At 39.5% G+C, this 576716-nt stretch overlaps 4 protein-coding genes across 11 annotated transcripts; 2 read left to right on the top strand and 2 right to left on the bottom strand.

Annotated features, from left to right (window-relative positions):
- Window positions 1-121371: 121371 nt before the first annotated feature.
- On the top strand, window positions 121372-392553 carry TRPM3 (transient receptor potential cation channel subfamily M member 3). 8 transcript variants are annotated; one of them, XM_069880804.1, is made up of 27 exons: window positions 121372-121493; window positions 251433-251512; window positions 252044-252248; window positions 263820-264033; window positions 265852-265976; window positions 274809-274980; window positions 292483-292657; window positions 303161-303284; window positions 320686-320758; window positions 329092-329192; window positions 330834-330968; window positions 333597-333647; window positions 340203-340238; window positions 340371-340511; window positions 341801-341830; window positions 342970-343259; window positions 344112-344340; window positions 347626-347793; window positions 348739-348864; window positions 355482-355622; window positions 360217-360345; window positions 362424-362675; window positions 367892-368102; window positions 376216-376366; window positions 376914-377113; window positions 378260-378392; window positions 385399-392553. In XM_069880804.1, exons 1-27 carry the CDS (start codon window positions 121404-121406, stop codon window positions 386846-386848), a joined length of 5232 nt encoding a protein of 1743 aa, XP_069736905.1. In that variant the 5' UTR covers window positions 121372-121403; the 3' UTR covers window positions 386849-392553. The 8 variants fall into 8 exon arrangements, with proteins under 8 accessions (XP_069736905.1, XP_069736906.1, XP_069736908.1 ...); XM_069880806.1 differs by having other exon boundaries at window positions 121373-121493; window positions 367892-368066; XM_069880805.1 differs by lacking the exon at window positions 340203-340238.
- A 40747-nt stretch (window positions 392554-433300) lies between these two features.
- On the top strand, window positions 433301-447315 carry KLF9 (KLF transcription factor 9). The gene is made up of 2 exons (XM_069879818.1): window positions 433301-433829; window positions 445004-447315. Exons 1-2 carry the CDS (start codon window positions 433349-433351, stop codon window positions 445234-445236), a joined length of 714 nt encoding a protein of 237 aa, XP_069735919.1. The 5' UTR covers window positions 433301-433348; the 3' UTR covers window positions 445237-447315.
- A 10574-nt stretch (window positions 447316-457889) lies between these two features.
- Window positions 457890-506201, bottom strand: SMC5 (structural maintenance of chromosomes 5). The gene is made up of 24 exons (XM_069880816.1): window positions 506062-506201; window positions 504049-504190; window positions 502839-502891; window positions 500786-500948; window positions 498872-499006; window positions 497629-497769; window positions 494068-494229; window positions 488260-488331; window positions 487155-487410; window positions 485912-486066; window positions 484621-484734; window positions 483431-483525; window positions 483092-483224; window positions 480953-481126; window positions 480651-480820; window positions 475929-476052; window positions 472876-472998; window positions 466076-466201; window positions 465306-465401; window positions 464805-464909; window positions 464499-464618; window positions 461986-462165; window positions 461782-461877; window positions 457890-458968 (listed from the first exon to the last, which is right to left on the bottom strand). The coding sequence occupies exons 1-24, from the start codon at window positions 506187-506189 to the stop codon at window positions 458828-458830; spliced, it is 3204 nt and encodes a 1067-aa protein (XP_069736917.1). The 5' UTR covers window positions 506190-506201; the 3' UTR covers window positions 457890-458827.
- A 6075-nt stretch (window positions 506202-512276) lies between these two features.
- On the bottom strand, window positions 512277-571014 carry MAMDC2 (MAM domain containing 2). The gene is made up of 14 exons (XM_069880823.1): window positions 570966-571014; window positions 570780-570887; window positions 539528-539790; window positions 538679-538763; window positions 537586-537723; window positions 535093-535349; window positions 534204-534297; window positions 531421-531567; window positions 530295-530560; window positions 520485-520578; window positions 518657-518809; window positions 515239-515498; window positions 513579-513663; window positions 512277-513256 (listed from the first exon to the last, which is right to left on the bottom strand). The coding sequence occupies exons 1-14, from the start codon at window positions 570994-570996 to the stop codon at window positions 513195-513197; spliced, it is 2043 nt and encodes a 680-aa protein (XP_069736924.1). The 5' UTR covers window positions 570997-571014; the 3' UTR covers window positions 512277-513194.
- Between the last annotated feature and the right edge of the window lie 5702 nt (window positions 571015-576716).

The following is a 576716-nucleotide window of genomic DNA, read 5'->3' as shown; positions in this document are numbered from 1 at the left end:
CAAAGAGTGTTTTTCTTCACCCAATAGTATGGCACTAGAAAGCTATATCTAATTGTGCCTCCTGTGCTAATGACCTTGTGGGTATGATAGGCCACTAAAGAGATCACAGTTTATTGCTAGCAGCTGGGGTATGTGTTTCACTAACAGCTGCATATCTCATTGCAGAATGTGTTTTAATGGAGCTTTCATTCAAAATGGAGCTTTGAAGTCTAATTAAGAAAGTTGAGGATATTTCACTGTTACAGTAACCTGACTAGGTGAAATGCCCATACCTTTATAGTCAGATCTAGTACACTGAGAATAGGGTCTCACATTCATTGTGTAAAAATCCATGCATATTTTCTTAATTCAATTTATTAATATCAGAACTTCAGCTGCTCTAATTCCCAAGCCTCTGGATCATGATGTTTCTCTTAGCTGTTTTGCTGTCACTCAGGGAAGAAGGCCATAAATCTTATATTTTATGAGGGAAATTGGCTGTTAAAATGTTGATTTTGCTGGAGTCAACTGTTGTATTGTTAGTGTGGTACATGTGTATTTGTGCATGCAAAACTCAACATTGGCAGTAAATACACAGCTGATGTGGAAGGTGTAGCTAATATGTCTGGGTGTTGTAGATAAGACCTCCACCTGCCCTTGTTCAATGGGCTTTGTTGATTTTTCTGATCTTTTCTAGATATGCTACAGCTATAGTTTTAAATGTACTGCTGAGTGTTTAGAAATCCTGGTTTAGCTAGTCTATAGGTGCAGGTCAGAAGTCCAGTTTATGCACAGTAGATATGGTGTCTAGAAAACAAGAGTTTGCAAAACTGCTGTGTGCACTTGTGGTATATCTGGCATCAGATGCACCTGAACTGCTTTGGGCTTTAACAGGTGGTGCGTAGCAAGTTGACTGTTTTCTTCTTGAAAAACTCACAGTGAGAACAGGACATTGTCACAAAAGCTGTTACTGAACTAATTAATTCACTAATGAACTAATCCACCTACAGTCACCTATATTAAGTGAGTTTTTAAAGTAGTTGAGGTGTGGCATTGGCAAAGCCTTACTGATTTAGGAAATGGAATGTGGTCTTTATAGATTTTTCCAGAGTAACTTGTCTGTATGGATTGAATGTTTTTCAAAAGAAACTTCAGAGATAAAAGAACAAGACTTCATTTTGGAATGAGCTTGTATATAAACACAATTATTTTCCAAGTTGTGTGTTAGATAACTGTATAAGACTTCCGCATTTGATAAAATATGAGTATTGCTATGAGAATGCTGCTATGAAGTAATATATTTTCAGAGGTGCACCACAGGACCTTGCAAATTTCTAAGCATATTCAGGACGAGATGGTAGTATATTTATGTGGTATCAAAGAAAAAAGGAAGAAAAATATCTGAACTTTTAAGAGTTTGTGTTGTGTTTGCTGCTTGACTTTTTCACCTTTGATGGATGCAATTGCTTTTCACTGTGCAGCTATCAGCGTTCTTTCAGACACTGGTATTTCCCGTCTTCTTACATAGAGAGAGCTAAGTTTATACACTTCCTAGGATACTGGAGGAATATTCAAACCACCAAATACAGATAAATTGCAGTGCCACAAAGGTTAGGTATTTGAAACAGTTTTAAGACTGTATGCTAAGTAACCCGACATGGCACCAATTTGCAAATAATTAAGAAATATATGGATAGTGAAATTGTGTTCTGGAAGTAAGAAATTCTTTCTCCACACAGTCTTTCAAAATTCAACATTGTTCAAATCAGAACATGCCACTAAGAAACCTCTCTTGTGGCTGATTAAATTTAAGGATAAACGGTGCTGAAGTCTGGAAAGATATAGTTCTTACTGAAGAAGGTACCTTTTTTTCTTTCCCAAACAGAATTTTAAGCAGTGACTTAGTATATTATGAAATACATTCTATTGTTTACTCTAAAACTCCTGGACAGCTGATGGTGATATGGAAAAAATAGGGCATTTTAGAAGTCTTTCAAAGAAAAGAGTTTTTTGAGGCCCTGTTGCAATAATGCAGGCAACCCAAGCCAACTCTTTTGCTTTCTTAAGACTTGCTGTGAGAGGTAAGGATTATAGTCATAATTTCAGGTAATTTAAAGATCAAGAGAAGGACCATTCACTGGTTTTGAGTTGCTTTTAGAAATGTTTTTGTGCAGATGATCACTTGCTTTCTCTTTGTCTGCTTCAACCTGGTGCCAGGAATGTGAGAGTTCAGAGATTCTGGCCTAATCATTTGCTTTGTTTCAGTGTAAGAGAAGTCAGAATTGAATTGATAAATGGCTACCTCCACAGAGGTAAGATAAAATTGGGCAAGGAAATAATAATTGGAATATATTTTAAAACATAAAAATCCAAAGACGATTTTTGTGGCGTTCTTAAGCAGTCAGGACATTTGAAGTGTGTAGAAGTTACAGAAGAATACAGGACACAAGTGCTTAAATAAAGTCACTCTTGGTGTATACTGAAGCTAGTACTTCAATTGTAGCCTTAAAAGTATTTATTACAGAATTCTCCATCAGATGTAGAACCTGTCAGCAAATACCAAAAACAGAAGGAAAAAAAATTCAATAAATCTGTTCTCAACACATAGTTAGGTCTGCCCTTTAAGAAAAAAAGTACTATGGCTTTTGGGAGAGAAAAGAAACATAAAAAATTAATCTTTTTGAAGGGCATGTCTCCTCATCATTCTTTTTTCTCTGAACAAAGAGGACTGAAAGTTTTGTTTAACAGAATCATCCACTTGCCAGACTTATTGTGGGATGTATCTGCTGAATGTTAGCAATAAAATTGAGAACTTTTAGTACTACTGTAGAGAAACATACAGTTTAGATATGTATAAATATGTACAGGCTACTGTCTACCTATTGCAGCAAATGGACTTAGAACTGAAAGCTTTATCATAAAAAAAAGAACTCAGTGCACCAATATTTAGACTCTTAATTTCTGAATTGGAGTTGTTTACATTGGAATGAATCTTACTTGAGCGTGTGCGTTGCAGAAGTGTATATCTTAAGACTTTTATCTATCACATAGAAATTTCCATTCAAATGTAATTCCATTTAACAGTATCATATGAGAACTCGTTAACAAGCATAGACGTACAAGGTTAGGTTACAGACTAGTAGTGAGCTGATTTGTTTCAGCCTTGTTGGAGAACACGTCCTGCCTTGTAAATAAGTCTTGAACAGACTCAGAAAAAAGGCAGGTGCTGTAGATGGTCTGGCTAAGCGGTGTGGAGGAACAAGTGTTAGTCTTCCTCGTCTAAAGGGATCTAAACACTCAAAAGACAGATACCCCAAAATTACTTGCAATTTCTGCATTTGGCTATACTTTATGTGCTAATATAGTTATACTAGGTTACTATAAAGTCTACATTGTACAAAACTTGCCCCTGACACAAAAAAATGATACTGTGCCTGCAACTCTTTTTATTTAACAAAAAAACCCCAACTATGACCACCTTCAAAATGGCACACATCTGCAATTAAACAAATAATTTCTGAAAGGTTGTTGAGGATCTTGTTTTTGCTTTCACATCTTCTGCCAATAAAAAAATGGGTTCCTTTAAGCACTGACTTTTGGGAAGAGGTAGTTATTAGCTAAAACAGCTTCACAAACAAAGCGTTGAGGGCTGATGTGTTGTCTTGATGTTAACTTGCTGTTCACTCTTGAACACCAACATTTTCTGAGCAAGGGTAAGAAAATATCTGGATTTGAACACATCCATTTGTACTGAGTGAAGAGATTGTGTTGGGTCTTGTTTCACTGTGACAGGTTAGAATGTGTTCTATAGACATTTCTGTCTCGCTCCTCTCCTCGTGGTTCCCAAGTCACACTTTTGTGTTTGACCTTGTATATACAAAGCCTGGCATTGTGTTAGGCATGTGTATCCTTGAACACTTGGAGCTGTTCTGGATATCCCGAGAGAACGAGGGTTGGTGCGCAGGAGTATGAGAGATGTAATCTAGTCTTCTCGCTTGGTCTTTGATGCATCCAGTAACAATCTACAGGTGACTTAAAAAATTCATTTTCCAGTTCACATATAGCTCTGTAATTAAGCTTCAGAAATTCATAGCTGTCTGTCATTTTAACTGATGCCCTATGATTCAGGTTGGGCTCAAGAGCTCCTACGCACAGGCATGTTTGAACGCTCAATTTAAGTGAGCACCTGTTACAGTTAGAGATGTCCCTCAGCTGCCTGCTAGAAGAGATAAGCAGGTGAGAGCTTGTTTAATGTGGACAAACCCCCAAACAATTCCAGTGTTGACTGTATGAGATAAAAACAGTAGTTTATGAAAGTATTAATAAAAATGTTGCTGACTTGATTTCAGTTCCTGTAAGAAGAAAAATTTTAAGCAATGTGGGTTTATTTTTCTGGGTTTTTTTTTAACATTTCGAGACTAACATTGCCTCTTTTCTTGTCAAAACTTAAGTTCCACAGTTCAAAAATGAAACCAAAAGGGGCCAACTTTCATTCTGACAGCTGTTTATGCCCTTATATTGGCCCTGAAACCAACAGGGGACCAGCATGCATTGAGAGCATGGAAGGTTTCTTCTGCATTGCTCTATCTACTTCCCCATTATTTGGAGTACTGTATTATGACCCTTCCTTAAGTGTATTGATAATCACTTTAGAAGCAGCTGGGTATTCTGCATGAAGTTGTTATCAATCATTCTCTTTAGTTCCAGTCTAAATTTATTCATGGCCTTGTTGACTTATTTGTTCTTTCCTTGCCAGTCCTTAGATGAGATGAAGTTTATCATGTTGGTGTTATTAGTGACAGGTAGAAGTTGATCTAGCTATCCAAACATCTTTTTCCCCGGAACAGTCCTTCTCTGTGTTTACTCTAGAAGAAGCACATTTTTTTCTTCTTCTTTTTTTTTTTTTTTTATTTTTAACATAAATGGTTAAAGACTACAGGTTACTGCTATGGAATTTCAAAATTACTTTCTCTTACAGCAGTATATGTCCTGATGCATCCTAGTACATTGTAGCATACAGTCTTTGTCATCTAACTCTCATTGTCACTTAATAGCTGTTGAGTGTATGATCTTGCCTTTTGTACTGTGAAATTATTTCTCTTCTGTTGGCTGACACGCATAAGTCATCTATGTGTTTCTGTGTGTGACTGGTGCTTTTCAAAATCCTGCCATTTACAAATGTGACTGCTGTAACTGGAACAGCTTTTTTATATTAAAGTGAGTAATGAAGCTGTGGAATAAAACTGGCCTCCAGAATGACACATGAGGAATCTGTTGGTAACCTCCCTTTTGTCTGATGCATTTTTTTTCCTAACTACTCTTTCATGTGATAATTTTGAATCTCTTTAACAATTTAGTTCTCCTGCAGCTTATCTCTTTCTTTGTGGCAGTGTATTAAATATTTTATTTCAGTCAAAAGAGATAAAATTTACTGCACTTCTCCATAGTTCAGAAATTGAGCTCTTTTTATCTAAGGAGACTCTTTGGTCCATCAGACATGCTTTTTTTTTGCCAGATTTCCTCAAATTTTTAGTCTAAAAACATAATGGAAATAACTAGCTGTTTTCTGTGTGCCGCTGTATTAAAAAGACAGTTTGGTGGGGTTTTGCTTTTCTTGGTTTTGGGGATATGGGTTTGGGAGGGTCAGGAAAAGAAATGTGTAGACAGCTAACAGCACTACTAGTGGAGGTTAGTCCTGCACTTAAGTGGATAAGAGATATACCTTTAATAAAGAAAAGCACCAGGAAGGCCAAAACAAGAATGTGGCATGGCATTTATGTTCTTCAAGCAGCCTTTTGGTAGCCATTTGCACTAAAGCGTCAACAGACTCCCAAATACATGTATCTTTCCTCTTAAGTCTTCTGCTTCCACTGAATCAGTTTATGATTTAAAAAAGTCTTGAAACCTGACATATATTTGGCTTAAATAAACACTGCCATTACATAAAATACCAGACTTTTTGTAAAGGCAGGCACTGTCATTTCTGACACGTTTGACAACTTAGTTGAATCTTCATAAGATTCAACAAAAGAAGCAAGTACTGAATACATTTGACAAATTCTGCTAACAGAGGATGGCTCCCATCCTGTCTTTCATGGAGAACTTAGTTTTTATTCTCCTTTCTGCATATATGAAAGCTCCTGGAAAGATACAAGTGTCCTTTTGGTCAGGGAGAAAGAGAAAGAAGTTTGTAATAGTGACAGATGAAAGAGCACAAACAGGAAGAGCTGAACTTTGTGTGGCAAAGGAGGTCTATGTAGCATTTTCTCAGATCAGTCACTCACACTTGACAGTAATTTTTTTAAAGTTTTAGTGCTAACCAGGAACTGTAGACTTTCTAGAGGGTGTAATTTGTTTCTAATTCTGTGTCCTGATAGGAAGCTTGGGCACATCAGGATTCTGTAGCCAGATGCAATCTTTTTTAGCTGTAGTGCCTCTTCCTTACTGAAGAGTGATAAACATTTGAAGGTACCTTATATTTTATTTTTATGCAGAGTTTCAAGGTTTCCATAAAAAGGCAAGGAATGTCCTAATGACAAATAGAAAAATCAGTTAGTCTTTTTGTATTGCATGTATATGTCAAACAGTATAATTTGCAGGTTTTGTGCTCTTTGAAACTACCTTGTTTTGCCACAGGGGAGAAAGAAAAGGGACCACTTCACTGTGGTTGACTGGGCAGGACATTGCACATAGCCATGCAGCTGCTGGTAGCAGAACCTTGCCTTTCAGGAAGGTGCTTATTTTAGAGCTTGCTGAAGTTAAAACCAAACTACTTTTCCAGGTTCTGTTCCCTAGGTGGAATACAGTCTAGATCTTTGCTTCCTCATTGTCACTGCAACCACACCAGTAATGACCATAGATACAAACTACACTTTGTAAGATTGCATTATTTTCTCAATTCTGTGTAAATGTTTGCAATTATGCTGCTCACTGTCATAAATTTCTTCATTAGGGCTCAAGTTCTCTCATTTTAACCGACAGCGCAGTGACAATTTTTACCACTATGTAGAAATACTTCTACATAAATTCTACATAAGGATTTTTAAATTAAGCAGGCTTTAAAAGCTAGCTGTTGTCAGAGGTTATTCTCTGAAGGTATCTTCACTGTGTTATCATCACTGTATCATTTGTAGAAAGTTGAGTGAGCAAAATTCTCTCAGGAAAAATCCAAATGAAACTATTTGTCTTACAACCTTTCTTTCTCACACATCATCTCCCTAGCCTAGCACTTTGTTCCTCTGAAGGACATTTCATACTTTTAACAATTCAGTAAATATTGAAGAATTGAACTGGTTTAATGGATAGGATGGGCAAAGGGCTGAGCCAGTATGAATTAGTGTGTGGAAGTCTTCTTTCTAAACTTCTATAATTACTAAAGGCGTTCTTACTGTAGAGGAGCTTTAAAAAATTATGTAATGGTTTTAATTATGATACATGTACATTCTGTTTTGTTATACACTTCAAACTAGAGTGTAATTTGGAGTAAAGATTTTAAAGGTGAGGGCACTCCTAATGTTTCCTAAGCTTCCTCTCTCTATCTAGTTAGTTATAAAACATATTCAATAAAAAATTACTATACAATTAAGTATTGTTGCATATTTAGCTTTAAAATTTGTGCTGGAAAGTAAATCTGTTGCACAGTGTTTTGTGCAAGAGTGTTTAGAAGCAGTGTTGGCTAAATTGCTTATAAACAGTAATAGAGTAGCTGTGTTCTACAGAGCAGAAGGTCCCCAAGGAGGGCTAGTCACAAGGAAATAGCTCATCAGTGCATTATGTGTTTAACTTTAAGCATCTATTTTACTTTGGCATTACAAGACATAATTATCTGACTTTACAGCTGATTTGAGGAAGCTTACCTGCCAAGATGCAAAGTTTAAAGTAATCAGATAGTAGAAAGACAAAATGTTCCTCTAGATAAGGAATGATGAGCAAAGACTGGGAAAGCATTCTTTCAGGTCTGTCACTAAATAAAATTTATATTCAAACACTGGAAAATACCAAAGGCAACTCCACTATTGTTTTTTAAAAATGGTGCAGTTACTCATACTACACAATCTGTTGAAAATAACCTCTGAAAACTTGTTGCACGTGTGTATTTACAGAAAAAAAATCCAAACCAAAACAAAGAAAAAACATAGCTGAAGGTTTAAGCTATAATGTAGAAAGAAGTATAAACTAGATCACCTTACGTGGGCAGTTTCTTCAGGCAGCAAAATGCTGTAGTTTTAACAGTGTGGTGGTAACATTGCAGCTATTTTGAAGAATATGGAGGAGGAGTTGGGGTTTTACAATGTTTTCTTGTCTCACTCCTAATTATTAAACACCAACTTTTGTTTTCTGGAGTATGAACGTATGCATCATTTAACAGAGTAGGCAAAAATTCAAAAGAAGACTTTAAATACTGGCACCCTTCCAGGAGAAGAGGAGAATCCTGACGTGGAGCAGATGCCATGATTAATTTTTTTCCTATAAAACTGAAGACTTCATTGTTTGTTGCTTTTAGACGTTCTGCAGTTTGACAATAGTGGTGATTTGGCACACATTTTACAGGTCTGTGGGTTTGTTTTTCTTTCCCGGGCTTAATTTCTATATCATAGAATCATAGAATAACCCGGTTGGAAGAGACCCACCGGATCATCGAGTCCAACCATTCCTATCAATTGCTACACCATGCCCCTTAGCACCTTGTCCACTCGTGCCTTAAACACCTCCAGGGAAGGTGAATCAACCGCCTCCCTGGGTAGCTTGTTCCAGTGCCCAATGACCCTTTCTGTGAAAAATTTTTTCCTAATGTCCAGCCTAAATCTCCCCTGGTGGAGCTTGAGGCCATACCGATAAAGGGATATCAGTAGCGCACACATATATCCACTCATTCTGAAAGAAATATTTTAACACGTTTGTAATTTGCGTATTTGATATGGATTACTTAACCGTATCAAAACCAAGAGGAAGAGATATAGTTATTCACATTTTCTGCATTGTGTGTTCTTCCTTATGATTTTCTCATCTGGAATTGGCTCTGCTGGAGTCGTTGGGACTATTAGACCTCCACTCAGCACATGGCAAGAGGGAAGTGACATAATCACAGATGTGTTTAGGCAGTCCTGTCTGTTACTCATTCTGTATGTGAACAGATTGGGCCCCTAAAAAAGTTTCTGCACTTTATTCTGCAAGCTGACACTCCAGAAGCCAAACCCCTCTTCATAATTTGATGTGCTTTTTCCCCTATGAAGAACTTGTGGGAGGTTTGCTCTGAGTTGTTCCGTGGTCGTGAGTGCTCAAGCATGGGCTTCCTCTGCTGGTGACTCAGGGAGCTCTGAAGGTATTAAGAGATTTAACAGGCTTGTGCATTTTTCATTAACTAGTTCTACTGACTGCATAGTGAGTTTCTGTGCCTTGTCTTTTCTGCTGTGTCACCTCTTAAGCCACAGGACTCTCAATAAAGGCAGGGATGACAGACATTGTTTTAGGCTGATGCAACTGTACTGGAGCTGTTTACTTGCCTGAAAAAGATGTACTCTGTTCAATTATTTTTTATAGCTTCTAAATAGTGGGAATTGGATTTTAAAAGCATTCCCTAGAGAAACTGTATGATTTTAAATAGGGTGGCTTTGATCTTGTGGGGTCTAGATAAATTTGAATAACTTGGGCTGCTCTTGAGGCCCCAATCAACTTCACTGTGACCTAATCTTTCACAATACTAAACTTCTAATATTCTCTGTAATTAAGATTTTGCAAAAGGACCCTCAGAAGATTTATCAGGAAACACTATAACAATATATACCAGGTTAGCCTTTCTTACACTGTATATGGGTGCAAAATGGAGGAATCTCTTTCTACCCTTATATAAAGTATAAAATGAAAGGTGTCATGAAACAATGTTTGGGTACCATCTTGCACTTATTGTAGCTTTTCAATTTTTATATTCTTACTGAATACTATGAAGCCAGTTTGCTGTCACAAGTCAGTATTTTGCTGGGCCAAAGTTTCATTATATTCTAGAACTTTTTGACCAAACACAGCCCTTGGCTTAGTTTGTGGAAGTTGATTTGGTGAAATAGCTAAGGAAAGAATTCTGATTCATCAATAATTAAATGGCGGCAAAGTCATTATGAGAGATCCCACAGCTATGGTGATGTTGAGGTTGGCAGGCCGCACTGGGATAGTTCAGTCCAGCTGTTGGCTTAGGGCAGGGTCAGCTGCAGCAGGTTGTTTGTAACCATGGCCGTTTGATTCTGAGTGTCTCCAACAATGGACACACCACAGGACTCCTCTAGGCAAGTTGTGCTAGTGCATAAATACAATTATGACTGAAAAGACTTCTTCTGTTGAAGTGGAATTTACTCTCTTTCACTGTGTGCCCATTGCCCTTTTTTCTGTCACTGGGAATCACTGAGAAGAGCCTCTGTATTTTTTTCAGTCCCAATCAGTTGTTTATATACGTGGATGAGGTCTCCCTGGGCTTTTTCTCCAGTCCTAATTCTCTCAGCCTCTCCTCACATGGCAGATGCTGCAAGCCCTTCACCATCTTCATGGTCCTTCACTGGACTCTATCCAGTGGCTCCACATCTCTCTTATAGTGGGGAGCTCAGAACTGGACACAGGTCTCCAGATGCAGTTGCACCAGTGCTGAGCAGAGGCAAAGGATCACCTCCCTCCACTTGCTGGCAATGGTCTTCTAAAGTGCTCAGGATGCCCTTGATCTTCGCTGAAACAGCAGTTTGCTGGCTCTTGGTCAGCTTTGTTGTCCACCAGGACCCCAGGGCCTTTTCTGACAAGATGCATTCCCATTACTCAAGGCTCTGGCCTTGACGGGAGCCTGGAGTTATTCCTCCTCAGGGACAAGATTGGGCTTTTTTTTTTTTTAATTAAGTGAGGTTCCTATTAGCCCATTTCTCCAGACTGTTATAGTCCCTCTGAATCTATCAGCCACTCCTCACATATTTGTAGGTTTGTGCAGAAATTACTGTATGAAGGCAACTTTATTGCCTTTCTCAAGATGCTTTAAAAGTTTTCTATTTATGATCTAATCTGATCTTGCATGTTGGTTTTTTGTCAATATCTTCATTGCATTCCACATTGAAAAGGACAAGTCCTCCTTCCTCTGTCAGCTCAGAAATCTTTAAATATGTAATTGAAACAGTCAATTAACATCTGAAGTTCTTAAGGGTATGCAGAGGAACCAGGAGACTGATCATTTGATCAGATTCAGTGATATTAGATGTACCTGATAACAGAGCTCTCGGGTCCTGTGGATTGCAGGCCAGGAAGGTCTGATCTCTGTGGTCAGTAGCATGCCAGCGCATTGCCACCTTCCTGGGATTTGATTGCTTGTTAAACTTTATCAAAATGTATGAAAAAGCTAGGCTTTTTCTTTTTTTCTTGGAGCAGTTGAAGGCCTGTATAACTACTGGCTGGATAACAGCTGCCCTCCTTCCCCATGACCCCCAAGGGAGCACCAAAACCTCCACCCTTTCCCTTTGTTCTCTTTCTTTTTGGTTATCTTTGAGGAAGTGTCTTGACTCTGTAGGGAGCTTCTCTGTGCAACTCCTGGGAAATCTGGAACTTACTTATGTTTACTGGCTAAGGACTGAGCCCCCTCCTCCCGCAATATATAGATTATAGCTGTTGCATTGTTCATGTATAAAGCTGACTCGAGATAAGTTAGAATTGCAAATGTGATAAAAAAAATCGTTGCACTTCCCTTTTTCTGTAGTAAAAGGGTTAAGATATTTGTATTATAATCCCCCAAAGGAACATTATTGTCATGAAGTTAGTAATAAAATTACATCCCTGGCTTTAGAAGGATTACTCAGGATTGCAACCAGTTCACTGGGATCTGCAGGGAATGACTTTCAAATCTATTGCTGTTTTGTACAGCATGTTTTTCATAAAGGTAAACACAAATATTTTTATAGTAACACTTCAGTTGCATTATGATGTTTGAGATTTTATACTTTATAAACCAGATATACTTACCTTTAGAAAATATCTGTTTTATTCAGAGAGTAGTGCAAGGCAAAATTACAATGTTAAATGAAGATTTTATACATTTTGATGAAATACTGCAGAACATGTAAATCAATACAAAGTGGAGGTAAATTAAAAGAACAATTTGCAGCCACCCTCATTTTCTCTCAAAATTAAGCAAATGGTCAGGTAAGATGATGGATAGGCTTTGTGTGTATATTACTGTAGTGGAAGAAGTAAAAAGTGGCAAATATGTTTTTCTGTAAAATAACAAAGGTGTCTAGTGCCATCTTCTGGAAGTGGCCATGATGATTCAGAGCACTCATGAGGTTTTAAACATGAGGTTTAAAATGCATTTTAGTATGTTTCATACAAACAAAAAATATAGTAGCTATAAAGCATAAAGAGAAGATATTGTGCAGCTCAGTAGCTCTTGCTGTGTATGGGGTACCTACGGTCCTTTTCCAGTGCTGGTTTTCAGTTTTTGGTAGCCCGAGATAGCTGGGAACATTTATCTCCTTTTCCCAGGAAATGATCTCATGTGAGGTATCTTAACATTTTACACTAAATGCTTCTTAAATGGTTTTTAATTGGGGATGTATTGATGTTGTGGTGCCACAGCAAAGGTCTAGGTTAGTTTTCCCAGGAGCAGCCAAGCCATTGAGCCATCAGTGTATAGAACAGTTGAGTGCATGGCTGTGTAGGACTATGGCCCTGTCTGCTCTGTGAGATCACTGGCAGGTTTTGCCATTCCTGGCAAGTTCTGTTTTCACTGCCATTAAACAACTGTATGTTTTCGCAAGTGTTTCCTTGCTCATTTCTTCAAGTGGAAACATGCCACATTTTACTTTAAAAAAGAACATGTCCAGGTCCATGGTTAAGTGATGAAATTAATTCCTCTTTTTGATATTCCCTTATTTCTTTGACAGTGGAGAGGGAGTTTGTCTTCACAGTGCGGTTCTGAAACTTTTGTACCACGATCATGTAATTTTTGTAATTCAGGCCTGCTACTTGCATGAAAGGGCTTAGAAAATAACAGAATAAAAGAAACACCACAAAGCAGGATTGTAAGATTGTAGATGTTCTAAAAGCTTTCCTGCCCTACTATATGTTGTAACCAATGTTCTACTGGAAGAATTATGCACTTACTTGGCTGCTGGATGAGGGAAAGGCTGTGGATGTATCTTCCTGGATGTCGGTAAGGCCTTTGACGCAGTTTTTCACAGCATTCTGCTTGAGAAACTGTCAGCCTCTGGCCTGGACAGGCGCACACTCTCCTGGGTGGAAAACTGGTTGGATGGCCGGGCCCAGAGAGTGGTGGGAAATGGTGTGAAATCCAGCTGGAGGCCAGTGACAAGTGGGGTTCCCCAGGGCTCAGTGCTGGGTCCAGCCCTGTTCAATGTCTTTATCAATGACCTGGATGAAGGCATCGAGTGCACCCTTAGTAAGTCTGCAGATGACACTAAGCTGTGTGGAAGTGTCGATCTGCTGGAGGGGAGGGAGGCTCTGCAAAGGGATCTGAACAGGCTGGACCGCTGAGCTGAGTTCAATGGGATGAGGTTTAACAAGGCCAAGTGCTGGGTCCTGCACTTGGGGTGCAACAACCCTGTGCAGGGCTACAGACTAGGAGAAGTCTGTCTAGAAAGCTGCCTGGAGGAGAGGGACCTGGGGGTGTTGGTTGACAGTGACTGAACATGAGCCAGCAGTGTGCCCAGGGGGCCAAGAAGGCCAATGGCATCTTGGCTTGTATCAGAAACGGTGTGACCAGCAGGTCCAGGGAGGTTATTCTCCCTCTGTACTCAGCACTGGTGAGACCACTCCTCGAATCCTGTGTTCAGTTCTGGGCCCCTCACCACAAGAAGGATGTTGAGGCTCTGGAGCGAGTTCAGAGAAGGGCAACAAAGCTGGTGAGGGGGCTGGAGAATAGGCCTTATGAGGACTGGCTGAGAGAGCTGGGGTTGTTTAGCCTGGAGAAGAGGAGGCTGAGGGGAGACCTTATTGCTCTCTATAACTACCTGAAAGGAGGTTGTAGAGAGGAGGGTGCTGGCCTCTTCTCCCAAGTGACAGGGGACAGGACAAGAGGGAATGGCCTCAAGCTCCACCAGAGGAGGTTTAGGCTGGACATTAGGAAAAAATTCTTCACAGAAAGGGTCATTGGGTACTGGAACAGGCTGCCCAGGGAGGTGGTTGATTCACCTTCCCTGGAGGTGTTTAAGGCACGGGTGGACGAGATGCTAAGGGGCATGGTTTAGTGTTTGATAGGAATGGTTGGACTCGATGATCCGGTGGGTCTCTTCCAACGTAGTTATTCTATGATTCTATGATTCTATGTTGTTGCTCTGAGTCTTGTTTTTTTTACAATCTGACAAGTAGGCTAGTAATTTTCTGTTCTTACTGCAGGCTTTACTTTCTTAAAATTTAGTGATTCTCCCATTCTCACAGTGGTTTTGAGACAGACCTCAGGGTCTTGATGGGGAAGCTATTGTGCTTGGCTTTTACAGGAGGTACAGAATGACTGAGGACAATACAACTGCAGATCATGGTAATGGGCAGAAAATCTTTATTTTTTGTGCAAGTGCTGCACAGGAATGCACTCAGCAGTTAATACTGAAATAAACTAATAGACACATGCTTTCCTTTTTTTTTCCTAGAGAGCATAGCTTCCTAAATGCTGGGATGGGGGCAGGTTGGGGACTTTGGGGCTTTTGTTTGTTTGTTTTCTACTTCAGATTAATTTGTAGCAGAGAAAATAAATTGTCTGCTTGCTGTCTTCCCTCAAGTGTGGCTGTAATAGGATGCTGCTATGCTATGTTGGTTGCTGGAAAGCTGCTGGCCAATGTATCTTAAACAAGTTGCAGCAGGGATCCCATAATTACTCATATTTTTGTAATGTACTAGTATCTGACTGGTAATGTGAGGAAAGTTCTTGCTAATCACCTTTCTGTACACAGTAGCATATCATTTTTTCCCCTAAAATACTGTTTGTGTTCCATGTCCTTAATCTCATCTCAACATATATTAATGGTTGCACAGAGCAATGTAGTTTTTTTAGTTTTTTAGTTGTCAATTAAAGCGTACATGTCCCAGTAACACAGCGTAGCCATATGATGACACTGTATCCTCTACAGTGTAGCCTGAGTTGGCTACACAGTGCCAAATGAGAGTTAAATGCTCCTAATATTATTTAATTTTAAACCGAGTCCTAATGTGTTGTCACTGGCTCAAAAGGCTGTTTTTTCTTTGAGTGTCGCTGTTATTCTTCAAAGATTATATTATGCAATGATGTAGAAATTAAATAAGGCATGGGTAGAAACACTTCTGGTTTAAATACATGAGGAAAAATATCGCTTTTCTAATTAAAAAAAAATGGAGAAGTAGGAAAGAAAACTTATTACCAACACATTGAATTTTGAGATGAAAAGTCAGATGGCATCTATAGTTAAGCAAAATTAATTGAAACTAGTAATTAAAAAAATCCTCAACCAACCCTCAGTTATAATTCAGTATTCTCATGAGAACACCAGGATGGTTCACTTTGCAGAAGTAAAATTACTGTATAAATGACTCAGTCTTGTAACTTGCTGAGTACCTCCTGGTGTTTGCTTAGCATCAGCTTCAGTAAGAGGTGATGGGGTGTGGGGGTGTGTGTGTATACATATATATTAATTTTTTGCAGTGTGAAGTCCATATAAAAAACAGTTTGTAAGTGTCATGAAATACACAGGGCTGGAGAGTGTAGAAGTAATACCCTCTTGAGAAGTGATGAGGTTGTTCCATCTCCAGTAGGTAGATTTTGTAAAGCTGGATTGCACTTTAATGTTTACTGCTGCAGGTGAATATTGAGGTGATTGAAAACAGCATATCCTTTTGGAAATTAGAAGGGGAGGTGTTCTTTGAGGGAGTGGTGGGATCCCAGAGTCCCCACTGACTGTAATGTTGATGTGTGCTCAAATAGTAATGACTCTGTAAATTAATTTGTGTGAGATTATGGTAGAAATATGCTTGTATATGATTAAATGACTACAGTATAATTGAAAGCTCCTGTAAACACAGCAGTGTATGATCTCTATATGCAAGGTAATTTAGAATCATAGAATCACCAAGTTGGAAGAGACCCACCGGATCATTGAGTCCAACCATTCCTATCAAACACTAAACCATGCCCCTTAGCACCTCGTCCACCCGTGCCTTAAACACCTCCAGGGAAGGTGACTCAACCACCTCCCTGGGCAGCCTGTTCCAGTGCCCAATGACCCTTTCTGTGAAGAATTTTTTCCTAATGTCCAGCCTAAATCTCCCCTGGTGGAGCTTGAGGCCATTCCCTCTTGTCCTGTCCCCTGTCACTTGGGAGAAGAAGCCAGCACCCTCCTCTCTATAACCTCCTTTTAGGTAGTTGTAGAGAGCAATGAGGTCTCCCCTCAGCCTCCTCTTCTCCAGGCTAAACAACCCCAGCTCTCTCAGCCGTTCCTCATAAGGCCTGTTCTCCAGGCCCTTCACCAGCTTCGTTGCTCTTCTCTGGACTCGCTCCAGAGCCTCAACATCCTTCTTGTGGTGAGGGGCCCAGAACTGAACACACATGATCATGTCAAATGATAAGCCAAGTTGCTTCATTGTCTGTTGATAAGTATATTGATGTATGTAGGAGTGTCTTCTCTGTGCAGCCACGCAAAGAAATTATTCTAATTGCTCTCTAATAATTTTCTGTTTAGTCAGAATATACTGAAATATTTTTCTGGTAAATAGTGCACGTGCAATACAGAGCAATTATGTAAAATATGCACATGCAATATATACATTTATCAAAAGCACACATTTCCTACACATTTAAATTGCTTAAGCTAGTTTTTTTCTTTTTATTTGCAGCTTCAGAGAAAAATGTCACATTCTTCTGAAAATGTGTTCAGTTTAATTATAAATGTAGTTATTATAATGTTTAGTTCTCAGCAGCATTTGGTGGTTTATTTAGGAATACTTCTAACTGGGAAATTGTTCCTACTGCTTATCACTGAAAACTGTTCATTCTGTCTCTTTGTCTCAGTGCAGTCTGCTTCACTTAAAACATCAGGTTAATTCTTTATTGTGGCAATATTACAGTCTTGGGAGGCTTTGTGCATGATGTCCTGAGTTTGTTTCTCAGGTCTGTAATATGGGAAGTTTCTCTTATTGCACTTACTAATCCTGGTGTTTTCCTCAGAAATATTACCATAATTTTTCCCTCTTTGTTGCTCTCAGCAGTTCATATTCTGTCTTTCATTATCCTCGCACTTTCTGACTTGCTCAGATTACACATCATTCCTGGTTTTCTGTTCAAATGTAGTTTAACTGCTTAAGTAGTTTAGTTTGACGTATTTGTCACTACTCCTTTTTAATTAAATGAAACACTGTCAACATTGGGCACAATTTTTTCTAGCTTACTATCTCATCTGTTTACGTTTTATCATCCTTGCCCAGGCCTTTTTACATCTTTAATGAGGGCTTGATAAACTGTTTCTATTTTCCCCCTATATGTTCCCCTGCCTCTGTCTACGAGCTCAATACCTTGAAATGTTCTCTGGAGGTTAGTTTAGCAGGATAGTCTACAAGCTTTCAGAGTGAACCATAGTGTTTTCTCCATATGTGTCTTCATTACAAAGACAGATCAATGCCTACTTTTATTTATTTAACGAAACAGTCTCTTCTATTTTACCATTTCTAAAATATTTTTCTGAGCATAAGTTCTGATGGGAAGGACAAATTAGCCTCTTGTATTTCTACAATATTTTGTAATATTTGGGGATCTTAAAGCTTGGCAACACCAGCACATGAGAGATATCTGATGCCAGTCACCTATGGTTTAATGAAATATATTTTGTATTTTTACTGACTTATGCAGGGACATAAGGGACAAAAATGGAAGTGATACAGTCCTCAAAGTAATGCTGTCCTCAAAGAAGTGTTACAACGTGTGTTTAAAAATCGTACTTGTACAAAGACAGTTTCTTGTCAAATCCATTAAAACAATGAGAATAATCCATAGAATTGTTATAGCTAACAGAGATCACTGTTGAATCAAAAAGGCTGAAATGGAATAATTTGCATTTTAGCTTCCCTGATTTCACTTTCAAATTGTAATATTTTGGGCATGTAGGAGTAGCTGTTGTAATGTGAAAGCCATATGTAGAGCATTTTATTGAATTCTAATTCAGTTCCTCCTTTGGATAAGGTATTTAGGTCTGAGAAAAAGAAGCAATACTGAGGGTTGGCCTAAGTTCATCAAGTGTGTTATCAACTCCTGCAAATGATGGGCCAGGGTCAGAAAAGCTAAGATCAATTGGCCTTTATGTACGGACGAGGAAATTTAATATTTCAAAGGTGGCACTCTTGAGTGTTTAAAAATTAATTACTTCTCACAGATTACATAATATAATTTCAGATTTCTTTTAATGTGCTTTGCTTTTTAGCATGAGCAGTGTATCTGAATTCCCTAATAAATCTTCATTCGTGTGAAATATCCCATTTCAGTTGGAGATATTTACACAGCAAATATTCACAACTCAAACAGTGGGAGTGAAAATCTCATATTAACTGTCTTGAGAGTTGGCAGCAGTTTTCATTCCTATTTAATACAAATTGCCACATCTCAATGAAAGCAGCAGAAAGAGAACTTCTTGTTGTTCTGTTATTAGCTTGTAGCAATTTATGCTCCAACAGCCAACGGTAGGTATAATAATAACTGGAGAAAAAGGAAACAAATCCTCAGTAGAACAAATGTGAGAGAAAAGAGCTAATACAAAGGAGAAAAAGAAAAATAATTTTACTACAGACGCTATGCATGTGTAGGTGATTAAGCAAGTGAAAGGAAAGCACCTTTTCCGCCTTTTTTTTTTCCCTTCAAAAATATGACATTGTTGAGAATGGGCCACCTATTACTAGAAGGAATACCAGTGAAAACAAGTAGCTTTTTCCAATAAAGAAAAAATAACAGTTTTCGGTTTGACCTTTTACCCCTAAAATATGAACAGATAAGTTGCAATCAAAAACATGTTGAGATTTTGTACTGCCTATCAACACCCTTGTCAAAATCAGTTGTGACACTAATAAATACATTCAGGTGATGTGCCTATTCTTAGATTAAAAAAGTGTTCAGTACTTAACGAGCTTTTTGAAAGCTAATGAGAAAGTTGATAGTAGGATGAAGATCAGAGTAAAAAATCATTTTTTGTCCCATCTAGCTAGGAAATATACTAGGAACAGTTCTCTTAGGCACTGATGGATATTTAATATACTGTTTAAATGTCCCTACTTGGGTGATGTTCTTGTTGCTTCCCAACCTTAAAGGCAGGAGCAGTGTTTGTTCTTAGTTCTTTAAGATCTATAATTAACATTAATTGGTGAGTCATATGACATTCTGCCTTAAGAAATGAGAGACTTAACTCTTCTGCCACTTCAATTGCTCACTGTCTTAAGTATTTCCAAAGGTAATCTTTCTAATAACTCAGTGGAAGCATCACTCCTGTGTTCATGCAAGCTCTAGATAAATTTTGTGAATCTTCAAGAGGCCTCTGTTACTGTAAAGAAACACCTTTCCTGTTCTCACTCCTTTAGCATATCGATTGTATCTTTTGCATATCCAAGTTTTCAATCAACGTCTAGGTAATAACTGAATTTTGTTATTTGCTTACTTCTCAGAGGATACCGTATTTTAACTGCAATCAGAAGCATCTGCTTAGAAACTACTATCTCTGCTTCTAAAAAATTATTTATGTTCCTACCATCTTTTTGTTGTGTTTCTGATATGTCCAGTCTTAGTGACAAAAAAATTTCTATAAAGTTTTAAAAGTTGAAGATAGTTATAATTTGATTGCAGTTTCTTCTCAAATATATTGTTTTTTATGAACTTGTTACTTTGATATAGTGAAGTGTTAAAATAGTCTTGCATCACAGGCAGAAAGGAGCAAAATTGAGGATTTATGTAAATAAAGAATATATCTAGGCTGCAGATTAGACTAGAACACTCGTAATTAGCTTTATTAAAATCTGTTACAAAGCCCTTCTGAGACAAAATGCTGCCCTATGGAGGCTGAGATAACATATGTAGTTGATCAGATGGGCTAAGGCCCAGCTAGAGATTAGATTGGCCAAGTCTGTGAAAGGCAACAAAAAATCTTTCTATAAATACATTAACAATAAAAGTCCCTATTGGATGCAAATGGGACAACCATGATAAGGGATGAGGACAAGGCTGAGGTACTTAATGCCTTCTTTGCCTCAGTCTCTAATAGTAAGGAAAGTTGTTCCTTGTATGTACACACCCAGGAGTTAGAGGAGCAGAATGAGGCTCCCGTGATCCAAGAGGAGGCGGTTAGAGACTTGCTTGCCCAGATAGACACTCACAAGTATATGGGGCCAGATGGGATCCACCGAAGAGTATTGAAGGAGCTGGCGGATGTGCAGCCCAAACCCCTTTCCATCATCTTCCAGCAGTCCTGGCTGATTGGGAAGTTCCACTTGACTGGAGGCTGGCTGATGTTATACCCATCTACAAGAAGAGGTGGAGGGAGGATCCAGGGAACTACAGGTCTGTCAGTCTGACCTCAGTGCCAGGGAAAGTCATGGAACAGGTGATCTTGAGTGCTACCATGAAGCACATGCAAGAGAACCAGGTGATCGGGCCCAGTCAACACCAGTTCATGAAAGGCAGGTCTTGCCAAACTAACCTGATCGCCTTCTATGATACAGTGACTCGACTACTGGATGATGGAAAGGCTGTGGATGTATCTTCTTGGACTTCAGTAAAGCCTTTGACACAGTTTCTCACAACATTCTGCTTAGGAAACTGTCAGCCTCTGGCCTGGACAGGCGCACACTCTCCTGGGTGGAAAACTGGTTGGATGGCTGAGCCCAGAGAGTGGTGGTAAATGGAGGTAACTGCAGCTGGAGGCCAGTGACAAGTGGGGTTCCCCAGGTCTCAGTGCTGGGTCCAGCCCTGTTCAATGTCTTTATCAATGACCTGGATGAGGGCATTGAGTGCACACTTAGCAAGTTTGCAGACGACACTAAGCTGGGTGGAAGTGTCGATCTGCTGGAGGGTAGGGAGGCTCTGCAAAGGGATCTGAACAGGCTGGACCGCTGGGCTGAGACCAATGGCATGAGGTTTAACAAGGCCAAATGCCGGGTCCTGCACTTGGGGCACAACAACCTTACACAGTTCTACAGACTAGGAGAAGTCTGTCTAGAAAGCTGCCTGGAGGAGAGGGACCTGGGTGTGTTGGTTGACAGCCGACTGAACATGAGCCAGCAGTGTGCCCAGGTGGCCAAGAAGGCCAATGGCATCTTGGCTTCTGTCAGAAATGGTGTGACCAGCAGGTCCACGGAGGTTATTCTCCCTCTGTACTCAGCACTGGTGAGACCGCTCCTTGAATAGTGTGTTCAGTTCTGGGCCCCTCACCACAAGAAGGATGTTGAGGCTCTGGATTGTGTCCAGAGAAGAGCAGCAAAGCTGGTGAAGGGGCATGGTTTAGTGGTTTATAGGAATGTTTGGACTCAATGATCTTGGAGGTCTTTTCCAACCTAACGATTCTGTGATTCTGTGTTTTTTCCTCTCCTAAATGACACGTGCTTACATGACAGCAGAAATTTGTGGAGACATTGCTTTTCTTAAAAAAGATCTTCCAGTATTCAAAACTTGTTGGATGTTTGTTGCTTCAGATATGTGTAACACAGATGGGATATGTGATTCCTTGCTTAATTGGAGCTGGATGGCTGTGGAGATTCCTGAATTCTTCACCCTTCTTTGTACTTCCTCCTGTAATCTGACATCCGTCTCCAGCTTCATTTGGCAGTGGTGACCAGCCAATATTTCTCTCCTTTTGTTGAAAATTTGTCAAAAGTAGGTGTCATTACTGTAAGGAAATATAGCAACTGTGCTGAAGTTAGACTTTCTGAGGGAAGATATTTTGCGTGCTAATCTTATTAGTAGCAACAAAAAGAGCTGTACTAATTGCTTTGGTCAAGATTAAAAGGGCAAAGGGAGCTATATCATTCAAGATGGATTTTGACGACATAAGAATTTGATCCCTTTCCCTGTCTTCCCCTAGTTTCTTTGGTGAATAACTATGTGAAGACTTCTGACTATGGTAATCTTGTGTATGAGCAAAGCCTGGACACTGAGAAATAATGTGTTCCTGATATACGGTTTATCACAATTTTTGATTCCCCAGAAAAATTTTCAGTTAGCAGAATTCTTCATTATTTGTGTATCTCCATTTTTTTTTTGCATGAACAAACATGCATAATTACACACATATCTAGAAGATAAATTGTAAAAATGAAATATCATAATATTTAGTTTGTGAGTTCATATCCTTGCTATAATAAGAAACACTTTTCATGGGTCAAAGCAGTGGTTCCTCTGCCTTAGTAATCTCTCTCATCACTGGCAGTAGAAAAGGCTGGTTAGAGAGAAACCTCAAGCATAGCTATACTGTGCAGTATTATCAAGCGCATCTTTTTCATCCACAGCTATCACAATTTTGTAATGCCCAAGTGTGGTCTCTTCAGTTTTCTCCTTTCTCAAGAGAACAATCCTACCCTATTTAATACCTCCTGGCAGCGTAGCAATTCTGTCCTCTTGATCAGACCCTCTATTCTGGATCTCTTCTGACTCTGCTGTCACTCTTCTTGAGGCTTGATGACTGGAATTGGATAAGGTACTTGGGACATGAGTAAACCATGTTTTTTAATAGGGACAAAATAATGGGATTCTTCTGTTCTTATGCACTGTTCTGGACAGATGAAGGTTGTGTCTGTTGCAAAAGTAACTAATGATACTTTTATAATACTAAGAATCAAAGATTTATCCCACCTCCACCTGAGACTGGCTGATAAGTATCCCTTCTTTTTGTGGGACGCGTGCTGCTATTTTTTTAAAGCTTCTGAAAGAAGAATGAAATTATTAGCTCAATGAGGGATGCGTATCTCCATAGGGAAAAAAAACCTGTTCTATTTCATCAGGCCTAATGTTGCTCAGAAGAAATGAAATGAGAACTAGAAAATAACCTGCTGCTTCAGTTGTCTCAGTAAGAGTGTGTCTCAGCTAGCAGAGCAATTTTTGTACTTGCTCAGGAGAGTGGGAGAAATCTCTAGCTTTGCTAAAACCTGTCATTCATTGCCTGAATATCTGTACTTTAAAATCTGTGTTTTACAAAAAAAGTGCAGAATGCTCTTTCCTTGGTCTTTAAATATCTTCCTTTATGTCTTAATCAGCATGATGGGGCTCCAGAAGGTGAGAACTGACTTTAGGGCACAAAGCCCACAGTTGAATACAGTTGTTTACTAAAAACTATTGTATACAACATACTTAAGTGTAGTTTTAAAAAGGCCTAGAAGTGTCTTTGCTTTTTCTACATTGCAAGTAGAATTGATGAAAGTTGGTTTGTTTTTTTTTTCTAGGGAAGAAATGTATAAAATTGCATTTCTATAGTCTGATTTCTGAAAATAGGCTCATAATGCAATATATGTTATTATAAGAATTTTGACAAAAACGAGCTTAAAAGGAATGTTGGTAATGTTTTAATCATGGTATTGTTTTTCTTATCAGAATTTTTTTTTAAAAAAAAACTAAACTCCGAACTTAGATTTTTCTGAGAGAAATTTCTTACGTCACAGAAGTGTGAACTAAGAAATCTTCATTTCCTCACTTGTACAGTCTCCTTATAACAGAGTTGAGCTTTACTCTAAAACATGCAACTCATTTAAAAGAACTACGCAGGTCCCAGACAACCTGATCTAGCCTGTAAACTAGCATTGCTTTGACTGGGTGACCAGTGTCTTCAAACCAAAATGAAATAGAGGTTATATAATTTCTTAAGCTGTATGATGAAGTAATTTGAAGAAGGTCAAGCTGTCTAAAATTTTCTTTTGTACAGGAAGAAGCAAGAGCTTGTATCATAATACCATTTTAGAATTTGTGTCTGAAATCACCAGAAGAAAGTGAGATCCTCTCATTGATATAAAGCTGCAAAGGAATTTAGTAAATGCCCATAGATAGAGAAGCTGTTATGCAAAACAAGCCAGCAAGTGTGTCTGCTTGTGTATATGTGTGTTTTCAATTTCTAGCTCAAGAGCTCCTTTCAGCATGTTCTTCTATTATACGTATACAATAATGAATTCCTGGTATTTTAGCGTGCTAGTTTTACTTATATTGCCTTATGGAGTGTCCAGAGAGGACACTCCTGCTAATCACAGAATGATAGGAGTTGGGAAGAAGGTCATCTAGTCCAACCCTCCTGCTAAAGCAGGTTCACTTAGAGTAGGTTGCACAGAGACGTATCCAAGTGGGTTTTTAATAGCTCCAGAGAAGGAGATATTCCACAGCCTCTCTGGTCAGTCTGTTCCAGTGCTCTGTTATCTTCACAGTAAAGGAGTTTTTCCTTGTGTTCAGATGGTACTTCCTGTGTTCCAGTTTATACCCGTTGGCCCTTCTCCTGTCACTGGGCACTGCTGAGAAGAGTCTGGCCCCATCTTCCTGACTCCTGCCCCTTAGATAAGCATCAATAAGGTCCCATCTCAGTCTTCTCCGGGCTAAGCAGATTAAGCTCCCTTGGCCTCTCATTGTAAGAGAGATGCTTCAGTCACCTAATCACCTTTGTGGCCCTCTGGTGGCCTCCTTCCAGTAGTTCCTTGCCTTTCTTGAGCTGGGGAGCCCAGAACTGGACACAGTATTCCAGATGGGGCCCACACGTAGCAGAGTAGAGGGGGAGGAGGAAGAAGTGCTTGAATATTGCCCAGCTCTCTTGGACACCACCCCACCCCTACATTCTAGAACCCTATCCCACAGGATTCCTCTAAGTCTTCGAAGAGGCTAAAGTTAGCTCTCCTGAAGTTCAGTTTTGTAATCCTACTTTTTCCATGCAGGATCCTGAACTTCATCACCAACCAGACCTTTGTTTGTTAGTACAAGGTCCGGCAGCACTCCTCTTCTTGTCAGCTCCTCCACCAGTTGTTCCACAAAGTAATCATCAGTGCTCTGCAGGGATCTGTTGGACTCACATGTCTAGCTGTCTTAACTCTTCAGCAAATATCTTATGTATATATATGAAATATTTGCCTGTGTTACAGTGACTTGGAGCAGTCATTTTTTATTTAAGTGTGTATTAATACTTTGATAGCTATCTTTAATAGAATTTGGCTTATAGAAAAGTTGTTTGTTTGGACTAAATGAGAGCTAGACTGTTAACTCTTTGTAAATTTATGAATAAGTGCTTGATTAGTATTATATGTTAAACATTGATAGATGTATTTTGCATATCATATTCTGTGAAGGACCTTAGTTATTGTCTATTCCTCTAAATATCAGTGTCCTACCTACAGACTGACTGTTCTGGAAATTCGTGTAGTCAAATAGGTGCATACATACAATCTAGTATCATCTGAAGAATCAAATTTGGATGGTTTTGGACTCTATATACATCAAATTATTCTATTAGCAACAATTGCTGCAGCTAAATGTTCGCATCATTCTGGAATGTGTCTGTGCATATGCTATATAATCTCCTGTTGTGTGTGTTATAAGTTATCATATAAAAAGCAGTAAAGACTGATATAAACTCGTTCAGATCTGAACAGTAAGATGAAGTCCAGTTGCTTTCAATGATGCAAATCAGCAAGTGAGTGAAACATGTAAGTCTCCAAAGCTTTTCTAAATAGAGACTGACACTTCATGGAGTCAAGCTTCTGTCAAACTACTGTCTCTAGACTGGAGCTCTTCCCTGGTGAAGGCCCCTTGGGCATGATACTGGGGTAGAGCAGTTATGTGGAAGCACCGAATTATTATTACTAGGAGAAGTCTGTCTAGAAAGCTGCCTGGGAGAGAGGGACCTGGGGGTGTTGGTTGACAGCCGACTTAATATGAGCCAGCAGTGTGCCCAGGTGGCCAAGAAGGCCAATGGCATCTTGGCTTGTATCAGAAATGGTGTGACCAGCAGATCCAGGGAGGTTATTCTCCCTCTGTACTCGGCACTGGTGAGACCGCTCCTTGAATAGTGTGTTCAGTTCTGGCCCCCTCACCACAAGAAGGATGTTGAGGCTCTGGAGCAAGTCCAGAGAAGAGCAACAAAGCTGGTGAGGGGGCTGGAGAACAGGTCTTACGAGGAGCGGCTGAGAGAGCTGGGGTTGTTTAGCCTGGAGAAGAGGCTGAGGGGAGACCTCATTGCTCTCTACAACTACCTAAAAGGAGGTTGTAGAGAGGAGGGTGCTGGCCTCTTCTCCCAAGTGACAGGGGACAGGACAAGAGGGAATGGCCTCAAGCTCCACCAGGGGAGGTTCAGGCTGGACATTAGGAAAAAATTTTTCACAGAAAGTGTGAAAATGTGAAAATGTGTTGGGCATTGGAACAGGCTGCCCAGGGAGGTGGTTGATTCACCTTCCCTGGAGGTGTTTAAGGCAAGGGTGGATGAGGTGCTAAGGGGCATGGTTTAGTGTTTGATAGGAATGGTTGGACTCGATGATCCGCTGGGTCTCTTCCAACCTGGTTATTCTATGATTATGAAAAAAACCAAACCGTAATACTTGCTGGATAAATATGTCTTGTTCTTTTGCTATCACAAAAGCTATTTGCATGTTAGCAAGATACTGCCACAACGAGTTTCCTTATCCTGTCTTTTACAGATGCTTTTTTGTGCTCGAGTGAAGGAAGGAGTTGATACTCAGGTGGAAGAGTGTGATATATTAGGAGCAAGAGAAAGGGATAGAGGGATGCCCTGTGTGAAACTTTGAACCATCCGTGTTCTCCCATCTTAACGCAAGACAAAGGAATATGGATCTAATGCCAAGTTCTCACAGAGTTTTGGGGAGAGGCCTTGTGTAAGGGATTTGGAGCAATTTACCTTCTGTTCTTCTCAGGTCTCATTTTAATTTTGTTATCTTTTTCTTCACATTCCTGTCTTGTACCTCTTTCTGACCTTCTTCCCAGCCACTCCTACGCACAGCCAATGGCTCTTAGAGTCAGAAGCTTTTGAAGTAATTAACATTTATAGCCCTGCCCCTTACTACTACCTACTCTCCTTGTCCAGTTTTATGGTATCTCAGTCCTGCGTATTCTGCCAGTCTTTCAGGCAAGTCAGATGTTAGGTAGGTGTACAAGAAGCTCACCATATGCACTTTCTTTTGGCTCACCCACAGATCCATTGCCCTGTCTAATTTTCATGAGTCTGATGAAATACTCACCTTTTGTTTCTCTGCCTCTTTGTGCTATTAGTCAAAGGCTCCTGCTACCCTTGTTCTCTCTTGATAATGCTATTTTATCTTTTCTTCTGTGCCTTTGATTGACATCTGTACCCACCAACTTCTCTACTGTTGTCTGAGAAGCAACCTCCACAAGAGTGTAAGTGGAAACATTTAGCCATCTTGACTATTCATTTCTTCTGCTATTTTTTCTCCCCTTCCCTCCTCCTTCTTAGACAGCTGGTGATATGTCTCAATATGTAGTGGGTATACCTGGCATTCTGTTTAGATGTGCTTGTTATTCCCTTAAAACATATGTAAACAAAATACTAAAAAGCATAGCTCTGATTCATCAGTTCAACAGTCCATTTAGGCAGATAAATAGCTGAATTCCCACAATGTTTCAAAAAAGCTGTTTTGTAGATAGCTACTTAAATGCCTTGGGATGTTAGAGATTCTCTGTATATTGACACTGTGAGTGCACTTGAAATGTGGCATGTATATGAATATGTCACCCCGCCCAGTATTTATCATGGAATCGTAGGATGGTTTGGCTTGGAAGGGACCTTAAAGATCATCCATTTCCAACACCCCTGTCATGGGCAGGTACACCTCCCACTAGGCCAGGCTACTCAAAGTGCCATCCAATCTGGCCTTGAACGCTTCCAGGGATGGGGCATCCACAACTTCTCTGGGTAACCTGTTTCAGTGTCTCACCACCCTCATCATGGAGGATTTCTTCCTTATGTCTAATCTGAATCTCCCACACCCTCCAATTTAAAGCCGTTCTGCCTTGTCCTATCATTACATGCCTTTGTAAAAAGTCCCTCCCCAGCTTTCTTGTAGGCCCTCTTCAAGTACTGGAAGACTGTTTTAAGGTCTCCCCAGAGCCTTCTCTTCTCCAGGCTGAACAACCCCACTCTCTCAGCCTGTCCTCCTTGCAGAGGTGCTCCAGCCCTCTGATCATCTTCCTAGCCCTCCTCTGGATTTGTTGCAATAGTTCCATGTTCTTCTTATGTTGGGGTTTCCGGAACTGAACACAGTACTCCAAGTGGGGTCTCATGAGAATGGAGTAGGGAGGAAAATCACATCCCTTGACCTGCTGGCCATGCTTCTTTTGATGCAGCCCAGGCTACGATTTGACTTCTGGGCTGTGAGCACAGCACACATTGCTGGCTCGTATGGAACTTCTCCAGGACTTCTGTCAATCATGTCATCCTCTGTCCTGTACTGAAACCACAGATTGCCTCGACCCCAGTGTAGGACTGTACACTTGGCCTTGTTAAACCTCACAAGGTTCACACAGACCCACTTGTCCAGTTTGTCCAGGTCTTTCTGGATGACATACTGTTGTAGTGTGACAGCTGCACCTCTCAGCTTGGTGTCATCTGCAGATGTGCTGAGAGTGCACTCAATCTCACTGTCTATATCATCAATGAAAATATTAAGCAGCACTGGTCCCAGTATGGACCCCTGCAGGACACCACTTGTCACAGTTCTCCATCTGGACATCGAGCCACTGACCACTTCTCTCGGAATGTGACCATCCAACCAATTCCTTGTCTACTAAACAGTCTGCAATGGAAATCCATCTCTCTCCAATTTAGAAAGAAAAGCCGTGTCAAAGGCTTTACAGAAGTCCAGATAGATTACTTCCATTGCTTTTTCAATATCTTTATCAATGACCTGGATGAAGGGATTGAATGTACCCTTAGTAAGTTTGCGGATGACACTGAGCTGGGAAGAAGTGTTGATCTGCTTGAGGGTAGGGAGGTTCTACAGAGGGATCTGAACAGGCTGGACTGATGGGCTGACACCAACGGGATGAGGTTTAATAAGGCCAAGTGCAGAGTCATGCACTTGGTGCACAACAACCCTATGCAGTGCAGCGCTACAGGCTTAGGGAAGAGTGGCTTGAAAGCTACCTGGCAGAGGAGGACCTGGGGTGTTAGTTGACAGCCAGTTGAACATGAGCCAGCAGTGTGCCCAGGTGGCCAAGAAGGCCAGTAGCATCTTGGCTTCTATCAGAAACATTGTGCTCAGCAGGTCGAGGGAGGTTATTCTGCCCCTGTACTCACTACTGGTGAGGCCACATCTCAAATACTGTGTTCCATTTTGGGCCCCTTAATACAAGAAAGACATTGGTGTCCTGGAGCACGTCCACAGAAGGGCAACAAAGCTGGTGAAGGTGCTGAAGATCAAGTCTTGTGAAGAGCGGCTGAGGGAACTGGGGTTGTTCAGCTTAGAGAAGAGGAGTCTGAGGAGGAATCTTGTCACTGTCTCTGACCTCTGAAAGGAGGTTTTAGAGAAGTGGGTGTTAGTCTCTTCGCCCAACTGATAAGTAATTGGATGAGAGGGAGTGGCCTCTAGTTGCACCAAGGGAGGTTCAGATTGGACCTTAGGAAAAATTTCTTCACCAAAAGCATTTTCAAGCACTGGAACAGGCTGCCCAGGGAGATGGATGAATTGCCATCCCTGGAGGTATTTAAAAGACAGGTAGAACAAGTGCTTGGGGATATGTTTTATTAGTGGACAGGCACAGTTGGATTTGATTATCTCGAAGTTCTTCAATCTAGTTATTGTACAATTTTATGATTCTATTATTTAGCCTTACTACATGACTGAATTCACGTCCTGCTAAATTCGCTTCCTTTTCATTTTTTAAAAAGAAATTATGTAGTCCAATGTTGTACAAGTTATGTCGAAGAGTAACGTAGAATTTCTTCATTTGAGGTCAATATCAGATTATAGAATTAGTATCTTATGAGAAGTCAGCTGAGGAAGAGGTACATGCTCATCTAAGCAGTGTTTCGAATTACTTCTCCAGAATCTGTGTTTTGAGATACAGGGTTAATTAGAACTGTATGAAAAGCATGTAATGGGACATCTTGAGATCAATTAGTATTTCAGTAGTGGATTTTGAAGCAGTAAATGTTAAAAATTGACGGGTCTTGATACCTGTGAAGCACTGCTGAGTGTAGAATACTGAGGACTAATAATTAAAAAATGGGCTGAAGAGTTGTGAGAATTCATCGGCCCACATACTATATGCTCACAGCATAGAGGTAAACCTTTAGGATATTTATTGTTGTGATGATAAGCATTCTGAAGCACACAAAACCCCAGTATTTGAATAGGTTTGGGTTTTTTAAAAGAAAAAAACCTGATTTAACTCCCTGAATTGAAATTGGCATGCTCATATTCACAGTGAACTCATATTGTTCAAAGCCTGTGGCTGGTGAAGGGGTGATGCCTAGCTGTGAAGACTAAATCAAGGAACCTGAGAACTATTTCAATAAAACGAGCCTCTAACTTCACTTCAAGTGCACCAAATTACTTTTTGCTACCTTAGAGTCACGAAGTTCTCTAAAGTTGTTTTAAAAGTGAATTCCTCGTAAAGTTTCATATAGGTGCATAACATTCAAACAAAGGACTTCCTGATGGTGATTAATACTGAATTACAAAACATAAACAATCCCAGAGGAACATTAACTCCAGGGTGATCATTTGCTATAATTTGAGTCTCCAGTCTTTGTAAATAAGTATATTGATCTTTCTTGAGAAACCTCATTTCTTTATCATCCACATAAACTTTATATGCTAATATCTGCAAGCTAAAAGCAGCTGGAAGATTACCTTTTTAATCTCATACATAAATGCTTGGTGTTATACTACAGATGGTGCGTGTGTTGTCTGGTAAACAAATGCGAGTATAATTATGGTCTTACAAACTTCAGAAAACTTTTGTTTTGTGGTGAATATGCTGATAATGCTGCTAATGTTCTTTCTAGCTGCATTTAGAATTAGATCTGGGGTAGATTCCACTATACTGCTATTTTCTGCAAGACTGGTAGAGTGAGGTAAGTGCCCCTTGGCCACGGTGCCATTACACACTGTATGTCTAATCTTATAGCTGGAAAGAAGGGAACTTGTACTACACTTCATGCAGTGCTTAGGGGTGGCAATAGATTAGTAATTGAGAAATTAGTTTCTGGGTGTTGTTGGACTCTCACTCACAGGCTGGGAGGGGGATTGATGTCCTTTCAAATAACTGTTTTACTTATATTTTACTGTAACTAGTGGGCCAGTCCCAAGATGGGAGTAGTATATTTTAAGGTGGCTTCAAGTTCTTTCTTCTCTAGTGTTTGCTCTCATGATTGTTTTAGGGAATTCAGTATTTTCAAAGGAGGAGGAGGAGACTGATTTTCTAAGTATGATTTTAAAACCTCCCTTGACTCCAAATTGCATAGTTCATATCATTCCAAAGAAAGCAAAATCCATGCCTTAGGAGAGTATAACCCAAAATGTAAATTTCTGGTGTTTAAGAAATTCTGTGATACAAATTTGAAACTAATGATTACATTATGAAATGTGCACATGTGTACATGTCTTTATCAAAGTGCTATAAGATTTTAATTTGTAGAATCTGAATTTCTACTAACATTACTGAGGTTTGCCTTCATTACATTTGTTGCTATTATTGTGTATTGATATCCTTATGATGTACTCAATAATTAAGCTTTGAATCACAAATTACCAGTATTAGAGAACAGTTTGCAGTAGTATTTTTTAGTAGTTTTAGCTGAAAACTTGCAGCAGCAGGTCCTGTTGATACGGTATTTTCCCTGCAAAACTTCTTTTAGATAAAGATTTTCCCTCATTGTCATTTTGGTGGTGTATTCCTTAGTCAGTCTCTTGTAGAATGCTTTGACAACATGGATCTGCTCCATGACTATCTGCCCTAGGGATGTAAGTTCTTACAGTCCATTAAAAAGTGACACTTGGGCATGGGTGGAAAAAAATGCAACCCTCCTCCCACCAAACCAACGTTTTCTGGTAAGCAGATTAGCCATTCACAGATTGACTCAATTAATTATTCTGTGTAATATATACTATTAAAGGCATGGTTCTATACACGTAACCCATGTTCTAAGAAAATCCAAATTACTGAAATTATTTTGCACTGAAAGTTCAATTATCTGATCTTGTAATTATAACTTAGTTAGAAGATTCCTGGGTGTAAATATGGCTCTGCATTTCGGGATTGTGTTTTACTGGTTTCTGGTATGGATTCATGTTTAATCTCTATTTTTGTTTATTTACACATTTACAACTGAGACACAATCTTAAGCGACTTGAATAGAAAGTAGTTTATTCCTCTGTATCATGCATGGTACAGTTAGGCATACTGGGCCTCTGGCTTATCATCCTGTTAGATTTCTCAGAGTCTCTGTGCTAATGTTTTACTTTCTTCGTTAAGTTTTTTTGTCTTCTTTACATGTTGTGTACTGCTTTAAAATGAGAAGTTAGTCAACTTTTTTTTTTTTCCTGACTGTAACGCAGTTTATAGGTCTTTGGAAAGAAAAGTTTTCAATTTCAAGATGTTTGCAATGAAATCCTCTTAAAAATCTTGTAGTCAACTTACCAATGTTCACCTATTATTCTTACCAATTAATCTTCTATTATTATTATTTTTCTATTATTGCTTACCCTTACCTATTATTCTGCAGGTGGTAAAAACTGAAATGATTTGGTGCTAATGGTTTGGTAGGAATAATGTATACAGTCAGTCAGCCGGTTGATTCATATGTGTATGAATCTTTTATGATAAAGTTGCTATTTCTCTTGATAAACTAATATCATCTTAGGGGAAAAACTGTGTTATATATTTAAATGGATAAACTATAAGACTACTGGAAGAAAAATGTATCTTTGGCTTTGTGCTGGAACACACCCACCTAGAAAATACAGACTTGATTAATATTTTCACTTTTATATTAAGAAGTCATTGAATGAGGGCCTTAAATTCAAGTGTGTGCATTTCCCTGTGAGCCACAACACCTGTTTGACACTTACCTACTGCTAACAGGGTACAACAGCTTCAGTCGGTTTTCACAGTACCCACACCAGAGGTCTGTAGACAGAAAAGGTTCTTCTGACACAAGCTCAGGTCCCACTGATTTTACTTCCTCCTTCTGCTGTTACATAGCAGTACATTTTCAGCTCCGCTGGGATGAGCACTTTTCTCCTCTGTGATTTAGAGCACAAGAGTTCATGGCCAGCTCCAGGCTGGCATTGAGGGTAGGTAGGTTTGTATGCCACTTTGTGATCATAGCACACACACTTCAAACTTGGTTTTGCCAATGGTGTTTCTTTCTGATGCTGATGCATTGACTAGGTTTGTAGTTCATGCAGTTAGGCCCCAGGAGGATTTTAACTGCTCCGCAGTGTGTTGTGGCTGAGGAAGCTGGATTTGTAGGGCACATAGCTGTTTATTTTTGTGTTGAGTTGAAATCTTATCTGAGTGGCTCATCCCTACTGAGTCAATCAGCATTGGCCTGCTGCCAGATGCACAGAGTGCGCAATAAACTGCAATAAAGCTAATTTTTGTTGAAGTTAGTAATTGAAGACCAAAAATGCATCCAGAGAATGTAGACTTGCTCTCCCTTAATCCTGCATCATAAACATATGAGAGTTCACAAGCACGTCAGAATGGAAATGGGAGTTTTAAATAATTTCTGTTTAGAATTGCTTAGCATCTTTGAGAACTTGTAAAGTTTCCATACCAGGAAAACAATTTAGGTGGTTGCAATACAAATTTTGATTTTGTAAGGTAGAATGTACTTGTTTACTAAATAATTTGGTAAGGAAATATGTTGTGTCCCAGTAAGTTTTACCCTTATCAGGAATAAAAGAGAAGACTAATCTTGTACTTCTAGCCAAAGGGAGGATATTATTTAGCTGATATATTGTGATTACTTTTTATGCATTTGATACTTCTGATGTGCTATAAGTGGTTTCTTGTAGGACATTATCTCATAAGTATCTATGCCTCAGGCAATAATAACTGTTCATGCTGAGAAATGCAGTTATTTTTAGAAGTGTAATACACTTCCCTCTCATCTCTTTTCAGCTAATAAATTTAAAACTTTTAGCTTAAGCCAGAATTGCATGGGTTTTGTTTGAGGTGTCAGATTAAGTTCTGCATTGATGACAACTAGATATTATTGTCTGAAGAGAAGGCAAAAATTGCCTGAAGGGTTAGGCAATGCAAGTTGTACAAAGGCAGGAGAAACACTGAATAAGCAGAAAAGTGCCTTGTTTCAATGGGCTCACACGACCTACTGGATGGAATTTGCTCGTTTTAAGTATCATTCATGAAGTCTGAAGCTAGTGGAGCTGTGGTGTTACGGATACATTAAAACTGCTTGATTGCTAAATGAAGATAAAATCCAAACGTTTTTATCAATATATCATAGAAGTAAACATCCTAAAGTGTATGTTCTGGCATGATTTTTCTCCAATTATGTTACAAGACGTGTATAAATCTTTCATGATAGATCAAAAAATCAGCTCAGTTTTGAGCTGATATCTGTCTAGCATTAAAGAGCTGAAGGAAACAAAGCATGGAGATAGTTTGTAAAATCAGAAGAATGTTATTTCCTTAACATAGATTCTTGTGGATATATCACTATAGCAAGAGCTATTATCTTGTGTATAGGGGTGGGATCTATACATCAGTTAAGTTTTCACTTGGGACTACCAAAGCTAGACCAATAAACCTTGGTCTCAAGATAAATAACTAAACCCTATTTGAAGCGGAAGATTCATTAGCTTCACATGGATTAATAATTTACTGGGAGGAAAGTGATATCTAGAAACAAACACAAAAAGCTCTACAGTATTCCTAGCTGTAAAATATCATGCTTTAATTATTAATGAACCAAATACTATCTTTGTGAGCTTACAAACAGCTTAAGAGAATAGGTATGAGAAGTAACCTCATTGATTTAGCTCTTGAAGAATAGATATCATTATTTAGGAGTTTTACAGGTAGAGAGAATCTTTTTGCAAGCAAACTAAACTGCTTAAATATTAAAAACAAGAAAGTCTGAGCGACTATCGTATAGTCACCCTGGAGACAGGTATGATTTCCCACCTCTGCTTGGCATAATTCAAAGAACTGAGGATTTGTTGGTCAAAATAGTAAAGTACATGCAAACATATTTGGGAAGAAGTAGCAGAATCCTTGCTGCCCAGATCAGAACAACTGTACTCATTCCTGCTGTCTTCAAATAAAGTAGTTCTCTGTATATAGGCAAAAGTAAGAGCCTGTGGGTCAAAAGAGGTCTTGTCATGCTTGGCACCCACATTGGGTGCCAATTAACTGTCAGCTGGGCTAAATTTCAGCAGCTAAAACCATGCACCTGACCTCCCTCCCACCCTCCTCAAGGAAATGGGAAGGAAACTGAGAGGAGGAAGAAGACTCGTGGGTTGGCAATTAAAACTACAGCTTTAATGAAATTGTGTTAATAATAATCATGATGAAAATAATTAGTAATAAAATATATAGAATACATGAGATTACATCCCCCCTCCCCTTGATGACTATACGTCACCACAAATACTGTAGAGCAGATACAAGGGAATGGGTCCACAGCTAGGACGGAGCCAAACTCAGGAACTGGATTCAGGAATGCACAGATCAGGCATCAGGAGTGATTGGATAGACGAGATCCTCACTGAACATCAGCCATCGCAGAAGAGAGATGGGACCCTTGTGATCTCTCAATTTTATACTGAGTATGACATATATGGGATGGAATATTCTGTAGGTCACTTTAGGGTCACTTGCCCTATTCACTTCTCCTCTCAAGTGCAGCCCCTTGTCCACCAGCTTGAGGATGGCCTTGGTTAAGTATAAGCATTGGACTTTTTATATACCAATGGCCTGTGTTATCACTTTTAGAGAAGAAAAACATTTCAAAAACATGCCGTTAGCTTTCAGAAAATGAGATTACTTAGAACGACTGAGTTGAGTTAGAAGCTGATCCTTTAACTCAAACCACAACAGATGTTCATATTCCTAGTTACCTCTGTTATCATTCTTCTTTTCTTTTTTTATGTGTGATGAATTCTGCAGTGCTGTCAATGTAATCCACTTTGAGGATTTTTGCAGGTTTAATCTGATTTAGGAAATCTTTTGGCAGATTGATTGGTTTAAGCTAGTAAATTTGAACTAACCACAATATGGCAGCTTTTACAATATGACTATATTTGATGGATTTTAATTATAATTGCATCTTGAGAGCTAAATCTGCTGTATTTCATATATTGGTAGAAATTATGAGAAAATAATTAAAAGTAGTACACACACACAGGTGGAAAACTATGGATTAACCGAAAAGCTTTCTGAGGTGTAACACTTCCTATTGCAAGAACAGCATTCCACAAACATTTTTAATGATGAGCCAAATTTTCTGAAATCTTATGCAGATGATAAATAATTTAATTTTTGTATTCTCCAGGGTATGTAGTTTGGAAATATGAGTGCTAAACTTTTCCAGAGGAGGAATTTTTCTTATGTAATGCATAGGACTGCCTGGGTTAAGATAGTCTGAAGAGAAATAACAAGAAAGAATAATTTTACTGAATAACTGTAATTTTTATTATTTGAAAGGGAAAATAGAGGTGTTACTGTAATATTTATATCCAAGAACTGAATTCGCTAGTTAAAATTGCCAAACATCAAGATACAAGTAAGTAAATTGAAGATGCAGCTTTACTATGTTTTTGTCTGATGACATGCTAGAGTCTGATGTGACTCCCAGCTATTCACTTTGACCCAGACACTTACACGGCCACATGCACCATCTATTCCACTTAGTGAAGCATCTGTCGCTCCCTGAGCTGCCATGTAAACTCTATTGAAAGTAGGATTTGTTGTGTTTCAGTATTAGGGAATGTGCAGTCGCTGTCTATACCAACCAGCAGAAACAGCAAAAATGTGTTTAATAGAACTCTCAAGTGTTTTACTTTGAAACCTGCACACATGTATATCATACTATATTCATGCCATGCTGTTATTTCAGAGTTTCAAATGATCTTACTTAGTATTCCCATGACCCCAGTGGTGTTTTCCTCACAATGTTTGCGTTCTGGTTTTGAAACAATGTAGTAGCATTCCAGTGTTAAGGCTGTCTGTCACAGTAATAGCCATATATGAGTAAAAAGAGTCTTAATGAAACAATTTCCACTCTTAATATCATAAATTGAAACTGTGCAAGGTTGAGACTGCGTCCACAGGATAATTGTGGGATTGAGTTGTCTGGATGAATTTGCATGAAGAAGATGAAGATTGATGTAACTGATCAGCTTGGAGTCTACTGGCTGTTAAATAGGACAGCATTTCCTGCCACTGTTGTCAGATGAACATTCTGTTTTAACATGACCTTCACCTATGGGCAGGTCTTGCCAAACAAACCTGATCGCCTTCTATGACAAAGTGACTTGGCTACTGGATGAGGAAAAGGCTGTGGATGTGGTCTTCCTGGACTTCAGTAAGGCCTTTGACACAGTTTCTCACAGCATTCTGCTTGAGAAACTGTCAGCCTCTGGCCTGGACAGGCGCACACTCTCCTGGGTGGAAAACTGGTTGGATGGCCGGGCCCAGAGAGTGGTGGGAAATGGAGTTAACTGCAGCTGGAGGCCAGTGACAAGTGGTGTTCCCCAGGTCTCAGTGCTGGGTCCAGCTCTGTTCAATGTCTTTATCAATGACCTGGATGAGGGCATTGAGTGTACACTTAGCAAGTTTGCTGATGACACTAAGCTGGGGGGAACCGTGGACCTGCTGGAGTGTAGGGAGGCTCTGCAAAGGGATCTGAACAGGCTGGACCGCTGGGCTGAGACCAATGGCATGAGGTTTAACAAGGCCAAATGCCAGCTCCTGCACTTGGGGCACAGCAACCCTGTGCAGTGCTACAGACTAGGAGAAGTCTGTCTAGAAAGCTGCCTGGAGGAGAGGGACCTGGGGGTGTTGGTTGACAGCCGACTGAACATGAGCCAGCAGTGTGCCCAGGTGGCCAAGAAGGCCAATGGCATCTTGGCTTGTATCAGAAACGGTGCGACCAGCAGGTCCAGGGAGGTTATTCTCCCTCTGTACTCGGCACTGGTGAGACCGCTCCTCGAATACTGTGTTCATTTCTGGGCCCCTCACCACAAGAAGGATGTTGAGGCTCTGGAGCGAGTCCAGAGAAGAGCAACAAAGCTGGTGAAGGGGCTGGAGAACAGGCCTTATGAGGAACGGCTGAGAGAGCTGGGGTTGTTTAGCCTGGAGAAGAGGAGGCTGAGGGGAGACCTCATTGCTCTCTACAACTACCTGAAAGGAGGTTGTAGAGAGGAGGGTGATGGCCTCTTCTCCCAAGTGACAGGGGACAGGATGAGAGGGAATGGCCTCAAGCTCCACCAGGGGAGGTTCAGGCTGGACATTAGGAAAAAATTTTTCACAGAAAGGGTCACTGGGCACTGGAACAGGCTGCCCAGGGAGGTGGTTGATTCACCTTCCCTGGAGGTGTTTAAGGGACGGGTGGATGAGGTGCTGAGCGACATGGTTTAGTGTTTGATAGGAATGGTTGGACTCGATGATCCGATGGGTCTTTTCCAACCTAGAGATTCTATGATTCTGTGATTCACTGTAATGTGTTTGAGTTCAAAACCCTGGATATCTGCATCAAAATGATTTTTCCACCCTGAACCACTCTGGTCAAACTCAGAGCAAGAGTGAGGGGACTGATGGCTCTTACCTAGGAGGGAAACCGGCTTCGGTAGTTGGGTGCAATTCTTGGAAGAAAAATTGATGCTTTTCAAACTTACGATCTTACACTGGAAGTATTAAGATGACATCTTGCTTAGGAAGAATATTTGAATTGGTTCAAAGGCTGTAGTAATAGTTTTCATAAACTGAGAAGCAAATTAATATGATTTTATTTTGTCTATGCTCTACTTTTTCCTTCCATACTAGACTATGGTAAAAGCAGCAGATAAATAAAGTGGGAAAATGCAAACCTTCAAATTTGAATATGTGGATAAGGTGGTGTTTTGAAATTGAATTTTATCTCAAAAGTGAAGTATATATTGCAAGTTGTAGGCAAAATACATGTTATCACAAATGATATTTACTGACATCTTATAGCTTTATTAAGGTTTTGTGCAACTGATGTAACAATTAACTTCTGACAGATGCTGATTTGCCTTAAATCCCAATAGGCTGTATAATCCCTTAGTAATTGCACTAGTAGTAAACAGTAAAAGAACATCTTGCGTGCACTGAAACTATTTGGATTTCTAGAATGGGTTGTTATCATCTGCCCATCTTGAAGTCTAAGAACAGTTGCTTAGCACAGTGGTCCTTGAAGGTCTATGAAATAAAATGCAATTTTTTTTTCCATTTCATATTCAGGCATAAGGACCCTGGTCATATAACTTAGGATCCAAAAGTTAATTGTATATACATATCTTTCATCGCGTCCCGGCAAGTCTCTCTCTGGTACTTGCACTTCTGGCTCTGCTGCTTTTTACAGGCAAGTGTAATGCACTGTCATAGCTATGTGGGTCATAGAGGTATTAGGTTGCTTAGCGAGTGATGAATGCACATTAACTTAATGTTATTCTGCCTGTTGGTACTGGGGGCATTGGTATTTCATTTGTTGCCTGGATTTGGAAAGTTGATGACCCATGTCCTCAAAATTCTGCATATTCAGATAGTAAAGCAGAACTGGTCTATAATCTGTTGTTTATGGGCCTTATCTGCAGAAATGCTCTAAGCGCGCATGCATTGGCAAAATGAACTTCATAAAGCTATAGGTGTTCTGATTTTGTTGTAACTGATAATGTTAGTTTTTTGGGAAAGTTTCAGAGTGAATTGATACACTTTTCTATGGGACTGTGTCCTTGAAGAGTGAAAAATTGAGAAAGCATACTGTCTAATGACTCCTTAGACAGCTGCCTGACAGTACATGGATGCATTTCCCTTTGACAATTTTGTATTTAGTATGTGCATAAGTAATTACTGTTGCTGTGACTGAAAGACAACATTTGTTTCCCTGTTTTTCCAGTTTATTTATTCATGCATTGTAGAGAACAGCGCAGCGTAACAGCAGCCACACATCTTAATTTAATTTCCAATTGTTCAAGACAATCTACTCTAAAAAGCAGAAGTAAAGTTGAGACAGGCACTGATGCATACTGCAGGGGGAAAAATGGAGGGAAAGCAGGCAATTGCTTTATGCTGCCTGCCTCTTCTAAAAATCTTGCAACTATAGTCAGGGATAACCTAAGCATTGTGAATGTGTGTCCTCTTAGCTTTACTCTTTATCCTTATCTATAGGCAATTCTATTGGAAGTACACTTAAGATAGCAGTTTTCAAAGTGACTTATTTAAAATGACCAAGGTCTGTGGGTTTGGGTACATTTGAGCAAATTAGCAGTACAACATGATTGACTTGTTTTGGCTGAGTGGCTTGTTTGGTGTTTACAGCACAAAGTAAGACTTGGAATTTAATCATAGATATCAGGGCAAAGAATTTATCTTCATCCATTTCTCATGGACTCATTGTAATGGAAATTAGGAGAAACTCTGTCCTGGGGATATCTCAAGATAAACAAAAACAGCTGGCTAGGCTTCGGATCCCAAGGAGTCAATTATCTCACCACAATGTGAAAGCCTGTTGACCCTTCCTAATTAGTCTCAGTGGATTTTTTTCTATTGAAATTTTGCTGTACTGGGTTTGGCCATTTTTATGCCTCACTTGTCACTTGTTAGTTCCATTTGCAGAGCACAGCAATACCATTACTGTCAAAGCACTCCATTCTTTTGGATGATGAAGTAAATTAGTTTACAGTCAAAGATAGAGTATGACACCTAACCTCAGTTAAAGCCATAGCTGAAATAAAGAGGAATTTTAGTTAAATGTTTAGATTAGAGCATACAGATAGCACAAAACCTATTTAATCTACAGCCATCAAATGAAGGATTTTGTTTTTAATGACACGACAGATTAATGCACTGTGATATTTGCACTGTGGTGTGTAAGAGGTGCTTATTGCCTAGAACCTTGTTGCTTATTAGTAAATATTTTCATTATCAATTGAATTTAAATGATATGTTATTAAGAGCTTAATCAAGCTCCTTGTGTTTTATCTGCATTTTGAGTGCGGAAATGCTGCATGCTTTTCTTAACAGAATATGTGTTTCCAGGTGTTAGAGATCTGTCAACAGATGTCGCTGTAGCAGGTATTTCTACTTACCTACAACAGCGTTTTATTAGGATAGGAATAAAAGAGCTTTCATTTTTCTCTGTTATATATCTAAAGGTAATAGTGTTTTTTAGAAGGATGGTAGAATATTGTGTAATCACTGACACTAAGCTGCTTTTTCTCCCACTATGTGCGAAGTCAGAATTGTCGATTTGCATTAGCCCTGTGGGGTAATTAGAATCATAGAATTGTAGAATTGTATGAGTGGGAAGCTACCTTTAAAGATAATTTAGTCCAGCCCTGACGCCATGGGCAAGGAAATCTTTCCCTATGTTGCTCAAAGCCCCATCCAACCTGACCCTGAACACTTCCAGGGGTGGGGCAGTCACAGCTTAGCTGGGCAACCTGTTCCAGTGTCTCATCACTCTTATTCCAAAAAATTCTTCCTAATCTCCAGTCTATATCTGCCCTCCTTCAGTTTAAAGCCACTGCCCTTTACCCTGTCACTACAGACTTTGGTAAATGTCTTTCCTGGTCTTTCTTTTAAGCCCTCTTTATATACTGCAAGGCCACACCAATGTCTCCCCAGATCTTTCTGTTCTCAAGCTGAACTTTTTCAGTTTTTCTTCATGGGAGAAATGTTTCAGCTCTCTGATCATTTTTGTGGCCCTGCTCTGGACCTGCCCTAACAGGTCCATTTCTTTCTTGAACTAAGGATCCCAGAACTAGTACTCCAGATAAGGATCTCAATGACAGCAGAGTAGAGGTGGAGGATCTTTGCTCTCAATCTGGTGGCCATGACCTTTTTTTTTTCCTTTTTTTCCCCACTTTTTTCCCCCCTTTTTTTGTGCAGTCTGGGATATGAGTGGCTTTCTGAGCTGCAAGCACATGTTGCTGTCTCAAATCTAATTTTCTTTTTTTTTCATCTACGAGTATCCCCAAGTCCTTTTCTGCTGGGCTGCTCCAAATCCTCTCATTCCCCAGTGCATGTTTGTACTGGTGGTTACCTTGACTGAGGCGCAGGACCTTGCACCTTGACCTCTCTTCAAACCTGTCAAGGTCCCTCTAATGATACCCCATTCCTCAAGTTTATACCACTGAGCTGTCATCATGAGTGTCATCTGCAGACTTGCTGAAGGTGCACTCAGTCCCACTATCTATATAATTGATGATGATATTAAAAAGTATTTGTCCTAGTATGGACACTTGAGGTACACCACTCATTATTGGTTTCTGTTTGGATATTGAGCCATTGACTGTAACTCTGGATATGAGCACCTAGCCAGTTCCTTATGTATCTGTTAGTCCATCCATCAAATCTGTCTCTCCAATTTAGCAGTAAGACTGTTGTGTATGACCACATCAGAGGCTTTACAGAAATCCACATGAATTATAGCAGTTGTTCTTCCCTTGTCCGCTGATGCAGTCACTCCACTGTAGAAGACCTTTGGATTAGTCAGGCACAATTGCCCTTGGTGAAGCCTTGCTGACTTTCTTTGATCAACTCCTTGTCTTCTATGTGTTTTGATTTATCTTCCAGGGTGATCTGTTACATTATCGTTTTGGGGGATAGGATATTATTTTGTTAACACTGTTATGCTTTTCAAAGTTCTTATTTGTTATGTGCTAAATTTTATCTTGCATTGCTCCCTGGATGTGATCACTTGGTTGTGCTATAATTAAAAGGGTTATGATTGAAAAGACTTCTGTTGTGAAGGCTTTTGCATTGGTTTTGGGTTGTGCAGTCTTAAATAAAGATAAAGATGATACCCAAGCGGAATTTGATTCCTTTTATTTTTTCTCTAATTAATGAAAATCTTTGTTGTAATATTTGTGCAGTTCAATATTTAATATTTTTGTACTAACAGTAACTAATTATTAGTTATGGACAAATGAAGAGCATAGAAAAATACAAGTCATTTGTTAGCAAGCTAATACTCTGAATTATCCACTACTGCACTGGAACAATTCCCTTGATTTATCTAGTCAGACAGTAAGTGTTGATGCCACTTAATTTAAGAAATATTCCTCTAATTATTACTAAAACAGAACTTTCAAATCCAGAAGAAATTATCCACTTTCTTCTGCACAGACACATGATCTTACTTTATTATCTGGGAATCAAAATAAAATCTGACTTTATTATAGAAAAATTAAGTTCCTTTGTAATACGTTGTTGTTTCCATCCAGTATGAAGCTGGTTTTAACTCAAGAAAAGATAAAGATGTTTCATAGAGACTTATAAAATTTTGTGTTGTTTTTCTGTGTATTGCATAACTATTCTATTGCACATAATTGTGTGTTGCTTCTTCAGTTCAGAGAACATCTGACCTTCGTATTAAAGACTGAGGCAAAGAAGGCATTAAGTACCTCAGCCTTATTCTCATCCTTTGACACTATTGTTCCTCCTGTGTCCAGTAAAGGGTGGAAATTCTCCCTGGTCATCCTTTTGTTGCTGATATATTTGTAGAAACATTTTTTTTATTATCTTTCACAGAATTGGACAATCTTAAGTTCTGATTGGGCTTTAGCCCTTCTGATTTTTCTCTCTGCATGATCTCACTTCATCCTAGTTGTCTTCCTGAGATGCCTGCCCCTTCTTCCAAAGCTCACAGACTTTCCTCTTTTTTTTTTTTCCGAGATCCACACAGATGTGTCAGCCAAGCTGTTTTTCTCCCCCACTGGTTCATTTTCTGGCACATGGTGGTGGGCTGCTCTTGTGCCGCCAGGATTTCCTTCTTAAAGGACATCCAGCCCTCTTGGGCTCCTTTAGCCTTGAGGACTGTCTCCCATGTAACTTTTATCAACCATCTTCTGAACAGTCCAAAGTCTACCCTCTGGAAGTCCCAGGTGGCCATTCTGCTGATCTCGCTCCTTACTTGTCCTAGAACTTAGAATTCCATCATCTCATGATTGCTGTGTCACAGGCATCCTCCAGCCATCATATTTCCCACAAGGCCTTCTCTGTTCACAAACAACAAGTCCAGTGGGGCACCTTCCCTAGTTCTTTCACTCACCAGTTGTGTCAGGAAGTTGTCTTCCACACACTCCAGGAGCCACCTAGGCTGTTTCCTCTCTGCTGTATTGTATTTTCAGAAGATATCTGACAAGTTGAAGTCCCCCACAAGGACAAGGGCTAGTGATTGTGAGACTTCTCCCAGTTCCAGGTAAAATAACGCATCAGAGACTTTTTCTTGGCTGGGTGGTCTATAGCAAACTCCCACCATAATATCTGACTTGTTAGGTGCTCCACTGATTTCTACGCATAAGCACTCAACCCTTTCATTACCATCATTAAGCTCTAGGGTGTCAAAACCGTCTCTGAAATAGAGGTCTACTCCACTGTCTCTCCATCCTCACCTGTACTGCCTGAAGAGTTTATAGCCCACCATGGCAGAACTCCAGTTACGCAAGTCATCCCACCACATTTCTGTGATGGCAATTATATCATAGTCTTCTTGCTTTACAGTTACTTCTAGTTCCTCCTGTGCTGTTGCCCGTGCTGCATGCATTGGTGTAGATGCATTTCAGCTGAGTTATTGATCCTGTAATGCTCCTGAAGGGAATAGTCTTAATTGCTAAGTGACTACTCACTGAAGTTTCTAACCCATCGATAACCTTTATGTCTTTCCTGCCACTTGAAGTGCCATCCTCCACTTCCTCTGAGGCGGTAGACCAAAGGTCCTCACTACCATACCACTCCTTTCCATCAAACCTGATTTTGTCCCCCTCTGCCTTCTCATCTAGTGATGGTCCTTGTAGTAATGTTTGGGAAGAATACAGGAGAGGAGGCTGCATTTGCTGAAGGCTTCCATGATGCTGTTTTCACTGTATCTGCCTTCAAAATCCTTGTTCTTGGTGCTTTTCTAGCCATTTCTGTGACCTTTGTGTCTTAGTAACTGCTTGCTTGGAGTTTGTGTTTTCTGGCTCCATACTGAACCCCACTTTCTAAGTGAGTACTTAATGATTATCCAATCTCTGAGGTTATGCTTATCACCATACCTCAAATCAGCACAAAATCTCTGTTTAGGCTATCAGTCAGCTTTCGCCTCAGTCTTGTGCCTTCTCTGAAGAGTATCTCCTGGCTTGCTTTCTATAGTTCTGACCCATCCTAATTCACCTGTGGACTCTAAAACCATTTTGCCTGTGTGACCTTTTTCATTCCATATTACTGCCATGGGTACCCATGTCTGGTGCTTCTCTTAAATATTGCATTAGAAAACATAAAATTAATTCCTTTCCATGCCTGCATTTTAGTAACTCTCTCCCTAGAGCTTAAAACTTCAACCACTAGCACAGAAACAGAAGTGTTTTCTAAGAAAATAGCCCTGTAAAGCACCTCATTGCTTTTTCCTTCACTTTACAGTAGGCAAAATTTATTACTGTGATATTCAGCTGTCCTTTTCTGAATTTCTGAAATTTATTCTGTCATTCAAGATATCTTTCTCCCTATACCTATCATGAAACTTACATCAGATGACACCAAGCTGAGTGGTGAAATTGTCACACCGGAAGGACAGGATGTCATCCAGAGGGACCTGGATAGGCTGGAGAAGTGGGTCTGTGAGAACCTCATGGGGTTCAACAAGGCCAAGTGCAAGATCCTACACCTGAGTTGGGGCAATCTGCGGTTTCAATACAGAATGGAGGATGATGTGATTGAGAGCAGCCCTGCAGGCAGGGACTTGAGGTGCGGGTTGATGAGGAGATCGATGTGGGCCGACAGGGTGAGCTCACAGCCCAGAAGGCCAACCATATCCTGGGCTGCATCAAAAGAAGTGTGGCCAGCAGGTCAAGGGAGGTGATTCTGCCCCTCTAAACGTCTCTTGTGAGCCCTCATCTGGGATACTGTGTCCAGTTCTGGAATCCTCAACATAAGAAGGATATGGAAGTGTTGTAGAGAGCAATGAGGTCTCCCCTCAGCCTCCTCTTCTCCAGATTAAACAACCCTAGCTCTCTCAGCCGTTCCTCGTAAGGCCTGTATTGAACACATCTTTGTTTTCTCCCTGTCAGTGAGAGAATGTCTGTAAAGACAGGTTTCATAATTTGTCAGCAAGAACCGGGCCATTTATTTCTTGAAATGTCTGGAACTTCTTCTTTATCAGGTCATTCCAGTCATAATGTTGTACAGAAAACCTGTACTCCTGGTTATTTTACAAAGTGATAAGGTCCACTTTGGCTTTACTGCATGTATCAGTTCTTAAGAGTAATAAACAATGTAATTCCAGTAATATATATAATCTATAGTATAGATAACCGAGAGTCATGAATACTCAAAAATTATTTAAATTAGTCTGACTAGCCAAAAATTACATTATATGTGCCTTCAAAGTCTTTGTTTATGGATGATCATTGCAGATAAGGGTGCATGCACTATCCTTGTCTGGACAGGATGCAACAAGCATGAATTGTTTAAAGTGAAATTCTGTTTGGGTGCTAGTAAAAGATCTTTGCCATGGGAACAGTTAAATACTGGAATAGATTGCTGTGAACTCAGACAACTCTCCATGTGGTGGGGAGGCAATGAAATCCCTCTTTATTTGTAGAGCTGTTCTGACTACTAAAAATGCTCATTTAAGTGATTAATTTTTGAGTACCTGTTGACAGTACTGCTTCATTTCTGAAGTATCTTAGCATATAAATGCTGCTTTATGAGATTAATGATAGGTCTTTATTCAAGTTTTGCAGATTAGGAGATTCAAATTACAGCCTTCAGGACCTGGCTTGTAATTCTGTGATTCTGGTTAACCTTAACTGTCATCCATGTTTCTACTTTACACCAGTATAAAAAAAGAAATCAAGAAACACTGGACTTCAGGTAGAGCATGGAGACAGCTTTCCCAGTTGATAGAGGGAAGGAGAGAATATTGGTCTTTGTTTTGCTGGGTTAGAAATAGGCCAATAAAATCCTGCTTTGATGCTTGTCCTTTTCCCGTTTTTTTGGTCCAAAATAATACGACTTACCCTGTAATGCCTTAGCACTCCCTCATTTTTGGAAAAAAACCACCAGCAAAAAAAGGCTCCCTTTGCCAATTTAGAGGTACCGTCGGCTCATTTTCTTGTGTCTACAACTTGGACATGCTAAACAAAATGAGAGAGATACAATTTCTTTTTTGCAATTCAAATGTTCAAATTCAGTTTTCCACTGTTATATTTCCTTCTACCAGGGAATGTTCTAGAGACAAACAGTAATTGTCTTGCTGCTTACATTAATTTCTTAGTCATAACTTTAACCAGCTCTGTTCAGCAGTGTTCATTAGCAATGTTACTGTGTTGCTGAAGATTCTTGTGACTTTGTCATTACCAACAGTGTTTTGCTGTTTTTTTTATGAACTGATGGCTCAAAGCTTATGGCTTCCCAGCTCAAAATCAAGTCTGACGTAAAGACTGCTGCCAAGATCAGGTGCTGAAGCTGGATCTAGTAATACATTCACTTTTATAACCAGCCAGATAAGCCACCAAGAATACTGCTTGGTGGCTTTTCCCTGAGCAGGAACATTTCTTACTGTGATTTAGTGTGACTGTTTCAGTAGATGGGCAGCAATGCATGGAGCCTGGGGTTATGTTGTTGTTGTTTTAGTTTGGTTTTTTTTCGAAGAAAAAAAAAGAAATACATGGGTTTGTCTGACTATCGATGGTGCCCATGGCAACGCAGTGGTCGGCATATTGTGAATAATCTGTGTTTTCTAGCTGAACAGTTTAATACTAATCTAGTTATAAACTGGACATGGAAGCTGCCAGGCACTTATGACCTGATGTTCAATTTGATAACCCAATTCTTCTGATGTTCAATTTGATAACCAAAACCGTATCTGTGTTCTTGTATGTCTGTCATCACCTGCAAACTTAGAGGTATTTCGTAGTTTTTAATGATTAGTTTAACAATCTGAATTCTCTTATGTGTTTTTATTTCCTCAGCGCCAAGGAAAGCTTCCCTGTGCCTAGAGCAGTGTAATTTCTGTCTTGCAGCCATAATGGATAGTTGCTTATTAGTAGAGAGAAATAGAAAGTTTTTATTACTTCTTTCAACCATCTAGAAGTCTTTATGTATATGCCATTTGGCATGGTGTATCGGTATATCTGTTTGGTGAACCCTTCTTTTCATTAATCCTTCTCTCTAAATTGGAGAGAGATAAATTAGCATGGTGGACTATTCGGTAGATAAGGAATTTTTTGGATGGTCACATTCAGAGAATTGAACATGGTCAATGGCTCAGTGTCCAGATGGGATACCTGTGACAAGTGGTTTTTTGCGGGGGTCTGTACTGGGACGAGTGCTGTTTAATATTTATATTGATGATAGAGACAGTGAGATGGACTGCACCCTTAGCAAGTTTGCAGATGACACCAAGCTGAGTGCTGCAGTTGTCACAACAGAAGGATGGGATGTCACCAGAGTGACCTGGACAAACTGGACAAGTGGGCCTGTGTGAACCTCATGATGTTCAACAAGGCCAAGTGTAAGGTCCTACACCTGGGTTGGGGCAATCCGCAGTTTCAATACAGGATGAGGTATGATGTGATTGAGAGCAGTTCTGTCAGGAATGGCTTGGGGATTCTTATTGATGAGAAGCTCAACATGAGCCAGCAATATGTGCTAAACAGTCCAGAAGGCCAACTATATCCTGAGCTGCATCAAAAGAAACATTGCCAGCAGGTCAAGGGATGTGGCAGGGACTTGAGCAGCCTGGTCTAGTGGGAGGTGTCCCTGCCCATGGCAGGGTAGTTGGAATCAGATGATCTTTAAGGTCTCTTCCAACCTAAACTGTTCTATGATTCTGTGGTATGAATCTCAGTGAAGACATTGGCCTTACAGATACTTCCATTGTTTTGTGTAAAATACCTTCTTTGTTTCAGCTCAACGTTTATATGAATTCCAGCTTTTACTCTTCTGATTTTGTTCTTATTTGGGGATACTATTTTCTGGAATTCAAAAACTCTTAAGTTTTTCCTGATACTTCAGAAATATCTGTAGGGAGGCTACAGATGAAAATCCAGAACGAAAATCCTGTCCCTAGGCCTACTGCTGTATTCCATTTGGTTTTTACATTGTGGTTTGTCTTTGGTAGAATCTATTGTCAGAAAATGTACTCACATCAGTACTACTATATCCTGAACCAACTGTTTCTTTATTGGTTCCTTAAGATACAATTTAAAAAATTTAGGTTTAAATTATATTCTTGTATGGTGAAATATAATTAGCACTGACTAAGATTTAAGTGATTTACAAGGCTTGAAACAAAAGGAAAAAAAATGCTCTGCTCTAAAAGGGTGTATTTATTTCTTAAATTTTTGTGCAGATGGTACAAGAGATGTCTCCTGTCAATAACTTCTGAACTTGTTATTCTTCTTTGAAGCTTTGTACTTATGTAGATAAGTATGCAAACAACTTTATAATTTTTTGGCATAACTTGTATTAGGCAAAGATACTGATCTGTATATGAAAGGTGAAAACTGCTCTATGTTTATAAATTATTTTTTGCTGCTGCTTTACATCTCACTGATTAATTTAGCAGAAATAGTCAGCTTGCCTGAAATATCAGTAGAAGAGTGAATGCCATGACAAAATATTCCAGGAACATTTTAAAACCAGTCTGTCAAAGCTTTCTTTAGAGATTGAAAAAACAGACTGTTTCCCATTTGTTGAACAGGTTCCCCATGTGCCATCTGATGTGCTGATGCAGCACAGACTGCAGCTCTGAATTCTCTGTATATTTCAATTTGTTTATTTTCATAAATGACTAGTTCTGGTAAATATAGTTCAATTTTACACATCCTGTAGGTTGGGTGAAACTTATTTAGTAAATCAGGATGGTTCCCCGTAGGTGTTGCAGTACCTGTGTTGGCAGGTTGGACTTCCCACGTGTCCCTTGTGCAGCTGGAGGTGGGCATCTGTCAGCAACCCAGCAGAGATCCATCTGCTGTCTGTACCCTAGCCTTCTCAGACCTATGAGATGCTGCAGCCGGGGGGGGCAACATACCACCAAAACATACACACAAATACTTTCAATTTTAAAATGCTTAGTTAAAATCAAAATTGTGAAGCTTTTTTCTAAACTTAGATTCTTAAAAAATGGTTTTGCGTGATATTGCCTAAACACAGGGTGTGCCACTGGACTTCCTAGCAGGAATGTAACTCTTTTGTCCAGAATTTACTCTCTACGTGTAAAACTAAATAAATAAGTGTAGGCAAAAAAGTCTATGGGTCAGTACAGAAGGCTTCAGGATCCTGTGAGAGCATCACTGGGTAGGGTACAAAGTCTCTTCAGTGCTTTGAAACGTTAGTGGAAATCGTGGGAGAAAACAGTATGAAGGACAAAGTAGTGGAGGAATAGGTGGTGAATGACTATGAAACTGGAAACAACTATTTAGCAAATCGGAGAGTAGTCAGAAGGTCAAAGCTGTATGCCCACCCAAAAAGAGTACCTGAACAACACTGCAAACATAAACAAGTCAACAAGCCAGTCACTAAATAAATCTATCTTTCTTCTCTTGTTGAAGCTCTGGTAAATTGTTTGAGGTTATTTGTAAGCTGTTCTTAAACCATAAGTATAAAATGCATGGAAATTTTCATTGCTACCAGGTTACTTCTTACTGGAGAATAAACTGGAGCTGTGCAGAGGAGAGTGATTTTATTTGATAAAACTTTACCATTTTTCTTCAAGTAAGAAATTCCAAAGTATGAAATGGTCACTGAAGAATTTTTCACTTTCTTCTTCAGTGACATTTGTAGAATTCATTTCAATAATTGTTAATTGAAAATAAGAAAAAAAATATTTTCCAAAAATATTTTTTCCTATTTTTCCTCTTCTTTTTTCTTCTTAATCCTTTTTTTTCCTACTTTTTTTCTCCAGCATAATACTTTGGAAATGTTGCAGGTGTTGCATAAAGGATTTTGGTTTTAAAAATTAAATTATTACAGTTAAACAGAATAAAATTCTTTGTAATTCTAGAATAATTACGAACCTTAAAAATGGATATATGTTTCAGAAGTTGGCACAAGTTTGCATATAACTAGAATGACTAGAAAGAGCATTGGTCCAATGGTATAATGTATTTAAATGTTGCATGCAGCCATTCATGCCCCTAACTTGCTTTTAAAACCAATTAACTAGCTTGCTTTTCTCTTTGTTAGTTGAGTTATGCAGATGAATGCTTTGATGTTATGCTAAAGATTAAGGAAAAAATCAGTCGCAATTCAAGCATCTAAGCTTTTCAGAAGAGACCTTCTCCTTACTTTTAATTTGCTCTTACAAAGAGAATATACTGCCCTGCCTGCATTGTCATAAAATTATTAGAAGGAAGGAAGATATTTCTTAATATTTTTCCATGAAAAATGATTGAAGTAAATTGGGAATATGCAGGATTTTCTATGCTGTGTCTGCATGACCTTTTTAGCCACATAGTAATGTGTGTACTTATCTCCACGAATAGTTTTTGAAAATTTTTCTTGGAACGTTGGTTCTGGAGCACCTCCGCTGTGAGGACAGGCCAAGAGAGCTGGGGTTGTTCAGCCTGGAGAAGAGAAGTCTGCAGGGAGACCTTATAGCAGCCTTCTAGTATCTGAAGGGGTGCTACAAGAAAGCTGGGGAGGGACTTTTTACAAGGACATGCGATGAGACAAGAGGAAATGGCTTTAAATTGAAAGAGGGAAGATTTAGATAAGACATTAGGAAGAAGTTCTTCACAATGACTGAGGTGAAGTAGTGGAACAGGTTGCTGAGGGAAGTTGTGGATGCCCTCTCTCTGGCAGTGTTCAAGGCCAGGTTGGATGAGGCCTTGAGCAGCATGATCTAGTGGGAGGTGTCCCTGCCCACAGCAGGGGGGTTGGAACTGGATGATCTTTACAGTCCCGTCCAACCCAAATCATTCTATGATTCTATGACTACATAAGGATAATATATAGGGACAACTTCATTCTTTTGTAAAAGTAATAATGCCTAGACCAAGATACCTTCTTGTTAACATCAGTAAGTATGAGCATTTTGCACAAGAGATGCTACCCAAAGTTGTTCTGTGATATATACATATATGTAAAAAATATGAATCTTAGTTGGACTTCGGACACTGCTGCCCAGGTACGTAATTTGTTCATAATGTTTCAAAGCACATTGCTGATCTTCACCTTCCTGCCTAGTCACATTCTAAGAGCAGTTATTAGTAAAAAGTTCTTATTGAAATATAACCGTCTGTCAGTAATCGTCTGTTGAATCTTTTGAAAACTGTGTATGCTTCGAAATAATTTTCAAGTCAAAGCAACTCACAGTGCATTAGTTTGTTTATTGATGCTCTACCATGCACCTTACTTCAGTATGTAGTGTGAATTCATTATGTGCAGCAATACTTCTACTGATTTTAGATTCTGCTTAGACAAGCATAGTTACAAATAAAAATAAATTACTCTAAAATGGAGGAAGAGCAGAGCTTTTTTTGCCTTTTTTTTCCCCCTTCCATAGGGATATGTAATGCTCAGGAGGTTTTAAACTTAATATCTTCAGGAGACCCTGATTGTACATACTAAATATTGTAATTATATGACTAAGATACTCCTCCTTTCCCCAGCAGTCAGGTTCCCATGAGTGGATGGAATTGCAGCTGCTCCTGTAGCTGACCCTGTAGCAGCTCAGAGGTGGGATGACACTCAAGTTGTTACTCCTAGAAATTAATTTCTGAACGAATAAAAGACATGGCAAAGGGAGAATTAATTTGCAGGTCTCTGACAACCTTGGTGAATCTAGGCCATAAGAAGAAGAATGTTGAAATGAGACATTTCATGGAAGCATATAAATAAGAAGTAGGGAAGGAAGGAAAGAAGGAAAGAAAATCATAAGCACTTTCTGAGGGACGTGTTCGCTATATACTCAATTCTTCATGCTGCAATACTGGGCCCACAGGTAGTCAAGAACTTGAACTTTTTTGTCCCACAATGTGTGTGAGTCCTACAAGTATTCATATTTTTTTCAAGTCAAGTATACTTACCTATATATTCATACCTATCTATTTTAGTTGCACTGAATTATGCAGAATAAACCAAAATTTGTTTTAAGTGTGCATAGAATTACTTACAATGTGTGACTAACAATAAGTGACAGTATATTGGACAATTCAGGTATCAGACTACTTAAAAGCTACAATGTGCTTTGAATATTGTAGAGAATATATTTAGCTTTGCAGTAAAGATGCAACCTAAATTTTTGACAACACAATACAACAGTAATACAGCTGGCCAAAAACTTCAAAGAATAGTTTTAAATATGAAACAAATGTTAAGAGTATATATTACATAATGCTGTATCACCATTACTTAGAATGGATTTTATTAAAGTGCAATAGTTGAGATACTCTGATTTTTAAGAAGTAATTTACATTAATTTAATTTAAAAAATTAATTAATTTTCCTGTCAAAGAATTAATAATCTTTGTACAGATTATTACAGATTGTTTAGCATAGAGAAGAGAAGGCTCTGGGGACACCTTATAGTAGCCTTCCAGTACTTAGAGGGGGCCTGCAGGAAAGCTGGGAGTTCAGGGATAGGACAAGGAATGAAGTTCTGATTAGAAGATAGATCCTCTAGGCTACTTTCCTAGGTTATGCACTCGTGAGAATTTATATTTTGCATATTAGTTTTTTTTTAATCTGCTGCTAACAACATATCAGCAGCAAAATTGCCAGTTCTTTTCAATACCCGAGATATTTTTTCCAAAGAGATCATAAGATGAATGATGAACATGAATAATATTTTGCAGTAAAAACAGTAACACTGAATAAAAAACCCAATGGAATTGTGGCATAACCCTCTCCAGCTTCTGCATAAAGAAAATTCAAAGTCAGCTTTTTTTTAATTCGTACATTCGTACACTTTGCATATGAGAGACTTGGGTGGGTGTTAAATGTTACACAGAAAGTACAACTTGTTCTGTTATCCTGTAAATTGAATTTTGCTTTTTGTAAAAATGTTTCACAATGGGATTTTGCCTGCCTATTTTAAGCCTTAGTATGAAAAAAATACACCCACTCTCTGCTAAACTTTCCCCAAGACTTTTTATATTTACCTCCTTATACGGTCCCCCTGTTCTAGTGCATTGTCTATTGTTGTCTATTGTCTATGTTGCACCTAGTGGAAAGAAAAAATCTTTGCCAGGTAATGAATTGTAAATATCAAGATAATGACACTGAATAGTGGGAGATAAGAAGGCACCTAATGTTTACTTTGGTAAAATTATATGGGTATTACAGTTTGTTTTACTGGGATATATTTAGATCTATCAGTAATGCTAAATGATTCTTACTATTTCATTTTTCTTGGTTTAACTTTCAAATTCACAACTGTAGAAGTGAAATTAAGCTTTTTCTTCTGGTAAATACATTTAAAGTACTTTAATTCCCCAACTGGAGTTCAGAAATGGAGCTAGTTAGAACAGCTGTACACTTTCCTCTGAAAATAACGATGCATGACATTACAGTAAAATTAACATTTGGTGAAAAGGACTGGAAAAGTAGTCGTGATGAAATGACATATCCCAGTTTAGCAGTTGAATGTAGCAAGTTCAGAAACTATTTTCTAGAGGAAACTATATTTTTACAAACTCTGTTTTTCATAGGAAAATGGGAGCTTTACTTAGTGAATAGTTTGCAGCACATGAACTCAAATTTACCCTATGTACTCCCTGGGCTGAGTCAGGTTATGGGCTTAAGCGTACAGACAAATCTTCATAGTGCTTTGGGAAAAAAATAAAACACTATTGGTTTAATTTAAAAAACCCAAACAAACTGACAAACCCAAATGTGAAAACTTGAATTTGTCACACATATCATTTTACCTTCTAAGAAAAATTATTATTCTTTAAATTATTACTTGTTTTAATGTAAGAACAGTTGCTTCTGCTGTCTGTACAGTGTTTCTTAATGCTGTCAGGAAACCATATGGAACAGCTGATGTTCATATATATAGTTTTACCCATTGTAAATAAATGTTGTTTTGACAGACTGGTTAAAATTCCCACACTCAGAGACTGGCCCACAGAAGTGCTTTTAGACGATAGCTAGGGGCTGCATCAAACTCCTTCAGCATTTAACCTGTTCAGTATAGTTAAGAATTTTTTACCTGCTGCAGGTGCATTTACTTATGCAGATTCACAAGTCCTGTTATTAAGCAATCATATTAAAGGTGAGCCCCTTCACACATTTCTATGGGATTGTTTTTCTACAATAGTGATTGATTTGTTTAAATAACACAGGTTCAAAAATCCTATAATACTAGCTGTTAACTAGCTAAAGTTCAGCTAAACAAAACTCTGTTACTATAGTAGTCATTGTTCAATACCGACTATTTAGAGTAGCCAAACAGTACATCTTAACTGTAAGATGTGCTGTTAAAACTTATATTCCCACCCCCCACCCCCCCCTTATTTTTTTAATCCTCCCCATCCCTGCTGGTCCTTCGTTCTTACTCTGATATTACTCCCTCTTGGTTTGGTTTGGTTTTTTTCTGGTATTTCCCTTATTCATTACATATTCAGTTTGACGTATATTAAGTTCAAAAGAAAAATAATCTGAATATGTATAAGAGTGTTATTCTTTCGGACTGACCATCCATCACCAGTCATCAGTCACCAGTTGATTATCTATTATTCTGCAGACTGTTTATCTTATTATTGTTCAATAAGGTAATGTTTTGACACCTGTGCTTTTAGAAGTTTGATACCTAAGGCTGGAACAGCATGGCCTCTGCAGGGCTTGGTTCATAATTCAGATGCTATTCTTTCCATCTCCCGTATTTCAAAATGAGTTTTGATGCCCCTGGAGAGCAGTATGGGTGTTTTCAGCATTGAGTCATTGGGGACTGCAGTCCGTGATGCCACATCTATGAGCAGGAAAGCAGAGCCTTCATTACAATTTGTAATGCGGCTTCAGCCACATACTGTGTTGAATCAGCACTGTAATTCGTACTAATTTTGAACCAGATGTTTGGTTCAGAAAAATATAGTGGTTGATATAACTTAAAGTCTATAAGCAAGCACAAAAGTTACCACTTTCTTTTACAGCTAATATTTATCTTAATTGAATAATGCGTTTGAGAGTACCATAGTACTTAACTAAAAGTCTTTTCAAAAAGGTAGCCTCTGTTCATTGTTTCTCTAGGATCAGTACCTATCATCTCTTTTTTGTACTAGTATATTTTTGTCACATGAAGTAACTAAGATCTAACTTATGGTGGAGCTTTTTAAAAGTTTTTTTAAAAGTTTTAAAAGTTTATTTCCTCCTTTCCCTCCTTCAAGTCTAGTGAGCTTTCATTGGACATGTGATTCTGTGATTCTGTGACATGGTATTCGTGAATCTGCAATACCTGTATCAGCTAGGCCTGATCTCTTCCATTTTAAGGCTTTTATCAGAAACCAGGATCAAAGATATGCAATGGAAGAAATAATATGGAAGAAATAATAGGAAAAAGCTGCCACCAGCTACTGAATTCATATTTTGATGTAATTGATTACAAACAATGTACTATGGTTGTTTAAAATTTTATTGGAGTGCTCATTAATGCAACAAAATAATGACTGTCCACCTTTGTTGCTATGTTGCATAGGAAAATAATATGATTCTGCAGGAATGTAATTTATCCAATATACTAATCCATAGAGCACGTTTATAGGGATTCTAATGCTTCCTAAAACTTGCATTCTACACAAATGCGTTTGGATTAAACTCCATAGGATTCATAAACCAAGGCACCTTTCAATGGCTTGTATGACACTTAGCTTTACAAGAAATAGTAATTGAAAAGCCATTCGGATAATAGAAAAGTGTTCATAATGTCTTTATTAGTTGTGCTTTAAAATAATTTTTATGAGTAACACATAATACTGGATGATGTGCTGCACCATGTTTTTAAATGAAAAAAATAGTAGAAATAATATAAACCATAAGGTGTATCTTAAATCATATGGTCTATTAACTTGTATTCGAGTTAAATTTAAAAGTAACGGTGTTAAAACATCCTTTTTTAGTTAAGTTTTTGAAACGTGTTGTTCTGGTTTGATATCTTACACCACTAGATGTCATTGTAGTTGAATCGTACTGTTATTTTATATTAACGCCTTCAGCCACTAGATGGCATCTTTCAATGGTTTCAGAGACAAGTTTTAATAAGCTGATTTACACAAAGCAGATTATTTTAATGCTTAATTTAATGCGCTGTGCCTGTAAAAGCCTATATTCTATTTGCAGACAAAACCTAATATGAATATCTGAATTTCATATTTTTAATGAAGTCTAGAAAGATAATACTTAAAAGAGAAATGAGAAGATGTACATTCAGTAGCTATACAATAGTCTTGCTTGAGGGGAGGCTTCTTCTGGTGCAATTTCTGTGATGGTTAGGGACATTGCCATCTGAAGAATTCTTTGAGCCTCATCAGAGAAATTTCAGGTTTATTGAAAAGATCATGCAGTGTACTGTGCTTGAAAAGCATCTGTGTACTTGCTTTTTTGGCATTTACCTAACACTGTAAGTGTAATGAAACTTCTTTTAGTACTAGGACAGATAACAAGGCACGTGCTCTTATACAAATACAAACTTTCGGCCACACAAGTGTTTAATAAAGCACTGAGAGTCTGGTTTTGTTGAAGGTTCTAGTTTTTTTCCAGGGTGGGTCTCTGAGTTTTTATCTTTTGCTTCTCCTGACTGTCTTCACTTTCCTGATCTCCTACGAGCTTACCTCTGGCCTGGCACCAAGAAGCCGACCAGAACATCAAGACTCCAAAACCTCCCTCCCATGGCCCCAGCCACCAGAGATGAGATTTCTTGCCTCCAGCTCCAGGGGGATGTGTTGGCCAAGCTGTGTGGGTAGGTGTGCTGGCAATGCCAAATGTGAGTCGCCTGCAGTGAGAGATGGCTGGCATTCTTTGCATCTGCAAGCAAAACCCATCTGTGCTAAGGGTGATGAGAGAGGCTATGCCAGCTCCTTCCTCCCTCAGGAAGAAGAAAGGCATTTTCTTCCCATGCTCTGATTTCCTTGATAATCGGTGCTGCTAGATTGTGCGTTTGACTATTGAGACTATGCTTAGCTGAGTGATTTGACACATTGCACAAGGGATCTTTCTTGGGCATCTAGCATTACAGCAGCAGCTTTGCAAATGCTTCTGCTTCCCCTATGTTGGAGGCAGGTGGCCACTGGAATTCCCCTTGGAGACCCATGAGCACAGGCATTTATGCTGATGGGCTGTGACTCTTAGCAAAGGTGTACAAGAGAGGTGTGCCCTGCTTTTACCTCAAAGCTCAGATCTGCTTGCAGAGATAACCATGTCACACTGTCTTGTTAAAAAAAATATTTTATTGGTTGTTTAATATTACATCAGAGTAATTTTAATGCCCATCAAGACAGGGGAAGACGCTGCTTAGGTCTTCTTGCAGATTTTAACAAGCCCCATGGGCTGCAGTGCTAAATTCAGTCTAGCTTTTTAAAAACAAAATTCACAGAATCTATTGATTATAGATCTGTATTTACTTCATTTGCCTGCAGGGGAACATAAAAGACCCCTTGTTCCCAAGAAATAAATTTAACTTATCACTTGCTTTCACAGGTGCATTGTTTTAAGTGTACTTTTAAAAGTGTAGTATCTACAGTATTTCCAGTTTACAAATAATTGAAGAAGACTTTGCTAATTCAATCTCGTATTAAATCTAAAGTGATTTACTTTATTTTAGTCTGTTTGCTGTCTTCATTCTGAAGCATTTTGTATGATTACCTGATAAGTTCCTCTGTGGAGGGAAAGAGTCCTTAGCTTTGGTTTCTGTGTTGTATTTTTTCATGCCCACTACCTGCCCCTGCAGCCCCACTTGTGGCTTCTATGCCTCCCCCTGGACCTCTCTGCTGTAATAGTAACAGATAGTGTTGCACTGGGCAATCAGCAAGAATTACGCTGCTGAATCTTATAGTTCTTGTTATTTTGCTCTTCCTGACTGTGTTGCTGTAGCACCCAAGGACAACATTCTCATTGTGGGAGGTGTTTTAACTAGCAAACAGCCTTTGCCTCTGAAGGCCAAGATCTTCCTGCTTGTGTCCTTGACATTTTCAAAGTGTCTTTAGAGTGATATGAGCTCTCAATAACAAACTTTTTTCCTACTGCTGATGACTTTTCAGCATCGGTGATTTCAGCTTACTGTTTTTCTGTTCCTTCCCATATTTCTAAAATGCTTGTTGTTCCAAATAAAATTGTATATATTTGTTTCATTGCCAGTTTTAAATGGTAGGTTTCTTTTTTGGAGATTGAATTAAGATTTCAGGAAGAAATGCTGTATTTCAAAGTAAACTTTGAAGGGGCCAGAAATTTAACTACTCTGCCTTATCTTTAATACCTAGCAATTAAACTGTTAGGCACAGTAAAAAAAACAAATTGTTGAGAGAGAGTTTTCAGTCAGTGAATTGAACTTTAATCCATACTTGCATTGTCTGTGAAAGTCTGTTTTCTGCTGTACAACATTTTTTTCAGCTATTCTGCAACTGCTTTACTCTTCAGCCATAAAGAGAAATACAGAAGTAGTGTGTGAGGGAAAAGTACAGCTTTATTTAAAAACCAGGATTTCAAAAGATGGACTTAACCTTCCTGAACTCTCCTGCTTTCTAGGAGTTTTAAGAAAATTTTAAGAAAAGATAAGGTTATTCTTACTCCTCCAGGAAACCTTTAGGTAAACTGAATTCCCATCCTCTGTGCAGGATTAGGAAGCATAATGTTTTTTTTAATACAATCTGACAATGAAAAGATTTAATCCTACAAAATTAATAAATAAAAAATGAACAGTTTTCATTAGGAAAAGACAATTAAGAGCTCCCTATGACAATGAAAAGAAGAAAAGAAATCTGTATCAAATCACTGTGTAAGACATGATGTTTAAAGGTCAGAAAAATATCTTTATTCTGTTACAAATTCTTTTTGCATAGCCCCTGCTTTAGTTTATTATCATGTTGTTTGATGTGCCCCACACAGTACTGTGGGAAATCAGTGTCTTTATGAACCTAGTGTGTTGCCATACTGAACTATACTCCAGAGTGGAGGTTAGGAGCTTTCAAGCAGCCTTTACTGTTCTGCCATGTTCTTATGCACTAATTCATAACAAGACACCCTTGATGTATTCCATCAAATTTGATTTTATCATGTTCAAACATGTTTGCTGTTATAACCTTGTACAGTTTCATCAAATTAGTCATAAAGTCCTTTGCGGGTGTTCTAACTGACGAGTGCTGCCATATTAAAACAGAGCCAAAAATGCATTTGCTAAACAAATAGGACACATAAAGCCAATTCTACCAGATTTTTAACGGTATCTGTGATTTACGAAGATCCATAATGTAATTTATATGAGAATGATTACTTACTGTTTTCTGGTGCATTTCAAATGGAAAAGAAATCCATGATCTTTAACTACTAACTAATAATTGAGAAACTGGGGAATTAAGTTTCTCTTTAAAACATGCAGAGAGGAAAATGCATCATTTGCATTAGTCTTTCATGTTTAGTATGACTTAAATAGTAAGTGACGATCAGGTAGTAAAAAACCAAAACAAGCCAGACTTGGAAACTGCAGTTTATTTATCGAACTAGGTTGTATTTGAAATACCAGAAGTTTTGTTTAAGGAGAAGGACGTTGAAACATTTTTCTTGGATTAGAGTTTTCCTAGGTAATTCTCTTACTGCATTTGTAAAGTTCCTCTGTTTAATGACTTATTGTGATTTAAATTCACTGAAAGCATCTTTTACACAAAATCTGCATAAGTAAAGCCATTGGAGATTTAAACATCAAGAGAGTGCCCTTAGCTGAAGGATACGTCCTTTCTGAAGTCAAAAGGCTTTGTTGGGAGCACACATTGTCTAAATGCATTTATGTTTTTAGGACCTGAGCCTAAGAATGTAATTAAGAAGCCTGGGTCAGCATTGTTACTTTATGATAATGACTGTCACTTATTGAAGGACTTTGTGTGACAGTGTTTAGGATGAGAAAAGCACAATCCCACTTCCAGAGAGCTTTTAGTTTAACAAATAAGGCCTGGCTTTAGTGCATCTTACAGTTCTGCAATGAACCTTAAAGATGTCTTGAGTTCGTTCCTTTCTTTACATGTATTTTCTGCCTTCTTTTTAGAAATTGCTTTTATTTCATGCTTTCCTAAGATGTATAGATGTTTTTTTCCACATAAATACATTTTGTTGCAATACTGCAAATGCAGTGTTTGTATGGTGCTTTAGGGATGTGTGCTGAAGCTTAGCTTCAGTATTGGCAACTGTCAGGATCTGTGGGTAAATGCTTTCAAAACCAGTGACAGAATTTACCTCATACAGACTGTTTTGAATAGTTGCTCTCATGAGGCTGGGGAAATGTCTGTTTCAATTGAGCACTTAGCTTTCTGATTCCTTAATTTAACTGCAGTGCAGGTTTTTTGCATCTATAATGCAGTTAAAAATAGAAGAGCAAGAATGAATGTTCTAAGAGTGATATATGCATGCAAACGCTGTACCAACTCAACTAAGAACTAAAATAACATGGCAGAAATAGGTATTGTTTCTTGTGGAGGATTTTTCTCCCCATGCTACATAATAGAGTGATGATAAAGATTAAGGAGAACTATACCATTCAGTCATCTCAGAGAGCTCAATCCAGCAGCTCCTCAAAGAGGAAAGATAGGTCCACTGTCCGTTGCTAAAGATTAGAGTTGCCAGAAGCTATGGTTTGCTGGCAATTTTTTATCAGTTTTAGATATTTTGTATCATACATGCATTTGCATGCAGTGGTGCACCGTTCAAGGAAGTGCTCCTGTTTATCCACACAGGACACTGAATTGAATGACCCTTTCTGACATTCTACAGACCCATTATGAATCTATCAGTACAGCAAGGTACTTGTTCAGTGCTGACTAATTTCATTTAAAAATTACTATCATAGTCTACTTTTCCCTCTGTACATTGGATTCAACTTTATTATCTGAAACGTGTATTCACTGGCATAACTTGTTTCCTTGACATATTTTTATAAGACTTCGTTCATAAGCAATAGGTTTGTGTTGAGGAAAGGCACCATGCCCATAATGCAGTAGCACCAGACCCTGCTAGATACTGAGATAGGCTGAGCACTACTTCTGCTATGAATATCATGTTCACATTCGGCACTGGGAGAATAAACTGTAGTCAGCTGTGTTGGATGAAACAACACATCAATCCACAGGGCAGAGAGGTGGTGAAAAGTTTGTAGAGCAGAAGTCAAGTACCCGTAGAGACACTTTCAGGAGGAAGAATTGTCTTTACAGATGCTGTTATTTGACACATATTGTGCTTTCATTGATAGAAAGTGTAATTTTACAAGGTAATAAAAATGCTTCCTTTTTAGAAACTGAACTTGAATGCAAATCAAAAGGATTAACCTCAGTGATTTCAGGACCATTTGTTTAGAAGAAACAATATGGATAGTGTTGGAATTTGAATTTGAATAAATGGAATCGTAATTTGAGACTTTTTTGAGCTACTCAGAAATTCCTTTCTGTATTAGTTTTCTGGATTTCTATCATTAGGATTGTGCAGGGCATTCATTTTAATAATGCATATTTTGTGTACAGTTGTCATGTTGTGTATAAACATTTATGAACAAGTTTTTGCTGTAGTACAGATCCAAAATTGTTCAGACTTGCAGGTGTCATATCTTGGGAGATAGGCCAGCATGTAAAGGGATTCTAAGTGGATTATTTGATGTTCAGTTAAGAGTAGAAAGACACTTGCAGATCTGATTTTATTTTCATATTTGTTTCCTGAGCCTTAGAGAAGATCAAGGCTGAAGAAAACTACAATACATAACTTACAAGAAATGTGAAATTGTAGTGGATGTGTCCAGGTTGCATGTAACTATTCAACTTAGTTGTTAAATATGCTGTGCAGTATGCATTTGCTGAGAAAATGACATTTTCCAGGCCCTTTTCAGTGGCTAAAGTAATCTACTGGCATTATTTATTTATGCACAAAGATGACAGAATCATTCTATTAGCAGTTATAAACTACTGGAAAGCAATTTTTTTAAAAATAAACTCATACTTCTCAAGTTTTATAAATACTCAAGGGATGTGGCTAGTTTAATGAACTCATCATTTGTTTTGTCTCATGCTTTTCCTTTTCTGTATTTTAAAGAATATATAGTGTAACTTTTCCCTCTAAAGGTACTGGAAACTATTTCTATTTAAAAAAGAAAAAAAGAAAAAAAGAAAAAAAGAAAAAAAAATTCCGCCCTGCCTCAACTATTTTGCGTGTTTAAATTTGTTTCCTCATGCATAATGCACTGAGTTTCTGGTTTCCTAAAGATAAGCTAAGGAGAATTTGCCTACGTTTTCTAAAAGTATGAACTCTGTGCATACCTCCAGCACCTTTCAATAGGCTGGATTTATTCAAGAACCTATATTCTAGTCAGCAGTTTTATGTTTCCTTTAGCTGCTAAAATTTGTTAATTCTTTTTCTGTTGCCACTAAGATTTTGTTTTCAGAATACAAACATGATTCAGCCCTAAGGAACTGACACATTATGAGATCTTAGAACTGAACTTACTTATGCAAAATGTTGGTGACTGAAACGCTAAATGAATGTTGTTTCAGTGTAGTATATATATTTTATATGGATTGTTTGTTCTCAGCTTGAAAATCGTTAGTGTTCTCATATGGCAGATTATTGTCAAGATTATTCAAAGTACGATATGATATCAGGATTTACCTGTTGCTTGCAATCAGGAAAGTGGAAATGGTTTGGATAATTTTGGAATTCAAGCTTTTGGATGAAATATCTTTCTTATTGCTATGCATCTTGCCAGCATAAACTGCTATATGACTGGCATAAAACACTTTGTTAAAGAAACACAGTTCTTATTAGTATTGTTTGGCTTACACGTGGAAGAAACAGGCATATGTGACTAAGGGCTAGGTGAACAGGCAAGTGTCTTGAGTATTTTAAGAATTTTCATAACTATGAAACTCTGTGTGGTGATTTGTCTTCTTGGTTTTTCTTTTTGCATTAACATATTTGATGCTTGCGTCTATTGCAGGAATGAGCTGATGCTGAGTAGGCTATTAAAGTTTATAAATTACTGTTAAAAAAACATTCTAATGCTTTTCTAGCACACTCTGCATCCCTCTGATGGAATGCTGTTCTGATCTTTTATTGGAGATTAAATTATTCGTGGTGTAAGTGAGAAAAAGTCAACTTAAAAGTGTGGAGTTAAAAAAAAGAACACCGAAAGCATTCCTTTTACATCATAAAAATTAAATTTGCTTTTCGTGTTGTTCTGCTAGTCATTATAAAGTTACTTTCATTTTAACTCTTCGCAGCTAGAACACTATGACAGTGTTAGTTATCTAGGAGAAAATTGAAAAAATATAGGAAATACCTAGCACTAGAGCTCTTTTATAATAGAATTAATTTCATCTCAGACATCAATAAAGCCTTATTTTCCTAGCATGACTTCTGGATAGTCATTGAGAATGCTTCTCTATGAAGTCCTAAAACAACAATGGACTAGTGTGATACAGCGACCCTGCCCACTGAACATTTTTACAGGGTTAATGTTCTGATTTAATGGTACTTTACTACTTTATGAGACGTACATCTTTTTCAGTGGAAGAAGGGAAATGATACAAAGCAAAGAATCCTACAGTCTTCACAGAAACTTGGTACACTCTGAACTTTGCTTTACAGACTCTGTCATGAATTAAGAAACTCTGTCAGTATCTTAGTGGGTGGATATATACTCCATTACTGTACGTTTAGCTGAATGACAGATGTACCTTATTTTGTGATGAGTTTATGAAATAATTTGCTTCACCTTTTAATAGAAGTACTGGAGACAAAGTCTGCATTCATAGTCAGCCTGAAGTTTCCAATTGGTAGTGTTTGCTTAGTAGCAGCAGGATGTCTGTGGCACTCTACAGATAAATTTTGAATGACAAACCACTGAGTGAAGGAACTTGGCATTCTCAAAACAAAGTGATGTTTTGTCTCAGGAAAAGCTGGGGCACAGGATGAATGTGGTGCAAGTACCTGTATATATTACACAAGTATCTCTATTACCTGCATAGTCACAACATTTGTAGTCACTTTTTCATTCTATTTCCAAGTTAAATAAAAGGTGAAATACAAGCAGTTTAGTAGAAAAAGGCTATGATAGTGGAGAAGAGCTGAGAAGCTCATAGGTAAAAATTGGAACAATATTCATGTCTTTCTCTTACTTGGATGGATACAATTAGACTGCTCACCTGTCTTTTTCCCAATGAAAAATAATACTTTGAGCGAGAAAATATGTTCTTGATACTCTGGAGAGCTTTCAGAGATCTAAAAAAAATTATCATGTGGTCAGATTCCCTCTTCAGATCTGTTTAAAGCCACCTTTTTCTGGAGGAGTACATTTTTATCGGTAATTGTCCTTGTTGTGAATTTAGGATTCTCTTTTGTAATCCTTTCGATCCACCTACTCATGAACCTCTCCCACAAGCGATTACAGTTTAATGTTTTAAATAAATATGAAAATACAGCACTGAAAGCTGTAATTGTGCAATTAGAACTGCTGTTATCCATCTTCTTGTCTTGAATGAAGCAGTATTAAATTTCATTATTGATCTTTATGCTGAAAGAAGATCTCTTTTGTTTCTGAGTATTATTGTTTTCATTTATTGTTTTTCATTTATCTTTGAATTTGCTAGCAATCTCAAACTTACTTGTATTGTAGATAACTGGCTCTTTCCATCTCTAATGAATTGTTCTCTTTCTCTGCTACAGTGATAAGTTCTGTATGGCAGGAAGGATGATTTTAATGGAATGCTGACACTGGAAAACTACAACAGATGCTATGAGCATTTCTCTCTGTAGTGAGCTCTGAGAGCATAAAGTCTCCTGGACTGCAATGAGACTTAGTAATCCTGGAAGGCAAAGGGACTTGATAGGTGAATTAACAATATATAGCAATATGGGCTTCAGTGTTATGCCTTGGTTTTCCTTCTTTCTCTTTAGCATTTCCTGACTTCTCTACTTCCTTTGTTTTTCTTTAGATTTCTTTTGAGGTTTTGCTGATTTATTTCAGCCTTAAGAGCGCATGTTAAATAATCTCCAGCTTGGAAGACTGCTGAACTTGACAGCAGATAGAGGATGGGGAGATACTTCTGGGAATTCCCATAAATGCTGACTTTTCCAGGGGTCTCTATGTCTCTGAGTAATAAAAGAATGTTGGATTAAATGGTATGAGTCAGGATGGCTTTTTAGGAAGAACTGTAGGTTTAGGGAGGCAGGAGTCTGAAACTCTCAACCTCATTGCTGCATAAGGTGGCCTGTCATGTTGTGTGTTGGAGACTTTCTAGTTCCAAGTTCTTTATCCTTTATTAAAGAATACATGTGACATAACATTTCCTAGTTATTATTATCTGATGTTGAAAGTTCCTTCAAGTTGCCATGAGGCTTCTCATGTATCTTCGACTCTGTGCTGAGATTTGTGTTGTGCTCCTTGTTTTCTGCTTTAAGATCTCCTACCTTCACTGCTGTGACCAGAAAATTTAACTGAATATTTTTGAGTGTTTTCAGACCACTGAGGGATCCAACAGAGAAGGAGAAAGTGAATTGTAATCATAGAATCATAGAATCACTATGTTGGAAAAGAACTTTGAGATGATCAAGTCCAACTGTACCTAAAGCATATCCTGAGTACTTCATCTATCTGTCTTTTAAATACCTCCAAGGATGGTGACTCAACCACCTCCCTGGACAGCCTGCGCCAGTGCCTGATAACCCTTGCAGTGAAGAAATTTTTCCTGATGTCTAATCTGAACCTCTCCCTGTGCAACCAGAGACCATTCCATCTTGTCCTATCTTCTTGGAGAAGAGATCAACACTCACCTCTCTACAACCTCCTTCCAGGTAGCTGGAGACAGTGGTAAGGTTTTCCCCCACCCTCCTTTTCTCTAGGCTAAACAACTCCAGTTCCCTCAGCCGCTCTTCTTAAGACCTGTTCTCCAGCCCCTTCACCAGCTTCATTGCCCTTCTCTGGACATGCTTCAGGACCTCAGTGTCTTTCTTGTAGTGAGAGGCCTAAAACTAAACACAGTATTCAAGGTGCAACCTCACCAATGCCAAGTGCAGGAGCACAATAACTTCCCTGGTTCTCCTGGCCATGCCGTTTCTGATACAAGCCAAGATGTTACTGGCCTTCTTGGCCACCTGGGCACACTGCTCACACATATTCAGCTGGCTGTCAACCAACAGCCCCAGGTCCTTCTTCTCCAGGCAGCTTTCAAGCCACTCTTCCCCCAGCCTGTAGCACCGCATGGAGTTGTTGTGTCCCAAGTGCAGGACTTGACACTCAGCCTTATTAAATCTCGTCCTGCTAGTGTCAGCCCGTCAGTCCAGCCTGTTCAGTTCCCTTTGCAGAGCCTCCCTACCCTGCAGCAGATTGACACTTCCTCCCAGCTTAGTGTCATCCGCAAAGTTACTAAGGGTGCACTCTGTGGAAGACTGAACCTGTGCAGGTACCCCGGACAAGATCACAGGCAATCAATATCATTGGAAATCAAGTAATTTATTAGAAAGCAAGCAAGCCTTTTGTACTTTTTTTCTATCTTGTCTAATGTTTACATAATGCTTGGCTAAAGCCCAACGTTTCCCCTAGTAGTTTTTGTATAAGTAATCTTGCACATAGACTGCCTTCTTGTTCTCACGCTGTAGCTGCTTCTCGACCTTGATGTACTCCAAACTTCTCCCTAACAACCTGATAAGGCCACATTGTTAGACCAGCATATATTCCCACAGCACTCAATCCTTTCATCCATGTCATTGATAAAGACATTGAACAGGGCTGGACCCGGCACTGAACCCTGGGGAACACCACTTGTGTCCGGCCTCCAGCTAGATTTAACTCCATTTAGCACCACACTTTGGGCCTGGCCACCCAACCAGTTTTTCACCCAGTAGAGGGTGTGCCTGTCCAGGCCAGTGGCAGCCAAGTGCAGTTTCTCAAGTAGAATACTGTGAGAAACAGTGTCAGATGTTTTACTGAAGTCCAGGTACGCTATATCCACAGCCTTTCCCTCATCCATTAAGCGGGTAACCTTATCATAGGAGGAGATCAGGTTAGTTTGGCAGCACCTGCCTTTCATAAACCTATGTTGACTGGGCCTGATCACCTGGTTGTCTTGTGTGTGCTGTGTGAGAGCATTCAAGACAACCTGCTCCATGATGTTCCCAAGCACCCAAGTTAGACGGACAGACCTGTAGTTTCCTGGATCCTCCCTCCAGCCCTCCTTGTAAATGACATTTGCTAAGCTCCAGTCATGTGGAACTTCCCCAGTCAGTCAGGGCTGCCGGTAGATGATAGAAGGGGGTTTGGCAAGTACCTTCACCAGCTCCCTTCATTGGGTGGATCCCATTTGGCCACCTAGACTTGTAAATGTATAATTTGCCAAGCAGGTCTCTAACCATTTCCTCTTGGATCATGGGACCTTTGTTCTGCTCTCCCTTCATGTCTTCTGGTTTGTGAGGATGAGTACCCAGAGAACATCTTACATTACTATTAAAGACTGAGGCAAAGAAGGCATTAAGTACCTTAGCCTTATCCTCATCCTTTGTTACTATTGTTCCCCCTGCATCCAGCAGAGGATGGAGATTTTCCTGGGTCATCCTTTTGTTGTTGATGTATTTGTAGAAACATTTTTTAAATTATCTTGCACAGAATTGGCCAATCTAAATTCCGGTTGGGCTTTAGCCCTTCTGATTTTCTGTCTGCATGATCTCACTCCATCCTTGTAGTCCTCCTGAGATGCCTGCCCCTTCTTCCAAAGCTCACAGACTTTCCTCTTTTTTTGCAAGTTTCACCCAGATCTCTCTCCTCAGCCAACACAGTTTTCTTCCCTGATGGATCATTTTCTGGCACACTGGGTTGGCATGCTCTTGCACTACCAGGATTTCCTTCTTAAAGCAGATTCAGCCCTTTGGGGCTTCTTTGACCTTGAGGGCTGTCTCCCATGGAACTTTATCAACCAACTTTTGAACAGTCCAAAGTCTGCCCCCAGAAGTCCCAGGTGGCCATTCTGCTGACCCCGCTCCTTAATTCTCCTAGAATTGAGAATTCTATCATCTCATGATCAGTGTGCTGCAGGCTTCCTCCAGGCATCATATCTCCCACAGGGCCTTCTCTGTTCACAAACAACAGGTTCAGTGGGGCACCTTCTCTAGTTGTTTCACTCACCAGTTGTGTCAGGAAGTTGCCTTCCGTGCATTCCAGGAACCACTTAGACTGTTTTTTCTCTGCTGTATTATACTTTCACAGAATCACAGAATCACTAGGGTGGAAAAGACCCTCTGGATCATCAAGTCCAACCATTCCTATCAATCACTAAACCATACCCCTCAGCACCTCATCCACCCATCCTTTAAACACTTCCAGGGAAGGTGACTCAACCACTTCCCTGGGCAGCCTGTTCCAGTGCCCAATGACCCTTTCTGTGAAAAATATTTTCCTGATGTCAAGTCTGAACCTCCCCTGAAGGAGCTTGAGGCCATTCCCTCTTGTCCTGTCTTTCAGCAGGCATCTGGCAAGTTGAAGTCCCCCTCAAGGGCAAGGACTTCTCTCAGTTGCTTGTATAATATCTCAGCAGCCTCTTCTTCTTGGCTGGGTGGTCTATAGCAGACTCCCACCACAATATCTGCTGTATTGGGCATTCCACTGATTTTTACCCATAGATGCTTAACCCTATCATCACCATCATCAAGCCCAAGGCAATCAAAACACTCCCTGAAATAGAGGGCTACCCCACTGCCTCTCCTTCCTCATTTATCTTGCCTGAAGAGTTTGTAGCCCACCATGGCAGCACTCCAGTTATGCGAGTCATCTTGCCACATTTCCGTATATCAGTCTTCTTGCTTTACAGTTACTTCCGGTTCCTCCTGTTTTGTTGCGCATGCTGCATGCATTGGTGTAGATGCACTTCAGCTGGGCTATGGATCCTGTTATCCTCCTGAAGAGGATCATCAGAAGAGCATTAGTCTTAACTCCTAGGTGACTACTCACTGAAGTTTCTAACCCATCCATAACTTTTACATCTTTTCTGCCACTTGAAGTGCCATCCTCCACTTCCTCTGAGGTGGCAGTCCAAAGGTCCTCACAACCATACCACTCCTCAAGCACTGGAGTGTCATTCCCAAGCTTCTTTATCAAGCTTGGTTTTTGCCCCCATCCCCTTCTAATCTAGTTTAAAACTGTTGATGAGACCTTCTAGCTTCTTGGTAAGCATCCTTTTGCCTCTTGAGGACAAATGTACCCCATCCTTTATCAGCTGTTATTCAGGCCAACCCATGGTCAAAAAAATCAAAGTTTTGCTCTTCACACCAGGTTCAGAGCCATTTATTTCCTGGCTTTTCCTACTCCTTCCTTCATCATTCCCTGTTAAAGGAATGACAGAGGAGAATACTACCTGTGCACCCAATCCCTTCACCATTTGTCCCAAGGCCCTGAAGTCCCTTTTAATCACCCTCATGTTTCTTGTTGGGATTTCATTACTGCCTACTTGTAAAATCAGTAGTGGGTAATACTCTGTGGGCCTAACCAGAGTTGGAAGTTTGATTTCCACACCTCTAACCAAGGTCCCAGGTAGGCAGCAGGCTTCCCTAGTAATGGGTCTGGTCTGTATATCAGGTCCTCTGTTCTCTTCAGAAGGAAGTCATCTATGAAAATAACCAGTTTTTTCTTCTTTACAGAAGCCATTTTGATGGAAGGCTTAGGTGTCTTAGCTTAGAGGACGCTTCTAGGCTGAGAGACCTATCATCCTCTTTAAGGTTTGGTTCCACTTGCAGACTATTATCTATTGTGCAAGGGAACCTCTCACAATAATGACAGGGTGGTGAAAAGATTAGAGGGCTTATTTCACATTAGGTGGAAATGGCAAGAAAGACAGGAAATGATACTGAAGCATGCTTGTAATTACGTGCTTACTGCTCTTCGAGTAGAATTCTGAAAAACCTACAAATTGGTTAGACTCTCCAAATGAAAGTAGTAAAGAAATGAAAAGCTGTTAAAAAATAAGAGAATAATAGGGAATAAAGGCGCTGGAAGTCTGAAACTGCCAGTTCACTTAGGACTTGTTATTCTTCATTGTGCATTTGTTCTGAATGTTTTTTTTTTAATTCTAGGAACTCCTTCAGGGAAGACCTGTCAGTAATTATGAAGGGTACCTACCCTTCACTAGTATAAAATGTGAAATTCCTCCTGTTTGCTTTCTATATATTTTTAGGGTTTGGGGTTTTTTTCTCATATGTGTTCAGCTATGTTTTCTTAAAGAAAGGGAAAAGAAAAACTGCTCTGATGAAGGTTTGTATAAGGCTAAAATACTGGGCACTGTAAGAATGGGCTCAACTACTACATGCAGTTGTTCATGGTGTAGTTCTACCAGTGACTGTATTATAAGAAAAGCATTTTGTAAATGACCTTTCTGATGCAGATTCAAGTCAAAGAGTTGGGATATATATATGTATGGATATAGCAGCAGATATTTTTACTGTCTTGGCAAGTATTTCACACACTGAAAGCTTTTGTTTGCTAGGGAAATATCTCTGCATTTTAGTCTTCTGATATTTCTGACCATTATGTCCCCTTTTCCTTTTTGATCCCTGAGTAATATTCTCTACATTATAGCAAAGTTGCCCTGCATTTACAGCCCTCCTGGGAGAACCTTTGGAGTTTCCTATTTTTACTGTTTTAAAAGTATGTAGTAGTGTCTGAGTATCATCATTTCCATTATAACTCATAGGAGAAAGACAGCTGTGTTTACACATTCAAATTGCAGTTTAAAGTCTGAGACTTATGGTAATCCTTCTCATCTAATCAGATGCTTATTCCAGCAAGATTTAAAACTGTAGTACTGTTTACTTGTTATCATTATTACTTCAGTAGATATCTATACAGCAATAAAGCAGATTAGGATTTTTTTGATTATCTTGTGGTTAGACTGGAAATTTTCACTTACTTTAAATCAAGACGGACTCTTGTTTTTGCCTGTACTTGGTTCAAGAAAATGTTTTTCATAAATGATTGATTTCATCAAAGTAAAAGTAGAGATCTGAGAGGCAAGAGTCATTAGTGGTCAGCTAATGGTTGAAGTGTTCACTGCAGATGCAGGAGATCAAGCTGATATTTTTGTTTTACCTGATTTACAGAGGATCTTGAAATTGCATTTTCAGCATTGCAGACCAGTCAATCACTATAGTGCTACTCTGCCATCAGCCATTGACTGGCTTGAATAATATTTCACAAATAAACAAAGAGGAAACACTGCAAACAAACATAATGGCAATTAAGGGAAGAAGAAAATCCCAATAACTGGATAGGCAAGGGACAAACAGCTGGTCTCTGGAAGACCCGAGTAAATAAGTTTTCATTAATTTTGAAGAAAATACTAATATGTTTTGAATGGTATGGAATGCAAATTGGCTTTTCTTTTTGGTTTTGTTTTGCATTTTTATACGTTTGTTTGGGGGGTTTTTTGGTTTTTTTGTGTCTGGCTCTTAGTAGCTTATAGTATAACTTTTACTTCAGCCAGACATTGAAATACATGTGGAATGAATTATGCAGTTACGATGAATGAGTGTTACTGATACTTTCAACTCCTTGAAATGCATCTTATTGTCTGCGTACAACTTTATTGGATACATTGCAGTGACTTCAATACATTGAAGTGTATTATTTTGTATAGTAAATCCCTTGTCCTGTGACTAAGGTTGATTCTTAAATACAGCGATAATAAGTAATAATATATTAAAGGATAAATACAGATTTTTTTTATTTTAAAAAAGCAGAAATAATATGTCTTAACATGCAAAAACATTTTGTTTAACATATCCACTTTTCTAAACTGTTTTTTTTAAATAATGGAAAAAAATAAATTTATAAAGTTTTATAAGTGCTTTTCACTACCAAGAAACCACTAGGTATCAGACGTTTGAGAAGCGAGCAATGTCTAGGATATGCTTGGTTTTGGAAACAAATATGGTTTTGCCTGTATCTCTCTCCCTCCTCTTGTTGCTGTTGATCTCCCATGACATTTTATTACTGGTTCTTCTACTTCTATAATCCGTTCCACCTCACTTCATCCTTAACAACCAGATAAAGCTTTCTGCTTCAGAAAAGTTTAGGTGGTTATGTTTTGTTTTGCCAAAAAAAAAAAATGATCAGAGAAAATATTGATAAATTATGAAAAAATACTGATGCCTGTTGGTCTACCCTAAGGCTTTTTTTTTTGCTATGTAATGATTTCTGAATAACGTAAGTTGGTATTATTTTACTCTGATATTATTACAGCCTAAGCTAAAAATCTCAAGCAGGAAAAAATCAATTAAGCATACACACAACATAACATAAGTTAGGATTTTGAGAGACCTTTCCAAGAATTTAATGTCAAAATTACTCTTAAGCTTAGTTACTATATAATTAATGTATTCCTAGAGGTTTGTCATTAAACTTCAGTTATCCCAAAGTGGCAACAGGCCTGGATTTCAAAGCAAATGAAACAGAGCACAAGGAAGCTACTTGCAGCCTTATTTTCAAATTCACTGAATATACAACTGCAGCTCCCAATGCTTACAGCCTGGGTGTGAGGTTGTAGCTGCAAATCAGGCTGTAAATGAACTCCAGAAACAGAAGAGGAAAGAATGTTCAGAACTTGTTTTCTCTTTTAGTAGGCGTTGATATTGTGCCACTGATTTTTTAACATACTGCTTTAATTAACACTGTTTCCTGAGGCCTCCTGTTCAAGTAGTTATTTTTGCTACATTTGCATAGACAGAAGGTAATGTTTTTCTCAAGCTGAAGTAGAAAAGACTACTGTGCATAAGTATCAAATGTCTTTCTCAAGTGTCAAAAACAAACTCCAAGTGCTAGGGTTAAATGAAAGATGTTTCTTTTTAACAGCTGAGACTAGACATGTCACTAGTTTCACAGTGAACCAGGGAACTGTGGAAAAGGATACACTTCTAGTGGATGTGAGGCCAGCCAGGATATAGTTTTAAGCTTAACATAACAAAGCTTGGGGATATAGGTGACATATACAGGTTAAGTGGACATGTGAAATTAGTAATATTACCCGTTTTTCAGGAAGACATCATATCTAAGGATAAATTAGCATCAGTCAGAAATGGGTGTTTTCAAAATATGTGGTGTTGATAGCATCCTCTCAGCCAGAAGGAAATATTTTTAGTTTGATAAGGACCCAGCTAAGACAAGGCTATTATTTCCAAGCAAGGAACACACTTACTTTTAGCATGAAGAACCAAATTCTAAGCACTCAGGGAAGAACCTGTTTGGAGTAGTCTTAGACTATAAAAATAGATAAGCTCTCTTTGTCCTAATAATATTTTATTATTCAAAGAGTTTGTTGTTAAAAAGTTGACTTTTAGAAGTATTTTTTGCCTGGATTTGTCAAACACAGTACTAGGGTGTAAGTATTATTAAGCTGCTGTTCAGAGTTTCACAACTTCTAAGTGAACGCATGCATTTTGAATGAAGAGCATAAGGAACCTAGAGAAGTTTGGATGTGATGGTGCCTTGTACTAAAAAGCTACAACACAAAAGCAGAAAACACAGTTCTTTTGGATAATGTTAGGTTGTTTTATACCTGCATAGAAGCTGCTGAAGAACTGAAAGCACTGATAAGTGTTTATGAGTTTATCTGTCTTAAGTGTAATGAAGTTGGTGTCATGATTTGGAAATAGTGCATGCAGATGTAATGAAAGTGGTAGAGAACTACTAAGACTTGCTTAATCCAGAGTAGTGATTGGAAGGATTAAATCATCCAGTAGAATCCAAGACAGACAACTTCATTGGCAGCTAAACCACAGCAGACATTAGCCTGCACTGGATGTAATTCTGCAGGTGGAAAGCACTGCCAACAGCCAGAAGGCAATTCCCTTTTGGTTTATGCAGTAAAAAGAATTATTTCAGATTTGCAGAGTATAGAAAAAAGCAGAAACAGCAAAAAAATCTTCAAATATTCCTTATTAGGATTCATTAAACTGGTTTAATTTTGTGCTGCATTGCAATAGAATTTGAATAGCACTCCAAGACTATGCATTTGTGGTTTATCAAGGAGCTACAGATAAACAGTGCTGTGCAATTATTTAGAAATGACATTGATGGGTCATACGATTCACGCTGCTTTCATAAGAATTGGCAAAAATGCCATTTTTTTAGAAATTTCCCTTTCTGAGTTCTCATTGGAATTGCATTTCAGTCTGGCAGATCTTTTGAACTTTCTGTATGTAACTTGATATATGTTTCTAATAAAATAGCTGTTGTCAGTGTACCTGTTTTCTGGCCAAAGTGATTCTCAACTCCTTTTAGTTCTGTAGAGTTAGTGTGGTAGTGGAAGAAAGGCCTCAACTAGTTTGTAAGGTAGCTGAAACTTGGAAAAAAAATGGGATTGAGAGAGGCCAAACAAGAGAAAAAAGTTTCTGGATTTTTCTTAAGTTTCTACCTAGGTTTTTAAAAGATAATATTTTTCTTGATAAAGAAGATTTACTGAGACTGTAAGGGAAGAAGTATATGTTTGGAACAATGGTACTGTTTCATTAACAATTCATACCGTTAACTGTGTCTACAACGCACTGTGAATGTGAGAGCAGTGATTGATAGGAATGGTTGGACTCAATGATCCGGTGAGTCTTTTCCAACTTGGTGATTCTATGATGATAAAATTGCACAGGTTGTGAAATACTCTGAAATATGGAATCCAAGTTGCACTACAGTTAAAGTAATGTAGGTCAAAAATATTTCCAGAGGGTCCTGAGAAAAGTGTAATCTAAGGTTTGAGAAAAGTATAGATTAGTTTTAGATGATGACAGTCATAACGATGATATAGTTGTGTAAAATACAGTATTGAGGGATAAATATGGTTTGTTGCAAATTTGTTGTTTGAATTAGGAAAGTGGAACTTGGTAACTCTGCAGCAACCACCAAAACTCACCTCCATTAACCTGAAGCCCATAAAGAGGAAAAAAAGGCATGTTCAGAGATGTATCATATGCAAACAAAATCTTTTTTATTGTTGTTAGTTTGTTTTTAAAGCATGTGCAAAATATCTGGTGTTTTTTGAGAGTGGCACAGAGTTCAGTTTTGGCATCACCCACCTCAATGGTGTCATTGCAGCAAACACTTGAAAGACATGAGGTCCATGAAGTTTCATAGGTCTCCCATAGGGAAAAGAGCACAGCCTACCTTTGGAGACTTTAGAATCAGGAAAAAGGTACAGCACTAGGTTATCTAAGCTAACTTTGTTTCTATTAACTTTCTTGTGAGACCACACATGTTTTGATGTAATTTACTGTCCAACTTGATAATTAGTGAGTTTTTACATTTTCAAACCTCATCACATTTCCCTTGGTGATTTTGATTTTATTTCTAAAAAAAAGTCTTGCTTACGTTTCGTCTCCATTTCACAAAAAAAAACCCAAAAACCCAAACCCAACCCATCAACAAAATAGTCATTCTCAGACAAATCTATGTAATGAAGTTTTAACTTGTTATCATTGAATACGATATTAAACAAGTTTATCAGGAGAGATTAGAGGACGACTTCTGGAACAATGTATAGATTTGCATTATCACATTGGAGCTCAAACTGTTCAAAGTTACTATGTGTTATACAAAATGCAAGACCAAAATAAAACAGTGATACCCATAGTTCTTCCAGTAGTGGACAAGATCTTGAAAGCAGTAGTCATGCATGCAGACAGGAGCTTTAATTTGTGGAGATACTGATTTTTCCCTTAAGATCCATGAATATTTGATCACATGACTAGAACACATTTTCCTGTCAAACCTGAATGATGTCTGCTCATGGATGTCATCTGGCTGATTTCCATGCTGCTGCAGCATCTCTGAGCTTACAGTCCATTTTCAAACCAGTAAGGGAGAAATGGTTCAGCAGGAAAAAAGACTCAATAAAGCTGGGGGCTCCTGACACACTACATATAATCCAGGACAGATGGGTCAAGCTTTGAATTAAAGCACAGATACGGGAAATCTACCCACAGGAAATTATTATTCATTTGTAGTAGTAGTAGTAGTAGTACCAAGGGAAGCTCATTAGGAATCTGGGTCAGTTGTCGTAGGAACAGTATGCATAATGATTTTTAAAAGATAGAAAACATTTTAAATTAAATAAGAAGCAGAAGAGCGTAGTGATGTGAGGGCTACTTACTAGTTGCATTCCTCTTTTCCAGGGTGTTTCTAAGGAGACATTTGAGGCTATTCTTTCCTCTGTTCACCAAAGGCAAGTCCTGCCTGACCAACCTAGGGTAACCACATCAGTGGACACAGGAAAACCAGCGGATGTAATCTATCTGGACTTTTGTAAAGCCTGTGACGTGGTCCCGCACAACATCCTTCTCTCTAAATTGGAGAGACATGGATTTGATGGGCAGACTGTTCCATGGATAAGGAATTTGGATAGTCACATTCCGAGAGTAGTAGTCAATGGTTCAGTGTCCCAATGGAGATCTGTGACAGGTGCTGACCCTCAGAGGTCTGTACCAGGACCAGTGCTGTTTAATATCTTCATCAATGATGCTGGCAGTAAGATTGGGTGCACCCTCAGCAAGTTTGCAGACGACACCAAGCTGAGTGGTGCAGTTGCCACACCAGAAGGACAGGACGTCATCCACAGGGACCTGGACAAGATGGAGGAGTGGGACTGTGTGAACCTCATGAGGTTCAACAAGGGCAAGTGCAAGATCCTACACCTGGGTCCATGCAATCTGTGGTTCCAATACAGGATGGGGATTGATGTGATTGAGAGTAGCCCTCTGCAGAGGAGGACTTGGGGTGCTCATTGATGAGAAGCTCAACATGAGCCAGCAATGTGCACTTGCAGCCCGGAAGGCCAGTTGTATCCTGGGCTGCATCAAAAGAAGTGTGGCCAGCAGGTCGAGGGAGGTGATTCTCCCCCTCTGCTCCACTCTTGTGAGACCCTGCCTGGAGTATTGTGTCCAGTTCTGGAATCTTTAACATAAGAAGGATATGGAACTGTTGGAACGGGTCTGGAGAAGGGCCATAAGGATCATCAGAGGGCTGAAGCACCTCCTATACAAGGACAGGCTGAGAGAGTTGGGGTTATTCAGCCTGGAAAAGAGGAGGCTCCAGGGAGACCTTATAGTAGTCTGCCAGTACCTGAAGAAGGCCTACAAGAAAGCTGGGGAAGGACTGTTTACAAAGGCATGTATTGATAGGACAGGGGCAAATGGCTTTAAATTGGAGAGGGTAAGATTTACACTATACATAAGGGGAAACTTTTTCATTAAGAGGGTGAATGAGGCACTGGCACAAGTTGCCCAGGGATGGAGTAGGGAAGTAGGGAACTACAAAGAAGACTTCTGTGTGGAAGCCACACATCACAATACAGGTTCCTGATGCTCAGATGGAACAGAAAAAAGACTGACATATTTTTGGAGGCACTGGGACTATTTCAGTACCTATTTAGCATATTTTTCCTTCTTGCTGGTCCACCTGTTAGACTCAGAGATACATCTGGCTGCTTTTCAAAGGTCTGAATAACACATGCTGCCAAGTTCAAAATGAAATGGGAAAATGCTCTGTGTGAAAGATAGGTACAGTTTAAAAACTTAATCCGATTTGGAAGACTCCCCAAAATGTTATGGCACTGGGTACTGGAATCATTTAGAGTACAGGACAGCACTATTAATAGCAGTCAACAGCTGGTTCTGATGCTGTCGGTCCTTAGGTGGGTTTTCAGTTCAAACTAAGAAGGATAAGTGAAATGGCATTAGAAATAGTTTAGGAATTTATCTCAAATAAAGCATATTTTTATAAAAATGTGTACCATATGCTTTTGAATGCGAGGTTAGAAATGGAGGCACAGTGGTTTAAAATACTTAAGTCTAAGAGGGCAGTCAAAAATTTCTGAATGCTAAGCTCAGTGTCTGCTGAGAGACTAACTGTGGTTCATTCTGTGGAATAAAACACCCAGTGAGAGACCATTGTGAAAAAACAAAACAAAACCCCCAAACAACATATTGCAGCATTTCAGGAAGCAGGTCCTTTACTTTGACATGTTTCAAAGAACAGGCTGATTAATGCTGCTTGAGACAGCATGTACTGTAGAGTGCTACAAGCCAAAATCTGAAAGTGAACTCGGCAGGACACCACAATAGTAGTACCTGAGAGAAGACAGGCAGACTGAGTCAGTCATGGCCTTTTGGCAAGACAAGCCCAAATTTTGGAAAGCAATGCATGAACTTAAGTGATTTATATAACTTTTGGGATTTGGCAACACCAGCAGGCTCTGCACAGCGTAGAAAAAAAAAGAAAAAGAAAAGTGCACAGTATGGTTAAAGGCATCATCAGCTTCTCTACCATCTCCCTGGTGTAGGAAGGAACTAGAGACAACATTGAATGATGAACTGTGCAGGGAGGATTGTGTGAAAACCAGTGACCACCTGAGACTGCTGCTCTAAGAAACTGACTGTTGAAGGCGATCCTGATGGATGATGTTTAATACTTGGAAGAAAACATCATTAGGCAAACTCTGCCAAGAGAAATTAAAATTAAAAATGTGTTTATATACCAAATTAGCCAATGAGGTTTTTATTATTTAAGAATGGACGAGTGTTGAGAAGAAAGTGACTATAAAGCATATATACATAGTAATCTGCTAATCTGAATGTTATTAGCAATTTCTATTATATATTGTGGTTAGTTTCATGGAAGGAAGGAACGCAGGGAAATATTAAAATTGTCTTTTCTGCCATTTTCTATGTAGTTATTTTCCCTTTGTTAATTGCCTAGTACATTTGACTTGAACATTGCTGTTTGCCATCTGCCCCTACATAATGTGCCTGATTATTGCTACCTTTAAATAGTCACATTTGCCACAGTTCTTTTATCCCAGCCAACTTCAGAAATGCAGAATCAGTGTCTACTTATAAGCCTCTTGGGAAAAGTTAACAGAAGGTGTCACATGACAATAAAACAAGTACTTGCAGGCTACATTACATTCTTTCCTAGTAAATTATATTCTTTCCTTGCAAACTGTGATAAGGCAAAGAAGTGTATATAAAAGTCACTTTATTTCACGTGGTCCTCTTTCCTCTGTGACTTCTGACCATTTGAATAACAATGAATGCAGCACAGAGCACAAATCTGTGGAACCAATCAAGTCTGTGTTCTGGGTAGCCACAGAAACAGAGAAGAAAGTCATTGCAAAGTTGCTAACACTCCTACAGTTCAACAGTTCAGGGTAAAGGTGATCTGACCTAGAAATGTGTACTATTTATAGGACAGATTTGTATGATGATTTTACAGTTAATCGCAATAGACATTGCAGGTTTTCTGTTCCACTTGTGCTAAACTGAAAGCCAGCAGTACTTAGATAATACTGTATTTTTGTTACATATAAAAGCTGTGTCATTACTAATAATGTAATTTTGTAGTATATTAATTGTCTTTTTTCTAAGGCATAATTTGCAGTTCCTCTGTAAAATGTAATCCAGGTGAATTCTACTGTTGGGTAAAAAAACCCAGTGCATTTATTAGAATTTTCTTATAAAGACATTATGTATCTTAATACAGTCTTTGAAAGCTTTCAGTCTCAGATCTTCTTTGTTTCAAATGATCTTTATACCCAGAGGAACGATCGTCCAGAAACATTATATTACAATATGATAGGTAGAAACAGGGAGCTTTAGATTTGAAAGTGTATATGAGCATTGCCAGCATGTAAGGCAAGAGTTTACATGAATTGCCCACTGTTATCTAGTTAGTAAGCATTTAAGGTATGTGTGGGGAAATCCTACAAAAATCTTTTTCCTATGCTAGAAAACACACTTTTCTTTCCTCATTGACTGTAAAAAGAGTCAATGCGATTAGCTGAAATGTGGTCCCTTCTGATGTTATTGTTAATGTCCCATTCTTACTTCCTTTCTTAACATAAATTTTATTTAAGTTGCTGCGTAGTTTCTTTGTGATCTAACCCTCAAATGAAAACAGTGTCTAGGACAGCATTAGGGAGAAACACAGTACACTTTTGCCCTGTTGTTACTACCACTGCTGCTACTTATGCTGCTAACAGAAAGAAGATTCTGGATTATATGTGAACCTCTATGGCCATTCATAAATAGGTGGTCTTGCCTTTGTTTTGGGTTAATTTCAACTTTTCTTGCTTTGTTGGTTGTTTTTTTTTTTTCTTTAGTGTGGGAATTCTGTAGTCATAGAATCATAGAATCATAGAATAACCAGGTTGGAAAAGACCCACCAGATCATCGAGCCCAACCATTCCTATTAATAACTAAACCATGCCCCTTAGCACCTCGTCCACCCGTGCCTTAAACACCTCCAGGGAAGGTGAATCAACCACCTCCCTGGGCAGCCTGTTCCAGTGCCCAGTGACCCTTTCTGTGAAAATTTTTTTACCTTATGTCCAGCCTAAATCTCCCCTGGTGGAGCTTGAGGCCATTCCCTCTTGTCCTCTCCCTGTCACTTGGGAGAAGAGGCCAGCACCCTCCTCTCTACAACCTCCTTTCAGGTAGTTGTAGAGAGCAATGAGGTCTCCCCTCAGCCTCCTCTTCTCCAGGCTAAACAACCCCAGCTCTCTCAGCCGTTCCTCATAAGGCCTGTTCTCCAGCCCCTTCACCAGCTTTGTTGCTCTTCTCTGGACTCGCTCCAGAGCCTCAACATCCTTCTTGTGGTGAGGGGCCCAGAACTGAACACACTATTCGAGGTGCAGTCCAACCAGTGCTGAGTACAGAGGGAGAATAACCTCCCTGGACCTGCTGGTCACGCCATTTCTGATACAAGCCAAGATGCCATTGGCCTTCTTGGCCACCTGGGCACACTGCTGGCTCATGTTCAGTCACTGTCAACCAACACCCCCAGGTCCCTCTCCTCCAGGCAGCTTTCTAGACAGACTTCTCCTAGTCTGTAGCACTGCACAGGGTTGTTGTGCCCCAGGTGCAGGACCCGGCATTTGGCCTTGTTAAACCTCATGCCACTGGACTCTGCCCAGTGGTCCAGCCTGTTCAGATCCCTTTGCAGAGCCTCCCTACCCTCCAGCAGATCAACACTTCCACTCAGATTAGTGTCATCTGCAAACTTGCTAAGGGTGCACTCAATTGATAAAGACATTGATAAAGACATTGAACAGGGCTGGACCCAGCACTGAGCCCTGGGGAACCCCACTTGTCACTGGCCTCCAGCTGGATTTCACACCATTTACCACCACTCTCTGGGCCTGGCCATCCAACCAGTTTTCCACACAGAAGAGTGTGCTCCTTATATTATTTATATATTTATAGAAAGATTTTTTGTGTCACAGACTTTTCAAAGTCTTGTTTTCACAGACTTTGCCAATCTGATTTCTAGCTGAGCCTTAGCCCTTCTGATTTTTTCTCTACACAATCTCATTTCCCTCCTGTAGCCCACCCAAGAGGCCTGTCCCCTCTTCCAGAGCCCATAAACATTTCTCTTCTTCTTGATATCACTCAAGATCTCTCTGTTCAACCAAGCTGGTTTTCTCCCCTGCCGGCTTTTTTTCCAGAACATGGGGATGGCTTTCTCCTGAGCTGCTAGGATTTCCTTTTTGAAGAGCTCCCAGCCCTCATGGGCTCCCTTGCCCTTAAGTACTGTCTCCCATGAGACTTTGCCAACCAGCCTTCTGAAGAGTTCAAAGTCTGCCCTCTGGAAATTTAATGTTACTGTCCTGCTAACCACCCTCTTCACTTCACCTGGAACAGAAAACCCTATCATCTCATGATTGCTTTGTCCTAGGCGTCCACCTACTGCCACATCCCCCACAAGGCATTCTCTGTCCACAAACAGCAGGTCCAAGAGGGCACCCTCCCTTGTTGGTTCATTCACCAGCTGTGCAAGGAAGTTGTCTTCCATGCACTCCAGGAACCTCCTAGACTGCTTCCTTTCTGCTCTATTGTACTTCCAGCAGATATCTGGAAGATTGAAGTCTCCCACAAGAATGAGAGGCATTGATCTAGAGATTAACCCCAGCTGTTTATAGAAGAGCTTATCAGCTGCTTCTCCTTGGCTGGGTGGTCTGTAACAGACTCCCATCACAAAATCTACCTTCTGGTGGGCTCCTCTGATTTTAACCCACAGGCACTCAATCTCCTCATCACCACAATCCATTTCAATGGTGTCCAAGTCCTCCCTTACAAAGAGGGCTACCCCGCCTCCTCTCCTACCCTTCCTATCCTGCCTGAAGAGTTTGTACCCCACCATAGCCGCACTCCAGTTATATGAGTCGTCCCACCACGTTTCCGTGATGGCAACGACATCACAGGCTCCTTGCCCTATGACAGGTTCCAGCTCTTCCTTCTTATTCCCCATGCTGTGTGCATTGGTGTAAATGCACTTCAGCTGAGCTGCCGAGCCTTCAGTCCTCTTAGAGGGAACAGAGTTCATTCCGAATTGCCTGGTAACTGGAGTAGCTAGCGCCAGAGTGCCTGTATCTCCCTTAGCACCCCGAGGTGTGTTCTCCCCCACTTTCTGTGTGGTGAGGTACTGGTGGTCCTCACCAGCACACCCTCTCCGAATCACCAGTGCCCCACGTCCAGGCTCGCTCCTGTCTAGCCTGATCTCAACCCCCTCCCCCTTCACATCTAGTTTAAAGCTCAATTTATGAGCTTAGCTAGGTTTTTATCAAGGGCTTTAGCCCCACTATGAGACACACGTGTCCCATCCTTAGCAACAAAGCCTGAGGGTGCGTGAGCCACCCCAAGATCAAAGAAGCCAAAGCCCCTTTCCTCACACCAGGCTCAGAGCCAGGCATTAATCGAATTCTTCTTCCTGACTTCCAGCTCCTCTTTATTTAGCCTTGGGATGGAGCAGAATACTATTTGTGCCCCAGAGCCCTCCATCATTTTCCCAATGGCCATGAAGTCTTTCTTGATGGCTTTGGTCTTTCTGTTTACTAGATCATCGTTACCAGTTTGGACTACTATCGGAGGATAGTAGTCTGTCTCATGGACCAGGGAAGGAAGTTTTCTAGCTACCTTCTTCACTGGTGCCCCAGGTAAGCAGCAGACCTCTCTGTGGAGCGGGTCCGGTCTGCAAATGGGTCCCTCCATTCCTTTCAGGAGGGAGTCCCCTACAACAGTCACCCTCCTCTTCTTAATGGAGGATGTTTTTATCTTTTTCTGAGGATGGTGCGGCCTAGGGAAAGATTCTAGGCTGTGGGAGCCGTCATCCTCATCCTCAGGGTTGGATTCCACCTGCAGCACCTGGTACTTGTTCACCAGGGGCATCTGGGGTTTTGCTCTCTGGTTGAGGGGAGCAGGTTTCCTTCGTCTGGCAGGAACTTGCTGCCATTCCCCGTCTCTTGTAACCCCAACCTTGCAGTCTGCAGGTGGATGGTGTTTGGACACACCAGCTCCAGCAGGCTGCTGAGTTAGTGAGAGGGCACTACTCCACTGGTCTGTCTCCCTCTCACACTCCCTGATGGTCCTCAGCCTCTTTACCTCCTAGTCATCTATTTCTAAAATGTTTTTCAGAGGTAAATTTTCAAATAGTGAAAAATGTTTCACAGTCATTATTTATGTGGTGCAACCTTGGTAATGGGAACATTTAAAATTAAATATTTGTGATACTTCTGACAAAATGTTAATATCACTCCTTCATCCTGTAGATTTAATCTAAACTGGTCTTAGTGTAAACACTTTGCTATAATCCCTCTGAGTTGTTAGCCAGTGCCACCATGCCTGTGTGTGCAAAATTGATAAGTTTGAATAAAATTTATTAGAAAAACAGTAGCAATGAGCTTTAAAACTGGTCCTGCTTTTATTTTCCGATATCTCTGAAATTTTGATGCCCTTACAGATTAATTGTCTCCCTAAGGTAGAGATGTGTATTTGTAAAACAATAATAGTGTCATGTTTGTGGTAAAGTTTCTCATTAGCCCTTCCTTTAGTGTGATGTTTGACATATCAGAGGAAACAAAGGTGTTCTGGGATGGTATTTGTCAGTATATTTAACAAATATTAAGTATCTGCCTACGTATTATTTGAAGTTGTTCAAGGATACAGCTCCATTTGCTTTTTGTTCACTTTTACTATTCTGCTTGGCAAGACATTATTAACTTCTTTATCTTCTGTACTCTTCATTTCCTACTTGTTATTGGACTGTTGAATTTTTTACAGCAAAAGCTAACAGAAAACTCATATGCTTTGTGCTCCTCATGCAAAACTATTTCTTAGTGGAGGCTTTTATCTGGCCCTTAGCAAACTTAGGCATTCAGATCACTACAATTTCAATTTAATGAATGCTTCCACCTCCTGGTAAATGCTGAAGAGAAATGTGTACAGATAAAAATTTATTTCTACTGCCTGGACTTGAATAGTGTAGACAACTCACTGTTCCTCACAGAGGAAATGTTGAGGGTTTGGTTGGTTTTTTTTTGTTTTAAGAGTAACTGAAGACAAAATATTTTTTAATTACTCTAAGTAGTAGTAGTATTATTTTTATTTTTATAGTCCTTCCATGCCCTTTTCAGTGTTCATTTGCCAATCATTCATCTAGTGATTAAAAAAAATTATCTTTAAACTCTAAAAAATTCAAAAATAATCCAAAGTTCAATATTCATGGACATTTCTGCATATGCTTTCCATATGATGGACTATGCTAATATATCCTTCTACAATATTTAACAAATTTTCAAATGAGCCTTTCATTCAGTAGGTCAGTAAGTCCTCCTGGTTAAAACCAGAGACTTAGGCCTAAATGCTTCTTATAGAGTGAGACTGCATGGAGGGACAGTATGGTTTGATCATAGAAGAAACTCAGTATTCTTGAACTGCAGTGAAGTCTGAGATAGTGCCTCTATACAAATACACTAGAGGGGCAGAATGCCCTCCCTCGACCTGCTGGCTGTGCTTCTTTTGATGCAGCCCAGGATATGGTTGGCCTTCTGGGTTGCTTATTTTGGTGTTCTTTTTTAAATACATGATAAGTAATGAAAGTAGCACATTTTATGACAAGTATTACAGTCTGACATTAAGTAAGCCATATTTAATCTCAGAAATACTGATATATTCATGACCTTACTACTCATGTACCATGATATATTTAAAAATGAAACCTACTTCATGCCAGCATTTAGTGTGAAACAGTACCCTGAAAGTTTTTCTGATGTTGAATTCTGAGTAACAGTGTTTCCAGATTTTAAACTTTTTTGTGGAATAAACATAAATTACACAGTGCAATACAGGGGAAAAAAGGCAGATTAAGATGAGACAAAATTTCTGGGGTTGATGTTTTATTTAAATGATGTGATTGGTTTAGAATGCATGCTACAGAAAGAAGGGTTTTCTAAGCAGTACAATGAAAGTCTGGGGCTTGTCTAATGGTCTCATTAGTAAAAAAAAAAAATTACTATCTTGACATGCAGGGTTCCTTTCTGCTATTTTTTTTCTGTTTAGAAACAAATTAGGTTGCCAGTATAGCATATGCTTTAGCATGCACAGTAACATGCTTCTTGCTATGCACAGTTGTATTTCACGGTTTCTTGGCGGATTTTTTTTAATGAAGCTAAGCCATATAGTGCCACTACTTGATTCTATCTCATATATGCATTCTAAAAATGTCTGCTGGGAAGGACTGAAGAGCCATAGAGGTGATACACAGAGCCTTTGAATGTTACACAGCTGATTCCAGAACCTGTCTTTACTGCTGCTGCTAAATGCAGGACATTCTGCTTTTGAATGCTGCAAGTGTGCACTGAAGTGCCATGCAAAACTGAGCAGCTTTTAAAGCATTCTGGTTAGAAATGAACAATAGATCTTTTAATTTATCTTCATTTTCCTTTCTTCAATGAGGAGAAAGAAATTTATGAGGTGGGTAGAGCTAGCAGTGACGTAGTTGCCTGTCTGTATAAGGAGAAATTTCATAAAATTAGTGTGATGCAGCTTGCAGTACAGAACCACAGAAGCTGGCAGCAGGACTGGATGTCTGGCTGCAATATCCGTGCCCCTGCTTGTGTTTCAGTACCTCCATCCAGCTTGTTGCGTTTCTCTGTATCCTTATACCTCTTGTCTACTGCTCCAGCTTCTACCAGTTTCCAAAGCTACTAATGAAGCCCATGCACTTTTCTTGAAGAAAAATAGCAGTAGAGTATTTATGCATTTGCATGGTCTGTTTTCTTTGTTTCTTATATCTTTCTCATAAATGCATGTTTCTGCAATTGTATCTGAAAGAACTAATGGTGGGGCAATATGAAAGAGACCTTCTTGCATTTAAGGAAGAATGTTGGGAAAGTTGGGTAAATCTCTTTTGGCTGTGGCTGGTCCTAAGATGCTGGTCACCAGATATTTCAGAAGCAGGGGCAGAGGGAAAGAATTGCTTTCAAGTGCAAAGAATGACAGTAGTAGAGGAGGTCCTCTGTGGAAGTTTTGCCGTGGTTGGATTTCTTTCTCTTCTTCATTGAAAAAGGAAGATGAAGATAAATCCAAAGAACAGCTGTTCATTTCTAACTATCATGTCTCAAAAGCCACTAATTTTTGCAAGACATTTCACGGCACTCTTGTAGCATTCAAAAGGAAAATATTTACCCTGTGGATACTAAGGGGATATTTTTTGTTTGTATTGTATCAGTGGTCCAAATTATATTAAGATAGAAAAAAGCCAAATTGATCCAGTGAAGTAATGAGATGAGGACAATATGATTTTCTGCAAATATCAAGGAAATATTTAATATTGCCAAAAGTCTCTGTATTCTCTTTCTGTGTTCTTCTTAATCTTTTCAATCTGTTCTAGATATAACATTTAATTTTATATTTTGTTTCCTAAATTTCATATATTAGCTGAATTTTTTCTATAATATTAATCATTCAAAATAAGACTTCCTGACATATTTGTTGTTGGATGCTCTTGCTCAGTAAAACCCTCTTAAAACATTTAGAATCAGCAAGGCATTCATTCTTACTAGTACTTTCTTTAAATAAATCTCTTGGTGGTATACTTGTAGCTATTTGTTTTGTCAAGTAGGCCACTAAATTCAGCTTTGTGTGTAATCTAATTTAACAGTACCCATAATGAATCTAATGTAGTCACAGACAGAAGTAGATAACTTTTCATGGCTTTGTTCATTTCTCAGAATAAATCTCTGGAAAGAATTAAAAAACACAGGCAATCCAGTTTTATTAATGTTATATGCATTGTTGTTTAAGCAGAAATACATGTGGAGGGAGAAAAGAACACAGTGTATTTTCTGTTAGAAAGGCTAAGGAAATTATCTTGGTTCAATTTTCCACGTGCTAGATATGCTGTAGTCATGATGGTCTAAGAAATGAAGCTCTGTAGGAAAAAACCCCATGGATTTCATAGGTGACTATTTTCCTTTTCTTTGGAGGAACTAGGTTCCCTGATGAGATGAAAGGATTCTGTGTTTGAGAGCTTATAATCTATTTTTTTCAGAAACAATGTACATTTGAATGAAAAAGTTAGTACCTTTCACTATTTCCTTTCTTAATTTTTCATTAGTCTGTGTTTTTTTTTCATTTGTCAGTCAGTTTTGGTGTATAGCAAACACACATCTAGTTCCTTTAGAGATAATTATTGATAACATTCACAATTCACGTGTTCAAGCATGAACAACTGACTTTTTAGCAAAAGATAAAATGGTAATATTCTACGGTCAAGTTGGAGGAGGTTAGTACACATTGCCAATGTACATTGATTGTCAATCTATGAAACAATATCTCATATTAAATGTCTACTCTAAAATATAATGTTAAAACATACCTACTTACACGTGTCTGATTTCAACAAACAAGTGAACCAAAGTTTGGCCACAGAAACCAAAGTCGGAAAAGTATTTGCTTGACTTGCAGTCATTCTGGTTAGAACTCTGTCTGAAGGGTGATTTCAGCATACATGTTACTGAGGAGATGGCTGACTGAAGAATATTGCAATTTTAAGCCTGGTTTAACACTGAAATATTTTCAGTTGGTTCATAGGTTTATCCTTTACCTGTACAAAAACATTCAACCAGCAAGAGGTAGTGACTTAATATTTGAGATACATTTGATCCATGTGATGCTTGTCATTTGATAAACAATACTGTCCCTGGTGAATATTCACTTTCACTTCTCAGTGGCCATTTCTCAGCTAGGCAGTCAGCTTGTCTGATACAGCATTAGTCATGGGAATTCACTGAGAATGGATAACACTGTTGTGGCATTGACAGTAATCCTCCTTAATTTCAGCTTTCAGAGAGAAAATAGCACTGCATTAGAGCTGTTAGTAACTGTTGATAATAATAGATACATATCTAATTATGCAGTTAAAACCAAAAACATCTGATAAACTATATTTAGCATCAGAAGCATATTATAAACTCCAAAATAAAGGTAAAAGATAATGTTTGAATCCCAAAATCCAATATTCAATCCAGTATATTTATGTTCATTACTAAAAGATATCAGAAGAATAATTTCAATCAATATTGAATTCTAACACAACTTGGAAATGCTAGAAAGTACATGGGTTATACTCTGAAAAATAATATGCAAAGCTGCTCATTTCTTGCCTCAGAATTTCAAGTGTTTCCATCTGCAGGGATTCCAACTTGCTTTTCTTCAGATCAGGAAGAATTTCTTGCAGATACATGCAGTACCAGTGTGAAGAGGCAAACTAAGACAGTTTCACTGAGATTATGGTATTCTTACAGGAATACAAACAATTAAAAAACTTATTTTTAGCTCTTCAAAGTATCACTGATAATCTTCATTAGGGAATAATATCAGAAGCCTGTGTTTATCCTAGGTAAATCTTGCGTAATGCTCAAGGTATTGTGCAAGTTGCAAACCATAGAAATGGCATTGACATCATCTCCACAGAAAGATGAGTAGGACAACCTTAGGCATTTAAGTTAAGAACTGAGCAAAACAGGGAGGCAAAAAGATGCTTAGAGAAGGCACAAAAATCGGGTGGTATGGATAAGGATTCGTTATGGATGGATGAATGTTCTAAATAATTTCAGCTGTGAATAGATTTCAGTGACATCTGAGACTGACGGTAACAGTTCTCCCTCTAAATAAAAAATGTGGAAGTGGACTTGCTTCTAGCTCCAGCAGATGAAATCACTGCAGATAGGCTAATATTGTATTGCTTACACCATTTTTTTTCTTTCTAACATTTAAAGCTAAATATTTATTTAGCTTTAGAGACTATTTTTCTCCATGCAGTAGGTAGCTCCTGCATTATTAGGCTTCATGCTTTAAATATAAATGCATAAGGTTTTATTTATACCAGAGCAATGAGGGGATTTTTGACATTACTCTTAGAATTTCTTCAGTGTATGCTGTCAGCATAGAAGTATATATATCTGTGTTTCAAGCAAATGTGGCACATGGAACCCTATCGTAACCCTATGACTTCATACAAAGATCGGGGGGGAAAAAAATAATTCTTAATGGAATGCTAAGATGACTTATAGAAATCATATACAAAATCTATATGCAGAAGAGTCAATGTTTGTTGTTCTCTTTTAACATCTAAGTCTATTAAAATTGTAAGCCACGTGTTATGAGTGTCATTTTTTTCAAAATGTTTATCTGAGTAATTTCATTTTGAGAAAAATAGTGTCGAATATGAAATATATTAAAGTATCTTTTGCCTCCACACAAGGAACTATTCCCACATAGCTGGACTAACACATGCAAACAATAGGTTTGATGAAGCTCAAAAAAAATGATAGCCTGAGTAAACTTAGATAGGATCCAGTTTAGACCTATAAGATTATTAGGCAGTCATATAAAGTATATTGCTCAGCTGCCTGTCACCAGTATAACATGGCTGGATTTGGCTGGTAGGAAGGCTTGTACTTGGGATTGTTGTAGAATACAACTTTTCATTTTGGGATCGTACTGTAATTCTGTGGAGCCCACTATGTCACTTACTCTCTTATTTTTCTTACCTTTATATTACCCATCTGTTTAATCTTTTTTTGTTTATCTGATGGTAGTGTGGAAATGCTAGGCTCTAAGTTTTGTTTTAAGTAAGGGAAGTAGAGAGTAGAGCCTTCTCTACAGCCATCTTAACATAAGAAGATATTCCACTCCAATTTGGGCATTAAGTGCTATAGCTTCATAAAAGGAAAACAGGGCAAAATAACTGTGCAGAGAGTATAGAGAATATAACAACAGTGAACCCCTGAGACTGATATCAGAGAGCTATATGTGCCTTTTACTTACTACTTTTTCATAATTTAGATAGTTATAAATAGTACCTAAATTCTTCACAGAGCAAAGCTTTGAAACCAAGAGAGACGTAATATGAAGATTTTCAGGAGAGACAGTAAAATGTTATTTCTAACTGGAATAAAACAAAAATGTTCACAGTCAAAGAGATAAACTTGTTTTCCACCATTGGATCAATATTGATCTTGTACTTTTTTCCTCTTGCAAATTCAGATTCAACTTTTGACTGCAGTTCAACAGAGAGGAGATATCTTAAAAAATCTTATTATCAGTATGGCATCTATTGTAGAAATCACAAGATTTTCACATTATTAAGAGGAAATCCATGTATAATATTCAAGTATAAGCAGCTTATTGAAAAATGTATGTTCACAACAAATAGAGATACCTTAAAAATTGAAGCATGGATTTGTCTGGGATGCTGTTATCATTCTCCCAGGCTGCTTTGTCTTCCAGACATCAGTTCGGTTTTCCAACTTGCTGTGCAGCTTTGTTCCCTAACCACCAGGGAATGCATGCAATGCTTGAGTTGCATTGGAGCTGTCTTGATGAGTCTGGCAGAGAGCTGTGGAGTTGGAGGTTGGCAAAATGCTGCAAGGTGCCCTGAGGAAAAGCACTCATTCACAGCCTTTCTTTTTAAGCATGTTCTTGGTATTTCTTTCCCACCACTCCCATGCAATCAGTGTCCAATGTGCGGGAATTGCAATGGAGTTTACATCTGGATTGTGCTTATGTGTGACGTGCACCTAAATTATGGTAGCCCTGATGTCTGCCCACCGTACCATTAGAATCAGAAACAGTAACTTGTACTTTTCTTAGTGGCAAGCATAGAGTCTTGGCAAAATAGGGAGTGTTGTGCCAGCATAGCTGATAAAATCATCCAGAGACTGCCTTCTGTTCACAGGTGTCAACTTGTAAATCTTCCGTTGCACAGAGAACTCTTTATGCTTTGTGTAGGCTCCAGCAACAGAATGTGTGGGCAGTGCAATGTTCCCTGACTTCAGAAGTTAGTATTTGGGTTCTAATTTGAGCCAGTTATCAGTAAGTTGTCACCAATTAGAGTGAAATGTTAAGCTTCTCAAGGGCTGTAGAGAAAAATCATGACTTCTGGTTCAGCCTCATTTATCTTATAGAACCTGTTAATATCTAGCAGAAATTACTACTCTTTTCAGGAATATCTTTCCCACACGCTATTCAGGAAACAAAAGTAGCAGTAAGCTGCCTTTCACTGATTTTGCTTTAAACAATAAACCTAATAAGGTCCTGTCTTTCTGTGGGTGGAAATGCCAGAAGTCATTACAGTGGGACTCTGGGGTTGTTCTTACTACTGTACTAGTAAATTACATAGCCACTCCCTGCCCTTCTAAGATGCAGAGGCAAATTTACCATGGTGTGCTTGTCTGGGAGAAGGGAGCAAAGTCTTGTTCTCTACGCAGGGTTTTGTCGTAAACAGTCTGTACGACTGTATTCCAGAACAGCCAAGAGACACTTCCCCTGGCCCTGCCATGGAGTAAGTCACCCAGACTTTGGGACAGTCCAGAATCCTCTGTGAGACCTTTGCCTTCACAAATAAGTACCTGCTCTGAAAGACAACAGCAGAAGGTTTGAGTTTGTGGTGTCAGCTTCTTCATTTCACTGAGGAACTATCCAGTGATTCAGTAATCATTACCTTAAGGATTTTTTTGTTAATTTAATTAAATAATCCTTTATGAAATAGATTTTGTGTCAAAATGCTATCTTCTATCCATCCTTTTAATCATCCATGTATTCTGTTAAACTCCCAAGCAGCTTTTGTAATCGGGGAAATAAAATTCATGTTTTACAGGACTTGACATATGAAGGACCTTAAGTAAATACCAGGCTATATCCTGAAATCTGAATCTTCTCGTTTGTGGATATTGGCAATGCATTCTTACTTACCTTCTGTTTTTCAGAATAACTTAGATGTTTCAAGAGCCACAAGGGTGATCATGCTTAAGTCAGCCTTTTAGCCACAGCAGTCTATCTCCAAAGGAAAGAAAGTGAAACATATCAATTATTAAATGCTTTCAGATAAATTCTTATTAAAAGATTTAAAGGAAATGTAGGCAGTCTATAACCAACAAAGTAAGTAATAGCCTTCAAACAAAGTGCTAGCTGAACTAGAAATAGATTAGAAACAGAAAATTTTCTTTATATAATGGAAGATCAAAGGAGAGGGCTGTTTTCTTCACAACTTGCTAGGACATATATTTCTATACAGCTGCATATAATTATATAAGCATAGTCTGTACAGATGTCTGTCAATCAAAGACATCTGTTAAACAAATGAAGAGATATTCTTGCAGAATAAAATTGTGTTTAAAACTACCTTCTGAAGTCCTCTTAGCCTCCCTTATCAATGTATTAACTGAGGTCATAAAATCAAGCAATGCAGTGCTTTTCCCTTCAGTTTTGCATTTATGTGACATTCCTCTGGCTGTGTTATTAGATAGTCTGTTGGCTGCCTAAGCCCCAGAGATCAAAAGAAAAAGACAACAGAAGTACTCTTGAGATTTCAGTTTTGTGTTAGTGTTCCAAAATCATTTTATTCCCTTCTATTTAGGCACCACAAAAAAACCCCCAAAAACATAGAAAAGAAAATCAAAGTAGACTCCAAGCAGGATTCTATTAAATTATGATGTAAAATTCATTTTCTTTTACTAAGGACAAATGAAAACACAGAAAGGGCTGAGCCTACTAGCATTTAATTGTTCTTCCTTTGTGTGCAATGTGTAGAAGTAGGCTAGATTTTTAACAAATAAGAAAACATCCCTATTATATCTTTCGTATGTCCAGCAGAAAGGAACTGATGGAGTGCTGAGGCTTGCTGCTTTCACTTTTAAAAAATTTCTGTTGATACACTTATCTTCTCAACTCTTGCTTGGCAATAAGGATATAAATGCACAAATGAGAGAGAAATGGGTTTCTAATTACACATTTGGAGCTGAAATATGAAATGATACAGTTTAGCTAGTGTAGATTCTAAGTGGTAGATTCCCAGTGATCTGATTTTCTCAAATACAATTTCTGTTGTACACATTTTCATTGCACAACGTCAGACACCTTTAAGATGTCTGTATATTACCCCACTTCATTTCCCTATTACTGCACTGTATTAATACTAGTGACTTTCCTAGGCATTGATTTGTAAAAAAAGAATATTTTTCTAGAAAAAAAACAATTGAATAGATGAATCCAATGAAGTCTTTTTTCATTCTTGCCTATGCAAATACTAATTAATACCTTATAAGTCATATCAAGTGAGTGGTGACATCTCTGGTGGACTGGAAAATTCTGCCACTCACTTCATGAGTTTGGGAAAGGAGGATTCTAATGGGGAAAATCCAGTTTAGCAAGCCTACACATTCAATGTGCAATTGGACCTTCTGGAGACAAAAAAGAACAAAGTGCCTGTGGACTTCTTATGCAGTAAAATGCTGGAGAATCTGTACACCAGTTTTTCACTCTTTGAAAATCCCAGCCTACGCAATTAGTACTGTGCTAACTTTTCAAAGAGCTGTTAGTTTACCTTTTATCATCTTCAGATAATTTGGTTTTACATGCCTGATTGGGACATTTGCTAGATACAAAACTCAGTCTTTTACATGAGTATACAGCATGTTGAAAATACCATTAGTTAGATATGCAAATGTATAAACCAACTAAGTTTTTCTGTGGTCCTTGTACTTGTCAATAATGCTAACTAGCATGAATCACTAAAACATGGTTCACATGAATGCATGTATCAAAACTCAGATTTCCTAGGGGCATTTTTGGCTTGTTCATTAGAATATAAAGCATATATGCATTCATTGGCCTTAATTCTCAAACTACGTATGTATAAACAAACTCTGTCTGAACATTTCCAGTTGTTGCTTCTGTGGAACTTGTAAAGATTGTGCACAGTAAATTCCTTCCTTCCATTATGAAGGCCTACAGGGCTATATTTATATGAATAAAGCTAATTTTCTGCTAATGAAATTCCAGTGTTACTGTAATAACTACCAAGCTAATGGAAACAGCAAATAAGGAGTGTCTGGACAATGCTTTTAGTCATATGCAGATCAGGGACTGATGATCATGGAATCATAGAATCATAGAATAGTTAGGGTTGGAAGGGACCTCAAAGATAATATAGTTGCAACACACCTGCCATGGGCAGGGACGTCCCACTAGATCAGGTCACCCAAGGCCCCATCCAGCCTGGCCTTAAACACCTCCAGGGATGGGGCATCCACAACTTCCCTGGGCAACCTGTTCCAGTGTCTCACCACTCTCATGGTGAAGAAATTCTTCTTAAAGTCTAGTTTAACTCTGCCCTTATACAGTTTATACCTGTTCCCCCTCATCCTGTCCTTTATGAATTGTCCTTCTCCAGCTTTCTTGTAGGCTCCTTTTAGGTACTGGAAGGTTGCTATAAGATGTCCTTGGAGCCTTTTCTTCTCCAGGCTGAACAACCACAACTCTCTCAGCCTGTCCTCATAGGGGAGGTGCTCCAGCCCTTGGATCATATTTGTAGCCCTCCTCTGGACCCATTCAAACAGCTCCGTATCCTTCTTATGTTGAGGATTCCAGAACTGCACACAATGCTCCAGACGAGGTCTCACAAGAGCGGAGTAAAGGAGCAGAATCCCTTCCCTCAACCTGCTGGCCACACTTCTTTTGATGCAGGCCCAGGATACGGTTGGCCTTCTGGGCTGTGAGTGCACATTGCTGGCTCATGTCAAGCTTCTCATCGATGAGTACCCCCAAGTCCTTCTCCACAGGGCAGCTCTCAATCACGTCATCCCCCATCATGTACTGAAATCAGGGATTGCCCTGACCCAGGTGTGGGACCTTGCACTTGGCCTTGTTGAACCTCATGAGGTTCACACAGTCCCACTTCTCCAGCTTGTCCAGGTCCCTCTGGATGACATCCCGTCCTTCCGGTGTGGCAACTGCACCACTCAGCTTGGTGTCATCTGCAAACATGCTGAGGGTGCACTTAATCTCGCTGTCTATATCATTGATGAATACATTAAACATCACTGGTTCCAGCGCGGACCCCTGAGGGACACCATTTGTCAAGGATCTCCATCTGGACTTTGAGCCATTGATCAGTACTCTTTGAACATGACCATCCAACCAGTTTCCTATCCACCATACCATCAAATCCATATCTCTCCAATTTAGAGAGAATGATGTTGTGGGGGATCGTGTCAAAGGCTTTACAAAAGACCAGATAGATCACATCTGTCAGTTTGCTTGTGTCCACTGTTGTGGTTACCCCATCATAGAAAGCCACTAAATTGGTCATACAGGATTTCCCCCTAGTGAATGGCTGGCTGCCATTAATCACCTCCATGTCATCCATGTGCTTTAGCATAGCTTCTAGGAGGATCTGTTCCGTGATCCTTACAGGTCTCTTTTAGCATGAGATATTCCATGTTCTATAATTCTTTGAATACACCCATATAAGGTACAGAATTATGTGGGAGAATGGAATGTTTTTCTTGATTCCGGCATGCTTGGTAGTTTGCACAAGTAACTTCCATGTCTCTGTTTCTCTTCACCATGTCAACGCTGAGCTAGGAGGAAGTAATTGAGGAGAAGCTGTAGGATAGTGCAGCAGTCTGAGGTTGTCCTGTGGCATCCCACTCACTCATTGCTGTGTGATATACTTGTTGTCCTGTATCTGTGAAGTTTGTATGCACACATGCATATTTTGTTAATAATGACAGATTTTACATTATGTGGTTTTTTAACAATTCAGTGCTACGATAATTGCCTAGGTGTTTGAACAAGGAGAGTGTGGCCTTATACATGGAAATGGTATTATGTTGTGCAGCATGTCTGTAACTCCCTAAATAAATGGAGTACAGTGCACAAATATGAGAAGCTTGATTATTACTATGTTAACTGATAAGATTAAGACAGCTTTCACAAACTGCTGAAGGGGACCTGGGCAAACTGAAAACACACTTTCCTTATAAACTGCAATTATAGACAGACATATAACTATAGGTGCTCTGACCCACGCTGCACCTTCAGTGTCTTTTCTAATGCCTTCTGAAATCAAAAGGAGTACTCTTCCAACTTCAATAAGCTTTAGGCTTGGCCTTTAGTTATATTCTTTTTGGCTGTGTTCTGAAACCATGTAATCAGCTGTGGAATGTAGGGTAAGCTGCTGTAAATTCTTCTTAATTGCAGTAAAAAAAAAAGCTTTATTCTCTGGAACTTCCTTTTCATAGATATTTCATAATTGGTAATAAATTATCTCTGCTTTTCGATATTTTTCTTAGATTCCATATTCAGTGTGAATGAACCTGCTTAGATGTTTGTGATGCTGAAAGTTAAGATAATATACGTAGCTGCATGATATTTAATATAAAGGCCTATCTGTGTATAAATAATTCTCGTTTTCTTTCCATTTTTTACAAAGACTGGGCTTTTCTGTGTATTATTAATTTGAATTTATTAAACTTCACAGTCAGGGTTTTTTTAGGTATCTCCACAACCACTGACCCTTTGGCCAAATCATTGTGATTGCAGAAGTATTATCAGGACTCTGTTTTGGAGGCTGGTGCTGATACAGAAAGCCTAAATAAGTTCAGTGAGATACTGGACAATGCTCACTTTCAGAGTTGCTAAGGACTTACAAACTGTCTCAAATGCAGGAAGCTGTAAATGTATCGGTTCTAGGACACCATCACCCCTCACCATTGTATGTGTGCATTTGCCTATTCTTACACTGTTCCCATGGCACTGTCTTTAGCAGCTGTTGAAGACAAGATACTTCAGTCCGACTCTCTTTCTGTTCTGACGTTCTTCATATCTGTATGCACATTGGTGTTATCTCACACAATCTGCAATGCTGATCTGTGATTTTGTAGAAAAATTCCACTCTTCAGTTGTCATTCTTTAAATTTGATACACTCTGTACCAGGATCATCTCAGAGTGTTGTAGAGTTTGTAGAGTGCGGGTTCACACTCATGTTATATGAAGTTGGAAGAGAGGGCATAATCAAGCTTATTGTTTAGCACAGTCATATTATTTTGATACTTTAAATAACTTCTATCAGTGAACATATTACAATAGTAATTAATTGGACAATTCAGCTTTGACATGTGACAAAAGTGTGGAGTGTGGAAAAGAACTCATGTCATGAAAAATGAGAAAAGAGAGAAAGACAAAAAATTATCCATAAGAATGACACTGTTTTGAATTTGAATGTTGTCTGAAAGTTATAACATAAGGTCATGCCAATATACAATTTGCACTAAGTACAAATGGACAGAATGTGAGTAAACTTTTTAATAGATAGCATATGATTTTCCTAAAAGGTAGGAAGAGTTGTTAAGAGTACATTCATGTATTGTAGTTCATTTTTTCTTAGTGCTCTCATAATCAGATACTACTTACATTCCTTCCATAGCAACCTCATAAAAGTTGCACATTCTTCTCTTTCAAATCCCAGTCAACTGGAGGCTTTTGAATGTGACATCCATCTACAAGAAGGGCTGGAAGGACACCCAGTCCTGTCAGTCTGACCTCAGTGCTAGCGAAGGTTGTGGAGCATCCACAGCTTTCCTGGGCAACCTGTTCTTGTACCTCAACAGCCTCTTTGTGAAGAATTTCCTCTTAATATTTACTCTAAACCTTCTTCTCTCCAATTTATAGCCATACCCCTCTCATCCTATCACTACATGCCTTTGTAAGAAGACCCTCCCCAGCTTTCCTGTAGGCCCCTTTCAGGTACTGGAAGGACACTATAACGTCCTCTTGGAGCCTTCTCTTCTCGAGGCTGAACAATACCAACTCTCTCAGCCTGTCCTCACATGGGAGGTGCTCCAGCCTTCTGATCATCCTTGTAGCCCTCTTCTTTACTTGCTACAGCAGTTCCATATCCTTCTTATGTTGAGGGTTCCAGAACTGGATGCAATACTTCAGGTAAGCTCTCACAAGAGCAGAATAGAGGGGCAGAATCACTTCCCTTGACCTGCTGGCCATGCTTCTTTTGATGCAGCTCAGGATACGGTTGGCCTTCTGGGCTGTGAGTGTGCATTGCAGGCTTGGGCCGAGCTTCTCATCAGTGAGCACCCCCAAGTCCTTCTCAAGTTCAGGAAGAGCAAGTCCTGCTTGACTAACCTGATCTCCTTCTAAGACTAGGTGACCCACCTAGTGGATGAGGGGAAGGCTGTGGACATTTTCTGCCTGGACTTTAGCAAGGCCTTTGACACTGTCTCCAACAGCATTCCCCTAGAGAAGCTAGTGGCTCATGACTTGGATGGGCATACACTTCACTGGGTAAAACACTGGCTGGAAGGCCAGGCACAGAAGGTTATAATGAATTAAGTTAAATACACCTGTTGGCCAGTCACAAGTGGTGTTCCTGAGGGCTCAGTACTGGGGCCAGTTCTGTTTAATATCTTTGTCAATGACATGGATGAGGCAATGGAGTGCACTCTCAGTATGTTTGCAGATGATACTAAGTTGGGTGGGAGAGTTGATCCACCTGAGGGTAGAGAGGCTCTACAGAGGGCCCTGGTCAGGCTGGATCAATGGGCCAAGGCCAATTGCATGAGGCCAACAAGGCCGAGTGCCAGGTCCTGCACTTACAACAACCCCCTGCAATGCTACAGGCTTGAAGAGCAGTGGCTGGAGAGCTGCCTGGAAGAGAAGGACCTGTGGATCTTGATTGATAGTTAGCTGAATATGAGCTTGCAGTGTGCCCAGGTGGCCAAGAAGGCCAACAGCATCCTGGCCTGCATCAAAAATAGTGTTGCCAAAAGGACTAGGGAAGTTATCTCTCTGTACTCAGCACTGGTGAGGGCACACCTCAAATACAGTTTTGGGCCCTTCACTACAAGAAGGACACTGAGAAGCTGGAGCATATCCAGAGAAGGGTAACAAAGCTGGTGAAGGGTTCAGAGCACAAGGCTTATGAGTAGCACCTGAAGGAGCTGGGGTTGTTTAGTCTGGAGAAGAGGAGACTGAGTGGAGACCTTATCATTGTTTACAGCCAGCTAAAAGGAGGTTGTAGCGAAGTGGAATTTATCTCTTTGCCCTGGTAGCTAGTGACAGAACCAAGGGAAATGGCCTCAAGATGCACCAGGGGAGATTTAGGTTGGATATTAGGAGGTATTTCTTTACTCAAAGGGTTGTCAAGCATCAGAATAGGCTGCCGAGGGAGGTGGTTGAGTCACTCTCCCTGGAGGTGTTTAAAAGACAAGGACATGTCGTACATAGGCACGTGGTCTAGTGGCGGGCTTAGGAGGGGTGGGTCGATGGTTGGACTCCATGATCTTAAAGGTCTGTTTCAACTGAAATCATTCTATGAATCTATGATCTGTTGTGTTGCAATATTCATAAATACTCTTGCTGTAAGAGAATAGAAGGGAGAAAACCAAGCAGTGATAATGCAAATAGTAGAACAATGCTGAGAAAGTTTCTCAGCAAATAAACCATCACTCGTATTTTAAATTGATTTTTGTGACAAAAGTAGTCCTACAATGGTACAACCTTATTTTATGTCTGATAGATTTACATCTTACTTGGCTAGCAAGGTGGTGATAAGAACTCTTTCTCAAATTATAAGTTCTTCTCAAACTTGGTTATTGAACACTTTAGGCAAAAGTCTCCACCAGTTGTCTGTTAGATATACTCCTTTCTTAGTAAGAAGTTGCTTTTACATTTATTTTAATAAAGCAGGCAGTTAAAGGAAAAGTTAGAGTATATGATTCAGTGAGGAAAACTACTTTTTAAGAAGTATCCATCTCCCCAAGGCTGCCTGATGGAGGTAGCAGTCACAGTCATGGCAGAAATTTTATAAGCTTGCAAATAAAACTTCATGCCACTGGCCATGGCAGATCTTAGACCTTTACTGGAACACTGGCATCTGAGATATTTTTACAACTACACAGTGTTGTTTAGTCTGATGGCATGGTGCCACAGTTTCTCCTTGTTTATGGTCTCTAATGTAATTGTAACCTACAGTTTCATCAAAGAGTGAGAGAGGAGATGTAAAATGTTTAGTTCCCTGTGTAGGCAAAAAATTTTCAGGATTCCTTCATTTTTCTTCTTTTAAATCAGTATACTGCTTGGTGGGGTTTTTTGCTTAAATATTGATATGGCTAGAAATAGCTAAACATTTTAATGCCAATTTTTTACAGTAGTCAAGGTTGCGTACCCTAACATATTCATTTATAAAGGTTATCACGTGGTGGCTAAGAACAGCGTCTTCTGTGTCAGTCCCAAGGTCCACCCACACCAACATTTGTCTCTGACCTTGGCCATTAGACAAAACTGAGTACAGGACAACCATACAGTGAGACTTATTAAGGACACTCTCCAGCCTTCAGCATTTTGGCACAATGCCATTCAGACCTAGATGAAGTCTCTCTGTATTTAACAGAGATGGAATTTTTCTTTCCCCTGTGAATTTGTTAAATTTCTGCTGATATCCTAGTGACTACTATAGATGATGATGTTGTTCTGGGACAGAGAATTCCACCCGAAGTACAGACTATACAGAGGTGCAGGTTTCTTGTTTACTCTGTACTAGCTAGTTTTCTTTAATGTCTCTTAGTTCTTGTAAAGAAAAAACCCAAACCTGAACAATTGTTCCTGTTTAATTTTGCTATTCCATTTGTAATTTTATATCTTCCTATCATACCTGTTCTGCTTATCTCTTTCCCAGGGCAATTAGTCCTTGTCAGCTTAATCATTCTTATTTATATGAATAATCAGTGTCATCTTCCTCAGAACTCTTCCAGCCTATGTACTCTTTTAAGATGAAAAATCAAACCCTACACAGCATCAAAGAGGAAATGCACCATGGATTTATATAGTAGAAAATGCCATTATGCTGTTAATCTTTTTCCTTTCCTAATAAGTCCTACCATCTGATTTGCTTTTGTTATCTCTACTGAGTTCTGAGATGGAACTACTATTGTAGTCCTGAAATCTCATTTTTGAGTAGTAAAAGCTATGTGAGAGACTATCATTAGGTATACAGAATTATGATTGGGGTTTATTTGTATGCATTACTTTGTCTGCATGAAAATTAATAATTTTATCAGTAATTCATCCTTGAAAGGTCTTTCTGCCTGTCTTCATGTTAGGGCACCATCTTTAATTTTGTTGCCTACTAGCAAATGTCAGTAAACTTTGTCACTCACTATTTTTTGCTTTTTTTAGGGCACTTATAAATCTGATGAATAGCTTGAAACCAAAATGCACTGTAGAACATTGATATCTTTCCCTAGTGCAAAAACTTGCCCTTCAACTTAGTTCTTTGTTTCCAGAAGTGTTTAACTGCTAGTTTTCCATTTAAGCTTTCCTGGTTTAGTTTCTGTAAGGGTTTGTAGTATTAAAGCTCTCTCAAGTGACTTTGAAAACTCAAATAAACTGTATCAACCCCACCTTCCTCGTCAATGTGCATATCAAATATCCCAATGAACTCTTGTGTTTGGAAGGAATGTCCTTCCTTCAGAAAACTGTGTTGGTGGTTTTAATCTATCTGTTTCTACTCAATCTGTTATAGAGTAGTTTGTCTCACACATGCATGAGGCCTTCTGGCCTCTTCTTCCCCACATCTTTTCCTGAACCCTGTAAAAAATTTTGTCATTGGATTTGATGCCTTCCAGTTCTTCTGATGTCATGTAGTTTCAAGCCAGATGAACTTAAGTTGAATGAAATCTGTCCCTAGTGTTACATTATTATTCACTTCGTTAATGCGTTTTCTATTTCCCTTGAATTCACTTCAAGGCAGAGGGCATTACTCAGAAAGGATTCCAACATTAGAAACCTCCTTCTGCTGTCCATGGTGAACACAGCTATGAAAAATTTGTTAGTTTTCTGTTATAAACTTATCTTCTCTGAGAGATCTTTAGTGTTGTCAGTCATCTCTTGGCTTTACAAACTCTCTGGCAGACTTCCTCCTCCTTAATGTACTTAAATATGCATATATATATATATATAAAAATGTTTATTCCCTCTGCAACAGTTTCTCATATTCTTTATGCTGCCTTGTGTTTTTAAGCTGCCAGAGTTTATAACTGATTACCCTTCCCTAAACATGACTTTGGCTATTTGAAGATGTACCCTTATTTCTAACATCATCTTTTGACTGTCATGCAGAGTTTATTTTGGTCTTCCTAAAATCCTAAAATTTTGACAACTTTGAAAAGCTTTTCACTAGAAACAGTTTGAATAATGTCCTGTGTGCTACTCAGGATAGCATTTCTCTCTTAAGTTTACTGTGTGATTCTGCCTCAGCATTAGGATTTGTTTTCATATGGACTCCATCTGAGATAGCCATAGTCTTCTGTTCTATCTCCCCAGACACCGATCACCCTAAACAAGTCACAGTCTCTGTTCCTATCTTGGTAAGATGATAATAAGATTGTATATGCAAAAAAAGTAACTTTGTTTATCTTAATTTTACAGCAATAGAATTAATGTTAACATCAGAATTTATCCCGCTCTTGGTAATTTAAAATCTGAATAAAAAAACTGAATTTCAAGACAGTTTGTTCCAGCTGTCTGGATATCAATCATCCACTAAGCTAAAATAGGTAGTAGATTAGGGAAATTTAAGTAGACTCAAAGTTATCCTTTTAACCTATATATTCTATACCTATTTATGAAACATTAAATAAACATCTAAGTATGTCTAAAGTAGTATTTTATTACTGGTTAACAGCACAAATGCTGAAACATATGTACCTGCTGGTCATTTATCTTATGGCTAGGAAAGACAGAGAAATGCTTGTAGAGGTCACTGTATTGAAATGGTGACACATTTTTGTGCTATTTTCCAGAACAGCATGTTCCCAATAGAGTCTGACTTTGCTCCACATGTTACCATCCTTGTGCACAGCAATACAGCAAAAGTAGCTCGACAATTGCCACTGATTTACTACATAAGGATCTTCTGCTGATCACTTCTGCTTAATGTAAAAATCATACTCTTCCTCACATCCATGAATTTCTCAGCTGTTAAGTCCTTACCTGTGTAATATAACTGAGAGATAAAACAGAGGTGTGAGCATAGCTTGCAGGATTATAATGGGTGAAGGCATCTTGTAAGTGGGCATATATTGCTAATGTAGATAGCTGGATTCCAGAGGCAATGTCACTTGAGAGTACATGCTCTGGTAGTTATGCCAGACATGAACTATACTAATACAATAAGTGGTCTATGGGAATGAGGTTCTTCTGACAAAAGGTACAGCTCATATACCGGGAGTGGTCTGTAACTCCTGTGGAGCTTTGGAGCCAAATGACAATCCTTCCAGAACTGCTTAGTTCTTAGGTAGCTATTTCAGCATCAATACCTTTTTCTTGTGTGAAAACATGAAAAACCATTTATAAGGCAGAAAGATACTTTTTACAAAATACTCTCAGTGTCTATTTGAGAAGAGCAAACAGAAGAAGTTTCACAATGATAATCAGCCAGTTAAGGATCAGACACAAATAAACCTATCAATATTATTTTTCACTATAAATTTTTAATAAGCTAGTGCTTAATTGTAATGGTAAGTGTATAAGCAATGACTTGGACTTATTTAGCCTAATTCCTCTCTTCAAAAGCATCAAAGGGCATATGATCCTCACTGGTCTGTATTAGGTGATGGCTTTTTAATAAGCCACAGCAATCCCTGATACTGAAACCTCTGAAAGCTCTTATTGTGGCTACATTGATCCATTTTAAATCTAGGTCTTTCAAGGGAGTGATTTGCAGACCTAGTATGTAAGGTATAAGCAGAAGTTCCACTGAGAAGTTATTTATATATTTCACAGCAATCTCTTAAAAACCTTCTCAGCCTTCATCATTCCTGTCTTGGGTATTTGCATGTTGTTTACCTCCCAGGTATAATGCACTATGGAAAAGGATTTACTTCTTGGATTCATTGCCTTTCCTTATTTGTTGCATACAGTTGATGTGCAAAGTTAACCAGTCACTTACATCCTATGAGTAAGTGTACATTTTGGTGAAAGGAAATGAAAGATGATTAAATATAGCTTTAAATTTTTTAAAATAAAATGCTAAATTTTGTAGTTTTTCACAATGAAAAACATTGTATGAATATAAATTTCCAGTGAGTAAAATGCCACTGTCAATTAAAAATTCTACTATTCTTTTTTTTTCTAAAGAGGCTGTTTAAGTACCTAGGGTTGCTGTAAACCAAACCAAAGCAGACCAAGCCCAAAAATGTTTGTAGGTAAAAAACTTACTTCATTAATTGAAATGGACTTCATGTAAACACTAAATTATTTTGGTTTGTAAAATAAGAGCAATCAGGGCTTTGCTGGTATGAATGTAGTATACCTGAGTGTATGTCATCTCAGTCCTTGTGATGGCAAGAGGCGAAACTGAACAGATATTTCAGATATAGAACAGAACACAGATATTGCTGTGAGGCAAGGAGCATTTATTTACCTCCAAATGTTCATCCACAAAGTTTGAAGGTGTGAAAAGACTTTGCTCCTCTCTGTAAAAACTGTCAACTTCATAAGTTGGAATATATTTCTTCTTGAAGTCTGGTGCACGTACCTCTTCCCAATCAGGAAGAAGTAGCTGGGACCTTCTTTAAAAAGTGGGAAGAAGCCTCATTTTCACAGGCCTTGGTCCTCATGAGAGATGTGAATCACAGGCAGCACAGTAAGCAGAAGCAATCCAGGAGGTTTCTGGAGTGCTTTGATGACAACTTGAGGACAGAATTAATCAAGGAGCCAAAGGGCTCCCCTCTTTGCAAAAAACTCCCTTCTGCTGAACCTTATACTTACAAGTAAGGAAGGATGGGTCATGTGAAGGTGATGTGAAGGTCACAGCCAATTGTGACTGTGGTGACCTTGAGATGATGGAATTCTGGATCCCGAGAAGAGGGAAAAAAGCAAAAGCAGGATTACAACCCCTGACTTCCAGAGCACAGAGTTTGGCCTGTTCAGGGACCTGCTTGGAATAATCCTATGGGAAATGGTCTTGGGGAGAAGGGTCCAACAGCTGGCTGATTTTTAAGGAAATACATACCTCAAGATCAAGAATGGTCTGCTTCTGACAAGGCTGAAATCAAGTAGGCTGATAATAAAGTTGCTCCTCACAAAACTCCGACATAAAAACAAGTGCAGAAGAGGTAGCCCAGGGTACAGAGACATATTCTGAGTATGGGGTTGGGAAAAACAAAGTTCATTTGGAGATGAATCTGGTGTAAAAATTGAAGGGCAACAAGATGTTTTATGGGTATATTAGTAAAAAGAGAAGGAATAGGAAAAGTGTGGGTCCATTGGTGAATGGAGCAGGGAACCTGGTGATACAAATGGAAAAAATGTACTTGGTGCTTTGTTTGCTTTAGTTTTCACTGGTAAGACTTGCTGTCAAGAATCCATGGTCACAGATCAGTGGGAAAGTCCAGAGAAAGGAAAACTTAGTGTGGGAAGATCAAGTTAGGGAACATTTAAACATATTGGATAGACACACGTCCGTGTGCCCTGGCAGGATGCACTTGCAAGTGCTGAGGGATTTGGCTGATACTATTGAGAGGTTTACCTGGATACAGTCCTGGGTAACCTGCTGACCTTGCTCTGTGTCTTTGTTAATTATGAAATATTCACATGTTTTAAGTGCACTCAATTACTGCTCAGACATAAGAGCGAATGATTACTGTGGAGGATGAAAGTAGTTTTCCCTCCATTTTTTAGTTCATGAAAAAATAATGAATTTGGAGAATTTGGAGGTTTCTTGCCTTATTGACTGATCAAATAACTTCACTATTTGATTAAATAGGCATAGATTTTTTTTTCTTTAAAGTACTAATCAATCCCTTTTAATTTTTTTTGTCAATTCTAGTTCTATACACTTTAGTTCCATATTGTTCCTGAAACGTGTGTTTAAAGATATTCCAAAAGCAGCTGCATCATTTAGCAATATTCTATTTGGTTTCTTGGAAAGTATCCTAACTGCTTAAAAATACAAGTGAATGTATGCAATGCTGTGCTTGAAAAAGGTCTTTTTCCTTCCCTAATTAGAGTTGCTAGCGGCTTTTCAAGTAGAGCCAAATGTAACTTATACTGAGTTTGTCTTTCTAATTCAGATGATCATAGAAAAGCAGCACCAAGGCAGAAGACTGGACTCTGAAATTTGTACTGTACCTTTTCATTATAGGTACAGTTATCTAGTACAGTCAAGTTGGGACAGAACAAGACTTAAGACTCAAGATTGTCTTGTTGCACTTGTATGAAGTAGCAGCATTCTCAAGATTTTTAGTTAAAATGCAATATCATTCTCTGGTAAACCAGTCACTCAGGTGCCTTCTCTTATACATCATGGGAGCTATTATGAATTTGCATATTGTTGTCACAAAATTTCAGGAGAGATTATTAAATGCTTGTGTCTCTTTATTAAGAGGTTTCATTTCTGCTCCACATTTTCTGATCTTTCATGGAGAACTGAAAGAAGCTGAAGGCAGAGTCAAGTCTGTAATGTATTAGTTAAGTTGGAAAGTATTCAGCAGAGACAGCTGACCAGCTGGTGACACGTGCGAAGTAAACATCCCTCTCACCTGCTGATTCTGCTGCAGGAGCATGGCCTGCAAAGCTCATGCCATCCCAGTATCGGCCTAACCTTTGGTGTTTTTCCGTGGTCATAGGAAAAGTTTGCAAAGCTCAGGTCATTGCTGGGTTGTGGTTATTGAAGTCTCTGTATGGGGCTTAAAGAGGAAGTTTGTGTTACTGCATTTGATGGAGGTATTGAATTTTACTTCAGTCTTGGTGGGCAGCCCTCAGTTAGATGCCTGTCCACTTAGGATCCCCCATGAACAGAGCCCCTGAGGCCCCAGTGTGGGTTGAGAAATAATGAGTTCACCCATTGCAGGCTGCCTGGCAGTGTGTCACCCAAGCATTGTATCACTGATGTAAAAAACTTCTCTCAAGAGAGAATTCAAGTGAAGACTTTCTTGTGAGCTTGTCTGCTTTTATGCTTTTCTGATTCACAGTCTAAAGTAGTTGGCAATGGTCAGAACAATTTTCATAGAGGCTGTAGTTACTAATAGGACATGAATTCTTAGCAGTGTATTAAACAGTTTTGAAATGATGGTATCTGTCTTCCCTCAAAGTCTCTTTCCTATGTAAATGATACATTTATTTGACAACAAAATGCTATGGAAATCACAAATAATAATTTTGGAAAATCACATGAAGTATCTTCTCACTGTTGCCATTTAGTACTTGGAAACTTCCTACTGTGTTAATCTAGTATAATAATAATACACTACGCCTCTCAAGTCAAACAGAAAAATAAAGTACATATAACAGAAATGCAATTTTAGTAATGCTCAGTATAGTGAAAGCAAGCCCTTTTTCCAAGGTAAGAGAGGAAAAAAAAATACAACGCCTGTGCCCAGAGCACTCCAGATGGAATCCCAGTAGGCAGCACACTAGTGTAAATGAAAGCAGCTTTATTTATTTCAGGCAATGTACGCTTTGCGTTTCTGTTATGTTTCTTTGCTTTCCTAGACATGGCATGCTAATATTCAATTACTGAATCTTCACGGATTTTTTATTTTCCAGTAAGCTTTCTCATAAAGAGCTTCTATGTTTTCTGTGTATTAAGAATATGTTTATGTTATGACAGGATTTCAAACCACTGCACAATGCTTTTGTTTTCCTGTATGCTTCAATATAGTTAAAATATTATATATTATGCCAAACAGAACACCTAGGGTAGTAAACCATATTATCTTGTTAAATTCTTTAAAATAATTTATGTAAGCTGTGCTGTAACAACTTTGTGAAGCTCAAAATATAAATCTAGGTTGTCATGGATACACGCATGAGAAGGCTTTCTTTATAAATAAGTTATGAGTCTGACAATTTATTTTTAGTACATAAAAGTAGATATTTCCAAAAAAAAAAAAAGAAGTATATAACTAGGGTCATTATTAGATACTCTGATTACACTTGAATACAATTTATTTTTCTTCCTGTTAATCATCTCAAAATATTTTTAAACATTGAAGTTTATGTGGATGTCAAAATGACAGATGAGAGCTCTGGGCTTTTCTCTCACCTATTTGACTGTCTTTGGTACCAAGCGTGCCTCAGGTGGAATTTGTGTATTCCTTACCATCAGTTTGAAAATTAGGCTTTTTTATCCAGTACCGGGTCAAGCAGTGCTTTCAGGTCTGATGATACTTCAGCTGGCACTTTTCTCTCCCAGTACTTGAACTGGATACAGTAATTATAACATGTAGCTGGATAAGCTAAATAATTCATGAAACTTTCAAGTCAGTAGATACCTTCTGGTATCATATATTCTGTTTTGGTCCTCCTTCTCTGCTGTATCAGTACTGCAAGAGGCGACGCCCTACTATGTGATTTTCTATTACTGCTAATTATAAAAAAGAAAGTTGTAAGCCTGTGATTTAAAAAAAAATAAATTAGGAACATAGATTGCTGAGAATAATTTACAGTAAGAACATAAAAGTATACTAAACAAAGGATGCTTTTAACACTTTTCATTTGTAGATTTTTACAGAACAAACAGAGGAGATGCTAGCTTATAGCTCTCAAATTGGATGTATCTTGACATAAAGAACAACAAAATAAATTAAAGCAAACCCTTAAAAAGGATAAATGGAGGATTTCCAGAGAGTAAGAACAAAGTATTAACAATTATTTAGAAAATCACATTTCTCCAAAGAGTACATGAATGTTCATCTCTTGCTTGTTGCACAACTGTGAGTTAAAACCCAATTGTATTTAGAATTTGTGCAGTTCTATTCATGGAATCATTATGGTAACTAAAAATTTATTAAAAATTCCACATGTGAAATATAATCTCAAGAGCTCAATTGTTTGAAGTTTGTATCATCAAATGATTTTGAGAAACAGGTATCAAAGATATTGATGCAGATACATGCAGAGACATTCATTGTTATTTTTTAGAAGTTTTATCTCCCAAGAATTTCTTATTTGCTTACATTTGTGCAGCTTCAATGGTCAGTTTTCAGGTTTTTTCTCCTCTGAATTAGCTTAACAGCCGCAGTAAAATGGGTTCCTTCCAACACAGGGCATTCTATGATTATGTGATACATAAATCATATCCATAGATGCTCCATTCCATTAAGAATCAGAAAGTCTTTTCTTATGAGTCTGAAAAATAACTGATGACTTGTGTCCTAAATATGACAGATACTTTATAACTAACACATAAGGCATATGTGTTTAGTGCCAGCAAACCAGGAAGACTCTGTTTGCCTTCTGGGACTAAGTCATAAATCACCAAGCCAAAATTTCTGACCTAGCATATTAAGAAAGTATTAAAAACATGAAAGAGAGGGTGAAATCACTTAGTCTGGGAGAGAATCTGTCATTTGTGAAGGCTGCCAGCATCACCATTTTTTGATGAAGTAGAACATGGGATTGCCACATTAGGGAATTGCTGTCCCAAATTTATTTTCAGGTTCTAGTGGTAGAGAAAGGGAATAAAATAAACATGTACTGTAAGATTAGTAAGATTTGAAAAATCTTACTAGTAAGTATTCATAAGTAGGAGTAGAATTACTAGACGTGTACAAATAATGGAATTCAAAAAACAGCACTTCAATTAATATGCTATGCCTGTTGGACGTTGCAGGACAGTCCACAATGAGGACACTAACCTGACAATTTCTTTCTAGATATGCCAAAAAAGCTCCTCTAGAAAAGCCTTCCAGGAACTCTATATAGCCAGTGGGACCTGTCCGTCAGTATTGGTATGAGTGGCTAGAGTTTTGTAGTAGTAATAAGGGAGTCATGAACACAGTGCAGTGTTAGAAAATGCATGCTTAAAGGCTAGTGCAGAGACCAATTGCACAACTGAGTGACGCTTTCAAGAAAAATAGTCCTCTTTCTTTTCGCTATGTTTTCCTGCTCCTGTGGATTCTACTGTTGCTATGTCTGAATAGTATGTGTGTTCTCTTTGGAGATGTGGAAATGCATAGGCAGCTTGTCTCCTCAAATAAATGAGTAGTTATTCTGTCATAAGTAGTACTACAGTTGTGCTCTACCAAAAAACACAGATTTTTCTGCAGTGCAGTTTTACATTCCAGTTGCACTCTGCTATCTGGTTTAAGACTTTAGAACTGCATGAACAGGAGACTCTGGTTTCTACTTGCTTAGTTCAGGGGTTCACAAACAAGTATTTAAAAATTGATCCCCAAAGTAATAGAGTTTAGGCAGGCAGTTTTGGAGTACAAGTGATGGCTTTTCAAATGAACTGATTTAATTAATTTATAAACTGTGAAATAGATGTGATGCAATGTAAAAATAACAATGAGGATTTAGTTTCTGATTTCCTAATTTCTGTGGTTTCTTTTGAGCAAGGAACTAAAGTATGCTTTATATCTGATCAGGAGAAGGGTTTAAATCCTTTAAAAACAACAACAAAAGGGATTTAAAAATACAAGATGAGTCTTTTCTATATATCAAAGAAAAAAATTACTGGAAAATACTTCCTCACGATCAGCATTTTTTTTCAGTAATTTCACAGGTACCTGCAGTCACAGAACTTCAGAAATGTATCATATACATGCAATATCAGACTTTAGTAAGAAAATGCTCATAATATAAGAAACTATGAGAGAATATCATATTTAATAGTGGTATATGTGCTTGATAGGTTTGAGGGTTTTTTCAGAGCTAGAAGGATTTTTAGTAAGTCAGTGCAGACCTTTTTTACAGGCATCTGCCTTCGTGCCTTCAAACAGCATCCCCTGGAAACGGTTAGGCAAGCACAAGCTGAGACTACAGCTTATTTGACACAGTTGATGCTCTTTTTACCATTGCCCTCATCTGGCACTTTTCATGTCACCCATCTGTTGTGTCTGGGTAGAAAACAAGATTACTGTCTCTGGAGGGCATGGGGTACTTTTCCTACAGCTTTGATCAGTGATCAATCCAAAAGGCCCCAAACTTTGATTTTGTCCCCAGTGTGCCACTGGATTCAAGTACATAACAAATGCAAAAGACACCTATATTGCACCATTCAGAGTTTGTCACTGTCAGGCTGTGCTTATAACTGTCCCAGTGAAAATGCGGGTTTAAAATTGCAGTTGTTTGTGAGCCCAGGATATATATGAGAATGTATGTGGACTTGGCATGTAACTTCAAAATTAAATCAAAACAAAACGTGAAAAAAGATAAAAATAGACTTGATTAAGGTGGTTAGTTTGAAAATGTATTTTAAAGTAGACCACAGGATTTATATGTATTTGAATCATAGAATCATAGAATCACCAGGTTGGAAGAGACCCACCGGATCATCAAGTCCAACCATTCCCACCAATTTCTAAACCCCTCAGTACCTCATTCACCTGCACCTTAAACACCTCCAGGAGAAGAGGCCAGCTCCCTCCTCTCCACAACCTCCCTTCAGTTAGTTGTAGAGAGCAGTAAGGTCTCCCCTCAGCCTCCTCTTCTCAAGGCTAAACAACCCCAGCTCTTTCAGTCAATCCTCATAAGACTTGTTCTCCAGCCCCTTCACCAGCTTTGTCGCTCTTCTCTGGACTCACTCCAGAGCCTCAACATCCTTCTTGTGGTGAGGGGCCCAGAATTGAACACAGGATTCGAGGTGCAGTCCAACCAGTACCAAGTACAGAGGGAGAATAACCTCCCTGGACTTGCTGGTCATGCCATTTCTGATACAGGCCAAGATCCTTCTCCTCCTGGCAGCTTTCCAGCCAGGCTTCTCCCAGTCTGTAGCACTGCATAGGGTTGTTGTGCCCCAAGTGCAGGACTCAGCATTTGGCCTTGTTAAACCTCATGCCATTGGTCTCAGCCCAGCGGTCCAGCCTGTCCAGATCCCTTTGCAGAGCCTCCCTACCCTCCAGCAGATCAACACTTCCACTCAGCTTAGTGTCATCTGCAAACTTGCTAAGGGTGCACTCAATGCCTTCATCCAGGTCATTGATAAAGACATTGAACAGGGCTGGACCCAGCACTGAGCCCTGGGGAACCCCACTGGTAACTGGCCTCCAGCTGCAGTTAACTCCATTTCCCACCCCTCTCTGGGCCCGACCATCCAACCAGTTTTCCACCCAGGAGAGTGTGCGCCTGTCCAGGCCAGAGGCTGACAGTTTCCTAAGCAGAATGCTGTGAGAAACTGTGTCAAAGGCTTTACTGAAGTCCAGGAAGACTACATCCACAGCCTTTCCCTCATCCAAGAGTCTAGTCACTTTGTCATAGAAGGCGATCAGGTTAGTCTGGCAAGACCTGCCTTTCGTGAACCCATGTTGACTGGGCCTGATCACCCAGCTCTCTTGCAAGTGCTTTGTGATAGCATTCAAGATCACCTGCTCCATGACTTTCCCTGGTACTGAGGTCAGACTGACAGGCCTGTAGTTCCCTGGATCCGCCTTGTGCCCCTTCTTATAGATGGGCACAACATCAGCCATCCTCCAGTCCAGTGGTACCTCCCCAGTAATCCAGGACTGCTGGAAGATGATGGAAAGGGGTTTGGCAAGCATATCCGCCCTCAAAACTCTTGGGTGGACTCCATCCGGCCCCATAGACTTGTAGATGTCTAGCCAGGCAAGCAAGTCTCTAACCACCTCCTCTTGGATCATGGGAACCTTGTTCTGCTCCTCCATCCCCTGGGGTTGCGTGTAGAGGGAACAACTTTCCTTACTATTAAAGACTGAAGCAAAGTAGGCATTGAGTACTTCAGCCTTGTCTTCATCCCCTGGTACTATTGTTCCCTCCGCATCTATTAGGGACTGCAGATTCTCCCTAGTCCTCCTTTTACTGTTGATATATTTGTAGAAAGATTTTTTATTGTCTTTCACAGACTTGGCCAATCTGATTTCTAATGGGGCCTTAGCCCTCCTGATTTTTTCCCTGCACATTCTCGCTTCCTCCCTATAGTCCACCCAGGATGCCTGCCCCTTCCTCCAAAGCTCATAGTGTTGTTTCGAATAACACTTTTTGTTGCATAACTTGATCCAGGTTTTGCCATTCACCTTTTGTTTAATTTCATGAAGATCCCAGTCTTATACTTTTCTTTGTGTTATTTAAAAAACACAAATTGTGAAGGGGATGCAAAGAGTCAGCAGCCCTGTAAGAAATTTTCCCCTTGCGTGGTAGAAGGCATTGCAGCTTAAAATGACTGAGGAAAAAGTACAACTCTTGTGCAAGTTTTACTTTCTAGTGAGTCTGAAACTTCTGTCAAGGATTTAATAATAAATATTCAAGTATACAGTTAGTTAATTCATAGCACGTGTGTAATAAGCATAGTCTTCACTCTTTAGCAAGGATGTTTTGCTGCTGTTTGTTGCTAGCACTACACCTGTTTGTATTTAGTTTTTTTGACAATCGTTCTGTGGCTACTTCTGTTGTGCTGCCTGCTATGTCAATCTATCCTGGGGTATCTGTCCCTGAGGTGTTTCCTCATGAGTGTGAGGGTGCCCCAGTATGGTCTTCTTCAGTTTGGTGTCTGAACCATTCACTGACAAACATCCTTCACCATAAGCAACTGATGGCCAGATTAGTTCCTCAAACCAATACGAATAGGCAGCTAACTGAGTAGCTGGGAAAGTACTAAAAGAAGAACAGGATTAGCTGTCTGCACTGATGCATGCTGAAGCTGATAAAAAGTTTGTGGAATGTGATTCTCAGTAAACCATGCAGATCAGTAATGAAACACTAAATGTGCTCAGCCCTGCAGGTCTGAGCCAAGTGGTTGCATGAGGCTTAATCATCAGAGATGGTGTCTGCTGCAGGCTAAGGCCTTTGCCTCTGGGAGAAGGGTAAAGCTGGTGTGGGGAATGCATGCAGACATGCAGATACACAGTACAGTTGGAAAAGATCTTTAGTTGTCTTGGTTCTTTACAACCCCATGGCAGAAGGCATTACAGTTATTTTTAATTCTTTGCTGCTTTCAAAGGATGCTAAACTACTTTCCAGCTCTGGAGGACTGTGAGCTGAGCTGAGAAAGATGCTCCTGTTGCATACTGCAGCTGTCTGCAGCAAATGAAGAAAAGTGCCTTATTGCAAGATAGTTGCTGTCTAGGGCCTTTGTTGAAATGCTTAACAGTCAGGGTGAATTGCTTCCTTTAATGGTGTTTCCTTTTTTCCCCTGTATTTTATTAACAAAGATAATCAAGACTACGAAATGTTTCCCATTTACCTAGAGGGAAATATTAGGCCAACATAACTCAGTAGAAGTTGATAGCTGAGGTGGAAATGATAGAGAAAATGAAGTTACATGTCAAAACTGAGAAAGCATTAACACAAAGTTAAAGAGTACAGAGAAAAATATGATGGCTAAGATGGAAAGAAACTTTTAGCATGAGCAGAAATCTGAATATTTGAGCATCTTAATTTCTGTCATATGCTGTAGAGGTTACAGAACTAACAACTTGCCTGCACTTGTAAGTCAATATAAATTAAGATAGACTGTAATTTAAAATGCAGTATTTGTTTCTGAGTAACAATTAACCATAGACATTTCTGGTCCTAAAATAAAAGCATTATATGCCTATGTGTTTGAATCATTTTCAAAGGTACACTCTAAAAGGCTGTAAACTGCAGTTAAAGACGAAAATGTGACGAAGTATACCGTTCAAGGACACAGCTTCAGTAGTCAAGGCCAGGCAGATTTGCAAGTGCCCTAAAACCAATTGAAGGCAAAACGGTGCAAATTGTCAAGACTTGCTGCAGTAGCCACAGAAGTGAAACTACAAAAAATGGCAAAGGCTCCTTGTGACATATCTGTTCAAACTGTCATTTTCTGTATGTATAATCTGACTTTGAGACTGCACCTCCACTTGTTTATTTTGGAACTAGGAACAATCTAACAGGGTCTCTGAGAAAACACCTCTGACAGGGAAGCACTGGGAGTGCATGCACTGCTCAGATCACCTGCTGTCTCCAAGTCCACTTCCCCTGGTCTTCCGCAGTGGCCGTGTGCTTTAGTACCCTTGAAATCTCTTGTGGTAGTTAGCTAACTTCCCAAGCAAAAGCCAGATGCAGATCAGTTTAAGGTGACCTCAAGGTGGTAGTAAATAGGCGTATAAAATGACTTAGTCCTATTTGATATTCATCACACACCTATAAAACTTAAGATAATAGAAAGAATAGCCTTTACTCTGACTTTTTAGTCATTTTTAGTCAGTCACCAAAAGCCATAATTTAGAGCTACATACAATACTGTTTATGTCCATGCCTGAAATCATCTACAGCATTGCCTGCATCTAGGACAAATTACTTAATTCATGTTTATTAAGTGTATAGATGTTATGTTAACGTGTGTGTCTGCCTGGGCAAGATGGAGTAATGAATAAGAGCATGTGGCAGAAGACCTATGAAATGCCTTAGAAAAGATAACAGCATAAAAAGCTACCTGAGGCATGCTGTGAATACAAAAAACGCAAGAACAGTGGAGAAATTTGGAAATTAATTATCAGCTGAGTTAAGCTTCAAGAAAATTGGGGTCCCTTAAGATGTTATGACAGGCATAAAATTTTGCATAGTTTATGCAAACTTTATAACATATCTTTCTATTCTCTGATTTTTGCAAGAAAGCACACATAATGAAGTTAAATCAATTAAAATATGAGTGTATTTTAAAAAACCACTATTGCTGTTATAAATGTAGGCTTCTATTCATCCATCTGCTCTTCAATATTCTTTAGCTTATGGGCCTGCAAAGTGACTGGGTAGTAAGATGTCCGATACTTGACTTGACTACACTTGTGAAATGCTTTATTAGTTCTGACTTTTAAATAAGAGTTTCTGATTTACTTCTTTTTATACTGCCATCCTGCCACTTCCTCTACACCAAACCTAGGAGATGGCCAAAGTGTGTTAAGAAGACCTACTAGCTCTTCTTCAGAACCTCTGTAGTATTACCATGATGAGCACTGCAAGCAAAAGGGTGCAAAGGCAGCTCTATTTTATATCATATTTGCTACCCCTGGGCACTGCAAGCCCTTGGAGAAGCAGGAAAGGTACTTTGAGAGCAAGGAGGCCTTGGCAAAGTGGCTCTATAGCTGAACTTTGAAGAAAATAAACCTTCTCACATATTTTGATGTACATGGGAAAAACAGGTGTGATATCACAGGAAAACTCCCCTGCCTCCAACTGACAGTCGTCCCTAGTTACACAGTGGCGACACAGGAGAGTTTGCTTTCTAAGATGGTGAACAATACATCTTTCTGGTCTCCTTGTCCTGCCCTTTGTGCTTTTCATTTACGCAGGGTCTCTTATTTCATAAAGTAATTGTTAACTGATCAGGACAGGAGAGCAGTAGCTGAGTTCATCATCCATAATAGCTTTGCTAAATGTTTGCCTTCAGGTTGACAATGTTGGATGTTTTTGGTGTGCTTAAAATGGTCTGGATGTTAATGGGCTTCTCAGCAATATTTCATTCTATAGTACTCCCAGAGGTGTTACAGTTTACTCTATCAGGGCTTTCTAATGTAGGATTATTGTCATGTTTGATGGCAGGAATTTACAAAGAGCACCCTTAAAAATGCTTTCCATGAACAATAGGTTAAAGGAGAATAGAAATCTCTCTGTGTTGCAGGAAGCAATGGAATTTGTCTTCTATTTATTATGCCTTGCTGTGGGACCAAAGATGCTCCTTGGCAAGAGACAAAGAACTAGATATGAATACTGATGGTGCAGTGAGCATGCTTCAGGGACGATGTGTTTTAATATGAAAGTGGCAGCTCTCTCTTTTAGCTCTAGCAAAGTATGAACTTAAATCCTAGAGGGATTGCTACATCTTTTCATCTCCTAATGGGCTTCAGATTGTAGAAGAACTGAGCTGAGCACTTGCTTTTTCCAGCAGGATAGAATAGAAAAATTCCAGCTTTTTCTCTGAAGAGAACAAGCCCCACAAACTAAACAAAACCCAACATCTGCCTAATCTTTCACTATATTTTTAACTACTGCTGTCAGCATCTTTGTAAAAAAGCTTTTCAGAATTTGCTTCTTTTCTTCCTTGCCCTTCATGATTTATGCTTACCAAAACCTGGTGAAAGCTGCTGCCAAAACAAAGAAATCTCCTTGCTTGGCTTTTCTCAAATTTACGCTCAAGAGCCACAAAATCACTGCAGTATTGCTTACAGGTAAATATGTTAAAGTTAAAATTAGTTATTATGAAGGTCAAACAGGGATAAAGAGATCTGTCAAAAGGCCAAGGACTTTGTGGTGGAAGTGAAGCTCTAATGTCCTGTTCCCAGAGCTCCCCTGCTGTCACTGACAGAGGTTAGTATTCTTGCACTCATTTTCTGCAAATCCAAATGACTAGGCTAGGTACAAAGCCATGGTAAACAGGCCTGTGAAAGAAGGTTGGTGTGTATTAAGCACTGCAGCACATAACAGCTCTTGTCCCTAAAGTACTGTTTGCAGAAAAAGGCAATGATAGAGCTCATCTCAAAGACTGGAAGCTCTGTAGAAACTCAAGATGCATTGGACTCGCTATTTTTAGTTTATTAAAGCTATCTGTTATGTTTCTTTATTGTCTTTATCTCTCTAGACTCCTCAGAGATTCGTTACTCTATGCGTTGAGAAGGGCATCATGCTATGATTCCTCTGCCTTCTTTGTCCCTAAGACATAGGCCGAATGTTTTGGTTTATGGCAGATGCCTAATGCAAAACAGATGTGAAAGGGTCAAGGTAATGATGAATCTGGTACCTTCCCAAGAAGCTCTCTCCTGATCTTCATATGTAGAAAAGTTATCAGCGTGGCTTGGAGGGATGGAGACTAGGGGAAAGGCATGGTCTTGGGAGTGTTGGGAGTCCTTGTTTCTGATTTGTTTGAAACTTTTACTTTCTTTTTACTATGAAACCCAAAAGCTTAATTTCAGAAAATGATATTTCCATTTCAACAGCAACACCAAGGGTTTTTTTTCCTTCTTTTGCCAAACAAATACATTCAGAGCTCAAGGAAGAAGGCATTCAAATACATATAATCGAAACTAGCTGCCAAGTTATAACCAGAAATGTATCTGCACAAATTTCTTCACAAGGGTGTTCTGCTCCCAGTGTTCTGCTCATTGTCTTCCACAGACAGCCCATGGTCTCATCTCTGCACCTTTGAAGTTTTATAATTTTGCCACATACAGTGGGATGGAACAGGTGAGAGAGCTCTTTTGGTCCATGGTCAGCCTTGCACTATGTTCTGGGACATTATATTGGAGGCAGAAGAATTTTTTGTCTACCACTGAGGCTGAATAAGAGCATTCACAGAATTCTTGAGGTGGAGCTGCCTCCATTCTTGAGGAGGAGGTGGCTGGTATGCATATATTCAAAAGAAGCATGAAGGTACTGGGCTTCCACCTCAATGCATATAGGCTTTTTCTGCATGGGACCCAATATACAGGCTTTGATGAATATCTATGTACAAAGGCAACGCTTCCTTTGGTGCGGAAGACTGGACTGTGAACACCAATCTTTACCCTGCTCTACTGGGATAACTTCATGGTTTTTAAGATAATCTGTTTTCCTTGGAGGATCTGATGATATTGACTGAGGTATTGAGTTTCCCTGTTCTCCCTTGAACACAAACATGTCTGTCCATAAACTAACTTTAACAAGCAAACCAGAAGTATTGTTTCATGTTAGAGAGTTTTAGATTTGCAGCCCTACTGCAAACCATTATTGACAGTAATATGTAAGCCAGGCAGATTACTGTAGCCTTATAGAAACAATATTCTTCATCTCTTTCCCATCATTTAGAGAATTCTTCAGCTTTCATTGATGAATGTAGACACAACAATCAGAATGAATTATAAACAGAGGATAAAAATATATGCTCTCTGGGCATTAAAAGGCAATATGAAAAAGGCAGATCAGTGAAGTACAGCCAAGTAAATTGAATGTTTATTTTCTAACCTGAGTTATGAAAGCTTTAAACTTTGCTGAGAAGTGGTTGTTTTCCTACATAATCTGAATAAAAACTGGTCATTACTGGCAAAATGAAAAATTGCCATTTTTTAATAGCTTTTGAACTTTATAACTCTTCCCTTGTATGATGTTCACTGCCTCAAAAAGAAAAAATGTAGGGAAAAGAGGTATTTGTCTTTTATTTGCAGATCTGCCATTATTAGTATCTTCAGTAGTTGGGAAAGCCAATTATTACTCCAAACGGAAACACGCTTTGCTATACTTGCATTGCCCCAGCACTATTACTTAATGTGTTTGCACATCTTTAAATCAATTATTCTGCACATAGTTTTAATGGTAGAATGATCTGAATCCTCAACTTGTTTTAGGTTTGGCTTTCTTTTCCAGGATGTGCATGTTAACATTGGTCACTGTTATAGTACCGCTGCTCACCGTTGCCACTTGCCACTAGCACCCTGGTACAATGCCAGATCAATGAAACTACGCTTTCTAGGTCTATTATATCGGTAAATCGAGTGAAATAATTTTTTTCTCCCTCTCAATCTTTGCTGTCTGAGCGTTGGCCCCTCCCCTCATGCCAGTTTCCCTCTCCTCGCAACGCTTTGGGAAAGAAAGTGCAAGTACACACACACACAGAGGCTTGCTTTATTTAAATTATCTGCTTTTCGCCCAGGGAAGCAGAGGAGCGAGGCGCATGGCTCCGTTTGGCTGGGAGAGGCTAACCTGGCTGCTCCCGGAGGAGGGCAGGAGGGAGAGAGCGGGAGCGGCAGCGCTCGCTGCAGCCTATTTTTTTCATGCGAGCTGCCCCTCTCGCCTCAGCCCGCGCAGCCGGCCCCGAGCCCCCGAGCGGCGGGCCGGCCGCCTCCCCCCGGCCGCAATTGGCATGCACGAGCGCTGCCGGCCCCACGTAGGAGGTCGCGTTGCGGGGGAGGCTCGGCGGCGGCCGGCCCGGCCCAGCCCTCTGCCCTGCGGCGCGGGCGGGATGCGCCTGGCGCCCCGCGCCCCGCCGGGCGGCTCCCGCGGCAGGTGCTGCCAGCTCCGCTGCTGAGCGCCCGCGGGGGGATCATGAATCAGACCGACGCTCCCCGGCCGCTCAACTGGACCATCCGCAAGCTGTGCCATGCCGCCTTCCTCCCCTCCGTCAGACTCCTTAAGGTACGGGGACCGCTCGGCACCTGCCCGGGGGGAACTTAATTTATAAATAGTCCGAACTTTGCTATTAATTAGCTCCTCTGCTACCTTTTAAGCCCGCTGAAGTTACCGAATTTGTGTTTCTGAGCTCCAGTTCGACGCATTTTCCTGTCGAGAAAGGTCTGTGAGAGGAGTAAGAACGGGGTGAGGGATGGATGGTGGATGGCAGCTGTGCCTCAGCTCGCCTTGTCTTAGGGAAAATCCAGCCGTGAACTTCTAGGGACGAGGAAGGAGTCTGTTTCTAAGGTGTGTTCCTTCATGGGCAATCCTTTGCTATCCGTTCTTTGGGGTTTATGTAGTAGCTAGAAATACCCAAAGGTCCAGCACCGCTCGGACCAACTTGTAAGTGGAACAGTGTGTGAGTGGACAGAAACCGTCATGGCTTGCTGAAAGCTCCGCGGAGGAACAGGTTCAGTTAAAAACTAGCAGTGCAGGAAGCATCACTGAAACTTTCTGATGATTACTTGTTTAAGACAAGCGGCACTGTTTTGAAGGTGCTGTTGAAGGTGTTTTTAAGTGTGCTTTCCTATGAGATAATTGTTATTTGAAATATGTATTTGGGATTTATAGACAATGGAGAGCTTTTAATCGCTACACGCAAAGTACCACTCCTACTGTGCGTCCCACTGAAGCTGTTTCAGAGATATTTGTAACTTGGAAACAAAATTTCTTTAATCAACTTTTTGATGAAAACTGGGTTACATTAAATTGAACAGTCATCTTTGTTCTTGATGTTTCTAAAATAATTGGATTATACAGTGAAAATTTAAACAATATAGGCAGGTCCTTTTAGGCTTCTGCACCTGTAACATGTTTTATAAAATGTTGGATCCATGACGCTAGTTATCTCAGTTCATCTTAGTACTTGATAGTTTGGCTTTGAAATTAATATGCAGTCAGATAAAACATGGCTACTTTAACAGTGTATTACAAGGCAATGTTTGATTTTGTATGGCTAGCTTTGAAATTAGGTCAGTCCTTACTAATGCAACATATTTAAACAGCAGTGTAGCGTATGATAGTGCACTTAGGAAACATATATTGTACTTAGAGTTATTGTATATGTGATGCACAAGTGACTGTACTGTGTGTCATAAAAGGGTATTTGTCACATCCTGGAAGGAGGGGGATACTCTAGAAAAATATTTCTGTTTCCAAACCAGACATATGCCTGCTGAATGTACCTTGTAAGCAGTTCCAAAGAACAGAAGAAAAATAAAACTTAGATTGCTGAAAAATCAAAATTGACTAATACAGAACAAATCAGAAAGTGATGTTGATTCTTTCGTATGGGCTTCCTCCTCCCTGCCCCAGAAGCACACATGAGAATATCGATACTCTCCAAGTCTGATAGGTTTAGAAATCGGTTTTCCCAAGGTGTGAGAACTCAGATGTGGGAAATTTTATTATCATTCTCAGTATTAGGAGAAAAGAAGTCTGCAGTATATCTTTTTTGGCAGACAAATGTTGCCCCCTGTGTATGGTTTCTCTTCATTGCACATTTTAAGGGTGAACGTTGCAATTAATTATTAAAAGAGCTGACTAAAAATGATTTTCTAAAGCTACAAGTAGAATCTTTCAGGGCCAGATAGGGAGTGGATCTTGTGGAATTAACAGGAGCAGGACAAATAACCAGAGATATGCAGACTCTGCATGGAAGGGTGTGCAAGGTTTGGAAGAGACCACAACAAAGGAGGTGGGACTCTGGCATCTTCTTGAGCCGATGAGCAGAGCTGGTTGATCATAGAGGGAAATGCATTTATCAGCATCTACAAAGACCCCAATCAGCCTAACATTTTGCTTCCAAATTATGCTTCCTCTCTCTTTTTTTTTTATTATTTAAAGTGTTCAAAGCAAGTGGGTCATGTGAGAGTATGGCCCCATTGTCTTAATTCCACAAAATATACAATAGCCCGCTTGAAGGAATTCTTCTTTCACGAAGAGCTATTAAGGAAAGAGTGTGATGACAGCAGCATTAAATTACCATATAAGCAGTATAAATATTTTCCTGTTTTTCCTCAGGAAATTTGAAAGTTTTTATATATACAATTCACTCTTCAGAATGGTGCCTGTATTCTTTTCTCTTTTGTGTCTTTCTCCAAAATATAAAGAAGCAGCTTTTTTTTTTTTAATTTTCCTAAAAGAAAGATGGTCTTGTAAATTCACAGACATAGGAAAGGCAAGTGCAATAATCTAAGCTTGTTTTTAAGTACCTGGTTTTCCAATGGTGGTCTTAAGGTCTAATGCAGTATTGCTTCTCAGTAGACATACAGCAGATCCTTTTTTTATACAAACTCTCCCTGCAGAGAATGCCCTCAATAACAGAAAAAGCTCTGCAAATGCTGATGCACAATGGCACGTTTTTATTACTATATGCTTTACCTATGATTGCCAAACTCCATTTCAATGTAAATTGTAAATGTATTAATATTTTATATTCTCTTACTGTTGTTGTGTCTTTGTGATTTCCATGCTTTATTTTAATGTACCATAACAAGAAATCTAAGTGACATCATTAAGTTTACAGATACACCTTCGCCTGAAGTTTTAAAAATGGGAGAGTAAAGATTTCCAGATAGCACAAAATTTTCAATTCTATGTCTTCTTGATGAGGAGTTTAAAATTCTTATCCTGTGTCTGCATTTAAAATTTTAAGTCTGCTCATCAGTTCTTTCACACTGATGGATCTAAATAAACACTGGACTCAAGGACTTGCATGGAGGATACATACTGGAACCAGTGCTGTTTAATATTTTTATTGATGATGATATACACAGCGAGATCAAGTGCACTCTCAGCATGTTTGCAGATGACACCAAGCTGAGTAGCCTAGTTGTTGCACCAGCAGGTGTCATCCAGAGGAACGTGGACAAACTGGAGAAGTGGGCCTTTGTGAACTTCATGATGTTCAACAAGGCCAAGTGCAAGGTCCTACACCTGGATCTGGGCAATCCATGGTTTCAATACAGGATGGGGGATGATGTGATTGAGAGCAGCCCTGTGGAGAAGGACTTGGGGATGCTTATTGATGAGAAGCTCGATATGAGCCAGCAGTGTGTGCTCAACGCCCAGAAGGCCAACCGTGTCCTGGGTTGCATCAAAAGAAGCGTGGTGAGCAAGTTGAGGGAGGTGATTCTGCCCCTTCACTCTGCTCTTGTGAGACCCTGCCTGTCCAGTTCTGGAATCTCCAACATAAGAAGGGTATGGAACTGTTGGAATGGATTCAGAGAAGGGCTACAAGGATGATCAGAGGGCTGAGCACTTCTGTGATAAGGACAGGCTGAGAAAGTTGGGCTTGTTCAGCCTGGAAAAGAGAAGGCTCTGGGAAGACCTTCCATACCTGAAAGGGTCATGCAAGAAAGCTGGGGAGGGAGTTTTTACAAGGCCATGCCGTGATAGGATGATGGGGAAGGGCTTTAAAATGGAGGGGGGGAAGATTTAGGTTGGACATAAGGAAGAAATTCTTCACAAAGAGGGTGGTGAGGCACTGCAACGGCTTGCCCAGGGAGGTTGTGAATGCCCACTCCCTGGAAATGTTCAAGGCCAGGTTGGATAGGGCTTCAACTGCCTGATCGAGTGGGAGGTGTCCCTGTCCATGGCAGGGGGGTTGGAACTAGATAATCATTAAGGTCCCTTCCAACCCAAACCTTTCTATGATTCTACTCACAAACCCGACTCTGTAGGGTTGTCTTGAAAAGATTGAAATGATGAAAGGTGTTATTCAACAGGTAGGCTTCTGTTGCATTCTGTTGAAATCATGTGCAGTAATCAGTTGTTTGATGTGACATTTGATAAGCTTCTGGCCACAGTGGCCACATTTGAGTTAGACAAACTAGCTGCACTTGCAGGTGCTGTCTAGCTTTGCTTCCTGTACTTTTCTTCCAGGCACGTGTTCCTGTTCTAACCCACTTAACTAAAGCTATCAAGTTTAGGTATGGTTTTATAATCCTTTTTTTCTCAGTTTTTCACTTTCTAACAGACATACAGAATACAAGGAACCGTATTTGATGTGCACATTGAAACAAAACATTGGAGAACATTTTTATGACTTGTGTCATCAGCTCATCCTCCACTTTTCCCATTTTTTCCTGTAACAGGTATTTCCTGTAGCATGTTCAGTGCTGATAGTTTTTCTACTTGTTTCGATATGCTTAAACACATGCTGATGCACCATCTAATGCTTTCCCACCTGAAGAGTATTACAAAGTGCCTTGAGCACATGTGCTTTGTGCAGAGCAAGGAACAATCGTTCTCCTGAGATGGCCAGGTTAGTTTCCAGAGGTGGCTTTCCAGTAGTGACTTGTCCATCTTGTGTTTTTCTACCTGAATTCTAAAGCTTGTTTCCCTGTGTGATTGGCCAACGTTTTGTTACCCTGATACCTTTTTATTTCTTTTAAGGAAGGGTGAATGTCGGCAAGTAGTTCTGATCCACTTTGTGCAAGAAGTCATGGCCCCCCGAGAAAGGAAGCCAAGGCTAAGTTTTATGCTATTTCATTCACTACCAATGAGAAAATTAACAGAAATCCAGACACAAAGGCAGTCAAAGTGTGTGGGTTTTTTTCTCTTAGTTTTTTTGATGTCTACATGGCAGTGGCATCTTCTGTTTCATCACCACTTAAGAACTGATTCTGATTATTAGTTTAGTTAATTTACCATATTCACTTTTCAAACTGTAGCAAAATGTGAGAGCATGTTTAATAAGTCTCAACTGAAAAACTGAGAAACTTGGAGCAATTTCTAATGCATACTGTTGTCATCAGTGAGCTGGCACACTAAATTTTTCTGAAAGTAATATGCACATTATTGACAGTAAAATGAGAGAAGCAATTTACCTGTGCCTGCACTCAGCTGCTTATTGACTTAAATTGTAATAATGAATGAGCTCTCCTTCCTTCTGGAAGATTTGATGCATTCTGGGAAGGAGTAACGGTTCAGCCCTTAGGAGCAGACTGCTTAAAACACAGGTATGTAGAAAATATCAGTCAACGTAAAGATTTTCTTATAAATTTGCTAATAGAAGAATTAGTCACATCTTTCAGTACAGTGAGATGCTCTACACCATATGAAAAATAGATGAGCTTTTAGAGTGCATACAGGTTCTGTTCCAAAAGAAAAAAATCTTATAAACAAACTTCTGTTTCCTGCCAAAAATATCATAGTTGTATCTATTAGAGTTGTAGTAGATCTTGCATGGTTTTGAGTCTAATTCACCAATTTTCAGGGGTGCATTATTTGTCCTTAGAAGCTCAAAAAGCCATGTTACCAGCAAAGGTTCTGCTTTCTGTTGTGTGTTCTGCCTCTGTGTTATGAGTTTCATCATTTAAGGATGGATGGAAAGACACCTGACTCGGGCATTACTGTGTCTTTGCGGCTTCATGCTTTATCATCGAAAACTTGATCTTACACTCTTAATTAGGGGAGCAATGGGTGGTGCAATGTATCTTCACAGCACGTTTGCACAGGTAGGCTTCATTACTGCTACTCAGCTGTTAGTTGTGCCAATAGCACTTCTGACTTTATAATGGCAGTGTGGTGAAAACATTTTACATCTGGGGTTGAAGAACTGATAATATACCTGTTGGGGGTTGCACATTCCCCAGAGCTGCCTCTTTCTTGAATTCATCCTTCTCACCAGTAACAAGATGAGCTGATACTTCTCACATGGTAATTGGATGTGTTCACGTTTAAGGTGTTTCTGACAGATTATGTCAATTTATTTCTTCTGAAAGGGAAGGAATGTGGAAGCTGATAATGATATTTCCTTCATGGGGTTGATTCTATGATGCAGTGTACTTTTTTGATGTGATCTAAGGGGAATCAGAGCTCATTAGCAATTTGCCTTATTGACTGAATCTTTTACATGAATATGACTCAGGTTGGTGACCACTGACTTGGAAGTGATGTAGCAGCACATCAGTTTCCACAACAAGAAATATTCTCCTGAAAGTAAAAAGGAAAAAAAGAGATCAAAACAAAAATCCTAGCAGTAGATGTCATGTTTCCATGGGACAGTGTACATTGGAAAGAAGTAAACACATCAGTGCCACTTGAAGAAGGAGGCTGTAGTCTACTATGTCACATAGAAGGAAAAATAATTTTGACTTTTAGGCTGGAAAAGGCTGTGTGAACACCAAGTTTCTTCTCTTAAACCAGAGAATTTTAGGAAAAAAAAAGATTTTCTTTCTAGATATGTCACCACCATGTGAGTGTCCTTCAAAGAGAAGTGGCAGTAAAGGTAATATTAAATTTTCTGTCTTGATGCAGCATAAATTAAGGATCCTGCAATGACTACAGGATTTTTCCCTCTTGTGTGCAAATATTATTTTGCAATGCTTTCCCTAAATCCTGCTGTTTCATTAAATTCTTTATCATTAAATTCTTTATGATTATCTTAGAAAATACAGTGGGGTTTTTTCTGTGTTGCATGGCTGGTGGGCTACAGTGGTGGAGGTGAGGTATTGGAGAAGTCACCCAGGGTTGTCCATGTTTCCAGCATGCAGAAGGACATGACTCATAATGATCTCTTTTTCTCATGAGGGTCAGTCTTTTCAGATTTGTAAACTTACAGGCAAGTAGCCTCAATTTCTACTGGCCTTTGCAAGAATTGATAATACATGAAACACTGCAATAAACTCACCTATTGGGAAGTAAATGCAAGTTTCCTAATTTGTGACTGCAAGAGAGATGCCTAATGGTCTTCTTTCCAGAGAAGTAATCAAAAAAAAAAAAAAAGCAGCAATTTAAATGTATATTAACAGAATAGAAAAAAATTAGGGTGGTTCTGAACAGACACTATTGTTTTACAACTAATTGTAAAATGCTTCTAAGTATGGAAGTCATACAAGCAAGAGATTACAAATACAATGCTGCTTAATGTATTATTGGAATCGTGTATTAGCAGCATAAGAGTTTACTTTTGGTCTGACATACTGTTCCTTATGTTTGAAAGGCTGCCATGTGAAAAATTCAGGACACAAGATCATAAAGCAAAGCTGAGTGGTTTTATTCCACCTGAATTGCTAACAAGACTATGCTACACTGTAAAAAGAAATGCCCTTGGGGCTTTCTGGAAATTTATGTCAAAGCCAGTAATAAAGCATGAAATAAAATCACTTAATCAAAAATATCTTTCATCCCCCAAATAACATAATGACATGGAACAGTCTGACAAAATGCTTTTAGCAGTGTTGAGGAAGTTACTGAAGCAAATATCAGGATTCCTATACTGTAATTAAAACAATCATCAGGCTGATTTTACATTATTGAGAAGGTGACTAAGTGAAAGCTGTCTTTCAGTTGCCTTCAGCTGTTACTGGTAGATGCAGAAGGCAGATGTAGTAACTTACTGAGCCATTGTTTTGTTGCGGATGCCATTTCTTTAACTTTGTGGTTTATGGAATTGGCAGGTGTGTTGCTACCAGGTCTGATGTAATGCAACATCATGCCTCAATTTCCCAGTGTGATGGCTCAACATGCATCTTTGCATACAGACAGAAAGAGAGACCAAAACTACAACTGGATGAACTAACTACAGGATACCCTGACAGTCTTCCAAAATGACTTTTCTATGACTGTATGTAGAGTTTTCTAAGTTTTCTGAATTACAGAAGGCATTTTTCAAATACATCCTTCTGCAACTTTTAGGTTCAATTCCAGGGGGTGTCTTGTGTGGAAGACCATATTTGTAGAACAGGTTTGGGGTCTTTTTGGCTGCACATTCTGTGTTGTCACATTAAAACTGTCTGCACAACTAGCCGTATACTACTGCTTTTCTCAGGGCTTTTTCTGCCTATATCCCTGCTGGCCTTTTTCTTGAACTGCATCACTCAGAGCAGTTTTCTGACATTTAGCTGCTTAGTCTGTACTCTCAGAAACAGTAGTGGTGCCAGGTTAGAATAGAAATGATAACAATAATTTGCTACATGCAGTCCAATGACTGAGCCATTCAAGGAAGAAGCCAAATCTCTTGGTCTGAAAGGTAGGTATTTTGTCCAAAGATTGTGCCGTCAAGATTGGCCAAAATGCTAGTTAAGACAAGCATAGCAGTAGTTAGAGATATCCCTTCATTTTTGCATGAGATGACTGTAATTCTGTATTGTCTTTGATATATCTGTCTGCAAAGTAGTAGTGCTTGGAAACCAAATAATTTTTGAAATTATTCAGTTCAAATACAACTTTGTCTTAAGAAAAAATATGCCATTTGTTTTAGAAGTCCTACACTTACGTTCTTCTGTGAGAACAGGGTAAATTGGGATACATAATGAAAAGACACCCCCAGATGTTGCTTACTCTATCTTGCCACTAGCAGGACTACTTCAATATCCATAATTTTGTACAGATGTTTAAGTTCCTAAAGCCATAACCCTCATTGGCAGTCTTTTACAGTGACTCTGTCTATGCCATCAGAAATACTTTTATCTTGTGTCCCCCTGGATCTTTCTTGCTGCACTTAATGTCTGTCATTTCTTGTTTCCCCACTATAAGCAGAGGGGACTGATGTAGCAGCCTTCTGTGCTTAAAAATTCTTGTGTTGTGTTTGGAAATTGGCTAGTTTAATAAATGTACTTATAACACATGGCTACTTGTCATATTCCAGTGCAGATATTGAATTATTTATCCCACTATTTCCGCTACAGAAGTTAGACTAAGACGCCCTTGCTACTTGCTTTTTCCACTCTTTCTCTAGTCTTCAGATGTCTTACTGGAAAGACCAGCAGGGACATGCAGAACTGCTGCTCAATTTGCCATACTAATGCTAGCTCTACGAACGGGGGAAGGGTTGATAGGAAAACAGGAAGTATCACAACCTTCTTTCATTTCTGTTTCATGAAGAGACTAAATAACATTTCTGTAAAATTGCCCACAAAATCTTTCTGATTTAAATGACTTTACAAGAACGCGAGGTGACTAACAACTGTCATTCTTCGGGGAGAGCTTGGGCAGGGGGCACAATTACTTTGTATTTACACAGCAGAAATATTATTTCTGTTTCTTTGCATAGTAATAAAACCAGTGCTTTTTAGTGGTCACATTAGCAAAGAAATCTTAAAATTCAATGTCGGGGACAATCAACAACATAGTACTTATTAAGACACTGAACTTAAAGCATATGCACTCCCTTCATTACATACAAATAAAGAAATTTAATTTTTACATGCACTTCTTTGGAATAAAAAGGTGATTTTGATCTTTCTAACACAAAATTGGAGGGCAGGGGGAAACAAAAAGGTTTTCAGACCTATCAAAGAAACACAGAATAGTTAGGATTGGGAAGGACCTTAAAGATCATCTAGTTCCAACCCCCCTGCTATGGAAAGGGACATCCTGCTAGATCAGGCTGCCCAAAGCTCCCTCCAACCTGGCCTTGAACACCTCCAGATATGGGGCATCTACAGCTTCCCTCGGCAGCCTATGCCCATGTCTCACCACTCTGATAGTGAATAAATTCTTCCTTATATCAAGCCTAAACCTGCCCCTCTCCAGTTTCTACCCATTCCCCCTTGTCCTGTCACCACAAGCCTTTATGAATAGTCCCTCTCCAGCTTTCTTGTATGCCCCTTTCAGGTACTGGAAGGTTGCTATAAGATGTCCTCAGAGCCTTCTGTTCTCCAGGCTGAATAAGCCCAACTCTCTCAGCCTGTCCTCATATGGAAGGTCCTCCAGCCCTCATATCATCCTTGTACCCCTCCTCTGGATCCCTTCTGACAGTTCCATATCCTTCTTACATTGAGGATTCCAGAACTGGAGACATTACACCAGATGAGGCCTCACAAGAGAGGAACAGAGGGGCAGAATCACTTCACTCAACCTGCTGGCCACTCTTCTTTTCATGCAGCCCAGGGTACAGTTGGCCTTCTGGTCTGTGAGTTCACATTGCCGGCTCATATCGAGCTTCTCATCGACCAGCATCTCCAAGCCCTTCTCCACAGGGCTGCTCTCAATCACATCATCCCCATCATGTACTGAAATTGGGGATTGCCCGGATCCAGGTGTAGGACCTTGCACTTGGCCTTGTTGAACCTCATGACATGTTCTCACAGGCCCACTTCTCCAGACTGTCCAGGTCCCTCTGGCTGTACATCCCATCCTTCCAGTGTGGCAACTGCACCACTCAGGTGGGTTTCATTTGCAGACTTGCTGAGGGTGCACTCAGTCTTGCTGCCAATATCATTGATGAAGGTATTAAACAGCACTGGTCCCATTATGGACCCCTGAGGGACACCACTTGTCACAGATCTCCCTCTGGACTTGGAGTAATTGACCACTAGTCTATGAATACAACCCTCCAACCGTCCACCCATCAAATCCATCTCTCTCCAATTTAGAGAGAAGGGTGTTGTAGGGGACTGTGTCAAACGTTTTACAGAAATGTAGATAAATCACATCCATTGGTTTACCCGTGTCCACTGATGTGGTTACCCCATCATAAAACGCCACTAGGTTGGTCATACAGGATTTGCCTCTGGTGAAGCCGTGCTGGCTGCCATTAATCACCTCCATGTCCTCCATATGTTTTAGCATAGCTTCTAGGAGGTTCTGTTCCATGATCTTCCCAGGCGCAGAGGTGAGGCTGACAGATCAGTAATTCCCAGGATCGTCTTTTCTACCCTTTTTAAAAATGGGCACAACATTACCCTTCTTCCAGTCACCAGGGACTTCTCCTGATTGCTATGACTTTTCAAATATCATGGAGAGTGGCTTGGCAACCACATCTGCAAGTTCCCTCAGGACTCTGGGATGCATCTCATCAGGTCCCATAGACTTATCAGTGTTCAAGTTCCTCAGGTGGTCACGAACCTGATCCTCCTCTGGTTTATCCCTCTGGTCACCTTCTTGCTGTCCCATGTCCCGGGGGGTGAGGGGAGCAATTATCTGTGAAGACTGAGACAAAAAAAGCTGTTAAGTACCTCAGCCTTCTCCTCGTCTGTTGATACACGATCACCATTCCCAACCATCAGTGGAGGTAAGTCCTCTTTAACCTTCCTCTTTTGATTGAGGTACCTGTAGAAGCCCTTCTTGTTAGTCTTCACTTCCCTTGCCAAGTTCATCTTCAGCTGCGCCTTCCTGACTTCATCCCTATACAACTGGGCAGCATCCCTATACATGTCCCAGGCTACCTGTCCCTGCTTGCACTGCCTGTGCAGTTCCCTTTCCGTCTTTAGTTTAACCAGCAGGTCTCATCTCAGACACGCTGGTCTCTTCCCTTTCCTGCCTGATTTTCTACATACGGGGCCTGATTGCTCTTGCGCCACCTTATGGGAAGCATCCTTAAATACTTGTCAGCTCTGTTCCACTCCCTTATCCCTGAGAACCATGTCGGGGGGAGGGGGGCGGGAGGAGGAGGAAGGGGGAGGCGATTATACCGAGTAATTCCTTGAAGAGCTGGAAGTCTGCTTACCTGAAATTTATAGTCTCCTGACTATACTCTTTCCCTGTCTTATATCCCATCGGACCTTGAACGCCACCAGTGCATGATCACTGCAGCCCAGGCTGCCTCCAATCCTAATGTTACTGAGGAGTTTGCTTATATTAGTGACCATCAGGTCCAGTATTGCATCTCCTCGGGTGAGGATCTCTATCAGCTGGACTAAGAAGTTGTCTTCAATGCAATCCAGGATTCTCCTGGATTGCCTACAGCTTGCCATGCTACTTTACTGGCATATGTCGGGGTGGTTGAAGTCCCCAAGTAGGATGGGAGTTTGCAAGCGTGAAGCCTCCTGTATCTGGAGGAAGACAACTTCATCGGTTGTCTCTCCTTTATTGGATGGCCTGTAGTATACACCAACCACAAGGTTCCTGTTGGTTCTTCTGTCTTTAATTTTGACCCACAAGTTTTCAGCCTGTTTGTGGCTACTTTTCAGAGAGTAGCTCTTCCAATTCTATCCATTTCCAATGCCTCCACCCCTCTTTCCCAGTCTGTCCCTTCTGAACTGCCTGTAGCTGTTGATAGCCACACTCCAGTGGGATTTGTCCCACCATGTTTCTGTGATGGCAACTAAATCATACCTTTCCATGATCTTTTCTGTCTTTCTTAGTGTGAAATTAAATGTGATCAGGTTATTTTATCTTGATACATATAATTATTTAAGAATAATTTAAATATAAAAGTCTGATCCATCAAGCCGAAAATATCCTATTCAGTTTCTTACTAATAGTAACAGTGGGAGCTTTAGCTTCTTCCAAGTGGGAATAGTAAATTGTTCATAGAATTGTTTCACCTTAGAACCTGCTGACTGCTGTTACTAACATCCAAGAATGAAAGTTTTTTCTTTTGGTCACTTCTATTTCTCAAGTGGTGCAAATTTCCAATTTTATTTAATGTTCAAAAATTTTCAAGCATTACTAAAATGTCCCATGTTGAAATGGATGTTTGTAGAGGTAGAACAAATAAGAACTACTTGTTCATGCCATATTGCCATCTGCCAGAGATGTAGCTACAACTGGAAGTCTTCAATAAAGTACTGAAACTGAGCAAATTGTTTGCATCAAATAATCTGAGAAATTAAGCATCTCAGTGTCATGAAATGTGTTAATTTCCATTAATTTATTTAGTATTCATCTGAAATCCAGTTGAATTAATGGAGACCGTTTCTTCAATTTTTCAGAGGTGTGATCTTTATTTGCCAGATAGCAGAGCTTGAAGCGTGAAGCAGAAACACTGCAGTAATCTAGGACAGGAATAATGCACATTATGCTATTTGATTAGAGTCTGGGCATGTGTTCAGGTATCTCTGATGCAATTTTTTTCTATATGAAATCCAAAACCTACTCTCCCTTTACAGTAAATGATGAGGGCAAAAAGCTGAAGCAAACTATTTAGTATGATTAAATAAATATGTGTAGCTGCAGAGAAATGTGTGGAACATTTATTAATTGTATTGATTAGCAGCATAGAAAAAGAAAGCTTTTTCTTTGAGCAATGAGGATATGCTTACTATCGATGGCAGTTCTAGACCTTGTTTCACAGAATCACTGGATTGGAAAAGACCCAAAGGATCATTGAGTCCAACCATTCCTATCAAACACTAAATCATGCCCCTCAGCACCTCATCCACTGCTCTTGTAAATACCTCCAGGGATGGTGATTCAACCACCTCCTTGGGCAGCCTGTTCCAGTGCCCAGTGACCCTTTCCGGGAAAAATTTTTTTCTGATGTCCAGCCTGAACCTCCCCTGATGGAGCTTGAGGCCATTCTCTCTTGTTCTGTCCCCTGTCACTTGAGAGATGAGGCAAGCTCCCTCCTTTCTACAAACTCCTTTCAGGTAATTGCAGAGAGCAATAAGGTCTCCCCTCAGCCTCCTTTTCTCCAGGCTAAACAACCCCAGTTCCCTCAGCCGCTTCTCGTAAGACTTGTTCTCCAGCCCCCTCACCAACTTTGTCACTCTTCTCTGGACTCGCTCCAGAGCCTCAACATCCTTCTTCTGGCAAGGCGCCCAGAACTGAACACAGTATTCAAGATGAGGTCTCATCAGTGCAGAGTACAGAGGGAGAATAACCTCCCTGGACCTCCTGGTCACACCATTTCTGATACAAGCCAAGATGCCATTGGCCTTCTTGGCCACCTGGGCACACTGCTGGCTCATGTTCAGTCGGCTGTCAACCAACACGCCCAGGTCCCTCTCCTCCAGGCAGCTTTCTAGACAGACTTCTCCTAGTCTGTAGCACTGCTTAGGGTTGATGTGCCCCAAGTGCAGGACCTGGCATTTGGCCTTGTTAAACCTCATGCCATTGGTCTCAGACAAGTGGTCCAGCCTGTTCAGATCCCTTTGTGGAGCCTCCCTACCCTCCAGCAGATCCACACTTCCACCCAGCTTAGTGTCATCTGCAAACTTGCTAAGGGTTCCCTCAATGCCTTCATCCAGGTCATTGTTAAAGACATTGAACAGGGCTGGACCCAGCACTGAGCCCCAGGGGACACCACTTGCATTGATGCAGTCACAAAATGATATTTTTTTTACAGTTAAAACACATTTATGGTGGAGCGTTTGCTCCCAATGCTTTGGAATTGCATGGTGAAGTATTCTGCTTTAGCTCATTTTGTGGAAGTCGCTTTATTCAATACCAGTTTGATCACTTCGTAGAATGCTGCTTCAAGCCTTGACAGATTCTTTTTGATGGTCATCCCAACCCTGATTCTGCTTTTAGTGCTTGTTACTACAAGCTTATTTGAAATGCACTGATCATTTTGTGTCAGGAAGTCTTTCTCCCCAACAGTGATTTAAGCTTGCCTGGTATGGCAGTTGGACCCCACTTCTGGGATACACTCTCTTCCTTTGCCTTAGCCAAAGCAAGGATGATGTGATAATGCTGCAAACGCACCTGCACTAAGCTGGTATGTGTCTGTTTTCCAACAGCTTTTCTTCCTTATGCCCAAGTGGTATTGCATGCATTGGATATATATGTATAGTCTAGAAAATATCTCTTGCAGGGGAAAAATGCCAGTTTGGAAGCACCTAATATGTATTATCATGAATAAAACTACCATTAACATCCTCAAAGTTGCTTTTTAATATCTTGGATTTGTGTGCTCAGAATTAATAACCCTTGACTCTAAATTGATTTTTCATAAACCAACATAAACAGGCAACATTCTGTGTAAACAACAGTCACAATACAAATTTAGCAGACTGTTATCTGATTTCCTGATGCTGGAGAACTCAAAACAACTAAGATGATGGACTTCGAATGTGTCTGCATGAAAACAGCTCCATTAAAATTTTAGCTCTTTCTCGATCTCCTGTTCTGCGCTTCCATGATGCAGTAGGCTATGACTCTGATTTTCACATTTGAAGTCTTCCTCAGAGACTCTAATTAGCTGTCATTAAAACACTTGCTTCCTGCTGGGGGGCCTTTCAGCTTTTCACTAGCAGGCCACAGGCAGCATAACATAATGCCCTTGTTCCAGTGTGAAAAAAGAAAGATTCAGTAAGGACTGAGATACTCATGGTTAATTAAGGTAATTGATACGTGATCTGAATACTCTATGAATACATGAATTCTAGAACACTTCATGCTTAAAGCAGCAATTAGTATTATACCCCACTTGTTTGGATTGCATACATATTAGTATATCTCTGATTGTACTAGACTTCTTTTAAATTCCATTCATAAAAGTGGGTTATTTAAAAATAAAAAATAGAAGTAGGCTAGCAACAGAAATGTTGACAAGATGTCATAAGTAAAATAAAGCAGATAAAAATAGAAAAGTTAACACTAACACAATGTCTTTGAACTTCATACACATAATAAAATACAAATATATTTTAGGCTGTAATATTACAAATACGAATTTGTTGCAGAAACTTGATCTAATCAAAATAAACTTTTCACAAGCTGCTGTTTGCACTCTGGAGATACCAGATTATTAGTCCTAGATCTAAGCTAAAATTAGTTAGCTCAGCCATATATACTTGGAATCACAGAATCATATATTATCTTGAGTTGGAAGGGACCCTTAACAATCAGCAAGTCCTATCATTAGTCACCATAGAGAGGAGATCAGCACTTCCCTCTCCCCTGCCCTCCTTGTGGAAGTTGTTAATGGATGGTGATGAGGTCACTCCTCAGATTTCCCTAAGCTGAAAAGACCAAGTAACCTTAGCTGTTCCGTGGAAGTCTTGCCCTCTTTCACTATTTTGGTTGCCCTTTTTCAGAAAAAGTAATTAGTTTGATGCCCATTGTATATTGAGGCACCCAGAACCGCACACATTACCCAAGGTGGGGCTGCACCGGTGCACTGTAGAATGGGACAATCACCTCTCTCAGCCAGCTTGCTTGACACATCCCAGGACACAGTTTGCTCTTTTGGGTGCCAGGGCATGCTCATATTGACTCATATTCAACTTACCATCAACCCAAAGCTCTGGATCTCTTTCTGCAGGGCTGCTCTCCAGCCTCTTGTTTCCCAGTTTGTACATATAACCAGGATTACCCCATTGCAGGTGCAGGATCTGGTGCTTACTCTGATTAAATAACATACAGCTGGCAATTGCCCTAGCTTTCTAGTCTATCCAGATCTCTCTGTAAACCCTCTCTACCTGTGAGAGAGTTCACAGCTCTTCCTAGTCTAGTATCATTGGCAAACTTATGTGAAGTATATGACTCCTGAATCCAGATAATTTATAAAAAAATTAATACATTACTTGACTTTCCATTTGCTCTTTTACTGTCAGTAGTAGAAACAGCGGTGGGTGGAAACTGGAGTCTCAATGCTGGAAACAGTGGTGGGTGAAAACAGGAGTTTGTGGTGGACACCAAGACAGAACATAAGACGCTAGTGTACTCTTTCAGCAAAGATGGCCAGCTGCATACAGCACTGTGTTAGGTCACTGTCTGGCAGGGGTCAAGGGAAGTGAACTTTCACCTCTATTTGTGAGACCACATCTGAGTGCTATGTCAGAACAGGAATTATATGGTCATGTTGGAGTGACTTGGATGGACACCACTGAACTGGCCAGGGAGTTTTATACATGCCATTCAAGAGCGAGCTGGGTTTGGTCAACCACAGGAAGGGAAGGTAGAGGGGCAACCCTGTTTCTGGCTTTCGTCATCTAAAAGCAGGGTTATAGAGGAGATGAAACCAGAGGTTTTTCAGAGATGTAGTGTTGGGACGTGAGTAATGGAAACAAGTAATCATAAGAGTGTGTATGCACTGAAACAGGTTGTCTGGAGAGCTTCCCATCCTTGGGAGATTCTCAGAACTGAGCTGTATGGAACCTGCAGTCTGATCTAACTGGAGATATATGGTGAATTGTATTCTCCTGATTTGATATAGTTTGCAACATGGAAAAAAGACTATGAATCTTCAAAGAAAAAGTCTTAGGTTTTCTAGCATCTCTTCTGTTCTAAATGTGGGCAGATATGTTTTTTTTAAACACTTTCTTAAGCAGTGCAGAACAGCACTGCCATTGCTAGGCTATTATCACATGAACCTCTCGAATACAACAGTTGTCAGAAAAGTCTTCTTAAGTTACTCTCGGTGCTTGATGGCAGTGACTGTATCAAAGGTAAAAGGTGACAAACTTTCTATGTATTTGTGGATGTGGAGGAGAGTGGTTACTGAGTACATATTACACTGCAATTATGTTCCTGAGTTGGTTTTGCTGTAGCAGCTTTGCAGCTGGGTGTCTCACCAATTTGTTTGGATGGCTGATTGTATCACAACTGTAGAAACTGATCTACAGCAACAGGCATCTTTCAGAAAGTTCAGGCAGTCATGTCTCTTACTCTTCAGCATGCCTGTGGTTGAGCTAGCAATTTATAGCAGCTGCATGCTGTCAAGCTGTTTGTTATCTGGGAACTCCTTCATTTCAGATTGAATATTTACTTGTTTGTGCACAGATATGTACAGATAGGCGCAGTGGGGCTATCAGTCATTTCTTTGGCAAGACTTGTTTTGATAAGTCTATATGAATAAGCGTAGGCATCACTGGCAGCTATCACAGAGGAAACATTCATCCTGTAAGATCCTGAGGCAGGATTTTTTCTTCAGGCTGTGGCTATCTCCTTCCCAGAGAAAAGCACAAGGATCTAGATTGTCAGTTAGTGAGATTGTGCTGCTGCAATCATGCAGGCAGAGAACATAGGAAAATGATGTGCAGGATGAGGGCAGACAATATCTCTGGGGTCTTATGTGTTATCAGTCCCCTTTGGATGGTCTTGCTATCTACATCAGAGGCAGTGGTTGATGTAGTGCACAGCTGGGTAGAAACTGAGGGCTCCTGGGCAAACTGAGACGCCACCAGTCTATAGGAGTCAGGTCTGACAGAGGCTTCAGCCTCTGGGGTGAATTTGCACTGGACATCTCAAAAGAAATGGCCTTGGTCAACCCTAAGCTGTAGTGGGATCACTGCCCCACAGTCAGTTTCCACAGACAACTTCATAATTTGTACAGTGAACCACAGCCATGGACACAAGGTCACAGTCCTAGAGAAATTCTCCAGTGCAGAGGATTTGCTGACAGGGATTGCTGTGGAGGCAGCAAGTGTTACAGAAGCTTGCAGGGCTGTGATCTGCCTCTGTCAGAGCTGGCCTTGAGTACAGGTAGCCAAACCCCTCAGAGTTGGAGAAGAGGTTGCAGAAGAAGACTGCATAGGTTTCAGAATGGCCAGAGCAATCATAGCTCAAGGCCTGGGCAAAAGTATGGGGATGGTAGTGAACATTTTTTTTTTTATTATTATTTTTGGAGCAGGAGGGGGGCTGTGGAAGACTTCCTAGTCTCACTTAAATCAACGTATCATTCTGAGTGCTTCATAAAAGAACTTAAAGCAATCTAGTAAACTGAATGTTTCATTAATTTCCTGCTATCTTTCCCATTTTCTTAGATAGGCAATTTAAACACCATTATTTTTACAGTATTTTTTAAAATATTTTGGAAAAAAACCCCACCTTTTTAACACCTGAATTATATTTTACAAAGAATTTCCATTTAAGATAAATATATGGTGGGATATTTTTAATAAATAAATATTCCCTCTTGCAGAGTATACTGATATGACCAAATTCTCAGGGTAAACGACTAAGCAGCCATCCAGTTATGGCTTTTTCTCAAGAAGCTGTGCTGTATTTGAAGCATTTATCATGGTGTTAATATACGGAATACAAGCAAAAGCTTTTCTACTTTGGTGAAAATAAAAACTCAGTACCCTGTGCTCTCAACATCACTGTCCTTCTTCGAAGGAAAAGTATGATAGTTTTCTGAAAAGCTTAAGAATTGTTCATTCAGTGTTAGTTTAGAGGCTCATACCAAACAATTGCTGTTTGTTTGTAGGGCAAGGCTTTTTCTTTTTTTTTTTTCTTATTGTTACACATTCCACTGCCTGAACTATTTTTCTCCTAAGCCTAAAATGTATTATTAAATCAGTGCTGTGGAGGAATTGCTCAACTCCAGCTGAGCTGGATGTATTCACATATACACTCATACATCTCATTGTCATAATGCCATCTATGAGCTTGCACCTTAGAATAATTTTTTGTACACTTTGAAGAAGGCTATATGATGTAAGAGATCATAAGTATAGCTAATTATCTTGTCTTATAAGGAATAAGGTCTCTATCCACTGAAGGAAATTTGCACAGCAGAGAGAACAAGAACTCTTTAGAAGTTTCCACCTTGCTTGTAGGTCTGTATTGAGATACTGTAACTTAAACCTTCTGACTAAAGATAATTTCACATGCTGTGTAAGAGTTACCTCTCCTTCGTTTTCCTTCCCTCTTCCCTGGAGTTGTCCAGAGGCTGTTTTCCCTTTTTTCTCCTGTCCTTGAAAGATGAGCTAGTGACTGTACCTGGGAACAAAGTATCAACTTACAGTAAATTTTTCTGAAGGATCCTGGAGGATCCTTTCTGAAGTTCTGTAGTAGCAACACCTACATTTTTTTCCAAAGCAAGAAGATACAGACAGATAATTCCATTTCTGAAGGATGGACGATTAATCACCTGCTAAGGTTATGCAGCTGTATCTAGCCGGATGACACATGAGTTATTCGCCAGGTATTCACTAGGCCTTGGGCATCAACCATACTTTGAGCTCTGCTGTTTTTTTGTTTTGGCTTTGTGACAAAGAGACTTGTGAGGATTGGAAGTGTTTTAATTAGAACTCAGGTAAATCGTAAAATCATAGAATAGTCAGGGTTGGAAAGGACCTTAAAGATCATCTAGTTCCAAACCCCCTGCCTTGGACAGGGACATCCCACTAGATCAGGTTACCCATAGAGAGATCTGTAATATACTGAAGGCCAGGTCATGTGATTTCTTTTCCAAATGTCTTTTAATTCCTTAAAAATATTAGAAGTGAATCTCAGTTTTCTTCTAAAAACATTTTCTCAACAGAAAGTGGAAATGATAATTCATATTACAGGAGGATAGTTTCCTCCTCCATATTTGAATTAAAAAGAGGTAGGAATTGTTATTTTTCTTCCCATATACAAGGTCTGTTGCATGACAAACACAGCAGTTCTGGTACAAATTAGATTTTAAAAAAAAGGTACTTGTTGGATTCTTAATTAAGTTACTGTTTGGATCATTCAGTATGTTTGAACATGATATGCTCTATCAGCAGTCATTATTTCCATTGACGATTAGATGCCTAGGAAACATCATGTTAGTATTTTTTGTACTCAGGATAAGTAGCAGAACCCCAGAACAATGCCTTCTCAGTTCTTGATACTTTCATGGCGTATGAGCTAACAAATACAAGATTGATTAATTGGCCAAGAAATCTCTAAACAGACCTCAAAGGAAGAAGGATATTAGCATTAATGACTCTATAGGTAATTCACAAGTTATGATCCAGTGAGCTGAACCAGTACTTCAGTATAGTGTTACATGGCCTGTGTAGCTTTTTCTGATGGATCGTAAAAAAAATAAGGTTCAACACATTCATATAACCACTACGTACCCATAGTTATGTCTCGGGCAAATTTACTTTTTTGCACATTATGTATGTAATTTGGGATGGGTATGTATTTTTCAGTTTTAAGTAGCCTATATTTCATTGGTAAGACGTTTTACTTAATAATCTGCATATTTCCCCCAGACCTAAAGGTTTTTTTGTGACAGAATACATGGTTTGAATAGATAATTTGTTCTTTATTCAGGGTTTTTTAATTTCTTTTTTTTCACCTTCCTGGTAAAAGATGTCTTTTAAAAAACTGTCTACAAAAATAAAAAGCATTCTAAACAAAAGGACCTTAACCTAAACTATAATTTTGTACTAGTCTTTTAAGTGCTGCAAGCAATTACCTGCTAAAGGAAAAAGAATTAGGAGAAAACCCTTTCACTCTCTTCAGAATTACTTTTGTTAAGGAATGGTTACACTACCCCAATAAACGTGTTAATAAACCTGATATTGAATACTTGCCTCTTAGTCTTACCTCCAAGTTCAAGACACTTAACTGAGGTACATATATAGAATCATAGAATAATTAGGGTTGTAAGGGACCTTGAAGGTCATCTGGTTCCAACCCGCCAGCCATGGGAAGGGACACCTCCCACTAGGTCAGGTTACCCAAGGCCCTATGCAACCCTAACTATTCTGTGATTCTGTGATTCTGTATATGTACTTCAGTACCTCTATGATTCTATATATGTACCTCACCTTTCACTACTCTCATGGTGAAGAAATTTTTCCTAATGCCTATTCTAAACCTGCCCCTCTCCAGTTTATACCTGGTCCCCCCAGTCCTATCACCACGAGCCTTTATGGATATTGCCTCTGCAGCTTTCCTGTAGCCCCTTTTAGGTACTGGAAGGCTGCTATAAGATCTCCTCGGAGCCTTCTCTTCTCCAGGCTGAACAACGCCAACTCTCTCAGCCTGTCAGCATATATACAGCATGGAGACCTATTGTGTCAGAGGACATATGTTGTTTTAAGTTGCTGCCTCGGCTGATTTGGGCTCAAGCTGTATCTTTTTCTATTTCATGGTCCTTACAGCTTTCCTAAGTGGAACCAGAACTTAGGGGAAATTTGGCCCAGAATTCCTCCTCTGTCCTTTTGTAGACTCTGGGTTATTTCTACCAATGACACAAATGTTTTGCTATGATGCTGAGATGTGAAGCTATAAAATGAATTATGTTCTAAAAAGGAGTGGTGATTTGGTAATGAAGTCTGAGGGCAGTTTCAGGGATAACAGCAGGGCAGGATTTTATTTTCCTTTTAAATACATGATGCAGTGCATAACAACTGATATATTGATTGTGCCTGTGTACATAAAACATACACTAGTATTTACTCAAAAATACATACCGACAATGCATTTATTAACATTGAATACAAAATAACCAACAGAATAAAGTAACAAACTAAAACACTTGATAGTACCTACGTTTTGGCACATATTTAAATTCTTTTATTAATTCATGCACTTTAAAAAATTTTTGTCCAAATTAGGAATACACTATTGACTGCTAGGAATGACAATGTCTGTTTCAGAAAGATGAACTATAAGGATTGCAGACTAAGATTAAGGTGAAATAGTGAGCCTGTAAGAGAAAAGATTAGAAGAGTAATGCTGAATTAAATATAATACCTCTAGAAAACCATTGTATGCATTCTTCATATAGTAAATCTACACTGCACATTCAGATTTGCTCTCTTCATACGGTAATCTATCATATTCATGTTTTCTGCTGCAGAATAGGAAATACTTCCCAAGAGGCAGGACAGATTTTTACAAAGTAGATTCAGCTTTCATGTCTTATAGTGAGATTGATTATTTTTATTTGATGTAGGTTGTTTGTGTAAGTTTGTACAGTATTTTTATTACTCATTCAGTTGTCTGAATTTTCATAAGGTAATAATGTACCAACACAGTCAACATGTCCTTTCGTTTTCCTTTTTGATGTCAGCCTATAAATTTAATTTATTCTTGATATTTTGCTGTGGAGATGATGAAAATGTCCTTATTCAGAATTGTATTATTAGTTTGATGCATTCAAGTGTTATCTTCAAACATGGCTGGATCTGGCAATATACCAGATAAAAATAATAAATTCTATGGAAATGATCAGAGAAGGTGCTACAGTAGTGATACCCTAACACCACACTCAAGCAGCACTAGTTTTTCAGTCCCTGTGCCTGGATTATGCACAGTTGTGCTAATGTGAAATGTCTTAATTTGTGGAATTTGTGTGATCTGTTATTGTGTACTTACATGCGAGTAATTTATGACCGACTGAAGATTTTCACTTTAAACTGCTAGGGAAAAGTGTCTCTCTCACCAGTCTGCTGTATGTTATTTTACAGGAAAGACAGTGTCATGTTTTCTTAGTGAACATGCAACATTCTTACCCACTTGGTGCTAAAGTATATATAGTATTGAATTCACCTCATTTATGATTGCTTGAGTGTTGAAAGTAGCAAAGACAAGATTTCCATGATCTTTTTATGATGTGAAACTCTAGTTTTGAGAGTGATGTAATTTTTTTGAGTTCTCTTTTGAATAAGTCTAGTCTGAATATAGTGCTACTGCTCTTAAACTGGCAAGGTTTGTATGTCTTTGGTTATTCATGCACGTCATTTGTCAGATACAGGCTTGTGCTAAATCAGTTGGCAGCCCCAGCTGTGCTAATTGCACACTGTTCTGGAGGCTGGCAATGATTCCAGTTCATTGGATTTTATATAGCATATGAAGAAACAGTTGACTTCTTTGTTATCATCTTATGGACCATCATGATACATCCCTTGAACAAACTCTTTTTTGTTTGATTGTCTTATCTAAAACCCCATAATGTGAAGATTATGACATGCATTGACAGTTGACTTCTGCCTTTGTTATAAGAATGCAAATCTCTGCAAATCCACAAATTTCTATTGTATGGGGCATTCGCTTTTGTGTGGAATGGTTTACTTTTTATAGAGCATCTTTTCCATCTGGATGACTTGTCTTTTCAGGTTACATACACTTTGTTGCACACTGAGAGTTTGCGTTCTCTTCCTATAAGGCCTATAAATCAGACATTCCTTGTTGTCTACTGTGCAACATGAGATCTATAAGGCAGATTTTTGTCCTTGGCATGACAACACAGTGCATTTGTGATGGAAATGTTGTTATTTCTTCAGATCATCATTTTGTCTATGAGACTTAACTCGTTTGGCTTTGATTTCCAAATATTAATAGACAGCTACTAAACCAGCACTAGGTTGCTCTGTGGACGTAGGATGGATATGATGAGCTGCATCTGACTGTAAAATGGTTGGCTGCCTCTTATGGACATGGAGTGTATGTTCTGTTTATATTGTCAGACGCTTTTTTCCTTTTGATATTTTTCTAGCATGCAGCTTTTGATTGTTATAATCCCCAGTAAACCTAAATAGAAAATAATATCTTTGTCCTGCCAGAGCATTGAGATTTCGTAAATTCTTTCCTACTCCAGAAAAAAACTGAAATCGCCCCTTCTTCCCACAATGACTCCTGACACCTATATGAAACTTCAGTTCAAAACATCCTCTTGTCAATATGAAGTTATTGTATCATCTTTCTTTATTGCGTGATCCACTCAGTAACTGTTGGTAAATTCCTGAAGATTATCCACATAGGGTTTTAGTAAATTGCCTATTAATTAATTAAATATTTTTTTCTTCATTGTAATTAGATGATGAATTTTTAAGGTAAATTTTCTTTTTATTTAAAAATATAAGATTCTTACATAATTCACTGAACAGTTTAAACATCAGTTATAAAAAATACCATAACATATTACGTACTGTGAATGACGGGTTTGTTTTTTTTCGTGAGATGAAATTGTATTTCAACAACTACTTCAATTTTAGAGGATCTTTATGGATTTCTAAAACCTAAATTTAATTCCCATATGCTAAATGCAAATTAAGAATTAGGAAATGATGGTAAGTTAGTACTTCAGGGCCAAGTTCTGCTGAGACAGAGCAGAGAAACAAGGCCACAGGAGTTTTCAGGCATGTTATACAAGCTTTTTGAATGAAATAGGCTGCTTATTTTTTCTGTCACCCAGATTCTGTGCCCATCTTCATCACAGTCAGCATTTGCTTCCTGTTCAACAAAGAGCAAAGTCCGTGTTACCCTAAATGGTTTTAGCATATTCTTTCACATCTTTCAGATGACTGTATTTCTCAGCCTTTATGGGGAAACAGGTTTTTTAATTAAGGACTATCTAATGGTGTTGGGTTGTTTGGCTATTTTTTCTTTTTTCGCGAGTGCTCTACATTTAGCCCTACCTGCTCTTGTATTTTGAAACTGCTGTCTGACAATGTCTCCCAGATGGCCGTGACACCTTATTTTGTAGAATCGAGCCAGCAGTTTCTCTTAGTCCTTAATAAGGACAATGCATTTTGCTTACATGTCTCTACAATGGATCAACAGGGTGTCTTCTGCAAGAATAAAAGGGAAAATGACAGAAGTAGATTTTGGAAAATGTCAGGATTTAGTTCAAAACCCGCTGATTTATGTTTGAAAAAATACATTATATGGTTTGTTCCCCTATTTGAGCTTTCTTTCATACTCCTGATTTTAAGCCAAATAATTTTAATTTGGTAAAATCTGATGGCTGTTGAAATGGGCGGACTTTTGCTGCTTCTTCAGTGCCAACTACTTTTCCCTACTCTTTTGCCAGCATCAGGATTTAAGTGGCTACATCCTATGCTGGGTAGCAACAGATCCAGCTTAGAAAGATCTTCACTTTTATCACCACAAAGGGAAGTGGTGGGAGAGAGCTACTTGTGGCAAGAGAAAAGCATGATCAGGTTTTTTTGGAGTTCATAGAGTTTAGTAGCAAAGTAACCACAGCTTTAATGGATGCTTTTTCATGGAATGCTGATCAGATTTCTTTTTAAATCATATTTGTTCCATACAGTGAGTGCTTGATACTAGCTCCTTCCCTCCTTCCTTCATATGATCTTTTGCACTTAGATTGTTTCCTGTTTCTGCAGGCATTGGTGAAAACCATGCTTCATATCTATCAAGAAAGCAAAGTCAGTCTGCATTATTAGCATTTTGGATTCCCTGTATGTGTACTTTTTGTTTAGTGGCAAAGAAGCCCAGTATACTCTTGATTTCACCTCGCCCTGTACCCCTATTTTCATATTCACACTGAAATACTCTGAGTGGTGTATTTCCAATGAATTATGGCATTTCTTGAGCCTATAAATTCTTCTGGCTATGCATGGTGTACCTTCAATTACCATCAGCAGCATGCAATTACTTCCAACCAAATGCATTCCTTTCATGTCTTATTATCTAAATGAGTTATATTTCATTGTCTGTGTACATAATTGTCTAAGAAACTATTTCATGATCCATGCTTGAAAATTTCTCCATTCAAATATTGTGTGTTTTGATTTGGGGCTTTTGCATGCCTTAGCTTTCTTATGAAACAGCAGCAGTCAGTGATGTCGATGGTGTCAGTGAGCACATTGCTGTGGTTGCCCTTTTCTGTTCATTGTGGCAGTACAACTCACCAGTCCCTGTTTTTTTAAGTTTTGGCCTGACTTTTAAATGCTTCTGCAAATGTAAATTCTAATAGGCCAGACTGTTCGCTATTTCCCACATCTATCGAGTAAGAGATAGTTGGTGTTGATATTAGTATACAGACAAATACATCTAATCAATTTAGGTTTAAAACAGTGAAATTTGCACAAGATTTCTTTTGACCTTTCTTCCTTAATCTGTTTTTATTTATTTTGAGTACCAAAGGTGGCTGCACACCTATACTTATATTCTGTGCAGTTTTCCCATGTATAAGTTCAATATGTAAATACAATAAATTCTCTATGCATTTTATCAGTAGTGAAAATGTTACTACCAAGAAGACTAAGGCTAGATAAACAATGGAAAACAGATGCTTCTCCCTTTTTAAATAATCTTAAGTTGTGACCTGCAGGAGGATCAACAGCAGTGCAGTTAGAGACAAGTAAGCATATGGCAGATGTTACCATGATTTTTTTGTTAAGCAGTTAATGCTAAGACATGACTATCTTTAAAGACTCTTGGACACAAATAATTGTTTCAAAGGGAGAGGAGCAGAAAGACAGGTGTATCTACAGTAATGGCTTTGTTTCCATATGGTTTTCAGTGAATTTTGTTTTCTTTCAGCCAGGAGTTTTACCTACTCCCTGCTTTCACTTCTATCTTTAGTGTATCTTCCTTTTTAAAAAATTAAAAAGACCATTCACTAAAATCTGTATGAATTTGCACAGGTTACTTACAAATACAGCTAAATATTTGCTCACTGTGCTGTTGACATTTTATCTTCCTGTGCTGTTTTTGAAGAAGCGAAGCCTAAGGAACTGAAGCTCCTAAACAAACCTGAAGATTTTCTGTGTGTTTACTGTATTCTTACAAGTGGAGGAATTACTCTTGTGTTACAAAGTGTTACAAAGTATGGACAAGGAGATAGATTTCTCATAGATGTTCATGAAAGAGCGACCTAGTTGGAGGGAAGTATGACCATGCAGGCATGGGTTTTGGGATTTTTTTTTTGTGTAATGCTGAAAAAATGAGAGTTCTGTAAATACCGAATTGGATTTCTTGATAGGAAAGATGCTAGCCACTGGCTAATACTGCTTCCTTTTTTTTCCCTAGAAAGTTGCATTTAAACCTTCCTTATTACATTTCTGTCCTTGAGGAGTGAGGGCAAAGATCTTTATCTGGGAAACTGGAGATCCTGGGGAAGAGAGGGAGTGACTAAGGTCGGTCCTGCAGTGCTTACCCAGAAGTGCACAAAGCTAAATACTTAGGGAATTCTGTAAGTTTTGGAGGCTGGGGTTTGCAGACAGGCATTCAGATGCAGTTCTGCAAGTTAGCTGTGGTGGTTTTTTTTTAAAAAAAAAACACTGACATTGTAAAAATGCATGAAGTCTAGAGCTCAGCAGGATGTTGTGACAGGCATTGTGCAATCATAGTGTATGTATTAATCTAAAATTATTGCAGTGAAAGCATCAAGAAACAAGAGAGATCAGTGCAGAAACGGGATGTTTGTATTCTGTGTCACAGAGCAGCACAGCTGAAACCCTGCTGCTTCCCCTGCTTGTGAAGAGTTAGTGGTTTCTGGCTCTACAGGGGAGCTGTACTTGGTTACTGTGAAAATCGGAACTTGGCTGCAGAACCGATTCAGTTGAAAGTACCATCTCAAGAATCCTGTCAAACTTCCTTTAATGTTGTTGTTTCCAGGAGCTTGACATCTTGTCTCAGACAGTCTCCTATGAATACTCTTTTTTGATAAGAAAGTGTAAGATATTTTCTGTTGCCATATTTCACAAGTAGCTACTCTTTCTTCTAAGTGAGTGAGGGAGTCACTGAAGTTCTAGATGGCAGAAGAAGGACTCGTGCCTCAGGGTGGGGATATAGTCTGGAAGTAAATGAAATAGTGGTGTGTTCCACCTGTTGGAAGATAGAAGAATTGTTGTATGTCTTTCCTGAGGAGAAAAAGGAATGTGGATGTAGTATTCTATATGTTCAAGTTGTGAGAAACGCTCGTTCATTGGTAAAAACATCAAAAAGGACTAAGTCTTTGAAGCAAAGGAATAAAAATGTATTTAAAATAAATGAGTCAGCTGAGCTGTGTGTCTCTGTTGAAGAGGAGCGCACACCAGTTTACAAAAATTCAAAGTATTTCTCTCTCATTCTTAATTACCTGATTCCCTTTCCCCATCTCTCATTGGCTGGGGCTTACATTGTTCTGCAATCTGTCGCCTTGTCATTGACTTTAGTTTGTATTCCTTTCCTCTTAAGGGAGTTTGTATTCTTTCAAGTTATCCAATCTGTGTCAACATGTCTGAAGACTGGTTTCTTGTCTGCCTGTCATCTCCTGACACAAAACATCTACATCTTGCAACATAGTTAAACATACAAAATAGCTGAAGCAAAATTTATGAATCCATTCTCACAGAGTGTCTTTATATTTGTACCACAGACTTTGAAATATAAATATAGTGATAGGTTATACAGGTGTTGTCACTGAGTGTCATTGTTTTATCTGATGAGAACAGCCAAAGTATTTTGAATAGCTGGATATCAGCTACACCTTTGCTTGGTGTGTGCAGGATACATAGAGCAGGATTTAAAATATGGTTTGTGTCTTATACTGAAAGAAGTATGCTTAAGTTATATTTTTGTTGTTGTTATTGAGTTGATATTTAATGGCACCACTTCAAATAATATTTCTTTCAGATCAAATGTACGCGAAAATAGTTTTCATAGCTCTCAGATATAAGGGAAACTGCAAAATATCCATAGTAATAGAACTGTATCTCATTTAAAAGGTCGTACATATCTTCCTGGCATTGCAAAAAGCTTGTAGCCAGCAATCCTTACGCAAAAATTACTTTTCACCTCCCCTTCAAATTTGGCAATATTTCTTTATATCTATTGAATTGCTTGTGTCTCAGGTATGTTTATAACAAATCAGAGATGACATTATTATCCTTCACATTTGTGTACTATGTAGAAATAATATAAAGGAACATGAACTAGTTGTAATTTACCTATGTCAAATCAAACATGGCTAGCAGCCAGGCTTCAGACATACCTTCAAATATAGTAAGCAGCAAAGCCCTCAAAATATCAGCATTGTCCCCAGAAAACATTATCAGTGAGTTAAAAGCAAAACAAACAAACAAAAGTGAGTGGCAAATCTAGGTTATCTAGACACCTAATATAATTTACTGCCGTTCTACATCATTCATATTTTATCGCTGTTGCAAGTGCCATGAGCTCTGTGTGTTTGGTGAAGCAGCATCCTTTTTAACACGCATCTTCTTAGAACTGAACTGTGACTTCCTTTAGGGAGATGTCATCTAAGGGTACCTATAATTTGTCATGAAGGAAGTCTTCCACTTTAGTTTCATGGTATAAAGTAAAGGTTTCTCAGAACTACATTCCATTTTTAAATTGATGAAATGCATAAAAAATTAACTCCTTTTGTTAAAAAATAGCATATTATGATATTTTTTGACACCTACAGCTTACCTGTGATAACATACTAATTCTTTGACAACACTAGTACTATGTCAAGAGTTTGAGGCACGTTTCCTACAAATAAAAGATTGACTTTTATTTTTGGAGTCAGCTAAGTATTTTACTATTGACATACTTACAGGTCCATGACGTAGTGATTATCATTTTGAGCAGCACAGGGTTTCCAGCAATATTGAATTTATTATTTTATTATCATTTGTTCAGACAGTCTTTCTGGTGATACTTTGGCTTGCAGCCAGGGCAAAATGGCTTCCTGAGAACAGAGACTGTATTACTTACATTGCTCTGTTTCTTCAGTGATGAGTCTGGTTAATTGTGTCCAGGGAAGAGATGCACATAGCCACCCTTTGAGCTACTTTATAAATGCAATATTTGATATGGAAGAAAATTTCAATTCAACTATGTGAAAATGAAAACTGACTCCAGCCATAACAATTTTTTTTTTTTAAAGAGGTTACTGGATTTCAGAATAAAAAGGATTATTTCTTATTTTGTTTCTCATTTTCTGCTGCAAGAGAACTGTAATTTTTAGATAGATCATAAGTCTTCTGATTTTTTTATATTTTGTTTTTAAATTACTGTGTGCTGAAAAGGAGGAAAACGAGTCATTGATAACATACTGAATAGCTGAACAAAAAACTTGACAAGGGATTTAATTAACAGGAAGGTGTTTCTGGTCAACACAAAAGCTAATCTCAAGATTATTCAAAGGTCTCTCTCAATTATTCTTGCTGGATCTGTTCCACATTGCATGGATTATGTCTTTATTGAACCAGGGCTTAAACCTCTTTCTTGTAAAGGTAAGTTACTGCTATATCCGTCTATGGATATGTCAGGAGCAGAGATGGTAGCAGAGAGGAAGGCAGGCAGCTTCTAGAAAATTGTGTGTAATCCAGTAGTTATACAGTGGCAATGGAAATCTTGCATAAACCAAAAAATCTTCTTTTCGCTATTGGTCAACTTCCCTACACTTTGCATTTTTTACCCAGGTATGAACTTTGCTACTGTAGTAGTGAACAATGCTAACTGCTAAGGAAAGGAGCTATTTAAATGGAAACTAAAGGAAAGCTCCACTTATTTTATGCCATGATTTTTTCCTTCTGTGTGCAAAAATCCTTCTATTTCCATCTATCAAAAGAAATTCTATTTTTATTTAATTGACTTGTATCCTGTCTTATAAATTGGTCTGCTCATTAAACTCAGGGTGAATTTCAGCAGAATTTAATACAGCAGAAGCTATTAATAATCCTCAGAATTTAGAGTCTAGTATTATCCCAAGTAATGCCTACCAGAAAGAAGAGTGATATTTTTACATTAAGAAGTTGGAAAACATTGTCTCAGTGTTATTCATGCTAAGAATCTAATTTGTGAAATATCCAGTTCTTCCACTCCCGCTCTGCTTAAATACTCACATCTTCCAGAAGGATATGAAGAAGGATGGGATTTTGCAAACACAACCATACACAGTGTCCTGTACTGTGAGCAGATGCAATAAAACCAGGAGGTGTAGGACTACAGTTTTAAGAACATAAATGATCAGACTCTTTCAGTTTGTACAAATATTCATTTGCTGTGATGTGTTAGGGTGGCAGGAACAGTGCTTAAGTCACTAGACCAAAATATGGACCCTGACATCTCTTTTGGCTTAGATGGGAGGTGTCTTTGCATTTCTGAAAAAGTTTAGGATTGAAAAAAAAAAAAAAAGAATGAGACTGTGAAACCTGAGACCATTAAAAGAAGACAGCATGTAAGTGATAAGGGAAAAAAAAAAGGCAAAACTTTGAGGTAACAGGGAAGAAGAAGTAGACCAGTACTGTGAGGAGAGCATATTGGGTTTTACCCTTCCAATTGTAAAAGGAATTTCAAGGAAAACTAGGCTAAAAATTGCTCCTAAGGTCTGATTTTTCAAGCTTCCTTGGTCCTTTATTATGGAAAGTCTCCTTCTACCCCACTTTCCTTCACTTAAAACCTGATGATAATTTCATTTCCCACAGAAATGGAGAAAGGTAGTGCCCATTAGAAATATGCATCTTAGAGACAGGAATATATTTTAAAATTACAAGCACAGAAATCTTGGTAATTTTTTCCCAATTGAAAAAAAAAATGTAATAACAACTAATTTAATGATACATAGAAAGAGGAAAGATATTTTAAATTTTCATTTCATTAGTGGAAATTAAATCCAGAGTCAGTGTGTAAAACATAGACGGAATTAGAGATGAAAAACATACTGCATTCTGCAAAAGTGACCTTTGTGTAGGTGTATGCATCTTTCATGATATCTCATAGCTTGCAAAGCATATAGCAGCCTGCATTACTAGAACACATCCGTCAGTCAGCCTGCCTCATTTTCTGCTGATATCGCCCATATCGAGACAAGCTGTGTTGTGTAAATATTTTACAATGTTTCATTCTTTCATGGCATTCTGAATGACACATACAAAGATTATTATCAAAATATGTTTTCCATCTTTATTTCTTTCCTCCCTCTCCAAAAATCTTTCTCTTCAAAGAAAATCTTCTGTCTCATTTATCCTTGCAGACTCCAAAAGGAATATATCTTGTGTATAGAACCCTTCAGGGACAGAGGCTCTCAGAAGTATAATGACATTTGAAATACTTTTTGAAATATACTTCTCCATTAATAAAGTGTAGTACTGAACACTAGTTGACTTACAGACCAGACAGTGGCTTGAAAGCCAGAGGTTGTGGGCGTATATGTGCATGAGATGTCTTGATAGCTTATTGCTGCCTGGTGTCCTTGGGCTACTCTCCAGTAGCATTCTTCCTCTCACACCATAGGCACCTGCACTAGAGTAGCATCTCCATCTCAGCTGCAGAAGGGCTGCTGCCTTCTGCAAGACCAGCTTTGCCTGGGTGCGCAGGGAGGGAAAGGACTTTGCATGGGTTTATACTCCTTTATTTTTCACTTTTGGAGAAATATACCTCAACCGCTAGGATGCCAGTGTTTATTATAACTTAGAGTACTTATTAAGTCAGTATTGTGTTTGTGAAATTTTTCCTAAACATTGAATTTATTGTCAGTTTGAACAGAAAAAAAAAGAGGTTCATTATTACATTCATTACATTACCTTATTACATTAAGGTAATATAAAGTGTAATAAATCAAAAAACATTTCCAAACAGCATGCTGTCTCATACAGTGACTAATTCTTCATCCTTTATACAAATAGTCAAATTATCCTACAGAGGATATTTATGGAAAAGTATCAGTTTTACCCTGAGCAGCTAGAGTTTGGTGTATTTGTAGCACCTAATGAAACTGAATGGGAGCAATATTTTGAATTATGTCTAATCCTAATTTAGTTCTTGGATTCCATGTTATGTGGAAATAAATCCTTTTGGTTGATTGTTCCCTGGGCCTATATCCTTTTACTGCATATAAATTTCACTGACTGTCCCTGTGGTTTTCTAGTTTTCACTTAGAATTCATAATCTTTTTAAGCATTTATCTTCATCTCCTCTTCAAAACAAATAGTTCTAATATTTAGTCCTTCATATATGCAATATCTCCTTTCCATGCTTAGTTCATCAGGTACACCACAGCTGTGTCATCTCTTACTGAGGTAAAGATTATCAGAAGTAACAGAGGTACATTCTGGCTTGGAAACACAGGAGGCAAGTGTTTCCCTTCCTCCTCTGCCTGCCAGGGCAACCATATTTGCATGCTTTCCCCAAGCTCCCTACCAGCAGCTCCTACTCCAGTTTCATCTTGCAGTCAACTGCCTTCTGCTCCTCAGGGAGCATACAGCATAGCCCTGGCAGTGGAGGCTGCTCTGAGGAGATACACACCTGTCTCTTTCCTGCCTCCAGCTGGCCCCGAGAGCCCTGGGGGCCTGGCTGCTGGCTCCCAGGCTGCTGCTAGAGCAAAAGACAGGCAGTAGCAGCCAGCACAGCTGTCGTCTGTTCCCAGGAGACCCCCTTCTGCTGGGACTCCTAAGTGAATGTCTTGCTAACACTGTTAATCAGGACCCATTTTTTCGTAACACTCTCTCTCCCTGCCTTTTAAAATAAATAATATTAGTAACTTAAAAATCCATCTGTGTGCATGAACATTGCAATGTAGCAGTTTGAGATGGATGTTCAAACAGCCTCCCTCAGTTAGTGTTTCTGTTTTGTTTGTCTTCTGCTAGGGTAGCCCACGAGGACATTTGCAGATACGGTCTTGAAGACACAGCTCTTAAGCCTGTCACTTTCTGTGTCAGTGGAATCTACATCAAAGGAACTTGTCAGATGAGAGCTAACTCTGTGAATTAGTTTGTAACAGTTGGCTGCTGTGGCGTGTTAAACAGACACGGACTCTGCTTTCATTTCAAGCTGAGACCAAGTTTATTGTTACAACCTCATCTTTATACCTTAGTGAAATGTCAACAACAGTCCTGCAAGTCCTTCACAAAAATCTCCACAGCTGTTCTTCTCCTTCCCAGCTCCTCATGACCACTGTTATTGTTTGTATGCCTTCTTGGTTTTGCCACTGGTGTTGAATTTTCTCAGGCTGGAGGCTAGCTGGTTATCAAAGCTCTCTGCAGTCTTATCTCCAGAGGCTCTGCAGCATTCATGGTCATTTTTGCTCAGCATCTCTTCTGACAGGCTGCCTCAGAAAAAGGGAATTTTCTTCATTGCCAGATCTCACCTCATCAATATTGTATTGTTTTCACTCTCCCTGGATAGCCAGAGTAAGCATCGTATGCATCTACCCATTTGCACAGTACATCAGAGAATTTTAATGTCATTATACTGCCTAGAATGGAAGTAGCATTAACAAGGCTTTAGAGAGTGGTTCTCCTGTATCTTTTTAATGTTCTTGCCCTGGAAGGAATGTTTACAATTAGTAATACATAACATTAAGTGGAAAGTAACAACTAATTTGCTTCTTTCCACTGAAATAAATTAAAGGGGCTGTGTGCCTGAAAGAGCCACGTGCAATTGAAATTGTTGCAGCTTACAAAATAGAAGTACTTCTCAATTATATTTGGATGCCTTGGGGGTTGTTCAAGTATGCTTACTATATGAATATAGTAATAGTGTTTTGCCTATAATGTATATATATGTTTTGTTTGCTATGTGTGGCAATACGTGGAGATAAAGTACATATTTAACATCTTGTTTTGCATCTATTCACCACAGCTGTGTTTAGACCAGGAAGGAGACTAGATCCTGTATGTCCTTGGGATTACTAGTTCCTATGACAGCAGAAATAGAGATAATTAATTTGGAGGTTCTGGGGTTTTTTTTTATTATTTGCTGTTAGTCCCTTCCAAAATTGCTGTGTTTCACTGCAAGGGGTAGGAGGCAGTGGCCTCTGTGGAATTACCTAGAAGAAAAAAGAAAATCAAAGCTGATGATCCCACTAAGAGATTACTCAGATTCTCTGTCCTTACTAACTAACCAGCAGCTCATGTAATCTGTCTGAAATACCTCTATATATTTTCAGCACCTGGATTATCTTAAATAGTACTCTAGGGATTAGAAAAGATGATGTTGATTGGATATTACTCTTTAATCCTACCATGGACTAAGGACACAGAGAAGAAGAAAAAAAAAAAACACTCACTTTCCACCCACTTTTTAAATTTTTTTTATTTGAGCTACAAATATAGAGAAATGTTACTATCATGGCAAACCTGAAAACTGTATCTGATTCAGCTTGCATTTCCTTGTGATATCTTCAAAACATGCTCTTCCCTCTTTAAACAGGCTACTACGTGGTTGTTTTAGCTGCTACTTGCTTCTTTACAAAACTTACTGCTGGTACCAAGACAAGAAAAAAAAAGAAACTGTTAGTCTTTAAAATATTGTGAAAGAGAGCAAACATCCAGGGAAATACAATTAACACTATCTTAAAAAGCAATTAATTACAATCAAGAATATGGTTAACCATTCAAACCAAACTGATATTTGTAACATATCATGCCTAAAGAAACAAATAATTTTTGTGATCATGGGTTGTGTTTATTCTAATATGTGTATCATCCTGTGGCAGATAAATTAAGCTTTTCACTTTAAAACAGGTTGAAATACTGAACAGAAATAGTATTACCACCTCGAAGTCCAGTATATGTTTACACAGAAGTCTCCACATTTTTCACTTATATGTGCTGGTCTAGCTAATTGTATTAGTCCTCTCTACAGATTTTGCCTTTACGGCTTCCTCTCAGCCTGGAGGAAGTAAAAACTTGGATTACCTATGGTTAGCATTGCTCCAAAACCATCTGGATGGCTGAGCCAGACCCATGCAGCTGTAACCATGCCCTCCCAACCTTACAGGTGTTGTAGCCATGCTGGCTTGTGCCCAGTCTGCAGGAGGGATATGTTGTCCCCACTCCTGTTCTGGAAGAACCAGAGAGCAAAGTTCTGTACTTCCTCAATCAGCTTCTGTGCAGTGGGCAGGAACTGGTTTCAAACTGTCTAGTAATAAACACTCTGCATGTCAGACATGTAGAAGGTCTTTTCTCTTAATCAGTTTCCAGTACTATTTGGTTAAAGTCCACAAACATTTGAATTGCTTCCTTCTTCCATGGCTGAAAACTTTTTTCTTTTCATCTGTCTGGATGCATGTATCTGAGTTATCTCTACCTAATGTCTTGAACATAATGAGAAAGATGTTCTTTGCTGTTGTAGACAATTGGAGTTCATTTTAGTCTAGCCTCCTAATTAACAAAATAAACATCAAAGCTAGGTCAGATTGGTCGCTGAGTTGTGAAAATCTTCAAAGATGGATACACTTGTTGACTACCCCAACAGGACTTTTTTACCTATGTGCATTGGGAATTGTCCTTATTGCAATTTGCATGCACTGCTTCCTGTCTTTTCACTTTTCCTCAGAGCGAAGTCTGACACTGTCTTTTTACAAGTTCCTTTACATATTGAAATTCAGCAATTATCTTCCACAGTTAACCTTCTCTAGGCTGAATAAACCAATTCCCCAATCAGCTCCTCATAGGTCATATGCTCCTGTAATGAGCTTTTAATGTTCTTCCCTATACTGAAATTACATCAGTGGAGCAGGTTAATGTGAATGTTGCATATCAGGATCCCTTGTTACTACTGTTTTAGCTCGTAAAAGCAACACTGTCATAAGAACATCCTTTACATAATTACTAATAACTCAGATACTAAAAAGGAAAAGCAAAACTGACACTTTTTTTTCCTTCATTCTCCTGACACAGTTTTTAGCTTGCATCCTCTTTATTATGCCCATGTGTAACTGCCATCTGTGAACAACCAGCTTCAAAAAATCTATGACCATACCATTCAGTCTTGTTCTGCCTATGGTACTTGTTTTACCTAAAATAACCCCAGATTCAGGCTGAATGTCTGGCCCAGACAAAAGTTATTAATAGCTTCTGTGGACCAGCATCCCCTAACACTGCTTCTCTCAAGCATAGGAGTTTGAATAATGGCAGAGCTTTCTGGGCCAGTTTTTTTGTACAACTAGTATAATTTTACAGTATTCTTTACTTTTTTCATAAATCTGCCTAAGACGATGACCTAGCTGACCTTTGAACTGAGACTAGGCTACAGGTGTAGTCACTCAGGGAGGTGTGTTAACTATAATTAATAAGGCACTTATACTGAGTGGACTGTACAAAAATCCACAAAAGACCTACCATCCAACTTCATATAATTGACTTTGAATTTGGTGAAGGATATCAGGCCAAGAACAGCATGTTCCTCCTTATGATACATATGTAATTACTGTCCTGAGTTTTAAAATATTTATAAATTTTTAAAACATGAAAAAAAAGTGGTGTTTCTGTGGATTTCATGATTTTACCAGGTCATAGACAATCTGATAAGGTAGCCACTAGGGAAGCATTTTGTTGCTAGGCTGTAATTTGTAGCAATGAAAATAACAAAACCAGAAATAGTAGGTGTGGCACCTTCTGTCTCAAATTCTGTTTGGAGTGTTACAGTACTTTCCCCAGGAGCCAAGTTCTGGCCAGCTTCTTCCTATCTGATTTCCTTTCTCATTATACTCATAAATCATTGTTAAACAAAATTAATGGCCTTTGTGGGATGTGTATGTGTAAGTTCTGCGTTATATAAAACATGATATTTCTGTATGCATGTGTATACATATATATACATATATGTAAAAAACATTACAACGAGCAACTGCCTTCATGACTAGGTATAAAACTTAGCAAAGTACAAAACACTATTACCTTGCTTTCTTTATCTTTTGCTCATGTCCCATGACCCAGAAAGCTGGAGAAATCACTTAGAACAAGGTGTACCAGCACAAGGCACTGTAGTTTGTCTGCTTGTCTAATTTGTCTTAAAGTAGCATTGAAATGACTTCATCCCCAAGCTACAGTCAGTCTCTCTCAAGCATTTTGTGCATACGCAAGTGTGTTGGTTGCTTTTGTTATAACCACAGTCGCAACAGAAAATGTTGAATTCATTATTCCACCTTTAAAAAAAATGAAGCTTTTGGAATTCAGACATTTCTTCTGGTAGACTTGATTCTCAAGGAAAATAGAGCTGCCTATACAAAATTTATAATGAGAAATGCAGTTCCATGTCTATGCCAACAGAGATGCTGTTCTTCCTTGTGTTTGCAAAGAGTAGGAGAAAAAAGGGTTTTTTTTTTTCACACTGGCTGACCACGTGACATCTGTTGATTTTTTAACTCTGAAAAAAGCTGCTTTTATAAAAGGAACATAAATACTTGAACCATATCTAAGTTGGTGTTTTATGAGCTTTTCAGATGAATTGATCTAGCTCAATAGACTTAATGCAGTTGAAAATGAACAATTTCCCTTTTCTAAGCAAGACCTTAAATATAAACTTATGAAAGTGTTGCAATAAGGAACTGGAAGTTGTTGTTCTGCTAATAAACATTACAGCTGAATCTTACTTCCTTCTATAATGCTGTTTAAAATCAGAGATGGAAAAAATTCTTTTACTAGATGATAGCTGTTTTCCAGTGAGTGGGAAAACATATATTGTTGTTTTGCTAAGTGTGAACAGTGTAGTCAGCGTGCATAAGGCATAAAAGCAGTCTGTGCCTTGAAGAACATTTTCATCTAACAACAGAGATGTTGAGTAGACAAAACATGCCAGAGTCCCCAGCAGTAGATAGTTGGTATTTTTAGTCATATTTGTAATTAATAAATTTATTCACTCTTTCTGGTCTCAGTTGAAAAGATCTTGACTAAATACGCACTGTTATAAAGAGTTCATTCACCAAGCTGTATGAAAACATACTTAATATGAGAAGCGGCTGATGTAATTTCATCTGGCATCAGGCACATCAATAAGTGACTGAACTGCTTCATTGAAATTATTTGTTTTACTCAAAGCCCAAGGTAGTTCTTTGTACATGATGAAGGAATGGTGTTCCCTACTGGAAACAGCAACTGGTATTGAATGCCAACTGTTGCTGTTATGAATTTCAACAGTACCTACTTGCTACCACTTTCCCTTTCACACTTACACTCCATTGGACTAACAAGGTTTTTGATGTCCAGGGTACGACCTGTTGGCTTCCAAAACAGAAGAGATGGACTGCAGTGAACAGCTCTCTCTCTACCTGCCTTGAAAATTGAAATTCTGTCAGACAGAGATGCAGAGTTCTTGTAGCTGAAGTTAAGGGAAAGGAATGCTTTAAAATGCAAAGCTCTCTTTGTGATGTGTTCTTAAAAAAAAAAAAAAAAGCATAGTGCTTGCTCATTTGGGTGCCTGAAATAAGAATGTATGTTGGCATGAATCTGTCTCTGGCAAACAGATAATATAACTGCTGATTTCACAAGTCTTGTGAAAATGGGTATTTGTGATACTGTTAGACATCAGAAAAGATAGATACAAAAAATCATTAACATAGCCTGTTTCTCTATTTATAGTCTTATGCAAGAGAGGAGAAATTGGATATCTACTGATATCCATAACAGTTCTTTTGCACACAGTTCAAAAATAGCTGTGTAATGCAATTTCCTACAACTGAAATTTACTGAGAAGCATTATTTTTTTAAATTCCATTACAATTTCTTGGTGAAAAATTATTCATCGCATTTTCCTACTGAAGTATTGAAAGTTATCCTCAGCTGCGGGTATAAAAATGTCTTCAGCTTTTATCAGTTGAAAATTCTGGAACTGTTAAGCACTAGGAGTGAAAGAAGTAGCTTCAGGAAGAGTCTGAAAAACAGCAGTAAGTAGTGGCTGGCAGGATTAGGGCAAGCCCTGTCCCAAGCAGTAGACTGGTGCTGCCAGTGTAGGTTCCCTGCGCTTTAGTTGAAAGAATGGAGGAGAGGAAGGGGACATGGATTATCACTTCAGATTAAAAAATTCAGAAGTAGCAAGGTTACCAGGAAGCCAGACTGGTTTATATTCACCCCACCAAGACTAAGAAAATATTTTTTTCTTGTCTATATAAATATATATGTGTGTGTAAGTGCTGTTCTGGATTCTAATCTTTCTCTTCTAGACGGGATTAACGCCACAGTGATACCGCTGTGATGGTGGGAGAGCTTAGGTTTTATCCAGACTGAAAGAGCCATCACTATGACAGTGCAAACCCAAGTGATGGGTGTTGAGTGGGATGATAATCATATGCATAAGTGATGTCCTGAATGAGTGAAACCAGATGGATCTGATACTGGTTACCAGATTTTGTAATGCAATACAGGAGTTCATCTGCAGGACAAATAAATTGTTCCACGAGTGGAAATGCAGCCTCCTTAGGCCATGCCAGAATCCTTATATTCTCAATGTGGGGAGGAGGGGAAAGCTTGCTACATTAATGATGTGTATTTTGTTTCTAATTTATTCTTTTTGTGGCTCCTCATGATGAATATGATTGCGATCAATTTTTCCTTTGAGCAAAATATTGCTTTTGGCAGGTGTTTATTTGATATTTTTAAATGATTGATGTTGCTTGGGGTAAAAGAAAACAGGAAAAGCAGAGAGAGAAATTTAAAGTCATCTAAATAAAACAACTAATGATTTTTTCTATTGAAAATTAGAGATACTAAAAATTAGCTTTCAGAAATAACAAAAATATCTTCTAAAAGGGACTTTAAAAATGGGAAATATCTTTTGCTTCAACAAAAGTCCAGTTTACATGAAGTAAAAGTACCTTGTATCATGTAAAGCATGGATTATTTCATTCTTTATTACATTCTTGATAGGATTAAAATTAGCTCTAAGCAACAGTTTTATTAAATTATTTAGATTTTATTTTAAGAGCCGAACTAACATGGTATTAGTTGGAAAGCCAGCACTTACGAATCAAAATCTTTATACATCCTCTGATCCTGCTTCTTTGTCACTTCTGCCTTCATGCCTACTACTAGCATCAAATAAATAAGTGTAATCGTAAAATCAATATAACCCATTTAGAAGCTGGCATTGAAAAATATATAATTCACTAAATGTAAGTGTACTCATGTGTAGCACCAGAAAATGCATTTTAAATCTCTTCCAATAGCGATTACAGTAATTTCTGAATCCAGTTTAGCAGTTCTGTTCATGTCACATCTCATTTTATTGCTTGCATTTTAACACACTGGGGAGCTTTCTGATGATCTGTTTATGACTTTTTCATTTCCTCAATTGGTAAGTGGGTAATGTTTATTTAAAATGAAATTTCATGGTGCTGACCACAGTCATTACATTTTTGAAGTGCGACGTATTGCAAATTCCAGCTGCTGCTCAGTCAGAAAGAGATGGCAGGTATAGCAAATAACATTAGCAAACAAAAGATTGTACATTTTTATTTTTGATGGTTTTAAACCACAAACTTTTACTTCAGTTGGAAGGCCATAAATAGTATTTAGCACTGAGTTTCCTTTTATTAAAATAAAGCAGTGTATTTATATGGAACAGATACTGTGTCTTCAGAACTGACGCACAAGTTTAATGGAAAGCTGTGGTGCATCCAGTGCAGGAGTCACACAGGAAGTTTGGGGTTGGTGCTTCTCCAAACCATCCTTGTGTCCAACTAATCTGCTTCCCACTGCAGCATAGGCATAAACCAATAAATTTTACAGCTGTTTTGGAGTAATGCTGATCATTTCTATAGATATAGTTGCATCAACATACTTCACGCTGTGGTTCTATAAAGAATATGAAATGGGATGCATGCATAGAGATGCTTGATTTGGCTGTTCACAGTGGCTCTGGAAATTAGAACTAAAGGCAAATAAGTAATGTCAGGGCTGAGAACGGAACCCTGAGCATCACATCACATCATCACATCACATCACAAACTGGGCTGATTAGCAACCTTTGCAGGCAGTCAGAAAAAAAGCAAATATTTTTCCAGCTTGTTTAGGTTTGCCTTTCTGTTCTGCAAGTGAGATTGCTCCCTCTCATTTAAAAAAGCAGTCAGATGGAGGCAGTTTATTACTCATCATGTTTTGAAGACTTCTCTTATTTGTGACTTGTTTGGCAATGTTTTTCCTGTTCTCAACTTGTTGGGATCCTGTAGGAGGTAAGAGAACGTCACACATTGACGTACGTCATGGGCAGGAAAATTTGAAAATAAGTCAGAGACTTCAAAAGGTGAGCTTCTCAATTTGTTTAACCCTGTTACCAATAGTGTCACAAGGGTGAACCATCCAGCCTGTCAGTTGGAGCAATGACACAAGGCAAAGCAATATATTATCCAGCTTGCTCTATACACCATTTCTTATAGATCCTTATCAATGATTATCAAAGGCCTTGCCTAGCTCGCTGAGTTTGGATTAAAGAACCACTTTAAATGTCTCTTAGTAAAATTCCTGATATTTGTATATATACACACATGTCAATTTTATGAAGAATAACAGCTTGTGACTTAATAAGGTTCAGTAGTGGCTGCAGGAATTTGTGAAAATACATTGAATAACTCTATATGTGACCCAACTCCTGACACATATAAGAACACAACAAGCAATGATATATGCATAGCAATAACACCCAGATGCAAGTAAAGATAACATGTAGACAAAAGACATATAGTTAAGGTTAACGTACAGAGAGATAATAATAATTAGCTTGATGTTAAAATACATATTTAGCATGCATAGCACAAGGTCTTATGGAGTGGGAGCTGGGAGAGATGGGGTTCAGCCTGCTAGCTGATCCCAAAAGTTTTGATCACATTTTCCTCTCACCGTCTGATCTCATCCACCACCACTTCAGATATTGGGGTGGCCTTGGTACCTATCCGCCCCTATGCATGCTGCATTCTTCATTGACTTTGCTTTTGGAAGCCTTGCACTCAGCCCAGTGGGGGAAGTGGGGAATGGAATGGGGAAGAAAAGAGGGAGAAGCACCCAGTCCCATTTCTCCACACATTTAGCCCCATTCCCATATTTAGCTTTATTCCTGCATACGGCCTTATTCTCAAAGAAAGCATTAAATGCACCGTCTGTAGCAATGCTCTGCAGTTTCTCCTGTTTTTTCATTTATAGGTGATAAGGCGTTTATCCTATTTTAATTTGGTTTGCTTTTTATGTTATTGTTGTTTCCAATGTTTAATTAGTGTGCAGATCTCATTATCCAGGAGTTTTAATCTGATAGAATTTACAAGTATTCCAAGTGGAGGCATGGCATTATAGGAAATATAAGCTGTTCAATGAGAAAGAAATAAGTGGTGTGACTGATTTTAGGAAAAACAAGCTGGTCACGTTGTTAGCACTAATAACACCATCCCACCACTTGGTCCTTTTGCATGTATATAGTTTTATAGGTAAGATAGTTATTCACATGTATGAAGAACAGTGAAGATACTAAGTAAAACAATGTCAGCCAGTAGACTGCTTAGTAATGTTACATAGGAAATGCTCCATAAGTAATCAGTTTAGACACATAATAGGATTTCTGTTATTTGAGAGACAAGAAAGTGAAAAAAGAAGAAATAGAGAAGTTCAAATTGCTGAGTCTTTGATTCACAGAGTAAGACCAGTGTGGATAGGTTCTGTTTTCATTTTGGGTCTAGCTTTAAGACATTACTGTCAGAAAAACAGGGCTAGTAGCATTTTACAAACATTTAAATAGAATTTTCTCTTGAAATTAAAGGTAACACACTGTTCTTCTGTGTGTTTGGTATTTCTGTATGTTGGGTCTTAAAAGGAATAGTCGGTTCCACCTCCTTCAGTTAACTGCTGGCTCTATGCCCATTTTTCATGGTCTGGTTGCAGTGAATTTGATCAATTACCCTAGGCAAGATTACTGGTGAACTGGGATGTCTAACATAGACACTGCCAGGCACTACCAACATTAGAGTTTTGTCTTTATATTTGATACATCTGTTAAGGCTCCTAAAATATCTGTGAGCTTTTGACCTAAAGAACAACAATTAGGCAGTTGTGGCTTCATGTGCATTCTTGTTGCCCAGTGATAACAGGACTTTTCTTGCATACAGAAAATGGGAGGCTCTGTGATTCTAACAGCTGATTAAGTGAATTTTCCCAGAAATGTCTGCAATACCCTCAAAAGCTTTTTCCATGTTATAATACCAAAGGTAAAGCTGAGAGAAACCCAGAGGAGGGAGTTGTCTTCATGCACATATTCCAGAGCCAGGTCAGGCCCTATAATGAGTGATTCCCATGGCAGTTGCTGGCACATAGACTGCCATAAACACATGCACGCAGCAGGAGGTCCCTCACCCAGGGGAAGAAACAGAAGAAGACAAGGTAGACTCTACTGATCAGGCGTAGTACACATTAGATAAGTGTACTGACCAGCCCTGTTTGCTCGTGAGTGACCCCTTTTCTCCCTTTTTTGTCTATGTGTATTCTTCCTCCATGCTAATTCTTCTTCATACTACCCTGATCCCTCCTGGTTCTTCCACTAAACATCTCATAATAAGTCTAGTACAAGCCCAAAAGGCTCTTCTCAGCACAATGAGTCCCATGGCTTTTTTTGGCCACAGCTCCACAGCCTGTGTGAGGATGCAGGGTGGGTGTGTCCCAGGGTTGCTAGTGGCACTGGCTGCTCACCCACTGTCACTCATGGAGCCCAGTCAGGGGCTCCTGAAGGAATGACCAGAAAGCCCCACCTGCTCTTTCCTTGCACTCTTCTGTGTTTGCTGAAACCAGCCTTTAAATAGGGTAGCCCAACAACAAGGCAAAAGGAAATCCAGTTTCTTTAGAAAAAATCAGTCCTCTGCAACACCCAGATAAATAATGGACTACTAGCAGCAAGGTGCTCTAAAAATGTTTTGAGAACTAGGGCTTGAAATACCAGGAAGGAGAGAAGGGTGTAGTTTTTGATACTGCAAGGCAGAAGGTTGCTGGCTTCTGCTAAGGGACAACCTGTTGCTGATTAGCAGTCCTTGGTTCTCCTGAAGCAGAGGTCTCCTTCTTCATGTCACCTCATGTAACTACGGAAAGTCACTCTAGAAAATTTCACAGTGAAGTTCCTCAGTATTTCATTAGTGGACCTTGGTAAATTCAAAACATTCTGTATTTGCATTGTAACAGTTGTGTTTTCGATACTGTGCAGTGAAACGACTGAAAGGAAATGAAGTGCAAAACCTGGAAATGATAGGCATTTTGATTTTCAATAGTCTTTTCCATGAGATTTTAAAATATTAGCATAATTCTATGAAACATTTACTTCTAATTGTAAATATTTACACTTCTTAAAATTGGGAATATCTTAGTCCAAAACTATTTGTTCTCTGTAACGTAATGTAACATAACATAACATAACATAACATAACATAACATAACATAACATAACATAACATAACATAACATAACATAACATAACATAACATAACATAACATACTACTATAGTATTATAAAAATTATATTTATTTGCCTGATTATGTATGTATTGGTCACAGTATTTTCACAGTGCTTTTCAGACCCGGATCTTCTGTTTTATTAGTTCTTGCCATCTCCTAGCAATAAAAAAGTGGTTTCATTTTAGTGCTATTTTACAGGTTGAGATACTGGGGCAAAGTTTGGGAATAACTTAAGTAAGATTATTCAGGAATTTGCTGGCAGAGCAGCACTTTCAACCTCTAGTCATCTCTCTGGACGTCAAGCCATTCTGTATCTTGAATACAGCAATAGGACCCCAAAAATTTCCTTTTTCCAGAAAAAATGCTATTAATGTAACCAGGTTTAAGTCAAGAGTCTCATCCAGTGGTCAGACTCATTTTATTTCCAAGGCTTACTTTTCATTTCTCCATAATGTATGTTTAAACTACGTTAATTTAGGCACTCTTTTTTTTTTATGAGCATCTTCTGTGGAAAGATGGATTTTAGAATATCTGTGCACCTCAATAAATTATGTCCATAAATCTATTTTGCCATCAGGACTACCTTGAAATTCCTGCGTTGTAATTATGACTTAATGTCTACACTGATTACATAAAGTATAGAATCTATATTTGGATTGATGATGAAAGCTTCACAGTGCTAAGATCCTTTTATTGAGTGTCTAAGACCTGCTGAAATCTCACAGAATGAGATGGGTTTGTGTCTGTGCCTATCTTTATGTACCTATTTCAGTACTCCTACTGATGTTTGAGCCCATGCTTCACTTTTTCCATTCTCTTATACACTTGCAAGCAAAAATTCACCTAGGAAAGATGGAAACGTGATTGGGAGTGACCACATACTTCAATAAATACACCTCTGCTGTGGACAAGCACACTGTCTAATCCCTTCCAAGAATGTCTCGCAGAATGGTCATCTACAAAGATGGAAATATAGTTCTGTCAAACAAGCTTTCTATCATAGAATCATAGAATGGTTTGGGTTGGAAGGGACCTTAAAGATCATCCAGTTCCCAGTTCCATCCCCCTTGCTATGGGCAGGAACACCTCCCACTAAACCACATGACTCAAAGCCCAATCTAACCTGGGCTTGAATACTTACAGGGATGGGGCATCCACAACTTCCCTGGGCAACCTGTGCCAGTGGTTGACCACACTCATTGGGAAGAATTTCTTCCTAATGTCTAGTCTAAATCTTCCCCTTCCCAATGTAAAGCCATTTCCCCTCGTCCTATCACTACGTGCCCTTGTAAAAAGTGCCTCCCAAGCTCTCTTTTAGGGCCTCTTCAGGTACTGGGGGGGTCACTATGAGATCTCCCTTCTCTTCTCCAGGCTGAACAACCCCAACTTTCTCAGCCTGTCCGCATAGCAGAGATGCTCCATTCCTCTGATCATCTTTGTAGCCCTCCTCTGGACCCATCCAACAGTTACATATCCTTTTTACATTGGGGTTTCCAGAACTGGACAAAATACTCCAGGTGAGGTCTCATAATGGAGCAGAGGGGCAGAATCAACTCCCTTGACCTGCTGGGCATGTTTCTTTTGTTGCAGCCTAGGATATGATTGATCACTTGGACTGTGAGCATGCATTGCCAGCTCACGTTGAGCTTTTCATGAACCAGCACCCCTGAGTCCTTCTCTGCAGGGCTGCTCTCAATGTGTTGTTCCCTAGTCTGCGCTGAAACTCTGAATTGCCCTGACCCAGGAGTAGATATTTACTCCTATGAATATCCTTAAATACTGATTCTGCATTCTTTTGCTCAGATCTAGTCATTGTCACGTGTGTCTCCTAAGATCTCAGTGTTTTTTCTCTTATCAAAATGAGAAAATCTCCACAAATCACACACACGGCAAAACATTCTCATCAAATAATGCTAAAATTTGGTGCAGGGTATAGGAGAGGAGGCACAGGAGAGGACAGGACGTATGATAAATGCTGTGTTACACATTGATAATAAACTTTTATCTCTGAGGAGCAAACTACCAACTCTGAATGCATTTGGTAAAGGAGGAAAGAGTTACAGAATAGAAAAGCAAAATATGTATTCTGGTATTTTTAGAGCAACGGAAGAGTTGACAGTAACTGTCCCAATTAACTATCACCAACCTGTGTATTTGAAGGTAAGTTTTACGTGTTTTTACCTTTCATTCTACATATAGGAGTCGTATTTCACACTTTTTTATTCTTTATCCCACAGTTGCTAATTAGGGAGTAAATTATTGCCTCTTACCAGGCTAACCCCACAAACCCAACTGGTATGTATTCCTGTTACAAAACGGGGGTTTTTTGCAAGTTAATAATTCACTTAGTTTCTAACCAATTAACATATGTCAATAAACTAGTCAATAAACTAGGTCCAGACTAAAACTGAGTCAAATGATTTAAATGGGCCATTTTATTTTAGCAGTTAAGTATCTGGGCTGAAATGAAACTACATTTCAGAGAAATGACATGAGTGTGTTCCTTTAGGCCACACTGCCTTTTGTTGAGCTGTATCTTAATATTATATTCTATCTCCCAATGAATTGCAAATTAGAATGTTCTTTCTTAGGAATAAAAAAAAAACAAAACAAAGCACTGGTACTGAAGTAATAAGGATTTTTTTTGCAGCAAAATTATTTTTATTATTATTATTATTATTATTATTATTATTATTACTGTTATTACTGTTCTTACAGTACTACAAGAGCTTTTCTTATGGAATTGCTATATCAATTTATATTAAGATAAAGGTATCTATTTAAGATGTTATTAAGATACCTACTCTTTCAATTACATCTACATAAAGGCATTCTACTAGATAAGATTAGCAGATAAATATAATAAACACAATTTTTACAGTAGTAGAGAAGTCAGACTTTTCATAAAAACAGAGGCCTACATTTGGACTATCCAAGTTACTAACACACCTAAATTCATATTCAGGATGTTGTTGTAGGATTGGTTCAGTTTAGTTATATTTCTTATAATTTTGGGGGTGGTTGTAACACATTTTAAGAATTCACTTCCGCTTAATTCAAAGTAATTTATTTTTGTTGATCTTTAGAATACGTGAAGGGGCAATTTGCTTGTCCTGCTTTGGGTGATTTGCTTTTTTAGAAAAGCATGTGCTGTCTAGGAGAAATTAATTTGGGATTTTATATTTGTATGTCTGTTGGTTTATTAATTTTTTGACTGGCCAATGCTGAGTCGCAGTGGTGATAACAAAAATTACTGCCTTGGGTATGGGTGCATTAAAACACCTGATTCATTTTTCTAGGCAGCTTTAGCAGTTATTTCTTCTTACATGTATGCCTAAGAAAATCAGTAACCTTGGTTTTGGAGGGGACTAATGCTCTCAGAAAGTTACAAAACCAATTTTTGTCTGGTGTTCTTGTCATAAAGGAAGTTGAAAAATATCGCTTGGTAAGCACCAATTATTCCTTCTAGCTGCAAGCCCAATCTAGTCTTCAAGACTAAAAATTTTTGCTTATTGCATTCTGCGGCAAAATAGTTGTTTCATGTAAGGCAGTAATAATGTAAACCTAATAATTGCAGTGACAGAATGTAGCGTTACATTCTGTGTTCATAGAGAACCTTTTATCCCCCGAAGTGTCAGTGCATTTCACAAATTAGGCATGTACTAAGGCTGTATTCGTCACTGAAAAAGGAAGATGCACATTGTCTGTCAGTACTACCACATTTCAAAACCTGCCTCACCAAAACTAGGCAAAACACATAGGCCTGTATGGCTGAGGCTGACGTCAGAAAGTTACCTTGCAAGGAGAGGAGGAAAGTGGTGAAATTTGACTTTAGATCGCTAAATAAACTCTTCTTTGTAGTAAAAATATAATAGAGGATTTTAATATTTGGAATAAGTAGACATCAGATTTCATGTGAAAATTTTTTGTCTGGCAAGACTGCATAACTTACTGTGGTTAATGAAACTAAAGAAAGTTATTATATGTGCAAATTCAGCATTCCACAGAATCTATGTCATGCATTGAAAATATCTGGGATATATTCAAAGCTTTCATTTCCAGAGCTGACATTATCGTTCACCATTGATTGAAGAGGCTTAAAAATTCAATCTGAAACACAGATAAATAACTCCTTGGTGAAGATGTCATTCCTATTTTCAGTGCCACAAACAACAATCGTGCAATGCTTTAATTTTTAAAGATACTCACTTTACCTGGTATGTGCAAAATCAAGGTCAGAAGGTGAACTTTAACTATGTGGACATGCAGTGTTTCCTTTCCTGCTCCTGAAAGTCCTTGTATGGACTTTTCCTCTTTTTCCTTCCAGCTTCAACAGGATGAAACATCCACCTCCGTTTTGGCTTATTTACTCCCTCACTAGTTCCATCTTTCTCAGCCTGGAGTCCTCATACAACTGTCTTTTCCAGTACTTTTCTAGTAAAGGTTAACTTCACAGTTAATTTTATTTCTTCAGTGAAAATCTAGTCTCCCTTCTGCTTCCCAAATCATACTCCAGTGGCTTAACAGAGATAGCTGTGGTATGCTATTTCTTTTTCTTTATTATATGCCAGAAAGTGGTTTGAGTTGTGTTTGTGGGAGGAACTGCTCTCACTAGTGTAGCAAAGCTTAAGGTTTCAATCAGTTAAGTCATGAGGTTATATAGAAGTGGAGGGTGGGAAAGAGATGACTGCATGTTGGGTCCGTTTACGTTGTGCAACTAGCTGCTTTCTGTATAAGGGTCAGGGTGGAATCCTGACTGACGGACTGAGGCAACTGGCAGTCTGTACTATGCATTCATATTTGCATGCATTGCACAATAGACTACGGATTTAGGAAGAAGAGATAAAATAACCACTCATTTATGAGGAGCATACTGAAATGCTGTTGTATGAATGACATATGAATGGAATTAAATCCAGTTGGCAACCAGTCAAAAGTGGTGTTCCCCAGGGCTCAGTTCTGTTTAATATCTCTATCAATGATCTAGATCAGGGTGTTGAGTGCACCTTCAGTAAGTTTGCAGATGACACCATGCTGCGCAGGAGTGTTGATCTGCTTGAGAGAAGGAGGGCTTCACAGGACAGGCTGGCTGGGCCGAGGCCAACTGTGTGAGGTTCAGCAAAGCCAAGTGCCAGGTTCAGTGGCTGGGCCACAACAACCCCATGCAACACTACAGGTTTGGGAAAGAGTGGATGGAAAGCTGCTTGGCGGGAAAGGTCCTGAGGGTGTTGATTGATAGCCAGGTGAATATGAGCCAGCAGTGTGCCCAGGTGGCCAAGAAGGCCAATGGCATCCTGACTTGTATCAGAAATGGTGTGGCCAGAACTAGGGAAGTAGTTGCCCCCTGTACTCAGCACTGGTGAGACACCGCAGATACTGTGTTCATTATACAGAGTACTGGGTTTCTGCCTACAAGAAAGACATTGAGCTGCTGTAGCTCATCCAGAGAAGGACAACAAAGCTAGTAAAGGGACTGGAGCACAAGTCTTATGAGGAGTGGCTGAGGGACCTGGGGCTGTTTGGTCTAAGGAAGAGAAGGCTGATGGGAGACCTTATTGCTTTCTCTAAGTACCTGAAAGGAGGTTGTAGAGAGGTGGGTGTTGGTCTCTTCTCCCAAGTAACAAGCAATAGGACAAGAGGAAATAACCTCAAGCTGCACTAGGGGAGTTTTAGATTGGATATTAGGAAATATTACTTCATTGAAAGGGTTGTCAAGCTTTGAAGCAGGCTGCCCAGGGAAGTAGTTGAGTCTCCATCTCTGGAGGTATAGATATGGTGCTTAGGGACATAGTTTAGTGATGGGCTTGGCAATCCTAGGTTAGGAGTTGGACTTGATGATCTTAAAGGTCTTTTCAAACCTAAATGATTCTATGAGTCTGTATCTAGTTGTATTCTACCTTAGGTTTGCATGGCAAGGTTTTGGTAGCAGGGGACTAACAGGGTGGCTTCTGTGAGAAGATGCCAGAAGTTTCCTCCATGTCCAATAGAGCCAGTGCCAGCTGACTCCAAGAGGGATTGTGCTGCTGGCCAAGGCTGAACCTATCAGTGATCGTGGTAGCATCTTTGTGTTATGTATTTGAGAAAGGAGGGAAAAAACCTGCTGTGCAACAGCAGCTGGAAGAGAGGAGTGAGAATATGTGAGAGAACTCTGTAGACGCCAGCGTCAGTGAAGGAAGAAGAGGAAGAGGAATGAAGGAAGAGAATGCTCTAGGTGCCAGAGGGAGATTCCCCTGCAACCTATGGTGAGGCCCAAGGGGAAGACCATAACGAAGATGACTGTCCCTCTGCAGCCCATGCAGTTTAACAGTGGAACAGATATCCACTTGCAGTCCGCTGAGGACCTCATGTCAGAGCAGGTGGATGCACCCCAAGGAGGCTGTGACCCTGTGGAAGGAGGAGGTCATGCAGGAGCAGGAGCAGGTTTGTTGGCAGGACCTCGGACCCTGTGGAAGACCCATGGGTCTGCAGCCTGTGGGAAGGACCCACAGTGAAGAAGTTCATGGAGGACCATTTTCCATGGGACAGATCCCATGCTGGAGCAAGGAAAGAGTGTGATGAGAAATAAGTGGTAGAGACAACGTGTGATGAACTGACTGCAATCTGCATTTGCTTTCTCCCTGTGCTGCTGCAGGAGAGGAGGTAGAGAATTTGGGAGCAAAGTTGAGCTGAGGAAGAAGGGAAGGGAAGGGGAAGTTGGTTTTAAGATTAGGCTTTATTTCTTATTACACTATTCTGATTTGATTGGTAATAAGTTAAATTAATTTCCCTGAGTCAAGTCAGTTTTGCCCATGATGGCAACTGGTGAGTGATATCTCTGTCCTTATCATTCTTAAATTGTTAAAAAGGGTTAGTATTGACTTTCAGAAAATCAGTGGTATGGACTTGAGGCATCTTATTTACCTTATCCCTCAAATACACATTTAGTCAGAATGGAACTTAAATTTTGCTTTTGTCATTTTGTGTAGATAGATTAACAGTGAAGGCAGAGTAGAGGCATAATCAAAAGTTGCAGTTCCTGTGACCTAGAGAAATAATAAGAGATAGTGCATAGCTTTTGTTCCACTCTTATTAATTTGATTAAATCAGTTAACAACAAAATAAAGAAAATTCACTACAAAAGCATCTTTCATCTAAAATAAGTTATTTGGAGTGATGATCATGCAGTCATTATTCAAAAATATGATCAGTTTTCAAGGAAAGTCTTACCACAGTTATCAAACGACTTCTGACAGTTCTGTTGTAAAACTTATTTTCTTTCATAAATATTATTTCTCCCATAAATCTCTGATCAAAGTCAAGAAGGTAAGCAGTACTTAGTAAAATTGAAAATTAGGAGGTGTGACGTGCTGAAAAAATTAGTTGGGTGATACTGTAGATGTTTGAAAGGTTGTATTTTATATAGAGATAAATGATCTCTCTTGTTTCTGGTTTTATCATTTGAGTTCCATCTGTAATAACAGTGTGTTATTTACTTTGGTGATATTACACTGACCTCGTTGTGACTCCTATTCAGAAGTTTTATTTTAGCTCTAGAGGATGTACTGGAAGAGTACTTAGCATAGACGATGGGTTTTGGGGATGTAGGTAACTCATCAGTGTGACTCTCTTGAAGTTGATCTGATCCTGCTTTCTTCTTTTCTTAGAGTTTTGTTCCAAGCAGCAGGCAGTTTCCCTAGATGCTGTAACCTGATGAACTCTCTGATATCAAAATATCAAAGCAAGAACACACTATGAAATGATTACACCATTGCTAGCTACTGTTTTACTCTTCTGTCTGTTGTGGTCAGGCTTATCTCATCTCTTTCATGAAAGCACAAGGCCTCTTTGATATCTCTTGTGTATTTGCAACCCATCAGTGCACAAATGTGCAAATACTGAAGCTAGATGCAAATGAATACTGAGATGCTTGTTGAAGCAGGAGTAAAAATACAATACTAAAAGCAAAATAGAGAATGTACAATGAAGTTAAATATATCAGTTGAGGCAGAGGAGCACATATTGCATGTCAAAGCCAGCTCTTTGCCTTTCTCTTTTAAAATAATTATTAAGATATTTCCATAGCAGTTTTGAGGATAATGAGTTGGTAATTTTAATGTTTCCTTTTTAAAACATTTTCACTTGAGCTTACAGATAAAGTGATCATGTCCTAGTGGGGGAACTGTTTCCTATTTCCTTTGTCCCATTATTTTTTAATTTCGTTCAAAGTATTCCTTAACAAAATTTCTGTTATGGAATAGAAAAATAAGAATAATAAATACATTCTAATTTAATGTGAGTAATGAAAAGGTTCGGCTTTTATCCATATGTGAATCAGGGTATGTACATGACACTTCTTAAAACTGTATTCCAATGACTAGTATACAGACTGGTTTGTTATTCTTTTCCACACATCACACAATATATACAGCTATATGCACAAAGATGTTTATGAATATTCTTTTACACATTTGGGAAAGCCTCAGAACATATTTATATGACTTGTCACCTCTCCTACCTCAACATTTATAATTTAGATAATTAACTAATTCACATTAATTTTACTTGTCCCCTCATAAGGATTAATAATTCTTAACATTTGAAACTGAATAGTAGTAATGTTTAACTAAAAATTATGCTATTTCATCTAACCATTTCATTCAGCTTATCAGTTAATTGAATGGGTTGCTTGATGTTTGAGAAAATCCACAATTTTAGTAATGAATAAAGTACTGTTGCTCCGTTTATGCAGATACATTGTTTTCATGATGATTATTTGAAAGAAACCTGCTTTTCAATTTTCATCTGTAGGGGTTTACGTTCAGAAAATATTTTTGTCCTACTACCTCAAGTAAGGGCCAGTTCTTCTTCAAGCTTTTTCAGCTTTGCAGGTGAGATACTGAGCCCCTTAAAATAAGTCACAAGATCAGCCTCAAGCAGAGCGGGGAAGTTCTTCCGGTCCATGAGTGACCAGAAGCAGCAGCTGCACAAAAAGCAGTGAGGATAAATTCACAACCTTCTCTCTCACTCTCTCTCTCGCTCTCTCTCTCTCTCTCTCCCCTTCTCTTGCTCTCTCTCCTTCTCTCTCTCTCTCTGTCTCTCTCTTTCCCTCCCTTTCCCTCGCTCCCTCTTCCTCCCTCTCGCTCCCTCCCTCTCTCTGTCTTTCCAGAATATCTCTGGATTACAGAAACATGTTGAATGCGTGTGTGTTTATGGAAACCTGTGATTTACTGTTTTCAGTTGTTTGTGAGGTGTGAAGGAAATGTAATCCTTTCTGGAAAAAAAAAATAGAGTGCAGTCTGAAGATACCTTCATCCTAATAGTATAGTCTGTTTAGTATATACTGTTGGCAAATGAAAGTGTTCTCTAAAAGTGCTAGAGAGGAAGCCTTGCTTGCAGAAGCAGTTAAAAATGAGAACATGGATCAATTCACCCACCTCACCACCAATTCACTCTCTATGGTTTGTTTTCTGTCATCTCACTCTTATTATTCAGAGACTGGGCACTGCCCCACAGTTTACAATGTGTTGTAGCAACTTTTCCAGATGAGTAGACATATGAATTCTAAGCAATAAGATGATATGCAGTATTGGGTTAGAATGAAAAAACTGTGTGTGCCCATCGAAGTGTGTGAATTCCAATAGCTTGAAGAAGAAAATTAGACCTTTATGCAGAGAGCCTGTGGGCTGAGACAGAACTGGCATCAAGATCTCTTGATTTCTACTTCAGTGTAATGACTGGCATAGCTATAAAACCTTTGAATGTCTGCAAGAAGGATGCTCTGTGTGAGAATGATAAGCAGTGGTAGATCAAAAGCAAAATATATTAAAAATAGGGCAACTGTAACAAATTACTCTCCTTTATATACCACTCAAATTTATGGTAGACAGCAGTTTAAAGTGTAGGTCAGGAGCATCTTCTAGAGCAGTGTGTTTTAGATACTTTCCTTAGAGACACTGATGATCTCTTTCATAAAATTAACATTTTATTCATCTTTTAAGTCATCCATCTTTAATACATTCCTTTAGCACACTGTATCAATGTATTTCATAGTTTAAATAATACTCTAGCTGATAGAGGGTTTTTTCTTTTTACATTTGCAACAAAATTCTTCATTCCTAACTGCTCTTCATGAGAAATAGGGAATTACCGTTCTCTTGTCCCTCTGAACACTATTCATAATTCTCGAAGTTTTTTTCTTATTTTCCCTTCCTCTCGCCTCCTTATTTGTGTCAGGTGGAAATGCCTTGTCTCTTACACTATGTATTACTATAAAAGTATTTCATACCTGTAATCATCTTTGTTGTCATTCTCTATTTTTTTTCATAATTATCCTGTATCTTTCTTAAAAATCAGCTGACTAGAGCTGTGTAACTTTTCTGTGTTTTTTTCTCACATCCTTCCCCATTAATCTGCAAGACTCTTGGTGCTGAAATGATGTTTTCCTGGAATTACCTGTGGGAATTTCTAAGATCTTTTCCAAAAATGGAATGAATGAGTCAGAAGCCATTGTTGTTTTTTTTCATCTTTGTGTTACTGTGTACTTTTACATTTACCATTTATTGCCAATTTATTCAGTGTCATGGGAAGTAACTAAGGAATTGTGTGTTCTGAATAATTCTGTGTTGATAGCATCCCCTTTTCAGATCATTTTCCTGTATGCTAAACTGTTCATAGCACCTGTAAACACATTTCCCATATTGTGATCTCTGCTTCATACCTCAGCATTGATGAATGTAGAGGTTCCCTTCCATTTCACAAGGGCTTTGTTTCTTTAGGAAGCTTTACAACAAACTTGTTACAACTTTGCACGAATTTCCTACACACTATCACCTCATCCACCTGCTCAATCTCACAGAACTCCACAGTACTTTTGAGACATTTTTAGCAACAGTATTGATTTCTCTCCAGTAGGGTTTCTTTATCCTTTTGCTTCCTGTATTTCGTGAGTATAGTTTCTACTAGTTGCCTTGGTACAGATCACAAACACACCAGTCTGACTTTTCATATCATTTCCAGACATGGTTTTGCAACCTTCTGTTGTTAAAATCTTGCTGACTGACTGGGCCAGGATTTTACTCAGCGGTCATTGTGTCAGAGAGGGTGAAAGTCCCAATTAATAACATTTCAGAAATATATTCAGATGTGATAGATGTGAAATGTTTTTTTCAGTAGACTAATGCTTGGTGATTTATTTCCCTTGAGTGTCTTAGCCATCAGTTCTGTTTAATTAAATTATTGTTACACCAACTGCTGCCGTAGCTAACAGCTTAGACTCTGCACTTGCTTCTCAATCCAATGCGTGGATGTTTGATATATATATACATAAAAAATCCCCCCAAAAAATGAAAAATCCAACCAAATTCAAATTACAACGTTCCTTGTTTTATTTAGTATCAGCAATGTTTTGCATTGAAACATTTGGCTCATGAACAGAACAGGAGCTAACATAAGGATAAGGGCATTCCCAGAAGGTTAGAATGCAACTTGTTGATGAAGGAAGAAGCAGGACGCATATTATGTGGGATTATCTTTTAACTATTACCATACCAAAGTTTGAGGGCTTTGCAGAGATTCAGTTAATCTTCCTTAAATGATTTAGCAGTTCTAGGTGTTTGATAATAAGACCTATAACACATCAAATTCTTACTGTAAATTCACAATCAACTTTTCAGCTGTAGATACTGTAGACTTTATTTATTTCTCAAATTCATTTCTTAAAAAATTATGAATTATATTTTATTTTCATGGCATTTGTCTACATTTGTGTATTTGGCATTTACTAGTAGCAAATATATAAAGTGAGAGGCTGCAAATCCTTCATTGACTGCAGCAAGTTGCAAATTACATTGTGGCCTCTCTCAATTTGACTAATTAACAGGGTATTTTGAGTTGTATCCACAATGTCTGACAACTGATTTTAAAGAATACTTTTCTTCAAATGATAGGAGGACTTACAAAGAGCAAAAGGTAATGTACATACCATAGGAGAGGGCTGTTAAGTAGTTGTCCTTTTCAATGGAATTAACTCCTGTTACAATAACTTGCGTAATGAGTACAGATTTCTACATAGAAAATAGTGTTTTACAGAAGTCCAGAAAAAATTTAATTCTTACCAAAATAAAAGCCAACTACTTAATTGCTAATTTTATTTCAACAGATACGTGCTAAACTTTCAGATTTGGGATTTATCTTGTAGTAGCTTGTTTTAAATTTTTATAATGGTTTTTAGGAGACCTTGTTCTTACATCTATTGCCATTTAAGACATAATACTCCTTTGTTTCTTTGCATGCTTCCTCTCAAGAATCACCTAATGTAATATAGTTTACACAAACTCTGTTGCTGCAAGAATCCAAAATTCAAGATGTGTATGACTGTTACATCTTACGGGGCTGCTGTGCTATGATGGTGCTTCTGTTTCTGTACTGGCATCTAAAAGTTTCAACTATAGAGCTTAAATGTAGAAAACCCTATCTGGTTTTTAGTCCTGAATCCTAGAAAACAACCTGTCTCTTCATGTGACACTAATGCAGTTTCAGTCAGTGTAGAGACTGAGTAATTTCCACTTCTCATTTGAAAGAAAAGAATAAAGGGTCAGTACGTCCAAGGTCTCTGAGCTTACACTGTAGCAGCTCAGTAGAAGAGTCCTCAGATCTTCTAGCCTGTTGAGATGCACAATATTCCCTTTAAGTATACCAAAGAGTATTTATATGCAGCAAATTCATTTAGGCATTTCACAATGATTTATTAAGATCTAGATTGCAAAATTCATTATTTTAATTTTACGGTTCTTACAATCTTTCCCAGCAAAACACATTTAGTTAATTAGGCTGAAGGTATTTTTCTAGCTGAAATAAGAACAACCCCTTACCTTTTAGCCAAAAAAAAATTTATAGAAGCACAGCATATAGTGACACAATGTGTTAGTGCATCCACATTCATCTGAGAAGGTTAGAGTCAAACAAAATGAATTTAGGGAATGTTCCCTTTATTTTACCTCAGTTGCACGTGTGTTTTGTAGTATTTCAAGACTGTTTCGAGAGATGATTCAAGGCAGGTTCTCAGTGCAGTTTTGGTTATTCAAATAATGAGTTTACTCCTTAAAAAAACGAGAATGCAGTGGTGGAAGACTGTGTCCTTTCAACATCCATTTACGTCAGCAAACCAATACAGAGGATTCAATAAACCTGAAGTTATAGCAATGTTTGCCAAATTAAAACCTTAAGTACAATAAATTTCAATTCGTGTGATCTGGAAACCTTCCTATATAAACTTCTGTAGCATCCACCGGTACAGATTTTGGTGTGAGAAATTGTCGCTTTTTCCTTTGCTTATATGAACAATGAGTTCTCTTACAGAACACAAATGAATTTGAGATTTCTGCTGAAATACATTTATGTAGTATGTAATACGAAATTTATGATAAATTTGCAAAATATGAAATCAGTAGCTCCATTTATTTAGAGGCAGAGACTTCAGAGGTAAAATCAAATAATTCTATAATTATTTTCAAGGGATCATCTAAAGGCTCATGTCTTGCCTAATGTTATGCACATAGAGATAGTATTCTAATGCTTTTATGCATCCTTTAGTATATTTATGTGAATAAGGATTGAAATAATCAGAGGTAAAATACGTCTTGTTACATGCACACACATGTGTAATGGCACATCTCATATACCTCTATTAAAAAAAAATGTTGAAATGCAGAGCTGTGAAAAATGCACAGGGGAGCTATATATTTTATCGGTCACATCAAGTTTTATTGGAAATTGTTGATATGTGTACAATTTTTGCTTAAATTGTCTAAATTATTTTTGCAATTATTATTTATTTTTAATTCTCTCCAGACCCAGGATAACAGTTTTGAAATTCAGGTTTGATACAGAATTGATCATCACCATATTTCTTTAATTCTTTCTGTTCTAAATGTCTGATGTGGAACACAGCTTTTGTGTATATATATATGTATACACACACACACATACATATATATATATACACACACACACACACATACATATATATATAATCATAGAATCATGGAATAACCAGGTTGGAAGAGACCCACCAGATCATCGAGTCCAACCATTCCTATCAAACACTAAACCATGCCCCTTAGCACCTCGTCCACCCGTGCCTTAAACACCTCCAGGGAAGGTGAATCAACCACCTCCCTGGGCAGCCTGTTCCAGTGCCCAATGACCCTTTCTGTGAAAAATTTTTTCCTAATGTCCAGCCTAAATCTCCCCTGGCGGAGCTTGAGGCCATTCCCTCTTGTCCTGTCCCCTGTCACTTGGGAGAAGAGGCCAGCACCCTCCTCTCTACAACCTTCTTTCAGGTAGTTGTAGAGAGCAATGAGGTCTCCCCTCAGCCTCTTCTTCTCCAGGCTAAACAACCCCAGCTCTCTCAGCCGTTCCTCATAAGGCCTGTTCTCCAGCCCCTTCACCAGCTTCGTTGCTCTTCTCTGGACTCGCTCATATATGTATGTAGAGTTAATTTACATTTCTTTCTGTTGATAGAGGATAATTTTACTTAACCATCATATTTAATTTATTGTGGAAGTGCATGAGTTTATACTGTTTGATCTCCATCTGCAACAGGCAAGTGTGTAAAGCCAGACACTGCCACTGTATTTCTCTGGAAATAAGCAGAGAGTAAAAACAGCCAAAGGTGAATCTAATAACAATGTCTTTAGAGTTTGTGTAAATTAAACTCTCATTGGGTGTCTGAGAAGCTGGACATGACCAGCAACGTGCACTTGCAGCCTAGGCGGCCAACTGTATCCTGGGCTGCATCAAAAGAAGCGTGGCCAGCAGGGCAAGGGAGGGGATTCTGCTCCTCTGCTCTCCTCTGGTAAAACCACACCTGGAATATTACATCCAGCTCTGGAGCCCTCAGCACAGGAGGGACATGAAACTGTTGGAGTGGGTCCAGAAGTGAGACACAAAAAGGCCTGGAACACCTCCCTGTGAAGGGAGGCTAGTAGAGTTGGGGTTATTCAGCTTGGAAAAGAGAAGACTCTCAGGAGACCTTATTGTGGCCTTTCAATACTTAAAGAGGACTTATAAGAAAGATGAGAAAAAAACCTTTTTAGCAGGGCCTTTAGCTCTGCTAAACAAGGAATAATGATTTATTAATCATTAAATTAAATAGTAAATAAATTAAAAGAATAGAAGTTTAGGCTGGATATTAGGAAGAAATTTTTCATGCTGAGGATGGTCAAACACTTGAATGAGTTGCCCGGAGAAGTGCTGGATGCCCCATCCCTGGAAACATTCAAGGTCAGGTTGAATGTGGTTCTGATCAGTCTGGTCTAGTTGAAGATGTCTTGCTCTCTGCGGAGGGGTTGGAGCAGATGACCTGTAAAGGTTCCTTCTATGATTCTGTGATTCTATAAAAAATATATTATCAAAGTAGATTTTTTAGAAGTACAAAAAGGTATGATTTTTTAAAAAAACCAAATTGCATGCAGGTGCACGCATAGGAAGAATATTCTGTAGAAGATATGATTAGAATATGCAGTACGGGTGATACACTTCTAGGTAAACCAGAGTACCTCTTTTCCTTGTATTTTCTGTGGGCTTTAAAGCTTTACAGATCTATACCGTCAGAATTTAGTGCTTTTCTTGAACCAGACGTTCCATTAAAATCTAATTTGATAAACAAGTATTGAGGTATCTGTCCATCAAAAAATGCTAAATCTCTTTTTAAAAGATAAATCTTATGGTGTGTGTTGTGGTAAAGGGCAGTTAGGCAAAAAATATCAGTAAAGGTATGTGTCTTGATTGTATCAGTATAATGACTGAGGTTCTAAAAAAATTGGACATCTAAATACACTATCATTCATGTGAGCGCATGTTCACGGAACTAGAGACTTATTTGCATAAATAATATTACTCACATACACACATTTCTAAGTAGGAACCCAAGAGGTCATGCTGTCCATGTTTTAAGTAGAAACATCTTCTCTCCTTCAGTCACCTGGAAGACTCACACTTTATCAGAGCAGATATTTCCCTCAGTAATGAAAATTACAAACTCTCAAAAAAGAACTTATCTTATTAAAAGTTATGTTCTAAGATTTCATAAAGCATGAGATATTTTTTTACTTTCTCAGTTTTTCTGTTTGAACCCACTAAGTATCCTGACTTTTCTCTGAATATTATATCACCTTCTTGCTAGCTAGAGCTGAAATAGCTTTGACATGAAGTCAGACAGGCGTTACCTTTACAACAAACTATTTAAAATCTTGAGTTGTGTTATAAGGCATACTGGAATTCTGAAATACTCTGGATGGTGTGAGTCATGTTCAGAGGTTAAATAAAGTCATGTGAACATACTATAGTTCATCCAAAATACTTTGGCTGTGGAAGAAAACCCCAAACATTTTTTTAGACATATCTTGCTCTCTGTTCTTACTTCCAATCTCAGTACTTTGCTGACTTTTCTTACTGTAAGCTTTCTGCTTTTCTGAAGACCATCAACACAAGCATTGCCCTGTGCTAACTGTGATGCACTTACGCTTTTTTCCCTGTTCTTGAAATTAAGTTGAAAATCAAAGAAACCAGTGATGAAAAGCTTTTGGAAATACCATTTTTGAAAAGCTTTTGGAAATACATTTTTGCTGGAGTGTATGCTTGGGCTTCCAACTGCTGTTGCATAAAAAGAGCTGGCTGTTCAAGTTTCTCCTACAGTCAGCATTGGTAAACAACTTATAAACCATTATGTTGGATTTCCATGTCTTGGAAATCTTTTGAAAATTTGATCTAGTTCATTAAAAAGAACTTATGTTTAGTCTCTTAAATTCTTTTATTATGTTGTCTTTCCCATTCAAGGGATGTTTTTTCTGGTTCTCTGTTAATGGGGTCTGCTGTGCTAAGATGAAATACTGACAGAAAACCCAGCAAATGTCTTTCCAAATTGTCACCAGTATCTGTCTTAACAGTATGATAAATGTCAAGTTTCAATCAAAAAATAAATGGTTCTGTCCTGTAGAGACAGTCACTGGGCAGATGAGATTTGTATTATTTTATATGCTGTATACAGTCAGGCTCAGGGAATAAGTAGCTATTATGGATATTTAAAGTGGCCTGAAATTCTGGATAACTGCTCTCCCTGTTTTAATCTGATTGTCTACCTGACAAGTTCATTTTTAAGGATGGTAGAATAGAATTTCAAAGTTCATATCTAAATTTTACATAGCCAAGAGTTCTCTTGAAAGAGCACAGAAGTTCATATTCCTGCTTTGAGTACACTTGTACCCTGTCTTAGCAGGTTTAGGTTTGCTCATTCTCTTCTCTTGCAAGATTAATTTTTTTTCCCACTTGGAGTAAACTCTGGCATCAGTTTCACTTATTTCCACTGCAAAACATGTCTGACAACTGAATTGACACATCCAAACAAATTTCACACATCGTAGGTAGAGCTTGCTGGCCTTGTGTGACCTGTAGTTTAGGAGATGGATTTTGGTAGTTCTCTCTCTGCACAGAGTAGGACTTAGAAATTGAAAAGTCAAGTTTCTTCCAATATTTATAACTTTTCTGCCTGGCAGCAGTGATGAATAAAGGTCCTTTCTAGATCTAATTTTTAGGTAGACTGGTTATCTTACAAACTGAAGTGTCATCTTCTAGAACTTCATCTTTTTTCCAAGAAGACTGCCTGCATGATGTTCATATTGAACAGAGGTTGCAAGGAGGCTCTATGTTACTTGTATAGGGTACATAGAATCAGAGAACGGTTTGGTGTCGAAAGGGCCTTCAAAGTTCATCTAGCCCACCCCCTGCCTTTATGCACAGGGACATGTTTCACTAGATCAGGTGAAACATGTGAAGAATAACCCTTTTTCTCTGTCCAGGCTAAAGAAAATGGTTATTCCTAAAATCTAGTTATTCCAAATAAAAAAATTATAAAATGATGATAAAGAGAGATTGCCTTAAAAACATTAATTATTATACATGTAATTAAAATTCATGCAAATACTGTGGTACTAGACCCACAGGAGTCTTCTCCAGCCACTGCTATACAAAGCTTTCCTCCATACAGGATCAGTGTTAGTCCAAGTGTGGAGCTACATGTCTTCAGTGTGTACTGTTGTATCTTTTTCGCTGTGCAGCTTTTACGATGTTCTCTGAAAGGCTTCCGTTTTATTGCCAAGTTTGATCTTATGAACAGTCTGGAAAAAATAGGCCTGTACTTTGAGCTTGCTCCAGCACGTTAGCATAACTGCGTGTGCTCAGACTCACTCCAAATTGTGAAGCTGACAGATTATCATTTGTTTTAGTTTTCCAGGTACCAATCATGTCAATATACTTTTCGTGATGAAATTCTGAACTGTTTTACTTTCATGATAAAAAAGGAGATAAGTACTTCAATAGTCATGAACCATTTTAGATTACACTTAACTTTTCATGCTTGTTTGCTGTTCAGAATTGAGGATTCTGGACAGCTTGGAAACAAGTCTAGGAATAAAATGGGTGCCATGTTGAGAACACACAGAAATAAATGTCATGTTTTTATGTTCAGTAAATAGCATCAGGCTTTTCAAGCTACCTGTGCAAAAATGCTCTGAAAATAACACAGGACTGTGAGAAGAGCAAAAGGAATGTAACCTACCTGCCCTATCTTGACACGAAAAGAAATCATTGCATCCACAAAAGAAATCTAAACGGTGAAGTAGTTCTACTAATGCTGTTCTTAAATCTGCATATGTGCCAAATATGCTTTGAAGCTTTCAATATAGAAGGTTCATGCAAGGTTTAACTGAATATTCAAGCTCGCTGATGGTCATTGTGGGTTGGAATGCCTTCTGAAATAGAGGAGAGATCTGGAAGTAACCAAGAAGTCAGCCTTTTGGAGTTGTTCAGGTGACTTGCAGTGCTTATTTCCTTCTACTCTGACTGTAGGAAAAGTTGGAGATGGTTACTGTTCTACTCCAGGCCTTGTTTTAGGGGATCAGGTGGAAATTATTAATCAAGTAAAGATGATTTTTCCAAAAGAGGGGAAACAAAGATGGATTGCATAGGGGTGAGTTGCTGGCTGGTGATTCCAAGATTTAAGGACAATGTTCTTTTCTGTTTGTTTGTGTTTGCTTCTTCCTGATGAAAGCTGGGGGTAACATCTGGGAAGTACTCGTAAAAACTTAATGTAGCTTTACGGTTACCTCTTTTGTTGCATATTCCTCAGGAAAACCAGGAGGGAAATAGAAGTGTTCTGCATTTTCTTTGTGAACCGTAATAGTGTCCTTCCAGTAGAAGACTAGAACCTTTCAGAGAGACCCTCCTTACCATCCCCATTTACTATGGCTGGCCTCATCCTGGAAGGATATCAGAAAACACCGTAATAATTTCTTTCAGATAAAACTAAACAGGAGGGTGCATGACAGGAGTATGCAGGTTGTGCTTCAACTTCTACTGGGCACTCACTCACTGAAAGCAGGCTAGGATAAGTCCACAGTTAAACCTTTCTAAAAGCATACACTGTGGACTCTCAGCACTAACTGTTTCACTCTACTGATCTTCAATGCTCTAACAGTTGCTATTGTAGACATTGTGTAAATGTATTAGCTGGAACTATTTCAAGACTAGCACTAAAGCAAGTTACTTAGGCAAAAAGATATTTTCTTAATATAAAGAAATAATATCCCTAATATTCTTTCTTAAACATAACCCCCTAAGGAAAGATAGAACTTGTACTAAAACAAATAACATTCTTCACAAACGCTTTTAAAGGAAATCTTAATTCTAGTCTCTTGTTCCTTCTGATATAGCTCATTCAGAGGTGTTTGTAAATTCTTCTGGGATGCAGATTTTTTCAGCTTTTGGTGCACGCATGAAAACTATGCAGGCTTCTAGATGCATTGAGAATAGCAGGAAGAATGGAACACTTTCAGCTCTGCCACAGCAGTGCATGCAGCCCTGCTAACTATAATTGGAAGTAATTAAAGTCTTAAGGTCTTGACCCAACAAGCATAAAACTAGTCATTTTGCCATGTTCTAATGATTACAAAAATGATTTTCCTTGTTTTTTTTAAGATGAGACTTGGTACACTCTCCAGTCTTCTTCCATGGAGAGTATGAGTGCATGCCACTTCTGAAAATCAGGTATTAAGTGTACATCTGATGGCAGGAATCCTGCCCCATAATCCTGCCCTATCATCTTGTATTGCATCTGTTCTGACAAAAGTCAAGATGTGACTGACAAGAGGTTTGATAAATAACCTTCCAGTCTGCAGCAGGGCAGTATAGATGCTTATGCTTGCATTGTGTGTATTACTCTTCTGACAACTGGGGTTAGAGATCACACTTGAAAGTTGTCGTGGTCTTTTTTTTGTTTTGTTTTCCATGAGAAAGAAACTTAGGAAGGATCTATCTCCCTTTTTACACTCTGCTATGTTAGATGGTGTCAGTCTATTTTTAGCATTATCCACTTAACTCTGCCCCTTGAGACACTGGATTGAAAAGAGAATGACAATGTGAAGATAGCTACTGATGATAAAAAGTAAACGGGTCATTTTGCCAATCCATCACTGATTTTCAAATTTCTAATACTTGGAAATCTTATGGGATACCCTCTGGAACACTCCCCACCAAAGTGCATTTCTTGAGGGAGGGGAACGGAGTACTTCTGTTAAAAGAGCTGTCATTTTGATAGAGGGGAAAAAGGCATTATATACATGGTGAAGTTACAAACAATTTAGGCACAAAGCTGCATCATTTTCATAATATTAAACATTTTGTGCAATCATAAACCTCTAAGGAGTGCTCTTCAGTCTTTGCTGTAAGATAACTTTGAACTGTTTTGAGATAGGAATACCTGCATTTTGAGGTGATTTTTCTCTCCCCATGGATATTTGTTCCATTTTTGGAATAGCATCATTTAAACAAGCGTTTCTACAAGCTTCAAGTTTTTCAGATTTGCATTTCCTTGGTGACTGACTTTGGTGTTTAAAATGAGGTAAAATATAATTCACACTTCTGTTTTGGGGGCATGTGTTTGTCTTTTTTCCTTTCTCCACATGGACCTACTATGCCAAGTAATGCATATGCTGCTTTTGCATTTTTCCTACTGATGCCAGCATCTATGGAGTGATTTCCTTCTTCTCTACAGGCTATTTCAGGACCTCACTTCTCTGTGACCTCTTTTGTACTGACTGGTTTGGATAAACTCAGTCACAAACTCAAAATTTTGGATGCAGGGAAAGGACTACATGAGACTAAGAAGGCAAGCTAAAAATAGAAAGAACTCTTTCCTGACTTTCTTTAGTTTTCAGTCTCTGGCAGAACTGTCTGAAACTAATGGAAATTTTATGGTGGGACTGTTCATGAGTTTTTAACAAAATCCACTCAGCTATACGTCATATACCAGTTCTAGGTCAACTAAGATGCTTTCTGCAATGTTTCTACTAGGAACTTAATCACATTTTTGCATTTGAGGCCCTGGCGACAGGAAAGATGCTGAGAAATACTGTTCTCATAGAAAAGCAGTACATCTTACATCTAAGAGGTGACAAGGTTTAAGCAAAATTTATTGTGGCTCCATATCCATACTGGAGACCGTTGTACAATTAATGGTTATTGACTACACATATTCCATATGTGAGCTTTACCAAAGTTATGATAAGATACCTACTGAAGTTATGTATCTTATGCTGGGCTTAGAAACTGGTTTCAGAGTCAACAAAATGTAAGGATTTGTCAAGAAATAGATAAAGAGAAGAGAAGGTCACTACGATGACAGATGCTGGGACTAATTCCTATGAGACAGTTAGATTGAAGTTGTTGCCTCAAACAAATACGTACATAGCTAAATATATGTCTTGAGGACATATAAAAATAAAATTGAAAGTTCAGACACAGTTTATAAGGCTGTGGAAAAAGGGAATCAGTAATGCTGGTGTTTGGGGTGAATGGTTCAAGTCCAGGCAACATCCTAACAACTAAAAACCTAAACTTTCTTAAAATAAACTCAAGTATTTAATCAAGGTATCTGTCAGCCTCCTGAAACATATAAATTTGAGTCTGCAGGACAGAAAACACTGAATCACATTTGTTCTTTGGCAATGGACATGAATGAAATGTTCCTACCACCTTGAGTCTGAATGTCTTATTCAGGTGGCAATAAGGCACTCAGGGGTGCTGCTTGCTTTCTTCAGTATCTCTTCCAGCAACTATCCTGTTTGCAAGTATTCTTGTATGCATTTTACCATGCATTAGTCAACAAGAGTGACCAAATGCAGTGGTTACAGTGTGTCTACCTAGGAGGTGAACCAATGTCTGCAGGAACACCTGTGCATCAGAGAATATGATTAGCAATACCGTAGCGTGTCTGATTCCATAAAATCCTAGGACTAATAGATCACCAACTTTTCTGTTACCATCTTCTGCAACACTACTTGTGAGACATTATTCATGGAGTTTTATTTGCTCTTTTCTTGTACCGACGTCTTTTCATTTGAGATTAATTCCTTTTTTTTTGTTTTTTGTTGTTGTTGTTACTGGCTGTTTTGGACAAGGACCCTTCCCTGAAGTCATGTCCAACATGTACAACTTAAATGCAGAATCCAGAAAAAACGTAATTCACCTTTCTCATCTTTTGAGCATTTGTTGGGAAAAGAAAGCTCTAAGTGTCTTCACTAGTGTGACTCATTAGTAGCATGACTTTTCCAAGTTTGGCAGGTGGCAGGAACATTGTGACATTTGTGTCTTAACACTGGAAGAAGAATCCTGTGTTCCTCTTCATCTGTGGAAAGTGACTGTATTACTATCAGGGTATTTTTGACCAGCTAACAAGAAAAATCAGTTTCATAGAGGGAGGGGAGAACAGTGTGATGTACTGTTTCCCACTTCTGTGCCACATTTTCCTCCACTCCCCTAAAACCTCTTGTAACTGCCCTACCTTGCCAATATGACAAGAGATTCTCTCTGTTTAAAGAAGCTGTGGGTAGGAATGAGAGCAAGACCTCTTAATGTGCTTACATCTTTGTAGTACTCTTTAGGAAATGTATTTTGGAAAAATAGAAATCCAGGAAGGATGAAAGCAGTCGCCAAAGTTTTCTTTAACTGATTAATTGAAAGGACATTGGAAGTATAGCATTCACTCTGAAAGCTAACTTGCTTTGCTTTCTATTTGAGATTTGATTTCAGTTCTGCTAGAAGTTTGTCTACTGAATTAGACTGCAGAAGCAAAACTTCCCCTAATTATATTACATGCACACGTACAAAGGGAATGGGAAAATGTTGAATTCAAGACCTTTCATAAATATGACAGTGCATGCTGAAAGAGTGGATTTTTTTACTCTATGAAGCTATAGAAATGTAATTTTGGAACTTTGGTTAATTTGACAAATCTATCAAATGTCTCTTTCTAAGCAAGGAACAGTAAGTTTTTGTATTACTGACACAGACTCACTACATGAAACATCTTTGTTTTTCCTAGCCATCTGCCTGTCAGAGAACTGCAAAATTTGGCAGACATTGGTGTCTTGAGCTCTTTGCTATACAAATTTGAAACAGTATAAATCCAAGATAATACTTATTTGAGATAACACACCTCTCCTGGAAACTCTGTAAAGGTGTATAACACACTTCGTAAAGCGATAGTGGTACACTCCGAAAAATATTCTTTAAATTTTAGGCTTGATGCTTTCAAGTTCTGCACATTTGTTTGTGGTTGTGCATGACTACACAAATAAAGATTTCTCAAATATCTTGAAGTTCAAGACATATTTTTCAGCTAATTCAATATCAAAACTGGCCTGGAAGTTCTTCTGTACAAATCCAGTTAGTGGAAAGTTGTTACGAATATATAATATACAGTATACCTTCTGAAGAATACTTGGGTTCTGGGAGAGTCTCTTCATATATTTTAATGTATATATTAAACAGTAACTGCCTGTTTTCTGCTAGTACGTTTATACACAATTAAGCATATATAGATATGTCAGCACTTTTTACAAGGACATTGTGAATACCATTTTATTTTGTGGAAGAATGTCTGCATATACATAACATTAAAAATTGGCATAATTTTTATAATGGCATATATTTATACATCGTACATGCTCTTATCTTCTTGAAAAAAATAGTACAGAGGAAAAAATGCCTGAGGTGAAAATCTCATCAGTCACAAAGCAGTGAACTCAAGGGACCTCTGGACATCATCTAGTGTAACCCCCCTGCCCAGTGAGGGCCACCTACAGCCAGTTGCCCAGAACCATTTCCAGCTGGCTTTTGAATATCTCTAAAGAGAGTGGCTCCCTAACTTCCCTGAACACTAGTGCTCAGCCACTCTCACAGTAAAGAAGTGTTCCCTGATATTTGCAGGGAAGTCCTTGTGCTTCAGTTCATGCCCAGTGCCTCTTGTCACTGGGCACCACCACTGGGCTCCATCTTCTTTACACCCTCCCTTCAGTTATGTATTATATGCATTAATAAGATTCCTCCTGAGCCTTCTTTAATCAAGGCTAAACAATACCAAGCTCTGTCAGCCTTTCCTTATAGAAGAGATGCTGCAGTCCTTTCTTCATCTTAGTGGCCCTTCATTGAACTATCTCCAATATGTCTCTCTTGAACCATAGATTGCCCTGACCCTGGTGTAGGACCTCGCACTTAGCCTTGTTGAACCTCATGATGTTCACACAGGCCCACTACTTCAGCTTGTCCAGGTCCCTCTGGATGGCATCTCATCCTTCTGCTGTGACAACTGCAGCACTCAGCTTGGTGTTATCTGCAAAGTTGCTGAGGGTGCACTTGATCTTGCTGTCTGTAATCATCGATGAAAATACTAAACAGCACTGGTCCCAGTACAGACCCCGAGGGACACCCGTTGTCAAGGATCTCCACTGGGACATCAGGCCATTGACCACTAGCCCCTAAATGCAAGTTTATGATAGAAAAAAATTATATCAGAAGGCTTTGTCCTGAAGTGGTAAAGTGGTAGCTATAAAATGTTCTTTAAATGAGAAATTATGCTCTGATGTACATTTTAGCATTTTTTTTATAAATAAGTGTGTTACACTCACAGAGATTGTGCTGAACTCATTTAATAATCCAACAGTTCTAGAAGCAGGATTTTATCTGTCATTGAAAAAACATGAGCTTGGAGGATATGCCTCAGTCAGTTCAGAGCTCTGGTCATAATTACTTAGGAAATCTTTTACAGAAATGCAGAAGTAGTTCTAGATTATTTAGCAAGCAGGTTTCACTGAAGCAACATATATCTGTGTAACGCACTGTGTCTTGTCATGGTTCTGGAGAGCCATTTACTGCCACCTGTAAACTGCTTTGGAGGGATTCCTGTATGTGCAGTTGTAGCCATAGCAGAGGACTGCACATTCTATAGACAAAGTCTGTGATTTACTCATCCTCACAGGTGATCCCTGTTTACTCACAGGGTTTGAAGAAGACAGCCTCTCTACTAACTCCCTTTGGGTACTGCTTTTCTTTGCTCATTTATTAGGAAATACTTTTGGGTTGTGATAGATGTTATTCTTCTAGACTAATTCAGCAGGATGCCCTTTTCAAAGCACAAGAGACTTCACTAGGATGAAAGTTGCAGATAGTGTTAGAGATGTGTATTTTGCTAGACTTATGAATGAGGTATTTTCCCATCAGTTTAGGAAGGGATTACTGGTATTTCTCTGATTTTGTAGGTGTAAATAAGACCTTAGGTTTAACTTCTTCCTGGTTCAAATTTCATCTCTTGTTTCATCTCCTTTCTTTGGGTTTATATTGTATGTATCATATTCTAATTCAGTTTCCAGTAAAGTATCAAATGTAAAGACATGGTGAAATAAGACTGAAACTTGACCTTTGTGAGGCATCTGAATTCCAGTAGGACTCAACGTACTATTTCTGTTGCCTACGCTTTTCTGCTCTCTTGCCTGAGATAAGCCACTGTCACTTCCATGATGTAATGGTGATGTTAAATATTGACTTGTGCCAGACAGGTATGTTGAAAAAGAAAAGACCACTCAAAGAAAAAGTCTCATCATCATCAAATGTTCAGGCTGTAGCTTTCAGGCTCTGTCAGGGAAAACTGTTTATATTCAAGGACTGTTGCAGACAGCTCTACCTGTCGCTTAAGAACTGTAACGCTATGCAATGATGTCTGTCTTCATGTACTTCTGGGTGGAGGCCTCCTCAAAAAAAACTGTTTATATGGAATAGCTGATGATTGATTTTTCTACAAAAAATAGAGAGTAAATGTAGCTGACAGTAAACAGGTAATTCTAGACTGTCAAACATCTGCCTTGTTATTTTCAGTTCTGGAGTGTGCTGCTGCCTGCTTCTTTAGGTGTTCTTTTCCGTACATGGCTGTGACTGAGGTACTGTTTCACCTATGGTGGCATCTCTTCCTGTCTTTTTGGGGAAAATGAGAGAGAATCCAGCATCACCCTACTACCAATTTCTAGACTGAAAGAACTGAATTAAATTGCTGAAACCTCAGCTGTGGCAGTCTGCTTCCCTACAAAGACTGGACCCATTGTCTCTTTTTACAGTTTCAGAAAGATCACTGCAAGTAGCTGTCTGGGCACTATTGCGCTCTGATTATCTGAAAGCTTTCTTAACTTTCTGTCTATATCTGCTTAACTTGGTAATGCACTGAGTTTTTTAAACCAAAGGCTGGTTTTGAGGTCTGTTTACTTTATTTCTTTGTAGACTGTTGAAACATCTTTAACCTTTCTGTACATCTGGCAATTACTCTTTTTTTCTGTCCTGCTTCTCTAATACCTATAACTATACCAGATGTGAGATGTGCTTTTAGAGGAAGTATGTCAAAAAAGCTTCCATTTCTGCAATGCTCAGTGTGTGTGGGGCCTACTAGACTTACTCACTCTTACCTGTGCGATTGGTATTATTAGCATATTGCATATTTTAAGTCCCAGCAAGCACTAACCAGGGAAACATTGCATGTGACAAACTTTAAATGTCATGGCCCCATTTCTCTGCAATGGTTTTCCAACATTGACTGACTCTAGAACTGAAAAAGTCCATGTTTTGAAGCACCCGCAGTTCTTATATATCATGTTTATTTTTTGTCCTGTTTCAAGTTCCCAGTGGCCTTTATTCTCCAACCTGCACTTATGATTCACAAGTGCTAAATGTGGAGGTAAATCTCTTACCAAGTGGTGTATCTTCACACAGTCATTCTAAATCAACAAAGAAATTATAGAACAGAGAGAATACCGTGTAAAAGAGAAGTTAATGATCTTTGTTGCATCTGTTTTTCTGGTGGTAAGTCAAGAGCAATTAAGTGAGAGATCAGAATGTCCTAGAGCACAAAAAAAGTGAGATTAGTCTGAAAAATCTTTTACTGAACTTTTTTTGGGTAAAATTTTCATTTGTCTTCCTTAAAGATCTGAAGATTCTTTTAATCAATACACATTTCATTTTTATTCAAAAATAACATAATACTCAAAGGAATAGAGGGGTATGGTGGGACAGACAAAACTCCAGTCTGTGCTTACTTAGGATAAAGATATATTTCTAGTTCATAGAGGGTGAGGTTTTTCTCTCTGATGGTGTCTGTGGCTGCTTATTGACTTTCACTTCTAAACGATTTTTCTCCACTAAGTTAGCAGAAGAGATATCAGGACTAAAGCCCTTCGGCTAGTAGTAAGAAAACAAATGGAGAACTGTGACAAAGAAACAAATGTTAAAAGTCAGACAAATAATAAATGTACACTAGAAACGGGAAAAACCTTCCTGACCTTGTAGCAGTAATATTCTGAAAATAGCTTTACAACAAGAATTGTAGGTTTGAAAGACTATGCTCCTCTAAGGACACATCCTATTTTACAGTAAGGGGATTATTATGATATCTGTGATAGGCACACAGAGCCTAGAAAAACTGGATGCTTCAGTCACCAAGTCCTGCTCCCTGTCACATCAGCAAACAGATGCATCACTGGGTTACTGGAGATCCACACTGGTTTATAGCCAGTGAAATTGGCCAGTGAAAGATCAGATGTGTTCTTTTATTGCCGTCTCAAAAATGTAGGAAATTATACTGGTAAGTTTGCTTCTGGCTGCTGAGGCCTTTCCAAGAATTAATCGTAGTGAAAATCAGTGCTAACCAGACATACAAATTTTAAGGGAGTGCACTAATTAGGCTGTGATTCCTTCAGTCACCAGCTGGCATGCAAAGCCAGCCAGCAGTTTTCTAAATCACTGTTTCCAAGGGTAGTCAAGACAGTACTAGTTCTTGGAGTAGCTGCTGTTAGACCTCGTTGTTTTTTTTTTTTGGTGGGGAGGGAAGGAATTTTTTTTATGTGTTTTCACTTTGTGATCAATGAGTTTCTGTAGAATTCAAATCTTGAATAGTTTCATCTGAATAACTTCATTTTGATGCAATACAGTCAGTTGGGAACAATTTTGTTTAATTAGATTGAAGACAACACCAAATGCCTGCAACTCCTTACATGCAGTAGTCAAAATTCCTTATTATTATTGCTCTATTGCATACTTTTACATTCATTTTATGTTAATTCTTCTTTCATGTGCCACATATGTGCCCCCACTTATTTCTGAGTACTTTTTCAAGAGCTTCAGATATTGTGCTTGAAATTCCTCTTGCGTAGTTCGAGGTCTTAAAATCCATTTCTTTTATAGTTGACTTTTCTTCAGTTCAGTTGTACGTCTTCATGGTGGGTCACAATTTTAGAATATAAAATAAGGTGGATTCTTTAATTAAATCTTAGTCTTAAATAATGAGGCATCTACAGACATGAAGATTGTACTTATTCCATTGATGTGTTTAGTGAATGTCTGTCTCCACAGGCTCTGCCGACAGAGCAAGCAGAAGCCTGGTAATTCCTAACTTTTTGTGGCTTGAAGGCTTGGGACACAGCTTAGTTCCAACAGTTGGGTGCAATGTCTGTGTACTTAGTGGTATTTCATCACACTTTTTTTTAATCCTCCTTTGATAATCTCGCTCCTTTTGTGTATCCCTACTCCTTACTATGTAATTATTTTCTTTCTTTTCTTAAGCAAAGAATTAAATTTTATAGACCAGTTCAACAGGTGTCAGTTTACCTGACTTTTTCTGAGCTTACATCTATGAATTGCCTTATATTCACGTTCATATCCTCTCCAATCCTGTAACTTCCCTGTCCTTAAGCAAAAAACTTGAAGTAGTCAGCAAAAATTTTCTGTGAAACTTCCTTACACATTTTTCCAGTGATTTTATATAAATAATTTGCTTGTGAGCATGCAATAGCCCAACCAGATACCTTTGCAGAATCTCTGCCCTAATACACCCCTGTTCCTCCTGACATAAAGATAACATTTTCATTTGAAATCCACCCATAATCATAAAAGGTTCATGTCAGGCACTTTCTAATTTTCCCTGAGAAGTGGCTTCAGGTAACCTCCTTTGTAAAGCATACCCACTTCTACACTTTGCTTTCTGCAGTCTCAATTTAAGGACCAATGATACAATACTTTTGAACACTATTAAAAAGATCCTCTTTTGCAGCCTTTTTACTTTAGTGGTAGGTCTCATGGGTTGTCCCTGTTTTACTGCTGAAAGTAGATTCAAAAAGCAGTTGAATGATTTACATGCACTAATAATGAATGTATCAGCCAGGCAACCATGTTGGGGAGGACTGTGAAACAGGAGATGGTGTACAAAGCAAAATACAGCTTTTTCAGGGAGGGGGAAAGCGCAAACCCAGACAAATGCACAAAACCACCACTACCACCACAACAAAAACAAATAAAATGAAAAATCTGAGACTTTTGCACATCTTTAGAGAACAATGAGCTGCACATTCCTAGTACAGTCCATTAAAGATTACATGGGTAGCCTCAAACTGTCCTCTCCCTGCACTTACAGCCACTCTTCCAAAACTAAAATGTGGATATGCACATCTAATCAGAATACAATTTTCAAGAGTGTGGTATTATTAAAACAATATTCCCCTTGATGACAGTTCACACCAATAAAATATGTTTCAAGAAAGAGACACATTGGTGTCCTGACAGATGATTAAGTTAATATTTTGTTTAAATATTGTACAATGAGCAACTTTCTGATCTTACATAAGGAAATGATCCATTGTTTCCTAGTAATTCTTGTATCAGAAGCAGGAGGAAAGTTTGCATTTTAGATTATTTCAAAGGCTGGACTTCCATTGTGTTGAATCTTGGTATCCAAAACTTTAATTTTGTTTGAATGAATTTTCTCAAAAGGCGTTACCCTATGAGATTCTGTTTCGCACTCTGTTTCTATACCTTATTTCTATGGCAATATTAATAATTAGTTACACTTGAAAACATAACAGGGAAGAAATGAACAGGTATATGCAGTTTCTTTTCCAATTGTGCTGCCTGAGCTAGTGATGTTGCAGTTAAATGTAATTTGAAGAGTTCATCACATTGTAAATATTAACCAAGGCCTCTAGCAGTTTATTTGGGACAAATTATTCCTTTGTAGAAGTGATTCTATTTTTAACCAAATGTTCTCCTGTTAATGTATCTGTTCTGTTAGCACTTGACAGAACAATTTATAGAGTTGAAAAATGTTACGTAAGTAGGTAATTTCCTCGTACTTTTTTGTAAGCATTCTAAGTATGGGAAAATAGTATTTCAGCTTATTAACAGACATATCTTCTTCATCCCTTCCACTGCATACTGGTCAGGTTTGTGGCTGAGTACAAATGTTAGCTATAGTGTTCCCAGAGAGCTCACCATACCTGAGCGACATTTTGGCTCTGCTGAAGTGAGAGTCCTGACCAGGCACTGACTTTTGGGACCTCACTGGAGATCTGCATATGGAGTTTGCGTGGGGTTTCAAAGTGACAGCAAAGTTAGAGAGGGGGTATTTTGAAAACAACTATTTTTTTCCGTCCTAGTGATTCTATGATACTATATTTTTCACGGAAAGGGTCATTGGGCACTGGAACAGGCTGCCCAGGGAGGTGGTTGGGTCACCTTCCCTGGAGGTGTTTAAAGGATGGGTGGATGAGGTGCTGAGGAGCGTGGGTTAGTGATTGATGGGAATGGTTGGACTCGATGATCCAGTGGGTCTTTTCCAAACTGGTGATTCTAAGATTCTATGAAAATCAACTGATTCTTGGCATCTGTGTGCATTCACATGAAGCCTACAGGAAGAAACATTTGTGTACAGCCTGCATGACAGCTGTGTCACACAGACTGTCCTTGGTGAGCTTGTGAGTTCTTGTGTCTACAGGCAGCTGGCACGTAACCAAAAGGAAATTAGCTGCAGTTAATCTTATATAACAAATCCTTAAAAAAGGAAGCAACAGCTACAATGGCTCCTGCTTTTTGCTCGCTGGTCGTGTTGTTAAGAGGGGAAAGGAGGCATTTCCAGAACATCTCTGGATAGCGCTAGAGCTGAATTCAGAGGCAAGAGGCTCTAGCGAGCTGCTGTATATTGGGGGAGCAGCTGCATTGAAAGTTCTTCTAAAATTTCAAGACAGCACTGCTTGTTTAATATGAGAAATCTTTAGGTGTAAGATGAAGCATGCATCTGTTAACTACTCTCAAAAGTATTTCTGTCAAGAATCATCGAATGTCCATATTTTACAAAAGCTGTTTTTCTAACTAGCCTTAAGCCACTAGTGTTATGAAACCTGTAAGTATAAAGAACAGAATACTGAATAATCTTTAACAGTCATTTTGCACCATTTCCTTAGAGAATCCTGCTTTTGGATTTTTGTGGCTCACATTTGGATGAGATGTCAAATCTAACTGTTAGTGTATGTCTTTGGGATGCTAATTAGTGGCCCCAACTATTAATAACCTAAACAAGCAAAGGGTTTGTGGCTTTTCCATGTGCCATCTGAGAGGGACATGAGGCAAAATGTGAAGAGAGCAGGGAGGCTGAAAAGTTGTGAAAGAATGCGAAAGAATAGGAATTCCTGTTCGGAGTACAGTTTCTTGTAACATGTAAAACAGTGGTATTTGTCCAATTTAAAATGATCACTCCAGGTGCTTATGTACGTGAAAGTGAATCCATAAAGCCTCAAGGTGTTTCAAAACAGAAAACAGAAGAAACTGACAAAGCTAAACCTAGAAGCTGGCTGAAGAAAGGAGAGCAGCAAATAGTATGCCAGTTATTCAGCAGAGTTTGTATTGCTTCTAATATTTTGAGATCACTGTTACTAAGAGTAGGCAGGTCCTTTGTGTGGCCCAGTGAGAGATGAACATTTGTATACCATATACAGATCACTCTGATTCCTTTCTTGCTATAGTTTGTAAGCCTTGGGTCCTTCTCTCTTACTTCCAAGCTTGCTCAGGTTAGCATGTTATACAGCATATATCTTTTTGTCTTTCTAGTAATATTTTGCAGCAAATAGCTTATTTACACTTTTCACTAACTTCAGACTAAACTACAGTATATTGTCCTTATCAGTGCTGATATGAAAAGTAAGGAAGCTTTGATTTTTTTTGCCAAAGGAACCATCCCAAATACTCTGAGGTATGGATCTAAATACGGTCTTTAAAATAAATTTGCCAGTATAGTTACTGCACAAGAGCACTTTAGAATATAATTCATGACATAGGAAATAGTTAATTATTTTGGATTCTGTGTGAACTATGCATTGTTAAAGATTATCAGACCTCCAAAGAACTGACAAAAGGAGTCATTATTAACAAGTGTTTAGTAAGCATCAGTCATTTAGAATTCAGAGGTTATTCATGGGCATATTTGACAATGTTACTGATAATATACCTAGGAAAAATCAGTGCAGCAGAGTTTAAAGAGGGAGCTGCTATCTTGGCTTGTATCAGAAATGGCGTGACCAGCAGGTCCAGGGAGGTTATTCTTCCTCTGTACTTGGTACTGGTGAGACCGTTCCTCGAATCCTGTGTTCAGTTCTGGGCCCCTCACCACAAGAAGGATGTTGAGGCTCTGGAATGAGTCCAGAGAAGAGCAACAAAGCTGGTGAGGGGGCTGGAGAACAGGTCTTACGAGGAGCAGCTGAGAGAGCTGGGGTTGTTTAGCCTGGAGAAGAGGAGGCTGAGGGGAGACCTCATTGCTGTCTACAACTACCTGAAAGGAGGTTGTAGAGAGGAGGGTGCTGGCCTCTTCTCCCAAGTGACAGGGGACAGGACAAGAGGGAATGGCCTCAAGCTGCACCAGAGGAGATTCAGGCTGGACATTAGGAAAAAATTCTTCACAGAAAGGGTCATTGGGCACTGGAACAGGCTGCCCAGGGAGGTGGTTGAGTCACCTTCCCTGGAGGTGTTTAAGGCACGGGTGGATGAGGTGCTAAGAAGAATGGTTTAGTGTTTGATAGGAATGGGTGGACTTGATGATCCGGTGGGTCTCTTCCAACCTGGTTATTCTATGATTCTATGATTCTATAGTACAGATTGTAAGTGGGATTCATTTAAAGTAACAAATTGTTAGTGCTTTTACTGTAAGACTCTAGTCTTATTTCAAATGACTTATTTAGAGCATCTCAGGCAGCTGGTGATTAAGTATGTTTAATATTTAATTGTAAATAAAGTCTTCTATGTGTAGAAATTAAACTCATTTTATCATAAACCCAAACACTATGCAAAGAATGTAGTATGTACATATTACTGAAAAAAGTACCTTAAACATTTTACTTTCCTGGTAATAACTGTACTTTTAAGAAAAGATGGGGCAAGTGGCATTATTTTAGCAAAATATACTGCCTTCTATAGAAGGAAAATAGGAAAGTGATTAAAAAAGAAATTTTATGGACAAAAATATAAGCAAATAAAAAACATTAGGAAAACCTTTATCAAAAGGAAACCTTTATCAAAATTGGTAATTTCCCTCCAAAATGACTGTTTTCTCTAAGTTTAGACATGTAGTTACTTGTCTGAGGGCTTTTTAATAATCTTAAGCTTTTTCATGATAAACACTTCATAGTGTAAGAACTTGTACTGAATAAGCATTAAAAAATCAATATTTAAAAGTGTAGTGCATTGTGTTTTCTTTGCATATTGCATTGTAGTAAGTTGATTTTTAATTAACTCAAAGCATCATCAATTTGATCAAAAATATTCTAAGAATTGTTTGGATTTAACATCACTTTTCATTATGTTTCTGAGCAGAATGAAAGAAAAATGACATCGTGTCAAAGAAATTATTTCATTAGTCTTGAGATGAAATAGATTATTGCTGGCAAAAGAAAGGCAAAGCAAAAGCAAGGCTGGAAACACCCTTCTTGCCTGTCTGCTGGTTAGATTACTTAATTCAGGACATAGGAAACAGGAGTCAACATTGGTTTAGTTTATCTAAATAATTAAGTATGTCTTGGAGTCAGAGGTATAATTCTGGTGTCTTGTTGCTTTCCCCCTTGAAAACTGTTCAGAGTTTCAGATAGCCATTCTGATGATGCTCATGATGATTATTATTGTTATCATTATTATTGTTATTGTAATTGTTATGTGTTTCAGTAGGTCAAATTTTGTACTAGAGAAACAGATGCGCTTGTTCACCAGTGTATTATAAGTGAGGGGTGGAGATAAAGAATTTTTTTTCCAAAATTTTATTCCCACGTTGCATCCATGATTAACAAAATACTAGGGACAAGAGCAAAAACACTGGACTGTTGGTGAAAATACTTTCTGGACATTAGCAGCACTGGATTTCCATTCTTTACATCAGCAAATGTTTGCATATGCAGAAAGGAGTTGCATCAGCCAGACAGGATGGGAAAACCCTGCTCCTAGTTATGCTAGTGGGTAGCAGTCCTTCTCTGAAAGGTGGGAAATGTAGTTCACCAAATTCACCTGCAGCTTACATTTCCCCTTATTGAGGAAATAAGATTAGGCTCAAAAGTTGCTGAAAAAACCACTGTCATTATAGAAGAGTATTCGTAATTCCTCAGTGTCTATTTTAACCTGTATCTACCACCACCTGTTGCATTTTCATTGGTTTGGGGAAAGTTGTCTTTCAAGCATCATACCCCTTCATTCCATGAAGAATGGAATGAAGGGGTATGGTCATATTAGAATGGACGATCATATTAATTATTTTGTGGTCTATTTTTTTTTAAACCAGGGTTTTTAAAAATATATTAATACAGATATTTCTTGACATATACGAAATCACTACAAGGATTTATTTGGTGAATTGAAAATGTTTGTAATTAGAGAATAGTTTATGATATGCCAATTAAAGATTATTGTAGCCCCGAGTTAGCCAGTGAATTAGCTAAATCATTAATGATTGATTAACACTGAAAATCACGGATAACTAGTGAATCAGTACAGAATAATGCTATGAAAGCACGTAAGTATAATCTTTCTTACATCAAAAGGCTAAGCACATGTGAGTGTTTAATACCAGCATATCTTTACTCAGAGTTCACTTCAGTGAAAGTTCAAAAATAAGGAAAATTCAAACCTGAATTTATTATTTCTCAGATGCTATATTTTAAAAATAAATATTCTTACGCTGGCTTAGAAACAAGCGTAGTGCGTTTGAGAAAGTTCAGGATACAAGTCTGGCCCAGCTGTCGTAAATAGGGTCGTGCAATACCTCTTGATGTTATGCAACTTTTGTTTGAGTTACCATAAGACCCTCAGAACACAGTAATTTTGACGGTTTCCGAGAGAATTCTGGTGCGTTACCGGCAATCAAGGGAGACAATGCAAGAAAAGAATAAGCACTTGGAAAATGCTTTTGGGTGTTTCTCATATGTGGCTGGGTGGAATATTATTCTTTGAGGGGCAGAGAACTGCAAGAATGAGTGTTGTTTCTCCTCAGAATTTCTGGTAAGAGCACGCTATGATAAACTGGCAAATTAAAGTCTTCCTGTTGTGAAATGCCTATTGATTACAGATTATCCTTGAATTAGAGTAACCAGTCCAACAGCATCATTATTTTACCATATTCCTGTGTAGTTTGGCCAAACTACAGGTCCTTATCCAGAAGTAACTGTTGGTTAAGAAGCTGGCCCATTTTTTTCTTACAAAGTATTTGCTTTATATCACTGTTTAAAATCCCTATTTTTTTTTCCTGGCATGCTAATTGCTTTAGTAACCAGATAACAACAATAAAAACATGATCATAAATCACAGAATGTTTTGGATTGGAAGGGACCTTAAAGATCATCTAGTTCCAACTCCCACCTCCCACTAGATCAGGCTGCTCAAGCCCCATCTAACCTGACCCTGAATAGTTCCACAAAGGGGGCATCCACAACTTCCCTGGCCAACCTGTTGCAGTGCCTCACCACCCTCATTGTGAAGAATTTCTTCCTAGTGTCTAGTCAAAATCTTCCCCTTTCCAATTTAAAGCCATTCTCCCTCATCCTGTCACTACATGCCCTTGTAAAACGTCCCTCCCAAACTTTCTAGTATATGCCCTTGTGGCCCTGGAAGGTCACTATAAGTTCTCCCCAGAGCCTCCTCCAGGCTGAACAACCCCAACTTTCTCAAACTGTCCTTGTATAGGAGGTGCTCCAGTCCTCTGATGATCTTTGTAGCCCTCCTCTGGACCCCTTCAAACAGCTCCATATCCTTTGTATGTTGAGGATTCCAGAGCTGGACACAATATTCCAGGTGAGTTCTTGCAAGAGAGGAATAGAGGGGCAGAATTGCCCCAACCCAGGTGTAAGACCTTGCACTTGACCTTGTCGAACCTTATGAGGTTCTTACAGGCCCACTTCTCCAGCCTGTCCAGGTCCCTCGGGATGGCGTCTCATCCTTCTGCTGTGACAACTGCACCACTCAGCTTGGTGTCATCTGCAAAGTTGCTGCGGGTGCACTTGCTCTCTCTTTCTGTAATCATCAATGAAAATATTAAACAGCACTGGTCCCAGTACAGACCCTTAGGGGCACCACTTTTCACAGATCTGAACAGATACATATACACAGTTATATAAACACATTTTGGAATGCCTTTGAATGTGTCCTGCAGTTTCAATGGGTTTCTATGTCTTGTTCTTTCATATATTTTCATTAGAAATTATATATCTTATTACTCTGCAGAAAAGTATTTCTTGCTTAAAACTTAAACAAGACAAGCTTTTTTCAGGAAAAACTATAACCATGTTCTAAGCTCCAGTTGTACCCACTGGTCTGAAAATATTTTAGTGGTATCAGAAGTTTAATACTTGGATCTGTGATCACTCATCCTTCAATAAGCTATTCGGTTTTTGGTCAGATTCATTTTTGTGCTGGAATCTCTGCTGCCATTGAAATTAGTGCTGAAAGTTTGATTTAACTGGAAGCAGTCTTTTGATTAGTTAGAGACATGTACTGGAAGTATGCAGAAGGTATAGGCGGACACATAAGAAATCCAGCACATTTTAAAGAAAAACAAAATTACATAATTGTCCAGGCACCTCACAAAACATACACAGCCAAGCTTATGTAACTCAGGGATTTTGTTCTGTTAGCAAAAGGTTGTACAGATATTTAAAATTCACCAACTTGTAAACTAGCATTCACTTTTTCTATTTTTAGCATCTGAAAGTGGTATTTGACAGTACTTCTTGTAATAACTGTGTTTTGTTAACTTAGAGGTCAATTTCCTTTTGGGTCAAATACTGCCTGAAACTTGAATATTTTTATCAGAAGGCTCCTACAGAAAATCTACTGTCATCAATATGTACTAGCATAAATTTTGATGTGTAGTAGCCTATCAAAAAGCTACAGTTTCTTGGCTTGGCACCAAGTTTCAGCTTTGTATATGTCACTGAGGTGAGAGCTGAATGCATTAAGTGACTTACAGGAATGAAACATTTCATTGCTTGCTATATAAAGTAGAATCATAGAATCATAGAATAACCAGGTTGGAAGAGACCCACCGGATCATCAAGTCCACCCATTCCTATCAAACACTAAACCATTCTTCTTAGCACCTCATCCACCCGTGCCTTAAACACCTCCAGGGAAGGTGACTCAACCACCTCCCTGGGCAGCCTGTTCCAGTGCCCAATGACCCTTTCTGTGAAGAATTTTTTCCTAATGTCCAGCCTGAATCTCCTCTGGTGCAGCTTGAGGCCATTCCCTCTTGTCCTGTCCCCTGTCACTTGGGAGAAGAGGCCAGCACCCTCCTCTCTACAACCTCCTTTCAGGTAGTTGTAGACAGCAATGAGGTCTCCCCTCAGCCTCCTCTTCTCCAGGCTAAACAACCCCAGCTCTCTCAGCTGCTCCTCGTAAGACCTGTTCTCCAGCCCCCTCACCAGCTTTGTTGCTCTTCTCTGGACTCATTCCAGAGCCTCAACATCCTTCTTGTGGTGAGGGGCCCAGAACTGAACACAGGATTCGAGGAACGGTCTCACCAGTACCGAGTACAGAGGGAGAATAACCTCCCTGGACCTGCTGGTCACGCCGTTTCTGATACAAGCCAAGATGCCATTGGCCTTCTTGGCCACCTGGGCACACTGCTGGCTCATGTTCAGTCGGCTGTCAGCCAAGTAGATGATGTCTCAGTTAAAAGCCAGCAATGTTTTCTTAGGCTGTGTGTAGCAAGAATACCTGTCTGAGCTGCGATGTAAACAGACATAAATGAATAAATGCTGTTACTTCCAGGATGAGAGGCAAAAAAGCACTGATTTTTGAAAGAAAACAGAAAAAAAAACCCTATTGTATGGAAGTAGATAGGAAGTAAATATAATAGATAACATGAATTGCATATTTCAGAATGACCACTCACAAGGCAAATTATAGCATTAAATGGTCTCAGGTTTCCTTTGTCTCAGCTTTCCTTTCAACTAATACTGAAAGGCATTCAATCAAGTTCCATGGGAGACAGTCCTCAAGGGCAAAGTTGCTCACAGGATTGGGTACTCTTTAAGAAGGAATTCCTGGTGGCACAAGAGCAAGCCGTCCTCGTGTGCCACAAAATGTGCCAGAGGGGAATAAATCCGGCCTGGCTGATTAAAGCCTCTGGATGGAAACCAGGAAAAACAGGAAAATATACAAACTCTGGGAGAAGGAGCAGGAAACTCCTGAGGACTACGAAAATGAAGTGAGATCTTGTAGAGAGAAAATTAGAAGGGCTAAAGACCAGTTATAACTTAGATTGGCCCATTCTGTGAAGGATAATAAAAAATCCTTCTAAAAATATATTAATAACAAAAGAAGGACCAAGGACAATCTCCTTCCTTTACTGGATGCAGGGGGAACAATAGTGACAAAGGATGAGGTGCTTAAAGTCTTCCTTGTCTAAGACTTTGATAGTAAAGTGAGATGTTCCCTGGATACTCAACCTTAGGAGCCAGTAGGCAGGGAGGAAGAGCAGAACAAAGCTCCTTTGATACAAGAGGAAACAGTTAGAGAGACCTGCTAGGCAAATTAGATATTCATAGGTCTGTGGGGCCAGATGGGATTCATCCAAGGGTAATAAGGGAGCTGGCAGAGGTGCTTGCCAAACCTCTTTCCATCTTCTACGAGCAGTTCTGCCGACTGGAGAATGGCAGATGTTACACCCATTTACAGAAAGGGCCAGAGAGAGGATCCAGGAAACTAGAGGCCTGTCAGCCTGACCTCGATGCCAGCAAAGGTCATGGAGCTGGCCATCTTGGGTACCATCTCACAATACATACAGGAGAACCAGGTGATCAAGCCCACTCAGCATGGGTTTATGGAATGCAGGTCCTGCCAAACTAACCTGATGGCCTTCTATGACAAGGCTCGGTGCTGTCCAGTCCTGTTCAATATCTTTATCAATGACCTGGATGAGGAGATTGAATGCACCCTTAGCAAGTTCATGGGTGACACTAAGCTGGGAGGAAGTGTGGATCTGCTGGAGGGTAGGGAGGCCCTACAGAGGGATCTGAACAGGCTGGATTGATGGGCTGAGGCAAACAGGATGAGGTTTAACAAGGCTTAGTTCCAAGTCCTGCACCTGAGACAGGACAACCCTATGCAGTGCTACAGACTTCGGGAAGAGTGGCTAGAAAGCTGCCTGGCAGAGAAAGACTTGGGGGTGTTGGTTGACAGCCAACTGAACATGAGCCAGCAGTGTGCCCAGGTGGCTAAGAAGGCCCACAGCATCTTGGCTTGTATCAGAAACGGCGTGGCCAGCAGGACCAGGGAAGTGATTTTGCCCCTGTACTCTGCACTATTGAGGCCACACCTTGAATACTGTGATTAGATCTGGGCTCCACGCTAAAAAAATGACATCGAGGTCCTGGAGTGCGTCCAGAGAAGAGCAACAAAACTGGTGAAGGGGCTAGAAAGCAAGTCTTAAGAGGAGTGGCTGAGGGAACTGGTGTTGTTTATCCTTGAGAAAAGGAGACTGAGAGGGGAGACCTTACCACTGTCTACAACTACCTGAAAGCAGGTTGCAGAGAGGTGGGTGTTGGTCTCTTCTCCTGAGTTACAGGTAATAGGACAAGAGGGAATGGCATCAAGTGTATCAGGGGAAGTTTAGTTTGGACATTAGGAAAAATTTCTTCGCAGAAGGGGTTATCAAGCATTGGCACAATCTGCCCAGGGAGGTGGTTGAGTCACCATCCCTGGAGGTGTTCAAATAGCAGGTAGGTGAGGTACTTGGGGACATGAATTAGAAGCAGACAGGTACAGTGATTTTATCAAAAGCATTGATCTAGCTATGCATTGGAAAACTGACAAAACAGAATGATGATCTGAAAGAAAGCAAGATAATTTTTTAAAGTAATCCAGGTAGGATGAAAGATAAAAGAATTCTTTTACCTGGCTTTATCTTCTGCTGTTCTACCTCAGTAAGTAAAAACAATGTCCAAGCTGAAGCTTAAAAAGTATGAACTACTGTACATACTTGCTGCGCTCTGAGAGGGACTTCACCTGGACAAAGGAACATAAATGTTTTCAGAAATATTTTATAAAACTCAAACTGGTTCCTCTCCTTATGCTTTATGTGAAGTCTATTAAAATCATAAAAAGACTCACATTGGAGTGAATTACTTTAATTCCTGCTTTTACTGTGCAGATGGTCTAGTTCATATTGAAAATCAACAGCACTTAGCCTAGATTATAATTAGTCTCTCCACACAAAGTTAACCATAGAAATCCTGCTCTGATTATAGAGAAGTTTTAGCAATAAAACTGGCTTTAAAATAACATTACAGGGGATTGCAGACCATGAATCTGGTAAAGAGTAGCTTTGGACTACAGATTCATGGTCTGCAATCATAACAAGGTGCTGGTGCTGAATATCTCATATAGGTTGACCATAGCCTCGTAATAACTTTCTTGGTAAAATTTGTAAAACTGTTAAAAAATTAAATGAATGCAGTAGAAAAATTCACCTGACCTGCAGAAGCAGAACACCTCTATACTGAACCTAACTTGATTATTAGTCATATTAAAACACTAAGCCTTCTTTTGTCAGAGTCTGCAATTGCAGGCTTAGATGCAGGGCATATTGTATGCTGCTATTATTAGCATTTCCAATGGATTCTGACATACGCAGTCATAATATATTTTCTTTGATCATCTACAGCATTTGGGAAGCTGCCCTAGTGTACCACTTCCATTTTCTTGTTTTTTTCTGAACTTTCCTCTAGCAATTTTCCTTTCCTCACACAGAGTAAATTTCTCTACATAAAATCATCATTGTAGTTGGAGAAAAATTTGGAATTTGTATTCCATAAAAGCTTCAATACTTTAAAATTTTAGAGAGTTTGTGGTCTCCAAAAAAAGCAGAAAAACCAGGGAAGTCTCAGTAGGAAAAGGGAGTGAAAAATATGTTTTAGAATTCATGTGAAATATAAACTCAGGCAGTTGTGTTTTTTTAAATTGTCACATACTTACTTTCTTGAAGCCAGCCTATGTAAAGATTTTGTGTCTTCCAGGAGTCAATTTTGGTGCAGCTGAAGTATGTATTGCAGTTTAGACATACAGTGTAATCCCAGTCTGAAGAACTGAATTAGAAGTGAGAACGATCTACTCTGAATCAGATTACCTTTTCTTTATAATATCAAATGCTGTGTAGGTGAACGCAAAACTATTACTTCCAGCTGTGCTGAACACCCTGGTGTGGTTTATGATGAATGGTTTCTCAATCGATGAATTAATTTATTTAAGCTATATTATTTACCCCATGAAGTATTTTTTCTTTTCTTTTTTTATGAAATTGTATTTATGATTTGCTGGCAGAGTTTGCTTCGTGTAAAAAAAGGAATTGCTTCAAATTTCCTGTCCTTGCTGTTGAAAGATGTAGCACGTCCTTGCCTAGCTAAGTGTGTTTTTCCTTCTATTGTAATTCCTGTTGTTCTCAACAAGACAGTATCTTTATGTTTTCTTCTTTCACAGTGAGACTATGTTATTTTTAAGAAAGTCTGTCTTACTGTTAGATAGTATCTGTGCAATTTGCATCTGCTTTTGTTGATAGATGTGGATAGATGTCCATGCAAAAAAGAAAGATTTTATTCTTTCTCCAGTGTTGTAGTAGATGCCTAGTGATGTCTGACACTGCTGTTTTCCCAATGTATTTCTTAAATATAGTATAGTCCAATTACATTTGCCAAATATTTGGTTATTTGTATACAACTGTAAACATCTGCTGACTTCTACATTTTAAGAACAATCTGCATTCATAGAAGGAGTTCTGCCTGGCAACCTTGAGCCCTTGCTTGTCGAATGATTACAAAGTGTGAAATCCCTTTTTGGAGCCTTGTGCATAATCAAGGAAGCAATCCTATTCTGGAAGCCCAAGTGGCTTGCTTATAGTTTTATTATAAAGTCCAATACTAGCGCTGTAGTGCCATCTGCTGAAAAGCAGTGCAGACCCACTGGTATTTAAGAGGAGTTCTCCAAATGCCCCTGTCTGTCCTGGATGGCAGATTCTCATTTCCCTCAAACTTCTCTGTCTGTCTGCAAGTATCATTATAATTTTTTCTTATCTTTTTTTTCCTTCTTATACTGAATCACATTAAGGTTCTCAGTCATAAAACCATTTATCCTACAGTGTTGTTACTTCAGTGATGTTTATGTAGCAAATCCAGGAAAGTTAAGACACAGACAAGAAGTATTTCATATCAAAAGTCAGAAGGGTTTTTCTGTGACTTCATTGTGCTCTGAGATCTCAAACATAGATTTAGAAGGAAATGGACAATGCAATTCAGGTGGTTTTCTTTTCAGGATCCCTGGTTTTGTTATCTAATAGCACCAGTGTGTGTTTCTTGGTTGGGCTGATTTGGTTGTGTGGTTTTTTTAAGTCTGTGCTACATGAAAGAGCTACCTCAAAAGGTATGCATCAAGTTTTTTTGTAGCCCCCTTGCACTGGAGTCTTGCTACTCCTTTGTTTGCAATTGACCTTAGCTACTTCTCCAAACAATACATTACAGCCTGAAAGAAGAGCACACAGTGCAACATAAAGAATGGTGGAACAAATCTGCATATGGACACTGCCCTTCAGACAGAGCTGGGACTGCCATCCCAGCCTCTTTGAACAGCCTCTTTGTCAGGAAGGTAACAACCATTACCAGTGGATAGCAGTGACCTAGCTGTAAAGGTGTCTCTAAGGCATGATATTTATTGGATTTGCAAAACCTAAAGACAATGATTACTTCTCATGTGGAAGCATCTTCACATCTCCTTTACTCAGAGCTTCATAGATTGTTATATCGAAGGAATTCCTAGCATTATTCTCACTGTCATGCCTGTCATGACATTGTTTTCAACAAGATAACTTTTTCTTAAGCAGTAGCTAGAACAGTGCCGAAAGTGGACTTGATGCTGATCAATAATGCTGTTAATGGTTGCAAGAAAAAAAATGAAGTATGTGCTTATTACAAAATGCTGGGTGATAAACACTAATGAAGAAAACTGAAGCTCTTAAAATATATGAAAACGTAGAGCTTCTGCTGCTCATGATCTGACACTTCATCTAGTCATAATGGTTTGCTTTTGTCTGTATCAGTTCAAATGAATATATATGTAAGAAAAACAGCACTGCAAGTCACTATTAAAAAGGAACTCAAGGCTAGAAATTTCACTTTACTGGGAAAAATATTTTTATGTCTCTGATAACAGGAATTAAACCAATAGGTTTTTGAGATTTTTAAATCTGTAAATTTCTTTGAGTAAACGTAATAGTGTCAAAGCAGAGGATAAATCATAGCAAGAATATCGGTATAGAAAGCAGTATAATGTAAAAGGTATCCAAAAGGACCATAGAGGTCACAAGTCTGATGGCCAAACATATGTATCATAGGACCAGAAAACAATATTCTATCTATTTTGCTGTAATAATAATACTGATTTGAAGTTAGAAATTCTCCTTCAGTATATGAGCAAAGGGCAAGTTCACTGCTGAAATGTACCACTGTCTTCTAAGTGTCTGAATGAAGACTAGAGGTACAGTGGTGCAGAAGGTCACAAACAACAGAAAGTATTTATAGACATGGATCAATAACTGTAGTGGAGATGGCTCCACTTGGGGTACTCTCTATACATGCTGATGCCTAATGGAAGGGCGCATTCCATGTGAAATAATCTCAGCCATTTTCTTAAAGGTGCTTTTATAGATCAGTCTGAGTGGTGAATTGAGTTTGGATTTTATAGCAGTTTGCAAGTTTCAGATCTTGGTTTTAATCTGTTTTGGACTGGTGGAAATACATTTTGTTTCCATAAGCTTAATAACCATATGCTTGAATCAACCCTAGTCACAAGTTCCTGTGGTAAACAATGAATGTTCATATCCTCTCCCATCTCATTTGAGAGACAGAAGGCAATGAAGGCAGAAAAAGGTGTGAGCCTTCCTCTCACCTGTCCCTTGGAGAATTTATGTCAAGTCAACCAGATTCCAGGTCACCTTTTTGTACTGTTATCTGCAGAACTGGAGATTTCTTCTCACACTTTGCTGGCAAAATTTACCAAAATATATTCATGAAGCATTACAGCAAATGTGGCAAATATTTTGCCAGAATGACCTGGCTAATTTTAATGGCTATGTCAGCACATGGTCACTGTAATTTATTTTGTTTTCAGAGCCTAGTATTTTTGTGGTGCTTGTTAAAATGGCTTAACTGCTGTTCAACAGTTTGCATTGGAATAATACTTCAATTTACTGCTCAGGGATCCATAAAAATGGATTGCTGGAAAGAATTTGTGTCACATCAATAAGCTCCTTATCTAAACTCCCAGAGTTTTTCTAACTTGCCCTTCTCAGGCAAAGCGTTAAGCCTAGCTTAGTAACTTTGTCATCAGCAACTTAATAAACAACACATAAAAAGAACAGTGCAAAAATCCAGACTTAATACACTACATATGCCATTCATGTGGAATCGATTAAGCTGTCAATTTAATCTACTTAAATTACTATTCAGTTAATAAAGGAAAAAATCATCAATTCATACAAGGGACATTTTAACTTTGGACCCTAATGTTAGTGTGACTAAGTTTACAACATGCTTTCCTACCACTCAAAAGCAATAGTTTTAACAGCAGTTAAAATGGGCTTAGGTGAAAGCGGTAGTACTTGATGAGTCAAAATGCATATTTGTATAAAGATGTCACTTGATCAGTTTCGGTAAAGTAAAATTAGACACTTCTCTAGATAACTATTAATCTTTGATCCTCACTTACTGTATATGCAGGTACAAATACTATGCACGGTAAACTTACTGAGTCCATTTTCTGAGCGTTCAGCTAGTGAAGAAATTTTTATGATGACATTTTCTTAATGACAAGAGTGCTTGCTCCTAACTGATAAATGACTTAACTGCTTTCCAGAAGCAAGACATCTACAGAGTTTTTCTTTCGATATCTTTTCAGTTGCCATCCTTATGTGGCTTTGCTTTTCAGGCACATCATGCTTCTGACTTTAAAATCTATATTGTGCTACATGGTCAGTAAGGGACCTCTGCATCCTGACATGAGTATGGATAACTTCAAAGTAAAAGGAAACAGGGGCTGTTCATTTCAATTTTTAGTTTCTTTTCAAGTTTAAAAATTTAGTTTGCTATGACATTTGTACTTCTTATATCAGTTCCATTTTGTTTTCTTCTCCTTTTAGTGAGCCATTTCTGATGTCTGTAAGAATGGACATTTTGCTTAGGAAACTGTAGTGCTGCTGCATGTTTGCAGCATAACGTATAACATAAAAATTTCTATTGGCACCGTTAGCTGTGGAAATAAAACAGTTCAGATTTAAAATACATTTGATAATTAATGATTTTGCTTACAATATAGTTCAGATATTTTCATCTGACTATTACAATTCAAGAGCAAAATACCTGATTTTGTTTTGAAGTACATTTCATGTTTGAGACCATTGTGTTTATTTGTATGTTTAGAGGAGCCTTTGGACTGATTTTCTTCTAAAAACATCTGATTCCTTATGGACATACACAACTGTAAATCTCTAAGAACCTGGTGTACTTGCACTCCAGAAAATAATTTAGTCCCCAGTTACAATACAGGTAGCTTGAGATGTCTGTTGTGAAGGAGAAGTGTCTCATAGAATCATAGAGTGGATTGGGTTGGAAGGGACCTTAAAGATCATCTAATTCCACCTGCCCTGCTATGGACAGTGACATCTCGCAGTAGACCAGGCTAACCAAGGCCCCACCCAACCTGCCTTGGCCTGGGGGGCACCCACAACATCTCTGGGCAAATTGTTGCGGTGCCTCATCACTCATATTGTGAAGAATTTCTTCCTAATTTCTGGTCTAAATCTTCCCCTCTCCAATTTACAGCCATTCCCCCTAGCCCTATCGCTACATGTCTTTGTACACACACGTATTGAAACCGCAGATTGCCCCAACCCAGGTACAGGACCTTGCACTTCGCCTTGTTGAATCTCATGAAGTTCACATAGGCCCACTTCTCCAGCCTGTCGATGTCCCTCTGGATGAAATCCCATCCTTCCAGTATGGCAACTGCAGCATTCAGTTTGGAGAGCTGCTGAGCATGCACTTGATCTTGCTGTCTATATCATTGATGAAGATACTAAACAGCACTGGTCCCAGTACAGACCCCTGAGGGACACCATGTGTCACAGATCTCCATCTGGACTTTGAGTAATTGACCACTACTCTCTGAATGCGACCATCCAAACAATTTCTTATCCACCAAACAGTCCACTCATCAAATCCGTATCTCTCCAATTTAGAGAGAAGGATGTTGTAGGGGACCATGTCAGAGACTTTACAGAAGTCTAGATAAATCTTATCTGTAGGTTTTCCCATGTCCACCGATGTGGTTACCTCACCATAGAAAGCCACTAGGTTGGTCATACAGGATTTGCCCCTGGTGAAACTGTGTTGGCTGCCATTAATCACCTTCATATCCTCCATGTGCTTTAGCATGGCTTCTAGGAGGATCTGTTCCATGATCTTCCCAGGCACAGAGGTGAGGCTGACAGGTCAGTAGTTCCCAGGGTCATCTTTTCTACCCTTTTTAAAAATGGGGACAATGTTATCCTTCTTCCAGTCACCAGGGACTTCTCCTGACTACCATGACTTTTCAAGTATCATGGCAACCACATCAGCCAATTCCCTCAGGACTCTGGGATGCAACTCATCAGGTCCCATATGTTCAGGTTCCTCATGTGGTCATGAACCTGATCGTCCTATACAGTCGGAGGACCTTTACCCTTCTGGTCCCCATCTTGTTGTCCATTGACCCAGGATTGGTGAGGAGAACAGTTATCAGTGAAGGCTGAGGCAAGAAAGCTGTTGAGTACCTCAGCCTTCTCCTTGTCTGTTGATACAAGATCACCATTTTCATCCAGCAGTGGGAGTACGCTCTCTTTAATCTTCATTTTCTGGTTGATGTACCTGTAGAAGCCCTTCTCGTTAGTCTTCACTTCCCTTGCCAAGTTCAGCTCCAGCTGCACCTTGGTCTTCCTGACTTCACCCCTACAAAATCCAACAGGGTCCCAGTCCTCTTCCCAGGTTCCCTGTCCTAGATTGCACTGCCTGTGCAGTTCCCTCTTGTTCTTCAGTTCGATCAGCAGGTCTCAACTCAGCCACGCTGGTCTCTTCCCATCTCTGCCTGATTTCCTACATCTGGGCACTGAACACTCTTGTGCTTTATGGAAAACACCTTTAAATATTTGCCAGCTCTCTTCTGCTTCAGGTAAGTAATTTTACTGGAACTAAAAATAAAATTTATATGCTGTGCATCTCAAATCTGAAATGTCATAACAGGTGAGATCTGTCTATACAAGCTGAATAAAATAGCTATGATAGACTGACAATAAATATGTGGTTAGTTATGAAATGTTATTAATTTACTGAATGTTACAGTATCATCAGCTGCTCAACAAGTAATTTAATTTAAGAGAATGCTAAAATTAGATTTGACTTAAACTTTAAGATGGTCAAGAAAATAATTTACATATACAATATTGCATACATGCTCTACACATTTTGATTTAAATGTTGTACACAATTACATTTGGGACACTGAGTAGGAAAAGGCAAAACATTTGAAATTATTTTTCAATTTAAATAACTAAATAAAATGTTGCATCATCATTGGGCTACTGAGCAGAGAGATCTCCCTGATGTATGTCTCTACTAGATCTATGTCTACATTAGAAAGGAATGTGGTGCTCTGTTGTAATTGGTGTTGAGATCCTTCATTAATGTGATGTGCACTATTTACAGCCAAACTTCGGACCAGTCCCCAGCCTACAATATATTTGTTGTGAATGTGGTTGAAACTGTGCAAAGAAAAATTACTATCTCAATTGTGAACCCTAAGTAGTCCAAGAGTGCTACACTGCCCTTTCTTCTGTATCTGCAGGCACTGGTACATGTAACTGCAGCCGTGGTAACATCATTTATTAGTGTTCCTCCTTAGTTTCTCCCATTAATTCTGTTTGCCCCTGCCTGTTTTCAAGTGACACCACAATACCTATGGCCTGAATCTTGTGCTGATGCTAAGAATGCCAAAGAAGAATCCTAAACCAAAAGGAGAGCCAGGCAGACAGTATCTTAAGACACAGGTATCACTTTGGCCCTGGGATGATATTCCACAGAGGGTTCAAGGCTTTCAGACGTAGAGCAGCACAACTGAAACCTTTTTGCCAAGAGCCAGTACCTTGACTTGGCTACTCTTTTATGAAATTTCTGGAGGTTGCCTATATCTGTGTTCAGGAAAGTTCCTGTCACCCTGGTGAGGAAACCTTTGCACTGTTGGACTGTATGAGTCAATGGATAGAATGTTTAGGGTGGCCTGCAGGTAAGAAAATGTCAATTGTTATGCAGGCCTTGCATTTTTAAACTGGCTTTAAAAGAGGATACTGACACCTTCTCTTCTCGCAGTGGCGGATCTATGTTGTGGTAATACTAAATGATCCCACTGCATCTTTGGCTTCTAAGTGAATACTCAAACCATGATGCAGCCCTGGTGCTGAAGTGCCACCAGAAAACTCCTAGGCCATCCTACCAACAGTCCCCATTCTAAAAATGTGCATATAATACTTGCTCTGGAACTGTGATGAAAAGCACAGGAAGTTGTTGGCTTAGCTGTGCCTGGAGCACACCATAGAGGTATTCCTTGCTAATACACAACAGAGAGATGATGTGGGATCAGGGAACCCCAGATGGCAAGATCTCTTCCAGGCTTTCCCATAAAATGAACCTGAGTCTACAGTCATGGGCACCCAGGCACTGGTAGGATCTGTGGTGTGCTTGTACCAAAAGGTCAGTTCACGATTGCCACAGCAGGAGCACATCTCCAGAGTGTGACTGTTGTCCCAGATTGTCAGTTCAGTGATTTTTCTTTTCTTGAATTTTGTTGAACATTTATCCTCTTGTTGCCTGGTATTGCCACCAAGTTACTTGATCATTTATCCTCATTTGGCATGGCATTGACACCGGATTACCTGGTATCAGAGAAGCCTTAGACCTCCTTTTGACACCTGTTCATGAACTTCACTGTTTCTTTGGGGCCAGAGATACTCCATCAAGGGGTATCTTTTAGGAGACCAAAGAAACTGATATTGTCAGTAGGAAAATATTAGGAAAAGGGAAGTCAAAAAAACAATATGATGTCAATAGATGAGTTGCCTGGATGGTGAGAAGGTAGAGTAGGCATGTAAAGGATGCCCTTGCAGGGGTCTTGAGATGGTATAAATAATTACATGGAAGAGGAAATAACTGATGCCATTTTTTCTTGTTATAAACATGCAAAGCACTGCCACCTGTTTGTTCTGGCAGTGGAAGTTGTAAAGACTGTCTCCTGGGACGCACACTGCATGGGCTGGCACAGCCCAGTTGTCAGCCCCGTGTCTCCACTTGGGGCAGGCACACATTTGGAAACCACAGAGAAAAGATCTTTCCATTTAGTGTTTTTCAAAAAGAATCTAATTCATACTCAACAAAACTGGTTAATGAGCCAAATTAGGGAGGGAAATAACGTGGAGATTCACTTCAGAAACTCACTACTGGTCTAAATGCTAATATTCCCGCAGTGTATGTCTTAAAATAAGGAAACTTCTGCTGCCTTTTGTGTTTTGAGTACTGACTTTAGAGAAGAAGAGAATGATTGGGGTTTTGTTTGTAAAGCAAGCTTTGGGTAGTACGACTTTTTAGAAATATAATGGAATCATAGAATAGTTTGGGTTGGAAGGGACCTTAAAGATCATCTAGTTCCACCCACCCTGCCATGGGGAGGGACAACTTCCACTAGATCACACTGCTCATGGTCCCATCCAGCATGGCCCTGAACACCTCTGGGAATAGGGCATCCACAGCTTCTCTCAACAACCTTTTCCAAGGCTCCACCATCCCTACAGGAAAAAAATTGTTCTTAGTATCTAATCTAAATCCACCTACTTTCAGCTTAAAAATGCTACCTGTTGTCCTATCACTACAATCCATGATAAAGAGCCCCTCCCCAGCTTTCCTGTAGGCTCCCTTCGAGTACTAGAAGGCTGCCTTAAGGTCTCCCCAGAGCCTTCTCTTTTCCAGGCAGAACAACCCCAACTCTTTCAGCCTGTCCTCAGCAATGTATTTTTATATTTAATAATGAGATGATGTTTTATAGCCAGTCTCTACATCAATAGAGGCTAGACACTTGCTGCTTTTTAGTGAAAGCTGAAATAAAATGTGGCATTGTTAGGGTTCCAAATGAATTGATGAGGGTATTCTTCTATAAGCATCATGAGGCCCCAGTGGCTGTCTCTGTTGAAATCACTGACAGCATGAGAGGACAGTTATTTCCCAAGCTGTCATACTGTAACTTTTTTGTTTATAGTCACAAAGGTCCAATATTGTTATTCATCCATTGCTAATGTACTGAAATCATGTTATTTAATGTTTGTATTTTGCTTTTCATCTTGTCAAAGTTCAGAACTCATAGTTTTAAATACCCAAGGCTAAGATGAGATTATGTAATTTGAGAGAAAAGGGAAACACTATGACTGAGGAGAGTACTGATCAGAACCAAGCTCTCTGGGATACCCTTCCCCATCCCCTTCTTTTTCTAAATCATGCTGACTTGTCATGTACATATAATGGCTGTAATCCCCACAACCAAATTTGTCAGTCATTCTCTACCATAATAGCGTGCTGATATTTTAAAAGTCTGGTGATGACTAGGATCTCATTTAAGCAACAGAGAAAACTCAGATAATTGCTTCTAGTGCAGATACCTGCTACACTGCAGAGTATCTCCAAGTCCTCCACGTTGTCCCGGCTCAGTGACCTAGGAACAGAGACTTGAAGTGTCAGGAGTTTCAGTATAGAGAATGCAAGAGACTAATGGCATAGAGCTTTTCACACATAGCTCGACATTTAGATAGATTTTGCTTCCTTTAAAGGATCTCCAGCTTTTTGGTTTTTTTTTTTTTTTAATTCTCTCTAAGGAATCATCTTGTAAGGGGCAGCTTTACAAAGGCAAACTGGAAGAAGATATTGAAGTACAGAAAATGGGCAGTTTTGAGGTTTCTTGTGTAACAATATACAATTCTCTGTTTTAAAGCCCCAGGCTTAGAGCAGGCCTTTATTCCTGGTAAGCACTGGAAGAGGAAGTCTATGAAAATTGCTGATCTGTACCTCAAATACATATTTGCATGCTGTAATAAAAAGACTGATTCAGCTTATGCTGATTCATCTAAGCTAGCTTTCTGCTAACTAATATGAGTACTGAAGTTAAACCAGGACAAAGGCTTATTATTTGCGTGTTTGGTCAGACTCGCTTTTGAGTGATTCTTAGTGAAGTAACTTTGCACTCCTCACAACAGCTACCTTAGTCAAAACACTGGCCCTGTAATTGCTTCTTCTACCACAATCCACCAGCAAACATTTCTTCCTTGCAAAGTTCCACCCTGGATAAATTTCTGTGGGTATAATGAGTGCCACAGCCTTATGAGCTGCTCATTATTCCAAGACATTTGGTCTTGCAGAACGTTCTCCATCACGTTGGGATAGTTTCTTGCTTTATCCAGAGAGGTGATGACATACTATTAGTGACTTCTGGAAAAAGACATAGTGAGACATATTGTACATACTCAGCATGTCCCCAGAAATAATTGTGGGCTTAAAGAAAAGTAAGAAAATGGAAAGGAAAGAAAATGAGCTATGTGGCCTGAAGTCTTTAAAATATAAGTGTACTTACTGCACTACATAATTTTCTTCACATCAGCAGACAAGAAGCTTTGTTTACTAGAGAAACTATTCTCTGTGAGGGCACAGAAGAGCACTGTGATCCTGCAAACTATATCATACCCTTATCACTCCATTCACTTCTGCTCACGCAGGGTGAACTACAGAAGGTTGTTTACTTCTGCATCTAGTTAGGATTTTAATATCTCCAAGGATGGGCACTCCACGACCTCTCTAAGTAACCTGTTCCATTGTTCAAACACAATAATGTTTTTTTCCTACATTTAAATGGCATATACTGTATTTCAGTGGGTTTCCTTTTCTCTGGTGCTGCCAATGAGGACCACTGAAAAAAGGCTGGTTCCATCCTTATTGTACCCTCCCCTCATGTAAATATATACATTAATAAGCTCATGCTGACCCTTCTCATCTCAAAGCTAAGTAGAAGGCCTTCAGGAGAGAAGGCTCAGAGTGATTTTATCAATCTGATAAGCTATAATCTCTCTCAGCCTTTCCTCGAAGGAGACATGCTTCAGTTCCCTCATCATGGTATGTCTTCTCCATCTGGGTACTTCAGTCCCTTGTGTGACAGTTAAAACGATGTAAGAGAATGATTTCCAGGGATTCCATGGTAATAATTTATAGCTCTGTAATCTCACAGTCCCAGGATGCTTATAATATAGGAATACAAAACTCTGAATTCATAATAATCTCTGGCTCACTTGAATGTTCTCTTTGCCAGGTACATGGCATCTCAGAGAATCAGGCCCGAAGGAGCTGTGGGATTCAAGAGTTCCCACATCTTTCTACATGCTTGGGTGGTTTCCCCCCCTTTTTTTTTCACATCCTCCTTAGTTCTAATGACACCCTCATTTCATGGAGAGGTGAGATGATTTTGTCAGATTCTTGTCTTTCCCTGCAGTATGCTGTGTGGTTACCTGGAGAAGTGGTGGAGTCACCATCCCTGGAGGTATTTAACAGACGTGTAGATATGGTGCTTAGGGACATGGTTTAGTGGTGTAGTTGGCAGTGTTAGGTTTACAGTTGGACTTGATGACCTTTAAGGTCTTTTCCAACCTAAATGATTCTACGATTCTATTATCATCTTAGTGGCTTTCACTGAACTCTCTCCAGTATGGCCATGTTTGTCAGGTACTGGAGACACCAGAACTGGTGTGGCATCACCAGTGCTCTGCAGAAGAGACTCCTTTGGTCTGCTGGTAACATTCCTCCTAATGCAGCCCAGGATGCCATTAGCCTCTACTGGTGTGCTGGCACATTGCTATCTAATGTTCAGCTTGATGTCCACCTGGGCAGTATGGGAAAGGACATGTCTGAGGAGGGGAAAAAAGTACATGTATTAGCCAAAAATAAGTGCTGTGGAGTGTGTAGTACTTGATAGCACTGTGTGATGGATATGATGTTTGTAAACATATTCTGACTAAACTGGAGATGTTGATTCAGTATTAAGTGGAAAAATTACATGAATAGAGATGAATTTCTGACCACTGAGGGAAAATGTCTTGCGTGCTCTGTACTCGCTCTGGTAAGAAGGAAGACTGAAGGAAACTACTTGAAGTATCTTGCTAGCTGAACTTTTGCAGGCACTATATTTAAGTGGCAGTCTGCTGCAGCATAAATTTTTAAGAGCAGCTGAGTTCTGCTTATCAGGAGACACTACTGACAGGTAGTTGCTTTTAGCTACAAACACAGAAAAAAACTACATGCTTAAACAATCAGTGAGCCATGTACAGTGCCTATTTCTTGGATCCTTGCTATGCCCTACTTGTTGATCCCACGGTGTATGGGATGCAAGCTTTCCTCTGTCATGGGAACCGCTCTGCTCTAACACATGCAAGATGCTCAAGATGTAATGATGATCTGGATTGCATTTTGTTTTCAGGATAAAATGATAAATAAACTCAGAACTTGGGTAGGCAAAACATATCCTAAGTTCATTTAGCCACTTCCGTCTGGAGTGATTTCAAAGATTTCGTACTTTAATGTCTTTATTCTAATGTGACCAATGATGTGTCTAGTATTTGATGAGTTTTAATATCCCATTCTTGGAGTATACTCATGCCTCTTTCTTATGACATACCCACTCCTAGCATAGCACTTGAGCAGATTTCTATTTGACCAAGTTGCTTAGTACTGAAGAAAAATTTTTTAAAATACCAAATTGCAGAAAAAAGCCACACTTATCCAGTTTCTGGTATTTAATGTGGGCACATTTCATCCCATGATGTGGGACTCTGCAATGCCTTAAGTATCTGTGTGAAACATTTCTTGCTACCAGTGAGATTCCCATTGTAGACTGAGCTCTTGCTTTGCAAAGCTGTGTTAAAATAACAAATGAAAAGAAGTGTATTAGTAATGTTTAAATCTGCCCTGGGCATAAGCAATAAAGATGTACAAGGATCATACTATGTGTCCTTGAAAACTGGATGTAACCCCAGGCATCTGTCTAATTTAAGATCTTTTATACTATAAGAGAGCTGAGCTAATAGGAATCCAAGGCCAAATCATGGGATATGTGAGAGCAGTTAGAAATATTCCATGTAGATTGATGGGACCAAATATTTCATAAGGTGTTGAATGTCTGTAACAACAAATAATTGCCCTATATAAGGGGAGTGCAAGAAAAAGCACGGTGCAATTTTTTGCAATCAAAAGAAATTGAGAGACGTAAGAGGTATCTGAGAGAGGCTATGGGAGATAGATTTGTGGCTCAAAACAAACTATAGTTCTTAGCAAAGCAATCGTATTATAACATTTTTATAATAGGACATCAGTCAAAATAGATGGAAACTGAGTTCTAATATTCATTTTGGTGCTGCCAGTGCAATCTTGTGTTCCTGCTCCCCACCTTTGTGTTTCCACTTACTTACTGTCTAGACTAGTCTGAGCTCTGAGTCACTATGTTTCTGTATGAAATGCCTGCAACAGCTAGATTCTGATTCTAGATGGTGGTCATATGAGTTAGTGCAATATAAATTATTAATAATTCAATTAATATTCATACATTTTAGACACTATGCTTCCTGTCTGTAGGTCTCTCAAGTAACAGGATCCCCAGCTTACTGAGAAACAAATGGAAGCAGGGAGACAAAGTGATTTGCTTACTGTAGCATAAGAAAATCAGTCAGCAAAAATGGTTCCCAGCACTGTTGTGTGAGTGGCAAGTGGCACACACGCTTTTCAAAAGGTACTGCTTCTTGTATGTTCATTCCTTCCTTGACAAGGCTGCATTAATTTTTATACAGTCTAAAAAGAAGTGATAAATATTCTTTATTTCCTACTCTTCTTCTGTACTACTGTATTACAGATGATGATGATGACTGGAGTGTTATATTTTTTTTTTGTATTTTTCAAGTATTATTTGAAAAAAAAAAAGGTTACAGGTTTTTTAAATCATCTGAGAAAATTAATAATACGAGGTGCAGAGTTACAGGAAAATAGAACAGCTGTCAAGAATTTTTTTCTTCCAGAATCTCTCTTTTTTTTGTGTGTCAATTTCAGAACTTTCAAAGAAGTGTTATAGATGATACAGAAATTTTTATTAAATATCTTAATTTTATCACACCAAATTAGAAATGCTGTTTGCAAACTGTTCTGTCTCTTTGGCTCTTGTCATTGTACAGACCATGTAAGGAAGGCACTGAATAATTTCAAGCCGCTAGGTTTTACTAGGTGCTTTCTTCAACTATCATTTATGATGCATGTATGTTTTGCTGTCATCTGTTAAAGTGTATATAAATGGAATCTACAAATGAAAAGTACAAAAGCATTCTCAGCTCACTAAGCACACTGGCAGGGAAGGAGAGAAGGAATAAGAGTCAAGTGTATATGAATTTCTTTTACACAGTTTTCAGTGCTTTTTTTAAAAAAAAAAAGGATTTAATTGATTAGGCAACAAAGGCAGTACTATTTTATATACAATGGGAAGGACAGGATTTTGATTTTATCCAGTGCTGTGCCTGTTGTCTTCAGAACACTTGTAATTATCAAGGTAGGAATTGCTCATAATTTTCAACTATAAAAGTGGGAAATGACAGATTTGCTAATTATAAGAGAGCCAGTGTTTCAATAGAAACTAGGGATAGATTTTGTTCAATAAGCAAATTCAAGAAATGAAAGATATTTCAAATGAACTGTTTCCTGATTTCTCCACGAGAAAGATACAAACAGATAGAATAGGCACACAGAAGAAGGTGGGGAATGTGTTTGTGCTACACAACAGAATCACAGAATCACAGAATAACCAGGTTGGAAGAGACCCACCGGATCATCGAGTCCAAATCTCATAAAAAAAACTAAAGCATAAATCTTGACTATATTTTCCCCTTCTTATCATTTAGAGCTTATTTAAAAGAAAATGTTTAGTCTTGACAGAGATTCCAGTCTCTGTACCAAAATGGTGCAGTAAACTTAAAGACTGTGTGAGGGAAATCTTCCCTTGGTTTCCAGTTCCTCCTTCTACTTTTATATAGTTTTGGCTGATAAAAGCCCCTCAGTTTCCACTTTCTTCAGCTTACAATGTTACAGGAGAACACTTTGCTGAAGTACTGGAGGTTATTGTAGGGCTGAAAGTGCTTGAAGATCTGACAGTGTTTGACAGCTATCATATCAGGAATGATTTGCAAAGTGGCAATGATACAGTACTATTGGAAAGTAAACTGCCTGTAAATAAAAAGGTCTGGAAGCAGATGGTAAAATTGTCTCTGAACAGGCAAGAAAATCCAGGAGCAGAAAGTTATTGGATTTTTGGTGCTGGGTTTTTTTACTATACCCTGTAAAGAAATCTCAAGTGTCGCTTCAATAGCATCAGTTCTAGGTCCTCTTTCTCTTTGCCAAAAGAAATCCAGAAGCAAAGCTTTTGTTTCAGTATAGGCCACTAAACCACTGTCATCTTATGTCAGATATGTGCTCCAGATATATTCTGATACCTTCTAGGAATTATTTGAGGCTGGAGAAAGAGTTTACATTAATAGATACTTACTACCATTTGTAAAAAGGGACATTGATATTGTAGTTCTTGCTATATGTGTATTTATCACAGGATAAAAAGTAGGTCATGGTAAAGAAAAGGTATCCAACCTACTGTTAATCACAGAGACATATGTGGGGTAGGATTTAGTGAAATGGTGGAAACGACCCCATTCAGTATTTGTCTTTTTCATTGTGGCAATTAAATCTTATGTTTCAAGCTAACAGTGGGCTAGGAATTACAGTGCAGTTCAGACTGCTGGAAATGCAAAAATTTTTGCCTTTGCTAAGGATGAACAGAAGTGGCATAAGTGCTTCCAAGGAACTAAGAAATTACTTTTACAGTTAGAAGAGTCTTTTATAATCATTAGATCAGGAATCCACTACAAAGCATAAACTGATAATGAAGATGCATCCTCTTGTCAGTCTAATGTGTGGTCCAAACACTTTCCTGGTGAAAATTCTGAGTGCGATTTTGGCAGACCAGTATTGACCAAGTCTGGTGCTGAGGGTAAGATGGTCACTGCCTGGGAGAAGCATCTAGGCAGGCACGGAAACCAGTTGCTTTGAAGTACCGGGCTGAGTAGGAAGGGGAGCTGATGCTGAGCTGACCTTAGCTGAGAGGAGGGGAGCAGTTTAGCTTCCCAGGAAAGACACAGCAGCAATGGGAGCAGAGCCACATCTCGTTTTGCCAAGTGGAACTAAGTTGCCTCAAGCACAGCATGATAGCAACCTAATTGCATCAAGACTATAAATAGACGAACTGAGGAGGATGTCCTCAATTTTGAGTGATGGATGTGTTCTAATAATTGAAATGTGCTAATATTTCAACTTCAGATAATACAGATGGTGATGCCACAATTTGTGTTTACTAAATGTCTTCAAACTACTTTAAAGTTACCCTATCTTTTTATGGTCTTATTTCTTCAGTTTAGTGAGTCTTACAGGTTCAAAAGTCAGACGCCTTTACAAGTCTATCTCCTTTTTATGCAGTATAGGTGCTTCCTGGTGTAGTGTATTTGCTGGGTTGCATCAAACCTGTCATATCCCTTAAGAGATGAAGGACTAAATGTCCATGGAAATCCTGCCTAATAACAAGTGACAGTTACCTCGTAAATTTGAAGATTTTTTTTTAAACTGATCATCTTTCTTAACACAGTACTCCTCTTCTGCCATGTAATAGAAACCCTCAAGCATCTAGCACTGCACTGTGCGTGTCAGCCTCTGTAGTCATATTAGGTGGACATGAAGGTTTTGAATGCATCTGCACCATCATAGAAAGGCTGGAGGAAAAATCTAGTGGATTGCCTGCTATCCTTCACACTTCAAAAGCATCAATAGTTGTTCTCCTAACAAAACATTAACTGTGTATTGCCAGAACTGTGCCTACTGTGTTCAGTGGAACTGTATAATTCATGAAATAGAGTAGCAGAGCTATAATAACCTATATTGATTGTTATTCATATAAAACTTCTTTCATTTTTATTTGACCACTCCCCTTTGCTCACCTGCATGTTTGTCAGTGACCCTAACTATGGCAAGGCTTAAAATCCAGATTTGTTTAGAGGTTGTTTATTTTGCCGTCTAATCAGTTGATTTGGTTGAGCACCAAACGGTCAGTTTCTGTCATCAAATATATGACTAGCTCCTGCGTGTACATCTGTGGGTACCTTGTCTAAGTGGGTGGTATGTGTCCTTTGATGGCTGAATTCAGTTCATTTGCATAATGCTGGACCACTGTAAGCCTTATTTGAGTACTGAGCTTAGATCCTACAATTGTTCATTGTTAAAGATTTCAATTATGTTGACCGAAATGAAAGTTTTTTTCTGAAGGGTATTAACCTAGCTGAACCCCTCTGACTCTACCTGAAGTACCATAGTTGATAAAAGCTGGTAGAACACCTGCATCACAGTAATTTTCCCATGGAAATACACTGTGCAGTTTCTGTCTGCAGTCAAATACTGCTGGTGTAAAGGGTTACCTTGCCAGCAAAAGCAGAGCAAACCTGCAGTATGTTAGACTGTAAGCCTGGCAACAATTAAAACCAAACTGGGGTGGGGAAGGAGTATTACATGATTGCATCAAATAAATACAAACCACCGAAATAGTTTTCACACCTTCCTCTTCCGAAATAAACAAGGACCATAAAACAATATCAGATAATAATCAGATAATATCAGATAATAATCAGATCAACCTGGTTTATTAGAATGCAGGAAAATCGTGGGGAATAGTGAAGGATGAATGTAAATATCCAGTGCAAATATCGAATTTGCAATTCTGACCATTTTGGTTTTACACTGTAATGGAACAGACTGCACATTAAGTCTGGTTTATTTTAAATTTTATAGAAGAGAAAAAGGAAAGAGACAGGAAAAGTGTTACATAAAACTAATGGAAAAAATCAGCTGAACAGTACTAAACATAAATCTTTAAGAGCATTTTTCAATATGTCCTTTCTGTGCTTAAAGAGAAGATAAAAAGTAGTTTTCAAAATAACTGAAAATTCAGTCATGAAGGGTATAGACATATTCTTCAGGTTTATCTGATGTAGAAATGCCCTCTCCTAAACATTCTGTTCTTCCATGCAGGAGTACTAGACTGACCTAATAAGAATCTTTAATGATTGTTCATGAACCTTTTCTTCTGACTGAAACAGTGAGCACAAGCTCTTATGCCCTAAGCTACTCCAGCCATGAATTTTAAATTTATTTGACATACAACTCCCTCACCAACAGTATGTAAAAGAGAAACAACTAGAGCACAAGCTGTGTTCAGTCTTATAGCATTTTGCTAAGTAAAACAGGCCACTGGTTTGCTATTTATTTTCATGTATGCAAGTTAAAACCTGTAATGTGGGCAAGGGACGAGGCCAAGAAAGGCAGCTGGAAGGCTGTTGCTTAGGGAAGCCATAATAATTCAGCATACTTATTGACTTTCTTTTGCATGATATAGGGGAAACGCTGCACTTCTTTCATGTGCTTCAAATAGTTAATTTTGTTTGCTGTCTAATCCAAACCCCCTCCCGGTTCAGATTTAACTACGTAGTCTTACAGCCACTAGTAGGAGGCCTGTGTCAGGATTGAAGGATAAAGCTAGCAAGGTCTGTATTTGTCACCTTAGAAAACATATACTGTTAAAATCTAGTATTTATTAACAGTACACCGTAACCATTCTGCTTTAAGGAATGCTTTAATATGCAAGGAGGGAGATATGTTTGTAGTTAGGTATCCTAAACATAAACACTGCTCTTTTTACTGGTTTGGCCTTTCTGGCATTACATATCACCAGCATAGTTCTGGCATTATTATGGACTTCTAGCCCAAGCCTACATAGCTGTACTTGTGTGTGTGCCTGTTTTACATGACATACATTGGAAGCTATTGATTTTGAGGCAGCATCTCTGACAGATGATGTCCATTCTTTAGAGACCTTCCCATGTGATATAGTTGTAGCATATTTAAATACCTCTGGCCTAATAATTCCAGTAATGAAGAGGAAAAAGGTTGATATGAAAGATGAGAGTACTGAAAAGACACTTGGAGACAAAAAAATCCTTGGGCATTAAGGATGATACTGACCTGGCTTGCTGCTCAAGTCATACACTTGACTCTACACTCACGCTGTTCCGCCATCCTCTGTGCCAGTCATTAGCTAAAGCTTTGTTTTCTATTACATGTTCAGTGAAGCCTCCTAACCCACCATCAGTTGATGCAAAGCGTGATCAGGGACCACTGACTAGAGGCAGTGCTCAGTCAGATGTGGGCTGCATGTGTTGCCAATGTAGTGGTTGACATGAGCAAGTTAGAAAACATTAGAATGGATTCAGTATGAGAAGAGTAAAATGAGGAGGTAGGTAGTGCAACGTAACAAAAGCAAGTAAAGGCAAAACAAGACGTACCCTCAAAATTACCGAGGTAAAGATGATGCACAATCTATTATTGTAGGGAGGGGAGTGAATGAAAATCGGGACAAGGGAGAAATGTTAATGTGAAATGCTTTAAAGCTAAAAGAAAATGCTAATTTGAGAAGGTTGCTTTATTATAGTGTGTCAAACACCCCACTCCAGTTTCTCTAAGCTGCAGAAACACATGGCCAATGGGGAATCACCAAAGCACTGGTGTTCTTCCACCTTCCTACTAGGCAAGTTGATCTTGGGTCATATTCAGGTTTTGAAGCAATTCTTCCCCGGATCTGTTCTGGGAAAGCTAAAGATCACTCCAAGTAAGGATGCTTATTTGTTTTGCTACGTGTCTTATAGTTTTACTTCTTTTACAGTTCAGTTGTTCAGCATAAATAGTAGTTTTCCTGTGGCATTAAATTATTCTGCTGTCTAGGAAAAGTACTTGCTCTGCTCCTTTCAAATGATGTATTTGTCTCTGTTAAAATAATCAGTGCATTTTAAAAACTGAAAGAATTTTAAAAATCTGAGAAGCTATTTATAGTATTGCTTAATGACTCTGGCAGACTGGGGCTTTAATTCAGGAAAGCATCTTTTTTTGGAAAAGTGTTCAGGTGAAAGTCATGCTATTGTTGAAGCTCAAGTTTAAGAAGACGTGACTTGAATTTGAGTATGTGTACAAGTGTTATGCTGAATCAAGGCCTAAGATACAGGCTTTGAGAATGGGCTTTGACTTAGTAGGAAGGACTTTTGCTTTTAAAAAAAACCTGCGAGCTATGTGTTCTGCCAAATATGAGACATAAAAGTAATCTGTATATGTGGTGTGTGCAATACAAGCCACCTGACATGTCCTCTGGATTTTCACTGGGTATGCAAACCTGTGTCAACGTGGAGACTCCAACCCCATGTTTGTGTGATGGTTTAGCTATGTCACACCAGAAGTCAGAGCTGGTCAGAGTTTCAAAGGGCACAGAGTGGCTACAACACCAGTGTGTTTCAATGGGAACAGAAGTCATTCACCATTTTCCAAACCAGGATATCCAGGGGAAAAAAAAAAAAAAGAGACCCTCCAACTAATCTCCATTATTATTTAGCATTTACATCACCATTACATAGTGCATAAAGTTGACACTTGGATTTTATGAGCATCATAATAAGCACAATTACTACTATTGTACCAGAGTAAAATTCAGTTTGCACTTTTGGCTGCAAAGAGCCTCCTGAAGCCTATGGCAGAGATAATTAAAGAGTAGTTCAGATGGCAGTCTCTAAGGCTTTGAAAATATCTGTGGGGAAAGCTGTTCAGTTGCATTTAAAATAGCCCCATGTTCAGAAATTTTGCATGTTCCTTTTCAAGTATCATAGTTTTGCTTAAAGAAAAAAAAAGCTGGTGGCATCCTACATCTGTGTGCATGGTAGCAAAACTGTCTTTGCAAGGCTGACCAATTCAGTGCTTCCAGGCTAGTTATACATGTATTTGATCAATATCTAGCTTTCATAAACCGATTAAGTTTTCAGAAGTGCACACCATAGTCTTCATTAATTATTATATTTTCCACCTTTTAAAAAGAAACTGTAATATCTTCATTAACACATTTCAGTTGGTGGCTCATTTTTTCCCCCATTTCCTCGTAATTTTTCTTCATATCTAACATGATTTCAATGTCAAACAGTAATTTGATTCATTTATGGCAGAGGTTTTTTAAATAATCTTGTGATATAGGGAGAAGGAAAATGAGTGTGGAAGAACACAATCTCCACTATTTGCCTAATTTACCTAGTGCTTGTTTCTGGTTCAGTTCAAGATGGAGGTTTCTGTTCACATGTCGGGCAATAGTATAAGTCATCTTGTCAGTGGTAAACTGTAACTCATATCTCTACTGAAGCTAGAAAAGCAGCAAACATGAGTTTTTGCACTCATGACAACTTACTGCACAAGCCTGAAGTTGGTACTGTACACACTAGGAAAAGCATCCTGCTGTCAGTGCAAAATATCAGCAAAGTTCCTAATATTATTCCTCAGCTTAAATCATAATTTACTTCTTTTTCTCAAAAGCCTCATGCTCCCATCTATAATAAATCTTAAATTTTGTACTGAAATATAAACTGTCAGCAGGAAAGACCACTTTCAGTGGTCTGAAAAAAGAGTCAGACAAGTGTTTTTTTCAGTGTGTAAATGACAAAACTGCTAAAATAGACTAAATAGCAGGACTGTGTTATACAACCTGCAGTGAGGCCGTGAGGTGCTGGTGATATAATGGAGATGAGTAAATTGCAGTACATTATTGAAAATATTCTATACATAACTGTGTAAAAGGATCGTTAAAGCAGACTTTTCCTGTAAGAGGTGCCTTTGTTGTGGTTTCAGATGAGACCTTAAAGTAGCAGATCATGTCACTGTTATTGCATTAGTATCAGTGTTTTCAGAAAATTATTTGCAGTACAGCTAATTTCTGGTAAAAGAAATTCATGCTGCCTGTGTCTTATTTGTAAATTATTGTAAGTTGGAGGAGACTATTGGAGGGAAACAGGAGAAAATAGAAAGGACACGATATCTATAAAAATCTTATGAGCTATTGTACTACACAATATAAGACAATTGAACCTATGTATCTAAATTTGAGTAGCTGAGTAGAAATATCAGGTATGTACAAAGCATAATGATTTTGCCAAATTTTCTAGGTCAAGGTAGACTTCATTTTCACAAAGATATTCAATGTCTTCCTTTCCCACTATGTGACGTAGACTCCCTCAGCTTGGCTCCTGTGACCAACTCAGTAACAACTCTCCCGCCTTCTCACCTGGTGTCCTGGGGCAAGAGAGAGTTCTAAGCCCTGGGCATGGTCCCTGCTGGGCATGGCACAACAGGGCACAAGAGGACTGGAATTCTCCATGCACATACACTTTGCATAGAATCAAGAAGTGGAAATAGCACAGAAACCACACTGTAAAACAGGGAAAACCCTTCTCCCTTAACCCTGATTCATCACTGTGCTGAATTTGTGGTATCAGCTGAAGAATCTCTCTGTAATATACTCAGTCTCTACAGATTTTCTGTGTGAAGTCAGTGACATTCTAAAGGACCACCACAGGAGGAAGGCTTTGGAAAATTTTGTTTTGTTTTACTTTTGTTTGTTGTTAGATACTTTTTATGTACTGCTTTCAAAATGTTAAGCGAACAAAGATAATTTTAAGAATATTGATGTGATTACCAGAAAACTCCGCAACAATGGATTTGTACTGATTGTAGCAGAAGTATGTGTATATATATATATATTTATATATATAGTAAGCTGAACTAAAACTCAAGACCTAAATCATTTTGAATATTTTGCTGCTTGAAATATTGAACCAGGTTCAGTAAAGGATTCACATTTAATTTTTATCATTTTAAACCAACAAATATGGTTTCTGTTCCACAAATGGTCACAGACGCATGGTGTTCAAATTGCCCTCTTGCAAGTTTTTCTACTTTCCCTTTGGAACTTTGTAGAAATGTGTTGAAAGCATGCTAATGTGTTTACTGTACATCCTGGAATTGAGATTCCAGCAATTATGGAACACAGGGCCAACCTTGAAACATATGAAGACATTTACCCCGTCGTTAAATAAGCAATGAATGTTTAAATATAACTTTCAGTTTTCTCCCTGACAAAAATACAAAGAGATCATTAGTTTCTGACTGCAGTTAGAATAAATGAATACAGCCTTTTTTTTTTTTCTTCTTTTTTTTTTTTCCAAGCAGATTACCTGGCAGACCCAGCACAAAGGCTGCATAAATTATTCGTTTTGCAACTAGAGCCTGAAAGATTTAATACGGCAGGAACATTGTAGATCTGGTTGCAAAGAAAATTATTTTTGCAAGATATTAAGCCTGTCTGGGCAAATAGTTGTCTCTTGTGTATTTTGGATTAAATTCACCTTTGGTGTAAGCACACACGTCTCACTTAAGTCAATGGAAATTGAAACTGAATTTGAGTCACTATGTTTATATCCAGACACCAGTCATTTATGTACTTAGGGGCAAAAGAAAACCTGTGATTGAAGACTGTGGATAGCTAGGTTTTCGGTCTTTTGATTGATCCTAATTGCAAAGCTGTATTTGTTTTGGAAACTGGAGTTAGCAGTAACAAACCTCTCCATGTTTCCTAGTTACCAGTGAATTGATATCCAACATTTCTTAAATTTTTCATGTTGCACCCACATTCAAATCACTATACAAAACATTTTTAAAATGCAGTGAAATGGATAACTAGTGCAACAGAACAAATATTAGCTGTTTAACATATAGTTAAAGCTATAGCCTGAGGCTGTTAATATTAATTACTCAATATGGATTTCATACCTAGTCTCAAACTTTAAGAAACTGAAATACATATGAAATGAACACATGGTAGAGTCTTACCTTCCTTGTGCATTGAAATCTATGACAATTAGTGTTTTAAGAATACAAAGTTGGATCCCCTATCGTTAAATATATTCACAATGTATATGTAAAACCTGAAGAATTTCATGACATTCGCAAGCATACTGCATGCTGCCTTATAGGTAATGGTACAGCAATGACTTCCTGCTAAGAAAGCCCTTCTTAGCTTTTTAACTAAACATTTGTTGGTGGGAATGATTTCTGTAATAAATTTTTCTATATTTGGAGATGCTGTATTTCTTGAAGACTTTATACTAAATATACTAATCTGATCACCTTCCATGCCACTCATACCTGTGCTGTTGCATTTTGCAGTCCTTCAAAACCTCAGGACCATAGATTTCTTCTTAAAATAGTACTTCTTAAGCTGTGGGTTACAGTTTTGAAAATGCTGTGGAGACATCAGTGAAGGTCATGTTGATCTGAGTCTTAAGGAAAGTCCTTTGAGATACTAAATTAACTAACTTCTATGTTGACTCATTGATAACAGCAGTTGAGCTTCTCCAAGGACACCTGCAGATAGTAATCACAGCTTTGATCTTCCTCCTCTCTGTACTGTAAACATATATTCTTAGCCCGTTGAAGTTGATAATAAGGTACACTCGCTGATCACAAAATCACAGAATGGTAGATATCAAAAGGGACCTCTGGAGATGATCTACTCCACTAAAGCAGGTTCAGCGAGAGCCAGTTGCATAGGGTTATGTCCAGGCAGGTTTTAAATTTCTCCAGAGAAGGAGATTCCACAACCGCTCTGGGCAGCCAGTTCTAATGCCCTGTCACCCTCACAGTAAAATTTTTCCTCATGTTCAGGTGCAACTTCTTCTGTTCCATTTGGTACCTGTTGCCCCTTGCCCTGTCACTGGGCACTGCTGGTAGGAGTCTGGCCATCTTCCTGACATCTTCTTTCTCTCTCCAGGCTAAACAGATCCAGCTCATTCATCCTCTCCTCATATGAGAGATGCTGTAGTCCCCAATCATCTTTGTGGCCTTTTGCTGGACTCTCTCCAGCAGTTCCTTGTCTTTCTTGAGCTGGGGACCTCAGATGTGGACACAGTGCTCCAGATGGGGCCTCACAGACCAATGTGAAGGGGAAAGATAACCTCCTTGGAGCTGCTAGTGACACTCTTCTTAGTGCACCCCAGGATACAGTTGCCATTTTTGGGCACAAGGGCACATTGCTGGGTCATGGTTAATTTGTTGTCTACCAGGACTCCCAGGTCCTTCTCCACAGAGCTGCTTTCCAGCCAGTCAACCCCTGACCTGTACTGGTGCAGGGGATTATTCTCCCAGGGGTGCAGAGCTCTACACTTGCCTTTTTTTGAACTCCATTAGGTTCCTGATCATAATGCAATCAACTAATTATGTAAAACATGAACAGCCCTTGTAGGTGTATGCAAAATGTGCCTTATGAATATTGACAAAATTTCAGGGTGAAACAACGTACTTAGTATTAACAAGCCCATCTAGTCAGAATTTTTCAATTTACATCATATTCAAGATTTTTCACTTCTGAAAAAGTTTGGGGTGAGGGATATCTTTTCTTTCTTTTTTGATGCTGTGTGGCATTTTTTTCAAATGGAATCAACCCCTAGGTGCCTAGATAAAATTCTACTCAGTCATGACAAAGCTAAACGTCTATGAGTAGGAACGTTCTTCAAATCTGTGATATCTGCTTGTTTCATGGTTTGATTTTTTGCATTCAGTTCCATTAAGGAGAGTCAGGTAGACTATGCTTACTTTTAAGACTCTGGTAGCCTGGTGTCTGAGGCTTGCATTGAATGTTGGCAGGTGTATACCTACACAGAGAAAGGTTCAGGGCTGAATTAATTTTTGCATTTCGTTGATGCTACACCACTGATTTCAGTGCCTTTGCCTGTCAGAAATTAGAGTTTGACCAAATACAATTTTCACCTAATTTTACTTCAACAGATGTAACTAAAATTTGGATGCTTCTGAGTTACCCTCTTGAATTCACTTAAGCCACCTCTACAATAACGTTTATTTACTACTTTACTATCTGGCTAAAAACAGTGCAAAATGTCATTAATTTTTTAATTATTATTTTTAGTTACACTTGGTGTGAGGTGTCTCATTTATTGAATATACAAGACTAAACTATTCTTAGAGTACATAATGAACGTCTGTATTGGTAAACCTACTTTGCCATGACAAGGTTATTTATTTTTATTTTGGATATAGGAAATTGCAGAGTTTAACAACAGCAATAGTAATAAAATTTACTTATTCTTTCTCGAAGTATGTTGTATGCAGCCACCACAGCAACTTTATTCCACTCTTACCAGGTGGAATAAATAACCTATCTAAAGCTCTGTGTTAGAAGAGCAATCAGAGGTACCCTTGATTGACTCTGAATTGAGCCTTTCCTCACTGTCTCTTTTAGTTTAGCAGGAATTCTACTGTGTGAAAACAGGAGCGATTTTGTTACCACACCTGTCTGTAGAAGCAAAGGTGGTTTTCCAGGTGTTTTAGATACAGTTGCTTTTGGTGAGTTATTTTCTTTCCTTAATGTGTCTTTTCCAAGTCTTAGTACGAACCTTTTTTTTTAATTTTAAACAAAGAATTTTTAGTGTGGATCGGTCATAGACTAGAATAGACAGTATTTTAAAATTCACAAGACCTGTTGTTTTTAATTGAATCTTAAATTAACATTCCTAATAAGTCAAAAGTGAAAAGTAATGGGGCAGACACCTTCACGTTCAGTCTTAAGATTTTCTAAATAATCTCTTAATAAATTAGTCTTTGATGAGTCAGTGACACTCCTTAGTGAGTCACTGACAGAGGTGGATACAGGCTTATTCCTTAAGTTTTTATAATCTTTCTTGATATTGCTATTCAACTGAGAATAAAATTGTCAAATAAACTATTTCTAGAAACTCTTAGGAACACAATTAAATTTTAAATGAGTTTAAAATAGCCCCAAGAATTTTAAATGGCCCAACACTTTTTTTCTGGTTTTTCTTTTCTGATCAAAGAAAACAATGCCAGGTTTTAGTCATACATTTGGTAAGATATTCTTGATGGTGGCGTTAATTTATTCTTTTTAAAAATTAAACCAGTCCAAGAGAGTGCTATTGAGGTAACTTAGTTTATAAGTTTGCTGATCTGTCCGTATCCCTGTAAGTTAGAAAACTGCCCATTTAAAATTTGTAAGCTAAAAGCTATATGGTAATGTCATCCTTAATAGCCCAATGGAAATGTTAATTATTTGATTCAGTGTTATTTCTTTTGTGGGGGAGAGCAACAAATTAAAACAGCTAATCCACTTCACTGAACAATATTTAGCAGAGCTCAGAGGCTTCAATTAACTACAGTTTAATAAAGGTACTCATCTATATTAAATTAAATCCTTCAAGGGTTCCAATTGAAACTGCGTAAGTAGTAATCAGCAAGATTAGAGGGGCCTGCTGCAGCAGATAGCTGGAATGTGCTGTGTAATCAAATCCCAGGAGATTTAAACCAAACAAAGGGAAAAAAGAAAAAAAAGAAAAAAAAAGAAAAGAAATTGCTCAAGCCTTTTTTAGGTAAAACATGTTTGGAATTTTTTTAATCTGTCACTAGATTTTAATACCCAGCATATTCAAAAGAGCACATTCTAAGAAAAATTGCATTACAATCCTTATTTCAAAGTCAAGTCAAAACCAGAAAGTAATTTAAAGCTGCCCTGTGAATGACCCCCATCATACAACTTTGCATGTAGTAAGACTAAGCTCCTAAACTGTTTTTTTTTTTCATTTCTGTACTATGAGTAGTCACTAAACTCAGAAGGTCTAATCAGCTGTAAATTGTGTTTAATTCCTTCCACAATCCTCTGGAGCACTGCAAGCTGCACTCAACATACAGTGCTGGAGAGCAGCAGTGATTTTTATCCTCAGTCAAATGTACATTTGGGTGTATATAGAATGGAATAACCTTGTAGAGTTGATTAATATTAGCGGTGTATTGTCTTTTAACAGACAATATGTGACTTATATTAATTTAATGAAAAGCCCATACCACCTTGCTTTCCAAAGTATTTTCAGCACAAGGAATAAGGGTCTTCAAATATGTTCTGATTTCTGTCACTGCAGATCCTAGTTCAAGTCTCTGGCAAAAGTGAAAAAAACCTTTGCAAAACAAAACCCAAAAATCACAATGGAATTATTAGAAATAGTCACATCAGTCACTTTATGTCTAGGGACTCAAATTTCCAGTTTGTGATCAGTGGGCGAACAAACTCCCAATTTTGCCAGTCCTGTCTATCCTCTCGGCAACACTGAACTCTGCATTAGTCTTTGTGGATTGACAGGGTGGAAATTGTACTTCCCATACGAGTGATATAGATGTTTTACGCTACATGGTCTAACCTACGTCTTTCATCACAACTCTACTTTCTCTTGTATACCTTTCCAAGTAAAAGAGTCATCTGTGACTACTCAGACTGACCAGCTGATTACACAGTCATAGCAATGCATATTTCCTTGAGTCTATATCTTGCAACTGAGGTCAAGAGTGACTTCAGGAAGTCATGTATCTTTATGACTGACAAGAGGTATTGACCAGCCTATGAAAAATATTTCAACACTACATAGAAAGTTGTTCCACAATGTGTGTCTCTTCACATGAAAATATTTTACAAGGTACTGGAGGTAAAAACAGAGGATAGGATCTACCAAAAAGTAGAGACACCTCTTTTCTTCCTGTATTCATGTTCAAATGTCTTCATAGTGGCTTGCCAGACTGTTTCCTGTAATGGTGCAAAAATTGTAAGCTTAATCCTTTGTATAGTGATATCATATAGTCTTTATCACATCTATTAATTTCAGATCTGGAGGAAGAAAGAGATATGGCACTTAATCCTAGAGAGTGGGCTCATTGAGTGATGAAGGTTTACTGCATTTTGCTCATGATTCAGAGTCTCTTTCCAAGGTTTCACCTATTGCATTCATGCTGGCTGTTTATTTCCATATTGGTGTAATGGAGATCTCCAGCCCCAATTGTCTTCAATGCTTATACATGTGTATCTACAGCTGCAAGAATTGTTGCATGTAAGGAAGCATGCCACAGTGGTATCATTTTCTCTTGTGACCATTTCTGGCAGCTGGTACATGAAACTAGCACATGGAATCAACTGACTGTTATCATTAAAAGCACAAGGAAGCATGGAAGAAATGTGGAGTCATGGAAGAAATGTGGAGTCATGGAAGAAATGTGAAAGCATGGAGAGTGTTTTCCAAATTGTTAGGCTCCAAGCCTTCCAAAGTCATGACACTGTGGGTTGCCAACATAGAAGAATTTTCAGGATATGAGATGTATTCAGGCCCACCCAGCTTTACTATAAAATTGTAATCCTAATATTAATTCAAGGATTAGAAACAAAACTGTATGACAGGCTTAATGCTCCTGTTAAGTCAAAACCTGAATAGGCTGAAAGAATGCCTTTCAGTAAAGCTTTCAAACATCAAACAAAGATAAACCCATAACTTAAAATAGGATGGAAAATGTGGTGAAATATTTGCTACTATGCGTAATAATGCAGGTCATAATTATGTGTTGATACACGTCATTGTTAATATGATTAAATTCTGATATAGATCACCTTTAAATTATTTATTACACAAGGATTTAAAATCTGACATGAGATTTTATGTGTCTTATTAGATAATGCTGTGTGTTTAATTCCATTTAAGTACATGGTTAAGACTGAAAATTAGGGCAAAACCAGGAATGATGAATCTGTGTGCACGAAAATAAAAAAAATATCTGCTAAGACTTCTATTACCTGTATCTTGGAAAACTGTGCTTTTATATAGTCTTACTTGAGTCACAGAACAGCTGGAATAATGGTTGCATTGAATATAATTTAATGTTTTCACCTTCCTTTGCTAATTAAGAAAGTGCATGCCAACAGGCAATGTGAAATTCCACAGTTCACAGGGAAAAAGACAAATAATTATTGTACATGTGGAACTTCAGCGCAAAAAAATATTTTGCATCATGCAGTTATATACAATTGGGCTCAAAATTTCAGTGATAGAATTATGTGTGTATCTGCATGCAATTTTCCCTTTTTCAGAATGTTATAGTGTTCTTGGATTAGATAGTCTGACTGCTTTCATCGGAAAGGGCAAAGACTTGATAACCCCAGTCATAATGATCTTTATTTGTTAATTGATGTTGAATCAGTATAAACTGTTGATAGAAAGAGGGGAAAGGCAATGTTTCATTGCCAAGGGAAGTAAAGGAGCAGTGATTAACATGGCAGCATACAACTTGGATGAAAACTGTAGTGTGACTAAAGTCTTCCAGTTCTCAAGGGTAGTTATCATTCTAACAGGGTGAAAAATGTTAGAAAGATAATGAGGATTCCTTGGTATAAAGAAATAATGCCTTGTCTCTTGACCCTGGCAGATATGTGCATGACATGGAATTCTCATGGGCCAAATAAGATCAGAAAACGGTGAATATGCTGCTCGTTTTTGCATGACTGATATTTTTGTTCATGCAGCGTCCTAGGTCACAAAATAGTATTTAATCTGAATCGTTTTTTTAAAAAAATATTTTATTACACAATGCTCTAAACATTTAAAGAAATATACCTAAAAACAGAGGTACAAAACCTTTGGTGTTCTGTGAGGGACTAACTATTTCATAGTTGCTGAATTATGACATTTTGAATATTCTGTTTGCATCACTACACAATTACACACACTTCCCCCATGGCAGCATTGTATGTTCAAAGCATAAGCAAAGTGCATAAAACCAGTTTCTTGTATTGTTCAAAATATCTGAATCAGGGTTTGTCTGACAGTGTTTTAAATTGATCATTCACTCCAACAGCTTCATAAATGCTCATATTCTCTATATGTTTCCAACTTCTTCACTGACAGTTATGCAAACATGATGTAGATATTACAATAAAATCACCATAAGGAAAAAGTATCTATTCTCCTGATTAATTCAGGAATTTAATCAGTAGGTTATACTTCAGTTATGTTTTTCTGGGATTTTTATTGCTGGACTGAAACATTGCATAAGGCAGACAATAGAACTGGATTGTTATTTTTCAGGAAAATCAAATGTCAAAAATCACGGGATACTTAACAGGAAAAAAAAAATACTACTTATACAGTTAAGCCTATATTATAATAATGCCAAAATGTTATAATGCAATTTCTCTAGGAAATAAGATGCTATAATGCCAAACTTCATTGAAGTGTTTCTAAAACAAATGTAACAGCCACTGCAAGGAAAAAAACTGCTTTGTCAAAAACAGGTTTAGAAGAGACACTTTGAATTTTCTGTGTGTTTGCTAAAGCAGCTGGCCATGAGATGTTTTTGACAAATTAAAGATTTTTCTGCCTCCACCCTCCCCTTCCTCAACAACAAAAGCCACTAAGGGTTGCATGGGATATCAGACAGCATAGATATCTTCCATTGCATTGTGTCAGACAAAGCAGAGGAGAAAGGTCTGAGCTAGGAGAAGTATGGAAGGATCAAAACCTGCCAAAGCAGGAGTTTGTTAGAGAGACCTGCTGTACTCCAGGTGGCAGGAGTCACTGGGGAGGCCAGTAGTGCTGCTCTCTCTTCCACTGCCCACCTCCAGCTTCTTCCTGGAAGTGTGTCTTCTGTCTTTGTTCTGACCAGGCATGGGCAGGTATAAGCAACAAAAGTGATAAGAAAGCATTTGGCTTTTGTAATGCATTATATGTTGGAATGCTTTCCCATCGTCACTTAGTGCAAAGGTCAGAGTAATAGCAGTTACTTCAATGTAAACTCTCAAGCGTAAAAATTTGTCTTTATTTCCTCCATCCACTTCTACGTTTGGTGAAAGGCAATTATGAGTCAAAGTTAAAATAACCATTTTGACCTACTCTGCAGAGAGATTTTTTCCTTAGCTCTATGTGACATCAGTACCAAGGCTGGCTAGCATTTTACTGTTTGATTTCAATTCATATGTCACTGGCATCATTTATTAAACTCTTCCCTTTATTCAAGAGTTAGGTTAAGTAGTACATTTGTTTTCAGTTCAATGTATCACTGAAATCAAAGTTTGCAACAGGTTACAAATATAAAAATGACACCTGAAACAAACAATATTGAAGCTGTTCTTTATAATGCCATTTGAATGAGAGATTAGAGAGAGTACTGTTTTTGTAACTTCATTCAGAATATGTCCACCATCTCTTCACCAGAACATATATAAATAAGTTAATGTTGAAAGCACTGTTGTCAATATCGCAATTTGACTATCAGACTCTATATGATACATGGGATTTATCACATGCCTAAAACGTATCTCTCTGATAGTTCTTAGTGTAGAAATCAGTAAAATGTGGTGTGTAAAGTACAGGGAAAATAAAAATAAAAAACAAAAGTTATAGGACAGAAAATGAAATACATATGGGATCTGTGACCTTAGTACCCATACTTTGTATAAAAAGTTGGCATGAGTGGTCTGGGAGTACCCCTCCTACCTTCCCAAACAGTCTGCACACACTGATGAATCTGACATAACGATAGTTACAAGAATAGCTTAGAGATCCTGGCTCAAGTTTTACCAAAATCTGGGGACCAAGTTCTCCATGTTGCATAGTGTATTTGGAGCCTGGAACCCCCATTTTACTCCCATGTTTTGGTGTGGTTAGTGCTCTAAATGGTTTCCAATACCAGTGCTGGTTGTGGATTTCCACTACATGCGTGATCACCTGCTCTTTGTCTGTGCAGGAATTTGGCATAAAAGGACATAAAAGGTGAAGAAATTAAAGAGTTGCTTCCATGTTAACTCAATCATCATGCCAGATTTCCCATAAAAAGAAGACACACTTATAGGTTTGTGGCTCTTAACATATTTGGCCCTTTTTTCTTTCATAGTGGAAGTGATTAATACAAGTCCTCTGCACTACCTTTGGAGTGTTACTTGTGAGCTGGTCGTTTATAATTACTGCTCCCATATTCTGTCCTAAGAGTCATGATTTTATGTGGCAGCACTTTGCAATTTTATATAATGAATTAATAAAATCTTCACAAATGGGCTCTTCGTGAAGCTGTTAACAGAGACCTTTGGAAAAACAGGCACAGAACTTGCATTATTAGTGAAAAAAAAAAGAAGGAGAAAAGATGCGCCTATTGGGAGAAATCATCTACTGTGAGCAAGTTTCTTCTGATTTATGCTTTGGAATTCTAATATTGTATTTCACTAGTTTCTAATTACTTCTTAATGTGTTAAATATTTAGCCATTTGATCTGCCCTTGCATTTTATGAAATGTGTCTTTTGTAGTTTCTTTCCTTGCAGAATTGTCTGTCCTGCTACTTCAGCAGTGAAAGTCCACTGTTCTACATAGTTGTAGTTTAAGAATAAAATGAGATACTTGGACTACGCCTAACAACCTTGACTGTCTCAAAAAATGTCACATTAGCCCAGCATATCTCAAATTTACAGTGCTGCCTTTGTTTTCACTTTAAAATGCAGACTCTATAAATAAATTGGAGAATGAAAAAACATGAGTATCAACTTGAAATATTTCCATAATATTTTGTCCCTGCTTCATATGATATGTTGATCTAGCAGATTGGGCTACATAAAAAGAAAGGGTAACTTTACAGATTTCTCTGAGCTTGTAAAAAGCTCCAGCTGTGAAGACTCGACAGAAAGAATACCTGTTTCTATATCTCTCATGGTTGCAGATAAAGTCCGTTTAAAATTATTAGTCCAAAGAGATGATAGGATTTAGACTGCATTGCTAGATCTTCCAATGTGATTTGAAACTGTTCCTATTTTTATTAGGTTAATAATGTACATTCCACTTTACCTTATCTGCTTAAAGATGTAACATAATCAGAAATCATAACATGTTTCACTTCAATATATGCAAGTTGGACAGTATGATTATCTGTGGAAGAAAGCGCAGTCCATTCCCTATCATACAATTGAAGTTACCAGGTCTGAATACAAAGGGCTCCTATAATTAAAAATTACATAGTTCCAAAATGTCAACAAAAAAACAGCCTTCAGGATTACCCATTGTGACACAGAAAACCTTAGAACTGTGACAGTTACACTGGACTGGGCTGTCACGGTGAGAGGTTCTTCTCCTTCGAGTTTTTTGTCCTGTGCGTATTTGGTTAAACCATTTGTGGAGGGAACTGGCTTGACTGTTACTCCCTCATGCTGTGCCAAGCGAAACAGAAAAGGGGAAAATTTTGTCCATTGTGGTGTTATCAACAGGACAATGCAGAAGAGACAGCATCATCCTTACCCTTAGTTTGGTGAATGCACATGTTTTCAGACAGATTGATGACCCATATGAGATACCCAGATACAAGGAGTCTGCAGAGAAAAAGAAGTGAGAAAATGTTGAAGAAGCATAGAATGGTGTAGGGAAGGAAAAGTATGTTGTCCTGCCCAAAAGAAACATCGTCTGATGTTATGCCTTTGGGGTATTTCAGTGGGCAGCCTGAATTTTCCCCTTCAGATAAGGGAAGCTTCCTTTCTTTTGCATCTGAGAAAATGATGAGTTTGGTTCAGCAGAAGAGGAAGGAGACAAACAAGATGATCAGCAATGTTGTCTTGTCTCTTATAACTGGTTTGTCTCTTATTCCATTTCTCCAAAACAGTGGATGAAGGCTAGAGGGTGGTGAAACGAGGACCTCAACCAAGGCATTCCAGCAAAGGATGCCTGTGGTGCTGCACAGTGCAGGGGGCTTGAGAGAAACAAGGTGAAATGTGAACAATGGTGTGTAATTATCTCTTTGAATGTTCAGGTTTGGGAAACATCTGGCATCCTGATTCCTTCAGGCCTTTTAATACAATCATATATAATTTAATTTTAATTGCTTCATCAGCTCAGCACCCACACAGTGGCTAGAAAAAACACATCATTGTAATGAAAGAGTAGACAATGTTACAGTTGTCATACATTTGTGGGGTAGAATGAAGAATTAGAAGTTGAATAGATCGACCAAAATTACATTCAGTGCAAAACTCCTACATGTGCGTTTTAACCTCATGTATTTTTATTAGAGAGTAATGACATCTGTCAGTCTGTCATAATGTGAAGGCTATCTTCTTTCCTTAATTTGGGGCGTTAGGAATAATGCTATGCTTTTTTTAGAAGGAAAAAAACAAAACCCAAAAAAAGTTTACTGGTTTAAAAGCTAAATAATCTGCCAATGCTGAATGGCAGAAAAGTTCTTGCATATTCTACATATGTGCATCTACAGACATCTGTACTACCATGTTTCATTATGATTTAAGCTACATTTGACGTAAATTAGAACTTCATATAGTTATATTGCTGTTCAGTCAGATTTTGAGCAAAACAGTTTGATTTCTATATCAGTTATTTACAACTAGTATTACAAATTCTTTACTGCACTGGAGTGAAATATTGTGGTTATGCTAAATACTTCTGTTAGCGCAGTAGCACAGTACTTAGTAGTGGTGATTGAAAAACCCTGAATGAATTTTTTAGTAGGAATTATTAGGAAAGGAATAGATAGCAAAACAGTGAATATCTGCTTTCCACATTGCCAATCTGTAGTTGACCTTAGGTGCACAGTTCTGGTTCCTCCCAGAAGGAAGGATAAAACTGACTGTAAAAGGTTTTGTAAGGAAATAATTCGGTAAATTGTTAATCTGGTAGAAGTGGAATAATTAAGAATGTAACTTGAAAACCATGTCTGGTATGAAAAGGATGGATGGGAATTGACCGTTCACTGCCTCTCTGAAATAATATTAAAATTATGTAAAGCATAAATACAAATACATCTGGTAAACAACAAATACATCTAGTAAACACAACACTAACACATAAATTCTGTAATGTACTATAGTAATAAATAACTGCATTCTACACCTTCCTACTCTGTACTGAATATAGCTTGAGTTTCAAGACAGTTCAGCATTGTTCTTGGAACAACTCTGATGATAAAATAATTGAGAAATCAATTAGAAGAAGAGAAAAAAAGATATGGAAGAACAACTCCAGTGGGTAAAGGCCTGATGGACAGCCTCTAAGATGCTACTAGTAATAAATGAAAATAATAAAACTAAAATTTCTGTTAGAAAATTAAACACTTTGTATCTTAATGTCCAGAGGTCAATTCCTAGTGCAAGTCATAGAAGTGCTTATAGTTGGGCAGCATTGAAAGGAAGAGTAGAAATGTTTGCAGATACATGCTCTTTACTCAGAAACAGTGGGATTTGCAAAAATGCCCAGTTGATTAAGGAATGCTAATCACATCAGCTTGCAATAGCACTGATGGAGTCCAGTCACCAGATAGTTCTGCGAATCCTATCTGTAATTTACTTCAGTAATACTCAATTACCTGTGTAGCTGCTCTGCCCACTGCAAGGCTAAGAAAGGCTTTTAATAATACCTCTCTTGCCCCAAGGAAACCTATCTTATAACTTCATTACTTCTTATGGATAAAAAAAGTTGGGAAGCAGAAGTTTAGAACTGCCTTTGGTTCTGGTCTGCCGCTGAAATTGTAGGTTTCTAAAATTGTCAATCTTGGTCCTCTTTTTTTAAAAAAATGTTACTTCAGAGGTCAGCAGCTACGTAGTACGTCAAATCTGCCAGAATCTACTGTTCTGAAACTTTCTATTCTTGATTAATGTTTAATATTTGCTCTTCTCTTTTATGAGGAGTCAGTACTGAGCTCATTGCTAACTGCTGTTTAATACTTTGTTTCATTAACAGTGAACTGGATTGAAAATGTAAATAATGTGTACAATTGTAGCACTAAATGTGCAGCATCCGCCTCTCTGAAAGCACTATTTTGCAGTTGCACCATATTGAAAGAAATAGCTGTCTCTGTTTATTGCCTGTTTCTCTATTACTCCTCAAAATATAGGAGTATCTATTGGCACCGGTAGTTTCACTTCCAGAGAATCATAATATTAACACATCTTTAAATACACATCTTTAAATTCACTGATCCCTGTAGCATCATTGGCACATGCCAATACTGACTTAAGTACCTATCTATAAAACATGCTTCCCAGTGCCACCAGGTAACATATGCAAATGAGTTAAACCACTGTGCTTGTGTTGATTTCTTAAGATGAAAGGTGTGGATTCTGCCCAAGCTTCGCAATCTGAAACCTGAATCTAGGAAAAATCTCCAGAAAACTCATCGAGTCCAAGTATTGAAGTTTCACTTCTAAGTCAGATTTCAATCTTTACTTGAGTTATATAAATCTCCCCCCTCTCTTTCTCCATCCTCTCAACGAAACCAAATTCCCTTGTGTTAAAATATATGCAATATTTTGCTGCTGACTCCCCAGTCATATTCTTTGCCTGACTGAACTGTTTAGAATCATAGAATGGTCTGATCTGGAAGGGTCCTTTAAAGGTCTTCTCATCCAGTCCCCCTCTGCAGTGAGCAAGGACAACCTCTACTCGGTTAGGTTGCTCAGAGACTGTCCAACCTGACCTTGAATGTTTTGAGGGACAGGGCATTTACTATCTCTCTGGGCAATTTGTTCCAGTGTTTCACTGTCTTCATTGTAAAAAATTTCTTCCTTATATCTAGTCTAAATCTACCCTCTTCTAGATTAAAAGCGTCACCTCTTGCCCTGTTTTAACAGGACATGTTGAAATGTTTGTCCTTACCATTCCTGTAGGCCTCTTTTAAGTACTGAAAGGCTGCAGTAAGATGTCTCCAGAGACTTCTTTTCTCCAGGCTGAACAACCACAACTCTCAGCTTTTCTTCTTCTTTGTGGCCCACCTTTGAACTATCTCCAATAGGTCCATGTCTTTTTCATGCTGAGGGCTCCAGAGCTGTAGACAGCACTCCAGATGGGGTCCCACCAGAGCAGAGTAGAGGGACAGAATCACTTTCCTTGACCTGCTGGTCCTACTTTTCTTGCTGCAGCCCAGGATACTGTTAGCTTTCTGGGCTCCGAGTGGACATTTCTGGCTCATGTCTGGCTGTTAATCCACCAGTTTCCCCAAGTCCTTTTCAGCCGTGCTGCTCTCAATCCCTTGATCCTCCAGCCTGCACTGATATGAGGCTTGCCTCAACCCAGTTGCAGGAACTTGCACTTGATCTCATGAGGTTCACACAGGCCCACTTCTCAATCCTGCCCAGGTCCGTCTGGATGGCATCACATCCCTCAGGCATGTTTTCTCAATGCTGCAACTTCTTCTACCTTTGCTGTTCTTCACAGACCATCTTTGGTCTGATCCTGTGCTAAAGACATGTGATAAGATCTGCACATGGTCTCTGTTGCTCTGAACTGTGTGGTAAAGAAATCTCACAGGTTGTAGCTTTGCAGCAACAGACTGTGTATGTAGATGCATACATAGTGTGTGTATGTTCATACTTCATATATACATTGCATGCAAAGTACATGTATATATTTTACGTTAAAAGCTCAGGTAACTAAGAGAGGAAAAACATCGCATAGATTAGCCAGTCTAGCAGAAGCTTCTCAAGGTGTATGATGGTGTAACACGCTCAGAAGTTGATGCATATGCCGAGCCTTGCACATCCTGAGCCCATCAGAGCTAATGCTCATGCAGAATATTTTAGTACCTGTGTATCCATCATTGCCAAGAGTAGACAGAATGTTTTCCATGCACTAGATACAGCCTTACAAAAAGGAAAAGGAGAGTGTGTATGCATACATGTGAGTAGAGAGGAATTAATCCATACTTGGGAGTTGAGAGGTGTCAGTGGAAATATTTTGTGTTTTCAAAACTCTTGAAGTAAGTAATTGAACACATATAATTGCTATTTACTAAAAAAAAAAGCTAAATGCTGTTCATATGGTGAGGATTTTCTTCAGTGTTGATGTCAAGAGGGTAAAGAAGTCCTCAAATTTGTAAACATTAAAGTTGTGTTTTAAGTTGCTAACTTTTAGTTAAGCTGAAAACAGTGCTGTTACTTGTCTCTGAAAGACAAAGATTTGTGTTTATGATTTTCTGAAAAACTGCATTCACTACAGCACATCGACTCTGGTGAGAAAATGACAAACCACAGCTTCTTTGGAAAAATGCCATTGTTGACTAATTGCAATATGTTTCAACTGTGTATGGATTTCTCACAGTTAGCCAATAAACACACTGGTTTCATTCTTCAAAGATTAACAATCTCTCTTGTGGTTTTAGGTTCTTTCTAGCTTAGTACACTGCTTCTTTTGAAGGATTTGTTTTCCTGTGTTGAACTTAAGAACTCAGAGCACCTTATCACACATTCGCAAGCTTACTTTCTAAGAGCGAAAGAAGAGAGGGGAAAAAAGCCCATCAAGGCTTGTGCCCATTACATCCAAGCTCTCAGAAGATTTCGTTTTCTTTTAGTGTAAGATTAGGTGTTCAAACCAAGCAGTGTCCTGGGGCTGCGGGTGAGTGTCTGCAGAATTCTTAACAAGTCTAATACTCCAGCAACACATTGAAGCATCTAATGAGTGCAAGGGCTTCACTTGTTCTCACTTCTCTTCATTGTGGATGGACTGAGCGCCTTGTTCAAGGGGCAGTCACAAATGTATTAGTAGTGATGACCAGCAGCAGGCAAATGTGGACAGCAGAGTTTACTCCGGGACAGATATAAGTGCCAATTTCGGTGATCAGGTAAAGAAGGAGAAAAAAAATGCTCTTTGTGGGATTTTGCGGCTAGGTTAAAAAAGAGAGACTTAACCTAGAGATCGAAGCTATGAGTAGGCTACGTTGCTATAGAATTTAATTTGTCTTATACATTAACAGTGAAGTAGAGTTTGTGAAATAAGAGAAAGACAAGTTAAGCTTCTTGTTCTACACGTCCTGAAAATACTTAGCTAAACTTTTCTAAACTTTTTACTGCTATATTAATTCACACTATAAACAAGAGTTTACTGCAGTCTCTTTTGTTACGAATGTGTTGAATTCCTAATTTTGTTATGAAGACTCTACAGTGAGTAACATAATATATTATGACTCTGAATCCTGGTTTTGCCATTGATCTCTTTTACAGAAAGATAAGTAATATGGGGCAGTGAAAACAGATACTTTCTTTTTAGTTTGAAAGGATAAGGAATCATCAAATAAGTAAATTTTGTATATTGGCATTATGACTGTTGGGTAGGATAGTAAATTGTCTGAGAGCTAAAAGTTGGAAAGTCTTTTTTTCCTGGTATGAATAAAAAACTAAAATCAGAGTATTATTTTTGCAATAATACATTTGAAGATGTATGACGAAAATTAAAATTATTACATTTAACACAGCTGGATTTTTTTCATATTTCAAAGGCATTATGAAAAACAGTAGGAAGAAAAATTTAAATGTCAGTTTCTTGGTTTGTGAAAGCCTGCTTATATATCTAAAGAAAAACATTTTCAGTGAAGTACCTCTTATGACACCTTTTTGTATTGGATTTGAGGCTTGGAGAAATCTAATTAGTGGCCATCTTTAGAAAAGACACATTATATCCATGTAGTAAGTAAATTCACTAAGCTCAACTGTTTGCAGAAAAGTATGCAAAATTAATTAAATTTAATAAAGGATATTTTTAATGAGTTTTGGTAACATGGATTATAATCATATGCTATGTAAGCTGTGTAGTAGGAATTTATCTTGGATGCCAGGAAGAACATTTGGCTTATAAAACTTTTCATGCTTTCTAGAGAAGATAAAGGATATTTACATATAGTTAGTGTTAAAGCAAACAAACATGAAGATTAAACTAGCGGTATTGTATAAGTGTTTCATTTTGTCAAAAAGTTACAGTATGTATATATATATATACACACACACAACAAATGTGATTCATAAATCTGCAGTTACTTATCAATGTATGTCTTCTTAAGGCAGGATAGAAAGCTTGTGCACTCTTGAAGCTTGAAGGGGAGAAATTTCAAGAATGTGTGTTCCATACAGTAAAGTACGTGTTTTCAAATGTTAGCATTGCGATACTTGAATTATAATTTTAAGTTCCTTTCTTTCTCTGCAACACAAAATGGAAAACCCTGTTTCCCCACGTAGTTTATCTTCAGATGACCTGCAGTGAGCAGGTCAAATAACGTTCATAAAGTTCACTCTGGGTGCCTTCACAGTTCTTGAAAATTAGTTTATAGGAAGTCTTTGCCGAAAAGACTACTAACTTTAGAAATTACTCAGTGATGCGCTGGACTTCTAAGATGATTTGACTGTGTAGCATACAAGATGATGATTATGATGATTACTACTATTGCCCTCATCATAGGCTTGTAAGCATTTAGAAGTTATAATAATCTAGAACTTCGAAGTAATCTCTCCTATGCAAAGTAAAATTTCTTTAGTTTTTTCAGAATTTCTATGTAACTGTCGTTTACTTAAACATGAAACAAACCTTGCTCCACATTCTATAATATATTAACTTTCTCTTTGCTACAGGAAGGAAAAACAACCAAGCACCGTTCTAGTTAATGTTTTTAACAGACTTTTCCTTTTTCCTGACTTTAAAAGTCATGTTATGATCCTGCAGAATATGAAGTCTAGCAATTTTTTGTAATAAAAATGGAAGTAGATCAAAGACAAAATATTGCTATGTAACATGAGCGACTACTAGATCTAATAAGGGATTATTGTCTGTGAAAAAGGCAAAATAATTGCTTTTTGTGTGCTGAGAGTGATAAGCAATGAATGTAGCTAGAAGTTCTTAGTAGTGACATTCATTGAGCCCAAGAAATTTCCACATTCACAAAAATTTTCACATTCCCCAAAACACAGGTTTATGGTTGTAAACATGGAAATCAGAATGCAGATTGAGTTGACAAACAGGTAGCATTAGTTAAGCAATATTGGATAGTAAGGTAACATTTGTTAGTAACAGTTATACTTAGATAGGTTACTACCTAACTGTACATTGTAAAAAGTGACGTGTTAGGTAATGTTATACAGGCAATTTCATGTGTTCTCTTTTTATAGAAGCGAGGTGTTCATATTGCCTTTAATTTATCTAAAGCTCATTTCATATTACTTAACTTTCAGATAACTTTGTCATAGTTCATAGATTATAGTTCTGTTTATGCTGTGCAAATAAATTTGCTGTGCAAATAAAATATATACATTTTATAAAATATATTTGTTTGACATTGAATATTTAAAGGAAAATTTCAACTCATCTCCTTATTAAATGAACTAATTGAATTCTGTCTGGGAGACTCTTTTAGAGAACTTGCCTAAATTCATATTATGTGAAAAGAGGACTGTCTAGATAATTGAAATTATTTCATAAGTTTGGAAGTCTCTTATTTGTTGTTTTGACCTACACATCTATCTTTCTCTTTAAAAAGATCTCTTGTATATCTGAAACCTATGACTATGATGTGGGAAATCACTTGCTTTCCTGCAAATATATAGGGGGAAGATCTTGGGTATTATGAACAGGTGTAGCGTCATTGAACTCAGTCTGGTTTAGAGGTTACATCGGCTGGTTATCTGACTCTTCATGTATCAAAGATTTTTGTGTTTCATTTCAGAAACAGATCTTCCCTTTTTTTCTTTTTCTTAAGATGTCCATATATGAAACTGCATTTTCTTGCTCCGTGTTAAACAGCACTTCAATATTTGTATTAAAAATTGCATTGGAATCACGGTGGTGTAAGTTTTACTGGGAGATATTTATTTTCTAGTTTCTGTGATTTTTTTTTATTAGAACTGACTTAGTTCTATCACTAAAGTATATATAGATATTTTTAAAATGTTTTTTAGTGAGTAGGTAAGCCTTTTCTCTTCCATGCAGGAAGAGATACAGTTTGAATCATGTCTTCTTTGGTGATTCTTGCTATGAGGATATAGATGACAGCATCAAAATCATCTGGCTAGTGAATATGAAAACAATCTTATGAGCTTCTGTTGGGTGCCTAGCTCTAGAAGGGAACCAGAGTTTTAACAGAAAATATTTGCTGTGTGCAGAATGTGCACTGTGTATTTGCAAAGTCAGTGATGGTTTCATTAATGTTTTAAGTTTCTCTTCAGTTGTACTAAGAGTTGTGTTTAAAAAGCTAACAGAGCTCATGGTATTTCCCATCTCCTTTTCAGGCACAGAAATCATGGATAGAAAGAGCGTTTTACAAGAGAGAATGTGTTCATATCATACCCAGCACGAAAGACCCCCATAGGTAATTGCATGCTACTTGTATGAAAAATGGAAGTCAGTTATAAGTAACTGTCTCTATATATGTCTGCATGTGTATGTATATGGTTATAGTTTGTAAAGACTTATTTGATCAGAAGGTGGTTGAATTATATCTGGAGGATTTCTGTGGGCACTATTTGTTTACACTTCAGAACTTATTTCATCAAAAAAATAAAAGTGGATCAGAATCTATGTTTAATTTCATAATCTTCTTCTTATCTTACTTTCATTATCTTCTTCAGTATTCAGTACCATGAATATTTACCTAAATTGGATGCATGACACACAATGCTGTCGAAAGAAAACAATTACTGTGAACTATCAATATAAAATATGTGCTAGTCCATGCAAAAACTGATTATTTGGCTTGATGTCATCTGAAGACAGTAGAGAATAGTCTTTAACTTCATCTTGTACATACTTTGAAGATTTGTAGGTCAGTTAACACAGTCTGTTTCTCTCTTCAGTTTATACATGCACATGACTCAAGTTTTCTGTTTGGTTAATGTCATAGATGTTGCTGTGGGCGTCTAATAGGTCAACATGTTGGACTTACTCCAAGCATCTCCATTATTCAGAATGAGAAAAATGAAAGCAGACTTACTCGCAATGACATCCAGTCGGAGAAGTGGTCCATCAGCAAACACACACAGCTCAGCCCGACAGATGCTTTTGGAACCATTGAGTTCCAAGGAGGAGGCCACTCCAATAAAGCCATGGTAATCTTTTCTCTTATATAAATAATGCTGCTAGTTCAAAAAAGGCATTAAACAGCATTCTTTTTTAACTATATATTAAAGTGTTATTTAGTGTAGGACCATGTATTTTTGTGTATCATGTGCCAAAGAACTGATGAAGAGAATTAACTTTAGAAGCTGGAGTGCACCATAAGAAGGGTTACCTTTATGAAGACTGAAGACATGCTGCTGTCTTGATTGTTTTCCAGTGGCTAACTATCCTTTTTCTGAGTAACTTTAGAATTCAGCTATGATTTCTCATTGCTTGGTATGTCTGCAAGCCTGGCAAGTTTGAAATACATCAAATTTCTTTTAATAGTTCTCCAGACGTGCATGAGAGGATAGACCAATTAGAATTACTGGTTCATCTTTCAGTGAAATAAGAGGCCCAGTAAGTGTCTAAGCTAGGAACTCAGAAGCCTCTATTCTGCCACAGATTTCCTTTAGCAAGTCACTTAATCATACTCCAATGCTATGGAGCAATACCAAAGTATATTAACCAGAAAGAATCACCCAGCTAAGTTGAAGAGATGTTTCCAGCACTGACACTAATCCATGCACGTATTACTTCTATGTGGCATACGTGAAAGGAAGAATCATTCTGGCTTTATCTAAATGGCAGAACCTAGGACTCTGAGAGTGAAAGATGAGTGTGCATCTAGCACATCATGAACAAGACACTGCTTTGGGCAGCAGTGAGGGCAGAAGCAGAACCTCTGGATGGTCTGCAGAATAACCTGCCCAGCAACCCTGTACCATCTTTGCCTGAATTCTTGACAGGTCTCTCTTATTTGTCATGGTACTAGATGGATTAGAGACAATGGAGCGCTTAGGTACTGTCCTGGCAAGAGCCAGATATTTTTCCCAGGTGCATACATAGGCGCTGGGGGTGGAATAATTACATGAGTGGATGGTTCTGTTCACCCAGATGGATGGCTTCTTTTGATAGAAACTAGAAGAACATTGCACCAGGAAACAGATAGAAATTTAAGTAATTTCTCTGAGAATACCACAGACACCTTATGTTCAGTTCGTAACCAATCACCTAAAAGTTTTCAAGGCCATTTCTAGAGACTGTGATTCAGTAAATAACATTTGTTTAGTGTGAATAAATTGACACCTCCCTCAACACTGAAATAAACAAAACAGTGTTGTTGGTATCTTCAAAAGGAGTGGGAACAAAACAGAATTCTTTTCACCATAACTGAGAAAGATTCAGAGATACCATTAACTTTCATGTTATTAACCATATATGGATACTTTCTGTTAAATCTGTCTCTGTGAGAAAGGGTTCTAATCACTAGAAGTTTTTGAGTGATGTCCTTGAAGATTGCTATTAAGCAATAAACTGCCCTCCTCAGACTAAAGTAGTCTTGGGCAGCCAATAAATGATGAAAGGATTAGGAAAGTTGTTGATACCAATTTCCCTAGAGGATTTCTGGTCTTTGTTGGGGTTCTGGTGCCCAAGCACTGTGCTGTAAGAGAACAGGAGACGCTCTAAGATATATGCTATATGCTCAAAGAAATATACTTGAAGTGAAACTGTGGAGATAAAATTGAAAGTCAACATGAAGGAAAGAAAAATCCTATTAAAGAGTGCAGTCAGGAATGAAACCATGAAGAATTTAGAGAAAAAAAAAAAAAAAGAAGACAAATAGAAGTTAAAAATCTGTGAGACCTAAGTAGCAAGTTAAAACATAGGGATGAATTACAGGCAAAACATTTATTGCTGGAAAGACTCTGAATTTATTTTGACAGTATTAGAATCAGGAAGATAGTTGCATCTGCCATCTAGTCATAGTCCTGAAAAATAAGACTGGGAGAAATGATGAAGTGTAAAATAATCTTCAGAAACATTATTGTTCAGACAATATATTTTCAAATCCAAAAAATCAAAGAAGCTGTAACATCAACAGGGCCAGGGCGAGAGAGGCAAAAAGGAGACTGTATGATCAGTGAAATTAGTTCTTTTCTAAAAATAGGCTACCTGGTTATTTTCTAGCCACTAGATAACAAATATCTCTAGAGCATACAAGCTGATTTTTGCTTACTGTCATGATAGGTTAAGATTGTGCCTATTAGCTAATAGAATGACCCTATAAAGCAGCAACATTTAGCAAACTTACCAACATCAAGGAAAGGCTCAGGGGAGTAATTGGGCATAAAATTCATTGCCTGTTCCTTGCTTTATTTCCTAAAACGGACATACACACATGAAAATTATTAAACAATGAAAGTTCAGTATTATCTTGGTCTGTGCTAAGAGCAAAATCAGTAATTTTTTCTGAATCAGGCTACAAGGAATGAAATGGGATTTATTAATGGAAATGTAACCTTAGATTTATAATTGGAAAACTGGTAGTTAATCAGCGGAACAAACTAGTGCATATAAGATTGGTAGATAGCAATTTCTTTGACTGGAAGTAACAGAGTTAGTTTTTAATAACAAATAAACCAATTTGATAGTAAATATATGTGTACTTTGCATGTGTTTTTGCAGGCTACAGTGCAATGATAAAATACTATATTAATTGCTACCAGACAATTAACAGAGGCATCTTTAGCTGTGAAAATTGAAATTACACTCACATTAGAACACGACACATGGATTTCAAACAAAATAGGAAAGACAGTGTTGGTTTACATATTGCAAATAGACCTGACTGTGCTGTTAATTTCATTTCCATAGCTATATAGAACAAAAATTCCCAGACAGCATGAATTTTGCTAATACCATTAAGTTGTTAAAGTATCTTCAGTGGGACTGCACTAAGCTGCTTAAATCAATAATGTTAACAGCTAAGAGTGCAGCAGATTATATAGAAATGTATAGCCAAGATTAGATAACATTGGTTAACAAGATCTGTTACTAAAGAGGCCTTTCTTTCTGCCTTCATGTAGCTACAGATGATCCTGCTAACAACACTAATCTAAAAACAACACAGTGGTGTTTAGATCTGTATGAATCCCATATTTTCTTTACAAGTAGGTCATACCATTCATGTTTAAGAAACACATTCGACAGTTTTATTCCTCACTCTTATATTGTTTTTACAGCAGATTTTCAATTTTGGCAGCTGTAAAAAGAAGATCTGAGAGGGATGTTGAGACATAAATTTTATTAACAGCTTTTGCAATAAATCAGTGGACTTAGAAAAAGATAGGAAAAAGAATAAAATTTTATCTGCTCGTATCAGTTGCCTCTTAGTTGTTTAAGAAAAAAAACGTGGATGAGTTCATCTAACTATATATATAATTCTGAAAGCAATTAACCAACTAAGGCTAAGGATTCCATTCAATTACGAACAATATTCTGAAGAGTTTCAAAATAGATTCTGTTTGTTATTGGACCAATTAAGACAGTATTGCTGTAATGCATTTTGCACTGAACTTGTGACTAAACTGTTTTCTTTTCTGCATATAAAAAACCCCTTAACAGTCTTTCATTAATTGATGTGCCTGAATTCCTGATCAAACTTTTTTGAAGGACGACTCTTCACGGAAGTGAAATTTCTTTGATTGTGGTTTATCTGCTAGGTGGAAGTTAGGTGGAAGCTGGCTGTTTGAAACGCTTTAGTGAGATAAATATGTCCTTCTTAATTGAATGCATTCCAGTGATACAATTTGCACAATGTAAAGCTAACACGCATTTGTAGAAATGGAGTTTGTTTCAGTTTTAGAAGCTTAGCCTTTCTTATGGTGAATAGAAACATGAAAGAACGTCTGTAGAATTCCAATGAACGTAAACAGTTTTTTAGACTTCTTGACAGGTAGGTCCTCAAAACATGATACTTTATTAAGGATATTTGGGTAACAGCCACATGATAAGGTATATTTGTGCTTTTATTGTTATATTGAGTTTTATCTAAACTATGTAAAAAGGATCTTAAAAGTCATCAGGGCTTTAGAGAGAAAGAGAAGAGATAATCCCATAACTTGCATAGACCATGAAAAAGGCAGCAAACATTTTTTTCTTATAGCAAATTAATACTTAAGAGCAGTTATTGAATTTAAAAGATGATGTCCTATATGAAGACAAAGGGGAAATAACACAGAAAAGCATCCATCTAGAGCCCATTTATATCAACAGGGGTCCTTGCACTGACTACTTGGATGAGGCCTTAAGATGTTAAGAATAATATTAACTTCTAAGGAACCAGTCCAGTTTCAGTGTAAGTGAAAGTTTTGCTGTTGAATTCAGTGATAATTACATCAGGCCTCGTTTTAGTCTGAAGATGAAACTTTGAGGTAAACAAGTCTTTAGCTTGAAGAAGTGTAGTGTAGTGATGGAATTTCATTTGACGTGTGTGAAATAGCTACCCAGTACCTGCGTAAATCAAAGAGACACAAAGGAGCAACATTATACTGCAGACCTCAGAATTTTCTCTGAAGAGATTTTCTTTGAAGAAATACAGCAGAATTCTGAATCTTTCTTTTTTATTCACTGAGACTCTCATCTGCAATCATTCACTATGTACTTCAATGGTACAGCTGTGCTTGAGTAACAAAGTAGTAATTTTACCACTCAAGAACTTTGAGTTTTGCCCTGAGCCATTAGAGTCCAACTTGCAAGCATCTGGCTGTTTGACAGATGGTGGGCGCAGTTGTTTTTTAGGAAACCACTTGATAAAAAAGCGAAACAACTCCTGACATTAAATGGTACCCTTGCTGACTACTTCAGTCCTAGTTTAGGGATCACATGGGTATGACAGTTTGAACATGATCATGGAATTTCTAGGTTGGAAAAGACCTTTGAGATCATCAAGTCCCACTTTACCTGTCCACCACTAAATCATGTCCCTAAGCAGTTCATCTACCTGTCTTTGAAACACCTCCAGGGATGGTGACTCAACCACCTCCCTGGGCAGCCTGTTCCAGTGTCCAATCTGAACCACCCCTGGTGCAATTTGAGGGCATTCGTTCTTGTCCTATCACTATCACTTGGGAGAAGACACCAACACCCACCTCGCTACAACCTCCTTTCAGGTGGACAGTGATAGGATCCTTCCTCAGCCTCCTAGGCTTCCCTCCTTCCCTAGGCTAAGCAGTTCCCTCAACCACTCCTCGTAAGACTTGTTCTCCAGCCCCTTCACCATCTTCGTTGACCTTATCTGGACACACTCCAGCACCTCAATGTCTTTCTTGTAATGAGGGGCACAAAACTGGACACAGTATTTGAGGTGTGGCCTCACCAGTGCCGGGTACAGGAGCACTCTCTCTTCCCTGTTCCTGCTGGCCAGACTGTTTCTGATACAAGCCAAGACACTATTTGCCTTCTTGGCCACCTGGGCACACTGCTGGCTCATGTTCAGTCGGCTGTCAATCAACACCCCGAGGTCCTTCTCTGCCAGGCAGCTTTCTAGCCTCTCTTCCTGAAGCCTGTAGCACTGCACAGGGTTGTTGTGTCCCATGTGCAGGACTCTGCATTTGATCTTGTTAAACCTCATCCCGTTTGTCTCAGCCCATCGATCCAGCCTGTTCAGATCTCTCTGTAGAGCCTCCCTGCCCACAAACAGATCGACAAACAGTGTCATCCACAAGCTTTTAAGGATGCATTTGATTCCCTCAACGAGGTCATTGATAAAGACACTGAACAGAGCTGGACAGCACCAAGCCCTGGGGGACATCACTTGTGACTGGGCCTCCAGATGGAGTTAACTCAGAAACTGCATGGCCAGCAGGTCCAGGGAGGTTATTCTCCCTCTGTACTCGGCACTGGTGAGACCGCTCCTTGAATCCTGTGTTCAGTTCTGGGCCCTTCACCACAAGAAGGATGTTGAGGCTCTGGAGCGAGTCCAGAGAAGAGCAACAAAGCTGGTAAAGGGGCTGGAGAACAGGCCTTATAAGAAATGGCTGAGAGAGCTGGGGTTGTTTAGCCTGGAGAAGAGGAGGCTGAGGGGTGACCTCATTGCTCTCTACAACTGCCTGAAAGGAGGTTGTAGATGGTGAGGGTGCTGGCCTCTTCTCCCAAGTGACAGGGGACAGGACAAGAGGGAATGGCCTCAAGCTGTACCAGGGGAAATTCAGGCTGGACATTAGGAAAAAATTTTTCACAGAAAGGGTCATTGGGCACTGGCAGAGGCTGCCCAGGGAGGTGGTTGATTCACCTTCCCCGGAGGTGTTTAAGGCACGGGTGGACAAGGTGCTAAGGGGCATGGTTTAGTGTTTGATAGGAATGGTTGGACTCGATGATCCAGTGGGTCTCTTCCAACCTGGTTATTCTATGATTCTATGAACTCCATTTACCACCACTCTTTGGGCCCAGCCAGCCAGCCAGTTTTTTACCTAGCAGAGGATGCACCTGTTCAGGCCAGTGGCAGCCAGCATCTCAAGCAGAATACTGTGAGAAATGGTGTCAAAAGATTTACTGAAGTCCAAGTACACTACAAACACAGCCTTTCCCTCGTCCATTAAGTAGGTCACCTTGTTATAGAAAGTGATCAGGTTAGTTTGGCAGCAGCTGCCTTTCACAAACTCATGCTGACTGGGCCTGATCACCTCGTTGTCTTGTGTGTGCTGTGTGATAGCACTCAAGATCACCTTCTCCATGACCCTTTCCAGCACTGAGGTCAGACTGACAGGCCTGTAGTTCCCTGGATCCTCCCTCTGACCTGTCTTGTAAATGGGCATATTTGCCACCCTCCAGTCATGTGGAACTTAAGCAGTCAGCCGGGACTGCTGGTAGATGATGGAGAGGGGTTTGGTGAGCACTTCCACCAGCTACCTCAATATCCTTGTGTGGATTCCATCCAGACCTATAGACTTGTGATTGTATAATTGGCCAGGCAGGTCTCTAACCATTTCCTCCTGGATCATTGGAGCTTTGTTCTGCTCTCCCTCCCTGTCTTCTGGCTCAGGACACTGAGTACCCAGAGAACATCTTACCTTACTATTAAAGACAGAGGCAAAGAAGGTATTAAGTAGGTCAGCCATATCCTCATCCTTTCTCACTATTGTTTCCCCTGCATCCAGTAAAAGATGGAGATTCTTCTTGAACTGCCTTTTATAGAAAAATAGTGATTTGTCATATCACAATTATGCTGATGTTAGTCAGTTTGGTCCCTATGTTTTGAGGTCCAATGCTGTACTGCTGCAGCCTATCTTGGCCTGTTTTGCTCATACATATCAACTGAAGTCTTGCATGCTATCCATACACCACTCATAAAGAAGGGATTAAAGCAATTACCATTAAAACTGATCCTTTCTACAGCTGACAGGAACACCAGATAAGGTATTTCCAGGTAACAGAGCAATGGTTTAATTTAGATTTACAGAGACTATAGTGAAAGAATTCAGGAACAGCAGAAATACTTTTTAAGTTTCTGAACAAAAAACAGAAAGGGCAAATTATTCTACTATGAGACTGAAGCAATGAATTTTTAATATGGACAAAAATGTTTATTCATATGTTTATTCATAATTTAATGCATACTTTGAAAGTGATGACAATACAATTTTCTTGTACTTACTGGTTAACATGTTAAGTACTGGCAAAAGAGCAATTCCAGATATACAAAACTGAAAATGGCTTCTGTAAGAGCAGGAATTAATCAGACAATCATAAAAGTTGATGCCTATGCACAGCAGATAAATCATGATGTTAGGTGCCACTACACTTCTCCAAAAACTTCTAAAATAGTAAAGCTTTTCTATGATTATTTAAATTTTAATTTACATGGAAAAAATTCACATTTATTTTTGCTTACATTTCCTCTTTATAAAATTCAATTAATTCTTATCATAAAAATAGAGGGTGTTTGCTTACAGTGTAAAGAACAAGCAGCTGTTTCTAATAGAAGATATCTACATTTCAAATAAATGTAAGAAAATATTCTTTCTACCTTTTTGATTCACTGTATAGGTTTATATTTCTTGAAGTTAGGAGATCTTAGTGGATACAAAAATAAAAATATTTTTGCCAAGTAATACATAGGCTTATGAAGGTAGGGATAGTGAAATCACATTTTGTGGGGTATAAAACAATGCTAAAGAATAAAAAAAAGTGACTGGCTGCATTAGATAATACATATCTGATGCCATTTGTGCATTCAGCTTAATATCATCCCATATGATGCAGTGGTCTCTATTTTCAGCAAGTTTGTATGGCCATTACGAATAAGAATTCACTTTAATTATCTTCTTAAAAATCCCAGTCTGTCTTCACCAAAAAAACAGAGCAAAGTACTAGTGATTCCAAAACATGACCTCCATAGTTTTGCTGTAAGAGGTTTTGATAACTTGAAAGTTATTGTCTATGTATTAATGCCTGCCAAGGCATTGCCCTTTGCAACTTCAGCACACCCTAAGGGCAGAGCAAAGAGAATAAGGATCCTTGCGATGCCTGTGGTGTGTTAAAGTTTGACAGCCCTCAAATCCTAATCAAAATTAACTTCACCATCCAGTCAAAGGGATCAGGTACCATGCAAGATTTTCTCAGCTCCCACACAGAAAATAAAATGAGTATTTACTGAGGATGCAGTTCATTTATATAAGAGCCTGAATGTACATTATGCTCTTGCTAGACATGAATATTCTATGTTCTTTGTATCTTAGCAGTTATGAATTTGTCTGGCTGCTGCAGAGAGCATTGCTGATGCTCCTGCACCTCCTCTCCATTGAACCTGTTGCCACAGGCATATCCTAAGATCCATCTTTGGGGAGCACCTGCTGCTGTACCTCCCCCCCGACACCCCCGGCCCCTTGCCAGCACCACAAAACAAGGACACAAATGGCCAGCCTTCAGACGGAATGTTTAAGGCAAAGAAAGAATCACAGAATCACAGAATCACAGAATAACCAGGTTGGAAGAGACCCACCGGATCATCGAGTCCAACCGTTCCTATCAAACACTAAGCCATATCCCTCAGCACCTCGTCCACCCGTGCCTTAAACACCTCCAGGGAAGGTGAATCAACCACCTCCCTGGGCAGCCTGTTCCAGTGCCCAATGACCCTTTCTGTGAAAAATTTTTTCCTAACGTCCAGCCTAAACCTCCCCTGGCGGAGCTTGAGGCCATTCCCTCTTGTCCTGTCCCCTGTCACTTGGGAGAAGAGGCCAGCACCCTCCTCTCTACAACCTCCTTTCAGGTAGTTGTAGAAAGCAATGAGGTCACCCCTCAGCCTCCTCTTCTCCAGGCTAAACAACCCCAGCTCTCTCAGCCATTTCTTATAAGGCCTGCTCTCCAGCCCCCTCACCAGCTTTGTTGCTCTTCTCTGGACTCACTCCAGAGCCTCAACATCCTTCGTGTGGTGAGGGGCCCAGAACTGAACACAGGATTCGAGGAGCGGTCTCACCAGTGCCGAGTACAGAGGGAGAATAACCTCCCTGGACCTGCTGGTCATGCCATTTCTGATACAAGCCAAGATGCCATTGGCCTTCTTGGCCACCTGGGCACACTGCTGGCTCATATTCAGTCGGCTGTCAACCAACACCCCCAGGTCCCTCTCCTCCAGGCAGCTTTCTAGACAGACTTCTCCTAGTCTGTAGCACTGCTTAGGATTGTTGTGCCCCAAGTGCAGGACCCGGCATTTGGCCTTGTTAAACCTCATGCCATTGGACTCTGCCCAGCGGTCCAGCCTGTTCAGATCCCTTTGCAGAGCCTCCCTACCCTCCAGCAGATCGACACTTCCACCCAGCTTAGTGTCATCTGCAAACTTGCTAAGGGTGCACTCAATGCCTTCATCCAGGTCATTGATAAAGACATTGAACAGGGCTGGACCCAGCACTGAGCCCTGGGGAACCCCACTTGTAACTGGCCTCCAGCTGGATTTAACGCCATTTCCCACCACTCTCTGGGCCCGGCCATCCAACCAGTTTTCCACCCAGGAGAGTGTGCGCCTGTCCAGGCCAGAGGCTGACACTTTCTCAGGCAGAATGCTGTGAGAAACTGTGTCAAAGGCTTTACTGAAGTCCAGGAAAACCACATCCACAGCCTTTCCCTCATCCAGCAGCCGAGTCGCTTTGTCATAGAAGGCGATCAGGTTAGTCTGACAAGACCTGCCTTTTGTGAACCCATGTTGACTGGGCCTGATCACCCAGTTCTCTTGCATGTGCTTCATGATAGCACTCAAGATCAGCTGTTCCATGACTTTCCCTGGCACTGAGGTCAGACTGACAGGCCTGTAGTTTCCTGGGTCCTCCCTGCGGCCCTTTTTGTAGATGGGCACAACATCAGCCAGCCTCCAGTCCAGTGGGACTTCCCCAGTCTTCCAGGACTGTTGGAAGATGATGGAAAGGGGTTTGGCCAGCACATCCGCCAGCTCCTTCAGTACCCTAGGGTAGATCCCATCCGGCCCCATAGACTTGTGGCTGTCCAGTCGGGCTAACAAGGCTCTGACCACCTCCTCTTGGATCACGGGAGCCTCATTATGCTCTTCTTGGACTTAACAAATACTAATTAGATATGTTAAAAAGGGACAAAGTGATTAGATAATATAGGTGGGATACTATACTACCTGGCATGTTACAATAAATGTTAGAAGTAGACATTCCTCTGGCAGAAAGCAAAGATGCCTGTGTGCTACAGTATCTGAGGGCCATGCTGACAACCCATTGGGGGAACAATGCCTGAAAGATGCCTACACACACTGGTTCAATCAGAAGTTTCATAGATGAGTGGCTTTGTAGAACTCTTTTGTTCAATTAAGAAGATTCTTCCAGGTCTTACCAGCTGTAGAAAAAAGCTATCCTCTTACAGCCCATTTCTGCTAGAATGCATCTAGAATTCAAAAATTATCACCTGCCCTCTCACAGGATTTGCAAAACCCTTCATACATCAGCAACAGAAAGAGCAGGAGAAAGAGCCAAGAGAGAAAGGTTTGTCAGGAAGAAACAAGTATTTGTGTGACACTGTAGTGCTGTAGAAATTCTGAAGGAAGTTGTTATCTTCAAGCACACAGAGATGGGCATGATCTCCCCTGAGGCAAAATGCTGCAGATGTAGCACAGAAAAGCCAAGAAATGGAAGTGTGTTAATATGTTTCAAAGCAGTTTTAGGGCCCTGTACATTGTTAAGCAAATTCACAAACCCATACTAGTCAGTCTGTACATCAGAAATTAGCATCAAATTCATCTGAAAAGTACCTGTTTAGTAGTCTCACTCAGTTTAAACTTATGTATGTTTTAACAACTGAGATTGTTTCTGTTATTTCCTACCTTTCAAGAGTTTGCTTTTGTTAATTTGTAAATAAAATACAAATGAATGCACAGTTGTGACTCTGACTGCCTTGGTCATCTTTGGCAGACCATTTAAATTTTTGCTCCAGTTTTTGAATCCATAAATTAAAGACATTTATCTTTGAAGCATTGCTAAGCATATTGAAACAATTAATGACTTAATTTCTTAAATAAAGGAAAATTATCCAGCCTGTGAACTGCAAGTGCTCCATTATTCATAGTTGCCTAGTTCCCTAACTTTTGAAAAATCATCAGGTTTGCAATTAGTAAGTGCTTATGTCATGAAGACTGCCTTTTTCAGTGATCTGTTCAGCATAGATCATATATACAGTGAGTATAACTGATCTTTTTTTCTCTACAACTGTCTGTATTTCTGCAGTATGTACGTGTGTCATTTGACACAAAGCCTGACCTTCTTCTGCATCTGATGACCAAAGAGTGGCAGCTTGAGCTCCCCAAGCTTCTCATCTCTGTGCATGGGGGCCTTCAGAATTTTGAACTTCAGCCAAAACTCAAGCAAGTCTTTGGAAAAGGCCTCATTAAGGCTGCTATGACAACTGGAGCATGGATATTCACTGGAGGAGTAAACACAGGTAACAACATTGACATGATAGTACAGTGGCATCTAGATTTCATCACAGAAGAAAACCAGGACTGATGAGATTAAGAAGCCACTCAATGTTTTATTTTACTGATGTTGGCTGTATGTGGAGACAAGAAAATGCCTAGTTCTTACCAGCCTGGTAGCTACCAAGAAATTGAAGGTTTTCTAAAGCATGAAAAGCACACTAGGGAGTTGAAAATAAAACCTCTTGTGAGGCAATTATATTAGTGAAGGCTTTATAAGAACAACAGTAAGCTACGTGACGAGACTACTAATCAGAAACCAATGAAGTCAGACTCTTTTTACATAAAACAGAAAACATTTTCATCCAGAAAAGACCTCTATTTTATCTTATAACATGAACTGAGTATGAAAGGAAAGAAGATTCTGTCTTGTGGATGTGATGGAAAGCTTTATTGTGAACAAGTTTCACTTTTTCCTTTCTTGTAGAAAGCTTGACCTATTTTTTTTCTATTTTCCCTGCAGCAAAAGTGAAAACATTGCCATTTCTATTCAAAGTTAAAAACATCTGTAACATACCATATGGGTTTCCTAATGACCCAAGATAGCAGCTGCCCTGGCTCTGCTGGGAGACAGCATGTAGGTTTGGGGAATAAGCTGTAAAACATAGCTCCCCAGATAATAAAAGCTGGGCAATGTCTTCCCAATTACCCTTCCTGAAGGAGGCAGAAAGGAGAAGACAGTCAGGGAAAAGTCAGAGTTCTGCTAGAAAGTTTTTGCAGTCTGGACAGATTTTCTGCTTTGAATTTTTGGGTTGCGTGATCTTAGCTTAATTCATAGTTGATTTCAGGTACAGGAGATTTTTTATCTTTTCCACAGCAGCAAGGAAATCAGGCTCCAGGACTTGGAGGATTTATTAAGTTGTAGGTGGTTTTCTTTCATGGCTCATCCACAGTGCAGAAAAACTACAGCTAATAGCACATCTATTGTAATTCGAATCCAGTCATCTTGAAATTGTGGAATCTGAATAAAAAGCAAACACAGCAACTGAGTAACAGATAACATCCACAGCAACTCCACAGGTTTGCTGCAATGCAGCCACATTACAAAAATAGTTATTAATACACAGGCAAAAAAAATATTTTATGAAATGAAAGGAGGAATGATACCTATCCTCTGCAGAGAGATACCACTGGAACACTGACAAAGTTGGCCTAAAGCATACAAGGAGTGTTATCAGAAAGCCCTTGGGAGAGAACTGTGAGCAGTCATTCTCTCTGTACTAATTTCTGTTTTCTCACTGATCCCCAGGGGTGATTCTAATACTCTACTGGAAGCTGTCTCAGATGACTGAGTTTGTTTGGAAAGAATGGTAGAATAGCTCACCACAGAGCAGTATAAAGATGTTTTCATATTTCCATCCTTTATTCAGAAAGAAGGGAATATTTATGTGCAAACTCCGCTTTTGGAGGTAGGGGGTAGCAGAGGGGTTTTAACTCCTGATCGTCTTTCCATGCTTGGGAAGGATACAAATGCTTGTATGCATATACGTTTGTGAGCACAAGTGCAGATAAACAAGTTACGGTCAACTGTCAATGTTTCCATTCTTATTTCTACAGATGTGTATTTTTTTTCTTCGACTTCATTTAATATTTACTAGATCACATAAAAAGGGCATACAGATTTACTATAACAATAAACAATACAAATATATTCATAACTTTACTTGATTGTAATGTTATGCACAGGCTTTTCCTAAAAAAAAAGAATTTTATACTAAAACTTTGCCATAATAGACAAAAAGGACATAATTATGAATTTCTGGTTTATGCTGTTTCTTTCCCAGGAGTCATTCGGCATGTTGGAGATGCACTGAAAGATCATGCCTCGAAATCTCGAGGGAAGATCTGCACCATCGGTATAGCTCCCTGGGGGATTGTGGAAAATCAAGAGGACCTGATTGGCAAGGATGTAAGCCCTTTATGGACATATATCACTTCCATTTATCTTCCCTTTCTTTTCCATCCCTCACTTAACAATCCCTCACAGAATTAATGTCTGCAGCAAAAAAAAAAAAATCAATATATACACAGGTTTTCCATTATGGTTGATAGCAGTTTTGATATAGCAACCTTAAAAATTCCTGCACTATGCAATCTTTAAAAATAAATTATAAATATATTTCATTAAATGCTATTCTTGAAAATATATTAAAGTTTCATACATAGAACACTATGAACCCTGAGAAGTGCCCAAGGAAACAATGACTGAAAAGCTTGAAGTCTGATTTATTTTGAAACAGTACTATGATACATTGGTTAAATTAATAATTGCAGACTGTCTCCCTTATAAAATATTCCATCCTATAAATTTTTATTAGTACCATTGTGAAGAGTCTTATAAATGTATTGGACCTCAAAGACCTCAAAGTCACCTTCTGAAGGGCACATCACTCTTCTCTTTTAAACCTATACAGTTCACTCAGAAAAAATAACACCCTAATTTTAAATATGTGAATAATTTACTTACACTGGTTACTTACATGTGGCTTTTCTGAGCCTTTGTTTTATTCCTCACCTCTGGTTCATTCCCAAGCAACCTGCCACTGAGAATCAGTGGCTAATTTTAAGTGGAGAAGAAATGTAGTCTTCATTCGGCACAATGAACATTTTTCCTATCTACATTACTCTAAGCTGTTCTTCTCTGTATGTTCATCCATGAGCAAGCTGGGGAGAGAAAGAAAATTCAATTATCAGTTAGGTCAGAAAGATTAACAATTGCTATGAAGAAATTGATCCAACTGGAATTCATTTTGTTCACTATTAAAGTATAGCCATTAGGGGAAATTGTATTAGCACAGGGTTTTATCTCTAATATCGACAATGCTTGTATAATAGAGTTACCATTATATACAAGCATGCAGAATGGGACTCTGTAGCAGTAATTCTGAGTCGCTAATGGACTCCTCTGATAGGCAGTGCAAAAGGTGACAAGCAGAAATAGCTAATCACAAAGACAGAGTGTGTCTTATTAAAGAAGTGTAATATATACATCAATTTCAAAAAAGCAATCTTTACTGACTACACATGGAGTTCTGAAGCACTGCAGTAAGAAAGAAGTCAAGAAAAGACATCAGAGTAGTCATGCATTTTGCAACATTGTTGTTCCTCCCTTAGTTATTTTCACCTGTTGGAAAGCTATCTACCTCTGTTCTCAACTAGTCACCATCTGTTAAGAGGCTCTGAAACACTGTTTTACAGAAAGACTTGAAGAAAGAAGTTGGTTTCCCAGCTGTTCCAGCCAGCTGGAACAGCCTCCTTTGATTTCTGATTTCTTTAATAGACGTTTTCCTGTAAATATCCTTACAATTTAACAGGAAACCAAAAAGTTGTATGCTAATTCTTTTTATTAAAAAAAACCCCAAACTTTCTGGCAAATCGAAACAGGTCAATTCTTAGTCTGATCATCAGACAGAAAGGGACAGAAATTTAAAAAAACAGTAAAGAAAATAAGTTTGCATAAAGTCTCACATAAATGTAGTCACAATTATACCGTTAGGATTAAAATTACAGGGTAATCACCAAGGACAAAAATAGTTACAAAATATATCTGTGACAGACAAAATTGAAACTTTTCTTCCAAACCTCCTGTCCCCTAATATTTTCATAAAATGACTGATCAATGGCATGATGCAATGCTGAAGCTCTTCTGGTTTTATCTATCTCTAATGCACATGTAATGGTATTGCTTTATGCTTACCAATACTAAATTTTACAGTTGGACTCAAATTACCTTAAAGTTCTTTTCTAATCTAACCAATTCTGTGTTTTCTTCCATTTTATTGCTTTGTCAGGCTGTTTTATGAGGACTTTATTTAACTCTTCATGGTCCACTGAAATTTCTGTAAGCTTTTCACACTCTTATTAACCCCAAATCCTTTCACAAGTCTGTGGAACAGAACACAGCCCAGCTTGAGACAGGCCATCTATGTCACTAAATCTCCTTCGTAACTCTCAGTCTTTGCAAAAATTAACTTTTTCTTCTTAATGTTTCCCGTCTTTTCCTCTCAGCTTTTCACAGTCAGTAATCTCACAAAGCACTTTTCCTCTCATCCAATGTGTGCAGTTTCTTTAGAAATGTTTTATGAGGAAGGGTTTTGAAAATCGAAGTTTATTGACTGGCTCATTAGAAGAGAATGCTGTAAAATGAACCGAAAAGGGGAAATATGAATAGTACCATAAGCATGTAAAATGAATAATCATCAGGCAAGAAATAAAGGCCACAGAGGATTATGCAGGGCTGAAGAAAAGTCAACCAATAACAAAAAGCCTGTCAAACTCTGGCACCAATGTGGCTTTACACCTATATGCCCTATGTCTAGTTCAGTTATAATCACAACTGAAGAATTGTCGAAACATACCCTTCTAGCATAAGATAGGTACAGAAAATTGTCTTAGTCATGGGATTTGGGCAGAGGGACGGAGAGGGGGGGTTATTGCCATTGCATATGCCCTGCTGGATCTTGCCTCCCTGCGCTTCGTGAAAAGTCAGGCATGCTCAGCAGCGTTGTGCCTCTGCTGATGCCCCAGCCTTGTGTGGCCTGCATGGATCTTGAAGTCATAGCTGAGGAGTTTTGTTACATTTACCAACCCATCTACATCAGTCAGCTCTTGGGAATACCAAGGGCTTTCCTCATAGCCATAAAGACAAGTGGACAAGCTAAGCAAAATATTAGTGTTGTTTGCTAGTTGTTGTATCTCGATGTTTAAAGATCCTTAAAGAGACTTGTCTTACTCCAGTGCTCTAAAAGCAATATAGCAGAAAATAGCACCCCTCTTAAACACACTTTGATTCTAATTTAAAAACAAAGAGCATGAGGGAATGGTAGTTGACTTATTTTCAATTTTGTGATTGAAGAACTGAGAAAGTGAGGTGAATTGCTCAGTCTTGTAGAAAACTTGAATTATAAGCAAGTTTCTGCCTGCAGGCAAGAGCCATTCTTCCTTTTAAAGGAATGCACTTTGTGAGTCTTTGTAACATGCACGCTTTTCCTTTCAGAGTCTGTTTAGGCCTCATTTGGGTAATTCCTAGTCACCTCAGTAGGAACAGTGTTTGGATTACAAAGAGAACACTAGTTTTAATGCTTTACTTTTCCTCAATGAAGTCATTCAAGTAAGTTTCATTTTTAATACAAAGAAGTACTACTATTTGAGACTGAAGTCAAAACATACTTTTAGTGTGTGGCTCAGTGAAAAGGACATTTCCAACTTACTGTGATATGCCATTGATGAGTCAAGATGCTGTACTATATTACATTCCAACTTAAATAGTGTGTTTTTGTAGTAATTAATGTTTTGAGGAAGAAAAAACCCAAAACTTTTTCTTACTGAACCAATCAAAACTAAAACTTAGCTTCTGTGCTGCAAAACCTATGACAACACTCTTCTATGCCTGCTAAAAAAATCCTTCCATGCATGGATCCAGCAGGTTGTCACAAGGAGAAATTATCCTAAATTGTCTCCAAATTTCATGGGATTTATTTGTCTCTCTTAGAGTACTGTTATAGCTTTGACTTATAGTGTATTTCTCTCCCTATATTACTTCATTGATCTTTTGGTTATGATCAACAACTAGAGCATGGAAAACTGAAGCTCAGCAGAAATTTTGGAAAAAGTAAAATGCTTATTTTTAGCAAAGGCTTTAACCAGAAGCAATAGTGATCAGCTTTTTTCATTTAGTGCAGCAGAATACACAACTCAAAATATAAGCCTACTTTGTAGACTTGTGCATAAACAGATAAACATGCTACATAAAAGCAAAAGGTGTTACCAGAAAGAAAATTACTTTCTCATAGCAAATTTATATCTATATATTAAAGATGTCCTTATTGTAAAACATATAACATATATAATCTATAAATATATACTATATTGTTACAGATCATGTATGTTATGTATTTTGCATATATTATATATGTATACATATCAGTCCCTTTCAAGCACTCTATGTTCCAGAATAAATTATATCTTTTTACTTCCTAAAACTCGAATGCTGTAAGCACAATCATTGCCAGTTGTAGATGCTCGTTACAGACTTCACTAATAACAGATGGCTGTTCTTTTGTACTGCTCCAAATATTCAGAAAAAAAAATTTAATAAAACTCAAGAAATTGGTGTACTTGATAACTACTCTCCTATAGAAGTGAAATTGTAAAAATAAGGCACAAATGTTTTCCCTTTTATATAAAATTAAATTCATATTGGACTAAACACACGTTGAATCTGAACATCCTTAGATGTTTCTTTTGTTAAAAAAATAAAGCCTAGCTTTTTCACTCTGTTTCTAGGTAATGCTTCTTATTTATTAGACTGGAGTTTCAGAGTAACTAACTTTTCTGTTAGTGTAGTTACTGAATTTTATGACTATAATCCGAAGTAAGAAGTCACTGCAGAAATTACAGCCTTGTGCTATTTGCTCAATTACATCTTCAGCTTTTTTTCAGTATTGATTTGGGTGGTGGAATAGAGAGGAAGTTTACAAGCTGGCATCCAGAAGGCAGGGTCATAATGGAGATCTTAGAAATAATCCTGTCATCAAGCAGGTGCTATTTCTCAAAATCCCAGGACAATAAAAGACTAGAAAACTTCTTCAGGGAAGGTAGGCATCTTCCAATGTTGTACTGCATCATCAGGCAGTTATTAGTAGTTAACAATGCAATTATATCATAACTTAATGCTGTTTCAGAAAGATGAGTATTATGCTGGAATTCAGTAGCAGGACTGCACCCTTAGCAAGTTTGCGGACGACACTAAGCTGGGTGGAAGTGTCGATCTGCTGGAGGGTCGGGAGGCTCTGCAAAGGGATCTGAACAGGCTGGACCGCTGGGCAGAGTCCAATGGCATGAGGTTTAACAAGGCCAAATGCCGGGTCCTGCACTTGGGGCACAACAACCCTATGCAGTGCTACAGACTGGGAGAAGTCTGTCTAGAAAGCTGCCTGGAGGAGAGGGACCTGGGGGTGTTGGTTGACAGCCGACTGAATATGAGCCAGCAGTGTGCCCAGGTGGCCAAGAAGGCCAATGGCATCTTGGCTTGTATCAGAAACGGCGTGACCAGCAGGTCCAGGGAGGTTATCCTCCCTCTGTACTCGGCACTGGTGAGACCGCTCCTCGAATCCTGTGTTCAGTTCTGGGCCCCTCACCACAAGAAGGATGTTGAGGCTCTGGAGAGAGTCCAGAGAAGAGCAACAAAGCTAGTGAAAGGGCTGGAGAACAGGCCTTATGAGGAGCGGCTGAGAGAGCTGGGGTTGTTTAGCCTGGAGAAGAGGAGGCTGAGGGGTGACCTCGTTGCTCTCTACAACTACCTGAAAGGACGTTGTAGAGAGGAGGGTGCTGGCCTGTTCTCCCAAGTGACAGGGGACAGGACAAGAGGGAATGGCCTCAAGCTCTGCCAGGGGAGGTTTAGGCTAGACGTTAGGAAAAAATTTTTCACAGAAAGGGTCATTGGGCACTGGAACAGGCTGCCCAGGGAGGTGGTTGATTCACCTTCCCTGGAGGTGTTTAAGGCACGGGTGGACGAGGTGCTGAGGGACATGGTTTAGTGTTTGGTAGGAACGGTTGGACTCGGTGATCCGGTGGGTCTCTTCCAACCTGGTTATTCTGTGATTCTGTGATTCTGTGACTGACATACAGTCTCGGGAATCATTCATTCACTGAATACAGATGAGGCCAATGTCTAATTTCTGAGACAAATCAAGGAAATAAACAGGAGTTACAGAAACGTAATTAATGAGGAAAGCTTAAAGTTTAAAGTAACTGAAATTGTTTAGTATATATTACAGTTGAACTAACTGAGAAAGGCTTATTTTTGTCAACACACCAAGTCCTGCCCACTCCCATCAGTAGATCCTTTATTAGAAAGGACTGTACTCTGCCATTATCAAGTCCCTTACATTTCAGAGTACCACCTACCTCCCTGAGATTACTAAACGTTATCCAAACCAGAAAAAGTGTGCATTAAAGAATTAGCATTGCCTTAGAATTAGTGTCTCCATACCACTCATGTAGATGAAAAACAATCAGTGAAGCTTGATAGGTATGTAGCCAGAACTCACCACTTGAAACCACAGTCTTTAAAACACATTTCAGTGAGTCATGTCAGAAAAAACAGTGTTCATATTACCTGCTCTATCTGCATGTTCCAGGCAACACGTACATCACACTATCAAGATGGTCTACACGTTTCTTTTTCATTCTCTCACAGTAGGCCAAATAACAGTGTTAGCTTATAGCATGAGACTGCTTCCTTCTGTCTCTCATACTTCTTTGTTTTTACAGTGTCAGAAAGATTATGTTTTGCTTTAATTATTTTCTGCAGATTTCAGAATAATTACAAAGTTACAAATCACAGGCAACTTAATTAGTAAGTGTGTATTACTGCATTGTTGTTGGATCATTGCCAGTTTTCACTTGGTTTTGGTACATATCCTTCCAGAAAGGAGGAAGAGAGTAAGTTGAGAATGTGTTGAATTGCTGGAAGGAAGAAAGATTATAAATAACTGTAAAAAGTTAGTTCACAAGTTTGTTTCACTGTAACTTTTATCCTGTGTCAAAGTACCAGAGTCCCCTTATAGGTCAAGGCAGGATATAATTAGTGTAGGAAATGCCTAAAGGGAAGAGATTCAGTCCTTTCATTGCAAACTACAAGGTGGGAAGCGTGCCTGATGTGAAGCTGGGGACTGGCATGTTGGTAGCATGTCCAGAGCACCTAGACTGCTCGGACTCATGCACTGGATCACATGACACATATATGTTCATTGTCCGTGATGAATTGTCCTGAGTGATCTTTTAAGTGCTGTCCCCTGTGCTGAGCGGCATGTTCCTACAAGGAATGTAGCCAGGGTACAACAGTGCTTTTGAATCAAACTTGCTGCCACCTCAAGGTGCAAAAGCAACCACTGAGTAGCCCAGCTCCTCACCTATTGACAGAGTGCCCTCAGCCCATGCAGTTCATGTGTACTGCATCTCAGCATGGCTGCTGTCACATTCATTAGCTTATATTTAGAGGGGCTGTCTTGAGCATAAATGCTTCCTATCAGCTCTGCAGAGGAAGATGCCAGGGGACTTTATTCCCTCTTCTCAATACAGAAAGAGGATGAGAAGGCATTAAATTCAAAGTTTTCCTAAGCTTTTAAATTACCTATGAAATGTAAAGGACTGAAAAGACCAAAGGAATGGGAACTGCAAGGGTGAGAAATTGAAAATCTGCTGAGCATTGTGGAAAGGATATTCACCTCCAGGAAACAGGCTCAAAGCTTGGGATTTTCTTACCTTCCTGAAGATTTTGCTTCTGCTTTCATCAGGAACAGAGTCTGACAATGTGGTCTGGGAAATTTATTATTAAAAAAAAAGCTATTTCAGTTGTTCAACTGTGCATGCTATGAACAGTTCAATTGAAAATAATTGTATTCTCATTTTCACATCTATAAAATTTATTAATAATAAGATTCGCCTTGTAGCTAAACATCAGACACAGAACAGAAGTGTAGCTTTCTAATCTGACCTGCAGCAGCATTACTAAGTCAATATGTGGAACCTTTGGTGCCACAGCTTATTAGAACTGCAGATCAAGCTGTCACCAGTATAAAGATTTGAGCTGTGGCACATGAGGACAAACCACAAGCTGTCAGTAGAATTGCATGCATAGTAGTTTGTAGTCATACAAAGAATAGGCAACTGAAGGCATTCTTCTTGATCAGATCTTGCTAGCCAGTGCCTTGTTTACGTTGAGAGATGGGGTAGGTATCAGTTTAAAAATCTAAAAGTCTGTAACTGTCTTAGTTAGATTTTATTTCACAGAATCACTAGGTTGGAAAAGACCCACAGGATCATCGAGTCCAACCATTCCTATCAACCACTAAACCATTCCCCTCAGCACCTCATCCACCGCTCTTTTAAATACCTCCAGGGATGGTGATTCAACCACCTCCCTGGGCAGACTGTTCCAGTGCCCAATGACCCTTTCCGTGAAAAATTTTTTTCTTATGTCCAGCCTGAACCTCCCCTGGTGGAGCTTGAGGACATTCCCCCTTGTTCTGTCACCTATCACCTGGGAGAAGAGGCCAGCTTCCTTCCCTCTACAACCTCTTTGAACCTGCTGGTTATGCCATTTCTGATACAAGCCAAGATGCCATTGGCCTTCTTGGCCACCTGGGCACACTGCTGGCTCATGTTCAGTCGGCTGTCAACCAACACCCCCTGGTTCTTCTCCTCCGGGCAGCTTTCTAGCCATTCTTCTCCTAGTCTGTAGCACTGCACAGGTTTGTTGTGCCCCAAGTGCAGGACCCAGCATTTGGCCTTGTTAAACCTCATGCCATTGGACTCTGCCCAGCGGTCCAGCCTGTCCAGATCCCTTTGCAGAGCCTCCCTACCCTCCAGCAGATCGACACTTCCACCCAGCTTTGTGTCATCCGAACTCAATGCCTTCATCCAGGTCATTGATGAAGACATTGAACAGAGCTGGACCCAGCACTGAGCCCTGGGGGACACCACTTGTAATTGGCCTCCAGCTGGAGTTAACTCCATTTAAAATCAGTGTTTACAAGAGGTGGCCACTTTGGTTTGAGTTCTAAGGTTATTTTTACTTTACACGTAGAAGATAGCAGTGCTCAAGTAAAATACTTCAAGCAATTTTGATAATTTTTTTTTCTTTTATATAACTTTATCAGTTTGTTTCATGTAGTTGCTTTAATTTGGAGAGTCTTTTCTGTTTAGTACTTTTTTTTTCTCTTTCTCTAAAACGCAGGTGGTTCGACCATACCAGACAATGTCCAATCCTATGAGTAAGTTGACGGTGCTCAACAGTATGCATTCTCATTTTATTTTGGCTGACAATGGCACTACTGGTAAATATGGAGCAGAGGTGAAACTCCGTAGACAGCTGGAAAAGCACATTTCACTTCAGAAGATAAATACAAGTGAGTAACATTTTGCTTGTATTCTTTTATAATTGCAATTATGTGAAAGATACTATGAGTTATATAGGCAATAGGGTCTGTATATTTTGGGGAGTAGTTCTGCTGCCTAAGATGGTGAGCTTGTGGTTGCAGGAGAAATGAGACAGCAACTCAAGAAGTCCCAGAACCATTGTTATTTAAATGCAGAGAGAGTATCCCATAGAAAATTACTGTATGTTTGCACTATGTTCATTAGTTTTTCCTAGGGAGCTCCCATTAGCCTCAGCCAGAGGCAGAATATGAGTTTAGATGGCCTTTTCACCTTATCTTTTGCAGTCATGATACATTCCATAAAATGATCAGATTAAAGCCCCAGTTTTTTCTCAAAGTTACAATTTTTTTAATAATCACGCATCACTTTCTTACATAAAATTAAAAGTAAATATTCACCTTGGTAAGCACTTCTGCTTGGATAAAATAAAAAGCTATATCTCAATGCTAGTAATATTATTACTTATGTAGTGTACAGATGCTTGATTTAGATGGGGAATGAATTTCTGTGTAGATATTTTGGGATTTGGTGAGTTTTTTTGCTTTTGTTTACAGTCACTAGAAATTGAACCTAGGCTGTACATACAGAAGATATGTTCCTTTGAATGTTAGCCATGCAGGAATATTTTTAGTCTCACAAACAAACATCAGTGTTGTACCTGCATAAGGTACCTTTAGGAATAAAAGCAGAACTAATTTCAAAAGAGACCAGATGCATAGCCTTTCTGCTGATTACTTTGTGTAAACACGCAATTTTGAGGCCAGGAACAGTGGTAGTTTTTGTCATATATGCACTTGAAACTGGAGTGAGACTAGGTAACACATTTAGGTTCTTGGACATCTGATGATAACGAATTACAAGCAGTCCTAATGAGGTGAACATAAAATAGCATGTTGGTTGTACTTGATAAACCTTTCTGTATGATGAGTACAGTCTTTGCTTATATTAAAATGATGTACTACTTGCACCTTTCAACACCACTGCATGAACTACATACACTACAAGCTTATTGTTTTTATGGTATCAGAATATGTATTGCTTTTTCTCAGAGAGCATTGTGTAGTCAAATGTCTGTACATCCTAAGTGGTGGGCCTATGTCTATGCATTTCCTTAACAGGTAGAGATAGTATGATCTAATCCTAGGCTAACCATCAATAAAAGTTCACATTTGGAAATGGCATATATGGTGTAATCAAACTACATAAAAATATACCATAAATAATTATTTTGAGTAGATATGTAAGAAAAATGGGGGCTTTTTCAGTTTACAGCACAACATTTTGTTTGGGAAATCATTATGTTAAAAAATAAATCTCTTTAAAGAGATTGATCTTAATTCAGGTTTGGACAAGAAAAGGATGAATGTCCAAACTTTGGTGGTGCCAGTCAAGTGCTTACCTGACCTCTTCAAACACCTGAAAAAAATGAAGGACCCTTCCCTTCCCTTCCCTTCCCTTCCCTTCCCTTCCCTTCCCTTCCCTTCCCTTCCCTTCCCTTCCCTTCCCTTCCCTTCCCTTCCCTTCCCTTCCCTTCCCTTCCCTTCCCTTCCCTTCCCTTCCCTTCCCTTCCCTTCCCTTCCCTTCCCTTCCCTTCCCTTCCCTTCCCTTCCCTTCCCTTCCCTTCCCTTCCCTTCCCTTCCCTTCCCTTCCCTTCCCTTCCCTTCCCTTCCCTTCCCTTCCCTTCCCTTCCCTTCCCTTCCCTTCCCTTCCCTTCCCTTCCCTTCCCTTCCCTTCCCTTCCCTTCCCTTCCCTTCCCTTCCCTTCCCTTCCCTTCCCTTCCCTTTTCTCTGTGACAGAGTCTATGATTTAACCTCTCCCTCCCAAATGTCTCTTTTTTATATAAACACAACTACTTGGGGCTCACAACACTTCTTCAAAACAGGAATGAGTGACAACTGTTAAGAAGGAAGATTGCTGGTAAGATTAGTCCAGTGGCATTCAAAATGGTTTTGCCACGTTGTTTTCCTTCATTTTAGAAGATGGTGACTGAGTTCTGCCCAGCCTCTAATTAATAGAAAGGTGACCATATAGATGAGACAAGGACCACCTGTCGTGTTGGGTCAGCCAAACAGATTACCACTTTCTGATGTCTCTCCTTACCTTCCTTCATAACAGAGCAATGAAGATCCGCAGCCCTGTGCATGCAGGGGCACTGCTGCAAAGGGACTTTCATCCAAACAGGAATGTGTACAGACATAGGTGTGTGTCCTGACTTACCATTGTCCACTGGTAAATTTGGAGTAGAAAAGAACATTGACAGCATCAAACTTTTGTTTGCTGGAGAGTCAGGAAAAGGTACAAGTTTCAGTTAATCAGCAAAAAAAAAGAGCAGAGGGCTAGAAAAGAGAACAGATTTAGGAACTAATAAACAGTTGGTAACTTCTTATTTCTCAGCCCGTCCCTGGACAATAGTACTGAAAGAAGATTTTATTCTTATTTTTAAGCCTACTTGACTTTTACATGCTTGATGTGTCATTTCTTCTTATTCACTTTCCTTTGCTTCAACTGTATCTTTCTTCAGTGCAGTGATAGCTCTACTGGATGTTTGGGATCACGTCCTGTTTACGTAGAGAAACTTCAAGCTTGTGTTCACCTCTTAAATATATGGAAAACAGATTTTCCTTCAAATAGATTAGGACAGGGGCAGTCTCTTCTATAAAATTTAAAATTGAATTGGTCATCAAGTGTGCAAGGTAATTCTGAAAGACTCAGTTGGTTTTGATCCTAAATGACATTGCTCTCAGTCATTCAGCAGTATCTGATTTCCTGAATTAGTTTACTATTAAGTAATAATAATCCAAAGCTTGCCTTGTGCTGCCTGTGAATGCTTGGTAAAAGATTTTCCTGAATGCTCTGTTTCCACTTTACCTTTTTAGCTTTTAGCAGTTCCATAGCTCTTGTTTTGTCCACGGCAAATATTCAGGAACTTAAAGATACTTTCGAAGCAAGCAGAGGATATGCTTGTGTTTGGGGGTCAGTCTGAGTCTGCAGACTTAGGACAGAGTCACTCAGTTGTGCATTTAAATACAGATCAGTTCGATGCTGCAGTACTCAGGGCAGCTCTTTCTTATTTTCACAAGTAAAGACTATTTTAACACAGCTTGGCAACCATCTCTGGCAGTAAGCCACAAGTTGTTTCAAACTCATGAACAAAGTGCATCATTTTGTAGCAAGAAATGTTGAAACTAAGATGAAGTTTTCTAAAACTGCTTGAAGATCAAAAGAAAATATTGAAGGTGATCTGGTCAGAAATGTTTCTGATTTCCAATTCACACAAAACATTTGAGTCCTGGAGTTTTGCAGGAATTTAAAGGCAGGGAGATCACCTTAAGATATGCTCTGGAAGGAGGTGTTCAAGGCCGGATGAGATGAAGCTTTGAGCAACCTGATCTGGTGGGAAGTGTCCCTCCCCATGTCATAGGGGGTGGAACTAGGTGATCTTTAAGGCTCCATCCAACCCAAACCATTCTATGATTCTATGATTCTGTGAAGGAAAAATAGCTTTGTGACTATCTCTGCCATATAGTTCATTTGTACAGCACTATATGGATAATTTGACAGCTCATGTGAAAGATTTTGCATTAAAACTCCACATTTTAGTTCCATCTGTTCCAAAAATACAGAGATTTGAAATGCAATAAAATGTCCAAGTTTAAAAGGTGTGATTTTTCAGATACAGTAAGTGGACTGCAGCTGTGTTTGGCTGTGATGCTATGGTGTACTGTGTCTTGGCATGCAGGGAACTACAACATGTCAGGATGATTTAATTCACTGCTGCCACTTTAATGATTTCTGATTTGCTGCTTCTGGAAGTGCTTGTAATGCTAAACTGTGTCTCACTGCCTTGAACACAAGAAGCTTCACAGCTGTTTTAGAATGATAGCTTTCATATGGGCTGGAACAGACCTCTGAAGGTCCCTAGTCTGAGTCTTCTCTCAAAGTGGGCTGTTGTATGGAATCTTTTCCCACCCCACCATCAATGTCTGATCTGGAGGCCCAAACTGCTGTTTGTGGCCATTTTTGCTTCATTGGGTCTGACTCTGGCAAGAAGAGTGTGGCTCTAACACCTTTCTAATCTCCTCCCCCCTCCCCATACTTGTAGCCAGGTATTAGATTACTTTTTAGACATCTTTTCAAAAGACCCCTGCTGTCTCAAACATACACTCTATGCCACTGTACAGCTTAGAAGCTTTTCCCTGGATGCTCACCAGTTTCTCCCCATCCTTCTTGAATTGGACAGCGCAAACCTATATCCAGTACTTCATTTGTACAGCATTGCATGAATGATTTCACAGCTCATGTGAAGACTTTTACATTGAAATGTGGAGTTAAAACAATTAATGATGAACAGAGTGGGGATGGGATAAGAAAATAGTTGACACACTTCGCTAATGTAGCACGAGTGAATGTTTTGCCTTATGTTCACTGAGAGTATGCTGTTGGAAGACATTCAGATTAGCATCCACTGTAACCCACATCCATGATATAAGTATGTATTTGTCCAGTTAGAACAAAAGCTGCCCTTTTACTCTGAACAGTCAAGTGACTTGCCTTGGATTTTTCAAGTTTGGAATTCATTTTCCCAAAAATCACACAAGTCCTTATTATATTTAAGCCATGAAATAAATGTCAGTTTAAAAAAATGTGATCTAATTTTCCATCTTTATAAGGATAAATGAAAGGCCTTAGGCATTCATCCTCAAAAGATAGTCTGTCGTGATGTTGTAGACCTAGCATTTAATTATTCTTTTTCTAAAACTCCTGTGCATCCCTTAAGCTCCTCTCATCTACAGCATTACTGATTAAAGTCATTCTAAAGTCTTATGTTTCAACACTCAGTTTTATTCAGAAGGAATAAGGAACAACATATCTTCTTAAAATGTTGAGTTTCTTTTCTTTTCTAGAATGCCTTCTACAATACATCTCCTCCTTCCCCTAACGCTTGGGAAGTCTTCCACACATTAGAGATTTTTCATTCCCTTTGCTGCTGCTTTTTCCCAAATATTGTATATGTACACATTCTTTCCAATGGGTCACAATGGTGCAAATAGATGTTTCGGAAGAAACTGATTAAAGTAAAAGAGGTAGAATAATTTTGCCAGAAAACTGGTATCGGATTAGAAATCAATGAGTATCTTATGATCCTTCACATCTTATGGCAAGATGCAAAAGTGCAACTAGTCCTTTTCTTTCTTTTCCTAGGAAAATACTAGTGGCCAGTACAGAAAGATAATTTAATGTATCCCAAAGAGATGGTGTAATCTATAAAAAGAGAAAGGAAGTAAATAAAACATCTAATTACTAAATATAGTCTGTTGCAGTAATGCAATGATGACATTCATAGCTACTAACAAGGCATTTCTGTGAAGTCTGCTGGAATGGCCCCTCATTTGATAAACTGTACGTTGTTAACCACTTCTGCAGAGCAGTGCTGAGTAATGCAATAGATACATCAGTCTTGCCTCCAACCAGAAACACAAAAGACATCTGTCTACAAATGTGCATTGGAAGTTAGCAATCATAAAACATTCATTTCTACCACTGCACAGATGGTTAGATTAGAATAATTGCGAATGTAGAAACTCAGCTAATAGGTCTGATCTGAGGACTGTTAATCACTTTCCAGCAGTCACTCCAGTAGGTTGACATGCTGTGGGTTTCACCCATTTTGTGATTAGGCAGAACAATGTTTTCCCATTAACTAGTGTGGTCTAGAATTGCTTCATATTACATAAAAGTACCATTCACCACTACTTACAGAATCTTCAAAAATCCTTCCTAAAGTTTCCCCCTTCTGGCTCTGCATAATGTTTGCATTTTTATAATATGTACCTCATTCCTCCTGTTTGCATTAAGGCCTTCAGTTCATGTGGTATAGTTGTTGCTGTTAATTGTTCCTACTAACTGAAATATTCTCAAAACTTTGAAGAGCTTGCAGCATGATTGCCCAGCACTTCCATCACAAATGCATACTTTCCTTTATATCCTTCATATGAATGCTTTTACTGGAGCAGTGGAGAAAGACAGCACAAATTATTTATATACGTGAGATGATTGCACATAGACTATATAGAAGTTTTTAATTTGAATGAAAGAAGTCATGAATTCATTAGGAATGTTCCAAGTTCTTCTTCAGAAGAACATGTATTATTAGTCAGCATGTATCGGAGATAATAAATAGTGGTCCATTGTTGGACATGATATATATGTAGACAAACTAAATATATATATATAGTTAAAGTATTGTACAGTCGAATTTTAAAGTGGGGTAAGCAACAATTCTTAGCCAGCTTGCAGTGAGAAAGTATGTGACTTTTTGGACTTAACTAGGCAGATAAGAGGCAGAGAATCAGATAAAAGAGTAGAAAAGCAATTGGAACTGCCTGTTATTTACAAGACCTTGAAGAAGAGCTCAGGGAGCATGCACAGCCAGGAAAGGTGTTGGAACTGCTGTTAGCATGGGACAAAAGGCAAGTTGGCACTCAGCCTGCTTCTGCGCTGGCCACGCAAGGGGCAGGTGATGCTGCGAACCCTTTTTACAGTCCCCAAGAGGAGGATAAAAGAAGCTGGGCTGAACAGGTCAGGTCAAGAAGGAATACATGCACATCTTGTTACCCAGGGGACTTTCCTGAGGAGAGGGGAAGACAGTTTTTTAACTGTGAAAAATAGATCACCTCACCAAATCCTTAGGCTGTATAGGTCCACCTTGTGATATTCTTACTCTTCTTTAGATTAGTACATTGGTAGAAGAATTGTCCTGTAGACTATATTGCTATTCACTATCAATCTGCAATTGTTATTATTTTGAACATGCAGTTTGTTGCTGAAGATTTGCTCTATGCTGTTTGAGAACAGACAGACCACAAGAATTGTTACCTGTATATTTGTATTTTGTCTTCTTTACAGAGCTGGTGAATATAGTTGAGTTTTTGATAGGCCTGTGAGAAAAAGTTACCTCTGAGTAAAGAACTGATGGATGAAGTTGAGTGATTTGTTTGGGTAGAGAAGGCAATTTGGACAGGGTAATAAGTCAACAATATCTGTTCATGTGACCCGTGGACTTCCCTTTGTCATCCTATGCCTGAGAATATATGAAGGGGGCTGGGAAGGCAAAGGGACGTTCAACTGTCATCACCGGCATCTTCTCTGGCCATTGCACCACCATCAACTGCATTGGAATTCTCATTTATTTCAGATTTTTCCTTCATATTCCATGCAGCTCTAGATACATTTTCATAACTACATAGCTGGGAAGATGTAGTTGCAGACTTTTTTCTAGGAGAGGAAGCCTGCTGCAAGTTTAACCTATGTGAAATCTGAGCAAAACTCAGAACTGTTTAAACCTTAATTTATTTCAGATTTTCTTAGAGATCAGAAGCTTCTGCTTTTTTCATCAAAATCATCATGGTGTTGGTAGGTGAGCCAATGAGCTCTAAGAACAGGAAAACCAGTTAGGTTCTGTAAATTATTAGGACAGATAGGATAAGTGTTGACTGAAATCCATGAAGCTTCCTCTGTGTGTATCTTTGAACCTGAATTGCCAGCTTTGAACAGTATAGTGCCATCCTGTGAAAGGCAACCAAGTGGGTTATTATGGCCTGCGAGGGTCACAGATCCCAGGGTTTAGTCTTGCATGGAATTGTCTTACATCTTGCTTGTTCTGAGGACTCTCTATATTTTATCCTTTTGCAAAGACAAGTATGAAAATAAAAAGAAGATATCACAGATATTTCATCAGGATTTCTTGTTACCATACCCAATGTCCTTTGGAAAAGTTTTTAAGATTAGTCCAATATTAAATGAAGATAAGGTCCAGGTGTCAGGTCCACTGATTTGTCTGTCAATGCCACTTCTGTTAGGACAGCAGATATATTATTAGCCAGATTTAGACAGGTGATGAAGTAGCACTGAGCAAATAAAAATGAGAGTGAAAGCACTGAGGTGAGGCAGAAGAGAAAGGAAAACAGGCTGGGACAAATGAAAAGTGATCATACTCTTAGTAAAGTGAATAATTAAAAACAGAGGAGATAAAAGAGGGTTATCGATTAGACACAAGGAGACAGAGAAGAAGTGAAAGTGTGTTTGGGTTACAAAAAAAGGAAATTAGAAAGATAAGAACGTAGAATGGAATTGACCGTAACAAGGGGAACAGAAGAATGAATGGAAACCACAAAGGAAACAATGAAACTGAACAAAATAAAACTTAAAATAATACTTTTAAAATATGGTTTTGAAGCATGAAAAAGAGAAAGGAAATTATATCAGATGAGATTCAATGAGCCTACAGGAGAAGAAAAACCAAAAGCAAAAAATAAATTGAAAAGCAAACATAAGTCCAGTGGTTGTCATCTTTCCTTTTTTAGTAGTAGCTCTGTGTCATTCTGTCACACATAATCCTTTAGTTCTGTGAATTTGAGAAAAACAGCAAATACCTTTAGAAATTCTTGTGCTGACTTACCATATCACGTTGATTTTTCTAGGCATGTATTGAGCCTCCAAACAAGTGAAAGTTCCACTTAACTTATGAAAACAGAAAACTGTTAAAGTTGTTCAGAAGAGGGTAAAAGGAGTTTGGGTTCCCTTTTCTCTGCTTTTATTACTAAACAGCCAGTTAAAAGAAATATCTGTCTCACCTTTGCTATATCTGAATAAGTAGTAACTGTTTCTGTTCTGGGGAAGATACTGAAAGTAAGGGGTGTGGAAAAGTGAGACCTGACTGTAAGTGCAGTTACGTGAAATTAAGTTTGAGCTGGTTGTGGCATCTGGGGGATGTTCCTCTCTCTGGGTAATAAGACCCAGCATCCCTCTCCATCATCCTATGAAAGCAAGCTGCATTTCCTTTTTTCCAGTCATGTTAATTTAGTAGTTAACAATGTACTTGTTCTGGTGGTAAGCATACTGTGGCTGTAATTTACAGAGCCAGGGGATGCAGATATGTTGTATATGCAGGTGGTCTTATCTATTTGCTGTTGATATATACTTACATTTTAGCCAAAATTGCTTCTTGTACGTCAGGATTTTTTTTCCAAAAGGACCTGAAGGTTGAAAACAGTAGCCTGAAATAAACCAAGCTGCAGGGTTATTTCATTGTGCCCTAATCTGAATTATTTTAGGATGTTCTTTGTTACAATTTAGCCTTTCAGAGGCAATTGGGAGCTTAGTCAGTACCACACAGGTATCCAGAAGAGAAGCAGACATATTTACTTGTCTTTTAAACTTTTAAAGACTGTTGTAAATCCAATGCTATTTAAGTAGCTCTTACTCTGTAGTTAGAAACGCCCCGTTAACAGAAAAAGAGCAATGTCTTTTGACACTGTAACTGAAAGGCAAATTGAGAAATTGAGAACTAGTTTCCTCAAACATTTAAGCTCACAGTGGGTGGACTTTTACTTATTAAAATCCCAGTGCATATTTAATTGTTTATCCATTCTGTATTAAGTACCTCTCACTAGGGTATTCAGTTGCTACAATTGCTACAAGCACTTGAACCAAAGTACTTCTGAAAACCACAGGTTTTATGTGATGAGTTGCTTTCAGCCTTTGCTTTGCACACTGCTGCATATTCTGCTAGACCCATGAAATATAGCAATGGCCTGGAAGTTGGACTTTTAAGACAGACTTCTTGAGCTAAAGACTTCCTTTGGTTTTCAAGTTCCCATAATCCGCAAGTTCCCTTAACCCCCAAGTTCCCATAATCCCTAAGTTCCAACCTGAGCTTCAAGACACTGTAAGCCTCAAAGTCTGACAAAGCACTCAGAAACACTATTTTGGCCTGCTTCAAATATGAATTATTAGTGCTTATTAGTTGATTTCCACTCAAAAATTATAGTTCATCTCACATATTTAGGTTAAAACTAAAATGAGATTTGATCAAAATGTAGTTCAAAACTGTCATCAAAGACCCTATAGGCACATGAATGTTTTGATGAGCTTCACAACTTTATCAGTCTCCCTTTGATAGTTAAATGGGTCTTTCCACTAAAGGACACTGATAAACAATCCTTGTATTAAAAGTCCTGAACTGTAACCTTGTCTGTTTAATAAATTGCCTGTACCTGGGAAACAAATCATCTATTTTATGCAATTAAGGATTTGTTACATAGTCACTAGCTTTAGGATTAGTGGCCCAGACATCCAGGCTGATTTTGGTGTTTTCATTCCTAGTTAGAATCACGTGTAGATTTGCAATCTCATGAAATTTATTCATTTTTCACTTTGATTTACTACATATTCATCCACATGACTTTCAAATGCAGCCCAGTTTTGTTTCAGTTGTCGCACATGCAATATATTTGTAGCAATCAAAGTAAGCCAAACCAAGATGTACTGGTTAGAATTTACCAAATCAAAGTGACTATCAAGATATTTATTGGTAACAGATTTGTAGTAAATGTGTTGAGAGTGCATTAGTGTTAAAGTTAAATAAACCTCTGCACCCAATTTTTGCTTCAAGGCCAAGTTGCTATAAACTTATATTTATGAAGTCTTTTACCATTTTAAAAAACGTGGTTTTATGAAGTTTCTGGTTTTGTCATCATATCATACCGTTCTGTGTGAATATTTATGAGGGATATTATGTGTGTAAGGGAAGGGATGATTACTTTCAGCATGCTATAAGAAAATAAATTCCTACTTCTTATACCTTGCTGGCACTTTGCCTTTACATTTATTGTTACAGTTGACTAATGCTTAAGCCAACTATCCACCATAGTCAGGGACCTTCAGTGACAGATTAGGCTGCAGCCAAGGGTGGGATTGGGTCATACCTCAGAGCAACACAAGTACTTGCTGTCTAGCAAGAGTAGCAGTTTGTCAAGGAAGAAAGAAGTACCAGCTCAGGGCTTAGGGAGTTCTTAACTCCAGAGGTATGGACAGCACAAAGTTCCTGAAGCCATGTGTGCGAAGGAAGCTGTGTTCCAAATTAACAGGTATGTAGTTTAGAGAGCAAAGATTGGAGATAATATTTTCTTAGTATCTTTGGGAGAACTTGGAGATTCATTCTGTGTAATAAAGGAACATTTTGCATTAGCTGTTACAACATTAAATTTTTTACTTTTTTTAAAAAAAAAAAATCTTAACATTTTCCCCATAAAGCAGAGTAGTAAGGTGGGAAAACCTAGAAAAAAAGCAGAGGTCCTCATTATGTAAAATTGTATGCAACAGGAAAAGTTTAACATTATCCAGCTTTGCATGCAAATTAGTTTTGCTTCTGCACATGAAAGGATTTAAAGGCTTCGCTTTCAGGAAACCTCTGAGGCATTTGTGCTAAACAACCTATGCAAAATGGTCTATATACATGTGTTTGAGTGTAATGTGCAGCTCCAGACATTTACCTGCACACTAAAATGTATGTTTGTTTCTGGTTTTGGACTTCTGTTCTATGACTATATTTGTCAGCCACTAAGAGACCATTGAGTTTACCCTTTACAAAAGTCATGATCCTGTAAGAATTTTGTAGTTAGAAATATAGCTGTTCTCACAAACGGTAGACCTTTTGTAGGACATACACAAGTTAGAGGCCTGAAACAACTCTGAAGCCTGTTATAGAAACTTTCTACTGGTAAGAGCTCATTATCTCATTATCTTACATAGGCACATGACAACCCATGTCATTATGACCAGTGGAGAAAACTGCTAATTTATGTACCCTACCATCTGCAGTACATCTAGGTCTGGAAAAGTTTAGTAACCTTTGAACCTGGATGGTGGTGCTATGCTAAACTGAGGAGGACACTTGATCATGCAAATACACCCGCTTTCATGAAGAACTAATGAGCCATTCCATCTCAGTGTTGCCTTATACATCCCTGTAGACACCGCAATAGGTTCAGGATTTCTAGGAAGTGTGGGAGTACTGCATACTGCACAGATGGGTAGTATGTGTGCCTCGTTAAGAAAAGACTTTGAGAAGTCAGGCTGACTGCATATGCATGGTATGTAGGTTTGCAGAGGCTTATTCTTTCCAACCCTTTAAGACAGTTTGGATTCTCTGGATATGTCCTTGGCAATTCTGTTTTATGTGCACTGTAAGCCTTAAGTTCTTCTACTGTATCCAGCTTCTGTTGTGTGGGAGACATGCCAACAACTGTGCCGTCAGTCCTCCAGTGGGAGAGCCACAGGCTTCAACATCCTGAACAAATGCAAATGATTACAAATTTTCCAGCCAAAATTTCTAGGTAGAAAAAGGAAATTAATGTAGGGGAGCTCATACCAACGTGTCTGACCTGATGAAGGAACAAAAGTGGCCAGTGGGAAATCAGCTTACATGCACCCGGTGTTAAGATGCAGAAATTAGTGACAATACTGTCAGGGAGAGGGAACTAGAGCCTCTGAGTTTTATTTGTGCCAATCTCAGGGGTGAATTTAGAAGTAGTGCACAGCATACTGATGTGTCCCAGTTACCCTTATAAGCACACTTAAAAACATGAGTAGTAAATGCATTTTGTAGTAAATGAGGCATTTAATTCACTTGGTGGTCTATTCAAAAAATGGGTAACTCATGTTTAGCTCTTCATAAAAATAATTAGTAATAATTTATGAGACAGTTATAGATTATTTATATAGTCATAGTATAAATTATTCATGTTTTTCCAAGAACTGTGAAAGCAAAGTAGGACTACTGCAAAGTGTGGTAGATTTTTTTTAAATAGAGCACAGACATGATGCAGTTTTTCCTTGTTTCCATTTCCAAATCCATTAATTTCTTCTAGTTTATTGTTTTAACTTGCATATTCATGCACTATCATCGTGTCAAGGGAAAAATTGGATTATTTTTCTGTGTAGCATTCTGAAGACCTACAAGTTGCCACTACTATGCATCAGGACAAATGTTCCAGTATGTACATATCTTACTGGTATCACAATTGCGTATAGTCTCTCACAGCCTCTGTTGCTGACCACAAAGGCAGTAACGCAGTAATGAAGCTTTAGGTTGACTGTATAAATCTTTCATGCAATATTGCAGTCTACTTTACAGTATTGTACCAAAAATACCCACAATATCTGACCATGTGAGATACATAGCAACCTAGTCTGCTCTGCAAAAATCCATGCTTATTGACATGCTCCAAATACAAGTTACTGTTTTAGAAATAAAGATATTGATGAGCCTCAGAGAACTGATATTAACTCTCAGATATTTGGTACTGTTTTTTCTCCTTTTTGGATGAATCATTATATAAAATGAAAAATAAGTACACTTTTGGATATATTCTGTTAATTAAGTCATCAAAGTATCTGTCTTTTTGCATTTATAGCAGGAATGCTAACACTTCAGTATGTGATTTGGAGACTTTATTAAATGAGGTATACTTAAGATCAAAGTTTGTGTGAGAGATTTCACACATACGTGCTCTTGACAATGAACTGAATATTTAGTTTGAAAATCTGAGAAAAACATCTCCTCTCTGGCTTACTGAATATTTTCAATAACACAGAATATTCTGAGAATGGTATTAAGTATAAAGACCTTTTATTTTAGGATCAGGCATTTACCATCTTCAAACATAAGTGTAGATAGTCAAGACAGAAACCTCACAGTGATAACAAAATAGTCAGCATTCCTAGCTGTTCTCAAGTCTGCAGATATACTGCTAGATGAGAAGGTTTCTCCATCTTCCCAAAGTAAAAAGATTTGCAGGAACTATATTACATCCTAGAAATGCTGGGGGGAAAAATATAAATTGACCAATTTAAAAATAAGTCCTCTGTGTAACTATCAGATGACCGTAAGAAAACAGTTTTTCAGGTATTTAAAATAATTCACTTGAACTCAAAAGAGGATGAATCTTTCTCTACAAAATACATAAAAAAAGCTAAGCAACATATCATTTACTCCCTTCTAAGAAACAGGAAAATATCTAGATCTGTGAAAATTAATTGATCTTTTTCTATGTTTGGAAAACAACACCAGTGATGGAGGGGTCTTTCCTGATGATAATAATAATGCATTGTCCTATACTGAGAAGGGTTCTCTACAAAGGACAACATTTCAGGAGAATGCATTACAGCTACTCTCCTTCCAGTTAATAAAATGTGAAACACAGAATTTCCAAGGTTGTATACTTTTAGAATACTTAGTGAAAACAGCAGTATTGTTGAAGACAGCCCAGTAAGATCAGTGCTGTCCTTAGTTTTGCCCAGACTAGGAGAATTCTGTGGTAAGTTCCACAAAAAAAATATTAAGGGAAAACTTCTTGCTTGCTGGTTTATTAGACTGTCCATTAGTGGCACAAAGTTTGCACCTTCTCAGTGTGTGCTAGGAGATTGCAACCCTGGTACTGTAGTCTAGTTTTGTGTGAGCATGATTTTATCTCGGCATTGCCTCATTTCTGACAATCTCAACTAAAGTAAGAAACTGTTTTTATAATGATGCTGTCCTTAGCCATGTAAAGAATGTATTATGTGCCCATATCTCCTAATGAAAGAATTTCGCTGTGTGTATTCTGGGATCATACCTGCCTTCCTCATGGTCTTGCGACACCAAAGATTCAGTTCTCCTGTGATCAGCTGGATCACACCTTTCTCTTTTCTAGCATTTACGTACACCTAATCTGTTCCCAGTTTGCAGAAGAAATTATTAATCACCAGGTAAATGACTTTGCATCTTGCACTGTGAACTTTTTTCATTTCTATTACTCAATCCTTTATGTCATCTGGACCCAGTTTGACTCATTACTGAGAATCTTAATGTTATCTCATTAGCCAATGTCAGTACCAGTTCTTCTTCTTGTTTTGAAATCATTAATAATAGTGAGAAAATCAGTGTAAGTTCTTCAAGAAACTCCATTAGTACTACAGTTCCACGTACAACTCTACCCATTAGTTAATTACATATTTTCAAATCCATGCACTTATATTAAGCTTTGATAATATTTTCATATATGGCATTATAGCAAATACTTTACAAAAGACCAGCCTTGGTAAAAAAATCATTGGGGGTTTCTTTTGTCCATAGTTATATAAAATAGGCCCCACCAGTCAGTTTCCAGAGGAAAACACTACGCTATCGAAGATGAGTGCTGATGTAAGATTTCAGCAAGTCATGGGCCTCCTCAGTCAGAATTCATGTTAGATCTGGTATGTGATCAGTCTTTTGAGCAAGGAGGACTGAAACAAGAATAGTGATGGCTAATCCTTATTCAGCTACGAAGAACTCATATCTTAAAAAAACTTCCAACAGAACTGAAAATGCCACAAGTATTGGCTATATGGTGCGGTATAATGAAAAGCTACACAAGAAGAAGCAAGTACTAGTAGAAAGTTAAAACTTGGTATCATTACATTAGCCAGACCACTAGAAATTAAATAATAAAATGTTTCCTTCTAATTCTATGTTAAAATTTTAACTGAAGAGAGTCCCTCATCAGTCACCATGTGGATATGTTGGGAAGTATCATAAAGAAAAATATTCTGCGCCAATAATTTCATTTTTATATACTTTCTGACTGCAATTGTCTTAGAAAATAAAAAAATATTCTTATATTAGATGTAACTAAGAACAACATTTCTTTTGCCAAGCAAAGGAAACCTGGGACAGACTTATGATGTGAGATTCTCTTCTGCATGTTCAGCTGCAGCCAGATATATCATATTACATGCGCTGATATGGGAATTCAATCGTATTTATAAGATCCTCAAAAAAAAAATGGGGGTATTTACTAGAATGTGCTTTTAAGGGATGCAGTTTTAAGCATAATTAAAATGAATGTGCGTAAACAACACAGATTTGCCAAACAAAATTCATCCTTAGCTTAAATCCCTTAAAGTTACTGATTGCATGTGGGACAGGTTAACCCATCAGACTTACAATTCACTCTTCTTAAGCAAACTTCTTAATTTTCCTTTCTCATTTAACTACAATCCCTCAAACTGCTTTTCCACTAGGACCTTTGAAAAGAACCATCAAAATAACTTAATGATTAGGTAGAACAGCAGTGCAGGGGAGTCCTTAATATCAATAAAAGTATTTACCATTATTAGCCCTGTGAAAGTCTGTCAGTTAATCACCTTGTTATATTCTACCCTTCATTCTTTCATTAGCCTGGATTTTATAACTGATTATAGTTTTCTTAACATGCGCAAACACCTTGCACTTTCCTTAAGTTTTATGTAATGAAGAGCCACAAATGGCGAGTAGGTACACCCATTACAAAGCATGCTGAGAGTCCCTCCAGGAAACCTGATGTTTGCTTGTAAAGTGGTTCAGAAGGTGCTTACAATATTTTGCTGTTGCATGTAAGAACTGGGTGTTTTCCTTTTGTACAGTTCATTTCATTTCTAGACAGTAATTCATATCCATAAAAATGTTTGTGACTATCAAAACTCATTTCAGTTGTGAACGTTTCTAGAGGGTCTAACCAGATTTAGTATTCCAGACTCACAGGCTTACCTTTGCTTTTTTGGATTGAACTCTCTCCAAATGGAAACCTGAGGCATTCACATTAAAACCTGTTGTTGTTTGGCAACTTTCTTGGGAAAAACTAGTTTAAAAGGGAAAAGTCTTTCTATTGACAAAAAAAAAGCTAATAAAAATATTCAGCTAGTTCTGCTGCCTGAGTCCTTTTGAGTATACTGGTCAAGAACTGAGAACCATAAAATCTTTTGCAGTCTTGTTAGCACCAGCCTAGTGTCAGATTGCCTTTGTCTAAATCCACAAGACTTTCCCAGCAAAGTCTGTCTGCAACTTTTGCAGGGGGTTCCCATCTAAATACATGGCAAATACTGAAAATGAAAGCCTCTTTCCTCCTTTTCAGCACGAGTTCATCTCTCTCTGGAGCAATGTTCCCAATGTGGGGTTCTGCAAATCAAGGAATATGTTTCAAATTTGGGGAGAATTCAGAGAAAAACTGAAAGACAGGCTAGAACTGGAAAACAAGTATTGCATTGATTTGTGGCAGAATGTGCTTAATTTATCAAAAAGAATATTATAGGGCTATCCAGCAGGTATTTAAGCTGCAACCTTCAAATGCATCTAAGAGGGCAACAAAAATATCATAGAGGGGATTTTAAAATGGCAAGCAAAGTTATTAGAAGCCCCAGTGATTGGAAACTGACACCATGCAAAATCTAGATTATAAGCAAGCTACAAAGTCATGACTCTGAACATGCTAGTAAGAATTGTGATAGATTTTCTATGCTTTCAAACCAAGATTTGATTTATTTTTAAAGTTCATGGTCTATCTAGGCCATAAATATTGTATTTAAAATAGAAGATAATTCTAGAAAATCCTTTTTTTTATGCAGTGGAACTGACAAGATGACTACACTGGTTTCTTCCATCCTTAAAATATATGATTTTCCAAATATCATTCTCTCTAACATAACACTGCACAGTCACAATGCAGTAAATTCAGTCTAATGGGTTTTTTTCTGTCTTCTGTTATGTTTTGTTTGTTTTGCTGCTTTTGCATTTTGTTTTCCCTTTTCTTTTTTGTTTGGTTTTGTTTGTTTCTTTCTTTCTTATACTCCAGGAATTGGTCAAGGTGTTCCAGTGGTGGCCCTCATTGTGGAAGGAGGTCCTAATGTTATTTCCATTGTTCTGGAGTACCTGCGAGACACTCCTCCTGTTCCTGTTGTGATATGTGATGGCAGTGGCCGGGCATCTGACATCCTTGCCTTTGGTCACAAATACTCTGAGGACGGAGGGTGAGTAATTTCCTCATGTGTGTTCTTTCTCTGTCCACAGGTTCAGTTTGAAGGTAACATAGAGCCCAGGTAATTATTAGCAATATAGTGTATAACATGGCGTACTGCTCTCTTCAGGTTTTATTTAGCCCTAAATGTTGGTATAAGCTAGTTTGTATTTGCCTTATCTGTTGTGCATAGTTCTGCACACCTATGTATCTTCACACATGACTTCTTGTGCACTGATCTGTGTTTGCAACATCCCACATTTCTTTGGAGAATCTAGGTGAGGCAAGGATAGTATTTAGCTTTTTATTTTTATCGAAGATTCAAGTGTGTTTTTGTTCAATCAGGCTGTAAGCATGCTTTTCCAGTTCCAAAGTAGATGTTATTACTAAATGCCCAAATCTTTAGTGTTCTTTGTTCTTCTCCTCTAGTCCAAAAAATATGGAATAACAGAACAGTTGAGGTTGGAAGGGACCTCTGAACATCATCTAGTCCAACACCTCTGCTCAAGCAGGGCCACCTAGAGCCAGTTGCCCAAGACCACGTCCAGATAGCTTTCGAATATCTCCGAGGATAAAGATTCCATAACCTCTCTGGGCAACCTGTATCAGTGCTCAGTTACTTTTTTTACTGTGTATTCTCTCATGTTCAGAGGGAACCCTATGTGTTTCAGCTTGTGCTCATTGCCTCCAGCCCTGTCATCAGACACCACTGGAAAGAGTCTGGCTCCTTCTTCTCTACACCCTTCCTTCAGGCATTTCTATACATGGATAAGATCCTCTGGGAGCCTTCTCTACTCTGGGTTGAACATTCCCAGCTCCCTCAGCCTTTCCTTACCCATGAGGTGGTCCAGTCCTTCTAACGTCTTAGTGGCCCGTTGCTGGATGCTCTCCAGTATGTTCATTTCTCTCATGTACTGGGGAACACAGAATTGGAATACACAGATGCCCAGGTATGTCTATACCGTTTGTGAGGAGAGAGGAAGGATCACTTGCTTCAGCCTGCTGGAAGCACACCTTCTAATGCAGACCAAAATACCATTAGCCTTTTATTGCAATGGCAAATTGCTAGGTCATGTTCAACTTCACGTCCAGCACGACCCTTAGCATGTATTGGTACATGGAGTTGTTCCTCCCCAGGTGCAGGATGTTGTGCAATTCCTCTTGTTTAACTTCACGAGGTTCCTGTCAGTCCATTTCTCCAGCTTGTCGAGGTCTGTGTGCCAGAGGGCATATAGTTTCCTGGATTAGCTGCTCCATCACCTCCCCAGGGATCCAGGGGAGGCTGACCAGCCTAGAGTTTCCTAAACCCTCCTTTTTGTTCTCCTTGAAGATATGAATGACCATTGCCTTTCTCTAATCCTCAGGCAATTTTTCCAGTTGTCATGATTGTTCGAAGATTCTGGGGTAGCTTTGCAATCGCATCAGCCAGCTCACTCAGTATTCATGACTTCACCCTGTCAGGGCTCATGGACGTTTGTATGTCCAGTTTAAGTATTCCCCTACCAGATCCTCTTCCACCATGGTTATGAATTCTGTCCTGCAGACTGTGCCCTTTGGTCTCTGGGGCCTGGGGTTGAAGAAGGCACTCACTATTTCAGCATCTTCCACTTCTTTTGTCACCAAGTCTCCTTCCCCATTCACTGAGCTTGGAGGAGGCGATATCTGAATATTAACCAGGTGTCCTGGGCCCCTTTTCCCTCAGGGTCGTAGCCCATAGGACTCTTGCAAGCAGATCCCCAGAGGCCAAAGACTGCTATCCTCAAGTCCAGGATTGTGATCTGGCTTTTTGTCCTTTCCGTCCCTTCAGTGTCCTGAACTCCACCATCTCATGGTCGCTGCAGCCAAGGATGTCTTTGACCTTCAAATACCCTTTGAGTCTCTCTTTGTTGGTGAGTTTGAGATCCAGCAGAGTACCTCTCCTCTTTGGCTGCTCTGTCACTTGAGTCAAGAAGCCCTTCTCAATGCATTCCAGGAACACCCACAATTGTTTAGGCAGTGTTGTGTTGTCCCTCCAGCAGATACTGGAGCTCTGTAAGGATGAGGGCCTATCAACATGAGGCTTCTCCTAGTGTCTGTAGAAGTCCTCATCCACTTGCTTTTCCTGGTCTTGCAGCCTATAGCAGGCACCAGCTACAATGGCACTCTTACTTGTATTCTCTTTAGTCCTGACCTATAAGATCTCAGGTGGCTCATCATCCATCCCCAGGCAGAGCTCCATGCAGTTCAACTGTTCTCTCATGAAGTGCATCTCCACCTCCTCAGCTTCCCAGCCTGTCTTTCCTAAGAGCTTATATCCTTCCATTGCTGGTATCAGAACCAGTGCAGCCAGCAAAACTAGGGAAGTGATCGTCCCTCTGTACTTGGTGCTGGTGAGGCTATGCCTTGAGTACTGCAGTTTTGGGCCCCTCACTAGAGTGCTCAAGGTGTAGGAGTGTGTGCAAAGAAGGGCAACAAAGCTGGTGAAGGGTTTGGAGCACAGGTCTTGTTAGGAGCAACTGAGGATACTGGGATTGTTTAGTCTGGAGAAAAGAAGGCTGAGGGGAGACCTTGTTGCTCTTTACAGCTACCTGAAAGAAGGCTGCAGCAAGATGGGTGTTGGTCTTTTCTCCTAAGTAACAACTGATGGAACAAGAGAAAATGGTCTCAAATTGCAGCAGTGGAGGTTTAGGTTGGATAGTAGGAAATGTTACTTCCCCAAAAGGGTTGTCAAGAATTTAAACAGGCTGCTCAGGGAAGCAATTTAACATTCCTAGAGCTATTTAAAAGATATATAGATGTTGTGTGTAGAGACATGGTTACTGGTGAATGTGGTATTGTTAGGTTTACAGTTGCACTGGGTGATCTCAAAGGCCTTTTCCAACCTAAACAATTCTGTGATTCTAATTGCAACACCTCCACTCATAGGCACTATCCTGCCATATCTCTGTGATCCCAGAAAGGCTTGAATCCCTGCAACTCCACACAGATCTAACTCATTATGTTGATTCCGCGCACTGTACACACAGCATACTAATTTCTCAGAAATGGCTTTGGAGATTTCTCAATAATGATGCCCTACAGGTACCTCCTTGCTTACATAAAAATGATGGAGATGAGCCTGCTTAAGCCCTGTTTTGTTAATTTTGTGATCCCTTCCCATCACACCACTTCAGGCTCTTTGCTCATCAGTTCTGTGCGTCACATTTTCACAGGGCTGCTGATGACTCTCTCTCCCTCAGCAGTCCAGCTTTAAGCCCTTCTTACCAGGTTAGCCATTTTGGCAAAGCTAACATTTCCCTGCTTAGTGAGGTGGATCCCATCTCTCTTAAGTGGACACTAATCTGCAAACAGGGCCCCAAAGTCATAGAAACCAAAACCCTGTCACCACCACCAGCTCTGTAGCCAGCTATTTACCTATATTATCAATGTCCTCCTCCCCACAACTTTCCTCTAAGCAGCAAGATTGAGGAGAACACTACCTGTGCCCCCGTGACCTTGACTACTGCTCCCAGAGCTCTGTAGTCACTTTTGATACTCTTGAGGTTTCTCTTTGCATCATCATTGGTGACCATGTGGAAGAACAGCAGGGGGTAGAGGTAGCAGTCAGATAATCAGACAAGATTTGACAGTTGCTCCACAGTATCCCTGTTCTGGGCCCCTGCAGTCAGCAAACCTCTCTAATTGATAGCTCAGGCAGGTCCCCCTGCAGCTGAGGATTGCGTGCTGTAATCATTCACTGCTTCTTTCCTGGTAGTCTTGCACAGGTTAGGCTCAGATGGCGCAGATCCTTTGCTTGAAGTCACATGTGGCTTCTCTTCAACTTTGAAAGTAGTGAACCTGTTTTGTAGTTGTAAGTCATTAGACGGGGCAGGAGCCCTACATTTGATGCCGGGAGTCACCAGGTTTCATCCTTTGCCTTCTTCAGAGGTTTCACTTACCTAAATACTAAGAAGTGTGGACACTGTCTGCATCTCTGTTACAGTCAGAGTCCAGTGTTCTTCAAGGTGTTGCATCTCAGAGAAGATCCCATCTATCTCCTTTTCCTCTTCTCTGATGCTGTACAGCCTGCTCACATCCTTCCATAACTCCTTTGCTTGGTGGCACAGCTCTGCCAAGACAGCAGACCTACAAGAAATAAGGTCATCTCTCCTGGCATCAAAGACACATCCTGCAGCCTGGGACTTGGAGAAGTGCTTTCACCACCCCAAGCTCTATCTGCACCAAAGCCTCTGATCTGGTAGGGGCAGCTACTCCAGCACCTGCAAGAAAAATTACCCTGTATCATGTCACCACCATACCTGAGACTATGTACCCAGGAACAATTTCAGCTGAGGTCCCCTTCCTTGCATGCTCTTGCATGAGCCACTGCATCTGTTGGCTGTACTCTTGTCCTGATTCTCCTATTGGCCTCTCCAGAGCACCAGCAAACAGATGCTTGACCATCCCTAATGGGGGGTCAGTTGTGAATAAGGCTACAGGCACCCTGGGTCAAGGACTGCTTATAATGCTCATTAGAAAATGCTGGAGCTTCCTCAGGCCCACACCTTTGTGGCTGTCCTTACTTGGCAGCATATGCATATTAAGCACTGCTGTGAGTTTTTAAGTTCATTTGAAAGTTTGTTTCCAGGGGGAAAGAACTATGTCTGGAAGTGAAGGAGAACAAAATATAGCTCTCTCCTTGAGTTTTTATCAGTGTGGCGCCAATTCATCCTCTCGGAGATCTTAGAGTGTTGGACAATTGCATATCTGCCCAGCAAGTGTTTTTGCATTAGGTTTCACAGAGTTGTGATGTGTCTACCTTCCCTCCTCATTATTTACCCTTCCTAACTGATTTTGCATAGCAGAAAAAGGAACATTTTTCTTATATTAATCAAGAAATAGTACACCTTCACAATGTCAATGTATGTGCATCCTTGAAGAGACAAGGGATTTCAAACTGCCTTATTTTAAGGCCTGATTATAGGCTTTCTTCATGAAAAGTTGGACATTTCACTCATCTAGGGCAGTCTTAGGGTGTGTATTTTAACTATACGCAGGACTTTGCTGGGATGTAGTGGAATGATGCTGCCATTGAAATACAGAGAGCTATGCCTGCACTGGCTTGCAGGAGGTTTTGCCTGCAACTGTGATCTACTAAGAACAGGTCAGAAGTAACTGTGAAACATATGTAAAGATGTCTTAGGACGTCTATCCATTTTGAGGCCTCAGTATCTCATCTCTGTCACCTAAGTTTCAGGGGGAAGGCAAGAATATCAGATATGCGAAATTAATGCAGGTGGAGTTTTAAGTTTGCCATATTTTTGTATCGGGGCTACATATTGTCTAAACTGTCTTAAACAGGGTATTAATAATGTGGAAGGTGGCTACATCTCACCACCAGCAAATATAATTTCCAGTAGTAAGCTAAATTCCCAACACCTTTAATATCTTAATGACAAACAAGTTATGTCCATGGTTAACCTAAATAAGAAGGCAGCTTGAATGCAACCTTCACCATGTGATGAACTGGAAGAATTATTTGGCTGCTCATCACCATTATGCCTAATTTAAAGGTCAAGTTTCTAGACTCTGAAGCACTTCTCGTTTACTTAAAAGTTGAAAATGTGTTGAACAGTGTTGAGGAGCAAGAATATAAGATCAATCATAAACAGCCAAATTTAGTCCCTACCAAACCCTAAATGAATAGCTAGTTCTTATTAATTCTCCTCCAGATAAAGCTGAAGTATTTTTGACTATATGATCAAGGATGCCTTTTTATTTCATTTTCCTGCATAAAAGCACAAGCTGGAGTAAAACAACTGTAAATTGTAACTATTTGTAAGATCATCCAGCAGTTTTTAATCCTTGGAGATTTTTTAATTAAACGCTGAATTTAAAGTAAGAAAGAAAGAAACACTAGGTTAAAACTATTTCACTTCTTAGACAGATATTTCCTTACAGAATGGCAAATTACTTGGAATATTCAAATGTAGACTCCAAGCTGATTTTGTCGCATATTAACTACTCTATCAGTTCTACTCCTTAAGAAACCTTTTAATAAACATAGTCGGTCGGGGAAAAAACAGTTTTGGACAGCAACAATCTGTGAAGAGCTGCAAGTAAAGCTGATTCCTCATAAAAGCACCCTGAAATTGCCCTTTTGAATAGAACAAAGGAATAATTACATTTATTTTCTGTCTCTTTACATAGCAATGATGTGCAAAATGTGTGGATTTAAAAAGTATGAGAAATTCAGTCAGTCCCATAGAGTTGGGCAATTGTGTCTTATTTTTAATTCCAGTGGAAGAAAATATCAACAGAGCCTCTGGTCATGTTTCTTACATATGTAGTGATTGTCTAAAGTGCAAATCATAATTAAAACAGAAAACCCCCTAAGCTTTTCATAAAGGAGGGCAGAGAATAGTTTTCACATCACACTGATATTTTAAGGATGTATTTCCTTTATCCTGAATAAGAAGAATAATTAAGGAAAAAAAGACTACACAAATGAAAACTCAGAAAAAGATTATGAGCAGTTGATTGGAAAGAATGTTTCACTTAGAGAATTTCAAAGCATTTTGAGAACAGTAAGTTTAAAAAAAATCTGTTAAGAACTTGCATTTTGAAATCAGTTCAGAGCATAATCTTTCAAAATCTCTAGCACATTGTATGACTCCAATGCTAAAAGTCTCTGGAGAAAAAATAGATTAAATAATTTAGGGAGCTGACTGGAATGTCTACTATCTCATCAAATAATAGGCATGACTTCAAAAAAATCACTCTTAAAAAAAAGATCACTCTAAGCAACTATTATGAGTAGATTTTTTTTTCTGAAACTAAATGTGGATTTCTGTAATTCTACCTTAGATCCCAGATTTTTGACAGTAGGTATCTAAATTCCATCAGCAATACAGCTCCTTCAGGGAAAAAAAGAAGTTTGATACCTGGACTAGTAGGAAAATGGGCTTATCTTAGGTATTTAGGGAATGAAAGAACAGTTATTAAACATGTGGGAAGTGAAAGAAAAGTACAGGTTAAATTGTCCTTTTGCAGGACATTTTATTTAGTCAGAAGCAGGTTATCTGCAGTCTTACTTCCATGGCAAATTAAGTGGAAATTGAGGAATGCTGCCATCAAAATGCATTGATGTGTGGCAAAATATTTGCTGAACTGAAGCCTAGCAGAAAGATGTTAAAAATACTATCTTGATCTGACACTATACAGTTTTCTTAGGGAATAAGTATGCTGACTTTGAAGAAAGTTGGAATTGTAGAGTTTCAGTCTGGGGAAGTGATTTATGCCTATGGAGCTTTATGCATTTAAGGTTCATGACAGAAGTTGCTGAACATACTGTTTCCAAGTTAGTGGCCAAGAATCTCTGGTGTTCTAGGTTAAGACCTCTAATCACAAGACTAAAGAAGCCATCATTTTTGCCCTAAATAAAAATTAGGAATCATGATTTTTAGAAATGTGTGTTAAAATTGTATGAATAACAAATGTTTATGTCTCTGTACTGGATAAATCTTTGCCTCACCTGCAAGTCCCAGTTGTTTTTCTCACGGTAGTCTCTGAATTTACTTGTTCTACATGCAGTGGATTTAGGGTATGAGTAATGGATTTAGCCCTTAATAGCCTGGCACAATTTGTTTGTCCTTGCTGAGTTGTACAATGGGAAACTTTGATTTGGTGTCTTCTAACGCTTATGGATTCCGAAGGAGTAAATGTGGTATAGTCTTGATATGACTGATTACAGTTTACACAAAACTTAACTCGGCTACAATTGCTTTATCAGAAAGATTGCTATTACTATTTCTATTTCTGATTGCAATCACTTGAAGTTTTTCATCTTACAAAGACTTTGAACAACTTTGCTGTAGAATCGCAGATCAATGAGATGTTAAAAAAAAAGTACTTAACAAGGCTAGAAAACTGCATAAATCAAATTATAACAGCAAGTTTCTGAGCAGTGGTACTTCAACAGATGTGTACCCCTGTAGTTAGGGAACAACTTCTTGATACCTTGTTTTTTCTTAAATCTCCACGTGGATTTTGCTTTACAGGTTGTTTAAACGTATAACATGATACAGTTCCTGACAGCTTTAATTCAGGAAAGGAAAGTGATGACTGCTTACGAAGTCTCAGGATTTAATTCTGCTTTCACTCAACTCTTATGAAAGCAAATTTCTCTGGTTTTCTGTGTATGTGTTAGCCTAAGAGAGAGCCAATTTCTGAAATTAAATTTCAGGTCTGGATTCTACACATTTTTCAAGGCAAAATGAATTATGATGAGAAAATGGGCAAGTTTCAATCCCAGGATCGTTGGAAATATTTTCTGAAGTTCTGTAAATTCAGATTCATCAAATTGCATGTGTTCTTTCATGATCTTCGTATACTTTTCATACTTTTTCATGTACTTTACTTTCATATATCATTTCCAAGGGAAAGCAGAGCTTTATTTAAATCTCTTTTTATATTATCCAGTTGATGTTTTTAGGAAACTTGTTATTGATTAAACCTTGTTTTCTTTCTTAGTTTGCAGGATGGCAATCAACCTGGTTCTGAACTACTTATTTTTACAGTAATAGCACAATTTTTTTTTAAGAACAGCCTTCTTGATTCAAGTAAATTTCCAACTGATATATTTTTAGAAAGCCTGAAAAGGAGGCCTCAGAATCTGCATCATATATGACCTATTAATTTGCAACACAAAGTATGTTAGTGTTTTCAGGCTGTTGGCCTTTCCAAGTTGATTCTCTTTAACATGGACTGAGTCTACATTTCTACCTATGCTCTGACATCTTGTTTAATGTTTCCATGGGCTTGCAACATCCTTGCTTCCATACAGGTTATCGGGTTATTTTTCCTGTAGCCCTCATAGTGAAAGTCTTCTACTGTCAGCTCTCAAAGTTGCCACCAAGAAGGCTGGAGATTTTAACTCGTCATAAGTTGCCTTTTCATGAGAGAAGCAGGTCATGCTGTGGGCAAAGAGTGCTCCCATAGTAACTGAGCAGTAAAAGCAATGTTGTCACCTCTCCAGTATCCCAGGAAAAAAGCATATCTGGGACTGTGTTGAAAAAAAGGAAGTGCAGACATAGGCTCTCCATTCAAAAAGAGTCTAAAGTAGAGTACAGCAGGAAGAGCCAGGCATAGGAAGAGCAGTGATCCATAGTATGGTTGAAACCCCATGTAAACTCATTTTATTCTAAACATGCTTACATATGCCTTACAGGCTTCTTTTTGAAGTGGAAGTCCTACTCAGCAGGGGTATTTCAAATTCAGACAGTAGGGAACATATGTGCTCCATACGCCAGGCCTTCTATATTCTCCTATGCAACTCTATTCCTCTTTCCCGTTCCCATTCATTGTCTTTTCTAACCACATCTTTGCTGTAGGTATGAAGACTAGGTAGTTGAATGGTATTTGAATTTCAGTTGTGCAATGAATATCCTATAGTCTCATTTGGACTTCCTTGCTGCAGGGAAGTACTAGCAACTTTACCAACATTATGAAGTAAACGGGTTTGGGCATTGTTCTCCCAAAGCAGCTGCCATAACTAACAATGATTTTTAGATAATGTACTGCTTCTGTTAATTCTTTGCAGTCACTGCAAGGCTAGTTTTTGTTTAACTTCTGTCATAAAATATGAGTAATGAAGATCCTCTGATATTTGTTCCCCTAGATGATCGACAGTGACTTATTCTGTAAAACATTCTCACTCAGCTAATTTTAAACACTCAGTTACGATTTTTAAGTGAGAAAACTGCTATAGTGTAGCAGCTTTCATACATCAAAGGATACATATTCTAAAATAGAACCCTCTATTTTATAAGACGTTAAGAACAGCAATGTTTCACCCAGAACAGGTTCAAGTAATAATATTCTATGTAATATTACTATTTATTTCTGCTGTTGTGCCACTTTTTGCAAATGGTAGCGTTAGCACTGAGGAGGGATGTAAAAATGATTATTCTTTAAACTCCTGGAGGATCAGCATAAACAAAATCAAGATTGTTTCTTTGCATGGACTCTGGAACAGAGAAATTTTGTTTGTTTGTTTGTTTTTTACCTAGTTATGTGCAGTACCAATAAGATGAGTTGAAACTGTTGAGATATTCAAGCTAAAATCAAAATCGCCAACAACACAAATAATCCCAGTTTCATAAAATGAACCATATGTTGAATTCTGCTAACTCACTAGCAGGAAGGGGTCTTGAGTTGACCTAGAATTGTCAATCTCTCTCATTCAAACTGTAAAAGGGCGGGGGGGGGCTGGAAATCCCACAGATCTGTTAGTTTGAATGACCTGCTGTCATGCAATATGTGGGAACTGGAATAAAAACTTTGGACATGAGAGACCCCAACATGATCAATGTGTCTTTCTAGAACAGTATTTTCCAATTTGTCTCTGATGCTTCCAGCAGTTCCTGTCTTTCAAACCTGTTAAAAACATCTTGCAGTCATATATTGTCTATTGATATGTTTGTTTTGACCCTTGTCTGAAGTTGCTATGTTCCCTCATGTTTCTTTTACTACTTTGTTTTTTCTTTTTTAATTTCAGACTTATCAATGAGTCTTTGAGGGACCAGTTGCTAGTTACCATACAGAAGACTTTCACGTACACCCGAACCCAGGCACAGCATCTGTTCATTATACTTATGGAGTGCATGAAGAAGAAGGAGCTGGTACGTTCACACTTGCCTTCAAGGCAGAAATCTCAATGCATTGTTTTAAAGTCTTTCAGGTGGCTTTTAAAGGATTTCACAAATCTAATCACTGTGATCCAGACTCTGTAAGGATATAATATCATGCTGACTTCTATTTGCTTTAATATATATTTTCTCATTTAAAGTGGTTAATCCAACAGATCTGTTTCCCTTTGTAAATTCCTCTACATTTCCTTTGACAGGACAAAATCCAGCTGGTAGAGTATGGATATTATTAATTTTCAGTTATCCTCAGGCATATTGTGATTAAAATTCTCCCTCACTCAACTAGAGAAAATCTCAGAAGCAAGCATAATTGTTTATCTGTCACTGGATTCATATTTTAAAAATACTATAAAGTTGCATGTTAAATACTGTAAAGTGACACTATAAAGTATCACTAGGGTTATTATTTTACTAAGGAGATATGTGACAGGAAAAGAAAACAGCTTTTCTCAAAGGCTCTTATTCTGCAGTGGGCAAGGCTTTCCCTTTAACACATACTTATGCTTTCTTGAAGAACATAAGATCTTTCAACAATTTCTGGGAGCATCATGAGACTGGTTTTGCAGAAGCATTTTTGAAGCAAAATTACATTGTAAGAGATGTGGAATTCAATTCCAGGAGTGTTTTGTTTTCTCAAGAGGAGATACTGATTCAGTTGTTTTAAGTTTCATTTTCTGAAGCTATCTGCATATTTTGTGACTGCATCCTCTCCAGTGCCTTTTAATTTTAGTTAAAAAATACAGCATAGCGTAAGTAATACTACTGCTGTGGAACAGGGAAGAATGACTTCCATGGTAATTGAGTTTACTTCACATGTGTGGTACATATGTACCTCGGTCTACTTTAATGTTGTATTTGCACTAACATTTCTTATCAATGATTAGGAGAGAGAACTTGCTTAGGAAAACAGTATTAATTCTTTTTTATGCCCATTTCTGTTAGTGTAATAATCATAAAAATCATTATATATATATACATATATATATAAAAGACCTAAATATGAACTAGTGTTCTGCATGCAGACATAATGAAACCATACTTAATGACAGAAGATGGAAGAAAGGATTGAAAAAAGGAGAGAAGGAAGGAGAGAGATAGAAAGAGGAAGAGGGAGGGGGCAAGAGAGGCAGGGAGTCAGAAAGGCAGGAAGGTAGGAAGGAATGAAGAACAGAAAGGAGGGGCAGGCATTTAATTAGCCAGGGAAAAACGCAGTTCTACATTGTTCCAGACAGCTTAATCTAGAACTTGTTGTCAGGCTTTGAAACTCTACTACTGCAAAGTTGACTGTGAAGTTTTCGTCTGCATTATTCACATCAAGATTTCTGTTCTAGGTAAGGTTGTGTTCTTTTTAAAATTTTCTTCACAAATGTGTAAGCTCTATCACCACTGACATGCTTTCCCTGCACATCTTGTGAAGAGCTATTAGCCAGGAGATGGTTTGTCCAAAATTAGGTGTTCTGAATTTGAATTTATACCACTAACCATTACCTGTCCCAACTATTGTCCTTCCTCAGGCCTGATCTTCTGATTTCGTTGTGTGTAAGACAAAACACTGCTCAATGAACTGACTTCATCATTAGTCTGATCTCCCTCCATTCTCCCTGAAGAAACAAATAGATGGAAGATGCAAAGATTATCTCAGACAGCTCAGCAGCAGCCAAGCTGATCATGGCTATTTCCCCTAATTTCATGGTCTGTGTCCAGGACTGACTTTGTGGCTGCTGAGTTCATAGGGAACAAAGTACACAGCGCAGGTGATGCTTCTCATGTTACAGTGTGCTATTAAACAATTAAGTGCAAACAGGATACAGACAGGAAGATTCTTTATTATAAACACATAAATACAGATGAATCACAAGTATGGAAGGAGAAAATAAAATGCAAGTTAATGTCTGGAAAGGAACAAAAAGCTATCTTTGAAATATTTTTTACTACACCAACTATTGAAATGGTATAAAAAAGACTATCATCTCTTTTACAAATGTGACATAAGTGTATTGGCCAGGGAAGAAGCATAACAGGACACCTCTGCTACTACATTTACCAGATTTTTTTAAAAGATTTTTTCCCAAGAATTTCCTGAAATAGGAGGATGAAGGCTCACCAAAGCTAAGTGGGCAGGAGGCAAATTGTAAAGTTCAGTCCACACTTTTTCAAAAATCATCATTAATATTTTTTTCTACATGTTCCCATCTCCTGCATGCAATTGATGAGAAGTGAAAGCAGTCCATGTTATAATGTGTTGCCTGACATGGAAAAAAATGGAAATGGAGAGAAGGGAGAATTTGAGAAAAGAAAGAAGGATTTTTTTGCTCAGGACATTTGCATTCTATATCACTAAGTCCAGAATTACAATAAGAAGGATTTCCATAATTTTTTTTTTAAAAAATAAAAAGATGAGGAGGATGAGATAGCCTTCAAAGGTGTATTTAGATCTTTCATTCTGTTGTGGTTACCTTGCTGGTCTCAGAATATGAAGAGCAGATGAGGGGACTGCCTGAGAACTCAGTCTGGCAGAGGCATTTCCTACTGGAGCCCCAGCTCAACCCTGGAGTCAGGTGTCAGCAAGGAAGGGAATCCCTCAGTTAGCAGGCTAGGAAAGTTCACTTCAGATGGTCCCTGAAAACATGTTGTGTTCTATTATCGGTCAGAGGTTTGTTTCCTGCTATGCAAAGGAGTATTTGTTTATATCTTAGAATATAAATCAGCCTTATTTATTTCCCTTGAAGTCAGAAATTCTGGTATTTGAGTTTCCTGAGAAGTATATGCTGATCAATTGCTTCAGAAGTATTTAATCATTTTTTAGCTTAGACTGGCATGTTGCTGGAGTTCTTTGTTTATAAATCACAATGTGAATTTTTCAGAAGCCAAAAGAGTGCTTAGAGACTGAATAGACCTAATCTTACACCCATTTAATGGAACAGGCATTTGCTGTGAATAAGGATAGGTCCAGTCTTAGTACCTTAGCAATCAAAACATGGCACATTAGCACCAGCATTAAAGACTGTGTACCACCTGCTGTTTAAGGTTGTTTTCTTATTACTGCCATGATCATTTTCTGCTAAATGTGTTTCCTTGAATATTTGACGGTTCAGTTACTACACTACACAAACTGATAATGCCATTGCCTACCACTGCATTACAAGAAGGATTTCCAGAATTAAAAGCGTATGGATGGTAGGCATAGGATTATGTGTATCCATGAACTCCTGGAACTCATTTCCAGCCAAAGGCAACAGACATAATGTAATCAGTTTATTGCTAAAAGCGAAACAATAAAATACCATCTCTATCTCGTGATAGCAAGTAATGGATATTTTTTTACTTGCTTCTCCTTTTCTCTGTTATTCATGTACCTCAATGTACAGTCACTGTAATGAACATAATGGCTGCTTGGTTCCGGTGTAAACCTCACTTCTCTTTTATGTTGGTGAGCATATATGTATGGAAATAGGTCATTCCAGATGACTTAATGACTAACTTGCAACTTTGATGCTCTCAGATTAAACAAAGCAGGTGTCGTGCTGAAGTAGCTGGGTGCACTGAGCTGAGATCAGGGCAACCTGCATCATGAAGGTGCTTGCTGTTTATTGCATTTCTCATTCAAACATATATGAATCCAAATTGTCCAGAAATGCATAGTGTATAGCAGGCTATGTCACAAGGCCAGCATCCATTCTTCCCTAAAATATTATCTTTCTAATGCTGGGATTTGACTCAGTTTATGGGTTGCGTACCCAAAGTACTGTGAAGCAGCTGAGTGGTTTAGCAGTTTCTTTTCTATTTGGCCTATGAACAAGACCTGTTCATCATCAGTGATTTCAGTTTTGTCTGACTGAAAAGGCTGAAGCAAACCTGTCCATGTGTCTGGAAGAGTTTATACTGGGAAGAGCTTGACTTGATCATATACTGGCTGAAAAAAAATGTCCTTTTCAGCTGGATGTGCAGTCTCAGTTAATTTGTATGCTAATTAAACACCGTCTGCAACTGTTTATTAGCATACATATAGATCTATTCCGAAGTAGATATTAACTAAATCAAATGGACTTAGTAATTTGCTAGCCTGTTGTCACTGCATTTCATTGGCTCTCCCAAAGTTCAAGAAGTTCATTCAGATCCACTTTTTTAATGAAATTTCAGTTCAAAAACAAATATTTGGGGTTTATTTTTTTAAGTTTTTTTAATCTTGACGGAATTGATTTCATAGAGGAAGGAAAAGAGGGTTTGGTGACTTCTTAAACAGTAAAAATCAACTGTAGCTCCTGCAGGAGTGTATTTCCTGTGAACAGCATGTAATTTGGCAGTAGAGAACTGGATCAGGAAACCATCTTGTAACTACTGGCCTTCTGGCTGGTGAGACAGCTCCTCTCTCCCCTGGAAACAGATCACAGAATCACAGATTCATTTAGGTTGGAAAAAACCCTTAAGATCATGAAGTCCAACTGTAAACCCAGCACTGCCAAGCCCACCACTAAGCCATCTCCCTAAGTGCCGCATCTACACATCTATTAAATACCTCCAGGGATGGTCACTCAACCACTTCCCTGGGCAGCCTGCTCCGATGCTTCACAACCCTTTCAGTGAAGTAATATTTCCTGATATCTAGCCTAAACCTCCCCTGGCACAACTTGAGGCTATTTCCCCTTATCCTATCACTTGTTACACACAAGAAGAGATGCAACATCTTCCTCACTACAACCTCCTTTCAGATAATTGTAGAGAGCAATAAGGTCTCCTCTCAGCCTCCTTTTCTCCAGGCTAACCAACCCCAGTTCCTTCAGTTGCTCCTCATTAGACTTGTGCGACAGACCCTTCACTAGCTTTGTTGCCCTCCGTTGCATATGCACCTCAGTGTCTTTCTTGTAGGGAGGGGCCCAAAACTGAATACAGTATTTTAGGTGCAGCCTCATCAGCAATGCGGGGGGAACACCACATCCAGTTGGTACCTGCTTACCAACTGGATTTAACTCCATTCACCAGTGTGAGACTAGAACACTGTGAGATTTCCAGCATGAAGTGTACTGATGCTGATTAGTCCTCTGCATCCAAATGGAGATGCCACTCCTGTTCAACAGTGACTCTCCTGATTTTCAATAAGTTTATATCTCTGGTCTAGTCAGTACAGATTAATAGGGTTAGCCTAGTATATAGGACCTGCCTATGTAAGTAAGCATTAAGATGATGATTACAGGGTAGTTTTAAATTCTGTAAACCTCATCTGACTTCTTTTTGCTAAAGAGCTAAAACTGTGTTTTGTTTTTCCAGCTGCTGAGAAGTTAGATGAAGTTAACTGGGCTTTGCCATTGATTCCACAGAGAATGAAATCTAATCTTAGGAGTAATTCAGTAATTCAGAGAACAAGTTCAACAGGAAAAGCAGCTATATGCATTAAATAACAAAAATATTAAAAACACAACAACAACAAAAAAACCCAAAAAAAACCCCAGTTGTTTTATTACATACCAGCTACTTTTCAGCTGCTGTCAGATGAGGCAGGGCTTCTGCTAACAAAAAACACAAGAATGTCAGAGCTACTGTTGAAGCAAAAGTATGCAATTTAGGTATTTATGTGGTCCATCCTAAACCTCTGCTGTGCCATCTTCAGCATAATGCAAAGACCAGTATTACCAGTATTCCTTTTGTTGCTTGCATTTGGTAAATAGATATTTTTTGTTTTATTTCTTGCATACTGCCTGCACAATTATCAAAGTTGGAGTCATTCAGTAGAAATTAATGCAGCTTACTATAAATGTTTTCTCTTCCTACATGTCCTGTGGTGAAAATTGCAGCTCCAGAAATTACATATAGAATATTTCTTTTCCTCCTAAAAATATAAGCTTATGAAAATATCCATTACCCCATCACAGTATTAACAAATAATTCTGAGAAATGCACACTGAATCTTTATACATCTCTGTCAATTTTCCCAGTAATGAAAGTGAAGGCAAAACAATACTGTGTGACACAGCTACTTCCATGTTCAATAATATAGACCAGTTTTTGTAGTCAGGGGATTGGAAGGTTTCAATATAGTTAAAGGAACTCTGCAATACTGTTCAGAAACCTTTCTTACTCCCAGGCTCTGTTCTGTCTGAGGAGCTGTATTTTCTTTCGCGTTTCTTAGAAAATATAACTACCCTTACTGTGGCTTCAGATGGGACATGGAGACCTATTCATTACTGCTATAATGGCTTACTCATAGATGCAGAGCTTACTGTAGGAAATGCAAGTTCTGTGTAGATACAGCAGTAGCTGCAAATCTGGTGTCTTACAGGAATATGTTATACTAAGCGTGCTGCTTTTTGAAAGTATTACCCTCTAAGTCTCAACAGCAAACCTGCTAGGAAACTGATGGGGTTTGGTTATTTTTGCTGCTTGATTTCTGTGTGTTATTATGATATTGCTGTCAACCTAATCACAGAATAAGCACATGCCTACATCATTTACAGCAAAGCAACCTGGGCATCCATGTGCTATTAAGCCTATTCAAAACTATGTTGTAAAGCAAAACTAGAAATCCAAGTTTTAGATGGAGCAAGAGTCACTGACTTTAATACCATTGCCACACAAACAACTCACTGTACTTCGTTCTAAGGTCAGCATTTTCAGTTTAGATTAGAAGATGTATGTGTGCATGCAAGTCCTGTAGACAGCATTGCTTAGGGCAATGACTTACAAGACATAATTTTTCAGTATATACAGCAGTGAAAGTGACCTAACTGAATTACTGAATGCTTGTTCTCTTGAAGTAACAAAATATTAGGTATATCTATCTCAGTGATGAGCTTTTTACATCACTTGTGGTTTTCTTATTAAACTTTGCCTTGAAAAAAATTCAAGTTTACATTGCTTAGTATCTGTGAGCAAGAGATGGGTTACAGGTTAAATTATCTCATTTAAAGCTCAGAATAACATCAGCTTGCTTGGCTGTTTTTTCTAGAAATTGCCCTACCCATGACTGTTATTTTAGCAGGAGAGCAGAGACGTTGCATATCAAAGGTTAGGTGTCAAAAAGAGTCTATTTATTCAAGAATAAAGCTGTCAAAGGCAATGATTTGCTGTCAATTCTTAGTTTCCCAAAATGAGCTACCAGGACTTCTGTGGGGACACCCTCCCACATAAAGAACAAAGATAACTGAGATTCCAGATGTAGAGCAAAGCTCACATGGCACGCAGGTCTTACTCAGAAGGTCAGATGCACAAAGATATAAGCTGGACTTGATCTTAGGGGCCTTTCCAACCTTTATAATTCTAAGTTGACTCTAAACCCTCCATACTGTAGCATGAGTAGCAGCTCTTCTGTTCAGGATAAGAGTACTTTCTGGGATAAATACCCATTTGTTAGGATGCCATGGCAGCTGACATCTCTGTTAAAAGTATTTTATTCAGACTTCTCCTCCATATGTTCTGGAACCAACCCACACATGATTCTTATATCATCAGTGAATCACTGTTTGTCAATAATAGCTGCTTTGGGACCAGTGGGGTTAATAAACTCCTGTATAGTAGGTTTTAATTGGTCCTAAGTCTCCACCCAGCCTTTATTTGTGCTTAGAATTGCCCCATCCCAGGTACAGGACCTTCATTAAATGTCATTATTTTCATTAAAGCTTCATTATTTACTACACTACTCATGTCCCTTTTTGTCTATTTAAGTCGCTTTACGTTTTCAGAAGAAAATCTATAAGGGTGGTGTCTCATCAATACCTCCAAAACCCCTCTCTACTTTAGAAGACATGAGGAACATTTCTTTCCTCAGTAATGGGGATGGAAGACCTCAGACTACACTAATACTGGAATGAAAATGCCTGTGGCATCACCCCAAGCCATTTCTGCCTTTGTGGTTGCTCTTAACCAGTTCCAACAATGCAAGTCTACTTGGAAACACATTTGTGTTCATCATCACAGTCTGTTGATGTGCACAGCCCAGTGATTTAAAGAACAATGTCCAAATTCTATCCTCTGCTTATATGCTTTGTGCCTTATAATTTGTATTCATTTTTCTTCAATTTTAAAATCAGGAACTGGTATTTTACTGCCTGAATAGAGTCATTGGTGTCCTAATGTAACAACAGAATGAAACCTGTTGTATAAGGGAAAAGGATTGTTTTCAATGTTTTTACTACCAAAACTTTTTTTTTGGTCATTTATTACGCTGGAAAATATGCATATTCCAAAATATTGACAGTGTTGTAAGGCTTAAAAAAAGTATATGCACATTATAAAATTTAAATTTTTTTGCCAGAGACTGAGCTGTGAGATTTCCATAGCTTTTTCTCTTCAGTCATTAAGTTTCCAGCTATCTCAGTCTGGAACAAAAGCTACTAATTACAAGGGAAGCCAAACATTTACAGTAATTTCTGTCAAATGATTTTCTGTGAATTTAGATGACTCCTGAATTACAGAATTGCTACTGTTCTTGTAAGCGCTTGTTTGTTTTTTCCATAATTCTTACCAGTCAGTGACTCTTTGGTAAATTACTGGATCAAAGAAAAATGTGAAGTGTTGCAATGCTGCCACAACGCAGAAGGATATGTAAAATTTTAAAACTTTACAACCAACTTTCAAACTTCTCCCCTCGTAACAGCTCCTTCATGTTTCCTCATTTGGAATTCTCCTTCTTAATCATCAGAATAGCAAACCACTTAATTCTGGGTTTCCCTAAACAGAGTTCTCTCTAATGTTTCTGTTCCTGTATTTCCTCTTATTTGGCCATCCGCTTTCTTCTGCGGTATTATCCATTGACTCACCTACTCACTTTGATCTTTGTTATGCTTCCACATCAAGCAGCTTTTCCCTTGAGTTAAACAGGATTATTCATTGCAAGAAAAAAAGGAAATGTTTTTCACTCTTATCTGAACCATTTTGAGGCTTTGCATAACTGACCTCCTTTAATGTTTTCTTTTATCAAACTCTCGTCTTTCATTTCAGGATAATTTCCTCTGAAATATTCAGGTAGACCTAGCTAAATTACAGAAGTCAACATGTACTCTGGAAAGAATTACCTATTTTGCTGAACCAAACCCTGCTCTGAAACACGAATGTTTTGTGTTGTCTTTGCAATTGCATCTGGTTTTTGTGCAAAAGGGAGATTTTTATTTCTGACATATGTAACTGAGATGCAGATAAATAATGTGTGTGTTTATCAGGAGTGAGATTTAAAGACATTGAAAAATTTTCTGGAGATAGCAGGAAAAAAATCACTTTGAGTTTTAAAATACCTTATATTTTCTCCTGATGTCATAGTGAAATGATTATGAGAAACAACTAAATCTCTAAAAGCATGAATAATTTGTAGCGTTCTTATGATACTGTGAATGCAGTTTGTAAATTATGCACTTCTGCCTTTTTTCTCTGCTCTCATCATGGCTACCCTAGTTTTTACCTCTTTCTTCGACTATCCATTGTCTAGTCAGGTGTCATTGTCAATCTAAGGTGTAGAGAATGGTTTGTCTCCTTCGTCTTTTGCCTCTGTGCACACATGCACTGCGTTCTCCCTGCTCATTTGATGGTGTTTTGTCTGTATCCAAACAAACACAAGCTAAAAATCTGAATATATTTCAGCTCACTCTTCGTACTGTGAAGTGGTTGAGGTTAAGCCTACTGTAAGAGAAGAAATGTTCACATACCATAGAATATTTTAGAAACACCAAGTACAAGCGAGTGCTGCGTAGCTATTCAAATATACTCCTGGGCCGTTTTACTGGCCTTGAACAGAAGATGGTCTGTCTCTGTGAAGTTTTCAGAGTACGTCCTAAGAAAAAAAGTGCCATGGTGGGAGGGAAGGACTCGCTTTTTGTTTAGAAAAGGCATTAAAAGAGGAATTGAATATGTCAGTAGCTGGAAATAATTTTTATGTCCTGTAATCAAGTCCACCAAAGGCTGTTTTAAACTATTTCAAAACAGCTTTTTACATTAATTCCCATCTATGACTTGGTAAATTTGCAGCTAATGATGACTGTGGCTGCTGACCCTACCTATTACTCTTGCTTCTCATTCTAAGGGTAGAATCAACTTTGTCTGTCGAGTACAAACCTGCCTGCAGTGTAGAAGCTCATACCAATAAAGGTTTATCATTTATGTAGGCCTGAATGTATCAAATTGTTACGTGATTATGCTGGCTTAGAGAGGACTTTATTAAACAAAGCAAAGACATTTTTTTGTCAAGTAATTTTCTATAGGCCTGCATGACTTGTTTGTCAAGGCACTAGAACTGCTTCTGCCTGTCTTCTGCACAAGTCCTGCCTTCTCCACACACAATAGGTCTGCTTCACCCAAATTAGTAAGGGGCAGAAATGTGAAGAGTTATTGGAGAACAGACAGTGGGAAAAGTTGTAAGCATTCAGGAATTTTACTACTAGAACCTATTACAAACTATCACAACCTGCTTCTTGTCCTCCTCAGTATCTCAGTGCTCCTGCTGCTTCAGGAGCTGTCTCACCTGTGACTTCATTTGCTTTTGGACCACAACTTTCCTTCTCAGCATCTGTTTGACATATCCTCTTCTATGCTGGTTATTTGATTTGGCAGCTGCCACTAAGGAGACCACAGGTACACACCTGCGTATGGACAGCTGTGACCTTTATTTCTGAGGTAACCCTGCATTAACATGCATACAGAACTTGGGAATTCTTAAGTTGCAGCGCAATATCTGTATCTTTATTTATGTGGGTAATTTCTGAAAGTCTGTTTGGTATTAATTGCTCATAGGTAAGCAAGTATTACCGGACTTTGCCTGCAATGCAGTATCAGTGTGAAGTCAGGAAAACAACAGAATGCATCATATTAGGTTAAACTGACTCTGCTGAGTCAGAAATTGTGTAGAGGAAAGGGAAAGGAAAAGTAATATGTCAAACAAGAATCGAGCTGATGCTAAACTGAAAGCAGAGCTGTTTTAAAATGAGTGCTTTTGATAGAGTCTGAAGTCAAATAATCTCTTCTCACTGCTTCCCCTCACCCTGCCTTGCCTTCTATCCTGCTGCTTTTTTTTTTCCTCCATCTCTTTACTTTTTTACTTGCTTTCTACCTCCCTGACTGAAATTAGGTTTCTACCCTGCTGGACAGTAATTATTGCTGGCAAGTATCACAGTATGCTTTAATCATTGTGCTTGCAGAGAAGGTCTGTTTTGGCTCAGTGATTTCGCAGCACATTTTCCTAGGAGAAATTAGGACACAGCTATGTGGTTGGTTTTTTTCCTGGAAGTTAATCCTGTTCACAGTAAGATAGTTAAGTAAAATCTGCAGTTAGGTAGAAGAAAGATCATTTCAGTTTTTGTCTTTTTCTGCTTTTAAGGGCAAACCTCAGGCATTTCACTCAGGAAAGTTTTGTGGAGGCAAATGAGAAGTCTTATCATACAAGGGTTTGACTGGTATCTCCTAACCACCTCCTTCTGAGAGGAGCAAAGCAGAGCTAGTGGTCCTTGTCCAGCTGCTCCCAGAAGTGGAAGCAGCTGCTATGTGCTGTACTTTGCAAGTAAATCACTATGGGCATATATATCAAAGGAAATCCAGACATTATGAATTACAATTAGCAAGAATCCAGATGCCTGTTAACACTATTTTTGCAGCTTAATGGTGCAACCTTTATGGTGACTTGGAGGCATTTTTGTTTGTCTGTTTCAGCTGTATTTTTATCTCATTTAACTGTTTCTTCAGTGCAGTGCAATATGGTTTTCTATTTGTAAAGGGTGTTAACATCAGCTTCCATTACATTTGTAAAGAAGAGAAGAAAAATATATTAAAAAGAAGCTTGCTGTTGGAAATCACAGTTGTTCATTGAGATGTCTCCAGCAATTACCTGAAAAAGTCATTTCAAGCCAATAAATAGTATGAACACAAAGGAAAGAAAGGAGTAAATAAAAAAAAAAGACCAACCCCAAAATATTTGCAGTGTAGGCAGAGGAACAGAAAAACATGTTCTTTTAAAATAATTAACATCACAGTTGAAACTACCAGCTACATGGAAGTAATAAAGTGGCCCAAGATTCCTGAGAGGATAAAAGAGTACTTGAATTTTGTGGGTTTTTTTCTTTTTTAAACATAAATCGGTTTTTGGCTCTAGAGAAATATCTAAGCAGGGTACACAGTAGTTTTACTCACTAACACAGTTTCATTATGCTCAGAAAAATAGAAAACCATTACATATACTGTCTGAATCGGATCAATATTAGAAAATTTCTCAGTTTAAACTAATCTTCCATTTTTCACAGCAATGTATAAAAGAGTGGCTCATGGTAATCTGACTAATACTGCAACATTAAACCCTTTTTTTTTCTTCTGGAAGCATGTGCAAGTCTTAAGCATGTATTAATTTTTAACCCCCACTTCTTGCTGGGGGTTCTTTTTGTAATGAAATATCCTGAATTTCATGAACACATCTTACTATGTTGGTTTTCTTTTAACTTTTTCACTAAAGTTATATAGAGACTAGGACTCAACAACAGGCTTAGACAGGAATGCAGCAGGTCTTTTAAAAGGTGATTAGGTCTTAGGCACTGTCTCTTCATTTAAAGAAAAAAGTCTTATTTTTTTTCTTAGTAATGAGTTATTAAGTGGGTTTCTAAGTTTCTAATTTACTGTTTTTTCTGTATATCAGTAGCAGACATGAATCCAGCAAGAGCTACCTGGGAATAAAGTTTATTTACCCAGATATTTTCCTTTAGCACAGCAGTTTTACATACATGAGTGTAGTAGTATCTGTAGCCCATTCTGCTAGAGCTCTGGTCAATGTCCTGTTTTATCAGCACTACTGTGTTGTTTCTTAGTTCTCTGCAGTTATTTACTCACGACGGTATCTGTAAATGGCAACTAGCAAGATGTCAGATAGATTAATGACTCTTGAAACTAGATGAGTATATTGAAAACATAAAGTTCATACCTGTTAACTGGGGGAAAACAAGTCATCAGAAGAACAGGTCTGCATCAAGACTGACAGGTGGGGTTTTTGACACCTAGAGATATTGAACATGTCTAACCATAAAGCTCAGACCACAACACTCCATAAATATTTAGAGTGTGTTCATATTTCCTCATGCCTCCAAATATAACAATTACAGGATGCTGAGAAAGCTACAAAGACTGTATAAGTAAAGAAGTAAATCCGGGTTTTAGCAAAAAATGCTGTCTCCTCATAACTGTACTCATAAAATGCAAAAAAAACCCCTCATGCCTTCTTTCCAGAAAGGTCTAGAGTGTCTTTAGCACATGGCATTAGGAGCTAATCCAACAACAAATTATATGTTTTTCTGCTTTTTTCAGTATTTTGAAAAGCTTGTTTATTTTCTCTTTTAATCTGCATTTGAATGTGATAGTAAAAAACAAAGGGGCAGCATTTGCAGAAGCATCTCAAATTAAAGTTCTGAGAAAAGGCAGAGGGAATGTGCAGCCCTCTTCATTAATTAAATGTTCAAGCACAACAGCAACTGAAAATAAAGCTACATTGGATACAGTACAGGTCTGCTCAAGATGCTCTGGGTTCCTCAGAGGCTGCTAGTCTGGGACTCAAAACAGAGCAGCTACATTCCTCTAGTCCCACCGCCTTGTCCCTGAATCACAAGTAGCTACTGAAGGAGAACAAAAGCTGCAACTATGTGGTTTGATAATGAGCTTGCTTTCCCAGGTAAAGTATAATAAAAGTGATGATGCTACAAATGGTTCAGCAGCCAGCATGATGCAGTTTTAAGCCTAATCTTCTGAAATTCACTCTGCAGGCCCATGAGTGCTGAAATATTTTTTTTCAGCAGTTTAAATCAAATATTCTTATACTCAGATACCTCTAACATCCAATAGTAAAAGCAACCAACACATGTAGCAAAGATACAAGGAGAACAAGTTATGACTGAAGGATGCTGCACATCAGGACCTAGATTTTATCAGTAGGGATAAAGATTTTATCAACAGTTTGACAAAGTTGGCTCCTTGTCTAATAACAATGCAGTCCTATTTAAATCCTCCACTTTGTGAATGAACAAAAGTATTGGTCAAGCTTTAAGGCAATAATGGAAAGATGAAATGATTGATCTTCTCAAAACCATGGGAAACCACAACAAGGCAATGACCTGCCTATGAGGTCAAGACTGGCTACGAGGTGTTTCACCCAGCTGGGAGGCAACAGATCAAAGGATAACTAGTTTTGAAAAGTTTCTCAGGAAAACCTACATAAGTAAGAGCAGTAAGGCACTGCAGGTTGTCCAAATTCATCTTCAGGACCTATGACTGACAGGGGAGTGTTATAGGAGAAGTGTCAGAGATCATTCAGACAGATCTGATCTAGTAGTTATTTTATTGCATTCTAATCAGTAAATTTAGGTATGTGAAATATTTAAGAAGTACAGATGGATTGGTGGTCAATACTTTACTACATTTATGGTTAGTATGTGATACAAAGACTATCATATAAGCTTACTGTGCTCTCCCAATTTAGCCCCAGCCCAGCTTGCCTGGCAGCTAAACGCAAGCAGTTGGGTTCCCAAATCCTTTCTCCCCAGCCCCAGGGAAAGGGGAAAGGGAACTGAGGGGAAAAGACTTATTGGTTGAAAACTAAAACAAGTTTAATGAAACAACAACAATAATAATTAAAATGCTATTAAGAAGAAAATAATAAAATATACCCCAACATATGAAATTGCTCCGGATCTCTCAGCCTCAAGGGGTAGTCTTGAGGGCAGATCACCACTGTGCAGTCAGCTGCTCATGGAGGGAGACCTTAATGGGCCCTGGTGGCTGCAGAGATTTATAGTGCAAACTGGTTCATTTTTAGTCAGATTTTCTGCTGTATTACTCAGCCCAGTCTCCAGCCAGACCATCTGGGGAGTGGGATTTGGTGCCGAGTTCTCACTGATAGCCTCATACAATAGGATTAACTTTGCTTAGGCTGAGCATCAGCCTGGACCAACGTTCGATTAGTTCAAACAGGAGGAGTGCATCCGTCACACGTGGAAAGCAGCTATGGATAATTAGAGCTAACCCAAACCATAAGAAGAGGCTAAACATATCTTTCACCATCCTGAAAGATTTTGTGCATTCAGAATAGGCAAAAGTCCTAAATCAGCTAAATCTTTGAGCTACTGAACTCATAGCATTTGGAATTAGTGTCATGATATTTTGCCTTGGTTCTCTCTAGAATTGTAGTTTGATCTTGGGCATGACCCCCAAAACGATAATAATTCTGGTATGAGTCTGAGTACTCTTTCTATTTCTATGGTTTTTTTCCCCAATTAATTAACCTCTTCTTCTGTATTTTACTACTTGAATTACACTAGACTTCTTAAAAATAATAATGAAGTAACAGTTACTGTGGAAAGTAACTTTTTATTGTAAGGTAACTAAATTACATTGTTCTATTTTTTTTTTTTATAGAGCAGCAATTTGTTCTGCTGAAGTAGGTTTATTTTTCTGAGGCGTGCAGGGTAGAGAGGTGAAAGAGAAGTTGGAAATTTAAGGTTATATATGGTCCAATAAATGCAAAGTGCTTTCCCTTAGTTTTCCTGTGGTGATAAGCTGTTCAGTGCTTGCAATTTATATGATGCTTTTTAATTAAGCTGGGAGTTTACTGAGCCTGTATTTAGCATGAGATGTGCTGTGTTCTTTCACTAAGCTCCTGTTGCTCAGTATTTTCAGTCTCTGATGTGCAGTCTTCATCTTTGACCTTAAAGAAGGGCATTTTGCTGTATAGTGCACAGTGACATGAACAAGACATTTCCAGCATTAGCCAATCAGTTTGTTGTGCTGTCACACTTAACCTTCATAGCTACAGAGATGCCTGTTGCTGAAAAAAATGTGTTGGAAATTGCAAAGCACTGGGATCATGTTAAGATCAGGCTGTTATGTGGCAACATTGTGTTCACCCAATTATTGTCAGCACCTCTCCCCTCCCCTCCCCTCCCCTGCCCTCCCCTCCCCTCCCCTCCCCTTGTTGCAGTATGGCTATAGGCATCAAGTGGTTTACCAGAAACATCTGTAGATTCCATGGAGAGAGAGAAAGTAGATTATTAAAGTACTTACTTTGTCTCAGGAACACTTTGAAGGGTCAAACTAGGTCTAATATGAAAACAGTCTGCTTTGACTGGGGAGGACACCTAACATAAATGCTTTCTCACATTAATTGTCTTAGGCATCATCTCAATGCATTGAGCAAAGCCAGTATCCTATTACTTCATCCAGTTTGCCTTTTTAATCTTTAACATGCAGTACTATTTCACTGATGCCGAAGTCTCTTACCTCCGTTTGAGCACCCTCGAACTCTAGGGTCAAATAGATAGTAGAATAGATGCTACAGGAAGGCTACAGTGGATTTCTTGGGATACGCAATGCAGGGCTGTTTCAGCTGGCAAGCAAGCTTGTCATCAAAGTGGTATTAGACTTGACCACTTCATATATCTCCTTTCCCTGTCATGGCACAGTGCACTTTATGCCCTGTCCTAGATTCTGCTGCAGTTCAGTGGTCTTGTATGAGTAGGAATCTAGGAATATGGGGACAACATATGCTGCTGCATATGAGTGTAAAGTATGTTTGCACAATTCCTAATTAAAAGTATCAATGTGATTAAAAAAAAAATGAGGCAGCCTGTACTGGCAAAAGGAAAAAGAAAAACAGATAACAGGTATTCAGATCATAATGATGACATAAGTTTCATTAGTAAAGGAAAGGCGTTGATACAAACCTGCAGTCTCAGTTGCTTCACAAGAAGCAGAGCCACAAATCAGCTATTGCCATGGCAACAAAAGGAGCAAGGGGATTCATATTTCTATATGTTTCAGTGCCGCCTTAACCAAGAGTAAAACTGGCTTGAAAGAACAGCCCCACTATATCCATATATGAGTTGCATATTTCACCTCTCTGCCTCAGAGCTTATACCTTACGTTGATAGGTCACTGACCCCACACAGCTAAAGATGTTTATGGACCTATTAGAATTCTAATTCTTGGATTATTTATCTAACTTGCTTCTATATAAAAATCATAAGGTTATGTAGGTTGCTAATTTCAGTTGAAAATACTCATTCAATGCCATATGCCATAAATTACATCCACAACCTATAATACACATAATTCCTTGTGGTAACATATTGGGCACACTAAATCTAAGCTTATTCTAATGCAAGAGCATTCCTTCATCTCTAATTTCACCCTATAAGTATCACTGAAGACTTTTCTTCCATATATTCATTAATACTATTTCTATCTTTAGCAAATTTTATCTCACAAAAAGTACTGTGTGTTAATCCTATCTAAGTTTCTCATAAAATGTTGTAAAGTAAGATCATCTTGTAGCCATCAAGACCTTTTGGGATCCAAATGGTCCAATGATTCAAATGATTCTTTTTTCAAAAGATTACTCTGGTTTCAAAAATGGTATCATCTTTTCACATTTCAGATCACAGTATTTCGCATGGGATCAGAAGGACACCAGGATATAGATCTAGCTATCCTGACAGCATTACTAAAAGGTAATGGAGTTTCACTACACAGTGAGTCTGCATCAATCCAAATGGATTAACTCTGTGTCTCTGCTGTGCTGAATCTTGCATTTATTGACAGTATCTACCATATTGAGATGGTAAATTTATACCATGAAATTGAAGTATACTTTTTCTCTGCTTTATGCAAATCCAGCTCTTTCTTTAATCTTTAAATAGCTACTGGTTTTCCTTCCTGAATTTTTATTCTTCACCCACAATCACTAATGCATCACAATAAACATCAGTGGTGACCCCCCCACACCAGTTACTTGAAAGGATTAGTACTCACAAAATAACAGCCAAATAAGTTCTCAGACTTAGATTGCCTTGGTGGCCAGTAGAACATCCAGAAGGAGGTTATCTTCCTTTGGATAAAACTAACACTATTGTCAAAGTAAAATGTTATCCATAGTCATTCTGGGAAATTCTGGCAAGTGTGTGGTATTCCTTCCTGTCTCTGCTGGTAAAGCTAAAAACTCAGGTATTGGGGTGGTAAGGGTTTTAAATTTGCAAGTTGCTAAATCTTTCTAAGCCATTACATGTTACACTTACGCTCTTAAAAGATTGTTTTACAATAAATCTGCTGTTGATACACGTCATTATGAACCCCGATTCCTGAACAGAGAAGGACTTGTGGGTAATGTGATGGTTAGAGGCCATCTTGGGCATAATGATTGAGAAATTTTATGAGGCTTTGATTGTTGAAGTGGAGAGGAGGGTAGCAAAATTTCCACCTCGGACTTCCTGGTCTGTTTAGGAGATTCGTTATGATCAAGATACCAGTTGTTTGTTCTGCAGATAGCATGAATATTTTGCTGCTACCCTGAGGTAACAAGTTTCAGCCATCTGCATAATTGTATCTCAGGGCAGTTTGGATATCTTCACACAGAAACAATACAAATCATGGTGAAGAGAGGAAAAAGAAATTAATTAAAAGCAAGGAACAAGAACTGCATCCATCACCGAATTCCTTTTTTCTATCCTTAGGATATGTTTTAATTGCAGAGTCCAATTTTATCTCAGTTATAAATGTTATAAAGTTAAAAAGTTATAAAACCTTCATTATCCTCAGTGTAAAGTGCATTCTCTTAATATTTGTTCTTAAGGCAGTCACTAACACTAGTTCTTTAGATTTCTATTAGGAAGATATTGATTGTCTTAAAGTTGTGATTGCACTTTTTCTAGGTTTATTTTCAAGGTCTGAATCTGAACATAGATCCCCGAAGTGTTGGAAGCCGAAGAAAATATATCATAGGCCTGGGAGGGATTGTCTTCTCTTTTAAAAGTTCTTTTGCAGTGTTTACATGAGCAACTCTACAGTTGCAGTCTGGATACATGAGTAGACCTCTCTGATCTGGAATATCCATTTTGCAAGTGCCTAATTGGTCCTGTCATTTCCTTAGAAAAGTAAGATTACCTTCCCTCTTTATAATAGTATTGCAAGGTATTGTAGTGAACTTACCTTACCTCAGAAGGTGCCTAGATCTGTGTAAGTAATTTTGACATCTCCTTTCATTCTGGCCTGACAATCTGCTGATGGCAGCAGCATCAAGAGCTAGAGGAACTAAAACTTAGACCTCAACATTTTCTGATTTTCAAAGTACTCAATGAAGATAAGTTTTATCAGATGGCTCTTGTTAATCTCTGCTTTCTGATCACAAAGAATGAAAATCTACTTATTTGTTTAATCAATATGTGCAAAGATGTGATTACTTGTCACAGGCAAGTCTGTTGTCCTTTTTTATACCGTGTTTTTGAACAAAGGCTCTGACCTATCCTGAAGGAAATACTATCTCTCTGTAAATATACCCAATCAGGCTGATGTATGTTTGGGGTTTTCATCAAATCAAGATGAAACCTTGATCAAATCAATCAAATCAATCATCAATCTAAGGTAGTTATGCTGATCCACTTGTCTATTAATTTATTAGTAAGCACATTTGAAGGTTGGGTCTGAATTATCTTGAAATTCATCAGTTTAGATTCAGGAATTAACCTCTTACAACTCTGCAGCACTGTGTGAAAAGGGGGCAGAAAATGATGAAACTGGTGAGTGATTACTGGTTACTTTTTCTCAGTCTCACTGATGAGGATTTTGCCGTTCTTCTAGCCAATGTGCAAAGCACATACCAGCTAATCATGAATCCCACGCTGGTGTGAGTGATTTGTTCAGGGAGTAGAAGGAGGACAAAGGATGGGAGACACGAAGTGTATTTTCCTGTTTGCTGTGTAAAAATTTGCAATGAGCTAGTCTTTTTTTAAACCCATATCAGGCACACTGCCAATGCAGGAACTCCCCTGGGTGGGATATTCCACAAGCCCCAAATCCTGCACTGAATATAAGAGATTATATCCTTATTTGTTTTCGTGAGTCATTTGTTTAATCTTTTCAGAAGATCTATCTTTTTTGGAAGTGATCTCCAATAAACTAGGAAATGGCATCCAAACTGGTTATCAATTTACATTGCATGGATGTCACAACAGCATATGGCTTGTGAATTCTTTTATTTTTTTCATTTCAGGAGACATGCAAATGTGGGAAGTACATTTCCAATTTTATGAATATGTAGCAAGTAAATTTATTGATACACTTTTAACTGTTTGTGCTCTTTTAACTGGAACAGTTGGAACTCAAACAGTAACAGATTTTGTTCTTTTGCTGCTGCTGAGCAGAAGGCATCTGACAGAGAATTTAAAGACAGCATATGGAGATGTCCTAAAATATAATTGTTTTGAAGTGGCATGAACGATCCTAGTTCATGAAGCTGTTGCAATGTCTGGAGCACACTGTCAGTGTCAGCTGGTGCTCCAGAAGCCTTCTAAGTGCAACTGGTAGAATTGGAAAAGAGGTGCTGTGTAGTATATACATATTGTAATGTTACTGCTGTGTAACCCTTTGAGATAAGCCATGCTAGCCTAATGCAAAACTCATGTCTCTGAATATTTTCCAGCCTGTGAATAAGTCACGATTCATGCTCAGTGCACAGCCATCAGATGGTCCTGGAAGACAGTGTGATGGTCTGCCAACCATGTAATCACAGAAGGATTTCAGAGTTAGGCCAGATATCTGGTTACTGCCCTTACAGTTATTTATTCTATCAGCTTTGTTACTGTCAATTGGTTTGCTAAATGCCAGGAAGGTGCTTGTAGTAAATGCAGTGGAAACACAGCCTTTTCACCAAAGACCTCCTGAAACAGAAGACAATGTAAGATCTGCTTAGATACAGAGTAGAAAGCTAATTTGGGTCACTATTTTCCCTAATCTAATTCTTTTCTTTAAATGGTGATTCAAAGAGGACACTGACATGTTTAAAAGCACCGTGGAAATGAGTCTCCAACAACCATTTCTGTCTAGATGGATCAGTTTTGTGTTATTTCAGCTTTCCAGATTCCTGAGCACTAAGTATCATAGAGTATCACAGGAGAATCCTTTAGATGTTTACGTGATCACTTGTCTTTCATTCAGCTGTGTACCATCTTTGCATTGTCTATCTATATCCAGCAATATCTATACTGACACAAAATATTGCCAAATCAATGCATTGCATCCCAAATGCAACTTTTCTTCTAGGAGCAGATGAAGGGAAGGAAGAGTCCCCACTGCAGACATTAATCATATTGCCTTAAAGCATTCTTTTGAGGAACATATATTATGCTCAGCCAGACACCAGGATACTGGTGTAAATATTTCATAGACATTATTCATGTTGCCTAAAACACTGTTTAAACCAGTGAGTATAAAAATATTCCCACACATTGCCAGCAATGATCTGGCGAGGGGTTGCTAACACATTGATGTGTATCACTGAGGTTGTTAACACACTAGGACAATATGAAGACAGCCTCTCTAGTTTTGGCTCACCTGCCTTGTCCATTCCTCACCGCAAGTGTACTCCTTTTTCACCCTTTGACTTATGGCATTCCACCACCCTCAGTAATGGGCTTTGTTTCTACGGAAATAACTATAAATGAGTGTCTCAATGCATACCATTCATCCCGTTACTTGGAAATAACTATAAATATCAAATGTTATCACTTCTCAGAAGCAGACATAGTCTCAAAAACATTTTCTTTAGAAAATGTAGTCTCTTAAAATAGATTTAACTGAAAAGTCAGAGTAGAATTGGTTCTAGTTTAGCTCAAACCAGGACATTCCAAACCTTATTCCATACATCATGCTCAGGTCACTAGTGCTTTTTATCTTCAAATACATATATACATATATACATATATACGTATAGATCATTAATTTATGATTTATCTTTCTACACAAGTCATAGAATCGTAGAATCACTAGGTTGGAAAAGACTTCAAGGATCATTGAGTCAAACCATTCCTATCTGCCACTAAACCATACCCTTAGCACCTCATCCACCAGGTTTTTTAAATACCTCCAGGGACTGTATCTCAACCACCCCCCTGGGCAGCTTGTTCCAGTGCCCAGTGACCCTTTCTGTGAAAAATTTTTTTCTGATGTCCAGCCTGAACCACCCTGGTGGAGCTTGAGTCCGTTCCCCTTGTCCTGTCCCCTGTCACTTGGCAGAAGAGGCCAGTTCCCTCCTCTCTACAACCTCCTTTCAGGTAAAGAACAATAAGGTCTTCCCTCAGCATCCTCTTCTCAAGGCTAAACAACCCCAATTCCCTCAGCCACTCCTCATAAGACTTGTTCTCCAGCCCCTTCACCAGCTTCATTACTCTTCTCTGGACTCGCTCCAGAGCCTGAACATCCTTCTTGTAGTGAGGGGCCCAGAACTGAACAGAAGTTCCTTAAGTTCATGATTGCAGGTTTCCATCTATTAGAGAAGTCTCTCATGGCAGGAGGGATGCTAAGAGAATTCATCATGGTTTGTGCCCATGGGTTGCAGGTTGGAAGTGACAGCCTCAGGGAGGCTGCTGGCTTCTCTTCCATCGAAGTCTATGGTATCCCATCAACAGCACCAGAGCAACCAGGTAGTAAATAACTGAGTGAATTGACTGTGTGAGAGGTGATTTATTAACAAACAAGTTCCATTGTCCAACTCATTTCTTTCTGGGTTATCATGCTGCCACAAGACTTGCTTTTGAAGGCTCATTATAGTGTTCTGTGCAGTGGCATGGGTTGTGGGATATATTTCCAGCCATGCAATTGTTGCTTCTACCGTGGTAAGCATGTAGCGCTTACTGTGGTAAGTTTGAGAGAACGTGGTACAGTCAATTTGCCAGTCCTCCCCATACCTGTATTTCAACCATTGTCCCCCATACCACAAAGGCCTTAACTACAATAGCTTGAGTAATCTGGGTGATTAAAGTAATATAACACATCTAAGCAGTAAATCCGTACATAAGACAGGATGAAAATGAAATACAGGAGAGGAGATGCTAATTTCTCTTACTGACAGTTATACAGGCCTAAGAAGTGGTTCCAGCATGATCCTCATATTGAGTTGGTGGAGCAGTAAGTTATTAACTCTAATATTTTTTATTTCCCAAATATCCTTTGGCTTTTAGTTGAGTACATTGCAGTGATGTTTATGACCTCAGAGAGGTCACTCTTTGGGTTCTTCTTATGGACTCAAATCCATGCTCTGTGGCACTGGATGCAGTCAAGGAAATGAGTGAAAGACGACAGTATATTAAGAAACCCCACCTCACATTTGTTCTAGGGAGATTTTCTTATATTAGTGGAATTACTTTTACTCCTTAAGACTGGATGGAATTCTGCCTGAGGTAGCCTAGATACTTTCTGTTTTATTTGAGTTATAGGTCTTCAGTCTCTTCTGGGATAAAATCAATTAAATGGTATCAACAGACCATATGCTACTTTTTAAAAACTTCTATAACTTTAGTTTTCCTTCTCCTCTTATATAACCCCACGTTGTCTAATGCTCAATTCAATTCACCTGAAAACCACATAGGAAAAATAGGAAAAAGGAGATGAGTGCAAGAACTTTTCGGAAACAAACCTCACTCTGGCTGCAGCTATCCCACTCTTTATGCCCCCCCAGCATACAGACCTGTGCTGTCCAGTTTAAACCCTAGCTGAGGAACTGGTTTGAACTGGAACTACAAAGTCCCTTAAGAAACCATACATTTTCTCCAGTTGCCAAATGTCTGCAGGACTCTGTGAGACAATGTAAGGAACTATTATGGTAACAAGAACTGAGAAAAGTTCTCCAGGACTGCGTATGCAGCCACAGGAAAACTCATCCACTGCTAGTAGCCTTAAACATGATAGAGGGATATGGGAAGGACAGAGGCTGAACTATGGCTTGCTTTCACCTCTCAGTATTTGGATCAATAAGCGTATAAGTATAACAAACCCACTTCCTTCCCCAAGTGCATCTGATTCCCTCTCTCAAAATGATTTCTAATCAAGCTGCACCCCTGGCTACGCAGACTCTGGGCTGCAGTCAGTTTAGGAAAATCAGGTGGTGGAGGTCCCCCCTCACATGTGCAAAATGGTGCCAGGCTGCAGGGTCTTAGTCACTGCCTCTGATTTTGGTGTTCACCTAAGTACTCTTCCTCCTCTCTTAACCAGACAGCTTGTCTGAGCACCTCCCAAAACTCTCACTTCTCCTGCAGGTATACAGATGGGAAAGGGGAGATCCAATGACATTTTGAGAGGATCTGTTGTTTGCTACAGAAAGGGGAAAACATTATTTGCTCTCTTTTCTTAATTTACACTATCATATCCACTGTGGGTAGCTTGCTTCTGTTTTTATAAATAAAACTGTAGAGAGATTTTTGCCCTTCACGAAGGTAAGTATTTTCTCTTTTGAATCTTGCATGTTACTTGTGTAAGGAACTCAGAAAAGTTTAGATGTTGTCTCTTGTGAGAGCTTTTCTCTGTGTCATAGAATATAGAAATGAGAAGCTGTGTCTTGCACACCTGTTACTTCTTAGTTCTTTGAATTACTTTTTCCTCTTTTCGTTGGTTTTTCTTCTTTTCTTCATTTCTTTGTATTGTTCTACATCACTTTTAGCTTTTAATCAAAGCTCATTTCTGTAATAAAATGAAAGTGATCTGGCTAATCTACAGTATCCGTCTCCCAAATAAATGCTGTAGACATTGCCAAGTATTCAGCAAAGCTTCATGGCAGTGAACTGACTTCAACGTCGAGAGATACGAAATTGAACTGTAAGCTATCCTTCCCAAAGATCTGCTGGGAAGATCCTTCAGAGAGAATTTCAGCGGCCAGTGTGTTACTCATTATGTTTTCTGTGCCTCCAGTTTTGGATTCCACTCGCAACTGGAAGAGTAAATGATTTTTTAATAGCTCTGAAATGGGAGCAGAAGTTCTTTGAAGTAATGAAAAGCTCTTGTTTGTCCTCACTCTATGATATCAGTATAAGAATTAATAAATACAAGAAAAGAGATGAGGTAGGAGGTCTTTAAAAACTGGGCCTTTATACAATCACATAATCCCTGCAAGTAGCTATGTAGTAAAATGTCAAAGGGCCATTTATTTATTTGTTTGATCTGTTCATTTGGGCCCATTGTCCCTGTGACAGTGAAGCACAAATACTGTTTTATTATTACAAATCAGCTAATAACCACTAAATCCTTAGCAAAATATTAAAAAAGCACAGCAGGGCAGGAATGTCCCACAGTGTTCATTAAAACATCAGGGGAAAACATACCCTCACTTCTAAAACAAAGAGCTCCAAATCCATCTTATAATCTGCATAATTTCTAATTTATTTTGGATATACTGTACCTTGACACCAGCTGTACAGCATACTTTCTTACATAAATATTGAATGTGTGAAGGGAAAACTCTCTCACCAAGACCCCTCAGAACAAAGAGATAGAGAAGAAATTCCTGTGCTTGTACAGGATGCCTCCTTATCAGGTGGGAATGCATAAAAGATCTGCAAAATCAATGGGCTCTGCATGAGTTGAACTTGTTTGTAATTGCTAGATGCATGTGTATGTGCACACTCGTGAGCATACATGTGTGTGCATATGCCTGCAGCTGGATCAGTATCCGTCCTGTCTTCTGCTCTTGCTTCCTGTGTGAGAGGAGGGAAGACAGTTCACTCCACCACAAGTTGCATCTGCCGATATCATGTATATTTTTGAAGGGGGATGTGAGGAAGTCATTAATGTTTATGAGACAATCTGAGAATCATAGCTTCAGATTTGAAAACCAGTATTTTATTACAGAGACAATGGAAGGTTTGGTTTTGTTTTAATATGAGATCGTTTACAGAAATGACATGGACATCTGTGAGACTTTTGATAAAAACGAATTGCCATGGTGGTCTGTTGACTGAGTCTAAAGTATGCCTTCTTTCTTTTTCTCCTCCTCTCCTCCCTTCTCCCCTGTCTGTATACACAGGAGCTAACGCGTCTGCTCCTGATCAGCTGAGCCTAGCATTAGCCTGGAACAGAGTAGACATCGCCCGCAGTCAGATCTTTATTTACGGGCAACAGTGGCCGGTACAGTATATGTATACAGCATCTTCTCCTGAAAACACTTTAAACCCTACACAACATTAAATCCATTCTGTTGGTAGCAGTAGTTTTAACACGGTTTAAAATATACTGAGTCATGCTCCCAGCCAAACATAAAGTACCCTGCACAGCTGCTGAAGGCAGGCACAGATACGTTATTCACTGGTTCACTGGTTCAAGGAAATGGTGACATCTAGTGATGCCTTAACACTGACAGACCACACCTTTAAAGAAACTGGAAGCACCAAGCTATACTATCAAGCAACAGTTCTGCAAACTGAGAGAAATTAGTATCTCTTTACAGCATGGTTATCATGTTAGGCTATACGTTCAAGGAAGGGCAAAATTTCCTTTTGCTGCACAAATATTGGAGGTCATAAAGTGGATCATGAAAACTGATGAGCAATGTTACCACAGAAGTGGTGTGGCCCCAAACCTGTCTGCTTCACATTTGCCCCATCCTGTGCTTCAGCTGTGGGGACAGGTTCCCTGGCCAACACTATTACCTTCAGGGGCACAGAGCTTCTCTGCAGGAGTGGGAGGGCTGTAAACAGAGTGATTATTGAATGCCATGTGGGGCAGGAGTAGTTGACATTGTAGAAGTTGCCCAGAATAAAAACAAGAAGGACTCTGCCTCTACCTGTGACTCCTTAAAGCCCACTGTATCTTTATTTGGAAAGTTTAATTGGATCACAACATTCATTATAGTGACACTTGTTTTGTCACTGTCATGAAACTTTCTTATACTGTCTTTATATAAGCATTTACGACTCCCCATGGAAAAATTATAATGGAAGGAAAAGCTTCTGTTTAAATATCCTTGCTTTAAATGTAGTTTCTGGAGCTTGCCCCTTAAACCTAGTTTCAAAAATCGTTGCCCTCTTGGTTATAGAGTGAACAGTACTGTTCATCTTATCTTCAGTACTGGGCATAAATGTGCTTCAAAACATATCAGAGACTTTAATGGTACTAAACTATCCTTATCAATATGACACCGTCATCACATCATAGCAAAAATGTGCTGAAGTACTGCAAGCTGTAGTCATTTTTACCAGCTGAAAACTGGAAGTATGAGATAATCGCACATCCTTCCAACTCCCCTAAACTGGAAGAGATATAAAGTTAAGACATTTGCATTAGAAGACCACTTGCATTTGGCCCTTCAAATAAATGCTAATTGTGAATCTATCTTTGTTTCCTGGGTGTCAAAGTTTCCTTGACTTTCTACACCATGAGCAGAGCAAAAAGCTAGTGAAGACAGAACTAAAGTAAGAGTGTGTGCACATAAGAAATATACCAAATAAAAATAAGATGTTTGCTAAGAAAGTGAGAAATGTAGATGATAATGCAATGATGAATAGTGTGGAGGTGTTGTCACCACTTTTCTGGGCCCCAGTTCCTTGGTCCTAACCTGGACTTCCTAGAGTGTGTTAATCTTAAAACTGAGACCCATTTTTTAAATGCTGCCCTGAATCACAGAAACCAGTATAGACTGAAACTGTGATTATCCCATTTTAAGCTTAGCGGAATTTTGTCAGGATTCCCTGCTTGTTCTAGGGTGACGAGATCAGCCAGATACAGTCTGTGATGCCCAGGAATGCCCTGAATTAATCACTTTCTTTGCAGGTGGGCTCCCTTGAGCAAGCAATGCTGGATGCACTGGTGCTGGACAGAGTGGATTTTGTGAAATTACTCATAGAAAATGGAGTAAGCATGCATCGTTTTCTCACCATCTCCCGGCTAGAGGAATTGTACAATACGGTAGGGCCAACCTAAGGCAAATTTTCTATCTCTTTATACATTGTTCTAGCTCCTGCTCATATTACAATGACATGATAATGCACAAGGCAGCCAACATTGGCTGCAGAAATTTTTGATGTTAGAAGTCCATGTTGTCTCTTATCTTTATCCCTCATATAATGGAACATGCTGTGTCTTGCCCAGCTAATCTGATGTACAGTTTTTGTAAAACGTGGATTAAGCCACAGTACCAGATGATTTCTGGTCATTGTAATTCCAATATGATAGACCCAGGATTTAGGCAAATGGCACTAGCTAGAAGACACTAACTAGAAAATTAGCACCTTTAGGATGTTGATACATGACTCCTGACAGTATAAGCACTTAAGGTTTCAGAAAAATCTTGTAACTGCTAATCAAACTTGGCCACTAGAAAACAAATAGAAGCAAACTTCTTGGGATCATATTCTAAAGGTGAACTTGGATAATGAGGAGGTCTGTTACAGTGAAAGACTTTTTTATGTCTTCACCAAATGTTCTAAATATTATAATTTTGACTTTTAAAAGCTTGTTCACAAGTTTTATATCTTTGCCCTTGAAATGAACATAAAACTGGATGGGCTCAAAAAGTATTGGAGTTCTTAGCTGCTAAACACATTCAGCAGTCAAATTATTATTTCCAATGAAGAGAAACCAAAAAGTTCAAATTGCGTAAGTGGTATGGAAAAATTCTTGAAGCATTGTCTATTTTTTAGGATTGCTAGTTCTATCAGTTGGAGAGAGGTTGTGACATAGTGCATAGCCCTTTTCAAAACATTTTTTCTGACAGGACTTTTCAAAGCTCTGCCGTCATAAACTGTCACACTGGGCTGTTATCCAGAGGTGTTTCACACTTCTGGTCACTGATGGTGACCAGAAGTCAGTCTTGCAAAATTATAAAATACTAAAAGAATTCATAAAAATTATGAAAAATATAGAGAAACTGGTATCTCTGCCACCCTTAAGACAGACTCCAATCTGATCTTTGATTGTCTTAATCTTTGCCTATCAACTGTTGTCTATGTATTAAGAAGAAAGCCTATGAGTCTTCTTACTACAGAGATAAGCATTGTAATATCTTGTACCAAAGCAAGTTTTTACAGAGAGTAAGTTTCAGTAACGTCTTCAGTTCTACAGATAAAAGAAGGCCTTTTTGAACAAATTTGTTGTGAGCTATAGAAATTGCCATGAATTACTTATGTAAGAGTTCCAAAAGACTCAGGGTGTGAAATGCTTCAACTCCCAATAATGATATATGAGCTAATGCGTCCATAATAGCCTTAGCACCAAAAAAAGTTACAGGGCCAGTTAAAAAATACCAGATTGCAACGTGAACCCTGAGAGTGACTTGGGAAGCTACAAACCAATGAAACTGACCTCTGCCATGGCAGTTGCAAAAATACATTATAGAATTAATAGACAAGAGGTTCAATTTTAGGTCAAGAAAAACTTTTACTGGCTTCTGTAATAAAATGTTCTGAAATCAACATGCAGGAGAATAAGAAAGCTGCATTTGGTCCACTTGTTTTTATAAAACCAGTTTGACAGTATTTGAAAATCTAAAAGGTTATTAAAGAAATGTGGCTGTCATGGCATAGAAGATAAAGGGCATTTGTGTTTTAAAAACTAGTTAAGGATAGAAAACAGAGAGTGGGAATACATGGTTTGTTCTCATCACAAAGGGACATCATGACCAGGGTCATCCAGGACTGTATCCAGGGACCACTGCTGTTGAGCCTGTTTAAAGATGATCTGAAAAATGCTGACTACTGAGGGGACAATGTGACAATGTTTGCAGGTAATTTAGCATCACTCGGAGCAGGCAAATCTGAAGCAGCATATGAAGAATCACAGTTAAGTCTATGACTGATGTAGTCTCATCATGCTCAGTGATGGGATTACATAAAAGAAAGTGTTGGCAAGTGTAGAGCAGTACATATATGGAAACACTGACTCTGAACGTATGCAGTGGACTCATCTATTGTCAGTTTCAGCCAACGATATCTCCCATAAAAGTCTCTTAAAGATCAGCAATGGCCAAAAACATGAAAGAAAAAGAAGTACCTCTCCACATAACAACATATAATTGAAATTGTGGGAGTCTGCAGCAGAATATTTTGTATGTTGGATGGAGTCGAAAGAAGATTGGACAAATCCACAGGATGTGAATGCTGTTAGTGGCTTTGAGAAAGGGACAGCCTAGATGCAATGTCAGACTCAGGGGCTCTCTAAGCTAGCAGTGGTGGAACTTGAGATCCTTGAGTGCAGGAAGGCTAACATTTAAACATCTGTTTTTCCTTCCACTCTCTCTCAGAGGCTGTGCACATTGTGCTGGGCTCCTGATTAGCCTAATCGGGTATATAGACCTTGATATTCATCCACTATGGCAGTTCTTGTGGTTTTCTTACTGAAGGGCTTTGTACAAAAGAGAAGTCAAGTGAAATAATGCTCTTGTACTATTTTTTACAATTGGTAATATTGTACAACTGAAGTGCTCTCTGTTTCCTGATTTTTGAACTACTAAGGTAAGAACGCCATTTCAGCATTTACATCTTACAGGTCTTTGGATAATGCAAAACTATTTTATTCTTCTTTATTTATCCTTTGCAGAGACATGGGCCATCCAACACTCTCTATCATCTAGTCAGGGATGTCAAAAAGGTAAGAGTCCAATAGACGGTAGGTTGGAGATAACGCTATGATTGCTTTTCGTAGCTAGATACATTCTCTGTTTTGCATGAGCTTTCAGTCAGAACCTTATTTTTCCCCTGCCATTTACTGACTGTCCTGTTTGTATGTACCAAATACGAACTTTTTCATACAAAGCACAGTTAGCAAGTTATTTGGCTTGCTTTCTCTGTGGTTTTAGATGCTTGGGTAATAGTGCTTCTGATAGCATTATTGTAGGCTTTTACATACTGTGTGGATTTATGTTGTTATCTGTACTTTTCCATACCTGCAACTATTGTCGAAGTTAATTTCCATGTTGTTAGTTTACTTCCTAGCCTGTAAAATAGCCCTTATCCTTGTGCTGGATTCTAGTTTGTTGAAACAGCTCCTTGTTCTGTGTTGTGTGGTATATTGTAGCCGTCTCCCTCAGCAGAAATATAAAAAAAAGCAGTAGTGCAACTTTCCTCTACTCCCTTATCAAATTAATTTCAAGTATCTTGAATTATAATGAGGCAGGACAGAAACACAGAAAGGTATAGTGACAGGAAGGAGACACAAAATACCTTTAGTGGTATGTTCAGGATTTAAAGTGTTACAGCAGCAGCATTCAGTGAAAATCCTTATCCTCTAAATGTATGAATGAAGTAAGGAGATTGAGTCTCCAACTCACCTCAGGAGCTTGAATATTCTCCTAAAGCATGTGCAGATTTCAACCTTGCATATTACATAAGTCGGACTTTATGGGTAGCATATTTGAGAAAAGAGATTTCTGTAGATGGAACTGGATAGAAGATTGAAAAAGAAGTGAAGATTTTTTTGTAAGCAAACAGGTTTTGTTGGTTTATTCTGTCACTGACAACTGAGCAGGACTGAAGGCAACTAGTGGACTCTTAATGCTACAGAATAATCAGCAGTTACATTTAGGGAGTTTAGGTGGTGTTAATTGGTTGGTGTGTAACATGGCATCATCTTTGTTCAATTATATATAGTATATTAAGCAACCAACAGAAAGTGTGAAATGTCAGAAGAAATTGAAACTGCTCTTGCACGCTAATCCCATTGGATGGAGCAAAGTAAAGCTAGAATGCATCTAGGCTGGCAGCTTTTCTTGAAGTCCATGTTACCACAACATTTTTTTTACTAAATATGTAGTTGCTTATGTGCCTGTAAGACTTTGAAACAAGCACTGCTTGCCTTCTTACTTTAAAATATATTCCTTTTCAAGCTCCTTCTCTCTTCCAGCATCAGACTTTCAAGTTCTCCTTTGAAGGCACAGCAGTTTGTATGTTGAATGACTGAATAATATCAATATAATTTGAGTCCCTGACAAAAATTGTCTTTTCAAAGCAGCTCTTGGGGAAAAAAAGGCATCAAAATAGGCAAAGATAACCAGTTCTCATAGGTATATATCACAGAATTACAGAATCACTAGGTTGGGAAAGACCCACAGGATCATTGAGTCCAACCATTCTTATCAATCACTAAACCATGCCCCTCAGAATCACTAAACCATGCCCCTCATATATTGATAGATATTGGCAGTAAATAAACTTACAGTATATTTCATGACATAATTTGTTCCATTGTGATTGCTAAATGTTAGGTGATGGTCATTTTTCAGTAATTATATCTTTCTTTCCTCTGACTTTATCTAAAGCCTCCAGTAATTCCCACTACATGACATCAATGTGTACTCTTATTAGAATATAGTTTAGAAGCCAAACACCTGGTGCAGCCCTCTAGCACCTTCATCAGAAAACTGCGCCTCTGGGGCTGTATTTTGTCTGTGATAAGGAATAATCATGGTTCACTCAGAGAAAAGTGACAGCTCACCATAGCCCTGCCATCTGAGCAGATCTCTTATCAGTAAACCAAGTTGTAAATCAGTCAGCTGATCTGACAATGGTTTAAATGAAAACACCTCCTTGGAAATAACTTCTTAATGGACATCACTATTTGACACTTAAGTGACCCATCATGCATGAAAACCAGACTACACCAATGATGCTAGTTTTTTGAGTTTAGATATATTTTGAAGTCATAGCCCTAACCTCTCAGATTTAATTATAGTATCATAAAATACAAACTCAAAATAAGCAGTGTATCACCTTGAGACAACTGTGCTTTTTATGCATACATTCCAGTTTTAAAACCTATGCTATTTTAAAGGGTGTGTGCTATAAAAAGTTATTTACATGTATATCATTGTTAATTCTCAAATAGAAAAAGGATGAGTGGATGCTTACAAATCATAGAAGTGTTATTTAATTTACTACTATTGTATTACACAGCTGTATAAGTCACGGGGCGGGGGGGCGAGGGGGTGGGGGAGGCGGGCAGGTGTGGTACTTGAAAGGCTACTCTTCTGCCTGCTTAATAAAGCAAAGAATTCGAGGCATAGAAGCCACATCACCACATCCTGTTTGCGACTGCTTACAGACACACATGGAATCATAGAATCGTAGAATCATAGACTGGTTTGGGTTGGAAGGAAAATTAAAGATCATCCAGTTTCAAATTCCCTGCCATGGGCAGGGACACATCCTACTAGATCAGGCTGATCAAAGCCTCATACAGCCTGGCCTTGTACACTTACAGGGAGGGGGCATCTACAACTTCTCTGGGTAATCTGTTCCAGTGCCTCACCACTCTCACAAGAAAAAAATTCTTCCTAATACCTAATATAATCTACCCTCTATCATCTTAAAAATGTTACCCCTCATCCAATCCCTCCCTGTTGTAAAGTCCCCATCTTTCCTTAGGCTGCCGTTAAGTAGTGAAAATCTGCTATTATGTCTCTCTGGAGTCTTCTCTTCTGTAGGCTAAACAAGCCTGACTCTCTCAGCCTGTCTGTGCACACAAGTGCACACAAACACACATGCACAAAGACATAAAAATGTAAGACAATTTATTTTCTCCTTGGATTTCCAAATATTTGTGAATATTTGGAAACATCTGTGAAGACTGCTAGCCTGGGCAGCATGTTGTAAAGGCCTGGAGACACATACAAGAATTTACAGCCGCCAGAGTGCCCTTAAGTTCAGTGCGTATTAACAACACAAAGTACTTATTGATGACCGTTTTACAGACAGCCGTGCTTATATTTCTTTTCAGTCCTCTCAGAATCTGACATACAAGGGCTGACTTTCTTCTCTAGACCTTACAAACCGAGGTATCCAGACTAAGCAGGAGGACACAGTGGCCACGCTGTACACTTTGTCGCCCTCTACAGGTTGTTTTTAAAAAATCCTTCCCTGGCTCAATTGTGTACTGAAGATCAGTAGAAATTAGAAAATTACTCTTGTTCTTTAATCCAAAAATTTTATATAATTGATATTTCTTAATCACACTCTGGAGTGATACATGTTTTAAAAGTTATTTATTTTGAACTGCCACTCTATGTCTACATTTCCATAGAATAAACAAACAACATGTAGAATTTTGAAAGTATGATTTTTTCCTTAACATGCAAAATCTGAGGCATGGTACTTTCTGAATATAAAAATACACTGGGAGTGAAAAAATAATACAATTTATTAGCTACAGTTTAAAGTTGACATTTTCCTCAGGAAAATGCATTAGCACTGAAAAGTTTGTTCCAATATTATAATCTTAGTTGATTATTAACTGGGGTGCCTATCATACCTGAAAATCAAACTTTCTCCTCTGTCATTCCTGACTGCCTTGGCTGTACTAGAATTAGCCCATCCAATACTTTGCTGTTCTTAGAGGGGTTCTGGCCTATTTCCCCCACTGGCATTCATGTGTAAGTGTATGCCTATAAAATGTCTATTTCTGCTGTGATTTTGTGAGGGGTTTTTTTAGTAAAGTGTTTCATTATTATATGGGAGGTTTAGATGCATCTTTTATTAAAGTTAATCTATTGGAAATTCTTTATGTTATGAAAGTTTAGAAAGCAGAATAACAATATCAGGAAACTTACACTTTCTAATACATGTTTCACCCTGATGCTTGTTGTGTGTTCTTAATTGCTCAAATATTTTTTGCCAGTTTATAATGTCAAAACATTCCATTTCACATGTCTTACATTAAGACAGCAGGAGTCTGTTGAAGAACTACAGCTCTGTCTTGGAGCTACAAGAGAGTCTTCTGCTTCTGCCAGCGTCTCCATCCTTGTCCTAGAAAAACTGTCATTGCCTTAGGCATTCTGGAGAATTAAGAATATTTGGGGGAAACAAACCAACAAATAAACAAACAAAAAAGCCAATAGGATTTAATTTTTACATTTACTTTGTTTCTTTAAACAATTCAGAATAAAAATTAATTCAAATAAACTAAGCTAATATGCATTCCTGCAAACCTGCTTAGTGATTCCCCCCACCCATCAGATTAGCCAAGAATAGGAAGAGTGCAAAAAGATGTACTAAGGAAAGTTACTGAGCGATAGTTGGCGATTCAACTTTGCAACTAAATTTGCTTGATTTTCTGTCCCTTTGAATTCCAGCCCATTTCTAGGCCTTGTACACCACAACACTATCTCTCTCTCTCCTTCCTCAAAGTTCAGTGTGCTGTTTGTACTATTGCAAGCAGGAAGGGAAATAAGCATTGCTTTTCCTGTCCAAAGCAGAGTAGGAAGGAGGATCTTGGCATCCATTTCATCTCTTCTGCAGAACCAGTTGCCATCTGCTCTTCATTAGTGTTTCTCTGCTCTGAATCTGCTAGGGACACCTGCAGAGAAACCAAACAGATCTCTTCAGACATGCAGATATTTCCAGCAAGATATGGCAGTCATAAAACTGCTCCATGCTAAACTTCTTTTGATTACCACATAGAAAAAGCTACAGGCTAACTGTAATCTGTTCTGTATACCATTGTAGAAAATCTGATTGTTTTATTAGAGTGTGCTGGAAAAGTTTGAAGCTAACAATTATAATTCACTGGTCCTCCTGCAATGTTGACTATACAAGTTAAAATTTTACTAGAGTAATTCTCTCTTTTTCCAAGGCTACTGCTTGCGGTTCACAGGAGGAAAGTTTGCCTCTCTTTCGTCTTTTAATTCATAGTCACATCTCTTGCACAATGACATGCAGGACAGAGAGAGTTTTGTAATCTGCAGAGTTCTCAATGAAATCTCTAAATCTGGATGGTCCATTCACAATTTGCTCAATTATGCTTTCTTTTCTGGCAAGGAACCACTTGCTGAACCACAAACTGTTGCCGAACAATTCAGAGGCAGTGATTTAGAGAAGGAGGAAAATTTTTGTTTGAGAGCATTCCCTTCCCATTAGCCCTTTTTCCCTGTAAAGGGATCAGAGTTTTCCTTGTGGAGTTCCTATGGGGAGAACAGGAAAGCAGATCTGCCCACTCTGTGGTGTTTTCTTCCACTACCAGAGACCCCCAAGAGCACGTCACCAGGACATCCATGAAACCATCCCACTTGAAATTGTTATAGTCTGCTGTCACACCAGGCTTGCTGCTAGTGGAGAATAGAAATGCCCAGTTAACTCAAAGGCAGACTCAGATTCATATACAGTGAGAGACAATCTTTTACTACAATCTTTCTTCACAGCTTTGCAAGCCGTAAGTATTGGAGAACTCATAAATTTAGTGTTGTCATTTCCAGTCTTGACAGTGAAGAGCAAGAAGATGCAAATGAGTTCACAAAATGAGGACAAAAATACCTACACATATATACTATTCCTTTTCCTTTCAAAATAAAAGGTGCATGCTGAAGACATTGTGTATATGATGTTTATGTTTAACAGAGGATAAGAAAGGAAAAGAAATGGAAGAGCGAGTACGTAAACATCTTTTCCAGAATCCTGCAAACACAGTTCACCTCCTGAAAGACAGTCTCCCTAGTGCTGCTGGAAATTAGGAAGCAAGATTGCTGTGCCTAAAGGCACTTTCTGTAAAATATGTTGAGAATTCAAGGAAGGACTGTCTAGGACAGTTGATATGCCTGTAGTTTTCTTCTTGAACAAAATCACAAAGAATTAGCCACAGATTCTTTGTTTATTACAACTTCATATATACTTGCTTACATGTGCATGCTTTCCAAATACTAGGTGTGGAATTAAAGTAAAGATATCTGTTTATTTGTATGTAACCCCAAGAAAAAATGCTAACAGATTCTCCTTGCCTCTAGTAACTAGCAATAATAATGTCATGCACTGTTTAAGTTCTCAAGCGTAGGTAACACAGCTCCACTCCCCCGCCTTTCCTTTCCTGGAACTGGGAAGGAAACACAGCAGGATGTGAAGATCACATGTAGGAGTTAGTTCCATGATAGCACATGATGTCCCTTCACCAGACCTTGGCAGGGTGGATAAGGCAGTCCAGAGATGTGAGATGCCAGGACAAGATTGTGGGGGACAGATGGTGCAGAAAAAGTGCTGTCTTGCAGGACTAGAGTCCAGCAACTATGCCTGACCTTTCAAGTTTGCTGATCCTCATGCTTTTTGTTCTGCAGTCATGTTCCCTGTTTCCCCAGCTGAAGAATATGAGTACTGTGTACTGACATTATCTTCTGTTACTTCCAACAAGTTCTTCATCTCCTTATTTAACTTATGTCTTCTTTCCAAGCGAGAATATCCAGGTTTCGGTTGGATCTATTTTAAGGTGAATTAATTAACCAGCATAATAATACATTCCTGTTTTTAACTATTTAATTTGTTTTTTTCTAACATCATTATAACGTACATTTAACAATGTCAGTAATAAGTGTTTCTTCCATTCTTATTTTCACTGCAGGGAAACTTACCTCCTGATTATCGGATAAGTCTGATTGATATTGGTTTGGTGATAGAGTATTTGATGGGAGGAGCATATCGCTGCAATTACACCCGAAAGCGGTTCAGAACACTATATCACAATTTGTTTGGGCCAAAGAGGGTAAGTAGCAACTTATTTGCCATCTAGCTACACCCACTGGCAGGGATTACCATAGCTTCTTATATTCTTCCAGGCGGGGGCAATTCACATGCGTGCACTATTCAGTCTACAGATTCATTTCCATTACAGAATTATTTCCATTACATAGCAGCTGTCTCATCATAAGACATTGCAAGCCAGCCACTGATACAAGCTACATTTGTTATTAATTTAATGTAAAAATTATTGGTTCTGCTGCCCTGGTGAGACCAGGACATAGAAAAATCTCCTGAAATACAAGTCTTTTGCGCTGTCCAAATAATGCCATGGGACACCTGAGTGACATGTGAAGAGACTTCTGATTTGATAAATGCATTTCCTATCTCATGGCTCTTCTTGACTGTGGGCTTATGGCAAAAGCACAGTTCGGTATTTTTGTGCTTTTCATGTTTGATAGATTACAATACTGTGAATCCAAAGTAAGTTTACCGTCTTTCTAAAACATAAAAGATATTTATTGTCATCCATAATGCCATCAACTCAAACCAGCATGAAGAAAAATCTGGCCAGCTGCTACCAGTAAGATTTGTAGTTCTTTCTTTGCCTACTTTTACCTCACATTTTCACTTCCTGTCTCAGTTCAGATTTTAGCAACACATACCATTGAGTATTATCCTAAGTGGCTATAAAGAGCAACTCCTCTGTGAAATATTTACAGCCGAACGCCTGAAATGGGTTTGTTTGTTTCCCTATCATTTTCATTCTTAACTTTGAGAGAAAAGGTAGTAATTGTAGCTGTTAGGTGAGACTTGCTTCCCTTAGTCACTCCATCAAGAAAAGTGTTTGAGTAATGATTTCACAGATACCAAACCAACATACAAAGCAGCTCTACAGCAGTCAATTAAAGTGTTCCAGAGGAATGGCCAAAATACTGATGTACTTTAGAGAAACCCATTCATGCCTTAGCAGTAATTTCTACCTCTTTTCCACTAGAACAGCCCCAGACTGTAATTTGTACATAAACCTAAATGTATGTCTTCTGTTGTGTGTTTCAGTGAAACAGAGTGAAACTCAAAGTTGAATTAAATATACGTGTAGTTTTTAGATTTATGTGCATATATATAATATTACATTACATTGCATTACATATATATTATCTATATTATATTATGTATCATCTATTATACACTCTATATTATATACCCAAATGTTACACATGCATGTATGTAAGTATGTATGTATACACATATAGTTGTAGTTTTTTATTACCCTTCTAGCATAAATAACATTTTTCTAATTTTTTTGTACAGCCAAAAGCCCTGAAACTGTTGGGGATGGAGGTAGGTGACCCGTGGTAATCTTTATTTCTTTTCCTTCTTTGAGAAATATACATTCTTTCTAGATAATGTTTAAATTCACTGTAATAAGGGCACCAATAGTTGTTTTCAAGTTTTGTGTGAGAAATGTGCCACAAAAAAAATCCATTTTCATCCAGGTAACTTGTTTACACAAGGGCCAGATTAACAAACTTTTGTTAATAAAACTCTAGTGGATAGACAAGAAAGAGGAAGGCTCTTCCCTCTGCGAGCATCATTTTTTTTTTCATAAAGACTAAGCAAAATGTTTCCATCTGTCAGGCCAAGCAGAATTTCAGTCAGGTAACTATAGAACTTTAAAAGATGTTCAGAGAAATGCAGCAGTAGCAGAGAATGGTGCAGAAATCTTTATGCAGGCTGTATTTCTGTTGTGTTTGCTGACGCTTTTGGCTACCCCAATGCTTCAAGAATATAGTAGTGTTTTCTTGTTTGTTTGTTTTATACAACAAGTTTCATTTTGCTGTCCACAGATGCAGCACAGAACAAGTCAGCTCATCTGATAAAAAAACAGTAGGCTAAAATGGGAAAGAAACTAATGGAGATATGAGGAGCTGGATAAAAAAAAGAATAAACATGGGATACAAAGGCAGAATGGGAGTGAAGAAAGGAGATTCCTACACTTGTGGGAAAATAAAGGGAGAAAAGACAAGAATAAGAAGGGAGGGAGTCTTCAGCAGACCACAACATACCCTAGATATGTACATTCTGGAAGCAGAATGAGGCAGATGCATTACTATCTATGTTGTATTTGGAGTGAACTTTAAACTTTATTTTAATGGTGGCTTTTCTGGAAGCACGTATCCAGCATATATGGTTCTAGATATTGTGTAATTGTGCTCCATGTTCTTTGGGAGAAAGAACAGTTCAGAGTGACAGTCCAAAGCTCTTTTTTTCCTGTGTTTAGGTATAAGCTTGCTGATGACTTAATTGCAGTGCATGGACAGTAATTTTTTCCATTGTTTTCCTGTGTTACTTTGTCAAAAAAATCTGAAAGGGCTGGTTACAGGGAATGTATTTGACATCTCAGATATTAATTCCAGTGCACTGTGTGCATTGATTTAGTTCCATCACTAGTGAAAAACCTTTCTCTGCAATTATCATAGGATGATGTCCCTTTGCGTCGAGGGAGGAAAACAACAAAAAAAAGAGAAGAAGAAGTTGATATTGATTTGGATGACCCTGAGATCAATCATTTCCCCTTCCCTTTCCATGAGTTGATGGTGTGGGCAGTGCTGATGAAACGTCAGAAGATGGCCCTCTTCTTTTGGCAGCATGGGGAAGAGGCTATGGCTAAAGCACTGGTGGCCTGTAAACTCTGCAAAGCCATGGCCCACGAAGCCTCAGAAAATGACATGGTGGATGACATATCCCAAGAGCTGAACCACAATTCCAGGTGAATTTTCTTTCATGTATACTTTCTGGGGTTAAAAAAAAATAAAATAAAGAGGGGATAGAGCCTGCTGCAGCTGACTGAAATTTGCTTATCTGTACCTTGCTTTTTTTTCTGACTGAAAATGCAATCCCTTTATAGAAACTCTAAATGGCTTTTCAACAATCTGTCTGCCAGAAAAGCCAAGTTGCTAGTAGTATAACTTCTGAAATGAGAAAGTTTAGAGAAGGCAGTGACATATCTGTATTGTCTAAATGTTCTCCCGGAGGTCTTAAGAGTCAGGTTGCAAGCTTGCTTTCTGCTTTTTCAAGACACTGCGTTCATCCCAAGCAGAACAATTGTTGAAATCCTTATGAACATAGTATTCAGGCAGAAGAATTAATTAACCAAGAGTTCATGCTTAGGTGAGCAAGCCAAGATACTAGATTCCATAATAATCTTTCTTCATGTTAAAAGTCTGAGACAAAGAATTTTACAAAGGGTACTTTACAAAGGAACACTTCTTTTTCCAGGACACTTGGCAATGAAGCAATAGAAACAAGGTACAGAAGCAATCCTCTAAGCTGCAGATAACCAGAGGATTTCAGCTAGAAAATGTCAGGGAGGTGGGCAGGCAGGTGGGAGCAGACAGCTGGTGGGTGTGGGTACTCATCACTGCTAAGTGGGGGCACTTATTTATAGGCTTACCATTAGCCACTCACATTCAAAAATCTGGATTTCCATATGTATAGTCAACATCACGATTTGTATGATGCAAAGTGATGCCCCCTTGCAGAGGCTTTCATTTGCAGAGAGGTGTTGTCTGCAGCAGGCTGCTTGGGCTAATGGGAATGAATTAATGTCCCTCTGTTGCAGGGACTTTGGCCAGTTGGCAGTGGAGCTCCTGGACCAGTCATACAAGCAGGATGAGCAACTGGCAATGAAACTGCTGACCTATGAGCTGAAGAACTGGAGCAACGCCACATGCCTGCAGCTTGCAGTGGCAGCCAAACACAGGGACTTCATTGCTCACACTTGCAGCCAAATGCTGCTCACGGACATGTGGATGGGTCGTCTCCGGATGCGCAAAAATTCTGGCCTAAAGGTCAGCACTGTTTTAAAATAAAACTAACAGTCAAAGGAGTTGTAATAGATGGTGATGGGGCTCACAACAAATCAATAATAACTGACTCAGACTATATTCTTCCTGTGTTCAGTTTTGCAGCAGAGAGCTTATCACAAACCTAAGTTCAAAGCACGTTACTTGTTTTTTTCACCATCTTTCTCAAAGCCCCCTCCAGCATCAGTGAGACTTACCAGAATACAGACTGAGCCAGAGGCTAGTATGCCACCCTGGATACTTGAGTAGTTAGCCAAGGTTTTTAAAGACAAATTAAGGAGAGGATGTGTAAGGGAATTAACTGCTAGAGAAAGGTGCAGATTGAACAACTTTCCTCAAAACAGGCCAAAGCAAGCACTACAAGTTTACTTACAGTCTCTTGTCAGTCTTCATGACGACTGATCAGAAAGGACTACCTTAGAAGATCTAGGGGATAATTCAATATTCAAAGCTATTTAAGCTCTATTTCCACAAAAACTGCTGACAAAGCAAGGTGAATTCTGGGAGGTGAATTTCTGTTCATGGGTTGGCATCTTTCACCTTCACCACAGTACTCACCAGTCATCACATAACTAGGAATTGCCTCTTTCTCCCAGATGATGAAGAAATATTTTCAGTGAAGGGGTTTTCTGTCCTGCATCAATTGTGTGGCTGAAAAGTAGTAATTGCTTGGCTGTTTTGCTGTTTACAAGGACATTTGATAATAGTGAGAATGCATTCATCATTATTGTGTTGGGTCTAATCCAGTCACGGTGATGAATAAGAGGCTGATGGCATTCTCATCATCCTTCTGCAGAAGTTATGCATAAATTTGTTCTGCTTACAGACAGCAAGCATTCTCACATTTGGAGACATCTTTACTGCTTATTTTTCTGACTCAACTTACAGACCCATTGGCCTTCGGAGAGACTGCTGCCTTATTCACTGCTTGACTTTGCAGATATTCAGCATAGGTAGATGAGGACCAGTGCAGCAACTCATTTCCCAATGTATGCTTTCTTTTTTGAGGCACACATCTTTTAAGCCGTAAAATAGACATTTCTTTCACAATGAATAACTGAAGGTAACAGAATCTGTTTCCTTTCAACTTCTTATAACATCAGGACTTCATAAGGATCTTTTACTCAGTTTCTAGTCTGTGTTTTATTTCACTGAAGCTCATTAGCACAGCCCATTTAAAGCTAAAGCAGGCTACAGGCTACATAATCAAGAGGCAGCATGTCAAAGAAATACATTTGAAAGCATGATTCATGGATTATTTCCCATGAACGGTTTTCTCCCGTCAAAACTGGCGAATGACAAGGCTGAATGTGATTCTTTAAAGTCTTTGCTGGAGATGAATAGCACCAGTGGGAAGGGGAGAGGCAATTGTTAATCCTGCCTATTTTTGAAAACAGCCTATCTGTGAAGCCAGGTCTGCCTGTCACCTCCTCTCCCTGAACACACCCTTCAGCAACAAGCCAAGTGCAGGACCAGGGCAGGCAGCCTGGTGATCAGCTCACCCAAGGCCCAGCACAGCATTCATACGGACTAGCTGCTCCTAACTGCATTACTTTGAATGGTTTCAACAGCATCCATGCTATCTGCTGAGAAGATGAGCAAAGCAGTCACTCTCCCTGACCTGCCAAAAGTTTCACTATCATTTAGGGAGAAAATCCAAACAAAATTACTTTCCATGAGATCATAGAAAACCCAGGAAAGGCTGTTTCAGACAAGCCATTTCCTTTTTATATTGTTATAATATCTCTTCAATTATACTACTGATTTAACACCAAGCATCATTCATTGCATATATCCACACAAGATAATTTTAATGGTTTCTGCACCCCCACATCATAAGAGAGGAGAGGCAGAAAAGAAAGAGCTAGCATTAATATGAATCCAGTGATGTGAACAGGCTGGACCACTGGGCTGAGACCAATGGCATGAGGTTTAACAAGGCCAAATGCCGGGTCCTGCACTTGGGGCACAACAACCCTATGCAGTGCTACAGACTAGGAGAAGCCTGGCTGGAAAGCTGCCCCGAGGAGAAGGACCTGGGGGTATTGATTGACAGCGACTGAACATGAGCCAGCAGTGTGCCCAGGTGGCCAATGGAATCTTGGCTTGTATCAGAAATGGCGTGGCCAGCAGGTCCAGGGAGGTTATTCTGCCCCTGTACACAGCACTGGTGAGACCGCTCCTTGAATACTGTGTTCAGTTCTGAGCCCCTCACCACAAGAAGGATGTTGAGGCTCTGGAGCGAGTCCAGAGAAGAGCAACAAAGCTGGTGAGGGGGCTGGAGAACAAGCCTTATGGGGAGTGGCTGAGGGAATTGGGGTTGTTTAGCCTAGAGAAGAGGAAGCTGAGGGAAGACATTGCTCTCTACAACTACCTGAAAGGAGGTTGTAGAGAGGAGGGTGCTGGCCTCTTCTCCCAAGTGATAGGTGACAGGACAAGAGGGAATGGCCTCAAGCTCCGCAAGGGGAGTTTCAGGCTGGACATAAGAAAAAAATTTTTCACGGAGAGGGTCATTGGGCACTGGAACAGGCTGCCCAGGGAGGTGGTTGAGTCACCATCCCTAGAGGTATTTAAAATACAGTTGGATGAGGTGCCAAGAGGCATGTTTTAGTGGTTGACAGAAATGGTTGGACACGATGATCCTGGGGATCTTTTCCAGCCTAGTGATTCTGTGATTCTGTTATTACATGGCTGCCAGGTTACTGAGGCAATATCTAATGGGATCACAGAGCTAGGCGCATCAGCATTTGCTATTGCTAGATTTGCCTGTCTCCTCAGATCCACATATGCTCACTCCTTGACTACCTGTGTTCTTTAAGTATCGAAAAATAAGAGCAGTTAACCCTCCCTACAAAAATTAATACTTCTTGTGTGTCGTTTACACTGATATTGTCTGTTATGTAAAATGTAGAAATTTGCAGATCCAAGATCTGAATACCACCATAGTGGGTACCTGCCACTAACCATATGTAATATTTTGTAGATATATTCTGACATGTAACAGTACACATCTGACTAGCGAGCAGATAAAATATTCAAGAGAGGCAATTACCCATAGCACTCACAGCAATGCTAACAGAACTTACATACTTGGAGCTCTGAAGACATCACCCCAAGTTGCAAATGATCTATTATCGTAGAAACTCACATGGACATATATCTTTCTTTTCTTAAATGTACTGGGAGAGTTGTTCCATTTGATACTAATTAACCATCATGATTATAATCTGTTTACTGTGATGATTATTGTTATCATTATTATTGCTTTAGGTAATTCTAGGAATTCTACTTCCTCCTTCAATCCTCAGCTTGGAATTCAAGAACAAAGATGATATGCCTTACATGTCCCAGGCCAATGAGATCCATCTTCAAGAAAAGGAGCCAGAGGAACCAGAGAAGCCAGTGAAAGAAAAAGAGGAGGAGGACATGGAACTCACTGTAAGTGCTGACAATAAATCACCAGCCTGAGTACTATCAGTTTGTTATTTATATACTCTGTGGGCATTGCAGGCTGTCTGACAGCTAAATTTAGGAGATGATAGGTTAGCAATCTTAACATTCCCCTCTCCTCGGTGGGACTCAAACCAGGCAAGTTGGCATCATTGTGTCTTGATGTTGCAGCAGTGCACAGTGATGCTGAAGCATGATGTTGTGATGCAATATCCTCGTATTTTGATTCTATTTGATGCCTCATCATCTAAAATAAATTAATGAGATTTCAGAATTGAAAGCACTCAGCTATGATAGATGAGTAGCCCTGTCTCAGAAAATAAGCTTGCTAAGACTTCCTAAGTGAAAATGCCCAAGTTGCATTCAAAATTTTTCTCAACTTTGGTTAATTTCATTGGAGAGCAAGTAAGTGTGCAAACAAGCAAGAAAAATGACGAGAATGTTTTTCAAAATTCTTTACAAATTTGTGGTCATTGCCTCTCACACATACACACGTGCAGTTTTTAATCCACTGAAGGCATTAGCAAACAGCTAGACAGCTCAGACCTTACCAAGAGCTTCTGCATCTCAGCAGAATTGTGTAAGAAATGACTTCTGTATTAGTAATATAGCCTTAGAGGAATAATTTGCATCACAAATAGAATGAAATAGCTAAAAGTCTGGAAAACTATACAAGTCATCTACTTCCAGTCTCTTGTTCTCAGACTTGTTTGACACTTTTTACTTTAGGCAGTTATCATATGAGCTATCAGACCTGCCTTAGCTTGGTTTGCTTTGCTTTGGTTTGGGTTAGATTGTGGTGTCTTTGAAATGCTTAAAATTCAACCACAGTTGGTCAAAGTGAGGATAGAGGCATAGAAGTAAAAGGGATTTTCCTGGTTAATCTTAAAACTCAATTTAAAAAAAACCAAAAACCCAGACTGTTTCCCACAGGCAAACAGCAGAAGCTGCCCGCAGGACCCCGTCTGCGGGCAGGCAGAAGGACCTCCCTACAGGACCCAATATGCAGGCAAGCCGAAGGAGCAGCCCACAAGATCCACCTACAGGACTCGTTTGCAGGCAAGAACCTGGCCGTTGGGAAGGATCAGAAGCCAGAATAGCAGCCATGGGCTATTCTCTGCTCATAAACTATTGATTTCAATTTACTATCCCTGGCTTCTGATCCACTTATGAAGTGCCTATTCAAATCAAATAAGCACTTTGCAAGCTGCCTTTTTCTTGGCAACGGGGAGAAATTTGGGGAGGAAGTCATTTCCATCTCTCTGCAGTTATCCCAGCTCCTGGTTTCTTGTCTACAATACTGTGTTTCTTTTTTACTGTTTGATTCCTGCTGCAAGGTGTGTGGATTGGATCTACTTTTCCAGATCAGTCTTAAATGTTTCCTCTCTTCTCCCTTTCACATGCTGTTTTATTGCTCTTTCCTGTCATTGACTCTGCCCTTAACTCCTTCAAATTTGATGCATTGTTCTAGCGAAGTTTCAGACACTTACAGACTTTTCTATTGAACAAGAACAGTTTTTGTGAAGTCCTGCATGTTTAGAAACAGTCTTTCTGGTATACCACTGATTACAATACTTCTGCATACAATCTGTGCTGTGCTTTAGGGACTTATAGCACAGCTTCTTCATTCAGGTGCCCTTCAGTGGTGAGAAGAGATGCTTTGTTAGTAGCGAGACCTTTGCTTATCTTTCTGTCCTTAGATGCCATAGCTGGTTATATTTAGTCACCTTAAGGAACCTTGTGAACGACTGTGTTCCTTCCCATCTGATATGTTTTAAATGTAAGAAAATATTTTAGATTGAAGCTTTGTGTTGTTCCAGCCTTAGTCACATGGTCTGGAATAAGTTAGGTGAGGTCTCTTCTCCACTGATGAGAGGATGCCTGCAAGACTGTTTCAGAAGTGCCTTTGTGAAATTTCCCTTTAGCCACCCTTACAGTAGGGATACCTTATTCATAGTTCATAAAGATTAGTAATCAATTGTGATGTGATATCACAATTGTTTACTCAATTGCTGAACTGCAGGTCAGTAGATCAGTCATGGGTTTTTTCCACATTTTTCCTTTCAGGACAAACAAATAGTTTGTGTTATATGTGTGTATATGATTACTACAGTTTTCTTTTATTAATTTGCTTAATTGACACATGATTGTTTAAAATTTTTTTTTTATTTTACATAGTTTGTGTTTCTGAGCTTTGTTCAGCTTAAAGCTTAATTAAAAATCATTTTCTTCACCTCAGAAGTCCATTTCTGGCAAATAAAGGACCATCCAAACAATCTGCCCAACTCTATTTCTAATCTTTCCCAATGAATGCTTCTCACGTCTCTGTATTCTTATAATATTAGGCCCATAAGCCTTTTTATAAAAGTGCTTTTAATACAAAGAGATTACATCTAGTCAAGGTCTGTTCACTGATTTCTTAGAAAGTTTTGTGTGTCCTGGACTGCTAAGCCCAGGTAACTAATTATGAGAGTCGGTTTCTTCCTCTGCGCAGAATGGATGAGATACAGGGCCATGGTGATTTTTCTGTTACTTTACACGTCCTTTGCACAGAATAATGTGATCGCACAGACTACCGCGACAGTGGAATATGTCTCCAAATGGGTGTATCTGCATGCAAGTATCATAGAATCACAGAATCATAGAATAGTTTGGGTTGGAAGGGACCTTAAAGGTCATCTAGTTCCACCCCCACTGCCATGGGCAGGGACACCTAGATCAGGCTGTTCAAGGCCCCATCCAACCTGGCCTTGAACACCTCCAGGGATGGGGCATCCACAGCTTCTCTGGGCAACTTGTTCCTTTGCCTCACCACTCTCATGGTGAAGAAATTCTTCCTAATGTCTAGTCTAAATCTGCCCCTCTCCAGTTTATACCCGTTGAAAATGTATTTGTTATATGCTTCTCTCAGATGATCTGTGGGTAGCTGAACATTTGGATATACAATAAAGATATAGTGTTCATTCCCTATTTCTTGTTATTGACACCTGCTTTTAACTCTATATCAGATATATGAAAGTGCTGGGCACACATTTCTTAACACCTAGATGCTAGGAAACAGACTTTACTTATAGCGTCTACTCATAAAAACATGCTTGAATACTGCTCTCATCACTGCTTTCTCTGCCTTAAGTTATTTGCCATAGTTTGTGCACAGAGTTATTAATCCTGGATATTAGACATAGAGTAACGAAGGGGTGCTAAAGTCTAAAGGCCAGGGGCATTTTTTAACTGGTGCAATGTCCTGACCAGAGCCTTAATCAGTTGCTCATTTTTAGGTCAGTCAGAAACTCCAGCAGCCTATCCTCCCAAAATAACACTGATTCTGGAAGCATCCTTATCACTGTTTGATGCCTTATTGCTTGGATATTAGAGTTCCCCAGTAAAGAGTCATGTTTCAGAGCACAGAATAACTCATTTAAGTACTTTAAGTTATGTTTCAGTTCTTGTTTTGCTCCTTTTGTTCAAATTTTCCGCATCAAGTAGGCATGCCACCACCACACCACTGCCCTGGCACAATCCATGCTCTTTGCCATGCTCAGCAGCCAGGATGACTGACCTCCTGGAACTTTAGCCCTGCTCCTCTGTATTCACCTTTAAGCATCACTGAGCACATGCAAAATACAATATTACATACCTGTAACTCAAAGGCACTAATGCTTTTTTGCTATCAGTATTTAAAGGCAGATAACAGTAACTCTAGAACAACTACCATGGAAGCAGCCTTTCCATACATAGCATCTCAGGTGCAGAGAGAGAGTTTATCCATCCAGCTATGTACCATTTCCATAACAGTTCTATGTGAATATGGGGTAAGTTTATATATTGCACATAAATTTCAGTAAGGATAAAATTTAAAGAGCCTGTAATCGTTCTAACAGGACTAAAATTTCTGTTATTTTATTGTAAAACAGCTAAATATATTATTGGATCATTAACATATATTAATGCAAAAGTGCACAACCCAAAACTGTCCTAGTTCACTATCAATGAATAGTCCTAAATTACATTAAAAAAATCTGGCAAAATTAAAGAAAAAGAAAACAAACCAAAAAACTCAAACAAAACAGAACAACAGAATCCTTATTAGAAAAATCTCCATGTAAAACTATGCTCACATCAATCCCCTCAGGCTAAAATGATGTGGTTGTACTGTTCTTTGCCATATAGTTGAGCTGCTATCAGGCTTACCTTGCGTGACTCATGGTGAATCATGGAGAAAATTGTGTATTAGAGAAAGAGAAGCTGCCCACACAGAGCAGTGTGTTGAGTTATTCCCACCCTATTGCTTCGCCCTCCAAGTGAAAATACATTTCTTCACATTCAGTGTTGCAGCTGTTCTGTTAACACAGTCACTTAGGCTATTTCTGTATGTTTCTAATAGGGAGGCTTTTCAATTTGTTAATACTGTGATATAATTAACAGTTGGGGACATCAGGTCAAATCTAATCCACAGCCATCTCAGAGCAGTTCCCCGTCTGTAGCACAGGGGGATGGGAGAGGTTAGTATTATACAATCCAATTAATTAAAAAATAATTATAGCAAGATAAAATTGCAGCATCATTACCAATAAGAAAGCATGAGCAAAATAGGAAGGAAATCAGCATCCTTGAGCTAAAACATAAATCCAGGTGCTGAGAGAACATTATTCTAACAACATCCATAACTCACTGATTCCTGTGAGAACTAAGGACATCTCAAATTTAGTAAATTTATTAAATTGTGAAGGATTTAAACTCTGTAAAATAATCCCTTTCACTAAAGAACAGAGCTGCTCATTTGTTAAAGCTGCCAGCATTCATTTTCACTCTGCTGCAAAATTCTTGAGCACCAGAGGACAGCAGAGACAAAGCCTTGGGGAAAGCTACAGAAAACTCTGTAGCACCAGATAGCGGTTTTCACTAAAACAACACCAGAGGTTAAAGAGAAGCAAAGAAATTAGTACCTTCTTGGACTATTAATTTTCCCAAAGCATTCAGACCGTATTTCACTTATTTTCCCAAACATACTACCCCTGGTTATGTAGACTTCAGGTAATGATGCCTGGGGTTCTGCGAATATTGTTTAATCTCTGCTGCTATAGTTATATTCGGTAAGTCTCATCTTCTTGCACACTATCTGTTTATCTAATAAGAAGCCTTAACCTCTGCTTAGCAGCCACTTTATCTTTTTCATTTCTTTTTAAACCCTTGAAGGACTTCTAAGGGGGGTTATGTGCTCTGTGAGAAGCATATTTTTTAATATGGTTTGGTTTATCTACATTTATGGCAATAAACTTAGAAAAATGCAGGCATAAAATGGTAAAGGAAATCGGTAACTTCATCAAAGCAGGCTACAGTTTTAAGAGTATCTCAGCAGGTTAGTTTTAGTGCAGTATATTTGTGTCCTGAATCTTTCCTCTATTTTATTCAAAACCTGTGTGTAGTCAAATTCAAGAATATAAGGAACCATGTGGAAAGAGGAAGAGACTTCATAAAAGAAATAAAGGGACTACATAATAAAGAGACTACATAAAAGAAATAAAAGAGAAATATTAAGCAGGAGCTGTCTAGGACCATACACAGTTCAAATGCCTACACTGACTAGGGGGAAAAAAAAAAAAGGTGGTCATCAGTTTATCATTACAAATTACTTTTTTACAGGACCAATGACCTATATGAATAGATCCTCATGAGGCCTAGAAAAAGGAAGAAAAAAAAGGAGGTTGTGATTCTTACTTTGAAATACATGAGAAGTGCAGCACCTGTTCCTGCAGGGCACTAGAACCACATCAAACAGCTCATCTGAAGCTGATTATTTAAATATGTACTTAACATCTTGTTGAATCAGAGAGCAAAAAGATAGGTGAAAGAAGGATCTCTTTATTGAAAGTCATTGTATCTGGCATCAAATTGGTGTATTTATGGGCTTAGCTTTCCATGTTTCTAAGTTTTGGATGAGAATGTTATCTTCAGGTATGGTTAAAGTTTCCTTCAGTTTACAAAGTACAAAGTGCTTTGATCTGCTTGTAGAAATAAAAGCATCATTGTGCAATCCATACATACTTAAATAGGACAGTTGTATGTCAATTCTTACACTTGTTTTCATGTGCAGCAGTGCTACAGTCTATAGGTGCTGCAGATACAAGAAGTAGTTACTATTACAAAAAGTGGAATATTTTGATTTGAGCTAAAGTAGAGTTAGATTTTCATGTAAGTAATGGCTTTTTTGTTTTGAAAGCTAGATAGAATGTCCCTCTGATAGCATTTTTTTTTAAAAACAGTGTTTTCCTAGACATTGTTCATTCTTTGGAGATGATAACTCTTGTGTAAAGTGTGATCTGTGCTGAACAGGTTTGTCTTCTTCTATAATCACTTCCGTTTGAAGCATTTCTCTGTCTCTAAGGCCAGGTCAGAGAGCTGAAGCCAGCTTCAAATTAGGAAGAGATTTGAGGATTGTGAAGTTCATAAAAACATTAAAATTAGTCCTTGGAAAGTAATAGAATATGTGTAAGATTTCTGGGGAAATGTTTACATATAGGTGGGAAATATATTCTGTAACCAGTTCTTGTTTCATTGCATGTGATTGATGAGATCACTCCCTCTTATGTCCAGGCCTGATTAGAGGATGCTTGCTTTCTAAAACTCCAAAATGAATCTTTGAGAGTTTATTTGATGGCATTTTCCGTATCACTGCCACAAACTAAACAGTATGAACTTGCTTAGGTCACAGTGACCTAAAATCCACCCTTAGTCTACTATTCACAAAAGAATTGTTTCACAAATAACAACTAATAGATCACTCTGTACTCTAAATACAGAGGAACACCTTCTTTTAAGCATTAATCTCAGTGAGTATACAGGTTAGCCCGTTCTCCCACCTTGCTACAGCTGACCATAAAGTAAACAAAATATTCCAATCATTTGCCTGTTAGATTTGCATTTATAATTTAAGTCCTTTTAAGTATGTGTTTCTGGAGCTCAGTATAGCTCTTCAGTGAGTCTGAATTGCAAGGGTAACAGTGATATCAAGCCTAACAGAGGCCAGGCTTGAGCAGTCTGGAACTTCATTGTGGAAGAAGCTACAATCATATAGAAGGATCTTTCAATACGAGGCTTTAATGCTGCAGTGAACTCTACTGGTCAGGCCTTTCTGTGGGATCATCGTCTGTGATAGAGCCAATAGTCAATGTAAAAAGAGTTACTGGCTTCATTTCCTCCAGTCCAGCAACTACCAACTCATCTTTCCCTGTTGTTATTTCTCAGTCTCAGCCTTATAAACGTCTCTTTGTTTAAAACCAAAACTTAGCTGTTTTCTGTGTGTATCTGTTTATTGTATAGAAGTACACCACAAAAAAGCTGTTGTCAGTGAAAAATTTTGCTGGACATACAGCAAAAAGGAGAAATGTTCTTCACATCTCATTTTTTGTTCACCAGTCAAAGATTTCACACTGGTGCTGGCAGTTGCTGCCAAAGCATTTGTGGTTTTTTTGGTTTACAAAGTATTGAATAGCAGCTTCCTGGCAAAAAAGATAAGCTGAGAACCAGCCATTTTACACCTAGCTATGATCACTTGGTTTTGTCTAAAGATCAAAGAAATCAGAGATGTTCTGAATAGTTTCCTTTTGAAATTTCAAAAAAAAATGCTTAATTTCTCTTTCACAAAGAAAGAAACACAAAAATGTCCTTTCTTGTAGGCAATGCTGGGACGAGGGAATGGAGAGTCCTCAAGAAAGAAAGAGGAAGAGGAAGTTCAGAGCAGGCACAGACTGATTCCTGTTGGAAGAAAGATTTATGAGTTCTACAATGCTCCTATCGTTAAATTTTGGTTTTACACAGTAAGAAGTATTTCCTGTTTTGTTACTACTGTTTGGACAAATGCTGAAGTTGGCTTAAGGTCATTTTGTGTGCTTCACTGAAAGTCTGCATCCACATGCATTGGGGGGCTTACCCACAAATAGTTTTTAAAAAATCTTTTACGGAGTTTAGCTAGCACTTGCAAATCTGTCTAAGACTCTGAAAGGCTACCATTTCTTTCAGGAAGTTAATGGTTAAAATTTGAATGACTGTGTATGTTTTTCCTCAAATACAAGAATAAGAGGCAGGTTGCTGCGTCAGTGCTCCCAAGAAATTCACTGCAGGGAAATTCCCAGTAGGAAAGCTCCCAATAGTAATCCCAATGGGAAGCTGGGTTGAATCAGGATATTGAATTGTATAATAATTGATGAAAAAAAGAAGCAGTTAGAACATGTCTTTTCTTGGAACATTTTTTTTCCTTAGTTCTTTTTTTGACTAATCTGCTAGATGTCTCTCAGAGGAAATGTTTGTATAAGAGCCTACAAGACAACGAAAGCTTGAGTAGAAGCTCATGAACATTTTTCAGGGACAAATTATGTAATCAAATCAGTATAATCTCCTGGTGTTACGAAGAAACAGACTTTGCAGATGAAGCATAGAAAACCCTACATAGTATATTTTGACTGAAGTAAGACAATATTAAGACCTTTAGAGGGCATTCTCACAGATTAATTAACTGGTAGATTAAAGTTACTAGGGGTATACAAAGCTTTTTGGCAATTAGTCATGAAGAGTCGATACTAATTATTCATTATCAAGCTGGAAGCAGGGATTGGGAAGAATTGCGTTAGTGTTTCTCCTACATTAGTTGCTATCTGATATTTTGATTCAAAACTTGGATGATGGAGATTACTTATTAAATTTGAAAATTGGACTAGAATGTAGAAGAAAGAGATCAAAAAGTAAAATGAACATAGAAAATAACCATTTTGGTCTATTTGGCTGGAATATTCTATTCCTGTTCAATTTCTGCGTCATGTGGCAAGTGTGGGCTGGTTTGAAGGACACAAAAAAAAAGAACACAAAAAATGTTTCAAGAGGTCTGTAAAACATGACTTAAGGGGAAAAAAATAAGGAAGTGAGGTAGTTTTCTTTAGAAAAAAAGAAGTCTGCAGAATGAATATAATAGTCTGCAAATATGTGTAAGCAGCTGCAGAGAGGAGCAAAATGGAATAATCTCCAAGTCCTTGCTGAATAAGACAAGATATAATGGTTTAAATTGCGGCAAGGCAGTTTTAGATAAGAATTTAGGAAACAGTTTTTAACTGCTCTGAGAATTACTATCATAAACTCTGTAAGGAGATGATAGATTTTCCATTATTAATCATGTCTAAGTTTGTCTTATTGAAACATATGGCCACTGTGGTACACTAATTAATCCTGCCTGTGCACCATGGAACTGGCCATATAATTTCAGGTGGTCCTTCTCAGTAACATTTTCCATCATTCTGCTGAATGCACAGCAAATCACAGAGAATGCATCCTTCTTTAGATGACTTCTAATAAGAAAAACTGCTTTGCTGAGGTCCAGGCAATACATGTACAGGCAGCAGGAACAACTCACATCAACAGAGACTAAAACATGGTGAATAGCTTATGCTAGCAAATAACTCCAGTTTGGCAACTTGGAGTAACTACTTGCTGAATTGTGTGGCCACTGAACAGTAATCAGGCCAATGAGTCTAGAAACTTCTTATCAGCAGCCTCATTTCATTGTCAATTGCAATATGTATTATGCATAACCAGAAAAGTCTTTACACTGTAAACAGAAGGAAGCACCCTGGCTTTCCCTGCTAGTTCTGTTCTGAAGTGGTATTAAAAGACCAATGTTGCAATTCCATTTAGACCTGTTCCTACGGCTTTGTGTCCTGATGCAGGTCTCAGTGAAGGTCACTTAGTAAAGCTGGATCTTGGCTGCACTGAATTTGAAGAGCAAATTAAGGTGGATTTTAGGTACAGTGCTTGACCAGTTGCATACACTGAAAAATTCCGGGAGAGTAAAAGCAAAACAACTTTCAGATAAGGGCTAAAACTGCAGAGTCTACCCCACTTCTTACATAGGCAGAAATACTAAGGATAGATTTCAAAATAAATCCTCCAGATTTTATATTTCACAGTCCAAAATGCAAGGGAAGTGACTATACCTATGGCTATCATATGCCACTTAAAATAATTTGATTCTTCTGTATCTACCTGTTTGGTCTTACTCAATAGCTGTATCCACCTTCCTTGTTAAAATGTGCAAGTGTGGGCTGAATGTGGGGATGTTTGAGTAAGTAACATTTTGGCTCAGCACATGAGCCAAAATAAACAGGTTTTTTTTCAACAAAGGAAAAACAGCCTTTCTCTCTGGACATGTAGTAGTTTCAAAAGTCACCTACTCTGTTCTGGTTTATGGCTGTTGCATAGAAAACCATGACTCAAAAGTTTAATCTCACAGATTGCTTGAGAAGATGGCCTTCCCCTTTTAACTACTAGCTTTAGGCCGAGTTGCTAGCAGGATTTAAGAGCCCACATTTCTACCTCTTCTGCAGAAGAATAGCTACAGTGGGACTTAATATCCCAAATAAGAGTAATGTTTTAAACATTAAAATGGCTTTGCCCTAAGTTTTGTGTTTTAGGGCCACTTCACTTTATGAAATTAATTATTACAATCTGTGACAAAAGTGGAAGGTATTCTCTCTCAAAGCACTATCCAGTTGGTACAATTTTCAGATTTGTTGCTTAGCATAATGAGTATTTGAGTATTTTCTGTATAACGGCACACCACCCATAGGAGGCCAGGGAGCAGCCTGCCCTAGAAGCCCCTTAGCAGATATTCCTAACCTTAGTTTCTTCAGGTACTGCCCTCAAAGGTGAAATTGGAAGCCCTTACCTCTTTTTCAAGCCATGTAAAAGCAAGAAAAAGAGGGTCCAGCTACTTGTGTAGTAGTACTTTCAAAGAATCTTGAGTACCAGCATAGTCAGCTGTAGTCAGGTTTGACCACATTGTGGGATCAGGACATCCTCCTGGAAGGCAGGAGAAAGTTACAGGTCTGGGGAGTGAAGAGGAGGGTGTCACTCACTATCTAAAGGTGTTATTTCTTAGGTTAAAGTGGTACAATTTCAACACCATTTTCTTCTTAAATCAAGATGCTTTTCTATTCTCTCTTTTGTTTGGTTTTTTTGTTTTGGTTTTTTTTGCAAGCAAAACCAAAGGCTGCTGAGTCAGACCCAGTTAATAAGTTTTGCTGGTAATTAATAATCAGTAAGATCTAAGAGGAGGGATGTTAAGTGACAGTATCATCTGGCTTTTTGTACTATAGTAGAAGATGTTACTTCAGTTAAGGAGGTATGTGTCCAGTTCTGCCTATCCAAACAGAGTTTCTACTGACTCAGCTGACATCCTAGATGTTGACCTAAGTCAATACTGCTCTGTTTCTCTTGGAAATGTTAAGGGAAGATCGGTCTCTAGATCTAAGCATTGCAATCCCTCATCATGCACGAATAAGATCATTTCCTCTCCTGTTTTATGTAGACAAGCAGCAGTGTTTCAACTATCTTCTCTGTGCTGTTACTTACGGCCAATATAAAGAATTATCTAGTGTCCTTCAAACTACCAACTAGAAGAAAAGCCAGAACCCTGTGGCTTTTAAACAGAGTAGAAGTGATGTTCTCTAACAAATATAGTAGGATTATAAATTTTGTGAGGTGCTGAACACTGAAGTAATCCTACCCAAAAGTTACAGGCCTGTCTTGTGCTTGTTTTATCGTAAGTCTGACACCAAGTATACAATAGTTGCAAGTAATACGTACCTGAGAGAGAAAACCTGTACTGAAATATGAATGTATGGAATAAGCTTTCTGCCACAATAACTAAAATGTTCATGCACAGAACTGAATCACCTTTTATCTGAGGTAAATTTGAAGGTAGATATATAAGGAAAAGCAAAACAAAAAAAGCTATCTGTTGTAAATTACAAAAAAAAATAAGACTAATGAATGCATTACTACACCTGGCTACCTGCTGCAGCAAAGTGTATGGGAGTAGCAACACTTTGGGAGGAGTCACAGTATAGCTTAGGTCCATGCTACACTGGCTAGGAAGACCTCTAGCAACACCTAGGACCATCTCGGCTCCAGGCAAGGGTTGTGCTGAAAGGATTTTGGATGCCAGAGCCAGCCTAGGCTAAGTGAACAGGGAGAAATAAACACAGAGGAAGGGTATTAGAGGAGTAAAGGGTGTTAGAAACAGGTAGAGGAGAAATCTTCCCATAGGTAACTTAGTTCGGTAGCTGGCATACTGGTATCAGAGTTCCCATCACCATGGTATGATCCAGAGGGACTACATTAATACAGTTTTCTTGGGGAGGCAAATGTAGTTGGAGGAGAAGATGTTTGTGTATGTGTTTTATAGATTCCACCTGTTTTGTGATTTAATATGAGCTTTTTCAGACAACCTTGAACACTTTCTGATTGTTCTTTTGTAAGTTTAACTCTGGTTGCAGTAGAATTAGGAATATCAAATCATACCAAAGAAACTGGCTTGGTTATATAAATATAGTGAATATTGATATTGATTTTGTTTCTTTACAGCTGGCATATATAGGCTACTTGATGCTGTTTAATTATATAGTCTTAGTGAAGATGGATCGCTGGCCATCTACGCAGGAATGGATTGTCATCTCATACATTTTCACTCTGGGAATAGAGAAGATGAGAGAGGTAAAGTCATCCCAACGAAGAAGGAGAGAAAAAGAAATTATTTTTTTTATTTTAATATCAGTTTTTATTATTTTTCTCAGGATAATTTTTGATGAACAGGCTTATCATAAAATGGGGGGGGGGGGATCCCACAGAAAAGCAGATGCATGGATTGTTAAAAATACAGCACTAAAAAAATCTATCTTCATCCATTTTAAAATCAAGAATATCTCTCCCTCGTTCTCCCACAGAATTTCTCTGTTCATGTTTCTGCAATGGACAGTTAATAACGTTCACAAGTATGGGGCAGTCTTCTGACATATCTTAAAGCTCAGCTGTATTCCTTGAGATGTGGCCCAGAAATTGGACTACGTTTTAGAGAGAGGCAAAGGAGATACGCTGTAACAGAATGGACATGGAGACATAGGGATAGCATAGCACCCCAAATAGAGTTCATTAAAAATTTGTTGCTGTTCTGTCTGTCAAAGTATCTTATGCAAAGGCTTTAAATACAACCAGACATAGCTGGGGGAATATTGAGATCCACATTGAATGTTCCAGCCCATTTCTACTAGGATTTCTGCCTTTTAATTTTAAAAAAAAAAATTGCTAATTATGTCAAGCAATAGTATGTGTCTGCCTAAAGATGCTAAAGCAGATACCTAGAGCTGAGACAGAGCATTTAAGACAAGACAGAGCTCCACCCGATGGCAGAGTGAAGTTGTTCTGCCATCCCCTGCCCATCATGGTCTTTCCCTCTCACAGCTGCTGCAGTGCCCTTTTCACTCGGCCAAGTGCACTTTTTTTCCGCGTTGACATCAGAGGCCAAATTCAGCCCTGATGTGAGTGGGTGCAAGTCCTATTAACCTCATCTGAAACAGCACATTTGTACCCCTGTGCTGAACTTGTTACCATCTGCATTTGTATTTTCTGCAGCAAATGCTTTTGAGGGCTAGACTAGAAGTGGTCTAAAAAGTAGACTAAAAGTCACTGTAGTGACTTCGACTTCAAAGTCAGATTTCAAACACTGTACCATAAATTCTACATTATAAATAAAGAGAGGAAAAACCCACTACTTGGGTGGCCTATAATGAATGTAGTTCACTAACTGAAACCAAAAAGAAAACACTGGCAGTAGCCACACAAGGACTCTGTGGCACCGATGGAGACCAAGCACAACTAGCTCAGTAGGTGGGAGGCTGCTGGCAGTAATTATATGTCCCAGTTTTGACTAATCATTCACCCCAAATTGTCCTTTCCATAAAAGTCCATCAAGAACATTTGTCAGAGTGGATTTCTAAGCAGATGTTTAAGATCATTTACAGAAGACGAGCCTAAAATTCATCCTGAAAATGAATTATAAGAGAAGTATAAGAATGCTGTTTATCTTCTTAAGAAACTGTATGAGTCTACTCATATGTTCTCAGGCTAATACAGAAAATTAAACAAACAGCTTTTTAACTCACCAAAAACTAGGAATTATTCATAGAAATCACTTGAAGAATAGTTTCAACAGTAACTCAGGAAAGCAATAAAGTCTCCCAAATGGTCTTGCGAAAAGAATGACAATAAATTCATAAGGTAAGATTAATTATATTTTGTGTATTAAATTGTCTGCTGTGGAATTTAATTTCCAAAATCAGACCCAAGTAGTAGCTAGTATCTCTCTGGGTTAAATGCTAAATCCAGGCCTTTTTCGCTATTTCTTGACAGTTGGATACACATTTTAGAATAATTTTGTTTAAATCTATAGTTTCTTTAAACATAAACTTTCTGATGAAATGTTTTTCTATAGTTCTCCCTCAATTCCAAGACTTTAAGTAGAGTCAATAAATTTGAAAAACAGAAAGACATAGTATATTTCTTCTGATCTGTAGGAATATTAGAGTGAGTGAGGTTTTCATCCTTTTAAGTATCTTACAAATACAGGCCAAGAAAGATTATTTTCTGAAGAAAACATGAGATTACATGAGATATTTATATGATAGGAATCTTTCTGCTTTGCTTTTGGTGTGGCGTATAACTGTTTACTATAGATTTCTTCAAGCTTAACTCAAGATAGCTCAGATCCTTTCCTCTCCATGTGCTCCGTCCTTCAGATATTGATGTCAGAGCCCGGAAAATTGTTACAGAAAGTAAAAGTTTGGCTCCAGGAGTACTGGAATGTTACTGATCTTATAGCTATCCTCCTGTTCTCTGTCGGGATGGTGCTACGTCTGCAAGATCTGCCACTTCGGAGTGATGGACGAGTGATATACTGCGTTAACATAATTTACTGGTACATACGGTTATTGGACATCTTTGGAGTAAACAAGTATTTAGGACCATATGTTATGATGATTGGGAAAATGGTAAGAAAAGTTGGTGTACTCCTGTGTTTTACCAGCATGTTCTTGAATCTGTGTATTTGCCCAGTAACATCACTGCAGATTTATCTGTATCTTTCTTACACATTAACATTTTCATGTAGGCTAGAAGTCATTGCCTTATTGAATCAAAACCTCAGCACAGACCCCCCAGAACTGAGGATTAGAGTCTGTCTCTTCTGTTAGATAATATATTGCTTGTCTTTCTCTGAGGTCTCTCTTCAACAGCACAGCCATCCATCCTACACCTCTGTGCCTCATTTGCACAAAACAGAAAGGATGCTAATTTTTAACTAGTTATAAATGTGGATGGATAAGGTAAGAAAAAATGGGTTTGGTACCTTGAGACTCTCAAAGAAAATGTGTTGTAATATGCATGGTATATTCAAACCTATAGTGGTTATGATTAAGACTGTGACCTTTCTATAGTTTGCTCCATATCCATATGATCTTCCATCTTTCCTGTTCAGCTGTGTCCTTGTCAGATGAGAAGTACATTTGCCTAATTGCACCCTCTGTCCGCAGCCACATTACATCTACACAGCATAGCAAGAGTTTGAACAGTTTATGTAATAGTAAATGCATACAGGAAGAACTGAGAAATGTATGCTGCCAGATGCGTAACTTTTTACTTTCTTGCATTTTCTTTTATGTTTCAGGAGAAAGGTTGCATTAAAACACCATTTTGCTTGCATGAGTTAAAGAAAATGGCTGAGTTCGCAGACGCACATGCATATGTCCCTAGTATTTGAATACCTGCACATGTAGCTAATACACATCCTCATGTTTTATATGCAGTTATCCAGCTTTGTTATGAAAATTGTTATTCTTTCCATGCATTCTGGGGCTTAAGATTTAATTTTTTAAAAAATAGTATAAAAAACCCTTGAAACTTGCATTCAGTAAAAGGGTAAACTGAATATTAACTTTTATAAATACAAATATTACTGCTGTCTGATTGCTCTGTGGACAGTAATCAGCAAGTCCAAATAGGCTGTCTTTTATGTTTGCCTTACTATGGTTCAGAAAGAATAGACCTAGCCATCCTCCTTCCTCACCATTACGGAAAAGGGGACATATATGAATGAATGGACAACAATCCCCTCTTGTTATTACACAAATCACGACAAGCTTAGGGACTCCACGCAGACATAAAACTGCAATGCAAAATGCATGTCCAGTCAGGCTCCCTACTCAACAGGTGACCAGAAAACCATTGTTTTACCTCTTCGATTTACCAGCTTTCAATTCCAAATCCACAGTCGTGGGTCTGACAAAGAATGAAGAGCTTAGTTAAAAGAAAAAAAAGGACAGAGAGAGATGGAAGGAAAGTGGTGTTGATTGTTTCGTCCTACAAACCAGATTTTGAAGTGTGCTACCTTCCTTCAGGGAAGCCAACAGGATGTTGATGGAAGGGATTTTGCAGAGCTGTGATGTATACATGTCAAAACACTGAACAGTTCTTCTGGAAATTACTATGAAAGGACAGCGGGACAAGAGAAAGGACCAATAACCAAAGGGAAAACACTTTATAATGATCTATTTCTTTCCTGCCGCACCTGGACTACGTCACTCTGTCAGGGGATCTGGTGGTCATGGGGGCTTACATGATATTGAAAAACAACAACCCTCCTACTCTGTTGTATTTTTCACAGGTGCCATGCACAAAAAATTTCAGAGCTGTGATGCTAGCAAAGGCAGTCTGAAAATCAGTACAATAATAAACAGATTGGCCATCAATGCTGAACTCCTAGTAGTCAGTGTTACAGATGCTTATAGGAGACCATCTTCACCGATAGTGTAAAATAACGGTTTATTTTTCTCCTGGGGTCAATACAGAAAGGAAGTGATTATATAGATTGTATAATTTCAATATTTGCAAAACAGTGTAATTTCCATTCCTCTATCATCCTCAGATGTGTACAACAAACTAAGCCCCACTCCACTTTCTGTAGAAAACCAATATATATAATATATATATAATACAGGAAATATATACAGGAATATATATATAATACAGGAAAATCACTAGCTTCTGTGGGCTCAGCACTCACTCAGAGGGTGTTGAATTTAGCTGCCAGAGTACCCTGAAGGCGTTTGTGGGTAATTGCTAAAGCAAGGAAGTTCTTTTATTTTGTGCCTTCCTGTTACCTGATTTTCATGCCTCATCCAACTTTCCATGCACTCAGCAACTCTGACACATCCTCTCTGCCCACACATGCCCAACTGGTTTGACTTACACAGATTTACTTCTTGCATCTCTTTTCTGGACGACTTATTCCCCTGTGTAGTGGCCAGGCCATTTACATCAAGCACAGACTTCCCTGGAAGTTGCACCTGCTTGCCCCAGGCTGTAGTGGACTCTCTCGTACATTTTATTTTAAATCACATTTGTTTAACTCCTTGGGTTCTGTCTTTTTCATTTCATGGTCTTGCAAGTACCATTCAGTGCTATGGAGAATGTCCAGTCTGGTTATACATACTTCTACAGAGTAAGACTATTACATCTACTGTGTTCCTTAACACACCACATTTAAAGCCTGAGCTTTTATCCTGAGCCTCTGTTGTGAGGAAGTTTTGGACTCAGGAGGAAAAAGGTGACTCTTTCCGTCTTTCCAGTATCAGGAAACTTTCTCAGGGAAGAGCTGTAAGATGTTTTACCTCTGGGCACTGTGGACAGGTACGCAAGTTAAATTCAGCAAGGAGTAGGAATGAGCTTAAGCAGTTTAAAAGTAATTGGCTAAAGCAGAGTAGAAGACAGGAGGAAGCTGAATGACCAAGTTTATCACTATCTATTAATTTCAGTGACAGAATATGCTTATTATTAACTGCTTTTCTGATCTCTGCACATTGATGGATTGAGTCCCTTTTTATTTGGGAAGGAAATGAAATGAAGCCACTGTGGCATGTAAAGAGAGTGGTGGTTCAGTTACCTTATTGTGTGGAAATGTATACATTTTCTTAATTTCTGTGCAAATAAAAAGGGGGAAATGGAGACAGCCTCTTTATAAAACTGCACAAACAGTTCCTTGTTCTATCACCTTTTTAAAATATAGACTAATGAATTATTCAGAATGATTGAAGTGGTCATTGCCTTGTTAAAACAGCAATTGTAACTTGACCCTACAGGCCAAAGGGCGCAGTGCCCATTAGAGTCAGTGGAAACTCCCCTGTCTTTTTCACTGGATTTCAGACGAGCTACTGGGGTTTTAGAAAGACTCCCACTTGGAGGAGATAAAAGCTAATATGCACCTTAAATAGAGAATAGCACTGAAAATGTTATTTCCTGCAACATGAGGTCAAACTTGTGTGATTTTTGATCAAAAACACTGGAAGCATTTAAGAAAGTACCTTAAATTGCCACCAAATGCTCATTATGTTTATTTTCTTACATGACATTTTAAAATATGTTATATCATGTTTCATATTTCTACTTGAAACCACGTTTCATCAGAGAATAAAGGAGGAGGAACCAGGTTTCATCTCCACATTCCCTCCCTGGGAAGAACTAAATATAAATATGCAGCTTACCCATTTCTAGATGCTCTCTGAGATACAGTGATCTGGAATTCTGCTGTCATCAGATTTTCTTGAGAGATTAGTGCTCTGAATAACATAGGAAATTCAGTGATTTACTTGTCTAACATTTCTTAATTCTTTAAGACATTTATTTATCTCTCTGATGTCCACATATGGTTTTATTTATTTATTTATTTATTTCCTACATTGTTAATGGACTTCAAGACTTTTATTTTCCCCTGCTTTTTTTCACTTGTCCCCTGTTCCTTCTTTCCAGCTCCTTGAGTCTTTCCTGCCAGAGCCCTGCCCTACAGGTGTCTCTCTCTTTAAGCCTCTCTTTCAGTAAAGATGTGAATATCCCTTTGTTTGCTACTCTGTGCCCCTTTCCTCTCTCTATTACTTTTGCAGTACTGTATTACTTTGACCTCACTTCTCTGTCCTTGTGCTTCGAAATTGAACAACCCCTGCAGCAGTGCCAGATCCATCTGCTGCAACTGAGTGCCCTCTTCCACCAGCTCTTGTTATGAGCAGCCCTGCCCTTGAGCTGCTGCAGGTCCCTCAGGAAGGCCCACAGCTGAGGTGGAGGTTGGTTAGGCAGAATGCACCTGACCCACAAAATGCAGAGACTGAGGGGATTAAAACGCATATGGTTTAGAGAAGTTTTGACTCGTTTTATTCATTGACAAAAGTTACGTCCAAAGCTGTGAAAAACAGCTCTGTTATAACAAGCTTTATACTGAAGACCTGTGAGTAAACCTGTAACTAAAGGTTTTAAAGGGATCTTACAGGGACTTTACAGGACTGCCATTTTTTTCACATTTATTTTGGATTATTAAATGTGTCTGCTATACTTGCTTGGTGCCGGTTGCTCTGCTTTCTGGAGGGTCTTTTCTAGCTCTTCTATCTTCAGCTTCTGTTCACCATCTCCTAGGATTGCTGTCCTACTTTTTCCAGGAGCATTTTTAATGGGTAGGCGTTGTTTGCAAGCATTAATTAAACTTGTGCATATGTTAATGAGGTCTTCAACAATGGAGGAGAATAGGGTTGAGTGTGTGTGTTATCTGCATTTTTATTTTAAATATGGCCTTTGTCAGAATCCCCCACCAAGCTTATTTGTAGTCCTGCCAGTATCACAGCTTGCCTTTTTCATGGTTGCCACCATGGTGTCCCTTATGTTGCAGTAACAGGCTGTTCTGCCACCTGTTACTCCTTATGTTAGATGCAGCTTCCTTCTTTTGCTCCAAGACAATGACTGCCAGTGAATGAAATAGTCCATGTCAGCCCTTTTCTTTGGGTACAGTTGCCACTAGGTGCCCATAAACAATACATCATTTCGTGACCCTTGCCCAGATCAAGCAGCTGATTCCAGTGAACCTAAAGTCTTGTTTGAGCCAATGGTGTGACCAGATGGTATCCTGTATTTTCAAGCCTATTCATAACATTTTAATTGCTCTTAAAAGCAACATTGCGTAAAACCCAGGACAAAATAATACCACCTTATTCTTTGAAAAAGAAATTGTTATGTGTAAAATTGAGAATGGCTTTCAAAACTGTTTTTAAAAATTCTGTTTCTAAGATTTAAAAAAATTCTTTGCAGCATATAATATTAGGTATATGGACAAATAAGTACCTCTAATTCTTGTCCTTTCTCTCTGTTTCTCTTTTCCTGTCATTACATTCAGATGATAGACATGATGTACTTTGTCATCATCATGTTGGTGGTTCTGATGAGCTTTGGTGTCGCAAGACAAGCTATTCTCTTCCCCAATGAGGAGCCTTCATGGAAGCTGGCGAAAAACATTTTTTACATGCCTTATTGGATGATCTATGGGGAAGTTTTTGCAGACCAGATAGACCGTAAGCAAGTTTATGATTCTCATACTCCAAAGTCAGGTATCCAACTTTGATCAGATGATGTGCTATTAGATCATGTGTGTGTGCTCAATAAATGGCTCAGGATAGAGGAACTCCTCCGTCACAGAGAATGGTCAAATTTTTATTTTTTTAGCTAATATTGGGGTGTGAGTTTCAAAACATGCTTCTGGCATCACTTTGCAATATTTTAACCAGAAATCCGTAATGCTAAATTATCTTGTATGTAAAAAACATTTTAAATGCTTCCTTTTTAGCAGCTGGGTGACAGGGATACCCTCCCAGGAATCCACAGCGAGTTTGTTAGTATACCCAAGGCATAAAAAGTCACTCTTTTTTTTTTTCTCATCCATTACTTTGATTTTAAACCTGAAGTCTTTTACCTAAATTCATACTGAACATCAAGACTAATAATACTGGGTTAGACCTTCAGCTCCTGAACTTCATAAGGATCTAATCCAATGTGTTTCCTTTTCTCTGTTACATACTTAGAGCCACCATCTTTACCCTATACCATGTGATGCAATTCTTTGGGGACAGTAGATCCATTATTAGATTTTTGCTTTATTTAATTATTGGAAGACAAGACTGCATATAGAACAAGAGCCAGTATTTCAAATACTATCACCTCAATAATCATTTGGATGATGATCAGGAAAATGCTAGTTTTGTATTTAAATTAAACCTCTTGGTGCCACCCGGTGCATTATGCCAAAGGAGAGGAGTGGTTGTGAGAAATGATGTGATATATGAACAAACCAAGAATCACAAACACTGACATGCAACTGATGTTCGTCATTCCTACTTAAATATGCATGAGCCTTGGCAGCATTTAGAAGTGAATATGTTTTCCAGTGGCAGATGGTACCCCTTAAAGTTCTGTTTGGGATAATCCTTTTTATCATATGTACCACCTTAGGAAAGGGCAGTGTTTTCATAATTTATCTTGTGCTTGTTCAGTATTGACGAAGTTTGAATAGAAAAAAGGTGTTGATTTTTCACCTGCTGGTTAAGGTAATAAGTGTGTCTATATCATCAATAAATCCCCCACCTTAGTGGAGTTTCAGATGGACAGATGTATACCTATCACATGGCAGATACTTCAGTAGTTCCATGTTCATTTCTTCTTCCCAGTCAGCACGGAATCATTACTGTGGACACAGATAAAACCTCTTTTTTATGTTTACTTCCCCATTTTGTTTTCAGAGACAGCATGGCATGCAAGGAAGTAAACAAATACCTAAAATGATGAAGCTTCTCACTGAATTTAGTTTTTTACCCGATTCCCTAATTTTTATCCTTCTTCCTTTTCTTTTCTCTTAAAAATTAATTTAATTTCAAAAGAATAATAGCTGGGGGTATGAAACTTCATCTTTCTCCAAAAGCATAATACAGGGATAGTGTTTTACTGCATTAAACTTTGATTTCCTTCCACAAGCAGAATTCTGTCTGTCCCTCTACAAGCGGCCATTTATTGATGTTGTACTAAATAACTACCATAGTGCAACAAACATGGCAATTGGATGAATAAAAAGTTCTTGGTTTTTTTTTTTAATGAACTGCTGATTATAGTTTAGAACCCCAAAACCTGAGAAACCAAAATGTCTTTAAATGAAGCATGAATTTTACATACGAAAAGGGGGTGGCAGACTCCATACCCTTGCATGAGGATTTACTTATTCAGATGCCCAGCATTTAAACCTTGTAAAGAGATGCAATGTTATTACTTCCGAGGCTTAGGGAAAGCCAAATTCCTGGTAGTTTCAATTCCAGCTATAAGTGTACACATGTTGTTGTTCTGTCTGTGTCAAGAAAAGTAGGAGTTGCAACAAAATTTGTGATGCCAAAATTAAAAGCAGCACCTAGTTCCTCTTTCTTGAGAGACAGATGATGCAGGGAATTAGAATCTGCCACTCTTTCAGCAGAGAATCTGTGCAATATGTCATGTCTATCTGCGGCTTGGTTGTCTCAAAAATTTTACCTCTGGAGTAGACTGGGAGCATTAGCAGAAGCTTGCTGATGTTGTTATACAATCAAATTTATCTGATTTGCAACCGAAAGATTTCACTAGTATACCTACATTTCTTCACTATTTGGAAATCTGTTGCTACATATATTTTCCAAGTTGTTCTAAGCTAAATCAGCCACTGTATCTGTGTTTCAGTGTTTGTACTTTCTCAAATACAATAAACATGTTCTAAAATTGTTATGCCACATCTAAACTGCAATTCAACTTTATCACTTGGAGCACATTTTTATTACTATTATTTTAGCAAACCAAAAGGGTTTCTTTGTGGTTTTCTTTATATTTTATTGTTTAATATTTGCAAGTTTGGGGTTCAGCAAAAGTTCTGATTTGAGTCACATTCCTGGAGATATCCTAGTGTCTGAGAAATGTACAAAAAAAAGTTTGCTACTCTAGAATTTCTAACTTACTTTTTTTTTTTAATTTTCTTTTGATTTGTGAAGCTTGCCATTAAGACTGACCAGATACAATGTTTGGATCCATCTCACCAGCTGGCAGCCTGTCCATCCAATGGTTCTACTCTGATTTTTGTCTCACGCTGCAGTGTTAAAACCCTAGCTAAATGCCTTTCTCTAAAATAACGCATGTCATATACAATTACACTTTTATCCATAATTTCTGTATTCATTTCATTTTTTAAATACATACGTTCACTGGAGTGTGTAGTATTGTCCTTTCGGCATGTGATCTTATCTGCAACTCAAATGGGGACAGAATTATAAAGTATTATTTTAGCCAAAAAATTCACAATACAGTTGTCACATGCAAAGAACTTTGTTTTCACCTTAGCAAGCTATCTGCCTCTCCAGAATACTATGGATAACTGAAGTATATAAGATATCCTGAAGAGGAAGGGGTTATTCAGGGTCTGAATTTGCTTGGTAAAAAATGTAGATAGATGACATAAATGGCAACTTAGACATGGCAGTCACCTGTAGAAAATCAGCAGCAGATCTCACATTTTCCTGTATTCAGAAGGCAAAGCAACTGAGAGTGTTACTAGCCGACATGGGTTTGGTTGTTTTGTTGTTTTATTGTTTGGGCTGTTTTTCAGACTTGTCTGGTGTTTCGTATGTCAGATATGCATCTGGATTTTCTTTCCAGCTGACAGTATTTCAAGTGCCATCTGGAATCTGAATATGTCTGGGTTGTTTGTTCCCTGTGCCTACTCCCTTATTGGAAAAACTTACATAGTTTAAGAGGAAAAGATGGGGCCTCCTTCTCTTTCGCTTGTATTGGAGGAATGCCAAGTAGCAAGAATGCTGTTGTCTCTGAAGATGAGAGATGATTATAGATTGGCTTTAAGTATCAAATGAACTTAAGAGGAAACTATAGTTGTTACAGAAGACTTTTTAAAACTTCTTTAGATTTCCTATTCTATTAGATTTATTTTTTTTAAGCTCTTGAATATTTCTTAGTATAAATGAAAATATTACACTAATTTCTATAGGAACTTAGAGATTCCATGTCTCTGTAGGAGCTTGTCATTTGCATGGATCCTTCTGGAATTAGAACAAACAGAGCCACTTTGCACAAAGGAAAATAAATCATACCTGTGCTTTTTTTCTGCTTTTTTTGCATCTGTATTGCAGCTCTGCAGCAGAGGCAATGCTTTCAGCATTATTAGACAGAGGCAGGGTATAAAATCTGTGTGTAGCCTACACATGATTTTGAAAGTCTCTCTGGCCTGAGTTGCAGTAGTATTCCCCTTCCAAGCAATTCTCTGAGGTTGTATTTTGGGTTCCACTGCATTGGATAATTTAAATATGAATGGGAGGAGGAGGGAGAAAGGACTAGAAAGAAGAAGAAACATGCAGGGATTTACTATATATTGTGATTAAACCATCGACAGATTGGAGTGATGCTTGAAAGTTATTTTTAGTGTGGCTGATGGCAAGAAGAACATGTAAGGTCATGATGCTGTATTTAAAGCCAGCAGGTCGCTTAGCCTTTTTCAGCATTAACCAACATGGCAAGCTGGTAAGGTTTCTTAGGCATTTGATTAAAAGATTATAAGATACTTTCACATTCTTTGGGTTCAGAACAAATTGGAAGGTGCCTATATACTCATAGACAGGGTGATGAAAGTGCATTTAAAACATCCACACTTCAAAAAAAAAAATTTTAAAAAAAGATTAGTTTGTTAGTTAATACACATTTATTGGCTTCCTTATTCTTTAGACTTGTGATCATATGAACCCATTCCACAGTTTCTTGTGATTTCAAACAAATTAACTTGTATTGTAAAACTGACATCCATTTTTATATGAGTTTTCATCAAAGGCAAAAAGCTATCTGGTAACAAAGCTGTTCAGTTATGTGCTTTCCTCTCTCCATTATTCTCCACAAGTACTTTGGAAGGATGCAGCTGCAGAAGAGTCATGGTGCAGAAATTTGCAAGCATTGTTTCCCAAGCCCTCCACTCAACACACACTAAAAATGAACAGTGCCCATTTCATGGTGCTGATTACAGCCAGGAAACAAATTCTTCCCAAGCTCTGCCAGGGCTTTAGTCCTGAAACAGACAGGGGCATAGTATACCGCTGTTTGCAAGTATTTGCTGGCCAGGAAAGAGGAAGGGTTAGGTATGTAGCAGGAAAGGCCCATACAGGAAACTCTAAACAAGAGCCAGAAAGGAAAAGTAAGCATAGAAGGAGATCGTGAAAAAGGAAACAAGAGATGCAAAATGCATACATCCACAGATGTCAGGGTGCAATATTTGAAAGCTGAGTGAAGTTAATGCATGTAATTCAAATTAAAACTCCAGCCATTTATTATTTTCTCAAGCCTGAGTTCAGGGCTTAATGTCTGACCTTATGCCAATAGCTGGTAGGTATCAGACTGATAGGATATTTCAGTTACCTAAAATAAGCATATAGTTATGCTAACAAAGTTTGCTTCACCAAAACATTTCACTTGAATTAAGCACTCTTTGTATAGATAATAATGGAAGAAGATGAACGTGTTTTAATGCTTTTTAAAACTGTACTTTGAAAAGGTTTGTTATCACAATATGTTACTGCACATACTACAAAAATTACTACATTTCTTCAAACATAATAAAAATTATCTAGACCATGTCTAGATATGGTCCCTCAGGAACAAGGCACAGCATTCAGCAAGTGAGAGCTTTGGCTTTAGGGAAAGTGTAGCATTACCATGGTGGGAACCCCAGGACACCAACGCTAATCAAATGGGGACCTGACGCAGTGGAGCCTGCTTGGGAATGAAGCCCAAGGGGAAGCACTGCAAGGATGGATAATAGAACTTGCACTGATTAACATATCATACATATGCAATGTCCTGTTTTGCTCATTAGGGAATTCGCTGATGTAGTGCAGGTGCTGTTGTCCAGTTTCTGAGATCTGCAACTATCCTTCATGTTGGTGCTCATGCAGGGGTATGTGCAGGTGAGAGGGTAGCGGTTACTGTAACAGGGAGATAAGGCATTCTAGGGACTCTGCATGCTTGGGTGAAGGAGGCAAACTGTCCTGGGTCACCGTAACAAATTCTTCTTGCACCCTACAAGCAAAATTCTAATTTTTTAAATATAAACAAGTATCTTCATTATCTAAAAGAATATCATTGCTACTTTTAACTTCCTGCCAGAATCTTCTGTTCTTTTCACAGAGAGAAAAATCTCTGTTTCTGGTTTTCTGGGAGTAATTATTTTAAATGAAGAATTTAATTAATAGTGGAAAAAATCCTTTATAATTAACCTAATAGTTTAAAGATAGAAGATTATGTTCAGTAATATGCAGTGGAACACAGGCCTCTGCATTTTGGACACACATCATACATTTTCTCATGTAGCTCAAGATGTGAAGATTAAGCAGTGGCTTACTTCTCCATAAAGTAAGACATGAGATTAGTATTTTGTTGTTATTTAAAAACTGTTCCCACAACAAAGCATACAAAAGAGAGAAACTGTTGCAAACTTCCAGGACAAGCCAAACATTTATGCATGTATAGACTAGACAATAAGAACGTGTCTTTGTAGGAAATCTGTTTGGACCTTCACTGTGTGACATAAACAAACAGGGAGGCATAAATGATATTATTCTGAATACTTTGTTGTAGGCAAATAAAGCTGGATAGATTATTTTTGTCTTGGTAGTTGTCAAAGCTGGGGTTTTCTTCAGAATAAATTCTGGGGTTTAGATCGGAAAAAATGGGATAATAGAACTGTAACCAGACTATGAGCTGAGTTTTCTACGTCATTGACCTAAGGTTTAAAATATTCTCTTAACCAATATCTCTTATTGCTGTTATACAAAAGACATCTTCTGTTCTTCTGTTCTTCTGTTCTCTAGCACACAAAAGGACATCAAGTGATAGAGTGATTGTTCCATTACTGGTAAAATCATGATGGTTTTCAGTGCTATGTTGTGTTGGACTTTGTAGCTCTAAAGCAGCATGTAAGCAAGTTAGTGTTACCACACAAACACAAACCTAAGTCTTACATTGAAGTTACTGAATGTCCCAGTTTCTGCTGGTTGAAGGTTGAGGGTGCTACACTCACAGCTACTCACAGATGGCATTTTGAATATTTAAGTGTAATCACTACTTGGAGCAGAGCAGGAGTTCTGAAATCAGCACTAACTTAAGACAATCTGCAAGGAGATGCTTTCTGAGAAATAAAGAATTGCATATTCTCAGCCTGTTCCAGTAACAAAATGTGGTTTTGTTATTAGGAAGGACTAGTGGCACCATGGGTACAGACAAAACGAAGAAGCTTGTAAAAGTGGTATTGCTTGTATTTGGCTTTGCCTCTTCTATTAATTGAATATTTTGGGAGAGTTCTTGTTTGAAGCTGATGTATCGTGTACTTTTCAGTCCCATGTGACTGTAATATTTCTCTACATACTAGCATAACACCTATATACGTAGTGCCCAAAACCATGTACACAAATCACACATAATGTTATATGCTTGCCAGTACAGACATCCACAGATGAATCTCGTGCTCTGTGAAACAAGTTCAGAGGGACCTTTCTGAGAAGAAGTAGTAGTTGGTATTCGAAATCATGGGTTGGTTGGCATAGGGTAGAATTTTACAAAACATATAGCCCTGGCAATTCTTTATCTGTTAAGTCAGTAGGATATCAGCAGCAACTAAGCCACTGCTGAGGACTTTGAAAATTCTTCACTTCAACATCTTTTTGATGGGAACAAGGGGAAGCTAGCTGTGATGCTGCACAAAATTACTAACATGATTTGTACATGTAAGTTGCTGCTTCAATTATTTTCTCAAAGAGCTGGTTACAGAGGTACTTGGGACCACTACAGCTGAGGCTAAAAAGATGTAGAACTGAAACCATGCTTGCAAGTGTAGATAACCCACTACAGCACGTGAAGGCATGTAAAAAAATAACCAAGGAACACTATTTCACAATGTTTTTTCTCCCCCTGGCCTCAGTTCTACAACATTAATACTGAGATCTTTTGGTTCCAAAGCATCTGGAGAAAAAACAGGTGGCAGCTCTGCTGCCTGCATGTCTGTTTACCTGGTACAGTAAAGACTTGATAATTTCCCACAGTGTTTCTAGGTGTGTAGTCAGAAGTCCTTAACAGCAGATGGTTGTTATGAGTATGTCCTGGAGGGGTTTGAGGCAGTGCAGCACAGAGCAGTAAATGTCCACTCTTTGATTTGCTTTCATATGCTTCTTTTTACTTATGCTGTTTATTACATCCTTCTCTATCAGTCAAAAACAACCAAGCTTTCACTGTTAAAAAGTAATACTTAAACTTTTTTCCAGGATTAAATAATTGGATCATTTTATTTGCACAGCTGCATAGCCACTAAATATCACCGGAGTACCATGATATTTTAGCTGTGTGCACCCAGGCAGCTTACTTACACCAGGCATGTTCCTTAGAGTTTCTAAGGGGAATATCTTGATATTCATGGCAAATAACACAAAATAACAAGAACTGGAGCTTGTAAAATCTGTGATAGCAAGTACAAACTTCTAGGGAGGAATGCTATTATTTGGAAGATATTGCTTTGGCAGGCAGGCCTTTGTAAGTATTTAAACATTCTGTAAAATACACTGAAAAAATAAGATTCATTCCCATTCTGCATTTTTTTTGCATTTTTGTTCCCAGCTCCTTGTGGCCAAAATGAAACCAGAGAAGATGGCAAAATAATCCAGCTACCTCCCTGCAAGACAGGAGCATGGATTGTTCCTGCTATCATGGCCTGTTACCTCTTGGTTGCAAACATCCTTTTGGTGAACCTCCTTATTGCTGTTTTCAAGTGAGTGACACATCACAAAGTATGAACTTCAGGGGAGTGGACATTATTCACAGCCCAAGAAGGCTGAACACTTTGGCTGAGACCCATTTTCAGAGGATGTGAGGGTGAGAAGGAAAGAGGCAGTAGCTTGTCTCCAGGAGATGAGGGAAATGCCAGGTTCTGCACGTTGTCTCATTTCCAAGGACAGACACCCAGTGGTAATCAAAGCAGAGAAGCCAAAAAAATTTAGAGTTCAGTTATGGCATCATTTAGTCCTGATACGGGAAACAAGAATAAAAGTACTTTCCTGTCTTGTTGGGTTGTTACAAAACTCAATGGTTGAACAGAGCAGGTGTGCACAGTAGTAAGATACTTTGAAATAGCTAATTGCCACTGTGCTTTGCTGAAGCACAAACTTATTAATTTCTTCTCTTCTTCCTCTTTTTGCAACAAAGAAACATTGGCTACCATTAGTGAAGTATGTCTAGTTTGGTCCTGTCATATCACCTTCAGCAAAGTACCCAAAATAATTTCAATCTGATGTTATTTTCCTCTTCTTGCCTTCTAGCAATACATTTTTTGAAGTCAAATCGATATCCAACCAAGTATGGAAGTTTCAAAGATATCAGCTGATCATGACATTTCATGAAAGACCAGTTCTCCCACCGCCTCTGATCATTTTCAGCCATATGACTATGATATTCCAACACCTCTGCTGCAGATGGCGGAAGCATGAAAGTGATCCAGATGAGAGAGACTATGGATTAAGTAAGCTTTAGACAACTTACTGAGTGGTACATTCCAGTGCCTTTGGTAATATCCAGTGCATAACATGAATGAAGGCTAAGTCCAGCACTCTGATAACTTTACCGTCAGAGAACTACTTTTAACTGCAAAAATCGTACCTTAACCAGTTAGTTTCATCTGCATTGCCCAATTCTTAGTTCTCCTCAGAGCATTAATGAGACTATATTTTTCTGGGATTTTTGGGAGTTTGTTTTGCTGTTGCTAGAGGTCTGTTATTGCTGGGATTCTTACAGTCTGTCGCACGTCCGGATCTCAGTTTTGTTTCTGAAAATGCAGAAAGAGCATTCCCACTTTTTAAGCCATCGTTGCATACATCCCCCCAAGATGTTTTTTGCTTAGATGAGCTGAGAAATGGAAAGAAGTAATTATTTTGTGGACATATTTTCTCTTTGACACTGACTCAATCTGAAGGAGTAGTTTCTCCTAGATGCTTTAATATGAACTCCCATAGTATCATGGAAAACCTGACAGATTATTTTGATAACACTTTCACTCTTCTCTATTTAGTTCTTCAAAGTAAAAGATCGCCACCTTCCCCCATATACTTACCAGAGAGAAGGAGCTAAAGGATATGCACCTCTTCCCAACATTATCCCACGTCACAGCCCATGAGGAGGGAGCCAGAGTCCTGTGGTGGCACTGCAGGTGCAAGCACAATTAGACTGCCCTGCTCCCACTCACATCCCACTGTCTGCCCCAGCCCTTGCTGCTGCCTGCACATATCAGCTCTTGCTATGTCAAGTAGACCCTCTGTACCCTCAGACTTCTTTCGTGGCAGTCTGCTAGTCTGATTATACTTGTGTTATGTTGCAGGTGGGCTTTGGTTCCCACTGTCTCTCTAGGGCCTGACCAGCAGCTGTGTTTACATCTTATGCAATAAAAGCACATTCATGTTCACTTAGCATTTGCCTGCTTAAGTGTTTCTGTCTCCAGAATCATATATAATTTAAGCCACTAATTTGGTAATTAACTGCATCTATCTGCTTTCATACCAAAATGCCAGATAAAATTGAAGCCTGCTTTTGGAAGTTTAGTCCATGATTCCACAGTAGGAAGAATGTAGTTAATTTCATATGCTAAGTTCACATTTTTCCATTGTTTCCACAGAACTTTTCATAACTGAGGATGAATTGAAAAAAGTCCATGATTTTGAAGAGCAGTGCATAGAAGAATATTTTAGAGAAAAGGATGATAGATTCAATTCCTCCAATGATGAAAGAATCCGTGTCACTTCAGAAAGGTGCAGTTTTTTTTTTTTTCTCTCTTATAAGTTGATCTGGAAATGGGTTTCTGTTGCCATTCTTACCCTTTCTTTCTTTCTCCTGAAAAGGAAACATTTGAGGTATTTTTTAATAACTTTTAACTAAGAAGTAGAGTGATAAAAGGTGGTGAATTTCTCTTCTCTTTTTTTCTTTTTTTGCTAAGGCAAATATTTGTCAAAATTTTGAGAATATGAATCTTTTAACTAGTTGTTTTAGAACACAACCTACATAGTGAGAAGCACAAATTATTCTTGCATTTCAGTTCTTAGAGTATAACTCTGGGGCACAAGTGCTGAGAACACAATGAGAGAGTACATGAGAGTTCCTTGATGAAAGCTACGTATTTAGCATTTAGCCCTTCAGATAAAGAACGGTTTCAGGATGGCCTTGCTAGATAAACTAGTTTCATTGAGAGCAACAGGGATCTTGCCATTAATTCAAAAGGAACTAGACATTTCACCTACAGCAATGAAATGCACAGAGAACAAACGTAATACATTAATTCAGTGGAAGCTGCCAGTCTTCATCAGTCCTAAAAATTCATAAATCTGTTCATCTGCTGTGGTGCTTATATACTTTCATCTCACAGCCACTGAGCAACAGACCTAAATTTTGAGGACAGAGTTTGTTGTTTGATTCATAGCACTGTTACCAATAAATATTTCAAGTTAATATCCTGTCAGATATTCATAAAACTTATGAACCACTGAATACTCTGTTTCCTGAATACTCCACTTTAACTTGAATAACAGAGGTCAGATGGATTATCATTGTAATCAATTACACAGTTCTCCTTACTGTTCTCCTTATACATATCTTCTAGCACTAACTCTGATGCAGCTATACCTAAAATATTTTTTCTGTAGGCAAGGAAACACGGTTTTAATTTTGTTTTGAAATAAATCTATCTCAGAGTAGGATTAGCCAATATAATATCCCTTTACCATCTGCATTACTGAAAACAGCACTCCTAAAATACACACTTTGGAAAGGCTGTTGGAGGGAAAGTGTGGTAAGGAGTAGAATGGCTTTCTCATAAAGAATGGCCAAGTAATCCCACACTACTTGGTCTGGAAGAGACGAACGAGGAATGAAATGATAGAGGACTATATAATCATGAGTGCAAGGAGAGGGTAGGCAGAAATCAATTGTTTGCCATCTCTACCAGAACAAGATATAGGTTCAAAATAAACAAAAATAGGTGATGTTTTTCATGCACTGGGTAGTGGAACAGAGCAAATTCTTGAAAGCTGGTGAGACCAATAAGAAGCTGATTATGTCCAGCTAAAATTCTACTCTGCTTCAAACAAAGAGTAGGCAAGGTTACAGAAGAGAAATCCAATTAGGACTGCTAAATACATAGAGGTTGTATGAAGTCCGTGAGGTTCCTGAGCAGAGCACATGTAAAGACTGGAGACTATAAGGGCAGAAGAATTATATATGCTTCAAAGTCAGATAAAAGGCTGAACTGGTCTGTGGTCCAACTGGGTACCGTTATTTTCCTGTGTTCTGATATTCCAGTGGTCAGAGAACTAACCTGAAGGTCACAGATGCAAGTTCAAATCTCTGTACAGGCATAGGCAAGGAAAGAAGAGGTATATTTGAAGCCTCTGTAAATAAGAAGTAATCCAGCAGCAGCCTCCCCTACATTAGGCAAGTGCTCTGAGTCCCTGACAATTAATGTCTAACAGTCTGCGTTTGCATTCTGTGCTGGCCCTGTTTTATAGAAAAAGAATCATTATGTCTGTTTTAAATGAATGGCTTAAAGCAGGTCATTCCAGAAGATATTTCATGATTATGAATCCTAAATGAAGATTAGCACTTGAACCCACAGAGGAGGAGTTCTTTAAAAATCCATTTACCTTATCCAATAGTATAATGTGGAAACCAGCATGCCCTACCCCTGCAAGGAAGACCCAGGAATCAACCCCATGCTGTACAGAGGCCACTCCCAGACCCAAGCACACTACTAGGACTTGCAGCAATGAAATCCCAGGCAAATGTAGTTTTCGCCTCATAGTAGCTCTCTTTTCTCCTTGCCAAACCATCTTCAATGCTCTACCACACAAGACAAATGCAAATACTTCAAAGATCTGAGGGATACTTTAGAGATGTTCGAGAAGTTTGGGCTATCAAAGTATCTTAAATATCACACATTTTGAAAACTGCCTAGGTCTATTATTTTGCCTTTGTTTATGGTCAGAGATGTGTCCCTTGAAGGGTTCTTGATATAAGACACCAAACTTCATTTTTCTAAGGTGTTGAGCATTCAAATATTTGAAATCTGGATTTGCACTTTATACTTTCCATATGAAGATGGTTTTGTACAATTAACAAGACATAAAACAAAGAAAACAGGAAAATCTAGGACTGCATAGTTTCCTTTTCCAGTGTCCAGTCATTAGCCTGTAGTAGTACACCCAGCACAGTACCTACATTATAGCCATGAGATATCAGCTTAATTGTCTGTCCAATTAACTCAGCTTTACATGAAGTAGAATCGAATCAGAAGACCCTGCAAATGTGAGTGAAGTTCCCTCTGAAGACCTTCCATTTGCAGGAAGCTGAAGGTGCAGTTAGGCTCAAGGAGAAGGAAGGGCTGGGACAAGCCCTGTGTGAAATATCTGCACGTGCACCGGGACTGCTCACTACCTTCCCTCTCCTCCACTTATATGTGATATGCCCACCTCTTGCTCGAGCAATTCTTGCTTGCAACTGGATTTATCAGAGTGCCCCAGGTCCTACTTAGAGAAACAACAGCTGCACACCATAGGTGCAAAGCCCAAGACACCTGGAAGAGAGAGTACTGGAAAGGAAACAGGAGATGGGAAGAGTTTTGCTTTGAGGCTCAGCCTAGGTGGGCTCAGGAAAACAAAAAAGAATAAAAGATATTGTTTCTTGCTGCATTGACCTGGGTGTAAATGGTTCCATTAACTGCATTTTTCAGATTAGGCAAATCTTGATGAATCTCCTGGAGACACATGAGGAAAGCCAAGTTGGACAAATTCCCTTCATTGCATCAGAATTTTCCTGGAGAGCCTTTCTAGTCACTGTAAAACTTTCAGTGGCACATTTTGGCACAAGGACATGTGTAATATGATCAAAAACATCTGCACTATTTTTCTTGATATGGCACAAAGCCACTAAAGCAATCTCATCAGTAGTAATTTTTTCCATATCAACAGGTCTCAACTCTTTCAAGCCCAACGTGAAACCTTCTGTTGATTCCAAAGGGAGAAGGGCTACATACTAACAGTATTTTTAAAGCAGATAACATGGTTGGAGTAGCATCATGTCATCTTTGGAAGGCTGAAGTGCACAGAAATAGGTTTGGATTCATAACAGGGTGGAGTGGTGGTAGGAAAGGTCTGTGAACCTAGCAGCATATCTCTGTGGCCACAAAGAGTTACATGGTCTTGGGCTTCAGATTCAAATGGAGCCAAGACAAACAAACATCCTTATCCTGCAAAAACCAATGCATGTGGATAAAAATGGCTGAACATTGGCACCAGCAATGCTTTACCAATAGATGTCAAGCAAAACACCGGTAGCCTATGACAGGCTTGGGAACTAATATCCACGTATTATTTAAATAAAACCATTCTACAGTGACCTATAGCAAGCAGGGTGGGTATCCCTGTAAGTGACTTCTAGTGCCTACAGTCTTTGTGGCAGGTGCCTTAAAAATGGACTTGGGTCCACAAAGAGACTTGTGAACCTAATTCTAGCATACAATTAAGAGGTCTGCTTCTGAAAAGAGTGCCTTACTTCCATTAAATCTTTACTTTAATTAGATTATTGATGAACTGATGTGCAGCGGTTAAATATAACGAAAATGAATGCCAGCAAAAGCCATCATCTCCCAAACTATAATTGAAAAGGCTTATCACAGGTAACAGCAGATCTTTGCCACGTTCCCAGTTCTGACTTTTGGGTTTTTTTCCTGGTTTCTGAATAATGTCCTCAGATAGCCTGTGTTTGTTTCAGTGTTACAGATTTCTGAGCTTCAGCAGAAGATTCTTACTGAACATTTTACATGTAGCTTCCTCTTTTTCTGTTCTCATCCCCATCTATCAGGATGGCTTGCCACCTTCTTATGTGTCAGATACATTTTGCTGTAAGGAAAAGCCCAGGTGCAGTGGAGGCATCATATATGGGTATTATAAGATTTGCCAAAAAGTTTATACGATTCCAATTCATGGGGAAAAGAAATGCAGAGCAAAACTTGGGCATTCTTATTTTGAAACAGTGTTTTAAATCAAAACTGTTCCTGAAGGAAATACAGGTCTATCTGTCTGTTCACTGAATGCAAGATCATCCAACAATACAGGAAAATTAGAAAATATCACTCATTAAAACACTTAAGGACAGATTATGACTGTATTTCTCTAGAAGATATCCTGTATTTGGACACTGCCGTGCCCAGATGGCACTATCCTTATCTAGTTGACTTGTTCTACATAAATTTCTCAACACTATCAATGCAATAATGTCTGTGATTACTTCTCTAGCAACTAACAGACCGTATATCTCAAAAGTCTCTCTTTGTCTTGGCCAGCAGTACCACCAGTCTTACATTCTGTACCTCTGGCAGTAGCTAGTAGACCCTGTTCGGAGAAGGCAGGATGAACATGAATGTGTAGCAGCAAGATACAACTCTAGGTTCTTCTAGGGATACTTTAGTTCTGTTCAGTAGCATTGTATGGCCCTCACATGAGCACAGGATACAAAACTTGTCTCATGATGGACAGTTCTACTGATATTCCAGATACAAATAAGTAACCGCGTACAATAATTCAGTAGGCTATGTGTGCATTAAAAATTATTTCACTTGTGTGCATTTCTCAATGCAAGCAAAAATCAATCTAACAAACAAGACTATCCTATTAGTTTCACAGAATGTTTTTAATTGGGTGTAATTTGAGCATTCTCAAGTAAAATGCTTTCTCAAATGGTTTCTCAAATTGTTCCATATGTGTGACAGCCCTAAAATTATGTTATATCTGTCCATCATCTTAAAGCAGTTGTTAATGAATCAGAGTGTGTGATGAGGCACTCAATTATTAACTGATAAATATTTCAAAAGTATAATTGCTTTTATAAAATAACAGTTCAGATAACTAATAACATGTATGAAAATTCAACCCATATAAAATGCCCTCTCACTATGTAATCGTATCTTTTCCTTGCAATTACATTACTCAGTTTTGTTGGAGACATTCATATAACTAGAGGTAGACTGGTGCCTAAATAAGAAGGTGAATATAATGAAATTCTTTGAAAATACCAGTTCATCTCTTAGCAGTGATTACTTGATCATTCATACTTGAGGTCTGATGACAGCAATACAGTTGCTGCCTCTTATTCAGTTTGATGTGTTTGTGCTTTCAAAACTCATGATCTTCAACAGAAAAAGCCTGTGTTTCACAGAAATGTGAGACTTGCTGTAGGGAGTGGTGTCACACTCCTCCCTCCCCTCACTTGTGTGGGCAGGGTGCTGTTGCTCATCACCATGAGGTAGTCTGACCTCAGTGTTTCACTAGCTGTACATTAATTAATATAGCATTAATGCTGCCCAGTACTTATTCGTTGCTGAAATCTGGTTTGCTTCTGGGCAAGTAAGAGTGTTTGTGGTGTTGTCAGTTCCAGGTCATTCATCCTGTTGGAAATTCTACTATCAGTAGTAGAACATGTTATTTATCTCACCAGAAACCTGGCTGTGATTTACAGGGCATCTTTTAACATTAGAGTATGAATTGCATTAACAGGTAAAGAGTGAGAGACTTGTGAAGAGAAAAGCGTGGGAATCCATTTGGTATTTGTTGCTTCTCTGGTCATTTTCCAGTGTCTACAGTAACGGAGAAACTCAGAATTTCAACCTTAAAAGTCAGACAAAGATAACTATATAGAGGTGTTGGTTTTAATACTTCTTTGATAGATAGTGGAAGTCCCTGGTCTACCCTAGGAACTACAACCAGAGAAATGAACAATAAGAAGAAATTCCATCTGTGCTAAAAGCAATTTCATTGTGTAAAATCAGAGGACTCCATATAAATCCTTCAGCAGAAGCATTTTAGAAGCCAGAAAATTGAAATGATTGAAAGCTATAGGCATAAATGGGTACACAATTCACTTGAATGTCAAAAACATTTTAAAATGAGGCAGCTCAATAGTGCAAACCACATATACTGAAGTTTAAATTAGGAACATATAGTCAATTATTACGTATTAATTTTTTAAATTCTTATTTATATATTATGATAGGTAGCTAATAAATAACTTCTAAATCCATCATTTAAATCCCTAAACTATTAATGCAGACTATCCAAGGCACAATCACAGTAACAGAGCAATGTTAGGGTGTGTGCACCTCTGCAGGCTGTATTTGGTTTGATTAGCATTCTCTTCCTTGCAGTTTTCATGCATACTTGACTTGATATAACCTACCTTCAATGCAACAGCTGATACTTTTTTTTCTGTGTATCTGAGCTAAAAATTAATCAGAGAACAAAGAAAGTTTCTCCTTTAATTCTCAGGTGAACACAGAAAAAAAATTTCTGTTACCCACTTCTGTGATATATTGCCCACTTTGATTATTTTATTTAGTTCTACAGTTAGCTGCAGTGGTCACATCTAGGGCACCACAGGGAACAACATCATGTGGTGTCTGTTCTAAGTGTTATTCGTTTGTAATTAGAAGTTTTAGCATTAGAGAGGAAGCAAATCATAGTAATGTATCTGTAATAAGACACACTCAAACCCCTATCTACGTTACACAGCAGACACCCCTGGTTTAACCCACTGGAGCAGTTTCTTGAGCGAGTGGTGTTTGTTTACTGAACCACTTCTAGAAGTGGTTTAGAGCAGATGAGGTGGCAGTGGTTGGATTTGAAGACCTATTTGTTCTCATCTGTTTTGGTGATCTATTAGCTGAACGTAACTGCTTTGCAGAAATTAACCTGTTTAATTCTTCCCTTTATTAAGGGTAGAGAACATGGCCATGCGACTGGAAGAAGTAAATGAGCGAGAGCACTGCATGAAGGCCTCTCTGCAGACTGTTGACATCAGGCTTGCTCAGCTGGAAGATATGATGGGACAAATGGTGACTGCATTAGAAAAACTGACTGGCATAGAGAGAGGTGAGACAACCAAGATACGATCCAGGACCTCATCCGACTGTACTGATGCAGCCTACATTGTGAGGCAGAGTAGCTTCAATAGCCAGGAAGGAAATACTTACAAGCTTCAAGAGAGCATAGATCCCACAGGAGAGGAGTCCATGTCCCCAACATCTCCTACGATCATGCCCCGCATGCGAAGCCACTCTTTCTATGCAACAAATGTGAAGGACAAGTGTGGGCTGGAAAAGTTTGAAAGTATTTTTAAGGAAAGATCTCCAAGCCTACATCGTGCTATCAGTTCCCACTCAATAGCAAAAGAAGGAAAGGTTCCATTAGCTCCTACAAGCACTTTGTCAATTGCCCCAGACTCCAGAAGGCCTTCATCTTGTATAGATATCTATGTCTCTGCCATGGATGAGATGCATTCTGACACAGAGCCTCTTGACAGCTCCGTAAATATTCTTGGTACTGGAGATGCAGCTCTGCAGGCTCACATAACCTCTTCCATTTTAGCTAACAGTGCATACATTAGCAGTACACCTGGCGAAAAAATTTCTGGCAGGAGTCTTGATTATGAGGAATCCTCTGGAATAGAAACAAGAGCATTTTCTTCAGACTATTCACAAATCACAGATTGCCAAATCCCCTGGGATTCAGACCCTCCCTTGTATCACACTTTAGAGAGATCTAAAAGCAGTCGTTATTTGGCTACAACTCCGTTTATTCTGGAGGAAACACCAATTGTGAAATCTCACAGTTTCATGTTCTCTCCATCTCGAAGCTACTTCAGTAGTCTTGGCATCCCAGTCAAAACAGCAGAATACACAAGTATTACGGACTGCATAGACACAAGGTGTGTGAGCGCTCCCCAGGCAATCGCAGAGAGAGCCAGTTTCCCTGGAAGTCTTGGGGGCAAAGTAGAAGACTTGGGATGCTGCCACCCAGAGAGAGAAGCTGAACTAAGCCACCTGAGCTCTGATCATGAGGATACTGAGGCCAAAGACAAGAAGGGGATCCCCTTATCTCCTCAAGACAGCAATGTCACAAGAACTCTGGCCAATAGCATCCCAATTCCAAAGATAGAGCGGGCCAACAGCTACTCAGCAGAGGAATCCAACATGTTGTATGCACAGCACACACGGAAGAGCTACTCTATCAGTGACAAACTTGACAGACAGCGAAATACAGCAGGCCTGCGAAACCCCTTCCAGAGGAGTAAGTCCTCGAGGCCAGAGAGCAGAGGGGACAACCTGTCCATGAGGAGACTGTCAAGAACAGGAGCCTTTCGCAGCTTTGAAAGCAAGCACAGCTAGACCTAGACAAAGCTTACTGGCAGTCTAAGGGTCATCTGCTCTCCAGTCCATTTTTCTTAGCAGAATTAAAAAAAAAACCAAACTCATATGTCACTCCATGTCAACTCCAGTTGGCATTATCCTCCGGTCAAGGAAGCACATTGTCAGTCTCAGCATTGCCCCCTGAGTTACCGCATCTTGACCCAGTTGACATTTGCGCTTAAGTAAAAAGGGAGGGAAGAAAGCTTTACAAAGACTTCAGTAACAACAGGAAAAACAAACCCCCTTTATGAAGTCACGAGAAGTAAATTTATAGGTTGAGAAATCTGCCTTTTATTAGAAGGCATCCTAAGATCTTTGATCATTATTAAAGTTTTTAGGATGCAGGAATTCACTGGCAAAAAGAGATGTACAAATTAAATGTGCTAATCTTCAATCATGACTTTTTCATCTGTTTCACTGTTGTGATGACTGATGAAAAGCATTTGTTATTTCTGTAGGAACTGGCAGCAAACAAACCTAAAGTCTCCCAAATCCTTTGCATCCCAAACTTGTGGAAATGGAGAAAGACAAACAAGATAACAATCAAGACAACAACCATAATATTCACTTGTCTCTTTTTGTATCAACTTCTAGTGCCACAAAAAGTTTGTATTTTCAAAAGCAGAAAGGGAAATGCCTTTTGTACTGCAACTTAAATGAAGGAAGAATTTATGTTAAAATATGGTGTGATTTCCTGTATAAAACACATATTCTAGATTCTAGCACAGCTGAGCAAGCTCAGGATGAATGTAATTAAGCGGAATAGTATATATTTATTTTTTTACCACATTTGTCATCAATATGTTGTCTCACTAAATCAAAGGATGTGATGGAACAGAAAAAATAGGGTGATCCGAGCAGAGCACAGTAATATTGTCAGGTTCTCACTGCTCCACTTAATTACGTCTAGTGAATTGGGTAGGTTTATCCACCAGGCTGCTACCAGGTTGATCTTGCTGTTCCACTTAAGCTACCAATTTTTCACGTCATTCTTTCACCTGAAAATATACACCTGTTTGGTCGGGGTTTTTTTTCATGAGGACATGGTTGTATCTGAACATTTCAAAGTGTACAAGACTGAGCAGTCTGAATCCATATAAATGCAATTACACTGAAGTTCCTTAAGGGAAAATATTCTTGGCAGAAGACTGGAAAACACTAAAAAATATATATGTTTTTAAGGTAAGTTAAAGAACCAAAGTGAAACTGCAGGTGTCTGTAAAAAGCAAAAGCCATTAGTTGCGACTAGGCTTCCACTGTTCAGCAGCATATCATGAACTGTGCATTTTAGTAAGAGAAATTACATCTGAACGGCAGTGCAGTTACAGGTTTTGGCTGGAGACAGTTGTAACTTCACTGACCCCATCCACATTCCAGGGGTTCACAATGTCAACCAGATTTTCAAACTTCTCGTGAGAAGATATCACAACGGTCACAGGTGAAAGGGTATGTGGAAGATAGGAGAAGGGTGGAGAAGCATAAACTGCAACTGGATCAAAATTTCACATCCTTTATGAAGGCACAACCTTAAAGCTTGTAAAGAGTTGAAGCTAGTACTATCAAAAATGAAAATATCTCTACAATGACCAACATCTCTGTAGAACCAGCTCTTGTTTTTCTTAATAAAAATGAACACGTGTGAGTGGGGTACATATTTCCCATTATTTAAATGGGAATTATCTTCCAAATCTCTAAGGCAGCTTTGAAAATGCAGGCTGACATTTTCTCACTGGGATCTCCCCCTGGGAAACTGAGCACCGTATTAGAATAAGTCTGAAGGCCAACAAACCCAGACATAAGAGTAATCATCAGCCTCAAGAAGAGGTAGAGAAAGTGGAAACATTTACTGAGTAACTACGTTGGAAAGTTCAGGAAATAAAGAAATGCTGCATGGGGACTTAAAGCACAATCTGTTTCATACTTCCTGCACCAACGTATTCCTTGCTTTCTTCTGTTTGATCAGGCTAAACTGATGAGCTAAACTCCACCAAGACACCGTGTTTATGCAATTGCCTTGCAATCCATGTGCAACATTATGGTCACATGGCAACACCTAGAAAGGTCAGAAACCTTTCTATGCATTATGAAGCGTGCTTGTGACAGGCTGATTGTTGAACCATAGCAAAATGCCCAGAGGCAAAGGAACTTGTGTTTAACAATCTGCTTCTAATGTGCCAACTTTTGTTAGCAGCCTTTTCCTAAGGCTTGTCCAAATCTATCTATCCTTGGTGAGTAGAGGGGGATATTCTCACTTTATTTTCTTTGTTAATTTACGAATGTCTGCTAAAAGTGTTCATGGAATCTTCCACCTTCACCACATTACTGCCCTACTCTAGAGGAACTTCAGATTCGTTAAAAATTCCTCAACAACGCTTAGTGAATTAGTTAAAGGCATAGGGCTCTCCTCTGGGGTAGATTTCATTGCTTAGTTTGTCAGGGTAAAGGAATTTGCCAAACCCAAAAGCTGTATAAATGTTGAGAATACAGCACTTTACTGATCTGGAGCACACATTCCAGGTAAAATGAATCAGAACACTTTATTTACCTCTTAAAATTGCCATTATATATAAAATGTAAATTCAGATGTTAGAGGTGTGATTGCAAGATGTCATAACACTATTTTTCCTGAATGTTTCCCATTTAATATCCAATGTAGTGTCTATAGAATATATTATGATGGATGTTAGATTATTTTATCTTCACTTGTTTTTTATACATTACATCAAACTGCTCTTTTTTGAATATGATGATAAAACACCCATTCCTTGCAATGGGACCAGATTTCCCATTCCAGATATTGTTATGACCATTTAGTGGAAGTAGAAGCCTTATCCATCATCATGTAGCTATAGCATGTGCCATATGACATATTCTGTATCAAAGGATAGCTTATGAAATAGATATATACACACAGATATATACATATCTCCCATATATAAACCAGTATAGTTGTGACATGTGGTAATATTAGTGAACGTTACAGGACAGTTTTAATATCACATTATAAGGTCTTGTTTGTAAATCTGTAACATTCAATAAAATAGCACATGTTGCATTGATCATTAAGCTCCACTATCCAATTATTAGCTTACATATGGAATATGCATTTCTGGTCACAGTGTGTGAGTTTGGTACGTTTCACAGATTTCTCTGTATAGCGCCACTTACATGTCTCTATGAGCTGATGTATAAACCTCTAAAGAACCACTGTGGGCTGTGACAGGTGAGTTGTGGTAGTGTGAAAGATGAATTGGCATGTTATGCAAAAGATTATAAGATGAATGAACTTCAATAATATTTTGAAACTCAACTGAACTTAGCTGTTTGTTTACATATGCTGGCCGCCTGCAGAAGCGGTGTACAGTATTTTATAAATATTTTCCTATAGTAATCCATTCTGTTGTTTCCAGTTTAAGTGATGCTATTCTACAGTTGGGGTATACACTTGTCCTAGGTATTGAATTATAGCACATTATTCTTTCACAATAACAGTGTGATATGACTGAAGTAGTTTCTCTTCCTTACAGTCCAGTCTTTTTTTGTGTCAATGAAAATGCATGCATCGTTCCACAAGTTTCTTTGGACTACTACAAGACTTAACATTTTGCTATTGCTTGCCTGTAAAGATGAATCCAGTTAGGAATGAATTCAAGCTTTTGGATGTTTACATTATTTCCATTCTGTTTGATCTTTAACAAAGTGATTTTTTTATTATTTTTAAATGACAATTGTATTTTATTAAATTGAAATATTCAACATAAAGTGCGAACATACAGCAGTGCTCAGACATTTGGCTCTCTTTTTTTGGAAGAGATAAGGTGCTACATTATTGTTCTTAGCACAAGTGCCAGTTAACAAATGGCAGTGAGGGGATAATTTGAAAATACAATGAAAAACCAAAACATCCATTCATCCACATAAGGAAATCCCTCTGGGTTCCAGATACAGATTGCTTCTTTTTCATTTTCCATTTATAGATCTTTTGGTAAAAAAAAAAAAAAAATACAAACCTGATTTGTACCTTTTGTGGAATGGATAGCCTTTTGTCAGGGGATAAATATCTTAGTTAGGTATATTTTTTGTATGAGAAGAAAATGATTTGTTTCTTAGAAACTGTCAGCACATGGAAAATGCAGCTACACAAATAACTGCTCAAAAAAAAGTGCTGGTAGCAGCACACAGCCTTAGTCCAATGACTGCAGTTGGAGCAAACACCTATCTTGTCCTGAGAGCAGAAGTTATCAAAGATACTAGCTTAGAGCAAGCCAGTGAAAAAAAATTCTCTGTAAACCCATGGTGCAAATTTTCAAAACAAGAATAAATGTCTTGTTATGTTGCTCAGGTTCCATATCTGATAATCACCAGAAGAGAAGATGTAAGCTGGTCATTCCTGGATTTCCTGCTAGGAATACTTAAGCAGTTGTGATAGCTCTCCCCTACTTAAAAATTAATAGTATATTTGCATTTTTGCGCAAATATGCACAAATGTTTCAACACAGACCACATTTTCAGTTCTGTTAAAAGATACCAGGTATAGATAACTTTCTTCAAAAGGGATGGGAAAACTTCCTAATGTGAATTTTCTCTTCTCCACTTCAAATAACAGCACAGTCCAAAATGGGCAGAAATAAACCATTGTGGGTGTCCACTTACATAGTTAAACCCTTCATTTCTCTAGATAGCATTCACTGGCCTTGCCCCGGATTGGCATAAAAGTAGTAGTGTTGAATGTGGAGGGACTGAGTTTCTGCACCCCAGTGAGCATTATCCTGCTTTATATCCAATCAAGGGTGAACACTACAGGTCATACAGTCATCTCCTCTGAGATTGAGTACAATTACAGTCTTACTGATGCTCGTGCAAAACTCCAGAAACTCCACTGATTTCAATGGAGTACTCTGACTTTTGTCAGAGGATGGATATATTCTGTATTTCTAACTCTATATTACTTTGAGTCATGGCACAGATATTATGCTAAATCATCATCAAGTGGGAAGTCTAATGACTGAGCCATTGAGCCAAGCTGGTTCTGAAACAGTCTCTGACCTTTTATTTTTTTGCTGTATGCTTTCAGATCTCTTGTAGAGCCACACAGTACTTATTTCAAAAAGCTATTAGGAAAAATATGTTTGATTATGAAATTGCTGCTGTTTCTGCTGCAGGGAAGTGATAACTCTTGTTTATTTTAGTATTTGGTAGGGAGGGGGAAGGGAAAGAAATGAGAATTGGCTATGAAATACAATTTTATGACTGCACATGAGTAAATTGTATTAAATTTATATCCTTCTTCCACCACTACAGTTGTTGTACATAAGGAGAGTCTTTATGCTGCTACTGCTGTCTGGAACAGTGTTTGCAATATACTATACTAATAGCTATTCATTTATTATTTGGGCTACCATTTGTAAGTGTATAACAATCCTTTATAAAGGGAGAAAAAATATTAAAATATCGTTTTAAACAAATTCCTACTAATATGAAGCCTTTCAAGTATGATTTGTCTAAATGTGTGTCACTAAGGTTAATTGTCCTTTCCAAAGGTCTGCTGGATTCACAATGCACTTTTAGACTGTGTTTAGATATGTAATAAAAGCAGAAGTTGACAATTACTACAGTAGAACTTTCTGAAATTTCTGTAACAATTGTTTTGCAATAAAAAAAAAAAGATATGTAGTTTGGAACACCTGTTCTTACACGAGCATTTATTTACCGTCCTTTGCTTTCAAAGCAATAAAGCTACAATGTAATGGCAGGTGCTTTTCACTGAGATTTCTTATTGCTCTAGTTCTAACTTTACACCTTTAAAAGAAGGTTTCATTCAGGTGTCCCTTATTCTGGCTAATATCAGACCCCAGTTTGAATCAAGACAGGCATACTTCTTAGTGTGTTTATTTGAAAGGAGAGAAAAGTTTCTTTGTACCTACCATTTCAGCAAGGTGGGAAACAGAAGCATTGATTGCATATCTTCTCTGAATTGCTTCTACATAGACTGGAAAAGTATGTTTCTTCTGCTCCTTTGTTTGGTAGTCTCCCCACATGGGTGGCATTGCTGAATCTTGTAGCTGAAGAGCCCTCCACAAATAAGCCTTTGCTGAGATAATAACATCTTTTAGCTAAATGGAAAAGAAACACAGGAAACAAATATCTGAATAAGAAAGGTATCAAGATAGTCAAAACAGCTCTGCACAGAACAGTTCAGTCACGCTTTGGGAGAGGAACGTTTCAGAGAACTGCTCTTTATTTCACATTTCTGACAAGGAAAGGTCACAAGTGGTGTTCTCCAGGGCTCAGTGCTGGGTCCAGCCCTGTTCAATGTCTTTATCAATGACCTGGATGAGGGGATTGAATGCACCCTAAATTTGCAGATGGCACTAAGCTGGGTGGAAGTGTTGATCTGCTGGACGGTAGGGAGGCTCTGCAAATGGATCTGAAGAGGCTGGACCACTGAGCTGAGACCAATGGCATGAGGTTTAACAAGGCCAAATGCCAGGTCCTGCACTTGGGGCACAACAACCCTATGCAGTGCTACAGACTAGGAGAAGTCTGTCTAGAAAGCTGCCTGGAGGAGAGGGACCTGGGAGTGTTGGTTGACAGCGACTGAACATGAGCCAGCAGTGTGCTCAGGTGGCCAAGAAGGCCAATGGCGTCTTGGCTTGTATCAGAAACAGCATGTCCAGGGAGGTTATTCTGCTCCTGTACTCAACACTGGTGAGACTGTACCTCAAATACTGTGTTCAGTTCTGGGCCCCTCACCACAAGAAGGATGTTGAGGCTCTGGAGCAAGTCCAGAGAAGAGCAACGAAGCTGGTGAGGGGGTTGGAGAACAAGTCTTACTAGGAACGGCTGAGGGAGCTGGGGTTGTTTAGCCTTGAGAAGAGGAGGCTGAGGGGAGACCTTATTGCTCTCTACAGCTACCTCTGGAGAGGAAGGTGCTGGCCTCTTCTCCCAGGTAACAGGGGACAGGACAAGGGGGAATGGCCTCAAGCTCTACCTGGGAAGGTTTAGGCTGGACACCAGAAAAAAATTTTTCACTGGGCACTGGAACAGGCTGCGCAGGGAGGTGGTTGAGTCACCATCCCTGGAGGTGTTTAAAAGACAGTTGGATGAGGTGCTGTGGGGCATAGTTTAGTGGTTGATAGGAATGGTTGGACCTGGAGGTCTTTTCCAACCTAGTGATTCTATGATTCTGTGAAATGCTAAATTACTGAATCAGATTTTTTCTAAACCTTTCTCAGTGATTGTCATTCAGTGGAGAATTTCAGAGCTTTGAAGCTTCAGGGGAAGAAAAAAAAAAAAAGAAAACCCCAAAACCCAAACCTGTCCCAGACACTTGTCGTCTATATCTCTGATCTCCCTGGGATTTTTCACAGTAACAAACTTCACCTAAATTCAGCTAGCTCAGAAGTGCTGGGAAAAAGCAACATCACTCCCATGAACTGCAGCCTTGTAGCCTTTAGGGCAACTACCTAGTCTATTTTAATCTCATGAACACATAATGGCAAAGAATTACATTTAATATTGACCATGGCATTCAACCCTGATTGATTATCCTCATAACTGAATACAACATGAACTTACAGTTATGGCAACTTTCACTATCTTTGCATATCAAACTTGAATTTTGCTCTGCTTATATTTCTGGAACACCAATAAAAGTCATAAAACCCCAGGATTTCATTATGTTGAAATTTTCAAGTAATTGACTGCAGGCATAAATCTTGTATATTTGGATTATACTTTTGGGAGAGAAGGTTACTGTAATGTGTTTATGTGAAATAAGTATAGTAGCCAATGAACAGCTACAGATAGCCCACTGCAGGTGATACAGGATCCTATTGTAGAGAACTATAGGTGGGAAAAACAAACAGCTATGAGAACTGCCTTTCTTAGTCTAGATTTCAAAATAAGAGGTTCAACAACTTTACGGATGGTTGAAGAGATTAATAACACTCCCATCACTTTCTAGACTTAAATTTTTACAGCACCTTTCCTCAATTAAACATGTGGCTAATGTTAGACAGACATACACACACCACTCAATCAGACCGTGGGGGTTATGGAATTATTTTACCAAATATTCCAGTGTTTTTTGTTCAGTGTACAAGATGAGCATTTTCTTAACAGGCTTGGAAACTAACATATCAAAGTTCAAAGGATGTTACTGAAAATGTTATCACATAATCCTTTATTTCTCTCTGTTTCAAAGATGACAAAAAATTCAACCACTAATGTAGCATTTCACTATTCACTAATGAAAATCTTGAAACTAAAATTACACCTTTAGCAAAAAGTATCAGTCTTCTGGAAATATCAGTAAAAATAGTAAATCTGATTGAAGAATTCCTCTCTTCAAAAATGCCATAGAAATATTAGTCACAAACTTGAATTCTAGCTCACAGCTGGTGAACTACAGTAACTGCACTGTAATTTGGGGAGGAGAGGGAGCATGTAAAGTTTGTGCAAGTGGGGAATGGGGAAGTTAGTCCACCTAAACTAAACTATGAATGAAGAACTCTAAAATTCACACCACTCTTACACTATATGGCTAGATTCCACCTTTTTCAAGAGTGGATGCTCGTGGAACTATACCACAGCTCTGCAACTAGCAATAGAGTTAGTTTATGATTAACCCATTTCTACCATGCTAATTTTTCGAATAATATAGCATGCCCCTCAGAGAATCATAACTTAGATAAACAACTTATAGCAACAATGGCTAATCTGTGCTTACTATGGAATAAATAGTTCCCATATCAGGGGAGTCACTGAGTGGATTTAGATTAATATCTAAAAGGACATTCTGTCTTTTTCCTCCAGTCTCGTCTGAGGAATGGTGAGTAGCTGCCCTGTTGCAAGAATGGGCCAAAGATTAGAAAACATGACCTGGTTCCCAGTTCCCCAGGAGATAATTTTCTCCTTGAGTTGTTTTGGCTTGCTAACCAGATTCTCTTCGTTTCCTCCCCAGTTCAGTTATGCCAGAGAGAAGCAGCAGGCACTGTTGGAAGGACACAGCAATGCAGGGACATTCCTTTCCTCACTGTGCAGAGGCATAGCTAGGGCCTACATTATTACCACTGCAATCCTTTAAACATTTATCTGAAATTTTTGTATATTTACCAGGTTTCTCAATAAGTCTAGATAATAAACTAAGCCTACCTTAGCCCAGACAGAATCTCTTCTAAAATGCCTGGGTGTTTTCTGGCAATAAGGCATTGTGGACATGTATGGGGAAACAAATCGCTGATCCTACTCACTGACCACTGATGATAAAAATTTTAACAGGTCTCCATTTTGTTTGAGATGACGGAGGAAACAGACAGAGCCTTACAGGCAACTCTGCAGTTTCAGACTGGCACCCTAGCCTTAGCATAAGATAAGTAGCCCTCACACTAGCTGTGTAATGCATACTTCAGTTATCTGCACCAGCATCAGGAATGGGTGCAAGCTACCTCCTTAGCGGATCATGGATGGATGGATGTGATGGATGGATGGATGGATGGATGGATGGCATGGATGATGGATGGATGGATACACCTGGGTCTATTAACTTCAGCACTGAGTTGGCAGGAGAAAATGGTTACAGTTAAAAGAGGGAGGAAGAAAAGGGCATGGGATGGGTTATCACCAGTTTGCTGAAGCAAGATTTGGAGACAGAGGGTTATCTTTAGTCCCCATTCTTTTGTGTTCTTTCCTATCTGAGATGTGGTGGAACGATCCTAGTACGTGTGCTATAACATATAGGTCTACTCTAGGTATGTCCAATATATTGCCAGTTCAAGATACAGATCAAGGCTGGGATTGCAAGAGTCGTGAGTGCTTTAGGTTACAAATCCCACAGTAAAATCATGTAGAAATAAGTAAATAAAGTGGAGATCCTTGCATATTTAAGCAACATACAGAAGAGATGTTAGTGGCATGTTGGAGTATTCATATCAGTAATCACTAGAGAGCAAAGCTGATCTCTAACTGCTCCCATCTGCAAGACAAGCTTATGAAGGCATTATCTTTAAAGCCATAATTTCTTCCCCTTCTCTCCAAGAAAATGTACATATTCGTGTCCTGCAGATAAGGTGAAGCAGATAAACTGCTAATTTATAGATCCTAACAAATCTTAACATTATGCAGGCACTGAAGAATCATATTTACTGAGAACTTAGTTCTGGGTGCTTAGATAGGTATAGAAACTAGCAAAACACTTGACCTGGGGAAGGCTGGGCTTACATGGTGCCATGAATATCCTGGTTCCTATATCCCTATGTCTGTGGGGCTCTCTTCCTTTAAAGATACATTCGGAGTAGATCACTGTGCCTCATAATGTGACATTAAGGGCAGAGCTGGCTGGCCTGCCAGCTTAGTTCAAAACAATCAGAACCTCTCTACCATTCTAAGTAGATCCTAAGATCCCAGTTACATTTTTGGTAACACAGTGCATTAAGTACTGCCATCTATGAATTCAGATAACTTCCCAATTTGAAAAAGGATACTTTGGTTATCTCTACCTATATCTGAAGTTATTTATGCTGAAAGTCAGAAGCACTCAAAAGCTGAGTGGAGGAACATGGGAAAACACGCCTTCTGCATGGTAAGGAAACACAGCATTTCAACCATATTTCCTCTGACACTTGTCTTCCCCAGCCAAGGCTAAGACTCAGCCTCAGTTGAGGCTCAGTTGAGGCACTTTGCCTTGAATGCTCTGACTCCAGACTGAGCTGCTACCACAATGCCCGAGGCATGGGTCTGCAAACATCAGGCTGTTTACTTTCCCTTGCACATCGTCACACTGGTTTTATGACACCATGTCATTTTTGCCAAAGTGGCCGCTGGATGTCACTGTTTCATCTTTCAGAGACCGTCACACAGACACATTTCTTTAGCTTGAAATAAGGGAAAGAGGAGGAAGAGGAAAGGAAAGGAAAGTGAAAGGGAAAGGAAAGGAAAGGAAAGGAAAGAGAAGGAAAGGAAAGGAAAGGAAGAGGAAAGTGAAAGGAAAGAAAGGAAGGAAAGGAAAGGAAAGGAAGGAAAGGAAAGGAAAGGAAAGGAAAGGAAAGGAAAGGAAAAGGAAAGGAAAGGAAAAGGAAAGGAAAGGAAAGGAAAGGAAAGGAAAGAAAGGAAAGGAAAGGAAGAAGGAAAGGAAAAGGAAAGGAAAGGAAAGGAAAGAAAGGAAAGGAAAGGAAAGATGAAAGGAAAGGAAAGGAAAGGAAAGGAAAGGAAAGGAAAGAAAGGAAAGGAAAGGAAAGGAAAGGAAAGGAAAGGAAAGGAAAGGAAAGGAGAAAGGAAAGGAAAGGAAAGGAAAGGAAAGGAAAGGAAGAGGAAAGAGAAAAGGAAAGGAAAGGAAAGGAAAGGAAAGGAAAGAACAGGAAGGAAAAGGAAAGGAAAGTGAAAGGAAAGGAAAGGAAAGGAAAGGAAAGGAAAGGAAAGGAAAGGAAAGGAAAGGAAAGGAAAGGAAAGAAAGGAAAGGAAAGGAAAAGGAAAGGAAAGGGAAAGGAAAGGAAAGGAAGAAAGGAAAGGAAAGGAAAAGGAAGGAGGAAGGAGGGAGGGAGGGAAGGGAGGGAGGAGGGAGGAGAAGGAGGAAGGAAGGAGGAAGGAAGGAAGGAAGGAAGGAAGGAAGGAAGGAAGGAAGGAAGGAAGGAAGGAAGGAAGGAGGAAGGAAGGAAGGAAGGAAGGAAGGAAGGAAGGAAGGAAGGAAGGAAGGAAGGAAGGAAGGAAGGAAGGAAGGAAGGAAGGGAGAAGGAAGGAACGGAAGGAAGGAAGGAAGGAAGGAAGGAAGGAAGGAAGGAAGGAGGAGAAAAGAGCAGGAGCAGTAGGGGACAAGCAGGGCCCCTGCTGTAACAGAGGTGACACTGGAATCCTAAGATCACTGACTGAAATGCAGTGAGACTTGGTTGAGATATGCTACCAACTAAGGTTTATGAACACCAGCAGGCTGAAGTAGGAAGCCCTCCAAAGTAAACTCTTGGAACTCTAGATAGGCTCTAGGTCTTGATACTCTAGATAGACTCTAGACTCTCAGGTGGATAGACTATGTAAAGCAAGAGGCTTTGGAGGAAAAAGTGCAGTGCCTGGTATATTTGCATTATCCATGCTCCTCACAGTTTTTCCAACTCCAAGACTGAAAGTGCTGCATAAATAGTATAACTGCTTAAGTGGAAATCATCTTCAATTTGAAACTTAATTATATGCCCTTCTGCCCAATAGTCTTTACACCTCCTTTCACTATCAAAATATTCAAAAACAATACTAAATGCACATTCAAAAACATTACACAAGCAACATCTATTCTGCTGCTGTGAACCAGTTCATGTGTTCCTGCTGTGGCAAGTAGAACAGCCGTAGCTGAATGCAAATGGGAGCAGAATGTACATGTCCAGGCCAGGAATCACTTAACATTCTGGGTACAAAAATAACAACTAAATCTTGCTGAAAGCAGGCAACTGGCAGGAATACAGAGATTAAAATCAATATTTTACTACCTAAATAAAAGAAAACTTTCAGAAATAAATTCATCACAAGCAATTGCCTTCACGTAGCAAAAGAAACAGCAGTGTTTTGTGCGTTCTGAACAGAGTATGAAAAATGAAAATGGAAGGAGAAATAGATACTTTGAAGACTGAAGTCTCACCTTGATTAAGCCCAAACTGGCCAAATGTCTGTTCCACTGAAGCAACCTAGTTACTCAAACTGCCCACTTAAATAACTAGCAGCAAAACTCAGCACTGCAAATGAAATCAACCTCACTACCAGTGCATGGAGTTATCGGTGATGATAGCTTTCTGTTCCAAATAAAGGAGCATCTAAGCCCAGATGAGTAAGAGCCACCTCTTTTTTTTTAAAAAAAAAAAAGGATCTATCATCCCTACTTTTCCTATGGCTTTATACAAAAAACTCATTTCAGCCCACTTCTCATATATGCTGTGGTTCACAAACCCTGTGGGCTGCAATGATTCAGCAGAATTTACATAGTAGCTGCGTGCAAGGTTTTATCTCCTTTCAATAAAACACACCAACTTAATAGCCTTGAATTTGTGTGTAAAAGCTATTGACAGAGTGGCAGGACAAAATGTTGGCCCAGCTGCCCACGCTACAGTCCTAGTAATCAGGTCTGAAATAAAAGGATTTATAATTACCTTTCATTCCAGTTATAGCAAGCACACTGCAGGAATATATTTCTATTACTGCCATTATTATAGATAGCCGCATTTCCAAATCTAATACCAATCTCCTAAAGTGTACCTGTGCCCACAAGTTATAGTGATTCATAGCTGATGATTAGTCAGAGCTGTAGTCAATGAAAAGTTGAGAGTAAAAGTCCCTTTTACTCCCCCTTTCAATCATCATTTCCAAGCAATTTCCACAGCCAAATCTTCGAAATAAAAGTACTACAACTGTCAACCTGTTGACACCTGTCAGCCCACTCCTGCCACACATACACATATGGCTCAGTAAGCCAAACAGCAACTCATGAGGCTAATGTAGACATGCAGGGTGAACAGCTGCCACCTTTTCTCCTGGCAACTTCAGGAGACACAGGAGATGAGAGCTTGGAGGGTGTCTGATTAGGCACCCTTTTGGTAAAATTGATGCTGTAGCTAAGCAGTGTACAATGCTACAACTATTTCCGATCTGTATAGTAATGCTTAGACACAAGAGCCACAGTTATTCACTGAACACAAATCCCAGCCATGCAGCTCCCAGCAGGAAAAGGGTAGGCTGTCCCAGAGTAATGGCTCACCCGCTATACAGGGAGCAGTACACGGCACAAAGAGATATTATGGTGCTGTAGGGTTCAAGGAGGCTTGTTATGGTAACCCAGAACAGTTCACCTCCCCCATCCATGCATGTAGAGTTGCCAGAATGCCTTATTTCTCTGTTACAGTAACTGCTACTCCCTCACCTGCACATACCCCTGCATGAGCACCAACATGAAGGCCAGTTGCAGATCTCAGGAACTGGACAACAGCACCTGCATTATTTCAGTTAGTTCACTAATGAGCAAAACAGGGCATTGCATATGTATGATATGTTAATCAGTGCAAGTGCTTTTACCACCCCTCTAGTGCTTCCCCTTGGGCTTCACTCCCAAGCAGGCTCCACTGTGTCAGGTCCCCATTTGATTAGTGTTGTCATCTGGGGTTCCCACCATGGTAATGCTACACTTTACCTAACACCAAAGCTCTTACTTGCTGGGTGCTGTGCCTTTGTCCCTGAGGGATCTGTACCTGCCTTTTGCTTATAACACATGTGATTAAACAAGGTGGGGGGGCTTCAACTGGGGAGGTTCTGAGGAGTTCACGGGACATTTTATATAAGCTGTATGGTTACTGCTGTCCTAAATGAGGGCATAACATAAACCATCAGTCTCTTGCAGGGGGAGGCAAAGTGCCTCAGTGCATAAAAGAGCAGCTTCCAAACCAAAGGCCCAGAGGCAGAAATGGAGATCTGTAACAGAAGGGTTATGCACTTGCTAGATTTGTAAAAGAAGAGTTAAGCACTTGCTGAGGTGGTTGCTTTAATAATCCTAGTCTGTAGGTACATCCTGAGATGAGAGCTTTTAGCTGCAATTTAAGTCTTGTTACTTCAGTTACCTATCTTTGGGTCACATCTTTACACCTTGTTTTCTACCATATTGTTGATTAAGATACATTCACTTGTTCCAAACCACCACTTGAGGCCCACTCAGTAAGCTGACTGTCAATTGTCTTTCTTGGCACAGATTTACTTGGATTTTGATGCACAGAAGGAGCACAGTTTTATTGAGTGCTTCATAGGCTCCTAACAACAGTATAACTGTTGTCATCTGCATGGTATTGGAATGCAGCTGTGGTAGTGTGAGTTCTTTGAGATATTTGGTACAGTGATGGTCAAGTGAGTCCTTTGAGCTTTGTGCCTTTTACTGTACAGATGGTAGATTATGAACACCAGCTAAAAGGGTCATATCACTCTCAGATCTCCCCAGTCTTTCCTGCAAACTTCTGTTTTCATATCAGAAAAATATTCTGCGGTACACTAAACCAAGACCTCCTCCCTCTCCCCTAAAACCATTGACATGTTCATGCATTTCTGTGACTTTCTTATCTGCATTTATTTATACCACCACCACCCTCCCACAAAAGAAAAAGAATTAAAAAGTTAAAAGTTAAATAGCACTTAATTTTTCTAAAAATGGCACTGGAAAATAGGCAAATTACTAAAAGACAGGGAGAGCAATGTCAAGCTTTGCATGATTGTAACTTTTCAGGACATTTTTGGCCAATATTTTTTATTAATACAGTAACTTATTTTTCTGAAGTTCATCTTTTTTAGAAAACAGTCTGTAGATTAGTATTAGTAATCACTCACTGCTTGAATGATCTGTCAAGTATCAACAAAATGCTTTCTTAGCTCTGGCTCTTTGCAAGCAGTTCATTCTCTCTGACCACATAATAAAACAGCAGGGCATTTTAGTTTCTCTAACAAACTGTAGCATATCCCAATGCCTTTCTGAGAAATTAATTCTTGCACATATGTATTTGAAGCACGTTTTGTAAAAGTCTGTGACTAGCACTTGAAACTCCTAGTTCAGTCAAGGCTTCAAGGAAAACCCACATACAGGATTTTAGGTGGCAAAGTAAAGCCAGACTTGTCCCTGCTCAGGTTTAGGAAGTCAGAAGTTAATATTTCTACTTCTGTTTAATTAGACTGCGACTGAGAATCAGATATTTTAAAATGTTTTGCACATAATTTTTCAGGAGTAAATTAATATGAGATTAGTCAAAATACTGAGCTTCAGCCAAATAGTCTTTTTCTAATTGAGTTGAGTTTATTCAAAAGGGTCACAGACTCAGCCACAGTAAGTTACTTAAATTATAAATAGATATTTATTGACATTCTTCAGCTATCTGTCTAAGTCACTATGGGATCAGCACAATAAGCCTGTTTTAATATGAGTAGTTCAACAGTTCCTGCACAGCTCTCAGGTCTTTCAGAACTAAGCAGTATAATGAACACTACATTTTGTTTCATTGTATTTTGAAGGTTGAGGGAACTCTAGTTACAATCTTTAGTTTCTTTGTGCTACATTAAAAGCCATTATAAAAGTTGCAAAATTTATCATCTATGCATTCCCTTTCTGCACAAAATGATAGATTTATTTATATAATCAAATACTATTCCCTCCCCCCCAGAATGGTTTGAATTAATGAGCAGCTACACCATTTTCTCATCAATCCCACACATCTTTCTCAGACTGCTCTTGAAGATCAACTTCCAACTTCATTCTAACTTTTTCTGTAATAGTTATTGTTAAATTATCAAGTGGTTTTGTATATTTTTGAATTAAACTGTTTCCACAACAACTTTTACATGACTAAGTGCTTATAATCTCAGTTTACAAAGAGTTCTGCAACTGTGGAATTGGAAACCCAATTTGAAAAACTTGCCACCCAGACTTCTATCATGTTTTATATTGAATGTTATCCATTTTCGGTATTCTTGGTGGCTTTTTCTACAGCCATAAATCTATATTGCCTTTGCAAATGGCCTCAAGCTGGGCACCTGGAAGACAAAGGAGATCGGGTGACTGCAACAAGTTTAATTGAAACGTCTTAACAAACCCCATCAGGCTTAGTTGCAGAAACAGTGACAAAACCCAGTCCTTCAGAGACAGAGTTGTCCATCAGATGTTCTTTCCTTTTCCTGGAATCATCTGCTTCACCCATAACCATTGACTGAAAGCTTTCCAAGAGGAGGTATTTTGTGACATTAAATAAAAAATTAAAATCAAATATTTTTTAGGACAGAGAAAAACTACAGAAGCGAAACCTGTACTTCTTCTACTGTCCACCCAAAACCAGACAATTTTCCTGCCTGAGTGAGCATGGTGGCCTCTGTCTGTCCAGCTACCGTGGCTGAGATCCCACCCAGCCTCCTCCACCTCCTCATGAGCCAGGAAGACAAGGGAGGCCTCAACGTGCCCTGTCTAATGGCACCAGGATTGAAGGGCCTTGTCATCATCAGTTTGTGCCTGTGGGAAAACTGTCAAAACTAAACTTAGGCACCCAGAAATACACTTCTATTCCCTGATAACTATATTATTCTTTAAAAAATAAAAAAACAAAAATACAAAACAAAACAAAAAATAAACCCCACAAAACAACAAAACTAATACCCACTAGAGATTATTTTTTTCTAAATAACCACACCAAATTTTCCTCCTGTGGAGGGTTGTTAGAAACTGATCATCTTTATTCAGACATCAGAAAGAAATGAATTCTGACTCCAGCAGACAAAATCTTCCTTTGCTGCACACCTCTTATTCATCCCCAAAGCAACATCATCCTGTGCACAAAATGAGGCAAAATCCTGTGGACAAGATGGCATATAACTATTTAATTAAAGACTGCTAACACACATAACTCAGAGGTAACAGAGGCTATACGGGTAGCTAAGCATAGCCTTTCTCAAACTGTGAATATGCAGCTTTGAAAGATAATTATTAGTAGTTTGTGACATCTATATTATCTGCATTTTTCTCAAAGGAAGAAAACAACCCACCTGCTCACTCCTGCCAGTTATTCTTCATGTGTAATTACATTGAACCATAGCAGAGATGGAGCTTGCAGCAATGCAGCTTTGTGCATGAATTAACGGACTGACTGGTAGCAACTGGTGTCACCTCCAGGGTCAGCAACAGGGAAGGGGTGCCAGGCCTTCTTTCACAACTAGATAGAGACAGGCTAAGAGCTCCAGGCAACCCACTCCTTCATGGCCGCCCCTACCTGGCTCCCACCTCCTTCTGTCTCTTTGTCCCTACATTCTGCCCCATCACCATCAAAGAAGGCCAGGCAGCTCAAAGATTGTCCTCTGAGCAATAGATATGTTTCCAACTCTAAGTCAGTGTACTTTGTTTGCTAGAAAGTGGAGGTTATCTGTGTTGCCATAAACATGTAAGGAAATACGCCTAAAAGGTCTCTTTCTTACCTTTAACTTCACATTAGGTATATTTCACTTCTCTTCAGCAACATACTGCCTTACCTTCAGATAAAATGAGACCAGAATTAGGCCAGTGTTTTAATTTTTGTGATACGCAGACTCTTACAGGAGAACAACTTAAAGTCTAGCTTTTCCAACAACTGAAATTAATTTTAAAGACTTTCAGTAGCTCCTGAATGCCACTCACTCCTGCACTGCCGTGAAAGACCCGCATAAAAGCCAACACACTACCCTGAGGAAAAACGCAAAGGGAAATTAATCTAGATGTTACAGCTAACACAAAAATGTTAACACAGTGCAGCTGCTGCTGCAGCTGAAAGAATCTTGTCTTTTATCTGCAGCAATATGGAAAACTATGTCAGAAAGAAAATCTAACTTTCAAGTTGATTGTGATCTCTTTAATTTGTGACCTGGTTTTAAAATTATAGCCTGTACTGAAAGCATCTGATCTTATCTATCAGTAGAACTGGGGGATGGATTCTCCTCTGATTACTGGAGTACAAATTTATAATCTTCAGCAGGAAGCACCAGAGAGCACAGGGAGAGTATTTAACTCCAGACCTTCTAATGATGCCGTAACCTAGTAAACTCCAAATTCCAAATGGCCACAGCTATCAACATCCCGTTGGTCTGAGCAACCTTTACCTCACTGCCAATGCCAATCTCAGCAGTGATCAAAAATCAGGGGAGGGGAATACACATTGTGGATACAACTGCACAGACATGACTGCCATCTTCTGCTCTAGATAATGGATTTGTTTTCAGTTTCATATCCCTGCCTGTTCTCTATTTCTTCAGTCAATCATGATGCCAGCCTCCTTCATATGCTGCTTCTCATGTCTGGGAAGGAGTCCCAAGGGTTCTCATTACTCTATCAGAAGTCCTTTAAAGTCCAGTGCAAGGCCTAATGCCTAGAGAAAACTCATCTGGTCAGGTTGCTGATGGGGTGATATGGTTCTTGTCAAGTTGCTTCCTTCTACTTGTCTCTGTTTCCTACAGCCCCTTACTATGTGCTTGTGAAGTCCACCTCTATTTTTTTTGCCAGAGAGCATAGCAAGCCCTTTTCCCTACCCTGGGCTCCTTGTCTCTGTGCTAACATGAGCACTGCTTCACCCAGCAAGGTGCTTTGTGCAGCAAAAGATTGGGATTTAGCTGCATCTCTCCCAAAGAGGACTGTGCAAGAAACACAAGACCATATAGTGTTTATTATCCACAGCTGGGGTGAGTGAGCTGGTACCTTGGTTTTGTCTTTGTGTGGTATTTGAAAAAATAGGGGTTTCTATTCCCCCTGTTTGTTAGCTTTCAAAGGAATGTAGTACAAACTGTCCAGTTCAAGAGGTACTGGCGAAACCTGGCAGTTTAAAAAAGCAGCTTTGGCAGTTACACAGTAAAGAATACCAAAATGTATAAAACTTAGGCATAAATCCATTAAGTATCCTGTTCTTTTTCAAGCCTAGTTTATCACTTGCTCTGTTTACTGAGTATATGTGCTTCATAAAAGACCTTTCTCTATTGTAGGGCATAACTGTTACAGAGGTCTTAATTACTCTTCTTTGTTCTCAAAAAAAATACAAAAAATTAGTTTAATTCTCAGGGACAAACATCCTTTTATCTGCAACTGCAAATGATTATAAAGTTATTGGACTGCACTACATAGCAGAAGGAAAAAAAGGAAAATGGCCAGTTAGTCTTCTGCCTTCTATTCACAAATTCTGTGAGGCTGCCATAAAAATGTCCTCTAAAAATGTCCTTTACAGAGACACTAGTGGAAGGTACTTTCCGTCTTGTATCGCTGTAAGGGCATGATACAAATCTAGTAAACAGATTTGTAAACTTGGACAAATTTTTACTAAAAAATATTAAAACTTCTCCTGTGTGATCTACAGCCAAAAGTAATTCTGTTAAAAAAAACTAGTTCCACATGATTGGAACATGATTTTTTACATATATGGCTTTTCTAAACAAGTGAAAGATTATAATCAGTCATTGTCAAACATCTTTAGTTCAAAGTTCAGCCTATACTATAGATACACAGCAGTTCTTATGAAAATTCATAAGCTAACTCATGACTTGTTAAGTCTGATTTGACATACATTTCACAGAATACACACTACATAATCAACAAATTTGCAGAGATGAAAAGTGTACCTATATTCATTACCAAGAGTTTGAAAAAAAAAACCAAACTGATAAATGTATTCTGCTGAAAACATTTATATCAGAAAATCTGCCAAGAAAATCTTACTTCATAGGGTTTCTTAGAGTACAGTTTGAACTTTCAGGCCATCAGTGACAGCAAAAGAAGCCTACTTACATATTTCATTTAAAAAAATCTATGCTAATTTATTTTTTAATATAACTAAACTATTTTTAAACAGGATCACAAGTTCTGATGCTTTAGTAGTACTGAGCTGTACTGTAAATAAACATTCCAGTTTGAAAATCAAGAAATGTATGAGTCAGGAAATTCATCACAAAAGCTCAGAAAACAGTCTTCGCTCTGATACATACTCTGCTACCTTCATCACTGACTACACACATATTCCTGAAATACTCATGTATTCTCAAATCACAGATTGTGTTCCCAAGATGAATCATATTTTCTGCCAGTGAAAAATCTACACAAAAGCAGGTCCATTTCCAGCAGGACTCCTTTGAAACAAGTGAAAACCAAACCACTATTCTTGGCTCTTTCCAGAGACTTCTTTCTTCATTCTTTCCAGATCTGTCAGGGGCTGAATGTCCTCAGAATCGAGTGACTTCCCTGTCCGACCAGAAAACTTCCATAGCCATTCCCATGCATAGCCATGGGTCCACAAAACCTTTCCACATCACACTATTGTAATATATCCTGTGACACCAATAGGATCTGTTTGCCTTCTCACTCCAGACTAGAAAGATGCTTTGTTTAATTTATTTAGCCTTTTCAATGAGCTCATACCACTTCCATTCAACTAAATGAAAGCTGTTGAACTGGAGAAAGAGAGAAATCAAATTGCATCAAACTGCCAAACTCAGGGCCAGGGGCATAATCTTTAGCTTCTAATGCAGGCACTAAACCCAGTTCCAAATGTATTTGAGGACTAGAACTTGAACCCTACTTTGTTTTGTGTTCTTCTCCAATTGTAACTTGGTCATGGGTATATATGTGTACATGCTTCCTTGGAATGAAATGCTATAACACTTCTCAGACTCCCGATGCAAATTTCTACTTATTCAAATGATGCATCACAAAAGAAGTTTATCTGTCTTCTGGAGGAAAAGGAGAAGACTTCAGCCAGACCCACATGCTGTCATTAAGGCTGAAGATTTTATGCTAAAACTAAGGCCTAAGGATGACTGTAGGGAATGAATGCAAGGTCTGGAACAGTTCTGAATAAGCAATGGCAGTGAAGATTAGTGAGCCATTCTGACAGGCTGATTACATCAGAAGCATTCATAAAGTCATCAGCTAAAATCTCTCAAAAAACATAGTGAGAGATAGATAATGCAGCTCTTTCATGCTATCATGAAATATATGTGCGCACACATGTATTGCACATGTATATGCACATACATTTAACATCTTAATATACTTTTTGTGGTTTCAGTGCACATATTCCCTACTATAAAAATTAAATTTCTTACTGTCAGGCTTTGAGGAACTGGTTTCTTTGGTTCCTCAAAAAAACCCAACAAACCTCAAGATGGAGGAGAAAGAGCCATGCATAGTTATCAGTGCTTCACTTGTCCCTACAGCAGTCAAGGTTTCAAAGGACGCAAAATCCAGCAAAAGAGGTAAAGAAGTGATGAACCCCCACCAGGAGGGAGTCAGGAGATGACAGAGTAGAGCTATGCTGGGGGAGGAAGAACAGAGCTCTCATCTTGAAGCAGCATCAAAGGAGTAAAATTGCACTGTGCACTCCCCCAGGATTCCCAGCATCTAAATTCACCCTGAACAAAATGCCTCCGCCTTGGGACTGTTGACAACATACAGCTGCTTTCTCCCCAGGCACAGATGAAAGCCTCACTTCTGAAAGAATGAAAGAACTATGACCCTTTCATTATTCTACATCTGCAGACCTGCAGAGAGAAACAAGAGGCAAGAGCAGGCATTGGTCATCTACCCTGTTCTGCAGCTCTCATGGCTGTCTGGTTATTATTTATTTATTGCTGTAATACAGGGAAGGCAGCATTGCCGTCTCCATCCCTCACTGATCTGGAGACCATCAGTTGTCATCACAATAATGATAACTAACTCCAAGTCATTGCCCACGCTGTGAGCTCTACCTCCAACAGGGCAGAGAGCAACTCAACCACTGAGGAGGTTCTCAGCCCACCTGACTGGAGGCCCTGCCACTCAAAAACCTAACAGCTTGTTGTGAGCAATCGTTATCAGCCAAGCTGATAACTCCCTCTGCCTTGTACAGTATCATAGAATGGTTTGAGCTAGAAGGGACCTTAGAGATCATCCAGTTCCAACTCCCCTGCCATGGGCAGTGACACCTCCCACCAGACCAGGCTTTTCAAGGCCCCATCCAACCAGGGATGAGGCAGCCACAACTTCCCTGGGCAACCTGTACCAGTACTTCACCACTCTCATTGTGAAGAATTTCTTCCTAATGTCTAATCTAAATTTTCCCCCTTCCAATTTAAATTAATCAAATTTCCCCTCATCCTGTCACTGCATGGCCTTGTAAAAGGCCCTCCCCAGCTTTCTTTTACGCCCCCTGCAGGTACTGGAAGACTGCTATAAAGTCTCCCCTTCTCCAGGCTGAACAACACCAACTCTATCAACCTGTCCTCCTAGCAGAGGTGCTCCAGCTCTCCGATCACCTTTGTGGCCCTTCTCGGAACCTGTTCCAACAGACCCATAACTTTCTTATACTAGGGATTCCAGAACTGGACATAACACTCCAGGTGGGGTCTCACAAGAGCAGAGTAAGGGGAAGAATCACCTCCCTCGACCTGCTGGCTACACACCTTTTGATGCAGCCCAGGATACAGCTGACCCTCTGTGCTGTGAGCACACGCTGCTGGCTCATGTCGAGCTTCTCATCAGTCAGCATCCCCAAGCCATTCCCCACAAGGCTTTTCTCACTCGCATCATCCCCCAGGCTGTACTGAAACCATGGATTGTCCTGACCCAGGTGTAGGACCTTGAACTTGGCCTTGTTGAACCTCATGGGGTTCACACAGGCCCACTTCTCCAGCCTGTCCAGGTCCCTCTGGATGATATCCCAGTGTGACAACTGCACCACTCAGCCTGGCGTCATCTGCAAGCTTGTTGAGGGTGCACTCAGTCTCTCTGTCTATATCATCAATGAAAATATTAAACAGCACTTGGCCCAGTACCACCTCCTAAGAAACACCACTTGTCTTGGGTTTCCATCTGGACATCAGGCTGTTGGTCTCTACTCTCTGAACGTGACCATGGAACCAATTCCTTATCCATGAAACCATCCACCCACCAAATCTGTATGTTTCCAATTTAGAAGAAGGATGAAACCTTAGTCCATGGTAGACACTGATGCTATTCTCTTTTTGTGCCAACTTAGCAATGAACAGTCCCAAAGACAACAGAAAATGGAGAAAGTAAAGTTGCTTGCAACTTCCAGACTGGAAGGGAACTTGACAAAATTGTCAGAAATCCTTACATTTCCCATTATTGCCTGATAAATTGGTATTAAAAGAAAATAATTCAGAATGAGATCTTCCACACTGCTGCATGCACCAAGCCCAGAGCTATTGGAGACCTACAATCTACTCCCATGGGTGCACAAAGAAATCTCAAACTGCTGGAAAGGATTATTCAAAAAAAAATGAGGCTTCTACTGTTCATACAAAAGAATTTAGTTGGAGAAGTAACATTTTCTTTAAGAGATCCAGGAGTCACTTCACCCTAATGGACAACACTAAGTCTTCTGAATTTGAACAGTTATCAAATGGAGTAATTAGGGATTAAATTACATTGTAGTACAGCCAGTGGTCAGATCAAAGCAAAATTATTGTGACAAATAGCTCTAGATCTCTGAAGAATATTACATCTTGCAGAAACTGAGATTCTAAGGGGAATGAAAAGGTATGAATTCTTAGGGGAAAAAAATAGTCCCTAACAAACCCCAAATATACTTCTTTGGCAGTCAGTTCCTAATGTAAGGGGATGTCAACAAAATAAAACCAAAGGTCAGCTGAGTGGAGGCTAAGGGGAAAGAAGGGCCATGAAGAAGGAATGCTGTTTGTCTTTAATAGTGGAGATAATAACTGGAGTCTAAAGGTTCCTGATAGGGGAAGGCAGGCAGGAACTGGGATGCTGTGGGGAGACACAACCCAGGCCACTGTGCTACAGGGATCCTTGTACAGAAGCAACCCCAGGCAACGGTACCAGGCTGCAGGCTAACAGCTCCAGGGCAAGGCGACACTTTCCAAGGTGTGTGTTGAAGAGTTTGTAGTATTAACTTTATTTTCAGTCTACGAGTGCCTGCATGTAAACCGCTTCTTTGTTGGCTTGTAAATGGAACATGCTGGCAGACAAAGTTATCTCCAGCTTTACCTTAGATTACCAGAGTCATTGGCAGGTAAAAAAAAGCGCAAACATTACTCATTCCTAGTATTTCCTTCTTAAATTTTTAAATGAATCATGAAATTTACAGCCAAAATGAAATATGCAAAGTCCAACTGCATAGCTCAAGTATTGGCTTTCTCTAAAGGTTTTCTAAACATTTCATGTATTGGCAAAATAATACCATGAAAGGCAAGCACCTACTCTTAAAATGCTTTGAACTATCACCTTTACATAAGAGATAAATACACCATACTATAACAAACTACATCATGTGTGTTTCTGAATACAGCACACACACATATTTTCTGTGAACCTGCACAGTGGCTAGAATAGCTTTTGCAGTGCTGCAAACAGAAAAGAAGAAAATGGCCTTGAGAAGATCAACAAGGTCTCTTCATCTACACTTCATCTTTTGAGTCAGAAAGATCTCTAGTTACAACTCAATAGGAAGCAGCCTATACCTCTCAGGGAGAATTTTGTAAGTCTCTGAATTTCAGAACTTCCATTTTCTAACTCTGGTTTCAATGCCAGTGGTTCCCAAAGCACCTGATATGCTACATCCTCTACTCTTGTTTCCTTAAATTCTAATGCTGAGCTTTGGAGGCACAAGCAAAGTTGTCACATATTTGGCTCTCACCATGAACCACTTTGTGAGGCTAGAAATTATAAGGTACTAGTTTACGTGTGTAGCTAAACAATGCTGTTACAAAAAGGGGAGGCAATGATAGCACAGCATAGCAAATGAAAGGGAGTGCATGAAGCTGAATCACAGAGAATTCTGGAAGTGAGCAAGGGTGTTTGAACTTGTGGCTTGAAACAGCAAACTAGTGGAGAAACTCAAGAAGGAATTTAATTGCTTGCACTATCATGTGTTAAATAGGCTGGGGCTGGAGATAAAGGGGAAGGAAATTAAAAAATGTGGCAATTGCCCACAAAGTAACATTATGATTTGAGTAAAAGCATTAGCAATAAAACCAAACCTTGAGATTGGAGAATGCTCATTCCTTTTCTCCAGAAGGTGAGGACAAACACTTAAACTTACCTTTTATCCGGCAAAAGAGAACGCAGAGAATACCTCAAGCATCTTAACTTAGTGTGTCATTTCCAGTCTTCCATCCATAACACTTTGTTTAAACAATTCATTCTTCAATAAATAAGGAGATTCCTTTCCTGATAGTGGGGAATATTCCTCCATTTTCCTTATGCTTATGGCTGAGCTCCCAGACGTGAGATCTCTTCTTTTGGCAGTCTGTTACTATAGAGACAAAGTAAAAAAAGTACACACATTTATCATGTCACCATGCTAGAGAACGCACCCTGATACCAACAGCAGAAAAAAGGAAAGACGTAGCTGTTCTTTTTAGTACAGATAGGTGTGGTTATAGCAGGAACTCCAAAACAAGAACATCCTTTATTGATCTGTGTTTTCCAGTAGGACTAGGTCCATTCACAGCAATGATAGGGGAGGATATGCAATGGCGTAGCCTTTAAAGATGGAAATCAGTCACAGTGTAAATGGTGGGGAGGACTGCACCAGTACTGCCTAGTAGCACAGGAGCTTGTGCTGCCCTAGTCTGTGCTAATAAGTGGATTGAGTTAGGTTTAAAGTCCTCTTAAAACTGTGGCTTCGCCGATTCTTTCTCTCCTGATATCTGTGCTGAGATGTAAGGTGTTAATAAGCCGTTTGCTGAGATCCTTTAGTGCTTTCTAACAGTAAATCTGCCCTCTCAACCACTGATGAAGTTTTTTTCCCCATTATGAACTAATACTGTCTCAGGGCAACTACTTCCTCTCGTTTTCACTCTTTAAGGACACTTTCCTCTTGAAATACAAACACTGATGAATAAATCTTAAGCAATTTATGTAAGTTATAATGATTGGGTTTTTTACTTTAATACTCATACTGCGGACAGGAAGCAAATATTTGACAAGCTTTCCATGTTGGAGTCAGTGAGCATATCCAAATACTACTAATTCACCATGATATTGTCAAAGGCAACGGTTTATCATGGGGGTGAGACTACTACCTCTCAGCAAACCTGTGGCCCTTGGAGACAATGAATGGCAGAGAAAAGTTTGTCTTGATTTCTCTGTGAATGATTGAACAGCTCCACATTTTTTATTGAATCAGAACAAGAGTAACAGGCTTTTCTCTCTCTGTGCCATAGAGTAAAAGCTCAAAATATGGAAGCACAGGGAAATAAAGTGTCCATCATAGTGTCAACTCATATTAAGAGAGAATAACAGACTACAGCTTAGCTGCACACATAAAACTATATTCATTGTAACTTGCACTTCTTACATACTAGTAAGAAATCACAAAAAGACAAATTACACCAGAGGAATATGATGTAGAGTACAATGCATGCTCAGAGACACATTTCTGTTTCCCTTCTCCTCTGGTTTTATTTTTTTTTGTGCACAGTGAGGTAGTCTGGCCTAGTAACTACTCTTGCTCAGCAACTGCCTTGATTCTTTAAAACTACAGGGATTTGTTCATCCATATGGTAAAAACATGATAGGACTAAGCTTTGACTTCTCTTTTGTTTTAGGGAGATTCCTTCTTAGCATGTGTCAGCTACAGGAATGCAAGTAGGCACATGAATGCTGCCACAGCAGCTATGAACTGCCCTTGCTGCTTTACAGTGACTGTGCCATAGTCATTTATAGTCAAAACTTTATGAATAGTGGAGTATGGGAGAATGTACACATACACACACACATGCTTGGGTGTGCATCCTTGTACACATGCAGAAATCTGAATGCAGGTCAGAAATATTAACTCTTAGAACCATCTAGTCATACACAGTTCCATGTAAATGCATGGCATTCCCACTTACACACTTTTCCTGCTACAGACTAGGATATGCCTGTCCCAGGAGAACAAAAATGGCAGTTACCAATCTTCTTCCTATGTATTGAAATATTATGTGTGCTGGTTTGGGGTTTGTTTTTTTTTTTTTTGGTAGGTATAAGGAAGAGAGTCATCTGGAATATTCACACTAATGAAACTCCTTCTGCAGTTTTCACACAAGTCCAATTGCTTGAGATTTTTCTAACTGGCTAAATTCCAGAACCTTGGAACACTTCCTCATTGTCATGTCAAAAGGTTTTTCCTCAGTAAGATGCCACAGATGTCTCATGCATACGGATATATTGCTCCGGACAACCTGAAGCGGCCATTCCCATGGTCCCAGCGGATACTGCAGGAGATATAAATGCTCCCTAGGGAGTACTGTGACCCAGAGCATGGTGAACAAGGGCGTGGCAAACAGATGCAGGGTGTGTTAGTATAACGGGGTAGTTTGAGCGGCAATTCAAGCAGGGAGGGCAAAGAGAGAGGCTGGTGGACTTCCAGAAGGGACTGAGGACCATGGTGGCCACCGGGCATAAAATTAAAGCTGTTCCAGGTGCTGCAGCAGCCAAGATGGATGCAGCCACCCAGACAGAGCCTCAGTGGGCCCATGCAGCTACCCAGACACTGGGCTGCAGGGAGTGTCCCCCTCCCACACCAACTTATGCCACCAGTACCGACTTCACTTGTGGAAGCTGTGCTCACATGGGTGAACTCCTCTGCTTAGTGGCAGCAGGAGGAAGTAACTAGACTGAGGACCATCAGGGAGTGTGAGAGGGAAATAGACCAGTGGAGCAGCACCCTCTCACAAACTAAGCAGGCTGCCAGAGCTAGTGCAGCTGTGTACTACCCATCTACCAACTGCAGGACTGAGGGAAAAAATAGATGAGGAATGGCAGCAAGTTCCTGCCTGGTGCAGAAAGCCTGTTGTCTCCATTCAGGCAACAAACCCCCATATTCCCTTGCAGAATAAATATGAAGTGCTGCAAGTGGAATCTATGCCCACAGATGAAGACGACAGCTCCCGCAGCCTAGAAACATTTCCAAGGCTTCACCATCCTCGAACGACCATCAGAACATTCTCAGAGAAAAAGAAGAGGAGAATGATTGTCTTGGAGGATTCCCTTCTGAAGGGAACAGACGGCCCTATCTGCAGACCGGACCCGCTCCACATGGAGGTCTGCTGCTTACCTGGGGCCTCAGTGAAGGACATCTTACCCGGTGAAACTTCCTTCCCTGGTGAAAGCCACAGATTATTAACTTCTGCTAGTATTCCAAATTGGCAACAATGACATACAGTGTGAGGAGCAAAACTTCGGGTTTTTTTGATCATAGACTGGCCCACACATTCCAGGCTTCCTTACTAGGGATGGGGCACGCTTGTCTCCTAGAGGTACTAAAATCCTCACTAAAAATCTAGCAAGGCTCATAAATAGAGCTTTAAACTAGATGTGAAGGGGGAGGTGGATGAAGCCAGACTAGTCAGGAGTGAGCCTGGAAGTGGAACTCCAGTGCCTGAGGGATGGTGTACTGGCAGGGACCACAAGTATATACCACAGAGCGAGTGGGAGCGAGTACATCTGGTGATGGAAAGCATGTAATTGGTGCTAATGGGTTAGAAAATCCAAGTACCAGTCGTGTGGGAATGAACACTATTCCCTTTTTGAGATCTGAAGGAATAACAGCCCAGCTGAACTGCATTTATACCATGGGCAATCAATAGGAGGAATTAGAAGCTGTTGTAGGACACAGAGGCTATGACATAGTTGCCATCACAGACACATGGTGGGACGATTCGTATAACTGCAGTGCAGCTATGGTGGGTATAAACTCCTCAGGCAAGACAGGATGGGTAGGATAGGAGGCGGGGTAGCCCTCTATGTTAGGGAGTGCTTTGATACCCTTGAGCTCAATTATGGTGATGACAGGATCGAGTGTCTGTGGGTAAAAATCAGGGGAGCCCACAAGAAGGCAGTTGTTGTGATGGGAGTCTGTTATAGACCACCCAGTCAAGAAGAAAAAGCTGATAAGCTCTTCTATAAACAACTGGGAGAAGTCTCAAGATTGCTAGCTCTTGTCTTTGTGGGAGACTTTAATTACCAAATGTCAGCTGGAAGTACAATACAGCAGAAAGGAAGCAGTCTAGGAGGTTCATGGAGTGTGTGGAAGACAACTTCCTCACACAACTGGGTGAGTGAGCCGACAAGGGAAGGTGCCCTCCTGGACCTGCTGTTTGAGAAGGCCTTGTGGGGGATGTGAGGGTTGGAGGATGCCTGGGGAAAAGCGATCATGAAATGGTAGAGTTTTCAGTTCTATGTGAGATGAGGATGGGGATTAGCAGAACAGTCACATTAAACTTCCAGAGGGCAGACTCTGGACTGTTCAGAAGGCTGGATGATAAAGTCCCATGGGAGACAGTCCTTAAAGGCAAGGGAGCCCACGAGGGCTGGGTGCTCTTCAAGAAGGAAATCCCAGCAGCTCAGGAGCAAGCTGTCCCCATGTTCTGGAAAAGGAGCCAATGGGGGAAAAAAACAGCTTGCTTGAGTAGGGAGATCATGAGAGACAACAAAAAGAAGAGGAATGTCTATGAACTTTGGAAGAAGGGACAGGTGTCTTGGATGGACTACAGGGAGGAAGTGAGATGCTGCAGAGGAAAAATCAGGAGGGCTAAGGCCCAGCTAGAGCTCAGACTGGCCAAGTTGGTGAAAGATAACAAAAAATCTTTCTATAAATACATTAGCAATAAAAGGAGGACCAGGGAGAATACTCAGTCCTTATTGGATGCAAATGGAACAACTGTGACAAAGGATGAGGACAAGGCTGAGATACTTAATGCCTTCTTTGCCTCAGTTTTTAATTGTAAGGGAAGTTGTTCCGTCTGTGTACACACCCAGGAGTTAGAGGAGCAGAACGAGGCTACCATGATCCAAGAGGAAGCGGTTAGAGACTTGCTTGTCCTACTAGACACCCACAAGTCTATGGGGCCAGATGGGATCCACCCAAGAGTACTGATGGAGCTGGCCGATGTGCTTGCCAAAGCCCTTTCCATCATCTTCCAGCAGTCCTGGCTAACTAGGGAAGTTCCACTGGACTGGAGGCTGGCTGATGTTGTGCCCATCTACAAGAAGGGTCACAGGGGGGACCCAGGAAACTGCAGGCCTGTCAGTCTGACCTCAGTGCCAGGGAAATGTCATGGAACAGGTGATCTTGAGCGCTATCATGAAGCACATGCAAGAGAACCGGGTGATCAGGCACAGTCAACACGGGTTCACGAAAGGCAGGTCTTGCCAAACTAACCTGATCACCTTCTATGATACAGTGACTGGACTACTGGATGATGGAAAGGCTGTGGATGTATCTTCTTGGACTTCGGTAAAGCCTTTGACACAGTTTCTCACAGCATTCTGCTTCGGAAACTGTCAGCCTCTGGCCTGGACAGGCGCACACTCTCCTGGGTGGAAAACTGGTTGGATGGCTGGGCCCAGGGAGTGGTGGTAAATGGAGTTAACTGCAGCAGGAGGCCAGTTACAAGTGGGGTTCCCCAGGGCTCAGTGCTGGGTCCAGCCCTGTTCAATGTCTTTATCAATGACCTGGATGAAGGCATTGAGTGCACCCTTAGCAAGTTTGCAGACAACACTAAGCTGGGTGGAAGTGTCGATCTGCTGGAGGGTAGGGAGGGTCTGCAAAGGGATCTGAACAGGCTGGACCGCTGGGCTGAGACCAACGGCATGAGGCTTAACAAGGCCAAATGCTGGGTCCTGCACTTGGGGCACAACAGCCCTATGCAGTGCTACAGATTAGGAGAAGGTTGGACTCAATGATCCTGGGGGTCTTTTCCAACCTAGTGATTCTGAGATTCTGTGATTTTGTGATAAATTAGACACCAGTTCAAAATCCACAGGCATTAAGATTTACTAAAGTAATAAGACGGCAGGTCACAGAGAAGGAAAAAATAAATAATGAAGTCAAGAAGTGAAACAGAATTATTTGAATATGGGAGACAGCTCTAAATCTTTTGATGAGGCATACTACGTTTAGTCCATTTGGGAAGAGAGGAAGCTACACAGCTTGCAGATGCCCAAGTTGTTATCAATAAAATTCTAGTGGGTTTGGTAGGGATATGAAATTAAGCTTTTTTTTTTTCTTTTTTCTCTTAGGTTTCTACAACATGTATGCCAAATGGAGCACTTGATGCCCAATTGAAAGCAAAATGGGTTAAAAGTATGTGAGATTTTGGGGCTCTCTGTTACATATTAAAAACAAACCCTGCAAACCTACAGAAAAGTTTATTTATTTTACAAACATAGTAGCCATATACAAACAGACAGAATACAAACAGCCAGAATATTTGGTGGCTTAGGTCTAAGGTCACAAACACTTTATCTCACTTACTTATAATATAATCAAGCCTATTGTTTATCATTTCAGGCCTTGTTGAGTAAGCAGTAATAGAGAACAAGGTTTCTGTTCTTCAGCCAAAGGTGTGGATGAAACAAAGAAAAAGTACTAATTAATGTTTACTTTCTTTTTCAAGTGCAAATCCTTTGCTAGAGGAAAGCAACGCTTTTAAACAGTTGTAACACTTATTTGTTTGATGGTAACAAATGGCAGTTTATGGCCATAGCTATCTGTGTAAAGCTTCATGCATATTAAATACCCCAGTCTTCTCCAGCAATAATGAAGACTAGTTTCATAGTCTCATCAAGAGCTTCATTATTACACTGCTGGCTCAAAAAAGAGCAGTAGAATCAAGCAGGATGGACATACATGCACTAGGCTCCAGGCACAGAAAATGTGAGGTGAGAGATAAAAATAACATCAGAAAGCTGGGATTTAAAAAGCAGCTCTCTCCCCTACTATAGGCAACTTAGCAATGCTGCAGAACAAGCACTATGGACACATCAGGAAAGAGAAGAGTTAAAACAACTTGAGCATTAAAAACATACACGTTTTTTAATAAAAAGCAATACCTGTTTAGCCAGATCTCATAAGCTGAGTTATGATGGGTCTGACCACCAGTCAGCCAAAAGACTTCCAGAGAATAAGGAGACACTTTGCAAAAATAACTTAAATGAAAGGTACTGTTGTTCCATAGTGGTCAGAATGAAACCAGTGGGAATTAGAAATTATGGAGCTAGGAAATGCTGTTCAGCTCTCATTACAGAGAAACTCTTCCATATGAGGTAGCTAAAAGGTTGCCATTGTACTTTTCAGAAAGAAAGATTGGAAGCTGAAATCTCATATTCGAATTCCAACAAAAACAACTACATTCTGGATATATTCCTGCAACTGCATAAAAAGCATTGTTGCAAAAATACTTTCTTGTTTGATTGTTATGTGTCTATACAGCCTGGATCAAAAAGTGTAGGGCTTCATCTTTCTTACTGATTATAATCAGAATTCCCTTGTGACTAACTGAATACCTCAAGGGATAATGTAGGGAAGCAGACTCTGTTTTACATTTGTCACTATATATATATTTTTTTTTTTTTTTCACTATATGCTGTTTTTGAAAAACAACAATGACCAACCCGAGATCTACTGGAAGGTGTCCCTGCCCATGGACGAAGGAATTGGAACTAGATCACCTTCCAGCCCAAACTGTTCTGTGAGTCTGAGATTCATTGTGCAACACTGAAAACAAAAGGTTTATAATGTGAGATATTCAGCATATTAAGTCTGTTCTAAGTAATGTGCTGTGTTTTTACAAAGCTACCAAATGTTCTGGACAGCAGTGAAAACACCAGCCAGAATTTTGTAGGACAAACAACCCAAATCCATGGAAGGATATCAAATGATCATCAGACATCGCAGACGACAGAAAAGTTGCTCAGAATTGTATATGCCAGATTTTAAGACAATTCTTGAGTGAGCTGCTCCCACAGGGAGGACATTAACCACTACTGCATGGATCTGCATTCCTGCATGCCAAAAGAAGCTGGAGGGCACAGTGTCTGTCATCTAGATCTCCATCTAGACCTCCACTACAATAATCCAGATAAGCCAGGTAGTGTTTGCCTATTCACCATTCACGTGAATATTGGCTTGGACTGGTGTGATACTTTATTAGAGTGTTTCCACATCTTTTTACATTCTTGGAGGACAGATTACTCCATAATGAAATAATTTAGTTATTGACCATGGCAATCACTTTGAAACTATCTGACTGAGAACAAAGGTTACAGTGATAACTACGAGATTTTTTAAAAATCATCTGTACAAGAACAGTGTGTTGTAGTTCCCAAAAGCCCAAGTATTCACACAACAGAGTGAGTATTACAAAGTGAAGATATCATACAACTTGCTCTACACTAACTTGCAAAAGTACAACAGTGTGCACTCTTAGGGTCTTAAACAACTGGTTAAGATAAAATGCAATTTACCTTTGTACCTTCAGCAACCTGAGAAGCAGATAAAATTAGTTCTCAGGTTTTGTCCTTATTGGCACCTGCTGAGCGTTATTGTTCTCTGTGGGTCTTCTCTGATGCAGCAGATTGAAAGTTGGCAAATGCTTATAGGTTAAAAAAAAAAATCTTTGTGTTGGTCTTTTTTCCATGTACAGTAAAAAAGATGGGAATTTCGATTTCCTGGTAATTTTTTTTTATTTTGCTTTTCAGAAATAGGTGCTTTAGTAGCACAAAATAGGCAGTGAAATCAACAGCTGTAATTCTTAATATGCACAGGCAGTAAGTGTCTCAAAGCTGTACATACATGTAAATCTACCTAAATCACTTGTCCTGCCTTTCATAGGTGGGTGACTCGTGGGAGGAAAAATCAAGACGTATTCATTTCAGCGAAAGTATGAAAACTTCTTTTGTTATCATGTAATTGCCAATGCTGCTTTATGAGAAATAGAGTAGTAAATATTTACTTGCTTGATTAAATGAATGCTGAAATTCTCCGAAGAGCTGCTGATGTAAACAGCAAGAGGTAAATTGAATTTCTGTTCACTGTCACACAAAATACAACATAATGGATATTAAGAGAAACAGCACAGTCATTTAATCTTACTTCTATGGGCAAATGTTTACTGAAGTTGACCTTTATTATTTGATCTTACATTGAATTTTAAGCAAGACAAGTTGTGGATCTGAACAAAGCTCTTGGCAGGTTCAGCATTGTGGGCAATAAGCTCCTAATATGTGTAGCTACTGGGTGGAGCTAAACAACTGTTGCATATCATGAAGTACAACTTGCTGTATTCAGATGACTACTTAATTTGCAGGCTAGGTCATTTAGATTAATATTTATGAATAATTTCATGTACAATGCTGGCAGCAGCCAAGTTCTTATTTTATTACTGTTCTGTTCTTGCAAAGAGTGGAAGCATCCTTTAATGTCTTTAGGCTTTAGGATACCAGAATTCAAACTGGACAGGCAAAATGTATGTTTGCATTACAGGTCATTAGAAAACATTTTATGTTTTCAATTAGTGTTTCCACCTCTGGCTGGTATGACTTGTCCAGAAATGTGCTAAATATAACTGGACTTCTGATTCCCATACATTTGTAAGGGGAGGGTCTAAGCCAGAGTAATATAATTATATTACTGAATTGCAAATACCAAAAAAAAAAAAAAATAGTTTGGTAGAGAGATAGAAGAAGTTTGCTCTGCTATATAATTATATTTTTGGTATTTAGAGACAGTGGCTGTAGTATTACAACATAGGCAGTGAAATCAGCAGCTTAGGGATAAGATTTAGTAGTGGACAGGTACAGTTGGGCTTGATGATCTCAAAGGTCTTTTCCAACCTAATGATTCTATGTGCCTTTAATTTAAAGATGGAACATAAAAAGGAGATTTTTCCACATTCTCCCCAGTCAGGTGAAGGGAGCTTTATGACAGCAGACAAAATTAAGAAAGACTACATAATAGATGTCTTCTATGTCTCTACCCAACTCCTTCAAACAATAAGAAAAGCACAGGTAAAGATATATCAGACAAGTTTTGTATTTGCAGTGGTAATAGTCACACCTTGAACAGCATTAGTGAGAAAATAATAATTTATTCACAGAGAAAGTTGGTTTAGAAGACAAAGCTAGCCATGGTGCTGTGTAACTAGCCCTGGAGATTCCCCATGCAGTTGTCTTGTTAAGTCGCTTCAATTTAAAATTAAACCCCTGCAGCTGTTACACAAACTTGAACTCTTTGATTTCAAACATCAGCATCATTATTTGAACAGTCTCAGATTGCCAGTAACTTGGCCTTTTGAGCGATACAGTCTTTCTAAGATTTGTTCTCTGTGTTTGTATCTTGAAGAAGTAGTAGATGTACCAGTTTAGTGTTAGCTAGACCTACTCAGCCTGGATCTGGCTACTTGTCTGAGCAACAGAAGTTACCTGAAATGCTGAACTGCAAGCGGCTAATCTTGAAATCTGACACTGACTTTCCCACCGAGCTCTGAATGCATAGCAAGATGTGTCATTTGTCTGATTCAGTGTTGATATTTGTAACACAAAGAAGTAGCACTCATCTTAATGCTACCGGTATTAATTACTGTTCTTACTAGGTTTCAAACAAGTGAAATATATGTAAATAGCTGCAGAGACAAATAAATATATGCATTAAAAAGAAGGAACACATTCATTTTAGAATCATGTCCTTTCCCAGTTTCTCACTTCAGAAATCAAGCACCTTTTAGATGATCTGGTTGACCAAGCCCTTGGACATAAAACTGAATTCAGCTAATTGACATATTTCTTAAAGTTTTTTCCCATCCTCTTTACCTTTTTTTCTCTACATTCTGAACCATGCAAGTCTGCAATGCCATCATGCATGATGATCCACCATGGTCAAGTCACACATATACGAAATATAAATTTGAATTTGGAGCCTGCATTACATTTGTGATACATTTTTTGTGGTGGCAGACATCCTCTAGTGTTACAGGCAGTAGTAGTTGAAAAGATTAGGTGGACATTATTTGGCAGCTCTAAGGAGGGAAGGTAGCAGGGGGGCGGGGTATCCGATGCAGACAGTGATGTGATTGCAGTGGGAAATTCCTCACTATTGAATCTTTGCATTACAGGAATTTGCTTTGCCAGTTACTGAGGCAATGTTATGTATGTGATGATATATATGCGCTTTCCATGAGCATATGAGGGTCAGAGCCCTGATGTACCCACTCAAGGTTCTGTACTTCGTGATAGAGGAGGGGCTAGATAACTCAGGCTAATGCGTGCAACCTTGCTCAAGCACTGTCTGTACTCCAAACCTAGATGCAGCCAAGTCAGCACAGTGAGCACAACCTAATATCCTCTTTACTCCAGCAGGACTGATGGGTCTTAATTTAGCATCGTGTTAACTGCCCACACTGGATCTGACTTGCAATGAACTATATCCAAAGCAAGGGCAGAGCGAGCTTTTTTCTGCCTTACAAAGACAGCCTTGGAAAGGCTTTCAGAACAGTGAGTGCAGAGTAGCAGGACATTTTGAGCAGCCAAGAAGAAATTACTAAGAATTAACTATTACCTTTAGCCACACTCCCCTCTGGAAATCAAGTGTCTTACTAAGTCAAGCCAGAGGAAAGGCTTCCCACAACTCGTTGTCTCCAGACTGGACCCTAGCAGTGCTCTGAGGCTGCTGCTGTCCCCGGGAGACGAGTCCTTAGAGAGAACTGGAGTTTCCTGTTCCTTGAGGGGGTTCACACACATAGCTCTCACCTTGAAACCAAGCACTCAGGCTGTTGGGCTGTTCTAGAGAAGACGCTCTCCATTCTTCTTTTTGAAATCATTTGACTTTGAATGAGAGAAGGAGCTTCTTCCTTAGGATACTTGGGTAGAACAGCGAGAGATCTGAATCCCAGGCTCCTCTCTAAGAACTCCTTAGAATTTTGCTGTAAAGATATCACAAATCTTCTGAGCTGCTGATACATTCTTAGCAGGGGCTGAAATCTAGGCAAACTTACAAATGGAGCTAAGACTTATTGTCTGAGGGTATGCACTGGAGCTCAATATCAGGGAAATTTAAAAGAAGTTAGGAGTTAAGCCTCCTGTAGCAATAAGAGTTGTTTGTGGATCAGGGCTTTGCGATTTCAAATTTGTGTCGAGCTCCTGTATGTTGTTCTAGGAATACAAAACATCCACTTTCTCTCTCACAAAACAACCAAAAGCAATTTAGCTAAAGCTGATTTGCCACAGACTTTAGCTTAAGCTGATTTCAGTGCAGGACTGACTAGAAGAGATTTTGCCTAAACTCAGTACAGGCTAATGTTAAAACAGGGGTGTAGTAAATGAGTGACAGTGAAAGTCAATGACTGATTGTTACACAGAAAAACATTTTATAAGTATAAACAATCCAGCATTTTATTCGGTTTAGGGTTATAATAGCACTTTTCACATTCTAGGGTAAATGCAACAGTTAAGTTAACCTTAATGAATAAGACAATGTTCTTAACTAGTTATTACTAAAGAAAACTTACGCTGACACAACCAGACTACAAGAACAGGGTCAACTACCATATTCATTAGGTACATCTTTCTGAGACAAAACTTTCTTTAATATCTTCTTTTAGAAAATAAAGGGATCAGAATGATGGGTTCAAGGCCAGAGAAGGATTTCTAGTCTCTTTTGTCCTTAGAGATGATTTATGATAACGTGGTACATATGTGCAAGCACAGGTATATTCATGCACAGTACAATTCATATTGCGCTACGTGTACAAAGACTGTGTAGCAAGTAAATCCTAAAAGCTGAAAAAGCATTAGGGGCATGAGCTGTAGAACCCACAAGACCCCCTTCACTGGTACTAGTAAACATAGGATAATTAATACGAGGATATTACTCAGCAGTACCCAAAACTGTGATGGGAAGTTAGTATGTTTAAACTCTTTACTTTTTCACACATTTCCAAGCATTGACTCTTACTGTGCAGTGACCAACTCATCCAGCTATCAGATCACAGAACCACAGAGTGGTTGAAGTTGGAAGGGACCTCTGAAGGCCATCTGGCATAACCCTCCTGCTCAAGCAGGGCCATCTAAAGCTAGTAGCTCAGGACTGTGTCCAGGCAGCTTTTGAAAGGATGGAGACACCACAGCCTCCCTGGGCAACCTGTGACAGTGCTCAAGTCACCCTAGCAGTGAAAAAGTGTTTCCTGACGTTCAGAGAGAACCTCCTGTGTTTCAGGTCGTGCCCACTGCCTTTGGTCCTGTCACTAGACACAACTGGAAAAAGCCTGGCTCCATCCTTTCGCACTCTCCTTTCAGGTATTTGTACACTCGATAAGATGCCTTCTGAGCCTTCCCTGGTCCGGGCTGAATTTCCCAAGCTGTCACAACCTTTCCTCACAGGAGAGATTCTCCACTCCCTTCACGGTCTTTATGGGCCTGTTGTTGGAACAGCTTCATGTCTCTCTTGCAGCGGGGAGCCCAGAATTGGACACAGGCCTCCAGGTGCGGCCTTACCAGTGCTGAGGGGAGGGGGAAGGACCACTTCCCTCTAACTGCTGGCAACATTTCTGCAGCCCAGGACACCACTGGGCTTCTCTGCTGGCTCACGTTTGACTTGGTGTCCACCAGGACTGCAAAGCTGATTTCAAGATGCCGTTTTGACTGGAGAGAATTTCTACTGATGAAGACTTTAACTTCCTAAGGAAAACTCTCACAACTGGAGTGTGTAGTGCCACCAGCAGTGGCAATTACAACATTACTGTAGATTTAGCTGCACTACAGTTACAGCATGGCTTCCCAAGTACTTTAGCTGAGGAGGCTTCAAAGCCAGCCCGCGCTAATGCTTCAGAATTTCCACTGCTAATTTGCAGTGGCAGCAAAGCAATGGTGGGAGATGGTGTAAAAAATCCTCCTCGCTTCCTGAGGAGAATTGCCATGGGAGAAAAATACTGACGTCTTCAATTCAGCTGGAACGCTAGGAAAGTCTAATATAAAGTCAGACATCATCTAGTCAGACATCATCTACCCCACCCCCACCTCTTTTGTTTCTGATAAAATACACCAGTAAAGGTGAGGGAAAGTAGACTAATTTCTGCACAGCTGGAAACCAAATATTTTATTGCAAAACATTTTAAAACCGACTTTGTTCTTCAGAATACACAACGCTAGCATTCCCCCGAGTTATTCGCCTGCCCAAAGCCTCTTGCTGAGAACTGCTGCCACGCAGAAAACCTTCCACAGCTCAGCTGAAGTAGAACGCACCAGCTCCGCAGAACATCGGCGCGGCCGGGGGCTGCGGGACCGCGGTGAAAGGCGAGGGCTCTCGGCGCCCCGGGCCGGCCGAGGGGAGGCGGCCATGTTAGCGGAGGCGGGTGTAAGATGGAGGCGGCGGGCGAGCGCGGCGGCGGAGGGCACCTGAGGTGAGGCGAGGCGGAGCCAGCGCCGGGGAGGAGGAGGAGGAGGAGGAGGAGGAGGAGGAGGGACTGTGGCTGGAGAAGAAGGGGGCCGGGGGAGCAGGGGGGGGACGCGGGACACGGACGCTGCAGCAGCCCCGCGCGGTGGGTACCGCCCCCTCCAAAGCCAATTAAATATGTATTTTATGCATTTGTTATCTGAATAGGTATATAGTGTACTGATTGTGTCTATGCAATGCACGTGCATGTAGGCCTGTAATGATATATGTAATACACACGTACCGTAGGCATGTAGTTATTGCATAGAAAATACGGAAAGATTTGTACATATGCATTACGCACAAATTTAATTGAGATATATTATATGAGGTTGGACATTAGAAAAAAAATTTCCACGGAAAGGGTCATTGGGCACTGGCAGAGGCTGCCCAGGGAGGGGGTTGAGTCCCCTTCCCTGGAGGTGTTTAAGGCACCTTAATGAGGTGCTGAGGGGCATGGTTGAGTGATTGATGGGAATGGTTGGACGCGATGATCTGGTGGGTCTTTTCCAACCGGGTGATTCTAATATTATATTATATTATATTATATTATATTATATTATATTATATTATATTATATTATATTATATTATATTATATTATATTATATTATATTATACCGCTATGTATGAAACAATACAATTTTGGAGATACACGTATTTCAGTGGCAGTGGCCGCAGCGAGGGTTAAGGATGACGCCACGGGCTTGCAGGGGCCTCCCCGCGGTGAAAAATAAATAAATAAATAAATAAATAAATAAATAAATAAAATTGATAATTAAAAAAAAATAAAAAAGAGCACACACACACACCCACCCCCCAATTAGTCTCAGGCAGGTGCGATGCAGCACGGGGAGGAAGGAGCGCGGGGGGGGCGCCTCCACGCAGCTCACGTGGGGCGGGGGCGGGCGCGGGGGGGCGGTCCCGGCACCCCCGATCTAGGGCAGTTTGTTCAACTGCGGTAACGGGAGCTCGATGTTCCCGCAGCGCGGGGATTTCTGAGAACTGGGGCTGTGTCCTCAGATGAACCCGGCTGCTCGCTTCCCTCCGCCGCCTCCGGAGCCTTAAAGCGGCGACGCTGCCCGCGCGGTGGGCCCCACCCCCTCCGGCGCCGCACGTACGCCTGCAGCCCGCGGCCCGAACGGGTCCTCGGAGACCTCGCGCCTTCCCTGACACACGCGGGCTGCGTTACAGGTCACTGGGTTTCCATCCCTCTCCTTTTCTCTTCTTTTTTTTTCTTTCCTTCTTTTCTTTAGATTTAGGAGGAAATTTTACAGAAAGAGGGTGGTGAGGCAGTGGAACAGGTTGCCCCGGAGAAGTCATGGATGCCCCATCCCTGGAGGTGCTCAAGGCCAGGCTGGATGGGGCTTTGAGCAGCCTGGTCTGGTGGGAGGTGTCGCTGCCCATGGCAGGGGGGTTCGAGCTGGATGATCTTTAACATCCCTTCCAACCCAAACCATTCTGTGATTCTATAATTACAACACCTCGTCCAGGGCGTGAACTGCCCAGCGGTGCTTGTTGCCTGTATCCCAGCACTCTTTCCCCATCCCAGCCTTCCTGGGTGGAACGGCAGAGGAGACATGAACTGACTTTTGCTATTGCATCGATGTTAATTAGGAAGTTTTGAAGGCCTTGCATACAAAGGCACTCCACGAACTTACCTGGTGGATTCTGCTCCAGTGTTCCCTGATGGAAATAACAAAAAGTTGTTTTCCCTTCATATTGTGCCACAAAACTTGAAAAATACAGGGATAGACTGTTGGGGATTTTTTTAAAATCACTTTATTTGAACAGTGTAAACCATTGAATCAAGTGGAAGCACATCCTTTAAACTTAGCGGAAAACACAAGACAATCCCACATCTGTTTTCCGCTGGCTCTGCTACTAGTTCATTTTTTATTGGATGTCTTTGCTACAGTACAAGGTAGATGTTCACAAATAAACGTTAGTCTAGCTTTTTGCTTTTGAACTTGAGACTCGCACACCCATACGCACACAGCGAAGGATGGTATCTGATGTGGGCTATAAGATCCATCTGGGATCGTGGGTGCGTGGTGAAGCAGCTAGCCCCATGCTGATTTCAACGCTGTCATGGCTACACGGCTACCGGTACCCAAACTGAGTTTAAAACCAGATCCTTCATGCCCACATGGGCTGTAATTTCATTCAGCTGTAGATGTCCCCTGGGTGCTTACCACCTGAAGAGGTAACCCCCTGGAGGAAGTCATCCTTCTTTCTGAGGTTTAGGATCAGCAGAATTGGTCACAGTTAAGGACTTCACCTGTGATTCAGAAGATAGTAGAAAGAGCTCAAGGCAGAGACCTGTCATCAATTCCGCCATGCAGAATATGGATGGAATTAGACCAGAAGGAATTTGAGGTAAGAACAGAGAAACTTCAAGTCTCTTCTTGAATACTTCATATAGCAAATGGTTTGCTGCACTAAGTAGTAAATGGGACAGGAATGCATTCTCTGATACAGCTTTGTATCCACAATGCTTGTTCTCAAAGCAAGTTGAATTTGAGACCTCTAATCCTCCTGGATTTTGAGACCAGAAGTGTCTTCAGTCAGTAGCCTTCTACTTAATGGATGCTTTTAAAATAAAAGGCTAGTTTGCTAGTGTAAAAGCTGGTTTTAATATACTTAACTGTGTCTTGCAAGCCTTCATATGGCAATCAGCTGTGCTGACTCTTGTTTTCCCCTTCTGATGTAGAGGAGTTGAATTTGAAGGTTTGTCTTACTTCAGCAATTATCTGTCCACCCTGCGTGTTCAGTGACTGAGATGTGTTTCTTCAAAAGGTTAAAACGTTCCTTCCAACTGCACCAGGCTTCACAATAGGCAAACTGGGCAACACATTGATGTGAAAGATACCACATACATGTAAAATGCTTGACAGCATGTTCACATTTATTTGACCGCTGAATTACCATTCTGTAATACTGCCAGAATATCAGTCACGTAACAGATTTTCAGCACAGTCACAGGCTTTAAGAACACAGGTCAGCAAACAGGCCATTTATCTCAGCACGTAATTTCAGCCATTTCTAACCATTGATTAGTGCCCAACATCTCATAAGATTGTATGGAGCTTATACCACACATCATTTCAAGGGCCTTAAAGAATGAAAAAGAGTCAAAGCAGAAGACGGTATAAAGCTTGGAGCCTCTGGCCTTCAAAATATTAGCAAATATTAATACAGAAGCAGGATGGATTTCTTTGTTTTGTCCTGGCAGAAAGACACCAATGAGAAAAGAAACTTGGGCACTCAGGAAAAGCCCAAGAAAAGCACAGAAAGCCCACAGAAAGTAGCTGAACAAGGTTATGGCTGACTCCTGACAGTCTTTACACGACTACTTGTTCCTTAAAAAAAAAAAAAAGTCTTCTCCTTCACAGCAGCACTTATCAGTCATTTACACTTATCATTTGCAGGAAAAGCCCTTCAGTGTACTAGATCTTGAAGCATCCTGCAGTCTTTGGTTCTCTCCAAGCATGCCTGACAGGTACTTTCAGGACATCCTCATCCTCCTAAAAAGGGTGCAGTGTTTTAGGCTAACATCAAGCACTGGGTTGGGGTACAAGACATTTCACGGGTCATGGAGAAAAGGAGATCAGGCATGGTTGCTCCTCTGAGAACTTCTGCTTTTGAAAACAGAAGATGTTTTTGAAATCCTCAAAACCAAAATAGCTCTTCCTCCCTCTCTCACAGAACCTGTGTGCACCTTTCTGATGAGAAAAGACATAGAAAGAATGGCCTTCTTCACATACACCAACACAGAGACTTGATCTCCTCTCCTTCTTTGCAGGCACTTGAATCTCTGTTCTCATTTGCATCTTTGCTACTCCTCTCTACAACATCTCCCTGCCCTCCCCTCAACAGCTCCTGTCTGTGCACCTTTCCTTGGGTTCAGACAACAAGCAGATGCCTCGAAAAAGGCTGCTAGTGACCTCCACCTGGCACCTGCAGACCTCTGCTACTGGGAAGGAGCGGTCAGATGTGCTGTGTTCCTGTTCCTGAGGACAGCACAGAGGGCAAACATCTGCCCACAAGGAACTGCTTTGGAGCCATAACCGGCAGGTTGAATTTGGACTCCAGGCTTTGGCAAGCAAGTGCCATTCAGTGCCAAAAGCGCCCAAGGTGTCAGGGCTATAACGAAGTGATGCAGTGGGTTTAAGGTATTATCTCTATGAGCTATAACAATCATCCTTGATTAGCCCAGGTACTGCAAAAAAAAACCCCACCAAACTTTGCGTGAATTAAAAACATGGATTAAATGGATGCTCTGAAACCAAATCCAAACATCACCATCACCACACTCAAATCAAAGATATGACCTCACTACCACCTGGATTGTCTGGAGACAAAGGAGTTTGTGAGCACAATCCTATTCCTCAGCAGGTACATGTTGTTGTTTAGAAAGCAGCCACGGTCATTTTGACACTATTACCAAGTATAAAATTTCACTGGCATCATTTGTGTTGTTTGGACCTAATTATCTTGGAGCTTTGGACTCCAAATGAAAGGTGTTATTTTGCCTTTTTCAGACAATGTATTCTTGGAGGCAAACTGGAATTGTTTTAAAAGCTCTGTATGCTTTCTGATTGTGGAAATGACCACAGATCAGTTTCTAGCCTTTACATTACATGGCGAGAGTTAGCTCAAAGCAAGCCAGCAAACAGAAAAAGGTTGGGCTTTTTTTCCTTAGTTATTAACACTTGCCTCTACGAAGAGTATAATTTAATGCAAGGGGTATGTAGCGGAGGATTTGTTAATGTGATGGTTAGCTTTGGATTAGGCAAACCATCTCCTGAGAGGCAGCTTTTGTGTCACTGAAAGTGGGTGATGACCTCTCCTAGAAGGAACTTTTGGATGGTGTCAGCCAAAGAAGTTCTGAAAGTGCTGTGGAAAAAGCTGATGAATGGTTAATGTGAAGCTACATGCTGGGTAGCCAGAGTGACGAACTAAGGTGCAGCTTTCTGTGGAAAATGCTGTTGCCCCTCTGAAGGGACTGAAGGAAGGCTGTGGCCACTGCTACTAAACAGCAAAAGTTATATTTACTCACAGTGTTGGCAGTACAGGAACAACACATTCTCTCCTTCCCATCAGTTCCAGGTATTATATTATGGCCTCTTATTCTGCCTGGTGCCCTGTAAGAACTGGAGGCCAATGGGTCTCAGATCAGCCGGGAGGGAGAGGGGGAAGCCCAGAAAACTGAGCAAAAGTGACATTCATCCCTTGATGGCTGCCTTGTGAGGTAAATTGCTCTATGCCTGATTTCTATTTGATGCCCATCACCCTACACATGATCCATTTCCTGCAGGAAGCGAGCAACATTTCCTCATTTCTGTAGCCACTTTCCCATGACATCAGCTGGAGAGATTAATAGCAACGTAGAGCTCTTTACCCGCCGGGCCCTGTCTCGTTTCGTGGGGCAGGACGGGCTGCAGTGGATGGCTTGGCTCGGCGGGGGACTCCGGACAGCTGTGGCTTGATCTCGCTCTGTCCGGCGGCTGCACAGAGATCCCGCAGGCACCCCGGCTTCACTCTAACTGACACTGCACAGGGAGCCTCGTGCGTTCTTCCCTCGCCCGAGCCTTTCCCCATCACGCTCTCTCCTGACATTTGCAAATCAGCAGAATCATACAAACTAACGCAACTCACGTCTGGTTTGTGCACGATGGCAACTTTTATTTTATTATTTTATTTTTTATTTTTAATACAGGTCGATACAGAACACAGTTGTTCGTTTTCCCGTTGCACAGCGCAGGTCCGTTCCCACGCCAGAGCCGCGCTGCGGGACGTTACTCGGGGTTCGCTGGAGCATCCTTAACCAGCCCCACCTCCGCGCGCCCCCGGCCCCGCTGCCGGCGCGGCTTTTCCAGGGGGGAATTCAACTCCCTCCGCATCCCGGGGAAGGCTCCGGCCGGGACTCCGGGGGGGGCGGGCGCCGATTGGCGGAGCCCCCGCCAGTGACATCAGCCGGCTCACTTCCCATTGGCCCGCCGGTTGCTGGGACCGTGCGGCTCCCGGGGAAGCGCTTAACCCGCTCGGCGCCGCGCTCCCCCGCCCCCTCGAGGTCCCGCGGCGGGGGGTGGGGGGCGGCCGAGTCGGTGCCGCGGATCCTGCGGCCGGGCGGGAGCGGCGCCTCCCCCCCCCACACAGAGTCCTTCCCCGCTCCCCCCGGCCCCCGCCGCCTTCGATGTCGCCGTTTTAAACGGGCGCGGCGGGGCGCCCGGAGTAGCACGCGGCCGGGGGAGGGAGCGCGGGGATTGGCGGGGCGGCCGCGCGGCGGACACACCCCCCCTAGAAAAGGGGCGCCGCGCGCGGCGGGGGGAGCAGGTAAACAGAGCCGGGCGGCCCTGCCCGCTGACCAATCGGGGGGGGCGAGCGGGGCGGCGGGCGGGGGGGTGGGGGGCGCTGCTCCGAATCTGACGTGATGGGACTCGGCGGGGCCGTCCCCGGGCAGGAGCACGCGGGCGGCGGGGGGCGCGCGCCGGGCGCTCCCCTCTCCGCCGGACCCGGGCCGGCTCCCCCCAGCGCCGGCTGCGCGCCGCCCCCGGGGCGCGGCGGCCAGGGACCTGCCCGGCGCCCCGCTATTTAGTCCGTCCCCCGCTCCCCCCGCGCCTTCCGCCCTCCTCCTCCTGCGGAGACCCCGCGCCGCGGGCGGGACATGGCTGGCGGCGGGGCGGCGGGCGCGCGCTGAGCGCCCTCGGAGCGCTCGCACAGCCCTCTCGCCGCCGCCGCCGCCGCCGTCGTCGGGGCGCGGCCGCACCATGTCGGCCGTCGCCTACGTGGACTTCGTGGCCGCGCAGTGCCTCGTCTCTATCTCCAACCGCTCGGCCGTGCCCGAGGCGGCGCGGCTGAAGGTGCCCGGCGAGGGAGAGGCGGCCCGGGAGCTACGGGACCCCCGCGACGCCTGGAAGGACTACTGCGCGCTGCTGGCCATCGCCAAGAGCCTGCTGGAGCTGAACAAGTCCCCGCCGCCGCCGCCGCCGCCGCCCGCCCCCTCCGTCTGCAGCGACAGCGTGGAGAGCCCCGACGAGGACGCGGGCTCCGACAGCGACGCGGGCACCGAGCCGGGCTCCGGCCCGCCCCGCAGCGCGGCCCCGGGGCCGCCCCCCCGCCTGCGCGCCGCCGGGGCCGCCCCCAAGGGCAAGCTGGCGCCCGAGAAGCGGCACAAGTGCCCCTACAGCGGCTGCGGCAAAGTCTACGGCAAGTCCTCCCACCTCAAGGCGCACTACCGGGTGCACACAGGTCAGCGGCGGCGGAGGGAGGGAGCGAGCGGGGAGGGAGCGAGCGAGCGAGGGCTTGTCCTTGGATGAACCCACCGGCGCCCCCGCCCCCTGCCTTTCCGCTTTGCGGTGGGTTCTTTTCCTTTTTTTTTCCCCCTCCGTTTTTGTTTTTCTTTTTTTCTTTTTCTTCCCCCCTTCCTTCCCTCCCCCCCCTCCCGGCACCCAGCCGCCGCGGTCCCGCGGGCAGCGGAACGAGCTCGGGGCGGGCGGGGCACAGCGCCCGGTGCGGGACCTCGGTGGGGAAATCGCCGGGAGCGTGTTTGTGGTTCTTTTTTTTGTTTCTTTTTTTGTTTGTTTGTTTGGGGTTTTTTTTCCGCCGGTGCGCGCTCGCAGCGGGGCGGAATTGGGCTCCCCCGAAGGTGCCGGGGCGGGCGCCGCCCCTTCTGCCGTCGGACACCGCCGGGATGCGGGGGGCGAGGCGCGGGGCGCCCGGCGGGGCAGCCCGGGGAGCCGGGTCGCTCGCCGGCTCCTCCGCCCGGGGAGGCGCGGGCGCTGCTCCCGAGCTCCGATCCTGGGAGCCCCGGGGCTCCGGAGGGTGTGGCAGCGTGGAAACACAGGGATAAAAAACACCTCTTGAGGCGATTCGCGCTTCCCCCGGCTCTGCCGAAGCGCTGAGGGGTCGGCGATGTCGACTTTTCCGTTCGCTTGGGTTTTTTTTTTTAACCCCTCTGGTGAAAGCGTCTCAATAAAAACCATTTCGCGTCCGAATTGTAATTGGGGTCACAGCGCAACACGCGAGGCTGTTTAAAAATAGCTCTAAATTGAAGGGTTGTTTTTGAGACTGGAAAGGGGCGGATCAAAGAAGACGACACTTATTTCACATGCTTCAGATGTGTTCTGTAGATGGCAATTCCTTTTTTGAGGTTTCGTCTGCTGGCAGTGATGGTACGCGGTGAGGTACAAAACGAGTTTATCACGCGAGGAATGTACCACGGGGCATGGCTGTAGCATTTAACTGGGTAGGGCACGGCCGCGTCTGAGCTCCAGCTGGACTTCTGTCGCTCAGGCTTGCCTTTGCGCCCGGGCCTCCGTGCACTGCAGAGGAGGAGACCCGGTGCTAGTTGCTTACCTGTGCCCTCCTGGCAGATCCGCTGGGTGCTTAGCTTGAGAGATCAGGGGAAGGAGGATTACTGGATGTCGCTCAGAGATGAGCTCTGTGGTTAGACAGTTAGGACTGTCTCCGTGAGCCGGGAAAGGGTGGTCAGTTGTGACCCTGTAATGACCTCAGGACTGGTGCCAAGGGTTGTTGTGTTATGGGCTCAAAGACTGCGGCTCTGATGCTCTTTTGAAGGCTGAATGTAACAGATGCCATGCAAAACGTTGGCCCGCAAGTCACAAGGAAAACGTGCTGGCATCATTTCCACTTACTACCCCATGCTCAGATATCCACCCCAATACAAGAACCAAAATAGACATCAACTGGGATAGCGTTCTGTGTGGTGACATGTAAATTAATGTACTGTACAACCCACACGACTTGCTGTAAGCAGTAGCATTATAATAAGTATCTCCAGAAGTGGCATGAGGTTTAGTGTGTGCTGCTCACAAGTGGGTGGCCTTAGCTCCAAGTAAGAGATGTTTGAATCAGATGCGTTGATATACCACCACAGTAGTTCTGTGTGATTACAACCACTACAGACATCCAGCAGTAATGAACTTTCAGAGCTTCCTAATGTGAACAACTAATTGTAGCTAACGGAAATGCTAAATGATACTGCTAATGTTAATTATTTTTACAGATGGCAGAACAATTCCTTAGCAACAGTGGGACCTCTGGAGTTATTCTTAACTGTATATTGCAGAACATTAGTGCTTAGTACCATTTTCTTTCCTTTTTTTTGCAAGTAGTTTCTCTCATCTATCTGAGCCTCTTGAGTCACTTTAATCTGCCTGCCATTTTTTCAGTGAGCCACCAACTGGGTTTCTTACTGCTGCATATCCTTTAGTGGGTGGAAGTAGGTACACAGCCTCCAGTAGGAGCTTCCTGGTCTTAAGTTTTTAATATTTAATGTCATTCTCCCTATCTTGGGAAGTAGCTTTAGGATTTTTGTTCAGACTTGTGAGTTTGTAGCCACAGCTCTCTTTAGTCACTAACTGAGCAAGCTGGAATGCTCTGGGTACTCCTCTGTGCAGTGTGTAATGGTGGGAATCTGAAAACGCAGCACACCGTCTTTAGTGAGCTAATGCAAACCAAAGAATGAAATACTAAGTAAAGGTGGACGAGTAGAAGACCAGGGACTTGATGCTGCAAGATTAGGGGTCTGTATCTTATTAATGATTCTTTAAACTTGTTAGTTCAAAGGCATTCTGTATTTCAGAGACTAAAAAATACCTTTGTAACTGCTTGGGACTCTAGTTCAACTTTCAGAAGACCCATATTAGCCATGCATCAGAAACTATTTTCTGTATTGATCTTAAGAGAAAAAGGTCAGTGGATGGCACTGCACATCTTACTTTGGCAAACAGCTTCCTCGCTCGTGCCGCCAATTCTACTGAACTTAGTGTCCCTTAGTTGAGTGGGGTTTGTAGGAAGAAATCAAAGAAGCCTGAACTCTGCCTGTTTCCAAGGAGATAGTTCTTTGATTCCTCACCAGGCCCATGCTATTTCTACGGAGAGGAGGGAGCTGGCCTCTTCTCCCAAGTGACAGGGGACAGGACAAGAGGCAATGACCTCAAGCTCCGCCGGGGGAGGTTCAGGCTTGACATAAGGAAAAAATTCTTCACTGAAAGGGTCACTGGGCAATGGAACGGTCTGCCCAGGGAGGTGATTGACTCGCCGTCCCTGGAGGCGTTTAAGGTGTGGGTGGATGAGGTACTGAGGGGCGTGGTTTAAAGATTGGTGGGAATGGTTGGACTCGATGATCCGGTGGGTCTCTTCCAACCTGGTGATTCTATGATTCAATGATTCTATGATTCTTCATTCTGTCATGTGTGTACCAGCATTCAAAATGTGTTAATTTGGAAAGGCCTGGGGATACTGGGACAAGCGTATCACTAAAATTGAACTATTGCCTCCCCTGCCCGCTCACTACCATGCAGAAATAATTTGGAATTTATTACTTAATTATGGTGCCTTGAGCAGGAAGGGCATTACAGGTAAGGTTGTTCTGCATGAGTTGTTCCCAGTAACGTCTCTAAGGTGCATGGTGTAGGAGAGGAAAGGCAGCATTATCCTTGACGGCTCACAAGCCAAAAGCTAGGTGTCAGGAAGTCAGGTGGAAGGATAGCTCTACAACGTGATGGTTTCCCTGTCCGTAATGTTGTTAAGGGAGTATAGGACACACAAATTCTGATGAAGTCTGGTGGTGGCTGGAGTGATTAAGAGTGGCATGTCTTCTTGAGAGTCTTGAGATGGCATGACAAAGTCTTGCAGACTTTCCCATAGAAAAAGGCCCAGACGCATCATCAAGACATGCACAAGATTGGAGCCCTGGAAGCGGTGCAGAGGTCAGGACAAAGCAAGGGACTCACTGACCAAGAAAATGATGAGCAGCAACAGCCATGTGGAGAGTTATCTTGAAAATGCACAAACTCCTCTAAATAGGTAGTTTCAGACGTTTAATTTTGGCTGTTGATATGTAGGGTTATTGTTAGCCTCAATGGTAGTGGTGGGACATGGATGGATAGCTTAATGGAGAGGGATATACAGGCCAGAGGGTTTCTAGGGAAAATGAAAGCGTAAGAGAACAAACAGGCAATCTCAGTCAGAAGGTCTGGGCAGGGAGTGTGTTGCAAAGGACAAGTTACCAACAGGGGAGAGAAGCTGGCAGGAGAAAAAACCCTCAAGCCAGTTAAAGGGCACGTGGCCACTGAGAGCAGATCCTCCTGGTCAGGGAAGAGGGACAGAAAAGGTACCATGAAGCTGTTTGATGAGATGCCTCCTTATGCAGGACTTGTAGGAGTTTACTTGCCCGGCGAAGTAATTTCCAGATGATTCTTAGTTTGTGGTGCTGCAGATCAGTGGGAAGTTCACATCTGCATCAGGTGCCCTTAACGAAGAGGCTAGACACACAAAGAACAATGTGAAAAGTTCTCCCTCTTCAGCTGAGTTTTTCAGCCAGCTGTATCATTGTGTAGACCGTAACAACAATACCAAGAGCTTTGTTACATCTAGCAGCTGATGGCACCCTTGGGACCTCCTGGCATTTAGCTTTTACCAGAGTCTGGTAAGGAGGGCTGTAGGCTGTAGACAGAGGTGTAGACCTGTGGGTTGGCAGTTTGCACAATGAAGCTGAGGAGCACTTCTGGAAGAAAGAGAATAGAAGCACTGCAGCTGCCTAATGCTTCAATCTAGGTATCATGGCATTGATCCAGCCCCCATATCGGTTCAGCTTTGACTGTTCTGCTTCGTTATTTGTGTTCTAGATTATCTCTAGCTCAACAGTCTGTACAGATGCTGACGTGTTGACAATCCTCTGCTTGCTGGGAGCTTTTTTGGGTATTTTGTGGGAGCATAGTCTGAAATTTAACATTTTAAGCCACTCTTATCCAGCTCATGCAACGTCAGTTTGCCAGATCCTTTAGAAAAAGACTGGAGAACAGAAAGCAGAGCTAGCAGGACAGTTTTTACTGGATTCAGAGCTCTGTCTGAAACCCATTTCTCAAGGGTTAATGCAAACGTGCAAATTGCTGGAGTTCCAATGGGCATGTCTCCAGGTCTCGCCTTGACAGCTGAGTAAGGTAGGCAAAAATCCTCAAGATTTAGTTGTGTTGCCTGATTCCTGGTTGTTCTGTTTTTTGGTTTGTTTTTTTCTGCTAAAAATTAAAAACATTAAGCAAATGTATGTGTTCCAGGTGTAAAGCACTCCAGAAAACTTTCTATATTAATTGAATCAGCATGGAGAAGTACACATGTAGGACAGAGAGGCAGTGAGCAGGCATTATCTGTAAGAGTGTGACTCTTGCTTCCAGATGGATATATTGAAAATGCAGCTTTACCTAGTTCCTGCATACTGTTGCACTGTGGCATTGAAAATCATGTGGTGGGTGTCACCTGCTCTTGTGAGCTTATATGTCTCGCAGCTTCAGCTGTTAGGATCCCTGTGGGAACGATTCCCTTTTATTGGCTGTTGTGCACCAGGTTGCCCCCCTTGTGGCCTCGCATAGTTCCCGAACCTGCAGCTGGAGGAGAAGGGAGGGTCCAAATTGAGATTAAACGGCCAGAAGCTGGGGTAATGATGGCAAAGCACACTTCAGATAGTGTTTAATTGTGGTAGCATAGTTTGCCATCTATATTCAAGTCCTGATGACTGTGAATAGCCTGAAAGCACTCCTTAAATACTTTAAACTTGAGGGAACAATCTTTGAAATACTGGGCAATAAATGCATTGTGAAATAACAAAAAGTATATTATCTTTCTGAATGCATGCAAGATCACATTCCTCCTTCCCTGGCAGAGCTGTTGCCCCTTAGCAAGCATAGATTTAATCATTTAGACAGGACAGGAGCCTAAGCCCACTGCTGACTGATTCCAAGTAACTGCCCTAAGCACCAGGGTAGGAGTCAGTCTATCTTCATTGCTTAGTTAGTATTTAAGTATTTCTGCAAAACAGGGGAGCTTGAATGGAAATAACATAGGAAAGGAGTGGAGCTGGGAACTTCTCCTGTGCACCCAAGAGTGTTTTGCTGAGGGCACGCCTCTCAGCCATGAAAGTGTAGATTTAACCCTCTGGTGAGGTTTGAGGACATCTCCTCTCCCAGGTGGCTTCCCTGGGAAGTCCCCAAAGGAAGCCCCAGAGACAGGCAGGGAAGGTTGTGGTCTGGCAGAGAAGCTGTAAGGGTATCCCTTGTGTCTGATGCTATGTCACGTGGGTAGTAACAGCAGCACTGCATCTCACTGGGATTTAGGCTCCCAGCAGCTCTGCAGCGGTGGTTTCAGCAGGTGGTTTTCAATCTGGTCTTTTGAAAGTGACTCAGACACCTGCATTTGCAAGCAGCTGTTGAGTAGTGCTTTTGAGGATGTCAGAGTAGTCTAAGTACTTCCTGAAACAATGTCTGAATTGTATTGGGATATTTAGTCCTGAGCACTTGTAGAGTAAACCCCTTGCTGCAACCCATCAGCCTGCTGCCTATCATGTAGGTCGTGTCTGTTTGATCTATTGCCAGACCTGATAAGCTACAGTTTAGGTGTTGCAGAAACCCTTGTTTAGGCACACGGCATTAGATTCCTCACTGATTATATTGCTCTAAGCTGTTCCACGCTAGCATGTATACCATGGGGTTGCCCCATGTTTTAATGATCTGATTTTGGAATATCTCAGTAGAGAAGAAAGCTGTTTGAAAGGCTTCTGGTCACTGCCCAAAAGTGGATGCATTGATGTCTGTAGGATCAATCTTCAGCAGAATATGTTTTGCATGGACACTGAGTCCAAATCCAGTGTCCCGCAGGAGACTGCTCATCTGGGATGTGTGGGGCAAGCACAGTACTGAGGGGGGAAAAAGTGAGAGGACTGAGATAGCTGTTCTGCAGCCAGGAAGATAGCCTGCCTTTTTTTTTTCCCCACATCTTGCAGTAAGCCGGACCACGTTCTTGACATCTGCCTAGGGATCCTGTTATATTGCAGGAGACACTGAAAAACACGAGTGAGTAGGATTACAGGAGATAAAAAAAAAAAAAAGAAAAATTATTATCACTGTCATCTCTGAGTCATGGACTATGGTTCAGGACTAGTTATTCCTAGGGTACCAAGATTTTGTTGGAAATCTCAAGCTCTGGCAGCCACAGGGGTAAAGGAGGATCTCGGAACATGAAGGTGGGGATTAGATTCTCTCATCAGAACCATGAAGAGCTGATTATGCCAGTCCTGTTTTCTAAGTGCTTTTGTTCTCACCTGTTGGCAAGAGATTTCACTATTTGCATTTTCCATATTTGTGTGCTTTCCCTTCTCCGTGTTTCCCATCAGCTGCTTTGTGTTTCTGGCAGGAAGGATCAGCCCTGCTGCGGTTCTGTCCAGCTGGACTTCAGGACAAGGTGGACGTCCCTGCAGCAGGAGGGAGGCTAGCCATGCTGTGTCAGCGGCTGGGCATGAAGTGGGAGTTGTGCACAGAACATCACATCACAGAAGTCAAACTCTGAACTCTTCTTCAGTTTTGATACTTAAAATAGTTGCTGCTATGAAGGCCAGGCAGCCTGATCACACCATGGGCTTTGTGGTCTCATCTTTGGTAAGGCAAGCCAGTCAAGGGTGTCGAATTAGATGTCCGCTCATGCAGCTGTCGATACGGCCAATTTCGCTTTCTCGTTAATGTGTGAAGCAGTGTCATTAGCATTATGTGACAGCAAACTGTTCTGCGTTAGCCCGTAGTAGTGCCAAACTCAAAACTCATGACTGTGTTCAACCTTATTTCTATCAGCAAGAAAGACAGTGTGAGCCTAGCAAACCGTTCACCTTGACCAGACTTCTGTCCACACCATCAGCAATCGCTGAATGTCTTTGGTAAAGCCAGTGCTCAACTTGTTATAGTAATTCATGTAAAATTAGTACTTTATTCCACCACAGAAGCTCAATGTGTTCCAGTCCTAGTACATGTTTTGTTACCTGCCAGGAAGGTTGCCGAAGTGTGTGATCATCAACTTTGTCTTCAGCTTTTTCAAACACAGCCTCCTTTCTCCCAGAAAAAAAGCCACTCAAAACTTCTCTATCCCTTGTTCATCTGAACAAGTTTATCCTCGTTAAAGCCACCACAAACTGCAGTTCCTAACCTCCGTCATCCACATCCAAAGCAGTATTTCGTAGTGAGAAGGGAGATAATGAATCACGATGCCAGTGCTACGTACACTATGAACAAGTCTGCTAATGCCCACTCTTTTTTTTAGAAACCCTTACTGCATGAGATGAAAGTGTAGGAAAATATGAAACGCCCCAGAGTAGGGCAAAAAAATCTTAATAATTTACCATCTATTCAGAATAAAATGGAAATGGAATAAAACAAGGTGGACCTACTACAGGTAATACAAAGCAGTTTGGATGCAGAGTTTAAACTTGCAGAGAAAGAAGCAGCTAACTGTTTGAGGTAGGGGGTGGGGGAGCAGAAGCAAGGAGAAAAGGTCAGGTGAAGCAAGAAAGCAAAGATTGAAAGGCTCTGCAATGGCATTTTTGTCCATAGAGGATTTAAAGCCAGGGGTGCAGGAGCAGGAATCCTTTAAGAGAAGACCTGTGAAAAGCCACCTGTAGCTTGTGCTTAGCATAAACTGTTTCCCACTGTGTTCCTAGTGGCACACAGGAGGAAGAATGGGAATTTTGCAGATGCATCTGCTCCTGTAATGTGTAAATCAGATTGTTTTACTTGTTACTTCGAGTGCCACACTGGAGATAAATATATGTATATTTAAATAAAATTATTTACATCTTGGATCTCTTGTGCTCAGATCTTATCACACATAATTTTAAGGTATCACGATATACCATTGACCATTCTTTTATCCCTTGATGGAAATCTTATGTAAGGCATATCTTAAGATGTAAAAGGCGTGCTGCTACCAAAACAAATGACATATAATAGCACCCTGTTTTGATAGTTCATTCTGTGTGTTTCAAGCTTTTGTAGCATTGCTACTCCCAAAACTAAAGGGCAAAAATAATGTGGAAAAGATATTTCTTGACTGAGAGATGACACAGAAATCCATTATCTTCAGATGGAGCTCTCTGTGCCATTGGCTGCCAGGTTGTATGCAGTTGCCATACCTGCTTGATGTGAGGACTCTTCCACAAACATCTGTGCTGCTTTTAAAAAACAGCGTGTCAAATGCAAACAGCAAATACAGCAACCAGCTTTGCTGAGTTCATCACATGTCATCAAGCATCTCTAGCTTGTCTTATAAGCCTCCTGAATGTGCACTCCACTCCTGTTCTGCACCTATGTAGTCTATTACTGAAGTACCAGCCCTCATGTCAGTGATTAGGGCTTTGTGACTGAATGGAGCAGCAGATCTTCAGGTTCAGAGACAACCCTTGAGGGGCTAGAAAAGACTCCCTCCCCCTTCTCTCTCTGCTTTGGGAAGCCTGGAGTTTAATGCGTCCTGGTGCCAGGGATTATGCCTGGCCTACTTTCAGATGTACAGTGTGGCTGTGACAGCCTCTATGAGCTTGTGTGGCTGAGGTGGTGGAGTTGTTCTCCGCCACTGTACCTGTGGGCTCAGCAGTGGGTGGCAGGTGCCGGTGGTAGCTCCTGTGCTTCTGAGGGAGTGCAGCTGCTCGTCTCTGGAAGCGATCTCTGCTGCATCTGCCATCGCAGCGCACGGCGGCGCTCCTCAGTAGCAGGGCATGCCTCGGCCACGCCAAGATCCCTGTGACCTTTGGCACTCCCCTTGCTGACTTCAGAGCTGGTTCCATGGGGAGTGTGGTGCCAAACATACACAAGGCATCGTTGTGTAAGCAAGCCCTGCCTTTCCCCTAGGCTTTGTGGTTACACTGCATAACATAAAAGTGCTTTCCCCTGGCAAGTGAAATGAGTATATGGAGTAGCAATGGTGGAAGTCACACTGCTCCCATTATGTTTCAGGGGAAATTCCAGTAACTGAGGTCCATTTTGTCTTCCCATTTGCAATTCCAGGGAGGGAGGGTGTGGGGACCCCAGTTTCTTAAGGGCTAGATGGGACCAGATTCAAAAAACTTCTTTTAGGCATATGGGTTGGATACTACTGTGCCTAAAATACATGCTGCACCCCAAAGACTATGATCTTTGTTATCAACCCTAGGCACCTGATCTCCCTATACTGCAGTTAGACACTTCTGGAGGCTGAAGAGCTGTCCTGAGGTAGATAGCTTGAAATGTGCCTTCTGAGGATGGGACAGGTTGCCTGAGCTGCTTCCACCGCTCTGTAAGTGCCTGACATAGAGCCATATACTCGATGCCTCCACACATACAAGATGTATAGTACTTCTCTCACATCCCCAAGGGGAGCTAGAAAGCTGTTCTGCACCTCCTACTGCTGCCAGCTTTCAGGAGCTGTGACAGAAACCGTGAGATAGATAGCAAAAGAGCAGTGCAAGTGAAATGTTTGCCTCAGCTGCCAAGGGCAGGTGCTGAGTAGGGCAAAGCCAGGGGAAGGAGGCGTGCACTGATGAAGTGCTCTGCATGGCTCCTGGTGGTGCTTGGCTGTGTAGCTACTACGGTCATGGCCTTCATGCATGTGTGAACCTATGTACCATTTTAATAATTTCTTTTATACAGCTAGTGGTTTTTCAGAAAGGCTTCCAACCATGTCTAAAAGCATACAGCAGAAAGCCAAGAAACCAGTTTATTTAAAAAAAAAACAGCCCTGGATTGGGATGGCTGGCAGCTGTGCTTCCACCATGCTCAAAGCAACTGGCTGTGTTGCGCTCTGTATCCTTCTCCCCTGACTGAGGACCAGCATTTCCACAAGGTGAGGGAAGAAGGTGCAGGGGAAGCAGCTGTGCTGCACGGGGGGCTGCTGCAACCTGCACAGTCATGCTTGTCTGGCTGCAGCTCTACTGCGTGCAGGTAGGTCTGGAACGTAGCAGCCGCCTGTCAGGGGGCACTGTATCATTAGGAGCCTAAACCACAAAAACGACTGTGTTATTTAAGAGAGACTCTCTAGGGCTTTCAGGGAGGAGAGGGGGTCATGGGACCTCTCTCTGCAGCCACAGTGGTTTTGCTCTAATGTGTTTGCTGCCTTGAGGCTGCACCACCCTCACTGATCCCTCCCCGCTCAGTTCTTCCTAGGCTGGAATGACTTGTTCTGGGTGAAGGATTTCTGTTGGCTTCTTTTCTAACGGTTACAGATTATTTTACTCAGCAGAATGGAAGTGTCAGAGGAATAATACTGGTGCTCCTTTCCAAAACTGCTGTAGTGAGCCGAACATAAAAAACGTACAGGCACAGGCAGAGCTCATCTGTTGTTTTGACAGTCTTTGGGGTCGTGTAAGGTTCTCTACTGAGTACAAGTTTCATGCAGTTGGGGGGGGGTGTGTTTGGCTTCAGCTGGAGGTGAGACTGAAACCTGATGAAGCGAGTCATCAACAACTCCACAGACGCTGGCACCATGGCAGGAAACAAAAGCAGCTTTTTCCCCTCAGCAGCGTGTTCCCCAGCTCCTCGGCAAAGCTGGTACGTGCAGGCCTGCATTACTTCTACCCCCCTGCTAAATCTCTTGTCATTCTTCCCTCCCTGCAGGCGAGCGACCATTCCCATGCACATGGCCTGACTGCCTTAAAAAGTTCTCCCGCTCAGATGAGCTCACCCGGCACTACCGAACCCACACCGGTGAGAAACAGTTTCGGTGCCCGCTCTGTGAGAAGCGCTTCATGCGGAGCGACCACCTGACAAAGCATGCCCGCCGCCACACCGAATTTCACCCCAGCATGATCAAGCGATCCAAAAAATCCAGCTCCAGCAGCTCCTTGTGAGGGCAGGGCTGTGAGGGCACCTTCCACCCTGGCAGGGAGGGGTGGGAGGGAGGCAAACCGCAGTGGGGATGCAGGCAGTGGCACCGGAGCATAAGCATCCGCTGTGGCACTGGTTGCCCTCGCGAACTGAAAGCATGTGTAACCAACATTAAAAAAATGAAAATGTACTCTGTGCCCCACCTTCCCCACCTGCACTGGGGACAGTGGTATGGATCAAGTGGACTATGGGGATGAAAGGAGGGAGGGGATGGCCAGCAATGGAGGTGACCACTTCCTTTAATGTAAAGCATTGATGCTGGTGTACATACTGATTCATCTGGCCTGTGCCACCACAGTAGCCTGACCTCAAAGTCTTTGTGATTGCTGTGTCATGAACATGTTTTGTTGAACAGTGTAATGCTGCTTGTATTTAGAGTTTGTCAAGTAAAACCACTTTCCAAGTCTCATAAATAACTCTCCGATAAAAACTCCATAGCACATTGTAGAAGTGGGCTTACTTCTGTCTCAGAATGATCCTGCATTTTAAAGAGACTGTTAAGAGAAACATTACATGTGTTGCTGTTATCTTCTGATTGGTATACTGAGGTAAGATGAATTTATACTCAAGAATGCCCATTAGAGGAAATGGGTCTTTTAAATTTTTCTTTGTATTAACTATACTTTTGAATATAAGTTGCACTTTTTCAGTAAAAACATGTATAATTCAAGCAGATACTTAAAGCAAAAAAAAAAAAAAAAAGAAAAACCACAACAGCTCGGTTGTTTTCTGGCTATATATGTATTTAGCTGTTATTCGCTTACCTGTAAAAATACAAGCCAGCCTAGATAATGTGGCAGGAGCATGGGAGCAGAAACATACATTTCTCAATTGATCCTATACTTTTAATTTGTCAATAAATACAGTACTGTACTATAGAAATGCCAGTAACAGTGCTTTATTCTGCTGTGTTTTGTTTGAATGGATGCATAACAGCAGCTACCATCTTTATAAACTGCTGCTTTTTTAAAGGCTTTTTGTCTTCCTGCACTTGCCTTAAAGATTTATTCTCTTCATGCCCTTGCTTAACTCCCATGGAGTCCTGTGGGGGTTGTGTGTGCATATGGAGAGAGTAGACCTTTCCTTAAGAGCACTATGCTAATGAAAACAGCTGAAGTCATTGTAAGGAGCACTTTGGATGGGCTCCTGTGTCTCTTGCTTGGTGTTTCTGTAAACTACTGGGGAAAAACCATGAGCTAATTGGAAGCAGAGCACAGAAGGTGTGTCTTAATACTCCTTACAACATAAGCCTCTCTTGGTACTTTGTGTTGTACCCGCATCATGCATGGCAGGTCAAAGACTGATAAAGGCAATATTACTTCTGTTTTAAAGCTTTTTTTTTTGCTCTTTAAGAGGAGCAAAAAGATCAGTGAAGGAAAACTTCTAGGTCATGGTCATTAGCTGAATATTTCATTACATTAATTTTTTAATGTTAAAAGCATGAACTGTTAGAGATTATGAGTGATTTCTTTTTTCTTTCCCTTCTCCAGCTGCTTATAGAGGGAGAATTCTGTTTACACATTATTCTTTTCCAGAAACATTCTTCTCCTGTTTGATTTTACCCCTTCCTCTTCCCCTAGAAGAGGAAGGGGAGGTGCAGCCCTCCTACAGAGACCTAAGGCCAAATTCATCTTTTGAGTAATCACACTGAAACCTAGAGTGTTTCCACTGCAGATTAATTTAGGTAATCTTGTAAAATTCTGTACATAAAAATCTTGTTATTACACTTGCAGTATCTTATTGTTTTACCTGATAAAAAGCTTGCTTCCTAGTAACAAACATAAAAAAAATGAACTCAGAGAGTAGAGTGTTTTCTTCTACAGTTATATATGGCATTTGGCATTAGAAATCTGCATATAGTGTTTTTACCTGTGTAGTTCATGATAAATTCCGTCTATGTGAAGAGAGCTGCTTTTAAGGCACTAGGGATATTGAGCAGTCTATGGAATAAAAAGGGGATGTGTTTTCTTCAGTGAAGACATCAGGAAACTAAGCACACTTTCTACCTCCGTTTCAGCTTTTTGAAACATTTATTTTAGAAACCGAACTTTAATTTCTGGTGTCCAAATTGAGTCTTAGGGATGTAACATTCTTCCTAATAAAAATAGGTAGCCTTTGTATTTTTATTGGTCTAGAAATACAGAAATTGTTCTGCTCACCAGTACTGTTAATGCTGCCTTGTTGAGTGGGGTCCAGGGTCACACGAGCCTAATGAAATTCAAAGATGCATGCACATCTATCTTCATTCTTTTCTGTGAAGATCAAGCAAACTTTCAAGTCCTGCAGTCTGGATTGTTGCCATTTTGTAGGGCAAATGCAGCACTTGGAAAATTAAGGCCTGATCCTGTGAATACACCACACTCTCACATCGTAGCCACAACAATGGGAAGCCACAGCTGATAAGCAGCTCCTAAATTAGTACAAAGATGTTTAGGGCACTTAGCTACCAGGATTAACCAATACATGGAAGTATAAGGCCAGATTTATGGTTTCCACCTTGCATATTTGGGGTAGAATGCACATTTAAAGAAACATCGTTGTTCCTACCAAGTCTGAAAGAATCAAGAGGCAGTGGGTACTTTGGCCCATGGGACAACAAGATGTACAAGTGCGTGTCATCATTACGTGTGACAAGATCCTGTTTCTGAAAAAAACCTTCCTAAGTGGTAACCCAATTGCTGTATTTCAGCATTGGACAGGCGGGATTGATGTGATTCATTAACCACTAGCAGAAATTGAGAATGATCGGTTTTGGAGATTTCGTTTTATTGTTTTGTTAATTTGGAGTTTGTTTCTTTTTTTTCTTTAGGAAAAGCAAACAGTGGTTTTAACATAAACTACAGGTTAGTCTTTTGCATCTAGAAGAGTGTTGCAAATGTTGGAAAAGAAAAGGAAAATCAGGTTCTCTAATACCATATGTACTTCTACTATTTTGGAAATAATAGTGACTATGTTAGGACAGCTCCTCTCCTTGGTTAAGAAAGCCCTTTACTATAAAGAAGTCACAGCTTTAAAGGTATAGCTATATAACATTCTTCTTTTTTTAATAGCTTTTCATGACCTGTATTGCAGATCTGTTTTCAGTTTGCAGATAGACTTTGCCCAGCATACACCAGGCTGGACACATACTTCAAAATGCTGTTTTACAGACTAGTGATCTCTAACACTGTAAAATACCAACTTCCAACAGTTTACTCAGTTTTATTTTTGTACAGTATTCGTATCCTTTATAAGTTATAATGCTGTCCTGTTTTGTAAATCACTTGAAATTGTAAAAAAAAAAAAAAAGAAAATAAAAAAAAAGTAGTAGTAGATTTTTTTTTGTACATATGTGTATATATATTGTCCAAATAAAGAAAAAAAGGACTTAAAAAATACCCCCACCATGTTGTTTTGAGTGATTGGAATCAAAGAGTGGTCATGTAAACCAGTCTGAATGATTTTGAAAAATTACTGCTGCACATGGTGATCCATGAGTTGAGTGGTGTATGAATGAGCTTCAAAGGTCTTGGTGTTGCTAGTCATTATTTAGCACGAATCATGTTTCTCTACTTTTCCCAGGTATTCTTTCTGCTGCTACTGCAGGGAGATGGACACAACTTGCAGTGAGGGGAAAGTGTTCCCTCACCAGCACATTCCAGCTCCCAGCATGTCTTTCTCCCATTGCTTAGTGGGTTTTGAGCTTCACACTTGTGCAGGTGCTCCGTGACCTAGTGATGCTTCAGCCTGCACAGCCACACTGCCTTGAGGTTTCCATGGGTTTAGAGGGGCTGCTTGTTGTAGGGAGAAAAAAACCATCCACTCCGACTCTGAAGGAGGTCAAGAACCCTGTGCCAAAAATCTCACTGACATTTACAGTCACTGACATTACAGCTGCTAAAACCAACTACTTACATGAACTAAATTGACCTGGTACATGGGAACAGTGCTAGAGTGTGACTGCAAGATGAGACTCTGGACCCAAAGGAATGTGTAACTCGGCAGGGTGGAAGTGTGCCACCTGCGTCCAGAACGAAATTGCAGGCAGCCTCCAGATTTGATTTGAGGATGGGTTAGAGTTTTCAGTCCTCAGGTTGGATGGCCAAAGAGCAAATAAAACAAACTAAGCATAGGGTGTTTTTTTTAAATTTGTTCTTGATTTTAGGAATAAGAGACACAGGGCTGTGGATTGGCCTCATTCCCCTGCAATCCCATCATTAAAGACTTAATATATTTAACATTCTTCACCTTAAATCCTTAAGTATTTGTCTTTAGTGCTCTAATTGGAACAGCTACCAAAATCTCCCTAGAGCAGAAAAGGCCTTAGCCTTAGGAGGATGTTTCTAACCATTGAGATCTAATGTACTTTACAGAATAATCTTTTGTATATAATGTAAATCTAAATTTTGGTTGGAATAGGTATGACATACAAAGACGGGGTGCACCCCAGTAGATGCCAGCAGATTTCAGCAGTGGCATGGGGAGGTACACGTGTGAACACAGGCCAACTGATTCAGACAGCACAATTTCTATGAGGTGGATTTTCATTTCTTCTCTCTGCCAAGGATAGAAGAAAGGATATGTGCCATAAAAATCCACAAAAGTCCAGTTACATGCCTGCAGAGGCCTTTAGAGCACTAGGTGACTGCTAGGATGGATAGAATGACTTTCACCTCCATGGAAGTCTAAAACACTGTTCAGCGCTCATTAATTCGGGGCAGAGGAGTCAGTGAGGTTTCCTTTCTGCTTCTTTGGTTTGGCAACAAAATCTCTAGGTTCAGCTGTTAGCACCTCCAAGCCATATCTGACAAAATGCATCAACAGTAACATCATGCAAATTCACAGTTATCAGAACCATGTGATTACCCAAGTCCTCTTTAAGGGACTGCCTTAAAGCAGGTGAACCTTTCCCAATGTTAAGAATTTTGCAGCTTTCAGTGCTTTCAGTGACAGACTCTCCTCAACAAAGAAGCTCCCTGTCCCCTAAAATACCTGCTCAAACACTTCCACAGATATATGGAAATCTTCTCATTTTAGAAAGGGTAGGACTCAACCGGCATCAGTTCTAATCCTTCATAAATGTTTGTTTCTGTATTATTATACAGTGTATTTTTCCAGTTCATGCATGGATCTTAAGCCTTTGGGGATTAGAGAAAGTGGAGTCCCTATTGCTTTCAGCTTGTATTTTTGGAGTTGCTACAACTGTTACTGGTTTTATTGCCTCATGGCCCCTAGTTGACAACTGATAAACATCCTATTGCTTTTCATATCAAAAACCATCAGTCTCTGTTTCAGTATTGTCTGCTGTCTTTAAGGTTGTATAATGCTGATCAAAGCAACACCTGGATGTCTGCACAGCTGAACACAAATTACAGAGGAAATACAGTGTGTAAATCACAGAACTATGAGAATCGGTGAGTAGGGAAGGACAGCTTACCATCCCAAGAAAGCCCCATGGACATTCAGAAAGCATGGAGAAAGAAACCGAAGAGCACAGGCAATATTAGAGCCCTCCTGGCATTGCACTAAAGGTACACAAAAACATCTTCAGTTTTCCAAATATCCTTTTCTTCCTGTTCTGGCTAATGGGCAGAGGCCAGGAAGAGAGAAGCAGAAGTTTCAGGAGACGCAGGTGCAAGTTACATCAAAGCTCCATGGAGGCTCTACATACAGTGGTTTGGGTTCTTCTGTCGTTAACCACTGCTTTGGTGGCCTTGGATAGCATTTCCTAACAGAAGATGCTTTTAAGAGCCTATGAAAAGCCATGTGTAACTGCTCTGTCAAAAACCACAAGGCCAGGGAAACACAAAAAAGTCTGTGCAAGGCTGGGGTAAATCACTACCTCTGTTTTACTGGGTTACAGAAAGACAATCCAAGCCTTACCTAGAAGCTAAGCTATGTTCAGCTTTTATATCCAAGGAAACTTTTTTCAGGGGTATATAATTTTTTAACTGAAACATTTCAAGAGGAACAGCCTTACCTTAAACTTCTTCAAACTGAAATAGAGGGGTTTCTCCCAATGTAACTTACTTGAACAATTTTTATAAGCATACTTATTTCTGACTTACTGGTGCTTGGGGCAGTGCACACACACTGGAGGCCATACCACTTTAATTATCTCGGCACCAAACCAGCACATTTTATATAGCAAAGGGTATTTTAAACACTACGAAAGTGTTGACAAAAAAATCCTTCATGACCAGCACAACCGGGCTTAGAAGCAGACACAAAGTAGATGCAGATTCCTGAGCCTGCAGGGCTCCTACAAAACCATAACATCTGTGGCTTTTCACCTTACTAGATCTTTCAAGCAGATACTGTTGTGTGCCTATGTGTTGTTATTGCGGGGGATACAAGGGTGGCTTCTGTGATAAGATGCCAGAAGCTTTCCCCATGTACAATAAATCTAGTGCCAGCCAGCTCCAAGAGAGCCAAGGCCACATCAGCAACTGTGGTTGCACTTCTGTGATAGCAAATTTAAGAAGAGGGGAAAAAACTGTACAAGAGAAAACTTCATCTGGGGATAGGAGTGAGAACATGTGAAAGAAGCAACTCTGCAGACACCAAGGTCAGTGAAGAAGGAGGGGGAGAAGGTGCTCCAGGCACCCAAGCAGAAATTCCTCTGCAGCCCATGGTGAAGACCACGGTGAAGCAGGTTATCCCCCCTGCACCCCATGGAGGCCTATGGTGGAGCATATGTCCACCTGCAGCCTATGGAGGATCCCACACCAGAGCAGGTGGATGTCCCCAAAGGAAGCTGTGATCCTGTGGGAAACCCATGCTAGAGCAAGTTCCTGGCAGGAGCAGTGTAGAGGAGCAGTGGAGTTGGTTTGCTGGCAGGACTTATGATCCTGTGGGGGACCCACGCTGCAGCACTCTGTTCCTGAAGCATTGCACCCTGTGGGTAGGACTCACACTGGAGTAATTCATGAAGAACTGCAGCCCATGGGAAGGGCTCATGTAGAAGTTCATGGAGGACTGTGTCCCATGGGAGGGACTCCACACAGGAGCACGGAAAGAGAGTTGAGGGGTAAACAGTGGCCGAGACAATGTGTGATGAACTGACCTCAAGTCCCACACCCCATCCCCCCTCCACTGCTCGGGAGGTAAAGAAAATCAAGAGTGAAGTTGAGCCCAGAAAGAAGGGTGGAGTTGGGGGGAAGGAGTTTAAAGAATGGTTTTATTTCTCATTACCCTACTCTGATTTTATTGGCAATTTCTAATTTCTCCAAGTTAAGCCTGATTTGCCCATGATGTTAATTGATGGATGATCTCTTCCTGTCCTTATCTCAACCCAAGAGAGGTTTGTTACACGTTTTTTCTCCCCTGTCCAGCTGAGAAGGGAACTGATAAGAGTGGCTTTATTGACACCTGGCATCCAGCCAAGGTCTTTCCAGCACAAACCATCACTGCAGCAGCACAGAGTAGGGCTGATACTGCTGGTGGTGTGTGACAGCTCTCCTTGTGCTGATGGTCTGCTTTGGTTTGACTGTTTTTAGCTCTCCAGGAAAACCAACAAAAACCCCAAAAAAATACCCCAACAAAAAAAAATACCAACCAACTAACAAAACCTTTGTTGTCCATGAAAAAGCTATTGCAAGACCCAAACTGAGTGTTAGTGGGCTGCAGTCAAAATTAAGCAGCATAATGTTCTCAGTCTACACCTTCGGTTACAAACTGGGGGATGGGGAATTGGAGACTTTTCCCCTTTAAATTACATGATCTTGACTATCTTAAAGCATGCATGTCCTCGAGCCATCCACACTGCACATTACCTGTACCATTTGCTTCTCTCTAGTCTTTTCCAAGGATCCTGGCCACCATCTTCTCAGTTATCACCCATTTCTTCCTGCTTGCTCCTAGAAAAATCAGTGTTGTCTGCTACGCACAGTTCTTTAGCCCCAACAAAATTAATTTTGTCATTCCTTTCCAGCTCAACTTGCCATGCTCTCATCTCCACGCTTCCCAAAAAGACTATTGATCTGTGTGCAGATGCTTTCCTTTCCTACAAATACAACCTGGGTATATTTGCCAAGATTTCATGTAGCTCCCAGGTGCAGTAGGTGATAAAATAATTTGCAGTACTAAACTCTAGCTAATAACATGCACAATATCATGTTTTGAGTCCAACATACACTTTTGTTGTGGCTCGCACTTGGGTGGCAGCAGCTCAGCCCCACACAGCCACTCGCTCACTCTCCTGCAGTTGTAAGGTAAAAGAGAGAAAGCTCCTGGACTGAGATAAAGACTCTTTAACAGGGAAAGCAAAAGCTGTGTGCACAAGCAAGACAAAATAAGGAATTCATTCACTACTTCCTATCAGCAGGCAGAACTTCAGCAACTTCTCCAGAAAAGCAAGGCTCCACCACACACAGTGGTTACCTGCAAAGACAGTAACTCCCAGTGTTCCTCTTTCCTCCCCATTTTGTACTGCTAAGCATGATGTCATACAGCACAGGATACCCCTCTGGTCAGCTAGGGCCACTTGTCTCAGCTGCGCCTCCTCCCAGCTTCTGGTAAACTTCCTGTGCTGGTGGGGCAGCTTGGGAAACAGAACAGGCCTGGATGCTGAGCAATCACTGCTCAGCAGCAGCTAAAACATGTCTGGTACCAGAGTGTTCTAGTCACAACCCCAATTAACTCTATCCCTGACAAAACCAGTACAACTGTCAAAAAAATATTGGCTTACCACGGGGAACAGCTCAACAGAATTACTTTGAGAGTAACTGGGGAGCAGAATAGCAGAGAAAAGCTGGTAGAATTTTGTGGAAAGCACAAAGATGGGAATTGCTGGCAGGGGATTGCACCACTGGCAAAGAGCTGAGCCACAGGAGAGAATGTCTGTCAGTAGGCTGCGATAGTGCTGGTTTTCACCTTTTACCCTCTGCCTCTGTCTCCACTTGTCTACTTTTCCATGTTTTCCCTGCTGGCTTGCAACACCGCCACAACAGTGCCTGAAAAGCTTCCAATGGCTAAAAACTTCTGGGTCCTGCACTCATCTTCCCTTTCCCTGTTTAAGAGTTTAACAATCCTTGTCAATGACTAAAGTTAGTACTGAAGTAAAATAAACTATAGTAACTACTAAATCATCTCCTGCATACAAACCAGTGCCTTTCATCCAGGCTGCACAAATGAGCCTCATAGAAGCATGGCTCTTAGCAAGGAGAAAGTGCAACAGCAGAAAAACATTCCTGCAATTTTCTGATGTTTAGGCTGGGATAGGGAGAGGATTTTTCTTGGAGAAGAGGCGGACTTAGTTCTCTTCCCCATCTTTTCCCTCTCCCTGTTACGATGTACCAAATGTTGGTTTTATTCTGAATTAGCAAGGCACTGGGGAAAAAAATGCTTCTATAACAAAAAGTTCTAGGAAAATTTATTTTGGACATTATGTTTCAGTGAGTCAGAACAGAAGAGAGTAATTTTGGCTCAGAGTTATTTACAGTGAAGCTAGAGCGCCAAGGTTCCCCCCAGTTCCTGTGATGTATCTCAAACACCTCCCCTCAGAAACTACAATGCACCTTTCAAAAAGCAGGCCAAATACAGAGAAGAGGACACAGAAAGTACAGAATCATAAAATAGTTTGGGTTGGAGGGGACCTTAGAGATCATCCAGTTCCAACCTCCCCTGCCATGGGCAGAGACACCTCCCACCAGACCAGGCTGCCCGAGGCCCCATCCAACCTGGCCTGGAACACCTTGAGGGATGGGGCAGCCACAGCTTCCCTAGGCAACCTGTGCCAGTGCCTCAGCACTATCATAATGAAGAAATTTCTCCTTATGTCTAGCTTAAATCTGCCCCTCTCCGTTTATAGCCCTTGCCCCTAGTCCTATTACTACAAGCCTTTGTATAAATAGTCTCTCCTCAGCTTTCTTGTAACCCCTTCAGGCACTGGAAGGTCACTATGCACATGCAACACTGTAACTCAAAAACATTACAAGTCATTTTGATGTAGAGTTACAAGGTATTGCTGAGCTAATATAGCCTGTCATCTCAGCACCTTGCTCCCTTCCAAGCACAAGTGGTTTGCAGGTTGTGGGGTGCAGGGACAAGAGAAAGAATCATGCACTGTGGTGGGGGATGATCCCTTAGCAAATCCCAGGGACAGCCCTGGGACCCCGCTCAGTTTCACAGTCAGCACATGGACTTGCTGATCTCACTTTCACTTTTTCTTCTCTCCCCCAGGTAAACCCCACTACCTGATACCTAAGCATCAATACCATAGAATATGAGAATGGATGTTAACATTATGCACGAGTTTGTGACAGAGAATGACAAACTTCACATCATACATAACTGTTTGCTCTAATATACTGTGGCATGGCATGAGAATTGGGCACAGAAGGTAACAATTAAGGACTATTACTAAGAGACTTTAAGCGTCCTTGCTAAGGGTAACTGCAAGGTCGTGGAGAAAACAAAGTCAGTTTCCACAATCCATCAGAAGTGGTGTTTTTAGACAGTCCAGAAGCTTCCAGAAAGGAAGCATTAGCCAGAGAACTTAGCAAGAAAAAAGGGCACATCATGGCATGAACCATACACAAGAGCCTCCAGTAGCTTAAACTCCAAGTAAAATTTGCCATTTTACTGGAGCAGGTGCCTATTGTGGCCTCTAAAGAGCATCTACAGTACTATTCAGTAAGCATCCTGCAGCTCAGACCAGCTTCGCCTGCCTCACCACCTCTCACTAACTCCAAAACCTAGAGAATAGATACTCCCAGTGAGCACCAGCCTTAACAGGCTTCACTTTTCTTCCACTAAAACCCCGCATTTCACATTAGCATGTTAAAAGCACCGCAGTTGTGCAAGGGTCCTTCCTCATTCTACTTGCTGCTTCATCTGACTAAGCAATCTCTCATAGTTAACAATAATGTAAATGTGTAAGTGCCATTTACAGTCAAAGGTGATTTGTAATTTTCCCATATTTGGTTTGTTGAGCTCTTTTTATTTCTTACAGTAAGTAAGAATTTCCATGCTGCCTCTCTCTGTCTCAATACACAAGCAAACACAGATGTTTGTCAGAACTGCAAATGGCAATGGAAGACGATCTTTGCTGTTGTCTTCAGCTGGTCTAAACAACAGGGAAAAGTACCTATTTTTGGAGAAAGCTCAATTTACATTTCAGCTGTCAGAACTATTTGGGGTCTTCCCACTTCTAGATTTTTGAGATGTCCTGTCTAGTTAGCATGAAAAGCTGGACATTACAGGTATATTTAACCTTAACTCCCACTCATTCCCTCCTCCTCAAAGTTACACTGAAACAAATTCCACAAGTTTTTAGAGCAAGAGAAGACGGAGTAGTAAAGCACAAGGAATGGCAAGAAAGCTGGCAGCACAGAAGGGCCAGCATGTGGGTAAGGAATGCTGTAGCTTCAGTGTATATTTTCATGGCTGAATACTCTACCCAGTTCAAAAGATTTCCTCTTAAGCCAGGTCTCTGTGTGTGGATGGGATGTACTTGTCAGGCAAATTAGCATGTTACTAACAGGAACTAGTGTATGGGAGGCACAAAGTCACGTTATACAGCGGACGTACAAAGTTGGGTTGCCAGTTCTTTTAAAAAGGCTTTAGATAGCAGAGCTGCTGGAGAGTGAAGCTCCACTGGTCAGTAACGTGACACTGGTATGGTTTTGCAGCTGATTACACTGTCTGGGTTGAGTTAATATGAATGACAGCATCATATTAAGATTGTAGCCAGACACTGAAATCGGAACCTCTGGTCAATAGCTGACAGACCTCCAAGGAAAAAGCAAACACCCACCAGCCCATCATCTTCCTCACGTGTGCGGTATGGCAGGCACATATACAGAAGAAATTTTTTGAGACAGGATCTGGAGGGCTATCCTCTTGAAATACGTGAGATCTATGTCTCATGCCTCAGCTTGAAACATGAGAAGGGAAGAGAACTCTAGGAGGAAATTCCACAAATCTCTAAGATGATAGCATTAAGAATAGACAGTCAGTGCTGTCTAACCACAGAAGAACTGAGTCCTTACACACATTTGTGTTAAACAGTTTCACTTACTTAGACACTAAAAACAAATAGCAGTTGTCACATAGTGATCCTCAGAGATCAAGCGGAAAGTATGTTACCATTAAATAAATAAATTAACCTTAAAAATTCAGGGTTACAAGAAGCCAAGGATTTTGAACATCAAAGAACACATTTAAAATGTGGATCTTGCCACATAGTGGACAGATACGCCTGCAGCCCCAATTAAGTCAAAGATACCCTGCTGGCCCACTCAGTCCCTGGACTATAGCCCAAGTTTCCGAAGCCTTTTAGTTCTTCCATCAAATATTTGTGTATGGACGCTAATCCTCATGGAACTTATTCCAGGAATTCATTTCACAGTCAGACAGAGCTCCATTGATCAACAGTGCCCGTTGATATAAGAATGTATAGTTCTGTATTCCCTTAAAGGCTCCTCTATTAAAAACAAGAATTAAAGTACTTAAAGTTTAATACCTGAAAATGTTCAGATCCTAGCTTTTATTTTGCAGTGGGTTATTTTATTTTGCAGTGGGTCATTTTATTTCTAATGTTTTGATGTAAAAAGTCTGACAAGTTCCACTGTCAATTCCATTGACAAAGTTAATTGACAGTACACTGTGAAGAAAAACTCTCACTCAAAATCAAGTGGACGACGTTTTCTATAAAATTCTTCTGAAGGCTGCTCCCCCCATGAAAACAAGAATACTGCATATTTTCAGATGGCGTCCTGGGACTCAATCATTTTAATGTACATTTCACATAACAACTGTAGGTTCAATTTCTTCACAAATCACGCTCTTCACAACTCAGTATCAAGTTCTTTTTAAATAGTTAACTAAATAACTAGGTATTCAGCATTCAGTTGATAACATCTGCTTTCAAATGCTTAAGAGCTATGGACAAACCTCCACTAATTAATTTTATGGCTATCTACTGAAAAGCTATTGTGTGTACGATCACTCCAGTGTAGCTGATGCTTTGTAAAAAGCCTCCTGGTCTTAACTTACATGTGAAACCAGCAGGACTATCTTCTCCATTCACCACCAAAAACATATCAAGTTTTACTTAAAGAACATAACAAAATCTTATGTATTGCTTAGTTTTACTTCTGCAAGCTAAATAGCTCATATTTTCAAAAACACCTGGCTCTTTGTCAGTCTCTTTGCTGAAAGAGAAATTTGCCAAAAAAAAATAAAGAACTTATCCTTCCAGGAATACAAAATAGAAAATTAGCTCAAAATTAATAAATAACAATAATATGGTATATTACTCTTGTAAGTTTAAAGAACATCCTTAACTGTGTTATGGGAACAGTATTCACCAAAAGTGAATTCCAATTTTTGGAACTCCACTCCTCCCCTACAGATTTAGTCCAGTATAAGCTAGCAAAATTAGCTCTACTTCTGATGCTACATTACTGATACAATATCAAAATAAACTTCCTTTTTATTCAAAACTACTATTGAGAAAAAGTAGGTTCTTTGGAGAAAGAGGCCATTATGAAAGATCTGAAAAAAATCTTATGCACTTTGAATTTAAGAACTGAAGTTCTTAATCAGCAATTTTTTGCAGATTCTCATGTATCACTGTTCATCCATCCTTCCAAGTTGCCGCCGTCGCCTACAGAAAGCCTTTAAGTCCCATCTGCATGCATCTAACATGAAAGGTCCATTGTAGACAAACAACACTGTCATCTTGTCATGGTAAGTGAGATTCTGCAGGAGCTGGTGAAAAACACAAAACCCCAATGTCAATGTCAAAATAGCTAGAAGAAATGTTACCTCTTGTCTAAAAAAGGCAAAGGAGGCTATAAAGCCTTAGATCTCAAAAGGTCTATATAGCAGGACTACAGCTTTTCTGACAGATGACGTAGATCCACGCTTCACTATTCTTACAGTAAGACAACCTTCTTATCTAATCTGTACCTTTTTGCTGCAAATGAGGTCATTACTTCTTCCCAGTATATACAACAGGCAGAAAATACCGGCTGTTTTTCTTTCTTGCCAAGGTAGGGCAGGAGGTAGAGTAACTTCGGCACAATCATTATGTGTCTCTTCAGCCCTGTGTTCCTCTGAGCTAAGTTTCCATTTCAATGGAAACTCAAAACTTCCTAAACTTCTTAAAAGTTGCACTGCTGTCTTCTGGCATAACTCCAGCCACTGTACTATTTTTCTGAAGTGTAACAGCCAAAGTCAGACACTTACTGTAGTCCAGATCTTATCAGGCACAACCACAGCAGAATGAAAGATGTCATGCAAGCTGCAGCGCTCAAGGTGATTGCTAGAAATTCATTTGAAACTGATGCTCAACTTGTCACCCACAGTAACTTCCCTCTCTCCAGTCATTTAGGTATTTATACCTTGGATCAGATGCTGATGATGACTTATGGCACCTAAATACTAAATCCTATGCTTGTCCATGCTGAAATGCATCCTGTTTTCAAATGAAATTATCTAATCTAAGATTGTTTTGAATTCTAATCTTGATCTAGGGCAAAGAAACATTCACTCTCAACAAGACAATTATTTGCATATTTAATAAATGTAGTCTGTTTCTGCATAGACTGATATTAAAAATACTGATTTCAAACACAAGACTCACTCCTAAGGAAAATATTCAGTTTATCTACTCATTTCAACAGTTTATCTACTATTCAAAATACATCTCCCTAATCAATGCTACTATGCATTAATCTATACCATTCTCCCTCTGTAGCTTGCTTAGCTGGGCTCTTGCTTAGCTAGGCAAAGCATCAACATACTGAAAAAAGACAATAACAGGTTTTACTGTACCCACTCAATAAATATGAGGAACTTAGCTTAGTATGAAAACCTATCATACTTCCCAGTATGTGTTTGCATACTTCCTTTCTACTAAATGACAACATACAGTACAGGCTCAGGAACTGCAGGTAATCCACTTGAAAAGTGAGTCCAGCTTTCTCCTCAGCCTACTCTGTACAGCCTTTTAATTGCTCTGACACAGCTCACTCAAAAATATCTCACAGGCTAAAATCTTTACATGAAGTGCTATCACAATAATGTTACTCGCAGTGTGCCATTACAAATTCACGTTAACTGTGGTGAACACCTGTTTGCAGCTGATCAAGAGAGAGGAAGGAAGAAATAAAAGAAGAAATCCCTGCAGCCATCTCTTCATAACACATCTCTTACTAAATACTGGTGCATCGCATCCCTTGATCTTCCTCTTACCATGTTAATCGACTTTTTCTTTTCTTCTAAGTCTCTCACACGTCTTGCTTCAGTTTTCTTGCTCTCAGTCTGATCTTTCTGGTTACGTTGGTACGTTCAGTTTTCCCCCTTCTATATACTTAGTAATCTGACAACGAGTATAACTTTTAAAACAGACTCTGAACCCTAGACAGTAGTTTTCTATAGTTCCTTCCACATGGGAAGCATTAGGATTAGTAGATCTATCTCTATCCTTTCAACATCCAAACCTCTCTCATTTCTCAAAGCAGGAGAGGGCACAGAAAAGCAGATCAAGTAAGGAGCAAAACTGCAAGATGACAAAAGTTGATAAATAACACACAGAACAAGAAAGAAGTATGTGGACAGGAAACAACCAGACTGTGCAGAGGTAAGAATACTGCAAGATCAGAAGAAAGAAAAAGCATCACCTCCCTCCTACTTTCAGTCAGTTTTCATTACCTTTCACATTGTGGCTTTTCTCAAGTCCTTCAACTCCTATCTATAGAAAAAGAGTAGCACACACCAGACAAATCTTCTAAAATACAGCGAAGTACAGGATGCAGGAGAACTGACATCTTAATTAAAAGCATACAGTCCATTACTGACTGCTTCCCTCCCCAGTGTATAGGAACTTTTGCTGGCTGAATCAGTCGTGTATCAAGTTGAACATAACACTAGCCCCTTTTCAAGGTGCAGGTGAACAGCCACCCTACTTACTAGTTCTTTCAAGCCACAGCATCACATCACTGCATTACCTATTAAGTCAGTTATTTATTTTTATTTTATCAGAAGAACACAATCAAGCATTTGTTATTTCCGACTGCAAAAATTCTCTTCAAGCCATTCTCCATGGAGCATGGCACTGACCTCTGAGCTTATAAATCTCAGATTACTACTTGAATAGTTTTCCTCCATTAATCTGGGACTCCTCTAGTTCTTCCAATGTCAGCAGCACTAGCCTGTTCCAACATAATTATCTGAAATGTTTGGAAGTTGGTCTCTGCTATATGGCAACTCTGTGTGAGCTAGTGGCATTATGTTTGACAGCCTTGTTATATGGTATCTCTAATCCATTGGTAGATAACTTGTGATACTTCCACAGAGGGCACAATTCCAGAATGTGTTTATGATGAGACGTGCCTTGGTATAAGTTGACTGATTTCCTGCCAGGACTGTCCTTAAAATGGATAAACTCTCTCACAGTTATCCTTTAATGTAAAGTTCTTACATGAAAGAGACATAATTTATACAGTGTTTATAGGAATGTTACACAAAACTCAGCTATCTGACACATTAAACCTTTAATTTCATTTTCTGCTACGCACCTTTGGTGTAACGAAGAAGTACTGCGATGTGCTTTGATTACATGCAGTTTTCACAACCAGTTCAAAAACTCTTCTCTCATTCATTGGATCCATGCCCTAAAAAAACCCAAAAAACCCAACAATCTCCAAAACCGAAGTCTGTTCCATGCACTGTGTCATAAGCATCTGTACAGTAAGAGGTTATATACTGCACCTGACCCTCACCTGATTTATTTCATCTACAACTCTGAAAGGACATCTGTTGAGTTCCTGGAGAGCCATCAGGTACAACATAGTGGAAACACTTTTCTCACCTCCACTCTGATGATACGGAGTCAGTTCATGGAGTTTACTTGTACTGTGGAATTTGACTCTAATGCGAATCCCATACTTGTCATACTCATCCTATAAAAGCCAATAACCAGATGGTTAATTGCAGAATATTTCTGGTTTCAGAAAAGATATCTGCAGCAAAGGGACAATGAGGAGCCCATTCCATAGAAAATGTCGCATCCCAGTTTGGTTTAGGTTGCCACATGCCACAGTCAAAAGGTGTATAAATCCAAGTCACCTGGCAGAACAGAGTTCCATTGTAGGGTTAGCGTTTATGAAGAACAAGGTCTAGAAGCCAGTAAATAAGCCATACCATCTCAAAGTCTTAAAACTGCCTTAAGGAACTTCAAGTCTATAGGAACAAATTTCAGCTTCTTCGCACCCTTCAGGTCTTGCTTTGGGATGAGTAAAACATACATATCAGACATCAACTAACACTGGAGAGGATCTATTAGATCCTCTGAGATCAGCTGATCTGTTAAATCAGAACAACTTTGGTGTTTCTCCTGGTGTTTTACCACATCTGCAGGCAGACAAACACCCTCAGGACTGCTAAGTGTAAGGTCTTATACCAATAGTTACTTCATAAAATCGCAAACCTCTGGTGCTTCTGGTGTACCAGTATTACAGAAACATGGAACTGTGTACTCTTACGGCTGAGGCAAATGCATATGGAGAGAATAAATGTGACCTGACAGTTACAAATTCATGGTTGCAAGGTGTCCACTTTTTCCCAATTTTGAAGACAGGTCACCTTTCTCACTCTCAATATTTTCCCTGTTAGATGACTTCATGTAAAGAGAAATAAAAAACAGGACCTAAGGCTCCTAGGCCCACAGTATTTCAGATGCATTGGCACACACTGAAACTAGGCTCAGACCAGTCTACAAGGCACAGGTTGGCAAAATCTCCAGTAAAAAAAGATCCACCCTTCAGCACAGGCCACAATGGCACTGTAAAGTCAGGCCTCTTTTGACAGACTACTGGGAACGTGAGTTCACATAACTAACAGATATTCCAGGACTCGTCAAGAATGGTGGTCAACACTCCCTGTGCAGAACTGAGCAAGTGCTATTAAGGAAATTCATTCACTAAGGTTTCGGCTAGGATGTCCAGGAAGAACCTAGTGAAGTATTTCACACAGTGGGTAGTATCACTAAGGACATAATCAGTTTTCAAGGTTCCTGCTTGGTAGGCTAACAGAGGTTTGAACTTCAGTGTCACAGGAATATTTGTAACAAAAATAATTCTGCCTCAAGCATCTTTCTTGTATTTACAGCTGAGGGCAAAAGAGTCCTCTGCAGAAAAGGGCAAGGAATCCAAGCTCTAGAACAGATTATCCACCTCTCTGCATTATAGGTGTTGATCCCCTGAGGAAAACGTTTTAGTCATGGCACAGTCCCACTAGCTGATCTCTTAAACTATTTGTGACATCTTTGCAAGAGACAAGCAAGGCCTTCCAAAGATAGTGAAAAAACAATTCAGACTCACTTTGCTTTTAAACTGCATTACTGTTCTTTTGTGTACTCTCTCCCAATGCACTCTTGGATAAAAGATAGCGTCTATGTAATATAGATCTGACTCCGTAGGTAACTATCAAAAGAACTGAAAAGTCCATGTCTTAATGTACTACTGTTTCATAATACTAGTTCCTGTGTAAATATTTTGATGCAGTTCATATAAAGAGCCCTGTCAGTCACTATTCTGCCCCCAACATAATTACGTCTACAAATATTTTAAGAAAAGCCGCCCAAGTAATTTACAACAGAAAAAAAGGCAACTTTCACTATTGTGGAGTCCAGGCATTACATATAAGTTTAAAAAACATTACAGATATTAACTTAAAACAAAATACCCAATTACTTTACAGCCCACTGCACTGACTATTTCTCCCCAAGGTACTGTTACTGATGCTTTAAACTCTCAAGATTTAAACCCTGCCTATAAACGCTACTGAGGGCATAACAGGCTGGGCCAAATGATTGCCACTTCTGTAATAGATAAAATGCCAGCAGACTTGAGTAGAAACTACATGTATAACCAAATTAACGCAACTCTTGATAACAGAAGATTTAACAACTACCAATATGACAAATTAGCTAAAAGCGTACAATTATATTTCTAACTTAATACATCCAAGTAACAGCTAAAGTAAATACAATGCTTCCAACTGAGCCCTGTGAGTTGCAAGAAGCTTCCAAAAGCCAGTGAATTGAAGACCTAGACAAAGACTAATTTTCCCTTCATCAGATTGGAAAGTCAGTTCTAGCAAGAAAAGAGTGTGTTCATCCGTAAAAGTTTGGTTTTTTTTTAAAGAACACCCTTCCTATAATCCAAATGAACACTTGACATTTTTCCATATTTTCCAAAATATGTTATTCTTCCATATGAAAAATAAATCATACCTCATTCTCCACATGAAGATCAACTTCACCAACACACTGCATAGAACTAAAGAAGTTACTGAACTTCTCATTAATTTTCTCAATCATCTCTTTCAAGGGATTTAGCCACTTGTCTTTGACCTAGAAATAAGCATATCTGTGTAAAATAATTTTAATAACTGATTCTTAATTTAAAAGACACCGAATTACAGAAACTAACATTTCAGCTTACACTCAAAACAACTTGGAAAGTTACCCTTTTTTCTGTACATACACTCTATTCAAATAAGGACATACTGATACAGAAGTGACAATTTCAGCTATTACCTGTGAAATGTTTTGCTTATAGTTTTCCAATTCATTTTTCTTTTCCTCGAGATATTCCGTCAACTGCTGTATTTCTTGTGACTGCTTATTGTATTCTTCAACAACCTACCAGAATAAAACAGAAGCAGTCAACAAAATGCTTGCCAGTTCTAGCCTTGACTGTAAAAATATCACACTGCACTGACTCTGTTCAAACACAATTATACAGATTATTGCACTGCATACTGAACAAGACACTTTTAGCTTTAAAGCAAAGAAACTGTAAAGCATTCCTTATTTCATGTTACTGCAACTTTTTTTTTCTTTTTAAAAAGGCACAGAACACACTGTTCTTTTGGAAGAACCTACTCAAAATTCTAATAGATGCTGAATCTGGCATTTACAGCACATTGTTCCGGCTGTCTAGTTTGTTATACCAAGAGATCTAGTACAGAGTGGGAAGTAAGTCCAAAACGGGTGGAGGGGGAGGATGGGAGAGTGGAGGGAAAGCAGTGAACATACCGAAGCAGTCAGACCTGTGAGACAGGAGGCTTTGCTTTTCTCTTCATTCAGAAAAGCATCAATCTCCTCCAATGTGTTCGGAAGAGCCTGAAAAGCCTGTGAGAGAAAGGATGCATGTGCTACACAGCAATGCTAATGAAGGACTCAAGTTTGCTAAAAAGAAACAGAATAAGCCCTAGAATATTCTATTACTCTTAATGGGTACATTACACATTCAAAACTCAATACAGTAAAATTCCCTCACAAATTATTATGGACAGAGAAAGAATGCTAGAAGTACTACTACATAACAACAACACACAATTAATTGCTCCTTAGTTGCCTACCTTGTGCAGCTACAGATGCTCACAGACTTGTTATAAGCCAGAGGCTATGTTAGTTAAGCCATGCAAATACTTCCAGAGGCTGGGGAAACCTCTAGGTAAGTAGGCAGGCCCAGATTTCAGTTCTTTTCTGTTGCTCCATTAGAGCGAGAAACTAGAAACATATGTCCTCTAATTACTTCTAGAGCCAAAAGACTATGGATTTTAATTGAAATTTCAGATCAAATTTTCTGTCCCCTTCACATAATGAAGTCAGAGGATATGCCAGCACTATTTACAGGTGCTTTAAATGAGTAAGTGACAACACAGGAGTTAACACTAACAAGTACACATGATCCTTAACTAGTAGCCTTCTAATAAAAAATATATAATATATTTTGCTGGACAAGTTAGAATGGTGAACATGATTCAGCAGTTAAGAGATACACAGAGTTTTTTTGTACATACAGTTTGAAATTCTTTTGGGATATGTTCATCTGGACTCAGATTGCAGACCTGTCGAGCTTTGTTCAGCAATTCCTTGCAGTTCTCTGTAAGAACTCGCTTCCTATCGTCCAGATCGTGGAACAATTGCTGTTAGAAAATACATTAAAAATACCAAAATACACATTTTTAAAATGTTACTGTAATTTTCCAAAGGCGATACTAGCACAATGGCATACAAACAACATCTGAATCAAAGAATGTAGCTGAAATCACACTGCTTAAAGATAAAAAAATCCGTGTTTCAACACACAGGGTTCATTCTCTGTCTCTGCTCAAAGTCAATAAATGCCAAGATAAACTGATTAAAAGGATGTTCGTGCAATATAGTTAAACTTATTTTCTCTCAACTAGACAAGGGTACACGCAGATTCAATATACGCATCAAAACATACTATTTTACAGTAAATTCCCTTGTAAGCCCAACCTCAATTACTATGAGCGTTATTTTTCATTACTTCCCATTTAACCGCACTTACCTGCTTAGTAGAACATGGTGGACATGATATACACAGAATTGTATTTTCCCTGAAATTTTACAAAGCAAACACCATAATCACACAAGTATTTCCTTTGATGCTTTCGTATTTTACCTTAGTAATACAACCACCAACATACAAAAAGGAAACATACCAGTACTGAAAAGTGAAAAGCAAGTACAATTTCTGGTTTTGAAGAGTGGTCTTAAGGTTAAACTCTTTGGAACTTACTAGGTAAGCGGCCAACCCAGCCCTGTGAATTTTATAATGCAATGTTACCACAACAGCAATTAAATAAAATACAATACACAAAACACAGAATCACTAGGTTGGAAAAGACCCCCTGGATCATCGAGTCCAACCATTCCCATCAATCACTAAGCCATGCCCTTCAGCACCTCATGCATCCGCCTTTTAAACACTTCCAGGGAAGGTGAATCAAATACCTCCCTGGGCAGCCTGTTCCAGTGCCAAATGACCCTTTCCACGAAAAAGATTTTCCTGATGTCAAGCCTGAACCTCCTCTGGTGCAGCTTGAGGCCACCGCCGCTTGTCCTGTCCCCTGTCATTTGGAAGAAGAGGCTACCACCATCCTCTCCACAACCCCCTTTCAGGCAGTTGTAGAGAGCAATAAGAACACCCCTCAGCCTCCTCTTCTCAAGTCTAAACAACCTCAATTCCCTCAGCTGCTCCTCGTAAGGCCTGTTCTCCAGACCGTTCACCAGTTTCGTTGCTCTTCTCTGGGCACACTCTAGAGCCTCAACATCTTTTTGTGGTGAGGGGCCCAGAACTGAACACAGTATTCGAGGAATGGTCTCACCAGTGCCGAGTACAGAAGGAGAATAACCTCCCTGAACTGCTGGCCATGCCATTTCTGATCCAAGCCAAGATGCCATAGGCCTCCTTGGCCACCTGGGCACACTGCTGGCTCATGTTCAGTCGGCTGTCAACCAACACCCACAGGTCCTTCTCCAGGTAGCTTTCTAGCCACTCTTCTCCTAGTCTGTGGCACTGCACGGGGTTCTTGTGCCCCAAGTGCAAGACTCGGCATTAGGCCTTCTTAAATCTCATGCCATTGGTCTCGGCTCAGTAGTCCAGCCTGTTCAGATCCCTCTGAAGCCCCTCCCTACCCTCCAGCAGATCTACACTTCCACTCAGCTTAGTGCCATCCGCAAACTTACTTAGGGTGCATTCGATCCCCTCATCCAAGACATTGATAAAGACATTGAACAGGGCTGGACCCAGCATTGAGCCCTGGGGACACCACTTGTAACTGGCCTCCACCTGCAGCTACCTCCATTTACCACCACTCCTTGGGCCTGGCCAGCCAACTAGTTTTCCACCCAGGAGAGTGTGCGCCTGTCCAGGCCAGAGGCTGACAGTTTCCGAAGCAGAATGCTGTGAGACACTCTGTCAAAGGCTTTACTGAAGTCCAAGAAGATACATCCACAGCCTTTCCCTCATCCAGCAGTCGAGCCACTCTGTCATAGAAGGTAATAAGGTTAGTTTGGCAAGACCTGCCTTTTGTGAACCCATGTTGACTGGGCCTGATCACCCAGTTCTCTTGCATGTGCTTCATGACAGCACCCAAGATCACCTGTTCCATGACTTTCCCTGGCACTGAGGTCAGACTGACAGGCCTGCAGTTTCCTGGGTCCTCCCTCCGACCCTCCCTGTAGATGGGAACCACGTCAGCCAACCTCCAGTCAAGTGGAACTTCTCCAGTCAGCCAGGACTGTTGGAAGTTGATGGAAAGGGCTTTGGCAAGCACATCGGCCAGCTCCATCAGTACTCTTGGGTGGATCCCATCCAGCCCCATAGACTTGTGGGTGTCTAGCTGGGCAAGCAAGTCTCTAACCGCTTCCTCTTGGATCATGGTAGCCTCGTTCTGCTCCTCTAACTCCTGGGTGTGTACACAGACGGAACAACTTCCCTTACTTTAAAGACTGAGGCAAAGATGGCATTAAGTACCTCAGCCTTGTCCTCATCCTTTGTCACAGTTGTTCCATCTGCATCCAATAAGGACTGAATATTCTCTCTAGTCCTCCTTTTATTGTTAATGTATTTATAGAAAGATTTTTTCTTATCTTTCATCAATTTGGCCAGTCTGAGTTCTCGTTGGGCCTTAGCCCTCCTGATTTTTCCTCTGCACCATCTCACTTCCTCCCTGTAGTCCATCCAAGACACCTGTCCCTTCTTCCAAAGTTCATAGACATTCCTCTTCTTTTTGATGTCTCTCAAGATCTCCCTACTCAAGCAAGCTGTTTTTTTCCCCCATTGGCTCCTTTTCCAGAACATGGGGACAGCTTGCTCCTGAGCTGCTAGGATTTCCTTCTCAAAGAGCACCCAGCCCTCTTGAGCTCCCTTGCCCTTAAGGACTGTCTCCCATGGGACTTTATCATCCAGCCTTCTGAACAGTCCAAAGTCTGCCCTCTGGAAGTTTAATGTGACTGTTCTGCTAACCCCATCCTCACCTCACATAGATTTGAAAACTCTATCATTCCATGATCGCTTTGCCCCAGGCATCCTCCAACCCTCACATCCCCCACAAGGCCTTCTCAAACAGCAGGTCCAGGAGGGCACCTTCCCTTGTCAGCTCACTCACCAGTTGTATAAGGAAGTTGTCTTCCACACACTCCATGAACTTCCTAGACTGCTTCCTTTCTGCTGTATTGTACTTCCAGCTGACATTTGGTAACTAAAGTCCTCTGATTTTTACCCACAGGCACTCAACAGAGGGCTACCCCACCTCCTCTCCTACCCTTCCTGTCCCCCCTAAAGATTTTATACCCCAACATAGCTGCACTCCAGTTATAGGAGTCATCCCATCCCATTTCCATGATGGCAATGACATTGTAGTCTCAGCTTCCAACTCCTCCTGCTTATTGCCCATGCTGCATGCATTAGTGTAAATGCATTTCAGCTGGACTGGCAAACCTTCAGCCCTCATAAAGGGAATAGTGTTCATTCCCAATTAACAGGTCCTTGGAATAGCTAATCCTCCAGTGCCAGTTTCATCCTTTCCATCACCAGAAGTACTCACCCCCACTCGCTCTGTGGTAACATACTGGTGGTCCTTGCCAGCACACCATCTCTCAGGTACTGGAGTTCAACTTCCAGGCTCACTCCTGATACATTAATACGACACCTTCATAAACACCAAGCTAAAGATTACCTCAAACAAGCAGTATTAAGGGAAAAAAAAAACGGAGAGCCTTCTGTAACTCTTCCCCCTGTCCCTAGCAATCTTATTCACTTATCTCTGTGCACATCGTCAGTACCACAGGCCTGGGTCTTCCAAATGCTGAGCTGGCAGTACGTGGGAATAACTGCTTTCTACAGTCTCTCAGCTCAGGTGAGTGCTCAACTGCTGGTAGCTAGGACCTACCATCTCCTTAGAAGTGAAAAGGAGTACAGAACAAGAAATTGGAACTTTTAATCCAAGTTATTTTTTCAAAGGCATCCATATGCACAATATCTTGCTTCAGAACATTCTTCTGACAGCTGAGTAAGTTACACTTTTACACTTTGGATAACTATCTGCCCCATTTGTATTGTTGTGTACTTTAGTTAAGTGTAGGACTCTAGTGGCATAAAAATTTCTAAGTGTTCACTTGAATATTATATAGTTAGATAAAAGTTTATTCCACATCTTTGAAACACCGTAATTATTAATTCTAATTACTTTCTGGCAATTATATTAATCTTTGTTTACTAAATACAACAGACACAGCAATAAGAGATAACAATCATAAGTAATCATCAGGAGCCCCCACACTCACTAAAGAATTAGGGCTGCTGTTCTCTACAGCATATACCGACTCAAGAATCCTGGTTTTCCTTCCCTCCATCAAGCACTAAGAAATAGGTTTGGCATTAGAAGTAAGCATTTCACAATCTTTACAAACACACTGCAAAGACATTTTTCCATACTCTGTGAGCTGATGTTTTCAGAAAGCTAAAAAAGAGACCATTTTTAGATTCCCCCCGCTTCATAAAATCTACTGCAAGAGACCAAAGGAGAAGTTACATGCAGGCAAGGACTGGCATTGGAGCTATACTGATAAAAAAAGCAATAAACAGAAAATGTCCCTCCTTTTGGTTATAGCCAAGAACTTATGTCATACTGAATTAGCACAACTAAAATTGTATGTCACAACACTTATGTTCCATTATATATCTGCATATGCCCTGTAGTACCTTCAATAAACATTTTTTAGGAATATTTCAGAACGTTCTAAATTAAAACCAGACATATCTTGGATCCCAGAAATCTAATAGCCAGATGGCTTAATCTGAAATGTGCTTGACCTTATGATAATGAAGGCAAAGAGATCCAGTGAAAGGCAACACATTCACTCTTTTTTATATATAAGAAACATCAATTTTATACTTATGTGTTTGACCATTTCCAGAGCCAAAGTTAATTCTGAATTATGTGAAGTGGGGAACCTCAGCTCTCAATGGTATATAAAGCTGCCAGCTGAGACCCTGCAGAGCTGCATGTAACGACATTTTGAGCTGATCTCTAGTCACTGAGAATCTGGAATACATTCAACATTGAATACACCTGACCAAACTCTGAAACAAGAAAAATTCTTCATAGTGTGAAAAAGAAAACAAATGTTTAGGCAGAGGAAAACCTCAGCATCCAAAAGAACGTCTGGGAAGCAATAGACATTTGATGTGGTTATGAAACATGTACTTGAATAGATGGGCTGACAGTTTACCAACAAAGTCTCAATTTTCATTTAGCTTTGCCAGCTGATTATCATTGCCACATGCTAAATATACAAGCTTTGATTCCTTCTCCTTCCTATGTGTTCAGAAGTGCATGGCAATGTGGAGGTTCCTGTTGATTTCCTGAAGGCAGATCAATAAAACCATCTGCATAAAAGGTAACTTGATTTAGAAGAATTACTGTTTTGAATGGAGATGCTACCATGAAAAATCATAGGCTAGACAGAGCTTTACATTTGTTTCAGCCAACAGCATGAGAACCAACATAGAAACAGCTTTGTCTGGGTGCTTCAGGGAAGTTCTGTACTAGTGTGGGGTGCAATCAAAGCCTCCTGAAAGGTAGCTATCAAACAGCAGAAGAAAATTAACGTTCTGTATGCACAAGTAATTTGTATTCAGTTGTGCTCATCAGTACAGCAACTAGTCTTCTGCAAAATAAGAAGCTGGTTAAAGAAAACTACCAGCGACCAATGTTTTCTCATGAATTTGCTTAACCACATATTTGGTGACAGCATTTAATTATTTCAAGTTTGGAAATGTATAGTTTTTATAAAGTTTTTTAAAACAGCTGCGTCACATGAGAGAACTGATGCAACAGTGGAATGCAAGTAAGATGCTGGACTTGTCTCTAACTTCAAGTTACTTCTTGCTCTTAGGATTTTTTCCTCTTCCTACTTTTCCTGCAAGTGATAATACCTACATAAACTCATGTGTTTTTCTAAATATATGCCAAGGTCATCCCTTTGCAAGTGCATGTGCATCCAAAAACCACTTACCACTTATGTGTTGAATTGCTTTCCAATTTAACATCCATTTTTTTTGTGGATCAAATTGAATTAGCATAGGTTTATAGTTAACTTGACCCTCGCAAGATGAAGAAAAAACTTACTATCCTGTACTTTGGCAGGTTTTTTTCCCCCAGTACACCGAAAGATTGTAACACTACACAAATACAAAAACTGCCCTCTATGCATCAATCCATGAGATACCACAGCATTCTCTGCTCTTATGAGTACTTGTTTGCAGAACTAATTCCTCAGAAACTGTCTTTTTACCTGTGTACAGAGTAGCTTCCTAATATAATCAGTACTAGGACTTATGCTCCTTTCTGTCCCCCAAAAAAGACATTTAATTACACTATAAGAAAATCAGCTACGAAAGGTAAACCAGCTCTGCTTTACCCTGATACAGTACTTCCTGGTTCATCTTGAGCTTGCATCTTCCATGTAGGTTGGAGCTATTTGGAATAAAACCCACTTCCAAATAACAGCTAGCCTTTTTATACACGCTATGCATTATAATAAAAAGACACAGGACATGATGCATGTTCAGCACATTTTCACAGAAGCCTAGTTCTGAGGAAGGCAAAGCTCCAATTCAGCCTTAAATGAAGAGACTACACTCAAACTACAGAAATCAAGGCTAAATGTTTACCAGCACTAATAATAATTTATAAACAAAGACACAGAAACATCGTTTTCTACACCATAAGGCTTCCACAAATGTTTTCATAGCAGATATCCCAGTATTCATAGAAATGGTTACCTCTGCAGCCTTCAGCTGTGCAGTTGTTTCTTTATACTCCAATTCTAGTTTCTTCTTATCAGCAGCCATGTAAGTGCTCTGAAGAACCAGATCTGCTTTGTGGATGTTCAGTGAAATGCAATTCTAAATAGGAAAGCAGAAAATGGTTGTGTTTTTTTCACCACAAGAGACTCAAAACTTAAAATCACTGTCACACTTCAGAAACCATTTTTTAGGCATAGCATACAATCATACAATCCCACAGTGTTCAGCTCTTCAACATGGCTGTCTGCCAAATTCAATGAAAAAGAAAGGTAACTTACTGGTGACCCAAGTTCTTCAAGATATGTGGCCCCTATGTTCTTTTAATCTTTAAGCACATATCTATCACTTGTAACAAAACTATTTTACACCGAACATATTCTCTTTCCTTATACCACATACTCACATGTGAAATGTGACAAAAGACAAAGCTATCTCAATTCTTTGTCAGAGACAGAATACAACAGGTGGATTTTGACGGATTTCACAAGTCACATGGAGAAATGAAAAAGGTCAAAAAATAAGCACATAAGATGTATACCTCTCTCACTGACCATACCAGATGACTGACCCTATACAAAGTGACTCTAATGTCTCATGTCTTAACTGGAACTGTATATGACAACAGAAGGAGACCGTACATTGGAAGTTTCATAACAGGCCTGGTTTGACATCTTTGACATTAAAATGGTTCCTTCTTTAAATGATTAAGCCTCAGGAATAGTCTAGAGGCTTCATCATCAGCAATATATTCTTGACTGTGTGAAGGGTAGCTCCAAATCTTGAATTCTGGGGCACCGAGAACACTGGTTTATAAATTTTTTTTTTTTTTGCGATCAGCATGTAAGTACGAAGGAATCCCCTGTCTTAATTAAAGGGCAGACAAGGTTCGAACTGCAGACTTAGGGGACCTGCAGGATGAAGTTTTGAGAGTCTTAGCTTCTGACTACAAGAGCGGGCCAGGGTCTGAGATCTTCCCTATTTGTCATTTCAACACAAAATGCCTAAATGTAACTTGGACATAGGAATAAGTTTATTTGTTTCCAATCCACTTAAACAGTTTAAGATAAATTAACAGAGAAGGAACCTGAAAAATAAGTCACAGGTAAAGGAAATGAAAAATGGAAAAAGTTAAGATTATTCAAAGACAACAGTAAAAAGAACTACAAACAAATGCAGCGCCAGAATCTGGAACAGTGCAACAAAGCTGTTTCTGTCAACTGGTTGTAAAGTACTGACATGGATTAGGTAAGTGCCAGGTACATTCTGCCTTGTGTATTTGTGTAAACGTACCTGCAGCCTGTCACTCTAGTTGACTGTTGTACACAAGCCACAGAACTCTTAAAAAGGTAAAATATATTGTCATGATGCAAAGACACAAAAACCCCACACGTTTTACATTTCCTTCATTGGCAGAAGTAAGTATGCCTGATACCTGTGACTACCTAACTTTTTATCACTTTAATAGCCTACAGCTAGTATATGTGCATGTATTTTCATATACACATATACATAAATATATACATGAAAATACACATACATATAAATATATATAAACATATATACAGATACATATGAAAACACACACATTTATATATTTATATATACATGTATATATAAATTTAAATAGATAAAAATAATATAGTCATTTGTTATATATAAATGTAAACATATGAAAATATATAAACATAGGTGCATATTTTCATATATTTTTATATATGCATATACATAAATATATATACATATACATAAATATATATATACTTATATATATGTACATATATAAAGAGAGAGAGTACAAAGGCTCTAATAAACTTAGAAGCATTCATAAAGTTTGGTTTGGGGATGAATATAAATGTATGGATTTCAAGAATTTTGAGAAAACAGATAATGAAACATCTTTCTTGTATCAGAACATTTTTCTTCTCTTCAGTATGTAACAGCATATATTTCCTACAGCACACGAAGTGAAAATTAAGCTGAAATAAATCCCTTTTGTAATCAGTAACTATTTCAGACAAATATCACCCTACCTCCTCTGCACTCCTGATATACCAGGAAATACACAGTATGTGTATTTGGCAGTGCGTGAAAGAAATACTAAGACACTCCCTCAGACAGGTCATACAGCACTCAGTAAACAAGTTCAGCTGCACTTTACAGCAGCAACACACTTACATACTAGGAAATGGGCTTCAAATACAAAACCAAAAATAATATTCTAGAAATTCCTGTTTTAAATACAAAATATTTGGGTAAGTTTCAAAAAGAGTTACTTTTTGGTACTGGTATTATCTGCACAAGTTCTCTAAGCTCTGTTAACAAATCTACAGCCTAAGCAACCTTTTTAATATGGCAGATGTCTTCTGCCATTCTTTGGCATTTTCAAAACTATTTTGGCTAAATGATGGAAAGATGATCTCTGAAAACTCCAATTGTTGCCATCCACAACTACTAAAACAAACAGAAACAGCCCATCCATTTGGAATATTTATTTCTTTATTTATTATATAAACACCAGCAACTGGAATGTATTGAAATCAAACTCACTTCAAAGGTAAGCATATATGCTCTTTTCAGTGATTAACACTGAAATGTGTTCTTGCTTCAGCTTCAGGCCAATTTTTCACATGACTAGTAACTACTCTTTTCAATAAAAATAATAAAAAGGAGATAATGAACTAGGGTGGAAGGAATAGTTCACAGAATCATGCAGTATTCTGAAAATGTACAGGCTGAAATGGTTACACAGTTCATGCCTGGTTCATTCCTATACTTCCTGAATCACATTATGGACTGTTAGACTTCACTCACCAAGAAACTAAATAAACTTATGTAAATAATGTACAAATAGGATGAACAATAGATGAACAAGTTCAAGTTCATAAAGACATCAAAAGATGCTTACCTTGAAGCAAGTTAGCTTGTAAATGTTTACAGTAACACGTAATAGTGTTACGTACCTCCTACTTAAGTTACAAGAATTGGACTTTTCACAATACCCAAACACATGCCAAGTTAAAAATACATACCTTTACAACATGCATTAATTCACTAACAAGTCTTGCTTTTTGGATATTTATTTCTTTGATCTTTACATTTGCTTGTTGAGATTCCTTCTCTAGGTTTATAGCGTCTTGTTCCAGCTGCTTCAAACTATGAAAGGAATCAATATTTGATTATTCCTGGTTAATAATCAATATTTGATTATTCCTGGTTAATAATCAATTGAACAAAACCTCAAAAACTCTTAATCTTGGTGATGAACCAAGAATCAGTAATAATAGGAGTTTGCATACCTAAACATTTCAAACACATTAGAAGCATTCCCAATCTATGCACTCTAAACCTAAGAATTTCAAGACAAATATGTGATAATTAAAGACCTGATTTTGGCTACTTAGTACATCTCTCAGCAAACACACTCCCTTACTTTCTTTAATCTGAAAGTCACAGAAGGTCAGCGTAGAGATGACCTTTTTCTTCTGCTGCTAGTTCCTTTCAACAATACAACACAGCAGAGTTCAGGTTTGTTTAATTCTTGTTATACTTACTGGTAAAAAAAAAAAAATACTTATCCCCTCAACTTACTGCACAAAACCAGAATTTTCATTCATCTTAAATCTCAAAACCACGTAATTATGAAGAACTACATATGAAATAACCGCAGTATTTAGTGAGCTGCAAAGAGTCTAGAGATCTTAAAAACCGGCCAAAGAGGCCAGAAGGATGATCCAGAAGACAAACCAATTGTTCTTACATTGATCCCCAGGAAAATTGTGGAGCAAGTCCCCATGGAAAACAATTGCAGGGGCATAAGGGAGAACATGATCACGAAGACTCAGCAAGCAGCAAGTGTATACCACGAATACATCATACCTGATGAACACAATTGTAAAACAACTGGATGACACGAGATCAAGTGGTTGCCATATTTACCTCAATATTACCAATGCTTTCTGCTGGGTTACCTGATAAAAGCTCACCTACATGTTCAAAAAAGGAGAGACAATAGCAGGTGGGGGAAACCCAAATAATACCTCACCCTGGCTATCCTCAGGCATATCAGAGGAGCCATCAGCCCATGAAACGCCCATCTCTGCAAGCTGAGAGGAGCACACGGGCAGTCTAGCAGGTGGGAACTCAAATTCAGGGCTCAGAGGAAAAGATACCCTGTCCCAAGACAACATCAGCACAACTGTTGGGTTTTACACCTGGACACAATAAGACCACAGCACCCTCTGGACTGAGGGGTGTTATTTCTTTGGGGTATAAGAGGCATTATGGGATCCAGCAGAAAATCACTTTGCGATTGTGCAGGACTCACTATTGGATATTCAGGGGAGAACCCAAATGCAGGGAAAGGGAGAGATCTAGATGACTTGGAGAGGAACAAGTGTGGGAAAAGAGAGGGATATGGGGATAAAAGGAGGCACTTTATAAATACTTGGCTGATCAATACACTTGCCTAGTAATTCCCAACTTGCACACTCTTATTCGATTCAATTTTTCACTGTTTGCCTGAGTGAGGGACTCTCTATTCAGCATTTACATGTGTTTGAGAGTCTAAGTCCAAAGAACTACAATCAGATCACAAGTCAGAGGAAAGAGCCTGCCTGTCTGTTGTGCCAGAAACTGGAGAGGCCAGAGTGACTAAACTTAAGCAACAGCCACTGGAGCAAGATCACAGGTCAGAGGCCCACGTGTCCATGGTGCCAGCACCAGGTACAAGGGTAAGCGTGCAAGTATGTGACCACTAGCAAAAATCAAGCCAGACGAAGTGGCAAGTAGGTGAAGTGGCCTGGGAGCCAAGACAGTATGTGTGTCACCAAGGATGAGACCACGGAAGAGGCTGGTCTATCTATATCCCTCCATCTACAGCTATTGGAGGGACTAGGAAAGTGCAGCCTGGCTGCCAGAGACCATGAGGTCTGCCGTCTCTAAGGGTGAGACCTGCTAGCATGTGTGTGTATTTAAGGGTAAGATGACAGTGATATTGGCTGTTGGGGGTGGTACTAAGGGAGTCATTGATACTCTGCATGTTTGTATGCCCGTGTATCCCTGAGGGTAAGACCATGGAGTTGGCTACCAGGAAACCCGGGAGTCCCAGTGAGTTTTGCATGCATATGTGGGTGGGTGAGTGAGACAGTCTGTACAGGCAACGGAAGCAGTGCTGCAGCCTAAGGGGTTTGCATGACTAAGTCCCAGCAACTGAGGAGACTGGTGTCCAGGGCCAGGCTCTGAGTGTCTGGACTTGGCTGGTAATGTATGGCATCCATATGTATGCCTGAGTCTCACCAGAAGAGCCCCATCCTGCTCCAATGGATAAGAAACATTATAAGACTGTGAGTGCAGAACTTGTCCTATTTCTCTGTTGTGTCCATCTTTGCTGCATGGCTGTCTGTGTGTACATACATGCTGTTCAGATGTGGTCTATGTGAATGTGCCTACTGGGAAGACAGGCTCAGCCTTACTACTGGTTGCACCTGGGAGCATTAAGCTCCTCCCAAGCTGCTGGATCCAGACCTATTCCTCCAACTTTTCCAATTCTATCTCCCGCAATACTGTTGTACCTAAGTTGGAAAACTACAGTCTAGGTGGCGGGAAGACTAGATAGGTAAAAAAATGTGGTGCGATGGTCAGGCTCAGATGGTCATAGTTACTCTGCTGTGTTCTGCCTGGAGGCCAGTATCAAATGGGGTACCACAGGATTAAAGCTCTGCAATATGTCCTATTTAACATCCCTACCAGTGACATAAAAAAAGCAGAGAGAGGGCTCTCTCTCCAAGTTCTCAGATGACACTAAACTGAGAAGAGTAATAGGCCTGCTGTTCAGAGGGCACTGGTGAGACTGGAGGAAGGGGTCAACAGAAGGCTGGTGAGATTCAGCAAGGACAAATATAGAGTCCTGCCCCTGCAAAGAAAGTGGGTTTGGAAGTTATACAAGCTTGGGACTGGTCGGGTAGAATCTCTGCAGGGAAGGACCCAAGGTATTGGTAGAAAATAAGCTCAGCATAAGCCACTAGTGCATCCTGGCAGCAACAAGGTTTCCCAGCATCCTTGGGTGTATGAATGGAAGCACAGACATGAGGAGCCCATGTTCAGCACTGCAACCATTTCTGACCCCTGCCCCAAACACCAACAAACTGGAACAAACTTGGAAAGCAATCAAGATGGTCTGGGGCTACAGCACAAGCCCTGCAAAGACAGTGGGTGTTCACTCTAGACAAGAGACAGCTCCAAAGCATCTAACAGCAACCCCTTACTATCCTTTCCCACAAGGAGGCCACTGACAGGATGGAACCAGACTCTCATTAAGAGGTGCATAGTAGAAGGATAACAGATAGCGGACATAAGCTGAAACAAGAAAGGTCCAGACTGGATGTCAGTAGGAACTCTTTCCCCATAAGAACAGTCAAGCAGTACAACAGGATGTCCAAACATGCCATGCAATCTCCACGGAGGTGCATTGGGATACAGCCAGGAAACATGGTCTGAATTCAGTGTTCATCTTGCTTTGGGAACAGAGATGGACTATAGACTAGATGAAGTCTCTTCTAACCTAACTGATCCTGTTGTATATTACTTCCAAAATTATATTCAGCTTTATACTAATATCAATTAAATAATATCATATACTCACATAAATTAAAAACGTGAATACTTAGAAATAATTATACTAACAGGAAGGATTATTTAAATAATTTCTGTCTCTACAGAAAGAGATCCATGTACAAGAAATTTTTTTACCAGTCTCCTCTGTAATTGTGTCAGGATTCTTACACCTATTCAAAATTAAGAGTGCAATCATTTTTTAAAGGAAAGGATTTAATTAACATCCGTTTAGGTAAAGGGTCCACCTTCTGCTTTCAAACTGTCTTCTCTATTCTAGTAGAACACCATGACAATACATGCATCCCTAATAAGAAACCCAAGAGCAATACTTGACTTTGAGGTTAAGCTCACATTCACACTATTTAAAGCTGTTTCTTTTCACAGCAACTTGGGCACTTGTGTCTGTAAAGTGGTTGATTCTGATCTAACAGCCTTGCAGCCCTTTTTTTCTTGTCTTTCTTCTCCTCAACACTCTCTTTTCAGTTTAATGCACCGTAAGTAACACAAAAGCTGTTCAGACAAGCACCAGCACCAACTTTGAAAAAAATCAAACCAACATGGCACAAGAATATATAGCAGTATTTGAGGGTACAAGGTCTGCTGTAGTTAGCGGAGGGAGTGAATCCTGGGGCAACCTCCTCTAGACTGCCTTTCTTAAGTGAAACATCTCTTGAATCATGGTCAGGTTCCCCCTTATGGAAGACACAGTAACAGAAGAACTAACTGCAGAGGCCCACAAAATCAGAAAATATGTAGAGACAAATACGGTGGACAATGGGATCCAACTTCACCCCTGACATGCTTACTAGTACATGCTTATGTACATTATGGTGTTACTTAGATATGTGCAGCCAAGACATAAGACTACAGTAATATTTGAGTAAGTGGGTGAAATGATCTCTCACTGGAATCCTATGACTTTATTACAGGAAAGCATTTGGAACATTGTTGTATTGATTCTCTAATACTGTCTTAAACTCAATTTCTAAACACCTTTTTTGTCTTGGCTATCACCCATACCTGGTACTCAACTACTAGTTAATTTGTAAGGGTAAAAGCGCACACACAACAGCAAGATGAAGCCAAAATATCTTTGTTTACTACAATCATTCATGTTTCATAGATATATGGTTTCCTACCTATCATACTTCACACCAATTTTTGATTCCAACTGTCTCCTCCTGTTTCCTCTCTCTAAAAGCTCCTTCTTCTGTTGCCTGAGTTCATTGTCCCTGTGTTCCAAATGTTTCTGTCTCTCTACCAATGTAGTCAAACGCATATCCAATGACTTCAGCACGTTGCTGATGTCCTGAAATAAAAGAACACACACCACTAGCATTCTTACCACAAACATATCATACTGACACATGCAAACAGGCCATGCTTTTTGCATGACAAAACAGCCAGTAGTTCACATCATATACAGCACAGAAATTCCTACCTGTTGCTGGTTTTCCAACTGTCTTCTTTCATCTGTATCTACTGAACTAGTGAGAAACTGTGCGTCCCTCAGTGATGTGTTAGTAGAGAGGGTTAGGTTTGTATAAGCAGATACTTTAACAACATATCTTTCTTCTGCTGTGTATATCTGCTTAAATTTCGTTTCCTGTATGACCTGAAAAACATTCAAAACCATCAACCTGACAATAAGTCAATGCCTATCAGAACCAGGAACAAACTAGCAAAAATACACAGTAAAGAACTTTGTATAATGCAAGGCTCTGACTTGTTGATAAGCCTTTGTAAAAAGATGATGCTAAGTTTAATGCATCATTATACTTTTAATTCAAACCAGTCTGCAAAGAACTGTTAAGATACTGCCAAACAGAGTATGTTACCAAAACAAATCAAACAGGTTCTGATTGTTCTGATACTACAGATGGACAGTGAAAAAACCTTATTATTTATACTGCATCATAAGTATGGATTGTACTCACTGTGTAAGTGTAACGTGCCTGTGTACCAAAGAACCATAAGTACTTCAGAAATTAATAGACAAAACCATAAGGTGATTTGTAAACCATGAACATCACTGAAACAAATGTTATCAGTACAAAAAAAAGGTATAAAAATATTAGGCTTACTATTTTTACATGACTCTTGTTGAAAAGGATATTACAAATAACCAAAGATTTACCAAAACACAAGGTAGTATACTACTCAAAAGCATATAAAGTGCCTAGCAAGCCAGCAACAGCAAAAAGTGTCCATAGAAAAATGTATATTTGACTAAAGATTTTATCAGAGTATATACACAACACCAGCAGCATTGCGGTCATCTCGTTCCTTGACACTGAAAACTGTGTTTACTTTGTGTTACAGCTCTGACTGCGTTTGACGGCACTACCGTCCTAGTCCTTTTTCCACACGGTCAGCTCTGTGAAGCAGGTCTCCTTTTAAAATGAAGCTCTCTCAGGCACGTGTGAAACAAAGTGCTGCAAATAATGCAGTTCTCCATCAGAAATAATAAAAACAGAGAAAAAACTTTACATAACTGAACTGAGGAAGTACGATGTGCAACACATTCAGAACAGTAGCTCATCCTTGTCCCCGGAACAGTGGTTTTTCACTCACTGCCCACAGAACTCTGGAAAGGAGGAAGTAACTAAGAAGCAAATCTGATTGGCAAAGACCTATTACAAAGGTAATAGGTGATAAACACAAAGCCGTGGCAGAATTGCAGTTTAAAGATGAAAATGCTTAGAAAACAACATTCAGAGAAGAGCTTTTCATGTACAACTCCCCCCGCTTTTACTTTCCTCTTCCTCATTCTTAGCGTCTAGCAATAAAGACAGGAAGGAGTAACAGCTATCCCAATAAACCAAGAACTGTTCTCTATTCATAGACCCTGTTCCCAAGTTCCTCAAAAAAAACAACTCATTGCTCTCACAGAGCCCAAAGTAGCCTTCTGAATTTGAGAAGTTCACTTTCTGTACAAGACAGACAATAGACATCCAATACAGATAGAGAACTGAACAAGGATTTAAGTTAATGTTACCCATTACAAACCAGCAACGCTGAGCTTGCAAGAACGTGAGTGAGTAAGGCAGGGAGATGACTCCTACAGGAAGCTCTTTGCTAATTTCCAAGGATCCAAAAGACTTATATACTATTTATCACATCAATTCTGACTGAAGTGATACAACTACAATTGACAAAACCTGAACATCTTAACATATTTAAAAAAAAAAAAGGCAGCTTCTAATTGTCCCTTTAAGCATTATAGTGTTCTAAAAATTAGTACCTTGTGTAAAGTACTAATAACGATTTGACCAAAATTTTGCCCAGAATATCTCAGCCCCTTAAAAGTAGAAGTTACAATAATAAAACAACTTCATATAACTGACTTGGAATGGTATATGCAGGTGAAAGATTGAACCTTCTGTGAAATATTGCATTAGATTGACTAGATTTGGGAAAATGTCTTGCAATGTGTTTGTGTATAATGAACTATTCTCAAGTCTAAAGGATAAATAAAAGGCTAAAGCAATTTTTTGCCTTTTCCACATGAACTTCACAAACAATATTCAAAATAAATCTCTAGACCACAGGTGTGTTTGCGCTATTTAGGATATCTCACCCTTTCGATCATGTTTCTGGTCTTCTCTGTTCCAACAGGGACATCATGAATACGATACTGGGAGCACAGATAACTCATCACTGGATGAGGAGCATCAAATAACTCTCGTAAATATGAGAAAAATCCATATCGACTGGAGAGGAGAAAAAAAAGCATGCATGAGAGACAAAATCCATCAGGCAAGCAAGCTGTAAATCACTGAAGAGTCAAGAAAGAAGTTCTGCTAACCCAGAGCTGAATTGGTGAAAATTTGATTTGCATAGAAAATTCTAACATATAGCAACAACCCCAAAAGATTGCATTTAAAGCCATTCCCCACTGATACAATCTGATACATACTGAAATTCTTCAATAGGTCTCGAAGGTGCATTTTCTGCACGTGACTCAGCAGGTGCACATACAGCATTCACTTTTAGTTTCTGATGATCACGCATCTAAATATAGATTACAATAGATTATTTAGTAAAAAAAAGCAGAAGAAAATCACTATGTGAAAGTAAAGTATTCATACTTGATTAACAGAATCAGAATTATTTTAAACTGACAACCTCTGGATGAACTCACAGAAGTCCACTCCGGCACAGGCACGATCGAGTTCTCTAGAAGTCAAGCTCAGGTAATAGCTCTCCATGAAGTTATCATACATTAGAGAAAACATAAGCCATCGAAGAACTACAGAGCCAGGTGCTCAATCTATATAGGCAAGCTGGTTATAACAAGGAAGCCCCCTCTTTCAGGCTGTATGGCCATTTTGCACAGATAATGGTAGACCACTAGCTACAGAGGCTCTGAAAAGCCTGATTGTAACAGGGCAGAAATTAAGGATACAAATGAAAGATCAGATTAGCTACTTAAAGCATTCTTGCACTGGGTTCCACAACCATGGAGGCAAGACAAGTTTCCAGAACCTCAGATATCACCATTACAGTTCACATATATAAATCACCTAGTTTCTCTGAAGGGCAGATAGGTCGTCAAAAGTTTCAGGACAGTTTGTCATTAATCACATTATTCTGTAGTCAGTAGTTGGGAAGCATTGACAGTTAATGCCATATCCTGTGTTTTTTTTCCTTCTGTGTCATCAATTTGGCTAAAGGAAAAATCTCCTTATTCTGCTGGAAGCTGCTTGGAAAATTGTCTTCTCACAAAGATGCTCTCGCGCCTCTTTAGTCATGAAGCCTTGAAAATGCTTTGTACTAAACTGGTAGCTTCCTGCTCTTGTCATTTTCTTGGACACAGTATTTTTGGCTCAGTGATTATTGCCTCTTGCCTCATCAAAGAAGACACAGGTTATTTCTAAAAGGAGATATTTTTCTCCACATTAACAGTTGGCCTAGGCTTTTAAAAAAAAAAATCTTATTCCAGAAGAAAACCTTAAAACTGAAGAAAACCTTTGAATACTTTGTATTAGCTATCGCGCTGATTCTGCCAATTAAAAACTTAATCAATACAGACTTACTTGGTAGATCCCAAAGTTTAGGGCTCCTAAGTCAGTATTTAATCTATTTTTTAAATTGGTTCCTACTTACCTCCCTAAGAAATGTTTCCATATCCTCTTGACTCTCAAAAACAAATGCCCTCATGTCATTGGCTGAAATGTGATTTTCAATATATTTAGCATGTCTGTTGTCTTTCATATTGATCTGATAAAGGTAATGAGAAAGTGATATAATACAATTGGACCTAACCCCACCCCAAAAAACATTTTAAGCAATCAGAGGATAATCCAAGCCTACATTTAATGAAAATAAAGAAAATGTTTAAGTGCGTTTAAAAACATACTCCCTCTCTTTTTGCAACAAATGCTCTTGGGAAGAAAATTATAATAACTCACACATCACTGTGTTTAGTTTTTAGCCATTCATTTTTCTTCTCAGCATTCCTGAGAATCACCCTTTAGAAACAACAACCTAAGGAATCAAGAAACAGAGAACACCACATTCCACTGATTATTAATATGATGTTCACTGTACCCAAATCAAAGGAACTGCAAGTACCAAACTATGAAGTCCTAGAAAGACAGAGATTTGCGGATCAAATTATCTTACAATTCTCAAAAAAATCCACCTTAAAGATGGATGAAGCTTTTCACATCTGAATCAAGTGTTCTGTTAGAATTCTTCAGTAACTCTCCCCAGTAACTAGACATCACATCATTATATGTCACATACAAGGGCAAAATTACAGACAACCACACAATTCAATAACCTTAAGTTAGCCAAAGGCTGGGTACACTTACTAGCAATTTGAAAGCTAGAACTTAGAAGTACATAACACTAACATTATATCAAAAAAACCAAATTCAGACATTAGTGGACATTACAGAGGTTAATGAGGCCTTTGAGTAAAAGCAAAGGCATCCTATCACGGCATTTGTAAAATTAGCTAGATAGTAAACAGGACAGGAAATACTTGGCATTTCATACTAAACAAATGTGATTTTGAATAGTTCTAACACATAAGAATTGGTATACAAATATTCAAAACTCAACTAATTTAAGCTGTAGTACTTTCAAAATAAGCTTGCAATTCTGAAGAGCAGGAGGAGTGCACTGGAGTTAATCCTGTTCACATAATGTGGAGCACATTTTATAAAAGGATAGGATAAGAGGATAGGATAATATGGAACAATGCACTAGAAAAGCAGTAGTCTCTGAAATTTAGTCCTGCTATTCCTAGTCAATACAGCATCCATTGAACCAAAACATAAAATAAAATTTAGGATGTCTTGAAACTCTTGGATTCATTCTCGAAGTCTTCCAACGCACAAATAAACAAAATGTTAACTGGTTAGAGTGACATGCAAGTAAATTTTCTTACTTCAAGCATCATGGGTTCACAAACTTTTTTTTTGAACTTCTCTTTGTTCCTTCTTAGCCACATAAGAGCAGAGTGTGTGTCTCGGAATCTCACTTTAAGATTCTCTTCCTTCATATTCATTAAATTATTAAGTTGTTCAATGCAATCAAGTACTCCTGTAATTTAAGGCAGTTTCTTTAACAGACTCCATAGCAAATATAAATTATAGAATTTTCCAATGCAATAAGGCTGTTAAAAGATTATAAGAATTAGGAGTTTCTCTTTTACAATACAGATGTTGCTGATTTCAAAGAAATCTTAAGAACTACTAGAACTTAAAATCTAAAATAAAACAAAGACTTAACAAAAATATAACAAAATGTGGTAGTATATCAGGAATTTAGTCCAAAAAATATCTCTCTTCCAAACTTGTTCTACCTTTGTATATAAAGCCAAAAATGCCTCAAGAAGAAAGAGGTAGTAGGACTATCAACAGTAAGTCTGAGTGCTACTCCACAATAGCAAAAAAACAACAGACCACGTGCTAAAGGCTTTGCTATCCAGGAGAAACAGATTCAATGCTTTTTGTGCTTCTCAACATAAAACATACAGTGTCTCCTTACCTAGGTCACTTGGTCTCTTTATACCTCAGTTTCTTCTTGGATTCTATGACAAGTGCCAGATAGACAGGTACAGTGAAATGTACTACAGTCACTGAGGAAGATATAAAACACTCCCCTACTTGCCAAGCTATAATTTTTTGTTCCTTAGAAAGAACTAATTCTAAAACCTAGGCTAATATGAAGAAACTCATTGCAATTAAGACTAGTTCAAATTCACCTAGAAAGGACAAGATCAACATCAGCAGTTTATATACTACCAAAATAATAATTTTAAACACTGCATCTTCAAAGCAAACCACTTCTGCTTCAGGTCTGGGATTTTGTATCCTGCTAACAGTACAACTTTCAACTGGCAAATCAGTCTCCTTACCCAGAGATCAGAGGAAACTACTTTTTTTGAAAGAAGTTTTAAGGTCAATTGCCACTTTTGAATCTTCTTGTTCTTTCTATTTTGAAAATGGTTTCTGCTGCTTCTAATAAAATTGATAACAGGCAAGAGGACTGCTACACACGTCAGATACAACTATGAGTCCTGAGGTAAATGTCTCAAATTATTCAATACGGCAGGACAAGTAGATTCTGTAAGAACTGTCATAAAAAAGGAGACAAAATCAAACAACAACAAACATCAAGTAACTTACTTTTCTTTTCTTTCTCTTGGTTCAATTTTTCTACTAATAGATCAGAGATATCACTATCAATATTTGCCTTTTCTTCTTGTAATTTTTTTAGCTCATCATTAACAGCATCAATTGGTGCCTGAAGATTCTCACAGACTGTCATTGCATTGAGCTCTTCCTTCCACTCCTCTATCATCTTGTGAGTGTTGTGTATTTTCTTCCGTCGGTCCATTTCTTCATCTTTTTTCATTCTCAAAGCTTGATTAATTTCTCCAATCTAGGAATTTTGAGTATTTCCAACATTAGAGGAGTTTAGCACATGAAACCTACGATAAATAACTAGGACAGGTGTGCAATTGGTATTAAATGCTAATGTATCCATGCACTAAAACTGTAAGTCTGTTACAGTTCCAAAAAGACAGTTGAAGAACTGAGAAGATTTTGTTAAGATTTAGGAACATTTAAGCAAAAATACAATCTAGCCAATTTTTGAAGTTCCTTTATTTCTACAAAAGCAGAAGCTTAAAGCTTAAGATCTCCTTTAAGACATCTCAAAGCTAGTATAGGATTGCATAAAACCTGTAACACAATCGCAATGTGCAACATTGACTCCACATGCTTACACATTTACTTATACACTTCTGGACCATGCTTAGATGAAGTTCCGTAACTATTTTACAACATATCTTGGCATTTTCATTTTAGAAAATGCTGGACGTATACACTCAACAGAAGCATAGAATACTTGAAAGCATGATCAATGCTGACAGCATTACTATACTATAAAGGCTGTAACTTTTCAAGAAGAGCCTCTAATATACACACTGGCTATTCCTAATTTTGTTGCATTAAGGTAACCAATTTTATGTAGTAAACACCTGTCTCTCAGTAATACCTGTTTGACTAATAGACTTCAGAGAATGAAGTGTGCAAACATCTGAATCCTCTTTGGAGAAATTTCTCTCTGTGCTAACAGAAGAGCAGCCAAAAAGCCCCTGTATCCGTGGTTTACAGAAAAATTTAAGAAGCAGCATTCTGCCTGAACACAGCATAGGCTATAGTTAGTACTAGTACTAAATAATTACACCAGCAAAGCCAAAAAAGTCACAAATATCAAGAATCTTACTTGTTTATCTTTCATCTCCAAAGCATCTTGCTTCTGTTTATACCTTTGAGAAGCATCTTTGATTTCAGCAGTCTGTATAATGATAGAGTCATAAATTCAGTTATAGATATATTTGTGAAAAACAGTAATATTTAAAGAACATTGTGTATATGCATAACTAAGCATTTATTCCACATTTCATTACTGACAAAGTCATTTGTACCAATTTCTTACTATTCTTGTTTGTACCTCTAACATGTACGTTTTCAGCAATTTGTGAACAACTGAATAATGCCATATAAACTATTGACAAGCATTCATAGAATAACAGAATCACCAGGCTGGAAAATAGCTATTGGATAATCAAATCCAACCATTCCTCTCTGCCCCTAAACCATGTCCCTGAGCACCTCGTCTACCTGTCTTTTAAACACCTCCAGGAAAGGTGACTCAACCACCTCCCTGGGCAGCCTGTTCCAGTGCCCAATGACCCCTTCTGTGAAAAATTTCTTTCTGGTATCTAGTCTGAACCTCCCCTGGTGCAGCTTGAGGCCACTGCTGCTTGTCCCAGCCCCTGACACCTGGGAGAAGAGGCCAGCTCCCTCCTCTCTACAGCCACCCTTCAGGTAGTTGTAGAGAGCAGTAAGGACACCCCTCAGCCTCATCTTCTCAGGACTAAACAACCCCAGTTCCCTCAGCTGCACCTCATAAGACTTGTTCTCCAGGCCCTCACCAACTCTGTTGCTCCTCTCTGGACTCACTCCAGAGCCTCAACATCCTTCTTGTGGTGAGGGGCCCAGAACTGAACACAGTATTTGAGGTATAGGCTCACCAGTGCCGAGTACAGAAGGAGAATAACCTCCCTAGACCTGCTGGCCATGCCATTTCCGATCCAAGCCAAGATGCCATAGGCCTTCTTCGCCACCTGGGCACACTGCTGACTCATGTTCAGTCGGCTGTCAACCAACATCCCCAGCTCCTTCTCCAAGCAGCTTTCTAGCCACTCTTCCCCTTGTCTGTAGCACTGCACAGGGTTCTTGTGGCCCAAGCGTAGGACCCAGCATTTGGCCTTGCTGACCTTAATGACATTGAGCCCAGCCCCGTGGTCCAGCCTGTTCAGATCCCTTTGGAGAGGGTCCCTCTAGCAGATCAACACCACCTCCCAGCTCAGCGCTGTCTTCACACTTACTAAGCGTGCCCTCAGTGCCTTCATCTAGGACACTGATAAAGATACTGGACAGGACTGGACCCAGCATTGAGCCCTGGGGACACCACTTGTAACTGGCCTCCACCTGCAGTTACCTCCATTTACCACCACTCCTTGGGCCTGGCCAGCCAACTAGTTTTCCACCCAGGAGAGCATGCACCTGTCCAGGCCAGAGGCTGTCAGTTTCCGAAGCAGAATGCTGTGAGACACTCTGTCAAAGGCTTTACTGAAGTCCAGGAAGACCACATCCACAGCCTTTCCCTCATCCAGCAGCCGAGTCACTTTGTCATAGAAGGCAATCAGGTTAGTTTGGCAAGACCTGCCTTTTGTGAACCCATGTTGACTGGGCCTGATCACCCAGTTCTCTTGCATGTGCTTCATGACAGCACCCAAGATCACCTGTTCCATGACTTTCCCTGGCACTGAGGTCAGACTGACAGGCCTGTAGTTTCCTGGGTCCTCCCTCCAACCCTCCTTGTAGATGGGAACGTCAGCCAACCTCCAGTCAAGTGGAACTTCTCCAGTCAGCCAGGACTGTTGGAAGATGATGGAAAGGGCTTTGGCAAGCACATCCACCAGCTACCCCAATATCGTCAGGTGGATCTTATCCATCCCCGTAGACTTGTGGGTGTCTAGTAGGACAAGCAAGTCTCTAACCACTTCCTCTTGGATCATGGGAGCTTTCTTCTGCTCCTCTAACTCCTGGGGATGTACACACAGGGAACAACTTGCCTTACTAACGAAGACTGAGGCAAAGATGGCATTAAGTACCTCAGCCTTGTCCTCATCCTTTGTCACAGTTGTTCCCCTTGCATCCAAAAAACACTAGATATTGTCCCTGGTCCTCCTTTTGTTATTGATGTGTTTATAGAAAGACTTTTTATTATCTTTCACCAACATGGCCAATCTGAGCTCTAGTTGGGCTTTAGCCCTCCTGGTTTTTCCTCTGCATGATCTCACTTCCTCCCTGTAGTCTACCCAAGATGTCCCTCCCTTCTTCCAAAGTTCATAGACATTCCTCCTCTTTTTGAAGAGCTATAGATCTGCAAATTCAGGCATGACAAGAGAAGCCTCCTAACCTAATCTGAAATTAAAATATCTCCTTTCTCAAATTCAATAAAAATACCACAATCAGATCCTTACAACAGAACTATCTTGTCTCTTTTTTCCAAACCAATTGTACCATAGAAATCTTACGCTTACAGCAAGAAAGGCGTAAGTTCTTAGGCATGGGTCAGCCAAAAGAGAATTTGTCAAAGTCATCCTACCTCCAAAGCACATTGTGCTAAAACTGCATCTTACACAGCTGAGCCTGACAACTTATTGATCATGTACAGGCATCCATGTCTCTTCTGTTGTCTTTCTCAGCATCTATAGAGTTGTAGAATAATATAGATTGTAAGGGACTTCTGGGGCATGACACAGTTCAATCTGTTGTTCAAAGCAGGTCTTACTAGGTCAGGTTGCCCTGGTACATGTACAGCTGAGTCTTGTACACAGTCAAAGCGTACAATGCTTCCTTCCCTGAACCCTCAAGGCTGAAAACAATGCAAGCACAACACTGCAGAGGATGAAAAGATTGTGAGTAAATTCCAGAGCCGAATGGAAACACACACAGCACTCTCGCTGTAAGAAATGTCTTCCTGCAAAGTGAGCCATACAGATTAACAGCTATAATTGTCTTTATGATTTTCACAGTACAACCATGACACGCTGTTTTATAGTGTCAAATGTTGCTAGAAAAGTTGCAATGCATAGTCCACTCTGTTCGAATGCATTTAAAGAGCCTAAAGTGGAAACTACTCTAGGCTTCTCTCACACAATTTTATCAACTCTTTTAAGCTCTAGGTTAAAACCTAAATGGTTTTAGCACAGAGAGACAAGAGAAACAGTCATGCAATGTCTTGATACATTAATTTCTTCCCACATTTAGCTCTGCCTTTACTTTTAAGTTCAGGTCCTTCCAGACAAAGTCTGTTGGAAAAAAGCCAGGCATGGTGTTACAAAGTGCAAACAAGATGCAATGAAGAGGTGATTTATCTCTGCTCTCACATACATAACCTCAAGCCAAGAGCAGTATCTCAAGAAGTCAGGATTACAGTTGTTTGATAATGGATATAAGCCTGGACCAAAGGGTCTGAAGACAAATTACACTCCCTGCAGGTCTGTGTGTCTGAAACAGACAGGATTTAAAATTCTAAACTGTTTTCTCTTAATGCCAAAATAAAATCTGCCCTGAAAAAAAACCCAAAAACTTTTGCAGAAAAAAATATTTGCATCTTTTTTATAACAAAATCATTCATTGATCAACTCCTGCTGACTCACAGCACAATTATCTATGAAATGCTTATCAATGCTTGCACCTACAAGTAAAATTCTAAGTTACAATAAATACAAGCAGCATCTATGAAAAAGTGAAGAACTATAAAAGCAATTTAAGGATTATAAGGTACGGCTTAAAAGCCTTGAGGTTTTGCCTTGGGTCAAAACTATCCTCTGACAGTGCAAGCAGCACTCATTCTCCTTTAAAAGAATTTTTCACAGCCCAGCTAAGAAGGTCAGTGGGAAATGGATTTCAGTACCCAAAAAAAAGAGCTACTGTCACAAAAGTTCAAGAAGTAGCAATGCACCTCAAACATCTTGTTAACTTGTGTAATGTCATAAAAATTGTTTGTGACATATCAAGGTATACAATATTCATTTTTCAATGATTCTGGATTATGTGGGGGCTTCTTCAAGATGAGGTATGAATAATTCAAATTAGACTTGGATATATCATTTAATAGCAGAATAAATATAATGATTGAAAATGTCTTATAATAATAGTATATACAATACAGTACCAGCTACACATTACAATCAAAATAATGGTAAAAATAGTCTATGCTGAGCATGCTCCCTGCAAGTTAAAACTAAAATGGTCACTTTCTGTCCTGCTTCTCATAGAAACAAGATAACTCATACCAATAGAGGTTCATTTTAAAGTAACAAAGCCCAATAATTCTAAGAATTATGGTAGCAATGGTTCAGTAGAATTCTTTACTGTTTAAAAAAAAGTGCATAACGTTAATTAAAAACGAAGATATGAGTAAAACCTAGCAGTATATACCAAGTGGTGAAAACAAAGCCTAGCACTTCATATGCATGAAGGTCCTTACTGTGCTACGAGAATTAATTACAAGGTTCTAGCTATTAACTTTCCTTGAAGGAAACACTCTTAAACAGCAACGAACACCCACAAAAAAAAATTAAAAACCCCAACCACAGCCAAAATAGCCCACTTAAATAAAACTGCCATGTCTTAAAGGTTTAGGTATTCTGAATCACATTTATTATAATGTCTTGCAGTATTGTGAAACAAAATTCAAAGGACAAGTTTAGCAAAAGGCTTTCCTACTAATAATAATATACTTGGCAAAGTAGTATTGCCTCGTACAGCTGCCGCACAACAAAACCAGAAGTGTTAACAATCTGTGGGTTTTGTTTGTTTGGTCTTTGTTTGTTTATTTTTGGTTTATTTTGGTTTTTTTGGTCTTTGTTTATTTTTGGGTTTGATTTTTTATTACTTTTGTGGTTCGGGTTTTTTTTTTTTCAGTTGTTGGGGAGGAAGGTATTTGTTTGCATTCTTAAAGAAAGCACATGGAGAGTGTATTAGCTCAGTGCCCTAAATGCCATTGAAGATCCAGACCCTGATTCTACAACACGTTTCATTACAGCAGTCCTCTACAGGTGTCAAATGTGTTTCAACACCAAGTCCTTTGATCTGATCAGTTATCTTCAAACAGAAGTCACTGCAGCAAACATTCTCGTGTTATAATCTAGCTTTGGCTACCTATTAAAAATTTGGGCAGCCTATGCATATGATGACATCTGCAGCCTGGATAATACAATAGTTAAAAATCCTGCAGAAAATTACAGTAGTTTCCTATTTGTCATACAGCAACAGTAATTTTCTGTACCCCCAGAGAGAGCAGCCATTCAAAAAAACAGATAGCAAGCTATAAGGCATAGGTAGATTTAATAGTGGCAAACCAGTGATTTCATAATTCTCTTATGCATAGTGGTATGCACAACTGATGGAGGATTACTGTCTAATGAAAAAAATACACCCTACTAATGAAATTAAGTTAGAGGAATATTTTTAAGGCAGAAAAGTTGTAATATAGCTTAAATTAACCACGCAAACTGACTGCTTTTTAAGAAGATAAAAAAAAGCATCCACAAACCCAGACTACGGAACAGGCGAAAACAGGTAAGTAATTTGAAGTAAGTATCTAACTTAATGAAACTGTAATGTTACAGGCCTGAAGATTTTGAATGTTCTACGAAGAGAAATATAAAATTTCTCTCCTTTTATAATAAAAAGTGAGGGGACTATCAGAGTTACTCCTGAAGGTTTCCCAGGAAATGCATTTCTTGTGTTTTACTGCTTTTAATGGAACAGAGACATGAAGAAGGCAGTGAGAACCAAGGGCATGAGTACTAGAGTACTTCAGAAAAATTTCTGCTGAAACACATCATTTCTACTGGAACACTAGGAAGAAAGATTATTGCTTTATACTTTACAAAGTTGAACATAGAACACATGCTCCATATGTGAACCGAGAACTTAAGATACCAACCTTATCTCTGATTTTCAAATCCAGACTCTTAAGATGTTCTTCAATTTCCTGGATTTTTTTTGTTACTGGGGACTGCATTTTTTTCTGATTCTTCAGGGCTTCCTTGGCTTGGTCTCGCATTTGTTTCACTTCCTCATGCTGCTGACGAATGTTTTCATATTCCTTGAAGGAGTTGAAAGTAAAATAATGAAAGATTGTTGTCTTCTATTCCACTTTTGTTTTACTGTTCTAATATTTTATGTAACTGTACATGAGTTTTAGGAGAAGAATCTCATTCAGAAGCTAAGATTAGAGAAACTACTTAAGTGATCTTCCCATCACTGGTCAGTAAGGCTAGGAGAGGTATGGATCATCCAGTCCTCCATGAAAGGCACACACATTTAATGGTTAAATAATACGCAATTAAAGTAGCAGAAGAAACAATCCATTTGTGTGCTACCACCTTGCCTCTAAGTCCATCTGAGATTGGTGTGGAGAAAGTAATTCTTTAAACCCCTGTGCCTATAGTCTGAGAAGAAGTCCTCAAGCTGAGAAGCAAATAACCACAGAACACTTCTAAAGGAACGAGCTGGACAAATCATAGTCAATAACAGCCATAATTCTGAAATAAACTGAGTGAGATAGACTGGAACAGAACTTGGGAAAGCAAACAAAACCTCTACCATATAGTACAAATACCAGGCAAGCCACTATGTAGGGAGCTTAATTGGAGATGCATTCCTGAGAAGAAAGACTGCAGTGACCAAGAACTTCCACTTCAAGTAGGGAAGAATTTTGCGGAGGAAGTAGTTGAAGGAGTCATTACTAGTGATTATTTTTGTGTAATGCTGTCTGGATATGGGAGAGGGAAGAAGAAAAAACAAAACAACAATGACAAAAACATGACATTCAATGATTTCTAAGGGTTCACAAGAAGAAAAGACATTCAAGAGGACTAGTGGGAAGAGGCTAGATACGAGTATGTGAGGGTGTAGAGGAAGGGAAAGCTGTTGGAGCTGGCAGGCACTAAAGAAAGCTCCTGGTTTAGAGCATATGCCTAGATTATTCCAAGTTTTGGAGTACCAAAAAAAACCAAAACCAAGGGTAGTCTGAAAGCTCTATTTGTAACACCTAACTCTGCTTTATTTGCTACCACTTTTTCCTAGTTAGTTATTTAATAAACTTGCTAGTAAACAACTACTATTAATCACAAATAGACTAATTTAAAAATAAGTCCAAATTCTTCCTTTATAACATCTTTTTCATAAAGCCAAAGAGTATCTGAAGAAAGCTGCTGTAATCCTATAATGTGGAGTACAATCAGCAGTCACCATTGCAAAGTTAGAGTTAAAGCATTTATACTTTCCCTCAGCTGGAAGTATACCTTATGGTATACCATTCTACCTCAAACTTAAGCTCGGAGGGGCAAGAAACTCCTATACTTAAAAAGCCTACAAAATAAGGGATATCTAAGTCCAAAAAAATGTAGCTCCTCTAGTCCAGCTGGCACAGACTATAAAAAACACTCAGTTAGAAAAGTGTTCCTCAGGTGAAGAGCAGTGAAGTGTTCAGAATAAAAACATAGTTCTACAGTGGTGAAACAGCAAAACAAGTTCAGCACTAGAATTCCTCTTCTTCACTCAAGATGACGAGTCAATTCAGTGTCACAGTTCAGCTGACCTGTTTCCAGGCTATCCATCTTCTCCATTTCATAATGTTTCTCATTGTCCATGCATCTGCCTCCTGACTGATTTGCAGGCTCACTTAGCTATTCTTCTTTGTTGCAGAGGCAAATAGCTAGGTATGTCTGGTTTACATGTAGAAACTTACCTTTTGGGGAGCTAGGAGGCAGAAGATCCACAGAAAGAATGAATTCCCATGCTACCCTCAGCTTTGGTGAACTCAATTTTAAAACATCAAAAATGTTCATTCTCAGGTTTAAACAGTACTAGGTTAGATGACAAAGAAATATGCCCTTGTAAGAGAATGCATTTCTTCTTTTAGAAAGATTGATTTTGCAATATAGGAGAACGCCAAGAGATCCTTTAGATGGATTTTACAAACCACAAAACAGAAAATCTTCTACACTGAAGATCACAATGGAATGTGAAATTTTGTTGCAGCCTATAAGTGAAATCTTCCAGGTAGTAAAACAACTATGTTGATGACCTGATTTCAACTGTACATTATTATCACATGGAAGTGCTTTCTAGTAAACAATTAGCCACACAGTATTGATCCTACACTGCAAATCTGAACTTCAATCAAGTGTCAAAACGCATTGATGTTTCTATGGATTCAGTGGCAAAAAAGTTAATTTTTTTCCTGCTTTTGCACCCATCAGAAGTATTTAATATACTCAATGCAAACTGTCTAGAACACCGCAGTGAAAGAGTAACATGTCAAGTAGTCTGTCTAAATTTGCTTAGCAAACATTAATAGCAGCTCTCTCAAAATTATGGAAGGTAATTTAACTGACAGGCTGTAAGACTCTTAATTTTCCTACCACCAGCTTCTGACCAGTCTTCAGAGTTCTGTATCAACAGATATCTTGCTGTAGAGAATAATGAGTATCAGTCTACATTAACTATGCAAGACTACTGCTCTTCTAATAACTCTCTCCTTGTTAACTAAGCAAGGCTATAATGCATGTGTAGTACAAAAAAACCTGCATCTTTCCATGAGTGCATAAGTCCAGTCCTAATGGCACTGACCACTCAGGCCACATCCTTAACACCTGCCACCAGAGATCAATTTCAATTGCTGCTCCTATATCTCTCATATATCCCCCTGAAACCAGCTGCTCTTCAAGATACAAGGGAAATGAAGTTTTTCTGCAAAACTGCAATAAAATACCTTACAAAAGTTTTCGAAATCCTCCACAAATATTATGTGTAAGTTTTGATAATTTCTGTATTTCGTGAATTACATAAAACTGGTAAACAAGGCAAATGACATTTTGCTTCAATATTATAAAATCCACATCACCCTAAACTGTTTACAATAATTTAATCTGACTGACCATTCAACATTAAACTAGCAAAGTGCTGTTCAGAAAGACTTATTCTGCTATGTATAAATGACCCGTCCTTGATTCTACGCTCTTAAATTGTCAGAAATTTCCAACTCTCCAAACGCCAGCATTAGAGACTGGCAATTATGATCTATGCCAGGCACACCAAATCTGAATTAATAAATTAAGATTAGCAAAGGGGGAAGGCAAGTTGATAAAAAAAAAAAAAACCCACAAATCCACATCCACTACAGCCAGAAGCAGTGGTTGGAATTGGCGAGCCACAGCTTCAGTCAAGCCAGTTGTCTGCAAGGAATAAAAGGAGTACTGCTCCTGGACCAAGAGCAACTGTTTTCCTAAATGGGCAGCAACTACTCAAGTTACTTCTTAAGAAACTTCTTCAGTTCAGCTACATGTGCAAGCAAACCTCTGATCAAAGTTAGGCCTAGAACAGTATTTCAAGATCTAGCCTAGTTGCAACAAGCAATTGTAATGATGCTTAGCTTTTTTTAAAGAAACTTTTGACGTATTTCTAATACTGCACTACTAGGAAAAGAAAAAAAACTTACCACCCATGGCCTTTTCCTCTCAAGCATCTCAATTAAGTCTAAGTGGCGCTTGCGCTCATGGTATCTCTCAACATCTTGTTGGCATTGTTCAATCCTCTGCTTCATTTTCTCCAAAGAGTTAGTTTTGTCTCTGCATAAGTTCTGTAAGAATATACGTTTTTCTATGTTACAGCATCTACTTCGTGAAAACACTTTTCAGAAACAGTCCGCACTTCACCTGTACATTAAAACAGAAACCTACTACTAGAGAAGATGTTTTAGTATAGCAGTAATTAGAGGGCAACAACCAAATTATGAATAGTTGTCCAGCTTTTTAAAGTATCTTTGTGAAACAAGTCCAATTTAAACAGAAATCTTAATCCAAAGAAAATATTTTTTTATTTTATTTTCTCAGGAAGTTACACTCTACAGCTCAAGCTTCCATGAATCTAGATGTTAATATCCACCATAACTGGTTTTGATAAATTAATTATCAAAAATGCTTGTGAAAGATCTTGTAGAGATTTGTAACAGAAATATTATGGTTAGTACGTGAATGCTGTCTATAAGCAGAAAAGCATGTGCATGCACAAGCACAAGAAGAAACAGCAGAACCAAGAATTAAAAGAATGGCCTGTATGGCTAGCAACACTGTTCCCAGAACTCTGTTCCCAAGACACCATTTCCAGCAGTAACAGCAAGGAGCAAATTACTTCTGCGAAACCTACTAGGCCTGCACTTTGTTAAGACTGCAGTACAAGTAACTGACAGGAAAACACCTTGTGCCCTAACACCACAATGACAACAAAGTTAAAGCTTATTGCATACACTCTCCCTTTTCCTCTCTGTCAATATTCCAAACCAGGAGTAACAGGTAGCAGGCAACAATATTGTCCATAATGTATGGCAGCTGAAATCAGCAAAGGAGCATCCTGTAACAGCAGGTAACTTGTAAAAGGCACAAAGGATGTGTCCAGAAAAGTTACTGCCAGTCAAGAATCCTAGGGAAGCAATAAATACTTGACAACAAATGTTCCTTGTCTTCTTTGTCCGGACCACTTGCACACACATCTTCATGCTTATAAGCAGGTAAGCGTCAGAGTGAATGAAATCAGAGAGAAGACGGGTGTCAGTTAGTCAAATCACCTTACCACAGGCTCCGTAAATAAACACCATACCTAGTTCTGCAAGAACTCTCATTATATTTTATCATGCTTATTTCCCTACAGTCACTACTCTCTATCTCTATAATGTGTATGTTTACCTCCAGTTCTCTTTCCTTTTCTCTGAAGTTTTTCAGTTCACAGTGAAATTGGTACATTTCTGGAGGACCGATGGATTTTTCAGTGGCTTCAAGCAACTCAATCTTACTTAGTCTTGCAAATTCTCCAACTTTGTCCTACACAATAAAAAAAAGGTTACGAAATCAGTATCAGCTAAAAAATGCAATACAGTAACACTGGATTTCAACTCTGCAACTTCTCATGAAGATCACCAGACTTACAGGTCTATACCAGATAGCTTTGGCATATTTAAGGTAAGCAGAGGATGACCGCCTCAGAGTAACAAAGAAACCCTCCTAAATATTTTTAAGATTTCATACATGGGGGGTTTTTTGCACTTGTTCTGGAATGATTTAAGATTAAACCTCTTTGGCAGCTTTTGAGGGTAGCTGCTGAAGAAAAGAGTTTGTTCATTATTTTTCAATTGGCTATTATTCTTCTGAACAAGAAAGTTTAGTACCGACAATTACAACTTTTATTCAACTGTGTATTTCATACCAGTTCTCATGCCTTCCCAGTTTAAACGTTATGATTAACTGAAAAGTTAAGCAACGTAGAAGTTAATACTAAGGTTGGCAGCCAAGGGTAACAGGAAACACTGCTGCTGTCCAGCACAAAGGAAAAGCTCAAAACCACGACTGGAGTGAAAAACATGCTTGCCATTGCAACAGTGGCAAAGAGCAAAACACTCAAAACTTTCAACTCAGTAATATCCACTCAACTGGATTTTATATAGTAAAGAAAAAAAGCAGTTTAAAATACAGAAGTTATGTTGGCAAAGTATGCAAAAAGTTCTACTCTAAACAAACATCGTGAGTATGTAATTGACAAAAAACAAAACCAGGTATTGCAAGTATGTAAATGAAAAAAAAAAGAAACAAACACACCACCAGAATACTTATTGCTGAAATGTTAGCTTTCTAGATTTTAATATTTTTCAGCATGTCATTTTCAGGCATGTCTTCTTGAATGTGATTCTCTTTGAGCAGAACTATAAACCCATGGCTGGCTAAGCTGCGAGAGGTTTCCTTTTACTACCATCCACAACAATACACATGAACTGGGAAGGTCTTACCAACAAACCCTGCATCACTTTTTTTAAGGTGCAATTGTGAAGCAACTTAGTTATCTGCATAGAAATCCTGATCTGCCCAAGCATGACTTCAGATATGGAAACTGCTTGTAGTACCCTTTAATCTTCCCTCTCGTTTAGAAGATTTTTTTGCCTCACCTCTCACATAATTTGATCCTCAATATCTTTAAGCCCTACTATATGCTCAAGAATCTGTTGAGACACACAGCTTACCAAAAAGGCTCTAGCTGCAAGTGTACATTGCAACTGTAGTTATTTAGGAGGACTGCTTTTGGTATTTTTGGGAAAGAAATCCAGAAAATTCTTCCCCTTCACTTACCAACTAAAGGACGCAATCCTGAGGAACTGACTGGATATAATAAGAAAAAAGTGCATGCAATGCTTGACTGGGAAAGTCAGGGATGCAGAACCACAGGAACCATGCAGGTAAGGGTACAGAGACTGTGCCAGACCCAAAGAATTTTCCTGCAGATTTGTTGTTTAGGAACATTGCTAGAGTAGCACAGACAGGACAGAGAGATATCATTGTTAGTGTTGCTACTCAAACACCACCATGGGGAATATCAGCAGCTTTCCTTTCAGTCTCAACCGACTAAGTACAAAACTTTCCAATTAGTGAACCTTAAAAGTCACACAGTTCCCATTTTCTTTCACCGCCACACCACTCTGGCTACCTCGCCCCTCTCATACTTTGCACTCCCCCATTAAATGGATGAAGAACTACAAAAGCTAAGAAGAAACAAAACCCTCTCAAAACACAACACTTCATCTGCACCCACTACCTTTCAAAATTCATTCATACCTGAGGAAGAAACTGGCACAAATTGTCCACCTGGATGTTTAAGGCTGCAACCTGCTCTTCTACCATCTTCAGGGTTGCTGGCTTTCTGTTGATATACCACGTCGATGTGTTGTTCACCACTTGAATCTCACGTGTGATAACGATATTGTCAGGTGTCTTCGACCTGATTAATTAAAAAGAAGTGTTTATGCTTTTAAAAATATATAAAGGTTAATAAGTGTCAAAGTATGTTAGAGTTATGGTATAAAAACTTAGAAGTATTTAAATATTTCTGGACGGCAGCAGCAGATTCACATTTTATGCTTCAGAAAACACCTCGTAATGAATTAATCTCTCATAGAAAACATCAAGAATATCTGCAAATCTTAACTCAGAGAAAGAGAGTAATGTAAATGACAACTGAATGTATGAACCGCTTAAAATTTTTACAGATCTGAACAGTTATTGGAAAGTAGATTTTCCTATGACATCTAGGAAGTTTTGAAATTGGTATGCAGGAGATGCACACTAATGTTATGCTTTAAAGTACTAGTGTACAGAACTACACCAATAAGCTGGGTATACATGTTGCAATTGGGAATAAAAATATGATCATACAGTATGAAAAATACTAACTTGTTTTCATTTTCTGCTTTTGAATTACAGCAAAGATGCATCAGTTGTCTGCTTCATTCTCAGGCTCAACATTTATCATAAAAAATCTAGTCTGGGCAAGATGCATCAAGACCAAATAAGCAATGAGATGGCCAAAAACTCCTGGATTTTTGGTTACCATTTTGATTTCGACAATGTCTAATGCCTGTTCAGTAAACATACTGTTAAAGATGGAAGGGCTCATAACAGTTTGGCAGCCATGTATCTTAGATTTAAGAATAGAGGACAAAGTAGAAGTGAGTTATTCAACAGCTTCCAGTGTTTGGAATAAATACCTGAATTACACAACATTATTACTGTAGTGGTTGCTAAGTCTTCACATACTGCAAGTCTCTCTCCAGACTTTCAAGGTTCATCTGGATGTATCTATGCTGAAACAATCCCATCCTCTACCTGAAAGACATCCTACCTTCCAACCCATTGCTTGGCCAGTCTCCAAGAATGTCTTAAATTGATCACTGTCACAAGAGCAGAGGTGTATAGGATTTTTCCAAAGATACATTCCAGTATATCTTTTTACCTTTACAAAATTTTCTTTTTATAACATTTGATCAGGGTGGGCCAATTGGACAAATTAACTCAAGCTCTGAATCAACTGATTAGCTTTACATTCTATTTAGTTCAGGCAAACAGATCAGATTAATTTTTATTGAAGCCACCTGTGCTACTGCAGCTTCATGTAAAGATCTTCAGAAAAAAGCACCCATTTAAGGAACTTCATTGGGATTGTCTCTTCTTAGGTGTCAAACAAGAAAACAAAAAATTTACAGAAAGCATGTAATACTGCCCTGTAACCACAACTTACTGACGGAATTTTACACAGTAAGTCCAAATGATTTTCAGTTGTTCTGTTGTGCAAAAGCTTACCTAGAAACCTCCATTAGGCAGATTAGTCAGATCTACTTTTTTTTTCCTTCTATTTTCTTTCAGTATGCAATGTTTTCAGTAAGAATGTACAGAAGCCCCTCATGTCAGCAGTACCAGTATAATAAAGTGAAAGCACAACATTTGATTTGAAATTTAGACTTTGGGGGAGTTTTTTCTTCTTTAAAAATAAAGTCCCACCATAACATCACAACGGCAGCAGAGATTGTAACTGAACCATATGAACCTTAAGTGCCATCAAAACTTCAACCTTTTCCTATGCATTCTTTGCACATCAATACAAGGCAAAATCTTTAGAAAGTGAAATAATGACCAGTTATCACTGCTTACTTTCTGTGTGATAATTAAAATTTTGACATTTGGGTAAAAAAAAAAAAAAAAAGAAAAAAGTAAATCACCAGCTTTAAGACAGAACTCTGTTCACCAGATCTTTTTTTATTTTTTTCACAACTTTGTAAATGACTGTGTGAGGAAATAATTAAAATGCATGAGAAAATACAATTTTACTACTTACAGTTCAACTTCTACTACACCCTTCAAGCACCCCTGCTTTACAAAGAGACCAATCTACAAAAATAATTAAAGAAATTATTATTCAAAAGTAACAACACATTAAAATGTATTCACTTACACAAAAAGAATTATTTGCCTAAAACAGTCAGTGTAATGTCTTTTTATTGAAAACTTAAGATTAAAAACCAAAATTTATTTTCTCTACTAACTGAAAATAATGCAAAACACCATTATCCTCCTCATCAACTAGCAGCATTAGAATTTCTTCCACAGGTTAAAAATTTCTGATGAATTTCAACCTCCAAAACTGAAAAAATTACCATCAGTAGATCTACTGAGAGAGGAAAAATCTCATGAATTCAGACAGCAAAGGGAATAAAAATAAAAGACATTGCCACACAGCTGTGCTAACAGAGCTGCCAATTCTAATACCATAAAAATATATAAACATGAAAAGTCAATAGAAATATCAATGCATAGTGCTGCCATGCACTCAGTTTCCATATTTACATTTGCTCAAGACTGAGCTGCAACCACAGAATATGTACAATCAATTCGGTACCCAGATTTAGTGCTTCAAAGATCCACTGAAATATGTTCCATCCAACCAGAATATACAAAAAAGCACAAGCAAACCTTAAAAACTTGACAATACAAACTTCCTACTCCAATGTCAACACATGATCTCTTTGGAGCAAAAACTGAAGATACAGTAGAGCAACCCAAAACAATTCAACTTCCACTTAAATAGAAGGTCAGTAGCCCTATGCTTCTAGATAAATTCTCAGGTACACGAAGGACATTATTTCCACAGGCCCCATACACTTGTAAATTTAAGTTAGACTTTTTTTTATTTCTCCTTTAGTTAGTATTTTTGACAAAGTGTTTTTATGCATTAGGTCACATTTCCCTAGCCCACTGTGGAGCTTTAGACATCTTCAAATACAACCTCTAGTCTACTCAGATGCCAGTACAGCTCAGATGTTTCCATTTCATAATTCAGTCAAGACAACAAGTTGTTAACTAAGACAAAATCCTTGGGTAAAAGCCTCTGTCTCTGGACCAGATTATTCTACAGTCTGGACACCTTACTTTTTATAAAAATAAAGCAAATCAAGAACGACAATCTTTTTTTCCACCTCCCTTCGCTGTTGGACAGGGCTCTAAATGAAATTCAGACTAAACATGAAAATTACAGAATTCATAGTTACCTTATCAGCTCGCCCTATGAAAGAAGGTTTTCCAGCCAGTCCCAGGCAGATGGCACAAACAATGCTTGACTTTCCTGTTCCATTAGCACCTACAATCATGTTCAGATTGGGTCCTGGACGTACCTCACACATGTCATACGTTCTGGAAAGCACAACAATTTTTTGAACTTTATAAGCATTACATTAAAAAAAAATTCCTTCCTTAAAACATTTATGTTTACGTTATATATGACAGATAATTTTATCAAATATAGACTTAAACAGTTTTGTAAGAAAACCTCAGAGTGAAAATACTACAATGAAACACTGTGGAATACATTCTCACCAGCTAGAGCCTTACGGCTTTCTAGAAAACAAATAATTACAAGGAACAAAATCCAGACACACAAAGACAATTCCTGTTTTCTTTACTAGGACATCATATTATTTTACATATCTAAATAAAGAAAGAAATAAAATTGAGTGAATTCATTCAACTCTGTTCCATTTAATTCCAGCTGCCTGTTGCACTACGATCACGAGATTCGCCCCCCTCCCAACGGATTTAGGTCTTAAGCTCCAGAGGAAGCCTGTGGAATTCTATATTGATACATAGAGTTACAAGAGCTTAAAACATTAGTCTGTAATCAGTAATTTTTTTTTAAACTGCCCCAGACATCTTCCATTGTGTGCATCCAGCATGCCTACTGCAACAGCAGCTACAGGAAGAGACCAAGCCCCGGCATGCAAATTCAAGAAAAAATATGAATGTTGGCATGATCGGTAATGCCCCAAATTTATCATGAACTCCATCATTCAATGCTCCATTTCTGCACTGCACTAATCATGTAGAGAGGAATTGAGAATCTAACACCAGAAAAGAAACTGAAAGCAGTTAATGATAGGACAATAACATAATGTGAGAATAGATATTAAGGAGATTCATGTCAGCATGACAAGAAATGGCGGCAATTGGGAAGTTGTGGATGTTCATCTTCAATTTTAAGCATTTGATGAAATTTGCAGTTTAACATTTGTGCAGGGTTTAGCTGTATTGGATTGTGCAGACTGGTGTTTTGTGGGGATGGGGGGGAGTCTGCGTTCGCAGAGCCTGGGGGAGGAGCTCTTGAGAGTCCCTGGGCGGTCTGGGTGCACTAACGGGAAGGAACATTCTCAAAGATGATTGTAATAGTCGTGAAACTAAATGAAGATGCATGAAGGAACATTCTCGAAGATGATTAGAATATGCATGAGAACAAATGTATAAAAATGCGTGGCAAGCATGGTTTAGTGTGCAAGTTGGTAGAGCAGTAGCTCTCTGCACACCGAGCACTGTATTACCAAGCTCCCCATCCCCAGATAATAAAACACTTTGCTGCGGAATTGGCCTGGCAGTGTAGTCATTTATAACAATAACACACATATTTCTGGAAACCCTTAATGCTAAGCCTCAAACTATTATGCTTGAAGCTTTTTTTGACACCTGTGGTGTGACCCATGTGTAACTCTTTTCAAGGCTGACGTTGAGCTATCAGCATACCAACCATAAGAAAATGGCATGAAAACTTCTACTACTAACTGTAACAGCTCCAAATAGAATGCTATTGACAATACACAAAAGCCAGAGAAAACACGTGCAGAGGATAACACTACAGATACTTATTTTTCCTAACGGTTCCCAAGGCCCACTGGCTGACCCATGAGCATCTACTGTATTCCCCGCCTCCACTACTTGAGCATCACATGATCGGGAAGGAAAAAGCAGGCAGAAGCTCTCGTAGATAACTAGAACCACCGCGAGAGGGGGACAAGTGCCGACACGACTGCCCCAGCGAAATGCCTCGCCGGGAAGCGCCGCCCCCCCCCCCGCAAAGTATTGCCTCTCTCCTCCAGCACCCGACCCCGGGCTAACCGAGAGCGGCAGCGTCGCCTCTCCCGCCTCACCCGCCAGCTGCCCAGCCCCGGCCCGGGGTGAGGCAGGGGAAGGCGAGGCCGCCTCGGCCCACGGCGGCCGCTTCGCTGCGCGTTACTCACAGGAAGTTCTCCATCAAGATCCTGACGATGGAGCCCTCGACGAAGCGGGAACGCGCCTCGGCGCCCCTCGCGGCCGGCCGGCTACCGCGACTGCCCCGGCTCCTCTTTCCCGGCGGCGCCGCCGCCATCTTACCCGCGCAGCCCGCCGAGCGCCGCCCGCCAGGACGGGCCGCCCGCCGCGCTCCCATTGGCGGGAGGGAAACAGCGGGCGGCGGACGAGCCCGCTTATTGGTCGGCGAGGCGGGACTAAGACGCGGCGAGCTCTGCGATTGGCTCGCAGTGTGCCGAGCTTCCACCCATTGTCCGGGCGAGGGCACGGGAGTAGCGCGCTCATTGGCCAGTGGGCGGGACTAAGGCTTAGCGAGGTCTGCCATTGGCTCGCAGTGTACCGCGCTGCCGCCCATTGGCTGGGGGGGTGGTGGGACGGGGCAGGGCGGAAGGACGGCGGGCGGGGGAGAAGCGCGCTCATTGGACGGCGCGGCACGACTAACGCGCAGCGAGGCTTGTGATTGGCTCGCAACGTGCGGCGCTGCCGGCCATTGGCTGGGAGGAACGGGGCGGGCGCTTGTGGCATTGCTGTGGGTCTGAGGGTGCGGGCGGTTTTGCCACGGGCCGCGAGCACAGAATCACAGAATCACAGAATCACAGAATAACCAGGTTGGAAGAGACCCACCGGATCACCGAGCCCAACCGTTCCTACCAAACACTAAACCATATCCCTCAGCACCTCGTCCACCCGTGCCTTAAACACCTCCAGGGAAGGTGACTCAACCACCTCCCTGGGCAGCCTGGTCCAGTGCCCAATGACCCTTTCTGTGAAAAATTTTTTCCTAACGTCCAGCCTAAACCTCCCCTGGCGGAGCTTGAGGCCATTCCCTCTTGTCCTGTCCCCTGGCACTTGGGAGAAGAGGCCAGCACCCTCCTCTCTACAACGTCCTTTCAGGTAGTTGTAGAGAGCAATGAGGTCACCCCTCAGCCTCCTCTTCTCCAGGCTAAACAACCCCAGCTCTCTCAGCCGCTCCTCATAAGGCCTGTTCTCCAGCCCTTTCACCAGCTTTGTTGCTCTTCTCTGGACTCATTCCAGAGCCTCAACATCCTTCTTGTGGTGAGGGGCCCAGAAGTGAACACAGTACTCGAGGAGCGGTCTCACCAGTGCCGAGTACAGGGGGAGGATAACCTCCCTGGACCTGCTGGTCATGCCATTTCTGATACAAGCCAAGATGCCATTGGCCTTCTTGGCCACCTGGGCACACTGCTGGCTCATAATCAGTCGGCTGTCAACCAACACCCCCAGGTCCCTCTCCTCCAGGCAGCTTTCTAGACAGACTTCTCCTAGTCTGTAGCACTGCACAGGGTTGTTGTGCCCCAAGTGCAGGACCCGGCATTTGGTCTTGTTAAACCTCATGCCATTGGACTCTGCCCAGCGGTCCAGCCTGTTCAGATCCCTTTGCAGAGCCTCCCGACCCTCCAGCAGATCAACACTTCCACCCAGCTTAGTGTCGTCCGCAAACTTGCTAAGCACAGCCTGAAGGTCCCCAGCCCGGCGCGGGGACTCGGGTGCTGGGCGGGAGTAGTCGCCCTGTGTTCTTATTACAGCGCCCGGCTGGGTTTGTTTGCTTTTTCTTAGTTTTTAACAAAATATATAAACTCCCCCCTCCACGCGGTTTTTTCGTGTGTGGCTTGCTAGACTAGAAAGTTTGTAGGAGGGAGAGGCGTCCTGTAAAAGCGGTTCCATGTGGGTAATGGTCTCCCGAGTGACAGGTGACAGAAGGAGAGGTGGAAGGTTGTACCTGGATGATCTTTAAAGTCTCTTCCAACCCAAATTATTCTGTGAGTCTATTAAATGGCTTCAAGTGGTACCAGAGGAGGTTCAGATTAGACATCAGGAAAAATTTCTTCACTGAAAGGGTTATTGGGCACTGGAAGAGGCTGCCCCAGGGAGGTGGCTGAATCACCGTGATGATGAGTTGATGGGTTGATGAGGTGCTTGGGGACATGATTGAGTAGTTGACAGGTACGGCTGGCCTCCTCGATGTCAAAGATCTTTTCCAACCTTATGATTCTATAGGAATGCATGTGTGAGATTTTGGTTGCTTGACTGCAGGGCAACCAACAGTCACTGGGGCTCCTGCAGATGCCTCACTTCTCCCACATGCTTTATTTTTCCCTTCAGAGCAAGAGTTCCTGCTAGTGGAAGTCCTAATAACTACCCAAAACTTCCATGAGGGGGCTGGGAGCTGATTACTGAGAGATAGAGATAAGAAAATGCTTGTGCTAACGTGGAACAAGGTAAAAGAATTGACACTTAACTGGAGTGATTTGACCTAGAAGGAAGGTTTACAATGTTTTTCTGATATGAACAAGATACTCAGCATGTGGAGGCTTGCCAGGCCACCTGTACCTAGCAAATATATCTGTAGTACCCTGTGAAGATGGCAGCTGCCGTGGTAAAGACATCAGAACAGCATCTTTGAGTACAGACCTAGCAGAATTGGGACCAAAGAGGAAAAAGTAGCTTGAGGCATGTTGCTTCTTTGAGGGGAATGAGGTAGATAAAGGGAGGTGCAAGGGCAGGGAAGAGGTTGTAGATACAGGATAAAACTGGAGGAAGAAAGATTAAGATCTGTTAGAGAGTGTAGGCAACTTGTGCTTCAACATTATGGGTGCAGATGCCTTCAGATAGTAATGAAGCTGACCTGCATGTCCAACCCCAACAGGTCATCAGACAGCTACTTTTGATAACTCATTGGACTCTCTATCAGGTCCATGTCCAGAAGACTTTATTTTTCTAAACCAAGAAGCATAGAAATGTACCCTAGTACTATGTGGTATGGATGAGAAAGGATAGTAAAATTTAAAGTACATCATTCATAAGATTTGTGATGCGTTTTGTAACAGCTGTGTAATAGAGTGCAAAATTATATTCCTGTAATATAGTAACACTGGTGTGTCAATTAGTAAATTAGAGTATTAGTTGATTTATTAGTTGGTAATGTTTTGCTTAATCAATACAAGTTGTAGTCTTCCAAGTCAATTACATCTCAAGCTTGCAGACCAAATGAGTAGAGTTGCACTCGTTAAGTAACAGTGACTTCCAGCCAAAAGAGAAGGGGGCAGTAGATTATGGAAGAATTTCAACATATTCCCCTAGGGAATGCTGAAAAGACCCGTTTTCTTCAGGATTTGTCAGGGAGTATTTTCCAGGATCTGTTGATTATGGATGCTGGTAAAAGCCAGGAAGAGGAATATGGTGAAAGCTGCAAAGTAGGCAGTGCTTGGACCAAGGGGAGTTCTTCAAAGAAGAGAGGAAGAGAATGTAAAAGTTAGAGAACATGAAGAGCAGCAACACAGTACTTAGCAGTGAGCAAAGGAACATAGCAGAACATGCAGCTGGATAAGAAAGAGACCCAAATGCTGATGTTTGGAAAAACTATTCACGTGGGAAAAACACACGCAGGAGGTGGACAGCAGAACAACAGAGGAAGGGTGGGAAGAAAACAGCATGAAGATGAACATAGACCAAATTAACGTAAAGGAGTATTGAAGGTTTATTCATTCATACAAAAGCAAATAAGAAACTTGAAATCACAATTTTTAATTTTTTTTTTTTTCAAAGACGTGTTAAAATTAAGTAGCTTTCACATCTGACACTTAGTATTTTGTTTGAGGTAGAACAAGACTGATGTTTTCTCATTTTCAAAGGCATAGAACCTTTTGACTCAGCATGGCATGTTGCAGGAGAAGTGTGCTGTCTTACTTTACGCAGTGGGTTTTTTCAGAGCAGTGGGTCTCCTGAGTGTGGGCAGTCACTCTTATGAGCCTGTGTTCAGATCTGGGTAGATAAAATGCCAGGTCTCTTAGTGCTCAGCTTGAGCTGTCTCACTGAAGCTTCTTAACTGTAGAGCTTGATTTATTTTGCTATGTCACAGTAGACAGCAACAATAGAATTTCCTTTATGTTAAAGTAAAGCTATAATAACAATAATATCTTATGTTGTTATTCTGTTTTTTCACTGGTGTAACTGAAGTCTGAATTTGTCCCTCTTTTTTGAAACGAATAAGGGTAATGACAAAATGTCAACTAATGGAAAATATTTAAAGACTAAAAGGAGCATTATATAGAAGGCAATAAAAGGGCTTGTCCTCTGGTGTCAGGACAAGTTCAGTTCCACTCCAGCACAAAGCAACATTTTAAGTATATACAAGCCTGCTAGTGTTCGGGATGTAATGGCTGCTTTGTAAAGTTTCTTTTTCATTTCCATTTTTATGAACTGTGCCGTAACTGGGATCAAAGCAATTAGTTGTATGTTCTTCAGTAGCTTTTGAAGACATTTTCAGACAGTACGCAGGCCTATTATATCAAGTCTCAGAACTGTTCTTTGCCCTGTACAGCTACTGCAGCAGCGACAAAGGAACAAATAGTAAATAAAAAATGGATCCAGAGCAGAAAGCAGTCGAAGAGGGAGTTTCAGAGCTGATGGGAGCTTTTTTATCTCATCATAAAACTGAAGTTTGCCAATGTAGAAATCTTAATGTATCTAACCTAGTTTTCAGATGTTTTGTAGCCATTCTTTCAGTAATTCAGGAGGCAGTAAGGTAATTTAAAGCCAAGTTTCAAGTCTCCTTCTGTTCATTTCTTGCAGCAGAAATGGGTGGAAAGGTGCTGTTGTTCCCTAATAAACGAAGAATCATAGAATCATAGAATAACCAGGTTGGAAGAGACCCACCGGATCATCGAGTCCAACCATTCCTATCAAACACCATGCCCCTTAGCACCTCGTCCACCCGTGCCTTAAACACCTCCAGGGAAGGTGAATCAACCACCTCCCGGGGCAGCCTGTTCCAGTGCCCAATGACCCTTTCTGTGAAGAATTTTTTCCTAATGTTAAGCCTGAATCTCCTCCGGCTCAGCTTGAGGCCATTCCCTCCCAACCTGTCCCCTGTCACCTGGGAGATGAGGCCAGCTCCCTCCTCTCCACAACCTCCTTTTAGGTAGTTGTAGAGAGCAATGAGGTCTCCTCTCAGCCTCCTTTTCTCCAAGCTAAACAACCCCAGGTCTCTCAGCCGCTCCTCGTAAGACCTGCTCTCCAGCCCCTTCACCAGCTTTGTTGCTCTTCTCTGGACTCGTTCCAGAGCCTCAACATCCTTCTTGTGGTGAGGGGCCCAGAACTGAACACACTATTCAAGGAGCAGTCTCACCAGTGCTGAGTACAGAGGGAGAATAACCTCCCTGGACCTGCTGGTCACACCATTTCTGATACAAGCCAAGATGCCATTGGCCTTCTTGGCCACCTGGGCACACTGCTGGCTCATGTTCAGTCGGCTGTAAAGAACTTATCATACTTTTTTTTTCAGTCAGGATAGTGCTTTCCACCCTACAGATAAGTGTTACCCTCAGTGATGCCAACGTTGTCATTGTACCAGTGAGGTCTCTAGAGAATTCTATTCTGCTCTTCACTGAGCATACTTTACTTATGTTCTTATTCAGATCAGCCTAAATCTGATTACTTTGATGGAGTGAAGCAGAGTTGCATAAATCATTAAAGAAAGGAATTTAATAGCTATACTCGATGCTTAATTTCGTTTACAGAAAAGTCCTATTAGAAATACGGAGAACCAGCAAGCCTGGTGATTTTAACCACTTTGTTTTCACTTGTCTTCTACCTAAATAACTTGATCTGAATGTTGATACCAAAGAATAAGTTTTTACAGAACAACTGTAAAACTGCATTGACTCTAAGGAAACAATCTATTGTTTCTGGTTGCTTTCATTTTCAGCACAAGTGATGCGTTCATAATCAGCTGCCAATGGGGAATGTAGGTAGCCAGAATAGGCAGTTAAGAAGTTTTGACTTTTCCTCAGTCTGTAGGAAATAGTAAACTGTAGTCAAATAAACGTATTAGTACTGAATGTACTTAATTGAACAAACTTTAATTGTTTGTTACCAAAATGAAAACTTACTAGAGACGCAGTGTTAGGTTGTCCCTGGTGGTGTTGTTCCTTATAGGCCACTAGGAAAAATACGTACTTTGTTCTGAGAGGAGCGAGGGCTATGTCACATTTCAGGGGTTGCATATTGCAGCAACAGCTTGAATGTGCTGTCTTGTAAGAATAATTTCTATGGCTCAGTACAGGAACCTCCTGCAGCAGATGAGATTGCTTTCTGTCAGCTGTCTTATGCGTTTAATTTTCTCTGTATTACAAACACTGATTTCAGGCTATTATGTGAGGTTCAACTTTTTCTCATTACACCAACAAATGCGAAGTAAAGAGCAGAACAATAAGATAATTTTCCAAGTTACATTTTATTAGGAAGTTATAATAATTTCAAAACAAAACCTTGTACACAAACACATAAAATCTTAAAAAATTAACAATCTATGCAAGTTCAGTTTCTTATTAATATAAACTCAAGGCATCTGTGGTTGTATAAATGGTAAGTACATTCTCTGTGAGTGTACAAACTGATTTATTAAAAATCCCCAAACTTGTATGCCAGGAAACACATAGCTTGAAAGAGTTTAATTTCACATAAATTCTAAACACTAAAAGTGAGTTTGTTATTGGTAAGAACAACAAATGTATTTGTTTTAGTAAAAGAGTACAAACCCACAAAAATTGCCAGCAGAGTGTTATGTTTCCCAGAGAGATTTGTCATTGTGAATAATTGCACTTAACCTGTAGGCTATTACTAGCAGCTAATAGTATTTCCTTTATCATTGCGAAGTATTCATTGTTTCCTTAACAAAAATCCATTCTATACCCAACACAAAACATTCACTGAATGCAGATTTAAGGCAACACAATACTGTATTTTAACTGTGCACCTTTACTTTCCTTTTTTACCTATATACCAGAAAGGTTAGAAAAAAAAAAAAAGCGCTTGAAACTGAATGATCTGTGCTGATACCTCATGCAAAAGAGAAAAAATATAAACCAGAACAGTCTAAGAAGCCCTGAGTCAATAGTTTCATGGCAAAGGCAAGGAACATGAGTGCTCTGAGTTCTTCCTATACATGGCGCATATTCAAATCAGTCCAGTATTTACTTAAAACGTATTTTAAAATAGGCGGTTTGTGCAGTTTCTCACATACCATTCTTGTATATGCTTTATTCCTTTCAGCAAACTGCATTTAATATTCAATTTCATTTAAACTGTCAGGATAGCCTGATGAGAATTGAATATCTTCCATTTCTAGAATATAAAAAGGGAGAAATACTGTAATTATTTGTATTTTCATCATTCCTAAGAATGTGCATGACAGTCTAATTAACATGCTGGATTTAAATGAGACTGCCATACAGCTTTAAAGTGTTACACAACTTCACTAGGTGATGTTCTGAGGATGGTCTTGCACCTTATTAAAAAACAAGAATTCTCCACTAGCCCAGCAGCATGACACTAAATTTAGATCCATTCAGTGGAGATTCAGGGGAAGAAATATCACCTGCCTAATTAAAAAGCACTGTGAATTACTAAGTGTCTTCTGAGAGAAACAAAGTATGTTTAAACTTACCTAAACAGGGTCCAGCCTGGAAAAGAATATCATCGATAGCAGTGTCACTTCTCATTGATACACCGCGAATCGCCTCAAAAATAATCTGTAAACATAAAACATAGTTTTTCATGCATCCCATAGGAGGAAGAACTGAAAAGAAATAATACCTGTGCAGTCCATTCAAGGATCTGGCCTGTTCTGAAAGCTTGCTTCTGGGACAGAAACTCCTTTGTTCCATCAGTGGATTGATGGACCTTGTCAGAGATTTTAGGTTTGTGCTGTGCCAAAGGAAGCCAGTTTTTTCTCGCTATTTGTTAAGAAATTACTGTGTGTGTTACAGACCACTGATAAATCTCCTCTAGAGATATAGCATTTCTATCTCGCTTTTCAGCCCAAATGTGTTGCTGTGTATTGCCCATATGCAAGCAAGACTGAGGGGACAAAACAGCTTTACAATATTGTGTTGTGATCTTACTGATGAAGCTAAACTTGCTTTTCAGTAAAACTTGGTTGTTTTTTCTCTAATTTATTTCCAGGCTCTTAAGGCAAAGTGATAAACCTTCACCACCTCTGGTTAGTGATTGGTGCAGTTTTGTGCCCAGTGCTGTTTCAGTCAATAGCAATTTCAGCTTTCTCTTTGATAGAGGCTTTGTCTCCAGCAATACTGCATGATGGGACTGTTGGAACCAAAGGCAGAGCTCTGGCTTTGCATCATAGAATCATTTAAGTTGGAAAGAACCTTTAAGATCATCAAGTCCAACTGCAAACCTAACACTGCCAAGTCCCTAAGGACCACATCTGCACATCTTAAAATACCTCCTGGGATGGTGACTCAACCACTTCCCTGGGCAGCCTGTTCCAACACCTGACAAGCCTTCTGGTGAAGATAATTTTCCTAATATCCGATCTGAACCTCCTGTGGTGCAGCTCGAGACCATTTTCTCTTCTCCTGTCACTTGTTACTTGCCTCACTACAACCTTCTTTCAAGTAGGTATAGAAAGTAATAAAGTCTCCCCTCAGCCTCCATTTCCCCAGCCTAAACAACTCCAGTTCCCTCAAATAGTCCTCACAGGACTTGTGCTCCAGACCCTTTACAACCTTCGTTGTCCAAAACTGAAAATAGTATTTGAGGTGTTGCCTCACCAACACCAAGTACAGGGGGATGATCCCTTCCCTAGTCCTCTGGCTGCACAAGCTAGGATGCCATTGGCCTTATGGGACATCTGGGCACAATGCTGGCTTATATTCAGCTGGTTGTTGACCAAATCATCCTTTGCCTTTGGTGCCACCTTCAAGAAGCAGTCATTTTATCACAGCTTAGTGGTTACGTCAAATCTAGGCAGGACTATAGACAGCTGAAGAAAAAGAAATTGCACAAAGGATCTAAATAAAAAATGCCACTACTGACAAGAAATGATGACAGAACAGCACTTCAATACTTCAAAATAGTAAGAATTAATGAACTGTTTTCTTACCTGCAACCTATTATCTGTTTAATGATTCCTTCCCTGCCTTCATTTGTAAGAAATCATGCGTTACTTCAGCTTGTTCAGGTGTCCGTCCAATTCTACTTAAATTTTAACATTTTAATTCTTTTATACAACCCGAAACTTGGATTCTAGCACATAGTTCAGTTCAGCATTCCCATTTGACTGCTTTTTGTTTCTTTTTTCTTACCTGGTAGCTTCTGTCACTTTCATATTCTATCACTCCCCTTAGCCATGAGATACTTTGTTCCCCTGTCCTCCTCCACAAAGGAATCTCTTCATCATCACCTTCCTTTTTCAGATAAACACTTAACAATCCAGTCCCAGCTCCATACATGTGATAGAAAAATGTCAAGCACTGTTTTCCAGAGGTTCCTCTTAGTGATCTTGAAACCAAATATGCTCTCTGTCCGTAGACCATGTTGGATGCTTCTATATACATGTAGTATCCTAAAAAACATTTGCAATCAAATGTTAGCTAAGTAGAATACATATTCTCAGCATATTAATTATGCTCAACATGCTGATTATATAAAAAACTATGTCTGAAACTATTTTGATAAAGATTTTTATGCTGCTGTTGTGATTTAAGCTAAAGCAGAATCACTTTTCTGACTTCAGCTAAGTCACATTTAGGTAACAATTTTCTGAAAGCTAACTGCATGTTTTTCAGACAGTGTTTCTCTCTACAAGTGACAACATGGGGCACTGGTATGCAGAGCGGCTATTGCTTATATTTATTCCTATAGAAACCAAGGCAATCCGTGAGCTGGTGGAAAGACAAAGAGGCAAAAAAGGGGCAGACAGGACAGGTGATCCAAAACTGACCAACAGAGTATTCCATCCCATACACGTCATACTTGGTATAAAACTGAGAGATTATGAGGGTCACTTTCTCTCCTTTTATGGCTTACATCCAGTGAAGATCTTGTCCGTCCGTTTGCCCCTCACCCCGGAACTGTGCATTCCTGAATCCAGTTCCTGAGCCCAGCTCCCTCCTAGCCTCAGACCTTCATGTCTGCTCTGCAGCATTTATGGTGACAAATAGCAATTGAGGGCTGGCAGTGTGATTTAATATATTTGTATATATATTATTACTTCCTGCTTCTTGTTATTATTATTACTCTTATTATTATCATAGTTATTATAATTATTATTTCATTAAAGCTTTAGTTTTAGTTTCCAACCCACAAGTCTTTTTCCTGTCGCTTCCCTTCCCTGAGGGTGGGGGATGAGGGAACTGGGAGTCCAGCTGCTCTGTTTTAGTTGCTGAAATTGGCTGAGCTGGGGCTAAACCATGACAGCTATAGACTATTATATTTGTGAACTGTAATATTTGTGATATTGGAATCATTGTGTAGTGTAGTAAAGGTAATATTTGGGAGTGCTAATATAAGAACACTTAAAGACCTGTTTCTTTCTGATTAAATACTTAGCATCAGTCTCAGATCTCTGAATACTTAGTGATCTACATAAACTGAAATTAGGTCTAAAGTCAGTTTCTGCCTTATAAATTACAAAAAAGGTGCAAACAATTTTTCTTAAGCAAGAAACTCCTCACTGTTGCTCCTACTTGTTATCCTTGGAAACACACGATCTGGGATACAGAGTATATGAAAGAGGAAAAATGAAATACGTTATCTAGGGAACAACTGGGGGGAAAAAATGTATCAAATCTGAATGTTGAATCCATTTACGGAGCTCAGTTTGGTTACCCAGCAAAACAACTAGCAACTTTAGTGTGATGTAGTCCTTTTGGATTACATTTGTAGAAAAAGAAGGGTCTGCCAGACAACACAGAAACGGTCAACACATACCACTCTGGAAATGTCACCCACATTTCAATACAAAAATTCTAAAATGAACTTTAAAAAACTCTTCTAAACTTTTTTAAAAAAACTTCTCCATTAGGAAAAATTATCTCTTATTTTAAAGCTGGTGATGACATTTCTAGCTGGTGCAGAAGAACTGGACAGCACAGGTAACACAGACTTACAGACAGTATGTAATCTGATCCAGTTTAATCTCATTTAATTTTTAACACAAAAGGAAAAAGAATTTCAACATTCCCTTTTGAAAGTCACTCCACAGTACAAAGGCATCATTATTGGGAAAATGGTCTTGATTTGTACATAGCTTACATTTTCCGCTTAGATAACTTAGCCAATAGATCTGGCCAGAATATACTCAGATTTATAAGTAATGCATCTTGTTTTTACCTCAGAACATGTAGGAGGAGTTTTAAGATTTAAAAATGTTGGGAAGGCTGTTTATGTTTCTACCCAGAATCAGTACTGTTCAGAATTAGCAATGGAAGAACATAATTTCTTGGTGATCTGAAATTTTAAGGCAAAGAGAAGCATTCACATCTGGATTCTCAATTCAACGTGCAGGATTTTGGCCAAACAGTCCTACACCATGAATTTCTTGTCAGTTTCCATACCCTCCTCAGGATGCAGCTCTTACAAAAATTTCACCAGGAAGCAAGCAAGGAGCAATGTGCTGAACTTGAAAGAAGCCATCTTTTTAGATAAAGAGATCAGAAACAACAAAATAAATAATGCTATCTTATTAACTAGAAGCATTTGTTATTTTGTTAACAAGAAACAAAACAGCTTTCCAAAGTAACTTGAAATAAACTTGCACAGAGCAAGATTTCATATGCACAGCTGAAATAACTACGCTTCATAATACTTAACATGGTTTACACTCAGTCACAGTTGACAGAATAATAATAGCTTTTGGTAAGCTTTTTGAATAGGCCAGCTGCTTTTGTTATCCAACTACAATTTTTAACAGACTGGATAGATGGCTACTGTGAATAAACCAGCTCATCTGCAGCTGGTTTTATAACCTGTTGAACAAATGCTAACCACTTTGAAAGATGGCAAATCTAAAGGCCCAAAAAGGCTTTTGAAAACCCTGTAAACATTTCAGGTTCACAAGCCTTAGGGAAATTTCATCCATTATACTGAAGTCAGTGGAGTTGCTACTGAGGTCCTCTTCTGCAGAAACACAAGGATCCAAAATGGTGACACACTTCTTCATTTCCAAAAGTCACCAAATACTGACCCTGGCATGGGGACAATTCTGATCCAGTTTTCTGTATGTTTGCTTATACTAATGGGACCCCACTTACCTAAATACTTGAAATTGAACAAGTGGTGTTATGGAGCAGATTTTCCAGACAAAAGGTCTGTGGGACCTCTTCTATTATTCATGCTTTCTTCTAAGTTTGAGCAGGAAGGTGTTGATGCAGAAAAGCCCCCACCCACTTGTTTGCCTTTTAGTTTCAGGGAATATTCACATAAACTAGGGGTTTGGAAGGTGGCCTTTCTGCTGAGTCTGGAGAATCATCCTGTCCTTTACTTCTCCCCAAAGAACTTTAGGACATGAAGACCAAATTTCCCTGTTTGTCAGCAGATTATTCAGAATATGCGTTGCACTCTCAAAACCATCCCCTTAAGAAACGCATTTACTTCATTTGATTAATAGCTATTCTGAACAGAACAGTAAAAACTTTCTCTGTGGTCCAGGTTGTAATTTCAAATTATTTTTTACTAACTATTCATTTCTGTTTTGGAAGTTCAATGTTGAGCTTAACTCACCTACCCCAGTGGTGTGGTCTCCTTTTGGTCCAGTATAAGAAGTGGGAGTTGGACCCCTCCTCCTGTGCCAGCTCCCACGACCTCTCTTCTTCTGGGTAAACACACACTCATCTTTTTCAAAAGTACACTCTCCAGGATTGGGCAGCAGTACTTCTACAAGGACATGACATTTTTTAAAACTGCAAACATGTTAATATGGAGAGATTATAAAAGCAGTGCATTGCATTCATTCACCTGCCAAGAGCATTTAAGTCTACCTAGCAGTACTTAGAGTAGTCACAGGCTTATAAAAACTTATAAAGCTTATAAAAGCTGGCTTCAAACTGATGTATGAGATTTAATCTTGTTTTCTTCACAGCTTTGAGGAAATCTGTGCCCTAGACTGTCTCACTAACATGTACCAATATTATTTAAAACAGCTCATACAGTTTATTACCATCATAGCTCTTACTCTGCAATGGACTTCATCAGTGTAATTTTCTTCACCACTGTGGCACCCCAAGCAGTTTAACAAGACCCAGAATGTCATATGTGCATATTAAATGAATTGTGCCAAATACTGGAGTTTCTGTGATCTGAAATCAAACACCACATTTAGCTCTCTTATGTTCCCTTGACAACAGATTCTAATACCACATACAACAGACCACAAAGCTGCAACTACTAGGCTATTTTCATTATTTCAGTTCTATTAGATGATGCAGAAGAGAGAAAGTCGACAATTCAAGTGCTTGCCAGGAAGTTTCTGTCAGGTCTTCTACAAACTTATTACACAAGTTTGTAGTTTAAGAGTAGACATACTGAGCTGTTTTCACCTTTTGGAAAGGAGAGAGCCTTGACACCTCACATACTCTGGGGCATTTTTAGGGCATTTTTTTTTGCTGCCATCAGTGACAATCCCCATATAACTGTACACCCAGGTATTGGTTCTGCATGTTTGTTTCCTTTTCAAATTATTTAGGAAATACAGAATGGCAAAACAGACAAATGTTGGAAATACTTCAGAAAAATGGCATCTCATTTTATTCACTTGACTTCTCTCTGTTCTATAATGGTTAGCTGCCTGAATGCATGTAATCAAATAAAGTCATTAAAAAGGTCTTACTGCATGTGAATATAAATGGCATGGTAGATCAGCCTCATCACCATTTCAAAGGCATGACTTTATTCTGAAGAGGAATGGGATTAGAGGTTATGTCTGTCCCAGGAGAATGGTTTCCAGATTAGGATAAAATCATTGCCCTGTCAAACCTCAAAAAGCCCCAGATGAGGGAGTTTGGGTGAATTCAGAGAGGTTAGCCTATGCATGTCAGAGGGTAACATCTTGTTCAAAAACATCCAGTTCTTCCCACTACAGGGGAGAGAGTTAAACTCATCTTTCTTCATCAGAGAACTGCAGCTCAGATAAGGGGCTGTGTCCTGGCCTTGCACAACTGTACTTCTGCACTAAAAAGAATGTTGAGTTTTCAAAATATTGCTTTTGGGGTCATCCCTGGTTTTCTAAAAGCCATTTGAAAACTACTTTCCCTTCCATTAGACTGTTGGTTTTTTAGAAGTTGTAATGCCTCAAAAGGAATGATCACCTGCAACTGCACTGCAGGCAGTGAAATTAATTAGGACTTAGCTGGTACCCCTGGAAAAAAAACCTGGTCCTTGCTGCATGTATACTACTGCAAAAATAGGATTTACACAATACTTAACTAGAAGAGGAAAAGAAACCACAGTGGCATGAAGGCAGCTGTAGGCTAGGCTTGGAAAATGAAGATATGCAACAAACTCTTACTAAAAAGGGAAACAGCTGTTGGATGACAAATATTCATGGTCTTACCAGCAGCCTGACAACTTCCCAAGCTCAATGATATATCATCCAGTGCCACAAGTCCACAGTCCCAGAAGCTTTTACACCAGCTGACAAAGACAACCTGCAATACATGAAGTAGGTTTCAGGTATCTAACAGAAGCTGGCACCGTTAAGAGTCTGAAATTTTACAGTTTTCCAAATGCACTAATGATTTTGATATCTGCAGAACATAAATGATGAATCCAGATTGTTTTGGCACATACCAATACTGCCAATGACTGAAATATCAAAGCCAGTGGGGTTTAGACACATGTTTTCATTCAACAGAAAATGTTTTCTCACTTTTAAAGGCAAATTATCTATCTCTATATGTGGTTTCCATTTCATTAGAAGAGTATGTATTTTTAATTGTATAAGAAAACATGACTCACTGAGGCTCTTGCAGTTTTCCCCCACTCCAAAACTAACACGAACAGCTCAAATGTCCTCAGCTATCTTATCCTTACAACCAGAAGGTGTCATCCATGGAAAAATGAATTTGAAACAGTGATGGGCAAGAGAAATGACCACGGTAAAAAACATGGAAAAACAGAGATGAGATGAAACTACTGCATAAAATTAAGTTATTCAGAAATTACACAACGTTACGATATCGTAGAGCAAGAGACTGGAAAAGCTAAGCATCATTCACTGTGTTGATTTGGGTTTCTAAGATTAAGTCTAGTGTCCAAGATGTTTTATTTGGCTACGCATTAATTCTGCCACGGAAAATACAAGTTGCTCATAAGATGACAAAAAATGTAGAGAAACCAAGTAAGATTCCCAGCTGCCCTTCTCCCAAGGTTGACACAGATCTGTTTGAATTACAGAAGACAGAATTAGCATTATTCTGAGAAAATACTGTTGGCGGTTTTATTTGCCTAGCTACTGCACACCATCTGTTTGACCATTGGGGTTATGATCATTATTTGGAAGGAGCATTTCAAAACAATTCCTTTGTGATGAGGTCTGAACTAGTGACTGGAGACAAATGAGTGTCACTTCTTATAGTTTAATATTCTGGAACAACTAAACACGTTAGTTACATATTTGAAGTTAAATGCCAACTAACAGGTCCATGTGGGTACAAAAGGGTTGTTAAAAGTTGTCCATACATTATTTAATATGTCCTTTTTTAACAGGCTCAGTAATGATTCCAATAGTCATTATATTGGATTTTGCTGGATTGCTTTGCTATGTAGTGTTCATTTATCCTTCTGCTTATAGAACAGGCTGGGACATAACTACACTAACCTTTGAAGCATGTTGGTTTATTCTGCCCAGGATGGAGCCATTTTCAAAAACACTTTCCATTTAGTAGTACCAGACCTGGTAACAGTAATAATCTGTCCTGTACACCGTCACAGGGGTGGACTTGAGAAGTGCCCCTGCATAGCATGCACAACTACTCAGTGTATAGTGGCCTAAAAATGACTTTTTTGGGTTTTTTTAAGCCTGTAGAGCTTCTCTCCTAACCCTAAGATTTAACAGGAAAAAAAATGTTTCTTACTTTCTAAGCTCATTGTCAAGAAACATGCAAAATCTATTAAAAAATGTTAGCATCTCTTGGAATAAAGAATACAATTAATATTGATGTTAGGTGGATATCATTCACCAGATTTAATAAATGCATTCTGGTGAACATTTGTAATAAACCAAAGACATATTATAGTCCTAAACACAAGAATCTTCAGAAACCACACATGAGAGGGTGAGGTCAGTTCTCATTTCTGAAACAACATTTCCATACTCTGAAATCATGTTCTAAGTGATGTTTTCCTATTGACATCACTGGGAGCAGGATCAAGGTCCTTACAATTAAATTGCAGTAACTTCTTCCACCCAAGGTATGTAATTACCCATTGGATCCTGCAGAAAGCCCACTATTTCAAAAGCATCACAACAATAAATGTTGGTCTGTCAAAGGCCATTGACCCAGCAGCCTTTGTACAATGAAAGGATTGATCTGTTTCAGTGTCACTTGTAAACCTGTTCTGTACATTTAGCATTACTAATTCTCCACTTGCTTTTTTGGTGTTGAGTAACATGCTGCCATGAGAAGACTTTAAAACTACACAGGGATGAGTCGGAGAGCTTGTGCTTGGGAATGAGGAGTTTCCAGTATTAACTATAGCAAATGTACTGAAATTGTTAATTCTCCTCTCGGCTTATTTTATTATATTCTTGATGTGGTTTTAAGCAATGGGGAAGAACATATTTTCATTCACAGGTCAAATTTATTCACTGCTCTTTTGTCCTAAATGCCCTTTTTTTTGTATTATATAGGGACATTTTTGACTATTGAACTTTACCTACCAAAATTGTGTCAGTTTGGATTTACTCAGTTACTCCTCTTCACCCTAAATCAGAACTCTGGATCCTTTCTACACTCTCAGAAAGGGCTAATCTCATGATGCTTTACATTTGTTCTTGTTTTAATGAAAATATTTCCTAGGTCAGTTCTTCAAAAAGAAATGCTTATGAAGTTATCTCATGCATTGGAGAAAAGAATAGGCGGATCTTTGTTCTCAACTCACACTTTCTTCATAAAACAACACAGATGAACAATATACTAATTGTTTCAAACTAGTAACAAATCTTGCTGGACTTGCATGCTATCTTGGAAGCTGAATTATAAACATTATCAGATGCAAACAGCTGTTGCCTGTGTTACTGAAAAATAAAAAGCATTTTCCTCTCATGTCTCTTTTTGTTCCAATAATTAGACACAGCCAGGGCATTAGTTTCCTTCCAAGTCACTGTTCCAATTTCTGTAAGCTGGCTTGTTTATTTTCCAGTGCTTAATTGATGTTTCTGACTTGTAGCCTCAGAGTATCAATAATCAGTTCTTAGCATTTATCCTGGATTGTACCAGTAATAACCAATGCCAGATGAGAACAGCTGGTAGTGCAAGCAGGTTTTCTCTTCTCCCATGGCATGTTGTTGGGTTGTGCTGTGGACAAGAATGAGGTAGAAGGGACTTCTTGTCCTTAGCCCTGTGCATCTCTACAGGTAGCTGTGGGTCAAAAGGTATGCATACGAAGTTTACCTGATTTTGGAGGAGAAGAAAGAGTAAGCCTTGCAGTTGGGTACCTCTATCAAGAAGAGTAAGGAAGGACTAATGGAGAAGCTTGTAAAAGGAGGTTTGGAGAGAGCGTCCAGCTCTGAGAACAACAGAAGAGAAGATGCCTCCTGGATCCCTACAGCTTCTGTGTTATTTGCTTTCCTCCTTGCTTATCCCAGAAAACATAGCTTTTGCTCAATTAGAGAGCCAGACCAGCCAACATAAGAAAAACTGTAACAGCAGCCAAATCTTGTGAGTTAAAATCAAGGTATGCCTCTGCAGCAAATTAATGTACCTAATTACATCCTAGTGAATATGCCTAGGTTTAAACTACATATTGAATATCAGTGTAGACACAAAACTGAGTCTATTACTTGGACACACATTTAGGTTCAGTTTCTTAAAGGAGAAAGGCAGTTATGGTGGAGTTTGAGGTGGGATTTTGTGAGAAGCAACTGTTATCATTTCCATACAGTGACACAAAACTCAAAAATACTGTGAGCACCAGAAACAAAAGTGTGACATGACACAAAGAAGCAATCAAGATACTTTCACAAAACAGGGAGTCTGACTTTTCAGTCAGTTACTCTAGTAAGAGTGTAAGCCAGGAAGCAATCACTGGCATATAGAATAGCAAAGCCAGTCTGTTCCTCTGAGGGCTGTTTGATAATAATGTTATGAGAGTAGCCTGAATTACTTGTAACTAGTTTAATTAAATGCGATTTTAAATAACTTGTTTTTCTTTGGCTTAAACAGTCAGAAACTCATTTATCAAGAGTGCAAGTAAGCTATTAAATCAAAATTATAACGTCTACAAGCTTCTGTCACATAAAATAAATTAATTTGAAATGGCACTCATAAGGCAAATTCAGTTTCTTGCCATGTAAATGTTACAGTGAGTTTCTGCAGGAAAATAATGGATTGTAAAAGGTTCTGCATAAATAACTGGATAACATTGGTAATAAGCTTGTGACATTTGAAGAAATTTTTGAAAATCTTTCCCGTCCAAGGGCAAATGGGTTGCAGAAACAAAGAGAACCATAAACCTAACAGAAGTATGTAGGGCTACAGGCTGTTAATACTACACCTATATTCACTACATTACACTGTCCAGTAGAGAACACTGCCTGCACAAAAGTGTATACAGGACACCAATACCCTCAGCTGTCCCACAGCAACAGCCTTCCTGAAATCTACTATTATGGCTCCATTCTCTTTTCATGCCTGTAGACCGAGGAGTCTTGTCACATAATGAGGTATCGTAACAATACTAAATACCCAGAACAAAAATTGAGCAATGTCATTTAAGTATCACAGATACCAAGAGGAGGTATGTAATACTTCCTGCAACACATCCCCTTGCTTAGCTTTGGTGAAGATGCAGACCACTTAGGTGGCACTTTCTAACCTGAATAAATTTTACAGTTTCCAATATGGCATTTCCATAACCATATGCCAAACACCACAGACAGCAGAGTACAGATTTTGCAAACAGTACTTACAGGCCCTAATGTTCTTATTTTAATTAGGCATTTCCAGTGATTGTTCTTTAAGAAATTTCTTGGTTTAGAGGTGAGAGAAGGAAGGCTAGAAAGGCCATATTATAAAACTGCAGCTCATTCCAACCTCTGTAGGATGCACACATTATCACAGGAAGACTGATCAAAGGTTGTGTCAGAACAGTACCAAAAAGCTCACTTATTTAACACAGTGAGGGTTTTTGAGAGGAGGAAGAGAAGGAAGAGGAGATGAGGACTATGATGTCCGCCCTCTTCCACTTGATACCTGACCAGAGAATTTTGTCATTTATACTAGTGATCGGTGGCTACAGAGATCTAGGACTTCATCATATAGACAGGATTGCTTTAGACATTTACCTTTGACTTTGGTGGACAACTGGGAGACACAGATTTCTCCGGAGCAAAGAGAAATGCTGTAATATTTTAACATTGACCATCATCACAGTGATGATGTGAGAACAAAGGTCCAAAGACCCTCATATCACACCTCAGGAAGGCATCTGGGTAATAATGGATGTGCAAGGAAAACAGAACAAGAAACAAAATCAACCATAAAGCGAGTTGTACCATTATATTACATTCAGACACAAGAAAGTTGAAGAACTTGCTGAACTGGATGTCACACCAATGTTTATGGTCACCGTGAGGCCTATTTTCTGTGTATTTGCCTAATCCCTTTTTAAATACATGTACTCTAATGGCCTCCACAGCTTCCCGCAGCAAAAAATTTCCGTGTTTAGTCATTCTCAAAAAAGTCTTCCCTTTTATTTGTTTTAAAACATGTACATATTGAAGAGAAACACTCAGCCACTTGATTTTGCTTTCTCATAACCACAACTCAAATTCGTTACAAAGGATGGGTGAAAACAAACAGATGAACTCAAGGAAAGCAAGAGAGCTAAAAAAAACCTATCAGAGATGAAGGACAGATTGAAAGAATGAAAACACAAGAAATGCTGCCACAACTACTCTGATGGAAGTAGGGTGGATTGTTATGATGCCACCTACCTTTCTGAGGATTTGGTTTTGATCTCTGTGGGAGGTATTCAAGCACATACACCATATGTGAATTTTTCTTCCAGTTAGCTCTGACATTTAACTGCCATGTATTGGCCTGGAAAATTAGTTTCAGTACATTCAATCAGACCAAAAAAAATCTATGTATTTCAGACTCAGATTTTTATGAAGCCCTTTGTGAGGCTTATATAACAAAGCATGGATGTTAGGATTTTTTTTTTAATTTCTTCCTTCTCACATTTATTCCCTGAGCACTACAGAGTATAAAAGCAATACTGTATGTGTATAGGATAATCAGTACTTATATTAGCTAAAAGAGAGCATCTCAAGTACAAATTGAGAAATCACTATTTCAAATTTCCTGCCTTCTCACTAGCATTATATAGCATATATATTTGTAGTATGCATACATATATGTATATGTATATGTATATGTATAAACATTTATTACTTGCTTAGCTGGATCATACCCACCTAACCTTTTAAATCTGGTAGTTTCAAAATGTCATATTAAAGCCTGATGGCTAGGTTCACATCATTTCCTCCTCACAGAACTCAGGCCAACAATCTGTGCCAGACTGCAGTTAGCTAATTCAAAAAGAACTTGCGAAAAACACTACACAAACCAAGAGATGAAAATCTGAGCCTTTTTATTGTCCTGATGCAAGCAAATATGTTGTAAAAATTAAAACAAATCAGATGGATTTTATATTCTTTTCAAAGGCTTGGGAGTAGTATTCATAGCAGAAATAAAAATAAGGCTATATGTAACCAGGTATTTTAGAATGATTGCTTTCTGGCTGCAAAATCCTTACGACCTTCAGGACTCCCTGGACAAAACAGCGTAACAACTGCCTCACTGACTTTGCTGGCCATTAAGGAACTGCCAGGCGACTGTTTACTGTTGCCACAGGCATTGACCCAATCTACAAGTCACACCCAGTAACGAAGAAATTCATCAGCCAAACTACTGTGCGTGCCTACAAGTTCTTAGCATCCAAGTCTAGAACATGATGTTACGTCAGAAAATAATTTGATAAGCACATCAACCACCACATTTGTATTAGAGGAAAGGTGGTAGTCCTATCTTACTTTGAGGCCCATCACTCCCTTAAAAGACTGTTTTTCACTTGCTTATAACATCGCCAAGATGCAATGATTTCAGCTCAGATTTTCCATGCTGGGTCCTTGCTTTAAGCTTGTTTTGGAAGATTCATGTCAAAACAGTTCCATCATTTCTGAGAACAAGGCTAAGAAAAAAGTTTTTATTTTGCCCATTTAAAAAATTATTTGAAAGGCTTGGGTACTCCTAGGCTTTGGAGTAGAAGCATGAAATGTGTCAGGGTTTGGTCTTTGTGCCAGAACTGTGCTTCCTGTCAAGCCATTAGTATTTTTAAAACTAAAATTTGTAGGACAAGCAGTGCAAGCAGACTATGACATGGGCTGGATTAGAGGGGAAAAAAATTCAACTGTCCAGAGCCAGGAGTAAGATGGGGAATTGCAGGTTTGCTACCTATAGGGCAGGACAGATAAGACAAAGATGCATCAGTGAGGAGGCAAGAGACACAAGGACGGGCTGGAGGAGACAGGACAAGAGAGGTCAAGCTTGAATAAGGCCACTGAAATGAGGGTTCCTTGTCAGCTATTTCACTAGGTCTTAGGCAGACATATCTTTACAGGTAACTAACCTAAGTGCTTATACAGTGCCACACAGTGCTCCTTCAATTCCTTCTGTTGGCTTAGAAAAGAAAGCAAGAAAACAAAGCATGAAAGGACTTTTTAAAGTATTAAGGTTGAAAAGGTAGGCACAAGATTGCAAGGAAAAGCCAGAATCAGGTTCACTGTGCCACTTCATTCGAGCCCACTTGTGAATATTACAAGCAGACATCCAGTAACTACACCAGGCTTTAACCCATGGCTTGTGGCAAGCAGACACACACTTAAACAAAACATATCTTGATATACTTTTCCATATTGACATGCTTCAGAACTTCACCCACTGTTTCCCATGTACTATTTGTCTAAGGAAAACTTCATACTGATGGTGTATGTACATACACAGCCATCATAAAAACCATAAAACCGTTAAGCAAAGTTCAGCACATCATAGCTTGTGCATGGTTTATTATGTGCCAGTGGCATCTACTACATATGCAATACTGCAACAAAATCCCTGTTCTAAACCTCACTTAATCTTCCAATCCAAGAAAAAAGAGAATGTAGAAAGTAAGTTTAAACCAAAGCTAAGGCAGAACTTGACATCTCCCCTTCTCCCCAGACAGAGTTATCTGGCTAAGGGATGTCTGAATTACGATGCATTGAACATATGCTGCGTTCTCTGAAGTCCACTAAATCTTACTTTTTCTGATATTTAAGGAATACCTTCTCAACAGAAACATTTTGCAACTTGCTTCCTTTGGGAAGAAGGCTTTCCCATCACAAGATCTGAAGGAACCACTGAAAGTTTTTGAGAATTGCCAGAGGCCAACAAAGCACAGCTTCTTCCCTCCTGCAGACTTTCAGGCTCAGCAGCAGCACGAATATTGCCCTGACTTCCTTATTCTCCTCTGCCCTGTTGTCCCCATCTGTTATTGCCTACAGACAAATTAGTAACTACAGACACAAAAGCTGCATTTCACTAAAATTTTTCCATCCCCAGGAAACTTCTTCACAAGTGTTTTAGATACACTAATTTCTAGGAAAATATAAACTTGTTCCTCATAAATTCATATTGGAAAAATTTTCCATGTAAATGTCAGATGCTAAAAAAGTTGCCACTTCCAAGGCCATAAACAATTTTTAACAGTCATGCTAAGCTGTCATCACTACTAATACAGTGTATTGCGCTACACAAGCTACTGAACCTTTTTAGAAGTAATAAAGAAATACATAAACAAGAGATGGCAGGAAAATGTTATAGGCTTGACTTGTTAACCAATATCCTTCATGATTTAAAAAAAAGAGTAAAATACTTCTCTGCAAATATTTTGAAACGATACTGAGAGACTTTTCTATCATGCACTTGTTGGGCAGTAATAAAATTACCTTTTTTCTGTATCAGAATTAGAAATTCTACTAGGTTCTGTGCATAAAAAATATGTACACAAAAATCCCACAGATACTTTAAGGTATCAGATACCTGATAGAAAACACGAGCTGACAGTTAGGACCAAAATTTTCAGCATAAATTTCACTTTTAATAGAGTTATTTACTTTTTGGAGGGGGAAATTTTTCTTACACTATACTTACTTTGAGGAAAAAAAACACTTGGGGATTTTTTTCCAAGAAAAGCTAATAACTACTGAAATTTCAAAAAATCCTCTGTAGTGGAGAAAATGCTCAAGATGTCTGTCTATAATTTAGAAATACCTGAGTTACAAGATAAACTCCCATACAGATGTTCATGGTACTATCACACTCTAAAAAAGAAAAAGCTGGATTTATCTCGGTATCATGAAGTAGCAATCTATCTGGTCCTCCTCAGATGACTCAAAGGTAGTAGAAACCTTTTACAGAAATCAGAATAACCACAGAATTAGAGCCTACACAAACTAGCGTAAAAGTCAGTCTTTGTAAAAAGAACGGAGATAAAGAGTAACAGCAGCTTTAGGACTTACTCAGGAGACGATGTGCAATATTATGTTATTCTTATTAACTTGATGAGATAACAAAGTGACCTCTCCAGTCAGACACTACAAATATTTTAGCTCCATTGCTCTAAATTACACTGACTTCTAGTTTCATATTTAAACCCAGTAGCTGAGTTTAGGGAAGTAGAATCAGCTCCTCATTTTGACCCGAGTTTACCAGTACTGACTTTTCAGATTAATTAAAATCTGTGCCAGAGTATGGTGATGCAACTCATACAGGAAACAAACAAAAACGAGTGAACACAGAGCCAGCTGAGAAAGCAAGACACAAACAGCTCTTAATATAGCTCATCAAGTGAAATCTCCACAGATACTGTGACTAGATTTGAGAACATTAGTGCAATGCTGCCCTGTTTGTGGTATGAAGCCCCTTTACTGGGGCTCCCATAGGAGCCAGGCTGTGAAGAAATACTCTATTTGTCACTGTACTTCCTGAGGAACTTTATTTCACTTCGCAGGTATAGCTCACTTAGGAGTAATCCTAGGAGAAAAAGGCAAGGAAAATCTCCATCCAGGATTTGCCAGATTTGAAAAGTTGGGTCTTACCTTACAAGGCATAGGCTTTTTGAAGGAGATTTCAGCTTGAGTCCAAACTCCTTTTGGAGAGTCCAAGACAGACCAGATTTTCTCTTGAACAACATGATTCTCCTCAAAGAGATAAACAGCAAGAGTACCACTCATTTTGAAAAAACCATATAAGGCATAATAAAAACGCAGACAAAATTGCAAGTTTCCTGGCAAGGTTGGGCCATACAGACGTCCAATATACCCAGGCTGTGATGTAAACTTTGTGTTCGCCAACAAGTAATAACCTGCAAGACAGTGCAATTATTGAGCATTTCTAGTAGACAATTAGCACAGCTGATCTGCTATTAAAGGAGCTTCTGTTATTGCATAAGACTTTGGTATTAAATGCAGTTTCTACTGGCAGGAGACAGATTATCACACTGTTTGAAGGGAAATAAGATTTTTCCTAAAAGCATCCTAGTTACTTCAGACTAAACTGGCACGTGACTGGGTTACCAGAAATACGTACTTTTCAAATTTACAATGAAAAATTCTCTGGCCTGCTGGCCTCACTGGTTTACTTGGCTGTTTCATGGATAGTGCTCCAAGACGAAAGAATGAAGGATTGGGCAACAAGGACTATTATTCCAAGTATAAAGAGATGAGACATTAGCACATATAATTAAGAACCATGAATACTCTACACAGAGATGTGCAAGTTTCAGAACTTATTAGCAGGCCTTTCACTATGTGGTCTCACCACACAGCATTTCACAGTTTTCTCTTAAAAATGCCAGCTATGCTAAGCCTAGAAGAGTTAAAAGCCCACCATTCCTCTAGATTACATGCAATCCATTAATCTACTATTATATTTGCTTGCTTATTTTTGTGGAATCATCCCTTCAGTGACTACAGATCAGTAACGATACTCTCAATTACAGCCCTGATTGACTATTTGATAGGTGAGCTTCTCCCTTTACATGTGGGGAGGCACAGCTGGAGTCCCAGCTAGGACAGAGTGGCGTATACTGATTCTTAATGGCAGGGAGTTTCAGTGATGTAATCTAACCAGTGTGCTGATATTATTTAATAGAATGAACAATGATGCAAGAGGTTAACTTTCATATCCAGTTTGACTCTTCTAGTGAAAAGGAGTTCAATTTACCAAACCCAGTAGTGTGATCTCCTGTTCTATACACGTTACGCTTCACTTTCACTCTGCTCCATCCTGGCCCATCTTTGTGATCCTGGTAAAAATTACACAGATCTTCCTCAAAATTGCAGCCTGCCTCAGAAGGATTGAAAGGAGTTCCTAAAAGATAGACGCATACATTCTGTTAGGAAGAGCACAGTACTATAAGCATAGCTATTTGAAGCAAAAGTATGCAAAACTATATTCCCGCATTTTTCTTTGCATTATGGAAGATGAGCACATGCAAAGATGTTACAAATATATAGTGCAAAGTCACAATGGTATCAAACTATCAATTTTCTGTCACAAGAAGGTGTTATTTTCGTATATTTCTGCTCCAGCCAGGAGGAAACCTCCTACACAGCCCCTGTCAAGTATAAATAATTACAAATATAATTTAAAAAATACTCCTCCTTCAGGAGATAATGTACAAGGACATTCAGACCATTTGTTTCCATCTTCCTCCTTCATTCAAAAGATACTCGGACAAAATCACTGTGAGAGTGTACGTGTCTGGGTGTATGGGTGTCATATTTTCATTTCAATTTCCAGCATCAATATTTAGTATTCTTTGAAAGAGCAGTGTTTTAAAAACCCTTTCATAGTCATGTATAATGTGCATGCATATGTGTACTGTAAGTCAAATAGCTTTTGGTTTGTGTACGTACCACTTCACAGTTACTGACCTTTGGGCCTATGCCTCACTCATTTCAGTGCTACAGCAAAGAAGGCTGCACCATTTATAGTGAGGCTGATTAAAAGCTAAGCCAAGGTCTTCAGCCTTGCTGATGGCTCTCTCTTGACCTATCATGTGAACTTCAAGGGTCAGGATTTGCTTTAGTCTGAAAAAATCCCTTTGGTGAAAGGTGCTTTTACATAAAACATTTCTACTTCTTTAAAAGCATCATCAGTCACATGTAACAGTTGCTAGGGGAAGGAGAGGCCCAGCTCAAAGTCACCATGCAATTTTTGGCTATGTGAGGAGTCAGAACCCTGCGAGCATCTCTCTACAGCAGTACAGACAACCATTCTGCAGGGAGGCTAAAAGGGGCTTCCCAGCAGGGGCAGGGACACTGGCAATTAGGTTCAGGAAAAGCAAAATTCTGGCACTGGAGAGGCGCCTGTGATCTTCTCAGTCTCAAATAATCTGGATCTAAGTACTGCCCATGTGTCTGTGTCTGCCTACCAAGAAAAAGGGGGCAGCTCTGGCCTCCCCTCTGCTGCTTTCCTAGCTAAAGAAAATGCAGTTGGAGCATTATCAGCTCTGTGCAGCATTCAAGATTCATCCTTTGGTGAGCAAGTTTAATATTCCGCTACCTTTTCCCTCTGTTTAACTAACATTGAGACATTTGTTGACCATAACATCCAGAAAAATAAGTAAAAAATTTTATGGTGTTACGTATGCTGCTATGGCTGATTACAAGGAGAATGAAGATCTCTTGCTTTTTAACACCTCCACTTGAAACAACTGAAGATGGAAACAGGAGGTAAATCTGAAGGATCAACCAGCTTTGTTGTAGTTCAATAAAATATAAACCAAACTACTGGCATTCATTTCTCTAACAGAAAAAAACCACCAAGATTGCAAAACTGGAGTTAGTCAACAAAATTCTAGCTGAATCTACCAAATTTACTGGTCAGAGTAGATCTGAACTCGGGCCATGACAGCATGACTAAGTCAGGGTTGGGGCAGAAAATACTATAAAATTTATTCTACATCTCAACATACATAAGCTACCTGAAATTAAAATGGAAACCACAAATTAGCATACAACTCCAATCCATGGCATATTGCAAGCATAACTGAGGATTTTTGCTGCAGAACAAAGCAACAGCAAAGCAGGCATCAAGGAGTTAATGAAACAACTAGATTTAATCAGCCAAGAGTCATTGATTAATAGCACATCTGGAATTTACCTCCTGTTGATACTTGAGAATGCAGGTAAAGCTAGCAGAGACTCCAAGTAGATAAAAAAGGACATAAAATCTCTTTTTTCTTGATCATTTAAAAACATCAACTAAAAATTCAGACTTGGCACTGCAAGAATGGATGGGCTCAGTGGAAAACCACTTACCTACTTTTGACTATTGCTTAGTGCTACAATAAAGCCCAAGCAACCAGTATGCAGCTACTTAAGAGGCTGCATTCACAAATGACAAAGTCTTTCATCCCAAGTGCCTCTACAGCAGAGGTCATGTGGATTCAGCTGACTACTGCTGCTGTGTAAATCTAATAAAATCCTGTGAGACACGCCAACCTCTGTGATAAATAATACCTTGCAGACAAATGAAGACAGGAAGGCAAGGCTTACATTTTGGTTCTGAAGAACACCTCAGGGCAAGTAGCATGGAAGAAGAGATTGCCTACACTGGCAATAATGAAAAGCCCAGGACATTTTCTTCCTCATACAACCACACCTGGGGAAATCCCCCTTTCTTTCTGCAGCAGGCATGCAAGTGGTACGCTGTTGAAGAGCAGAGTGATGCAAAACCAGCATTCAGTCCAGTGCTCCAGCTGCAGATCCCTGAGGGAAGGTCTTTGGAGAGGAAGCATCAAAGATCAGTTTCTGGATCAAATAAATGGCATTAGTATTTATCTACTGTTTTGTTGCCAGGAGGAAGAGGAGCCAAACGGTGCTGGTCAGTTGACAAGGCTGCATCTGCACATCACTACCAAATATTGCAAGTATTGACAGTTCAAAGTGGCAAAGCAAAGGGGGAAAACAAGGAAGGCAAGTAGTAATGAGAACTCATACCTGTTTGATTGCTGCAATAAACTGGAGAGAAAGAAATGTCATCGAGAGCAACATAACCTCCCTTGGCACTATTGAAAGCAACTTCAAATATTACCTGGAAATGATAATCACTTGTTATTCATCTACAATATACACAACAATAATTTCAGTACACATCTTCATATTGCAGAATTCTGACTGGATGTCCCAGCCAGACTACAGGATTCCTCAGACAGTACTGAAGGTATAAATTAAATATAAATTACATTATATTACTTATTAGGGACATAAATTAGAGCCTAACCCTGGCACCAGATCTTGCCCAGTTAAGGTCAAGGAAAAATCAAGGTGAACACTCTCCTGACGTCCTACCATACATCAGTTTTAAAGATGCAGTAAGGCTACTGTCACGATACCATACAAAGCCAGTACTAAAAGCAAACTAGGTGGATTACTCTGCTGTCACAATACTAAGTTTTACCGTTTTCTCTAAACATCCTCAGACACTGAAACCCATGCCTTGGCATAAGCTGGCAGGGAAGACTTCCTTTAATAAAAATAGTTAAGAACAAACCCAGAAAAGCTATTGCTGTGTTTTGTTTATCACAGAAATCAAACAATGTTTGTACTTAGCCATTCCCAAGAGACATAATTTCCTCAAGTAAGTGGAGGACAGTCCATAGCTCTTGAGGAAGTGTCTTAAAGTTTCTTTTAAGTATCAAAGCTCTGATTCATCAAAGGCATGACTCACAAGGAAACCCCAGGGACAAAACAAGGACATAAAGACAAATGTTTCCAGAGTGAGATCCTATTCAGTGAAAGCAATGCCTGTGAAGTTTTGTCTAGGGATGTGAGCCAAACGAGGGGAGCTGTGAAAGAATCCTGAGCAGTCTCTTTACAATTTCTTTACCTCCATGGGGTATGGCGCATGGAAATCAACTTCTGCTAGTGCCCAGTCTGCACTCACTGCACTGTCTGTTTTCCAGATCTCTTCATAAAAGCCACTCATGTCTCTCAAGTAAACAGTAAAGACAATGCTACTCTCCTGCTTAAGTTGATAATAAAAAGATAAGCAGCCAGACATTGGGGCCATGGTCTTCGGTGAAATTAGCTGGGCCACTTCCTGAAAATGTTTGACGTAAACTGAGTCCACATACATGTAGTGACCTAGAAGCATAAAAGAAACTTGGTATTAGGACACTGCTTAAAGGACACCAGTTGCAAGACATATCAGATGGGCAGGGACTAGACATGTATTTCTATGATGTGGACAACGACAATTGATTCCTAGGACATCTTTGTAATTCTAAGATCTTTTTTATTTTCCTCCTACATACAATCCAGAATGGTTTGGCTAAAATACCACTGGCAAAACCAGTCAGTCTCATCTCTTTCTCAAGTCTTTATTCAAGACCTTTATACTGAAGAAAGTAATAAACTCTGAATTTTGTGAGCCATTCATAAATGGAAAGATGTGTTACAACTGAGTAAGTACCCTACCTCCCAACAGATCAGTGTAGCGCTTAGTCTTTTTCCAAGTGCAACTTTTACTGAGGCAACCCAAATAAATGAACTATAAGCCATGTGTTTCCTTACGTTTTACTCAGCAGTTCATAAGATTTACCAAATGGACTGCCAAATCACCTTTATTCTGCACATTTCACTACTTGTATAATTTCCTCAATCTATGTGGTTTCTAAATGTCTTATCTTTACTGAATAGACTGGGGTTATTTTTTGTAAAATCCTTAAAAAGACTTTTGGGAGATGTTAATAAACACAATAAATAATAAAATAATAAAATGCATTACATATGAGTAGACTCCCTCCCCCTCAATAGCAAGTATGATCTGTGGGGTTTTCAAAGGGTACCACTTCTTAGACTTAGATTTTGGGAGAGCTATCCCAATTTAAGCAGAATATATCCAGGAATATGCTGTGTACCTGTAGTTTTAATTCTTCTACACTCCTGGAAAGACAGCGACAACCAGTACCAGCTGATAAACATAAAAAAGGTTCTTCACAGAAAACTTTGAGGTGAACGAAGTGTCAAACTGGCAGGGTACTTGAGCATGTTGTTAGTTTTGTATCTACACTATGACATTACCTAGCTAATAGTGTTCTCAGACCTGGAGATGTCACTTGTTGCTTCTCTCCAGTGGAAGGAGATGAAGGGGCTTGCTTGGTAGTGGGCTTCCTCCAGCCTTCCCAGTGCCAGGGGACTGCTGATACTTCAGCAGTACTTGCCTGAGAAGTTCTGGGCTGCGTTTTGCTCTACAGTTTTACCATGTTTCATAACTTAATTACAACCTCCCCAGGTGATGTACCTTCATAGCACAATTCTTGCAAAATGAAGGCTCTTCTGTGACTTTTGGCTTCTTGAGGTCTTCTCAGTTGTTGGTTAGCAGTGAGGGTTTGGTGTGAACAAAAAAATACTGTGGCTACAAGAACACAAGAACACCTGCCAGCTGGCAGTGTTTCCTATCACAATACTTTTTTTACTAGGTAGAGCCTCTGTCTGCTGTTGAAGTTGTGGCGAGTTAAACGTTCATCAAAACTTCAACAGTATTTAGGTGCTGTAGGGCAATGAAGGACTGGAATGACACTCTGTACTCAACTCATACAATTGTGAATTAAATAAAAAGGCACAGCGGCATGAGTTAAGGAAAGAGGATCAACCCTGTTTTTCATGAAGTGATTCCTTGCACTGTCACAAGCATCACATTTGCTGAGACTCACAGTGTGCTGCAGCAGCCAGATCTCCTGACTACCCCCTGCTGCGGCACATCATGCAGTACTACATCAAAGGCTAAGATACCGTGCGCCCCTTCTCTATGACTATGTAAAATGTTCTCTCGTGGCCAGGACAAGTATTTTGTAACAGGTCAAGTGCTAAAAATCCTTTAAGTCTTTACACTACTCTGCCTCAAACAGACTATTTTAACCACACCATACTTGACTGAAAGAAATAACGCTCCAAAACTGTGTAATTTAACCCAAGATTCCCCAAATATGTTTCAGTACCTTAACTTTCCTACTCAACATTCCCTATAGCCACTGGAAAGAAAAAACCCTGCCAGATGTATAGAGAAGCAGTGCAAGATTTTAAAACTCATTGTGGCCTATACTTTCAGAATCCACAGAAAGATGAATTTCCCCCCTCTCCATCCAAAATTTCATTCTTATTTTCAGCAATTCTGAAGTTTAGCAAAGAGCATAACAACTTTATTATGAAGGTTATGGGAAATTTTATGTGAACTTCTGCAAACTCCCCCATCTTTTTCTAATCCTCTTTTTCATGGAGAAAACGAAGAACTCATATGATAAAGTGTAGTTATAAGAGTCATTTGTGGGATATAGACTCACATTTTCCAGTACACTTCTGTTTTACATTTGTTGCTTACCCAGTTCGCTGTTAAGTGTGTGGTCTTTAGGCAGGATAGACTGAGAATTGCGAATGTTCCCTCCACCAACAAACCAGTTTACATTGGGGTTCCAGCGGTTCACGAAGCCACAAAGATGATTTTCTTCAAAGTCACATTCTGCAATTGCAGATATCACCAGCTCAGTGCATGTTTTTGTTACAGGAAGTGGAAGAGAGGCTATTGCTAAGCACTGGCCTCATTTTTCATATGGCAGTAGAGATTAATGCTTTATTTACAAAACTGGACACAGCATTTAACAGCTTATAAGAAATGGAAGCAAACCTAGCCACATTTTTTGATCACTTTTTGATAAAATTCTCACTTCCATCCTGTTTAGTCCAAGCTATCTTTTCAATTTTTGGCAATATAGGACTACTTTAATTTAGAACCACATAAAACAGATTTAAAATATACCACTTCAAAGTATTCAAGAGACAGAGCAGAAATTCCACTTGCAAATCACTAGTATATCACAGCAGTAATGAGACTGCTTTGTTTCCTTTACAGGGCCAACAAATTGTGATAATTCAGTTGGACTCCACCAGAGTCCCCAGAAACGCAAAGGTCTCTCAGCCTCCTGGCCACTTAAATTTCTGAACATCATTGGCAGTTTTTGACAAATATCACGAGGAAATAGCAGTAAGTGTAAATAACAACTGAGTTTTGAATCTGACACCTGCAAGATGTCACTGTAAAAAGCCGGGCACAAGCAGACAGCAGAAATAATGTCACAGCTGTTTTGTCTAATATATGCAGCAGTCTAATTTTGTGAAAATATGACACTTGTTCCTGCTTGAACAATAAACAACTTTAGAATAAATAGTTGTATGTGAAACGTCTATATATAGAGATATATAGATACATACATCACAGAGCTGGGTGAACAAAATCACATCTTAGTGTGTGCAGCCTTATCTTGAAAAGTATCTATATTGGATATGGCAGCCTACTTTTCAATAAGGAAAAAGCCATTGTCTTCTTTCCAAACCTAGACCTTTAATCCAGTTTAAAGATTGCCAATAAGGCATTTTTCCTATGCAGAAAATATGGGAGCTGAGCAGACAGTACTTACCAATACAATATCCAGGAGTTATTTTAATTTCAAAAACTGCTATACTGGCAGATTTCTCTTGCCCCATTTCACCTTCCAATACAATCTGTACAATATAAACCAAACTGTAAATTTTAGGGTTTTGGTATTTCCATTATCACCCTGGACATTTAAACAGGATAAACAGGAGAACAGATTAAATATGCCGGGGTGAGGCAGGGTGGGGGGAGATGGGGGCTTGGGTGGAGTGGTTGTCATCATCCTTTCAGTCTGGAGAGGTGATTTTTCTGTAAAAGCTTGGCAGAGTGTATTAAAGACAGAGTCATTGCCCTTCTTTGAGGACAGAAAGCATGCTGACAATGAGACAAAGACAGAAACCCCCACATTACAAATAAGCCCATGGGACTCCAGGTTCCCCAGCTGTGGCTATACAGGATGTTATTGTGAATGATGCCATATAATGGGTTTTGGGTAGAAATACTCTCCTCCCAGCTCCTGACTCCTCCCAGAAAGGTGCAGAGGACAAGAACAAGCATGTGCTGATGCAGACCTGGAAAGTCCTGTCTCTGCTACAGGACACCAGCAGCTCTGCAGATCTGCCACGAGGTGAGGCATCCTCACTGCACGGCTCATCTGCTCATGCTTTCTCATGAGCTGCACCACATGTTCACTGGGAAGAGCACCGATTGCCTGACTGAAGCCACCTCTGCTCACTGATTTTAGGGAGAGAGGAGTCAGCTGAGTCACATACTGCCAGCCCCAAAGGTGAAAGCCAAGAAGAGGGCCTGAAGTGGAAACATTCAAAAAGCGATCTGTACACCCCAACACATGCACCAGAAAGCCTATGGCATCTTCTAAAATTAGGCTTACCTTGTACTTCTTTGTGCTGTTTTTTAAATCTAAGCTCACTATGAGCCAGCTATCTGAAGGCTCCTTGGCTGACCACAGCAAACGATCAAAACTCTCTCCTTCCTGCCTCAGGTACAGGTTGAGCCTGGCAGGATCAGGTAGAGTCTCCGAAGTAGCTATCTGATAAATCAGTCTGATACAGCTCCACTCCTCAGAGTACAGCTCAGGGCTCAACAGCACTGCTTTCTCACCCTCATAAGATGTATCCACAGAAATGTAATGTCCTGGGAAGAAACACACATCAGAATGATAAATGTCAGAAGCTTTGCTTTTGCATCCCTGGAAAATGGTACTTATTTATAAAGCAATGGTTGTTCTGGGGCTAGGTCAGGACATTGAGACCACCATTCATTCATTAAACAAGTCATTTAACCTTTTGATATCTCACTGTACTCACACAAACATCGCTTCGTGTGTCTCACAGCAATTTTAATTACAATTTTAAAACTAGTGGAAACTTTGGAGAAAGATGTTATATCATTGTAGAGCAGATCATTAAGTATTGCCTTCCAGAACTGACAGCTGTAGAAAGAAAATTTGATTTACAAGATAATTTGCACAGACAGCAGTATACTGCAGGTTTACTTAGTTATTTTACAGATCAAAACTTTTTAATTTCCTTTTTATAATTTAGTTTTTAAAGCAATACCAAAACACACACTGCCGACCAAAACTTCTACAGCATTTCTGGTTTCAAAGAAGGAAACTAGCAGTCAGTCTTAGAGACTAAAACTAACTTGATCAACTCAGCTGATTCAAAATGTGCTAAATGTAAAGCTACATTTAAACATACCAGCAGACTCAATGGGATTATTTCAAAATTACTCTCCCGATTATTATTTTAGGAGCATAAACTTCTCTATTAAAAAAAAAAAGCTAAAAATGCACAAGGAGGCAAAAAAACCAAAAACAAAACAAAAAAAAAAGCCAAAGAAACAAGAAGCAGAAAAAGCAGGCCAAAAAAAAAAAGTGAAACAGAATATTGGTCCTGGAGACTTTACTTATAAATCAAAATCCGGAGAGTAAAATGGGATACAGGAGTCACAGAACCCTGGAATGCATTACTGGAAACAAATGAAACAGAGAAAGAAATTCGTTTAAAAACACAACAAAATAACAAAACAGGCTACGACATCCATGTCTGAAACACTATCCCACAGACTATCTGGAAAAATATCCTTCCAAACTAGTAGCAGATAAATATCAATTATCAGCAGCCAGGCTTCAAGCAAGAGTTGCCAGAACTGTCAGGGGCTGTGTTTAGTCAGGCCTCCACCCAGCCGCACATCACACCTATCCTCTTTAAACTCCCCAGAGCATAAATTTCTTCTTCTTCAACCTCATTTTACTTGACCACAGAGCTCATCCCTGTTTCCACACATATGTAAGCATTTGCTTAACTTGGACACATTGACAACTGGTCTGAAGCTAAATACCCTGCTTGCCTTTGAGGGACACCATCCCCTCCGAAATCCTGCCTGAATCCTCTAACTCCACCAAGCATCCCTCAGAGTGCTTCCCAGGAGATACTCTATTATTTCAAAAGCATTCTCTTGGATGTGAAAAAAAATCATCCACATGGACAGTTACCACCTCTCCAAGGCAAATGGCAGGTAACAGATTTGGTCTACAAGGCTTCCGAAGTCTTCTCCCATACACCCCAGGAAGATGACAGAAGCAACCAGTAGCTCTGGCAACATGTGAGTCCTTAGGCAATGCATGTTACAGCACCCCCCTGCAACTTCTCCCTCTCTCACCTGCAGACACTGTGTATAGCAACCCATACGTATTGTACATTTTTGTTTAACAGATATAAATGACTGCAACTTACTTAGGGGGTTGATGCAGCCCTAGGTAGTATAAGGGGCTGCGTAAATACAGAAAAGCTGAATTTTCTTTCCCTTTTTAGGGAATGGAATTTTTTTCCCTCTAACCATAATTTCTCTTTATATCTACTGTGTCTGGTTTTAGTCTCCTGGAGGAATATACAAAATCATTCGTTAAGCATGAGTAACTTGTAACTGCAGCAGCATATGAAAGAAAAATATACACAGGAATAAATATTTAAAAACAGGTAATGTGCCTGCCAAATACTTAAATCCGCCACGAAATAAAATGTGAGTGCATAAAACATCCACTTGCCTACACATGTCCAGTTATCTCACAAGAGTTAGAAAGCACAGAATTTATCTGCTAGCATGTGCCATGCCAAGGTTTGCGTGTCTTTTTCACATGCATGGAGGACACAGGGGAAACATCAATGCCTTATCAGAAGTTGAACGCTTCTCACACATTTGTTTTTAACTGATATAAGTGGCAATATCCAGTTCAGATTAATAATCTGTGGTTTTAGGCTAGTCTGAATTTGAATCATTTTGCTTACAAATAAACCTGCAATTCACAATCCATGCCTGGCAATTTCAGTTTAGATTTCAGCCCTATTTTTATATGTACTTCATGAGAAACCCCATAGGAAACAGACCCTTCTTATAATATTCATCTTTTTTTTTCCATAAATAAATTACTGTTGATATAGGAAAACACATTCACATGAAGACCTCAAATTACCAGCTATGAGGCTTAAATGGCTGCCTGGCTTTAAGACTTAATTATAAGTAAACTAAGGTTCTCCTATGTAAATAGTGATTTAAAAGAGAAAGAAAACCTCTTAGAACTTCTCTCTGGGATGATTGTATTACTGTAAACTTGACTCTGCATTCTCTGTTTGCTGTACACTTGCTCTGGCTTGGTCTGATTCCCCACTGGTTGGAAAGCAAAGAACATGAACTCTCTTTTTAATTTTTTTGATGATGACAGTTCCTTTTTTAAGCAAAAATAATTTGACCTATTCATTAACTCTCTAGAAATGGAGTGGTCTCACCCCCAACCTGCTATATGCTTCAGTATCTTCTGGAAATTTAAATGTGTGACTGACTCCACTGAAATGAATGGGAGCACTGATGGAGAGATTTCTGTGTCAGTTCAAACGCTTTGCTAATAAGGATCAGGGCACCTGGCACTTTGCAGTATCATGCACAGAAAATGCTAAGGCTAAACTTCTTCCAAATGAATGCTGGCATTGACTAAATGGCCTTTTTACTAAACTGTATGTCAGTAATAGCAACGACATGTGCCACTGCTGCAGAAAGGTCTCACAATGCAGACTTCAAGGACTGACACACAGCAATTGTGAGAGCAGATGGATGCAAAGAGAGGGTTCCTTGGAGTAAAGAAGCAGACAACTTTCCACACTTCTTTTACTCCAAGGAACCCTCTCTTTGCATCCATCTGCTCTCACAATTGCTGTGTGTCAGTCCTTGAAGTCTCGCATTGTGAGACCTTTCTGCAGCAGTGGCACATGTCGTTGCTATTACTGACATACAGTCTTAGTAAAAAGGCCACTTAATTTATAGCAGTCATTCAACAGTTATCGAGAGGGATATTCTTCACAGGTAAGCAAAAGAGCAGCAGTCACAAAATGCTAGGACAAGCCTGATGACACAGAAACACCAGCATACAATTTCTGTCTATTACATGTTCAGGGGAGTAGATGCAGCCCTAAGCTGTATAAGGGGCTGTGCAAATACAGGAAAGCTGCACTTTCTTCTCACTTTTAGGGAATGGCATAGGGTTTTGACATTCTGGGGGAGACGCCATACAAGCTTCTTCAGAGATGACAAAAGCCAGGCTGCTAACTGCCTTTGGCTGCTAACAGCTAACAGTTCACTGCTGAAGTCAAACACGGATAGCCAGGAGAAGAGATGGAAGGGGATTCTCCGATGTATATTCCTCACCACTCACTTACTACTTAGGCTGGGAAGTAATGCACTTATTAACCCACATTCCTATGATGACTTTTTACCTCCTATGTAACTTCACTCTCTTCTCCTTTACAGCTGAATCAAACTGTACAGGACCAAGCATGTGTTCATTTTTCACTCCTCCACATCTAAGCAGAATACTAAGCCTAGGGGGGATTAGGATCCAGTGTTTCAAACATACCCCTCCTCCAGGCAACTATGCATTGCATTAGGAAGACTCACAAAACAAAACCTTTAAAATCCTTTTGTATGCAAGTCTCTCATCTTGCTGTTCTAATAAGCAGTTCCACACAGTCTCTCAATTACAGTTGGTGAGACCTTAACTCTATGAGTCATTCACCCAAATTTTCCAAATCTATATTTACTTACCTAATGCACAACAATACATCAGTCAGCAGTGATTATATCAATGGTTTAGAGGAAGGGGGTGTTGAGACGATAAATACTATTTTCCCAAGTACAGAAACAACACTGATTGCTTCCTTTGTAAATCACACAAACATGACAAACTACTAGACAATGGCTAATAAACTAAACTGAATTCTTTTGACAAAATAAAAAAAGAACCCAACAACTGAGATATCTAAAATCACCAGTTAGCTTTTAAATTATATATTTCTTGTGTAAAAAGTTGGAAGGGTAACCACAGACATGTTAGACCCTTTGTGGGATTTATAACTGACACAGCTGTTTGCTTAGTTCAGCAACAGTGCAATTCTACAAGGAAAAAAATGCCTATAAGCAGTGAGCCCTGAGTTAAGCAGTACTAAGGATATATGAAGCAGAAAACATTTGGGAATTTATACTCGATTAAGCACTCATTTATAAAGAAAAACTTACAGTAAATGTCTTAAAGTTGCCAGTCACATTTGGATTTTCTCTGTGCTTCGCATACAGGAACAGGAAGGAATATTACCAGGGCCTCTTAGGACAAAAACTGATTTACTGATATTTCCTCTAGAATCACAGTGTCTGCATTTTGGGCCATGGCTTTACGCATGACAAAGGAGTACATATTTTAGGACCTATTAAGTCTTCTTGCATCTTCAGGAAAACTTAGTTAAAAGTATTAATGATACAGCCAGAGAGACATATTCTGCAAAAGAAGTTTGCACATGGAGGTTACCCCTGCATACAGATGAGGTTTAGATGAAGGTTCAGAGTTTGAACTAAGAACACAGAAATTCTACCAGATCATACTTCATATGAGATTTTGGGTGAACTTCAGAAAAGGCTTGTGGGACCGGATTGCAAAGCTTTAGACTCAACACTTTTCATTCAATTTGTTTTCAGTAAAAGGCAAACTTTTCAGCTAAAGCGGACATTTTATGCTGACCATTTATCGGGAAAAAACAGAACTGTGTGGATCAATATTAAATTTGCCCTATATATGAAAAACTCTGATTTTCTGGAAAAAATTCTTCTAATCAGGAACAGTCACCATGAATTTTCATAAGACTTTTTGGATGGAAAAGGAGAAATTGGAGGGGAAAGCATTTTTTTTCCAGATGTTCTAGGCAGTGCCTTGGAAAAGCGAAAAATTGCATGAGCAAGTGACTTTTAAATTGGAGTGATAAATTTTCCCTACAAGCCCATGAAGAAAGTAAAGTGAAAGAAATCCCCAAACCAATCAAACACAAAAAAAGCCTACACAAATATTTCAGCTGAGCCCACATTTTGCATTGGGACTACAAAAGCAGCTTGAACTACAACTATAGGGGTGATTTTTAGTGAGAAGTCAAACACACGCACTCTGGAATGCTTTAATACATTTCAGCCTACAAGTAAAGGGTTGTTATTAGAGCAAGAGATCTTTGCAGAAAGTTTTGGTCCATGCAGCCTTAAAAGCTAGGCAGCATCAGGCTAGCGAGGCTTAGCCCTTGCCGCTGGCTGCAGGCTTCCCCTTGCTGCCTTCATCTGCCTGCAATGGTGCAGCTTCCCTCCAGGCAGCCTTGGCCACAAAGTCACCAAAACTGATTTGCATCAAGAGCCACCAATACCTCTCGTGTGAGCAATGTCTCTTGGAAGCAGCAGTGCATCCCAGGCAGATGGAGAAAGCATCACCTCTCACCACCACTGCTGGACCCATGGAGAAGGTCTATCCACTGCTCAGGCCCCTGTGGAGGTCTGCCCTACACTCCCTACTCAGCCTGATCTGGCAGACAGAGTGCAGCAACAGTGGTCCTCCCTTGCAAGAGTCAATATTTAGCCACATCCAGAGCGGTGCCCTGATTAAAGGTACCTGACCCACAGGGCATAACTGATATTTTCACACCCATCAAGCCACAGATCATTATTTTTAGTAAGCCGTTAGTTTCACACCAGAAGAACTGCATGGTACACACTGGGGCCAATTAGCATTGTCATCACTGGAAAAAACTTTCTGGTTTTTAAAACTCTTAGTCTCCTCTGTGGTTTCCTAAAAGCAGCCCTGTGAAATAGCTGACGGATGGAGAAACAGGAGGTGGTCTGGTTTTGTTGCCTGCAATGACTGACATGCACTGCTACTGCTGGAGGCTTTTTTCCCTCTTGTGTCAACAGGGGTAACTCTGGCTGAAAGTTGTGACCTTTCTGTAGCAAAAGCCAGTGGTCCTGCCTGGCAGCTGCCTGACCCCAGTCACTGCCCAGGCAGGGAGGGCACCTGAGGACCCACTACATCTTCCCCTGTGCAACACAGCTTCTTCAGGGGAAACAATGGTGTTTCCAGGCAACTTTCACAAAGGTGAGTAGTATTTGTAGAAAAGCACAGCTCTGAACGATGAACACACAGGCAGTTCACCCAGGCAGTCACATACTTTACTCCTGCTGGAGGGACAGCCCAGACAACAGGAGCTCCCTCATATGCTTTCTCTCCAGCCTACCTTACTTGATAAACAGTTTCCCTCCAGGAACGGACATTTACTGTTTGACCTTTTTTGTTTGAATCGGCCACCAGAATAGGCCAGACAGCTCATGTTTCCCAGCCCGGAGGGATGAATCTTCAAAGGCTCCTTTTCCAGTGGACGGCTTGGATTAACTACCAGACCCACCCTCCTGCCCTGTCCTTCGCTTCCCCAGAAAGTTCTGAAATACAGCTGTTAGTAAGCCTGTCAAAACCCGTAAAAGTAGCACAATTAGCCCTGAAACACTCTGTAACTGTAGCATCTGGTCACAGCTACTACCACATCGGCAATGCCTTCCAGCCTTGATCCGTCAGCATGCCTGTGAAAGTCTGGCAAGGACCCAGCCTGTGCTGCCGTCTTCTGTTTCCAATTTAGAGGAGTTGATCCACTGCACTGAGGACGCTTGAACTTGTAAGAGCTCCTTGGCAACAGCCAGGTCCTCTCCTTGCTTTGCTTCTTGAAGTCCTAAGATCCTTCCATCGTGCATCAATTACACCAGACACAAACATGTGGGTTTGTTTTCTTTCACAATGACCTCATAGATTTTTATACAATTTTTGAATTTTCTTTCTGCTTGTTCCAGCCAACCCATCAGACCCAGTGAGCTGTTGTTCAGACCACTCAGTTCTCCTTTTCACACTGTTCATTACATAATTTTGACAACTTTTTATCTGCTAACACAGAGGCTGCCATGTTATTCTGCAATATCTCTGGTTTTCCTTACAACAGCTCTTACAAAGAGCCATCTCTGTGATTTCTGTTAGCTGGCATACTTGACCAGGACATAGGTAAGATCTTCTGCCTTAATTTCTGAATCAGAAATAATTCAGAAAGCATTTCCTTTATTTTTTGGCATCCCAAATCAGTTTCCATTGTTCCCACTCCACAGGGAATATTAAAGATGAAAACCAAGACAAAGTAGAAACCATCAGGGATCTATTTGTTCACAGTGCTCAAATTTTTCATTACTAGCTCCATGCCTTTGCTATATAATGTTTCTACCAGGATCAAGCACTCAGGGAAAGTAGCTTTTCCAGCACAGCTGCCTGTCCTGGCAGAGCGCATGACAGGACAGCCTTCCTTCAGCAAAAGAATATGAAACTTCACTGCCATAGTATTCCCTTGCATTATGTTGTCTGTTTACTTTGTTCATTGATCTTGTCATTTATTTATGCAGATGGACATGGTGCAATGTGGTGCAGTATGCCTGCAACACATTACAAGCTCTGACGTGCTGAGCACATCTCAGCATGCCCAAGGCAAACCTACCTATTCAGTCCACACAGCCTTGGGACCTTTTTGAAGAAAAATCCTTCAGATTTGCAACCCAGACCAAACTGCTGGCCTGGACCCCAGAGCAGAAGCAATGTGAAGAAGCTGGTGAGCCAGAGCCATGACACAGGGGACTTCTCATAGTGTTTTAAGAGAGGGGACTTCTGGGGCCACGCTCCTCAGATCAGAGTGACAAGCACAGCCACAGAGACTAAGAGTTGGAGAGAAAGAAGAGATACTCCAATCCAATCAACCCCGATTTGGTTGCTAGATGTCAGGATTTCCATTAATCTGGAAGATCATGCTTTTTTTGCTTCAAAAGACTTCTTGGATGACAAACTTCCAACTTGCTCCTAAGGGGTTGAACTAAAAGCCTATGGCGCTCATTGTCTAAGCAAAACTCTGAAGCAAACCTGTACTCGGCCAGGGAAGTCTGAAGACTCTGGTCACAGCAAACAGTGGGCATGGGATGGAGAGGAGAAGCCAGCTTTGGAGCCAGGGCTCAAGGGTGAGCAGGAACAAAAGTCTGCCCAGCATGACTTGGCTTAGGTGCAAGAGGAAGCACAGTCAGACCATGCAAGGCAGACCTGGGCCAAGCTGCAACACTGCCGTTGGGGAAGGAAAAAAAGAACTTGACCAGTAACGTTCTGGAATGCACCTATAAGCCACAGGGACTCTCTCAGTGAAAGATTATAAAAGCAAAACTTCCCTACTGCATGTATCTGCCCTCTCTGCATCTGCTAAATCACTTGGTGTACTGCATTACCTTGAAAACCAGCCCATCTGCCTGAATGCTTGTCTGTGTCTCCCAATTACACCAGATCAACAAAGAAAATTTGACCTTTGCCCACAACCTTTATCCCTCCAAGGAAAATTATAGATTTCCTTGGCCTTTATAAATTACATTCACTCTTAATACTCACCTGGGCCCTACATCCTACATTGACTGAAATATTATTTGGTTTCAAAATATTTGAAGTATTTATTTGGTTTCACTGGCTTCAGAAGTTGAACTCCTGTGAATTCAGTTTCCTGCTTTCCATAAGATTGGTGGTTTCACACTCTTTTTTTTTTATACCAGGATCATTAGGATGACTAGCAGACTCATGGTGAGCTCACCTGTGATCTCATGTCACAAAGTACAAACAAAATTGCTAATAGGTACACATGTGTATATATATGCATGTCCTGAAATAGGTAGCTACAGAAATGCTTAGGAGCGAGTTAATCAGATCTTTACAGGTATTAGCAGTAACCTGAAGAAGGTGACCTGAGGGAATCAGCCTAGCCACACCATCAGTTTCCAAAAGCCATTGGGAGATGCTGCTTCATAACTTATCATGAGCTGCTGCTGTAGCAGCCACACAGCTGCAGCTACGTTTACTCAATGTTGATTCTTGACTAATCCACTGTAAGCAAGAAAGCAGCTACAGTGACTCATCTTCTGCCCGAGCAAGCTTCATCCTGGACCAGGAACATGCAATGGTGAAGATTCAGCATCTGTAACCACAAAACCTACAGCCAAGGAACACATCTATTGATGTTGAACGTCACAGCCACCAGGACCACAGCTGATACTTCCTGGAGCTCTGCAAAACTGCATCTGGCAGTTAGACACTACAAAGATCAAAGCTGGCAGCCTCAGTTTACCAGGGTTGCTTCTAGGCTTGCATTACTGTGTATCATTCCTGCCTGGAAGGTGGCTGGTAACAACTCTGGGTATGTGTGAGTGTGTAGAGACAGACTGAGTCAAAACCAACAAAACTGGAGAACCAGGTTTTCCTAAGGTTTATCAAAATAACCCCAGGTTAGATAACTGTAATCTCTAAAACACCTCATCCACATTTTAGGGGAATGGAAAGTAGTTGTACAATGAATCCTGATGTCTACACTTGCCATTTGAGCTTTAAGTATAACCTGTTGCACCATTGCATTCATTAGTTACTGAATCCAGCCTTGAGCTGTTTGACAAAAAATTTTTCATTCGAGTATAATACAGCAAGCAGAAAGTACCCTTCAAATGAAAAATACCCATACTCCATGGCAGAAGACATCTGCCGCAAGATGAACACAGAAGCTCTGGTCATAACCCTGCTCCTGCAAAGAAGCTCCCTTCCGCAGACATGAATGATAATTTACTGGCTGAGTACCCTTACGCAGAAACCGTTAAAACAGGCAAAATTAAATGAAAGGGGGATTTCACAGCCTAGAATTCAACCTATCAAGGTTGCTCTGATTTTTGTTTTCTTTTTTTTCTTCTTCAGTTATTAATCTCTCCTTCATTTGTTGAGTGGATAATTTTAATAATATGAAATGCTACAAACCAAAAGGCAGGAATGAAAGCTTGCTGGTTTTTCCCAGAAATTTGTATGTATATATTATCCCTGGGATGACTTTCCAGTTTTTACAGGGAACATAGAAAATTGCTCATGGTCTCAAAGTACATCAGAAGCTCCAAAAGTATTTTACTGTAGGGAGGGGCTGGTGCCCTATGACTCTCTCCGCTCAGCCTCAATAGTTGCATCTCTAGTACTACTTGCAGGGGATTCAGTTATGGGGCTTCGGCTCCCAGTGAGACATTTGGGATACCCAGAATTACACTGGTAAGGTATATGAAATGAAAAGACACCTTCTTGTGCAAAGTCCAGCCTGAGGGAACAAGTAGAAATGTCTGCCAACAAATGTTTATGCAAGTAGGTTTAGGAACCAGTATTTTGTTTTCCACAAGCTATTTAATTGCTGACCATAATCAACAGACTTGATACATTTTAGCTTCCCTGGGATTTGTATTTTAATTAAAACAGCCAGTCAAATTCTTCTTGGTAACTGATTCCAAGTCAGTGAACCACCTTATAAATCTCAATTCATCTCAAGGCATCAGATGTCATCTAGAATATGCACAGGGCTCTAACATATGTCTGGCCCCATCTACTCCTCACATGTCTGTCACACCATGGTGGCCTCTCTGCTTCCCCTTGCTAGGCAACGGTCAACAAATGAATTCCTCAGGCACCCCCTCCACATATTTCCCAGCTGCCCAGGGACACTTGTCATGGCAGATGCTCAGACTTTATTCTTAACATAGGCCCCAAATATTTCCTTTTTTTTTTTCCTAGATAACTTCGGAAGCGAAAAGCTACTGAAACTTTTGGCAAATTTAAGCACTTAATGCAACTTCATTCCAGTGAATATCCAGTATTATCCTCAGGCATTTGCTTGCAAGGGCATTCAGCATACCCCAGTCAACTTGTAACAGACATTTATCAAGACAGAAATAGCATTTGAGATATAAACTGGTCATTTGAAAAAAAATCTATCAATCTGACCTTGCTAGTTCATCACACTGTCTCCTTCAGGATATCCTCACTTATTCCCATCTCACTGCCAAAGTAAAGACAACCTTCTTAAAACTTTCCGAAGTATTAGAGTTTATGAGCCCTTATTAGATTTTTAGAAGTTGTTATTATTATTATTTCTCCTAATGGATCATTAAGACTCTTGGGCCTCATTCTTCTTACTTTACAAATATCCTAAATATCCTAGGGTGATCATACCCTAAATTTTAATGAAATTTAGGTAAATCCATAAAACACCATTTAGACTAACTTGCCTTAGTGACCTTGGGCCACCAAATCTCACCAGACACCTAACAGTACCCACAGCAAGCAGCTTCCTGACGAATGTGCACCCTGATTTATTGCTCAGAATGTAAGCAAAGGACCAGAAAAGGTCCCAGCAGATCCAACCCTGCATCTTCACAGCCAGCTGTTCATACCTGACAGTGGTCAGGTATTGATGTCCAGGGAAGAACTGAGTGCAGATCAAGCACATTGAGATACTTCCCTGTGCCCTCTCAGTCCCTGCTGCCACTTCTCAGTGTGGAGAACTGCTTGTGTTGGTTGTGGTATCAGCTGTATCAACAGATGAGTCCAACTGAGCAGCATGTGCTTTGTACTTGTTTTAAATAAAAATAAACCACACAGAAAATAAACCCTGCAGAAATAACTTTGCTCTCTCTGCCAAGCTTCGTGTGGTCTTTCTAAAAACAGTCCTTAGTCCATTTTTGCTAAGAAAGGCTGTTAGTGTTGGGTTCTGCCATAAAGAATTGTTCAGAAGCTATTTGAGACAAGGCAAATGCTGGAATACTTGAAGGTTGTTACATAGTGTCAACAAACACTTCCAGTGCTGGTCCCAACACATTTTCTGTGTGCTTACAGTTTTCCTAGAACCTTGAATTCTCTGCTGGAAAAGTATTTTCTGCAAACATGCAGCCTTTGTGGGAAATTAGAGCTAAGAGCTGGCACAGGCCAATGCTTCCATGTGGGGCTCTCTGCCCTTGCCAGCACTGCGTAAAGACCCAGCACGCCTGGCTGGTCACTGTCAGTCACTCACCACTTTCTCTCTGGTGTCAAGAAACAGATTTTCAAGACTGAAATTGTCCCAGTTTCACGTGTAACCCTGCAGAGTCAGAAACTTGTGCTGCCTGCAGAGAAACTTAACTTACTGAAGAAGTTTACAGTGGTACTTGCCCCAGAAGTATCAGTGGATATCACTGGGATTACAGAGGCAATTAGCTCCTTATTAAATGCTCACAAGCAATTAGACTAGCCACACAATCTTCATTTTGGGTTCAGCTTTCACATATACAAGATCCTGCTGCAGCCTGTCTCTTAAAATTGGAGGTGTAGGACTGTCTTTTCCAGACTCCATTCCTAACAGCATTGACAGCTGCTCCGCAATGCACATACAAGAGATATTTGCCATTAAACATGCTATCAGTGCAGTCGCCTCACATGGTCCCCCGCCTCTCTCTTTACTGTGGAGCCAGAGAAAGACTCATTTCCACAGCACAGAGAGGGTGAAACTCCCAGATCTGCTGCTCCTCCTCCACCCCTCAAAAGCTGAGAGCAAATTAGGCCACAAGAACAGCTGCTTGCCAAGTTTTATCTTGGAAAACAACGGAAATATTTATGACCGTTGGGAACTAGGGAAAAAAAAAGACAACTTTTCACTGTGTGATACTGAAAATAATCCTAAGTACTGAGCCAGTATTCTTATAACTATGGTGCTCTGAGGGAGGAAAACACAAGGGCTCACACACCAATATTCAAAAGTGTGCTCTCAAACACCACAGAGGAGCGGATCCAAGACAAGAATTTTGACATGCAGAATTGAGGAAAACATAATTTCACAAGATTACTGCAAACCAGATCTTTGCTATATAGACTTTTCTTTTAAAAAAAAAAAGAGAAATCCTTAAAGAAGGGGGAAAAATCAGTAACATACTTCATGCAAATAGTTGACTACATTTTATATAAATTTTTAACACACAGAAAAGCACACATAGCTTTAGAGAGCAAGGGATACAGCCTGCATCACAAAGAAAGTAACCAAGCAGGGATATTCATATAATTAAGTTATTTTCCTGCTTTTAGAAGTGTTCTATTTTCTTTTCTCAACCACAGGATTTTTTTCCCCATGCTGGCTATTTAAAAATCTGCTTTAAAAAAAATAATAATCAAAGTCTGCAATAGGTTCACAATTTGCAAATAGATAGTTTCTTTGTTATGCTTCAGACTCTCAAGATAAAGTATAGGAGTGTTAACAGTCAGGAAATCAGCCTCAAGAAATGTCCATGGTTATCCTCACAACCTCTGTGAGGAAAATGGCTCTGCTCCCCAGTTGTTTCCCATGAACCAAACTGTTTCACAAGAATATAGACTGATTCCAGCAGGGGAATCACATCATGAATTTTAAACCTGCATTTCTCGTTTCTGTGCCACATGAAGCCCATTTAGAAGCAAATAAAACCCACAGAGCCTTTCTGAAGACAGATCTAACTGGATATCTAACCTCTGCTCAGCTATCTCATAAGAGAATAAACCTGTAGTTACTTCTTTGTATCTCCCTTAAATTCCGTGTCAGATATAAAACATAGAAAGGAAACTATGAAATGAATAGTGTGTTTAGTCATAGCCTGAGGGACTGACAACAGACCACTGGATAAAAACTATGAACATATGCTAAATTCTCTCTCCTATTAAGCAAAAGCTGTAGCTCCTACCAGACAATAACTATCTGACAAAGAGGTCTGCAAATGTGCAGGTGAGTGACAGGCAGAAGGCCCAAAACCCACTGCACCTTAGAGTGGCTTTCTCGGCATTTAACATCTGTTCCTAGGTATAAAGGAAATGTGTCAGCCGTCAATCTTATTCAGACAGGAAAGGTGTCCTCTGGTGCAGGATCTGAGGCAGGCATACACATTCCCTACTGACTAATTTTCATGGTTAAAAGTGATGAAGGTACTGCCCATCAAGCACTCACCTACAGAACATTGTGCACAAGCTTTGCTATTGCTGATGTGACCTGCACACTGCATAAATGCAATCTCTCCTCTCAGAATCTCCAGCAGATCTGACATTCCCAGCACCAACATCTCATTTTTCTTCTAGGCCCATTTTAGCTCTGAAACTGACATCTTCCCTTTTCATGGAAAAAGGCCACATAGACATTTGTTGGGACAATGGAACAGTTTAGTAAGTCTTTTTTATTCAAGAGGAACTGTAGGTCACTTTTTAAAGATATTTACCCTTCTTCTAGAAGTACAACAGTGAGTTCCTCCTTATATCAAAACAAATCTAAGACAAAGCAAACAAGGTATGGTTTGAGAGTGTCTGGTTGACTTTGTAATTTACATCTCCTGAAGAAGCAATGATTAAAGAGATTCCTATTGCAGTAATGTAGCTTGAAATTTCAGATAAAATCACACCTCACCTTTTTGCATGCTCTTCCAAACATCTCAGTCAGAGTTAGATGCTAAAATTGAGCCTCATAAAGGCCTTTTAATAACAAGTAATTGAAAGGAAGAAGTATACTTTCTGCTTCAGGACAGCTAATACTTTGCTTTTAGTTTGTGTACGATCATATTGTGTATAGTGTTGCCAAAGAATTATAACATATAGAAACCTGGGCAACAGATCATGAAAATAGACAATAATCCTAAGAAGTATGTAGACAAACAGAAAGCAAATTCCACTGCAACCAAACTGCATTCATCAGACAGACCTATTGTAGTGTATTTCTGTGCCAGCTATGAAAGAAACTTGCTGCCATAGCTGAATATACCACAAAGATGATCAGAGGGCTGAAGCACCTCTGCTACAAGGACAGACTGAGAGTGGGGGGGTGTTCAGCCTGGAGAAGTCTCTGGGGAGACCTTACTGTGGCCATCCAGTACCTGAAGGCAGCCTACAAGAAAGCTGTGGAGGGAGTTTTTACAAGCGCGTGTAGCGATAGGATGAAGGGAACTGGCTTTTAATTGGAGAGGGGAAGATTTAGATTAGGCATTAGGAAGAATTCTTCACAATGAAGGTGGTGAGGCACTGGCATATGTTGCCCAGGGAAGCTGTGGATGCCCCATCCCTGGAAGTGTTCAAGGCCAGGTTGGATGGGACGTTGAACAACCTGATCTGGTGGGAGGTGTCCCTGCCTATGACAGAGGGGTTGGAACTGGATGATCTTTAAGGTTCCTTCAAATGCAAACCAATCTATGATTCTATGACTACAACAATGAGGTTCAATGAAATTCAGATCCTGTTCAAAATTACTCAAATGTTAATTATGACGTTTAAAACCAGCAGTGATTTGGTAACCTCAGAAGATTCTCAGATATTGAGAACAATCTTTGCTATGGAAAGATGGATTTAATGGATAAGGAACTGGTTGGACGTCTGCATCCAAAGAGTTACAGTCAACAAACAGTTCAATGTCCAAAAAACCAGAACTAAGTGGTGTCCCTCAGGGGTCTGAACAGAGACCAAGACTGTTTAATTTCTTTAGTATCTTTGTCAGTGACACAGACAGTGAGATCAAGTACACCTTCAGCAATTTTGCAGCCGACACCAAGCTCAGCAGTGTAACTGATTTTCTAGAGGGAGGGTATGTCATGCAGGAACCTCTAACAGCTTGAAAAGAGAGCCCATGCAAACCTCATTAAGTTCAACAGGGCCAAGTGCAAGGTCCTACACTAGCACTTAGGCAACCCCTAGTATTGATACAGACTGTGGAATAAGTGGATTGAGAGCAGCCCCATTGAGAACAATGTCAGCATACTGGTGGGTGTAAAACTGGATATGAGCCAGCAACATACACTTGCAGCTGAGAAAGCCCCTCAACTCCACTCTTATAAAACCCCACTTAGAATACTGCATGCAGCTCTGGGGTCTCCAGTACAAGAAAGACATGGACTCTTGAGAGCGGGTCCAGAGCAGGGCCACAAAAATGATCCGAGGGCTTGAACACCTCAGGTGTTGGTGTCGCTCTGCCTGAAGAACAGCAAGCTCTGGTGAGACTTTACTGTGGCCTAAAGATATTTAAAGGGGGCTTCTAAGAAAGATAAGAGATGGATCTTTTACCAGACTCTGTAGTGACAGGACAAAGGAAAATAATTTTAAACTGGAAGGGAGTAGGTTTAGCTTGGACATAAAGAAGAAAATTTTTATTATGAGTGTGGCAAGGCACTGGAACAGGTTGCCCAAAGAAGCTGTGAATGCCCCCATTCCTGGAAGTGTTCAAGGCCAGGCTGGAACTCAACTTGTGTAGAATATCCCTGCCCATGGCAGGTGAGTTAGACTAGGTGACCTTTAAAGGACCCTTACAACCCAAACTGTTCTGTAATTCTCTGATTCTATAATATTAAGTATGAACGTAATCATGGAATAAGTTCCTGGGATAGGAGAAAACAACAATTAGTATAGAGTACTTAATTGCATTTACCATTTCAAACCCAATTTATTTATTTAATGTTTGAATCTCAGAATCATAGAACCATAGAATCAGAATCATAAAATAGTTTGGGTTGGAAGGGACCGTAAAGATCATCTAGTTCCACCCCCTGCCATGGACAGGGACATCCCACCAGACCAGGCTGCTCAAGGCCCCATCCAACCTGGCCTTCAACACCTCCAGGGATGGGGCAGACACAGCTTCCTTGGGCAACCTGTGCCAGTGCCTCACCACACTCAAGAGTGAAGAAACTTCTCCTTATGTCTAATCTAAATCTGCCCCTCTCCAGTTTATAAACATTGCCCCTAGTCCTATCACCACAAGCCTTTAAGAACAGTCCCTCTCCAGCTTTCTTGTAGCCCCCTTCAGGTACTGGAAGGTCCCTATAAGATCTCCTTAGAGCCTTCTGTTCTCCATGCTGAACAAGCCGAACTCTCTCTGCCTGTCCTCGTATGGGAGGTGCTTCAGCCCTCTGATCATCTTTGTAGCCCTAGTTAGTTGAAAATTAAAATGTGTCATCAGTGAAGAAAACAGCAGTCAATTATTTGGAGTTATACCTGTGTAATCAGTTTTATTTGAACCTGACCAGGGAATAAATTATGCCCTCATCTCCAGAACAAGAGTCTGGAGCTGAACAGTGTATCTCACGCTCATTTCTGACACTTACTGAAGTTGTCACAGAGCAGGTCCATCCTCCCTCACAGGCTACTGCTCTTTGCATATGTGTACTTGCAGACACTTTGCTAACACCAGGCTGCACTATCAGCTACATATGATGGGAAGCAGAAGCATTTGGCATAAGGATTCAGTATTTAATGATTTTCATAATTCTTACTTTCTTGGAAAATTTTAAGGTTTGTTGTTTGGCAATTCACCTACATAAAACACTGGAAGAGCTAAATTGGTTGAGAAGCAGAGCCCCGACTCGAGGTTAAGTACAGAAGATTGGTGCGTATCGATTCCTATTTGACCTGAACTCCTTTTTCAGCACCCTTCTCTCAACAGATTTACTGTGGTCTGACTATCTAGTGCCTTCATGAAGTCAAGACAATCTCTGTTGCTCTAGACTCTCATCCATATCCTTGCACGTCTTTATTTCTTGTAGCTTTTAGGTAGGTCAGTGGAGAACAATGACTACAGGAGCGCTAATGGAAACCCTGCAGCAAATTTCTCATGCACTTCATGCAGCCTCCTCAGCAATGTGTCAGCAGAGTCACCAGCAAAATGTACAGGCCAGCTGTGCAGGTAGAGCCTGCAAACACCTCTCTCTCAAAATGATCTTATAGGCTGCCTTCTTCCATTAACTTACAGCAATGCATTATTATAAGGACCCTACAGATTGCCTCCTTTCCCTCTCAGGGACTTACCTGCTATACAGGACTGGTCATACACATACAACACTGGCGCTACACAAACTAGGATGGCACAATAACTAAATTAGCCTCAAGAGGGAGGCTTAGCTAGTGCAGATGTCCACCAGGCAATTCCATTTTCCAGTAACTTTCAAAAATTCAGGTTTTCTTCTCTTTCCACAAAATCACTTGAATATTTTCAAACCGTGAACTTACACAGAAACTTCCAGTGCTCTAGGCTTCAGCTGGAAGTCTTCCTTCCTCTCTCTCTTGAGTAGCAGAGACACTCAAGCTGACAAGCAGGTGCCACATGCAACCTTGCAGTAAATGGCCAGGTAACTTCTCTTAGCAATACTGGACTAACATGCAGGTTGACTATACACATAGCAGTGAAATTCCCTTCTAAATGCATAACTAACAGAAAATGCAAGGTGGTCTATCAAAAAGAAACAGCACAAAAGCTAGGCAACTCTGGAAAACCTAACTAACAGAAAAAGATCTATCTGACCCGGCACGGGAAAAGACTCTTGAGTCCTCAGTAAGGAACAATTGATCAGGTAACTCTATTTTTAACTTTAACACCAGCTGTGAAGTCTACTCCAAATTCACAAGTGTGTTTTCATATAAAAAACCCACCAATTACAGAATTTTATTTTTCACCTACATGTGATGGTACAAGCCTCACATACCACTAATATTACTTCCATATATGACAACTTCACTGTACAAAGTTGTCTCTTCTTTTTCAAACAAACTACAGTTACTGCCTTACTATTACTCACCAGTTTGACAGTTTAAAATAAGCAGTAGAAGCAGCTATCTTTAGAAAACAATCTGGTATTGGTATAAATCCTTTCCTGTTTCTACTTAAGCATACAAGAATAGACATGGCTATGAAAGAAATCCATGGCACAGACTTGTAAACATATTTTATTCCTCACACAGACAGCCTTTATAATTTGTTTGTGCCCTAGGCTTTACCATGTCCCCAAAGCACATCTCTACAGGGAAAAAAAATTAAGTAAATCTGCTTTTCTTGAAGATATTTATTATTGCTACATTGGGTACACTTTAAAAATCCAAGTACCAGTTTTCATCTGCATATGCATATGTACTCCAGCACTCCAGGCAGCCTTTACCTCCCTTTACAAGGACTTACGAATTTAAACAAACATGAACTAGTTTACACTTAGGAAAACCATAACCATTCATCTTCCAGTTACTATGAGGGTTTCAAATTTATTCACAGCTACAGGAGTATATGACTGCTCAAGCTATGGCTCAAAGCCTGAGCAGTACTAAAAGCTCCCCATTATGTTGCTGCCTGTATTAAATAATTTTTCTACTGAAATCTTAAGGATGGTACCAAACTATGCAGCTTTAAAATAGAAAATTACTCAGTGCAGAGTAGAGGCAAGATATAAAACCAGCGGTATTATCCCAACTCTTCTACTGATTCCCACTGTTGTTCTGCCACAACCATATTGGATAAAATTGTCTATCACCTGACACTTGGGTACAGAGATATGATTTTCCTAGGATGAGATAAGTAGGTCTCAATCTTTTGCACAGGAAGATTGTGTAGCATGGCTTGACACATGGAAGAGTGTCTTTAAGTCCCCTCTCATCTGGCTCCAACCCCTACTTAAAGCTTCAAGTTTCAAGCTGTGTACCTGCTGCAAGTGTGTACCTGTTTAAGGCAGGGAATACACTTCTCTGTACATTAGGCACCTAGCGCATGAGGGAAGGAGACAAGAAGGGATTTGCAATGAGCAGACAGTAATAAATGATAAATAAATAATAAATACTGATAATGAATTACAAGTCAGCTTGGGGATGCATGGTATGGGAAACCTAAGCTCTCTATTTATCTAACAGACGCAAGACAGACAGCACAGACATCTACATCTGCTTTGTCAATTGCCTGAACCTATTCTGATAAGCTGAGAACAACCCAGAGCCTATATCCATTCATTCACCTGCCTCCTGCTGACTCTCCTAAACAATTATTGTCGACTCTGTCATATGGCCATAAATGAACTCAACTCACTTTGGCAAACAGCTGTGAAATGGGACTTTTGGTCAAGGAAGTTCATCTGCAGAATGATCTGCTAAGAGTGATTATATGGAGCAGAACTAGTTTGCTAAAGTGTAAAAACTGCAAAACAGCACACAACAAAGAAAAGGAGCCTCCAAATGGAAATTACTAAGAAGGTATGAAATTAGGAAGAACAGATGCTTCTGCAAAATGCATCAGGTGCACTATGCCTTAGCTTATCTGTTTCCTATGAAATCTTGCAGCCATGAGCATTTGAAGACCTTAGCAACACCATAATCAAGCCCCAAAAATATCAGTGAAGAACAAGGTCTCCATATCTTGTGAACAACAATTAAGAGATCCGTTATGCAACAGGGGCCCTACAACAAAATCTCACTTCTTCTTTTGAATGAGGGTGCAAAGATTTCATATACACATACACATAAAAAGGACTCCAGCATATGCAAATACATGTGACTAATCTGTTTAATTCTTACCTTAAAAAGTACCAGAAATTATCTTCTTCATTGTGGGTGGAGACCTCTCTAAAAGACCACTGTAGCAGGACTTTTCTTAGTTTTCAGTCAAAACCATGAAGATACTATAGAATCATAGAATGTTGAGGTAGGAAGGGACCTCTAGAGGTCATCTGGTCCAAATACCCCTGCTCATGTCTGGAAGACTTCTGCGTATCTCCAAGGACGAAGACTCAGGCACCTTCCAGCCACTCTCACAGTAAGAAAAGTGTTTCCCGATGTTCAGAGGAAACATCCTGTGTTTCAGGTTGTGCCCACTGCCTGTGCCACAGTGTTCTGTCACTGGGCACCACTGAAGAGAGCTTAGCTCCGTCTTCTTTACATTGTCCCTTCACATATTCAAATTTATTTATGTAAGATCCCCAATATATGTACGAACCTAAGCAAACCAATAGATTTCTCAGCACAGAGGCAGCTCAAAAAATCCAGATGCCATCCAAAATTTTCTGGCTGAGATGCTATTATACCCAGTCATAGCAATAAAGCTGTGCCATCCAAGATATGACAACATCTGAAACAGTAAGTATAAAGCCAGGGAAAATTCAAGATTGCTATTTGTATCTCCCCAAGAAAGTCAGCATTACTTATTTCCAAAGAAAATATGCCACAAACCAAATTATCATCATTTTGCAAAAAAAATACATGGAAGAAAAATTAAGGCAGAACTCATGGGTTTTACCTATGAAAGGCTCAGACATGTACACCCTCATGAAGGCAGGACTACCAACTCCTGGGGGATTTAGTGGAACGTCTCAATAGCCACACAGACACATAAAAATATTTATTGCCCACTCAGCCTTCCCACACTATTTCTCAAACATATCTTTCCTATACTCCATACAATGAATAGTCTGTGTTTACCCTGTAATAGAAAGCACACAGACTTACAGCTCCTTTCTACCCTGCTACTCCCAACATACGCCAAGAAGAATGGATGACTTTTCTGCAACATAACAGAAAGTACTTGGACCACTTCAGTTTACCACAGCCCCCCAAAAATATGGAATGTGCTGCCAAAGGGCCCTCCAGCATTCACAAGTCTTGTAGTACACATGAAGACTTTACCTCAGAAGTAACTCCGCCTTACAGCTACTTACATGAATATGGGGCTAGCCTGGATTCTCATAGCCAGGCACCAATCTCATCATCTAACTTGAGTGAACAGACAGCCATAAAATACAAGTGACTAAAAGGAAGTTTGCATCCTTTCTATATTTCACCATTCCTTATTCCTGACAGAGTTCTCATCCTACCTGCTAATGCTAGCCTTCTTCAATGGACATGTTCGTGTAGTTACTGAAAGACAAAAAATTATGTTCCAGGATGGGAGAAACATGGCTCAGCAAATATGAAATGGGCCTATGAAAGGAGACATGTTCTGATTGCAAGATCTACAAATGAATCAGGTAGTAACACTGAACAATTCACCTTACTTACATTAGCTGAGGGTTTCTACCACAAGTAAAAAGTTCAAGTTTTACTGAAGAAACGTTTACATAGTTAATCCAAACTTTGCTCCTAGATACAGTGCATTAAAATGTGATCTTTATTATTCACAGAGCAGGCAGGATTGCCTAGCTTCCTTACCTTCCAGGCACAGTTTTTTGCTCCCAAGCTGAACACAAGATAATTTCCCTAGACACACAGAACTTGCTTTGACCTTTGTTCAACCTGAGTGCTAGACAAGGCAACAGTCTTACAGTATTGGTTAATTGTTATGATGTAATGCCAAAAAATTCAAGAATCTGAAAGATGGAGAATGACTTCCTTTGATAACTGTGCATGTTACTATGGTTTTAGGTACAATAGCTCCAATCTCCCCTTCAATTTCTGTAGTTCTTCCTGCATTTTTAATATGCAATATGGTTTGTGGCCTGGCAAATTTGAAAAAAAATCATCAAGTCACAACAGAGCCTCCTTAAGGATTTTAATGATTCACTAACTAAAAACCATGAAGACACTGTTTCCTAAAAGACTTTTGCTGATATTTCAAATGGAAATCTTATTACTGTGATTCATCAATATACTAGGACTCGCAAGGTCGTCGGAACAGAGCAATGTGTACCATGCAGCTCCTACTTTATCAGAAAATACATCTACCTAAAACAACATTCAAATTACAACCACTTAATTATTCAGCCTACTTGAGCTGTATAAGATACTAGTCTTGTACCATGTTTGCCAAAAGAAATTGTGTTGGAGGAATTGCCATATACCATACAAGAAACACTGTTAATCAAAGAGCCTTTTTAAAGTGGCAGGCATTATACTGTTAGGCAAAATTGTAGGCATCTTTCACTTGCTTATCATACAATCAAGGATTATAATAACCAGACATGAGTCTTTGGCTGCCTAGAACCCCAGAGAAGGACAGGGCAAAAGATGTTTACTCTTTTAGATAGCAATAACAAAACATGCTCAAATGATGTAGCAGCTTCTAAACTACCAAAGAATTATATGAAGTTACGTGGCTGACGATGTTGGTGTTTTATGTGATCTTCTGTTGCATTACTGTTACAAAGTAATATTAAGAGACTAAAAAATTAAGGGTTCAAGGAAAATTATTCTTTTTTTTTTTACCCTTTTTTTCAGAGGTAACAGTACTAGGCTTCACCCATTTGACAAATTTAATCAGTCAACCCATTATAGCATTGCCTGTGCTGCTGTTGCACAAGGTGGCTGGTGATGAAAAAACTCCTTAGACAACCATTTGTAACTGAGTTTGGCTTATTTTTCCATTCAGCTTTCAAAGTTTTCCACGTGATAGCATCCTATATAAGATGACTATTAAGGCATTTTCAGTCTGATTTTATTACAACTCTGAACAGTGTGTACCATATGCAAGGTGAACAAGTAAGCTCAACAAAAACTTAAAAGAAGAAACATTTCTGAAATGTCTATTGTCACAACAGGACAAGTGTAAACTTATTTTTCCTCACTACAATACTTGACCCGTCCTCACTCCAAATTTTATACTGAAAATTAAAAGTGCTGAGAATAACTTCCTTTCCCTTCAAAAATTGAACTGGCAAATGACTGGATCTCCTCTTAATTTTCAAGATGATTATGTATATAGTAAAACAAGATCAATGACCACAAAGTATTTTATACTGCCTGTCAGCAGTTTTACTGATATAAGAAGTCATGCCGTGCAGGCACCCTGAAAATCTTAAAAAGATATTTTAGTTTGATTAATTTAAAAGTCTGTCATTTTTTTGCAGAAACCAAAAACATTTCTAGCTCTTTTCAGCAGGGAAATTTGCAGCAGACTTCAACAATATTTGAACAGTATGTATCCACCCTGTTTATAATAGAAGCTGAAAATAAATTATTTAACTTCCTATTAATGGAGAACATAACAGTACAAAGCTAGACTGATTTCCTAATCCTGGCCCTATCTATCTCCATCAGAGCCAACCACAGCAGCTGTGATTTTAGATGGCCAGCTAGATCACTTATTTCTGTCCACAATTTAAGAAGCATATTGCTCTCTACAACTACCTGGAAGGAGATTGTAGCAAGGTGGATATTGGTCTCTTCTCCCAGGTAACAAGTGACAGGTCAAGAGAAAACAGCCTTAAGTTGCACTGAGGCAGATTAGACTAGATATTAGGGAAAATTTCTTCACCAGAAGGGTTGTCAAGCATTGGGCTGCCCAGGGAAGTGGTTGAGTCACCACCCCTGGGGGTATTTCAAAGTCATGTATATGTGATGCTTAGGGACATGGTTAAGGGTTGGACTCAATGATCTTAAATGATTTTTCTCATCTAAATGATTCTATGATTCCATAGAACTGTACCCCAACCTCCACTGTTCAGCTGAGACAAGCCCAGACCCCTGCAGCCTTGCAGGCAAACTCTGGGTATAGTCATCTTGCCTACATGTACAAGCTGCAGTGATGTGACCATGATCACATGGGTAGGTTGTGCAATCAAGATGCATGGTTGCATTATTTATTAAAGCTACCCCAGGTTATGTTCAAATGAGCTGAAGGCTCTATATAAGTGGCTGCTACACAAATGCACAGATAACTTTTCATGTAAACATGCAGCATTTTGACCTGTGAAGCTGCAATATAATTTTTACTAAGTGTGGTTTACTGTGCTGTATCAGTTTACTGTGGTTTACTGTGCTCCACCCTACTAACGAGTTACATACTTTGTTACCTGGAGGAAATTAGTTTTTCTCTAGGGTTATGTGCAAGTTACTTGTTTGAGGTGATTTGGCCTTCATCACCACTCACAAGCACTCATTTGCCCTCCTACAGTTGTGGGGGGTTTTTTTTCAGTTTCAAGTAGGAAATTATCTATTTCAGTTGTTTTCATGCAAAACAAAGACCAGGCTATTATCAGGAGGTGCAGGTATATTAAGTAAACATTAATTTTATAATAGCTGTCCCCCCTCTCTTGTGGCTAGCCTCCACACTAATGTAGAACACACTAAAATAGCTTGTTGACTTTCACTGAATAACTAACAGATGTGAAAATACACTTCTGAGAATGTTACTGTCCTGTGGAGAAAGAGAAATGCTTTGAAACTCATCTCTCACACAGTGACTCACTGATAACAATTTAGGATTCTTTTGTTCTCCTGCTGCAAATGGAAAGCCATCACAAGTGTCACACATAGGCAGCTGCTTATGAAGACCTCCATGAATATAACATGCTCTTGGCCATCTTTTTTTTGCACAAAAATTGCCTCTGCAAATGAGGAAAAATATTGTAATAACCATAATTTGAGCATAGTTCAATAAAAATGCTATCACCCTGAGGGATAGGACAGAAGTTAAACCTGGGCAAGAAAAATACCAGACTTCCTACTGGTATCAGCAAGACAAAGGATAGGCTGGAGCAAGGCTGGATGCTACTCACACATGGTACTGTTTAACTGCTGTTGACAAACTGAAAAACAAACAGCAAGAAGAAATCAGTTGCTAACACAACAGTAGCAGCTGAGCAGTCAAAGTGGAGCATGTAGGACAAATGGCTCCAGAGGTGAAGGAGAAATAGGAACAGGAGGGTTGAAATGTACCAGAAGTATCTGAAAGTCAGCCTTCCCACCCCCCCACCCCCCAGCCTTGGGAGTGACTAGGAAGGACAGTTATCACTCCAAACAGAATTATTTTGGCCAGGAAGACATCAAATGGCGTTCGGGGTTGACATGCCGAGGCTACAAGTTTGGGAGACCCAAACCAATAAGATCCCATGGCAGGCTGTATTTATAAGCTGAAAACGTTGCCGTTGAGCATGCATGTGGCATGCCACTCTGTTTTTGCTGCAGATTGGTACAAGCTGGTGAACTGCCCTCTGCTTTGTTCCCAATTATACAGTTATCACGAACATGTGAGACCACCTGTCTCATCCTGGAGTTGTAGAAAGCCAGTGATGTTACATCCTTCTTACATTTTAAAGTTGCTTATTTTCCTGTGTTGCAGACAGATGGAAAGAAAACAGGCTACAGACATGCCCATCTATCTGCCAGGTTAAGAACTGTGTTTTCTGTGCAAAAAAATCTAGGATAACCAATGATGAGCTGTTTCATTATTCTACATATTACAACCAAATGACCTGGCATCCAAGATGAGCAAGCTTAGGTCAAAAAAGGTTAGTTTTAAGTCATATGGCATAGCTGTTAAATACACACTATTTAACTGGTATGCAGGCCATGTTTAGATTTTAGATTCCTTAATGCTGCTGCTCTCATGCCTGACTTATCTGATGCCCTGGGACGGTTGTCCTGCCCCTTGACATTATTTTCCATCTTAAAACCATTTTAAAGTGCAACTCTAAGATAAGCATGTCCCAAAAGGCAAACCTCAGGTTTTTCACACTGTTAGTAATGTTGCTTGCTTACTTGCCTACCATAAACTGTTACCTGAAGGATGCCCATTTTGAGTGTATCACAGAAACAGAGTCAAGGAGTAACGCAGCAAAAAGTAGGTATGTTTTATGAAGAAGAAAATCAGGCTGTTTTGTAAATTCATTACAATTTATTAGTCCTGAATGAAATCTTTTTCTTTTTAATGAAGAATGTCCTTTGGAATACTAAAGTGAAAAAATTATTTCAAAAAATCTCTGAAATGCAGGCTATTAAAATAAATACTTGAAGACATGAGATTTGAATTAATACAAATAATTTTAGAAGTAAAGCAATACACAAAATATGCATTTAAAGCTGCTAATGATCATATGAAAGCCAGATGTATATGGCTGTGTCAACAACCAGTTATAGCTTGTGCAGTCTAGTGCCACAAAGCTCACTGACATGGCAAGTTGCTTGATGACACTCCACAGAGGAGCAAAGGTGATGGGTACAAAGGCAATAGGTACAAACCCCATTGCTGCTACTACTAAAATAGCTCCAAGCCCGGTGTAATTGGCAGTGCATGGGCACATTTAACAATGGTCACTTGATTTTTGTAACACATTGCTAATAAAAGCAATCTCTCTTACCTATAGCTTGCAGTGGTAATAGACAAATTTCTTATCTCATGCTTAAATCCAGACAAATACGTGCAGCACAGCAAACTCCATTACTGCAATTTGAGCCAACAGCCTAAACACTACTTCTAGCTCTATTAAAATGGTATCTGATAAAATCGAGGAAGATTGAGAGCAAAACATACGTATACACACAGGCACACGCAATGCTGTACAGCACTCTTGGAAAAAAATGTAAACATGGCCCAGAATCACAGAAAAGATGTGCCATAGTTATTGTGTCCAATAAAACTTAATCGATAATAATGCTGTGAGCAGAATGTCCTTACAGTCAGATTATGCTGACTCTGTGCTGGATGGGGCTGGCAGGAAAGAAAAAAGGCCAAAATCCAACCCTGCAGAATGGCTGCAACTGACTTAGGGCTGTGTTTCCTACTCACGTTTCAGGTGGGTCCACATGCATTTATTTATTACTCTACTCAGTATTACTGCCTATTACATACAGAACCTTCCCTTGTTTTAAGGCATGAAGAAAGAAAGTAATCTTCCACTTGCTGAAGAAGATCACAGCATTTAAAAAGCACACGTCCCCTGAAATAAATGCTCAATTTGGTTAAACAAAATCTCAATATATTTTATTAAATCCTATCATACAAAGTTGGACAGTACTTTTAGAATTAACCAGGTCTTTCCCTTGCAACACATACGCTGCAAACACAGAAGTAAATTCCTGCGGAACCTGGCCACTACGCACCTGCAAAGCTTTATGCTTCACCATAACTGGTCATGAACTCATGCTAAATATACCTGTAGGTTTTAATGGTGAGCAACATGGTATTCCAGCTCCTCAGCTATGTCTAAATGCCAGAGTGGTGATGAATATAGATCTACTTTCTAAATTTCTCATCCATTACTTCTGTCCAAGAAGCCTGATCTTTGTCTTACGTTCCATACCTGGATTTTTTAAAATAAATTATCTGTTCAGAGGCATCAAGGATGCAAGAATATTTATGGGAGCATGCCTAAACCTCAAGCATTAAAATGGACCATTGACACCTGGGCTTATGTGTACTAGCAAATTGCTTAATGCTTGCAGATCTTACCACTTCTCTACTGATCACAATCAAGTTCATCAGATTTCAGAACCAGGATTACATGATGATGGCCTTCTCCTGAGCAACAACATTTCTGTGTTCCTTGTGTAGCTAGTACCCTATGAACACCCACTTAATGAAGCACAACACAGTTGCAAGGGATTTCCCTGCTTACACTGAAAACAGAAATGGCACATTAGGAAGCATGATGCTATATTTACTCAGCCTGGACCATGACCTCAGCTGGGCATGCTTCTCAGTCACAGGTAGTAAGCTCCCAATAAATTAATATCCTCAGCTGTTTCCCTATTTTACATACTCCTTTGCATGGTAACTGTGTGCTAAATATCATTATAATTCTAAAATGCAAACACCAAGTTAGCAGAGAACTGACTCAAAAAGACAACGGTTAAAAAGAGCACCTTGTTTAGAGACTTCAAAGTCCTATTCTTGAATTTATAGCCATGTGAGAGAGCTTGTGGCTCACAGAGAGTTTCAGTGAAGCAGAAGTTTATGGGAGTTAAGGTCCAGTGGACAGATATTATAGTAAAACATCCACTGTTTCTTGTGCAGTTGGTATTCTACAAGCATCCAGTTCATTAGGGCCTGATTTGCCAATCTTGAGTAAAGCAGTAAAGACTGAAACAGCTATCCATTTCAGCACTGACTATTTTGTTTTAATTTTTTCTTTTATATTTGACTAAAATGGACTGTAAAATGTCAGTCAATTACAGGTACCAAAACTTCAGCTAAAAAAAAAATCTTTAAAATTATACAAATGATAAAATTAAGCACACAAAAAATCTTGTATACCAGAATACTTGAGTAAAGCCAGAGATATTTTAAAAAGCAGCTGAACCTTGGAAACCTAACGGTTTAAGTGTCAATGCTTAGCTGTAAACAAAAGCAAGATTTAGCCTGACACTTCTTTTCTTTGCCTGGCCCTTCAGAAGAGATTGGCTTCCTTGGCAACCCGGCAGAAAACTTTCAAGTATGGAGTGGAAATTTCTGGGCAGGATTTTAGTTATACTTACATAATCTTGACAGTCTGGCACAGGACCACAAAACTTAGAGATTTATAAGATGAAAGAACTTGCACTGCAAGTCAGATAATGCCTATAAAAGATTTGTTGTATACAATTTTATATTACAAATCATATTTTAAAATACTAAAACAATTCTGAAGTAATGCAAAGAGAAGTGGAACAATTCAAAGCTAAGCTGCCACTCCCATCCTTAATTTCCCCTGTTGTCCCAGTAAATTACCACATGGACATACACTGACCTGCAAATACCAGGGCCCAGTGCTGCCAAAAGCAACATGGTTAAACCATATGAAAGAGTAAAAGAGCATCTAAAAATGACTGGTTTTGCACACCTGCTACATAGATTGGGATGATCTGTTTTCAACTAGATACAGTTATGATTCTATGTATTTCTGAAGAGCTTAATATACTGTGTGCCAAATGTTTGCATGGAACAACTTACTATGATTAAATAACAGACTGCAGAAAAAAAGAAAAGGTTTATAATGGAAATGCTGAGAAAGCTATGGCTATTAAGAGAGCTCGTATACCATATGTCCTCCCAGAATATAACAGTTCAGTTGCATGTCTTTGGAAAACAAAATCTAAAGTAACAGAAGCTGTGTAGCCAAGAGTATGCTTATCGTGACACATCAAAATCAAACTATGACAACCAAAAGCGTTCCGTGGGCCAAAAAAAGTAGGCTGCTGCCGATCCAAATTTCTGATCAAACTTCCCCATTTCTTGAAGCACCACAGCATGGATATGCAGAACATGATTTACATCCATTTCTGCAGGTATTGCTCCCAGCATCTCACAGTCCCTAGAGGCTGAATCAGTACGACTACCATGTGGTTCCCCATTAGTCATAAGGAGGAACTGCAACTGCCAGGACAGGCGGCTTAAGAGGGCATAATGCTGAGAGGCATAGCTGGGAAAGCAAAGATGGTTACTAAATTTCCACTGTTATCATCAAAAATGGAGTAAAATCTCAGTATATTTCAATAAAAAACACAACAAACAATTATTTTACTCATGACATACTCACAGACTTTTCTAAGTTAGCACTCTTCATGTGTTCTCAAACCCTAATGATTAATCTGAAAATTAACAACTAAGGTGACTTACTCTGTATATGTGAGAACTGGGTACAAATCAGGTAAAAAAAAAAGTTTCATCATCAACCAAGAAACAAGTGGAATGATAAAACTGAACTGTCCAGTTTTGAATTTAGTACTGTTGAGGGGCGATGAGGGGTGTCTATCTCTTTGTACCTGCACTCACCTCCTCATTATCCTTGGAGCCTGTTTTGGATCTTAAAAACTTTGGAAACACAGTCCCTTTTACTGTGTGAGCACAATTTTCACTTTATGAATGACATTGTGGCCAGAACGTAAGAAAACCTAAACTATTTTATTGTGCAGTTACAACCACGTTGTATTTATTTACGTTTAGTCGGTTTGTTCATATTGATTCTGTAAAAAACTGCAGCGCACACCAAAGAACTTACCAAGTAAGAGTTGCATGGAAATTCTGTAGAGTGACTGGATTTTGTTCTGTCTTGCAAGGGCAGTCAGTCTTAGTAAAGCCTGATACAAGCTACAGAAAGGCTAATGGTTATGTTTTTCCTACCGAGCTGCAGGTACCACAAGTGGAAAAGTCTTAAGTGAACACGATGTAAAGGCAGGTCGGATTGCGAGGATTGTCTCCCGTGACGAAAACGCAACCGGTTCTAGAGATGAACTCAAAATCTATTTAGAGAACACAATAATGCAGCTTAATAGGAATTCGGCAGATGTGGGTGGTTTTTTTTCTAGGAAAAGGATAATAGATTTGACAACAGACACCTTTTCCCTAGAGCAACCGAGAGGAGGAGGAGGAGGGCACGAGGACACCCTGCAAAAACCCGCGTGGGGAGGGAGAGCGGCGGCCCCGCGCGGGGCTCGGCGCGGGCGGAGCGGCTCCTACCTTCGCCGTGCAGCGCCCAGGGCAGATGCGCGTAGTCCCACTCGTAGCCGCAGACGCTGTCCTCGAAGGCGCAGGAGCCGGGGGCGAGCGCGGCGGCGAGGCGCAGGGCTGCAAGGACAAAAGCGAGCCCAGGTCACCGCCCGGCCGCCCCCGGGGGCTGCGGGACGGGGCCGGCGGCCGGCTTACCGTGCGCGGCGAGCAGGCAGAGCCGCAACATCGCGGCGGGCCGGCCGGGGCTGGCGGGGCGGCGGCGGCGCCGAGCGCGGCGCCCCGGGGGGCGGTGGCTGCGGGCAGCGGGGCGGCCCGGGCCGGCCCACCCCCGGCAGCGGCTACCCGCACCGGGAACCCGCGCTCCTGGGGGCGAGAGGGAGGCAGGAGTTGCCGGCGTGATCCGAGAGCTGCCGCTGGTAGGACTGCAGGACAGCTCGGGAGGGATCGCCCCTCCAAGCCCTTCCCAGAAGGCAGCCAGCTCTGATCCCAAGGGCAAGTCCTGTCTGACCAACCTAGTGGGTCTCTATGATGGGGTAACCTCAGCAGTGGACATGGGAAACCGACAGATATGATCCGTCTGGACTTCTCTAAAGCCTTTCACAGAGTCCCCCACAACATCCTTCTCCCTAAATTGGAGAGATTTGGATTTGATGGGTGGACAGTCTGGTACATAAGAAACTGGTTGGATGGTTGTATTCAGAGAGTAGTGGTCAATGGCTCAAAGTCCAGATGGAGATCCATGACTAGTGGTGTCCCTCAGGGGTCTGTACTGGGACCAGTGCTGTTTAATATCTTCATCAATGATATCAACAGCGAGATTTAAGTGCACCCTCAGCAAAGTTGCAGATGGCACCAAGCTGAGTGGTGCAGTTGCCACACTGGGAGGACAGGATGTCATCCAGAGGGACCTGGACAGGCTGGAGAAGTGGGACTGTGAGAGCCTCATGAGGCTCAACAGGGCCAAGTGCAAGGTCCTGCACCTGGGTTGGGGGACTCCCCAATTTCAGTACATGACGGGGGATGATATGATTGAGAGCTGCCCCACAGAGAAGGACTTGGGGGCGCTGGTAGATGAGAAGCTCAACATGAGACAGCAGTGTGTGCTCACAGCCCAGAAGGCCAACCGTATCCTGGGCTGCATCAAAAGAAGTGTGGCCAGCAGGTCGCCGGAGGGGATTCTGCTCCTCTATTCCTCTCTTGTGAGACTTCACCTGGATTACTGTGTCCAGTTCTGGAATCCTCAGCATAAGAAAGATATGGAACTGTAGGAAGTGTTCCAGAAGAGGACTACAAGGATGATCAGACGGCTGGAGTACCTCCCGTATGAGGACAGATTGAGAGATTTTGGCTTGTTCAGCCCAGAGAAGAGAAGGCTCCAAGGAGGTCTTGTAGGGACCTCCCAGTACCTGAAAGTAGCCTACAGGAAAGCTGGAGAGGGACTGTTCATAAAGGCTTGTAGTGATAGGAGGAGAGGGAATGGGTATAAACTGGAGAAGGGCAGATTTAGGCTTGATATGAGGAAGAATTTCTTCACCATGAGAGTGGTGAGGCACTGGAACAGGTTGCCCAGGGAAGCTGTGGATGCCCCACCCCTGGAGGTTTTGAAGGCCAGGTTGGATGGGGCCTTGGGCAGCCTAATCTAGTGGGATGTCCCTGCCCATGGCAGGGGGTTTGGAGCTAGATGATCTTTAAGAGACCTTCTAACCCAAACTATTCTATGATTCTATGATGCTATGCAGCCTGGAGAAGAGAAGGCTCCGAGGAGACCTTATTGTGACCTTACAGTACCTGAAAGGGGCCTACAAGAAAGCTGGAGAGGGACTGTTTACAGAGGCTTGTAGTGATAGGACTAGGGGCAATGGCAATAAATGGGAGAGGGGCAGATTTAGACTAGAGAAAAGGAAGAATCTCTTCACCATGAAAGTGGTGAGGCACTGGAACAGGTTTCCCAGAGAAGCTGTGGCTGCCCCATCCCTGGAGGTGTTCAAGGCCAGGTTGGATGGGGCCTTGAGCAGCCTGATCTAGTGGGACATGTCCCTGTCCTTGGCAGGGGGATTGGAACTAGATTATCTTTACGGTCCCTTCCAACCCAAACTATTCTATGATCTCACACCAGACTGTTCAGGGCCTTCTGCAGGTCCTGATAACCTCCAAGGCTGGAGATGGTACAGCCTGTCTGGACTCCGCCTCCACTGCCGGGCTGTTCTTGTGGGTAAAAAGTTTCGTTCTTATGCACTGTCCAAACTTCCCCTGTTTCAACTTGCACTGCTGCTTTCTGCCGTGCATCACTACAGAAAGCCCAACTGTATCCTTTCCATCAATCCCATCAATACTAGGGTTGCTGCTGAGTGCCCCAAAGCTGTCCCTCTACCTGGTTGAATCAGTTCCAGTTTTGTAGCCTGCCCTGGCAGGGCAAGGTCTCCAGCCCCACCATCTCAGTGGCCTCCCTTCGCCTCAGTGTTGCTCCTGTACTGGACCCAAACTAGAGGCAGTAGCCAAATGGGATCTGATGGGATCCAAGCAGAGAGGCCTGTCCCTGCCCTTCCCTGGCTCTTGAGGACGTGTCCTGCTCACACCATCACAGCACTGCTGGCCCTCGTGGCTGCCCAGGCACAAAAGTAGTCCCAACTCAACTGAGTGCCCACCAGTGCCCAGGGATGTCCCCTGGACCTGCTTCCTAGTGCTGCCGGCTGCATTGTGCATCTCTGCAGGGCTCTGCTTTCCAGCTGCTGGGTTAAACATGTGCCTTTGTTGAATTTCTTGGGTTCCTTGTCAGCCTCTTTTTAGGTCTACTCCAGTAGCAGTACTGCTTATAGTATATCCACTGATTCCCCAGTCTGGTGTTGTCTGAAAACTTGCCTTCTGTTTCCTCCTCTGGTTCAGATCTTGCAGCTAAGTGCGTGTAACACAGACTAAAGCCACTGCCTCCTTGTTCAGTGGTTTTGTACTTGTCTTGCTTGCTTCAGCAGTTGTTGTGTAACACACAACATTTGAAAATTTATTGAAATGTCTGGGAAAACTTAGTTGACTGGACACTTCACTTTGGGTCACCAACTGAACTAATCAGGTACAGGTCGAAATTTGAACAACTGAGTTCCTGAAAACATCCTTCCAAATTACAAAAGTCACCAAGAGGATACAGGATGTCAGAAACATTTTGCTGAACTACTCTGATAGCACTGTCCACCATTCCATGAGCTCCAGGGAAACCAGTATGAGCATCAGTCCATAGAGACATACCTTTCAACAAAACCTGCTTTTGCTCATACTAACTACTTTTCTTAGTTTTAACATGTAGTCAGTCATACTTATTAATTTTCTCACTGTCTGTATTCAAATTTGCGACTCACGGAAACTGGTTTTCTAAATACAATCACTGGCTTTGATACTAGGTAATTTGGTAAGGCCATGCCAGACAAGTACTAGAAATAGTCCAGAACAGGCACATAAGGTCTTTCTTCAGCAATTGTGAGCAAATGTGTGGTTTGCATGACTGCCTACATAGGCTGGTTTTGCTTATTTAACCTTTATTTTTCATAATGTTGGCAAATTTTGGTATGCAGCAAAACTCAACAGGTTTCTAGCAAAGTCACTTGAAGCCAGTGAAAGCACTCTTACATTCCTTGAGTTTTTATATTCCCAAGTAACTGTCATGTAACTTCAGAATATACTTAATACATCAGCATTCCTGAATCCCATGTAGTGTCTACAACTTTTCCCTTTAAATAGGCACTGTGTACAGTGTGTGCCAAGAGCCCTGGTGATATCTTGAATCTTTGCTCCAGCCCTCACACAATTCACAATCCATGAAGATTCCTGGCTCACAGACTTTATTGGGGTGGGGGGGAGGGTTTAGGGGGAGCAGGGGATTTGTAATATCAAATTAGCCATGTACATAATCTACCTCTTTAATAATCATGTAAAAATACATTTGATTTGAAAGGCATTAGTTTTGTCTCCAGTACAGACTCTTTATTCACATGGGGAGGACATGCTTGCTAGCAGTGAATAGTTAATGGGAAGTCTTGTAACCTGCACAAAGTTATCTGGCTTATTTTGTGTTCCTCATGCATTAACAACAGGCCCTTACTTTTGGCTAGTCCTTTGTAGGAGGGCTAGAGCAGCACCTACTTCGGAGATACTTGCTGACAATTTAATTTTTAATTTGCTGGTGTGATTCCTTCAGCTTCCCCAAAACCATAATAATATTTGCATCTCTTATTCATGGTTTTGCACAGTAACATTCTCAGGTTGCTTGCCTGGATAGGTAGATTACACAAAGTTTGCTGCATTGTTCAGCTTCCAAAAATTCCTTGTCCCCTTTCCTTTCCCAGAGGGGCTAATATTACGGGCAGTGCCCTAACTCTGCTCTGTCGTTCACCTGTACTCTTTGGTGTATTCCAAACACTTTTGTAGTACAGAACTTACAGCTGTTTAGCTTTTTACTTCAGAGCCAAAAAAAAATCAGTCTAAACTTTCTAAACCTTCACTCATACTACTCTACTAGCATCCTAGATCAAAACAGCATGTACACAGATCTTAGCGTCCACAAAAAATCAGGAAGTTATTTTATTTTCCAGTGAATCACTTCCTGCATGCAGCCTGTGGAACTTGAACAATTTCTAAATGTCCACAAAATATCCTCTGTTTTTCCTAAGAACACCAGCCAGACCTCTCTGGATACATCAGGCAAGGAAAACAGGTGGTGAAACTACCTGGCAGAGGCTTCTTACAGAATATTTCTTCTTGAGTAGTGGAAAATCTTCCCTGTTTTAGAAATTACCTCAGTTCATGTAGGTTTTTATTGGATCTAGTGGTCTTGACCAGCACAGATAACCTTATTTTTGGGTTGGTTTTTTTTCTGTTTTGATCTTGACCTTTGATTTCGAGAGCAAGAAGCCTGCCAGTCTTTCTTCCAGTTTCTCCTCCAGAGAAAGTGGAAGAGTGTAAGCATCCCAGAAGAGGGGGCTCCCTCACCTCTGATCTGAACTCTGTCAAAAGCTCCATTATCTACTTGAAAAAGTCCTCAGAATATTCTATCCCTTTACTACCAGGGTGCTCTATTCTACCTCCTACTTCAAGGAATGTGCTGTTCTGATGGAATCCAGAACTCAGCTCATTTTTAGCTCAATTTATGCCCTACTTTTACTACAAGTTTGATATCTTCAGCTTTGTTTTTATACACCACACACTGCTTGGGTAGTTTCTTGTAGAGTGGTCTGTATCAGACTCCAGTCATGAGCTAGTCTCTTCTCAGGGATTCAACTAATCTCAAAATGCAAAAGTAGCTCCCCAGTCACAGGCTGATCATAAACTCCATGGGTCTTTTATCTTCCTTTGCATTCTCCATTTAAAAACAGAGCATTCCTTTAATTTTTTTTTTTACAGTGTGCAGAGTATCACAACTTGTTAGAGACATTAAGTGCTTTAGAACAATCTTCTTCAGAAATAAGGTCAGCTTTCCTTTTTTTTTTGCAGGGCTCTGTTTCTCATGCATGTACAATTAAGCACCTTTGTCTGTGTTTTCAGCAAATAGCCTCTTTCCTGTAGCTTCTGCCTGGTCCCATCTCTACTCCTTCATTTAATTTATTTCTGACACTCTAGACAAAGGATCATGGTAGGGCGCAAAAAAATCGTTATGGCCTTCAGCCTTCTGTAAATTAGATTGTCTGCTAAAGGTGTCCAGATGGAGATAGGCCTGAAGCTGCCAGCTTTTGCAGTGTTACCTCCTCAAAGCTTGAAATGGTGTCTGTGCTCAATTGTTCAGCTGTCTCTTTTTTTGTCTTGCCTTCCCACGTCTGTTGCACTGTGAGCAAATCCCACAGAAATACACAAAGTCAAGGAGTTGACAGATTTTTAAAAAATGAAATCAAATAAACCACATTACTTTCTTTTTTTTTTTCCAGATAGCTAGCAAAACTAGGTGGGTTCTTATCAGAATCAAGT

Source organism: Phaenicophaeus curvirostris, chromosome Z (assembly GCF_032191515.1).
Source record: "Phaenicophaeus curvirostris isolate KB17595 chromosome Z, BPBGC_Pcur_1.0, whole genome shotgun sequence".
NCBI lineage: Eukaryota > Metazoa > Chordata > Aves > Cuculiformes > Cuculidae > Phaenicophaeus > Phaenicophaeus curvirostris.
Note: the sequence above shows the minus strand (reverse complement) of the source record. Positions and strands in the feature narration are given on the sequence as shown.

Coding starts and splice junctions, on each gene's coding strand:
- TRPM3 (XM_069880804.1), top strand. CDS start 121,404: ATGAATCAGACCGACGCTCCCCGGCCGCTCAACTGGACCATCCGCAAG. Junction 264,034..265,851: donor CACTGGAGGAGTAAACACAG/GTAACAACATTG, acceptor TTTCTTTCCCAG/GAGTCATTCGGCATGTTGGA. Junction 292,658..303,160: donor AAATACTCTGAGGACGGAGG/GTGAGTAATTTC, acceptor TTTTAATTTCAG/ACTTATCAATGAGTCTTTGA.
- KLF9 (XM_069879818.1), top strand. CDS start 433,349: ATGTCGGCCGTCGCCTACGTGGACTTCGTGGCCGCGCAGTGCCTCGTC. Junction 433,830..445,003: donor GCACTACCGGGTGCACACAG/GTCAGCGGCGGC, acceptor CCCTCCCTGCAG/GCGAGCGACCATTCCCATGC.
- SMC5 (XM_069880816.1), bottom strand. CDS start 506,189: ATGGCGGCGGCGCCGCCGGGAAAGAGGAGCCGGGGCAGTCGCGGTAGC. Junction 499,007..500,785: donor TGTGCCAGTTTCTTCCTCAG/GTATGAATGAAT, acceptor TTTATTGTGTAG/GACAAAGTTGGAGAATTTGC. Junction 472,999..475,928: donor AATTAATGCATGTTGTAAAG/GTATGTATTTTT, acceptor TTTCCTATTTAG/AATTGCATTTCACTGAACAT.
- MAMDC2 (XM_069880823.1), bottom strand. CDS start 570,996: ATGTTGCGGCTCTGCCTGCTCGCCGCGCACG. Junction 539,791..570,779: donor CTGGGCGCTGCACGGCGAAG/GTAGGAGCCGCT, acceptor GTTTCTTCCCAG/GACATTACATTTCTGTGGAT. Junction 534,298..535,092: donor ATGCGCCATACCCCATGGAG/GTAAAGAAATTG, acceptor TATCATTTCCAG/GTAATATTTGAAGTTGCTTT.